Here is a 576,716-nt window from a genome sequence, read left to right on the forward strand (position 1 = left end):
CACTTTATAAATTAAAATGGTCACTAATAAGTAGCATGTATGCCACTGATGGTATCTCATCGTGAGGAGGACTTGTAACACTTTAGTAAAGCAAACTGCTAAATTACGAGGGGAAAATTGACTGACAAAAAAATCCTAATTCCCAAATTCTTATTTGCATTTTTGAATTGCAAAACAAAACGACTGATGCCCTTGGACTCAAATCAAAAGTAGTTTCCTAACTTAATAAATAAATGTGACAAATGCTTAACATAAATATAAATAAAGAATAAAGCTATGGTATAAGGATTACTCTGCAATAGCACTTCTATGCTGATGGGGAAAATGCCAAATGTTGGCAGCCATTGTTAAGAAAAGAGAAAGGGAACATGGGGCTTAAAAGTGCCTTTTGTGGATAAAACCCCACTCCTCTTCTACTGACCTGAGATAAGTTCTTTAGTTATGATTGTTGCTGCTCTGATTCATTATTTTCCACCACAAAACTGTTTACCACTATGGATGATGTGGAGATGTTTTGGAGCTCTAGTTCAGCCATTCTCTCAGCTGTGCCTGTCCATGAGTTCATCGATTCATGTACCGTCATCGTGTGTTCCTCCATCTGCCTCTGAAGGCTGTCCATCTCTTCCCTGAGAAAAACAAACAAAAAAAGAAAGTATTATAATAAATCAGCCCCAAAGTATAGAAAGCTTTGCATAGTTTTACTGTCGGTGGTTTGCACTACACTTCATCAATAACTCTAACAACAACCTTACTTGAGATGCCGGAGACAATTGTGCAGATTGTTGAGAGGTTCCTTATAGACAGAAGTTGATGGTTTCAGCAACTCATCCAGAAGAGAGGCAGGTACTGGGCAGTCTGGAATCTTTACTGGTGCCACCGGGTTTGATGGGTTCCCATCGCTCTTCAGCTCCATACGCTGCTGCTCCAACATCATTACGGTATATCGTTAGTCCCTTAAGAATGGTTTCCCAATATGTAATTACATCTAGAAAGGAATAAAGAGCTTTACCCTCCTAAGACGATTCTGCTTCAGGTCCTGTTTGAGCTGCTGGTTCTGCAGCAGAACCGTCTTCATGCTGTTCCTCAGCTCCCCCACTTTGGCCTGCAGCATAAACTTGTCCTTTCTGGTGCCGCTCAGTTCCTCCTGCACCGATTCCAGCTCCACTTTGATGTTCTAATCAGAAATGTTGATGTTAGTTAACAACCAAATGTTGCAACTGTACCAATGTTACTGCAAAGACACAACTTTAGCTTAAGCGAATGTCATTTAACATATTGTCAAATATCAAGAATGTTTTTTTTTTTTTTTACAAGTTGGCTAGGTAGTAAATTATACTTTACAGTTTTGTGTGAAAACCTGCCTGCAGAGCTGTCTGTAAGTTGTCCAGCTCCCTCTGGTGACACTGCTCCATCATCTCCATCTGCTGCTTCTGAGCCTCGATCTCCCTCTGCCGCTGCTCCACCTCCCACTTCAGGTCCTCCACCTGAGTCAGCAGTCAGTGTTAGTCACAAAAGCCTGTCAGACATTTGATCTACAGCAAATTATGAGTCTGAGAGGTTGAAACAAAATTTAAAGAAGACATCATTATCCCCCCCCCCCCCCCCCCCAATGATTAAAGCTATAAATGAAAAATAAATGAACATCCTTCACAGTACATGAAGAGGATTGGGTTGTTTTATGATAATTTTTTTAAAATAGGATATAACATAACTTGGAGTTTTAGAATCTGTAGACTCCGTACCTCTTGGTTAGTGAGAGGCTGTTTAGCTAGTTCCTCGTCGAGTTGTTTCTGGAGGATCTGGAGCTGGCCATGAGCCTCAGCAAGCTCCTCTTGGAACCTGGAAACATCCTGAGTGTGCTGGTCATCTTGAGCCCTGCAAAAGGTAACAGAATTATTAAAAACAACTATATACCTGAAAGAGAAACAGTAACTAAATCTATAGTAGCCTTTTATCAGACCACTCTACGTACTGCAGTTTGTGAGCTTCACTCTGTAGAGTTTTAATGAGGTTTTCTTTGGCCTGCAAATCTTTCTTGACCTCTGAGAGCTCCAGCATGGCTGCTCTGTAGTGCCTTCTATTGTGGGCTGCCTCGGCCTTTGCTGCTGCCACCTAAAGGACAAAATGTGTAATAACAACCCCAAAACCCCTCAAAAACAGTACCACAGGTCTCCAAATCTAACAGATTACAAAAAGACAGGCAGCTATAATTGGAGTGGAAGCTGAGGCAATTTACAGTTTAGATGTTTCTGCATCTTTTGTGTAATATATTTTTTGAAATAGTTCTAACTAACAAAGCATAGAGCTTCTACCTGTTCTTTCAGGTCTTTGACTTTGGTTTTCTCTTTGTCCAGAGCAAGCTGTAGAGTTTGTACCATCTGCTTCATCTGCTGGTCCTCCTCCTCTTTCCGCCTAAGAACTGCTTGAACCTGAAAAAGACAAATTCCAAAACATTGTTTTTGTAAGAAACATGTTAATATTTTCCAATTTTCTCCAAAGATGTGCTTTTCAAACACTAAAAGATGCTGAAATAGATGTTTCACCTGCAAGTTGAGCTGGACAAGATCTGCCTCCCTTTTTGCCAAGGCTGACTCCAAAGTATTAGCATGCTCCCGCAGTGCACTGTGGGACTGAGCTAATCCTGCCAGTTTTCCTTTTTCATGTTCCAGCTCAAGTGCTAACTTCTTATTGGCATCTTCCAACTTTTTGATCCGTCTCTTGAAACAACGCGACTCTTGGAGCTGTAGAAACAACTTGTATCATGAACTTGTTGTGATGGGGAGTAAAAACTAGGGATGTTCTGATCTGATCATGTGATCTGGCCCGATCACGTGACTATCAAAAGATTGGAATCGGTTGGAAAAAAATTGGATTCAACAGTTAAAAATATGTTAATAAATACAGAGAAATTGCAGACAGACAGCAAAACGTTGTGGTTTCTCATTCTGCAGCACCTGAGCTGACCATGCCGGTAGCTTCAGGTGTTTCGCTGATAAAAGTTAGCCTGCTGGTTGTGGCAGCAGGTGCCTTCCCCGTCAAGGGAACGTGCATCAGTCAATATAGCCGCATAATGAGGACGTAAACTATTTAAAACATGAGTAACTACACTACTTTTAAATATATTCATATTATTAACAACCAGAAGAACCACCACAAAAGGAGGAGGAGGAACAGAATGAGCTGGATATTCCAACTAAAGCTCCAACAACAGAAGAGATCAAGACGGCATTGAAGGCCCTTAAAAACGGAAAAGCCCCTGGTATAGACCAAATTTCAGCTGAAATGTTGAAAGTAGACATAGAACGAACCAGCTTAGAGTTAAAACGAATCCTTGACATCATTTGGGCAAAAGAAATAGTGCCAACCCAATGGACCAAAGGGCTCATCTGCAAAATCCCTAAGAAAGGCAACCTTCAGGAATGCGGGAACTGGAGAGGAGTTACGCTGTTGCCTTTGGCCAGCAAGGTGCTTAGTAAGATCCTGATCAACAGAATTCAAACAGGAGTTGATCCGTCACTGAGGAAAGAACAAGCTGGCTTTAGGAAAGGAAGAGGAGCTGTAGACCAGATATTCATTCTTAGGAATATCTTGGAACAGGTCAATGAATGGAACGCAACATTGTACATCCACTTTGTTGACTTTGAAAAGGCATTCGATTCAGTTCATCGCGAAAGCCTTTGGACTATCATGCGCCAATATGGAATTCCCCCTAAGCTGATTCAGATGGTCAAGATCCTGTACGCCGACTTTCAGTGCGCCGTCATTGATGAAAATGAAATAACAGACTGGTTTCCAGTGACAACTGGAGTGAAACAAGGGTGCTGTATGTCAGGATTTTTGTTCCTACTGGTGATAGATTGGGTCATGAGGAGAACTGTGGAGGGTAAAAGAACCGGAATCAGATGGAACTTCATGACCATGCTGGAGGACCTAGACTATGCAGATGACATTGCCCTACTGTCCTCAATAATGGCACATCTTCAACACAAAACAACTAGGCTGGAGAAGAATGCAGCTAAAGTTGGACTGAGGCTGAATGCTGGAAAGTGTAGGATCATGAAGGTGAACAGTAAGAGGGAAGATAAGCTGAAAGTGGGAGAAAGAGAAGTGGAGGAGGTGGAGAGCTTCACATACTTGGGGGCAAGTGTCACTGAAGATGGTGGAGGCACAGCGGATATCAAGAGGAGGGTCGGATTGGCAAGTGCAAGGCACAAACAGCTTTCAAACATCTGGATGGCCAGTGACATCAGCAAAAAGACAAAGACTTCTCTGTTCAAAAGCCTCGTACTGCCAGTGCTACTATATGGATGTGAGACATGGAAACTGACAAAGGGAGAAGAAAAGAAACTCGACGCCTTCCAAACGAAGTGCCTAAGGAGGATCTTTAAGATCCGGTGGCAACAGCATGTTTCCAATAAGACAGTGCTAGAGATGGCACAGACAGAGAGGATCAGCGATGAGGTGAGGAGGAGGAGATGGAACTGGATCGGCCATGTGCTGCGAAAGGAGGAGACGAGCGACTGCGCTGTGGCTCTAGGTTGGGCGCCTGAAGGTCAAAGGAAAAGAGGCCGACCTAAAACAACTTGGCGGCAAGTGGCTGAAGCAGAGAAACAGAGCAGGATGGTGTTCATGGAACTCAACAAGAAGTGCAGCTGGAAATCGATCCCTGTGGAAAAATGATGTCCTTGCCTTATGTGCCTCCTGGCACAAAGAGAAATGATGATGATATTATTAACATGTTTTTTATCAATTTACTTCCTAAACAAGTGATGTGTTTTGGCAGATAAACTAAGGAAAGGTGCTTTTATAGGACACACCATGCCGGCAAATCAGTGTAATATTACCGCAATGGTATGTCTATAAACGTGCAATGCCGGCATGGCGTTGCGGGAATATTGTGGCATTCGTTCCGCCTCGCTTGGTTGTAGTATTGCCGCATCAGCCCCTCGCCTCTGACGGCTAAACGTGCGTCAGCCCCGCTAATCCCTTTGGAGCGACTGTGGGAGGCCCCCCCGCAGAAGAGGGTGGTCGCGTTAGTCACCTGTACTGCACGCCGGGTGCCAGCCGGAAGGAAAGCCGGCTGGACGGACGAGGAGACCATGGAGCTTCTGGCCGTGCGAGCGGACGAACAGATTAGTCGCCTTTTTACGGGGACGGTGAGAGACAGCTAGCTGTTCGACAGAGTGATGAAAACACCGGCTGAGCGGGGCGTCAAGCAGGACAAAAAGCAGGTCACATCAAAGCTAAAGGTTCTGAAAATGAAATTTCATCAGTCTGACGTGTCTTTCGTCTGACGCTGAATGCGCGACCCTGTACGTCACATGTGGGGGGGCCGCCCAGCCACCTCCCTATATCCCGTCTTGGACGGAGAGGTGCCTGATGGCAGTTTATTCTAGCTTCAGCTTTGCTACTATAAATGCCAACATCCTCCCCAGGGTGCCGCGGAAATTCCCGTTTTGAAAACGCTATGGTCCTGTAAAAACGGCTAGAATGACATAAATACAAAAAAAAAAAGATACCTAAATAATAAAAAAAAAAATTCAAGAAAAACTTGGACGATTTCCCCTTTTTCCCCCTTATTTTAACACTTTACTGAAGGACTGGATTGGGACTCGGTATCGGCAGATACTCAAAATCAAATGACTCAGGCTCGGATTGGGAACAAACAAAATGTGATCGGAACATCCCTAGTTGAAACACGACATGGGTAAAATACAAAAGTTCAAAAAACGTAACAAAATCACAAGGTGGCGCACACAGTCTACCATTTTACCTCATCCTCAAGCTCCAGAACCTTCTCTTGGTACTCCTCCAGCTCAGTAGAGGTGAGGGTGATCACCTCCTGCAGCTCCTTTTCAAGCATGGTCTTGTTGTTTGTCACAGCCTGGAGCTCAGCTTGGAGGAGCTCGATTTTCTCCTGCAGGACAAATAAAACCATGGTAAGTTTCAACCAGTTCCAGACAGTCAAAACTAAAGACATGAAGAAATATTTACGTAGAATATTGAATAAATCTTTGTTTAAAACAAAACAAATGCCTGTTTGGACTGGACTAAAGATGGCAAAAGATCCGTTCTCCCACTTAAAATACAAGTTAACTGCAGAAGCTGCGTTTCCACTACAGGAGTTCAACAACATCTCTGGGAGGGGGGGGGGGGGGGGGGAGTGGCAGGGAGAATATGCTTGCTTGGTCCTCTCAGGCGTTTTCTCCATACTCCATGCTTCCCCCACCCCACTACCATCCCAGTACGAGTTACAAGGCATTCATTCCTAGTAGTAACCAATGCAAATGTATTGATTAAATGGCTGTTCCACAACTTTAAACAGGTTTATGAGTCTTTCATTTTCAAACCATCAACTACAAAAGACACTAAATGGTCAAAGACCTTGTATCAAAGGCCTTTCCCTTGTCCTGTGTAACATACTGTTGTAACGGTAATAAAGGAGTTACCTGTAAAGCCTGGCTGTTTCCTCCATCTAACACCTGGGCCCGGAGTTTGACCAGTTCTGCCTCTGCGGTCTCCTTCTCAGTCAGAGCTTCTTGGAGCCTTCTGCTTAGGATGCCGACAGCGTTCTCATATGCTTTGTGTTTAGCTTTCATTTCTTTCTGAGTGCTGGTCAAATCCGTCCCCAGCCTCTTCATGCGTACTTTCTGCTCCGAGATGGCTCTGTTCAGATGAACACAAGGTATTTACTTGACTGTTCTGAGAGCAGAAAATGTGGATACGAGATATTGTTTTTACAAATGTAGACAAAACATGCAGGTACTGAGACTGACTCATATTTTTGTACTATACAAGTATTGTCCCACACTGATTTTTTAAAGGTGGAACCAAAACATCAATGTGCATCACAGTCCAGGTCTGTTGGACTCCCCAAACCTCCAAGAAGCACATGACTCACTTTTTGGCTTCACCCTCCATTTGCTCCACCTGTTTCCGCAGGCCTTCATTTTCTTGAGTCACTGCTGCTAGCTGGCTCTGGTCGAACTGCAGAGACTGGGTAAGGAGAGTAACAGAGGGCTTTCCATTAAAATCTTTATGAAAACTTCCATTTTAAAATTTAAAAAATCCAGAAATAAAATTATTTACCACAGAGACAAAACACTGTACCTGAATTTGGGTTTCTAGCTGATCCCTTTCTGTCTGAATGGCTTGCAGATGGGTTTCCATGTTACTCATTTGCTCCTGGACTCTTGTGACCTCCTTCTGTAACCGGGCCTGCTCCAGCTCTGCCCTCTGCTTCTCACCTTGAACACCCAGCAGCTCCTGCTTCAGGTCCTTCACCTCCGTTAAAAGACGCTTTTTAGTGGATTTGAGTTCATTAATCAGCTGATCTTTGGAGCTGGCATCACGGCGGTAGGCTTCCACCATCACCTGTGAAGACATTTACTTAAAGGTTTATAAAGATCAACAATTCTGGGAAAATAACTGAGTAGTCCGGCTCAAAAGAGCGCCAACGTCATCTGAATTTCACTCATCTACGGGTGTGAGTGAGATCAAAATCTATTTGATGCTCTCTCTAAAATTCTATTCAAGGATTTTTCTTATAAAACTGAAAACATTACAGGGAAGGAAAAAATACAGTTAAAAATCAAATTTTTGAATCAGTCACTCTGCTGTGTCATTATCTAACATGCAGATAAAAAGACAAATGATGGAAAAAAAGAGAAGCTAACTTGCAGAGTGCCAATGCTTCTCTGTGGCCTTTACATACTTTGAGTATTTAGTCATGTTCAAGTACGTGACTCATTAGAGACGCTTCATCCTTAAAGTTTTAGATGCAAAAGAAAGAAAGGGTTTGTGAAAGACAGCATTTTCACAAATGGCAGCCCACCAGAACAATTAACTCCGCCCTCCTGATGACAGCTTGTCAGTTTGATAAAGCAACCACTGCCCATTCTGCTGAGACATGTCAAGATGCATTTTGGGTATTCTTCAGAAAGTCTGACTTCCATCTGGCTCTAAAATTCACCCTCCTACGACCGCCACGAGATTTATGACAAATCTCTAAATGTACTTGGAAGTGTTAAATGTGGCTTTTCTTCCTGGCTCCTTTGAATTTGAACTAGAGAGAGGTGCGTGATTAAACCATCGGAGGAAAGAGGAGGTGTGTTTTACCTTTTGCTGCAGAAACTGCTCCTTTAATTTCTGAGTTTGTTTCTTTAAGGAATTATTCTCTTGCTGTAGCGCTTCGATCTGTAACATAACAATTTAATGATCGTAAACAAGATAATTTTATTTACTCTGAAAAAAAAAACAGATATAAAACCAATTTTTTTAAAATAAAACTAAAGACTACAAGTCCTAGAAAAATCAACTTTGATAAAATCTCACATAAAAAACTCAGCATTTTTAAGAAATAAGCATTTGTTTCATGCATCAACAATGTTCTACCATCGTACAGCTTTACATATATTGTCAAGAACAAATATCTGTAAACTATAATAAAGTGGTTCTCTCACATTTGTCTAAAAACCTTCACCAATAACACGTTTCGGACCAAAAGCAACCACTGGACCATCTGGCTGTCGATCTTGCCGACCCGCTGCAGTTCCGTGCTTCCCTGGGTCCTCTACTCGTCACACACACTCACATTCAGCAACAGAACACTGCTGGTGTGAGAGGTTCTCGCTCTCAACAATACCAGAGAAGCAGAACAGCCGACTGTAACCACTTGAACTTTAGGACAAACTACTAGAGTCCCCAAAAGAAAAACACCATTTGGAGTCATGGACAATAAAAGACGTAGAAAAGGGCGACTGGTGTTTAGCGCTATCTCGTTGCCTCCAGCATTGCGGGTTTCCGGTAATGGCAGAAGCGTCTCAAGGAAGATACTAGAGGTCGACCGATTTTGGTTTTTCTATTGCCGACATCGATGCCAATAAGTAAAGATCAGCCGATGGCAGATTTGTGCTGCCAATATTTTGGGCCGATTTTTATGGATGGACATTTTCAACCTTATTTTCATGCTAAAATGTCACCAATAACATCGGTTGATGAATAAAACTTCAGAAGCTGAATCAGTTTTTGAAAACTGAATTTAACCAGCTGTTAAACTTAATTTTGCGCATCGTTGTGTTAAAAATCCGACATCTGACTTAAGTTAATCACAAAAATCTGTAAACTGACCAAGTATTAAATATTATTTATCAGGAACGTAAAAATACACAAATTAAATTCTGCAACCGCACCGGGCTGCCGGGGGATGTGTCTGACTTTACTGAGGGGGTCTATCGGCCCATGCTGATGTGTAAACCAACCGATATCCGTCTACCCCTAGAAGACACCGGGGAAGGGGGTTAGCTTGTTTGCAGATTGGCTATAATAGCTTTGAGTAGTTAATGGAGTTAAAATGCCAGCTGTCTCGTACCTGGCTGGCTTTGACTTGGACTTCCTGTCTGAGCTGATCCAGCATATCTGAAGCCACCAGTACATCTTCTCCCAGACGCTCAGCTCCCTCATCAAGCTGGCTCTTGTCAGCGCGGGCTGCCAGCAGAGCAACCTCCAGGACGATTTTCTCTTTCTGGAGAAACTGAATGTTCTCATCCTTGGTGCTGCTGTCTGCTTGCAGCTCAGCCAGCTGGGTCTGGAGCTCCATGCACCGGGCCTCCAGCTGGTTGATGCCCTGTTCTTTGGTATGTAGGTTCTCCTGAGTTGTTGTCAGCTGGCGCATCAACTCCAGATGTTCTTTCTGAAGTGACTGCAGCTGCACATCCTTTTGGGAAAGGGTCAACTTTATCTAAAAAGAGAGAGAAAAAAAAAAAGAGTTCAGCACAAACCACAGCCCACCCCAGAGGGAAAGCACGTGGGTGTTTATCATGGCGTGACTACCTGCTCCAGTTCCCTCTCCAGGGTGCTGGCTGTGTTAGCCAGTTTTACTAATCGCTCTTGCTCTTCTTCAAACTCCTCCAGCTTATGGTGCAGGTCATCCTCCACCATAGTCTTTGCATCTTGAATCTGTTTGTAAGCAGCCTCTTGTGTCATCATGTCTGCCTGCATCACAGTGAAAGGGTTCAAAGTAAGTCACACAGAAGACCCTCAGGATGCTGCATGTGGCTTTGTAAAAGCAGGCAAGTGATAAGGTAATATACCTCGATGCTCTGCAGCTGTACGGCTATACGCTCTTTTTCTTTGATGGAGCGATGCTGGGTCTCAGTGAGTTGATGAGAAAGTGTCACATTTTCCAGCTTCAAATGTTCCATCACACCAATCTGAGTGATCTGTCCAGTCTTTGAACAATGGGGGAAAATAAAACAAATCAAGTCACATGCAAAAGCTTAATTTACAGTTGGCCAGTGCTTACCACTTGTACCAGAATAAAAAACTTTGTTCTTACCTGCATGTTAGCCATTTCACTTTGCAGTCGCACTCTAGCCTCCTGAGCCACAGCCAGCTGCTGCTGGTACCACAGCCTGACCTGCTGGAGGGAGTCGATCTCAGCCTGAGATGTCTTCAGTCGGCTCTGCAGTGTGCTGCGCTCCAGCTGCACCTGCTGAAGCTGATTCTGAAGACCACCCATCTGCTGACGCAACTCTTGGACTGCAAATAACCAACACAACCATTTAAAAAGCACATGGACATGGGAAACTACACCCTCACTTTCTGGATCTCTACCACCCACCTGTGTTGTCTCTTGAAGCCGCTGTGTTTTGCAGCTCTTGCACTTTCACCATCAGCCTGTTGTACTGGTCTTCAGACACCTTCAGGTCATTGTTTAGTGAACTCAAACTGGCATTCTTGCTCTCCAGGCTGCTCTGGAGCTCCAACATGGCCTTCTCTAACTGGCTGCAGTTTTGCCGCAGCGTTCCAACCTCGGTGGTGAGAGCGTTTTGCTTCTCGTGGTCGATTTGAGCCTCTTCGTTTTTAGCCTGCAGCTGGGCATTTACTGTAGCAAGCTGGGCCTGAAGCTCCGTTTTCTCCTTAAGAGCCTACAGAAAAGCAACCCGAGCGTACCCAATGGGTTCAGTGTGATTATACATTTTAGAGGTCTGACATCTCTCTAGTCAAAATCCTTGTTTTATTCTCAGTGAAGCCCAGGGAAGCTGTGGCTACATTGTAGTTCATTAGTGTGTGAATATGTGCGTGTACGGGTAAATGACTGAATGTGTTGTAAAGTGCCTTGGGGGGTTGTAGAACTGTAGAAATGCAGGACATTTACCGTTGACTTCATGTAATATTCTAACTATCTGAGATTTTGGATGTGGGGTTTTCATAAGCTGTAAGCCACAGTTATCACAATTATAACAAATAAAAACAGATCAGCTTCACTTTTTAAATTTAGTCACTGAATTACATGAACTTTTACACCATTTTCTAATTTTCTGAGTCTCGTGTATTAACTAAACCAGAACACTGACACTACACATCAGGTGCAACATGGCAGATGAATAAAAAACTGGATGATTAGAATTCCTTTGTTAAATTACCTGACTGGCCTCAGATGACAAGGACTCTAGCTGACCCTCCAGTCTCACTTTCTCTTTCATCACCTGCAGCATTTCATCGTGACCCATCACTGAACTTTCCAAAGAAACACTGAAAGAAAAAATGCGGATGTGAACTTCACTAAAACTGAAATTTTAAACAACATCCGAGGTCTTTTCTATCTGAGAGAGGTCTTACCTGCTGGAGAAACTGTCCCTGCGGCTGCGAGGTTCAGCCGCCCCTTCTCTTTCCTGTTCCATCTCCAGGAGGTGCCGCTCCTCACTCGCTGCCTGAAGAACTTCTTGTAAGGACGGGAACTGACCCATGGCTTCAGGAGCAATCTCCCTTCCCTCCACAGTGTAGGGGCCTCGTTGTCTTTCCACTGCAGCAAAGAGCAGGCCGTACGTCCCCCTGGTGGACGCGCTGCTGTAAGAAGAGCTGTCACTATCGTTGCCATCATTTCCAGGCCTTACGCCCAATTCGCTGCCATCCACTTCTGATATGTTGTCACTGATTTCAGACAGTGTGGACACAGAGCTAATGGTGGACTGGAGGTAGCCCATTTCTGCTGTAGTCACTCCCGCTCCTCCACCACCTTCACTCTCAGGAGACTTGTAGTCAGCCAATGAGTGAATCTTACTGGGGCGAGGGGATCTAGACTTCCTCTCCTTAGAAGGTGGAATTCCCAGACTTCCTAGTTTAGGCCCACGCGGAACACTGGTCCTGAGGAAGGAATACTCTTTGGTCATGGCGACTGTGTTTGCCCGGGGTAGAGCCTCAGGGTGGAGCATGAGTTCTGGGTCTAGAGTACTGGAAGGCCTGCTTTTGGGTGAGGTGCGATGGGACTGGAGAAGGAAAAAACAATGTTAATCCAACATGAAGCTTTAATGTAATTCAGATATTTTATTAAACAGACATGAGCCTAAATCAGTAAGACTCTGCAGTGGCCCCCAGCTAGGAGCAAGGAAGCCACAGATTTAATCTGAAGAAGTAGCTACGCACCCTCTCCTTATGTCTCTGTACCCTGTACTGTTTGAGCTGCTCCTCCAGACGTCGGCGAGCATCCAGACGAATCTTTTCTTCATTTTCCATCTCCAGTGATGGTTTCTGATTGGCTGTAGGCAGAAAGGTTTGGGCAATCTTAAAACTGGCCCCGTCAAAGCATGAACACCAGAACTGACATAACACATGCAAAAACTAAACTTGTTGTTGTTATTGTTGTTGTTAGCCTCAAGGGCAACATGCCGATTATCACGTGTAAGTCGCTTTGGACAAAAGCGTCTGCTAAATACATAAACATAAACTCTGCTGCTGTGTTGTTTCCCTGTAAATATGTACAAGTCATGTGTAGACGAACAATTTTACTTAAACTGGACTCAGAAAAGCCCAAAAGTTTTAAAATACAAATTCAGGATAGTTATGTAAATCTCACTGGAACGACGCATTAAGCAGAAATGCTGATTCAGATATTTGATGAAGTGTAAAACCATCTTTGTAGCAGTTTTTATGTGTAAGAAAACTAAATCATAATCATGATTAAAAAGGTTACATTTCAAGAATTATTTCCAAAACAGTCATGTAGCCACACAAAATTCAAATCAAGCACCCACACATAAAATTAATGAAACACCAACCACCTGTGTTTTAGACAGATGGCAGACTCACAACTACAGGAAAGTCCTAATGAAGCCTTCTTTATAGACAATACACACAAAAAGAAGTTAGAAAGGATAAATGGGCTAAAAAATCAAAACACTCTGCAGCAAAATGTGAAAAGTAAAAAGGGAACAGAGGGGGCATCCACTCCATATTATCGTTTGCTTACACAATTCAGTCTCCTGCATAGGCATACTGAGTTTGAGCGACTGCAAAGCATCACCCTTGTGAATGGTGACCTCAGCACTGGCCCCCTCAGACTCCTCTACCCTTGTGGGTGGACAAGCTTCCACACCTGGGGAGGGATCTTGGGTCTGTGAGCTGATGGGGGAGCTGGTGCTCAAGGGGGGAACTGTTGGAGGCAGGGACCCATTGATTAGGGTGTCTCCCATAGCACAGAGTCCATCTGCTAGTCCGTTAGGTATCACGTCTGACATGAGAGGACCTCAAAGAAAAGGAAGAAAAGTTTAAGTCCAGATCAGGCACATTCAGAAAAGATTATTTCATCAGTGATACAATCACAGAGCTCCTGGTGTTCAATCTGTTTTGTTCAACTGTTTACAAAAACAAAAGAACACAAACTTTTCAACACCTCTTTCTAAAATCAGTTATGTTTTTACACTATGACCATCATGGCTCCCTGCGGTGTTCTTTGTATACTTTTATTCCACTTTAGATTTCATGAACTCATGAATCAATATCCTTTTGAAAGTTCACCATCTGGCAATAGTTGAATCTCTCTGAACAACCCCACCCCCTTCAGTTCCTCAAAAAAAAAAAAAAAATAGGTTGGAGACTGCTGCTGCATCTACAAACCTAAAATCATTTCTTTAAACATACGATGATGCAAATCTGACCTCAAATCCCCCTCGGGTCTGGGATACTCGTCTGCAACCTCCAGCTAGTGTTTGACGTGAAATGGTTTAAAAACTCCAGAGTTAACCAGGCTCTGAGGAATGTGAGAACTAATAAACGTGACCATCTTGATGAACTGGTTTGACAACTTGCTAAGCAAAAATATCTTGAGTGGAAACAATATCAAGCAACATTCACGCATCAGTTGTCAACTGACATACACTCAACAGAAATATAAATGCAACACCTTTGTTTCTGCTCCGATTTTTCACGAGATGGACTTAAAGATCCAAAATTCATTCCAGATACACAATATTACCATTTCTCTCAAACATTGTTCACAAATCAGTCTAAATGTGTGATAGTGAGCACTTCTGTTTGCTGAGATAATCCATCCCACCTCACAGGTGTGCCACATCAAGATGCTGATCTGACATCATGAGTAGTGCACAGGTGTACCTTAGACTGCCCACAATAAAAGGCCACCCTGGAATGTGCAGTTTTGTCTCACAGCAAAATGCCACAGATGCCACAAGCATTGAGGGAACGTGCAATTGGCATGACGACAGCAGGAATGTCAACCAGATCTGTTGCTTGTGCATTGAATGTTAATTTCTCCGCCATAAGCCGTCTCCAAAGGCTTTTCAGAGAATATGGCAGTACATCCAACCGGCCTCACAACCGCAGACGACGTGTAACCACACCAGCCCAGGACCTCCACATCCAGCAGGTTCACCTCCAAGATCGTCTGAGACCAGCCACTCAGACAGCCGCTGAAACAATTGATTTGCATAACCAAACAATTTCTGCACCAACTGTCAGAAACCGTCTCAGGGAAGCTCAACTGCATGCTCGTCGTCCTCATTGGGGTCTTGACCTGACTACAGCTCGTCGCCGTAACAGACTTGAGTGGGCAAATGCTCACATTCGATGGCATCTGGCACGTTGGAGGTGTTCTCTTCACGGATGAATCTCGGTTGACATTGTTCAGGGCAGATGGCAGCGTGTGTGGCGTCATGTGGGTGAGCGCTTTGCTGATGTCAATGTTGTGGATCGAGTGGCCCATGGTGGTGGTGGGGTTAATGGTATGGGCAGGCATCTGCTATGGACGAAGAACACAGGTGCATTTTATTGATGCCATTTTGAATGCACAGAGGTACCGTAATGAGATCCTGAGGCCCATTGTTGTGCCATGAACATCACCTCATGTTTCAGCAAGATAATGCACGGCCCCATGTTGCAAGGATCTATACACAATTCTTGGAAGCTGAAAATGTCCCAATTCTTGCATGGCCAGCATTCTCACCGGACATGTCACCCGTTGAGCATGTTTGGGATGTGCTTGAAGGGCGTATATGACAGCATGTACCAGTTCCCACTAATATCCAACAGCTTCGCACAGCCACTGAAGAAGAGTGGACCAACATTCCACAGGCCACAATTGACAATCTGATAAACTCTATGCGAAGAAGATGTGTTGCACTGCATGTTGCAAATGGTGGTCACACCAGATACTGACCGGTTCTGAGTCCCCAGGCCCCCAATAAAGCAAAAAACTGCACATTCCAGGGTGGCCTTTTATTGTGGGCAGTCTAGGGTACATCTGTGCACTACTCATGATGTCAGATCAGCATCTTGATGTGCCACACCTGTGAGGTGGGATGGATTATCTCAGCAAAGCAGATGTGCTCATTATCACACATTTAGACTGATTTGTGAACAATGTTTGAGAGAAATGGTAATATTGTGTATCTGGAATGAATTTTAGATCTTTAAGTCCATCTCATGAAAAATCGGGAGCAGAAACAAAGGTGTAGCGTTTATATTTTTGTTGAGTGTATATTCATCTGCTTTTGACCATGTATGAATTAAAATGTCCTGAAAATGTGGTAAAAAATTGACTGTCGTGTTCAACGTCAACTTCTTTAACATTTTGATAGAAGCTGTGGAAATATTTAGTGATTTTAATGATCTGCTGCCAAAGATGAAATCATCGGACTTGTAAATAGAAAGCATGATATAAGTCATTTAAGACTCCCAATGCAAAGGCAATGCTTCTGATCTTAAAGCCACACAGGGACGGGAACCACTTTTCAGCCTGTGAAAATGTGGGATCAACTAAGTGGTTTAAAAGGAAAAATATATTGCTTTAATTATTTTAAAACTGACTCTTGTAAATGTCAAATAATATAAGATACATTTTTATTTTCCCCTGATGATTTCTTATAATGAAATACAAACAATGCTGACCTGATGACGATGAAAATTAGAACTCTGCTCAGGTATTTAACATGTTTATTCAAAGACTAGTGTAACAGAGGAGTAACACAAGCCATGCATCCCATTAAACAGATTCTAGATAAAGGAGTTGCTTTGTTTATCTCCACAACATGTCTAAGGAGAAATCACTTAAAATTCTAGAAGTAGAAGGTTTTTAATTCTTGCATAAAACTTTGACTTGATTTATCAATAAGCGCTCCATTGATCCCCTCTGTTATCTATGTGAGTGGGATGGGTGGGGTCACATCTGCTCACTCCTTTCACCTTTCCTATCAAATGGGATCTGCACTCACCATTTAGAAAAGTCTTTGTTTTCTCTGCATTCCCCAGGTCCTGGTTCAGATGTGTGCCACATTCTGTAGAGAAGTCCTTCTCTTTACATTTCACAACTGGATCCTGCAGAGCACTGGCCTCCATCTGCTTCACCTCTGGTTGGCTGATATAAACTTCCATTAAGAAGATAAACGTTCACAATGCAGCTATTGCTTTTCTGAGGAACAACTTCTTATAAATCCATCATCTGGAGAAGCAGAATGCACCACAGCGTGTCTGTGCCCCAGATAAGCACGTTTAAACTCGAATCACTGAGGGGAAAATACATTTTAAAATGTCAAAACACATCAGTGTGGGTATCCTCACAGGTGTCCCATTGTGGGCTCTACTGAGGTTATGTAACAATACAGATCTTTAAACGTGAGGCAAGCACTAACGAGCTGGCTCAACAGTTTACGTGTATTGTGTCTACCTAAAAATAACATTAATTGCAGTAACATTACGTTTGTGAGCAAATAGTTACATGAGACGCTTTCAAAACGGATGTTGACAGACGAATGCACAGAACCGAAATACACAGCGGCATTCTGTCTCCCGTGTTCGTGCCAACACCTACCACTTAACCTTTGACTTGTTTCATTCAGCAATCGAAACTGTGATTAAATGATAAATATACATTTAAAACGAGTGTCCTACAACGTTGCTTTAAGAATCTGGTACACATAAAAGTAACATTGGCAGATGACAGACTAGAGAACAGGTGGCTAAAACTAGACAGCGATGCTAACAAAACAGCTAGCTGTGTTTTGACAGGAAGCTAACTTGTTAGCTCAAACCAACCGATAGCGAAACTGGAAGGGGGACCTCAAACAATATATTTTAAAGAATTCAACAAATTTTACACTTGCACGAAGGTGTGTCACCATACCAAAGTGTGAGTATAAAATGACAATTTCGCAAAATATGAAAAAAAATACTAAATGCTTACCTTTTTTTCTACGACCTGCGTCTTTTACTACGTGGCTGTTTAGTTTCCGTTCCCGTAGCTGTCCGACTAGAAACACTAAACAACGAATGTGTCCTAGGGGTGACAAGAGAAGTCTGTCGATGTGAAAGTGAAAAGGGGAGATCAAGTTACACAGCTTGTGAATTTATTACTGGGAGTTCAGCTGTGACATTTATTACACGAATATTATTTTGAAGGGACATCGTCTCTGGATGGTGAACTTAGGGACGTCGTTCTGCACGTCAACACAACCACCATATTGGGGAGAAATGGATGTTAGAATGTTGGTATGATTGTGTATTGAAATAATTTATTTCAATAAACATTTAAGGCCTTTGTTACTAGCAAACTGTACAGAAATAATTTTGATTTTAGAAGTTAATTTAAAAAATAAATAAGATTTGTTGGTACCATTTGCAATGACTAAACATTTAGTCATTTAAATACATTCGAGTTATCCTTTTAGCTCAAACATTACAATATGATTGTTATTATTTGGTAAGTTTTCAAATATTCTTTGTCAAGTGTGTAATCTTTGTACCAGCTTGGTCTGATCCTTCTGTAACAGAGTGAGTTGCTTCAAACCTAGACTAATAATATAAACCAAAGCTGGAAAAAATGGTAGAAAAATGAATGATGTCATAACTTTGTTGACATTTCACAACCAATACTTAGACATAAAAATCAATCCAATATGTATATTCTCTGTTCATAGTTTTCCTCTCCACTGTCACTACATGCTTGCTTAGTATGAGGATTGGTGTAAATACACTGAAGAAGAAGAAGAAGAAGAAGAAAATATCATTTCTATAGCGCCTCTCAAGATAAAAATCACGAGGCGCTTCACAAAAACAAAAAATGTTAAAATATAAAAAAGCATTTAGAAAATGTTTAAAATATATTTAAAATGAGCAAAAATAGGCAATTGGGATTTAATAGAAAAATGTTAAGAAAGAGAGAGAGTGAATAGGAAAGAGGGAAATCAGTGGTTCCTGAGGAAGGTGGAATAGGTGGGGAGAGCAGAATAAAGAGAGAGTGGTGAAGAAGGTCATACAAAAGCCAGCTTGAACAAGTGAGTTTTCAGCAGCTTTTTAAAGGAGACCACTGAGTCCACTGATCTCAGGCTCAGGGGGAGAGAGTTCCAGAGTCTGGGGGCCACAGCAGCAAATGATCTGTCACCTTTGGTCTTTAGCCTGGTGCTGCACAACCAGTAGGCTTTGATCACTGGACCTCAGGGACCTGCTGGGGGTGTAGGGACTAAGAAGATCACCAATGTAAGATGGTGCTTGTCCATGTAAGGCCCTATAGACCAGAACCAGGATTAAGAAATGAACCCTGAAGTTGGCTGGCAGCCAGTGAAGCTGGAGGAGAAGCGGGGTGATGTGGGTGTGTTTGGAGGACTTGGTCAGAAGCCGAGCACAGGCATTCTGAGCCACCTGTAGACGGTTCAGGGAGGTTCTGCTCAGACACGTGAAAATAGAGTTACAGTAGTCTAAGCGTGAGGAGATGAAGGTGTGGAGAACAGTCTCAAGTTCAGAGCGGGACAGAACGGGACTCAGCTTTGCAATGTTCCTGAGATGGAAGAAGGAAGAGCGAACAAGAGAACTGACATGAGAATCCAGGGTGAGAGCTGGGTCAAAGGTCACGCCAAGATTCCTGACAGAAGGTTTGGTGTGGGAAGCAAGCTGACCAAGAGAGTCTCTGACTTTGGGAACCAGCTTGTCTGGGGCACAGATGAGGATCTCAGTCTTACCTTCATTCAGCTGTAGAAAGCTCCCAGCCACCCAGGTTTTGATAGAGTCTAAGCAGGTGTGTAACAGCTGCAGCTTAGACATCTCATGGGGCTTAAAGGAGATGTACAGTTGGATGTCATCTGCATAAAGATGGTAGGAGATTCATTTGAAGGAGTTCAGGATGTGCTGAAGTGGAAGCAGATAGATTAGGAAGAGCAGAGGCCCCAGCACAGAACCTTGTGGGACACCATGGGTAAGGGAGGTGGTGGAGGACCTAAACTTGGAGAAGGCCACAGAAAAGGAGCGCTCAGAAAGATAAGAGGAGAACCACTCCAGAGCAGATCCTGATAGGCCTACCCAGTCTCTCAGCCTCTCCAGTAGCAGGTGATGGTCAACAGTGTCAAAGGCTGCAGTCAGATCCAACAGGACCAGAACAGAACAGTCCCCTGCATCACTGTGAGTCAGAAGGTCATTAGAGACCCTAAGAAGAGCTGTTTCAGTAGAATGAGCTCTACGAAAACCTGACTGTAAGCTATCATAGATGTTATCTTCATCAAGAGCAGCTGTGAGATGTTTAGCCACAACTTTTTCCAAGATCTTGGAGATGAACGGAAGTTTAGAGATGGGTCTGAAGCTGCTATGGAGAGAGGCGTCGAGACTCGGTTTTTTAAGAAACGGGTGGATTACAGCGTTCTTAAAGTAAGCAGGGACCTGACCAGAGACCAGGGACATATTAATTATAGAGAGAACACTGGGACCGATGGACTGAAAAGCACTTTTAAACAAAGATGAGGGTGAGATGTCGAGGGGGCATGCAGATGTCTTCATAGAGTTAACTAGTTTGGTTAACTCAGGCAAAGAAACAGGAGCAAAGCTATCTAGGATGATGGGCCTGGTTGGAGTCGGGAGAGGCGGCGATAAGGCTGAAGGAGAGATGCTAGATCTGACCTTACTGACTTTGTCCACAAAGAAAGACAGAAAGTTCTCACAGTCTGCAACAGAGTGGATGGAGGCTGTAGGAGTGGCTGGAGAGACGATGCTGCTGATGGTGTTAAACAGCACCTTGGGGTTCCCTTTGCTCTGGGACACCAGGTTGGAGAAATAGGAAACCCTAGCATCTCTGACTGCAGAATGAAAGGATGTCAGAAGATCCTTTAGGTGCAGCAGATGGACGTGGGGATGGGTTTTCTTCCACAAACGCTCAAGTTTTCTGCATTGGCGCTTCAGGCTGCGAAGGCTGACATTAAACCAGGGAGTAGGGTTCACTGCAGGAACTGATCTGGTTCTGACAGGATAGATGTTGTCCAGAACAGAGAGGCAGTGCTCGTTAAACTGAGAAGTTAAGGAATCTGGGTCGTTATCAGAAGAACAGGGTGGATCAAAAGCAGCAGAAAAATTGCTAGCTGTGCTCTCATCAAGAAAACAGGAACTAACCATACGGCGAGCAGGAGGTGGGGATGCAGAAACTGACAAGTTAAAGAAAATGCAATGGTGATCTGAAATATAAACGTCCTCAGGACAAACACTGTCAGCATTTAGACTCAGGGTAAAAACAAGGTCGAGAGTGTGTCCCCTGGTGTGTGTGGGGCCAGAAACATGCTGAGTAAAGCCGAAGGAGTCCGTAAGGCAGGACAAATTAATGGCAAAGTGATCAGAGGGATCATCAACGTGGATGTTAAAATCACCAACAATCACCAGTCTGGACAGCTTCACAGTGGAGAATAGAAAGTCACTAAACTCCTGAAGGAAAGAACTGTTTGGACCAGGTGGACGATAGACCACAGCACAGTAGAACGGGTCCTTACGCCCGACTTTAATCAGCTGCAGTTCAAAGACACCCAGTCAAACAGTCCCTCATTTTGAGGGATAATTTTAACTTCACCAATTATCCTAACATGCATGTTTTTGGTCTGCTGGAGGAAAGAAGAGAAAACTCAAACGCACGAGGAAAAAATGCAAACTCCATGCAAAAAGGTTGCTGCTGGGATTCAAACTTTCAACCTTAATGCTGCAAGGCAACAGTGCTTTTAAATGATCCACCTAGGTCTGAAAACCCATTGTGCAAAACACATATATGATTAAAATGCAAGTTTGTGCTGTATCATGGAGTTTTAGAACATCACCACTAGACCACGTGGTAGACGTAATTTAATAATGCATCAAAAATAAAAGCATGTGTTAAATATTAGGACTAGTCTTATATTTATGGCCTGGATGTGAAAACTGACAGATGCAATGTGATCAAAGGTTCCAGACCTCATACACAGACAACCTTGGGAGCAACTAGCAAGTACCAGCTATTACAACAAGATCACTTCAGGCCCAAACACGGTGGTTTGATAACATTCAGTGGCTGGTTCCATGGTGGGGGTTGCACAAACAAAAGAATGAGCAGGAACACACACAATTTAAAACTAAAGTATGTTTGGATTTTGTAAAACAAATGCTATATTTATTTTTATTCAAATCTCATGTACCTAAATATTTACGAGAGTGCAGTGAATAAAAGTAAAGTATAAATAAAAGTTTAAGTCATATATCATCTACCTTTGGAGTGTGCACACAGTGCATTTTCCTTACTTTGATGCCATCTATAGGTGATGTAAACAATTACACCAAAAGTAAATTTTTAAACAGTCATCTACATTAAACTGCATGATTGTGAGCAGTAACACACACTATAAAACAGTTGACATAATAATGTGTGTGGGGTTATTTATTAGTTTTTTAAAATTTATTCCACCTTGAAGATCCCATTGACATTTAAACCCCCCTTTTGCAAGGAAGGATAGACTAGATATGTAATATCAGGCAAATGTAATTTGTGTAAAGTGTGTGAATGCAGAAGTCAATGTTTTTTTAAGTATTGTTTTATGCTTTTTAAAATTTATTTCCGTAAAGTAGAACTGTAGATGTGTTACATTAATGTTATTTGGAAGTTAAATCTAGTTATTGACATTTTGTAATCAGCTGACTTACCTACCTCATCAGTTTTAAACAGATGCATTAATGATAGGTCGAATAAAAATGTGTGCTGATTGAAGTTATCTTTTTAATGACATGGTTAAGTTGGGGGAGGTGAGGGGGGATCTGGTCCTGCGTTCCGGTTCGTCCATGAGCGATGGAAGCGCGCTCCCGACACTTCAGGTGAATGAGAGGGAAGCGGAGGAGCGGGACCCAGCAGCTCACGGTGCGTCGCACTAAAACAGGAACAATAAGGGCGAAATGAATTGTGTTACGGCGCTCGGGGCGCACGCTTCAGTGACAGCATGTCTACTCTTCGTGATGGGATGCGCTGCACAGAGAGTAAGTTGACATTTGTTTGCTGCTAAATTAAACCCCAGCCTGCTCCATGAGCGCTGAGTATCGTGCTCGCACGCATGGACAGAAGCAGCGGCGAACTCCATACGTAAAACTTTAAAATTAACATTTGTTTGCCCCGTTGCTAAAGCTCTACCTCTATGACACGTCCACTCTGTTGTTTAAGGAAACGATAAGCATCGGTATTAATTTCGGCACTCATTATGGTGCTGTTACCTCAGCCATTTAATGAATTATAATGTGTTTTTGTAACTACTCATGGCAAAAGTTAAACGTGCTTCTTAGTTTAACTGCTTTATAGAATTTGACATGTAAAAACTTAAAGTTAATTTTGTTTGACAACATTTATGATTGAGTGCGTTTTGCTTTTATTTTGTTAGCTAACAGGACATTTTTATAGCCTACAATCACAAATTATGAATAAATAAGCATAAAAGTTTTGCTGCCAGATTTATTCATTTATGTAAATTGTCTGAAATATTAAAGGAAAATAACTTTAGTTATATAATTTTTAATATTCTGTGTTTTTGAATTAAATGTTTCCATTAAGCGGACTTACACTTGTGTACATCAGCAACTTAATGAAAAATAATGGAATTCTGGCTTGTTTTCTACAAACTTTCATGATATGGCATGATTTATATTCCTGGCTTTCAGCTTTTTTATGGCACATGTTTTTTGTTTTGTTCCTGGCATGCAGTGTTCAAGCTGCTGAAATAAGAACCGCATTGGGAGCATGCTCACCTCATGTTTTGACTTTCATATTTGCTGTAGTAATCCCAACAGCCTCTGAAATGAAGGGAGTTTAAGATCAAAAGTTAGTCTTGGATGAACCGGAACACGAACAGGTGTGCTGGTTGTTAGTCGTGGTCACTTCAGTCAGACAGTTAGTTTACTTGAACACATTTTGGTTTATTATGTCAAAAAGCTTGATGGTTGAACAGACATACTTGCTGTTAGCTGATGGATGATTGGTGTGTGGTATAAATGTTGTAGTGTTAAAGGCCACCTAGAACTACTTCATTAAAATACTGGAAACTGTTATTTGAGCCTCTATAAAACATAGGAAAATTTGTTGGGGCTCAAAATGGTCCAGGAGCCCATGTAAATGAAAAAATACAACTCCATAATAGGGAGCCTAAGTCACGCCCGTCTACTTCCGGACCATGGGTCCCCGGAAAAACGAAAAAAATAAATGCAAGTCAATGGGGCTAAAAAACCCTGTTATTTTCTCCTTTTGCTTGTTATGTGCCATGGATTTCATGTATGATGTCCTTGAATTTTAAATACGCATTTTGATACTAAGAAAGCGCTTATTTTTTGAATGGGGGGAAACGTTTATTTTGGGTTTTGTGTGAAAATTAGTCCAGGACTACAAATGCGCATCACCAAAGTGCCAGACACGGAGAAAAGCAGAGGGGAAATGGCTGTAAATTCATCAAACTTCAAATCCTTCTTTCAGGAGGAAAGAACCACCATAAATCTGGCCACGTGGTAAGTAGCAGCTATGCTAGGGGAGAGGAGATTCTGTGGTGGTGTCATATATGCAGCTTGGCGATGTCTGGATTGTTGTCATGCTAATTACAAACTTTTAAAAGCTGATAAATCTCAAAGTACACGACAGGCATGGTCGAAGCACACTTCATTACTTTTCATTTAGATAGAGGTATAACATATATACGATCCAGGGCGAAAGGCGAATGTGTGGGTTCTGATATTTGTTTTCCCCTAGTCCACCATAACAGGGCTAGCATTAATCTGCGGTTAGCATCACTGCCATCAACAATTCTATATTGCTGACACTGAAATGGGCTGGGACATGCAAATTTAAGCTTGTGGGTCTATGTCTATGACTTTTATACCAGCTTTGCTCATAATGAACCGTTTCTCTGTGGTGATTAAAAAAATATTAATTTGCATAGGAAAGCAGGTCAAAGATGGCACAAACCTTTTGTGAACACCACTCAGGAAGTGTTAATTTAAATGCCATCCATAGCATAACTCGTATATTGTTACATAAAGTTTTATCCTCAACTGTTGGGTCATTAAAACTACAAGATGCAGTGTGGTTTTCCACCTGTCAGAACTCATCCAACTCAACAGGACTGGTATATTGAGTTGTCTGCATCTCTAGCTTTAGGTCCCATGTGCATAAGGTGCTCACATTTTTGCTATTATCTGCCTTTTGAGGCACAGTAAATGATGGCTTTGTCCCCCGTTTTGTTGTTGATTTTTTGGAATAGTGTAAACAAGCTTGGAATCGATTTGACCCCCCTCAGGAAAATGGAGGCATCCAAGTTTGTTGGTCCACAACTTGGCTGCTTGGCAAAGGGAGAGTGAATTTGACTGTTGTAGTTGTCTGCTCTGGGTTTCAGAAGGTTTAATTTGGGATGGAATGAGGGGGCGTTCATCTCTAATTGAAGTGAATTGTGGGAGAGGGAACAGTGAATTCACTTATTCTTCTCATGAATAATATGCACAAAATCCATCAACAGATAAACAAGTCATCATATCAGTGAACTGTCAGTGGACACTTTATTTCCACTTTGCATGTTAAAACAGGACTTTTTGACCTTTTTTCTTTTGAACCTGCTTTTGTCTGATACTGGGATTATCTACACAATCTGCTTAATCTGTATTTAACTACTGACTGTTACACATACCAGCTAATGTAGAACATTACCATCACAAATATGTATACAGTCGATACCCTACAGTTAGTGTGTGTGTGTGTGTGTGTGTGTGTGTGTGTGTGTGTGTGTGTGTGTTTGTGTGAGTGTGAGTGTGAGTGTGTGTGTGTGTGTGTGTGTGTGTGTGTGTGTGTGTGCGTACAGTGCTCAGCATACTGTAAATGAGTACAACCTGCTACATTTGTCAGGAAACTTTTAGTTTCCTTTCAGAATCGACATTTTCTGTCAAATAGAAACTACAAATCACTCCCACAAATGTGGGCCATTGATTACAAAACAAGATTTGTTAATTTTTCACACAGAAAAGTAATTTTCCCAACAAATCCATTCAAGCCCATGTTGCAAAAAATGTGTACACCCCAATTATAGTCTTGGGAGAAAAGCCACACTTTAGACTACAAAATTCAAATTAACAGGCGTTCAACAACAGGTGAGTCTAATGATTCATTTAAGACGTGTCCAGCAGACAGGTCAGGGTTTCCCCCAGCGCTTTATAAGCCTGACGGCCCACCAGGCTTTGCTTGGCCACCCGCTTGGTTAGGGCTGGGCTATATGACGATTTTAGACCGTTTTACGATCTACACATCTGACGGTCTGTCATTTTTGAGAGACCTTTTTATCACGATTCACAGCTCTGCTGTTGAATTTCTGCCTCTGAATGAAAAGGGAACTTACCTCAGGCGAATGACACGCCTTTGTTTGACCCTTAACCAATCAGAGTGAGTCATAGTAATATATTAGTGCCCCGCTTGTTTTCACCTGTGTGTGAACAAACATGGCTTCGGCCATGGCTGAGAGCGACAGCGAGGTTTTCGTTCCGAAGAGGAACGCCTCGTCCATTATATGGAACTGGTTTGGTTTTTCACCAGATGACAAAGAGCAGCGAAACGTCATTTGCAAAGTTTGCAAGGAGAGCGTCAAGGCAAGTGATGGCAACACCACAAACTTGTTTAATCACTTGAAAAGAAGGCATCCCAAACAGTACAATGAGAGCCAGCTGGCGGCTAAAGCTAAAAAGCCTGCGGCTACAGCGGCAGCGGCTAGTGCTTCTTCCAGGCAGCAAACGCTAACAGAAACACAAAACTCACTCCCTATGACAGAGACAGCAGACGATGGAACAGCGTGACAGATGCAGTGATGTACCACTTGGTTAAAGATTTGTGTCCCGTGCGAACAGTAGGAGCGGGATTTAAGAAAATGATAAAAACATTGGATCCGCACTACGAGTTTTCCAGCCGCAAGTATTTTTCGAGCACCGCCATTCCACGCATGTACGCTGAATGCAAAGTGAGAGTTGCAGAAAATATTCAGAATGCACAGTTTTTTGCTACCACAAGCGATCTCTGGTCCAGCCGCACATCAGAGCCGTATCTGAGCTTAACTATCCACTACATGAGCAACTGGGAGCTACATAGTATTTTGAACAAGTTAATGTTTGCACAATACGTTTGCAATTGACATGTTTGCACTTTAAATATGTTTACGATTTTAATTTATGTTAAGTTACTTGAAAAACGAGAAAAACTGATTTTTGTAATTGTTTCTCTCAGGGCTTTTATCATCTCTGGTGTGAGTTTAAAATATAAGTGTGTTAGCACTGTGTTGATTATCCCTAATATGAATAAATGTTTATTTATTCAATGTTTCTTCTTTAATACGCAATTGAAGTTATGCTATTCATGGATAAAAAATCGTGATAAAATCGAAATCGTGATAAAATATTGGAAAAATCGTGATATTCTATTTTTGCCATATCGCCCAGCCCTACGCTTGGCCACCCGCCAGGCTAAGCATCATGCCCCGCCCCCCCTCCCCGACCCTACTGTGTCCGCTGACACGAACGGCGCAGCGAAACTAGAGCCCTCCATCAGCTGATGCTGGTGAGAAACAGCAGCGGAACGTGTAACACCCCCACCCCTGCTCTCACGGAGGAGCGCTGCTGGACGGAGCGCCCCCCCCCAAGTAATTTTATCAATTATTGGCTTTAACAGCAATATTAATGACGGATAAAGATGTTGGCCTAAATGATCATATGGATGCATCCCTACATTTAAGGGTTCTACAAGCCCACAAACTCTTGAAACTGTCTTGCAAAGCTGTTACTTGGTGCAATATGACATTATCGACAGTAAAAGTCTAGCGTTGCCACGGAAATGCTGGAATAGAAAAGTTACATCAGGTAAGAGACCTCTCCATCATTGACTCACAATCCAGAAATAAAGTAAGTTACTTAGCAAGATAAAAATTCATCTGAAATCTGATCATATTTACCAAATTTTTGCATGGCTTTCTGAGTTGGTGTTCGACTTGAACTGGAAGTGAACAATTCCGGAGACGCCACTTCCAAAAAGAATAATTTGTCCTGTATTTTGAGCTCAGATGATGTATCAACTTTCTGAAACCTCTATCCTCATCTGCTAAAAATAGGCTATGATTTTGCACCAAGACTTTCAAACTACGAACAGTGAGCTGTGGGGCTGCTTGACTTTGTAAACATCTCAAAGACATGCATGGTGTAAGTTGTGTAGAAAATGCATTTATTCAACCAACATATTTGTGCATTAGGTAAATTTAATTTCTGTACTTGAAACTGTAGCAGACCGAGATGCAATCTTGGTAAAGTGCTCCCTAAAGACTAGTAATTATTGATAATTTATCCATTTAATCTCTAACCACAATCTGTATTTTGTTTCTAACCTTGGTTAAAACCCACGGTGGAAAAAAGGTCAGGATTAACCACAGACTTCCTCAAGCTGGATTTAACAGCAACCGCAGCTGCAGCAGCAAGACAAAAATGTTAATGGGTTTAAAACAAAAAAATGGCTAGTTCTTTGGCCCACCCAGTCACATATCTGTTCATGTTTGAACACCACTGGAGTGATATTTTGATGTGTTCCACGTTTACTAAATTGTTATCAACCCAGTAGTAAAGTTATGCTGGGCCAGTTCTGCAGCGGTCAATGAGAGGAAGCCAAAAATGCTTGGGCTTAGGCTGCCACAGCGTTTGCTCGTAGAGCCGTGAATAGCTGACCTGATGAAGAGGGAGTCTCTGAAACAAGGACGAAATGTGATGAAACCTGGATTCAAGTTTGTGTTCCTTTTCACAGCTGTGAAGCATGGCCTCTGGGATCTTGTCTTTTCTATCTGTGTTGTTGTCGGGAGCTGTGCCCAAACTCCAAAAACACAAACAGGTCTTTTTGCAGTTGTTTTCTGAGTCGGTGCATGGAAGCCTAATCTTTTTTATGACATAAATATGTTTATTTTCAACAGACAAAATGGTACGTCACTAATTGGAAATCACCTATTTTTGTACTTTATGAAAATTGGATTTTTCCTCTTGCATGCTAAGGATTACACAAACACTATCTTCTGGAGTATGTGAGGTCTTGTTTTCTGGGGACATTTCTGTACGTTGGTTCAACTCAAAACTAAAATAACTTTTAATCTAACTGAATTAGAGGCTGTCTTAATCGAGTTAAAGTCACACACGTAGCTGTTCTTTTTGTTCAGATATTTTTTTCCTGGGGATTTTGTTTAGGAAATACTCATCTTTGATGCAGTTTTAGTCTATTTTTGTGTCATTTCCTCTGCTGTTTTCCTGAGTAGGCCTCTCTCATACTACGTCTCTTCAAAGGCAAAGTTGATAACAGTTTAGATTTGAAAATCGGGCACGATTGTAATGCTTCCCGCGTGAACTGTGTTTACTGAAGCGAACGCCTGTGAGGCGGTGTGACTCTGCTCCTCTAGTAAACAGGGCTGGTGAGGATTCCTGCCCCCTTTTCAGGGGCCTGCCTGCATGTTTGTGAGCCTGTCCGAAACAGTTTGTGTGTGAGAGGCTGAGTGTGTTAACAGTGTTTCAGCAGAAGGCAGCTCCAGTTGCAGGGTTTTCACAGTGGTGTCACCAGCCTGAGTGGCTGAAAAATAAAACTCGGTGTTGCAACAAACAGCAGGTTGTCAACCTCCAGCTCTAATGATTAAAAAGCTGTTGTTTACATTCAGTTTATTTATACAGGACCAAATCCCAACAAGCATCATCAAGGCAATTCACAAAGTAAATATTCCACTTGAGTTCAGTTAAATATGCCAGTTAGTAAAAAATCTCCTATGTAATGGAATCTAGTGGTCATGATTTGTGGCAAGAGTCTAACCCAGGGGTGTCCAATCCTGGTCCTGGAGGGCCGGTAACCAGCAGGTTTTGTGGTTTTTCTGCTTCAACACGCTTGATTAGCTGGTTGACTCACCTGTGCAGCAGCTCATCAGGCTCTGCAGAAGCCTGTTAATCACCTGCTGATTGAAATTAGGTGTGTTGAAGCAGGTTAAAACGAAAACGTGCTGGATACCGGCCCTCGAGGACCAGGATTGGACACCCCTGGTCTAACCCATGACATACAGAATCAGTCACACTGAAACGGGTAAGGGTTCAAACAATTTATTGTAAAATGTTGAACTAAAAGAGCAGCGGAAAGTCCAGCTGAATTCTTTCGGAACGGGAATCCGGTGTGGAGATCTAAAGGCAGAGGAAGTTAGATCCGGTATATGTGATCTTGAATTGACTGTGGGATTTACAGAGAACTTACGATCTTGAAGTGTGGAGGACTCGAGAGGGGAGATGGTCCGGTCTGGGGAAGGGCTTACTTGAGGCAGGGTTCCTGAGGGCTTGGGGTTGAGGGAGCCGAGCTTAGCAGGTACAGTACTTGAAGATCCGGAAGGTTTAGGTGGGCAGTTGGAAGTGGGTAGGCCAGAGATGGGCTGAGAGACCAACAGGTAGTTGCAGAATCCAAATTTTAGTCGGTCAGTTGTGGAAGTGGAATGAAGTCTGCAAAGTTGGTTAAGAGGAGGTCACGCACAAAATCCAACAAACTCAAACTAATTCTCAAAGACAGAAATACTTCATCTCAAATTCTCAGAGGTGGCTGATAAGTGATACCCAAGTTGAGCTAATCATCCAGCGAAGTGAAGGCGTCTCTCAGTTGCTTAAATATCCCTGGCCAGCTGATGATCTGCAGCTTCCTCTCTTCCTGACACGCCCACCTGCAGAAGGGAAAAGCTCCGATCCAATTATTGAGGTGGAAGGAGAACCCCAGACCGTGTCGCTGACTTGTGTCAGATACTTTACAGCAGTCCTTATACTAAGAAAGCATGTAGAGGCAGCGGAGTGGAAAACTTTCCTTTTAACAGGAAGAAACCTCCAACAGAACCTGGAGAAAAACACTTAGACTAAACTTAAAGTTAAAGAGCAAGTAACGCATAAATTAACTGGTTTTTACTGATAACCTGTATAGATGAGTGTCTAATGGTGCTGTACACATGTGTAATCATTAGTGTGGCAGCTTAGTGCAACTTACTTAAAATTTAATATTTCAGCCCACAACCATAATTCTATCTCCATCTTCAGGTTAAAACTCTGCTCCACATTTATTTAGAATCAGCTGATGGCTAAGCTGAAAAACATGATGTCAGCAAATCACTACGTGGCTGCGCTGCACTGGCCTCCAGGTGAGGCACCTCCACCTGGCTCAGCCACTCACCTGCCGAGTTGACACATTAACTCTCTGAGCCGCTCGCCTCCTTAAAAAAATGCCCTCCTCCCTCTTTTCATCTAATGATCGTGGTTAACAGGAAATACTCCAGCATGCTGCAGAGTCTGTGTCTGATTTTCTCCTGAGCAGTAAGTCTTGTGTGAGTGCGTGCACGCGCTCGTTAAAAACTCGTTTTTAGATTGAGAAACTCCGTCAGCACATGCGGGGGGTTGAGGGGGGTGCAGTCTATCACTGCCACAGTGCCGCTCTCTCGGTCCACCAGGCGACGCCTCTTTCAGAAGCGTTTTCCTAACAGGAAGTGTGGATGAAATACGTCTCCACCCATGCCTTGACTCTCACTTTATTAGATGCAGTAACAGGAAATAATGCAATTGGGGAGTAGTGTTAGGAGAAAGTAGCAGAGTGCAGAAAGTGGTCAGTATGTCCTCTAGCAGTCCAGGTCTACATATGTAATTGTTAGATTTATTTATTTAGATTTTGTATGATTGAATCGATTTTTTCCCCTTTAACTCCTTCAGGTCTGACACTTTGAGGCATAAGTTCACAGGCTTTGAACAAAATGATTATTTTCTGTTTTTTTATGTTACCATTTTTAAATAGGAGTTAGGGCTGCCCCGATATAAAACTTTGGACTAATGGTCCAATGGTTGCTTTTAGTCTAAAACTTTTTTATTTCTTTTTTTTAAATTTCCACTAGTTTAGAATGTTTAGTGGTGTTAAAGTGTTTTAAGCTAATTTGTTTTCCAAATTTGTAACAGCAGCTGAAATGAGTAAGTGGCAGAGACCACTGGTCCATCTACATGTGTCATTAGTTCATGTTGGACAGCTCACCAGTCCATCACAAGGACACACCAGACAGACAATAATGTGTGCATACACCAGTGCCTAAAGGCCCTTTAGTGTATCCAATTCACCTAACAAGTATATTTTGGATGTTGGAAAGATGATGAAGTACTGTTTGAAAACCAATGCATGAACAGGGAGAAGACCAACACCACACAGAAAGGCCCCAGCTGGGATTTGGACCCAGGAACTTTGCGCTCTGAGGTGAAAGCACTATCCACGGCACCACTGTGTTACAAATATCAGCTGAGTCTTCTTTACTCAAACCTTCCACATAGATGACAGCTAGCAAGAATTAGGGCATAGCAATGTCGTACTTATGGCTGTGGAATATCTCCCTGAGATTTTTTATGTTGGATTGGTCAGACAAACAAATCAAGCTGAAAATTGGCCGATTCCGGTCACCACCTGATTATTTAGCACATCTCTAATTTGACTTAATCATGCCTTTGTTTGATCTACTTCTGCCTTGGAGAGCACCTGTCATCAATGCAACTGACTAGCTGGTTCTTACATAAACTATCATTCTGAACCTTATTAGCATCACTTCATTCAAATATGATCCAGCCTCCTCCTTTGTGGAGCGGCTCACTAAAACAGCGCTGTGGCCCATTGTTTGGCCATGAGAAAAGGCATCTTTGAATAATTAGCGGCCTGCCAGTGGAATGGCCTGTGATGTAACGGTACTGAGATGTTTGGCATTATAAGAATGTCCCATTTCTATTGGATACTGTGGCACTTCACAGCCTTTTCATGTGTAATCTAGCATGTGCATCCTAGGGTGCAGTGGACCTCCCAACAGCCTTGGGAAAGATGTCATCCTGACACGATTCTCTTTTTGTTAATATTTACTTACACTTATGCACTTTTAAAATCATTTTTACTTTTAGCCCCCCCCCCCCCCCATCACTACTTTCATTGCGTTACCATTCTGTGGTTTATCTTGTGCAGTTTTGCACCAAAACAATAAACTTCAAATCAGATTACTCTGTCTAAACCTCAGCAAAAACGGCATTTGGCTTGTGCCACTGTGGTCACATTAGTTTGTTGTTAGTTTGTAGGCAAGCGTAGAGTGTTAAGCACTAATGCAATTACCTCCAGTTGTAAGTCATGTAGGAGTGACAAGAAAAAAAGGTGCAACTGTAAGTAAAAGAAAAAAAAAACCTAAAAAAAGTCTCCACGTCAGCCAACATTTAATGCAATGTACCAGACACGGCTATTTGTCCCTGACAACGGTACTACTGTTTATAAATGTAATTAGCCAAGTATGCAGAGGGTAGTAAGCTGGTTAAACTGTCACCCATTAACCCAGCCATGCACTTTCTCAGAGAAATTCTTAGAAATAAACTTGGAACTGTCTGATAACTCAATTTTTTTTTCCAAGATTTTGCTTTCACTGAACTTCTCATTCCTTTTTGTTGAAGTCCATTTCATCGTTACAGAAGGAGATATCACAAAACGTGTCAAAATAAAGTCAAATACATTTTAAACATTTGACAGACTTCTGAGATAAATATGCTGAAGTTGTCAGTTCATTTATTTAGATGTAATTTGCAGTTTTTCTTGGTATTGTATGGTTGAAATCACTCGGGCCTGGTTCACGTGGCAAGATAACATGCTGTATTTTGACCTGATTCCCCTCTTTCAGCAGTTTTAAGGATGCACCCGATTGCCTTAAGATAATTTCATCAGATATTCCTGCCATGTGTGGTTTGTTAAAGTGGGATATGAGATGTTTGCTTGCTGTTCAAGGGATCTACTTTTTCTATAAATGCAAGTCAAAGGTCCAACCCCCTTTGTCAAGCATTTTCCCCAAAGCTGCGCCTCCAGAATACAGGAACATGCAATACTTGTTCCCAAGGATTCAGTTCGGGCTTTGCCTCCTTTTCAGCCGCTCAAGAATGCGCTCTTCATGTACATGGTGTGGTGTGCACAGAGGAGGGACTGACAGTCAGGGAAATTAGATGGACGGATCATGATCTAATCATCAAGAATGTGACATTCACAATAACTGGATGAGGTTTTATCAGGATTCCACATTAGGATTGGGTGATATGTAGTAATTTTCCAAACAATATTTGTCAGTACAAAAAAATGAAGATGGACCATATATTTGTGCAGGAGACGTTTAGACTTTCTGTGGACCGGACACACTGCATGGAGTGCTCCACCAATTGCAGTCATTCTTCAGTTTGCAGTAGCAAGCCACGAGATTTCCACGTAAAACGTCATTGTTTTGCACCGCTGTTGTTTCACGTTACACTCGTGGCATGAGGTGGCAGTTCTTCTGATCTGTCAGCCAGTAGCTGATGATTTTGCCCCAGTAGAGGCTGGATAACCTTACGCTAACAGGTGGTCTATTACGTTAAATTGTGAACACACAATTTATTGTGGACTAACTTTTATTAGACTTGTGGATGTAAAAGACTATTCTTGTTGAAGATCAAATTCAAATTGAAATAAAAAAATTTTTTTATTCATCCCCGAGGGGCAATTGTTTCAGTACAGAAGAATTGGTACTGTGGTCATTCGCAACAAGAGTCGCACTACCGTTAATTAGATGAAAAGGGGATCACGTGAGGATAAATTGGGGCAGGGAAAAAAGGCATACCAGTTACTCCCGGCAGGGCGTAGCTTTACTATGCTGAAAAAAACGCCTCAAACATATAATCCAATCCAATCCAATTTTATTTATAAAGCGCATTCACAAGGCATTACAACCAAACAAGGCGCTGTACACTAAAAATGTTAGTTAATCATACCGGCGGTATACAAACATGTCGAACACAGATAAAAGATAAAAAGGAAATACAACAAAATTCCCAAAAGCTAACAGCTAAAAATCAATAAGACACAGGGAGAATAAAAATTAGAAAAACATTTTAAAAAGAACCTCAATAGTATGGAAGTTGATATTGTAAAGTCCATTTTTAAACAGTGCAGATGTAAGTGATGGTCATAATTATGTTATGTAAGCTAGGTTGAAGTAGTGAGTTTTCAAGCGTGATTTAAAAATGCTAGCTGTTGGTGCTTGCCTCACTAGCAGTGGTAATGCGTTCCACAGCTTCGGTGCACAGACAGAGAAAGCCCTCTCTCCACGGCTTTTTAAACGTGCTTTGGGAACAGCTAGGAGGAGCTTATCTTCGGACCTGAGAGCACGCGGCGGGTTGTAGTAATGGACAAGTTCACACAAATATGGAGGAGCTTGATGGTTCAAGGATTTGTAAGTCGGAAGCATAATTTTGAAATTTATCCTAAACTGCACGGGCAACCAGTGGAGAGATTTCAGAATTGGAGAAATGTGTTGTCTTCTGTCAGCTCCAGTCAGCAACCTAGCTGCTGAATTCTGGACCAGCTGAAGTCTAGAAAGAGCTGCTTTACTGATGCCGTATAAGCAGGAGTTAGAGTAATCCAGCCTTGAGGTGATGAAAGTGTGGACCACGGATTTCAGAAGATGGACACTCAGGATGTGCTTTAGTTTCGAGATGCGTCTTAGTTGGTAAAAACATGATTTAACTGTGTTATTGACCTGGGCATCCATCTTCAGAGCCTGGTCCATTTTTACTCCAAGGTTGGAGATTACAGAGGATACATTAGGTGAGAGATAGCTCATGTTGATGAGTTGCCGTGGTACTGTTAGGACTGAAAACGATTAAGTCAGTTTTGGAGTCATTAAGATGGAGGAAGTTGTCAGCTAGCCATTGCTTGACCTCAAGGATACAATCAGACAGAACTTTCGTTGATTGAGTTGGCTTAAATGAAAAATAGATTTTACAGTCGTCAGCGTAAAGATGGTATGAGACAGCGTGCTTTCTGAAAATGGCTCCTAAGGGCAGTATATAGAGGTTGAACAGTAACGGGCCGAGAATTGAACCTTGTGGGATAACCCAACGTAGAGGCTGTGACTCGGATGAACAGCCATCCAACATGACCCTAGCAGACCTGTTACAAAAGTATGACCTAAACCAATAATAGATATAAGCACGAACATCAACAATTCACAACATGAGACACAGAGAGGAAGGTGTGTGTGTGTGGGGGGGGATCCTGTTTCCCCAGCGAGAGCAGCCCTATGGCACTCAGCCACTGTAGCCACAGGTGGGAGGGAGATCTTGGGAGGAGCGCAGAGCACATTGACACCTGCAGGTTGATGACCCCGTCAGGCTGAAGTTCACAATCCGAAGGCGGGGGGGGGGGGGGGGGGGGGGGGGGTCTGCATTCCTTCGTGGGGTTTGTTGTTGGTATTCACAAGGCTGCCATGGCGTCAGATTCGGATAACAAGACTTTGTTTGGGTCAGGCAGAGATAATTTTCCTCTCTGCCTTGAAGTCTGTAACTGATCATTCAAGTCCTCCAGTGAAGCCAATTCAGGTTTTAAACATCTCCACACCGTCCAGTGACCCTCTCCGAGATGACATCCATTTTGCGCACTAATACCGGTATCGCAGCTAGGACATTGTCCAGCTTACGATTCACCTCGAGTAACGTCCCAGTCGTGAGGTCTCCACATGGACGGTGCTTTCCGTGGGTGCGGGTCGCCCTCCAATCGCTCCAGTCTTCCCAAATTTCCAGAAAACCAGATATCCTCCCACTCCAATCAGAAGAAATCCAGTGATCATCAGGCCAAATATCCACACATCTTCGACATCCTCAATGGACAACTGAGAGAGGCATACGATCTTCCACTCCCTCCAGGAATCGAGCATATATCCCGCTGCGTGTGTCCCTTGCGGGCAAGTGGGAGCCCCCTCCTCCGTTCTCATTGTAGAAAAAATCTTGTCAATCACGTTGAATGACCACTCAATTAAATCCATTCTAAAAAGTGGGGTTTTTCAGAAGAAATGCAGAGAAGCGCTCTGTGGGCAGACAGGACAAAGAGCCTTGGGGAAAAAAATAAGGGAGCAAAAGCAGAAGCGTCTGTACTCTGCGAGTGCCGGAAGAAGAAGATGGCTCCATTCTGTCAATGATATAAGGCTTTGAACAGTGGGTTAGACAATATTTAGAATTTGAGTGATTTGATAAGTGTTTACCGTAATTTCCAGATTATAGAGCGCTCCTCAATATAAACTGCACCAACAAAAAAAAAGGTTTTCTACACACACACGCCGCACTCAAATACAAGCCGCGGCGCAGCAGCCACATGCAGGTCTCCTGCGCACAGCGCATGTACGGCCATAACATAAGATAATTAGACAGAAAGACGCTACACGGATGTTTTTCGTTGTTTTACTTCAACAAAACTAATTTTAAACACGGGTGAACGTGCCTGCAAGTTTAGAAAAGAAAACAGCACCGATAGCATTCATATTTCTGGATGGTTTAAAATAAAATAGAACTGACACGTTATTACCGGTAATTTGCATGTTTAGAAGAAAAGAACAGCGCTGACACAGCATTAATAAGCCCTGGAAGATTAGAAAATAAAAACTGCACACAAAACATGCCTGGTTAGTAAATAAAACACACTTGCCTACCAGAAGAAGTCATTCGCTCTCATCTTCCTCTTGCGCACTAAAGCCATTAAAGTCCTCTTCTTCAGTGTCGAGTTGAACAGCCTCAGAAGAGCTTCGTCACATACCTTTTCTGTGGCGATGTCAGTGTCGCTGTCCGTGTTGCTGTCATCATCCCCGGGTGAAGCTGGCTTGAATGAGTTCTTCCCGTTGCCGTCTCCAGCGCCGAACCATGGATTCATTCATGCCAAGCTTACGTGCGGCAGCACTGTTTCCCTCCTTTACTGCCAGATCGATGGCCTTCAACTTAAATGCGGCATCATATGATCTCATACGAGTAGATACCATGATGAGGGGGTATGAATTTCAAAAAAATTCTTCGTTGTGCCGGCTGCTTGCATGTGCTAAATTAAAATGAGCACTTTCTTCGATTCCCACTTTTGACTTTCACCTGTTTCACTTTCTGCTAAAGTGCCCCCTGGCAGGTGAAGGAAAATCTTCAGTAAAGCCGCACCTCATCAAAAGCCGCACGGTTCAAAGCGTGGGAAAAAAGTAGCGGCTTATAGTCCGGAAAATATGGTACTGTGTCTACATTTAAAGTTGAATCCTTGATTGTGATATATTGTTGGAATCACAAGAATTCTAGTTTAAAATGCTGTGTAACATCTAGTGGTGCGACGGATCAAACGTCTCACAGTTCGGATCATGTCACGGTTTTCAATCAGTGTTCAGATCGTTTTAGGGATGAGCAGAAAGAAAACGAAAATAGCAAAACAAACAGCTTTGCTCTCTCTCTTAATTTTGTAGAACACTTAGTGCAACATTTTCTACTCAATTTGCAACGTGCTATAAAAGCAGGAGTTACAGAGAGGTCCGATTGCTGTTTAAATGTTAAAATGGTTTGCTGAGACACACTCTCCCTTTGTGTTCAACGTTCACTCATTTCCTCACCTTTCTGATGTGCTGTTTAGTTTTCTTTTGGCCTCTTTTACTGATTTGTCCCCAACAACATCTACAGGTCCCACCCAGTGCTTGAAATGGAAAAAAATAGCCTAAGTGCCGGTACTCCCCTCCAAAAAATATTGGCGGAGGGGATTTGAGGCTCTCTCCATTGCAAAATGACTATAATTGGGGTCATTTAGATTGACAACTATGTAGTCAAAGGCACAGATTAAATGAGCAGCCTCTTTCAAGCATGGATGAAACCTTTTGCAGACACATCTCCTTTTTCTTAATGCAAAGTCATCAATGAGGTCATCTGATGCTGTGCTACTTCTGAGCTGAGCTGATGACAGCCAAGCTACTCAGGTGTTCTTGTGCTATAGATGAGCCTTGGGTTGAGAACTTCACTCAGCAGAAGCAGCTGGAACCAGAAATCCATCATACTAGCAGATTAAGATTTATTTAGGTAGATATGACTACAAATAATGATATGGTTATAATACAATATGTAATCCTCTCTCTATCTATCTCTCTACCTACCTACCTACCTACCTACCTCCCTCCATCCCTCCCTCCCTCCCACCCATTTGTGGAACAATCCTGAGCGTGGTGTAGGCACTGCTAGCCGACGATCCTGTGATGACCGGAGCGGCCGGGCCGAGACGTAAGCCTTTGCAAGAGGATTCAGGTAGATGGGAGCCGTACCATCTCGGACTTTGTATGCTAGTGTTAGCAATTTGAATTTGATGCGTGCTGCTAGCGGTAGCCAGTGGAACTCAGTGAATAGAGGGGTGACGTGTGCTCTTTTTGGCTGATTGAAGACCAGACGCGCCGCTGCGTTCTGGACCATTTGAAGAGGTCTCACAGTACTGCCTGGAAGACCAGATAACGTGGGATTTAAAAGTTAAAATGATGATCAGGTTTATTTACAACAAAAAAATCATAAATCTTTCCATCCACAGGTTGGGAATAATAAAACTAATTCTGCCTGTGGGGAATTAAAACAAAAGTACAAATAACTAGGGATGTCCCACTGGGGAAAGATTACTGGGTTCTGGACCAAAATATGGATCTCCAAAGGTCCAAACTCTAAACTGGGTGGGGATGTTTAGAATCGAGCCGTCAACCTCATCGACGCTTCGCTACAGCTCTAAGGTTTACGCAAGGCATTTAAATGAATCATGGTGGATGGCTGCTTATACTGAGCCAGGATCCTCTGGAGGTTTCTTCCTGTTAAAAGGGAGTTTTTCTCTCCACTGTCGCTAAATGCTTGCTTAGTATGAGGATTGCTGTAAAGACTTTGACACAAGTCAGTGACTCGATGCAACCTGTTGGATTCCTTATATAGGAAACTTTTTACTGATTGGCTTAATAATCTGAACTGTATTGGACTGTTTACTTTGTGAAGTGGGTTGAGACGACTTGTCGTGATTTTGCGCTATATAAATAAACTGAATTGAATTTAGTGAATGATAATGAGGGCTGCTGTAAAATTCCATCTTCAGTCTGTTTATGCCCACAACACACTCCTCTGGTTTAGACATTTTTTTCTAGAGCATTTCTGTTTGGATGCCATCTCTTCCCCATCTGCCAATGGCTGGTCAGGTGCTGTCAATCATTGCGAGAACGTGCATGGTGTCAGAAAACCCGTCTCTTTTTTTTCTCCTCTTGCCTGAGCTGACAGACTTTGATGGTGTATGCGCGGTGCGCTTCACGGCAGGGATGCGTCTTTTGGGCATTTAGAGAGAATCTGTGGCGGTGCGCCTTGACAAGCGCGTCTGCCGGGTAGCAGAGAGCAGACGTGGCAGCGGGAGCGTGTGCAACAGCAGGTGAAGCGCATCAATAATCACGTCCTCTTCTTTTAACATATACAAGCAGCAGACGCAGAGGAGGCATCTTTTTCCAAATGAATTAATTTGAACCTGTGGATCGAGGAGCATCCGAGAGACTGAATAAAGTGTTTGGAGACAATCTGCTGGTGTGGAGTGTTTGTGCGTGTGACCCTGCCGTAGCCGGCTACAGCTTCCACAAAATGACTGTGGATGGCTGGTATTTAGTTGGAGACAGACTGATGTTTTTTCAGAAATCCCGGAGATTTCGACTAGTAAATGACCGGAAAAACTACCGGTACTCATCGTACCCTGGGAAAAAGTCCTGGAATGCTGAGAGGTAAAAATAAGAAGTGCTGGTGGGTACCGGCCAACTTAAAGCACCAGACACAGCATGTTTATGTTATGTCCAAGGCATGTTTCATGCCCTACCCCCTCGCTCCTTTCTCAGCGATTGGAGTTATGTGTGTGCAGTGCTGCGCCATCAGACTGGAGGCGCAATCACATATTAATTTTTGTCGTAATTTGTATCATCATTGTATTTTACAAGGGAGCCAAAATGCTCCCATACTTGTGACCTAAATGATGCAGGTGGTTTTTCAAGCTCCTCTCTTCCTTCATTACCACCGCTGTGCATTTCTTCTTTGGACTGAACAGGTAGCGCCTCTGTCCTCCACATTACAATCTGTGGACCGCGTGCATGCCGAACCGTGGAGAGAGATCCGTACAGATCATAGATCAATGATGATCTGTTGCACCCGGCAAGTGTTGCAAAAAATGTGCTGATTTGACAGAAGTATACAATGTCCTATCTATGAAAGGAATGGGCGACATGGCCTAGAATTTATATCACAATATATTTTGAAGCTTAGGCTTGTGTATATTCTTATCTTCTGTGTATAAATACTTAACCAAAATATAACACTTTTGTTTTTGCTCCCATTTTTCATGAGCTGAACTCAAAACATCTGAAAATTTGGCTACATACATAAAAGACCCATGACTGTCAAATATTGTTCTGAAATCTGTCTATATGTATGTTAGTGAGCACTTTTCCTTTACCCAGATAATCCATCCCACCTCACAGGTGTGGCGTATCAAGGGGCTGATTAGACAGCATGAATAATGTTAAGGTGTGCCTTAGACTGCCCACAATAAAAGGACACCCTGAGATGTGCATGTAAAGTGTTCACTTAACACACATGTAGATACATTTCAGAACAACATTTGAGTCATGGGTCTTTTGTGTATGTAGCCAAATTTTCTGATGTTTGAGGTCAGCTCGTGAAAAAATAAGTGCACAAACAAAAGTGTTGCGTTAATATTTTTGTTCAATGTATGTCAAAAGGACTGTTTTTGAACAATTGCACATACCAGAGGAATTGCAGGAGAACAAATACTTCTTAAAAAGTATAGAATGCCATTTAAATAAATTTACCTTTTGAAACTTAATTTTAAAAGTACAAAACATCTCAAATAATTTTTATGTTGTTACATGTTTTTTTTCTCCAAATAATACAACATAAAAATGATCATGAGTAAAGATGAAGAGGCATTGCTTTTGACCATATATACGGAAGTGAAAACAACATCTTGAGGTGTTATACATTAGCCAGTCACTAGATGGTGCCTTCTGATTAAAATATTTAGGATAGCCGCTTTAAGGGAGATCGTTTCGTAGCTTGTTTAGCTTCAGTGCATTGTTCGTGACAGCGATGAGCGGTGTTTGTGTTTGAGGATTTTGTAGCTGTGGCTCTGGAATTTCAGCCGTGTAGGGAAAACACGGGTTGTTTAGGACATTTCAGAGGCTTTACACTAACAGTGTAGCATTCATCCATTCACACACACATTCACACACTGATGACGATGAGCTACAATGCAGCCACAGCTGCCCTGGAGCGCACTGACAGAGGCGAGGCTGCCGAGTACAAGCACCACCTGTCCCTCTGACCACCACCATCAGGATAAGTGTCTTGCCCTAAGACAGCAGAATTCTCTGCAGGAACCTGGAATGGATCATCCGATTACTGGCCAACCCACTACTTACTGAGCTAAGCTGTTCTATATTATCTTAGATAATTGTGACTTGTGAGGGCCAACTTGTTTTCATTCCATTCCACATGAAACAAAACCTAAAAAAATGAATCAGGGTGTAACTTTTCCTCTGACTAGATTTGAAAAAGAGGTTTGAAAATTGATTTCATGAGGTATTTCTCCATGAGAACTTAATTCTACTAAATAAAATAAATGTCTTTAGGACCACCAGTACACTGATTAGAGCACTGCTAACAAGACACGAGGGAGATGTGTGGGGGTGGAGTTCAGGGGCTAGCTTACTAAATGTTTCCATTTTGTGCTGTTGCGTTGAAGTCTCCCACATGTTTTATTTCAGTCCAGAGCACCAGTGTCGCTGGAGGGTGTTGGTTTTGTTACCTGTCTGGAAGGGGGTCTGGCTGTCTGGGGCATTCCCACAGCTCAGAACTGAGGAGAACAGAAAAGCTCATAAACACACAGGCCCCCTACAAAGGTCTGGTCCTCTGCTCCCATGTCCAATAAACATTAGCTTATGCTTAAGGGCAAAGCCCTGCTTCTGTCTCTGTCCACCTGGGAAAAATTACTGCCAGCATGTTTTAAGAAATACACTCATCTTCCACCAGTGGCCACTGGGGCCAGAAGTTCAGGCGTCACTCAGGGTTTGCTACAGAGTCAGAAAAAACAAAGTTATAGTTCAGAGCCAAGATAGTTTCTAGTCACAATAACAATCACATGTATTAACTGTCTATGACACTTTTCACTCACCGGCCTTTTAAAGGAGACATATCATGCTTGTATGTTCTTCTGTTTTGCAACTAGATAATTCAGTTGTGGACCAAATATAACGTTACAGCAGTTCTTGGGTCTGATTTCTTCATTATTGTTGCTCTACAGACCCTCGTTTACCTCTGTTCTGTGGAGAACTGAAAATGAGCCGTTTTGGTTCTTTCTCTTTAAATGTGAAGGAAGAGCTGCAAGCCCCTCCCCCCTCCACAGAGCAGCGTTCACTCTCCACCCCAGTCGGACATTTTAGTAGTTTTAAAGAGAAATTGTTATTTAGCATGGCAGTAATGTTATATTTGCACTTTTTAAACATGTGGTGAGATTTATCCACCCAGCTGTGTCTCAGGGCTGCCAACTTTCTCATGTGGAGTGAGACACACGCAAGTGAGGAACAGTTCAGAGAGACGTGTGGATCAAATGACTGGACATTCAAGAGCAAGTAACGTCTAAATTAACTTTTTTTTGCTGATGAACTGTATAAATGTGTGTCTAATAGTGTTTTAAATGTGTGTATTCATTATTTTAGCATTTTGGTGCATTTTTTTTTTAAATTAAAAATTCTGCCTAAATACCACAGTATAGCGCCACCTTCAGCTTAAAACATAGAGTTTGAGTCATTTTGAATACACTTTAGCCAATGGCTAAAGAGAAAGATACTACGTAAACCAGTAGAGTACTATGTAGCAGTTCTGTGTCAAAGTTATAAAGCATCGAGAGTCTCGGCCACGCCTTGTGGCAAGTTGGGAGTTGGATTTGCAAGCGAGTGTAGGAGGTTAGCCGTAGTTCAGCATTAGCATATAGCATTAGCATATCCTAGTCTTTAGCATAGCTTATACATGCTTATTTAGTGTTAGTTTGGCTGTTAGATAATGTAGTTTAGTTAGTGTTTGGCTGTTAGTGTAATTAGGAAAGTAGTTCGGGTTTAGTGCTCCATATCGTGTTAGTATGGTGAGAAGGTGTAGTGTGGTTGCGGTGGCTCTGTGGGGTTGCACTCCTTTCTGCTGGACTTAGAAATTAGGCGCCAGTGGTTGCGCGCAATCGGTGTATGGAAAGCAGTCAGCTCCTGCCGGGTGCTGTAGTTAGCAACCAGCAATTTACCTGCGATTCTGCACGTCTCCATTTGAAGAGGGAGGCTGTGCCCACCGTGGCTCTTCCGCGATTTAGATGCAGCCCACCGACTCTGCTCCCCCACCATGGCGGGCTCCAGTCTGAGGTGAGTAAGCTAAATAAAAGTTTTAACATCTTCTAAAGACAATTCCCTACCTAAATGCAAAGATTGAGAAACGTGGTTCACTTAATTTAGCTGATATCAGTCTGCACTGCCTTCGGGCTAATTTGTCAAGTTCTCAAAATGTGGAACGGGATGTAAGGTTAGAATCAGCGGCGAATCGGAACATATCGCGAAGCCCTGGCCGAGGAAACGGTCCACATGGCTATTACTGTCAGGCTCGGAGAAAATTCGGGTTGCTTTTGTGTCAGTCGGTAATTCTGCAACAGTGACTCTAACGCATCACTAGTTGAAAGACAGCATACAGCGTGAAATCCAGCTTTACACCACAGCGTGACCCGGTTCTGTGAGGAATTCTGTTCAGGAGGTCGCATTTCAGGCTCTCTTCACATCATATGTGATTGACTTTTACGTTATAATAACGATCACACACTAGGAATGTTATAAAGCGCCTATATAGGACCATTTCTTTTGTATATTATCTATGACTTTATAAACTCCAACAACAATGCGCTTCTATTTTTTTTTTTCAGGCTAAACCTACCCAAGACACTGGCTGTCAGACTGATTTAGTAGTCTGCAAGAATGCACTTGTCCAGGCTGACGTGAAGCCTTACCCGTAGCAAAGGTGAATTATTTTTAATAATCGTCTATGCAAACTAGGGTTGTCACGGTATGAAAATTTAACCTCACGGTTATTGTGACCAAAATTATCACGGTTTTCGGTATTATCGCAGTATTTTTTAAACGGTGTTGCATATGTTCAGAAAGCATGGATAGTCCTGTTCTACACAAACTGAAATAGTTCTGAAAAGGTTTAACAGTGTTTATTAAACCTAAAATAACACAAAGCCTTAGCAAAAGTGCAACTTTTCACAAGTAAAGGAACAAATAGCTTATTTTTCTGGAGCATGTTACAGTAGTCAGTGCAGGTTTAAATGATACAAATCCAAACATTCAAAACATAAACAATATGTAAACAAATCAAAGAAACACCACTTGTTTTCTCATATACTTGTTTTCTTCATTATCAAAATGAAAATCTAAAACTCCAGTCCACACTTGACTTGAGCACTGTACAAGTCAACCTTAAAAAAATATGTATTTAAAATAAATAGCCACTTTAAACAAATTACTAAAATAACTACTACACTATGTAATCAAATCCAAATGTTCAAGTATAAATGGCATTGAATAAGTAAACAAATCAATGACAAGGAACTAATTGTATATTTCTCTTCATCATCAACAAATAAGATGCTTCATCCAGCAACAGGGTGTCCGTGACATGGTTTAAATGCTGGCAGAGGACGCTGCGGCTGCAGTATATAGTGACTCATTGCATTCTCCCTCAACCAAAAGTCCTCACGTCATGCATTTAAGCTAAAATGCTAATGTTAACTTACCTTGCACTGGCTGTAGAGACGTGGGTGATGGTCACTCAGATGTGCCATTAGATTCGAAGTGTTGCTGCCTTTTGCAGACACTTGTTTCCTGCACGTTCTGCAAACGGGATAGCCGTCTTCTATTAACTGTCCCTCAGCATTTTTCAGAAATCCAAAAATATGCCCATACTTCCGATTTAGTCTTCTTTGAGGGCTGATGGATGTCCTGGGCGCTGCCGTCTCCTCCTTCGGCCATTATTTCAGCTTCAAAGTTTTGGTGCCGTTGCAAACTAAAAAGTGCGTGTGCGCGCCGCGGGAACTTCAGCTGAAGCGACGGTGGCTGGTAAGGGTCACCGCGCCGAAACCGCGGCCACGGTAAACCCACCGAGATAATTTAGTTTTTTAAAAACTGGACGGTTATTTTTATTGTCAACTTTTTTACCGGGGTTTACCGCTATACCGGTTACCGTGACAACCCTAATGCAAACATTTTATTATTACCTTCTAGTTTTAATTTGTTTTACAGATTATTGTTACACGTGATTTTGTGCTCTTTTAAACATTTATAAATGTGCTGTTTGTTTTTACATAGCCACCCAGTTTAGAGCTCCCAGCCTCAGTGTGTCTGGTGACACAGGGACCATGACGGAAATTCATCTTCCAGAAAGTCCCAGAGCAGCATCCACACCCCTGAAAAGACCAAGATGTGAGGTGTCTGCTGTTGATTCCAGCTTCCACCTCAATGACGGTGCAAGCTCAGTGAACTGTTCAAGGTAAAAAAATTAAAACATTTCAGAATTTTTAAGATATTAACAATTAAATCAGTATGTGATTGCATTATGACATCATGAAGGAGGCTGATTCTGCCCCTGTGACACTTGGTGGTGACGTGTGAGCTGATTCACCTGGTAAATAACTTTTACATTAAATATTTAGTTCTTTGCTATCAAAAGTAAATTAACTAATAACCTGCATTATTGCAGGACACTCAGCAAAATATGGACTCTACACCATGAGGTAGGCACACGTTAATATTCTATAAGAGCACATAAGGTGAGCAACACCACATATTATTGTACACTGTCCTTGATTTGTTTTCTTTCTGCATCTCATCATTAGCCTCGCTGATCACCTGATAACTCCTGTCATCTGGTTATGACAGCATGAGGATGTCCTCACACACCTGTAACCTATCAGCTCATCTGGCAGAATAGAGAGAGAAGAGACAACACCACATCTCCTGTTCCTGGAAAGCCTTCAGCCATCCTTCGATGACTGAGAACCTCCATCAGCTCTGTCTCCTGTCTGCCTACAATTATTATAATAAATATTGTGTTTGACAAGTTTTTTGTGCTGCCAAATATCTCATATAGATTCCAGTTTTGATATTTTAATGGATATTTATAAATTACATTAATTGAATTATCACATTGTTGCATGTTTAACTAGCTCTATTGTGATGAATTAAACTAGCACCTCACTGTTAAAAGCTCGTTTTAATTTCAAGCATGTTTAAGTATTTATGGACATGAACAAAAACAGGAAATATATAAATTGAGATTTATTTAATTAACAACAATTAATAAGGGGAAAGAGTCATTGAAAGGCACATTCTTCTGGAAGCTCCTGATCCTGACGACACCAGCAGGAGACCAGCTGCAGACACCAGAGGATCACCTACGACCAAGAGAGCAGCTGGTATCAGTAAATAAATAAATCAGGGCAGTTTTAGTGGGCTGAACACATTACAGAATAATTTTCTCATGGGGTAGTTTCATAACTTTCTATGCAGCAGACTGTAACTTGAGCCCAGGGCTCCTGGAGAGCTGCTATCCAGCAAGTTTCAGTGTTTTTCCTGCTTTAACAGGTTAGATTAGCTGTTCAGCAACTCAGCTATTTGTTGCTGATTAAAACTAGGTGTGTTGAAGCAGATAAATCTCTAAAACATGCTGAATACTAGCTCTCTAGGGCCGTGGGGCCAAACCCTGCAGCTAATCTAATGCTATGGCTAACGGCTACTTACCATTCAGAGCTGGTTCTGTTGGGTCGGTTGCGGTAGTTTCAGGCAACTCACAAGCTCAAAACAATAAGGCTCAGATCCGCATGTCTCCTCCAAATAGACTTGGTCCCTTTCTTCTCGAGTGTCTGGGTAAGGAGGGGGAGAAACGTCCTCCACTTCTAATGACTGCTCAGAGTGAAGGGAGCTAGCATCGTCTCGTTACCCATCGTCTTCGTCACTGCCGCGGCTCCACCCTCTCGGTCCTCCAGGCAACGCCTACTAATGTTGCAGTTTTTAAAATTTATACGTGGGTGGAGAAGGACTCTGAGGGGGGCATTACCACTTCTTTCAGCATTTTTCTAAATGGACTACAAAGAAGACAAAATGGCAGATTGGCTCTGTGTATAGCTGGAAGTCTATCACCATATTTGGCAGTTGTCCTGATGAAATATAGCCTGGCCTGCCAGACTCCTCCTCTGTTTGATTCTGCACAGAGAAAGGGTCTGGGAACTCTCCTATTCAAATAATCCCACCCCCTGAGACTTCTAACCGAGTCAATCAGTGCTGAGTAACGTACGTCACACCACAATGCCAAATTTGTCCTAAACATGGCGACTGAAGCAGAGTTAATTCTTTCCTCTGTTCTAAATGACTTGGACATGTCTTTAAAACCACAGGTAGAAGCGCTAAAATCCTTTCTTCTTAAGAAAGATGATTGCGCTGTCGCCAGACGCCATTTTTGACTACAGCTAAAAAACTACAGCGTCGCGGACGTCACACGCAGCGACGCTTAGTTTCTCATAAACAACGGAGACAGCAGCAGAGTTTGCTGCGGCTCTTTCCTCTGTTCTAAATGACTTGAATGTCTTTAAAACCAGAACAAGTAGAAGCGCTAAAAGCATTTCTTCTAAAAGAAAAAAAGATGTTTGCGCCGTTGTCAGACGCCCTTTTTTTTACTACAGCTAAAAAACGACAGCGTTGCCTGGTACAGTTGTTATTTCCGTCCTTTTTCTGATTGGTTATTTGTGAGCTTCCTGGTCCCGCCCCTCATGTGGCTCTCTGCCTGTGAGTTACCAGACTCTTTCTCTGTGCAGAATTAAACAGAGGACGAGTCTGGCAGGCCAGGCTAGATGAAATGGAAAACAACAATGTGGATTTTCCATGATATGTCTCCTTTAAGTGATTGTTGGATATCTGACAAGTAGTGAAGTCAGAAATGATCATGAAATAATCTTAGCTCTACCAAAAAAAAAAAAAAAAAAAAAAGACTTGTAATAATATTACAACTGACTTGATGTAATTCCCCTTACAGGTATATTTTGACTGTGGTGCCAAGGTGGAAGTGGTGGACATCCAAGGCCTCATTCTGTCTCCTGGCTTCCCCTACAACTACTCCTCCGGCACGCACTGTGTTTGGCAGTTTGTTGTGCCTGTTGATCACCAGCTTGTTCTAGAGATATTTGACTTTGATGTATTTGAAAGCCACGACTCTGAAAATCAATATTCTGCTATCTCTAATTATGAAGAAGACACAGAGAGGAAGGTGACTGCTAGCCCTGGGAGTTTATCTGCAGATGAACCTTCAGCTGTAGCAATGGAGTCTATGCTTCAATGGAGAAAGGATGTCTCAAAGGCTCAGCAGACCTCTCAAGATGGTGAGGTCAAGCAAGTTGTTGTCCAGGAGCAGTCCTCAAAAATGGAGATTGCTAGAGTTTCAAATTCAGCCAAAAGATCTGCAGATTCTTCAGCTTCCCCACCTTCATCTTTTGTCCTCCTTCCTGGGGCTGTTCCTCCAGGAGACAAGATCATGAGCTCTGGCTCTGCCCCGCAGTTGAAGAGAGACCTCAATCCCAATTTGAGTCCAAGTCCAGTTATGGAAGAGACCACCTTTAGTTCACCACACTTCACAGAAACTCCAGCTGTGAGCCCTGAAACTCAATCGATACTTGATGCCTGCCCCCACGATGTCCTCTACATCTCAGACCTCATCACCTTTTCCTCTAGGTTCTGTGGGTCCAACCGGCCTCCCAGCAGCCAGCTGGTTTTTGGCTCTAGCCAGGAGATGGTGGAGGTCATCATGGAGCTCATCACTACCACCCACTGGGGACGGGGTTTTGCTCTTATTTTCCATTATCACAACTTGACTGAGCCAGGGGGAGATCAGCATGCTTTGTCTCCACCGGCCAGCAAGGTAGACTCTCTACTTGCTGCTGTGAGTGGAGCAGCCTTCTTCGCTTTGCTACTTACAAGTGTCCTCTGCATCATTTTCAGGTAACAGAAGCAAATGAATAAATCAAGGATAAAGACAAAATACCTTGATCAATGCAGAAAAACTGGTCATTCGTCTGTGATTGCCACAAACAGATGCAAGATAATTCAGCTCAGAGTTATGGTTCTTGCCTTGGCGAGTACGTTCTGTAAATCCTAGTCACTGAGTTGGTTTGGTTGGAAGTAAATTCACTTGAGGCTTTGGAATATTTCCCAGTGAGAATTCACAAGTCTGTCTGAATCTGAAACTGTCATGACTAAAAATGGACCAGCCTACCAGAATGTGCACATATCCACAAACTCAGGCCCACACAGTCACGACTCTGTGATGTTGACTCAGCTGGAAGCCTCGGGCCCTGATGTGGTGACCCTTGGTGATTAGTTGGCTTTGGCTACAACTGTGTGGCTTCCTTGATGTGGAGCATTCTCACCATAGACAGAGCATTCAAGGTACAACACCTGGCATCAATTCCAGCGCACAAAACGGAGAGGCAGCATGAAAGTAATGGGCGGGTATTTGAGGGAATAAGGGACAAGAAGGAGGAGGTCACACGAGTGAGTTCAGTAGCGATAGCATTGTCAGGCATTCAAAGGGTGTAATTTACAAACTGTTCCAGCTTTCATCCCTAAGGACAATTAACACAAACCAAAAGGGTGAAAGTGTGAACAACTGTAATACTATCTGTTCTGACAGGCGGACCATTTTAACCAGCTGGTTCAGGTGGATTTGAATCTCAGCCAGGTTTAGATTTGTGCTTTTGTCAAGTCCACATCTTTCTGTGAGGATTAGTTAGCACCACAATGCCTCAAAGCCATCCATCAGGCACATCAGATCTTATAGGTCCTTCACATTAAGGTGTTTAAAATTAAAACCACATGTTCAATAAAATGAACATGTAGTTAGCAAGAATAACGGCCTCAGTTATTCAGAAGCCATGAAAACACCCAAACTCACGAGAGGCCCGGCGGGTATTTATTCTCTTCTTCCCTTTTTTATTTAAATAAGTACACCTAAACTATCGGCGTTTAGCCTGACGAGTTGAGCAGCATTGTTTTATATATCACTCGGTTTACCTCCACAGGTCTGCTGTCGCTACAGAACAGCCAGAGGCGTGTGAGAGTATCAGCAGGGGTTGGTGTTGACAGATAATGAACTCATTCAGCTGTTCATTCAGTCATTTTTAACTAGAGGGTACATACTTGTGTGCTTCAGTGGCTCAAATAAATGTAAAACTAATCCAGATAATCATAAATATGACGATTTCAGACAGGCATATCATTGTAAACAGATGGATGCTTGTGGGGAAAATGGTTTTTGTCCTTAGGTGAAGGGATGGGAAAGTGTTTACTGGTGTTGATTATGGTAAGAATTTTCTTATCACATATAAAAGATGCACTGACAGCTCAGCAACATCAGAACAGTTTAAAGGAGAATAGAGTATTTATGCGAGTCCAAGATTGGGGTGCATCCTGCTTCATCCTCCAACACCACAACAGAACCACTTGCGAATGGATATAGCCACGGGAATGTTGAAGATTTTGCTGTATGCTCATGAAGCAGATTACAGTGTCACAAAGCTGTTGTTTCAGTGCAGCCCAGTGGGATAGTGTCCATTTGAACATTTCTGGTCAAACTGTTAACACCACAGTGGGTTTCTTTTAATAGTGGAAAGAACGCAGCCAAGAGTGTGGAGAAACTGAGAATATCCATAAAAGCTTTTCACACGTGTCTGTAATTAGGAATTGAACTGATTTGCTACTTTGTGTTTTTCAGACCCAAATTGTGTCCAAAAAGAGCGAGTTCCTGCACATCCAGTAACTCTGAGGTACAGAAACGACTACATACATTTATCCTTTTGATGCCATTGGAAGATGACATACTGACAGTTACACCTAGATGATTATTTTTAATTTCCAGTATTTAAAAAAGCCTTTTATCCTATAAAGTTGAATTAGAGACTGTACATACAGTAATAAGACTCCTTGTGGAGCGAGAGGTGGACCCCTTTCCTATTTAAGTTCCTGACATCAACATGCCTATTGTTCTTTTTCCTATAGCAGTGTGCACTGACTTGTGAAGTATTTTCCAAAGTATTTGTCCAATAAGAAGTTTGACTTTTTTCTATTGCCCAATATTTCTTGTGATGTTCTTCCCAGCGCATCGCCTTTATCTGTTGACTGTCTCAAAGAGGATCAAATGTTTGCTTGTCCAGATATTTCTGCTTTCCCTGCCTCATTCCCCGTTTGTTTTACTCCACATGGGGTTTTCTCTCATCCCCTACCTGCCTTCTTGTCTGCTTTATTTGTTAGACATTCCTCTGAAAACACAGCTTTATCCGGGATTTGTTGAATTATTCCTCACTAGTGAGGCCAACATGGTCCGCTTCTGTTGTTCTGCCCCTCTACTCCCCGCAGAGCCATCCCTACTCAGGTTCACTCCAGGTCACAGATTTGTAACAAAGGCTACTTATTACCATTTTTAAAGCCTGTTTTATAGACAAATGTTTTCCCTCAGAGGCAATTAGACTAGGGATTAGTTTACTAGGGATGTAAAAAATATATCGATATGGCAGTATATCAGGATATTTTTCCTGCAATATTATATTGATATTCAAAAGCCGTTTTTTTAATTTTTGGAAGAATTTACATGCAAACATATTTCATATTTTCTTTTCTTTTGGTGCAATTCAAACACTGACCTCTAGTTGGCAGCAGTGTGCAATGGAATTGTTTCCACCATTGAAATGTAAATCCCTCTATTATGGTTCAGATACCTCATGTTAAACATGCTATGTATCAGTTTGGACTGTTTATTTAATTTTCCTATAATAAATTCAGTCTAAAAAAGTTGCTAATATCATCTGGCTGAATGTATCGCAATATATTGTGATATATCGCGTAGTCTCCCCTGCATCATGATACGTATCATATCACCAGAATTTCACCAATACACATCCCTAAAGTCTATGTCCATCTTTTCAATTAATTGAAAATACAAGCAACCTAAATGGATTATTAAAAAAGTGAATATGCTGATTTTGGCTTTACAGAGCCAAAGCTGAACTCAGTTAGGACTCTTTTAATTTCCCTTTAGCTTTTAGGCTAAATCTGAGCTGATTATGAAAAAGGTGAGTGGATTAATTCTGATGAAGTTGCTAATTTAAAATACAGCCAATATTAGCTTGTTTTTACACACCACAGTGACCATGAAGTCAAAAAGAAGAAACAAAAAACCTGATTATGAATTACAGGCCAGGCCTTCCTTGAATCATAATGCATGTTACATGTCTCCTTTTGTGCGAAGATTTTATTCTAAGATGAATGAACTTAACAGAATTAAAGCCAGTGACTTGTAAAATTACTTCATGCACAAATTTACACAATCTCACACAAACTCTTGTGTGCTCTGTAAATGTTTAGGATTAGCATTGTGAATGACTTTCAGCTTAAATCCCTTTAAACTGTTGCTTAGTAATTGGGACATTTTACACATTCCTGCCTTCATATGTATATAGTCGTGAGTTGAAGGTAATGACGGAAAGAATGAGACTGAAGGGAAAAGCAGCTGAAGTGAGTTTATTCTGCAGATTGGCAGGATTCATGCTCAGGGGTACGGTAGGATGATTGGAACAGACGCTGTTCCTCTGCATCAAACGTAGTCATTTAAGGTGGTTTGGGTACCTGCCAAGGATGCCATGTGGACACTAGGGCTACAACAACAAATCGATAAAATCGATTAAAATCAATGACAAAATGCATTGGCAATGCATTTTGTCATTGATTTGTTGTGTTGTGCAACTTTTATTTAACAGCCAATGCGCGCAGCTCATGTGTAGGAGGTAACAGAGCAGAAAGATGGTGTTTTGATGAGGAACGACACTCTTAAAACAGTAACCCCGGCTTTCCACAGGAGCCGTCAGCAGCACGTTACTGCAGCAGCACGTCATAGCTGCTGATAGGAACCGCTGTGGTCAACAGAACCTTTTCCACGGGAGCCGTCAGCAGCCGTCATCAGTGCGAGTCGGCCGCGTCTCAGGAGCAGCATGTCGCGGCCTTTACGCGCCGGTTCTATTTCCTACGCGCGACGCCTCTGAAACGGGTCAATTTAGACATGTTTGGGGAAGGAAAGACAGGAAATCGGACGCGGAAATGGAGAGAAGCACCAGAGATTTTCAGAATAAAGAACATACTGCCTTCCGGTTGCTTTACTTTTAAAAAAGTTACTAACTGTGCGGCCCCGTGAGAAGTTATCACCTAGCTAGCGGTCTCCTTTGTTTTTCAGGTCCGTATTGGCGATTATAAAACGGACAGAACATAAAACACAAACCATGTTGTAATTTTCTCCTGCTTGTTGTTGTGTTTACTGACGAAGTCACTCGTGTGACTTCGTGCCCTGTCGGTGACAGCTGCCCCCCTGCTGCTTCGCGTCTCGTGGGAAGGGCCAAGCAGCAGCTTACGCGAGCAAGACGTGCTGCTGCAGTAACGTGCTGCTGACGGCTCCCGTGGAAACCCGGGGTTAGTTGCTTACTGATGCGCAATGAGCTAGTGTATGTGGTGTGGAGGAAAACAGAAACCAGCAAAGACACAAAGGCAGAAACGGTCTGGGATCAAGCACAACTACAGGCAGATTAGCTAATGCTAGCAGGTAGCGGGCTCACGATCAAGTGGGGTTCCGAAAAAGCGTGATGGTTATGAAACTAAGAATATTTAAACCCTACAAGTGGAAGAATAGTCCTCACCATCCTGCATCCTGTCTGCAGCGCTGTGTAGCAGAACCGCTGCAGACAGGTTCAAGTCTGCTCAGCTAAATGCTGCTGCAGGATTATGGCAAGCCACTGTAGCATATAATTCACAATTGCATCTATCTTTGAACATAATTTAAATTAAATTATTGCTAACCCGTACATAATAAATATGTCACCATTACATTTTTTGCAGTGGAAATTCGATGTTACTAGCCTTCCCAGTAGCTTACTACTGAACATGTTAATAAAATACAACAAATTTTGCTGATCATAGTTTAATTATGGATATATTTAGATGATATCATGTTGTTTTGCACACTATTGAACTGTTTTCTAATCATGTTTTATTATTAAAGTAAAGGAAGGAGAGAAAAATGTTTCCGTGGCAGTTTTTAAATATTCCTGTTTAATCCGATTAATCGAGTCAAGACCCGATCCGATTCATCAATGATCCAAATGATTATTTGTTGCAGCCCTAGTGGACACCGTATAGAAGGTGTTTTAGAAATGTCCAACCAAGAGACCTTGTGGTCCATTTTGTAGAGCAAACAGTTCTACACACCTCTGGTGAGTTTTACTACATAGTGAACTACCGTATTTTCCGGACTATAAGTCGCACTTTTTTTCATAGTCTGGCTGGTCCTGTGACTTATACTCCGGAGCGACTTGTATACCAAATTATGTATACCGCGCTGCTGCAGACCGGCTCTGGACCAGTAATAAGCTCCTCTGCCCCGCTATCACCATTTGGAGACCGTGGCGCGTTGCTGCGGGCTGGCTCCGGTCCAGGTTTCAGCTTCTCTGCCCCGCCAAAACCGGCTGGAGCCTGTGGCGAGCTGCTGCAGGCCGGGCAGCTCCGACCCAGGAATGAGCTCCCCTGTCCCGCTGGGAGGGTTTCAAACACCGCCATCACCTGCTGCAACCTGTGACGGGGTGCTGCGGGCCGGCTTCGGCCCAGGAATGAGCTCTCGCCACCCGCTGGGAGGGTTTGAAACACCGCCATCCTCTGCTGGAGACCGTGGTGCGCTGCTGCGCCCTGGTTGTTTATTCTGTTATTGTTACCGGTACTTGTCTTGTCTTGTCTTGTCTTGGTCTCAGATTTTGTAAGAAAAATAATAAAAATTTCCCCCCCAAAATGCGACTAATAGTCCTGTGTGACTTATATATGTTTTTTTCTTCTTCATTATTTATTTTATGGCTGGTGCGACTTGTACTCCGGAGCGACTTATACTCCGGAAAATATGGTAGTTTTTTATTTTTTTATTTTTAGAAATACTCTTAAAAAAGACAAGATATTAGACTTAAGGAGTATGTGCATATAGGGCTGGGCAAATCAATATCACGATATATTGAAGATTCCACCTCGATAACGATTAGTAGACGATAACTACGGGTGTGCGCAGAAACAAAATTTGTCCACTAGATGGGGCTGTCACATGTATCACTTAAGTCACATTTTTACGTGACTCAAGGTGGTACAGCTTCTTAAAGGGACATGAATGTTGCCAACCTACACTCATCTTTTTTACGATCAAATTTATTGACATGGGAAAAATTATCACGATAAGAGTCAGAAATTTCCATAACGATAACTTTTCTATTTATTGCCAAGCCCTACGTGCATATATCCTGTTCACTTAACACTCTCTACTCTTCAAATCTTTGATTCACTGTTGATTTTAGAGCTTTTACTCTGAGTTGGAAACATTACTGGAACTATAATCAATCTTTGCAGAAACACTCAATGGTATTTTGTTGTAGGTGCCAGAGGAAGCACAAAACACTGGTCCTGAAATCAGTGAGCTGCAGCTGATGGCTGAGAGTCAGTCCATCCCAGAGATGACTATACAGCAGGACAACAGCCAGCTACACAAAGGTTTGGAAGACACACCAGAGAAGAAATGTACTGTCCCTTAATAGATCCAATGATTGCCATATATTGTTCTAAGTTCATGTTTTAATGATGTTGAATGACAAAAATGCACAAGCAAGCACTGCAACAACCCAAAAACCCTTGAAAAGTGCAATGCTGTGGATGTTACTTTAGATTAATTTGCACTACTGATTTTGACACAATGATTCCAGGAATTAAATATATTAATTTCCTGGCAAAGCATTGAACTAATAAAAGTTAAGCTCAAGTGAAGACTTGAGGTTTGAGAAATATCCGTTGCTGTGAAGCAGTAAGGATGGATCTGTGTGACTATGGTTCTTCTGTGTCATATGGTGATCTTTATTTGTGAAATTAGGGACTTGCCAACCTTTTACAAAATAACAGATGATGCTAGTGGAAATGAAAAGCTGAGAACTCGCCTAAGTTTTTAAAACTTATTATATGAAGTGGTTGCAGTCATAACATTTTTGTGTTGCAAAACATTAGTTTAATTAAAAACAAGAAATGCTCTGTGGGGAGGGTGTGTGCAGTTATTCAAGGAAAGGAAAATTGCATCCGTTTTGGAGCAATGCTTGAGCTTGATTGTGGAGCAACAAAAAAGACTTTTCCATCTTAATGGGACTAAACCCAGGCTGAGAGATTTGTGGGTTGTGGTGTTTAACCCACTATGAACACCCAGGGTAAAGTTGAAAAACGCTGGAGTATATTCTCATCCTCTGCATGCATCGGTCAACATTTTTTCAACTAGATCACATAATTTTGGAATCCTTAGATTAGGGCCGGATAAAGGGTAGAATGCCTTCTCCGTTTCAGGGTCCTGCCCCAAGTGGAGAAGTATCTTGGGGTCTTGTTCACAAGTGAGTGAAAGCTGGAGCGCGAGATTGATAGGCGGATTGGTGCTGCACCTGCAGTGGTGCAGGCGCTGTACCGGTCTGTCGTGGTGAAGAGAGAGCTGAGTCAGAAGGTGAAGCTTTCAATTTGCCAGTCGATCTACGTTCCTACCCTCACCTATGGTCACGAGCTTTGTGTAGTGAACAAAAGTACGAGATCACGGATACAAGCGGCTGAAAGGAGTTTTCTCTGCTGGGGCTCTCATCCGGGAGGGGCTCAGAGTAGATCCGCTGTTCCTCCACATCCAGGGGAGCCAGTTGAGGTGGCTCGGGCATCTGATTAGGATGCCTCCTGGACACCTCCCCGTTGAGGTTTTCTGGTCACGTCCAACCGGAAGAAGGCCTAAAGAGGGACCCAGGACAAGTTGGACAGACTATGTCTCTCACCTGGACAGGGAACACCTTGGGATTCCCCCGGAAGAGCTGGCCCAAGTGGCTGGGGAGAGGGAAGTCTTGGCCTCTCGACTTAGGCTACTGCCCCTGCGACCCGACTCCAAATAAGTGGAAGAAAATGGATGGATGATATAAAAATATTCATATTGATTGATATCAATAGTTATTGAAAAGTATTATTTAAAAAAAAACTATAGAACATTTATTTTAAGTGCAGCCCTGGCGATTTCATGCTATTCCTAAATTAACTAATTTCAATAAAGAAAAGACAAAAACTCACTTAAATTCATATTGTATTTAAACTAGGGGTGGGACTCGATTAAAAAAAATCATCTAATGAATTAGAGGCTTGGTAATTAATTAATCTTAATTGCATTTTCATCGTTCATAAAAATTTGCCAAAAAATTATTTTTTTATATTAACTCATTCACTGCTAGCTGTTTCCTGATCGGTAAAGCCCTTTGCTGCCAGCCTTTTTCACCGTTTTTACTGCTTTTTTAAGAGTCACAGAACGTTGCGCACTAGGAACGCCAAAACAACCAAAACAAAGCGGAGACTCGCCTCTTACATCAGGAAGAATCTGCGCGTTTTGAGCTTTATGCGTTCTTTCATAATCCATTGTTGAATTGCGATAGGCAAAAGCTTTTCCGGTTCGATCCTCGCTTTTTTTACAGCAGAGGCCCTAAACGATCTCCTAACACATGGGTTTTCTGCTTCCTGATCACGTGACGTGTGACGTATGCGGATGAAGATCGGCTTTAGAGCTGAGATGTTTGTTCTCACGGTGCGGGGGCTCGTTCCGATGCCCACACAGTAAAAAAAATGCAGATGACGACTTTAGTCGTCATTGGCAGTGAATGAGTTAAAAATAATGAGGCAGAGAATCAAAAGTTAGACATGAATATTATTTGTGTAAACTCAAGCTCTTAATTTCTGAAAAAAAAACAATGCTTTTTAATTATTCAAATGTCCCTGTGTTATATGAAATAAACCCCCAATCAACTAAAATTCATAATTGCAAAGAGAAAACACCTGCAAAGGGTTCCTGAGCTTTTAAATGGTCTCTTGGTCTAGTTGAATTACTGAAATATATGGACTTTTTGCACCATATTCAAATTTTTTCAGTTTCATTTTTATGTATAATTGGGTGTTTTTATTAGCATTTCTGTTACTCATAATCTAGTAAAATTATATCTTATCCATCAATAAAAATGCTTACAAATGACACTAGAACAGGCACAAATCTGATGGAGGACTTAAATTTACTAACTTGGGTCAGACCCAGACAAGGAAGTGCTGAAGCTATATTTTTAATTATTTTCTAAATTCTTTTTTATATTTTACATTTTTTGTTTTTGCAAAGCGCCTCGTGATTTTTATCTTGAAAGGTGCTATATAAAAGCTCTTTTCTTCTTCTTCGTTTTCTAAAGACACAGTTAGAAATTAATGATCAAATTAATGTTCTGACGTCATCCTTACACGGGAAGTCCCGCTCTCACATCAAGACGGGTATAGCTGCAGACCTGCAGATTCATGTCTGCAGTAGCGATGTGCGGGTCTCCAGGTCTGCGACCGGAGCACATCTTCCTTGTTCCTCACTGACCCTGCATGTAAACATTCGCCCCTTTAGCTACGATCAGCTGACGACCGCTTCGACACACTTTGAGGCCGAATTATAGTAACGTATGTAACACATAGACAGTCACTTGTCTCAGAAAAATATAGTAAACTGACAGAATTGTTTAGAAAATTATAAGAAAGTTTTAGGAGCATTACTGTTGCTTTAAGAGACGTCCTGTTTAGAGTAGTGAGAACACAGCAAACAAGCATTTTCCCAGCTGTTCGTCTGACTACTTCCATAAACTACTGCTAAAAGCAAAACATCATTCCGTCTGATGATGTCACTGCTGCATAATGTTACTATATTAGGAATTTAGCTTACCTGACTTTATAAATCTTCAGGTGCGCAGATCAATAAAAAAGCGCTGCACGTGAGCAGCAGCAGTGATATCAGAGACGATCTCTCAAAAGTGTGCGTGTGACGGCCTCCGTAGTTTTCAGGAAGTTATTTTTACAAGTTAAAACAAGAGGCCAACCTATTTTTTCCAAATGCTGCTTGAGTCCAAGCAAGGCAGTTATCTTCTATATTAGTAGGAGAGCAAGGCCGCATTGTTGTGTGTGTCAGTGAAATCGGTGTAACCGGAAATTGTGCAATGTCGATGGTTCAGCCCTTTTGAATTTCATACTGTGATTAAATGCGTAAATGTTTTTTAAACTAACATTTTTCCCAAATAATCATAATTAACGCTGTAAAGTCCCCCCCCCCCCCCCGCCCCCCAAATTAAAATTTTTTATTTTACTAGGACTGAACGATTTCCAAAAAGAGCAAAAATAGAGATTTCAGTTCAATTCCTGTTTTTCAAATCAAGCTGCAGCACAATATTTACAACATACAAGCTGTTCTTCAACGTCAAGGCGCCTGGCCTGCCAAGGCCAGGTGAGGACACTGTCCTTCCTTGGTCAAAGAAAACAGTTAAATGGAACAGACTTAAATCACGTGACCGCTACTCCTGTGGTGGTCACGCCACATGACACATTAGGTAAAGTTATATTTTATACGTATTAGTTCCAATATAAATGTATAACAGGCCTTTTACTTTTTTGATTGTGTATAAATTGGTTATATGAAAGTGAGTTAGTACCGAAGCTGCAACTACTAAGCAAATAAACAACCATAGTTAACTGCTTTGGATCTAAAAACACATTTCAGATATCGGCCCGATAGCTACAACTTACATTTAAACTGGGAATTTGCCCCTGAAGTAGCTGCTGGCCCCTGATCCGCCATCCTTTTGAAAATACAGCGCTGTATTCTGGGAAATGTTTGACTAAGAAAAGGCAACAAGACACGTCCCATGTATCCATAGTCAGTTAGCTAAAAGGCAGACAAAAGGAGAACAGATGCCTCTGCAGCACATGCTGCCAACGCCTTGGTGGTTGCTGATGATGCATCTCCTAGGCAATAGGGGTGGGACCAAGGCATCAAGGCGAGGTTCCTTGACTTTGGTATTGATATTTGACATGGTAAGAAGATAAATGGTCCTCAGTTCTCTCAGCTGAAGAACTAGCCTGAGCTCTCATAACAAATATAGCAAAGGGCTTGTAAAAACCAAAATATTCTTTTGGTAAAATTTCCTCTGTCTCTCTTTGCTGCAATGTCTTGTTTTAGTCACGTAGAGGGGATGTGCCTGGATCTGTGTTGTTGATTGGTTGGGGGTCTAGTATGATAGGCTAATAGGCTCTTAAGGAAAAAAGGAAAGAAAGTTTTTTTTATCAAAGTTTTTATCGGCCCAGTTTTTTAGATGGATACAAATCATTATTGAATTATTGTCCAGCCCTACCTTCGATTCACACTGCAATAATCATGTCTTAAAAATAGGATAATTGCAGCATTACTGTTGGAAATTGTTTCCGGAAAGCCTGAATTTACAGTTTTTATGCAAATTCCTCGTAGAGCCTACTCTGAGCTTCAATTACAAAACCTCATACATGGTGTCTAATTTTTTTGTTTGTGTGCTTCTGCAGTTGCAGCAGATGGCAACATTTCCCAGAATGCAGAGATGGATCTTTCCTGCAGTGGCTTGACTGAACTTGATCTTGGTGCAGATGAGGTTTTTATGGCATCATCAGTCGCCAGCCCAAACAGGCTACCCTTCTCTCGGCATGCTGTAAGAACCAGTTTTCCATCAGCACAATTGTTTTGGCTAGTTAAGGTTTTACATGCCTTGTTTGTTAAGCTAATCTATACAGTACATTGATGAATGGTTTGCTAAGCTCTTTAGAAAATAAAATTATTGCACTTGTTGAAAAACCACATTATACCTTTAACACCTTTCATGTCACAGTTGTTGCAATTTCTCATTTGCTAAGATTGATTAGTTGCAATGGCCATCTTGAATAGTGTGGCCTGTAAAAGGCAAGGCCGCTTTATTTATGTAGCACATTTCATACACAGAGGCAATTCAATGTGCTTTCCATTAGTAAGAATAGCAAGAACATTAAAGAGACAATGTGTAGTTTTACTATGAATTTATGGAAATAATCAAAATGTTGTTGAAAATGAATGAAATGATGTCCAGTTGTTGAACAATATTGGCTGCTTCGTAACATATAACCATAAAAATCTGATCTAAAATACACGGGAGCGGGTCTAAGTTTCTAGGCGACGCCATATTAGATGCCATGCTTCCTTCTACGGTAGCCCATGAGGACAAAATGCATTTACTGATTTGTAACAAACAGTTACAGAACTTGAGTCATTCTTAAATGTTTTTTTTTTTACGTGTTTACCTCTTCACTTGTTGCCAGCGATGAAATGGAGTCTGATCTGCTTGTTATTTTGCTAAAGTTTGCACTCCCCAGGGCTTTTTGACCCTAATGTGTATCCGTTGGTAAGGTCTTATTCCAACACAAACATTCTGCTTGCTTGTAACAATTTAGGTATCTACTGCCCCCTATCGCCAGGAAAAATACACACTGTCACCTTCAAATCAACATGACAGAAAATAAAATTCAAAAATTAAAAAGAAACAAGGTTAAAGGGTGTAGGGGTAAATATTGTTGCTTTTAAGCTTAACAGATTACCTTTATTTATTACCAATAAGCTGGGATATTCTATATAAATATAGAATATCAACCTGCTTGGTCTTTGGATGTTTAATCAGAAGATTCTAGGATTCTTTGCTTTTTCAGGGATCAAACACACTTCATCTCAATTCCGAAAGTCGGGTTTATAAAAGATAAGAAATTTATTTTCTAATCAAATTAAAAACAAGACAAGTTAACAAAGACGACTGTGTTGGATGAATCTAAGTGGATGGGATGTGATGTATGGTGATTGAATGGTGTGTGTTTATCAGAACCTTGTATCTAGAAGAACTGAGTTCCGGATGTGGAAAAAGAATTTGGTTTGCATTAAACTATGAAGTTGGTTCTTATCAAAACGGCATCAGACACAATCATGTTGTGTTCTACGTACCCCTGAGGAGACTCCCTTTCAGATCCGAGATGTCAGGGAGGTCGGGTGACCCCAAGGTACCGAAGTGCGTAGAAAAGACCGCAGCACGACCAGGTCGGTCCAGAGTTGTCTCCCGAATCACAACAGATAGATGAAATTGTTTGCGTCTAGAACAGCTGTTTCTGAATAGCTGAAGGAACCGTTTTGCTGTGTCAGCTGTAGAGAGCTTTTAGCTTGTTGAAAGCTTGTCAAGAGATGCAGTGGCTAGAGAGTTTTCCTCCGATGGCCAGTCAGTTAGCTCAACTAACAGGATGCTGAATCTCACAGAATGCTGGAATGATGAATCACTCCCCAGTGATTCTGTTTCAATATTCTCATATTATGATTAACTTGGCCAGTCGGGACGTGCCATGTTAAGGGGTGTTCACAACAAACCCTCAGAACATCACACCTTCTTTCAGATACAGGATGCTCCGATTTGTGGCTAAGAAAACATTTATGTGCAGTGACGTTACTTTAACTTTAATTTATCTCTAATGAACAGTGTGTCTGAGTGAAATTAAAATCTATTTATCCAAGGGCTCATGAGATTATTTACCAAAAGATGGGATTGAATTAGGGCAATAAATCGAAAATTTATTGGTATCGAAATTTCTGACTCATCAATATCATCTTTCCCATGTCAATAAATTCGATAATTAAAAAACATGAAAAGATGTGTGTAGGTTGGCGACGTTCATGTCCCTTTAACTCATTCACTGCCGTTGATGACAAAAGTCCTCATATTAAATCCAACCGTTCACTGCCATTCGTCATTTGCATTTTTTACTATGTGGGCGTCAGAACGAGCCCCCGCACCATGAGAGCAAACATCTCAGCTCTAAAGCTGATCTTCATCCACGTACGTCACATGTCACGTGATCAGGAAGCAGAAAATCCATGTGTTAGGAGATCATTTTGGGCCGCTGCTGTAAAGAAAGTGAGACGCAAACAGGAAAAGCTTCTGCCGATCACAATTCGACAACGGATTATGAAAGAACGGATAACGCTCAAAACGTGCGGATTCTTCCTGGTGTAAAGCTTGGTTTATGCTTGACGCATTTACTTTCCGCTTGGTGATGCGGCTCGCAGATGGAACGCACTTCACAACTTGCAGTGTTTATGGTTCATGCGGCTTGTCTCTGCGGTGAGCCAATATTCTCCCAACCTGAACGGGGCAGCATGGAGCTCTACGGCATGCATCCAACACTACACCATAGTAGAAGTAAAAATTACTGTTGTTTACAACATGGTATTCCAGCATTTTTTAACAGCGTCCTCGTCTTTTCCGACAGTGCGAGCTATTTCTCTCCAAGAATTATTAACAACATGTTGATCACGGTGATCTTTGAGAGCTGAATCATACAAATGTCTGTATTTACGAACCTCTGCCATACTAGTTCTTGCCAGTCCGCCATGTTTTTCCGCATCTGACCGTCCGCGTGGTTAGAAAATTTCCCTATGTGCGCGATGCGGAAAGTTTGGGCCGTGCGAAGGCGCGTGGTTGTTAAAATGACGCAATTTCACCACGCGGAGCTGTGCGAACCTTGCAGACGTGTCAAGCATAAACCAAGCTCAAGAGGTAATTCTCCTCTTTGTTTTGGTTGTTTTGGTAGTTTTGGTGTTGACATCATCCTAGTGCACAACGTTCTGTGACTAAAAAAAAAACAGTAAAAATGCCGAAAAACGCTGGCAGCGAAGGGCTTTTCTGATAGGAAAACTGCTGGTAGTGAATGAGTTAAGAAACTGTACCACGTAATACATGTGACAGCCCCATCTAGTGGACAACTTTTGTTTCTGCACATACATGTAGTTATTGGCAATTTATGGTTATCGAGGTGAAATCCTCACTATACCGTGATGTTGATTTTAGGCCATATCACCCAGCCCTAGGTTGAATGCTAAAGTTATTAAAGTTTTTGGCAGAAAACTGGCACAACATGGAGAGTTTGTTGCAAATGTGGAGGACGATTCTCAGTTTGTTATTGACATTAAAATGGCGTGGCTCTAGATTCTTTATAGACTTTGCAAACTGGTCCAAAGGTTTTATTTGGCGGTATCTCTAATACTATGCTGCAGAAAATGATCTTGTTTATGTAATTGCAAGGCCTCACTCTCAGGGGCATTGTTCTACTCTTTTTGTGGAAATTATCCCAGAACAAATAAATATTAGAGGTAGCAGAGCATTCACTCTTTTGAATTGATCTAATGTTCCCAATAAAGGCGGATAGAATTATACTGGCTTACACAATGTATAGTCTAAAACTATGTCAACTATTAGGGCATAAATGGGAAATGGGGATAATTAAAAGAAGGAGGAGGCTTGAGGAAGCAGGCTGTTTTCTCCTCTCTTTTGTACTCTCTTGGAATAAGAGCTGGCATAAAACAACTCTGGCAGCTTTTTGAAGGACTGGCAAGCTTTTCTGCAGCCTAGGCTAATGGAGTATTATCTGCAGAGCCAGATTCCCAGCTCAAAGTGTGTGTGTGCTTGAGTGTTGCTGTGTGTCATGCACGCTTTGGCACACAGTGTGTGGTCTGCCTGTGTGTGTCCTCAATTCAGATGTCCACGTAAATAATGTTTGGGAAATGTTGCCCCAAAAGGTAATTGGAAAAAAATTCTACATTTCCAGGCAAGCAAAAATACTGTAAATTATTGGTGCTTGGTAATGTTTTTTTCAGTAATTATGCTTTTTCTAAGATCCACTTTAAAAAAACAGCTCAACAAAATTGAGAATGATTGGTTCAAACTGTTTAAAGGGGACATAAAATGTAAAACTCACTTTTTGTATTTTTTGTGCTGCCAGTTGGGTCTCCACTGCCTTTACAAACACTCCAAGGGTAAATAAAAACCATACATTTGTTTTCTGCCAGTATTTGGTTTATCTGAGTAAAATATGCCACTTCAAAAAGTCCCTTATTGTGATGTCACACTAAAGAAAATTAGCATAAGGCCTGTTGACAGTGGAGGAGCAGTGGCTCTACTCTGAGCCCCTCCTGGAAATCAGAGCTTCTCACCTCATAGCAGCCTATCAGGGAAAGGGGGGGGGGGGGCTTATTTGATTTAGTGACAGAGCCCTGAAACTCATTCTGGAAGGTACTAAAAATGATAACAAAACTGAAATTAGGTGAGATTTATTTTGTGAAAAGAACTTCATGAACATGTTTTGTTTATACCAGAGACCTATTATAATTTTTAAAAGTTATAATATGTCCTCTTTGAAGAGTAATATACACAAATCTAAAATGTTACTTGCTGTATGAAAGTTTATAGTTAAACTGTTTCTGGATTTAAGAACATAATGTATGCTAATCTTTTTCAAGTAAACAGAAATATTTTCTCCATTCCAACTTTTAAACCTCATGTTATAAGTGACTACAATTGCTAATTCTTTCCTCATGTGTCAAATTTGAAAGTTGCCATTGTGTTTGCAGGGCTTTACTTTGAAAAAGAACGTCTTAATTAAACCCCTTGTTAATTCTAGTCTAGACAAAGCTAGCAGCTAGCCACTCCATGGGAAAGATTATTTCTCTGCGATGAGTGAAGCCACTAAACCTCCTCAACCTCTGACCAACAGCTGGTGATTAGAAATGAAAAAATAACTTTTGCACCCTTTTTCTCATCAATCCCATTTAGCCATTCCTGGTTGCTCAAGCAATAAATAAATAAATCAGTAAATCATACATCCATACATACATGCATGCATGCATACATGCGTAAAGGTTTGTAACTTACTCTGACACTAGTCGCACATGACAACAAATGGGACTGAAATCATTCCAAGACCCTTACGGTTCTCTTGACAGCTTTATTATACTTAATAAATAATGATGAGGTTTTACATGAGCCACAAATGCTCAGTTGGCTGGCTGTGTGACTGAGCTGTCTCGGCTAAGCTGCACACTTCCTTACTAAAATCCATTAATGTAGAACACAACAGAATCTGTCAGGAGGCATTCAGGTGTAAAGCTGTTCCTAATGTTCTTAAATCAACGATGTTGATTTCCTTGCAATGAATCAATTTAACAGCTGACTCAAGCAGTTTAAAGGGTGAAGGAAAAACGCCAAGTGTGTTTTTTTGTCACCATTACAAGAGTTAAGTGCTCGCCCCGTAATCGGAAGGTTGCAGGTTCGAGCCCCGCTCAGTCTGTCGCTGTCGTTGTGTCCTTGGGCAAGACACTTAACCCACGTTGCCTGCTGGTGGTGGTCGGAGGGACCGGTGGCGCCAGTGCTCGGCAGTCTCGCCTCTGTCAGCGCGCCCCAGGGCAGCTGTGGCTACATCGTAGCTCATCCCCACCAGTGTGTGAATGGGTGAATGACTGATTGTGTTGTAAAGCTCCTTGAGGGGTTCCAGGACTCTAGAAGGTGCTATATCAAATACAGGCCATTTACCATCCAGGGCTTATTAATGCTGTGTCAGCGCTGTTCTTTTATTCTAAACATGCATGCAAATTACCGGTAATAACGTGTCAGTTCTGTTTTTATTTTATAACCATCCAGAAATATGGATGCTATCAGTGCTGTTTTCTTTTCTAAACTTGCAGGCACGTTCACCCGTGTTTAAAATTCGTTTTGTTGAATTAAAACAACGAAAAACCTCCGTGTAGCATCTTTCTGTCTAATTATCTTATGTTATGGCCGTACATGCGCTGTGTGCTGGAGACCTGCATGTGGCTGCTGCGCCGCGGCTTTTATTTGAGTGCGGCGTGTGTGTGTGTGTAGAAAACCTTTTTCTTTGGTGGTGCGGTTTATATTGAGGTGCGCTCTATAGTCCGGAAATGACGGGTAATTAGAAATCTGGTTGTGTCTTTTATTTTGACAGTTGCCTGTTGTTTTACGCTGCACTTGTGGTTGACTTCCCTGATAGATTACGCTACACTTCTGGGACGCATCCAAAATGCTATGCTTTGCGGCCAGTGGAAACCCACCCAGTCAACTATAACAGCGGCTAGTTGCTGCTTACTACGCTTCGAGGATGTTGGACATGAATTCTTCTCAGTTAGTGGCTTTTTTTCAGAGTCTGAACCTCAAAAACACTTTGGGCAGTGAAGCAGGAGGTGGAAAACCAGCAAGCAACCAGTAATTCCATCCTCCAACCAATCATTGACCAACAGCCAATGGCAAATGCAGACCTGTTACGAAAGGAAAGGCTGTCCAACTGGACCAAAAAAAATCAAGTAAGGCTGTTCGAAAAGGGACATTTGTGCTCTCTATTACTCTTCTCCAAGCAACTCTGAAACAGAGAAGTCCTCACCCTATCTCAAAGTTTCATTCTGGACACCAAGAGGAGGAGACTCGTTTTAGCCGCTTGCATCAACAATCTCACAGCCAGGGGAGTAGAATGGAGGGCAGATTGTAAAAGGACCTCACTGTTTAGGACTAGAGCAGCATACAGTGGGATGCTAAAGTTTGGGCAGCTTTGTTGATCTTCATGATTTTCCATTGTTCCACTGTTCATTGTGTGGTTGTTACGATAAACAAATTTCTGTTGAATATATCATGTAGGAGACGCACACAGTTATATTTGAGAAGTGAAACGAGATTAATACGATTTACAGAAAGTGTGCAATAATTAAACAACATTAGGCAGGTGCATAAATTTGGGCACCAAAAACATAAATGAACTCACTATTTAGTAGATCCTCCTTTTGCAGCAATAACAGCCTCTAAATGCTTCCTATAGCTTCCAATGAGAGTCTGGATTCTGGCTGAAGGTACTTTGGATAATTCTTCTTTACAAAACATCTCTAGTTCATTCAGGTCTGATGCTTCTGAACACGGACTGCTCTCTTTATCTCACGCCACAGATTTTCAATAAAATTCAGGTCTGGGGACTGAGATGGCCGTTCCAGAACGTTCTACTTGTTCCTCTGCATGAATGACTTATTAGATGTTGAGCAGTGTTTAGAAGAAGAAGAAGAAAATATCTTTTCTATAGCGCCTCTCAAGATAAGTTTAGGGTCAGTGTCTTGTGGAAAGATCCATCCCCGGTGCAGCTTCAGCTTAGTCACTGATTCCTGGACATTGGTCTCCAGAATCTGCTGATATTGAGTGGAATCCATGCGTCCCTCAACTTTAACAAGATTCCCAGTCCCTGCACTGGCCACACAGCCCACATCATGATGGAACCACCACCATGTTTCAATGTAGGTAGCAGGTGTTTTTCTAGGAATGCCGTGTTCTTTTTCCTCCATGCATAACGCCCCTTGTTGTACCCAGATAACTCAGTTTTAGTTTCATCAGTCCACAGCACCTTATTCCAGAAGGAAGCTGGCTTGTCCAGATGTGCTTTAGCGGCTCTGGTTGTGCTGTGGGCGGAGAAAAGTCTTCCTCTGCATCTCTCTCACATGCAGCATCTCCTTGTGTAAGGTGCACCAATAGCTGAACACAGTGACTCCATCTGCAGCAAGATGATGTTGTAGGTCTTTGGTGCTGGTCTCTGGGTTGACTCTGACTGTTCTCTCCATTCTTCACTTCTGTTTATCTGAGATTTTTCTTGGTCTGCCACTCGGAGCCTAAACTTGAACTGAGCATGTGGTCTTCCTTTTCCTCAATATGTTCCTAACTGTGGAAAGAGCTGGAATATCTGAGACAGCTTTCTATCTCCTTCCCCTAAACCAGGGGTGTCGAAATCAAATTCACACTGGGCCAAAACGAAAAACTGGGATGAAGTCGTGGTCTTAAAATCTGCATATATTCAGCATTTCTTCTTATTTTTTCATCTTTTGAATCTTTTAAGTGTTTCTATTTTATATTCTTGTTTATTCTTTTTTACTCTCCTTTGTTGCTCCTGTAATGAATGTTATTGCTGCTGTGACACCAAGCTTTCCCCACTGAGGGACAGACAATAAAGGGATTCTCTATTTTATTTCTATTCTATTTTTCTATCTGAAATCTGTCCTGTTTTAAAGTAGGTGAAATCGTTTTTCACAGGCCAACTACATAAAAATAATAATTCTCTTAAATAAAAATGCAATATCTCACCTTTTATCTTTTATGCTTTGGAGCAGAAAAGGTTAATAAAACCTAAATAACTCAATGCCAGTTTTCTCCACTCTGTTCATCAGTGAGAAACAGTTGCTCACACAGGTTTGTGCTGCTGGACATGGAGAGCATCTGGACCACGCAGTTGTGTCGGGGAGGGGGATCAAAGCCGCAGCAGCCACAGAGTCATACTGATACAGCAAACAAGATTACTGAGCTGTTAAAATCCATTTCTGGGCTTCAAAGTCGGCTAACTGCTGAGTAAACTTGGCACTGAGTAGGAGGAGTGTTCTCAGTTTGTCCGAGGCAGAGGAGGTAACGCTGCAGACGCTGATGCTAGTAGCATGGACGCTAAGTATCAACATGTTCCATCTTTGTTGAAACACCCTTCCTTCTACCAATCTTTCTCTTCCTGGACATGTTGGGATGGTGTGTGGACGGTTATTTTCACTTGTTGCATTAATTAAACACGGAAGTGGATACACTCTGACCTAGTGGCAGTCACTGCACTGGGAACACAATCGCCATGCATTATGGGAAATGTAGTTTACAGCCAATGAGTGCTTTAAAGCAGCATATACCTATTTTAAGACACTTGAATCTCTCGCGGGCCTTGTGTCTGACACATGTGCCCTGAACCATGATGGTGAACAATCTTTGTTTTCAGCTCATGTGAGAGTTGTTCTCAGACCTCTATGTTGCTACTTTTCAGAGAATATTTAAAGAGGAGGGAAGTGTACAATTTGCCCCCTTAAATACTCTTTCTCATAATTTGATTCACCTATGTATGGAGGTCAAGGGTCACTGAGCTTACCAAACCAATTTTGAGTTCTAATAATTAATTCTAAAGGTTTGGGAATCAATTATTGCACACTTTCTGTAAATCTTATAAACATCATTTCGCTTCTCAAATATCACTGTGAGTCTCCTATATGATATATTTGACTGAAGTTTTTTTTATCACAACAACCAACGATTTACACAGGAAAATCATGAAGATGAACAAGGCTGCCCAAACTTTCACATTCCGCTGTAGAGAAGGTCTTGTTTTATGCTTTGGCAAATTGGCCCCTTAACATGATGAAGGGCTTTCAGTGCCACCTTGATCCTGGGAGTCGTTCTGTCATTGAACACTGGCATCTGGTAGAGTCTCCAGTTGTAGATTAGTCTTAATGGTATTGTGAGAGATCTGTGTTTCTGTAGCATTACAAAGGGGAAGATGAGTAGAGCTGGTACCTGGATTCTCACACATCCACAACGGAGTGCCTTTGGCGTTGATTTTTTTACAGTGAGTTACCTTTTCCCCTCTGCAGTCGGACTCATGAATGACGATCGTAGAACTGCCCACTCCAGTCGCTTTGTTCCAGTCACCTGGCCCTGTGTTGTGTCTGCATGACTGAGCTTCTCATCCTATCTCTAAGGGAGGGACCAGCCACCCTGCGGAGAAAACTCATTTCTACCGCCTGTATCCACGACCTCATTCTTTCGGTCCATTGCCTCGCTGTATTATTATTATTATTATTATTATTATTATTATTATTATTATTATTATTATATTGTGCTTATTTCTTATAGCATTTTTTTTTTGCACCAAGTACCGCAGCAATTTCTCACAGATATGGCAATAAAACCCATCTGATTCTGATTGTCTCTACAGGAGGAAGGTTCTAACTGTTGTTCAGCGGTTGCAATGGACGTTTTGACCAACAGGGTGTAAAAAATGGTCATGATCATTTTCTTTTCCCCTGTCATTTTCATTTCTAAAATAATGATAAATAAACATTCATCACAGCAGTAGCTCAGGAGGTAGAGCGGGTTGTCCAGTAATCTGAAGGTTGCAGGTTTGGGCTCCCGTAGAAGGAAACACGGCGTCTAACTATGTGACGTCGCCCAGAGACTTAGACCTGATTTTTATGGTTGTATGTTACGAAGCCGCCAATACTTTTAACAACTGGGCATCACTTAATTCATTTTCAACATGGATATTTCTAGAGATTAACGGTGAATCTGCTCATTGTTACTTTAAGCACCATGACACCGTTTTTACATTTGTTGGCTTGTATGTCTCTTTAACAGAGAGAGAGGTTTCTGCGACACAGCGACACTGGCCCTGGCCCTTCATGTGACTGGCCCTCAGGAGACCCCAACACTTCCCCTACTGGTGCCAGATCCCTTAAAGAAAGTGGCAGTGCCTGCTCCAGACCAAGAGCTTGGAGTGTCCGCACCTTTCAGGACTTCTTTCCTCCTCTGCCACAGCTCCACAAGAAGTGGTGTAGTTGGAACTCCACCAGTCCATTCACCAAGCTGGTCGATAGTGTCAGTACTTGAATCTTTAACATGTTTTAAACTCTGGTCCATTTACATGGAAAGAAAGAGTTGTTTTAAAAAAATAAAATGTGTTAACTCTTATTGAGTAGAAGTGTAGCCAGAAGATTTGCTAGTCTAAAGCAGAAACTGGTAAGATTTTGGTAAAACCACACCTTCAAAAAGGATTATTGGGACAGTTAATGGTATGTGACACATTTGATATTTGGCCGCCCAAGTAGAAATCTGGTTTTATCTCCATACAACTCATGTTAATACTGTGTTAAAGTAATACTATGTACTATAATTGTTTGTGCTTTATTCTTCCTCAGTGTTGCATATCCTGTTTTAACAATGTTTTTAGAGAACCATATGTCTGATTTTAGGCCCCATCCAGGATGATGGCTGACAGCAGAGGGGGCAACAGCCGGAAGGTCTTCTCAGATGTTCAGCTGGAAGCCCAGGCAGACGTTGGTGCTTTCTCTGATTCATCCATCAGCAACGCCTCCTACCCTCTAACGCAACCCGCACAAAGGCAGCGGCGTCTCAACTCCACCAGCAACTTGCGCCGCTCCCGATTCACAGGACCTTGCTTTGGCCTTCTCTCTGAGGTGAAAGACCCTCTTAAGGGGTCCGTGGTTCCTCCAGGCTCCCCCTCAGAGCCCAGCCCCAGATCTACCTCCTCCTCCACTCAATGCCAGATGGAAGGTGGTCAGGTTGGAATGAGGCGCGAGTTCCCGGGCGAGAGTGATCACATCAGTGTGCCGGTGTTCGCCATATCTGAAGAGGAGGACCGTCAGCCTCTTGTTTCAGCTGAACACCTGGATGTGACTACTGTCTCTGTTGTGGAGAACGGACTGGCTAAGGGGCCACATGAGGCGCAGAGACATCCCACTGGGAGCTTCAGCCCCAAAAGGGCCAGACCAGAGTGGAGGCCATGGGGGAGCCAAGCTTCAGGAGGGGTTGGTCCACAACCTTTCAGCACATTTATCGAGTCACATGAAGTGAATGTCAGCCAGCCGTCTGTCAGTCTGTCCATGGGGCTGTGCACTGTGACAAACCAGATGTGACTCAGTAGTGAGGAGCAAAGACTGGTGCCAGTTTTGTATTTCTGAACTCCGTTAGCATCAATGTTTAAACAAATAACCTCTGTTTCTGAAATCAGCTTTTACAAATGTATTTCATAGCCTTTTGTTGGAAAACTCTCCTTCCTTAATGAATTTTATAACATTGCCCTTTGGGCTAAGAATACGCTGCATATTATACCAATTATACTGATGTACTCTGTTTAAGTAACTTTTTCCATCTCCTTGTTAGCACCTTTTAACCAGATGTCTTAAATAGTTTATTGTAGTTACATCACTCCAGCGGATGCACTTTGCTTTTGGATATTTCTGTCCGTGTTGATTTATGCTGCTTGTGTCGGTTTTCTGCCTCTGCCTTCATGTGGTTGGTCACTTCGTCTGCTCTTCGGCCCACACTTACAACCGTCTCCACGGAGACCATTTACCCAAAAGTATTATGTAGGACATAGACTTGCATTTGTATGAGTGTTAAACCATTTTATGTATACTCCTAAGATTATGGATTATGAAAGGGAAATCTAAAAGTATTAATATACACCATTATGTAGTACAATAGCACTTAAAATAGCATTTACAGAAATGAATAGTAGTTTTAATAAAGATGATTTAAAACCATTTTGGTCTTTCATTTCTTATTAAATAATCAGTCATTCCTTCATCTTTGTTTTAGTGTCTACACCTGTCTCCTTTGGTCTTCAGTGACGTTGGGAATGCTAAACCTCCCTCACGTATACCGATGAAACTTAGAATAATGTGGAAAAGTTCATTTCAATAAAAGCTACAGGGGCACAACAAGCATCGAGTACAAATCTGTGATTAGATGTTTTAATTTATGATTGTTTTGATTTGCTGTCATTTTCTAATTGAGATTTAAAATTTGAAGTTTTCATGAGCTGTAAGCCATAATCGAAAGTCCAGCAGGTACAGAAGGTATTCGGACCCCCATCAGTTTTTCCATGCTGTTGTATTGCAGCCATTTGCTAATGTCAATTCATTGTTTTCCTCATTAATGTACACACAGCATCCCATACTGACAAAACACAAAATTTTAGAAATTTCTGCAGTTATTAAACTATCACATGGTCCTAATGAGTGCTGTGACACTCATATTTAACTCCGGTGCTTTCTATTTCTTCTGATGTACCTTGAGATGGTCCTACACCTTCATTGGAGTCCAATCCTGTGTTTAATTATACTGAATGGGCTTGATTAGGAAAGCTGCATGTCTGTCTATATAAGACCATACAGCTCACAATGCATGTCATGGCTTTATGGTGGACAGTCGGAGGCCTCTCCTCAGTGCAAGATGCATGAAAGCCTGCATGGAGTTTGCTAAAAGACACCTGAAGGATTCTCTGGTCTGATGAGAACTTTCTGGCCTTAATTCTAAGCTGTATGTGTGGGGAAAACCAGGCACTGCTCATCACTTGTCCAATACATTTCCCACAGTGATGCATGGCGGTGGCAGCTTTATGCTGTGGGGGTATTTTTCAGCTGCAGGGACAAGACAACTGGTTGCAATCAAGGGAACAATGAATGTGGCCAAGTACAGGAATATCCTGGACAAGAACCTTCTCCATATTGCTCAGGACCTCAGACTGGGTCGGACCATCCAACATGACAATGGCCCTAATCACGTAGCTAAAATCACAAAGGAGTGGCTTCACAACAACTCTGACTGTTCTTGAATGGCCCAGCCAGAGCCCTGATTAAAACCCAAATGAGCATCTTCGGAGAGACCTAAAAATGGCTGTCCACCAACGTTCACCATCCAACCTGGCGGAACTGGAGAGGATCCCCAAATCCAGGTGCAGGAAACCTGTTGCATCTTTATCAAGAAGACTCATGGCTGTATTAGCTCATAAAGATGCTTCTGCTACATACTGAGCAAAGGGTCTGAATACTTAGGACCGTCTGATATTTCAGATTCTTTTTTTTTAAATAATGCTGCAGAAAAAAAAGTGTTTTGCTGTCAGTATGGGGTGCTGTGAGGAAACTATAAATTTAATTGATTTTAGCAAATGGCTGCAATATAATAGTGTGAGAAATTTACGGGTCTGAAAACTTTCCGTACCCGCTGTATATATATATTTTTTTCCTAAATCAACAATAAAAAGTACATCATGAGCTGTGGTAGGGTGTCTGGCCCTACCACAGCTGGTTCCAGAGCCAGAGGCATGCATCGAGGTGAGTCCGACTAGATCTGTACTTGTGCTGCAAGAAATAAGTTAATCCATGAAGACTTTAAATAGATTAAACAAGGCAATTTTAAACTCCAAGTTGGAATAGAAAAACAAATGAGGCATTGCTTTCAGCTACTTTGTCCTTTTATTAACGTGAATTGAACAGGCAAATCAGAATTATATGCATTTCAAATTCATTGTTAGTATTATTACAGCCTCTAAACATTTCTTGAAGTTCATAAACAGTTTTTGCTTAATGCTACCCTACAAGGATTTCATTATGTTTAATAGACTACAAGTCGCTTCATTTCTACAATAATTCTTCAAATAGTGCAGTGCATATAAACTTTACAGGCATTAATGAGTTATGTCACCCTTGTTAAGGTTTGCAAGTGCAGCCTTAAAAACAAGGGACTCATCTGAATGTGACTGATTCTCATTCAGTCCTGGATTTCATGGAGGTGTGTGATGAGGTAGAATAAAACCTGCCGATTCTTTACTCCCGAGCATCTTGGTCCAGACCTTGGCAGAAAAATTGAGCAAAAACCTGCCTTAGTGAATAACCCCTGCCCTGACTCAAACACAGCCATCACTCCAGGGAGGAAGCAAAGTGCTCCAGCAAAGCCTCTAATAACAATCTGTGATTGGAGCGGTGCGGGTCTGTTGTTAGCTTAGGGTGCCCAAATCTCTTGTAGAAAATAATTAAAACTTGTTGGGGGATCGATCTCGCTTGTGCCGAGGGGCTAAGCTGCTGAGGAATGCATTTACAGACCCAGCATGAATAAAAAAAGTGGAAAAATCTAAATCACCTTAAATCTTCAACAAATAAACTTAAGCAGAAGACAGAAAAGTGCCCATAAACAACCAAAAAAAAAAAACAAAAAAACAACTAACAAGACTGAGTTCTAGCTGAATATACATTATATTGATTATCACCTTTAAAATGTACTAACTGAGTTAAAGATACTTCAAAAACACATTTTCTAAATCTATCAGAACCTCTTATTGTGAATATCTCATTTTGAGCCAGTTGTCTTAACATTGCATACGTCATCCATGGATTCTCACTGATGGACATGTAAACGGGGGAAAAGTATTTTGTGAGATAGATTTGTGCAAATATTGTAATAAAAAATAAACCAAATTTTCATCCAAGTTAACGTAAAAAAAATACATAAGAGTTGAAAACTATCAAATTTGTACAAAGCACACTAGATGCCTGCTAAGGCCTTTCCCCACTCTCAATAGCTTTAATAACAACGGGTACAATAATAAATGGGTGTGGCTAATCCCCACTACAACACGTAAGGCCTCAGAACCTACTCTCTGGAAGTTTTAACTATCAAGGTAAACAAAGAATCGATTTGTCCATTTCTGTAAAAATCTCATTTAGATTATTTTTCAAACGCGTGTGATGATCGTCTTGAGGTCAGTGCATTTAACATTCGCTGCTGTTTAATTTCCACGTACACCTTTTAACCACCAAACATGGCTGACCTGCAGGTGAAATAAAACAGCAGCTTTGTGTACCTGAGAAATAGAAAACCTAAAGGAAAACAAACGTGCTGATCCACTGAGGTAAGCTGTAGTGGGACATCACCTGAACGACAGAACCTCCTGTTATATCTGCATTAGTGGGTGCTGCACACGTCAAAACCGTTCTGTAATTTAGCCACTCAAACACAATCTAATCGTTTTGAGTGTACCTTTCTTCCCTTTGCCAAGTCCACATGAGATAGCTGAGCATTTCATCACAGATCAGTCCTTACTAGAATAGGAAAGTGTCATTTTCTGCTCTGGTGAATCACCTTGGAGAAGATTAGCCAGAACAAAAGCACCAAACAGAGGCACATTCTGCCTTCTGACGGCGTTACAACACATTGATCCCCTTCCCACAGACATGAAATCCTAAACAAATATCACATAGAATTACAAATCTACCTCGGTACGTGCATGACGGGGCTTTGACGTGGCTTTCTGCTCTTGCCTGGGAACACGATAATGCCCTGGTTAAACGGAAAAAATCCCTCAGAGGTGATACTTTTGACTGGTTAAAGTTAGCAGTCTGGGTATTAGCAGCAGCAGCTTCACAACATGTCTTAGCTCAAAAAGTAGATGAAAGTACTATTTCTGTTAAACTAATGATCACGTCTCTGTCACTAAGAGTTTTCTACACATCATACAAGCACTTCTAGTGTAAAGAGCCTAAATCCATGTGAGGTATTTTAATCCACACCACAAAAGAAGGAGCATATCGCAGAAGACCCTGGAGGACAAGCATCGGGAAGCATTTCAGCCAACTGCTCATCTTCAAGTGGTTGTTTACCTGGTTCATCTAGATAACACAAACCTTTCCCCAACCACTCCAAGGATTTTAATCTATTCTAAACGTGCATAGTGTTGTCACACAGGAACCTGAATGAAAGGAGACCATGAGCACTGTTTTAAAATGACACTGATTGTTATTTGTGCATAAGGTAAAACGAGGCGATAAAACGTAGCACGATCCTGCTTCTTAGGTGCACGAGAAGCTGATTTATCTACATTTGACACATTTAGGGAGAAAAAAAACAAACGTCTCTCTTTTAACTCTTGAATCGTGTCTGCTCACATATGTGGTTGAATTTCCTGAAATCAAAGAAAAACAAAGAATAAACAGAAGTGACCAATAACATTTTGCACAAAGTCTTAATACAAGACAGGACAAAGAGTGGGGCATACTTTAGAAAAGGACTCCTCCTAGAGGTAAAAAATGAAAAACACACAAAAAGCTGTCCTGATTATGTTAACTTGAGGACATGTTGAACGGGTCATTTAACCACTGACTCAGGTGTGTTGGAGCAGAGGAACCTCGAAAAATGAAGGACAGTGTCCGTCCCTGGAGAACCAGGATTGGACACAACTGCATTAAGTCCTAAACAGCACGTAGGTGTACCAACATGCTAATTATTATGAATGCCTTAACACGTCCCACCAGTACATCCCTGTGGCAGTGCAACAGTCTTAAAAAAGACACGTCTAGGACTTACACTGCGTGATGCGTCTTGACCTGCGTGCGACAGTTCCGTCCCCAGTAACAGTCAGGTCGGGACGCTACGTCAGCTGGGGTCAAAACATCAAACCGTGGTTTTAAGAATGTTAACCAAATGAATAAAGCTGTAACAACTGTTCTGTTCTGACCTGGCAGCTCAGATGGAGGGATATTCTGTCTGTATTTGTAGGCTAGCTCCTTAAAGGCTCTCAGACCGCAGCAGACGCACAGGATGGTGTCTGCAGAGATGCGACAATCTGGTGGAGATAAAGTCAAACAAGGCTGAGTGTTAGAGCTCCATTACCAGATAAAAGTGATGCTTTATATTAGAAAAAGCCACTCTGGAAACAGAAGTGCATTTTAAATGTATAATCAGATAAAAACAAAGTGAAGGTTTTGACCTGAAGGCTCACCTGTCAGGAAGTAGCTTCCCTGCTGTAAGCCGTGTAAAGACCCCTGGAGAAGATCTTTCCATGACTTCCCCCTTGAAGACAGGTAGTTCTACAGAAACACGAATCAAATTAACACCGTCATGAAAAAGACACACAAACATCTGTTCGAAGTTAAAAAAGGGCTCCACAGCTCTAGCAATGTGAAAAATGTGATTTCCAATCACATGCTTTATAACCGAAGTTGTGGAGCCCTTGAGCTGTTTTCTCGTGCCACAAGTACCCCCTTAGTCAAACGTGTTGACGACTGCCCAAAAGTAGAACGTACAACTGATTATGAAGTGAAAATAATTTCAATAAATATTCTTAGCACTGAACCACATCTCACTTCTCAGGTGACTTATTTCACTTTAACAATCCTCATGCAGGGTTCAGAAAAAATAAACTCCATGTGGAAACTTTCTGGAGCTCTGCATCTGCACCACAGCTGGTGTAAATGTTCTGATTGGACTCAAAAGGATTTCTGATCCATGTGAAACTGGACCACCTCCATTCTGCATTCGGTGTGAACGAGGCTTCACGCCCTCGGTCACACTCGGTAGCAGCTGCAGCCCTGCTCTTATTGGTGTTTCTTAACTCTGGTCCTCAGCACCTCCTACAGGTTTTAGGTGTTTCCCCGCAGCCACACACCTGACCTAAATGAACAAGTGATTAACAGGTTTCTGCAGCACCTGACGTCATCCTGAGATGGCAATGCAAATATGTAAATCAGGTGGGCTGAAGCAGAGACATGGAAAACATGCAGGACAGGTGGGTGCTTGATAAGAGCTGGTTTATTATTGCTTTGGATAGGAATGGGCCATATGGCCTAAAATATATATCACAATATATTATTTCCTTCTATTTACTAATTTATTTATGACAAAATAACTGGTTTTAGCATTTTCATATACCAGATGAATTTCAGCAGAACAAATATTTCTAAAAATGATGAACATTTATGATTCAAACCATCGAATATATATATATATGGTTCAAACGTATTAAAAAAACAACCTTTCGAGTAGTTTTTATGTTATGATTCATTCTTCAAACAATGCAACACAAATCCTCATGAAATTAATAAAGACGAAGATCTTTAAGTAAAATACAAACTAAATGGGATGAAAACACAGTATTATAAATTGTTTGAACTGAAGTGAAAAATGTAGAAACAGAAATAACATTTATTCCTAATCGTGTGTTGCTACGTTTTTTGTCAACATTAATAAATAAGTTGGAGGTTTATTCTTTTTTCTCTGCCTCTGGTTGAGCGACGCTCTGATCAGCAGGTCTGGGGTTTTAGAGGTCAGACCCACGGCGTGCACTGGCCGCGCAGAGAGAGAGAGACGGGGAGAGAGGAGCTGCACAACCTTGAGCGTCATTATTGGGAGAAATGGCTGCGGATGGAAATTTGTTCATATCACTGGAGATGTCCAAAATTTTGGAAGTCTGTGTGTTTATTTAAGAGGATTGGTGTTAACAAGCAGACAAGACTTTACCATCGCCAGAACAATTTACTGATTTTGGGTTTTCTGTTTAGAAAATAATTAAGAATAAAGGATCAGAGTGAGACGGAAAAGGGTAGAATGCCTTCTCCGAGTCAGGGACGAGGTCCTGTCCCAAAGAGGCGGCGGATTGGTGCTGCATCTGCAGTGATACGGCCATTGTACCCATCTGTTGTGGTAAAGAGAGAGCTGAACCGGAAGGCCAAGCTCTTGATTTACCGGTACCTACCCTCACCTATGGTCACGAGCTTTGGGTAGTGTGTCACTACCAAAAGAACAAGATCACAGAAACAAGCAGCTGAAATGAGCTTTCTCCACAGGGTAGCTGGGCTCTCCCTTAGAGATGGGGTGAGAAGCTCGGTCATCCAGGAGGGAATCGGAGTAGACCCCCTGCTCCTCCACATCAAAAGGAGCCAGTTGAGGTGGCATCTGGTTAGGATGGCTTCTGGACGCCTCCCTAGTGAAAGTATTGATTGATTGATTGATTTCCAGGCACATGCAACCGAGAAGAGACCCAGGAAACGCTGGAGGGTCTATATTTCTCAGCTTGCCAGAGAACGCCTCGGAGGAGTTGGTTCAAGTGGCTGGGGAGAGGCTGCTGCCTCCGCAACCCAACCTCGGATAAGAGGATGAAAATGGATGGATGGACGCAAATGATAATAAAATTAATGACAAAGCAAATCTCACTTTGAGAATCTCAGATTCGTAGTTGTTGTTGTTCAGCACACCATCCAGGCACTTGTCTGTCAGATTCAGCTCTGGAAAAAAAACAAAGTAATAAACAATCTGCAGGAAACACTGACCATTGTGTTGAAAAGTAAATAAATAATAAAATTAAAAAAGCATTTTTCTAAGTTATTGTGGAGGCTGGTTTAGGTTTGAATCCCTGTAACATTTTGTTGTGGTAAACACTCGTTAGCTTCAGGCAAGATCTCAGATTTCTAGGACACCAAAAGTTAAACTAGGTGGTAAAAATCACAGGGATTAACTCAATTAGACAAGTTTTTTGTTAGTGAGCTCCAGTATTTTCAACCAGTTGATTTACTACGACCACTGACAGGTGACATGAAGTCAGGCAGCAAAAGAACTTAAAGTACGGCCTGGAGGGCCAGTATCCATCAGGTTTTAGTGGTTTCTCTAGTCCAGGGTGGGCAATCCTGGTCCTCGAGGGCCATTATGCAGCAGGTTTTAGTTGTTTCTCTGCCTGAGCACACCTGGTTAGAATCTGCTGGGGATTAACAGGCTCCTGAGCTGCTGAACATGTTTTTCATCTAGGAATGAGGCATGTTGGAGCAGGTAAAAAACTAAAACCTGCTGGATAGGGACCCTCGAGGACCAGGTTTGCCCACCCCTACTCTAGTCCAAAACACTAGATTTGGTGGTTGAATATCCTGTGCAGCAGCTCATCAGGCTCTGCAGAAGCCTGCTAATCACCTGCTGATTGAAATCAGGTGTGTTGAAGTAGGGTTGAAACTAAAACGTGCTGGATGCTGGCCCAGAATTGAATAACACTGTTTTAGAGGTTTCCCTGCTCCAAAAAAAGCTAGTGTTAGAGTAGAGAAACCTCTGCTGGAGCTGTTGGAGGTGTGTATGTCTCGATGACATAATGAACAGTTAAACCATTTAATCAGGTGTGTTGGGACTAAAACGTGCTGGATCGTGGCTGTTGAGGACCAGGATTGGACACCCCTGACTTAAAACAGATACATACCCTGGAACGGAGCCAAACAGCCCTGACAGCCGATCCTCTGACAGCCCCAGTACATGTGACAGAAAGGCCGCTGGCACAACGTACCTGCCAACACAACACATGATGCTGTTTGCTACCACCTCTGGTGGATTTAAAATGAAGGAACACAAAGGGGCGTGTGTGAGATGTTTCAAAGTTTTTATTATAAAAGGATCTAAAACAACCGATTATCCAACCACCAATCACAATATCTGACTCGTTTTTTTCTAGTTTAAAACAGATTACTGGCTAATCACAAATGCTTTTACATACTACGGTCTTCTGACCACACCCATGTGCTGTGACAGGATGACACCAGCACAGGACTGCTTCTCCTTTTGTTTTAAAATTACTACAAAGCATCAATGCTATGAAATGACCAGAGCTAACCCAAGCTCCTCTATTAAACCAGTAAAACCAAATAAAAGCCAGTAAAACCAAAGTGGAGTGGTTGGGGGCGACGGCACAAACTCAGCCCTCCTTTGCTTCTGGCAGCTCTGCTATTTCAGCTCCTTCAGGTATATGCAGCTCAGGTGCAGCTGTGTCGGCAGAAGGAAAGAGCGGAAGCCCATATTTGGAGTGTCTCTGTCCTTGTTGAGGACTCCAGGAGGCAGGAGATGGCTCTGATTAGAGTCCTGAACTCCTGCTCCTGGCCAAAGCAGCAGCAACCATAGTACAGCCGCTGCAAAGCTTTAACTAATCACGTACAGTTAACTGGTCTATAGTTGGACTGATCTATTTCAGCATTTTGTTATATTAACACCATTTCACTATAGTTAAATACAAGCGTGTGTGTGATAGAGCGGCGTATTCCTGCGGAGGGACTAACAGGTGTCTGAGAACTCACATTGCTGAGCGAGAACCCGCTGGTTGTTGGGCTCGGCCCGTCTGTCTGGCATTGGCTGGAGGCAGCAGCTGCAGATGAGATGGTAGCCCTGAGGGGGACAGCGGTATTCATGCGGACCTGCTGCTGGGACAGAAGCAGAAAAGAGTTTCACAAAACCATCAAGTCATTACAGTAAAAGGCTGGTGGAATGATGGAAAGCTGCCAGAGATTAGACAGAAGAAAATGTGATCCGAGGTACCATCATCCTCTCCTGAAGGGTGATCAGAGGGCGTAGAGGGCTGCTCTCCTGCTGGCTTCGCTGCAGCCTCCTCACTTGCAGGTTTGGATGGTGAAAGGACTTGTAGATTTGGAAGACCGGGGAACCAGTAGTCTGAACTAGTAGCAAATAGCACTTGGCTCATATCCCTGATGTAGCCTGGACACTGTCTGCACATCACAAGAGGCTGACTGGAAACAAACAAAACACCAAAGCAAATGAATATATGAAGACATTTATTCTTGGCTAAAAATGAAAAAAGCAAGAAACTTGGGTCATTTCCAGAAGTTTGTACCTTATGTCAGAGGAGTCACTGTCGTTGTCAGAAAGCTCCAGCAGGTAGTCCGAACTGCCTTCTTCATCAGAGTAACAACGCTCAACTTTGGGCTGCAACATGTCCTGAGTTATCTTGTTTCTGCTGTCCATGCTGCTCAGGTCCTCCTTACTGCGACACTTGTCTGTCAGGCACAAAGGGACATGATTTAAATCAACATCTAGTAAAAAGACGCAAACCCAAGCAGTAGGGCTGCACAATATGTTGTTATCGTGAGATCAGCATGCGCAAAATGCATATCTCAAAGAACAGATAAATATCACGATGAATGGTCAGCTCAAATGTTTGCTACACAATCCAATGTTTCCCCTAGGAATTGTTCCTGCTGTGGTGGCGGTTGAGGGGGGGAGCGGTGAAATTATGCCACGTCTCACCTTTATGTTAATATTGTTTTATTTGACACACTCCACTTTGAACTGCACCAATCCAGCAACTGCTGCATTTTAATAACTAGTATTAAAGGTGAATACACCAATATTTGCACAAGAATAATTTCTGTTTTAAACTCTCAGTGACACACTTTGTGTGTGTGTGTGTGTGTGTGTGTGTGTGTGTGGGGGGGGGGGGGGGGGGGGGGGTTTGACATTTAATTTTTCTTGGCATTTGGAAAAACATCTCCTTCTGCCCCCCCCTTATTTGACTTTCTGCCCCCTTTATTTTGGTCCATCATTACTGGGCTGGCCCTGTTAAAAGACCTTCTACACCCCTGCTTAGCAGATTTAATGAAGTATTTTTAAGCCAGTATAAAAATGACTGAAACACAAATTTACATATTTGGCATTATTGACCAATATCTTTGATTTAATGTACTTGTTAAGAACACCAAGATGCATTACAGTGAACATTATAATAAAGTACATGTTTCTAGTGCAGAGAGGAGAAAACCCATAGAAGCACTGATTTGATCTCATTTCAGAGAAAAATAGAACAGGTCAGATGCATCTAATAAATAAAATTACTAACAAACGCAGGAATCTGTTTCTTTGCTTCATTGTTCTGGTGCTGAAAATATCACTAATGCGGATCAAAGGACATACACAGATGAATGCACCTCTTATTTATTATTTGGAAATTAGTGGGTGTGGTTTACATCAATTCATTATTTTAAATCTGAAATTGATATGGACTGATCAGAATTTGATATGTGTATTGTTTATCTGAAAACTATTTACAGAGCAGCCTCAGAATTGAGATTAAATATTTTTGATCACAATAGTAAAGAAACTATTACAGAACAAGTTTTTCACTAAAATCAGAACATTAATATTTAAGTGCATGAATTAATGCATCTGAACTCATGCAGTAGGAACTAGGAAATATGAAATACTAGAACCATTTTATTTTAATTTGATTAAACAGATTTTTTCCTAATGTTGTTGGCATTTTTCCCACACACAGTTAAACAAAACAATGTTGATTAAGGGGTGTGGGTGTGTGTGGGTGTGTGTGTGTGTGTGTGCGTGCGGATGGACCGGACGGACTGCGCTCCTGGCTGCAGTTTTGTGTGTTGGGAGGGGCGGGCGCTCTATGTGACTGGCCAATCACAGAGAGTGAAGACAGTCAGTTACCCAATGAGGATTTTCCTTTCAGCACGATTACAGATATTTACGAGTTTTACTCGTTTCATGCTCGTATTCGTCAGAAATGCTTTATCCGTACCGGATACTCGTCTGAATGATAAATGATAAATGACCCGCACCTCTCAGAGTAAGGACTCCAAAGTGCTTTACATTAGTTTACCATTCATCCATTCACACACACATTCACACACTGATGGTGATGAGCTATGATGTAGCTACAGCTGCCCTGGGGCGCACTGACAGAGACGAAGGTGCCGAGCACTGACGCCACCAGTCCCTCCGACCACCACCAGCAGGCAAGGTGGGTTAAGTGTCTTGCCCAAGGACACAACAGCAGAGTATCCGGCTCATCACTAGCTGTAACCACCCTGCCCTGCCTCCTCCTCCTTGCGGCCTGCCGGCTGTGATCACAAGCAACAACAGAGAAGTTCCTGCTGCTTCTTCGGGAAATGGCGCACAAAAAAAAAAATCAATAAAACTTGGGATCTTGTAGGCGTGGCGCTGGGATTTCAGCCGTGGCGGGCTGCCATGGCTACGCCTATGTAAGGGAAACACCGCAATCAAACGAAAGCATGATGTTTTTTAAACAAATCAAATAGAGCTCTTCATCTGTTCAGCCAATTGGGTGGGTTCTCATAGGTTAGATGTCCGCCCCCGAGGCAGACGGCACCTTATTTTGATGTTAGCAAATACCTGAGTTAGCTTTGTTCTGCTTTTTCTGCTGATTCTGCTTTTCACGGGATCCTTCTTGTTCATTTTCTTTTTCCCTTTTCTTCACATCTTTTGCTGACATTTTTTTTACTTCTTTGTTTTTGATTATTTTTGTTCCTAAGTTAAGTTTTTATTTATCGCAAGTAATATCGTCATGGCAATATTAATCACTGTTATTGCATATCGCAGGCTTTCCTAATATCATGTAGCCCTACCAAGCAGCCTAGTAACCTGAGACTACACCGTCTACTGGTCTGTCCTTTATGTGTGCAAACCTGGATGCTGAATGAGGTAGGCCTCCACCAGGTTGTTGAGGATGTGGTTTTTACAAATTCTCTCTACGGGGCAGCGGCAGGTGGGGCAAAGTGAAGAGCGCTCCATCCAACCCGAGTAGCAGGCAGCACAGAAGACGTGCATGCATGGCTGCAAGCTGGAAGAAAGCAATTACCTCAGAAATACAGTCACAAATAACAAGAGGATACAGAGTTACAGAGCTCATGGACCTAATTCTGACTTGTGTGCTAATTCGGTGTCCTCAGACCTCACCTGATGCAGTCATGAAGTAGATCCTGGCAAATCACACAGGTCAGGCTCTCCTCCATCTTGTCTGTCTTTGTCCCCTCTACTACTGGTTTGGTCAAAAGAGTCCCTGGAACCGTCTGAGCTGAACCTGACACCCCTGCTCTGGAGGTGTTTGGGAAACCCTGATCACATTCTTTATCTGTAAAAAATAATCAACAACTCCAAATTTAATTTTCATTTTCATTGTCGGACTTAAAAGGTCTACTCTACAAGGTAAGACATGAAGTAAATACAGAGTAAAACTAAAAGAAAGTGAAATTAACCGTCGTGAGTTTTCCTCCTTTTGCTTTCTGGCTCCAGGTTGTCTTTTCCTAGTGCCTTAGACTGATCTATACATATGAAAGGACAACAAAGACTGATTAAATATTACACGTAATACTTTAAACATCTTTTTCTTACCAGGAGTCACCTGAAGAATTTATTAACAGCATCATAATTTATCAAAATATTAAACAGGTCCTTCACTCATGACTTTAATACATTTGCAGTGGTCTCTAGTAGGAATGAATGCCTTGTAAGTTGTACTCTGTGTGGGGCGGGAGCTCAGATGCACCCGTTTCAGGAACTAGAAGTGAGCCAGATCAGAGCTGAGCTTCAGACTGCAGTTTGAGCTCTTATTTCCTGATATTTGGTCACCATGCCTCTGATTGCTCTGCAACGTTGAGTTTTTATTTCCACAAATGACTCGAGTTTGAAGGAGTTCTGCTGTGTTGTGGAGTTGCTAATGCTAACGGTTAGCTTCTACTAGTCAAGATGTTGTCTACCGTTTCCTGGATGCTAAACCAACAACAACCTTCTGTTGTGAGTCACGATAGGTGAGTCCAAAGAAGTGTAAACAGGAATTTTTCCGTTTTTAACAGGATGCGGTGCAGAAAAAACAAACTGCAGTCTCCCTTACCAGAAGATGAAAAGGCTGCTGTTGCCATGGGAGATGAAGAGGGGGGGCTGTTAATACAGAAGAGAGAAGCAGAAGTAGAAGGCTGAGCTTCTTCCTGAGCTGTATCCCGAGGAGCCTTAGAGAGCATCACAGGCTCCACAGAGAGGGACATCTCTGACGTTGGGACAGGTGACAAACACCGAGCTGAACCCTCCAGACCTCACATTCAAACATACGAGACGGAAAAGTTACTTAAGTGGCACAAAAACAAAAAGATGCAATACTTCTGGTTGCACAGGTGACTTCCAACTTACCATAACTGGAAAGTTGTGGTAAGCTCATAACGTCTTGATCCATTTTGATAGAATGGTAAACATAGGCAATGTCTGCAGTGGAACAGGAAAGTGTGTCTTTTCTATTGAAACTCATTTAAACAAAGATATGATTCTTGCTGCTCACAAACTGGGTGACTCACTTTGTTCTGGCTCACTCTTCCTGTACACAAAGTAGATGACATCACCGTTTTGCAGCATGTGACTTTGCTTTTTAACCAGTTTGGACATGTTGATCACAGTTCCATTAGTGCTACAGACAAAACAGATCAGTGTTTCAGTAAAACACCAGTGTGCACATTTAAAAAGGTGCACAGCTTTACTGTACCTCATGTCTTCAAGCCACACCAGCCCTGAGCTTTCATTCTTTACTATTTTGCAGTGCTCCCCTGAGACCAGTTTGTTGGCTGGAAATGACAGATGACACCCTAAAACAGAAGAGAAACGACAAATGCAAACAAATCTACCATAAACAAATGTTTTCTGCTTTCAAATATAGCATCATGTTTAGCTTTCCTCTCCTTTAAAACAAAGAAAGAGCTAAATTGTCCGACACAATGGTGTAATGTAAAATCTTCAACCTCATCTCTAAGCCCGAGTTGCCATGACAGCTTTAAATCATTCATTAGCCAGACATAAGCTAACTGATTAAGTAATGCCAAGTCTGGTGGCTTTGCATTATAAAAAAACGTTGATTCCCCAAAGCTCTCGACAACAAAGCAGACACAGGGGGATATATGGCCCTAACCTCTTCTAAAGCAAACCCGTACAAAAAAGCTCTACTTAATATTCTTCACACATGTTGTCAATAGACGCCTTTTGTTCCCGTCACAAGGGTCTGTCTAAGTTTGCTGCACTAAAAAAGGGTTTGTGTTTTTAAGGGGGAGGTTGTAAAGGCTCCAGACACTGACTGGCAGAAACGTCTACACCACAGGACTGCCTTTCATTTATAAAGATTTTCCACTTCTGGAGTTTGGACACCAGGGTAAAAAGACATTTTTGTCAACATTAGATTTATGGCAAAGAAAGCATGGTGGATCACAGGGTAAAAGACTAACCTTTTTTTCTGCCAACTGTGCATTCCTTATTGAAAAGCAGAACAGTTTCATTGGAATCAACTTTGACTAGTTTCCCCCAGGGTCGTCCTCCTCTGTGAGTGTCCATGGCTCGATGTTTTTCCTGAAATAAAATTAAAAATTTTAAATCAGAAAACAAGTCAGGAGACATAAAAATCTGGTTATTTCCTAAAACTGATATGGGCTGTGGAAGTAAAGAGAAAGTGATATTAGAGAGGCAACAAGGATATAAATCTGTATATAGCCATTGAGCCTAAATTATACACAGCATATAAATATTTGTACTACAGCTATTGTCTATTTAGGCGTTAACCCACTCTCAGAAGCCAGTTTGCATCTAGTTTTAAATTACAGGCTGATGTAACTCTGTTCCTACGGGATAAGTTGACAGAAGCTCATAATTTTGACAGTCAAAAAGAAAAACTAGTACTGTAAATAAATACAAGCCCAACAACCATATACACAATGGCAAAGTAAATAAAGAGTTACAACCATAACAAGCGCCGACTAAACTCAGCTCTGAGATTTTTGATAAATGTTTTTAACTAAAACTTGATTTGATCTCCGGGACAAGCTGGGAAGACGTGTAGTCTGTTCTCTTGACAAATATCAAAGCTTCAAAACTTTCCATGATGCAACACAACAGCCCAACACTGAACTTTGTTCCTAACAACACTGGGCTAACGACACTGCTAGCATTAGCATCGACGAGAGAAACCCAGCGAAAGACCCTCACTCAGACTAACTATATGTACGGTTTCATTTGTAAACCCGTCTGTTACTTTACCATCAAACCCGCGGTGTGTTCTCCCAGGTGTTTCGGATTAAACAGCGTCTCCTTCTCATGTTCTAGCTAGCATAGAGCGAAGCACTTCCTGCAAAGCTCTGAGCTGGCCCCATCAGAGGAGGGGCCCCGAGAGCTGCCTGCTCGGAAATGTTCACCAACGGTTTGTGTCAAAACAAAAGCAAAAACAAAAAACTCTGATATTCATTTAAGACACTAAGTTTTAAAGGCCACATCATGACAGAAATGGTAAAGTTAATAAAATGATTATTTACTTTAAATGTCAAAAGTAATTATACCCCTTCTCTTTTATACCAGAATATGGGTATAATAACAGCAGCAGCAGCAACAACAACAACAACAATAATAATGATAATAATAATTTATTATTATTATTATTATTATTATTATTATTATTATTATTATAAAATATATTATTATATAAAATACAATTTTATGACTTTATTTTTTCTGACGTTAATCTGTTTGTTCTGAGATCATTATGTTTTATTTTGTTTTGATCTATGTGAAGCACTTTGTGATGTAATAAGTGCTACATAAATACAATTTAGTTACTACATACATACTTATTAAAATAATAAAAACAGAATAAATAGACAGATTCAGGAGCACTATAGATTTTTTCCCCTCTGCATTCTTTTATACATTTTTTCTTCTTTTTGTCCATAATAACACCTCATGAAGCCTACTTGAATCTTACCTTCCAGGTCGGATATGTCCAATGTGTGGTCCGTGGGCCATCTGCGGTCCTCAGACTGATTTTATTTTGGCCCCTCCTAAGCACGGATAATGGTTTTGCTTATCCTGTAGGCTGTTGATGTAAACAAACACTTTTACATTGGATTATTTATGTGGCCCTATTTTTTAGTATTACAAATAAAATAAATCACAATACCCTCGTCTAGGAATGTCTCTACCCCAATTAATGACATGTTGGTTCAGGTAGTAGTTCATGGTTGATGAATGAACAGTAACAAAGCATTTTGGACTTCACTTTTATGACCTTTGACCTCAAAATAAGGCTCACATTATCCTCCTACATAATTGACTCAATCTTTAACCAGTGAAAACTCCTTAGCATGAATCCACCAACAGGACATGAAACAACACTTTATCACAAATAATCTGTATTTTTTCCTCGTGGTCACCTTTTTTATACTTTTGACCGCATGTCATTCTTGGGTTTCTCTTTATTGCAAGCTTCAGTACAAAGAACAACAAAAACACTCTATTAGATGTCAGTAGTTTAAATAGTTTATTCAGCACTCCAGACCAAAGCATTCATCCAATAACTACAAAGATCCCTGCAGGAGTCTGTAACTATGGCTGAGACACAACATTTCAGTTCACAGGTTTTCCTGTCAGAGCTGAACTTCTGACTCTACAGCAACGGTAAGAAATGTAAAAAGTCCATCCTTTCTGCATTTATTATCTGGGTACTAAAGATGTGTTCATCATTGTCAAAGCATTTTGGCCCACTCTTCTTTACAAAACTGCTGTAGTTGATTGGAGTTTGCAGACACGTGTTTCTGCTCAACTCTCCCATCACAGCAGTTAGGTCGGGTTTAGGTGTAGACACTGTTTGGACCATAGTAGCACCTTGATTAATTTATTTTTCTGTTGCAAATCTGCAGCTGCATTTGGGATCAATAACCCAGTTTGGTCCAAGCTGGGATCACATCTGACTCTAGAACACAAACCATCACCCTCCCGCCACCATGCTGACAATTGGAATGCTAGCTGTTTCTCACCAAGCACATTGCTGGGCATTATGGGTAAAATATCAGCTTTGATCCCAGCTGCTGCACCACATATCTTGTGTTTATTTCAAATGCAACTTAAAAAACCTACGTTAGTCATAATGTCATGCTCAGTTTAGAGAGAAGAGACTTTCTCCATCAACCCTTCCAAACATACCAGACCTGTTCAGACCTTTTCTGGTTAAATCAAAAAGAACTTTATTCTGCTAACTGAGACCTGAAGAGTCTAAGTAGGTAATGATGACTGGGACAGCAACAATTCTCTGTGATCATTGCTGATATCATTCCTCCTGGACATTGAGTTAACACACACCTGTATGCTCCAGACACTCAAACTGCCAAAAACCTCATCTTCTATGGAGTGCCACACTAATGTTAATCAAGTGCCTTTGATCCGCTGCATGTGGCAGGTACTCGTCATAATTTTTCCTCTGGAAGCAGCCCGATCAAATAAACAACATTCCAATTTTGGCCTTGGTTTAGTTGAAATCTGTTGTATTTTAGCCACTTAAGGTTAGATTTAGAAAGATGTTGACACCATCAGTTAATTATTTTCTAGGACTTGATTCAGAGGTCGAAACATGTGACATCAAGCTGAACGTGTGCTTCTGAAGAGAGAGGATGAAAAGCTGATAGTTTTTGTTGTATGTGCAAAGGTCTACGCTGTGTTCAAGGTGAAATCAGTGAGGACAGAATGTGGCACCGCTTCACTTTGAGATAAGGTTGTTGTTTCTTCAGAGCTGCAGAGACAACAGGAGGAACCTGAATACACAGAGCAGGTGATTTATTTTTCAAACCACTTGTTTTTCATTTATTTAGTCAAAACGTGATTTCACAATTCTGCAGGAAAGCAGAAGACTTGATGGTAAGTTGTGAAATGGCTCCTCCTGACCTTTACAGAACATTTTTAACAGCGGCAGCCAACTCTGACAAAAGTCTTAGTTTAATTTTTGTTTCTGTGTGTAGGGGGGCATTAGGTTAGGCAAACAGACACATTAGTCTGGCAGAGAAAAGAAAACACAATGACATTAAGGCAGATGTAATTTTTCAGAGGCTAAAGGGATGCTGTAATCACAGTTTGCTATGTAAAAAACCCACAATGATCAAATTCATGAGCAAAACATATCAAAGAAAATGATCAAATGTGGAAAATAATTATTTTCATGTTCTTAAATTTCATTTTATTTTCACTGCGTAACAGTTATCTTACATTATGTCTGTTAGTAAGCTTCTAGCACACAGCTGGCCGATTCTTACAGAAAATGTATTTTGCTAAAATGTAAATTCTGGGATTTAACACTGTCAGTATTTACTGATTCAAATTCAATTCAATTCAAAAATACTTTATTAATCCCAGAGGGAAATTAATGTGTCAGAACACACAATTCTGAGATTCAATTCAATTCAATTCAATTTTATTTACATAGCGCCAAATCACGACAAGAGTCATCTCAAGGCACTTCACATAATAAACATTCCAATCCAGGTCAGTTCATTAAGCCAATCAGAAAAAATGTTTCCTATTTAAGGAACCCAGCAAATTGCATCAAGTGTCAGTGACTTTACAGCAATCCCCATACTAAGCAAGAATATAGCAACAGTGGAGAGGAAAACTCCCTTTTAACAGGAAGAAACCTCCAGAGGATCCTGGCTCAGTATAAGCAGCCATCCTCCACGACTCACTGGGGATCAAGAAGACAGAGCACACACACACACACACACACACACACACACACACACACACACACACACACACACACACACACACACACACACACACACACACACACACACACACACACACACACACACACACACACACACACACACACACACCAAGCAATGTGTCTATGATGACATTGTGATTGCTTAGTAAATATTCTATTTGGCGAGAGATAAACTTTATTGTATTTATCCTAGTGAATCTATTGTTAAACAGGTAAACTAGTAGTAGCACATCCAACGTCAAGGAAAGCAAAATGTTATTATCAGGAGAGGGAGAATGTTTAAGTGGTTAGCAGCAGTGTGCTAGACGATGGCCCCCTCCATGAGGCCACCATAGCTCAGCAGAACATCATTGTAGCTTCTTTTGGGGAGAAAAACACAGAGGAAAAAAAGTTAACAGCTGAAATTGCAGAAAATAGTACAGTTAAAGAGCAGACTGCAGAAGAAAGCAGTAGAGTGTGAAAAGTGGTCAGTGTATCCTCCAGCAGTCTAAGCCTGTAGCAGCATGACTACAGAGATAACTCTGGATAATCTATCCCATTTAGATGGAGGTATGTTGGAGTCAGGGCAAGGGAGAGCCGTCTTTACCGACTGTACACTCCACCTCCCTCTACTCCCCCACTTGTCCAGATCTAGGCTAACATCAGATTTTAACCATAGGTCCTATCAAATAAAAATGTTTTAAGCCTATTCTTAAAAGTAGACAAAGTGTCTGCCTCACGGACTAAAGCTGGGAGCTGATTCCACAGGAGAGGAGCCTGATAACTAAAAGATCTGCCTCCCATCCTAAGTTTAGATATTCTGGGAACCACCAGTAGACCTGCAGTCTGAGAGCGAAGTGCTCGGTTAGGAATGTATGGAACAATCAGATCACTGATGTAAGATGGAGCTTGATTATTAAGAGCTTTATATGTGAGAAGGAGGATCTTAAAATCTATTCTGAATTTAACAGGTAGCCAATGTAGGGAAGCTAAGACAGGAGAGATATGATCTCTCTTTTTAATTCTCATCAGAACTCTAGCTGCAGCATTTTGGACAAGCTGAAGACTTTTAACTACGTTCTATGGACTTCCTGAGAGTAATGAATCACAGTAATCCAGTCTTGATGTAATAAATGCATGAACTAGTTTTTCAGCATCACTCCTGGAAAGCTTCTAATCTTAGCAATATTCCGAAGGTGGAAAAAGGAAATCCTACAAACCTGTTTAACCTGGGAATTGAATGACATGTCCTGGTCAAAGATGTTGTTGTCATCACCACCGTCAGCATCATCATCATCGCCTTCGCTGTCATCATCATTATCGTCTTTGTTGTCATCACCACCACCATCACCACCACCATCATCATCATCATTATCATCATCATCATCAACATCACCAACATCATCATCACCACCACCATCTCCATCATGCCCATCATCATCATCATCATCCCATCATCTTTGTTGTCATCACCACCATCAGCATCATCATCATCGCCTTCGTTGTCATCATCATTATCATCTTCGTTGTCATCACCACCACCATCATCATCATCATTATCATCATCATTAACATCACCAACATCATCATCACCACCACCATCTCCATCATCACCATCATCATCAACATCACCAACATCATCACAACCACCATCATCACCATCATCATAATCACCACCATGATCACCATGATCAACATCACCAACATCATCATCACCACCACCATCTCCATCATCTCCATCATCATCATCATCCCATCATCTTCGTTGTCATCATCATTATTATCTTGGTTGTCATCACCATCACCATCATCATCATCATCATCATCATCATCATCATCATTGTAGCGTTGTGGTTTTATGCTCTTTTATGAAAGAGGAACCCTGCTACGTATTAATTCGGAATATTAATTTTTTATAAATCAATAACCAAATTTTATATTGTTCAGAAGACTCAAAGGTTGTTTTCATCGATAAACTGCCGATAATATCTGAGTGTCTGTGTTTCAGTTCAATGAGGAAACCAGTTTGACAATTAAAAGTTTTAATTCTTCAAATTAAACTAATGATTTTGAAAATTGACAAACAGGAAATAACAACCACATTGGCAACTTTGTGGGACAATCTTTAACAGTTGATATGTTGTTCTTGCTCAAATAGACCTTCTGGTGAATTTATGAAGATTGAGAATGTGGTGAGTTGTGAGAGTGATATGATGTGATTATGGATGCGTGTGTGCATCTGATTTTGCTTCAGGAAGAAACAGGTGTCTGAGTGAAAAGTGATGGTTTGAATAAACTTAGGTTTAGTTGGAAAAGATGCATCAAAACGCTATCTGTCGTGTTTTGCCTCACCGAAAATCGGACCCTCTGTTGGACCCGGGACGTCCCCTTAGGATGTTTCATCCAGGGCACCTTGGCTGGCAAAGAAGACAAAGATGCGCCGCGAACCGGTCCAGAGTTGCCCTCGGTACACGTTGATGGTAAAGCGTTTTGTCGATGCGCTTTCTTAAGTTAATTCACTCAGAAATCAAAGACCCTGTATGAGTCTGCGTTAGAAGTTGCGATTCAGCTATTCTACCTGGCGTGGCAGAAACAGCGTGAGAGAGGGGGGGGGGATTGAGCCCATGGGCTCCGTTCCCCGTTAGCGGTTGTTCACACGTCCTCTCTCTTTCGTTGTCAAGCACGAACTGAGATCATAAGACTGAAACTTACCAAAAGCCTTTCTCTTCTCAAAGCAAACATGTGCGTCATCAAATGTGTCTGGAGTTTACTGTGGGAAGATGTGTGTGGGTGTGTGTGAAGGTCAGTACCAAACATTCTCAACATTATGTAAGAATGGATTCATTAATCCATTATAATTACCCCAAAGCATAATAGTCATTCATTTGATTAAACACATTTATAATGAGCAAAATGATAATGGTTATTTTAACATTAAAATCAAGAAAAAGAAGTTTAAACTTTATGTTTTGACTTGGTCTGGGTACAACTCATGTAAACACATCTTCTGGTAGACTGCAGGTGGCTGATGTTATGGTTTCCTCCCAGACTCGCTGGCGTTCAGGTCTTAATCTGTGGGTGAAAGTTCTCAATGACCCAGCTTTGACCCAGCTGAGTCCAGCACCACCTTTGTGCCAGAAAACCCATATTTCCTCACGTTACATTCCCCCCTTTTGTGACGACATGGAGGTCAACAGAGGCCACCTGACGTCACAACCTCAATAACGTGATGCACTCGTGAAGGTAGACATCCCAGATGAAGGCAGGAACGATGGAGCGTCTCCACAGGTCTCGTGTAGAAGGGAGTCTATCCTGATCAGATGATTAAGGCCAAAACTGTTGCAATCATTGTAAAGTAATCCACTTAGGGAATCTTGAAAGCAGAGCTATTTCAATAGCAGTTAATTTCATCAGCAATAATGCAAAGGTATGCAAAGGATAAGCAGCTCGTGTGCCACACGGAGCTGGGCAGGTGATGTATTCCTCAGGCGTAGTCCAGGCGAAGTCCAGCGCAGACCTCGACCCATCTCGAACCACGACCGAAGCCCCATGCGACAGGAAACCAGTTGAAGGATGGTGAAGACAACCCCTCTGATGGGATGTAGTCCATACGAGCTCGGAGAAGGAGACAAAGTGAGACAGCCCACACGATAGATAGCATTTGATGCAAAGCAAAGAAATCAATCAAAACCTATCTATGGGTGCCTCTGGGAAAATGTGGATGCCTTTTGTGAATTATCTAAAGAAGAAATGTTCTGCACCCTGCTCTACATGTCATGTAAAAACGTGATGCAGTGAAAACACAAATAAAAGAAAGTAAATCCTAACTGATATGTGAAACTCAGCAGGCTGCACTAATTAAAGGCATATATGAAAAAAAATAATCATGAAAATGAAGGGCAAATTGGCTTGTGGCCCTTTAAGGGAAATAGTAACAAAATAAAATTAACTTTGTAATCAAATATAATCATGCTACACAAAGCACTAATAAAAAGATAGAGATGTAAATCAGTTCTAAAAATGTAAATCAGTAGGTTAGTAACCCCTAAAAATGTGAGTTAGTAACAGGACCCTGGCTGGAGGCAGGTAACCTGAAAAAAAAAAACTCAAAGGATATCACATTTGTTAAAAATTCATCCCACAAACGAGAGAATTTGTAACGGTCCACCAGTTAGTGGAAAAGAATCCGGTCAGAATAGAGTTGGTCAGAATAGAGTCGGTCAGAATAGAGTTTTGAATCTGGTATTGCGGACCCACAGAGACACGAGTTTGGACGTATCTGTGGGAGCAGGCTCATAAGCGATTTGGTTATCAAACTGTTTGTATCTTGTGTTACGAACCCACAGGGAAACTTGTTTGAATTTACCTGAGGGTTCCGTTTGGAACTGGAGCGAAGCTGATGGTTTAGCTGTTTGATCAGAACCTGATTTTACCTGCTCAAAGTTGGGTTGCAGCTTTACGGAGGCGACTTTGTTGTGATCAGAAATAGTAGTGAACTGGAAATGCGAAAGATTCTAGGTTCGGCTCCTGGCTGGCTCGCCATTAATGTAGCGTTGTGGTTTTATGCTCTTTTATGAAAGAGGAACCCTGCTACGTATTAATTCGGAATATTAATTTTTAATAAATCAATAACCAAATTTTATATTGTTCAGAAGACTCAAAGGTTGTTTTCATCGATAAACTGCCGATAATATCTGAGTGTCTGTGTTTCAGTTCAATGAGGAAACCAGTTTGACAATTAAAAGTTTTAATTCTTCAAATTAAACTAATGATTTTGAAAATTGACAAACAGGAAATAACAATCACATTGGCAACTTTGTGGGACAATCTTTAACAGTTGATATGTTGTTCTTGCTCAAATAGACCTTCTGGTGAATTTATGAAGATTGAGAATGTGGTGAGTTGTGAGAGTGATATGATGTGATTATGGATGCGTGTGTGCATCTGATTTTGCTTCAGGAAGAAACAGGTGTCTGAGTGAAAAGTGATGGTTTGAATAAACTTAGGTTTAGTTGGAAAAGATGCATCAAAACGCTATCTGTCGTGTTTTGCCTCACCGAAAATCGGACCCTCTGTTGGACCCGGGACGTCCCCTTAGGATGTTTCATCCAGGGCACCTTGGCTGGCAAAGAAGACAAAGATGCGCCGCGAACCGGTCCAGAGTTGCCCTCGGTACACGTTGATGGTAAAGCGTTTTGTCGATGCGCTTTATTAAGTTAATTCACTCAGAAATCAAAGACCCTGTATGAGTCTGCGTTAGAAGTTGCGATTCAGCTATTCTACCTGGCGTGGCAGAAACAGCGTGAGAGAGGGGGGGGGATTGAGCCCATGGGCTCCGTTCCCCGTTAGCGGTTGTTCACACGTCCTCTCTCTTTCGTTGTCAAGCACGAACTGAGATCATAAGACTGAAACTTACCAAAAGCCTTTCTCTTCTCAAAGCAAACATGTGCGTCATCAAATGTGTCTGGAGTTTACTGTGGGAAGATGTGTGTGGGTGTGTGTGAAGGTCAGTACCAAACATTCTCAACATTATGTAAGAATGGATTCATTAATCCATTATAATTACCCCAAAGCATAATAGTCATTCATTTGATTAAACACATTTATAATGAGCAAAATGATAATGGTTACTTTAACATTAAAATCAAGAAAAAGAAGTTTAAACTTTATGTTATGACTTGGTCTGGGTACAACTCATGTAAACACATCTTCTGGTAGACTGCAGGTGGCTGATGTTATGGTTTCCTCCCAGACTCGCTGGCGTTCAGGTCTTAATCTGTGGGTGAAAGTTCTCAATGACCCAGCTTTGACCCAGCTGAGTCCAGCACCACCATTGTGCCAGAAAACCCAGATTTCCTCACGTTACATCATCATCATCATCTTCATCTTCAACACATGTGTCAGACACAAGGCCCACGGAGCATTTTTATGTGGCCCGCGAGATAAATATCAAAAATATATTAAAACTGGCCCGCTGACCTATTTTACCGCAAATACTTCAACTCCCATGATGCTTTGCGGCGTCAGCGTGGAGCCGACGCGCCCCCTCCTTTGTGTTTTTTCCAGCGTCTGCTACCGGTGTCTGCAGCTCCGCTGTCTCCGACAAACGAAACACTCCTCTCACTCAGCGCCGAGTTTACTCAGCTATTTTCTGACGTTGAAGCCCAGAAACGGAGATTCTAGCCGATCAGTAATGTGTTCACGACTGAAAGAGAACGTTTTCCAACTTACTTCCAGACAGAGCTGAAATAACTCCAGCGAGCAGCGACACGCTCAAACCAGCATGACTCTGTGGCTGCTGTCGTTGTGTTTCCTCCCCGACACACAACAACGTGGTCAAGCTGCTCAGACATGTTCATCAGCACAAACCTATGTGAGCACCTGTTGTCATCTAATGTTGTCATTATTATGATGAAGATGAACAAAACAACAGGAGTCTCCTCCTCAGCTCAGATCAACCCCATGATGCAGGTATCTGGCTGGAACAGGTGAGCATCACAGTAAACCAGTGGAGCAAACTGAGCTTTAAATATGTTGGTTTTATGCTCGTTTTCTGCTCCAAAACATGAAAGTTAACAGGTGAGATGTTGCATTTTCATTTAAGATAAAATGATATTTTTATTTTGTTGTTGGCCCATGAGAAAAGATTTAACCTACAGTAAACAGGAAGTGGAAAGGCTGCAGATAGATGAATAGAATAGAAAATCCCTTTATTGTTCCTCAGTGGGGAAAGCTAGACGTCACCGCAGCGATGACACGTATTACAGGAGTAAAAAAGGAGAATAAAAATAAGAAAAATGAATAAACAAGAAAACATAAATCCTGAATAGATTTAAAAAATGCTGATTATACCACAATTAATGACTACCACTGATGTGTTTTATTTAAAACTGACTTGCTCGTGTGTAATTTGGTTATTCCACATTCAGTGTTAATGCAGAAATATGTTTGTTTCCAAATTAAAAGGTTTAATTGCATATATGTTGATTAAGAAAATGTGCAAATTTGCCGTCACTTTTTCAAAAAATATTAAGTTTGGCCCTCGACTCCGTCCCAGAGTTTCATTTCGGCCCCGTGTGAGTTTGAGTTTGACACCCCTGATCTTCACCATCATTACCATCATCATCATCATCATCATCATCATCATCATCATCATCATCATCATCATCACCATCACCATCACCAACATCATCACCACCACCATCATCACATCATCACCATCATCACCATCTTCATCATCATCACCATCTTCATCATCATCATCATCATCATCATCATCAACAACATCATCATCATCAACATCATCATAATCATCACCATCATTACTATCATCACCGTCACCATCACCAACATCATCACCACCACCACCACCATCTCATCATCATCATCATCATCATTATCATCACCTTTGTTGTCATCATCATAATCGTCTTCATTGTCATCACCATCACCATCATCCCATCATCTTTGTTGTCATCACCACCGTCAGCATCATCATCATCACCTTCGTTGTCACCATAATTACCATCATCATCATCATCATCATCATCATCATCACCATCACCAACATCATCACAACCATCATCACATCATCACCAACATCATCATCATCATCATCATCATCATCATCATCATCCCATCATCTTTGTTGTCATCACCACCGTCAGCATCATCATCATCGCCTTCGTTGTCATCATCATTATCATCTTCGTTGTCATCACCACCACCATCACCACCACCACCATCATCATGATCATCATCAACATCACCAACATCATCACCACCACCATGATCACCATCATCAACATCACCATCATCATAATCACCACCATGATCACCATCATCACCATCATCATCACCACCACCACCATCATCATCATCATCACCATCATCTTCACCATCATCATCATCATCATCATCTTCACCATCATCATCATCATCATCATCATCATCATCATCATCATCATCATCATACCATCATCTTTGTTGTCATCACCACCGTCAGCATCATCATCATCGCCTTCGTTGTCATCATCATTATCATCTTCGTTGTCGTCACCACCACCATCACCACCACCACCATCATCATGATCATCATCATCAACATCACCAACATCATCACCACCATCATGATCATCATCATCAACATCACCAACATCATCACCACCATCATGATCATCATCATCAACATCACCAACATCATCACCACCATCATGATCATCATCATCAACATCACCAACATCATCACCACCATCATGATCATCATCATCAACATCACCAACATCATAATCACCACCATGATCACCAACATCACCATCATCACCATCATCATCACCAACACCACCACCATCACCATCATCATACTCTGTGATAGAACGTTATTATCCTGAACAACAATAGCTGTATGTCATGCCACAAACTAACATTTGATGGACGGCTTAAGCTTCCTGCTCTACTTCACTTTCACAGAGAAGAACAAACAGAAAGACTCCAGGCTATGAACAGCTGTGAGTGTGATCACAGAGATTATCCAGCAGAACATTTTACTTTGGCTTTTCAAAAGGAAAATAAAAAGTTTCTGTCAGATTTAAAGATAATTATTTCACGATTTAGGGATGGTGTGGCTGATAAACTCATGAAGTTCTGAGTCACCTAATACATTTTGTTTTCTGGCCTGCTCAATGAGAGCTCAGAGTTCAGTGGCAAAACAACAAAAAATATTACAACAACAACAACTACTACTACTACTACTACTACTACTACTACTACTAATAATAATAATAAGAATACATTTTTAAGATCTACTGGATACTTATAACATTTTAAGCATAAAGTCTGAATAAATGCATCAAAGCTCACTTGATTTAGAAATCAAATGATGAATCTGAAGCTTTTCCACTTAGAGCAGCCTGACTTTCATAAATCTGGTAAGTGAGAACCGAGGCCTCCAGCTTTGCTCGGAGGTTCAGGTCTACGGTAAACCTGACAGACCAAACTCAGGGCATAAACATGTACCAGCTCAGTGGTCTAGTGGTAGAGTGTCCGCCCTGAGACTGGGAGATCAGGGTTCGATTTCTGGTCGGGTCATACCAAAGACTTTGAAAAAATGGGACCCAATGCCTCCCTGCTTGACACTCAGCATTAAGGGGTTGGATTGGGGGGTTAAACCACCAAATGGTTCCCGAGCGCGGCTGTGTCTGCAGCTCACCGCCCCCCCAGGGGATGGGTCAAATGCGGAGAACAAATTTCTCACACACATCAGTGTGTGTGACATCTAATGGGACTTTAACTTTAACTTTTATTGGCCTGATTTAGCTCTGAATAAAACAAATGATGGAAGTAACAGTGTTCTAAACACTAAATGCTGTAAATAATCAAATGACAAAATAAAAATGCATCATATGCATTAATATTTATTTGTTCTGATACAATGAGGCACATTTTTTAAACAATCTAGATTTGAATGCTTGTCAGCATGTCATTAGTTTTAATGTCCAGGCCATTTGCACTCCACAGACTCACAAAGCATCTCGCTTCATCCATGTGCTTCAGAACCATGAGCTGTTCTTCATTCAGACCCATGAAACATCAACAAATACATGAGACTATTGAGTCATTCTAGTTAAAGAGGCAACATGTAGTTTTTATTGTTAATCTCTAGAAATATCCATAAAAATGTTGTTGAAAATGAATGAAATGATGTCCTGTTGATGAAAAATATTGTAACGTTTCTAAGTAAGCAATGCTATATTAGACGCCATGTTTCCTTCTACAGGAGCCTGTGAGGACAAAAACGCATGCAATGATTTGTAACAGACGGTCACTAAACTTTCACTCATTCAGAAATGTTGTTTTACATATTTTTACCTCTTCACTCATTGCCAGTGATGAAAGGGAGTCTGAAGTGCTTGTCGTTTTGCTGGTGGTTGTTCTCCCGGGCATTTTTGACCCTAATGGCCATCCGTTGGTAAGGTCTTACTCAACACAAAAATACGACCTGTTTGCAGTGATTTAGGCATGTACTGCCCCCTATAGCCAGGGAAAATACACACAGTCACTTTAAAGTAAAACTGAAAATGTTTGACTAGCTCGTCAGCAGATGCTAAATGTTTTTCTGCTGTTTGTTAAAAGTCCTGAAATAAGTCAGTATTTCGAGCTGAATGCAGGTTCTGATCAAGCCCTCACAATGCGGGGGAAAAATTGAGGCCAACGCGGAAGTGACAAAAATTGCAGTTCCACCCTCATCCGCTGGGGGCTGGTGTCAGAAGCGAGCAAATCCTCATTGACTCCCATGTTAAAAATACCAATTTCACAGCAGAAATACACGTTTTTCAGCCTGGTACCAAAACATGTTTTTGGTTTAAATGATCTAGTTTACACTCATGACAACTCTGAGGGGGGTGAATTATTTTCTCACTCTTCTGTTTAAGTGTATTAAAAGCCTAAAATTCTGTAAAATTAATGAGCATCAGACCCACGTGACCGCAGAGTTCCACTCCGTGGAAAGGCCTTAGTAGAGCCTCGGTCTGGCTTGGAAACTGTTCCGGGATTTTGAGTCTCTGTGTTTGTGTATTTTTGTTTGGATATTATTTGTGCAATTGTTGGACTAAATGACTTGCTGTGGCATTAATTGCAGTAATAGAGCATCCAAGGAGTCTCCACTTCATTTTTTTCAGTAAGTAAAATTATATTTATGTATTTTAGGTCACTGCCGAGCTGAGCTTAGATTTTAACATGTACTGTTTAACCATGAAATTTAAATGTAATAGGATAAAAGCCAGTGCATTTAACATAATGCTGCACTTTAGAAAATGGGTTGAAATATAACATGTTGGTGGAGCTGGGTTCCCACTATCGGCTTGTGGAGCTCTCGGGAGACCGATGTTTTCCACCCGGTTCTCCCCTCCCCACAGCTCCGCGCATCTCTAATCACCGCGGCTCATGTCTGCTGCGCGGCTGCCGGCTTGTGAAGCTCTCGGGAGACCTCTGTGTTCCACCCGGTTTTACCCAGCGGTCAGCCCGGCGTATCTCTGTCTGATCGCGGCTCCTGACTGCTGCGCGGGCTGTCGGCTTGTGGAGCTCTGGGATGGAAACCTTTCTATCCGGTTCTCCCCAGCGGCAGCTCTGCGCATCTCAGATCACAGCGGCACTTGTCTGCTGTGCGGCTGCCGGCTTGTGGAGGTCTCGGAGACCTCTGTGTTCCACCCGGTTTTACCCGGTGGTCAGCCCGGCGTGTCTCTGGCTCAGAAGCTCTGGTGTTTTGCACAGTTAACTCCGGTTGTAGATAGGTTGCTACCTCCGTTAGCTTAGCTCCCACCTCTGCGTTAGCTTTGGGTTAGCTTCAGGTTTGCGTGTAGCTAGTTCGACCGGGTGTCGTTGGTTGATCCCAGCCTTACAGCCCCACCCTCAGCTCCACCTCTCTTCCCTTTTGTGGAATTGTCTGGGCTTGACGGAATCTGTGACACGGTCAAAATGGCGGTGGTGGCCACCTCCCATTTTTCTTCAAAAACGTGTTATTGGAGCCTATGGAAACCCATTGTCCAATATTTATATGTCGATGGTTCTGATCAACTGCTTGTCCTGGCTGTTTCAGCCACAGATCTGTTTGCTTCCTCCAACCCTGCAGTGAGACCTAACTGCATCAAGGAACAAACTGTTTCATAAATGATTACAAAAGCCTCTTAAGAAATCATTTTAAAATTTTTATAGCCTCACTTTGCAACGTAAGAAAAATCCCTGCTCCGACAAAAGGCTATTCTGGAATCTTTATTCATTCCTGTAGATCTGGTTAAGATCTCTGAGGATGATGAATGAATGGAGGGTTTTATTCTAATTCCTTTTACGATGCACAGTTAATAAATATGCATGTCCAATGTAAAAAAAAAACCTGAATCTGATCAGTGATTCCATTTAACGTGAAAAATTGGTATCAGATTTTACAGACACCCGTACAAAGACAGACCAACATGTTTCTCTAATAGAAATAGCAAATGAGTCCTTAATGCAGGACTAATCTCAGCAAAGTACCATCTACTCCCTGACAGTGCATTATTAATGGGCAGTGTGGAGGCTGTGAGCACAGGGGCCTCGCCTCGCTAATGGCTTCATTCCTCATTGTTAGATGTCTGAGGAGGAAAATGCGCACTCACACACACCCATAAGGATGCACCTTGTGTGGAGTGTATATTTTTAAGAGCAATTATTGGACTTGATGTTATTCAGCGGTGAAACCTCCACAGATCCTGCTATGAGGTCACAACAGCTAATTGAATGCGGCTCACTGGAAGCCATGCCTCCGCTCACGTCAATCAGCATCTTCTAATTGGATCAAAGATCACTGGTGGAAGCTGTATAAAACATCAAACCAGTGATTAAATTAAATAATGAGAAAATAAACCGTAATGTTGCCAAGTGGGAACGGATGCGAGCTGGGGAGCGTGATTCTGCTGTGTTCTCTGAAATTATCTCTCAGCGGCTCGGGCTAATTGCTGGAGGATGTCCTCTTAACTGAGTGTGAAAAGCTGTGTCTAATTACTGCAACATTAATCAGGCATTAGCATGTTATCACAAGGTTAACGTATCTGAAGAGGCCCCAAAGCAGCTGGAGGTGCCATTCAGCCAAGGTGCAATGGGCCGCTTAGGCCACTAGGGGTAGCCCTTGTCCTTCCTGTGAACTAGAGCTGCCCCCCCCCCCCCCCCCCCCCCCCCTTTTCAAGCTGGGAGCTGAAATCAAAGGAAACCATGTTGGATTGCACTGAGCGTTGAGGATTTGAGAGTGGATGGGAATGTCTACAATCAATATCAGCTATTTCCTGCTCAGCATGGCACTGACATTGATACATTCATACTCGGGGGATTTAAATTTTGAGGTTGTAATTTGTTAACATCTGACTTTGCACAGACAGACTAAAGGAGAGGTCTTTACTAAACGCTGTATGAGGGATTACAATCTGCAGAAGTGATGTCAGGCAGCTGTTGGCTTTATGGAGCTGTTGAATTCAGAGCAGTGGAGACTAACTGGGAGGCGAGTGCGTCACTAGCTTACCAGAAAAGCTCAATAAGAGCGCAGACGAAACGTCAGCCATAACAGACGGGTGGGAAATATAACACATGAACCACAGCACAAACCAAGGTTATTACAGGAGAACCTTTTCGTTCTCAGCCCCTTTTACAACACTAATTTCATTTTCTTCAGGATGCGAACGATGCATTTTCATAAAGGCACTGAAAACGTGCTTGATGTACCAGCACAAAAATGCGTGTGCAGATTTGAGTCACTGCTTGGCAAAACACCAGCATGTGCACCGATTAAAGGTCATTTGCAGCAGCAGGTTGGTCCTGCGCCCTGACTTCATTACCAGCAGCTCTACAGCAGTCTCATCAGGATTCCAGCGGGGCAGAGAAGCCATACCTCCAGCAGCCCTGCCAAAGGCGCTCATTTGTCAGAGAAGCATGGAGATCACAGGCGGATGAATCTCCCTCGTCTCCCAGACCGTCAAGCTCTTTGCCTGCATATCAAAGACAAAAGAACAGAGCAGGAAAGAGCGGAGCAGCCGTTCTGCGTGGAGACGGTCCGCCGTTTAAACCCCCCCAACGTGCCCTTTGAAAACGCCTATTAGACTGGGTGAGCGAGATTACAAGCAAATAAAATTACATTCATTGTGATATTTGATTTCATAATAGCCCCGTAATTATAATTACAGCACACTCAGACTTTTCATTTAAAAACCATTCGCCGACAACAAAGAATCAGAAATGGCAATGAGCAGGTTGTGCATCCGGCATCTGAGTGCACGTTATCAGGCATGTTTCACCAGAAGTAACAATAATGAGAGAAGAATGGGGACACAAATAAGAGTGTAATCAGGTGAGAGAGAGAGAGGGATTTAATGATATGGAACACAAGGCTTTATTTTCATCTGTCAGTCTTACGGCGCGGCAGCAGGAGAGCCATTTGAAAGGACAGAAAATTCCTCTTGGGGATTGCAAGACAGAAACAAAATGGAGTGTTTTTACAGTCCTGTTACTCAGTAAGCAGCATTAGCCTCCATCATTGCTGAGCTACGACCTATTTGTCTGTCAGGGCCGCTCCAAAAGCACAACAGTTTATAACTACGGGGGGGGGGGGGGGGGGGGGGGGGGGTGCGGGCATGTGTTGTCTGCCTTAAACCAACAAGCAGAGGAGAAGAGATTAGAGACATTCTTGAGCGTCACAGATACGAGACAGGAGAAAGCCAGCGTGATAGCAGTGCTTGTTGTTGTGATGTGTTAAATAGCTTTCCTTCAACGCCCCAATCAATGGCTGAGTGAGCCACTGTGTAGCCAAGGGTAGCGGGAGATAGGCGGATGACTCCGGCCAACGGAGCTCTGCCTGGTCTTTGTGTCCTGGACAACGATCACCAACGTGTCCTCACAGGCAGCAGCACCGATGTTTTCCCACACCATGACCTGACTTTGCGCTCATCAGGCGCAGAATATCTTTACGTCATCCCAAAAGCATTCAATAAACTGTTTGGTCTTCATTCAGGAGCTTTCTTTTGGCTTCCACCTCCCTGAGCTTCTCTGATATAAAAGCACACCGTGTCTCTACTCTAACCCAAACCGATCTGTGCTACTTCAGCTGTGCTCCCTGGAAAATGGGTGAGGATGCAGCCTAAACACATAAAAACAACATGCCTGAGACGACGACACAAGCATCTTGCACCAAGTTCTCCAGAGAACTGCGTGGACTAATCTGCAAACAATCCGGCCTACAAGCCCCTTGAACAAGCTGTGACATTAACGAACACAGCCAGATAAGATATGGCTTCTTATCACGGTGTATAGAACTCCTGCCTAGATAAAAGATAAGAGCCTTTCAAAGCATGTTTGCTGCCAGACAAATTTCCAAAGAAGCACAAGAGGTGGGGGCAAACTCAGGCTTGGAACGCTGGGAAGCTCTGCTAGAGCCAGTCTCATGAGGAATGTGATCCCTCTGCCCTTTTCCACCTTAATAAAGCTTCCTTTATTTTATCTTTTTTCTCTTGAGTGAAACTTATAACTTATCGATGACATGAATGCAGAATAACCAGTGGCCTCTGTGCACAGCAGCCTCTTGTGTTGAAAGGATGCCAGGTGCCATTAATGAGTAATAAACTCAGGAAAAGGCTGAGTGCAAACGAGCAGTTCAAAGACAGATTTGTTGACAGGTGTTGAAGGTGCACAGAGTTACAAAAACTCAACATCTAAATGAATTATTTTCTCCAGGAAAGGAAACATCCAGAAACACTTGGTGTGAGTTTGTGCAGACTTTTCCTCTGCTGCAGATCAGCATCACCACATAGGACACAGCGTCTGCCTTGTGGTTAGCTGGGCTCACTTCAAACAAACACGAAAACGAGCAGCTGCTCCATGCACCATCACTTTTGACCAATCATCTGAACAGGCAGGCTCCTTCTGAAGGAGAAACGAGCTAAAACTGAGTCTTTATGCGGTGTGTGTACAAGTCGAACAGAAATGAATGGTGCAGGGGAAGATGTTTGTTCAATATGTATATGTGGGGGCGGCGTTAGGCCCGGCTACTTGGGCTGAAGCCCGGATGTTTTATGAAAAGCCCCGGATCTAAATTGCGGAAGTAACATGCAGTACCAAAGTCCAACAGAGAGGGCGCAGCTGGCAGTAGTTTGTATACAGCCTGCCTGAGCCTCCACCACTGAAGAAGAAGCCCTTCAGCAGCCGGCTTCTTCTGCAGTCTCTGTCTGAAACACATGAGTGAAGATGGACATAAGGACGTTTTTTAGACCAAAAGTACCACGACAGAACCCCAGCTTTGATGAGACTGGTGGTGACTCAGGTTTGTGAGTCTTATTTGAAAATATTTGTTGTGCTGCTGGTTTGCCTAAAGTTAGCTTACTATCAGGTAAAGTTGATGGAGAAAGAAAGGGAATATTTACTATCATCTCACACTAAACACTAACAGGAACAATACCCTGCCCTGAAAATGCTTAATATGTAGCTTCAGATTAAAAATTATGTGGTACAAGACATATATGATGTTGACTAGTGCGTGTCACGTGTGTGCGCACGCGTGTGTGTGTGCGCGCGCATGTGTGTTAAGCCCCGGATCTTCTTCAGTCCTAAATCCGCCCCTGTGTATATGTATGTATGTGCTGTGTTATTTTGTGATCTCACAGGTCTTGGATTGGTGGGGTATTTAGGCACCATAGCCGTAGTAGTGGTTGTACATGTGTTTGTTTTTAAACGTGTTGCTGTCATAGGTTGTAAATTCCCTAATTTCATATTGGACAGGAAGTGTCACTAGGATCCGAGGAGCTGCAGTAGGTGTGCGTCGTTGCCAGTTTCAAACCGACTCAAAGCTCATGAGCATGTCTGCTCCACCAAAGGGGATGGACACGATTGTAAATCCCACTCTGTGGGTTGGAAGAACTTCCGTATTCCCGGGTGCCAACGGCTCTGAGGCGATCCCGGTGTTGAGCCAGGAACGCTCTGCTGAGTGAGCTCTGGAGAAAAACGGTCACGGCAAGATCCGTGTTCAAATAAACTTCACTCTTGGCCCGTGCACACAAGCCATGTTGTCACCAGCTGGCAGTGGATCTCGCCGCCCCTTCAAATGCTGAGCCACTTTTGATTAACGTCTCTATGGCTAATCATGAGCAGTGGCTGAGCCAAATTGGACAGGCTGTGTATGGCTTGCATTCGCCTTGAAAATTTTCTCGTTCTTAAGGAAAAAAAAAACCTGTACAAAGCGTTCGAGAGCCTCATTTTACACCGCCCACCCTTTTCTCCAGTCTCCTCTTGTCTGGTGTCTTTACATGGAGGAGAGAGGGCGGTGTGGTGGTTTGGTGCCATCCTGTGTGTCCCTGAATGAGAAGACTATCACTGCCAGATGCACCCAGCTGCATAAATGTTATTCATTTTTGATGGCTTGTGTTCATAATATGGCCAGTGTGGTTGATTGTGAGGTTCCACTAAAGGCTGGAAAAATCCTCAAAATTCAATCGAAGTGGAAAACTTCTTTTGGCTAGTGGCTGCTCTGGACCTCTTTCCTTTCCATCTGTCTTAATTCTCCTCCGCTCCCTCCTGTCTGCTTTGCTGTCTAAGGTTCCTCTGTGAGCCGTATACAGTATATTCCTTCTGCTCAGCTGCTGGCTCTACTCCCTGCACAGCAATCGTGATGGTGGTGTGAGAGCTGAAATATTTGTCATCGGTCCAGAGGTGCAAAGACATTAGACAGCACTTTGTCATCAGGGTCTGGAATTCACACCATTTAGACGTTTCCAAGTCAGCTTCTTAACCGGTGATGGTCCTGGCTTCTGTCAGCTGCTGCTCTGTTGACATTAAGGGCTAAAAAAAGATGGCAACATGAAGGATGTGTGCTGCTAGCCTTTTTAGGAGGTCAAAACAACACGCACTCTACAAAGAGAGCTGCGAAAGCGATCTACTGCCAGAGCCCTTGACTTGGTGCGCTCTCGCTAAATTCACTCTGCTCAGATATAGTTTAGTGGTTCAGAATGGCTCTCGTCAGGGTCTGCTAACCCCCGCAGAGATATAGGCTTGAACTCTGAGCGGAGCCACGGGCTCCCAAATCACCAGGCACGGCAAAGACCCCAGCAATCCAAATGTGATCATGGCAGGGGCCCCCTGTCTCATTACCAATTTCCATTTCAAAACAGCCTTCAAATGAGAACTAATGCATTAACTCTCGCTGGGGAGAGAAGTCGAGGGAGCCACTACATAGCGGCTCAGAAATGCTTTCATACATGTTTTATCAGTGGGGGAAAGAGGGAGCAAAAGAGAAAAGGAGCTTGGACTGAACCATTCATTTCTTGCCCATCCTATTAGCCTGGCACTGTGTTATTAGCTGCCATTGTGCTGTGATAAAGTCCCATTGGCCGGTTCCACCGCTCACTGAATCAGGGGTGAGCTCTGTGCCAAGAGCTTTTTGGGGGTTTTTGAGACCATGAAAATTCAATCCCAAACCCTCAGCATTGAGGTTTCTCTCTGATAAATGAAGAGGATTAGTGAAACAATTCAACAATGTCTTACCTCAAATATCGCCATATCCTATTAATTGGGATTAAAGTAAAAATGTGTGAAAATGTCAAATAAATACGTGTAACAAAATCTGCAAGATGCTGAAACATAAATCCTGTCAGGGTAACAATGCTGCACAAAAAAGAAAATTGTAAAATAATAAAATAAAAGTACACGTATAAAAATTGAATCAGAAATGTTCTTTAAAAGACAAAAAAAATAAAAAAGATTTAAAAAATCCCCTAACAGTAAATGAAATTGGCAATTGTAAAGACTCTGATCCACCTTTGGTTGGATATGCAAGGCAATGTGTCAATTGATTCCCATCTGATGATAGACTATGTGCTGAAATAAACTGACCTTGCCAGACGATGAGTGAAATTGATGGAGCTTTTCATCTCCAGGGTGTGAAAAGGGTGGAGGGCCGCTCCACACTCAGCAGTAAAATAGATAGAGCACAGGGCAGAGTGATTGAGTGCAGGGGAAATTTAAGATGCGTTTTTCTTTATACCAAAGCTTGGCTGGTAAATTCTAGTTACAGCAAAAAAAAAAAAAAAATCTTTATGCAATAACAAGCGCAAGGGTTAAGTACCTGTCGTTCCCCGTATTACCGAAGCTAAAAGAGCGGCGTGCTAAAGTGAGGCTAAAGTGAGGCCGGCCACTGACAGATGCTACCCACATGAGGAATATGTGGTTCAATTACCAGGAGCCTAAATTGAAAGTGATAGTGATTTAAGCCTTCCCAATACGCCAGCCACATTCTGGCAAATAGTCTTTTCAAGGAGCCATTTTAAAAACCCTGCCGGAGTGTGTGAGACACAGGAGCGCCATTGATTTTCAATAACATCTCCTAATGACCTGGCCATGGTTTGATCCACGCTGTCATTATCGGCTGCTACCAAGGGACCGGATTGTGAGCCTCACAGCACAGAGCAGCGAGATGAGTAGTTGGAGCGTTATCAGGATGAATTGGCTGTCTCTGGAAAGGCGAACACAGCCGAGGTCTTGTCAATAACAGGATGGGGCACCTCAGGACTCCCTCTGCGGCCCACTCCGGAGCGCCTTCCGGCCTCATTAGGAAAGCAGATGAGTGGTGAGCACGAGGAGAGGAGGCGTAAGAGAGAAGCCTCTTGTCCACCACCCAATAGTCTTCCTCCGAGGCATTGCTCCTCTTAATGAGTCCAGACCGCGGGTCAATACGCCACTGGGCTGCCAGTCAATACTGGTTACCTGCAACACAAACACTCAAAATCTGCTTTCATATAAAATCGATGTCCTATTAGTTCCTCTCAGTATTGCCCTGGCCCGATCTCATCGATCCCCCCCGGAGAGCTCTGCAGCTCGTGTTTGACAGATTATGGTCAAATGATCTGATGGCTTTGACTGCTCAACCAGCCAAGTCAGTTACCTCCGTGATTCTGCGTAGGAACTCGATGTCGAATGAGAAACAAATTCTGCGTTTTTGAAAGCTAACACAAAAACATCGGCAAAGGTATCAATCTCATCCAAACACACATGACACTCAGCAGGTTTGGCTGACCGACAGATTTACTTCTGGATGAAAAATAGGCAGGAAGTATTTGACATTAGGTCCAAACTTTATTCCGTACATTTTAAACCATGAATGTTCATTTTCCTTTTTTTCACGCCTAAAACTCTACTTGTTTTGTATACAAGAGTCTAAGAAAAACAACTGCACAACACCACAAGGTTGACAGAGAAAGTCCTTTTGCTGTCCACTGAAAAGCGTCCTTTTCTGTCTGACGCTGGTCCAGTTTTTGACTTGGAAGTCTTAATCCCATCGTTATTCACTGGTTCATATAAACATGTGCTAATCCAAGTTTCTCTCCGGTTCACCAGTACTGTCAGCTGTTTCCAGGAAATTCCTTCTTTAGGGTGCTGAGTGCTGCTTTGCATAGATTGCAGATGATCCATCTAGGCCTCCTTACAACACCCTCCGTACTTCCCATCTGTTGGCCAGTTGTTTGTTACAATGATTTTCAACAGGCAAATATTTCCACACGTTTCATTTAATTTTGTTTTTTTCTAGAAATGGTTAAAAAGACTAATAAATTTACAATGTAACCTTGCAGTGGAGAATATCAACAGGTTATTTACATCGGTTTTCTTTACAGAGACAGAACAAATACCTCATAATATATTTATATATTTATATATATATATATATATATATATATTTATCTGCATATCTCAAAGGCAAAACAAATGAACAAACAAGTCAGTAATGTAGCACTGTACATTGTCATCATTGAGGATATCTTGGTACCATGAGATAAAATTACTGACGGCTGAACCCAAAGTCAAGTCTTTACGTCATCATAAGGGAAATGTCTCACAATCAGTTGGGATAAATATTGTAAAAGGCGAGACTAATGCACAAAATACATAAAATTCATAGAAATGAGATCTATACATGGAACGAGGATAGGAAATATACAAACTCATTTTAGGACCTTTCTTGTCAGCACAAAGCAGAAAAAAAGGTATTGGTTAATATATTAATAATTATCAAATATTTAAGTCGGAGATGAACATACACACAATTATGTTCTCTTTACCGACGTGGTTGAACATCCAGTCATGACGTGTGTGCTCCGTCAGCCGTACACACCGTTACTTTGTACAATCACACCCTCTCTCTGAGGGAGTTTCGCCCTTCTCTGGTGAAGAGCAGTGCATTTGTTCACAACAAGGTTCCACACAGGAGGAATGGGGCTCGTGAGCACGCCTACTAAGACTTTATGCACTGTTCTGAGAAGCTACCGGGCCTCTACTTCTTTGGGGTTGCGAGATGGTGAGTAGTCCCTTGGGTCCTGGGTGGTGAGCGGGGTAGTCCTCCTGGGTGAGGCTGCTCTGGCACTGCCGGCTGGTACAAGGGGCGGGGGTGCACTTAGTGCGGCAGTGGGGGGTGTTCTGTTCAGAGGGCCGTTGTGTCCTGTGGAGGGGCTAAGTCTTGGGTAAGGCATGCCTCCTAGGTGGGGCATAAATGGGGGCATATGGGGTAAGTGACCCTCTATTGGAGATTGGTGCAGCTGATGGAGACGCGCTCTGTCTAGCTCCTCCCTTAGGTGGACGCGCTCTCGTTCCTCTGCCTGTTGTCGCATCCTTTCATGTTCCCTGCGCACTTCCAAAAGGTGCTCATGGTGAGAGTAGTCGTGAGCCTCCCTCTCCCGATAGGCTCGCTCCTGGTCATAAATGCTGGGGAAGCGATGTCCCTGCTCAGCCCTGAGCTGGAAGTCCATGCGCCGCTGCAGGTCCAGGCTGCGGTAGGCCTCTCTGAGGGGGTCCCAAGGAAAAGCCGTGTGTGGCAGACGTTCCCTTCCTGCCAGCGGGCTCACGCCCATGAAGGGAGCCATACGAGCCCTGTCCAGCACATTGAGGCTGCCCATTTGGGGCATGGCGCTCATTGAAAGTGGAAGAGAGTGAGACATAGGGACACCGTGCAGGCCAGGCGCAGGAATATCAGTGCCACGGGATGAGGGGAGAGGGGGCTGCTGGGAGAGGGGAGGATGGTTGTGGTGGGGGTTGATGGGTTGACTGACAGGTGCAGGAAGTGCCTGGGGAGGTGGGTGGGGTGCTGGCTCTGAACTCACCAACATGACCTCCTGCTCCTCTTTTCTTTCCTCCTTAATCTTCATGTCATTTTTTACTTTGTGGAGGAACTCTGTAGGAGGGGGCTCTTTCCTCTCACTGTCCTTGAGTGAGGATGAAAGGCCACCCGACATCTTCATGCCCTGCTCATTGATCATCACCTTGGAGTAGGGAGACGGAGAGCGGTGAGCCGGTTTGATGGAGTCCTCCGAGGGTCGCCTCTCCAGCATCTCCTTGCCTGGCGAGCGGCTCTCCTTCACCTTCACATCAGCTTGCCCGGAGGACTCTCTTTGGCGCTCCAGCAGCTCCTTCTCCACCTCCCGAACCCGGTCTACGCTGCCACTGTGATGTCGACCCGAATCACTGGAGTTCTGGCTGTTTGATCGGATGAGGCTGCTGATCTGGTAGCTGACGGGTGCCGAGGCGGGAGATGAACGGTTGGAGTGGCGGTTGCGATCCACAGAATCTCTGTAATGACATCACAAATTTGTTTAGCTATTATTCATTTAAGAGGGTGTTTCACGTTTAAATCTACAGCAAAGCCACGGACAGAGGATCTGATATTTGTAGAATAACTGTTACTTTAAGTCATCGGCCATCCTCTACAATGGTTCTCGTACAACTAGCAAATTGCTGGGTAGAAAAAACACTTGAAAAGGTTAAGGATGGCAGAGAACAAAAAAGAGTTGTGCTTACCGGTCTTTATCCTTTTCATCTTTACCGACGGAGGAATCTCTCTTCTCCCGCTCTCTGTCTCTGTCATGGCTGTTGGCGGAGCCGCTTCTCTCGACGTCTGCCGTTTTGGGCCACTGTGGTGGGGTAGGGAATGACGGCGGTGTGCGTCGAAGCCTATTCCAGGTGTCGTGGTGGGGGCTGCCAAACATGGGCAGTCCTCCTGGCCCCTCCTTGGAGCCAAACACACTGTTGGACCCTGAAGGAGAAAAGCAGGCAGGCATGGGACCCACTCTAAGTTAATTGGGCACAAAACCATCTTCAAGACACGTGAGATGAGAAAGACTCGAAAACAAAAGCTGCGGTTGTCTTTGTCTCTGGAGGCTTTCACACAGAAGCTGTTTGAAAGAGTTAGAGGTTAATGGCTCCCCCCGACACAGGAAAAAAAACCTACTCATTTGCTTTTAGACTGAAAGGCTCCCTCCCCTTCCCTCCATTTTCTGCACTGGATGAACAAGGGAGACTTAGTTGCCCTCTGGAGCTGAGAGCTGTGAAAAGCCAAGGGAAACCTCAGCATTCCACAGCACGTCTACTCCAATCACATCCTTTTGCACAACAGGGTGACTGATTTGGTGCACAAAAACAGGAGGGATGAGGAGAAAGAGATGAAGGCATAGAGAGAGGGATGCAGAGGGAGAAGAGAAAACCCTCCATGGAGATGCAGAAGGGGGTTGTCAAATAATTAATAGATGAATTGCCACCAAACAGCAGACCTACGAGTGCCTGCTGGCAGCAGGGCTGTCAGATTAAAGCAGGGCTGTTGGAAGCATCAGTGGTGGATGAAGTGGAGGCAGGGTGGAGGTTTGCTGTGCTGAGCTGCTTTGTTTGGCCTCCCTGGACTAGTGCTGGTTTGACATATAAACTCGAGCTAAGCGTCTTTTTTCCCTCTCTTTACTCTCCCTGTGGTCTAACGTTGCTGTCCTGCTCTGTGCTCTTACGGGCCACGGGGGGCCAGGCTGAAAGGGGGGCCAGTGGAGGAGGAGAGGGGGCCAGCGCTTACCAAGCGAGGGGTTGCCTAATCCTCCGAAGGCACTGCTTGAAAGGTTGCCGAGGCCGCCATAGGAACTGGAGCGACTGAAAGGATCTGCAAAATGCCAAACAGGGATTAGCAAATGGGGGGAGCTGGTTAGCAGGACTCACCCCAACACCAACCCGTTTCACTCCGCTTTTCTCTTACAAGCGAGTTATTTCTGTAGATCGCAAAATTTTTTGCGCTGCCATCCTGTCTCTGCTGGGTAGTGCTAAACCAGAAGCCTGGAATCCATGCTACTAGCTAAACCCGAGCGTGTCTGACTCTGCAAGCTCCCTGCAAAAAACAACAAACCCAAAAAACAAAAGGAGTTTTGAGTTCCTGGAGCAGAGCTGAACATTGACTGGTGCAGGGAGGGGCAATAATGGGCTGTCTGAATTATGTTGACTGAACTGGAAATTTGGTGACTGATGGGTTTGACTGCAGCAGACAGCAGGCTCCAAATATACAGGAAAACATGAAGTACATTCATCAGCTTATTTTAATTATTATTATTCCGCCAGGAAATGCAGAACTTATTAAAAGATTAGTGTTGGAGGATTTTTTTTTAAGCTCTGGGGTTTGTTAATGTGTTTTAGAAAGGCAATAAAAAAATCTCCACCGCCTCTAACATAAACTCTCAGGATGGGATGTTTTTATGCACTAATTCTTCCTTCATTTCATTTTTAAGCATTAAATTGATGAAGTCTCCAGTTTAACTCCATAAAATCGGTTTGCTACTTCGTACCCGAGGAAAACAAATCAAACAAAAGAATAAAATAAAAATACATCTTTTCAAACGGGACTCTAATACGCGCCCATAAAAGACAAAGTTTATTTTACAGGCTCGAGGAATTAAAGCCATGTGTGATGCTGTGCTGCATTTAGCTAGTTCAAAGAAATGAAGGGCGACATCTGGTTCTGGAGGCTCCGTCTTTTCTTTAATAAGCCCAGACAGAGTTATTTCAGATTCTACTGTGACTCATTCTGGCTGATTGCAGAAGAGCTCCACAAGTTAGCCTGAGAAGTGCTGCGGCTGGTTGTGACCGACTGGATTCTATATTAACCTTGAAATGAACCTGAGGTCTGAACTATTAATATCTACGCTTCAAGTTACAACCCGGCTGCTTTTACTGCATTTGAAGCATAAATGCTAAGTTGGGAGAGTGAGGGAGGAATACATGAAGAGATAGAGGAAATAAATGAATAAATAAAATGTAAACATGCTGTTACTTACACTTACCTGCCAAATGGCTGGGAGGCAGGAAGCCGCTGGGATGGGGGGAGGGGCCGAATGGTGAGGGGGCGGGGTGTCCAGAACCTAGGAACGGACACAATTATCGTCATTTTCTTTTATTTGTGAATATATGCTCATTATTTCTAGAATCTTCATTTACACGCGGACGGCCTCAATGTAGTAGCCATGCCAGGCCTGTATGTGGCGCTGTAGCCACAACAAAAACAGGAAACAACATTTAGCTTCACAGATATCAACTGGGCTGGCGCTCCCTATTGGAGCCTAAGTCACTTCTAGACCACGAGTCCCCGGAAGAATGAAAAAATGAAAAGTCAACGGGTTAAAACCACAATTTTCTAATTCCGCTTGTGTTGTGCCATGGATTTCACGTATGATGTCCGTGAATTTTAAAGACACATTTTTATACCAAGAAAGCGCTTATTTTCGAACAGGGGGAATGATATTTTAGGTTTTGTGTGAAAACAAGTCCAGGACTACAAATGCGCTTCACGGAAGTGACGTCATCGAACCAGACACGGAGAAATCGGAGGGAAAATGGCTGTAAGTTCAGCAAACTTCCCACAGGAGGAAAGAACCACCATAAATCCGGTCATTTGGTAAGTAGCAGCTACTTTGGGGAGAGGAGATTCTGTGGTGATGTCACATATGCAACGTGACGATTTCTGGTTTGTAGTTGTGCTAATTACGAACTTTTACAAGCTGATAAATCTCAAAGTACGTGACTGGCGTGGTCGAAACACCCATCATTAGTTTTCAGTTAAATTGCAGTACAACATGTGTGTGATCCAGGGCGCAAGGCAGTGGTCCTCAAATGGCGGCCCTCTCTTTGTGGCCCCCAAACCCCGCGCACCCCCCCACCCCCACCCCCGATGGCCGACCGGGAGGTGTAGGATAGAGCTGATTTAAATAATTAAATAGTCAATGCACGAGATGTGGGCATAAACGGTTTTACATCATAGAAGAGTACCATAACCAACTATAGTGGAATGTAGCTTTGTTATTTTAACGGCGGCACCAGCGTAGCATCCACATCTGTCAGAGCGGTGTTCTCACATTTACCGGGAAACTTTGGTCCGCCTTAATGTGGTACTGCAGGGCGAGCACTGGAGTTATAACCTGAGACCGAACCTGAACCAAATCAGCCCGATCGGTTCTGTTGGATTTGAGCCGTGAATTACGTTAATCGAGCGGGTTGTCGCGCTGCGCGCTCCGCTCACTCGATCAGCGACTGAGACAGAGAGAGAGGGAGAGAGAGGGAGATTGTCTGCTCACACAAGAGAGAGGATCGGAGGACGCTCCTCCAAACACGTTATTATTTTCATAATGTCATTTTTGTTTCTCCTGGAAGCGCTCAGTCAGACTGAGTGCTGTGATGTCGGGAGATCCGGTCTTGGGGAGGGAGCGGGGTGAGTGACGGCGGCTGCAGTGTGATCATCTGTCTCTTTAATTTAGGGACACGGAGAAGTTAAAAGGAGAGAGAAACAGAAGATAGAAGTTCTTGTTCCACTTTATTCTTTTGTTTCATGAAGATAAACTGATGTTAAATTCAGCTTAAAGAGAAAGTGGGAGGAAGCTTTGGTTCATTTTAAGTTACAGGAGATCTTGTCTCCTATCTGTTCCTCCAGAGACAGCATGGACATGAGGGTCACATGGTGAGGTCACACAGGACAGGTTAGTGCAGTCACACAGCCGAGCTGGAGGGGGACATGTGTTGTCCTGCTTTATATTGCAAGCTTGTGTGTTATGTGCATCCCCCCCCCCCCCACCCCCACCCCCCGGCCCTCTTGCTTCTGGGTCGTTTTGTGTGTGTGGCCCTCGGACCATTATAATTGAGGACCCCCTGCGTAAGGCAAAGCAAATTAGAAAATAGCGTTTTAGCCCCGTTGACTTGCATTCATTTTTTTGTTCTTCTGTGGACCCATGATGCGGAAGTGACTTAGGCTCCCTATTGGAGCTGGCGTAGCAGCAGGCCGCCATATTGGATGGGTCTCTATTTACCCCCAGTGCATTTATTTCCACTGACGAAGGTGTTTAACCAACAAAAAACAAAACAACAACAAAAAAACACATTTTATGATGTTTTTTTTCACAAAATCAGGCATGTGCTATGGCATAATAGTTAAAATATGAATCTAATAAAAAATAAAATAAAATGAAATAAAATAAAATACAAATTCCAAACAGGTAGGCTAGAAAAGTCAATAGTAATCCCATGTAATCTGTTTTCAATAGTGCGCCGGTTGTTGCAACCATAGGCTGCACTCAATTGGGCATATTTGCCCACCCTGCATTGACTCCAGTTGGGTTTGGAGAGTGAGGAACCCATCCAATACGGCGGCGATGCTGTTATGCTCTCCAGCGCCCAATGGCGTGTCTACGTAATCATGTCGGTGGCTTCAGTACTTGGAGAAAACTACTAATCTGGGTTATTATTACTTTTAAATGGTTGCATCTTGGCCATCTGCAGAAAAACGAAAGAGACTCATTTCAAATTGAATGAAAACCTATTTGATTCGTGGTGTTCTAAGAAGCTGTTTACTTGTGGATGTAAAAAAAACAACCTTTTCCTTTTTCACAAATACCTTCTTGTGTGACCATCTGAGAAACAATTCAACAGTGAACAGAAAAAAATCTCTCATCAGGAGCTCAACAAATGTGTAGAATAAGCATGGCCACTAGATGAGCTCAGAACGACTGAGTAATACCTCTGGCATGGCGTTCACATCGTCCTTTTATTGCAGCAGCTGCATAATTCAGTTAGAATCTATAGCAGCTTGGAGTGGGCAGTTTGTGAGTGTGCTTCTTTCACCAAACACTGCTACTATCACCCATATCCCATGAATTGTTAATGAAAGAGCCAATTACACAAACGCATCTGACAAACCGCTGCATAATTACCAGTCAAAGGCCGCTCTCTTTTCCGTTGCCCTCCAACGCAGGGCAAATCAGTCAATTACCTAACTGTGAGTCATGCATATTCATGGGCAAATCTGACTTCCTTTACTGGCAAAACATTTGCTGCAAAGCACTATAATTAAGTGAGAGGAAAAGACCGACAGCATTTCGTTACAGTCTTTTTTTATGGTTATTTGCATAAAGGTAAATACAGCATTAAATGATTTAGCAGTGAGATCATTCGAGTGTTTGAAAGGATTCAACTCCTGGGCTGGTTGAAGGTGTGTGCTGGGAGGAAATGGAACTGACCTGTGGAGGGAAAGAGAGGACGTGCCAGGTCGTGAGGATATGGGAATCCTGGGAAGACTCCTGGGGCTGGGGGTCGACTGAACAGGTCCAGCTTCCCATTCATGTCTATTTTATGGGGGTCAAGCTGCATTTGCTGTAATTAAAAGAGGGAGGGTGAAGCATACATTTTAGCAACATTTGTATTTTAGCAACGAGTTCAGAGGACCATAAGATGAATAATGGCTGCACATCTTTGGTTTTAGTTATCTGTGTTGCAACGTAACTGATTAGAAACAAGTAGTCCTTGATGATGGGGTGTAAGAAGGCCCGACACCACCAGGATCGCAGCATAACAAGGACACACCGTACCCTTAGGGGGCGGTCCTAATCTCCAATTTTAACAAATGCAACAATGATCGTGTAACATGGATCTAAATACGTGACTCATGACCTCCCCCTTAGCAGGAAATCAATATTTGCTCTGAAAGTGGAAAACTAAACTGGACTTTTCTAAAACAACCTGTACGGATACACCTGAAGGAAAAACGGAGGCAGTTTTACATCCTGCTGCTGCTTTCAACCCCTATCCTACTTTAGGATGAAACCAGAGGCATGACTGCCATATATGGTCCAACAAGATCAGACTTTTATGTATTTGTGATTGTTTTGGTTGTAATTCCAAAATCAATGACAACAGGCTCCAGAAAGACACGATCATTCATCTCACGCACCTTCATTTTCTGCTGGTGGTGGTAGATCTGCCATGCAATCTGGACATGTACTGCACACCACTTGCCAGGTTTCTAAACATTTTGAGAGAAACTGGAGTTAGCCAGCTGGCTTTGATGTGGGAACTAAAAATAGACTCGGGGGTTGAGATTTTCTGGCCAGACGACAAAGTGACAACTCGAAAGAATTTTCACCAACAGATTAAAAATATCGGCAACTTGAACCCTGAAATCTGAACTTAATGCAGACAGACTCTGCATTTGCCTGATTGTGTTTTAGAGGTTTTTGGACTTTGTGGCCTGGCCAGAGAGATAAAAGCACTGCAAAAATCAATCAGGCATCTACTTACCCTCACAGATGTCCTGAATGGATCATTTATCTAAACAGACAACAGGTAATCATTAAAATCAACACAGTCGGGCTGTAAAAACACACGTTCTCACTGTCAAAAAATGTAATGCATGCATTGAAAAGACGTATATATAAAACTTCTATTAGCTTATGACTGTAATTTTAACCCAGCTAACTCCACAATGCAGCCGAGGGCCACTTCAGCCCTCAGGGTGATCTTCTGTCATCTCTGTCTGTCCAGCAGGTTGTTGATACTTTACAATATTTTTATGTTCGGATATTTACTATAAGACCTATTTTGGGCCTATTTAGATGAGTACACATAGGAAAAAAAACCTCATCATGAAATAATTTTTACATCTTTTAAAGAAATGAAAAAATTTTTGGCCCATGAGGACTAATTTTACGATTTTGTCCCTCGCCTTGAGATGCTTGGACACCCCTGTTTTAACCTTTACACAGGATTCATGCAGAGTGGAGGCAGATGCTTACCCGTGGATCCTTCTGCAGCAGCGTGTGAGGAACTGCTCCTGGACGTGCCGCTACATCGATGGGATTAGAAGCCTGGCAGGGACAGAAACACGGCTAGAGTCAATAAAAACTCGCAGAAACAGAAAATGCTGGGTTTGTGAAGAATGTGTTGATTTTGCTGTATGTTTAATTTTAACTTTTGCTTAATTCTCATTAGTTCACTGAATACACACTGCCTGGTTTCCCTCATCCACTGTTAAATCTTTGTCCTGTTACATGTCCTTCATGTCTGTCCCTGCATGTCCCAGTGGCTCCTTTAGCGCGTCTATATTTACCTGCGTCTCCACTTCCCCCAGCGGCTACCTTTTTCTTTAGCATCAAAACTTCAGTTTTTATTGTCATTTTAACCGTAACATACTTCATCATGAATTAATAACTAATGTAGTTGTTTACCATTTTGAGTAAAAGTGATGTAAGACCAGGTCACAGCATAGATTTCAGATTCTATCCTTCCTTCATGACCCTTTAGTTTGATCCTCTAACGCTCATCTCCTAAGATACTTGACAGAGGCTTAGGATGCACACGAGCCTTCCTTGAACCATCTGGAGCGACCTTCGACAGAAGGGTCCCACCGCGGCTGAACCCACTGGGAATAGGGCCAGCGGATTTAGGCCATCTTTGATTGGCGTCCTACTCCAGGTCACAGCCTTTCAGCATCTGCCAGACAGGCTAGTACTCTCCATCACCCCCCCCCCCCCCCTCTTAAGCAGACACAGACATTTTTTTCTTCCCGTCATGGATTGGTTTAGTACTCAGCTCTGACCCTGGATCAAGTCCGATCTTTAATATTTTAGAGGTTTTAGAGTGAGCTGGATGTGAAAAACAAACCATTGTTCTTGGCAAATTTGCTAAGATCTAAGAGCGATATTTGTCCTTTTTTGCTTTTATCTTTTTATTTGTGGACATAGCCTCCAAGGTTATGCTTTGATGAGAAATAAGGCAGGTTTTTATTTCTGCTGATGAAATAAAAAAGACCCACAAACAAAAACTGCAGTTTTATTTCTCTCTTAACTTAAACTTTTACAAATTTTTAAGGCCGCTTGTGACTCTCACACTTCCTGTCGTTGTGACAGAGGCATCTGGGAACTGTTGACTAAAGGACAATGTTGTATTTTATCAGTAAAACCAAGCATTTCTTCAGTAATTTTACTGAATGTGTGTGTTTTACTAGGTGCACACGCTTCAGTGTGTTCTCTGCCTGTTTGCAGCCTGTAGGCTGTGGGTGGGGAAGTGGGTCTGACCTTGGGCTGAAAGGCTCCTTGCAGCGAGCTGAAGGGTCCTGAGTGAGGGAGCAGCGGGGGCATGCCTGGCATGGTTGGGGGGTAGGAGGGGAAGAACTGGGGAGAGCAGAGGAGGAAGGGAGAAAAAAAAGTAAATCATATGGAGGAGTCCAGCATGTGCTGCTCACACACAGTCACAGCCACAAGAAATCCTCTCAAGGCAACACTCAAGTATACCAAATATTTGATTTACCAAATGCAAACAACACATTTACATCGGAATGACAAAATGAACTCACATTTGAATGTCTGATGAACGGATTGTCCAGTTTGGGGGTGTATTTGTCGAACTGGTGGAGAGCAGAGAGAGAAGAATTAGGGAAAGTATCCGGTAATAATAATTTCACACAAAATTAAAACAACTGAACAGGTTTAGATTCAGAACGTCCAGCCCCGGGAGAAGAGCCAGGGCTGGCTTCATTAAACATCGAGCAGTTAGATCACAACAATCAGACCCCTTCAGCAAAGACACAGACACACAGAGCGACTCTAAAAGCCGATCCGGACCAGTAAAAGCAGACACCGGGAGGAGAAAACAGAGTCTCATTTGACTGAAGCTGAAATGAGGTTAGGGGCTAATTTAGGACAAACCAACGTGAAGCTGACAACCTTCCCACAGTGAAAGATCTCTCCTGTGGTAGAGCTTATGTCTATTAGAATCATTTCATCTGGTGTTTGTCAAGATTAAAACTGTGTGGTAAATGAAAAAGCCTTTCCCGTCACGCTCCCAACACATGTGAAAGTATTCAGTAAGCTGAGCCGGCGAGCAGGGAAGGACGGAACAGAAAACGTTGCACCGCACATGAATAGGGACCTTGTACGTCTGTTTGCAAGCCAACACTGGTCCTCTATTTTGAAAATTGCTAATTACAAGCAACAGTAACTTATTCCTATTCCAAAAATACACAAACCATTTACAGGTACTTTTTGTGAGTGTTTTCGCAAACGTCTCTTGGCAGACGCAGATGTTTTGGGTTTACATAAAATGGGAAAATGAATGGGTATGAATCAGATTTTCTCGGAGCGTGCATGCTGTGACACGGGTGGTTAAGGGGAGAGTGGGTGCAGGTTTGGCAACGCTGCTGCTGGAATTCATGTCTGTGTGGGTCAAAGGCCCTCTGGTGTCCCAGGGCCTTTCACGTCTGCAGCAGAACGACAGCAGCGGTCCTGGCCGCCCTCTCTGTGGGAGATAATGGGGCCTACATCGAAAACAGACGACCTACTGAGAGAAGAAGTCCAGCCATCTTCTGAGCTCATTAAACAGCTTCTCTGCATTTGTGAAGGCGTGGCCTGTTTAATGTCAGTCACAAGAAGAAGGATCCTGAACGCTTTATGGCCTTATAAAAAAGAGGAACAAACAAAGCTCGCCTTTGTAATTTATAGCGGCTGTCACAGATTTATGGCAAACAGCTTTGACTAATTAAAAGATGACATTTCATCTTATAACAATTAAGAAATTCCTCGTCTAAAGACAAGACAGGGGCAAGGAGGCGGCCATTCACTGCTACCATTTGGCAGAGCAGCTGCTTGAGGGCGTAGAGCAATAAACAAATCGAGAAGCTTCATAATTTCATTAATTATGACCATTAGCCGAGGGCTGTTACATAGCTGAAATGACACGGGGCATCTAGAGAGCCGGAGAAATAAAAGTAGGAGCAAAAGCACAGCTGGGAAATGCCGGCGCTGCCTTTTCATTAAAAAATAACACGCACAACAACATCATCATTACTTGTGTTCCTCTAAGCAAACAGCAAGAAGAAAAAAAACCAGAACACCAAAGGGAAAAGAGAGGGAGTGAAAGGTAAAAGTCAGGTAATAACAACAAAAACAGTAGAGATGACGTTCACGTGTTTAGAAATGTAGCATCAAACAGTTTAGGGGAGGTTTCAGGGGTAAAACGATGCCAGGATTAGTTCAAAGAAAGCTGTTTCACATCATTCCGACCATGTGAGGAATGAAGAGCGGACCGCCACATGTGTGCTGGCTCAATAACCATCTAAACGGTCTCTGTACTTATCTGCAGCCGCCGCAAATACCAGCACTTTGATTTTTAATGTACAGGATGGGAATAATCTTAGTGAGGGGCCTTAATGGGACCACTGGCTCTTAATCAGAGGTCATGACATGATGGATTAGATCTATTAAACTAATGCCTAAGAGCTACAAATGGGGACCCATCTGAAAAGACTGCCAGAGATTGTGGTGCATTGAAAATGATGGATGAACAGTCATAACCTTTTTTCCTCCGTGCTAATCTGAGAGCTGCCAGTGTTGCACCCCCCCACCCCCATGCAGCCCCCCATTCCTCAGACTGGATGGCAGTCGGGGCTCGGAAGCAATTAGAGACATTATCAAAACAGTTTTATAGTGATGTCATTCCCCTTTATCTGGAGTGGAGTCATTTGACCGAGTGCAGAGCTTTGAATTCGAGCTGTAATTGTAAAGAATGGTTAGGGTTTGGAAAAATCTGCACATAATTACACAACCTGCAAAATGCAATAACACACACACACGCGCACACACACACACACACACGCACGCACGCACGCAGAAACGCCGTGATGGGTACTGCCGTTTCAAATGAAGCTGCTATGAAGGAAAAGGTTAGCATCCATGTGTGTTTGTGTGTGACCTGAGCGGCAACTGGACCTGGAAAGACTAAAAGGCAGTGATCTGTGCCTTGGCTAAAGGAAGGTGTCATCGGGGGCCCCTTTTCTTTACTGATGTGATGTTTTAGCAAGACAGTAGGAAGGAAACAAAGTAAAACCAAAACATCCAACTGGGTGAATAACGTTTGTGAGAAGAAGGGGTTTATTTTCTAACTGGTAACTTTGAGGAGAAAAAAAAGGGGGGGGGGGGGGGGATTGATTGAAGAGGAGATTGGAGTGGGGAGCTGGTGGGAAGTTACGGGAGCTTCTCTTTTTTTTACTTATCCTCACATTTCTGGCTTGGGTACGCACCATGGGGGGTGCGGTGGGCGGGGTGAGGATGGCAGCCGGGGGCAGACTGGCGGGGAAGGGCGTGAAGGTGTGCTGATGGGTGTGTTGGTGCTGGTGCATGTGCTGGTGTTGGTGAAACTCGGCCCTCAGGAGTGACACTGGGGCCAGCGGCGAAGCGGACGGCCCCCGGCCCCGCTCTGAACTGTGAACCAGGAAGCGGTTGTTCAGCTCCTGCCTCAGGAGGTCATGCTCTGCAAGAAAGGAGAGCGAGGAAAAAAAAAAGATAGGAAGGGAGGGGTCGGGGAGGGAGGGGGGGCGAGGCATAGGGGGGGAAAAGGCACGAGCGCCCAGTCAGTCTTCACAACAAAGGTAGAAGAAAGAAAATAGTCACCTGGCATTCTCTGTTTCTCCAGCTCATGCTGTGAGGGTTTTCTACGTGGGGACTCATTGGTGGTGGTAAGAGAGTTGCCTGTGACAATGTGCCAATCAGAATCCCCGAATGAGGCTGGCAATACATGATTGGTTGGTTGAATGATATCAACAGGCTGGTATCTAAAGACAAGAGAGAACCAAGAGTCATCCCAGCAGAAAACACACACACTTTTGCCCTCGATTAGAAAGTCAAAGCATGTTTTCTTTGTTGGAGACACCCATCACCGCTGGAGACGCTGCTTTTCCTCATTTAACAGAAGAAAATTTGTCTGGATTGTTTTCTCTAGCGCATATTAGTAAACTCATAGGATGGTTTTAGGAAGAGAAAACATCTCAGTTCATTGAGAATTCCAGTTTAAGAAGGTCTCCAGCTTCAGATGGCTGTCCGGTTATTAGCTGACATTTTCCACTATCCAAATCCTGTCCTGGTGCTCTTAGGAACGTTATCCACTTCTACGAATGTATTAGATCAGTGCTGCACCCAGCCCAAAGTTATTGATAGGTTTAACATAATTAATTACCGTATCTGTGAGCTCCTTTGGAATGTCTCAAATTACTGATGAGGTTGTCTTAAGTTGGAATAGCTACCATACAAACAGGACTGAGCTGCTAACACTGAGATGCGCTAACCATCAGAGAAGAGCACGAAACGCCTCAGCATCGACGCTGTCAGAGTGCTTTTAGCTGTTCATAACCCCAGCTGAGTGAAGCTTGTTCTCATCACAAGTCAAACAACAATCAGAATTTGGTTCCACGAGATCTTGTACAATAAAAAAATAACTTTTTTTTAACATTAGAATAGCGATGGAGAGAAAAACAGAACATTTGTTTCAATTTTGCTGAAAAAAAAGCAAACATGCATTATTGCTAAAGCTATTAATGCGAAAAGCAAAAACACGCACTTACCGGAGAAGGCCAGCATACATCATCTCTTTGGCCTGATGTCACATTTTTAATCATTTGTTTGCTGGTCTTGCAAATAAAATGTATTTTCATCTAACTATAATAAATCAGAGCTACACAGACACATCTGAACATGAGTGGGGGTCAACATTAGGGTTGAGACCTCGCTGGGGGTGACGAAACGGGACATTTTTAAGTGGCGGTGCATACTTTAAAAAGCTGTGATGTTCGGGAATAGGGGTAGACCGGTACATCAGTCAGCCGATATATCGGGCCGATATTTACCATTTTTTATACATCGGCTAATATTTGTCCTTAGTGAAGGCGATTTAAAGTCAGGCACATCCTCGGGCAGCCCAGTGCTGTTGTTTATTTAGCAAAGTTAAGACTTAACAGTTAGTTAAATTCAGTGTTCAATAACGAATTCAGCTTCAGAAATTTTGATTATTATTTAGCATGAATGTACGGTATGTGATGTTTGGTTGATAAAGGTTTGATAAAGAAATGAAAGAGTGCTGGGTGCTCGGCTTCACCTGGGTAAGGGGTGCCGGCGGGGTGTCCAGGCACCACTAGACTGTTGGTTGGTAAGGTCGGTGGTGGCGGCAGTGTGGCTGGGGTTGCAAACATGGCCGAATGGCGATGGGCTGGGCTCCGTAGGGAGGAATAGTGCGAGGTAGATAGATTAGCGATGGACAGAGGCAAAGCAGGAGCTGAGGATGGGAGCCCACTGAGGTGGTGGTGGGGGGACGGGGGTAAGTGCTGTTTGGGAAGACCCACAGGGCTGCTGCTGTGGCTGTGGATTAAAACGAGAAACAGCATCAGTAAAAGACCATAATTCTCACAAAACAACACTATCTATGAAAAATATAGAAATACAAGCAAATAGGGAATTTCCTCATAAATGTTTAATCTGCTCCTAGCAAGGTGTGTGTGTGTGTGTGTGTGTGTGGTCTTCTCTCCACAGATGTGCTTTGTTATTCTTTGATGGATGTGTGTACTGACCTGATGTCGTGGAGGCTGTTGTACTGCAGAGGGTGGTGCACCTGGTGGCTGAGGACTGGCCGTGCGTGGTGCGATAGGGGCGGGAGAACACGCTGCTCCTGGTGTGGGTGAGGAGGGAGAGGCTGGAGGTGGGGTGGTGCCTTCAGTAGGGGTGGGGTTGGGATTGGGGGTGGCGGTTTCTGCTCTTTCTTAACACTGAGAGGAGGAGGGGAGGGAAGGCGTAAACCACGAGGCTCTGGGGGGGGCGCCGCCGCCGCCGGTGCAGGGGAGCCCGTAGGTGCCGAAGCCGGGATGGGGCTGGGCACGGGAGGTGCAAAGGGCACCTCAGCGATGCTTTGCTCCTGACTGCGCTGGAGTCCGGAAACTTTGGTTGAGCTACAAGTCTTAGATTCAGGACTCTCATTCGCCGGCACACCTGAGGACAAAAATAAATAAAAGCAAAACGTTGGATTAACATTTGACTTGGATGAGAAAGTTCACCTCAGGTGTTCAGCTAGTGCTTCATTTTATTCCACGGCACCGACAACAATAGTGTTAGCTGCTGAGTGCTAAAAGTCTACTTAATCAATGATCATCCATGATGAAGTAAAAGTAGCTCCCTTCCCTCCATTAGGATGTTGTCTGAGTGTCCTCTGCGCAAGGTTCCTCTTGTTTCCTCTCCCTAGGTTCCATTAAGTGTTTAATCAGGGCATTTTCATGCTTGACTATAATCAGATGATCCAATTTCTCCCTCCGATCTAGTCAGTATGAATAAATCACAGCTAATTAAAGTTAAATGTCAGCACCCATTCAGGGCTTTGCTGAGCACACAATCTGGCATGAAATAATTATGTTTCAATTGTGCTGTGAGGAGAGATCGTGGCCTCCCTGTCACCGGGTTGTTCTAGTTGGGCTTCCTGTTCTTTCAGGGGATAAGAGAAATCACAGTAAAGCCCTCTGAACTCGGCCATGTTGTCGTTACTATTAATCAGGGGTCTTTTCAACACAGAACAAGCTTTTTTTCTCAACATTCCTCTGAACGACTTTTCATACTTTCGTTCTTTGAAAATGAAGCGCAGTAATTGCGTGCTTTTGTAGCAGGAAGAGGAAACTGGCAGAAAATGCATCATCTCAACATCTTTCACCCACAAAGAACCTTAAACGTCTTCATGAATGTTAATGAACAAGACAATACAATTAGTGAATTCCTGCTTCTTGAAGAATTAAAGCAAAAAAAAGATGAAAAAAAAGAAACCGAGTTTGAGGAAACGTTTGTGCAGGAATATAAAAATTACCACAAAGTTGCTGCTGGTGAAAATCATGCTAAGCTCATCCCATGCACCGACTTATCAGAGACAGACAGTGTTCACATGTGCACAGAGAAAGAGAGAAGACGGCTCAATGGTCTTTTTAAATCTGCAGCTTCGATGCAGAGATACTTCAGTCAAAAGGCTTGCTCGCGTTTCAATTAAAAGAGCACCATGGGCATTCTGGAAAAAAAATGAGATGAGCTGGAAGCTGCCATCAAGCCAGCGAGAACTCAACAAGCCGAACACTAATGGAATATCCAGTCCCCATTAACAGCCTGCTTAATCTTTCAGGGACCCTAACACCCGTAAAAAGCCCAATAAAAAGGCAGTGCAGAGCTTTAATTTTTATTTATTTTTTTTGTTGAGCTCTCTCTCCCTTACTCTCTGCATTTATGGGAGGACTGGGGCTAGCTAAGGTGTCACGATTTTCAAATGAATTCCAGGGTCCAGGCGTGTATAGACCTCCCGATTTATGGAGGTCTGGGATTCAGATTAAACTGTCAGGCTCTTTCTCGCTGCAGGCAAAAATGAGAGGAAAAAAACCGGACTCGAGGCAAAGACAGAGAGACAGGCACAAACAGAGGCGAAGAAGCAAATTTCCACAGTCGAAATGTCGCTGCTGGGTGATGTTGCCATGGCAACTGGTTTTCTCAGACACAATGCAAGGCGAATGATTCTAAAGAAAATCTCACCACAACCACAAGGAGATGGAAGGGGGCTTCTGGTATTCATGCTGCTGCAGCAGGGTTGTTTTAATGATGATGCTAATGGGCTCTAATGGAGGCAGGGAGGCATCAGCTCAGACCCCTCATTAAAATCAGCCCAACAGACTCACACACCAGCATATGAAGACACCAAACCATGAACACACACAAAGTTTTCAGCTTTGGCACATTTAGGCACTAAACAAATGGATCCCAGACATCTTCGCTGTAGCGACATGCAGCACAAAATTAAAAAGACAAACAAACACATTAATGCAACATTTCCTTTGCTTTGACACAGTTTTTATGTAAACATAAATACAAAACAATCCACAACAGCTGCTACAAAAACACTTTTAGCATAAACAATCTATGACCGATATGAAAACCTGGGCCGATATCGCTATCCGACATTAATATCACTGTTATGGCCGAAAACTTATATTTGCTGACATGATACTATATATATGTACATATGTGTATATATATACACACACACATATATATATATATATATATATACACACACACACATATATATATATATATATACATACACACACATAGTTCATACATACATATAAGTCCATAAAATGGTAAATGGCCTATATTTGATATAGTGCCTTCTAGAGTCCCAGAACCCCCCAAGGCGCTTTACAACACAGTCATTCACCCATTCACCCGCTGGTGAGGATGAGCTACGATGTAGCCACTGCTGCCCTGGGGTGCACTGACAGAGCTAGATTATGTCCATATATGTCCAGACTGCTGTTTCATTGTGATTTATCAGCAATCATCTCAGGCCTAGTCCACACGTAGCCGGGTTTAAAAAAAAAAAACGAATATCCGCCCCTCCAAAAACTTGCATCCACACCACTTCGTTTTAAGAAAAACTCTGTCCACACGTACCCGGATAAATACGTTGTTAAGGACATGCCAGACCTGTAGGCGGCAGTACTTCCCCCGTTCTTAACCTCGTCCTTCGTCTGTGGTCTTCCGCAAGGAGCAGTAATCCCGCTTGCAAAAACAAACAAGCAGAAAGCGCTTGGACAACTGATAAAACGAGCGCAGCTCTGAGGGCATCCATGCTGTCGGCTAGTGTAAACACAGGTCGCACACGTGATGTCAGCATTTTTTTGTCGTGGAAAGTGACGTTGCTGACTCTAAAACTCCGGTTTTGTCTGTCCACACGCAGACACCCAAAACGGAGAAAACGCAGATCTTCACTTTGGCCGGAGTTTTTAAAAAGAGAAGTTTTCGTGTGAAAAAACTCCGTTTTCGTGTGGATGACAGGCCAAAACGTAGACAAATATCTACGTTTTGGCAGATCCCCGGCTACGTGTGGACAGGGCCTCGGAGTTTGAACTTTCCTGCGGTGGGGATGATAGAAATGCCTCCATGACTGCACCAACGTGTGCCATCCTCATGTCTCAAAACCACAGAGCCGTCAACTCAAGTTTCAAGCCTTTCAGCAACCAGCCAAATGTGACATGGCTTTGTTCTTGTTGTCAGGACATGGAATACACCTCGCCTGCTATCACCTGCTGAGTAAAACAGTAGGAAAGCCACAGGCAGTCATGTGAAACAAATGCCATATGAATGTGTGTGCAAAAAAAATATGCTGTTGTGAAGCCATGCCCGCAAACCTGAGCAGATGGTGTAAGTGAGTCGGGCAGGTTGGAGGGCAGCCCGATGGTGGGGGTGGATCCCCTCGCCCGTTAGCTGGGTTTACACATGGGGGGACCGGGATAGTCCCGAGGGGGGTGTTGGCAGATCTGCTCACCAGATGACATCTCATCTCAGTATTGATTTTTTTTATAGTGGTTCCTGTGGCCCTGCTTACTGTGGGGAATAGAGATTTGCCCTGGGCGCACTTGCCTTGGTTTGCTGTGGTACGAGTGTGTAAGTAAGAGAGGAGGTGGTTGGGGTGGGGGTGATGGGGACTAAGGTAGCAGACGGACAACAAGCTGCAGGGATTTGCTGGTTGTGACTGATGTGTCCAGCGGGGATCTGGGGTGATCACAGTGTCACCACACAGCTGTTCCTGCCGTCCATATCCTTGGCATGTGACCCTGTTTGTCCCTGTGGAACATCTGGAGTGCTGGCACTGATTCAGTCCTATGCCGACTTCATGCCAGACGGCCCGGATTAAAATAGTTTAGACCAGTGTGACATGGCTTGACCCTAAACTGGACAAGAATGGATGGGAAAGCGTGGCTTCTCCCTATGAAGGTGCCCACTCTGCAGCCTTATTACAGACAAGAATGGTCATAAAAGGCTTGCGTTTGTAAAACCAACCCTGTTAAAATGAGATCCTTTGAAGCTTTTTAGGACAATTTACTTTAAACACACACCTGGCGACCAGCAACAGACCTGACGACCTCGTGAATGAAAGCAGGACTGTAGAAAAAAGCCTGGCCCCCACCTAAAACCCGCAGTAGCCTAATGCTGCACATGCAAATATGTGTGTTACATAAATTACCTGCTCAGAGCAGACAGCTGGCCCAGTGAACACAACAACCAGGGAGACAGAACCTGTATGCAAATGGCCTTTTAAGATTAGATACAAGAATATGGAAATTCTTCTTACGACAAAGGGATGCTGTGGTATGAGATAAGCTTAAGGCTACTGGGCGTTCTCATTTACAAGGCAAACACTGCGGTTCACTCCCTTCATGGCTTTGCCAAAGTATAAACAGCCAGTGCACTGATAAATGACACGAACGGACAGATATTTAAATAAAGGAGTATATCTGCGGTTGGGGGGTGCACAGGGTGTGCGAGAATGCAGCTGCCTTGATCTGTCTCCTGCTGGCTCTGGCTGACAGACTATTCTCCTGCTCTTGACGGTTGGGCTCACAATGATTTGGGGTTTGTACCTCTCTAGACAAGCAATCTGCCAAGAGCTAAGGCTTAGCTCACGAGTGAGCGACGGTGGAAGATGGCTAGAACAGATACTGGCAGCAGGCAGGAAACCACAGTTTTGCCAATCAACACTCCACCGCCGTGAGGTATTCAGTCATAAAACAGGCAGGGTGATTTCAACAAAATGATTTTGCAAGGGAGCAACAGAAGGGCTGAGCGGTGTTGACTCACTGTGCTAATAATAAAATCATAGGAAATATTTGCAACGGCTTGCTTTTCCTCACACTATTTAATCTGCCTCAAGCATCTCTAAGCTGGTAAAGAGGGGAGCCAAGGCGATGTTTCTGCAAATCACTCAGAGATGTTAATGGGGGAGTGGGCAAGGGGAAAGCTGGCCAAGACAGCTAGAGAGTGGGGACAGCTGGCACGTTTCAATTATTCCTCTCCGTCTCTTTGCTTCAGCTCACAAAAGAGTTGATGGCACAAGCATGGGGAAGGGTGTTAAGCTGCAACACGTTTACAGTCAAAGCACAGGCATAAATCAAGAACCTAATGTTCATTTCAGAGAGTTGGCAGCTCAAGCTGGGAGATGAATCCGTTTTTCGCCTGCATATCATATCCCAATTCAAACACTCGCCATATGGTGCAACACGCACGTGCCAGTCACCTCTCGTGGCACATATGCTATTGTTGTCGACAGGAGGGAGACGCACGCAGCAAATCTTTAAATTTGTAAGAGGGGCGGGAGAGAGAGAGAGAGAGAGCGAGAGCATGAGGGATGTGGACTCTAAATCCTTTTATGTCATACGTGGTTCAGTAGCACTCCCAAACCAACGTTAAACCACCATTAACCCCCGGCAGTAACGTGTTGCAGCTGAATAGGACGCCTCCAAACGCACACTCCCTTCCCAATATGGCCCCTCCCCCGAGCTGTTGGCAGCAGAGCTCTGGGACGGCTATCAGTCTCAGCGTCTTATGGCCACAGCTGGGTCGTCTAAGGTCAGAGCTACTGGGCTCCACATAATAAAAGGGCGGACATCTTGGAACTTTCAACAGAAAGGCTCAAGTCTAATGACTCCTGACACAGGCCACCCTGCCAGTCTGGAATTTGACCTCTTTCACTGTCAGTGACCCTTTACCAGCCCCTGTGACCCTTTTATACTCGGAAGCCACTGTGGACAGACAGCCAGCATGCAGGGAAAGAGAAGGGGCTCACAGAGGAATCCTAAACCAAAAACAGGAAGGGCCTTCAGGAGTTATTTGTGCCATGCTGCAAGCAGTAGCCTTATCATTTTATTAATTAGCATGACAAGCCTGCCTGATGGACTTGAACGCCACAGCAGCAGCTGTCTCAATTGATTACGGCGGTGGACATGGTGCTGCAATTATCGAGCTGACTGGAGACAACGCCTGCCACTTCTAATAAAGGACTTAACTCCTGGATCCCACATCACAGCACAGTGGGAGGACAGCAGCAGCCTCCCTGCGTCTATACCTTTAAGACCTTTTCAGAATCTCTCCACGGGCTGCCGTGCAGCTCAGTGTGGGCTGTAGCTCCTGAGCAGCGTGTCAGCTTTACTTAAGCTCGCAGAACGCCTGAACAGTATCACTTTGGTGCCCCACAGGAAAGCATCCTCTATTAGCCCACCAGCTGGCTCACAATCCACAGAGATGGAAAGAAAAAGAGATAGAAATACAAGAAAATGGAGGAAAGAACATAAGACATAAAGACGGAGAGCTTTTTTTTTTCCTCCCCAAGAAACTTCGAGTCCAAGCAGATATGGAGTGAGTGAGCATTCAGCAACGCAAACAGAGGAACTGCTTTCCACCCTCATTTCATGTATGAACATGCACAAAGCCTGCATGCCTCTAAGTGGAAATAATATTATCTTTCAGTGCGGTACTGATTACTTCTCAATGGGATGGAAATGGTTGGGTGAAAATCCTTCAACAAATCTTAAGTGGCATGGCAGCAGGCTGAAAGAGCCAGCGTGTTTTTCTTTTCCTCCTCCTCCATCTCAATTTTCACCTCCTAGCTCAAAGCAAAGCAACAATTGGAGGCTGACAGCTCCTAACCATTCACCATACCTCATTGACTGTTTTGACATTTGCAGCCGTTACGGTTGGCTGCAAAGAACGGGGTAGAACAAACATCTTGGCCGACATATCACATTTCTTCAAGTGCTTGGGTTTATCGGTATGCTGCGGGTTGCTCTGAGACGTATGAGCTACTTTCTGGTGCAAATAAAAACAACATTTGTCATAATGCAAACAAAAAATAAATAAATCTCTCTAACTGCCAAGCGTGTGAGGTTGCTCGCTTGTCAGATGGTGAGTGTCTACAGGTGGCAACAATCTCCACATCAACCTGAAAGCTAGATCATCCATCAGCCTCAGCAGCTCTTTGTCTGGTTGTTTATACGGGTCAGGGCTCACCACGCCGATCAAAGCCCGCGTCCATTTTCTCATCACTAACCCTTCACAGGGCACTCAATGAATTATTTTAATTTCTAAAATTTCAACCCCAGGATGTTATCGTATTCCATAACCAAAGTGTGTTTCTGCTGTTACAGTTTTCAAATATATTTATTTTCATGCAGAAAATCAGAGAAAACACACTGATCAAATATGAGCGTTGGCCCTGTTCTGGTTAAACAAATCCCAAAATAAAACACACGAACAAGTTAAATAAACATTATTTTTGAATAATCTAGATAATTTTACAACATTTTATGACAAAAATACAGAATATATATCAATTATTAGTATATTTTTATAAAAACATATTATTGCGGAATATTTTTCAAAAGTTATTGAACTATAGATACTATTTTTGATCAAATATAGATTATTAGAGTATTTTAGAATATTTTATATTTCAGCATCTGCCTCATTATCATCTTCTACCTGTTCATCATCATCACTGATGACGAGATTGGTTGGTGCAATAACTGTCCTCCATTTCCCAGAGAAAACATAGATTAAAACTACAAAATGTATTCAGTATGATAAATGCCATTTTTACTGTTACCATGGATATTCAGACAACGTCTAGAAAACAACAGATTTTACTAGAAAATATTCATAATTTCAATTTGTTCAGGGCGCATGTACAAATATGGCAGATTAGATTTTCATGCTAAGATTTCACCAACTTCATTGAGTTTAACATTTACAACACACGTATCTTTATTTAGCACAACTAGTCAACCGTGTGATGTGAGAGTTTCATAAACCTAGCATTGTTAGTTTTAGAGAACTGACCGTAAACATGAGAGGAGACGAGGCGTTTTCTGGCTCGGCAGACACACCAGTGTTTGGCGAGTTATAGCCTCGCACTCATCGGTGGAATGACGCCATGACGCAAACGGCGACTAGCTTGATTTCTGATAACTGTTTGGGTGAAATGCCGTAATTGTAAGAGTTTGTGAAAAGGCACAGCAACATCATTTATGAAGTGAGTGAAAGTGTCTAAATATGGACGTTGGCCCTTTAAAGGGTTAAAAAACCTTTTAATGTAGCAAACTTCAGCATCCAGAGATTTCCATTTAATAAATGAATCATTTTTATTGTGCATCTGAACCCATGAATGTGTTCTAATTAAATAACAAGACATAGTTCAACTTATGCCCCTCATATCAACTCCAGCCCCTACAGTTTTCCAATGATTGAAGCCAACCACATTTAGAATGCTGAGATCACCTAAATCTCTACTCTTAACATAAGGTAATGTAAAATTTCCACTCAGGAAGTGTGATTGTAGTAAATTCCTGATATCTCTGCCGTCTATGAGCCAGAAGGTGAACTCCCACTGTGCATTACGGCATTTTGCTTTAAGTTTCACGTATCTACAAGGCCCAGGGGAAATATTTTTGTCCAGTATGGAACCAATAATGCAATCAATGTCACTTCTATAGGGGATCTAACTGGAGCTGCTGCTGTGTAATTAGGCTTCCAGCAGCTGTTCAGCACCAGACTAGATCCAATGGCTTCATGCCAAAACAACTGCTCTTGTTTATTAGCTACAAGTTTTCCTCAGCAGCAGCCAGAGCTCAAACTTATAGTTCTAGTCTGTTTTCTTTATTTTTTTTTCATGTGGATTGAAAAATAACACGTCAAGACTGATGACACACTTGGAGGGCTGAGGTAGAGCACTTTGAGGAAAAAAAAAGCTCTCCTACAAAACAAACAAGAGCTCTGCTCCTCACCCCACAGGAAGGGCGACAATTGGAGGGTGTATCAGATTTGCAAACATGCGCTGCCCTTTTTTACAACGTCATTCATCATCCTTGACTGGAGAGAAAGGGCATGACTCAGAAAGAACCAGGAAGGGACCCATACGGGAGGAAGAATGGGCAGAGGGAGGACACTCCATAAGGAGCATTAGGGAAGGAATGATTTGTGTCAAATAAACAAATGAAAGTGTGGCGCACCTATAGTCACCACACACACACACACACACACACACACACACACACACACACACACACACACACACACACACACACACACACACACACACACACACACACGCAGACAGAGAGTATTCTGAAGTATTGTGGCTTCCTTGAACCCCGGTGGACGAGGAACATTAACAGGCTGCACATCTTCAGGCGCTGCCATACTTCACTACGGAGCTCCGAGTGTGCCAAGAGAAGATTAGAAGAGACTTGTTTTTGGGTGTGAAAGGAGCGTGTCACGTTGGGGAAATGTGTGAATGCGAGTACGGGAGCGAGTAGGGAGAAGCACTGGGAGCAAAATTGGACTCAGAAATGAGCCAAACCATTAGACAGATGAAATGGATTACAATTAAGACCAAGAGGAAGAAAAAGCATCACAATGCAGGGTGCAAACTGCACGTGACAAAAGCAGTTCTGAAGTACCGACAAGAATCTAAACCAAACCGCCGAGTGTGTGTGTGACTGTTTCACGGGTCCATGAAGAAAGGCGCTCTACGCCACACTAGACTCAGAAAGCCTCCCTCTCCTTTTAGCAGCCAGCACTAAGATTACTGTGAGCAGCTAAAAGGTAAGTGCTGGGAGTGTCACACTTGAGAGTGGGTTTTAAGCACCATAAAGTATCAAGACCCAGATGGCTCATCTTCCCTGAAAAACATGTCCAGTCTGCCTCGGCTTCACCGGCACCTGCTACCAAGACCGGGTCATCGCTGCTACGCCTACGCAGCGGCGCGCTAATAGAGTGCACCACGGCTGATAAGACGCCCCGGGTGTTTCAGCGCCTGCCCCGGACATAACAGTTGATGAGTCAATAAATGTATCATTACTGACAGCAATAGCTATACATTGATTTTCTTCTCCATAAAAGCAGGGGATTTGTGACGGTTTCACCTCAACAGATGGGGGATTTCAGCAGCAAGTGAAAGAGTTTACCGTTTTATTTGGAGAAAAGATAAATGCTAACGGTTTTACCACCTCTCTATATTTAAATGTAATGTTTTGTTTGATTTATTTACATAAAAATCTTACATAAAAATGATTTGGTTTTGTTTAATAAATTTAAATATATCAAGCTGCTACGTAATAATTACAAATGTATTTTATCACAGGGTGACCATGGACGTAATTTTGGGGGGGGAGCAGGGGGGGGCAGGGGGGACATGTCCCCCCACTTTTTCCAAAGTCAAGTTTTGACCCCTGCACTTTTCACCATCCAAAAACAATATTACGCTATATTAAATTGACACTGGTTGAGCTCTAGGACCAAGCAGAAAACAACCGTTTGTGTTGAAGCCTGTGTCCCATTAGAACATACTGTAAAGATACCCCACCCCCGTGTCCCCCCCACTTCTAAAGTGAAAATTACGTCCATGAGGGTAACTAATGCGGATACTCAGCAGTATGAGCAGGTGCGCGGGCTTTGTGACAAATACAGCAGCAAAAAGCTACTTATTACCAATTAATGATGGACAACTGCAAGTCTGCAGAAAGTACAAGAACTAGACAACTAAAAACAACACACCCGATGTCAGCAGATCACCTCCTGCTTTCCACTCCACGGATGCGGGGCGAGCCAGCATTTGTCCATGCGGCCCCCCAGCTGTGGAAAGCACTGCCTATTATTGTAAGGCAGGCTTCCTCTTTGACGGATTTAAATCTCGTTTTTTTTAGTGTTTTTAATTTCTATATTTTTTTTCAGTTTATCTGTTTCAATTTTGCTGTTTTATCCTTGTTTTTAGTTTGTTGGATTTGCCTGTGCAGCGCTTTGAACAGCTCTCATGCCATATTTGAAATGTGCCATACAAATGAAATGGTATGGTTTATTTTCTCTGATGAGTCGTATTTCCAATGTTTTGGACATCTGGAAAATCTTTTGTCTGAAGAAGAAAAGGTTAGTGCTACCATGGCTCAAGTGTGAACAGAGAAGCATTTGGACAGAATCCATGTGTGGTATGTCGTCTGATCCAGAGGAGATGGCTTACTCACAATTATACCAAGAACACTCACTTCCTTGTTTAAACATTAATACACCCACCATCCAAGAGCAACTTCCTACAACATTCCAGGCATAATCTGGTGATCCGTGTATTTTCCAGTACAACGAAGAACTATGTGACAAAGCGGCTCAAAGATCAGAACATTAAAATTTTGGAACAGTGATCAGGACATTCCCAAGATCACAATAAACCGGTGACCAATTCTGTGGGAAAGTCAAAAGTTCTTTTTCAACTTGGCAGGAAAAAAAGCAAAATTGTGAAGACGTGTCAACATGGCACATCTTCACTTCATCTTCAAGTATTTTCAAAAACAAAACTTCTGAAATGTTTAATAAAAGTTTAAATTTGTCTTTAGCAACACACAAACACTAAAACATAAACCTGTAGACGTAACAAAACTCCAAACTGACCTCGCTGCCAAAATGTATGACCATCACTGTGAAGGCAAACATCAGCTAGACTACTCATCAATCAGCCCTGCTTAATAGTGCTGTTATTGCTCTGCACACTTTTCTCCATGGGTTGTGTGACACTGGAACAATTTCCTTCCAAAGCAAACAGCAGTGAAATCCCAGAACTGCTGCTCGGCCCTCAACACAGCGGTCCTAACCCAACAGCCAGGGAGGCTGGAGCCAATGCTCGGCTGAAAGGGGTATTACAGTCAGTCAGAGGCCATTAGGGGCCCCACCAACACGGCCCAGGGCAGGGAATTCGCTAGTAGCCAAAAACAACAGCCAAACAGATGACCGCCTCAGTGTTGGAGAAGACCACACTGTGCACGCTCCTTTTTGCTTTAACCACCACTGATGCAGCCGAAACGTAGGTCCTTCTGTCCAAATGAATTATCAGCTGTGTGTTAAACACTGAGACGATTAATGGCACTCGCGCCCACTGAAATCCACAACCAAACACCAGCCCTTTCTCAGGAGTGTGTGTCAGGTCGCGTTTTCCCCCATGTGCTAAGGTCATGACTAATAACTAACCTCTGCTGCAAAACGCTCCAGCGCTAGCCCCGGTCATCCCCGGTACTCTGAACCAGACCTGAGGTACTGCGTGGTATGGTCACACCAAACAAAGACCATGGAGCCATGGACGTAATTTTCCCTATAGAAGTGGGGGGGGGGACATGGAGGGGGGGGGGGGGGGTATCTTTACAGGATGCTCTAATGGGAAACAGGCTTCAACACAAACGGTTGTTTTCCACTTGGTCCTAGAGCTCAACCAGTGTCAATTTAATATAGCGTAATATTGTTTTTGGATGGTAAAAAGTGCAGGGGTCAAAACTTGACTTTGGAAAAAGTGGGGGGGACATGTCCCCCCTGTCCCCCCCCCCCCAAAATTACGTCCATGCATGGAGCATTCTTCACAGGGCAGATTGACATCTCTCTTTTATTTGGAATCTTGTTTGGTGAGTCTGTCTGCTTTCTCCCCTGCATACTCTGGCAAATACTTCTGATATTTGGACGTCCTTGTCTGTCACGGAATCCAGAGCATTTTACATCCGTTCTGTTCCTGGCGGCAGTGTTTCCATCTTCATAAGCCTCTGTAAACTGCTTCCCTAAACGTCCAATCCATTACAAGCATGTTTGTAATATCCATCTAGGCTGACGACTGTCCGCTAGCCAGCGATTGTACGTTATCCAAGCACCGTGTTTGGCCAGATTCACCTACCATCTGGCTTTGTGAGTGAGCGTTACAGCCTCATCTGCAAACAACATTGGCTGCAAACCTCTCAACATAAATGAGCTTAAAAAAAGCACATAGCGAAGAACTGGGGCGTTCAAACAGAAGCGGAGTGAGGGAAGAATGCGGCAGTCTTGTTGGCAAAAGGACTAAAGCTGGGAATAAAGGATTAAAGACAAGAAAACCTGCAAGTGATGACAGGCGTCACGCTTTACATCTGAGGCCTGACGGCAGCGATAAGACTTGTGTTTTCTCCTAAGTAAACAATGAAAACACCTTCCAACGCGTGGCTGGCTACATTCGTACTGGAGGAGGAGGAAGATTAAGATTAGATGTGAGGAGAGATGCTGCTCTACTTTTTCCTTGTAAATTCTTGTTAAAAGTGAATAAATTTACAGTTATTTTATGAAAAATTAATCGAGACTGCGTTGATGTGGAGGTTAGTCAGTAAATGAAAACAGCTGCATGCGATCCATGTGGGACTCCACACCCTAAAGGACAATTTAGTACAATGAGGCCATGAAAACGATGCAATAAAGCTGCATTTTAACACCAAACTTAAGGACCTACAAAGTGAATGAAAACATGATCTGATATGCTGAGAAGGCTTTTGTACACGTGCCCCCGGCAATCTGTTCTAAATGTCCATTTGAGCCTTTAGCAATTTTATAATTGCTCCCTCCTTACAGCTAAAGCTGGATCCATATTCAGTCAATGACCAGAGAGCCACACAAAGGAGCCTTAGCCTGCAGACCACAATGCGACTCCAGCTTTCTGTCACCATATCTGATCTCCACCTTTGGGCTCACTGACACACACGCCAGACGTGCAGTGAACGGACAGGTAACAGGAAACATCCACGTGAAACATTAGAGAAACGCGTCGACGTGTTTCTGTTTCAAGGCTGAAACTCAATCAGCAGTGACCAAATGTTCTAAAGGAAGCAAATTAATATTTGATGCACCCTAGAGACTTTGCACATGCCAAGCATGTTTCTAATGGACATAATGGAGCTGTAAAGGAGGCTCGGAGTGCACAAGAGGCTAGTGTGAAATATCAGCAATTACTTTACAAGCCGGCTAATTGCAGGACACAGAAAACCCGGACTGCTGCAGAAAAACAGGCAGCTCGTAAAAACCTCGACATCCCTTTCTGAGCCAGACGGCTCTTTCCACTCAGCTTTCAGACGTCCGCATCACAGACCGCTTGTGTGTAAATTGGCTTGGTTCCGTTTGACTGTTTGCCCCCGAACATAAATAGTACATGACGAGGTCATTTCGATTTTAAAAGCTATAAATATTGAAGAAGGATTAAAATAATTTATGGGACAATGCGTTGTCACAAGGTGTGTGTGAGTTTGTGTGTGTGCTGGAGCATTTTATGTCCTCTCGCCTCTCTTCTGTGGCGTATGTTGAACGATGGGAAAGGCTGGGCATTCTGTAATTGCTTTTTCTGTCCCTGAGGCAGGTCTTCCTGCTTTAAATCAAAAAAGGCAATCTCTGTCAGTAATAGCTCAATTAATAATTAAACACGTGTCTTATCTCTGCTGAGCTCCCCGTATTTATTTCCATCTTTCGGACAAGGATGGCTGCACAAACAGCATTAGCACCATCAATAAAAGGAGCTTAATATCAGCTCTTTTCCTTCAAAAACAAATCACTCAGTTCATAAGCAGTTTTATAGTTCTAAACAGTAATGACCTCAAGACTAATGAAGAAACAAGCTGCCTTGGTTTTCCAAAACCTCAGCTAGCTCGTCTGCTTTTTTGTTAACTGCAAAGAGTTTGTATCTTTTAAATATTTAAGACAAATAATGAAAAACATGAACTGCTGTTCGGCGCATTAAAAAGAGATGTTGAGTTAGGCGTGAAGGGAGGATTTCTTTTATGCACGCGAAGCTCCCAAACCAAGGCGGCTTTGTGCATGCTTGTGATGCATCTGACACGCCGAGCCTCAGAAACGCACATCTTCAGCCAAGTTCTACGTCAAAACAGGATCTTTGTTCTTTCTGATTTAAAAACAAAGTCCTGTCGGGCATTTACCAAAGAAATCACAGCGGGTACCCAGAGCTAATGAGGATGTTTTCATCAGTGATGGCTACTTCTGACACTAGAATTCGAATCTATGTTCTGCAGTCAGCCACACTCCAGCTACCTGCACTCTATCCTGATTTAATGGTAGCGCAAAGCTTGGTTAGAGGGTCAACCTACATTCATTATTTAATGGGCAAGAGGCTGCAAACAGTCAGCCTGGCCACGGAGGTTGGTGATACATTACTCTGACCTGGCCAGAGGAGAGCTGCCGGGCCGAATACAAACATGCTCTCTCATCTACTTCACTATGTCAGAGCTGCCCTCGATCCCCCTGCCCCTGACCTCACTGCTCCCTCTCCAATCACCTTCCTGCCTCGCTCCTCTATTCAGAATCAGGTGAGGCTGGGATTCATCCTAATGTAAGCTTCCATGGCAGCGACAGCCATATAATTCTGAGCTGCAATGGAGGGAAAGGAGGAGGAGACCATACTCTTTTTATTGACATGCAGCAAACAGCAGCAGTGGAACAAAGGCCACTCAGCACCTATTGAGAGAAAGAGCCTGCAGACAGGGTGGTTGATTAGCGATTCGACACAGAGACCCTGGACTGTGCAGCACATAATGAGAGCTTAGGGAACAAGCCATGAGCCGGTGGGGGATGGAGGTACAGTGGAGGCGGGCTGATGATAGAGAGAGGGGGGGTTAACATAAGAAACTGATTTCCTACCAAAGCTTATGCACATATGAGAAAAATAAGCAAGTGTACGGGCAGATACTTAATCCTTAAGCTACAGCACTGGTAATGTGTTTATATATAAACAACAGTAAGTGGGATAAGCCCTAAATCCACTGCCAAGCTAAATGGTTTATGCATTATTTTTTTGGTTTGTTTACTTCAATGTCAATTAGGCAAATTTGTCTGACTTCGCCAATGAGGAGGAGACCCGGAGCAGGGGACACTCATGTCCAAAAGCTTCTAGCTCCTTTAGCACCACAGTAACCTCATCTTCACCTTTTGCTTGGCCTCTGAGAAACATTAAGTGTGTCAGATGTGCACCATGGCAGATGTGTGTGCTTTCTTTCCTCTGCTCCGTCTGCACGCTCTCCTCTTCCTTTGTTCCACTGGTCTAATCCAGTATGTGTGGGCCGGTAAGTTTAATGGAAACAATTTATTAAGTCCGGCTTAAAATGCCATCTGCAGCTAAGCCTCCCAAAGCCGCTAAGCTCCTAGTTTCGCCCTGGAGCTCGCTGTGTTCACGCTTACTGTAATGCTCTGTTTAAAATGAGCACAACGGGTCAAAATTAATCAGGATTACAAGGGCACAAATCCACTTCAGAAATAGGTTTTCTACCAATCTTCCCCCTGCTATCCCAAGATGCCTCAGGTTTTTTTTTCTAGTGGAAGGCACACTGCAGGTTTACCATCCCACTATGGAAGGTTGCACCTCGCTAAGACACCAAGGGCCTCAGAGAGCACCGCGGTACAAGTAGAAGGCGGTGGTTGGATTATTCGACTCGCCATAAAACCCACACACGCAACATTCAACATGGCTGGTGCAAATTCCAAAGTGCTCTACTCAGATATTTCTAGCTGCTGACAGCTAGGTGATAACTCCCCACCACTTCCACAGGCCCGGCGCTGTGAAATGTCATAAGAGGACCTGCATGTAAAGTGTTTATCTGTGCTCTGTTGATGTGCCCCGCACATGCTCAGCAGCTACATTTAGCATTTTGTTTGCCTTCAAGCAAGTGACAACAGCAAACTCTGACCTTTGATTCAATAACAGCAGCCCTGAGCGGGGCACAAGTCTTTGCAGCGTTCTTACTTAAAAACGCCATCCTCCAGGAAATCGATACTTTGCAGGAGGTTTAAGACAGGAAATAAACAAAAACCAATAACTGTTAGATAACGCTTGCCCTCTGCGGTACCTTCCTACATCACAACCACCAACACAAACAGACGTTCGGCCCAACTCAACGAGCTGGTAGGTGAAAACACCCAGAGAGAATTACACGCTGCCGCAGATACCATTACCTTGTGCTATTATCAGCGTTGGCTCAGACGAATAAGAGGCTGTCAACAGACTAGCGATGTAGCGATGATGAAAACTAAATATGAGGGAGAGAATGAAAAGGGTGTCCGGGTTTTGCCCCGAACCCTGTTCTGTGTGCGTAATTACAGTGCTCTGCCGCTGCTGATTACAATGTTGGTCTTTCCTCTTCTCCGTGAACCCTGAACCGTTTCATTACCACGACAGGCTGTGGGCCTGTGTACAATTTGAATGCAACCTCAACTGTTTGTACCCGTAACCGCTGGTCAAAGTAAAGTCGAAAGGGCATCAGAACGTTTAAGAACGAGAGTGCAAGTAAAGGAAACACTCATTATCTAGTGAATTATACAGATACACAGCATTAGGTATTCATGTACAGCATAATGTTTGCCTGTGTGTGTGTTTGCATCCGTCTGAGAGTGCAGTAGCAAACGGCTCGACAGAGCCGGTGATCAGGGGAAAGAAGGCTTCTCATCAGTCCCTCAGGGCCGTGAGTGAGGCTGGTAGCGTGCCACATACGCTGTGCTGCTGCTGCTGCATACCAAACCAGAAGAAAACAGCCCGTGGGCTTCTCTGTATTACACACACATTATCCACAGGATCGGCCAAAAACAAACACCGTCCCAGCATCCATTACTGCCAAACACCAACACTGGAATGCTAAATAATAGCTTGCTGGCACACTGTAATTTAAGCGTGATAACATCCTCCTTACCATCACTGCACCAAACAGCGGGTTCTGTTTTTGTTTTTGATGCCTCACCTTTCCTGACCCCTAAACTCTTATCTGGTGCCCTTTGTCCAGATCATCTAAACAGGATCTGGTTGATCTGTGCGATAATCACAAGAGACTTTGATTGGATTGTCTGGGTGTAATTCCAGGGACGTAAATCCTCTGCTCACGCATTAGCGCGAGACACAAACGCATTCCATCATCTGCTGAAATAAAGGGGATTTTGAGTGTGTATTAGAGGCCTCGGTCGGGTGTGTGATTGTAACATTGCGTTTCCACAGCATTTGTGTCTGCTTATGTGGAGCAAACATTTTAACAAGCATGTGGGGGAAATGAGTGAACGCCTTGGAAGCCGATAACAGAAGCTGTTCGGCAGCTCGGTGGGGAACATATGGCGTCAGACGCGATCCAGCTGTTTGCTGCGCCATAAAAGTCTGGCAGCCATTGTTCATGCGAATGCTGTTTTCACGAGGCTGCTGGTGGTCACAGGTCATCTCAGTCACTCAGAAAGCTCTCCTGCTTTCTCTCAGTGGAGAGTGGAAAAACTCAACGCTACTGTACACAAAACCAAGCCACTACCCGTTTCATATGTCGATGAAAGAGAACGGATGCTTGGAGATAAGCGTGTAGAAACAGTTGTTGGGAAATATTACAACCAAGCTACTAGAATTACAACATTTAAAGCCAACAAATACACAAAAAAAACAGAACAGTTATGGAAAGATCAGGTAAGCAGAACGGCTACTTCCGCTATGTCGAGGCATGCTGATCTGTGTACGTCTGCAGACCCCCCCCCCCCCGTCAGTATCTAAAACCCTCCTGACTGGTTTACAATGAGCCGATCCTCCACCTCCTCCCTCAGCTGGTGTTAATGGGCCTTCTTCCTGTTTCTTGCCCAGAGGGGACATGGTCTGCATGCTGCTATCTGTCACGAGTCGGCTGATTGCTGCCCCCCCCCCCCCCCATCCACAGTTTGACACCTTTACCCCTGCTCCAACCTGCCAAGCATCATCGCATGTAGAAAATATTCAGATGCAGCAAACAGTGTGTGCCTGCATGACGTTTGTGACATGCCAAATATATCCACCAATTTATGTCACCGCATAAACACGAAAGCACCAACTCTGCTGAGCCCCCCCCCCCCCCACACACACACACACACACACAGTCACGCCATACTGAAGCAAAGGAGGCCTCATAATCCACATATGTGCATATGTGCATGCACACAGAGTTTGTGCTGTCTAGGGGCCGACAAAGCTCTTTCTCTGTCTTTCCTTTGGCATCCATTATGATCCAGGCCTGCTGTCAGAGAGCTTGTAATGCCTGAGGGGAAGTTCCCATTTGTGGGAGCATGTGGCAGGGAGGCTTTAAATCCCCTCTAATGAACCAATATGTAGAAGGACTAAGCCTTTGGTGGGGTCGTCCAAGACACGCCACTATGCACCCAGGCAAAATGCATGCATATGTAGTCACCAGACCTTGTTTATGTCTGCCGACATTTAAATCTGAAAGGAAGCTCCAGGATTAGAGCGGAACACAATTAGACTCGTTTGCAGAACCCTGTTGTGGTTATGTGTATGAAAAAAGAGGAGGAGGAGGAGAAAGGACTGCAGCTGACTTACCTTTGGGTGTGGTAGGAGAAAAGAGCTTCTCTGATCCTACATCAGACACCTGGAAAAACAAACACACTCTAAGTGGATCGGCCTGAATTTACAAGAAATATGTCCAAAACCGAAAAAACAAAACAAATACATTTATAATGGAATAGTTTAAATGCTACCACGTGCACATATGATGTCCACCCATGCATGGGCACGGGTGTTGGGACCTACAAGTTCAGCTCTCGCACGGAAAAACAAACAATCAATCACCAGTTTCCAATCAGCCAAGGAGAGGAGCTCCCTCCCAACAGAATCTGTGTTTTTGTCCCTGATGAAGCAACATTAGATGGCACTGTTGGGCCACCTGAAAACCCTCAGAAGAAACGCTGCCAAGAACAGAGGAGTGTTGGCTATGCAGCAAAGGCTGCAGCTACAAGGACACACACACTGGAAATCATTAAAAAAATCTCGTTAAAAGAACACACTTCTACTCTTTTCTTTTCAAATAAGGTAAAGTCTCCATGACCTTTATAAAACAGTTCTGAATGACAGCGAGGAGTGTGAACCAGGTGGACTAAAATCAAACGGATTGTGTCGAAGTAGAAAAGAGTAAAAGTAATAAAGGAGACTTCTAGACTAAACACTGCCAAGTATTTCCCTTTAGAAAGGCCTGTATGTGCTGGCCAGCACTCTTTCATTAAAAACATATAGAATTTCATGAAATGCCTCACTGACCAGGCAAGAAACCTGATGACAATAACAAAAAATCAGCAAACCCACACAGAACCTGACATTGTGTGCTTGGGCAGTGTTATTAACTAGAAGAATCCTCCTCAGCCTGCTTTATGAGCCCAGACATGGGCTGCAGGAGGCCACAGACTCCTTTTGCTGCAGCTCCTCTCATGTGAGATCTGCAGACTTGTAAAAATCCGCAGGAGTCGAACATATGTTCCACCCAAAGGTCCCGAGCGTCCTTAACTGCCACGCTTGTATTTCAGGCCGCACAAAAGGAGCATATGTAAAGAACGAACAGTGATTCTGAGCAAGAGACAGAAAGAGACAGCGAAGGATTCTGTAAACACAGATGGCTGTCCTTGGCATCCCCCTTAGTTCCTCACTAGTGTTTTGAGGACATTGTCTTCCTTCCAAGACCTCAGATTTCTACTTGACGGTCCTGCGTTACTTTTCTGTAGGATTTTTGTACGTCTGCGCTTGATGTCTCGTCTCGGCGATAACCACAGCAGGACTCTAGCAAAGTGTGCTGCCCCACTAACGCCAATAAACAAGCTATAAAAATACAAATGCCGTTTAGGGGAGACCCCAAAAAGCTGCGTGAAAAACTGTTACTTACAGAGCAATTCTGATTTATGTCAAATTCTGCAGCACCTGAAGAAACACCAGAAGCCAGTTGTCCGAAGCTTCTGATTCAACACCAACAATTACAGAGAGAACAAAACAATCAACAGAGAGAAAGTTGTTAGAGCAGCGGCAGCCATCAGTTATGAGATTAAAAAACGACAATAAATCCTGAAAAACCTGTCAGCTAGTGGGCTAATGGCTGTTCAGCATACACGAGCTGCTTCTGTACAGCAAAGAGGAACTATTAACACCTCTTTGATCTCTATAAGTCGAGCATTCAAAGGCAGACAAACACTCCGCAGAACAAAAACATTTCCTGTTTCGTCTTACAGGAGACAAAGCCAAAGACTACTGAGGAAAGACAAAGTGTTGTGCATTGCCCCCTTTCACTCTCCCAGAACCAGGGCGCTGCTCTACAACACAGGCTCTTTGTTGGCTTTGGATGACATTATGCTCCAGTACCAAGCCTCAGCTCTGCAGCAGCACAACCTCAGCCTTGAATCATGGCCCCGCAGGCCCTGGAAGAAAAATATGGGCTCTGAGTGAAATGAAGCTTGTCAAATGGACACGGGAGCTGGCTCCGGGTCTCGCTCCGAGTGGCATGGGGTCACAAACCCAGAGAAAAACAGGGTAGGTAGTGCTATAACTCACTGTAACGCTTGCTAAGGCCAGAGTGCTTATCCAGAGAGCACGACAGACACAACATGCTGATGAGAGTGTTTGTTATTTACTAGCGCCATCCAGGTCTCCTTAAACTTACTCCGGCTGTTCAGAGAGTCAACACGAGCTCTTCATGTTCCAGCTGGATCCAGAATCACATCAACAACTGATGTTCAGAGGTCAACGCTGTGCTTTGCACCTGCCAAGCCTGTATGAGTCAGCTTTACAATCCACAATTACAAGGCCGGCCTGCAAAAGCACTTCTCAAGAAGGCATGCCGAAGCAGAGCTCCGATCGGGGTGGCTGTTGTTTTTGGAGAACGTTCTGGGCTTTGTTGGTCAAGTTGACATTTTTTCGCTGGGCTGAGCTGCTGGCAGTCTGGCTCTGCTGGTGGTTGTGGTGTGCAGAGGTCATGTATAACAAATTCTTCACACTCTCTTTGTTGAGGCAACCCTGGCTGCCATTAAAAACAAGACGGAGAAAGATGAGACAGAAGGGAAACACTTACAGAGAGAAGCAGAGAGACAGTGAAAATAAGGAGCAAAGGCCAAGTTTTCCAAAGGAAACAGGGAAATTTAACCATTTAAAAAAAACTATGGGGGGAAATTTAAGCCACATTGCTCAGGAGCCAAAAGCCCTTGGAGCGGGCCGCAGGAAGCCTGACCTTTGCGAGGGCCGTCTGCTATTTGAGCCTGGGGCTTCAGGGGCCCGGCCTTCTCTCTTGAGGGCCGTCAGCAGGCCTCAGCTTTCCTTCCCTATTCTATTCATTAGCCATGCTTTATGATTCAGCTTCCTCTGAGCCACACAAGAGCTCCCTGAGGAAAGAGGCTGTTGGATAGAGGGAGAAAAAAGGGAGTGAGACTGAGGGAGGGGGGGTAGAAAGAAGAAAGAAGGAGGTCACAGGGCCCAGCCGGAGTTCAGATCTCAGCAGCTGTGAAATCCTCCCGTTTCCTCGGCAGGCGTAAAAGGAACAGGGGAGGAAGAAAAGGAGTTAAAGGAGCACGCTTGGCCGGCAAACCCCGCTATTACAGTGCTAACTCTCCAAAGCACCACATGCTGAATGATAATTCCCAGATTTAGGGAATGCCAAATTGCAAATTAAACCACAGTTTGTTTTAAAAAGTCCACAACTTCCTTGAACACCAGTGGCTTATTTGCCCTCCAAATCTCCAAATGATTGCAGGGCTGCAGAGGAGGAGCGGAGAGGCAGAAAACCTTGAAAGCAGAAAATGAGACATTTGCTGCCAGGCAAAAAATACATTTGCCTTCCGAGCAAAGAAGCATGTTCGCGTTGCTTTTACTTAACAACTTAGCAAGCTAATTAATTTAGAAAATCCGAGACATGCTTAATTGCATTCCTTTAGTGTTCAAACGCCTCCACGCTTCATTTCCACACAATGGGCCACCAGAGCATGGCGATGCAGCCAGTGTGTGTGTGTGTGTGTGTGTGTGTGTGTGGGGTCTAATCAGCTGAATGACCTTGAGGCATACATTTATGAAAAGCATTGATCAGTTAAAGCTGTGATTTCACCGAGACAGGAAGGTCAGCAATTACCCGGATTCAATTAACCTCGTTTAGCAAAGACTGCTGAGAGACCAGTTTCTCCCCAACAACCCACCACGCAGCAGCTCCTCTCCGCCTCGGATCAAACCATGCCCAGGCCTTCCCTCTACCTTTCATCTGAGACATCTTGCATCCCGCGCAGAAGAGCAAATTATCTTTCAGCAGGAGAACCCATGCAGTCGGAGGCGAGTGAAAAGGAGCTAAATACAGTCTCCTCCTGTTGTGCAAGGAGGTGCTGCACATCTCCTCCCTGATATCATCTTAAACAATCTGGCGTCGCTATCACCGCAGCTGTGGTGTGAAAACAGTGAAACCGGTTAGTTAACTCTGCTGTGGGCTCATGTCTGTAAAAACAATAATTACTATTTACTCGTGCATCATTTGGCACCATCGTTGTCTTGGACAGGTGTCGAAGCAGCGAATCTAAACATCCACATACCGCTGAATAAATTATACTCTGGATAAAAACAAAACAGGAGATATTTAGAAAACTTGTCCAGATGATTGTAACAAAAACACTGAGAGCATCTTCATTAGAGACATAAAACTCAGACGAAGAACATTCTTAGCTTGGTTAAAGATTCTCCCTAAACTCACGACTACAACGTCCTCTCCGCTATTACTCATTTCAGCAGATCAACAAAGTCTAACAGCAGCAGTATTAGGATTAAAGACAGATCAAAAAAGCTGTAAAAGTTATGATTGTTTTTAATTCGTGCACAGAAAAAGGATGGGTGTGTGCAAAGTGCTTAGCCAAAGTTCATGAATGTATTTGTAGTTCCAGTCCACTAAGAGTTTTGTAAAACATTTCTATAGCCTCCAGTCTGAAAAGTACTTTAATATAGTTTCATCACCTAATCGTCTGTGTGGACGAGAGGAGCAAAATCAGCAGAAAATCCTTCTTTCTGAATAGATTATGGGTGAATGGAGGATAAATATGAACCAATAGGTTCTAAAAATGTCATTTTTCCACCTGAAAAGTAGAGGAGTCTTTTGGTTTTCAGTCTTTTAACTCATTCACTGCCAATGACGACTAAAGTCGTCATTTGCATTTTTTTTGTTTGCATTTTGTTTGAGCATCGGAACGCGCCCCCGCGCTGAGAGAACAAACATCTCAGCCCTGAAGCCGATCTTCATCTGCATACGTCACAGATCACATGATCAGGAAGCAACACATCCATGTGTTAGGAGATCGTTTTGGTCCGTTCCTGTAAAAAAAGTGAGGCGCGAACCGGAAAAGCGTCTGCCGATCACAATTCGACAACGGATTATGAAAGAACGGATAACGCTCGAAATACGCAGCTTCTTCCTGATGGAAGAGGTGAGTCTCCTCTTTGTTTTGGTTGATTTGGCATCGACATCATGCTAGCGCGCAACGTTCTGTGACTCTTAAAAAAACAGTAAAAACGGTGAGAAACGCTGGCAGCGAATGAGTTAATGACACAACTTATACATACCATACACTTATTACACATCAAACTCTTCAGCTACCTCTCCTCTCTCTCAGAGTGTTAAAATAAAACAGATCTGAGGTAGTTTTTGACATATGTTAGTTTATTTGACTCAAATAGTGAAGTAGAAATTTCCCTGGACTAAAACAAAAACAAGAATCTTCACCCAAGGTTTGCTTCTCTTATCTGAAGGTCTTCCTAAAAGTTTTATCACCACAGGTGCAATATGTACAGAAATGGAAAAAATAAAAAAACAACTAACTAATAAACACACCTTAGCTTGGTGGAAATGAGATTCAGCTGCTGCTGGAGCCAAATTAAAAATGGCACTTTTCCTGTTACTGACTTAAACTGAAGTAGTGCTCAGAAAATGTTTAAAATGCAAGATATATGAGATATGTGAAGATAGTGACAAAACAATATGGAGCATCCCTACTAAAAGACAAATGTATAGACCGCTGGCTTTTTGTTTTAACGATTCAAAGAAAAAAGCCTAAAAAGACCCCAAACTAACAGCACTTCCTGCTGTTCTGCGAGCTGCTGCAGATGAGTCAAACGTTTTCATCTTAACAAATATGTTTGGTGGTGCAATGTGCACACCTATTGTTGTTGATTTAACATGACGCGGAGGGAAAAAGGGTTCAACAGAAAGTGTGACGAAGGAAAATGAGGGTGAAGAGGAAAAAGGGAAGTGGGCCACGGGACGCATATTCTAGCATGGATGATCAGGCACTCAATTACCCAGACTCAACCTGTCTGTTCATGCCTCCACACACACACACACACAGACACACACACACACACACACACACACACACACACACACACACACACACACACACACACACACACACACACACACACACACACAAAACCACCACTGTTAATTTGCTTCTCCGCTTGGTGTTTCATCACTGTCAACTTCCACCTTCACTGCCCTCTCTTCCAATTTTCCATTCATTGTCACCCGCAGTCCTGGAGCCCCTCTCTGTCCTGAGTGCCACTGAGGTGCTGCAGTAACCAGAGGTGACACAGAGTCTGGAGTCAGAGTCCTGATGGGATGGAAGACGCTGAAGAAACCAGGTCATCAGAGCCACTGACCTCCTTTTCAATCTTTTCAGGAAGTGATTTGACTCAGAAAGTCTTTCTGCTCCACGGCTTTGTTTCAGTGTGCTTCATTCTGTTTTAGACATAATGTTCCAAATGCTTGTTATTCTGAGTTTATTCTGGAAAACTGAGTGCGGTGCATCATTAAAAAAAACCACAACCGGTGTCCACCCAGTGTCCTCTACTCCTGTCACCCTTCCTCCCCAGATGTCTGTGAATGCTACCGTTGCATTAGACGTGCACAGTGGGCCTACAGCTCCCAGGCTGCAACGAGAGGCACCAAATTAATTATCTTCCCAGCATTCGTCCTCACACCGCTCCAGAAACTTAACGACCTCCCGAGCGGTCTTTTATAATAAGTTGCAGCGGTGCTATGCAATGAATTGGAACAGACACCATCCACCTCACTTTCAATTCCCACCCTCCGTTCCCTCCGCATCCACCGATGCCTGCTTGTCAGAATAGGTGTGGGACAGCAAAAAAAAAAAAAAAAAAAATCAGCTAGCATGATGAGATATATATATGGAGAAGGAAGGAAGCATCCCACGCATCTGTCAACCTGCAGATACTCACCTAGACTGAAGCATCATTAAGATGATGATGTATTCCACGGTGACCAAGTAACATAGAGTGATTTCCCCCTGCAAGCGTAGCAAACACACACACACCAGTCCGTGCTTCGCCCGAAGAGCCATTTTCATAAGCACGTATAAACGCTTGTGTGTCTGTGTGGGAGCACCGAGGCTGGAGACTCCTGATTCCTCTCCCCCTAGCAACAGACGCAAGGAAATTAATACCGATAGACGAGCACAGGGGCTTGAGCTTTGTGTAAAATATTACCCTCCGTCTCGCTTACTGCGCCCCACACTATCACTCCTCTCTTCCCTCCCTCCCTCCCTCCCAGGCTGTGCAGCAGTTGCTGGCCCTTATCATTGCTGCCTGTCAGTTTAGTATACAAATTAGCAGTCTGTCAGGGGGATGCAGGGGCCTGTTTCATCTGTAGGGAGAAGGGCAGAGGCACACACTGCGTTAAAGCCTCTCGCTGCTGCAGACAGAGAGAGTCACAAATCAACGCCACAGCAGGCCCACAGCCAGCTCTAACCAGATAAGGAGAAATGAAGGAAAAAGGAGCAGCCATATTTCACTAGAGAGGATCCAGATCTGCTCAAACTCCCTGCAAGGGCCTAAAGCGAAGCATGGATGGGGGCACAGGGACAAATCACAACATCTACCCCACAGGCTGAAAAGCAGAGGAGGTGGATTTGTAAAACCAATAAAAAAATAAATGCGTTCAGTTGATTAAAAACTGATCAGAGGAAATTAGCACGTGCACCCGTTTTCTGCTGCTAAGTGAATGTGTGGATGTTAAAACCAAAAGAGACAAAACATCTGGTGAGGGCTCTCATTAAGTGGTGTAATGCAACGAGGCACAGTTTAAATTGCAGCAATAAAAGCCGACAGACAAATCATGTCGACCACTGCAATCCATTTAACTCAATTAATGAAACACTAGATCTATGCTCGTGGTTTAAAAGCATCCGCGGCTCTCCTCGAATGCTAGTGTAGAAAATTAGGTCCTGCATGGGGCTGCAGACAGGGGGGTGGAAGGAGCACTTGCATTAGCTCTCTTTAGTGAAGTACAGCGGAGTGTGAAAGGGCCACGGCCTCTTTTTCTCTGTGATGTCAAAACGTATTCCAGTAGCGATAAGAAGATCAGGTAATCTCTCAGTGGGATCAGGGGCGGGTCCTCATTACTGCTGGTCCTGATACCGATCTGAACACTGACGGCCTCGCTCGCCTCTGCAGGATTTCCACCAGCAGCGACGGCTGATAGCCCTTAAAGACACGGCTCGCCGCTCCCCGATTGGTTGGTCAAAAGCCACAACCAAATAGCACCCTGTGGGTGGGTGCGATAGGAGCCTCGCTCTCCCCATATCCACATCATCCGTGTTGTAAAGCCTACACCGGTGTCATTGTGGGTGGTGGGAAGTAAAAAAGCTTTCCTCGGTGTTATTGTCTGAGAGGCATGATAACAGACAGGCGGATTATTTCAAAAACAGCTTCCTCCAGAGCTCTCACAATGCGCCGCCGTTGTTGCTGTGGAGAGGATCCTGGAGGAGATAATAATAATATTCCTAGTCAGAGTCCTCGCTGCATTCAAGCTGCCTCACAGAGAGGTACACATCACTCCGACTGGCCCGCTGTGACATAATCACCCTGCAGAGAGCTGCAGGCAAGCTTGGCAGGCAAACCACCTCTCACTGCAGCTAGTTAAGAGAAAGGTGGCTTTAAGCACGGCTCAATAAAAACTCCCGTTGAACTTCTTTTCTTTAGTCCATCCGAACAATACCGAGGTGACTCACAGCCCACCTCAGGCTCCACCACTCGCATTCCTCCTTTCTTCTGCCTTCTTGAGATTGAGCTGTGCTTTTGACTCGGACGAATTTGCTAAGAGGGGAAAAAAAAAAAAAAACCCGGCAGAATTTAAATAATGACTCAACCCACACACGGCGAGTTTCTTCTGCAGCAAAAGACAGCAGACAAAGAGAAGAAAAGGCAAAGCTGGCACCGACGTGCTCCTCTGGGCGCGGACACCTTTAATGAGAGGAAAAAAAGCACAGCGAGAGGCAGATCTCACCCCTACTATGCCAGTGATTTTGAGTCAAATGAATCACCTCCCCTCTAACACAAATAAATATTGTTCTAATACCAGCGAGAGTTTATCGCTGACTCGGAAAACTACGGGGGACCCAGGCTTGAATCACGCACACTACACGAGTCATTCTGCATCCCACAGGCTCCATAATGCACCCACTGGATGTCTGTGACCCACGGAGCTCACAAATAACCAGTGTGAAATGTTGGAGGTGGGAAGTTGGTAAACATGTTTCACAGATTTAGGTAGACACGTTGCTAATCTTTTCATATCAGTGGAGTTCCCAGGATGAAGGCAGCAACGTGTTCCTGCTGAGGAATGAAGGAGTAGGACGGCAAGTGTTGGAGTGGAAAACTGGAAACGGAGAGGAGACGGTCACCCCAAAGCATTCCTGCGCCCTCACACCTCCATCTGACTTTGGAGGAAATGTGGTATGCACTATATAAAGGAGTCTGCAGCCCCTAAAGCCCCCTCCCCCCCAGGCCTCCGTGGAAAAGGATGTGGCATGTTAAGTGGAATTTACTTTTGATGCAGACATCAGGCTTCAGGTTCCTGGCAGCTGTAATCCAAGCTTCTCCCCAGGGCCTCACTGCAGGGTTATCCAGGACACCAAATACCCAAGCAGTCACCTTTAGAGATGCCTTCGTAGCTCAGCTGCCATTTTGAAAGCACGGGGTAGTTGTCTGGGGTTGCTGGAGGACACCGTTTAAAGAAAAAAACCGAAATAAAAATGTATCACCGAACACAGGAAGCTGCAGCGGAACTTTGTGTCCGATGAGGAGTTTGTAGCGCTCAGACGGCTGATGCTCCTATGGTGTTTTTACAGGGTTTCAGAAGGAAAAGATGAAACCTGAAACCCTAAAGCTCGCAGCATATCAACTACTTTGTCACAGCGATAAACCCTTAATGCTTTGATGCTGCATTTTCCTCGAGTTCTGAATTTGTTATGAAGACGGATTTCCGAGCGGGGGATGTCGTGAACCTTTATTTTGAGGGTGTGGACTTAAAACAACCATCCACCTCCTCTAACGTCCGTTTCATGATGTGACAAAGCTGCTCGGTCAACAACAGCCCAGATGTGTAACTCGGCGTGGGGTCGGTGGACCCTGATGACATATCAGGGTAACACTGGTGAAGCCAGTTTAACTCCATCCTGACAACTGCAGGCCTGTTGTGAGAGAGCTCATGGCTTTGGACCTGACACTTGCGGTGTAACATTATCCTAGCGCCGCCGTGGCCTGACCTTGGCAATGGCTATGTTAGTGGTGGTGTTCAGTTCCAGGGATTACTGCAGCAGCTATAAACCGACTACTGATATCAGTGGCTTATTGTGGCTACTAGAACGTGATGAAAGCCTTTCGCCGCTTGTAGAATCGGTCAACAAAGACTGCATTTATTATCTTTTTATTGTTAAGTCTAGTATTCTGTAAAACACAGAGTTTTTTTTCAAGGTTTTTATCCATTTAAACACAAAAACAGGCCGAGTGGGGGGAAACATTTCACCCTGCACGCATCCACATTTATGGGCAATCGCTGCAGAAATGCCAGTTAAATGTTGCTGATAAAGCCGAGTCTGTGCACAGCATCATTTGCTCAGATTTAAAATATAATGAAGCAAGTCAATGCAACTTTGTCTTACATGCAACTGCCTAAATTATTGATGAGTTAAAAAAAAACTGCAAGCATAAAGTGCTCCCTGAAGCACTGGAGCGCTCTTTTGGGCTTGTTCGTGATGACAATAATGAACGTCTCAGTCCTTGTTAAAAGCTTTGTTTTTCCTGGTGAGTCTCTTTGTACGAGAAGAATAAATTAGCTGGATGAATGCCGAGTCACAGGCAGAAGGCGGTTGTTTTCATTTCCACCAGGTTAGCTTCAGCGATGCTATTTGAGGGCATGTACATATAGCAGTGGATTGATTTTTCTCCAGTGTGGTGGAAAAGGCAAGGTTTAACAGCTCATTACAGCGGTGCACGACTCTGCCTTAACAAATGAGTTTACTGTCAATAAAACAAGCCTGACAATTACACGGAGAAACTACCTCTTCCTGCCTTTTCAAGCAGACCTGATTGTCCAAGCTATGCCAACAAGCGGTGTGCCTTTTAGAAACTCATTCTTGATTTTAAGCAAATATTTGACAACGGTCTGTTTTTGAAAGCCATTTCATCATCTGCTGGTCCAGATCCACCCCGACTGACCCAGATGGCTCCTGCTTGTATTTGAATAAGAGATATGCAAACAGATGGAGTCAAGGCAGCAGCTTGTGTGCTCAAGCGGCCTTTTCTCACACCTGACAGCCTTTGGATTAGCCCTTCCAGGCTCAAGGGCCTGTATACTGCATTCATTCAGCAGAGAAGGAAAACGTGTGTTTGCATTTCACGTCTGTCAGTAGTAAGAATGCATATGGTTGATATGAGGCAGCCGAGATAAACAGAGCTGCCACTGAAACAGGTACCTCCAGAAATTCTTATACGCACTCAGGCCAACTAAAACCTGCTGAAGATGCATCTAGTGAGGGTGGACTCAGCAGGAGGAGGAGCTCGTCTTAAATCATGGTTTTAGCTCCATTTACAGTTTCTGATGGTAAACATCCTCAGGGGTGTCCAGCTGGGCTAGACAAGTAGCATGTCACCCTACCCCATGCAGCCCAGCAACATCAACTACACCCCTGGAGCGACTCCACGAAGACCTGACACACACACACACACACACACACACACACACACACACACACACACACACACACACACACACACACACACACACACACACACACACACACACACACACACTACCCACGGCAGATCCATAGCTCCATACATAACCAGTGTGGTTAAAACAGGAATGCATCACTACTGTTTGACTACAAACAACAACACAAACAAGGACATCAGGGTTCTTGTGACGATCCAGACAGATCCCACTTTAAACGGTTTGTGATGGTATGCTAATGCTTCTTGGCTATGCGGATGTGTGGGAGTGAGTGTGGGCCTACCATGTGTGATGATTGATGGCTCGCTGGAAACTACTGAAACTGCCGGGGCAGACTTTAACTGCTTCTCTGACAGCTACACTTGTTCTCTCGGCCCAGGCCTCACCCTGTCACTAACAGGTGGCCTGTCCCTCACAGCAATGTCATTTGCCTGGCACAGCAGTAACCACGGCGACTCTTCACCAGGCTGCATTCGGGTTTCCAATGCTACGGTTTTACAGGCCAAACCGATGCAGTGGCAGAATGCAGGGAAAGGAGTTAGAGGGGAGAGAGGGGAGAGAGGGGAGGGGGAAAAAATCCTCCAATCAAATAAATGCCACTGTAAGCACAAGTGACAAGTCTTGTTTGGGGTTGTTGCTGCTAGGGGCCTGAAAGGCCAGCACTGTCTCATCTCCTCAGCCATGTCTGCAAGGTAGGTAGGAGGGAGGGGGAGGGAGGGAGGAATGCCTGATTGGTGCCATAGCCGAGGGTGAAAGCAGGCCAATTATATTTCCTATTCCTCGGGAACAAGCCAGATCCTTCTGGTAGAGTGAAGCCTCTGCCATCGCTCCTCTCCTCACCTCTCAAGGCACTTCACATAGATAAATAAATGACAGCTCCACCGGGGCTCGGTCCAGCCTCCCAGCACACACAGCAGAGGCTGCAGGCTGCCTGTCCGTTTTCCTTCACCTGGCATTACTGCAGATAGACATTTTTCACATTATCGCTGCATTGTCTCTGCTGCCCTGTTCACTCAGCGAGTTGTGGCTGATGATGTTGGCAGAGGACCTAAGGAGATAGGGAGGAAATGTCTCTTGTCAAAGTCAGCACGGCCTGGCTTTGCAGAAATTTAACAAGTTCCCTGGGCTCTCTCCATTCACTGTCTGACGGAGCACGGTGCCACGACACGGCCTCCTGACAGCCCAGGGCATGTCACTGTCGGTGACACTTGATGGACAGCAGAGGAGAGGACTGAGGAGGGGGGGGGGGGAGGCTCAGCCCTGAAAACCTCTTAACAACCTTAGGCTACAACTTTCCTTCAGACGCTAAAATCTTACAGAGAAAAATCCTTGTTTTTGACATAAGGACTTTCTTTGTGGGGCAGTCAAACATCCCGCCGTGTTTGTGTTTTATTTTCCCTTCGTAATGATCAGGTAGAAGCCAACAGACACACTCTCAGGCATAAAATGAGTGCGTAAGAGCATTCTTTCCCCCCGCACTCTCACCACTCCCCGATGGTTAAAGCAAAAACCAGATGTTGCGGATCAGTGGAGATAAAATACAAGGCAAATAAAAGTGGAGGATGGAATTGCATGTATTAACTATAATCAAAAAGAAACAAAACAGAGACCAGGATGCTTTAATTACTTCTCACATATAATTTGGTTTTGCGGGGGCAAGAAAGACTCCACCAAATGAAAAAAGATGAAAAGGAACTCAAATCACATGGAAAGAAAGTGCAGAGGCTTTGTTCACACACTCCATCCACTCTCCACAGCTGTAGGCTGAAAACCTGCCTCAAAAACTCACTGTCAACTGCCCACGGGTACACATTGGAACCACGGTGGATTTAAACTGTCCAACATGGCGGTGACGCTAAAAAGGACGCCGTCTGTGCTGACAAATGTAAGAAAAACTCTGCAGATTCTGGACGTACAAACTCCAGTGATAGTTTCCGACAAGTGTTCATCCTCTGGAGTTTCCTCATCCTGAATTAAATCCTGATTTGAATAATTTGTCATGCCATCCTGCCAAATAACCAGAGAAAAGCGTTACGTTTGGCCACCGGAGAGAACTTGGATGAGGCCTGAGTGAGGTGCTCTATGAATCTACTTCACTGCTGTCTTCTGCTCGCAGAGACTCTCTCGACTCGCTGGTGTTTCCACAGTGCTAAATTGCACAGATGTTCCACAATCTGTGGCAGTGTTAATTACCCAAATGTGAGCGGCAGCTCGTCAGTTCCTCGCTAACGAAGAGGCCTGCTTTTCAGCGAGGGTGCCGTATGTTTGGTATGTAGACCCATTTCCACCCAGCGCTCCCCAGGCTCTGCTTGGACCACCCGACGCATCCGCGTGCGTCCCAGAGAAGACGCAACTAATTAAAGCTCCCGACTCGAATCTGCTTACTAAGGGGGAAAAACGCGCGGCTTGGATTAAAAGACGGGGAGAGCAGTGAAGTGGAATGGGGGGGCTTTAATACACTGCAAGTGAAAAGGCTTAGGAGGAAATATGAGAACCCTCTATGGTAAGAACCCAGGCAGAGCTGGAAGGAAACGCTGTGTGAACGTGAGCCGATCAGTCAGTCTGATCCTTTAGCATTTCCAAAGCCCCGAGGCAGAGACAAGACGGTTGTTTTCTAGAAAAGTGTCTGCTTAACGCTCCTGCCTGCCTCGTCTTCCACATGCACATTGATTCTCGACTAGCAGCATACAGACTGAGAGCGCTCCAACCAAACGGGCACAGAAATATTAATATGCAGCCTGGACAAAGATAGTTTTCACATCCACAGACAGCAATTGGCAGTCTAATGGCAGCACACTGCAACAGCATCCTCACAGCAACTCTCAGCTGTTAATGCACCGCTTCTTATGTGGAATGTTCAAAACAAAGGTGTTGAGACTTCCCCTCGTGAATCATACTCGCCGGCTAAAAGCCTAGCTGAAGTGTACCACCCACCTCCTGATGCACTTGAACGCCACAGCCTGAAGTAGCACCGGGAGACGACATAATGAATGCACGGAGCTCGGTGTCACAGGGGCTTGTGTGGTGCACAAAACGATGGGGCAATTAGGCCCACACGACACCTCGGGATGGCGTGATGAAGGACTCCTGGGCCCGTCTCCTCCGCCTCTGTTCCTCTATCATTAAGGACTGAGCAGCCACATCTGGCTAATGGCACGCCTGGGGTTCCTGCTCAAACACTGTGCCACGCCGTGCACATTTAATTACGCCTCATAAAGGTAACAAAAGACAGCCTGCTCTCGGAGAAACGCCATTCGGAATGAGAGATGGGAAGAGAGGGAGAAACTGACCAGCTGCAGGTTGACCCGGGTCGGCAGCTTCAAAAAGAGGGGAGTTTGTTTAAGTGTCTTCACCTCTCCTCGAGATGGGCTGCGATGAGCGGACTGGGAGCAGGGGATGCTCAGTAGCTCAGAATCAAAGGTTTGTCTCCCCTCTTCTGTAAACCATGACCTGCAGCGGGCACCGACCGCTACCAATGGATAATTGCTGCAGGGCGGGGGGATTAAAGGGAAAGCTCGTTTGAAATATGTATTGGATTTAGTAGCTGTTTGAAGAGAAGAGGGACTACTTTGTCAGGCGGAACGAGAAAACAACAAGAGTAACATCACAGGAGAATGAATAAAGCTGTGCAAGGGCCCGCTGCTCCGTTTTCCTTGTATAACCCATCTGCCCATGCAAAGAGCTCAGCACATTCAGCTGAGAGCATACCTGCTGAATGAGTGACCTACGCCTTCAATTGAACCTGAAGGCACACAAAAGACTTTGGCTGGCTGGTTCGTGCCGCACACAGCTGACATTTGGAGCTGAGAGAAGAAAAACAAATTAAAAAAGGAAAAAAAAAAGAAAAAACAACACCACAAGCAGCAATATAAGCCCCAGGTCCCTCAGTGAGCAGATGCCCACGTTTAGGAAAAAGCATCAGAGAGGAAGAGATGAGGACAAAGAGCCGCGGCTCATTGTTGAAGCGGTCAATTGTGTGGCGGTGTGAGAGCAGGCTAACGCCACGGGAAAGGTCACCGGTCACTTCCATTTGGACCTGCACATAAATCCCCTGCTGTCTGGGGGAACGAACACTGCTCACTTTGAAAAAAAGAAAGAAAAGAAGAAACGACAATTCTATAAAAATGTGAGAAAAACACCTCAGTTGTTTTACAGCTACTGGCGCTATGCAGCACCAAGGACCTTTATGTAACTTAAATGATAAAAACAGAAACATCTCTGCTGTACGCGTTAAAAACAAGCCTGCCAATGGCCTCCCTCAACACCAGCATCCTCTCCTGGAAAGTCCCCCTCTGCCTTTGGTGCAGGGAGAGTGTTTTACGGCAAGTCCCTTGTCAGGATAAAGACGTAGATCTAAGTGCACGGAGACGAGCATAAATTCTCCCAATGTGGACCCACATGTAGCCCCGGGAGCGTCCTCAGAGTACAGATAACGTCACATGCTCTGCGTCATCCGTTATAAAATAACTCCATCCCCCTAACGAGCCACATGTAATATGACTCATACGTCTGTAAATGAATGAAAAACTTTCCTGTCCGTGGAAAAAAAAAAGAGCACATGTTACATTTTAACACATCGGGGCAACAAATGAGCAGCTGATGTAAAATGCATGAATCTGAGAGGATTTACAGACTCTGGCTTCAGCACCAGGGGAACCATTCCTCAGTGTTAATGTGGTGACTACAGGACCAGGTCCAGGGATGAACTTGTTTTCTGTCCAGTAAATCTCACAGAAACGGCACAGGCATAGAAATAGGACCTGTCCGGATCTGCTGGCCTTCACAGACCCGCAGCAGAAGCGGGACGTTTGTTGCAAACCTGCAGCACAAGCAGATTGTGAGAAACTCAAAGAAATATACAGACGACAGCTTAAGTCTCTGAGTATAAGCCAATTCAGTTAAGCTCCACATTTTAGACAGGTTCCTGTAGGGATTTACAATACGTTTAGAGTGTGCTCCACCCTAAGCACAGCTTTAACCATAAATACATCAACAACATACCAAACCGACATGTTTTTTTAACATTTCCAGTCAGAATGTTTATTTAAAGTTAGACACAGCAAGCATAGAGTATTACGTTTGGTGCTGACTGATAACACTCTGAATTTGCAGGCATTGTTGCGACATGGTGTTGCATCCAAATGCTAATACTATTTTCCTGAACGTCTCCTCGGCTCATTTTTCACCTCAGAGTTCACGCACACATCCAGAATAAATCTCCATTTCTTCTTCTATCTCCTATGCAGGCTTCAGGGGGCACAAGGCATTAGTCTCATGATGCTGGGTTTGTCATGTCTTCCCCAGCTGTGATCTGCCTGAACTCTTACATTACAAATAGCTGGAGGATTTTTCACCTTCTTATCACATTTGCCAAGCAGGCCTGTCTCTTATCAGCTTTCCGCTAGAGATAAATGGGCTTTTGAAGATAGGAATAAGAGAGGGTTTTTGCAAGCTAATTCCAGAGACCCATCTGCAGCAGATTGCAGATAGGTGCCAGGGAGCAGAAAATAGATTCATATTTTTATATGAAGGTGGCAGACGTATCAGGTTGAGAAGCAATTGGTTTTACAATGTCATAGACTCACTTTTGCAGAACCGACAGGCGACGGAGAAGACAATAGATGGACTGAGAATAAGCATAACTTCATTACTGTTCACACGTTTCAAAGCAGGATTCACACAAAACCTGGTAGGAAAAAAAAAACTCCAACACAGCCAGCCTGAAACCCCCAGAAACCTGAATCTTTTATTAAAATCATACATTTCATAACTACCTCCCAAATTTCAATGTCTGTCTTATTAAAATTTAAACTGAGTGATTTATAACTTTAAACATCACTTTAAATATCTATAAAAACGTATAAAATATGGAATAATCTCTGAATACATTTTCATTTAAAACACTTAAACATTAAAGAGACATTTAGTCAGGGGGGTGATATAAATATTAAGATGCTTTTGAATTTTCTAACACATCTGCAGACGTCACTCCTCATTTATAGCATCTGATAAACATTTTTATTGACAGAAGCCGCAGCAGAACCTATTGTATAGCTTCCATAGATCGTTTCACACTTTGGGGACAAATCCATAACGCAGATTAACTACGTCACTCTGAACACAGCACTTCCTGTCCCTGTAGAATATTACACTAATGCGGGCCAGACCAGAGGGAGCTCAGAAATGGGACGCGCGTCTAAGCCTCATTATATGGCAGCAGAAACGGACAGTGAATTATTCCTAAACTCTCCAGTAATTATTTCACGCGGAGCGCCGCTGACGCGCTCCTGCTGTTGCGCTAATATTAACAGGCGACGTGTGCGCCAGACTGACCTTGATGGTTGGGATTCTTCAGGGGGCGATGGGGAAGAAAACCTAATTAAAGAGCTCCTCCCGTGGGTGAGAGGGTGAGGCAGACACGGGACACGCTGCTGTCCCGACTATGAAGGTGCGCTCACATCGAGCTGCAGTCAAATCACATGGAAATGAAATGTGGATGAAACGAAACCCGCCTTTTGTTCACGAAAGATCTGCAGAAAATAGCGCGTATTCTTTGTAATTTTCTAGAAAGAAAAAACCCAGAAATATTTCTAAAACCGAACTTTTATCTAACAGCTGGTTTATAACGTGATCCAGAAGGGAAGTATTCAAAAATAAAAGCAGGTTTAACTCAGAACTTATTCGTTTTTCCCCCTGCATTGTGTGCAGTGCGCTTATGGAGAGGAAAATGCGCCTGCAGCCGCACGGCGACGCAAGCGATGAGAAAAATCCTCCACCGAGCCGTTCTTTCAGCAGCTACAGCGGGCCATGTGCACCAGAATCACACACATTCGACTCGTTTAACGACCACAAGTCCGAAGATCACACAAAGAGAATAAAAACAGCAGAAACATCGTCTGAATGTCATCTTACCGATTCCAAAGGCGCAGCGATCGGTCGCGGAGGATATCCAAATCAGCCAGGCTGGAGAAAAATACCAACACGCTTTCAAACGTGGATCTAAGCAGAACTTATCGGGGTAAATCCAACTGGGAGGAAATGATATTGTTCATGAGTCAGGCGGCATGGATTCTGTAAACCTGCAGGAACAATAAATCTTCGGAGGGGATCTCGCCTCCTCTCGAAAGGAAACAAAACCGTCGGGATCTTTAAACACGCCGAGATCAACAGCGTTGGTTTTTCTCTCCCTTTGTTTATTTATCTAAAGTTCGTTTGATAATTATCGGAGAGAATCTTTGTCACACCGAATCCCGCACCGCTCATCTGGATCCAAGTCGGACAGAGCAGATCGTCCAGTAGATTCCACAAAGTACCTGTCTTTCTTTAACGGAAAACGCGTCGAAATCCACATCCAAGAGCCGAGAGGGCGTTCGGCTGAACCGCGAGAAAAGCGGCTGACGGTTATCCACCGGATCCCGGCGCGTTCAGAGGAACGACAGGGCCAGAAAAACGCAGTGCGCTCGGCTCCTCTCCGACCTGCTCTCCTGCGCGCAACAGAACGAGAACTGTGCAGCTCTGCGCGTCAGCCAGGGGGTGTGTGTGTGTGTGTGTGTGTGTGTGTGTGTGTGTGTGTGTGTGTGTGTGTGTGTGTGTGTGTGTGTGTGTGTGTGTGTGTGTCAGCAGCTGTTGAAAAGGAGGACAGAACGAGACCAGAGCAATCGACTGAGAGGGCTTGATCTGATTAGTTAACACTGTTGCCGATAATGAGCCGTTTTTTAATGATCTTTAAAGTTATTAAATAATCTGTTTCCTGGAGAATCAGCAGCATGCCTGCTCCTACATGATCTACACACAGTAGTTAGTATTTTTATTGAAACAAAGCAAATTCCCTTCTCATTATCTGATGAACCTTTTAAATAATAATCATCTACCCCTCTGACTTAACAATACAGATTTATTAATTTATTCATTTTAAATGTTACTGACGAACATCTGCCCTACAATCACCAACACTTCTAACAAACAACAGTGGGGTGGACAGGAATTCGGCCCCCACTGACCTTTCTGTCTGACACTTCCCCAGAACTCCCAGTAGCCACAGGGAATATGGATCAGCATAAATCCTGACCATGTATGCAGATCTAGCAGCTCCTTCTCCACAGTAGAGACGTAACTCTTCTAATGTTCTTCAGAGGAAAACTCTCTGAGGCTAAAAAGAAGAAGGATGGAGCTCTGACATCTCCAACAAAGTTCGCCCTGTGGTTATCCTGTTCCTCTTCTGACCTGCTTAACTTAGCCGTGATTGAAGTCGGGTTGAAAGAGGCTTATGCTTGCAAAATGCCGAGGCAGAGTAGGGGGCGCCTTTACAACTCCACCTCCCTGCAGTTTTCTGAAGACAATTTAAAGACGAGGGTTCGCTTTCTGCCACGTTGTGTTACGCTCCACAGAAACCCCGGAGAGAAAACTTTGTTACGTGAAACAAATCATCTTTAAATAAATAAATAAATGCATGAGTGAAGTGGGGGTATAGAGCAAGCAACGCACTGATCAAAGTGGGCACGAACATATCTTCCTTGTAGGTGCAGCACTGTTTACATAAAGTCAGCCCGACTATGCAGGCTTGTGTGAAGAATGCTAAACTTGTAATTATTTCTCAGCTGACTGTGATTAGAGATCATCCCTTTAGCCTTCTGTCTCACATTCAGACACACAACATAAACACAAAAAGGACAGCATTCCAGAAAATGCACGCTCCAAAAATAAAGTGTAGATACCGGGATTTCCTGGAAAACTGCACCAACAACCATAAACTCTGGAATCATTAGCCCTGATGTCCAAACGGTGCCGTCTTCATGCCTATTTAGGTTTGTCTGAATAGTGTGTTCTCCTGAGAAGAACACAAGCAAAAGGTTAGTGTTGACCAAATACACAGGTCAGTGGTAAAGTTCAAAAGGGAGCTGAAGGTAGCGTCATTGCATCAGAACTCGCTGGTATTTGATTTTTCCAGAGTTGCAAGATTGTGCAAACCTGAAAACTTAGTGGTGTGCGCGGACACGGTGGTGCTCAGTATGTACAGTGGTTCCAGCACAGATGTCTTTTGGCATTACCATTCTCCTGATAATAACTTTTTGCTTTCCTTAACGTTGGACATGTTACTACTAGTTTACCCATTTCATTATAGATCCACTAGGATACATACAATAAAGTTGATCTCACCAAATAGAATATTTACTAAGACATCACAATAGAACTATAGACACATTATTTTGTGTGTGTGTGTGTGTGTGTGTGTGTGTGTGTGTGTGTGTGTGTGTGTGTGTGTGTGTGTGTGTGTGTGTGTGTGTGTGTGTCTGCTCTGTCTTCTCGATCCCCAGTGAGTCGTGGAGGATGGCTGCTTATACTGAGCCAGGATTCTCTGGAGGTTTCTTCCTGTTAAAAGGGAGTTTTCCTCTCCACTGTCGCTGCATGCTTGCTTAGTATGAGGATTGCTGTATAGTCACTGACACCAGTCAGTGACTTGATGCAATTTGCTGGGTTCCTTATATAGGAAACATTATTTCTGCTTGGCTTAATGAACTGACCTGAATTGGAATGTTTATTATGTGAAGTGCCTTGAGACGACTCTTGTCGTGATTTGGCGCTATATAAATAAACTTGAATTGAATTAGAATAAAATTTGTTTCACTTCTTTATGAAGTTTTTTTTGGATCCTATATTTTATTCACCTCGTATTTCTAAATAACAGAGATCTGGCTGTGCAGTCTACCTACAGCTAAGCCATGTGAAGTTTCTAAGGTAAAGGTTTATCCAGTACATTTCCTTTGGGAGGAAGCCTGGGTGTATTTTCTGACCTTCAGCTCTTTAACAACCAGCTTTCAGTTTCACGTCCATTCAATGGTGGGCCGCTAATGCTGCAAGCCTCAGCCAGAAGAACAGTTAATCTCAGGTAAGCCTGCACTGACTGAGTGGATCTGCAGGCCCGGTCCAAATATCTACCTTGTGGAAATAGCATCTGGCACACAACACCATCCAACTCAACAGCTTCCCAAAATAGGAACAAGTTATATGGAAGCTTTGACGCACAGGGAGAAGGCAGAGGGCTGGAATATGCTGATAGCATATCAGACGCCAACCGGGAGTTCGTTTTGACAGCAAAGATCTACTTTAATGTAAAACTGTACGGCAGAGATTTCTTAGCATGTGGTTTTAGCTAACGGCTTCATCGTCATTTATGAAATCCACTAGCAAAAAACTTAATAAAACACTTTAGAGTTACACGTTTTAAAGCCTGGAGGCACTGAAGGACAAAACACAAATTCACTCTGCAGCGGTCTTCATCATCCTGCAACCTTCTACAGCTCCAGAAAATCCCATGGAAGTTAACACTTTCTAAAGGATACAGACAAAAGCAGAGTGAGTTCACTCATCTGACAAATACCAATTATGCTTCCACATTTGTGGTCTCAGCTAATCGGAGCTGTGAAGCCATTTGTAGTCTCGCTCTGCCTGAACAGAAAACCACAACGAGTTTGAAATCCGGCTATCTTTAGTCTGAATCCTTGTCATTACTAGTAATGACGGTGGAGAGACACAACATAGGCCGTCACCATCAAAACGGAACCTCGTCATGTTTTATTCCATTTTATTTCCGCGGCTGTACATTGTAATTTCTGTCTGGAGAGAGCCTTGCAGGATCCATGATTTATTCATTACGGGCGCCGGAGTGGCATAGACCAACGATGCGGGAATGAGCACCTTACTCAATGACTCCCATCTTTCAATATAGACAGACTTTCTAGGTCATCCATTTGGAGCACCAGAGCCCTCCAAAACACGAGCACTTCCACTGGAAACGGAGGCCGTAGAACGCCACACACTTTGTGGGACTCTCAGGAGACCCAACAAAAACTAAGGACTTTACAGAGATCCCGAGTCTGTAGGAAGGCTAAAGTAGAAGATTCAGACAGCATTAGTTAAGTTAATTCATTTAATTTAGCTCAGATGTTTACTTTTAAGCTCTTTTATTTCTATTTAGTGTATGCACAATGTTGAGCAGCTGGTCTTTAAAGGGATATTCCACCCAAAATTGAAATTTTGTCTGTTGACATAATTCCCAGCATTAGATGAGTAGGGAAAGACCATTTTTAAGCAGCCCAGTCATTCTCCTGACCCAGCTGTACTCCTTTAGCTTTAGCTTAGCATAAAACACAGTAAGTGAATGGATCCAGTTAGCATTGAGAGTAAAACCATCCTTAAAAATCAATCAGCAGTGATTCTAATTCTGCTTGGTGACCTAAACAATTAGACTAACTACAAGTGAAAATAATTAGTAACATAAAGGAATCACAGGCGATTGGGACTACTTTATGACAAAGCACCGGCAGCCCCAAAGACACCTGCTTCTGTAAACACATGCACATTATTAGTGAACCGGCATAAAAACACGTCTGCGTACGTAATGCAGCTCAGAGTTTTCTGTTTTCTTTGAAGATTTCTGATAAAAGTCTTAAGCACCGTTTCATTTTAAAACATTAAACTTTTGCATGAATGGGAGCCAGTGCTCCATTTTGAGAATCCACCCCCCCCCCCCACACACACACACACACACATACACACACGCAAGCTCCCATATCTCCTGTGCAAATGCAATGTGCTTAGTTTTCTCTTGTTTCTCATGTGTGTGTGTGTGAGTGTGTGTGTGTGTGTTTACGGAAGCAGGTGTTTTGGGGGCTGCCAGTGGAGGCTTACAGCTGTGCTTTGTCATAAAGTAGTCCCAAGTCTAAAATGGCGTCGGTGATTCCTTTGTGTTATTTATTATTTTCACTTGCAGTCAGTCTGATTATTTAGGTTGCCTCTGTCAGTGCGCTCTGGGGCAGCTGTGGCTACATCTTAGCGCATCCCCACCAGCGTGTGAATGTGTGTGTGAATGGGTGAATGACTGATTGTGTTGTGAAGCACCTTAGGGGGTTGTGGAAACCTAAGAAGGCGCTATACACGTGACGTACAGGCCGTTTACCATTTACCAAGCAGATTTGGGATCACTACTGAGTGATTTAAGGACATTTTTACTCACAGTGCTAGTTGGATCCATTCACTTACTGTGTTTTATGCTAAGCTAAAGCTAGAGGAGTACAGTCGGGTCAGGAGAATAACTGGGCTGGTTGAAAATTGTTGTTCCCCAGTCCATTTATCTAACACAAGGAAAAATGTCAAAAGAAAAATTTTCAATTTTGGGTGGAATATCCCTGTAACACTGGTAAATGTTCTAGTGTCGGCTCTTAATCAACGTAGAGTGTCCTCCTGCTTGACCGAGGCATCGTAGAACACAAATGTCCGCTGCCGGGCATATTAAAAAACAATCTTTTCTGAGAATCAAAGGGCTGTGCTGCTAGGGTGGAGGAAGATGAGAGCTGGTAGCTCTGCTAGTTTGCCTCAGGAGCCCCTGGAGCAGCAAGCCCCAGCTGATCCATCCATCAGCCTTCAAGCCCATAGAGGTGAGTGACTGTTTGAAGGCTCTGCCAGCTACCTTATCCCAAGGCTTAACAATCCAATATTGGTTGTTGCCGAAGATAATTACTCTCCATTGATGGAGGAACACCCAGGGCAAGCTGCAGCCATTTGCATCGCCCAACACCACATATCGATCAGCAGCGAAAGCAGTTAGGAGCTGATAACAATGTTCGCTAAACTAGCATTTCTGGAAGCGATGTTATGCTCTCACAGGATTTTTGTCTCCTAAAGCCTCGCCCTCTCTGAGTCTTCCTCCCCCATTCCTTGTTCTCTGACTGAACAAGGTAAAGAATGGCTCCCACTGATAGAATCAGCAAGGACATTTCTGGCTTTATTCTGCTTCCAAAAGCATGCACATGTCACCTTGACATATCGTCTTCACAGCTCTGTCAGGAGGAAGAAGAGCAAACCAGATCGCACGTTTGATATACGATTGTTTACAGACCCACTGGTTTCACTTCACCCCCCCCATGTGATTCTAAGATTGACAGAGGTGAGAATGTTTTGTGTTTTTCATGCTTTTGTCTAAAAACATGAAAACAGAAGGATCAACCTTGTGGTGTGTGTCACTGAATTGTTTCAACCAGGCCTTAATTTCCATGAAGTACGATTACCCAGTAAAGTCTGGCTAAATTCTTAAAACACCCTCTGATACGCATCGCTGTAGCATTTCACTCTGAACAGACAGCCAACCCACAGAGAAACTAAAACCAATCAAATTAGGAGTGAATATTGAAAGCATTCACAGTAATGGAACCATCTCACGTCAAACTCACTGCCTGAGACGCGAAACGTAAAATTAAAAACAAGTACTGTTATTTTCCCTCCTAATAAAATTTCCATTTCTTTAACAAGATAAAAGTGAATTGTGCTCCGGCTCAGAGAGTGTGAAAGACATTTGGGGATAAATTTTTCATGCACATAGAATATTTATTACACACTGGCACCAGTTTATTAACATTCTATGACTTCTCGTCCTCTCGGAGAACAATCTCTATATAATGTGTGGTACTTTAGAGGAAGCCATCATTACTCCCTTATCAGGTGGCTGGAAACAGTTGTTGCAGTAAAAGAAAAATGCTCACAACCAGAACAGCTTTAGGATAATCTGCCATCCCAGAAAAAGTGCTGAAAATGTGAATCGTAATTTCTTCAGTAAATGAGAAACAACTGACCAGTTATCGTGGTCTCTGGAGATTAAAATACTTGAGCATCTCATAAAAATGAGCAGAAAATAATTAAAGGTATTGGCCAGACTCGGCATAAAAATATACATACAACTTACCACCTATATAAATATGAACTGGGTTCAGTTTTAGGTAGCTGTTATTGCTAAGATTGTGAATAACTGTATTTTGTTTACTTTCGTGCTCTTAATTATTACAGAAAATTGCGTTTACAGCTGCAGCAAAAGGTCAGAGCCATATGTTCGTGTCCTACACGCATTTTTAAATAACACAGGTCTTATCTGAAATAATAACCTACATCTATAAATCCATCTGGAACCGCACCAATAATTCTGGACTCCAGACGAGTCATGTTAGCATGACTGCAGCAACACTGCTAAACGTGTTAGCTCAGGTAAGGAAAAAACAAGTTATTTTGGAAAGCTATGACACACAGATATAATCTAAAAGATGACCATCGTATTTCAACAATAGATCCTCCTGGGACTGGTGTACCGTCATTTATCTGATGGCTTAATGTTGGCCATCAGATATCATATATATCTGATATATGACAAGGGAATAGGAGATTATGGTACACTGGCAGAACCTCTGCCATCCTGGATTAGTGCGAACAATGAGCCGAGCTAGTTACCACAGCATAAGGAAGATTTATTTTGGTAAGCTATTGGTTAAAGGTTTTCCAGAGTTATCAATATCTGAACTACTTGTCATCCCAGCAAAACCATCCATACAGCACAATATCTCAATCCAAAATGACTTCCTATCTCTGGCTCCTTCAAAGGCAGTTCGGAATCTCTGTGTTGTGATTGATGAACACCTGAGCTTTAAAGATCATGTTGCCTCTGTTGCTCATTCATGCCGCTTTGCGCTGTGTAACATACGAAAGATCAGACCATACCTAACACAACATGCCACCCAGCTCCTGGTGCAATCTACTGTCATCTCCCGCCTCGATTACTGCAACGCCCTTCTAACTGGTCTTCCAGGCTGTACTGTGAGACCTTTTCAAATGGTCCAGAACGCAGCGGCGTGTCTGGTCTTCAATCAGCCAAAAGAGCACACGTCACCCCTCTGTTCATTGAGCTCCACTGGCTACCGCTAGCAGCATGCATCAAATTCAAATTGCTAACACTAGCATACAAAGTCCGAGATGGTACGGCTCCCATCTACCTGAATCCTCTTGCAAAGGCTTCGGCCGCTCCGGTCATCACAGGATTGTCGGCTAGCAGTGCCTACACCACGCTCAGGACAATTGAGACTTTTCTCATGCATTGTTCCACAAATGTGGAATGACCCACCAAGCGCTACCAGAACAGGGGCTTCCTTTTAAATTTTCAAGAAAATCCTGAAGACCCTGCTCTTCAGAGAGCATCTTCTTAACTAGCACCTTGCCTGCACCCGTCCCCCCTCTCTACTGTCCACTCCTTGTTCCCTACTCTCCATGACTGATGTCAATGTTGTTGTTGTTATTGTTGTTGTTAGCCTCAAAGGCAATATGCCGATTATCACTTGTAAGTCGCTTTGGACAAAAGCGTCTGCTATAAACATAAACATATCTACACACAGCAGTAAAACTGGCAGCTCATAATTTTATTTATCTGTAAATGATTGAATTATACTGGGACAGATGGTTAAGACCTATAGCAGCGGTGTGGACTCGAGACACATGACTTGGACTCGAGTCAGACTTGAGTCATTATTTTAATGACTTCTGACTTGACTTGATAAAATCTATACAGACTTACAACTTGACTCGGACTTGAATGGCAATGACTTGCGACTTGAACCGACTTGCATCTGTTGACTTGATGATGACTTGAGCATATTTGATATTTTAGCACAAAGTGGCATGACATGGACAAAAATCAAACTATTCTTCATTCTGGGTGTGATCTTGTTCTGCTAACTGCAGCAGCACTTTGTTTATGAACAGTTTCAGCTGCACTTCCTGCTTGTTTGAGCAAATAAATGAAGCTTTGAGAAGTTTTATTTCTGGAATTTATTTATTATCGTTGTCATTAAATTGAAGTTGGACAGATGACTTGATTATGACTTGAAAATTCAAAGTTAAGGACTTGGGACTTGACTTGGGACTTCCGCATCATTGACTTGGACTTGACTCGAGACTTGACTGGAAAGACTTGTGACTTACTGGTGACTTGCAAAGCAGCAACTTGGTCACACCTCTGACCTATAGTCAGCTCATAAGTCGTCAGCTTAGAGCTCCCGGTGGAAGCACTATGAGCACAGAAACGAAATATTTAACAAAAAACAAACTGTACCGATTTTGGTTCTGAGGACGAACAGAATCCTCCTCGATGTCCAAATTGGGTCACAGGTCTTCTGAGTCAAATGGTCCAAAACATGTCGGCACCTCCGGTAGTGATATCCAGCTAGCGGGGTTCGGAATTCGGTTGAACTTCTCCGGTACTCTAATATCCCTCCTTGTCGCCGTATCCCAGAGAAATAAACACATCTGACCGACTAGCAGAGGCTTCAGAAGCTACATCTGACTGATGACACATTGCTCTCTGCTATACTGCTAACGCACCAAAGTGGGGGGTTGTTTTCCATAGCTGATTCAGCGGATCTCCTTGTGAAACTTCACCAGCTGCCCAGGGCTTAGACCAGAAGCTAGTTTCTGTTTTTGCCACGCCAGTCAAAAACATCAGATTTTCTTAAAATTCCATCTGTGAAAATCCAAAAACCTTTTTCATCTGAGGTTTTAATACTCCTTTACACATGCCTTTCAAAGGAATTTTGCCTCTGGCCGATATCTTTAAAAGTGCAGAGGTGTGGAGGCAAAAGCACAAGTCTGAGTCGAGAGAAGACTAAAAGGCCAAAGGCTGAGTGAGGTGAGTAATGGCAGCCAGGTGGGGGCTAAGAGCAGCTCGCACAGCTACATCAGCTGCTCTGATGTGAGTCCGACATTCAAGGCCAAAAAGCACCAACAACAGAATTTCTCCAAAACATTTTTAATGTTCCAGCCTTGTGTCAGAAAACAGGAGATAAGACAGAGCAGACGAAGACAGGCGAGGTCGTACGTAACACGAGTTACAGACAACAAAACAGAAAAATGACAAAACATTTTGTCACCACGTGAAAACACAAAGTTACAAGCAGAGACTGAAATGAGATTAAATATAAGGTTACCAGCGCAAAGACCTAATCCACTCAGAGACAAATGCAAGGTCTCTGAAGCACATTTGCTGTATGGCCTGAGGTTTAACAACTAGCAGTATAACTCCATTTCTCATCATTACCTCCCTGTGTTATAGCTCTGCAGAGGTAGGGTCAGCCAGGGAAAATAACACAGAAAGTGGGTGCAAATAGGAGAGATGATGGAAACCACAGAGGACACACACAACACTTTGTATGAATTTCTGTATATGTGTCCAGCAAATACCAATTTCCATGGTTTTGATTTCATTTGTGCTATAAGGTCAACGTCCTCGAGTTAAAAAACAAGCCTGGCTACAGCTGTGATGAATGTGTGTGTCGATGCACAGCCATACACCTGTAAAATCCTCTTGGTCACCATACGCTGGGACATTTTGTGGAGGACTGAATGTGGACACAAGTCTCCTAAGTCAGTGCAGTGTCAGATATGGAAATGCACCGACATTCATGAATGACACAAGGCCTGCTCTTTAGCCCCACGCGTCAAAGGATTTGTCAGGCTGGAGGAGGCAGATGCTTTGACAGATTTAAGGGAGCTGGGGAAGGTCTTTCGGCTTCCCACAGCGGTGCACACAAACTCTCTAGTGCTGCAGAAGTGCATAATAAGTCCCCTTGAGGAAAAATGTTGGGGAGGAAAAAAAAAAGAAGCACCCAAGCTTCAAAAAGGACAAAAACAACAAAATGTGATTGCATTCAAGTTCTTATTAACATATCCTTTCACCAGCATAGGATGCCACTGGTTTCACTTCAGCAAGACACAGCTGCTGAGGCCCCACAATTCCTATTATGAGTCCATGATTCAATCAATTATGGCTCTAAAACTATGCTAGCTTAATTAACTCCATGCACAGGCGGCTGCTTCCTACAGAAGCCATTCAGGATAACGGAAACAAAATGGCTGCTGCTCTCTCTCAAGCTCAACAGAAGCTAAGATGGTGGTATGCGGATCAGCTGTGAGCTGGAACACCGTGCTTCAATTTTTCTATTTCTTAGAAAATAAAATCACTGTTTGTTTGTGTGAATGCGTGCCCTTGGTGCAATCCTAGACTTACGGAGACGCGTTGTAATGGAAAAGCTCAAAGACAAGTCAGCGAGCCTCACAGCGCGTGCAGACTGTTGCCCTCTCTAATAACAGTGTTTAAATGATTTCCTTGTGATTGAACGCACAAAAGCTTCTGACTGCGGCGCAGACGGCACAAAGACAAGCAGAGTAATTCAGTATGAACTCATGTCAGGGCAGAAGGAAGCCTCAATCAAAAAATGTCCCCTTGCACAATACAAATAATTAGTTTAAATCAAGTTAGGAGGATCACATTATCCAAAATAAAATTTCCAACAGTGTTTCAAATATAATTAAGGAGCAGGAGACCAGCTGTTCAAGCTGAAACGGCGACGAGCTTCAGAGGAGCTGTGAGGAATCCGCTGGAACAACCAAACCACGAGTTCTCTCATTCATGTCAGGTGAAGAACAGATCGTACGATTATCGAGCTGAAGATAAAACCCAAATACTGCAGACAGAAACTGATCACACACACTAACAGCACTCAGATCAGTTTGCATCACGCGCTCCTTTACCATGGTCGTTCTACTTTCACCAAAGAACACCCACTCCACAGAAATACTGTGGAATTTCATGCAGCTGATGACAAATTAATTGAGACGAGACCAAGAAAACGACTGAAATTAGATTTCAACCACTTAGGACGAATTAACAGAAAATTGCCTTTATTCAATCACATCTCATTATTATAGAAAGTGCAGTCCAACTGAGGCTGAGTTAGCTAGCACTCAATACTGAGTTCCTATGTGGAGACTCTGGGAAGAGACGAGACAAGAAACACATTTTCCTGCTTTCTCAAACGTTCGTCCGAGAGGTGAAGACTTCCTGTAAACGAGTTAAAACCTTAATATTAGTCAGATGGTTTCCATTTGAGCCTACACTTGTGTATGTCAAGACCTTGAATCCCATATTCTTAGCAAGAACACCCTTGCCCTCCAAAATAATGGCTTCCACATCCGAGGTTAAGATTTTCAACCTGAATATTTTAACATATAAAGGAGCTCTGAATAAAACGTCCTTACAGCAGTGTGTAGTGAAAGAAAGAAGCAGCTATTTTTTTACTACCTCTTTGACATGTTTAAGTTTTCATTCATTTTTGTGAGGATGATTGTTAGTCTGTGGGCTCTTTGTGTATGTAATATGGATCAGCTCTGAAGTCAGGATGCCAGAAAAGCCTTTTTACATCACAGCACCCTCGTTCTCCTGGCTGCAGGCCTGTCACGACTTCTAACCTGGTCTTCCCCTGGGACGCTCCCCACATGACCACTCCCTCCGAACTGCTCTGGTCCTACTCACGCCAAAGCCCAGCGAGGATTGGCAGGGGTGGTGGGAGCGATCCGTGCAAGGGCAAGGGCCTTCCTCGCTAATTACACCCGTACAGCTTCAGAGGCAGACACAGAGCATCTGACATCCTCTTGTATTGGTCTTTTGTTCCCCTGGACAGGCTCAGATCATAACTTCCTGCTTTCATGAGCTTCATCCAACACACCCAAATGTTACTGGATGTCCATTTAAAAAAGAAATAACCTGCAAAAGTACACAAAGCCTTCCGTCTCACTTGGTTTTAATATATCACCAAAAATCAGCCAGTTCGACAAGAGAATTATGAAAACAATAACACAACAACAGACTGTGATGCTAATGCGCAGCGTTAGGAAATGTCTTTGACCAAATTAGAAACAGATCACAAGATCAAATAAAAAGGAAAACATCCAAAGCTTCATTTAGACTTTGTGTGAGTCTGTCATTGTGCCAGACAAAACATTTCCACTTAATGATTGTTTCTTTGTTGTGCCTTAAAGATTTTTACTGAGAAATGCCAGGATTACCAAACTGGCAGGCTTTTAAAAGAAAGTCTTTAAACATCGGGATGTGTCGAGGCTCATTGTGAGACATTCATCAGGAGCGCCCTTTGCCTTGTAAATATTGTCTGATTGGCAAAATCCCTTTTAATTACATATTAAAATGTTGCTATTTACAATCTGCAGATGTTCACATGGCACATCTTTTTAGTTTGACTAAGTCTGCAAATATGAAGGCCTTTCTCCTTTAAAACGACGTTTTTTCAGTTATAAAAATGGTTGTTTATGTAGCAATCAAGCCACAAGCCGAAAAGTTGAAAAGCAGGGCTAGGATTATAAAAGGAGGAAAAACAGCTCAACACAAAACCACTCAATCTCACTTTAATCAAAACCAGAGTGATGGCAGCTGACTGGGGTCCCATCGTAAAGACAAACAAGCATTAACTGGGATGTTTTAAAGGCATCTACAGAGGGTTTTTATTTAATGTCTTAAAGCTTTAATTGGTGCCTCTGTTATTTCTCCTTGAAGGGACTGAGCGTAACAGTAAACCCAGTGTCAAGGAAGCCGGCCTCACTGGCTGTGGCAACCCAGGAACCGGCTGCCCTCACTGGGCCTCTGCAACTGTGATCTTTACCAATTGAGCTCAAGAGGCTGTGCTCCTCTGGCCTCAAGCTGCCAACAAGACAGGCCTCTCAGCAAGACCTAATCTCCCTGGAAGGGCCCTGTCAACCACTCAGCCTCGGGGTCACATATGGAAGTGACTAGAGCTTTTCTAAGGCAACTGGGGATATTCATAAATCTCTAGACTGCTTCCTTAAGCTAATAATTGGGGAGAGCCACCTCTCCCTGTGATCTGCGTCTGGAGATATAACGGCACAGAGCTCTAGCCAAACAGGAAGAGGATATCTTTGGTAGAGCAGTAACACAACAAGTCCCTTTAGTTCCTTCTTAGAGACGCAAAGCAATCTTCCTGAACTGCCGCAGACCTAAAGGTCTCACAATGGATGTCACTTCAGTTTCCTTCTCCAGGGCACTCACTCTGGTTTGACGGTTACATGCTTCTCTTTTACATGCCTTTTCTGTGTTACTGTTCTCAGGGTGGGATCCAGTGGACCGACTGTGGGGCCAGTAAATCTGATACTCTCCTTGAGGAGAACAAGCGCTCCTTTATGTGAACAGTTTACAGCTCCATATGTATTTTCGATTCAGATTTATTTAGTGAGGGGGCTCAGTAAGAGCCCTGTGGGATCCATAAGCCACACTGCTCCATCTCCACCTCTCTCGTTAGATTTACATCCTGCAACAACACAAACAAAACTCTTGTTTCTCCCCCAGGAGCCCAGCTGTGAATCAGAACAGCTTCTAGCAGACCTCCTCATGCAAAGCAGGAGTAGGAAAAGAGAGGGCAAAAATATCCCAGTTGAGCTAAACCACGCTGGAAAAAGTAGAAGAGTTTGTGAGTCGTTTCTGGAAATCATAATCGTATGGCGCTGACACATGCAAGCCAGTGCATAATCATTCAGAGAGAAAACACAACTGAGGAGCTTGGGCTGAAGTGGAATTTCCTCAGTCTGGAGACGCAGAGAGCTCTCCAATAAATACTGAGCCTTAACCCTGGCTAACGTACAACATGATCCGGGATTCAAAGGCAGTGTCGTCAATCCTTTCTTGCACCGTCTCGTCTGAAATGTTGAAGGATCTCCGGGAGTCAGGTGCAGACAAAAGCCTCTCCCGGCTGGTCCCATTAGCTGAAGAGACAATGTCCAGAGCATTGGAGCGTGTCCCCTGTACTTGGGTCGCGCCTGCTTTATTAATGAGCCAATCGAAGGAGTGCAGGCTGAGGGCTGGTCATCGCTGACTGCAGGAAGCACCTTGGGCGACCAGCCTGGTGAGTTAGAGTGGCTGGGAGTCAGAGGAGCAATCCCTGCAGAGGCCTCAGCCACTAATGCACTCCCTAGCGGGCCTCGGTGGAGGCACATTTGACAAATGGACCCCTTTAGTGGAGCTGTGCTGAGGGTATATCTGAGCTCCGGTGTTGGCTCATGGCTGGTTTACCTGGCCGCCATGCTCAGTTCTTCATTTCAACCACCTCCCCTGATGCACCGGCAGTAACCGATAATGAGGCCATGCACACGTGAATGGATGGGCCAGGCAACCAAAGACATAAAAGTGTGCTGCCGTACACACCAACACCAAGGATGACTGAGACAGGAAGTGCTGGCAGGCTGATTTGGAATGGTGTACTTGGAGCCGCGGTACCTGTGATGGATCGCAGCGGAAATCTGGCAAAGAAAAACGTCCGCCATCTTTGGAAATGCATGGTAACAAAGGATGCCTAAACATAGCATGCAGCAATTACCAACAGCCACTACTCAACATTTTAGGAAATAAAAGCATTACAATGAATTTTGGAAATTACTTTGAACAGCTGGTAATATACTCCAGACATCCTACATGTGCTGTATAACTGTTGAACAGAGACAGGAAGGCTATATCTTGGTATTTTCAGCTTTCCCAGATTAAACTTTTGTCGACATGTTCTGGCACAAATAATCCAATTTGAAACAGATTTCTTTTCTCTTTCGGCAATCGTTTTCTTGTTTTCCAGCATGGCGGCTGATGCTGAAATAGGAGACAAGTATTAAGACAGATCTGGATGTGTGGGTAAACACTACGCTGAGTGCATTTCTGTTTTCTTTGCGTGGTGCAGGATTGTGACAAATTCCAGAGCAAGTCTCTAGTGAGTCCCACGGCTTTGGTGTCAGCGCCGAGTGGCTGTCTGCGCATGATGGAGCCGAGGAGCGCTGAGCAACGAGCTCTCCCTTGGGATACGCGCCGAACAAGATGTCGCCTGTCAAGCGGGGAGCATTTGAAAATAAATAACATCAATGATGATTTCAGTTTACTTGTCACGAGCGTGTGCGCTTTGAGAAGTGATGCCATCACGCTGGCTGGGATGCAATCCCCCACCCCCCACCGCCTTCTCAGACATGCCTCAGCTGCTAGATGCACTCCATTTGCTATTCAGATTCCACATCAATCAGTTGGAGGCTTCAGATATCAGTGGTAACACACTGCTGGGTGAGAACATGCGCAGTGATCATTCATTACAGCCTCCAAAATAACAATAGTGGGTTACTCAGTAGCATATCTTTGAACATAGCTGCTGTAAAAAAGGCAACGGATGCTCCTTAGAAGGTAAAGTCAAAAGGTGGAAGCGTACGGCACGGATGATTATAAGCGCTCTATTGCACAAAAACTACACAAATCATTTTATTACATGCACTCATCCAACTTTGTTCCTTTTGTCTCTTAAATTAAATATCAACAAAATGCATCCATGAACCAAAAGCATCAAGTGAGACCTCCAGGAGTATTTATAACTAAATCTACTTGGTTTGGAACATAAATGTGCAAAGATAGGTGAGAGTATACATCAGTATCCAAACATATAAATGTGTATGCATGCGTATGTGTGTGTGTGTGTGTTTTTGTGTGTGTACGCATGCCCATGTACTCAATTGGCCTCAGCAGATTGGAATGAAGCCCAGCAGGGGAGCCTGAACCGATTGGAGTCTCAAAAAAGACCAAAGAGCACTTGCAACACAAAGAGTTTCATCTCAGCTCCTTAAGGAGAACCATCTGTTGTAAAGCGGTCTTTTTTTTTACTTTCTCTCACTCTCTGCAGCTCTACAGTCGATTGCAGGTCAAGAGCAGGAAAACAAATGTGCACTGAGCACATGTGTCTGTCTGTCTGCCATTCCTCCAGCCAAAAATTACATATCAGAATGTTCTCTTGGCAGCAGAGCAAAAAAAAAAAAAAAAAAAAAGAGATGGAGAGAAAAATCCCCAAAGGTACAAGGGGCCAGATCTGACTTCCTAAGAACGGCATCATAAATTGTTTGCAGTGTGTTCATCTCTTCACAAGAGGATTAAGACTGTAAGGAGAAGAGATGTGGGAGAGGAGGCTGAAGGAGGTCATGAAGATGTAAGATGTGGCTATGATGGACTGCATGATTGGCGGTTTGAACATATGGATGGTGGAAGGATAAATGATAGCACAATGGCTGCTCTGACCATTCCGCCTAAGGAAACAAGATTTACGGACAGGAAAAGCAGAAATGCCTCTGCAGCAGTCAGCAGTCAGTGAGTGCCACGGTCTTTCATCATCCACAGCCTCATTCTCATCTTCTGATTCTCTAGCTGGACTGCACAAAGTGAATCAACCGCTCGCTGTGCTCCACAAAGCCACAGGTCTCTAATGTCTCCATCTTTTTTGCCCTTCATTCAGCACATACATTAGCTGCCTTTGATTTGAGGCTGGTCTGGGGTCCGTTGATCACAGTTCTGAGGCCCCTAATCAGCAGCAGGAAGAAAGAATGAATAAAATCATACATAGCATCTGGTGTCCAACCACTCATGTCCTCCTGCCATTTTTGTGACTGTTCAATAACCTGAAATTACCAGAGGGAAGAAGTAAGGAGGGGTGAAAAACAAAGCACCCAACAGCAGCCACAACAACAACAAAATGATAGGTAACGTGCTCATTTCACCTTTTCAGGGCCATCTTTGAGACAGCTGATACAATAATTAGAATCCCACAATAAAAATACATAGATTCCCCAGTGTGAGTCTGAAGAATGGTGCCAAAGCTACAAGACGAGAGAGTGGTACAAACTCAGAAGCCAACCTGTCATTTGTGACTTAACACCTCTTATTTGCACCTTGTCAGGGTCATATTGTAAGTGGAGAGCAGGAGGAAGGGTTAATGAATGGCATTGACTGCTATCAGTCTCACCCCCCCAGGCCCCTGGCCTTTATATAAGAATCATATCATTTCACCCTAATTAAAATGAGAAGCTTTTACCTTGAGGGTGACCTCTCTGAACACGTTTCCTGACTTTCAACTGCTACACCTCTCTATCAGGGGCCTTCGTGTTCTCTAAACCCACACCTAAAGACAACTGTGTACTGGAATAAAAGTAATCCAAATTTCTCCCAGTGTGTGTGTGTGTGTGTGTGTGTGTGTGTGTGTGTGTGTGTGTGTGTGTGTGTGTGTGTGTGTGTAAAGAACACCATCAACCACCACACAGAGTCACAGGTTCTGTATGATGGGCTTTTGTCACCAGCTTCTCTGCGTTTCCTCCACCATCTGGTTATGGGATTACTTGCGTTGGCGCTACGGCGTTGTGGTCCCATTGTTAATTTGGGAAGATGTCTTCTTAGATTACCAGGGAGACCAGGAACGGGAAGCCAGTCTATCCTTACAATTCCCTTGATAATCCCTCCATCTCCCAGTCTCCCCTTCAAAGTGCAATGCAACAATATCGCCACAGCAGGCATTATTAATGAACTAGAATGGGCAGGGAGGGAGGAGCTCATCTGTTATTTATGAGAAGATAACCAACTGGAAACCTCCCTGACAGTCCTATTAATGATCTTTAGTGGCCCTCAGGCCATTTCATCTCCCCGTCTCCTGGCCCTGTATCAGTCTCTCTCTCCTGCTCACATCTTGTCAGCGTGCTCTTCTCTCTTCGTGAATCCCCCACTCCGGCCTTCATCTGTTAATGCAGCAGGAGTGAAGTGAGGAAGGGAGTGGGGGGTTGGGACGGGAGATGTAGGCTGTAATTTGTGCAGGGGATTTAGAAATTACAGGGGAAAACGGGCTCTCTAGGGATCAGGCAGTTGATCAGCCATGGCCCCGGTGGAGCAGGCCAGACAAATAACAAATGACAGCTCCGTGATTAAATCAACCCTTCTACTTTAAGTGTTGAAATATCTGTCTGTCACTAACAATCTAGAGACTGTTCAAGCTTCCTCCTCCCCCTCTTAAGAGCCATGCCTACCTCTAGGACCAGAATCCCATCAAGCTCCCCATCCCTTCATTATCCTACACCCCCCTCCCTTCCCCCCCGTCACCCCTCCAGCAGCTCCTCAACCCCAAAACACATCAATCAAACAGCTCCCTCTGGACACCCTCCCACCTCATCTGTGCAAACTCGTGGCTAGCCATCCACTCTCAGGAGAACCTATGAAGTGACACATCCACACAAACACATGACAGTGTGCTGACTGAAACACACACACACACACACACACACACACACACACACACACACACACACACACACACACACACACACACACACACACACACACAAGCACGCACGCACGCACGCGCACACACATGAAAAATGCACGTGACAAAGTTTAACAAAGAAATTAAAGCATGATTATAAAAATAAAATGTACAGTCAGACTTATGAAGCTGAAGCTCCAGCAGAAGCATCATGAAGACCTTGCTCCAGCAAAACCAGTGCAGAGATGTTTTGGTCTGCTCTCCTTATGAACAACTAACGAACTTTTAGTTTGAATTTATTTTAATTTTGCAGACACGGTGTCTAAATGCTAACTAGCCTTTAAGAGTGTGAACTTACAACAATCATCTATAGATGTTCAAATTTTCAGCAATTTATTTGATTTGTTTCATAATCCAGCAGGTGTTTTAATCTGTTTGTGAAGAGTGACGTGATGATGCCCATGATCTGTGACTGCATAAACTGTTGGAATGTGTCAAAATGGTCTCTGAAAGCACCAAAACACGGTTGTTGTGGTTGATATTCTCCAAAATGTCTCTGCAGCCTTTTCACACAACATTAACATCACTGCGCCGCATGGCCACAAAAGCTTCCTACACCAGGGAGGAGCATGCTGGGAGTCAGATTGGGGCCAGTTGGAGGAGGGGTTAGTGAACAACAGGATTTATGATTTTTATCAGTCACAGCGCAGTCGTCAACACAGGTCTGAGTCCATCAGCAGCTTTTATTGTCAGTCAGGCCTGACTGAGAAGGCAGAAACGACTGCGACGGACCAAAATGTCCACAAGAACCAGAAACATGAAGCGCTCCAATATGAAATGGGAAGAATCTAGCCAGAGACGTAAGCTGACCTTATAAAATGTCTAACTGCTGAGCTGCAAAGCTGCCTGTTGGTGGGCTGTTGATGCCTAACTGTGACGTGATTTAAGGCAAAATTAGTATTCATCACACTAGTCACAAGCCATTAATCTAATATCCCTAACATGAAATGATATGCAAATTGCAGCCCATTGTAATGCCGCACTACGTGCCAGTGCTTCAAAATGGCCACTGCCACATCACAAATTTACCACACTAAAAATGTATGAGCCCTCACTTGCCTGCACACATTAATGGTATGATGATCACCTGTATAGCGCCATATATACATTTTATTGGGTACATATGTAAATGAATGTGTAAGGGTTTATAGGAGCATGTGGGATCATGAAAGGAAGTGCAGTCTATAAAAACACAGACAGCATTTGTGCACGTCAAATTAAAAGAAAATGTTTGACCAAGCTTTCATTTTTTATTTATGGCAACAGTTTGCCAGATATTCTTAATAATATCTTGTTTTGATGCATTTTGATTTGGAGACCCCATTTGCTTCAGTAGTGCTTAGGTTAAGGTCTTTGGGAGAGCTCCACTGGCTGTGTTTCTGTCCAGGTGTGGTTTTCCAGGTTGGTGGGATTGCTGTTTCTGCAGGTGCTTTTGGATAGATCAAAGGCCCATGTTTTCTTTTTCTCTTTAATCATTAACTAAATTTGACAATCCAAACACTGCTGGATAAATAAACCCCAACAACACCACAAACCCCAAACATAAAGCTTGGAGCACACCGGATGCGGACGTGCAGCTCCGTCATTTTGAATGGAAGCCATTATAGTTAATGAGAGTGGGCGCCATGTCCCAGAGGCGATGGGCTGCGCCGCGCCTAGGTGCTGAAGATAGGTGCTGGTTCTATCTCATTTACAACATTGTTGAGTACTTTACTACAGACATTACGACGCAGAACGGCTTTACAGCACAAAACCAGCCGTAGTATAGATAACTTTAAAGTACTACTGATCTTAAAACATTTGAATAAACAGCGTACTTACCCATTGTTAATGAATCAGTCTTACAAAACACGACAGCGAGCCTTGTCATGTATAAACAATAGCGTCACTTACCGCTTCTTGTTCTCAAGTCCTGCGTGATGTTGTGACTATCGCACGACTTTCCATGAAGCGCTCAGCGGCGCGGGGTGTCCTGTGTGACCACACGACTTCTCAAAATCTTGAGCGCGACGCAGTGCTGCGCGTCCGCCTCCGGTGTGCCCCAAGCTTAAGAGAGCTACTACACTGGTGGGCCTCTTTCCTGACCTTTGTCTTACACATGTTGATGAACCAGCTCAGTGGCCTAGTGGTAAAGTGTCCACCCTGGGAGATTGGGGTTCGATTCCTGGTCGGGTCATACCAAAGACTTTAAAAATGGGACTCGATGCCTCTCTGCTTGACACTCAGCTTTAAAGGGTTGGATTGGGGGGATAAACCACCAAATAGTTCCAGAGTGCAGCCACCGCTGCAGCTCATCGCTCCCCTCCATGGGGAGGGGTCAAATGTGGAGATGAATTTCACCAGTGTGTGTGATAATGACTATGAGACTTTAAATTAAAAACTAACTTCTAACTTCATTAATTTCTTCAGAAGACCTGCAGCCATTGCTGTTTAATCCTGTTCTAATGTGTTTAGCCTAAATTATACTCCCTAATCTCTAAAAATGGCTTCTTGACAGTCAACCTTCAGCTGGCATTGTATTCAATGTGCTCGCATCTAACTGCAAATGAATAATATTACGTTAGATCCTATCAGCAATGTTAGATTTTCCTTTTCCTATTTCTAACAGGGTTCTGACTTTTTGAAGTTGGGTTCTGTGGAATTGGTACCAACAGTTAGTATCTTACCTGCAGTAGACATCAGTCGCTTTAGTTTGGAAAATCAAACAATGTTTTGACCAAAGGTTAAAGGTGTGGATCACTTGTTTAATCACATTTGCAGTGGTCTCTATTAGGAATGAATGCCTTGGAAGTCATACTCTGCAAAAACCCTGCTTAAGGATCTAGAACATTTCTAGATCAGAGGAGAGCTTCAGATGGAGGGATATGGATTAAGCCTCATTTGCACTTCTCCGTCAGCTCCTCAAGGGACAGACGCACATACACTGATAGAGACGTTTTGCTTTCAGACTTCTCTGTATGAAGAAGAAATTTATTATTTCTATACATGTTTTGGCTGTCAAACTTCCATAATGCCCCTTTAAGAACCACAAAGTTTTGTAACCTGGGTTCCTTTTAAGGACACTTGCTGACATCTCACCTCTGATTGGATAACAGCAACACAACTCTACCACTGACTCTGTTTGCTCTGCACCATTGATGTTTTATCTCCAATAATAACACAAGCCTGAATGAGTTCTGCTGTGAGGTGGGGTTGCTAATTCTAACAGTTAGCTTCTACTAGCCAAGACATTATCTGCTGTTTCCTGGACGCTAAACCAACAACCGTCCTCGTTGTGAGTCAAGATGGGTGAGTTTATGAATGTTAAGTGACAGTGTGATGTCACAGTGTCAGGCTTTACACATCCTAGCGTTTCACTGTTAGTTTTCTATCAGATGCTAATGCAGGAGATAGGTGTAGGAGACTATTTTCATTAATCATTCAAATGTGATTTTTCAGTGTTCCACACCTGCCAAGCCAAAACACATTTCCACCATGTAAAACAACTCCTGTTTCAAAAACTTACCTGTGGATTATGAATTCTTTGGGATATTTTTTGTAAATCAATCATGGTAGAGCATAACTTGTTTTACCTTCAGCACGTTTCTCAGACAGACTGTTGTTGCTAAGAGATCCCACATCATCACAATGTTCAGTGCAAAGAACTACAGACTATAGAAATAACTGTCCAATGCTTAAGTTCAAAAGTGCCTTTGTCAGTAGTTGAGTATGCATTCATTGGGAATCAGAGGTTTTGTGTAGAAATACAAATCACCTGTTCTGCTGTTTTATCGTAGGGTTTCCCCAACTCAACCAAAGAAGTGAGAACAAAGTGTTTTTGTCACAAACTGAGCACAGAAACAAAATGTAAAATATATTTCATGTTTAGAAATGCTATTGAGTCAGCCCTTGAAACAGGAGCCTTGCTACGCTTGAATGGTTTACCAGTTGGTATTAACTGCAGGGTTTCCCCTAGCTCTTTATAAGCCTGGCGGCCCGCCAGGCTTTGCTTGCCCACCCGCCAGGCTAAGCGTCATGCCCCGCCCCCCTCCCCGACCCTACTGTCTCCTCTGGCACGAACGGCGCAACGAAACTAGAGCCCACCATCAGCTGATACTGGTGAGAAACAGCAGCGGAACATGTGCAACCCCCCCAATCCCGCTCTCAAGCCTGATTTATGCTTCTCCGTCTGCGTCAGTGCGGAGACACGCAACGCCATTATCCGTCCTTGCGTAGGGCTCCGGCAGGCACGCAAGTACGTACGGAGTCGAGCCCACTTTTTTATACATCCTTTAAACGAGACTGTTTATGCAAGCTTGTGATTGGTCAGGACGCCGCTGTTGTTTACAGCGCCGCCATTGCAAAGAGAGCCGAGGATAACTTGCGGCACACACGGAGAAGCTTGAAGAATACCTCGCGAAAAAACTCTAAAAAAATGAACGTTTAATTCCCCCGTGACTAGAGGAGTGAAAAGATGCGCAGCAAGCGCTTTATTTGTGGACGGAAATGACAGGAAACGTGGGTTTAGAGGTGGGGAGTGCATGAAGAGGTGGGAGAATGAGAGACAAATATGTCCGTGTTAAAAATCTCATATATACAAAAAAACACAATATAAACACACTATCTTGGACTGATACATTTTTTTTCAAAACTTTATTCAACAAGGTAGGATACCACAGAACAGCGCTACACCCTCTGTTGTCCTGCCGAGGAATTGCTTTGCAACACTCTCCAGGAGACGGAGAAGTATGAAAGCAAAACGCTTCCGTCAATCCGTGCGTGTCTGTCCCTTGCGGAGCTGACGGAGAAGCATAAACCAGGCATTACAGAGCAGAGCTGCGGGACGGAGCGCGTGACTCCCCCCCACCACCACCACACTCCAACCCCTGACGGCCGAATCCGCCAGGCTTAACTCATTTTCTGGGAGAAACCTTGAACTGCCTTTAAAAGAAAGTAAAATAAAAAAGTTTGTGTTGAAGGACTGAAACTGCCAGCATCGACCTAAAACTTAAAACGGCCTTCAGAAAAACCAACAAATAATTGCCAAAGACTTCTTCAAACACAATGCTGTGAAACACAGGATCATCAAACTGTAATTTAAAAAAGATATTTTACGTCTCACTACTGTAACATAAAAGCACACAAGTGGACACTTGACTCTGGTGCTGAGCTCGGCTTCGAGGGCAAGGGCCGGGTACGAGCCGGGGGACAGACTCGTGACAGATGCTAGGAGAGGTGGGCAACAGCACAAGTCCAGGGAGAGCAATTAATACAAATGAAGCGACAGCGCTATTTGCTGGTCTTTATTAGCCCGAGTGATCTGTTCAGAGGTCATTAGTCTCCAGTGATCAGGAACTACCTTGGAGTATTGCTGTTTGTGTTTTTCTGCGGTGAGGCAAGCCTTCTGGTTTCCTGCCGTTAATGGGCATCATAACAGGATGCTAATGATGACTCCAGTCAGTATTCCTCTTTGCTCATAGCACCGCCAACACGTAAATGGGCGTGCTTTGATTTAGAAACCACATATAAAACTTATCAAATAACAGAAAATGAGTTTTTTACAAGATGAGTCATATGACCAGATTTTAAATAATGCAGTTAAGCAAAAATAATCTGTATTTGTTCATCCTAAACAGTAAACTCCAGCATCTCATAGTCTTTGTTGTTTATCTGGACTGTGAGCAGGACAGATGATGAGGGCTAGGAGATCTTCTGCACCCAACAATCGCTGTTACCAACAAATCAACATGAACACATTTAATAAAACAAATAGACCAGACGGCATTAGGAAGTAGACATCGGCTTTTGTGCTTCTAGTTCCAGGATCACCAACTTGCTACCATCCTGCACAAGTTTGCTGTTTGCTCCACCTGATTAACAAGAATGAGTAATTAAAAGGCCTGTGCAGAGTTAAACGTGGTAAGGAGAGGATTAATTTCTTCTAGTCAGGTGTGGTAGAGCAGGGAACACAGACAACTAGCAGGATGGTAACCCTTGAGGACTGGAGTTGGTGACACCTTTTCTAGTTTATGTTTTCCACACATTTAAAGCATGTCTGTGTGAACGTACCTCATCTAGAGGGAATCCTAGTACAGAACATCTTGATCTGTGTCCCAAGTGAAATCAGCGGCCATCGGGGGCTCAGGGACATCTTCTTATACACCTTTCTTCTCTAAAGAGTGTTGCATGCTGGGAAAGAGCTGCCCTCAGTGGTGTTGGTCCTTTTCTCTTGGTCCCTAAGAGACTTCTCTGCTAATGTTCTCCTCCTGTTTTACAACAGGACTTCCTGGAACAACCCCCCCACTAGTCATCAGATGCTACATTAAGGGAGTACTCTGAAGTCTTCCTCCACAGTGAGGGCCCCTGATAAATAACTTATGAGGGCGATGATTCAAAACAGTTCTCCTATTACTTGGCTCAATTCATTTTTTACAGTCCCTCAAGCCCCCCCCAATCTTCCCTGCACTTCAAAAACATCTGAACGCTCTGAGATGCTTTTCCTATTCTATCCTGGGGGATTCATGTTAAGGTAAAAAATAAAGGTGAAAAAGGGATTGGGGTGGTGGGGGGTGGGGGGTGGGGGTACGCGGGTGGAAGAAAAAAAATATTAACAGGAATTTGAGTGAGCCAGGAGCTTTGAGTATCAGAATGTGCCGAAAGCATTTCTGCCATCACCTTTTATTCCTACTATTCTCTGTGGAGGAGAAGAAAGAAAGGAGGAAAGGAAGCATCTGATGGAAAGGAAGGAGGAGTGAGAGAAAGATGTGTGGCTGAAGCTTCATGATCTGGCACTGAGCTGCCACTCTCTGTCAAATTAAAACACGTCCAACATTGCAGATTTTTCTTATTTGCAATTACAAATGAGTCAATTAGGCTGTCGGCTGCCTGTCCTTTCTGTTTTCTGCAGTGGGAAGGACTCCTGCACGAGTCTGTGTGTAGGCCCAAAAGGGTGGGCACAAGGAGGAGAACAGATGGGAGGGGACCTTCCATTGGTGGAAGATGGCAGATTTCAAGTCACATAACAAGACAAACAAGCAAACCAACAGTTGTAATTTGATGTGATGTTGACAGTAATTGTCTTTGATGCCAGGGGTATGCAGGAGGGCGGGATGAAGGCATGCTGGGCTGGCCCCCAAAAGGTACTTATGGAATATAAATGAGTGTTTATTGCTTTCAGAAGGTAGGAACAAAATATGTAAGAGGAAGTGGAGGAAGCAGGACAGCTCTTCACTCAGCTTAAAATAATCTAAAACGAACAGAACGGTTAACAAATCATCCATGGAAAAAAAAAGAGCCTAAATGGTGGAGCAAAAGTCATAAGTGTTATATAAACGTACACGTTTCACTGGAAGATATCTATTTGTACCAGTTTTGTCAGCTTTTGAATCAGGGCTATTCATTTTTCAGGGAAATTCAATTTGAACTACTGATTAAAAATGTGAACGAGACCATTTTGAACGAGCTAATGTTAAATGTGCATGTGCATTTATGAAGTAGTGGGGTGGTTTCACTGAAAAGGACCTCATTACTGCACAGTTTTATGTCTTTCGTGTAAAGGGGCCGATCTTGTCGGAGCATTCTGATAAACGGAGCTCTGACTCGGTAGCAGCCAGACACTAAATGTCAATGCCCAGCACACCCTGTGTGTTGGTAAAAGCACAAGCACAGTGTGCTGAATTAATCAAGTCAACCTCATTTTATCTCTGGGAGAGCAAAGCTAATGAAATCATGGAGGAATTAAGTTGTTTAAGGGCAAAACTCTTGTTCTTGGAACACTATAATGAGGCTGGTATATGGGTAATCCCCTCTAACCTCCGCCGTCTACGCTGAGCTGCTAGCGTGGCTTTCATCCGACCAATCAAAACACAGAGGAAACAAGCAAGTCTTTCAAAGGACAAATACAGTGAGAGGGTTCGGAGGAATCAGGGTGAATTTAACAAGCCAGGATCTTATACATTTGAAAGGGCTGCACAAAATGTATGCAGGCACGTTTGGACAAGGGCCACATTGAACAGCTTGGCCAGCTGAGCAACATCACAGCGGGATGCCTAATAAGCCCAGCGCAATTTTTCACCCCATATTTTATCAATAAAAAAGCAGTTTAAACAGCACCCCCCCACCCCCCCAAACCACAGCCGCTGCATTGCCTGCCATCTGGAGCCCTCTTTCATTTTATAATCCAACTGTCATTAAAATGCTTCTTGGCAGTTTACAGCTCGTTCCCCATGTGCAGATGTGGAAACGATCTTCAGACGGGGCCCTCTGATCAAAGTGTTTGCTGCTGTCAGGCAGAACACTTACCACCCCCAGGCTACCTTCCAGTCCTATATGGACTTCATGCCTCCTGTTATTTATTTATTTATTTGCTTCCACACTTAGATTTTTGTCAGGTGCACTATTCCCAGCAGAGCCCAGATCAGCCTGAGAAGTGGTTGCCCGGAGGCTGTGGTAACAGTCTTTGGGTTCCCCACAAGTGATGCTGCTGAGGTGCAGTTAATTAAATTCGCTACTGATGACATCTGTGGGAGGCAAGTTCAGTCCACAGACACCCCGTCCCAGGGCTCCACAGGGATGTCTGGTGTCCCGGTGTCAGGCATCTCAGATGACGTGTTAGGCTGTTTTTTTAAGCTTCTCTAATATTAGTGTGATGGTCATAGCTTAGTAGCTTATTGGTTCCCACTTTGAAGTTGCTGGATAAAAATGATAACAAACTTTGTGAAACACTTATGGTACTTCCTGTCAGCCGGCACAAAGGTGGTGCAGTGACTCAGATAATTGGCAGCCTCTCTGTATCATCTCACTCTGCCACGTTCACTGTGTGCACATGCTCGATTTGCAGGCTGCCCGGCGACCTGCGGCCTGTTCGCTGATGTGGCGCAGCGCACAAGGCGCTAATCCTCCGACTGGGTGTTGATTGAGCTCCCCTAAAGCCAGTGACGCATGTTGCCTTTGTTTGGCAGCCGTCCCGGTGTAAGAACTGGGGCCATATTCCGCCTGTCAGTGCCATGTGTTCACTTTCCTCATCGCACAGCGGCTGATGCCACTCATCCACCGCCCTCCTACCTCCCACCCACTGGCATCTCTGTGGGCACCCTAGGCCTAGCAGGTCTGCACTAATGAAGTCAAATTAATTTAATGGATGCCCATGCTGCCTGCATCTGAGGTGCTTGGCAGGGGGACCGTTTTAATGTTGATCTCGGTCTCTGGCTCCAAATTTCATGCATATCCAAAAGCTGTTTCCATACCTGTTCTGTGCATCAAGCTGAAACTGACAAGCATAAAAGCTTCAGCTGTGCAAATGGGCCCTGCATGGTTCTCGAATGGTCTTCAGGAATGCTCCACAGTTCATTTGGGAAAAGTGGCAAGGTGTGCTAACTAATTAAAGCTAACTAAATTGAGAGAGAAAAAGGAAAATAACTGACAAATGGAGCGGAGTGACGGCCATCATTAACAACTACCTTCTCTTGCCTCTGAGCCTGTAAACTTTTATGGCGTATACAATAATTATTTTTTCCTGTAATCCTTGAAGCCCCCGTACCTTTCCCCCAGGCCGGTGCAGATCAAAGCTGGCTGGTTTTACACATCAGAGGCAGCCATGGCTGAGGTTTCTGGTTTAATTGAAGGCAGCTGGACTCTGTGTGTTTGGGCCTGATCTCAATGTACTCTCCTGGGTTCTCAGCTTTCCACTTCACATGCACATTTGCCCACAGAAAATTTCCCTCCAAAGCTCGAGGCACAACAGGACCAGCAGGACTTGAGGTCTTGCTGTTTAGATGGATTGGAGAGGATGAAGTGGTTTGCGAAAACGAAAAATGGTCCTTGTTGCTCTCGGTGGCGGGTAGAGAGGCTGACTGCTCACTTCTTTCAATGTGCATCATCAATGTAACAGAAAATCACTTCCTGAAAGACTCCAGGCTTTGAAAACAAAACAATGTTTCAAGTAAAAATAGTTTTGTGACATGATGAATGTATGTTGATAGTTCTTGTAACATTTGAACAAAAAATAAGACTAGTGAGCTTCGTTGTTGATGGACTCGTTTTTCCTGAAAAGATTACAGAACATTTTGTTCAAAGCCACAGCGGACATAAATTTCCTTCACTCGTGCATTCATGAACAAAGAGTTAGAAATATCTCTTCAGGGAAATATTATCCAAGATGGCACAAAGTCTTAATAACAAGGAGCTTCTATATTTATCCCTGATTGCATATGCCATTTGTTGTGGAGGAAAATCAAGTCTTCTTCCATTAGGAAGTCCAACGCCGACAAGCCAAGGCAGAGACAGACGAGAGTCTTGGTGCGCCAGCTAAAAATGCACAGAAAGCCTGTCTTGAATTTCCAGCCAGAAGAAATGTGTAAGTAATTACAGCTCAGCCATGTTTATTGAATAAAACCCCACTTAGGTATTGTGTTTATGCACGATCAGAAACGCTCAAATCTTACATCCATGCACACAAAAAACGTTTGTGTCTTTTTCTTTTTCCACAGAACATCTGCACCCAATATGGAGTCAATTTTACATTAATTACTCATATGGAAAAATGTATATAGTTCTTGGATTGTTATTCAAACAGGGCCCACTTGGGAAGCAAAAAAAGAATGTTGTGCCATGCTGTTTTTTTAAAGCAGCGGACATTAAATTACACCGAGTTTAGCCAGTTTAGCTACACGCTTAACGTGAAGCACACATGGGAATTCCCTCTACTGATTATTATAGACAGAGCTGTGGTAACAACTCTGTATGAGTCACATGACCTGCAATAATTACATGAATTTAAGGTTTTGGGATCTGGTTATTTTGAAAGAAAGTTGGAGAAACACCTGAACCAATAATTTCAAAGATAATGAATGAGAGCCTATTTTTCCTTCTAAAAGAAACCTTTGGTGGGATGAGAATGAGAGTGAAGGTAATAAAAAGTACACATGTAATAGATGAAATGCGACACCATGAGTGGTGTCAAACCTCACAGCTTATCTTGTCTGATACGGTGTGCCGTGATTTCTCTATTGCCGTATCATTGAACTAAAGAGATCTCTAGCAGAAAATTGTTCAATCGAGCGTTTCACCCGGCCGCTGCTGAAGACCAGCATTACAGAACCAGGGCTCTCAGGTGGGAAAAACAGTGTTTGAGGGAAAACCATCTCTAAAAATGGATCTGCTCTGGGCGTTGGGAAAACGTACACCAAAACCCAGCGTTCATCGAGGCAACAATAACTCCCTCAATTACAATGATCACAAGCTGTTGAACGCGGTTGAGTGGTGTCGGATTTTCTCAGAGAGTTGGCAAAGAAGAAAAACCTGGCGTTTCAGAGAAAGACGACTCGAATCCATGTTACGATTTGAACAGAACAAAGGGAAGTTCTAATAACAATTTGCCCACACAAACAGCTTCCCTGAGTAAGTAAATGAAAGAAGATTACAGTGGCCATGCCATGTTGTCTTTTCCCACCTCCCTTGTTCTGAGTGGCTGGTGTGGTTTTGCTTCCACGGCTCTTGTATTTTCATCTGCAAAGCCAACATCAGCGCTAACCTTTAAGTGGGAATCTGAACCAGCGTTCTGGATGCCACATCAATGACGCCACAGCCACGCTGACTGTCCCTGCACTGCTGTATGACATGCATTGCTACTGACAAGCTGTCTTAGCTGATGTCAGTTGGCTTTGTCTGCTGGCTGGCCCTGCAGAAGCTCCAAGTCTTTCTCTGTCATCACGCCTCCTCTTCCCAACATGCCCTGGGATTGGTTTTCACTGCTAAGCCTAGCCTTACACCCTCTTGCCTCTGAGCCCGTACACACACACACACACACACACACACACACACACACACACACACACACACACACACACACACACACACACACACACACACACACACACACACACATACACACACACACACACACACACACACACACACACACACACACTGCAGGGACTGCCCTTTCATGACTTCAGAGGCAAATGTGCTCCCTGATCATCACATGCTTGTGCACTAAATGTGTAACAGATGCACCGCTCGGCAATCACAAAAGCAGCTGAAAACTGTAGCCAGTTAAGCACACATGAACTGGAGCTGCACACAGCCAGATATAAATCAAAGGGATAAGTGCTTCCAGGTTCATTCCAATAAAATAGATCGAAGGAATGTCATAAGACCACCCGATGAATAATGTGTGTTTTTGTGACCCATCCACTAAGCCAGCAGTCGTTATTTTCTTAACCCTAATTTGAACCATTGCATCCAAACAACACTTAAGCTAGGAGCAAACCGTTCATCCATTAGGCTGTTTTACAAAGATGGAGGGAAATTAGTCAAAGAAAACAGACTAAGAGAGAGAAAAAGAAGAAAGAGAGAGAGAGAGAAAGACAAAAGCAGGAGGAGAAAAATGACATCTCCATATTAAGGCTTGTGTTGCCGGTGTCAGTTCTAATTTCACAGTGCCTGTGGGGAGCTGAATGCAACCAGTCAGCTCTGGTCTCATCTCGTTCCTCCTCCATTTTGAATCAGGGCAGATGAATCCCAAGCTGGGGGGAAAGGAATATTACTGGCAAATTGGTTTTAGATTAAAGGAGGTGGCGAGGCATTCTGCTTTCTCAGCTCTTTCCCAGGTGCACTTAATCTAATTTCATTAAAGAGATGAGGACGGATGATCACTTGTGTCGAAACATTAAGACGATCCTTTTCTCACATCCATAGAAAAATGTTAAGGTTGTCAGCGGCCTGGTGGGTGGCCCGTTTGTTATAGAACATGAGGACTCTAAGAGACCTGCCTGCATCCTGCAAAGCAGCAGGGGTTGTCGGGGAAGGATGTAGGAGAGAAAACAGACCTTTAGCATGCAGATATACATACGCTGCCTGGCCTGAAAATAAAGTCGTCGCTCGGATTTATGGTCTGGGGTTGCTGCAGTGGGTCTACGTTCAACAATATCATGAGCCCAAAGGAAGAGGTCAGCTCCTCCTGAATATTCTGAATACTCAACATTTCACATTAGTTATTTATTTATTTTATTCAAAACTATTTAAGACCTCTATGTGAGTCACAGAGAAACTTGGATGAGTTGCACAAGTGTTGCAATTTGTTTGCATTTCTACCATGTGCCCCCACATAAACCAGCCATATATAGTTGCTTCTCACAAGCGTTGTACGTTAGCCTGGCAAGTGGATTGCCTGCAGACTGGCTACGACCCACAGACAAAGCTCAGTCCCAGAGGCTGAAGCTGCAGTTGTCTTTCAAACTGTCTCCACATGCAATTAGACAGCGCTAGGACTAGGGGTGGGAATCGAAAACAGGTTCCACCGTTCCAATTCCAAGGAATCGTTTGCCATTTTTGCAAACGATTCCCTCATCAATTTTAGTCGGCGTGCATGACGTCACGATGCACGTAGCGTAGCTAACGCATTAACTCAGCAGGAAACATGGCGCCTAGGTGGCACAAATGCTCAAAAGTTTGGTTATACTTTATGAGAAAGGGTGAACAGGGAAACTTGCAATAGAGAAAGAAGTAGATATTTGGAAAAAATGCAAAAGCAATTACACAAAAAATATTCAATAACTTTAAGTGAATGTTGTGTTTTTGACCCGCTTCAGATTAGTGAATTTCAACGCAGCAGCAGCAACGGTGACGTTTGCACGTCCTCTCCTGTTAATACTGCAGGTAACTAATCAACTAACACTGCCCATCATGTTAGCATCACACCTCCACACTAGCAGATTCCAGCAACTAAAGTCCAACATGCAGTCAACGTTTTCTTCCATCTTTCAAAAGCTACAGCAACCCTACACCGAACAAGAAAGTGACTCTGCCTTCACAAGGAGCAAAAAAGTGAACATTTAGAAAGATCTTTCTAAACGATTCCAGGTACAATTGATTATTTGTCATTAATAAACTGACGGTTATAATGCAGGAGACCGTGTGCAGCATTGAACTACCCAGGAATTGATAAGGAATTGCACTGATTGACAAAATCAACAATGACATTGATATTTATAAAAACTTCAATTCCCACCCTTAGCTAGGACCAATCCCTGCAACAAACAATGAGCCATTTCTACGGAAATCAGGCATGGGGGCAGTCTTCCATACACCGGCGAAGAAGAAGAAGAAGAAGAAGAAGAAGAAGAAGAAGAAGAAGAAGAAGAAGAAGAAGAGGAAGAAGAAGAAGAAGAAGAAGAGGAAGAAGAAGAAGAAGATCTTCTGTCTGCTCAAGTCCCAAAGAAAAGCCCAAGTCTACATCGACTAAAGTTGATGCCAAAGCTGTTTCAAACGTTTCTGAACCACCACCATTGTTGTTGTTTTGCTCCGTCGCAGCTCTGCCATCCTCGTAAAAAAGAACTAAAGCTCTGCCGTAATGGTGCTAAACCCACCCAACATCTTTCTACAAAAATAGAGCGCTGTGATTGGCCCGGCCTAAACTTAGCTCAAGTCCATGGTAGACCTGCTGAAGCTACAATGGAACACGGCCAGACCAACATGTAACACATAATCTTTTTCTACTGCTCCAGTTTGTCTTGATTTCTGGAGTGAGAAAGATGGCGGCACACAGTCATGCAGCGGCTTCTCAAGCTCCCCGAACTAAGCCTTACTTTTTAACAAATCTGAGGCCATTGCTGGTTCTGTGATGGATCTGCGTGTGAAGTACAGCTCGGTCGAAATCATTGATTTCGGAAAAAGCTCGACCACCACAATATCCCACAACTTAAAATCAATGCTTGGAAGACTGTAGCTTCTGAGAACCGCAGAGTGGCGTAGCAGAGCGTGAGGAGCAGCAGGCAAGAGGAAACGATGTGCCCGGAAACAGAAGAGAGGAAAACGGGTGGGCGCGCAGGCCCAATTAATGGCTAAGAAGCCACAGATTCCTACCTTGTTCCTGGCAAATGTCCGTTCCCTGGACAATAAGATGGATCTGTTATGCCTGAGACTGAGTGTTTATAAGGAGATGAAGCTCTGTGCTGTTCTTTGTCTCACGGAAACCTGGCTAAATAACAACATGCCGGATTCAGCCTTTCAGATCGATGGCTTCCAGCTGTTCAGAGCGGATCGCGACTACAGGTTGGGGAAAACAAGAAGAGGTGGACTGTGTACTTACGTGAATGGAGGTTGGTGTACAAACTGTGTGCTGGTGAAAAGCTACTGCTCCGAGGCAATAGAACTAATGACGGTAAAATGCCGACCGCACTATTTGCCAAGAGACTTTACAGCAGTGTTCGTCACCACTGTTTACATCCCACCAGATGCTAACGCTAGCGCTAATGCTAGGATAGCGCAACAGGAGCTATATGACACCATTAGCTCGCTGCAGTCAAAACACCCAGAGGCGTTTTATGTGGTTGCAGGATACTTTCATCACGTGAAACTGACGGACACTCTGCCAAGTTTTTACCAGCATGTCACCATTTCTACTCGAGGAGACAACTCGCTGGACTGTGTATACACTAACTTCCGTGGCGCATACAGAGCTCTTACTTGCCCCCAACTTGGCCTCTCTGACCACGTCTCCCTCCTGCTGGCGCCAACATATCGCCCTCTGCTGAGAAGGATTGGGCCAACAAAGAAGAGTGTCATTGTGTGGCCCACTGATGCAGCATCTGTGCTCCAGGACTGCTTTCAGTGCACAGATTGGCAGGTCTTCAGACAAGCAGCAACAAAAGAGGGAGAGGTGGACCTAGAGGAATACACCTCCTCGGTCCTTGGATTCATCTCCAAGTTTACTGAGGATGTCACAATTACCAAGACAATAGCATGCTACCCTAACCAGAAACCCTGGCTGAATGCTGAGGTGAGAGGTCTGCCGAAAGCCAGGACGGTAGGCATAGCAAGAGCTAAAGCCACATACGCTCAGAAAATCCAGGGGCATTTCTCTTCCAACGATACCCGGAGCATGTGGAAGGGAATAAAGTGCATCACAGACTATAATACCAAAGATGCACAATGGCCGAATGACCCGTCTCTGCCAGATACACTCAAAAAGTTCTACGCCCGCTTTGAGGACCCTGACCCCCCCCTCACTCTGTCAGTTTCACTCCATTGCCTGGTGATACACCCCTTAGTGTGTCTACAGGTGACGTAATTAAAAACCTCAAAGGAATTAACCCTCGCAAAGCTGCTGGCCCTGATAACATCCCTGGGCGAGTACGGAGGGAATGTCCACACCAGCTGTCTGGGGTGCTGGCAGACATTTTTAACACCTCACTGTCTCTGGCATCCGTCCCCACCTGCCTAAAGACTGCCACTATTGTTCCGGTCTCAAAGTGCTCCACAGTGAAATGCCTCAATGACTACAGATCCATAGCTCCTACCCCTGTAGTCATGAAGTGCTTTAAGAGGTTGGTTATGGCTCACATCAAAAACTCCATCGACGTCACTGTGGACCCTCACCAGTACGCTTACAAGAAAAACCGGTCCACTGATGATGCCATCTCATCAGTGGTCCACACAGCTCTCACTCACTCCGAGAGCAGGAACTCATACGTCCGTCTGCTTTTCTTGGATTTTTCCTCTGCCTTCAACACCATCATCCCACGGACTTTGGTACAGAAACTCTCCACTCTTGGACTGAGCCCCATAATGGGGAACTGGGTGCTGGACTTTTTGACTGACAGACCCCAGACTGTCAGGATCCACAACACCATCTCCTCTTCCATCACCCTCAGCATAGGCACACCCCAAGGCTGTGTGCTGAGCCCCCTCCTGTTCACTCTGCTGACATATGACTGCTCGGTGAGACATCCCAGCTGCAATATTGTGAAGTTTGCGGATGACACAACAGTAGTATGAGGCATTACTAACAACGATGAGTCAGAGTACAGAGAGGAGGTGGAACATCTGGTGCAGAGAAAATAATCTCTGCATCAATGTGAAGAAAACCAAGGAGATAGTTGTGGACTTCAGAAGTAACCGGTGCCCCCCCCCCCCCCCCCCCCCCCCCCCCGTACATTGGCGGAGTAGCTGTGGAAGTAGTCTCCTGCTATAGGTACCACTGAGGACCTCACATGGAGCACCAACACTTCCTGGCTTATCAGGAAAGCTCACCAGCGTCTCTACTTCCTTAGGAAGCTGTGGCGAGCTGGACTTGGGAGCTTAGTCCTGAGGTGCTTTTACCATGGTGCAGTGGAGAGTGTCATGTGCACCTGCATCACTGAGTGGCACAGTAGCTGCACTGTCGCTGAGAGGAAAGCTCTGCAGAGAGTGCTTAGGGCTGCAGGGGCGTGTCCAGGGAGTGGCCTGGGGTAGCACATGCCACCCTTGGAATCTGATTGGCCACCCCAGGTGCCAACGCACTAATTTCTCTTTAAATAGACTTTTCATTGTCCACAAAAGGCTTGGGGGTTAAAAACAAAAAAACATAACCATTCGTGCCACCCATGCACAAAGATGTGCCTCACATGGGCTACCCCATTTTAAAAGATTTGGACACGCCACTGTAAGGCTGCCCAGAGGCTTATGGGGAGCGGCCTCCCCGAAATCACAGACATCTACACAACATGGTGTAGGGGTAGGGCCCTTAACATCATGAAGGACTCCACACACCCTGCACATGGACTCTTCCAACCCCTCCCCTCAGGCAGGAGGTTGAGGAGCATCCACAGCTGGACCACCAGGCTCAGAAACAGCTTCTTCCCTGAAGCTGTCAGACTGTTAAACTCTGGCCATGCTTGGTAGAGCTTAACACCCCCCCGAGTTCAAATTTCGTATCACAAGCATGAAAATGTGAACTGGTATGACAATAAAAGCTTCTTAATCTTAATTTCAATTTATCGCCCCAGATGCACCAAAATTACAGGCCTAACCCCAAAGTAAAGCTTGTGAGCTCACGAAGCATCGATAAGATCCTAGCTACAGGAAGATAAAAAGTAGAGGAGGAATCCAAACCTGTATGCAGTCCTGACAGATCACTTTATGAGCCTACACAAGAGAGAACTCCTAGCAGGATGTGATGACGTCCTCTGAGACTCTGAGAATACTGAGTGACTGCTCCACAAAGCAGGAGCAAATGGAAACAGCCAGCTGGGTGTCCTCCTTTGGGACTATGGTGATACTCTGATGCTACTGGTATTTACCTGACACAGGGCTGCTGACATTTCACACAAAACAAACAAACAAACAAAAAAAAAACAGTTTTATTCACAGTAAGTAGAATTCAAAGGGAAATGGAGAAGCGGGGTCATATTGGTAAAAGTGGTGCCTAAAGGGGATCGGATAACACCTCATGGGAGTTTATGAACAAACATTTGTTTGACTTTAGAAATGAAAAACAGGATATTCAAGATATTCTGAACAGAATCTGATTTTGCAAACTTAAAAAAAAAATCTGAGACGTTCAAACGGTTTTCCAGTCTGATTATGATCGTTAACAAAAGACAACATTTTTATAAAGCATTAATTTAACACCACTTACGTGATCCCTCTGAATGCTAATAAACTATAGCTAATAGAAAAGCTAGAATAATTCATAGATTTGATGCATAATAAATAAGAAAGTTTGAAATTTTAAAATCATTCTAATGAACGTAGAGATGTGAAGAACAGAGAAAGAAAGAAAAAAGGCCTGTTTCATCACCACATATTAGACACTTACCATCATTTCTTCACTTCCTGTTGTAAGGACGACTTCTTTTGGTTTAACTTGGTGAAAATAGACTTTTGAGTGTTGTACAACACACTAAGCCCTCCCCAGTATAAAGTAACTGGCGCTACAAATGTAGGGAGCATCATGACTTGATTACACAAAGATTTAAACATGCTGTGGCAGCATGGTTTGGTTTTCCAGGCATAAAAGCAGTCCTAAACAAGGCTACGCATTGTAAACATCCACTGAGTACACGTTTGTGTTTGACATGGACGTGCAAACCTCCCATGTTTCCACAGTGATGTGGATATAAACCAGGATTCTGATTACTTGCTTCACCAAGGCTGTTTCCATCCACACACAAAAGCTAAGTAGAAGCAACTGGAGGTGAGCTGAAATCTCCAAAGAGCTCCAGTCTGACACATCTCCACACACCGTCTCAACAAGCGAGCTTATCAGCATGCAGCAATCTAAACTGACTTTGCCGCAGCAACTCGTCACTGTTATTCAAATACACGGTAACTGATTGCACCCTGAAGGCACACCTGGAAGCAATATTCTAATTAAGTTAATCTGTGAAATCCTGACAATGTGGGTGTTCAGGTGGTTGGTAATCTGATATGAAAGGAGTCTCTCTGGATGAATACGAGAGAGCTGGCACCTGTTTTAGCAAAAGGTTGTGGAAAATTACCACTGTCGAACTATCCTCAGTGCACACAATTACAAATGACAGTGTTTGTCTTTCTCCTCATGAAACTCAATTTATTTCATGGTTGCGTTTTTTTCTGCTTTTGGTGATGGACTGTCAAATTATGTTTTGCTCATTCTCCCTTCGTCAGTAATTCATAGAATTTCACAGTTTTCGTCACCTTAATTACGGAAGTTTATGCTTCTGAAGGAACAAAAAGCCCATCATCCAGATGTTTTCTTTTGCCCCTGCAGCCGAGCTGTTGTTCATTTCCGTTTGACCACAAGTGCAGGGTTTGTGAAACAGTTTCAGGCAACATAACTAGAAACTTTGAAAGTGAGAATAGAAACTAAGAAATGAGAAAACAACTATTAAATATGTGAAAAAAATCAATTTAGGAGTGAAAATGGCCATTGCACCTTTAATAAAAGTTATCCCGTGTGCTAGAGTTTCACTTTCCTTTTACAGTTGCAGGAATAGTCAGCTGTGTATGGTTTGAGTTTCTTCCCAACGGTACACAAATTGTGTGACAGCAATATTAATTGAGTACTTGACCCACAGTTTGACAAACTCTTGAATAATGTCGCTACTTTTCTGCAGAGTGTGCAAACAAGGAGAATCCAGCAAAATCCAACAATCAGCTAAAATCCTAGCTGCAATCTAAAGGTGGATCAAACCCAGCGCTGCATCTGAGTCCACCTACATGTTCTAAAATAACTGGTGCAAAGCATTAAAAATGTAACATGTTTTTCTGAGCAGACAGTCTGACACTTCACCAGCAACCCTGAAACACTGCAAGGTTCCTGCCAGAACATCGCGTGTTTTTCCTCCTCTCTGTTATTTATGCATCGCACCATCAAACTTTTATGATACAAAACTTGTGACACGGAATAGATCAGATATAAGTAACTGTGTAGAAGAGAAAACAAAACCTTGTAATGGAAACACTCTCAGAGCTTCTCTCCTGTTTTACGTCCCCCCCACCCCCCCACCCCACACACACACACACACACACACACTGATGCCAAGGAGCTGTATGAAAAGTGACAGGCCTGCTACGTTTCGTCGTCGTGTCAACTAGCGGGCGCCTTCCGCTCCTTCTCGCTTCAATGAAGAGATAAAAGCCTATTGACTTGCCAGGCTACAGTTAATGCAAATTGTGCCTGCTATCAATGTATTATTTATAGGAAGAGTTGCAGACATTTCCACTGAACTGGAAGCTATGCTTACAGAAGATTAGGCATGCTATCTTATTCATTTACCAGAGGGTAATTGCTAAACTGTGGTGGAATTAGAAAATGTGAGCTTCCCCAAAGGTGTTTAATCTTGTAAACAGGTGGCTGCCAAATGCAGACGACTATCTTTAAGACCACATATGCAGCGGCGAAAATGAAAGATCACATCTGAGGAATTACCCAATGGTCCAAATAATCATACTTCTACTTTTTTCCACATAAAAATACACATTTTAGAATTTCTCTGTAAGCTGAGAACAGCGAGAGCTCCACGTTGTCCTTTTATAGCGAACGGCACCTCGCGATCATCGCCTCTCTTTAGCTGGGATCTAAAACTTTGTTATTCACAACTCCCAGTCACTTCATGTGGCGTGTGAATAAACACAGGAATAGCAGTCCTACCTTGTTGTCAATGTCACTTTCGCTGTCACACTGTAACAGAAAACAGACAAAAACAGGGAACGTAAGGAATTATTCATTTGGCTCCCCCACGTAGCATAATCAGTGCAGATGTTATTTTTGTGTGCAACCTCTCATTCACCGTCAGCTTTCAATGCAAACAGCCGAGGATGAAGGGGAGAAAGGAGAGAGTGGTCGTCTAAGAGAGTTTTTCAAGTTTCAAAAGGGGTACAGCCGCGCCGAATGCTATGCTGGTGTTTTTGTCACAATTTCAATGCTTAAATTCTCAAAAGGCAGAAAAACAAATAACGCTACACACAGGCTCCATTATAAAGAGCCTGTTCAGTGATTTTGCATTCAGCTGTGGCTTGTCATTTAGGCCTTTAAGTGTGCTTTAAAATTGGACGATAGCATCTCAAGGACACCGAGTGCTTGGGTTCTTTGAATTCTTCAACACCGTGCTTATTGAGTGTGGTACTTTAAATCTGCCTTGTGACAAGCCAGTCTTTAATTTCTATGTTAGATATCTACAAGGATAAAAGAACTGAATAGCAAGAAAAGTTGTTTTCTGGTCTATGCCGTGTCTGCCATGGCCAAAGGCCATAGTCTGAATAAAGAGAAGAGGTTTGTGGATTGGGTTCAAATGTCTTAAGAAGGCAGAAAGAAGGAAAGAAAGACAAAGAAAGGCCGTGCCAAAGGCAAATGGATTAAATAGTTCCATGGGGCACAGCCTTTCGTCCCTCGTGTATTCATCAGCAGAAATTATTTTTCATGCAAAACAAAAACACGATTAAATTAACACTAATCTATTAAACTGTGTAAATCTAAAAGTTAATGTGAAGTTACAGCAAAGTAAAGAAGAAAGCCCTTTCTCACGTACAACGTTCCTTAAATTCAGCCACAAGACCTTTCTTTTCCTACATTCATCTGTGGCAAAATGCTTGTGGTTGGTAACTCTGTAGCTGTGGAAACCGAAGCTGCAGAACACTCGGCAGGGTGCAGGAGGAGATGAGCAATTTAACTACAAGTCACAATAAAGAAAGGGAAAATCTGCCTTCAACCTGTCAATGAAGTCCCTGTGGTGACATATTAAAGTGGACCCTTTTGTTTGGATTTGACTCCCTGTCAAAGTGGGGGACAATGAGGAGGGAGCTAGGTCAACGGAGCCACAGCTCTTTATTGTGAACGAGGTGGGCCCAGAAGTATAATTAAGTAAGGAGAGTAATCACATCAATGGGAGAAAGTGTATGACGAGGGTCTCGTGATTCATTTTGCTATTCTGAGTCAAGAGTTACAGCAGAAGTGCTTACTGCTAGGTTATAGAGACATTATGAGGATCATGCCACTGGGAGGCTCTGAGAGTACATACTGCAAAATCTTAAAGTACATCTAATAATGTTAGAAGTTGTGGGTGTGTATTCGCAGGACTCTAGAAATATGATGTGCATGCCACTACAGGGGGGATGGTATGATATACTGCAATGCAAAAAGCAAACAATATTTTCTATTTTTAAAACTAAACCTAATTGGAAAAACCAGGTCTGACGCTTCCAAGACTCATCCAGTTTAACGCGAGATCTCATTTCGCCAAAAGGAAGGTGGTAGAAGCTGCTGCCACCTAGCAGTCGGAGGTGGAATTGCACTATACAAGGAAATACAGCAAATCTTTGCTTGTAAATTAAAATTAGAAGCAAGACACTGGTTTTAAATTTAGATTTAAAGTGACAATGTTTTTACCATTAATCTCTGAAAATATCCAATGAAATGATGTAGTAAATGACTTACATGATGCCCAGATGTTGAAAAATATTGGCAGTTTCATAACATTTAACCATAAAAATCTGTTCTAAAATACAAGGAGCGGGTCTTAGTCTCTGGGCGACACCATGATATTGGATGCCATGTTTCCTTCTATGGAAGTCTGTGAGGACAAAATGCATTTAATGATTTGTAACAAATGGTTGTAAAAATTTCACCATTAACAAAAATTGTTGCTTTACACATTTACCTCTTCACTCATTACCAGCGATGAAAGGGAATCTCATGTTCTTGTTATTTTGCTGGAGGTGCACTCCCAGGGATTTTTGACCCTAATGGCTATCCGTTAGTAAGGTCTTATTTGAACACAAAAATAATGCTTGCTTGCTTGCAGTGATTAAGGTATGTACTGCCCCATCACCAAGAAAACTATATACTGTCACTTTAATATTGCAACACAAAAATCACAATAATTCAGTGTATCACTATTTTCCTACATCCCCAATAAAAGTACTGTGCATGAATATTGCTTTTTTCATGTGCACATGTAAATTCCCTGCAAAGGGAAAAAAACAATTTAGGAAAGTTGATAGCTGATGCAATCATGTACGTCTGTTGATGGTGGGTTAAAATGATCCTTACTGCTGGGGCTTTTTCAGGTAAGCCTCCTCTACGGTCAGATTTGGTGTTGTTCTCATATTACCAACAGATCCTGTTGCTCTGAGGTACTCCCCAACGACCTGTACTAGGAAACTGTTCTTTTGTGTATCAATGATTTTTTGATGAATCCCATTTTAACAATAATTCCCCCCCAATTTATGATCCATGCCTAATTTAATGTGACATACATTTTTCTCTTAGTGTGAAATTATTTTATTTAAATAAACTAAGAGTTATTGTCTGTCTGAGTTCATAATAAGCCTCTATGAAATGCAAAAACTGTTACATGTTTGTACACTGAAGAATCACTATTACTACAACAGCTACAACTACTACTACTGTTAAAGCTACTACTACTACTAGTACTACTACAACAACTACTACTAGCACTACTATGTCTATAACTACTATTTCTACAACAAATGCTACTGCTACTAAAGCTACTACTACGACTACTACTACTGCTGCTACTACTACAGCAACAACAACTATTACTGCTAAAACTACTACAACAGCTACTACAATAATGACTAGTACTGCTACTAAAGCTACTACTACTACTAATGCAACAATTATTACTCCAAGAGCTACTACTTCTACTACTACTCCTACAACAGTTACAGTTAAAGCCACTACCACTACTAGTACTACTACAACAACAACTACTACTACATCTGTAACTACTATTACTACTACAACTACTACTGCTACTAAAGCCACCACCACTACTACTACTACTACTACTATGACTACTAATGCAACAAAAACTATTACTACTAAAATTACTACAACAACTACTACAATAACAATGACTACTACTGCTACTAAAGCTACTAATACTACCAATGCAACAATTATTACTACAACAACTACTACAATAACAACAAAAACCACAACTACTACTACAACTATTACTCCAACTACTACTAATGTAACAACAATTAATACTACTACTACTACTACTATTACTACTACTACTACTACTGCAACAACAACTATTACTACTAAAACTACTACAGCAGCTACAATAACAACAACTACTACAACTACTGAAGCTACTACTACTACTACTACTACTACTACTACTACTACTACTACTACTACTACTACTAATGCAACAAAACTTTTACTACTAAAACTACAACAACAACAACTACTACTAATGCAACAACAACAACAACAACTACTACTACTACTACTACTACTACTAATGCAACAACAACTATTACAACTAAAACTACTACAACAGCTACACTAACAACAACTACTAGAACTGAGCTGCAGCTACTACTACTTCTACTACTACAACTACTGCTACTACTACTAATGCAACAACAACTATTACTACTAAAACTACAACAAAAACTACTACTACAAATACAACAAATACTAATGCAACAACAATTATTACTAAAACAACAACAACAACTACTTCTACTACTACTTATGCAACAACTACTACTAATGCAACAGCAACAACAACAACTACTACTACTAATTCAACAATGACTATTACTACTATTACTTGTAATGCAACAATAACTATTGCTACAAAACTACAACAACAACAACTACTACTACTAATACAACAACAACAGCAACTACTACTACTACTTATACAACAACAACTATTACTAATAAAACTACAACAACAACAACTACTACTACTACTAATAATAATATAACAACAACAACTACTACTACTACTACTACTAATTCAACAGCAGCTATCACTACTAAAACTACAACAACAACCACTACTACTAATACAACAACAACAACAACTACTACTACTACTACTACTACTACAACAACTATTACTACTAAAACTACAACAACTCCTACTACTAAAACTACAACAACAACAACAACAACTACTACTAATACAACAACAACAACTAATAATAATAATAATAATGCAACAACAACTATTACTACTAAACAACAACTACTACTACTACTACTAATATAACAACAACAACTAATAATAATACTAATTCAACAACAACTATTACTACTAAAACTACAACAACTACTACTACTAAAACTACAACAACTACTACTACTACCAACACCACCACCACCACCACCACCACCACAACAACAACAACAACAACAACAACAACAACAACAACAACAACAACAACTACTACTACTACTACTACTACTACTACTACTACTACTACTACTACTACTACTACTACTACTACTACTACTAATGCAACAACAACTATTACTACCAAACAACAACAACTACTACTACTAATAAAAACAAATAATAAAAACCTCTTTTGTTTTCTCCACTTAAATCAGTGAGATGTTATTTAAAAAAGTAAAATTAATTATTCAATCTTGTTCTATGTAAATCTTACAGTAAAAAAAACAACTGTGTATTTTTTGAGCGCAGCTAAAAGAAAGACTGTTATCTCAGCACTTGTGGGCCCCTCTCTTTTACAAGAGATACGTTTAAACCCTAGGTGATGGAGATGAACAACCGGCTCGGTCTATTCCCTGGGCACTCGCTTTGCCTTGTTGTTGCGGCAGTAGCCATGACACTAGAGATGAGGCCTCATAAGGCTGGAGTTGGTGAGGAGGAAAAATAATATCAAAAGAGCCCAGCATGGTGCTTATCCTTTTACAAGAAGCATGCACTGCAGCAGAGCGTAAAAAGGAATACTATCTCAGACAGAGACAGAGACGCAGCACAGCACAGCAGGGGAAAGAGAGGCAGGTGGAAACGGGGGCGCAAAACAGTGAGAACAGGTGGGGGGATGCTATAGAAATGACGGCATGTGCGGATGAAAGTAATGTTAGACCAATTTTGTCAGTTCAGTATGTGATTGTCCTACTGAGCTGTTATACCTCGTCCAGTCAAAGCCAGGAAAGAAGCTGGCTTATACTTGTGATACAAGGTGTGACAGAAGGACACTGCCATTAAGTGTATAATGCTTCTTTAACTATCTGCTTGAGGAAAACAACTGTCTGCAAAAACATAACCACAAAAATGCTAAACCAGAACCACAAAGAAATGTCTTCCTGAGCAGGACGTCTGGTGGTCAGAAGGGACGTTGTTAAAATTGCAAAGCTGTGCTGCTCACTAAGCTGTCTGACAGGAGCCAAGCCCCTGGTGGTTTGTGTCTCACAGATGTTGACAAACCAACTCAAACTTCCCACCAACCCACACGTCTAAAAAAATGTAAGAATTCAGGAAAAACTGTCCATCTTGATAGAATCAGCGAGTACACCTGATGAAAGCTATCTACGGAGGGCAACAGAGGCTCGTCCCACAGCTTCCCACATCCTCTTAAACCCTCCTCCTCTCAGCCAACACATCAGACTGACGCATTTGACATTTACACAGCTTTCAACACTTCAGAGACAGGATATTTATTCCGCCAGCGGCCCCGGCTTGAGCCAGGCCGCGACCTGGGCTGTCCCCCATGACGACCCTGTAGCTCAGCCCCGAAATGAGGCAAAGACGAGGAGAAAGACAGAGAATAAAAGCGGAGAGAGGAATAGATGTCTGGATTCCACCGGACAATTCCTCTTGCAGATTCTGGTAGACATGCAAGGGGAAGACAATAAATGTCGCACCTCCTGAAGCACAATAAAATGACTGGCCAAATTAATCACACGGTTCCACTTGCCACGCTCAGAGGACATGTCGCCATAAATTCTGCCTCCGAGATAGAGGGAGGAACAGAAGAGGAACTTGCCCAGCTACGTAAATACTGGCGGGGTGTCAACAACTGTCTTCCTGAATACTGATTGCAACCCTTGACTTGCTGCAGGAAATGCAGGAAAAAAAAGCAACACAAGAGCTGCCAGAGCTGCTGGCATTTAGGTGTCACTGTCAATTCTTCCTAAAACAAAGCTACAAACAAAGCAAATAAAAACTGAAAAGGAGAACATATGTACACGAGCGTCTGTGTTGTGAAAATTACAAACTGTGATGAAATCTTGACTGGCTCAAGTTTCAAAGCGCGTTGGCACCAAGTCGCGGAAACGCATAATGACTTCAGATTTCACTGGAGGCAGGGAGACGGAGAGAGAAAGTTACTAATTGGTTTATGCCAAAAACATTGCTGACGCTGAAATAACTGCCACTGCAAATTCCTTGTCAACTGTTAGACAGTAATTTGTTTCCTCAATCCTTTAGCCAAGCAAATAAGATGCAAATATGCAGAAATTTACATGGGTATAGACAAGTAGCTCCAATATAGCTGGCATTTCTCCACGTTACCCTGAGATACCCCTGACTGTAAAAGAAGAGTTTTGACAAACCCAGGCCACCTGAAGTGAGAGCACACAGAGGAGGTAATGGTCCATTTAGATAGTTGAGGACCAAAGCATTGGCGGATGCAGGTGGGACAATAACAATTTTCTCCAGCAATTTCCCTCCTGTGGATGCTGGGATGAGGTGTGGGGACATAGGATCTGTGGCCATTCTGATGGGGCGTGGACGCGAAACCTCAAATCCACTAAGGGACATACTTCCAACATCAGCGGGGTGCCTGACAGTCTCACTGGCCTGGTGGCCTGGAGTCAACTCCTACTTCAACTCAAATGGAGAGAAAACAAACACAAAATAAAAACTAAATACAGCACTGTTTTCTTGCTTTGGTCTTTTATGACGGCAAATATGCTAACACCCTTCATCGTTGACATACGGTACAAAAAACACCAAACTAATAAAACAAGTGATTGGTTTTGACCCCGCTAGCTGTATCTGAAAGCTCCACCTAGCAGAGCGATCTGATCACAGGATCAAATTTATACAGCCATTTGACCCTTGACCCCCCCCAGAAGGCAGAATGGGAAGTCAGCTGATTACTCAGGGTCAACCTGGGAGCTCTGGATTAGGAAAGTATTGATCCCAGTGAAGATGTACGGCCCACAGGGAATGAGTTTGAGAGCAAAAGCTCTGCCGGGCAGAAATTATATCGACCAGCAGGCCTAGACAGGCTCTAACGCAAAACCATATTTGAGCTTGGGACCTTGGAGTTGGCTGTGTAAACAGACGGCTTCAGCAAAAGCTCTTTTTCACATAGAGATATTGAGAGGAGACGGAGAGAATAAGGGTGGAGGAGGATTGAAGAAGACAAGCTCAGGAGCTCCTTGCATTAGGCAGCCTCTGGTTTAGAGCTGACACACTTAAGGGAAGAGTCAGCGGGGGTCATGTAAATCAAGACAGGGTGAGGAAAGATATAGGCCTGACCTGGGGCCAAACTAAGCAGACTTTAACATTAGCCAGAGTCCATGTAAACAGCACTGAGACCTGGCAATGCTCTACTTCACTTCCATGCAAAGCATGCAGGGAAGTCTTAAAAAAGCGGGGGCTGCAGGGGTGCGGTGCGTGGAGAGATTGATGGTGATAGCAGTGCGGATAAACTTGAAGAGTGGTCCCCCTTCTTCACTAAATTAAATGACCAGCTTGTCCTTTCCAAATCCCTCAACCTTTGCTTTCAGCGGAGCCCCAGGGGAGCAACAGGACTGGCTCGGCTGCTGGTGTGATCCTTGGAGTGGTTTGGGAAGGGAAAAACAGACAGTAATGGCAGATGTATGAGGGAACTGGGAGCATTTATTCAACTCAGAAAGAACTGTTAGAAACCTAAAGGGACAGGGAATACTCGACTGTGCAATGAATATAGTCAAGACAGGAAAATGAGCACACAGCTGGGAGTGAAAGAGAACAAAAAGCTGCTGTTTTTCACCCTGTTATTCCTAACACCCTCCCCTGCTTCATTGTGTCTCAGCTGATTGTAGGACTGTAGCTGGTTTGGTGCCTCACCTCCTGAGGTAAGCATGCACACACACACACGTGCACAATCTTGAACACCTCCCTGTGTTTTGACATGGCCCCAGGCCCGGTGCTGCTGAGCCGCAGCAGCAGACACTGGGCACTGGAAATTTAAGTCGGGGCCTCAGAGAAATTAGGTGAGGAGGCAAGGAAATGGGATGTTGACTTGAACTGGCCCTGGGGGCAGCTGAGAGTCTCCCTGTGCAGCTCCGCTGGCTGCTTGACAGTTTGATGGAGCGAGTGGAGGCTTCCCCGCGGCCCAAGCCGCCGTCTCTAGCACTGATGTAGCTCAGTGAGGAACAGATTGAGCCTCCAGGCATTGCTCTGTTCTACTCTCTCCCTCTCTCTCCCTCTTTCCCTCTCCATCTTGCTACTGTTAACTCTCTCCCTACTCACTAATCCAGTCAAGCCAACAAACGGAGACATGTACACACACACACACACACACACACACACACACACACACACACACACGCGCGCACACACACACACACACACACACACACACACACACACACACACACACACACACACACACACACACACACACACACACACACACACAGCGTTTGCATATATGTACTTCAAGTGTTCTAATAAAGCCTCATCCTGTATACACTCATAAACGCATGGATTCACTAAAATGAGAGAGAGAGAGAGAGAGAGAGAGAGAGAGAGAGAGAGAGAGAGAGAGAGAGAGAGAGAGAGAGAGAGAGAGAGAGAACATTCCCTACTTCCTTCTCTTTCCTCGACAGTACCATGATGAGCACTGCAGATGCTGTTGACTGAGCTCTGGCTGAGGCGCAGGGAGAAGGAGGAGTAGAGAGAGGTCTGATGGAGGGAGAGGCAGAAGGAATAGAGTCAGGGGGCTGGCAGAGCACAGTCATAATGAAAAGAATCTGGCGGCAGCCCACTGTGTGCTGGTCATGAGAAACATGTGCTGCCGGGGGGCTCTACTGCTAATTTCAGGGGGCAGCCAAGCGTTTCACGCTAGACTTGTCATTGGGCCAGAGGGGGCATACATACGGGGTGACAGCAATTGCAAGAGGGCGGGTTGGGAGTTTCAAGAGGGGGTGAAAAGAGAGGGGGGAGGCTTATGCTCCTGTGTTCCTCCCCTGCTCCCCCATTCCTCCTCTGCAATGATCAAACGTTATTGTAGGGAGGGTACAGAATTACAAATGAGTGTCCTGTGGCAACGGCTGAAATAAATGCTCTCTTAGCTCTGCTCTTTCCTCACGTCAGAGGCTCAGCGTTCCTCCACTCCACAGCCTACTAGTGCTAACATGCTGCTTATTAACATGGTGTTAAAAATCGGTACAGAAGCAGAGTTACAGCAAGCCATACCATACCATACCATACCATACCATAGCATACCATACCAAACTATACCATACCATACCATACCAAACTATACCATACCATACCATACCATACCATACCATACCAAACTATACCATACCATACCATACCATACCATACCATACATACCATACCATAGCATACCATACCAAACTATACCATACCATACCATACCAAACTATACCATACCATACCATACCATACCATACCATACCAAACTATACCATACCATACCATACCATACCATACCATACATACCATACCATAGCATACCATACCATACCATACATACCATACCATAGCATACCATACCAAACTATACCATACCATACCATACCATACCATACCATACCATACCCACCATACCATACCATACCATACCATACCATACCATACCATACCAAACTACACCATACCATACCATACCATACCATACCATACCATACCAAACTATACCATACCATACTATACCATACCATACCATACCATACCAAACTATACCATACCATACCATACCATACCATACCATACCATACCATACCATACCATACCATATCAATGTATACCATACCATACCAGCCACAGTACGACAGGCATCCTCCTTGGAGGTTTTTAAGTCTAGACTAAAGACACACTATTTTACCCTTGCATTTTACAGTTAGCTGCTGAACGGGCTTTTTTACTTTACTTTACTATATTTGGAGGACCATGTTTCCATTGGTTTTATTGGTAATTCTTATTTTAGTTTTGGTTTGTTTTATTGTATTCTTGGTTGCATTTTTTACTGTTTCATGTGTTATATTTTTAGTATTGTCTGACTGTTCAGCACTTTGGTCAGCTGTATGGCAGTGTTTCTAAAGCGCTATACAAATAAAGATGATGATGATACCATACCATACCATACCATACCAGTCACAGTACGACAGGCAAATACAGCAAATCTTTGCTTGTAAATTAAAATTAGAAGCAATACACTGGTTTTAAATATAGATTTAAAGTGACAATGTTTTTACCATTAATCTCTGAAAATATCCAATGAAATGATGTAGTAAATGACTTAAATGATGCCCAGATGTTGAAAAATATTGGCAGTTTCATAACATTTAACCATAAAAATCAGTTCTAAAATACAAGGCGCGGGCCTTAGTCTCTGGGCGACACCATGATATTGGGCGCCATGTTTCCTTCTACGGAAGTCTGTGAGGACAAAATGCATTTGATGATTTGTAACAAATGGTTGTAAAAATTTCACCATTAACAAAAATTGTTGCTTTACACATTTACCTCTTCACTCATTACAGCGATGAAAGGGAATCTCATGTTCTTGTTATTTTGCTGGAGGTTGCACTCCCAGGGATTTTTGACCCTAATGGCTATCCGTTAGTAAGGTCTTATTTGAACACAAAAATAATGCTTGCTTGCTTGCAGTGATTAAGGTATGTACTGCCCCTATCACCAAGAAAACTATATACTGTCACTTTAATATTGCAACACAAAAATCACAATAATTCAGTGTATCAATATTTTCCTACATCCCCAATACAAGTACTGTGCATGAATATTGCTTTTTTTATGTGCACATAGCATATCATACCATACTTACCATACAATACACACCATACCATACATAGCATAGCACACCTTACTCAGTAACTTATATCCTTGGGCTATTGAGAACAAGCCCAGTGAGGGAAATACTTGACACTAATTAAAAACTAAAATCACAACTAAAACATAAATAAGGGCAAAACACATAGGAAGGCCAATTATTATGTGTTCAATTTACAAAAAGTAATTTAGAGATTAGGTATGAACTACTGAGAAGTTGGTGTTAACAGCTGACAGACGCTAGTAAAAAATACGTAACTGGCTGTAGTCTGGGAGGATCAAGTGAAAGATGAGCTGAGATGAAAGGAGGAGTGTGAAAGATGAAGTCTCTAATGAAAGCTGGGTGGGTGATGATAGATGGGTGGATGTGGAAAAGGTTGGAGGATTCTGAAACTAGTCGTCACATGAGAGAGTACAGGAGGGACGCGGAAACAGAACAAGAGACGGAGAAACGTAAAGAGAGGAGGAGAGAGGAGAAGAGGAGGCAGCCACATTGCACACTTCAGGCTGTGAATAATTTAAAGGAGCACCAGGGAGACGAGACGTAGATGAACACAGAACACTGGCAGCGTTTGACCCAGAGCTGCAGCTACATCAGTGCACATCACAGAGCGGAGAGCTCTCCTTGCTCTCCTTCTTCCTCCCCTGCCTCCCTCCCCTCTTTCTCTTTTCCCTCTTCTGCTCTTCATCTGCCTCCCTCTGTGTCGGAGAGGAAACAGCTGTACACTTTTCTTGTTCTGCCTCACATTCTATGAAACTCAACAGAAAGGCTGACAACTCTTGTTTCATAAGGATGTCTTTTCCTCCCTGCCCTGGGCATGTCAGCAGCAATGTAAGGACTAATGGCACCATCACAGAAAATCTACTAATGTCTTTCTATTCAAGATGTACATCCAACCAAAACACTGTGTGTGTCACATATCAATAGCGTTTTATTGGATTCCACCACTACATCCACCTCGACACTATAAGACATTGTGTGTGTGTGTGTGTGTGTGTGTGTGTGTGTGTGTGTGTGTGTGTGTGCTTGCAGCGGCACTGTGAGCAAAATGACCTGCAAACCTCAGACAGCAGCAATAAATAACTTCTGCCCCATGATTAGGCTCAGAAAGGTTAAACAGAGCTCATTCACGCCACCTTTATCAAGCTGCCATGAATCACCTCACCTGCTGAAGGGTGTGTGTGTGTGTGTGAGGGAGATGAAAGATCTGCTGGACATCTGTGCAGGGAGTGGCAGTTGGGCGGACAGAGGGCGGTCCGATCAACCCAGAAGGGAGGGGCCGTTTATTACTGTAATGAAGGAACCGTGGGACTAAGGTGGCAGACTGTAAATGACTGATATGCATGTAAAGTAAATCCGTTAGTTTGGCACAAACATCAACAGGAAGCTCGAAGTAGAAAGGAGATGGCACTCAAACAAAGGAGGAAGGAGGAGGGTTTTCTCTCCTGATTTTATCCCCCTCCCTCACATCTCCACCCTCTCTCCCTCTCTCTCTCTCTCACTGTCTCCTGCTCAGTCTGTGTGGCTGATATTAATGGGACATCCCTTGTTTGTAAATGTGCCAAGTTGTGAGCACCACTGTGGGCTGTCTATTATAGCAGGCCTCTGGGGCAGCGATTCCATATGGTGTCACATATGGCACTCAGCAGCATCAATTAACGTTGTTATAATACTGATTTTTATGAGCTGGGGCTTAACTCCTTTCCTTTTTTTAACCCCCCCCCCTCCCCATCGCTGACTCTTTGATTCTTCAAACTGAAAACCTTCAACAATCTGGGTTCTGCACAGTGAAGTAGAAGTCTTCAATGCCAGATTCTGAAAGCTCAAACGTCACTTTGTTCTTGCTATGTACCGTTTTCTACGGAGGAAGCGTAATGTTGTTACCAGTGTTGGAATTTTTTTAAGTTAGAGGAAATGAGAATCTGATCAGCAACATATAAAAAAACAAGAGTTAAAGGCAAAAGTGAAGCTGAGGACATTTTTGTATTTACGCAGCTCTGAAAACAAACATCTCGTTTGCAGCAACTAGCCCTGGTCACATTTGACCAGCATTAAGGACGATTATTGTGTTAAATTAGGCCTGTTTTTTTAATGCACAAAGCATCAGACGAATGTAAAAACAGAATCTGAGAGGCCTTTTTGTTCCCTGGAGCCTTTGGTGGTGGATCTGACAGGACGGGAACAAGAGCGTAGCAAAAAACCCCGCTTAGAAAGCTCCCAGACACACCATCCTTGTCAGCGGTGCCACAATTAGAGACTAGATCACTGGCGCTTCCCAGCAAGAAGCATCTCACCACCATTCCTCAATGGAACGCTTTCGTTTGACGAACACACTCAAAGAGGGGTTTTAAAACGTTTCGGATGGCTAATCACTCTCAGGATGAAAGACCCCGGCGTGTTCGTTTGTGTCAGGGTGGGGAGCTTCCCTTGTCGTTTCTCTGTCTCTGATTCTGATTGTTTTTGTTCGTTTCTCATGCAGCAGGCAGGCGAGGCAGCCAAGCTGGCAGGCAGCGCCGTTTGAAGGTGCAGTTTGATCCGAGCGCGGGCCTGATGCTTTGTAGTGATATTTCCAGCAGCACAGTCTCATTACTTTTTGACGTGAAAGATGCGTGCAGGGGTGGATTGTCATTTCATGCTGTCAAAAGTTCTATGTGGAGACGGAGACAGCAGTGGAACTTCAATGACCTGCATGGCTTTGGCTCATCAAGGATGAATATATTAAACCAAATATCACAGCTAAAACCCAATGAACCAGATCCTCAGAGACGCCTGTAATGTCCAGTCCCCGGGGTGTGGAGGAATCTCATTCCTCATTTGTAATCTACAAAAACATTACTAAAGCACTCCTGTACGTTTCACAACGCTTCTTTTAAAAACGGAATCTAATTTGACTGAAGAGAAGGATCCTACGGGCAGTAGACGGTGAGAGCTGCTGCGTGTTTTCACATAAGACAATCCTCGGTGGGTCCTCTTTCAGAAAAAGGGGGTTATGTTCCGTGAAGTTGATTTCACACCGACTTCATTCAGTGCAGCAGGAGAAATTTGCTCTGTGTGAGATGCTGCCAGGCGCTGATTGAAGCGACTGGTTACCATGCAGACCCCATCCTGTTGCTGGGACAACTGTCCTGAAGTGCTTCCTGGGTAATTTTCAAGGTCACTGGTTTGTGCACGCCTATGTGGTGCAGATGGGCCCACCCTCATTCAGGCCCCAGCAGGAGCTCTTTCATTAAGCCTGCTGAATGGCCTCATTCATCCCCTTCACCCCGATTGGTCACGCCGAGTCTCTGCAGAGGACCCAGGACAAACTTTTCTTCCTGATCTTCCATGCACCACCCATCTTAGTCATGCTTCACTTTTGTTCAGGAGCATGTGGTCTTTGGAAGAGCAGACCTAGATGGACTAAGGCTTGATTCAACTTAGTGACCGTTTTGTTTATTTTAAACAACTTTATTTAACTAAATAGGTTCATATTGACTTTATTTTAGAGATTTAATCTTGGTTTAATGACTTCAGCACACCGATTTATAAGGTAAAAACCACTGCAGCAGAATTCCAGCAGCACCGTTTCATCTCTAAGTTTCGTCCCTCTTCCTTAAGTTGCTTCAATGGGTGTAGCGCTTAAATAGGTTAGAGGGTTCTTTATAGCCTGGCTCCTTCTGGCACTCAAGCGAGTCTCAGACCAAGCCTAGTGAGAAGCGACTAATTGTCCTGAGTTGTTAGTGTGCCTGGAATGAGACCCACTTCAGTCAGTGACAGGGTGCACAATAATTTTGTTTTTCCTTTCCTCCGACCCTCTTTTTTTTCTCCTCCTAGCAGCAGATTTAGCCTCTCTGCTTCTCAAGCTACTGAGCTGTAAAATTAACTGGACAGCAGGCAGTATACAGAATGAGACCTGGCATCATGGACGCACTAACCTTGAGGAGGGCCACTGCTGCTGGCAGCACCTAAAGAGATGGAGACAGAACGTCAGCCATATTAGACTGAGAAAGGTTAAACGAGGAGGGAAAAAAGACCAAAAGGAGAAGACAGGGAGTGCCATCATGTTTGTTTATGAAGAAACAAATTGGCAGCTTAGTAAAGCAGCTCTAAATCACCGTTAGGTGGGCTTGCACTCTACAAACAGACAACAAGGCGTAAACCGCAAACAACGAAAACAGCAGCGTTAGAACGTATCTAACATATTACCCGTATTAACCTTTGCAATTTAGTTGATTAGAGAGAATCTGGGATTAAATCTGCCAAAATATACATATTCAAGTGTATCGAAATGCAAATATGCTTTTTTTTTTCTAAAGCAATTCGAACCTTTTTAATGAAATCATCCAGTGTCGTTACTCCTGGAACAAATCTGAGCAATCAATTACTACAAGTCCCAAACAGACTGGCTGTGCTTTAGAAGTGAGCAAATGGAGCTTCAGTCTCTTACAGATGATATTAGTGCTCTGAGCTCCTTTCTCTCCACTAGAGATTAAGCAGGTTTGTACTCTCCCAGGCGGGCAGCACTCCCCCCCTCCAGGGTGCTGCACTATCATTTGCAGGAAAATTACTTCAGTAATGAAGAATCCAGGCCCATAAATCCTCGTGGCCTCACCTTCCTTCGCCGCCCAAGTCTCGCCGAACAGCTAGTAAAAATTCCCTTTAAAAAATTCATAGTGCAATTTTGCTCAAATCCCTCCCAGCAAGCACAATTATGGAACTTTCATCTCAATTGATTTATGTCCCAAGTAAAGAGAGCGGGCATCGCTCAGAGGGGGGGTTGTGATGGAGGGCTGCAGAGGGAGGAAGACAGGACAAAAACAAGTAGTAAACGATTGTTTTTAAAACGGAAGGTGCAGGGCCTTTTGTCAGCTCCGCTGGGTGTGTGCGGTGGTGGACGTGCATGGATGCAGGGAGGAGGCAGAGGCAAGGGAAGCATCTTAAAGTTAAAGTAAAAAATGACAGAAAGGGGGAGGAGGGAAGAGAGATGGGGGCAAAAAGCAGTATTCCACTTGATTAATAACACTAATCAAATTATACAGTGTTCCACCGTGCCCTGAAATCTGGGGCCATAATGTACTCTAATGGCGAGGTTCATGGAGCTAAACTTCAGAGGGAAAACACAGCGCTGACTGCTGCATGCCTTAATGAAGGCAGTAAAACATCCATTTCCAGAAGCCATGAAATGAAAGGCAAGATTGTAGATGTGCACCCAGTGGCTCCCCCACTGAAAATAAGAGAAGCGGTAGCACAAAAGACAGAGTGGGGGAGAGGGAGCGCGACAGACAGGGAGATGCAGGCCTTAAGAAGAGAAATGAGGAGAAAATAAAGCAAGTGGAGAGCGGAAAAGGGCAGGAACAGCAGCAGCAACGGGTATAGAACGGGGAAAGGATGATGAAGTGGAGAGAGACAGGCTGGCACATTCCCCCAGCGCTTTATTCCACAGAAGTTCACTTCTGGCATGAAGACAATGCTGATTATGGATGAGCCAGGCTGCTTTACCATGTCTGTTATACTTAGTGCTGCTGAAAGCAACCTTAATTCATCACTATTTAGCTCCTGATGCACCTAACCACAGCATCCTCCCTCCCATCTATATCAATATCTCTCCATTAGAGAGTACCACTGTCCATCCAAGCATGCACTCTGTTGATCCATCTCTCTCTCTCTGTGAATCCACTCGCCCATCCATTCATGTAAATATTCATCCACTCATTCATTCCTGCATCCCGTTGTCTGTCTGAGGATCACACCCAGTGAACAGTTAAGACCCACACATCTTACGTAATTCACCCATAGACGGTCCTTTCATGCATCCCTTCATCCTCCCAGTGTGAATAAAACTCGACCCTGCTCTGACATCAACTGCCTGGTTATCCTATTAACTAACATCCAATATCAACATCTGAGAACCGAGTTAACCCTAGCCCTCACCCTGCCGCTTCACCAGGTAAACAGAAGCACGTACTCAAGCAGAAAACATCTGCTGCACAACAACAGATTCAATTCCAAGGCTCTCATTATGGTCTGCTTTTAATCTGCTAAATTGCACAAGTTGCAAACAATCAAATCCGTCTTTGCATCTTGAGGAAAATAAATACTGTTCATTGTCTTTGGGGTAAGGAATTCATCTGGAGAGCGAGCGGAAAAAACAACAAAGCTGAGAAAACACAGACTGCTATTGTTATTATGATCATAATTACACTTGCGCTTATCATGCACACGGCCTCAATCAGGATGAAATACAGTTTCATTTGACGAGGCTTCCTGTTTTGCCTGGCTTGAGTTTGGAAACCACACACTTGAGCGGCGTGCCAAAAACTCAATCAGGTGCAATTACTTAGCCATCAGATAGAAATGTAATTGATTTGAAGGCTGACATGAGATATAACTACATTACAGTGGAGGCACAGTGGGGAGGCTCCTTGGGGACAGGGTCTGCGGGGAGCTCATTACTGCCAAGCTTTGAATTATTGAGTGCTAAGGCAGTGACATTGAGGAAGTGAGGCGGGCGATTGGCTGTAACAACTCAGCAAATGTTTATCTCAACTTACAGCAATCTAAGACATCTGATGGAGTTATCTGCCTAGGCATAAATAATGCAAAGGGAGAAGTTGTAATGCTTTATAATTAAAAGGGTCCAGGCCAAGGTGGAGCCCGGCCTGTTTCAGGCTACGGTATTTGTAGACTGGAACTGTAGCAAACACAGGTATCCCTCGAGGCACACGTTTCAGCTGTGACTCGTCCTGTGGGTGCGTTTAAAATCTTCACTTTGACTGAGAGGAATGATTTTATGTTGTGCTACTTACTGATGCTAAGGTTGTTGTTTCATAGCTAGCAGCACAGAAAACACAGAGCTGTACACAATTTACTCCAGATTATGGGTTTCCGGTGTTTCCTGAAGTAATCTACCAGAAGTTGATCTATTTTACTGCTTTTCTAATTTGCGCACTTCTAAGCTTTCTAGAAAAAAGGAGCTCAAATGGGGTGAAACCCTCCCCTGAGACTGGTGGGTTGAGGAAGTACATCTGCCTGACCCCGATTATCAGCCTGTGGCTCTTTTCCCTGAAGTGCAGAGAGAAGACTGATAAAGATATAAGTCACTGTGGAGGGGGCCTCTGCTTCCCCAAGGAAGTGGGGGACTGTCTTCCTCTGGGGAAGCGGTGCCCCCTAGGCCTCTGCTGCTGATCTTTCTCTGTTGCTCTCATTCTCGTCACCACTCTCCTCTTTTTTTCTCCTTTCCTCACAGCCCTCCTGTGAGCTTTCGCACAAAAATGAGAACTCAATTAATTCAGGCAAAATGAGAACGAGGGAGGAGGCAGAGGCAAAGGGTGCCCGGAGAGACGGAGAACAAGCGAGAGAGGAAAGTCTAACAGAGCTACATGTCAATCTGCAGCTCGAAAACGGCAAACAGACCATAGGTTGACTGTGCCCGCGCATGAAGTCTTTAGCTGAGTTAATCCTGTCTGCAGTATAAACACGGCTGATGAAGGAATGCTCCTCATTAAAGAGGGCGATGTTCAGCAAATAGTCAGGTCAGATGGAAAAAAAAGCAAAGAGAAGAAAGAAAATAAGGGCTGAGAGAGATGAGGATGGTGCCGACATGATTAAAAACATGCATGTTGTTTACTTTAGGAACGCCTGTGGGGATTGACAGATTGACATTGGAGTTCTTTAAAATAACGTTTAAAAGAAAACTACACAATTATGGCAGTATGAAGGTAGAATTCAGCTGTAGTACTGGAAGTACCTCACCCTGGATTTATTCAGGAGGAATGAATGAAAATTTAAAGCATGTCTGAATCCACACACACACACACACACACACACACACACACACACACACACACACACACACACACACACACACACACACACACACACACACACACACACACATGAACACAGACTCGGATGCATATACACATGCATATAGACACACATGCATACACATGCACACATGCATGCAAATACACACATGCATGCACACATACACATGCATATAAGCACACACACATGGACACACATACACATGCATATACACACACATGCACACACATGCACACATGCATGCAAATACACGCATGCATGCACACACGCACATACACATGCATATAAGCGCACACACATGCACACACACACATGGACACACATACACATGCATATACACACATGCATACACACACACATACACATGCATTTACGCAAACACACACACACACACACACACACACACACACACACACACACACACACACACACACACACACACACACACACACAAACACACACACACACATTCATGCACACACACACACACGGATGCACATACACATGCATATATACACACATGCATGCACACAAGCACATACACGTCATATAAGCAAACACACATACACGCACACATGCACATACACACGGACGCACATACACATGCACACGCACACATGCGTGTGTACAAACACACACACACACATTTACACACACGCACGCACACACACACACACACACACACACACACACACAGAGGTCTACGATGGGGTACATGAGGTTTCACTCTGCTTTTTTCACCTGCTTTGCTGCAACGACACTTTTCTGACAGACACTGAAACAAAAACATCAAATGACTGAATGAACCAAATAAAACAAACGTCCCGTTTTTACCCTGCAACTTTATGTAAGCTGTGAGATGTTATCTCTGGTGTAATAATGTTATAAAAGTAACCACTTCCCTCAGACAGGGTATAAATCCTAAACTATCCTGGGATGTTTTTATGTTCCTTTTTCACTGCAGTGCATATATTTCATGTTTTACCAGTCCCAGCGTTAGGACAAAGCTCATAAAACAGGGCAGTGAGACGGCTCCAAATTTCCATACGATAAATAGAATGCGTGTAAACCAGTGTGCTCCTAAGGAAATCTGTCTGCCTGTCGCTCTCCCAGCGACTGACTCAGTAGCTTGTATAAAGAAGCCTGCTGTTTCTGGGAGGTCCTGAAAAAGTTTTACTTTTACAAAATGAAGGGAAGGATGGAGGAGTGGTGCTCAAGTTCATGAAATGAGCTTTTAAAATAACTCAAGTTTCTGCACTTGGCCCCGTCTCTGAACTGAAACTGCAGAGTAAAAGCACAAGACTGTTGAACAAAGTACGTCAAGTAAGTCATGAGACACTCCGAGTCAATGGTGGATAGTGTTCCTCCCATTAGCTCAAATCAAAATTAGATCTATCTTTACCAATCTAATAAAAACAGCCATATGATGACACTTTCTCTCATTTTGGCCTTCTATCTTCTCCTCTTCAATCCCCCAAGGAGAATAAAATTGCCTTTGTTCACGGTTCCTGTGAAAGAACAGTTCTGCACTAATGGAGTTGCCAGCGTGTGCACCGCATATAAAACTCCACACTTTTAGTTAGATCTCTGTCCAGCAGAGAAAGTTTAGAGACCTTAAATAACCTCATTGGTCACATTAGAAGCAATATGAGCATGAAAATGAATTAAGCACACAATTTAGCAGATTATCTGATAGTGTGCCTTTGTGTCTTCCCCACATCTCAGCTGACGCGGCTGCTTTATAAAGATAAGGTTATTAAACCAAAAACAACCCAAGTCTCAGCGCCTGTTTGGAATGAAACATTTATCACATAGAGAACAAGAACACACACTCATCCCCCCATAAAAAGGATTTCCAATGAAGCCTATGGGCTTAAAATATTTATCAAGTGCGTCAAGAGTCTGGCTGTCTTGATGTCGTCTCTCTGGAGATTAGCTGATGTTTAATCTCATGTAGCGTTAGTCTCTATATCACTCTAACAGGAAGGAAGCAGAGGCAGTGAGAGTTCACACTCTGCAGTGACAGCAGGATCGTTGGTGGTGATCCGTTGTGAGATGTGAGAAAAACCACAACCTATGTGCCTATTGTGCAAACGTGGAAAAACCACGAAGGCTGCTGTGAGTCGCTAACACTGCAGGTTATCTGCGTGTAGGGTTAAACCGCGGCCCGACACAAATGGAACCGTGGCTCTGTGGATCACGCGAGCCTGTCTTTCTGCTAGAGAAGTCGACACAGTGGAAAAAGTTATTAGGTGGCAGGTGGAACTTAAATCAAAGCTTTGCAGGTAGCACGGGTGTTGCAAGTAAACCTAATGTCAGTTAAAGTTATTAAAATAGAGATTTTTTACATGATTGCTAAGAATGCTGCCTTAGAATTATGCTGCGCATCGCTTTTCAACAATGAGTCACGCTACTGAGAAAGTTGCCATCTACAGATGGATAAAACGTCTTCTCACAAACACATTCAATTAAAAAAAAACTTTAATCATCCCCGAGGGGCAATTGTTTAAACATTACACAAACATATTGTGCAACTAGTAGCTCTTTCTGCCAATTTACACCTGAATCCTTGGACACCTGCACCACATCTCCTCTGACCCAAACATGAAACCGGGACAAGAAACAGTAGGAAACTATTTGGTTTTGTTTGTCCTCCTGGGGCTGTCTTGGCTCTCAGAAACCTTACCCCGGTATTCGCCTAATCCTCAGAGAATGAAATGGCGGGTAAGCAGCATGCAGATAAAGCCCCGCTGCATATCTGTGTCAGACCACCGCGGCGGCCTCCAAACATGGCCCCCGTGACACTGCTAATTTGACATCCCTTCTCTGGCCATGCACTTGGCCTCAGGGGCAGACCTGTATCAACTTACATCTAGCCAGTTTAAACCTCAAGAGCTGCATCGACTTCAGCTGATTCAATTGAGCAGAATTGCTCACAGTTCATTGGCTTTTGGCTGGTGGAGACAGAGCAGTGTGGATGGCAGCGGTGTGTGGAGCCAGAGAGTATCAGCTGACCCGGACCAATTATTCATGCGGCTTTATTTGTGACAAGTGCTGCTCCATTAAAGATAGGCAGCAAGAGCTTAAGGGTAAACAAATTAAACTGATAATGATTAAAACAAAAAAATATTGTCTTGCTATTCAGAATGTTGTTTTAGAGAGACTCTATCATGCAAAATTCACTTTTTGGAGCTTTTGACAGTGTAAAATTTTTTCCTCAAACATCCTCAAAGCGTTACTTTTTTCTTGCCTTCACGCATGCGTCTAAACCACATGCATGAGCTGCAGCTTCCTTTTATCTTTGCAAAGTTATTGCAAACAGCTGGATAGGGGCATGGTTGTGTCATCATGCATGTCATCCCAATCCAGGTGATGTTGAAACCAGATCTCTCCGCCCCGGACTGTAAACACTAACACCCACGCTCTCCAAGTTACTAGTGGGAAATTTAATCCCTACAGTTGTGAGGAAGTGATTTCTTTCTTATCTAATCTGAGCTTTTAAGGTGTAGAACACTGAAAAACACATTTTACAAGAGCAGCAGAGAAAGTCTTAGCCTAGTAGAAGACTGTTAGCATTAGCAACTCCACCACACAGCAGAACTCCTTCAAACTTGTGTTATTTGTGGAAATAAAACATCCACATTGGAAATCAGAGGTGAAGTTGCTGTTATCCAGTCCAAGACGAGATGTCCAAACATAAAAAATAATAACACTGTTGTCTGAAGCTACTTTGATTAAAAGAGTGAACCACGACTTTAAATAATGCCAAGAACCCAAAACGGCATTTTTGTCTGCGAGAGGAAACAGGATCTCTGTCCAGTGTTCCTGAAGGATAGTTTCATCAGCAGAAATGGTTGGACTTAATATTCAGCTCTCAAAAACACAGCTGGAATGTGACGGAGATGTGATAGATGTCTTGCCAAACCACTGCTAGGACCAGAGCGGGTTTTCAGATGGATTGATTCTTCAAACCACCATCACTATAACCAGCTGATGTGTAGGATAGATCGGTGAGCACAACCAAAATGCTAACCGCTAGCTGCTAACTGAATGTGTCAAAAGTTTGGAGGGTGAGCGTAAGGAACTAGGACACTGACTACGTTTACATGCAGCCAATATCCGGGTTATGATCGGGTTAAGGTCGGTATTCGGGTTTCTGAGTTGATCAGAATAACCCGTTTACAAGCATAAATAGAAAGAGTTACCTCTAACTTGCGTAACCCGATGTAAATGCGGACGTTGGGGTAGCGTCAGGATGTATGGACTACATCCAGACGCAATATGCGTCATTTCCGGTTCTTCTTGTTCTGGTATCCGTGAAAACAACAACATGTTTCCCAGTTTGGAAGAGATAGCGACCGCGTTTGTTTGCGCTTTAGTTTCCTCGTCACTCCGAAAGTGTGGTGCTGTGCCGCGACTCGCCATGTTGCTCCCAACGTGTTGTTTACTTCCGGTGTTCTGGCGCATACAAGACGTCTCGCTACTCAAAAGATCAAGATTCCTTGTGAACAGAGCATGCGCAGAACACACGCTTTGATGGGGATATCCCGATATGCGTTTACACGACCAAACATTCAGGTTAGAAAAGAGTTACCCCAGGTGTAGTAACCGGGTTTTTAAAAACCCGGTTATGAGCATATCTGGGTTTCTGGCGGTGTTTACATGGACCTGCGGAACCGGGTTATTGTGAATATTCGGGTTTTAAAAGGGTTACTGGCTGCATGTAAACACACTGAATAACTCATCCAGAGAATTTGGTACCATCACAGCTGCCTATTCTCTGTTAGAGTGGTGTGTGTGTGTGTGTGTGTGTGTGTGTGTGTGTGTGTGTGTGTGTGTGTGTGTGTGTGTGTGTGTGTGTGTGTGTGTGTGTGTGTTAGTGGCTCACTTTCTTCATGGTCCACGATGGTTTGCCGTGAATCTAGGGTTATGTCATTAAAGGGTAGAGGAGGGACTTCATCAAATCCAAGCGTTTTTCCGGTTTGGTAAAATGTCTCAAAAACAACGTATTTTCCAGAACAAATGACGTCACCACAGTACCAACAGTTACATTTCAATCATGTATGGGTCTGTCCTTGTTGTAAAAGGTTTAAAACAGCATGATACAGTTCCTTTAAATATCAGTGATAACGATACGCGATTCCAACTGGAGGCTGTAAACGATCAACTAGAACCTCTTCAGCACGGAAGCAGGAGGATGGTAAACCAAGCACGGGAACCGCCTCCGAATCTGCCGTTTGACCACCATGGTCTTCAACGTTAGAAATACTGGTGACAATAATAAAAGCATCCTAAAGGAAAGCACATTTAGTTTCAGGGCAGAAAACATCTAAAATACCTGCAAAAACATTCAGACATAACGACTGAGAAGAGTCGTTCATGGAAACTTTGGGATTGCTTGGAGAAAAACCCTTAAAGCTCAGAAGAGCAGCTTGCTCACTTTTATTTACAACCCAAATGAACCACAGAAAGGTGTGTACACACACACACACACACACACACACACACACACACACACACACACACACACACACACACACACACACACACACACACACACACACACACGCACACACACACACACACAAAAAGCCCACTTATGAGAAGGCACAATAGTGTGGCAATTATCGGCGAGAGGAGCAACGCTGGATCGGTTACAGTTGTTGAATGTTAATTACAGCGTTTTACGGCGTTGAGGAGATAACGAGTTAGCGCCTGGTGACAGCAGCAACACGTCCTTTAACGAGAGCCGTGGAAATTTATGAAACTTGAGATCAGGGACAATGAGGCGTTACTGGCTTGTCAGACGCTCTCCTGCTCACCCTGCCTTTGTCCTAATGAAGGCAGAATGCTCGTTTCTTTCTCTTGTCTCCTTGTTTTACAGAAATTATTACTGCGCATTCTGGAAAGGTGAAAATAAATTTAGAAAAATGCCGGGATACCTTATTATTTTCTACCACCGGTTTTTACCCTCTAATCACCAATGTCACATTTCTAGGTGCTGGAAAAGAAAAGAATAACAAGAAAACAAGCGGACCCATCGGGATAAACACGGGGTCATACTACAGATAACTCCCTGGCTGGGGCAGAAAACAGATAAATTCAACGCCATCAAACCAAACAGCAAGGGATTTAAGAGCTTGGTAAAATCTGCGAGGTTAAAACGGTCATGTTGTCAAGCCTGGTTTAGGATTTAGGCTAATGGAACCATTGATATGGCTCAGCTCTAATGCCAGCCCTGCTTAAGAGGATACATTCCTCATGATTTAGATAAATCCTGGGGCAATCTTCAAAGTTTCCCACACTGACCTTGTCAAGACATTTAAAAAGAGCAGCAAACACAAGACTTTGGATCTACAGCCAGCTGGAACAAGAAAACACCTCAGGTGTCGTAAACTGACAAGAATGGGTTCCAGAAGGGCAAATGCTCGTTCCGGTGGATTATGAAGTCTAATAAACCAAGTGAGACGGTTTCCTTCTCTCTGTCAAAACCATAAAGACGCGCGGCACCGACAGGATTGTCTGCAGATGTCAATAAAGGCAGGTGTTAACCAGCTTGGCTGAGATGTTGAGGGCTTGGAAAATCCTGGCCTGGAACCAAGAGAGGTCCCGCTTCGGACTTGTGATGCTGGTGATGCACGGTGACATCACAGCAAGTTGATTATAGGCCTGGATTTTAGCGATGTGATAAAAAGAGGCTCTGTTTTAATCAGCTAGTGTGAGACGGCGCTGCCTGTCACCCACCTGATCATCCACGTCATCAACAAAACATTTAACCAACATTTTTAAAATGAACTGTATTTTACATTTTAACACGGATTCATTTCCACCTTCAACAGGAGAAATGTTTCATTTCAGCTCCGTTCTTTGGGTATTTGTCAAGCCAGACGCTGCGCTTGACCAAACTCCCCCCGTGTAAACGTGTCACCACCTGTCTTCCTGTTGTGCTCATGGTGAAAAAGAATTTGACACAAAATGACCTTGTGGTGTTTCTCTTTATCTACATGACTACCGCCTGCAGAAACGGGCTCATCCAACATGATCCTTGGGTAAGCCTGAGGAGAATGTGCTGCGTCATTGAGCTCCAGCGGCTGGGAGCGCCTCTGGGCCCTCCCTCCAAGCTAGACCATAACTATTTACTTCAAAATGTTGCTTTTACACTTAAAAAAATCACTGTTGTTGACGGAAAACTCTCTGTTTGGAGATTTCTCGATTTATTTCAGAAATACCTTCCAAAACGTTCTCATCAATGAGGTGGAACATTCCGATTTCTAGAAAGCTGTCACTGAGGTAAACAGCTGAAAGAGCTATTTTTTTACTAAGCACATGTCAAATCAGACAAATAGCAACTAAAGCTACGAGACCACATCTAAAAACACAACAGATGCATAATCACAAGGCAGTAAGCAGCTCTAGAGACAAAAAAAACATAGTTTCACTATAAAATTTGAAGCGAGTAAACGCCGTTCAGCTCCTCCTGCAGCCGAAAGCCTTCAGTCTTAGAAACGACAACAGGTTTTAGTTAAGCAGCATAAATAAATGTGACAGTCATCTCTGTCTCACTTAATCAAGTTTGAACGCACCACTTGGGCTGCTTTATACATTCATACACTCTTACACGCCACCACATAATCAAATCAGCATCTGGCGTCAGGGCAGCTTGTGGTTCTGGGTGCTCTCATTTGTAAACACCACCTGCCAGCACTCACTCCTCTTCACTTGCCGGGTGACATTGGTGCAAGCGTGAAATGCGATGTGTTTTGCGTTAAGCGAACCTCTGCACAGAGCACCTGGAGAGCCGGCGTAAATAATCTATGGTCACCCAGGTCAGGGGGACTTGTCATGCATTAGACTCTTGGCAGACAGCTGCAGGAACGAACCTGCAGGGTGAAGCGTGAAGACCAGTTCATTCCATCCTCACTGACGAAGGACAGATGATTTAGTTACATTAGGTCTGCAACACTTTATTGCCTCTACACCTTTTCTCTTTGGGGTGTGTATCCATGCAAGTGAGCTGTTGTTTACAGTTGCAGAACAGCAACAGAAAATAATGAAATAAGCTCCCGGCTCAGGTGTGCTTTAAACATAACGCACTGTCACACACGTTATGCAGTCAGATCTGAATCGACAGACTACTTTAACTGGGAGTAGATTGTTGCAGGTGAGTACATTTTACTGGGTCACGTTTTAATGTACACACTGTCAGACGGACGGGCTGATTTAAGTGGCTGCCACCTCGATGTTTGATGAATGTCAACAAAGCTGTAGGCTGGGCGGAAATGAGAAAAATGAGAGAACGGCGAAGGAGAGGGGGAAAGAACACACAATTATAAAAGCTTCATTTCTTCACAGAACCATAAAGTCTCGTCCCAGAAGGGCAGCTGAGCACAAATCAATTTCTTTCAGTCGATTACAAGCACCGAGGTTCTAACCTTCATTTGTGAGTCTAATACTCCAACAGTTATGTAGAACACATACCAATTAACCAATTCTGCAAGAATAAGAGGGCCATGAACTGACGCGATTATGGAGGGTGGGCCTCTGGGGAGGTCGGGTTATCGGCTAAGGAGCACAGAGAACGAGGGGAGCAGAGCAGGAGCGATCAGGAGGAAAAAAAAAACGACGAAGGGAGGAAAGAGATGGAGGCCCAGAAAAGAGTCATTTATTAAGTCTAATACTCTGTGAAATGTTCCCATGGTAATAAGGCAGGAGATTGCATTAATATCAGGGAACCATGCAGAAAAGGTCACTCGATATCAGCACCGCCCACCAGGGTCGTGCTGACGGGAGCTGCTCAAACACATCTGATAATGCTCTCAGCGTTGGCGCTCAGCGCCGGAGGTCGAGAGGATGGGAGCTCGGGGAAAGATGCCATTTGTGGAAATTGCACTGATACGCTGCTGCGCTTTGACACAATTGTCACCGCTGGCTTTGGCTTTCTGCAGACAGCTGCAGCACAAGCCTGAAGACATCCAGGCAACGGAAATCACACAGAAATGTATGGCTGCTGTTTACCTAGCCTTACGGTTCTTAATCCCCACATAAACATACGAGTAAAATAGTCAGCATCTGTTTTGACTTTCAGTATCTGTTACTCCACAAGCTCAGAGAAGCAAACGCATTAAAGGCACCCTCCATCCTTCTGTTGTCGAAGCTAAATCTGATGCCATTTTCCTCTTGATTTAAAGAGTCTGAATCCTCCTCTCCACATTGGTGAGGATCAACACATTGTCATTCACTGCTGAGGTGCACCTTAACAACCGCCCTCGCAGCCACAAGATTTATGGTAATTCTTGATAGCATGCGATAGGATGCTGCCCATAAACCCATGTGAGCCATGTGTTACTATGGTAACCCTTTCCTCCACTCACTAGCCCTTTGAGCCTTGGCGTTTTGCTTTTTTCACAGCAGCACTTTCTATTTAAATGCCAGTGGTAGGAACGAGATGCAGATTTGTGGCAAAACAGAGACACAGATGTTTCCTCATTGCCTTTTAATCTTCTTTTCCCATAGCGGCTGGCAAGAAACACTCTCCTCTACAAAGGTAATTGGATGAATAAAAAAAAAAAAAAAAAAAAAGCAGACCAGCATTTATAGGAGCATTTAAACACTTGGAGTAATCACACTTTATGGCCGTTTAGCACAGAGACAAAAGGAAAAGCTGCTTCTTCTGGGAATAATAAAGGAACGAGCTTTAACTTGTCTAATCAGTAGGGGACCTATCAGGACCTGGCAGAGGCAGCCATTTTTTAGCTCGTTAAGGCGGAGCATCTTAGTACGTAGCTGCATCTGTGTTTTCACACGTTCTGTTCCCTAAAGTCGCTTTAGGAGGTGCTTTTGGAAGTCATCAGTGAAAATATTAGCCAATAAAAACCAAGTTTGTCTATAAAATAACAATCATTCATGACTGAAAGAACTTTGGTTCAAATCTTTTGCATCTTCTAATTGTTTTGTTTCCATATTGGTTATTGGCTAGGTGGTTGCTAGTGGAGCAGACAGGTAAAGGCAGTATACTAGTAGCTAGAGTCTTCTTCAAAAATTTGACAACAACAACAACAACAAGGTCATGGGAAGGTCATGTTAGCTCAAGAACGAGGTCATTGATGGTAGCCACTTCTGGCTCTTGACAGCCATCATAGACCTGCTTCCACTCTCTGAACTTTCGAGTGATTTTCCCGGACCTTTGTGGTATGCACATGTCCGCATTTCACCGGGCACAGTGGGAAATAATAAAGGGTTTGGGATCACATGTGGTTACGCGTAGCATTCTGGGATGTGCGCAGACATTTTGATGGCCTTACGAGTGTAAACAAACCGTGAAAAACAAACAAAACGATGCAGAGAAGAAGCGGATCTGGGTGAAAGGAAGTGTTAAACAACATGTTAAAATCCCAAAAAGGATGCGGAATATACGTTAAATAAAGAAGCCTATGACTGGTACGTGCACTAAATCAGCATTATAAATGGTTTGGATCCGTGTGAAAGACCCAAGACCGGTGCACCAATGACAGTTTGTTGCTGCTGCAGTTCTGCATGACGAGCATTATCAGCTTTCTCGTTTGTGGTGTGAGCGGATGAGTCCACATGAGAGGTAAAAGTTTTATTTGCTGGTTTTTCTAGTAAAACAATCAAAATATTCATCCCACACAGAAGTGTAGCTGCAAAAGTTGTGTTGTGTCAGCGCGCCCGCATTAGCTTACCGGTATGTGTGTGTGTAGTCCACTGTAGCCTATGTGTGTGTGTGTGTAGCCCACTGTAGCCTGCGTGTGTGTGTGTGTGTGTGTGTGTGTGTGTGCAGCCCACTGTAGCCTATGTGTGTGTGTGTGTGTGGCCCACTGTAGCCTATGTGTGTGTGTGTGTGTGTGTGTGTGGGTGTGCCGCGGTTGAAGGAAAGAAACAATATTTATAAAATATCCTCTTTAACTTACCAGACTGAAAATACTCCGGAAGGTGATGTTTGGTCTTACAGCTGCAATCCAAGCGAGACTTTGTTATGCTAGATATTTGGTCTCGTGGTTTTGCCTCCAAGCAGGAAAACAGTGAAAAGTTAGCCCGTTTTCCACCTTTATTCTCCTGGAAATTACCTGTTGCACCCCACAACAAAGCAATAATTTACCATAGTTGCGTAATATAACCGATAAAATTATTAACAGACTAATTTAAGCCACAAGAACGAGACTGAGCGCACTATTGTCAGTAGTAACAAGCAACAAGTAAGGACTCGTAGGCCGCCAACAGGACGGCCACATCGGTGATGACGTCACGGTCACGAGCCCTGTTGGCAGACGTCACCAGACAAATGGCATTTGTAAAATTTGAAGAAAAAAAAAAGCTGCATTGCTGCAGCTTTAAAATCTCCCTTTCTAAACTCCAAACAGCAAAAATGCAGCCACAACGCCGTAATCTGTGGTCTCACAGAGTGCAGTACAAAAACGACACTTATTTACATCACACAGGTGCTCGCCTCATGAGATGGGTCAAATGTAGAGGGGAAAAAAAAACATTGCAGATGGTAGCCCACAAGGAGCAGGATCGGATATCTTTACTCTGAATAGTCAAGCCCGGGTTTCCAACTGTGCCCATGTGTACGTTCAGGTAAGACCAAAGCAATAGATATCATAGGAAGCTAGTTAATGCATTATTATTCATTACTGTCACATTATTAACAACTCTAATGATCTATTATTGTGTATTTAATTACATTAATGAGCTGCAGGTGCTGCCACTCAGTGAGACATTATATAAGTTTTCAACCTCATGCTTTCAAAACAAAAAGCCTTTTTAATCCCCATTTAACTGAATAAGTAGCAGAAGTAAAATGAGCTCATGTGCATCACTCACACAGTTAAACCACCAAGGGCTCAAGCTGCAGCCAGACAGATGAATTTATGTACAAATCTGAGCTAATGACTTCATTACATACAGTCTGGCCCACTGTCTCATAGCGAAGTAGTCCTCTGTCTCCCATACAAGCAAACATCAGGCTTCAAATCAAGAGGTCGTCTGTGCATTTGTTGACAACACTGAGATAAATGCGGATATTTCCAAACGGTGTGATATCAGACACCTAGCCATTTGCATGAAAGCCTGTCCCTATTTCTCCCTGGAGAGCTTTATTATAGAAGGATATTTGAAACGCCATCAAATGCTTCAAACATTTACTTTGATAACTCCATCAGATGGCTCCCTGGGTTTAATGGCAGCAATCTGAGAGTGCTGAGGCACACGCCTAAAGCAGACAATAATGGTGGTGGGGGGGACATGAGGATGGAATGAATAAAACCACTTTAAAAAGTTCATAAATAATTTACCTTGCGGACTAGAGAGTTGTTGACTATTTAACTATGCATGCCTCTTCTTGGTTTCTGGGCTGGCAGAAATACAAACACAGCGTGCATTGTGGGTCAACATGACAACACAGGAGGAAGACAACCTAGGGCTCCATCAATCCTCTCAGCCACGGCCTACCACCCACACGGAGCAACTGCTCCCCACGGCAAGTTTCCTCTCGCATCATGACACCACCAACTCTATTTTCTCACTGCGCCGAGAAACATAACGCAGAAAGGGAACTCTATTAAATGACCAAATGCTCGCCTGAACGATCGAGAACATTTGAGAAAATGGGAGAAAAACAAAGTGAAGGACTAATTAGCCAATTAATTTGTAATTAAGCCAATGTGGCCTAATGGTGTGTGCAGGAATTGGTAATGGCTCCACCAGACAGAGGAGCCTATTAAACTAACTGTAGGCTGCTGAACGTAACAGACCCACTCAAAACAGGCTCAGTATAGCTGGATGGTGCATTTACAGCTGCTGTCGACATTTTAGCTCACGACACACACACACACACACACACACACACGCACGCACACACACACACACACACACACACGTTTGTATCTTTGAGCTCAGGCACGTTGACTTTTAACCTGAGAAAAAAAGTCAACCCCCTCCAGATACAAAATCCAACAAAGCATTTCATTAAGATTTTCATTATCTGCCATAGCAGAGTTTGTTAATAAATGCTAATTATATTCAGACTACTATTTAATCACAGAGACGTTATACAGCCTGATGAAATACTGATTTTATTGAATGCACGCACGGTGCTGATTATTAACATCAACGCCTGCAAACTAAGAGAGGAGATGGAGAACGATGTTCAAAAATGCTTTTTTTAACTACGAGCAATATTAACTTTGACTAATTTCCCTCCCTAATGAGATCCTCTAGGAGGGCTATTTTGGTACAATTAATAATGCACACAGAATAAACGGAAGCATAAATATTCATTATTTTGTGAGTTTATTGTGCAGAGAGGGTAGACAAATCTTTACAGATGTCCTACAAACTGAACACGGGAGTAATAACGCCCAAAATCAGCTCAAATATTTGGGTTTCATCTAAAACACGTGTGAAAATCCACAACAAAGCTGTTTAAAACTCGACTATAAATACAGATGTCACCAGCTGTTTAATCGCCTGCTTGGTTTTGTTTCGTTTCTTTTTTAACGCACTTTCTATGCCATTATTTAGCTTGTTTCTTTTTAATGTGCACCACTTTGGTCAGCTGTAGTGCTGTGTTAAAAGCGCTCAACAAGTAAAATAGTACCGCATGTATCACAGCATAGTTTGGTGATGAACTACATATTTTCCAATGTGATGGTGCACCTTGCAAATTTCTTAGAGTTGCGTGTCTTGGGGGAGACATAAACGATAATCTAATTTAGAATTTATGTTCAGTCTTCAAGGTGGGTAGAAAAACAAAAACCCCAAATGTCTGACAAACGGACAATTATCCATTATGGTGGATGAGCTGCCTGTGAAACTGCAGAGTTTAAAAAGAAAAGCGACCACTAAAAATATCCCTCATAAAAGTGAATACAACTGTTGTCAATTCATACTGATGTAATATACATCAGAGGTGTGACCTAGTCCCTGCTTTGCAAGTCACAAGTAAGTAACAAGTCTTGAGTCAAGTCCAAGTCAAAGACAACCAAGTCCAAGTCGAGTCCAAAGTCAATGATGTGGAAGTCCAAGTCAAGTCCAGGTCCTTAACTTTGACTTTTCAAGTCACATTCAAGTCATCTGTCCAACTTCAATTTAATAACAATAATAATAAATAAATTCCAGAAATAAAACTTCTTAAAGCTTCATTTATTTACTCAAACAAGCAGGAAATGCAACTGAAACTGATTATAAACAACGTGCTGCTGCAGTTAGCAGAACAAGATCAAACCCAGAACCAAGAATGATTCATGATTTTTGTCCGTGTCGTGTTACTTTTGTGTTAAAATATCAGATATGCTCAAGTCATCATCTAGTCAACAGATACAAGTCGATTCAAATCATAAGTCATTGGTGTTCAAGTCCGAGTCAAGTTGTAAGTCTTTATAGATTTTATCAAGTCAAGTCAGAAATCATTAAAGTAATGACTCGAGACTCAAGCCCGTCAAGTGACTCGAGTCCACACTTCTGATATATATATATATATATATATAAATATATTGATTATATATATATATATATATATATATATATAATATATATATATATATATATATATATATATATATATATATATATATATATATATATATATATATATATATATATATATATATATATATACAGAGAGAGAGAGAGAGAGAGAGAGAGAGAGAGAGAGAGAGAAATCTGAAATGCTTGTAATTCTACTTCAGTAAACTATGGAAACAAGGCAATCTTTGCAAAAACCAAAACCTGCTGTTGGCCAAAAGGGTCAAAGATATATCATTCCATGTGTTGGCGTCATTTACGTGTTGTTTTATTGTGGCCCAACAGAAACAGGATTCTGTAACACACCTGCAACCAAGGTTTTCACTGAATGTCGGAGAAGTCTGATCTAAATCTTAAATCCATCAGATTGGTGCACTTAATCCGCAACATGATCACTGTTTTATATAACAGCTGAATCCTGTCCATAAATCAGGTGAAAGCTTGATCCAACAAACACCATTATTTGTAGATGTGGTTCACTCGTTTCATCATATAAGTGTCAGCAGTCTCTGGTGGGAATGAAAGTCGTATTCTGAGGAAAGAAAGCTCAGATGTGCTTTTTTCAGGAAGTAGAAGTCAGCTGGAGGAGAAAATGGCTCCCAGAAGCAGGACATGGAGTCTTGTTACCTGAAATATGGACATCTTGCTTCTGACTGGATAAGATCAGCGTGACTCTGTTTGCTCTGCAACATGGATGTTCTATCTTCATGAGCAACACAAGCCTGAAGGAGTTCTGCTGTGTGGTGAAGTTGTTAATGCTAACGTTCTCTGCTGTTTCCTGGATGCTAAACCAACAACAGCCTTCCCCGTTGCAAGCCTAGATGGGCGAGTCCATGAATGTTAACCAACAGTGGGACGTAGATCTGTCAGTTTCACCATCCATTTTCTATCAGAAGCTAATGCAGGAGATAGGTGTAGGAGACTATTTTCATGGACAGCCTGCATGAAACACAGAGTGTCTGATTATAATAAGAAATCATCATTAAAACATGTTTTTTTCAGTCTTCCTTCACATGTAAACACGCAAAGGTACACTTTATAGCCACAATCAGGTAAAACACTCAGATCAAAAAGCTTCTCAACATCCCTGAGCTAACAATGTTTATCACAATGCTAGGTCAACCCTCTGGACAAACACTCTGAACATAGCCAGTAATCTTAGTGCAATTATCTTGGTGTAATCATCTACCCCTCAGAGCACTCTGGGCTCTTCTGGGTTAACCTTTCAGGGCCTGGTCGGGCCACGAGGCTGCAGCTATCAGGTGGAGCTGCTTGTTCAACCTGCAGAGGAAGGCCATTGTCAACACAATGGACTGAGGTGGAAAGACAATCATGGTTGGGCTGGGATTTAATCCAGTTTCAGAACCAGGTTAATGGAGTGTCTGTGTCTGAGTTAGAGATAAATTGCGAGGCCATGGTGTCCCCTGAGCCCCGAGCCCTCTGACTGCAGCCATCTGGAGTTGATCTCTATCTCGTTCACCTCAAACCCAGACGTAAAATGGCAGTCATTTCTCTCCATTTCTCCTTTCCTCTCTCCCTGTTCCAGGTATGTAAACAATCAGACACACTTTGTCTGGCCATGTTTCATTGATTTCTTGTCTTGCTGTCTCTAATCAGCCCTTCACTGGTTTAATTATCTGTAACTTGTGGTATTTGCCCTGCTTGGATTACACTCCCATAGGTCATGTCAGCCCCCTGCAGGGCCTCTTTGTCTTTAAGTTGCATTTAATCACGTTAAACATCAAACACAGAAGGTAAACCCTTATTTTAAACGTGCAATATTTCATATGCAGCTTCCAAGTTACAACGTTCAAATATTAAGTGTCTAAAAAGGAGGCAAATAAAGGAAACGGAGGGAAATGACCAAAGTAGTTATTCTGAATGAGGTATTTTTTCCAATAGTGTTTCTCAAGGTTATAAAAGTAGCAGCCTGACATTGCTGGAGCAAAAAGCCAGCAGCTTGTGTTAGTAATCAGACTGTTTTAAATACCTCTCTCAATGTGAATCCAATTACCAGCAGCCTTTGTTTGTTCACACAAAGCAGCAATGTTCAAGGCCTGTCTCTCTCTGATTTTAATCAATTCTCTGGGGAAGTGTGTGGGAGATTCAGATCAGGACTTGCCATACGTCAAGGAATGATTTGTGTGCGTGTGTGTGTGTGTGTGTGTGTGTGTGTGCGCCGGATGCCTCTGCACAAGTTTGTTTTTTAGTCTGACTGTCTGAATAACTGGGTGACAAAATAAAGACTGAGAAAGAATGTGGGAGCAAAACAAGCTTTTCTAACAGCATTCATCTATATAAAATGAGATTTTCCAAATTCCTAAATGTTTTAATTCTGCAAAAGCCAAAAAGTCAAACTAGTTTCTGATGAAACTTGAAGATGAAATTTTGCAGAAAAAATTTCACCGGTGATGAAAAAAAAAAAAAAAACAAGCTGCTTTTAGGATTTGAGCAGCTGAGGCGCTAGCGCATTAGCAGACGACTGGACAGTTGTACTGGACATGATCAAAGAATAGCAACACAATTAGCAAATTATGAAGATATCTGAAGTTTTTAAAACATGTGACTTTCTGTTCTTGATTCAAGAAGTTGCATCAACCCCAGTGAATTCTAAAATGTTGAGATTTGCATTTAAATTTGGTCACACGCCTCTCAGAGGCAATAACGCCCCGACCTCCAAATCAAATTAAGAGCAGCTATCTTTTCTAAGATGTGCAACAATGGTTCTCCCATGCAATAATGATGCCTGATGCTTTTTGTTGATCTGTTTAGCAGCTAAATAAATAACAAGACAAAACATCTGGAGCCACAAAAGAAGTCTAAAGATGAGGTTTTTAAACCAAACCAAAACAGATGGAGACCTGATCTGAGCAGATAGCAGAAATGTTGGGCTTTAAAAGCTTCTTCAACATTTTTGAGTCTGATTTTGGAAATTGTATTTTGGCTTAAGGCAACCACAAAGCCTTTACCTGCTTTGTTCTTTCAGAAGTGAAGCGTACCTCATTAGTTAAAAGGCAAGAGGAGACAGGTCAGGATTTGGAACTGTGGATGGAAGACCTGGAGAGCACCCACGCAGGAAGGACCCCTTTAGAGGTGACACCTCTAGACCACTAAGAAGCCTGCAAAATGACAACCTTTAGAGGGACAAATGCATATTTGTCCTTTGGAGAGTGCTGCGTGTCTGCAAAGCCTCTTAGTAAATGCTGCTTTTGCATTTCGTGGTAAAAGTGTGGTAAGTGGCGGACAGTTATTTACTTTATTTTGACCCCCCTCCATCCTCCGTACACATTTTCAGCTACCAGAAGGCCAACTTCTTGTTCTCAGAAAATGATGTCAATAAAGCTGTGGTCAAATATTAGCTCTGATCCCTTTGGTTGGCAGCGAAGGTTATTGATTTGGTGCTTTTTTAAAAGAGCCACTGATTCTGACTGAATACAGTTTGTGCATCAAAATCCAGCCTGAGTGGCATGTGTGAACCTAATGGTGCGTGGCCCCTTCAGGCTCCTCATAGCTGAGGTCAAGCACACTTTATGAGGTCGTCGCTGCAGATTTATTACCCAAAATTCTCCTCACAGCCAACAACATACCTGAACAGGAACACTGAGGAGAAAGCACTCAGAACACAACAAGGAAATGAAGATTATTAAGTCAAGTCAAGTCAAGTTTATTTATATAGCGCCAAATCACGACAAGAGTCGTCTCAAGGCACTTCACATAATAAACATTCCAATTCACAGTTCATTAAGCCAATCAGAAATAATGTTTCCTATATAAGGAACCCAGCAAATTGCATCAAGTCACTGACTAGTGTCAGTGACTATAGAGCTCCGGGAGTTGACGTCACTTCTCCCGGCATGCAACAGTTCAAATCGAAACGGCGCCATATTGGCATGCAGAAGCCGACAGCTGGACTATTTGTTATTGTCAGAAAACTCAATCAAACGGGAAATATGGTAGATTCCTGTTGTGCCCCAGGATGCAGAACAGACGCGGACGACATAAGGAATGAGCCATCTACAGGATTCCCCAAGATCCGGAGCGCCGCAAACGTTGGATCATTGTAATAAAACGCACTAGTGACCGGGCGAAAATGAAGCTGTGGGACCCCGAGAGTAAAGGTTTTCACTTATGCAGCGACCACTTCATATCAGGTACTTAAACCAACGTTTCCTCAACTGTGTATGGTATTTATTTTAAATGCTTTTATTATGATTCTTAGTGGGCTTCCTAAACTTATTTTGGCGTGGCTTTTTCTGTCTTATTACTCATAGCAGCAAGTAAACATCACGTAAAACGTTGCCTCGTGAGTTCTGCGTGCTGCCGTTTATGTGTTTTATGATCACAGCAATTAACCGGCTAAGCTGTATTTAATTTTTAAGCAATGGTTGATCAATTGTCAGATCACACACCGAGACTACTTACGTGTAAATCTGTTATTTGTCCGTCCATCCATCCATTTTCATCCGCGTATCCGGAGTCGGGTTGCGGGGGCAGTAGCGTGACTTCCCTCTCCCCAGCCGCCGGAGCCAGCTCCTCCGGGTAAATCCCGAGGGGTTCCCCTGTCAGGTCCGGTGTTGTGCCGGTAAGAAGCCCGCTCCGACAGCTTCTGGCGTCGGAGCGGGCAGTAGAGTCGAGAGTCCCAGACCTTCTCCCCAGCTCCTCCGGCCGGGGGAATCCCAAGGGGTTCCCCCGGCCAGGTCCGGTGTTGTGCCGGTAAGAAGTCCGCTCCGACAGCTTCTGGCGTTTTTAAAAAGTATCCCAGGGGCACGGCAAGGGTCGGAGATGTTTAGTTTATTTAATTTCTGACTATATAAAACAATTTCTTCTGTTTTAAAGTGTGAAGTAAACTCCGACGAAGTAAAATCCAAGCGGATCCCGTTCATGTTCATGGTTACATCCGTGTTTGTTTACCTTTTTTGCATGCCAAAATGGCGTCCACTAACTGAGAGTCACGTGGGGTCCAGAGCTCTATACAGCAATCCTCATACTAAGCAAGCATGCAGCGACAGTGGAGAGGAAAACTCCCTTTTAACAGGAAGAAACCTCCAGAGAATCCTGGCTCAGTATGAGCAGCCATCCTCCACGACTCACTGGGGATCGAGAAGACAGAGCAGACAGACACGCACACACACACACACACACACACACACACACACACACACACACACACACACACACACACACACACACACACACACACACACACACACACACACACACACACACACACACACACACACACACACACACACACGTAATGTGTCTATAGTTATATTGTGATGTCTTAGTAAATATTGTATTTGTTTCTAGAGATTATTCTAGAAACAACTGGAGAGGAGGTGCTGATTTAACAGACTGAAATACACAGAGACAAAATGGTCAACCGATCAGGTCCCGAATCAATTTACTTTCTTAAGAAAGGCATTAAAGCTCAGAATAGAGCAACAATGTGCAGTAGATCGTTGCAGAGCACTGCTTTTAATATTTGTCCTCCTTTTCACAGCATGACATTAAGTGAGTGGGAAGCAGAAAACAAGCCGAGAAAAGTCAAACCTCTCTTCTAAAGCTAGCCTCTTCTAAGCTGTTTGTGTAGGAGTGTGAGATGTCTCTAACCCTGACCCGCAAAGCCTCGTTTTTACATTTCACATGCAGCAAAGTGGATGCAACTTCCAGTTACTTTAGCTCTGCTTTAGTGCTGCAGGCCCCTCCAACACAGCCTCAGCCGTATAGAAAAATAACACGTACACCAGCCTCAAGGAAAATGATCCGTGCTTCTGTGAGACAAGACTTTATGTTAGCCTACTTGTTCCTGATTAGATGTTTCAAAGCAGACGTGCTAAACTGTAGAAGACATAACACAGAGCAGAGCACAGACCATACAGGCAAAAGAACAAGCGCACGACATTTCCCCGCATGAGCCCAAAACATCATCGTTCATGTCTAAGACAAAGGTCAAAGTCTGAGTCACATTTAGACCCAACAACTAATCGCCTCGATTCCTCATCCCATCTGAGAGAATTACAGTGGCTGTTAAGTGTTCATAATGAACGCCATAAAGATGGCCTGTAAAGCATGCTTTAAGCCAACCCCTGGCAGTAAGTGGGAACAGGTCTAACCACAGATCTGAGTGTGCTCACCCTCATGTGGAGAATGATAGCTGATGGGTTTTTGTGAGGAGGGGAGGGGCGCGGCAGCTTCTACATCATTAACGAGTGCTAATATTTCAAAGGAAGACGCGGGGCTCGAGCAGTGACCGTTATATTAAAAATCAAACGGTGTGACCTTGTTAAGATGAATGTCTGGTAGCTACGTCCCCTCGGTGCAGCCGAGCTGCAGACAGGACTCTGCATTAAAGGTGGCTCTTAGCTTTTTTTCTTTTTTAAAGAATCAGCCATGGCTGCAGATATACGGGGTGCACCAGGGAGCATTACAAGTGGCATTTAATTAAAGAAAAGTAAGCTGTGGGATTTTATAGACTGGCCGGGGATTGCTTGATCTGGCGAGTAAGTGGAAATGAAGGATGCTTGAAAGGCAGCATAAATCTAACGCAGTGCTAACTTAACCTTCCCATCATTGTAAAAGTCAGCGTGAGAGTTGTTAAAGGCCCGCGTTTTGCACAGAGCGTCGAGTTCACACTTTAAGCTCCGAACGAGTTTGGAGTGAAACAACGTGGAATAAAAACGTTTAATGCGAGACATGTGCTAAACCAACAAAGATACAGGTGGGGAACACAGGTTTCTTTTATATAAAAAAAGAAAAGTTAAACAAATGTGCTGTGGGACTGAAGTTCGGCTCCACCTTAACAGAGCTTTTCAGCTGCAGCTCATCCAGGTTCTGAGTAGTGATTTAAAGGCTTGTAATTAGCCCCCAATGACAGTGATGAATGTGCTACAATAAAACCTTTGTAGGCTGCTGCTTAGGCAACAACCCACAAAGATATCGTTTTACAGAAAGCTCTTAATTACCCTGACATATAGCTGTTGAGCAAGAGGAGGAGGAACAAGCTAAAGGGAAGGAAAATCTTTGGTTTTTGGCAGTGAAACGAAAAGAAAGAGGAAAATGGAAACAAACATTGGTTTGTGTCTCCGCGTTACTAGAAAGTCAAAAAAAGTATTCATGACATGTATTGTTAATCTAATTTTAACCAACAGAAAGTTTATTTTTTTGCTCCAAATTCAAGAATTGGTTCATTACCTGGACAACATAAGAGCAATAATTAGAGATTTACTATTACTTTAAATTCAGGAATGATAACTTTATTAAAGGTCAAAGTTCACAAAGAACAATGTTTACTTGTTATTTCTGATATATGATTGGTCACTCTGAGCATCACATGCAAGCTGAACAAGAAAATAGTCTCCTACAAATGTCCTGCATTGGCTTCTAACAGAAAATAAACGAGGAAACGCTCGGATTAGAAAAAGTTGTTGTTGGTTTAGCATCCAGGAAACAGCAGAGCACATCTTGGCTAGTAGATGCTAACTGTTAGATGCCTTAGCATCTCCACCACACAGCACAACTCCTCCAGGCTTGTGTTACTTGAACCAGTTGTAGAGCTGGGTTGTTGTTATCCAATCAGAGGAGAGATATCCAAATACCAGCAAATAAGACTCCAGATCCTGTTGTCTGTATGGTTGGGCATCGTTTGATTTTGAACGATTCCGATTCCAGTTCCTCATTTCAATTCTGGTTTCTATCGATTCCGATTCTTTCAAGACATGACATGTTTTACATGAGCCAGCTAACCACAGGTCCTACTTGATGAAATAATCTTAACTTCAACATGAATTTTAATTCTATGAACAACAACACCTTCATTTAGACAAAAACATGTTTTGGAGAAAAAAAGAAAAAGACTTGCAGCACAACCAGTGTGTTTGTTTCTGACCACAACCAAAGTCTGGAAGAAGCCTCTGGGATGAGAGGCTAAATGTCTCCAACATATCCAGAAACGTCCAGCTGTTTTCAGCTAAAACACTCAGGATGATCATGTCCAGGATGACTGAGAACTACACCTCCATGCTGCAGCAGCATTCAGTCAGAACAGGAACTTAAACGTAGCTGCTGTCAGTAACAATCTAACAGATTTAAACACTAAAACTCTCAACAGAAATAGTTCAGAAAGGAAATTAAAATGTTCACAACTTTGTGTGTCATTTATTATTATTATTATTTATTGTGGCAGAAGCTGGTGTTGTCCACCACAGACAAGCTTCTCTAGCATGATAATTATTCTCGGGCTAATGTTCAGCCTTCTGATGCTCACACACACACACACACACACACACACACACACACGTGTTGGTGAGCGGCTGCGTCTGACTGCTGACGCTCCGTGTGTGTTTTTATTTCTGCAGTGAGACAAACTCACCTCACGCCGTCCAGAGTTTGTTCTTTAAAGCTTCTATTAAATCCACCGTGTTGACGTCTTTTAACAAGTTTCCTCTACGCTGCAGGAGTTAAAGTTTACATCACGGAGTATGTAAATATAAAATGGGAACATGGAACCGGTTCCAATCGATGCTCGATGCCCAATCCTAGTCGTCTGTAGGTCAGCTTTGAGCTGGCTCACTTCTAGTTCCTGAAACAGGAGCGCAAGACCTTCTTTCCCCTCAGAGATCGACTCACAAGACCTTCACTTATACTAGAGATCACTGCAAATGTGTTGGTCTTCAAAGCTGCCAGCTATTAAATGCTAAGCTTGATATTGCTAAATGTTTTTCAGGTATCTTGTTATTGTATTCTCCTAATGTAGCGTTCACATTCAACAGACACAGCCTTCTGGTAAAGTTAATAGACTTTCTAGCTGTGATTAAGAACACAACAGGAACGAGAAATGACTTGCATTGGATTGCTTCCCCATCCATCAAAGGCCATCTGGCAAATACAACGTTGGCAGTTGCATAGCACGTTGCCATAAAGGAGACACTTCCTCTTCTCTGAGGCCCGCGCTCCTTGTTTGAAACATTACATCCTGTGCTGAAAGTAGGCCCAGTTCTAAAATCAAAGAACACGCCGCCATAATCACCCCTGCCATTGCGGTGTACGTGTCACCGAGGTCAACAGCAAGGCTGTCTCCGCTCTGCCTTTTATTTATTTTTCTTTTCCAGCTTTGTTTAAATTCCAAATCACATTTTCCACGCAGGAAGCCCCATCAGACAAGGATCTCCCAATTTATCCCATCCTCTAAATGTTTTGATGACTGTTAATTTGCTTTCTGTGCTAGGAAATGATTTTGCTTTTGAGTTAAATATGGAATAATAGCTGCCATCTGTCTGGGTGCAGTGTAGTGAGATGTTGCAGGATATATGTTGGTGAGTCTGCGGAGGACTGGCGGTGTGTGAATAAGAGGAGGAAGAGCCAATGATTCATATGTTGTTACACAAACAGCTGCACTCATTTTCAGGCTGCCTCAGAAATTACTCCAATTTCCAATTAGGCAAAGATTTTTTAAACAACTTCAGCTGTGGTGACTCCAAACAACTAATCAATCAATGCACTTTAATAGACATCCTAATGCCACTTTGGCAGTATTCTTAAGGACAGATGCAAGGCTAATAAATTCAGCACATTCTCATTTAGAACATCAACGTTCCTTTAATTTTCAATGACTGGATCAAGAATAATGTGAGAACTGAGGCATTATTGATGGAAAACAACTTGAAAGTGGCTGCAAAGCAACAAACTAAAGGATATTTAAATAGCCAATGCAATCAAGGTTAGATGGAAATATGAAAGCACGTGTGGTGATAATACTGCAGGTTAACAAACATCCCAAGTGTTTTCTGCTCCTACGCCCCCGTCATGCGACACATGCCTACAGAATAAAGTAGCATTCAGGTCCACCTTAACTCCAACACACGACACAAATGTACTTAAAAATCTATCTTCATCTCTTTCTGTGCAGCTTGTTTACAGAGAAGTGACCTGCAGCGGCTTGAATCTGATGCCTTTGTCTGATTTCATCACTTGTGCTGAATGACGAGATGTTACAGGTCAAATTAAATCCCACCTGAAGCACATGGGAGGGATTGCTCCTCCAAAGTGCAACGAGACATTCAGGACTAGTTCTGTGAATACAGCTGCTTTCAAATCAAACCTCAAACATATCTACGAGAGGTCAGCATGGAGGAACAGTGTTAGAGTCTTTATTATGACAAAGTAAGCAGCTGTGCCTCCACACACTCATTTAGACATCATGATGAACATATTTGTGTAAAACAAAAGAAAAAACTGAAGATGTTGTTGCCCAGTATGATTGTATGATCTGTGTTTGCAGTTTGGTGGGGTTAGGGTTAAAACAAACCTAAGCTGTAATGTCCAGTAATGGTCAGTTTTTAAGTACAGTTTGACGCTTCAATATCTGGTTGACATGGAGACAGGAGTCTTCATGTGTTTCGTTTAATCAGCCTGCCTTCATCCCATCAGCTGGGGTGCAGAGCCTCTCTGCAGCTCTGAACACATGATAACGTACTGTCAACAATGATGTTCCCTCCTCAAGGCCTCAAGCTTCCCTTATCGTCCTACAGGATTCTTCATGCCTCTGAATAAGTGAACACTCTCAGCTCGGATTAGTCGCTTACTCAAAGAAGGAACTTTTAAATATGTGAATATTTAAAACTTATAAGTGAAATAATCATTAAATAAACGTTTGTTTATTGTCACCTATGATAATAATTATAATATAAATGAAATGCTTTCATTAATCTTTGCTTGAATGACTGAAGTTTGAAATGAATGTTATGTTATGATTACATATAGATTATATATAGATTAGTAATGTTGATATGACAAGGCCATCACCATCTACACTCACACAAGGACAAGTTAAAGTTAAGTCAAACGCGTGACACATAGATATTTCTTTACCCCAGATCAGAGCATCCGGTATCTGAAAGAAGGCGTGTTTTCTGAGGTTGTCTTGGTAATATTCCTCAACATGTCAACCTCGGGTTGGCCACGCAAATCATAACATGAGAATATTAAAACAGAATCACTCTGGTGATTCAGCAGTTCGTTCCAGTTCCAGCTCACATCAGTCAGCGTTCCAGCTCTACAGAGTTCGAGAGGAAGCTACGGAAACGGCCGTCCATGGTGAAGTCTCTTTAACTAAGAAGCAGCCTTGACACGCCGTCAAGGTTGTTGCAAAGCTGACACAGCAAACGTTCCTGCAGAACAAAGCTGATTTTGTTCCGACTCCTCAAGAGTCTAGACGCAAACGGTTCCATCCAACCTGTGTGCCTGGTGACATCTCTGGACTGGAGAAGTCGGCACTGTGGTCAGTCTACTGGACCTGGGTGCTCAGAGGTCATCCGACCTCGATCACCTCCGGATCCGTGAAGAGGGTCTCCGAAGGGTGAGGTAGAAGTGTGATTGCGTCTGATGCTTTTTGATAAGAATCAACTTCATAGCTTAACACAAACCAAATTCTTTTACACCCAGAACGCAGCTTTCCTAGATACGGAAGTTCTGATAGCATCACATTCACACATAGGCACCATATACCACATCTACTCCATCTAGATTCATCCATCACAGTAAATATTAGTTAACTTGTCATGTTTTCATTGTTTGGAAAATAAATTCTTACTTTTACAAACCTGACTCTTTCCTTGAAGCAAAACGAAGTGTTTACAATCCCTGAATAAAACAAAGAATCCTAGAATCTTCTGATTAAACACATGAAGACCAAGCAGGTTGATATTCTATATTTATATAGAGTATCACAGCTCATTGGTCATAGGTAGAGGTAATATATATAGAGCTCTTATTTACCAAATTCTACAAAACCTTCACCAAAAAATGTTATTATTATTTTTTTTGTGTGTGAAAAGAGCATTTAATGCTTATTTTGTATTTCTGGAGTCCTTGGTAGTTGAAGTATTCATCTCCGTGGTTGTATTTTGCAGAGCAGTTGCACTCACTGATTATTTTGACTTAATTATGTAACCCATAATTAATTCTAACATAACATAATAATTAAAGCTGCTCTAAGTCTGTTATCAGCGAGTTTCCATCATGTTTGCTAGAATAAACATGGACAAAGTGTCAAAATACTTTCAAATGCGAGAAAAACACAGTAAACATGTTTAGACGAGAGTATAAAAGCTGCTTTTGTTTGTTTTTGTCCAATCACAAACCAACAAACCTAAACTTACTCATCTTTTATAATTCCTTGTGTACTTTGAAATGAATGACCACATTTTCCAACTAATCTCAGCAACTGCGTGTTCTTTTTTAATATATTTTGACAAAAATCAATCTTTAGAAGTATGCAGTAGCACCTGGATGCTGTGTGTGTTCTTATCATTTGCACAACAGCAGCTTAAATGTTCTGGTCAGTCAAAGCGGTCCATACCAAAATGACCTCACAGGCTGTGAGAAAATGCACAGCACAGACATGCTGGAACAGAGAAACCACAGGAGACGATCTGAAACAAAAAGGGAGAGACGGAACAAAACTGAAGAACAAAAGGGGAGAAAATCGTGAAAGAAAAGAGGGTTCTGGTCCCAACCTCCCCAGGGGTAGCTGAACTGTGATGGCCTTGTCCAGTCATTTCAAAACTTTGCTGTTTAGAAGGCACATGCTCCTTTAATACAACTCCCTGGGTCTAAAAAGTAGTTAAAGTGACAGTGTGTATTTTTCTTGGCGATAGGGGGCAGTAGATACCTAAATTGTTGCAAGACAGCAATATTTTTCTGTTGGAGTAGGACCGTACCAACGGATGCCCATTAGGGTCAAAAAGCCCTGGGGAGTGCAAACTTTAGCAAAATAACAAGAACATCAAACTCTGTTTTATCACTGGCAACAAGTGAAAAGGTTAATGTGTAAAAATACAAAGTTTAAGAATGACAAAAGTTTTGTAACCGTTTATTACAAATCAGTAAATGCATTTTGTCCTCATGGGCTCCCGTAGAAAGAAACATGGCGTCTAATATGGCGTCGCCCAGAGACTTGGGGTGTTTCTCAATGTCAAGGTGCCTGGCCTTGCGAGGCGATGTCTTTTAATACAGATGGCTTGCTTACGAGGACATTGTCAAAGAAAACGGCTAAATGGAGCAAACTTACATCACGTGACAGCGGCTTCCGCGGCGGTCAAGTAACGTCACGTGACACAGGAGATAACGTTTAATTTTATAAGTATCAGTTTAAATATAAATATATAATGAGCCTTTTACTTTTTAAATTGTGTATATATTGGTAAATTGTGTATATATTGGTAAAATGAAATATGTTAGCGAGCTACTACCCGCTAGCCACCGAAGTTGCAACAACTAAGCAACTAACCAACTTCTTTGCATCTAAACAAAACATTTTATATTAGTTTACTTACATTTAAACTTGAAATTTGCCCCTGTTGTAGCTATCCTTTTGAAAATACTGCAGTGTATTCTGGGAAATTTTTGGCCAATGCTAGGCTACAAGACACCTTCTGTGTATCCTTGCTCAGCTAGCTAAAGGGTAACAAACGGAGAACAAACGTCTCGGTAGAACATGAACATTGGAACATGCCTTGGCAGTTCCTGATGACGTATCTCCTAGGCAACCGGGGCGAGGCCAAGACCTCAAGGTGTGGTGCCTTGGCATTAAGAAACACCCTTAGACCCGCTCTCATGTATTTTCAACCTGATTTTTATGTTTGTACGTTACAAAGCCGCCCATATTTTCCTACAACTGGGCATCATTTGATTCATTTTCAACAACATTTTGATGGATATTTCTAGAAATTATGTTTATGTTTATGTGTATTTAGCAGACGCTTTTGTCCAAAGCGACTTACAAGTGATAATCGGCATGTTGCCCTTGAGGCTAACAACAACAATAACAACAACTTGACATCAATAACGGAGAGGAGGGAACAAAGGAGTGGACGGTAGAGGGGGGGGACAGGTGCAGGGAGGGTGCTAGTTTACAAGATGCTCTCTGAAGAGCAGGGTCTTCAGGAGTTTCTTGAAAATTGAAAAAGAAGCCGCTGTTCTGGTAGTGCTTGGAACATCATTCCACATTTGTGGAACGATGCATGAGAAGAGTCTGGATTGTCCTGAGCGTGGTGTAGGCACTGATAGCCGACGATCCTGTGATGACCGGAGCAGCCGGGCCGAGACGTAAGCCTTTGCAAGAGGATTCAGGTAGATGGGAGCCGTACCATCTCGGACTTTTTATGCTAGTGTTAGCAATTTGAATTTGATGTGTCCTGCTAGCGGTAGCCAGTGGAGCTCAATGAACAGAGGGGTGACGTGTGCTCTTTTAGGCTGATTGAAGACCAGACGCGCCGCTGCGTTCTGGACCATTTGAAGAGGTCTCACAGTACAGCCTGGAAGACCAGTTAGAAGGGCATTGCAGTAATCAAGGCGGGAGATGACAGTAGATTGCACCAGGAGCTGGGTGGCATGTTGTGTTAGGTATGGTCTGATCTTTCGTATGTTATACAGCGCAAAGCAGCATGAACGAGCAAAAGAGGTAACGTGATCTTTAAAGGTCAGGTGTTCATCAATCACAACACCCAGATTTCCAACTGCCTTTGAAGGAGCCAGAGATAGGAAGTCATTCTGGATTGAGATATTGTGCTGTGTGGATGGTTTTGCTGGGATGACAAGTAGTTCAGTTTTAGAGAGGTTGATTTGGAGATGGTGGGATTTCATCCATTTTGATGTGTCAGAGAGACAGTTTGATATTCGTGCAGAGACAGTGTGGTCGTCCGGTGGAAATGACAGATAGAACTGGGTGTCGTCTGCATAGCAGTGGTAGGAGAAGCCATGTGATCGAATGATCTCACCCAGTGAGGTGGTGTATATGGCAAAGAGAAGAGGTTCTAGTACAGAGCCCTGGGGGACTCCTGTGGCAAGATGGTGCACGGTAGAGGATTGTTCAAGCCAAGATACACTGAATGATCGTCCTGTGAGGTACGATTCAAACCAGGCATGTGCTTTTTCTGTGATGCCCATGCTAGAGAGTGTGGACAAAAGGAAACCATGGTTGACAGTGTCAAATGCAGCCGATAAGTCGAGCAGGATAAGCACTGAGGATTTGGCAGTCGCTCTAGCTTATTTTGTATCTTTAATATCAGAAAAATGTTGTAGACTCTACTGCTGTGAAAGCAGGGAAATGTGATTTCACACCTTTTGTTTTCCAGTAATGAGAATTTCTTAATAAGTGATGTCTTCATAGAAAACCAATCTACCTGGTTATCTGAAATGACACGACTACAGTGTGTTACAGCCAGGCGTGTTCATGTATTTCTATGAAAATCCACAACGGGGCACCTCTTTGCCATCCACGTGGATAAGATGGAGCACATAGCCTTTCTGATTCTGGTGCTGAATACCAAGATCAGGAGACAAGAGCCGTGTCGGAGCTAATTGGGACTGAGCATTGAAACAGCTTTTTTAAGGGTGGGGGGAGGGGGGGCTTGGCCTCTAAAAGGAAGGAAACAGCATGTTCACAGTTCATTACCACTTCCTGTTCTTGTTAATCAAACTGCAAAGAGGTAACAGGCGTCAACAAGAAAGAGTTCATTTTACCTGAGATGGTAGATCTCTGTGTGTGTGTGTGTGTGTGTGTGTGTGTGTGTGTGTGTGTGTGTGTGTGTGTGTGTGTGTGTGTGTGTGTGGGCGTGGCTCTGCTGTTGTGTTAGTGGGTTTGAAAGTTATTGTTCAAGGATTCAAACCCAACATGGTGATAAACATGTGTTTGTGTTTGTAGACTCGTGTATGGTGGTGGATTTGTCTGTTAAAGCAAAAAAAAAGTTGTGCCAAAGGTTTTGCACTACAGATGAATTAACAACAACAAAAAACAGGTGACACATTCTCCTATAATAGGTTAAACAAAAGAAGAGCTTAAAGAAGGAGAGATACTAGTCACCTGGATGCTGCAGCAAGACAGCGTAAACAGTGTCAACCTTAGAGGTACAGATTTTACTTCTAACACGTATCACCATTGCTTACTATTCTAATCAACAAATAATCATAATCCAAAATAAAGATGGGAAATATATCAGAAGGATTTTTTATTAAGTCACAAAGACTTTAAGTATCATCGTGAAAATAAATGTTTGGATCCTTGGGAGCAAACTGGTCTGACTGCAAGGCTGTGGTCTTCTCAGGCAGAGGACGTAATTCATTTGTGCTTTTCTCTGGGCAAAGCTCTGGTTATTAGCTGGAATCAAATGATCCAACACATCTAGTGCCACAGGCAGGCCAGGCACAGAGGGTTCAGTGTGTGTGTGTGTGTGTGTGTGTGTGTGTGTGTGAGTGTGTGAGTGTGTGTGTGTGTGTGTGTGTGTGTGTGTGTGTGTGTGTGTGTGTGTGTGTGTGTGTGTGTGTGTGTGTGTGTGAGACACGACAGAGCAAATGAAAGTGAGAAAGTACAGCAAATTCCATTAGAGCCATCTAAAGACATAAAGGAAAACTGATGGCTCACAATCCACACCTGAAAGATCGTGATGCTCAAAATTAAAAGTATTTTTCAACTCAGAATGTGTCCTCAGAGGATCCTCACACGGTCCCAGTCACATAAACTCCATTTACTTTGAGACGCTGGCTGACCCCGGGACTGATTAGTTCTGACTTTAGGCTCTAAATGTTGCGATATCTTCATGCGTTTGTCAAAGATCTGAATGATTATGTGAAATGAAAGGAGGTGTTTTTGAGGCGCTCTCCTGTAGGCGTTAACAGTAAGCTCAGCTGGGTCGGTGGGCGGGTGCAGCTGGAGGCGTTTACATGTGTTCAGTGTTTGTTTGCATGTTTCCTGTTTTGCACTGACAGACATTAAACAGCAGTGGGATGGATCTGGACTACATAATTCTGTCTTTCTAAGTCTTTGAGACTTAATAGGTGAATAAAAAGACTAAAACACGAGGACGCTACATCGATGTGAGGTGACTGAACACTGGAGAGAGCTACGTTGATGTATTTTGTTTGTGTTATCTTGTCAGCCCTAACAGCTCAGATCCCTGCTGTTGCGACTGAAGCCACCTTGAAATGTTCTCTTGTCATTCGCGCCGTTTCTTTCCCACATTACACCGTGTCAGCTGCTATGGTGAGGCAGCTAATTTACCCTCTGAGGCTGTTGTTCCTCCTCTCCTTTTCCTTCCCTGCTCTGGCAAATTTCTCTGTATCCTTGGCGAGAGCTGGCGCTCATTACTCTCAGCTGAGTCTTTTGGCCTTAAGGCTGCAGTCTCTTGTCCTCCATTCCCCAATCCTGCTCTTCCTGTCATGCTGTAAGCTCCAGCCTTATCTCCATGGTCCACAAAGCTCCAGTGGATGTGTGCTGCTATCCACTCGCAACACATTGTTCCAATCACCTCCTTCCCATGTCAGTTAGGGCACAACGTGGAGCCAAACGCTGCCACGAACACGACAGCGCGTAAAAGACAAAGGCTGTGACAGGCTAACGAAAACAACACAATCTATATTTACCTGCAGACAGTTACTTCCAACAGGCTTGGATTCATTAAAATGTTCAATAATTGAATGTTTGCTGCTGAATGTAGCGGCCCGCTGAGTTTGCACCCACCTGAATGTGACGTTGTCTCGGATAAAGATGCCTCAGATCTTCAGGTTGCACACAAATAAATGGAAAACTGAGAAAATCAATTTCCTTCTGCATTTGTAGAATCGTTTTGACTGTGAAAAGCTTCCAACGAAGGCATATTTCTGATAAATAGACAAATTTACTATGGTCACACAGAGTAAATAGGCAAATCAATTCCATTCCAAGTTCATCTGCATTCATTTGGCATTCAGCCCACCCCATCCAACTCAGAGAGAATGTCTTGTGTCAGAGAGAAAAGACATTTATTCAGAGTTAATATAAAACACACATACACACACACACACACACACACACACACACACACACACACACACACACACACACACACACGCTTAGGCAAAATCACCATCGGCAAGTCATTAGAAGCGTGAGAGGAGCGGCGTGTATGGAAATGGCTGATCGCCTCCTCGGGTGCTGCTCTCGACGAGAGACCTGGACATGTCGACCACAGCCCTGATGAATTGAGCCATAAAGGTGATTGGCTCAAATGAAATTCTGTGCCTCTGAGGCAAAAACACATCAGTTTGATTTGAATACATCATCACGGCGAAAGGACAACATTCTCAGCCTAGAAGAGAATGATACGTGGGAATAAACAAGAGATTTGCACAGTGGCTCAGTGCGAATCCCAACATCCAACCTGGCTGAGGCGGAGGAGAGGAACCCAGCCTGTGGGAGACATAAACCTTCATTACTGTGCAGCTACTGGTCGTCAGGTTATGGATGCAAAGCCTCGGGTGCAATGTGTGATTTTGCAGCAGAGGCTGCCTGCTAATTACCAACCTAGGCAACATGCTGCCATTAAAACGCAACCCCGAGTGTCTGCTGAGCTAATTTGTCTAATTACATCTTTGTAACTTATGAAAAGACCTAACATTACCCTGAAGGCATGTTTTCTGTAGGGGATCTCTGTAGATGCTAAATGAAAACTTTGCTGTCTTCCTGCAAACGCTGAAGTGCTTCTGTAGCTGCGAGGTGGAACAGGAGCGACGGTGAGGTGCTGGAAGCCCAACTGGGTGAGGATGTTACTATTTCTATATTCCTTAAGATTCCTGTCCCGTGGGACAGCCACCCACTCCCTGCCAACAACACTCCTGTTTACTTTCTTCATCATTAATAATGATTTTTTTCCACCCCTAAATTTATCAGCAAAACCAATATTTGGTGCCAGTTATGCGAAGCGTAGGCCTCCAGTCAGTAATAGATTGTGACTGAGCTGTCGCTGTAATGAGAACTTCTGCCAACTCTGCTAACAAGCATCTCTAATGGGAGGAGGCGGGGGGACCGGGAGGCCCTTTGGTGACACGTGTCAATTAGCCCAACTTTCAGAGATTCAAACATAAAAATCTTATTTCAACCGTCTCCGTTCTAAGTAGTGAGTGTTTCTGAGAGACAGCTCGCGCTAGAAAAGTGTGCAGGTCGCCTCATGTTCACACCTCCTACACTGATGAGCGAGTCGAACCACTCTCTTTGCTAGTTCAGAGCTAAGACACCCCATCATGTCACCTCGGTTTGAATGACAACAGCTAAGTAGGGCACAATAAATCACAGATAATCAGACATTATCAGAATAATCACAGCAGTTATTTTGAAAAACAACAAACAGGATGACGCCATCTCCAGCCTCCCTTCTTTCTTCTGCTTCTCAACAACAAGAGCTGTTGTTTGGTTGTGATGTTATCTCTTTTAGCAGCTCAGTTTCATTGTAACATCCCCCAGGAGCCAAACAAGGTAGCTATTTTAGGGCCAAATCGTCTGCGTACCAAGGAAGGGCTTATCTTTTGGCTCTGGGAGAGCTCCATGAGCCGGATTTTAGTTTGGGTCAGAGGACTAGGTGACGGAGGAGGAATCTGTTTATTTAGTCGGTGTTTAGTATTTCTATCATGGAACGTTTTCTTTTCTGATTTAAGCGTGAAATACATCCAATCCATTTTTCACTGTTTTGTTAAATCTGTCTCAAACACGCAATCAGCAGAAGAAGCAGCACTGGTGCGGTTTGTGATCCGCTAGTCGTACTCAACCCTTGTGGAGAGCGTGCTGCACACTGGGCCAGCCAGAGATGTGTCAACTGAAACCTATACACAACCTCAGAGCGCTGCTGTTGCCGGCCATCTCCTCCAGCTTTTACTCACCACATCTCCACTCTCTCACTGCCTCGCTCGCTCAGGTTCTTTTTTCTAATCAGGTGAGATTTTATCAAGCCTCCTCTGTCAGTAACCACTATCGGTTGTGAAATTTCAGACAGCAAGGCGTGTGGGAACCACAGTATCAGTTGTGCTCATCTCACCCAGCACCTTTACAGACACACGGGCGGTTTCTGAAAAGGCGAGAAAAGCTTCACAAAGAGCATTTCTGAGACCGGTTTAACACAAACTGTCAGTGGAAATACTTTCATACCCTGCTCAATCTTTTCTTTTTTCCCCCTTTTCTGTTCTTGTTTACTTTGCACACCAACACCGCCGGATTATACTGGCATGCATGATCAGCTTACAGCATCAAGAAATATCATTTCTGTGAGAACTTTTTTTTCTTTGCATGAATCTGCAAATTAGAGATGAGTTGCAGGATGTGATTGTGTGACAGGTTGGATATCAGTCAATCAGCTCAGTCTCAGCCATCAGTGCACACTTGTGAGGGACAGAAAGTGGAGCTGAATGACGGCATGTCCCTCTGGACCGACACAATACAGCACTATTCACTGTGAACGGATTCTTCCACAAGCTAAAATGATGCTTTTCATTCAAGATTACAATCAAAGTAATTCTTTTGACTTACAAAGAAGCTCAGCGATAGAGTTTCCTGGTTCAGGTAAAAGCACTTTGTATACCTGCTAATGCAAACCAACACCCTGGCAGCTGGCTACAAAGAGGACTGGTAATCTGCTCAGAGATTTGGAATAATCTGTTGGTGAAACTTTGTTCAGTTATCCTTAATGATACAGGAGTAAAATATGTGAAAAATAATCCTCCAGATTACAATCAGGACTGTTTCAGTAACTGAACACACTGTGAGTCTTTAAAAATGAATCGGATACATTTCATTAGCCTCTCGTAGACTATTGGTATTAAATTACCTCTAGCCTTAGAACAGTAATCTGGATTTTTTTTACCCCTTTTCATGAATTATGTAGGATTTTTTTTAGAAATCTGTAAAAGTTATAGTCTTACATATAGTCATTTTTATTTAGCTAAGTCCTTCCGCCATATATATATATATATATATATATATATATATATATATATATATATATAATGACAATAATCAACAGATTTTGTATAGAATGAAAATTATTAAAGCTGATTTACATTATTGTGTACACACAACACACACATTTACGGTTCTGAGATTTATTTATTTAAACATAATTTTATACGGAGGAATAACCACTTGAGATGAAACATCTCATTTTCGAGTGGATCCTCCTTTACAACAAAAAGAACAAAAATCAAAATCAAAACATTTCAACAATCATTTACAGACACACACACAGCCACACCCACACACCCTCAAAGGCTCACAATACTTCACCCCACACGACATGACCCCAACTAACATGGACAAAACAAAAGCAACAGCCAGTTGAACAAATACAATTAGTAACATAGACAATTATTCCTGAAGATGATCGACCAGAGCCCTTCGAAAAGTTGTGAATGATGATAAACAACGAATAAATAAAGGAAGATTATTCCAATCACATGGAGCCTTAAAATCAAAAGCATGTTTCCCTACCTCTCTTTTAACTCTGGGAACAACAAAAAGATCTGGTCATTATGCCGCAGGCTGTAAAGTGAATTATAGGGAATTAAATGTTTTTTTAAGCTAATCCGGATAATTAATGTCAACAGTTTTAAAAATGAACTGAAACCAGTGAAACTGTCTTCTGAGAGCAGGTGTGAACCAGGACAACTGTCGATACATCACACTTCTATGTGTCCTAAATGGACAACGAAGAACAAAACGACAAAGACCCTTATAAGCAGCATCACTAGAGTGCAAGCAGGAGGATAAGGTAAGGAGGATGATTTCATTCACAGTTCACATGAATAAACAATCACCCCCCCCCCCCCCCACACACACACACACCCTCTGAAACAGGCAAACAAATGAAGATGAGATGGAAAAAATGTTGGTTGTTAATATCGGCCCAGTTTTATTTAGCGAACCGATACTGATGTGTTAAAAATGACTAACATCGGCCAATACCGAAATTGATGCCAATATATTGTCCATCCCTAATGTAATATTATATACATATAATAAAACGTATAAAAATGAGAAAAAAATGATATTTCCTTTGAAATGCTTTTGTTGTTGGAAAGTTGCAGCTCTGTGAGACATACACGTTGCCATGAATTTCTCCAGCCTTATGGACTCCTTCAGCTTTACCCAGCATGTTTCTGGCCCCACACACACCAGGGGACACTCTAGACCTTGTTTTTACCCTGGGTCTAAATGCTGACAGTGTTTGTCCTGAGGACGTTTATATTTCAGATCACCATTGCATTTTCTTTAACTTGTCAGTTTCTGTGTCCTCACCTCCTGCTCGCTGTATGGTTAGTTCTCGTTTTCTTAATGAGAGCACAGCTAGCAATTTTTCTGCTGCTTTTCATCTACCCTGTTCTTCTGATAACGACCCAGATTCCTTAACTTCTCAGTTTAACGAACACTGCCTCTCCATTCTGGACAACATCTGTCCTGTCAGAACCAGATCAGTTCCTGCAGTGAACCCTACTCCCTGGTTTAATGACAGCCTAAAGCGCCAATGCAGAAAAATTGAGTGCTTGTGGAAGAAAACCCATCTCCACGTCCATCTGCTGCACCTAAAGGATCTTCTGACATCCTTTAATTCTGCAGTCAGAGATGCTAGGGTTTCCTATTTCTCCAACCTGGTGTCCCAGAGCAAACGGAACCCCAAGGTGCTGTTTAACACCATCAGCAGCATTGTCTCTCCTGCCTCTCCTACAGCCTCCGTCCACTCTGTTGCAGACTGTGAGAACTTTCTGTCTTTCTTTGTGGACAAAGTCAGTAAGGTCAGATCTAGCATCTCTCCTTCAGCCTTATCGCTGCCTCTCCCGACTCCAACCAGGCCCATCATCCTAGATAGCTTTGCTCCTGTTTCTTTGCCTGAGTTAACCAAACTAGTTAACTCTATGAAGACATCTGCATGCCCCCTCGACATCTCACCCTCATCTTTGTTTAAAAGTGCTTTTCAGTCCATCGGTCCCAGTGTGCTCTCTATAGTTAATGCTTCTCTGGTCTCTGGTCAGGTCCCTGCTTTCTTTAAGAACGCTGTAATCCACCCGCTTCTTAAAAAACCGAGTCTCGACGCCTCTCTCCATAGCAGCTTAAGACCCATCTTTAAACTTCCGTTCATCTCCAAGATCTTGGAAAAGGTTGTGGCTAAACATCTCACAGCTGCTCTTGATGAACAAAACATCTATGATAGCTTACAGTCAGGTTTTCGTAGAGCTCATTCTACTGAAACAGCTCTTCTTAGGGTCTCTAATGACCTTCTGACTCACAGTGATGCAAGCGACTGTTCTGTTCTGGTCCTGCTGGACCTGACTGCAGCCTTTGACACTGTTGACCATCACCTGCTACTGGAGAGGCTGAGAGACTGGGTAGGCCTATCAGGATCTGCTCTGGAGTGGTTCTCCTCTTATCTTTCTGAGCGCTCCTTTTCTGTGGCCGTCTCCAAGTTTAGGTCCTCCACCACCTCTCTTACCCATGGTGTCCCACAAGGTTCTGTGCTGGGGCCTCTGCTCTTCCTCCTCTATCTGCTTCCTCTTCAGCACATACTGAGCTCTTTTAAAGGAATCTCCTACCATCTTTATGCAGATGACATTCAACTGTACATTTCCTTTAAGCCCCATGAGATGTCTAAGCTGCAGCTGTTACACACCTGCTTAAACTCTATCAAAACCTGGATGGCTGGGAGCTTTCTACAGCTGAATGAAGATGAGACTGAGATCCTCATCTGTGCCCCAGACAAGCTGGTTCCCAAAGTCAGAGTCTCTCTTGGTCAGCTTGCTTCCCACACCAAACCTTCTGTCAGGAATCTTGGCGTGACCTTTGACCCAGCTCTCACCCTGGATTCTCATGTCAGTTCTCTTGTTCGCTCTTCCTTCTTCCATCTTAGGAACATTGCTAAGCTGAGTCCCATTCTGTCCCGCTCTGAACTTGAGACAGTTATCCACACCTTCATCTCCTCACGCTTAGACTACTGTAACTCTCTTTTCACATGTCTGAGCAGAACCTCCCTGAACCGTCTACAGGTGGTTCAGAATGCCTGTGCTCGGCTTCTGACCAAGTCCTCCAAATACACCCACATCACCCCGCTTCTCCCCCAGCTCCACTCGCTGCCACCCAACTTCAGGGTTCATTTCAAGATCCTGGTTCTGGTCTATAGGGCCTTACATGGACAAGCACCATCTTACATTGGTGATCTTAGTCCCTACACCCCCAGCAGGTCCCTGAGGTCCAGTGATCAAAGCCTACTGGTTGTGCAGCACCAGGCTAAAGGTCAAAGGTGACAGATCATTTGCTGCTGTGGCCCCCAGACCCTGGAGCTCTCTCCCCCTGAGCCTGAGATCAGTGGACTCAGTGGACTCCTTTAAAAAGCAGCTGAAGACTCACTTGTTCAAGCTGGCTTTTGTATGACCTTCTTCACCACTCTCTCTTTATTCTGCTCTCCCCACCTATTCCACCTTCCTCAGGAACCACTGATTTCCCTCTTTCCTGTTCAGTCTCGCTCTTTCTTAACATTTTTTAATCACAACTGTCTATTTTTTGCTCATTTAAAAAATATTTTTAACCATTTTCTAAATTATTTTTTATATTTTAACATTTTTGTTTTTGTGAAGCACCTCATGATTTTTATCCTGAGAAGCGCTATAGAAATTATATGTTATTCTTCTTCTTCATAAACAATAACGTGTAGTAAAATATTATAGCTATACCAGAATTTAACCTCTTCTAACTGCTCATCTTCAGTTAAAATATTCTAAATCTGATGTCTTGATAGCGTCCACCTGATCCAGTGTTTTTACTTCCTCAGATGTGTTAGCATTGCTAGCATGCGTAGGCGTTTGTATCTCCAACAGTTATGTCATAGCTGCTTAAACAAAACAAACGATTCTGTGGCCCTGTTGGAATGAATTATTCACATTACCACAGAAAACGAAGGAGGGGGCTGGATGTGTGTGTGTGATGTTAAAAAGAGCACAAGCCCCTGTTTTGGGTGAGTGAGCAATTTTAATTCAATTTGATATTCGTCTTCTAGACTGAGACGAGACCTTGAGCTTAGCCGGGGAAAATAAATAAGGTGGTATCAGAAGAGGGAGCCATGGTTATGGGGTGGGAGGAGAGAGGGGTGGAGGTTCTCCTCATCATCCATCACAGTGGCACTTCAATGATTGTCAAATAAGTAGCTCTGTCCAAACCCATCTTTTATCATTATGTACGAATGAATCTATCTGGGGATCACATCATCGCGTACATGGGAGGGCTCCATCTCATATACATGATGCGGAGATGATATGGAAATGGGATGCATGGGAGCAGAATGGCTTGGACAGAGAGGTGGATTCACATGACTGGCTTGGATAACAGACCAGTATTTGATCTGAGAAGTCAGATTTCATTGAGGGATGGGTATAAGACCCAGCTGTATAAAACATCAATACAACCCATTTTCCTTGGTCTACACATACCTCACCACTGGACAGCCTTCCAAGTAGCACTGGCGAATCACACCTTGAACATGTGCTCCATTAGAAGTCTTGGAAAACACCAAATGTTTTCCACCGATTAAACGGTTTTGGGTGGTGGCAGTTTTGTTCATGGCAGCTCTGGGTCATGGCTCCAGTACTGACATAAAAACTTGTGTTTGAATCAATCTGAAAAGTGGGTGTGATCTGGGTTGAGCAAAGATTACCCTCAGTCCATTTCTAAATAGCAAAGAGGCCACACAAACCTACACGAACCTCTGCTAATCACACCGAAGCATTGATGTTTCATGTGGAAATGTACACCCTTGTTAGAATGGTCCAGTGACATCACATCAGAACATAGGAGGAGGTGGAAACAGAACCTGCACTTTTGAGTCACCGTGTTTATTGGCTGGATGAAAACTCAGATAATACTGATTTCAAGCTGTTGACTTTCTAAATGTGTCACAAGACACACTGTTATGGACAAAAATGCAGTGACTGGTTATGCTCCTTCCTGTAACTCATGTCTCAGAAATTAAAATTACAAGCCTGATGTATGCAATACCAGGGACTAAACTAATACTGTTATTACTGGAGACAGAGCACAACCCTGCAGTGGAATGATTACATTTGACTTGCAATGATTTCCCTGCTGCATAAGAAAACAACAGCTTGGAAAAACAAACAGACATATTCCCTAAGGTAGCTTTGTTACTGCTGCCTCGCTGTAAATAATCACTGCAGTGACAAATGGTTCGATTTCATTGGAATACAGAAAGCGGGGATAACGGTCCGACCCGTCTTCCCATCTGTCTCTAAACTTTCAGGGGTGCAGCGTAGGGTGAAGAGTATCTGCATCAGTCACACCGCATCCAATCATCATTATCCTCCTCGCTCACCCCCCTCCCCTCCCCAATGACACCCCGTTTGGAAACCGTGCCTGACACATCCACAGCAGGTAAACACCTTTAAGAGGATGTGACGCTCCGTAATGGAAGGAAAAACACTTCCGTATTGTTGTGGGGCCCCGGTGCTGTGCTGGGCTTCTCGAAGACTAAACCTTTCTCTGGTGTCACCTAATTGGATCAAGTTTGTGCGGAGAACAGATGTGTACGGGCAACCGAGGTGAACACTGGACCAGAAGATGCCAGAGCTGAAATTGCTTTGAAAATTGTTTCAGCCTCCCCAGAATGAGTGAGAATCGTAGGAAAAAATACAGTATAAGGCACATTTGCTGCACAGCCTGACATGTAATAAACACTTCCCCATTTTGTATGGACTCAAAGAGCTCGCTTGTTTTGTCCATTCAAGTCCAGCTATACGTGCATTTAAAGGAGACGTGCTGTACATGTGAAACCACAATAAGACCTGATCTTTGGTACGGACAAGACGCGAGTACTGCTGATCTAATTAAGAGCAGACAAAAAGGTATCAACGGGGTATGACAGACTTCAGAGGTAACTCTTCACTGCTTGTAGTGAGTTGCTTCTAAAGTGAAACACATCGGCAAGAACAAAGAGCGACGAAGAGAGACAGAACACACGGAAGCACTACTTCCAATCAAGCATCTGCCTCCCCTCCAACACAGCTCAATTTAACCTTGAAGAGTAATGAGATCTGACTTGCTTAAATGTTAGCATTCTTAAATCATCAGGAAATGCCTCAGAGGAGCTGATAATCACTGTGCCAAATTGCTGCGCTCACTAATTTCATTTCTCCCCAGCATTTGCTTGAAGTTAGTGTCAATTATTCAAGAACAGGCATTTAATGCTGCCAGGTCCCAGGGGAGTTGCATTAAAATGTAATAACTTGCAACATAAATGAAAACAAAAAACATCCCTTTCCTTTCCCCCCTGCAACGTTCTTCCCTCCTCCCTTTTTTTCTCCATCACCTCAGTTTTTCCTCCCTCTTCAATCTCTCTTCACTCTCTCCCTCCATGGTGGGAGTTGGAATCTAATTCTCAGCCCATCTGGCAGGCGTAATGAAGGCAGGTCGGGCTTGTGATGCCCTGCTGCCATGGCTCGGCAGAGCAGGAGGTTAGCTGACAGATTGGGCCAGGATGAGTGGAGGGGAGTCGGGGAACCTGCTGAGTGGGAAAGCCAGCCCAGTTAATCTCCCATGTGCCTCGCTGTGATCGGGGCCAATGCTGAGCACACGCTGAGGGCACGAGCATGGGGTCTGGGGTGTGGATGGTCACAGGCAAAAGATGGAGGTGACTTTGTATTTGGTCTACGTCGTCAGATGTTTAGCTATTTTATTCAAAGTGAGCAGGTTCACTGAGAAATCATTTTTACTTTGGATTTTTGAAAATGACCAGTCACTCTGAGTTTAACATGAAGGCTGAAGGTGAAAATAGTCTCCTACCCCATCTCCTGCATTAGCCTCTGATGGGAAACACATGGAGAAACGCTCGGTTCAGACACGCCTGACAGATCTACGTCATTCTGTCAATTAACGTCTATGGACTCGCTCATCTTGGCTCTCGACGGGGAAGGCTGTTAGTGTAGCGTCCAGGAAACAGCAGAGAACGTCTCAGCCAAGTAGAGGCTAACCGTTAGCAGTAGCAACTCCACCACACAGCAGAACTCTTCCAGGCTTGTGCTTTTGCAAAGCAAAGCAAACAGAGGCAGTGGTAGAGTCATGTTGCTGTTATCCAATCAGAGGAGAGATGTCTAGTTATCAGGAAATAAGACTCCCAGTCCTGCCGTCTGCTGCAACTTTCTCCTCCAGCTGGCTTTTACATCCTCAAAAAGGAAAATCAGAGCCTTTTCCCCCAGAGAACGACTTACAGGCATTCATTCCTACTGGAGACCACTGCAAATGTATTAAAATATCAGTAAACTTAAAGGTTAAAGAGTTTATTCAGAAATCCTAAAATCACGGGAGTTTTAGAGAAAACACTGATAAATGAACCCACTTTGGGTCTTTGATCACGTTTACAGAACTAAATATTTAACATTATTAAAATATTTCAGCTGAAGCGTTTATGCTGCCTGCAGCTCCATTTTAGCTCCAAGGGCTAAAATCTGTAAGCCAAGCATTAGCCAAGGAGAGCAGAGACTGGGAGCGTGCCCGTGTTAGACACTGGAAACACCAGGCAATTATGATTAAGCTCCTTTATCTATACACAAACTGTTCTCCGATCGCCGATCTGCCTGTCGTGTGTGAAAGCACGTGGGGGGGGGGGGGGGAATGGCAAACCAGCATAAACCCTGTTGACAGACCTGCAGGAGCTACCACCAGCGTTTGTGTGTATCTCTGTGTGTTTACAAATATCTTAAACGAGCCCAGCTGATCTTAAGAGGCGGTTTTTGTTTGCAATCTCATCAGCAGCCAAATGCTCGCTGAGCCGATTAAAGTCAGCGCCACAGCAAAGGCGAAGAACGTCAGTCTCAGCTCACAAATGTCACCGTTGCCAAGATGTGGGAGTGCACACAAAATAATAATAATAATAATAATAATAATAATAATAATAATAATAAATCAGATATGCTGACATTAAAATGTGTCTACACCTTCAAATGAGGCAGAGCTGACAGAAACAGCAGGTTTCCCCAAAGCTATCCTCCGGACTCTGGAGAAACCACAACACTGTCATTAACAGTTACTCTCCTCACAAACACACCAGCATCAGCTGGAGGTATAATTGCCCCTGCTTCTCCTGTAATCTTATACTTTACCTGCTGTTACTGTCAGACACTTTCTCCACCGAGACGACGAGACAGCACGGAAGAGAAAGGAACGCGGAGGAGGAGGGGCTGTGGTGGAGCGAGAGCCGGGTACGTGTTGCTTGTGTGCTGTCAGATACGTGTAAACCAAAGTAACACGGGTGGTGTACAGAGAGAACGCAAAAGCAGAAAACATGCCAGGAAATCAAATAAGTGTGTGTTAAAAATCCCACATCCCAGGAGCTCTGCTGAGGGGCTCCGGCGGAGGAAAATCTTGTTCTTCCTCGTTGAGTGATTAGAAGAAGAGCGCAGAACATGACCTACTTAGTAGAACTTTTTAAAATACAAGTTATCAGAAAAGGTGCTCACAAAGGCAGCGTTAGTGAGACAGGTGGGAGGGAAGTCCTCGTGGATTTAAGGTGCTGTTAGTGCTGCACAAGTACCTAGAACAGCTTCCGCCGGGACTGTGGGAAGCTAAACCTTCTCATTTCACTTGACCCCTTCTGTTTAAACAACCTATTATCGGTGCTCCTCCAACGTCAGCAAGAACACTTACTGATCCGTGATCGGCATGAAAAATGAGTGCAAAAAGCTACGAATGAAACGTGTACTGAAACCTTGAAAAGCCCGCCAGGTGAGGTTTTAAAATGTTCTGATAACCCCCAGGGTTGTTTGAAGTAAGTGCAGACAGAGAAGCATCAAAAGACAAAAAAAACATAAGAAATCGGCTTTCTGAATGTTTGTGCCTGAAAACGGAAAAGCACTTCGTTCCTGCACCCCGTCACAACTCCATCCTGCAGATGCACAGAGCCCATGAAGGAGAATCACTTTAGATCTGCTGTAGAAATGGGCCCGCCTCTGGCTCTTCTTAATTTCAGGCTATGTTTGTGCAGCTCTTGTGGGTTTACAGAAGGCCTGCAGGCATTCTGTCTCATCTGTCGAGGTGGCTTCTGCTTGGCGCTCGCAGCAATCTGTTGGCGTGTGCCTTTTGTTCTACCTCTCTGTGCAAGAGTTGGCCACAGGTCGCAGATTACAGGCAACACAGCCATCACAGGCACACTGCTGTTCGTCTCCCTCACAACTGTTGATGCCTCGCAGAGCAGTGGGTACACACTCTTGCTCTTCAGCATTTAAAGGGTGTGTATTGTTATTTTCCCCCAAAAATTCCATCACAATTACAAAAAAACTACTGTGAATCTCGCAGGGGAAGACAGGACCTCCTTGACTTTGTGTTAGATTAGACAAACACCGCTCTTATGGTGCAAAACTAATAAGCTGCAGCATAATTAATGTCTGATTTATGCCTTCCAGCGCAGAATCAAGTTGACGGGAAAGGGAGACAAAATCAGAACCATTACAACGGACGGGGACAGAGATGGTTATCAATTGACACAGCAGACGAGGCCCTTCCTCTCGACACAGCTGAATGAGCTGATTTACATGCCTCTGAATAAGAAGTGTGAAACAATCAGTCTGTAGAAATCAGTGGGAGTCGGGCTGGGATGGCGAAGAGAATGAAAATAAATAATGAACAACTTTAATGTGCACGATGCCATGAAATATGACATATGGAGCTGCTGTGGAGAACAAGCAGACGCTTTTTTCCCTTCCCCTCTCAAAATGGTCCATTCCATTTGGAAGTTTGAATTTCCCATAAGGACGGTTCATGACAATATCACACCTCCATGGAAGCCTCATCCCACAGTCCACAGGAGACTTTCTCTCCCTTCTGTCTGCTTCTGGGGAGCTGCCATTTTATTCATTCCTCGTTCCCAGATAGATGTTTGTAATTGGAGCTCTAATTTATGATCAGGCCTTGGTGAAGGATAATGATATGGAGGATTGTAATTTGCTGATGCAAATTGTACGTTATAATGGGGAGCCATAAAAGCCCCAGCAACATCTCAGAGACTTGCCAAACACCCTGAGCGTTCATTACAGCCCTCATTAAAACATCCATGTCAGCACTGGGAGCTCTTACAAATGGAAGGAGCATGTAATTGCTGCTTGATTGTGGTATATGTAACATATGATAAAGTGGAATTACCACTTTATTTGTCTACAGTGTCCGTGAAACTTAATGGTGAGAAAGCCTTTGGCAAACAAATCCTCAGAGCACACTTTGATTGTTACATTATAGGCCTATTTGTTTAAAGTGGGGCAAATGTGAGTTAGGGGACGGTGCATTCAGGACAAACGAGGAACGATAATAATCAAGGTTGGGCTTATGGGGATAAATGTAAGGCTTTTACCCAGGAGAGCCGGTGTTTCATTTGGACCAACTTCCACACGGGTGATAGCTTAGAGCTCCGAGAGGGAATACATTAACTGGATTTAATACAAGAAAAGGTCATTATTGTTCTTTTTCCCTCCCAAAGTCATCATCACGTACTTGCTTTAAGGCTGGTACGGTGAAACTAAAATAGGTTGGAACGCACCACTGAAGTCACATTCACTGGGGGAAAGTAAACTACAGTAAATTAAAATTTATTTTGCACTAACACTTTTCTATATAGAGCTACTCTCAGTTCAGTCAAACAAATGTGTTATGTGAGCGATTCAAAGCCTCATCATTAAGTGATAAAAGCATGTAGGTTTGTTTAGAATAAGTGAACTATGCTGCAGCTTTTTTTTTACTTGTCAGGATTTACTTGCCTTTTTATTTAAATAACTTATCCTGCAGGATGGTTTGTATGGAACTAGGATTGGGACAATATTACATTTAACTTGTACCAAGTTTTGTAACTTGTAACATATTTTGTAACTGTGACTTTCGTTTTGTAACACGTAACGTTTGTTTTGTAACAGACAACTTTAGTTTTGTAGCATGTAACTTCGGCACGTAACACGAAACTTTGATTTTAACTGCAAGTTACAAAATAAATGTGCAAGTTTCGAATCACAAATCTCAGTCTACAGTTACAAAACTCAAGCCTACAAGTACAAAAAAATGTTGTCCCAATTATAGCTTGCTTCCAACAGGAATTGTCTTCAACAGGAATCCAAGACTCATGATTGGGTGATCAGACAAAGAAGAAGAAGAAGAAAATATCATTTCTATAGCACCTCTCAAGATAAAAATCACAAGGCGCTTCACAAAAACAAAAAATGTAAAAATATAAAAAAGGATTTAGAAAATGATTAAAAAGATATTTAACTCATTCGCTGTCAGCTGTTTCCTGATCGGTAAAGCCCTTCGCTGCCAGCGTTTCTCACCATTTTTACTGTTTTTTAAGAGTCACAGAACGTTGCGCGCTAGGATGACGTCAACGCCAAAACAACCAAAACAACCAAAACAAAGCGGAGGCTCACCTCTTACATCAGGAAGAATATGCGCGTTTCGAGCGTTATCCATTCTTTCGTAATCCGTTGTTGAATTGTGATCAGCAGAAGCTTTTCCGGTTCGTGCCTCACTTTTTTACAGCAGCGGCCCAAAATGATCTCCTAACACATGGATTTTCTGCTTCCTGATCACGTGACGTGTGACGTATGCGGATGATGATCAGCTTCAAAGCTAAGATGTTTGTTCACACAGTGCGGGGGCTCGTTCCGAGGTCCACACAGTAAAAAAAAAAATGCAAATGACGACTTTAATCGTCATTGGCAGTGAACGGTTAGATTTAAAATACCACTACCTGGTAAGGTCATTATTGTCTGCTACGCAGACGACACCCAGCTCTATCTGTCATTTCCACCAGATGACCACACTGTCTCTGCACAAATATCAAACTGTCTCTCTGACACATCAAAATGGATGAAATCCCACCATCTCCAACTCAGCCTCTCTAAAACTGAACTACTTGTCATCCCAGCAAAACCATCCATACAGCACAATATCTCAATCCAAAATGACTTCCTATCTCTGGCTCCTTCAAAGGCAGTTCGGAATCTGGGTGTTGTGATTGATGAACACCTGAGCTTTAAAGATCATGTTACCTCTGTATAACATACGAAAGATCAGACCATACCTAACACAACATGCCACCCAGCTCCTGGTGCAATCTACTGTCATCTCCCGCCTCGATTACTGCAATACCCTTCTAACTGGTCTTCCAGCCTTTACTGTGAGACCTCTTCAAATGGTCCAGAACGCAGCGGCATGTCTGGTCTACAATCAGCCAAAAGAGCACACGTCACCCCTCTGTTCATTGAGCTCCACTGGCTACCGCTAGCAGCACACATCTAATTCAAATTGCTAACACTAGCATACAAAGTCCGAGATGGTACGGCTCCCATCTACCTGAATCCTCTTGCAAAGGCTTACATCTCGGCCCGGCCGCTCCAGTCATCACAGGATTGTCGGCTAGCAGTGCCTACACCACGCTCAGGACAATCGAGGCTCTTCTCATGCATCGTTCCACAAATGTGGAATGACCTACCAAGCAATACCAAAACAGGGGCTTCCTTTTCAATTTTCAAGAAACTCCTGAAGACCCTGCTCTTCAGAGAGCATCTTCTAAACTAGCACCCTCCCTGCACCTGTCCCCCCTCTCTACTGTCCACTTTAAAGGAGACCACTGAGTCCACTGATCTCAGGCTCAGGGGGAGAGAGTTCCAGAGTCTGGGGGCCACAGCAACAAATGATCTGTCACCTTTGGCCTTTGACAAAGCCAGTCATTGGTTCTTTGGGAAGGAAGCTAGAATAGATGTGTGTTTTGGGAGTTGGGATTTGAAACTTGTACATTGATTGTTTTCTGCAAGTTACAAAATGAAAGTGTCATGCTACGTACCAAATGTTACGTGTTACAAAACAAAAGTTAAGTGTTACAAAACAAGAATTACACGCTACAAAACGAAATTTACAGTTACAAAACATGTTACAGGCTACAAAGCTTGGTACAAGTTACATGTAATAATGTAATATTGCCCCAATCCTAGTTCCATAGTTTTGGGTTGGTGCAGCGCTAACGCACCTCCATTAGAACAAAGCCTCAGTTGCCCTGCTGAAAGTGAAGTTTCCCCCCTCAGCTCTGAATGATAGCAGGCCTCAATCTTCTGAGCTGTGTGTGCTCAGCCACTGGAAAGGGATTTTCAACCGTGCCATTCAGCCTGGGCCCCAGAAGCCTGCAGCCTTTATCTGCAGACCTGCTGATTGATGTGTTGTGGGACCTGCTGTGGTTAACAGCAATTTTATCTGTTGCTAGCAGCAACCGCTCAGGTCCCTGGTGCGCAGAGAGCAGCGGGGCCCAGGATCTGAAGTTGGACCACACACAGGGATAAACAAATAGATTTCTTAAGGTGGACAGCCCTCATAGAGGGGCCCTGACACACAGTGCCCCACCCTGACACCAGGACAGAGTCAGCGTCTCGGCTCAGTCCTGCTGGGCTTCTGGTTTCTGTCACTAATTTTCACAATGTGCAGAGACAGTGTTATGGAGACACCTGCAAGGCCACTGAAATGTAAACAGACAAGAGGAAGCAGACAGAACAATATCCTGGATAATAAGAGACGGTTAAAACACTCCAGTTGGTGCAGAGGAAGAAAAGATTCTTCCCACAAGATGCAACACTCAATTACCTTTCATTTGCTGAGTTTAGCATTTAATCCAGTGATTCTGTGTCGCTCTGTTAAATAAAGCGTGAAGCTTTTAATAGCTTCTATCATAATTAAGTGATATAATCCCTGTTCTTGATAAAGATCGTTTAAAAAGCCTCATCACTCAAGAACTCAATGTTTTTGTCACAACGTGGAGGCTGTGAAAGCCAAATTAATTTAAACAAAGATGTTTGGGGACGCACGCGTAACCGTGGGATGGCTCTGTTCAGAGAGGAGACTCGTTTAGCGGTAAACGTGATTACGACAGCCCAAACAGGGGGAATGCAGAATGGGTGTGTCTGAGAGCTGTAAGCACTCTTGCTGAACCAAAACAGCCCAGCTCAGGTTTTACTCCCTGACATTACAGAGATAAACCCTCCCCAAACAGACGAGTCAGATTATACTGTCACAGACAAAGCTCTGTGCTTTTATCATCCATGAAAACATGAGCCAAAGCTTGGCCTTGGGTGGTGTCAAACGATGGAGGCTGGGAGACTTACGCATAATCACTTCATCTGAAAGGAAAGAGTGTTGTGTGCTGTTTTGTAAGCTTAGCTAAATTCACCCCCTCACCTCTTATAAAATGCACCCAGCCCAGAGGTAGAGACAGGATGGGCAGATAGCTGCAGAGAGATTTTGTGACAATTTCTGTCTCTTGCAGCACCTATATCGCAGGCGCAGAGGAAGATGTTGGGTTCTTTATCTAGGAGCCCCTGAGAGTATGATAAATCGCCTGTGCCCAGACACATCTCTGCTGGAACAACAGGCGGGGAGCCGTGCAGGAAACCAGGCGCAGATATTGTCTCCCCAGCACAGCTAAAGCTATAATGAAGCTTGCGCAAAGTAGACAGGAAAGCGCTGACCTGATAAACAATTCTATATCAAGTCTTTCACACAGACTGAGATAGTGAGGATCAGTCATGCTGCTGCATATCAGTTCTGAACTCAACGCTCCTTAGATTAGTCCTCTCATCAACCCTCCATCGCCTGCTGGAAGGGGGCCGCACATTCCGCAATCAGGTGAGAAATAAAGTTCCACATAAGCAACCCAAGGCAGTTTATAGCTACAAGGGGAAATCATTCCAACATGGGAGGCCACCAGCTCTGAAACAGAACTGTTTATTTGAGAGTAGAGTACGAGTTAAAAAACCAAAATTAAAATTAATCTACTATCGGAAATCAATTAATTTGGTTGTGGAAAGTGTCCAAATTTTTAACACTGCTTTAAATGGGAAAAAGCTACAAACAAACATAAAAGCATCCATGCTACTGCCTCCTGCACCCGTTTAGAGAGCTGACATCACAAATGAGTGAGTCTTGGTAAGAAAATAGAGGAATGTTGCAGCGGTGGAAGCTAGGCTAAGCTGATGGGTTACTATAACTAGCTGGAAGCTAGCAAAATTAGCATTAATGAGCTGAGCGGTGATCAACTATCAGCCACTGTTTTGCATTTAAAACAGGACATCTCTGCCCAAATGTACAAATCTGATTACTAGTTCCATGTTTTGCCCAATGCAACCATGCCTCATCCACAGTAAATCGCATCTAATGGTTCACTAATTCTGTTTTTATACTGAAGCTGTCAAATCCCAAAATTCTGACACTCGCTATTGGATACAATCAACCTCACATCCTATGTTTTGAGATTTATTATCATTTTTAAAATAAATAGCATATATGTACAGGGACTGACATAAAGATTCAATGAAATGGTCTCAATCAAAAAAAGGGAAAAAAAAGTTTGACACTATTTAAAAAGAGCCCGATAAAGATATTTATGACACCAGTTTAAATAAATGAAACAGACCATAATGGCATTTTCACTGAACGGCATATTCTCACCTGTCTGCTTAGAAAAACACTCGTCAGTGACCAAAACATGTTTGTGACCCCTGGGCCGGACTCTGCCAGGGTTCACTGAAAACATCACTAGTACGTCTGTTCTAGAATACCGAGAAGGTGTCGTCTTTGGGGCCTAAAGGTGACAAGTGAAAAGGAGATTTAGTAAATAAATGCATAAACAAAAAAAAAAGGTCCCGTTCATTTACACAGAGGGGGGGGGGGGGGGGGGGGGGGGGGGCTGTTGTGTTTCGGCTGTAACATTCATCCCATCATGTTCCCAGCTAACCCCAGCATAGCAGCTTAAATCCCTTCTGTTTAAGGAGGACCGTGACCAGTTCTTGAGGCCCTCCATCCATTATTTGTCAACACCATCAGTGGCCGCTGGTACCCTGACATCCAGTTCATTTACCCTTCCTGACCCACCACTATGCCACTTACGCACTAGCTCCACTCCACTCCACTTCGCACCGCCCGCCCCAGCCTGGCCGCGTTCGTTCCACACTGCCTTAGGGATGTAGACGTGATTGAGCACATGGACGTGCTCCAAAATTGGCGTGAAAAATACAAATATGTGATGTCATGATTGCATTTCCAAGCACATGGGTGGGGAAAAAGAGCACAGAGATGTCTGCGGTGTCTTGCTTTTGGAGACCTGATCTGGTATTATATCCTGCTTTGTTGTGTCTGGCTGCACTGTGTGTGTGTGTGTGTGTGTGTGTGTGTGTGTGTGTGTGTGTGCGCGCCTCCTCACAGCAGTGAGAGACAGAGAAAAACGGCTTCAGTCAGAGGCTCGTTAACCCCACAGCATCCAGAATGATAATGAATCACTTATGTGGGAAGCCCCCGCGGACTTATTTTATCTGCCAATCGGAGGCCCCGCCCAATGGTAGGCATGGTTTTGAGCCAGCCAATCAGACAGCAGTGGGTGTGTTGGACCAGAGAAGGGCTCAAAAGACGTTGTGCATGGAATAAGGCTACCTAAAGGAGAAGACTCCAAACCCAGTCCAGGCGGAGTAGAGCCGATGCTAATGTGCAAGTGCCATATCCACCCTTCTGTAAAGATCTATCCAGCCCCTGGTCTTTCCTCCGATACCCTCTAAGCATCTGTCTCACACTTCCCTGTAGCCTTCCTGACACCCCCCCCCCCCCCACTCCCCGCATACACACACCAAAACCATCATACTGTAAAAGCCTGAAGCCCTTACAGAAAAGTGGACCCTGCAGCAGAGCAGATTGAGAGTCAGAGCTCACTACCCAGGAGGTGCCTAAAGGCTACAGATAGCAGCATCACATATCAGAGAGGGAGGCAGACAACATGGAACCTTCCGCCCTGCACACTAGACTTTCCTTTGCTTGCCTCCTCCTCCTCCTCCCACACCAGCACCTCCAAGCCAACTCCACCTCCATGTTTGCCAATTCTCTCTCACTCTGAACTCCTCCCCTTCTCCTTCCAGATAAAGAGAAGCCCCCGTTCCCTGCCGACTCAAACTGGCAGCTCAAGCCAAAGGGCTGCAGCAGCTTTTTCTGGGGGTCTTGTTTGTTTTCATCCATCTGTGCGTGCGAACCCCCAGGGGGATGGGAAAGTGACATGTTCTATTAAAATAGCATTAAAAACAAACCGTTGCACAGAGATCAATGCCTTCTGAAGTCATCTTTGTTCAGTGCCATAGCTGCAGTCCTTTGAGGCAGTTTAAGGATGACAGACCATTTATAGTTGTTTTGTTTGTTTAGATGATTACTTCCGAGCCTCAATAAGACCTGCCATATGCCACTCATGAGTAAAAGTAGCACACTTTAAGCAGCGCTCTTCTCGTGAGTTTCCCTTTCAGCAAAGGACATGAAGGACAAGTGCTGTCTGCACTACCCTGGGACTAGACACATGATGGAAACTACAGGCGGTGAGCAGCGTAAAGCTACACTTTGAGAACACAGTCAGTTAAGGAAGCGGAGACTTTGAAGGGATAAAAATAGTTCTGCACTGACAATTAGTGAGCAGCTGTATGCTTTCCAAGACGTCACTTAATATTCCTTTAAGTGTGTTTTCATCTACAGGACAAACTCGTCTAACATTCTTTAAAGTATGTTTTTATACCTGAGGAGACTTCAGGTCTACCTGAAGGTGTGCAGCAAACGCATATTGGTTTCTACAATTATGGGATGTTGTGTTTATATCACAGCGAGCAGAAGAAATCCCCTACTGACAGTTAGTGCAAGAAGATATAAAGCTCTGACAGACAAATTGCACCGCTGGTGAGCAGCGCTGATCGATGCCAATAAAAAGAGGCACTTTTCGCCAAGGTAGCGCAGGACACCTTCCCGCAATTTAATCAGTCAGCCATTCAGAATTAATGGTCCTAATATCATGATTTTTTCTCCATTACTCTATTTAACATAATTAAAATGTTGAGCGGCAGGGCCATAAAGCGGGTCGTTGGAGATTGTAATTCTGCCGTAAAGCTATGAAGCATGAAAATGTCACTTACCGAGTAGCCGCGGCCTGACAGAGAGTGAGTGGAACTCTGTAGGGAGAGAGAGGAGAACACGGGTGACCTTTAAACAGTGTTTCACTCGCTCACACAGACATGATGAAGCAACATCGCTTTAATATCAATATTCACGTTAACCTTTTATCCACCCTGCCCTGCGCCCCACACCTGCACTCGTTCCTCGCTTCAATCCAGCCCGACCGCAGGAGGAGTTCGGCTAAAGGGCTCCAACAAACCCCGTCTAGAACGCTCCTCTCACGACTTTCATTTAAGCGTGTTTATCAGTGCGAGTCGTAAATAAATTAAAAGCAAAGAACTTGAGTGTATTCTCTGTGTTTCTGGAATGTTTTGACATGCACTTTCCTGTAGAGATGACTGGTAACCAGTGACTTATTGTGATCGTAAAAAAGGATTCAGTTGGTGGTTTTTCAAAATATGAAAAAACAAATTAGTTCCAGTGGATATAAATAAAAACAGACACAGATTAAGATTTACTTCGTCTCATTTGACGAAGCCGTTTTTTGCTTTTTCCCCTATGTCGTGTTTTGTAACTTTTTTTAAGCATTAGCTTTGCACAGAAACACAAAAAATTTCAAAGTAAGAGCATGAAAATATTCTTGGTTAAAAAAGAAAATCCATTTTCAACTTTTTAAGAAGGTTTTTTATGAATTATGTGAAATTCACGACACAAACTATTTTTAAACTGTAAAAAAATGACTTTATGCCCATTTATTTATGTACTTTATATCTTATTATAAATAGTATTAATGTTTCTTTAGCATGTTTTCTGTAGAATGCATCAGAAGTGTTTTGGCACGTCCAGCTCTGCTTGCATTTTCTAACGCGGTTCTTTAAATGCTGAACAAGGCAGGGTTGGGACTAAAAAAGGCTGGGTTTTCTTCTGTTCTCTAGCTCCGTGTGTCAGTGCACAGCACGAATACCAATCTCCAAATCCCTCCCTCCACTTCCACTTTTCACTGCTTTTATTCCTTCGTCTAGATTGGCAATTTCTCCCCCCGGTCTCTGGAGGGGACTTTTCTGCTAGACCAATTTCATCCATAGGTCCACCTTCAATCTGAAACGACCTCCCCCACACCTTCACTGCCACTGCCGTCGTTGTTCTGCACTTTCCCAATGCCCCTTAACCATTCACCCACACCTGCTTGAGGCATCAGCCCTCATCAACGCCTGTGTGCCCTTCTGATTTGCAGGACAGCTCCTGTGGTGCCGATTACGGAGGAGTCCTGCCGCGAACCGGAAAGCAGGCTCTGTGGGAATCAAAAGGCTATTCCCACTCTCCCCAACCCCTCTGAAGCCCTCACCACTGCCACTGCCAGAGGAGGAGTCCACAGGGCAGGGCAGGAACGACGCACAGAAGGCAAAAATCTGTGGACACAAAAGTGTGCTCCAGGGAGAATGTAGTTTGGATCTGTGTGTGCATGCTGTGAGCCAATTTACACATACATGTGTGTTTGCATGAGAGCTTACGTGCATAGGTGGAGGGTGGCCAAGGCCATTTGGTATTAGTCTTACTATGTATAGTTCATTCAACTTGGAGCATTCTGAGCAGAAAGAGGGGCTTATTTAAATGATAATGAGGGACAATCCATTGGATTTAGTGCTGGTGAAGGAGGGAGAAAAGAGGGAGGGAAAGGGGGATCCATTAAAACGCCAGCGGTTCATAAGCCATAGGGTCGGCATACAGCTAAACACTCTCTCTTAAAAGCCATTATACATGGCTCTCAATGGATTTCTGCAGCGCTTAGGACTTCAAAAGGATTTAAGAACCCACCCCAGAGAGGGAGTGTGGGGGATGGTGGCAGACAAGTGTGTGTGTGTGTGTGTGTGTGTGTGTGTGTGTGTGTGTGTGTGGTGGCTGTGGTGGTTGATGGCGAGAGGAACGGGGCGGATGCCTGCAGCATTTAAGGGTTAACTAAACAGCCCTGGAGAAGAGAAATGTTGCTAAATCCACCCCCTAATCCTCTCCCCATTTTCATGCCCCCTCCTCCACTCTCCTCACAGAAAAAATAAAAGAAAGGAAGAAAAGAAAAACACGGCAATAAGAGGGGAGTGTCCAGTCTTCCTTTGACCCAGACAAGTAGTCTTAACCACTGCAGGGATGCAAGGAGGCAGGCCAGTCGGAGCTTCATGGAGGGATGGAAACGTGCTCCCCCTGTGGTAGAGGGATGAGACAGGTGGGTGGGTGGTTTTGGGTTCACGTGGGAGGGTACTGGTGAGGATGTTAGAGCCCCAGAGCAGCACCGTAAGTGCCACCCTCTTCTCTGCAGGACACAGATGCAGTGGAAGCCACCCCCTTCACCACCTCACATTTCCCTAATCCCCGTGTGGCTTAGTGACGGAGCCCCGCTGCTCTGCAGGCACAATCACCTAGTCAAAATAAGCAGATAAAGACCCAGCCATGGCAATGAACAAACAACATCCCCTGCAATTTTTTTTTACCCCCTGCTCCTAAATTGATGCATGACTGTTTTTACAGGCGGGCAGGCGGGCGCGTCCGCATGTCGCATTTGTCTCTATTTCCTCTGGCGGTAAGACAAGAGAAATCCATTTTACTCGTTGCCGATGCAGCATCATTAGTTGAGAGCTCTTAGAGCTGGGGAGCCACTTTGATGTGGTGGAGCACATTTTATGAAAATTAGCAGCACTTTCAGTGTGGTGGTGGAGATTTCATGGAGCTGAACAAAACAAGAAGTGTAAGAGAGCCGGTGAGGGAGGGTTGTTGAAGAATGCTGCTGCGCGTCACGCTCAGGCCAGCGCAAAGTGGGATACAGTCAGCAAAAAAAGAAAGAGCAACATATGAAGGATGGAGGGAGAGAAACAGCTGAGGGAGGGAGATGGATAGATACGGACGCCGTGGCTACAGCGATCAGAGTCTGTGCACCATTTATTTGGCAGCAGATTAGAGAGACATGCCACATCTAACACTGTCGGCGATTACAGTGCGCAATTTTCTGTGGTGCCCCTCCTCCCCCACTACCATCACCACAACCACCACCACTGCTTTCATTCCCCCCCCCCTCTCTCAGTACTTGTCGTATATCCCTGTCAGAGCTGTCAACAAGCGTTGGTCTTTTATCTGACAAGCCTGCCTCTTCCTCCTGACTTTTTCATTAGAAGACAGCCTTTTATACAAATTTGATAGAAATAGGAAGAACGGGGGGGGGGGGGGGGGTTTGGGGGTTAGTGCAAAGTCGAGAAGAGCAGCTAAAAAGGAGTGAACAAAACCGGAGAACGCTAGTCTCCCCCTTTTAGATTGAATGCTGAATAATTTAAAACAATACATTTTAAAGGTTTAGAAACTGTCTTTTCCTTCCATCTTTTCACCTCCACCAGAAGAGACACTAGCATATTGCTCCTCTTCTCCCTTTCCTCATGCTTTTGTCGGCTAAATGAACTATCAGATTGAATTTAGTTAGATTTGGGAGGCCTGCTTGACAGGCATTAGTTACCAAGCATATTTTTACATTCATTCAGAATGAGACGCTCGGGATTTTGCATAAATTCTCATTACTTTCCCTGTTTCTAAATTGCATTATTTTATCCCTTCTGCTGCAGCAACGCCTGGCTTCCATTTTGATTGGCCACCTACTTATCTGACTAAATGGGCTGGCATATGGGTGCAGGTGAAGTAATAATTGGAACAATTTTTGTAACTTGTTCCATTCTGGGGTTGGGAAGGTCAGCCAACACCTGGCTGAACTGCATTAGGTCATGTCTGCGTTTAATTGCGCTAAGCCTTAAGTAATGGCAAGCCATCTAGTGGATCCTGTGTAACCACTCTAATTATTTCCTGTCTGTCCACTGTCCACCAACCAGTCTTCTTCTCAATGCACAGGAGCTTTATGAGGTGGGAGCAGGGACCAGCAGGAGCTCCACAGCATCAGCTGCCCTCTGATCTCAGCCCCAGCGCTGCTGTCGTCTGTCTGCTCTTTATATTCCACCTTGGGGGCTCCTTGTCTGAGCCTGTGAAAATGAAACCCTGCCTCTCTGGGAGGTCTGGGAAAAGAGGAAAGGTCTCACTCATGGACTCACCTCACTGAGCTGCTCCTTGGAGTTGCTCCTGTTTGGTCGACTGAGTTCCTGCAACGTTTCTTCTGTGCTGACCTTAACTGGGCGCAGTGCCAAGGGTTTGATCTGAAGTACACACAGAAGAAGAGATCATCTTCAAATAATTAATTAATCTAATTAACTAAATACAAACTGGACATACAGCTTAGGAAACATTTACCTGTGGTCCCTGCAGAGGCATTAAAGGTGTGGGAGACTCGTTTAATCAATACATTTGTGGTGGTCTCTAGTAGGAATGGTCATACTTTGGGGGGGGGGGGGGGGGGGGGTTGGGGGGGGAGCCCAGAAGTGTTTGCTTCAGGAATTAGCAGAATGCTACCATAGGAGAGCTGAACAGGACCGGATTTGGAGTCTTATTTCCTGATATTTGGACATCTCTCCTCTGATTGGATAACAGCAACACAACTCTACCACTGACTCAGTTAGCTCTGCAACGTTGATGTTTTATATCCACAAGTAACGCAAGCCTGAAGGAGTTCTGCTCTGTGGTGGAGTTGCTAATGCTAATGCCTAGCTTCTGTTAGCAACAACGTTCTCTGCTGTTCCCTAGATGCTATACCAGTAACGGCCAGATGGGCGAGTCCATGAATGTTAATTCACAGTGTGACGTAGATCTGTGAGGCTTTTCTAATCCTGGAGTTTCACTGTCTATTTTCTATCAGGAGCTAATGCAGGAGATAGGTGTAGGAGACTATTTGTATCATGTTCAGCCTGCTTTAAAACTCATAGTGACTGTTTATAATCAGAAATAATCATTAAAGAAAAGGGTTTTCAGTGTTCCGCACCTTTAAAGGGATTTTTCATACTTTAAAGATGAAAATAGTTTGTCTGAACGAATCAAGATCAAAGCAAACTGTTGCTGTCTATCAACTAATTTTTTAGAAAGGTTTTTAAAATTCCTACTGAACTTGAATCCTGGAGAGACTAAGAGATTTATAAAATAATGAAGCCAACCTCCTAATCTGACAGCATTCTGTTTACTTTAGCTTAGCATAAGCAATGTAACTGAATGGTGTCAGCATTTCAGTCATTCAATTCAACCATGTCCTTGCACCTTGCAGCGGCGGTTTACTGCGGTGCTCTGTTGTAATGTACTCCCAAGTCTTTTTAAATAACTTTTGTGTTCCTTACTATTATTATTTACTGCATCCCATTACTATTTTGTTTGCAGTTGGTGATAATTCAGGTCACTGAGAAAAATTAAACGATCATTAGTCAATAATTTTCCTGACTTTTTCACAACTGCTAGCTGTTACCATTAACAGGGGCAGCAGTTGTTCAGGAGGTCAAGCAGGTTGTTCAGTAATTGCATGGTTGCAGGTTCTATCCCAGCTCCTGGCAGAGAATTCTGCTTTTGTGTCCTTGGGCAAGACACTTAACCCTCCCTGCCTGCTGGTGGTGGTTGGAGGGATCTGTGGCGCCAGTGTTCAGCAGCTTCACCCCAGGGCAGCTGGGGCTACTCTGTAGCTCATCACCATCAGTGTGTGAATGTGTGTGTGAATGGATGAATGATACATGATAGTGTAAAGCATTTTGGGGTCCTCTGACTCTTTATCATAACTATTATTGTTTATGCTAAGCTACAGCAGACAGAAAACTGCTAGATTAGGAGGGTGACTGGGCTGGTTGCAAAATGGGTTTTCCAGCTGATCTGACTCTAGGGAACATGGCAACAGACTAAACTCCACTTAGGGGTGGATAAAAACATTCATCAAGCTCTCTAAAATGGCAGAAAGGTAGTTTTTGTTTTTATAAACATTGTACATGACAAGAGACAGAAAAGAGGTGTTGATATGCACTAAAGTTAACAAATTTTATGAATTTAGCCACAAATACAAATGTTTTCCTGATCTATATCTGCTAAAAGATTTGATTAGTATGGCTTTGGGATAATTGATAGTGCCTGTGTCTGTACCAGATCGGCTCGGGGTCCTGCGCCTGCTGATGACATCACATTACGGCAAATCCACTCAGCTTTCACACTTAAGATTTGGAAAAACATCAGCAATTGTGTTAATAGATTCTTGTTTGTTACCGCCTAAATGTTTTCTTTATAATTGTAATTTGTTAATAAAACACCATATTGTCTTTGTTTTGTAAAGAATGTGAAACAACATACAACCAACATCAGACTGCCCAAACAACAGTTCTTATATTTGAAGCCATATCTCTTTGTATTAATGTGGAGTTCCTCGATATTTTTCCTTAGTTGTTATGTAAATACATTCATTCATTCATTCATTCATTCATTCATATTGCTTGTTGTCTTTTCAATAAAGTTCTCATATTTAATTTTGCTCTATTTCATCTAAACCAAGAGCTTCTGAGGGTCAACGTTTATCAGTTGATATCTGCTTTTATTTAACATTTTCTTTGGAAACTCAAACATGTTTTCTCTGAAAAGTGTTGATTTTTGGACTACAGGACTACAACCGTTAAGACTACAACTGTAAATTCATTCTAACCAGTCAAAATCATCATTGTCAGCATGCTAACGTAACTTTTACGAACGTGGTATCGTAATTTGCCTAAGTCTTACGTTCAGCCAATCTACTGCAACGTAACTGGCAGACGCAGGACCCCGAGCTGATCTGGTACAGACACCTGTATTAGACGGAAAATGTAGATGGGGAAACGACTGACTCAGAAAAAGCTGGTCTCTTCTATCTCTCAGAGAAAATCAGCATTCACAGCCTTGGCCATCTTGGCTTGTGACTGCTTCTTGCCTTATAGAAGCTAACCATTAGCAATAGCAGCTCCACAACATGGCGATGCAGGTTCTGGCTTTTGTTATTTGTCGACAATCATCAACATAGCATTTTTCAACAAAGAAAACATATTTTACAGCTTTATGAGTTTTGTGGCGGAACGCAGCAGAATAGTAACGCTGATGTTAGCCAATCAGAAGCCAGATCTCATGAAATTATGAATAAAACTCACAAAGTTATTAAACTCTATTAAACTTCTACCCCCTGACACCGGAGGACATTCAAACTAGAGATCACAGAAAAAGTGTGAAAGTATGAGACCTTCAGAGTTCCTGTTTATTTTCATTTTATTTTTAATCACGAGCATCAGTTCATTACATGCACTGATCTTCAAATGACTTTGAAACCAGTTGTCTTCTAATCACCTGAACCTTAAAATGCTTCACTCGCTCAATGCAATAAATCATAGTGCAAAGGACATAAAGCCAGACAGGTTACAGTATTTTCCTGGTTTCCTAGACGTTCTTGTCTCTTTATTTTCTGGTGTGACTCATCGTATTCTTTGCCTATGTAAACTGTGCTTCCTGACACAGCACAACCACAAATCCTTCAGCTGACTGTAAATGAGCCAGAGTCTTCCTCCCTTTGATCTGATAGCAAACAAAATGTTGTTCTAGAGCCATGAAGTTCTGTTTCTGCTTGCACTTTGGACAAATGCAAACTGGGACAGACTGACAGTAACACCTGGAACATGACCACCCATATCTTTATCTAAAGTTACAGTAATGTGACAGCAGATTCCTGGATTGGTGAGCAATTCCACCTTCATCGCAATGACAGCTGGTGCAGACCCCCCCCCCCCCCCCCCCAGTGACTCATCCTTGCACATGCTGGTTATGGAAGATGAACGAATGAGTAAATGAATTCTGCTTCTATTTGAATAAAAGATTTTTACTAATTTGTACGATTAAAAGTCTGAGTGCTCTCTGACCCATGTCATTGGTAACCCTGATGCCAACATGGATGGTTTGTTTTATTTCGGTCTATCACGCCCCACAGTTGGCATGCGTCCAAACTCTCAGCCAGATGGGAGGCTGGCAAACTCAGCAAGTAGGACTCAGGGATGGTGCAGGAGTAGCCAATCAAAACGGCCCATGCTGCTTCACCACCTTGGAGTACAGCAGCGATGGCCGCGGGGGTGTAATCCATTTGACTAGCAGTGAGCATGTAGTAGCTCCCCTGGTGGCAAGTGTGGTGTCTGGCCCTAGTCTCCTGATCTCCACTGTAATTTAAGCAGATCACTGCTACAATTAACCTTTCCTGGTAAATATCAATTATGGCCCCCGGCTGGGCTAGAATTAAAAGGGTCATCAGCTAATCTGACAGGTCCTGTACGCTACCACCTGGCTAGGAAAGAGGGTGGGAAGCTGGGCAGTAGAAAGAGAGAGAGTGTTTGTCTACACTTGTGCCCAACTGCTTACATGCCAAGTAGACACAACTCCCTTTTAATTACTGTGCTGCTGCCAGGGCAAGCCTGCTGATTGGCTAGGGGCATAATGGTGGACTTAGGTCAGTAGTGACAGCATAGGGGGTGGGTGGGATGAATTTGGAAACAAAAAGGGGTGTGGTTGGGGGGAGGGGGGGTGTACTACCTAGAAATCAGAATGCAGTGATGGAAGGAAGAGGGACTTGGCAGGTGGGATTAATCAGGTTTGACTTCCACATCTACCCTCCTCTCCCTCTGGCTCGCTCAGTTTCCCTAGACTAGCTGTCAGCCTAATCAGTTCTTGAATCTCAAAATAGAAGGTGGCCTTTTAGATTTCCTGCTTGCAAGCAAAACACAAAGAGAGCAACCCTCATTGGCAGGCAGGCAGGCGAGCACATCTGCAGAGACAGAGCTTCGAGGTACAGTCTGTGTCAAGTGCTGCCGCTGATTACTTTGTTTACCCAGCATCAGTGTTACTGACAAATTCCTCAAGACACCCAAAGTGTTTCCATCTCCTTCAGGGCCCCAGGGTTACATTACCCAGTCTGCAATCAATTTGGCAATTGATCAGAGCACAGTTTCTAATTAGGCATCTAGGTTAATGATGCAGTGTGCAAGGACCATTCCCCATGTTGCAGTTCAATGGGACAGAAGAGCAATTGATCTAGGCAAGAATTCACCGTCTCTGACAAGAGATTGGCAACCCTGACTGCCTGTGATTATTTAGGGACTAACTTCCTGCCTGGGGAGGTGTCTAATTGGCCCTAAGCTCCCAGATGCACAGCTGTAATGGAATGTTTTTTCTTTTCTTGTTTTCTTTCCACACATTAATATTAAAAGAACAACCCGTTTTCTCAAATGGTGACATAGATCTGAGGCAAAACTTGTCCAATGAAAGCTAATTCTTTGTCAGGCGTATTGGATAGGCTTGAGGGAACACATTTCAGCCAATCATCATTTCGTGAGCAGAAAAATCGAACAAACCTTAGGTTGATTTTCATTGGATACATTACGTCTACAGATGTATGTCAAGTAATAATGAGTACGGCTAAGTGAAGGCCTATGTTTTACATACATTATGTACTGGAAATGAGGTCTATTAGTCTTGGTGTTGAATGTGTCTGCGGTCTGTCTCTGGAGGCTGCTCCTCTGTGCTCTTTAATTATCTGCACAGGACCCTCCAGCATCTTAATTTTCCCCTTAGTTGAGTAATTCTGGCTGAGGTCTACTCATTTATAGCCTTCTAACCCTGGCTTAAGTTACACGGACCCCCTGCGTAGAAATGCCTTGTCTAGACAGCAGTGGCTTACAACATGCTAGGCTTGGCTAACTTTGCTTTCCTTTTAGTCTTCCTCACTGCCCTTGCAGTGTCAATCAATCTGCAGTGTGTCAGCAGGGAGCTGGCTGGAGGCTGGCGGGAGATGCTTTGTTGTCCAGCTTCTTTGATCCTCCCTCCTTCTTCACCTTGCAGGGGTTTCTGGAGGGGCATCAGAAGCTTGTGTGGTCTCCCACCTTCTTCCTCCCCGGATCAGAGAGGCTGTTAGTTCTGACCTCACTTCTCTCCCCCTCTTGCTCCAGCTCCTCTCACTCTGACTTGACTCTCCTGAGCCAGCCATCACCTGTCATTAGCGCTCAGGGAAGCTGCGCCTCCGTCTCGTCCCAGTGTCGATCCTCATTACTCCAGGATCTTGGACCTTAACCCCCACCTGCTTCTTCCTGTCAAGCTCTCTTGATGTTCTTCTGCCTTGCTCCGCTCTGGGTTTCCCAGGCACAGGACATGGTGAAGGCATTGCAGGACGTGCTGAAGATGACGGATAAAGACAATTTCTCTAATTTGATCTGAAAAGTGTCCTGCGCAAAGGACCCTCACCTCTATTAACCCAGTGACAAGCTGCTGCCTTTACTAAGGGAGGCATCAGCGGTCTGTGTGTGGATGTGTGTGCCTACGTGAGAGAGGTCGGCCCAATGGTGTGGCAGGCGGAGGCGTTTGGCAGAGCTGGGCTGCGGCACCAGCTCAATCTATTGGCTCATTATCCCCCACGCCCAAGCTGGGGCACAGACAAGTGCACTTTAGGGCCACAGGCCAAATTGATTCATCTGCCTTCATTTTCTTCAGGCTCAGAAGTGGCAGCTGCTCGGAGGCTGGGGGGGAAGGAGCTATAATATGGTGAGAGATGGAAATGGCAGAACCAGAGTTGAGGTGGAGTCGGGTAAAGAAGGGATTCATGAAGAGAAAACAACTGTTCCTGGCTTTGTTCTCTCTTTATGTGTCATATTCCTTCTCCGTCCTCCCTCGCTCTCACACTCCTTCACTTAACAGCCCAAACAACACATCCCTCCGTTGAAATTGCTATCAAGACATGCATTTACTCCCCCACCAACTCCCAAGTTGGAAATTAGCCCAAGGATAAGCCTGTGGATTTACAGCAAGGAGAGCAAATGGATTTTTGCTTTTATTTTGATGAGTCCCACTGCATCAATTAGGCCTTTTTAATCATACATTATTCAGAGGGTTTGATTTATAACAAATGCCTATTAGAAAAGCAACCTAGATAATACACGCGGCCTAAAACACTCCCCTCCTGCACTAGGAAGGGAAAAGCATCCCATTTACAAGCTGGTTTACAAATCACAGCAATATGGTGTTTTCCATTTCGAGCAAAGACAGCAGCGGCAAGAGGGAGCAGATGAAAAGCAACAATGCGTACAAATAAAGTATGGTGTGAACAAATTGGAGGGTGTGACCTACAAGCCGTTTGGCATTTGTCCTCTTTACAGAATTGTTATATAGAATGCTGCAGCGTGTAAAGCCAGAGGGGTGGCGCCCGCCACTGCCCAACATTATAACAAAGAAGTCAACCTGAAAGCGGCGGCCTGATTCTCTGCCAACAGGGACCTCGGAGGAGCCGGAGAATCCCACGGGACAGCATCTAGAACAGATGAACTGGTGAGGAAGAGCACTCCCTCTGGGCCCCAGGTCTCTGCAATCACTCTCACCATATGCCTCCAATGGGAATGAGGGAACAAGGGGGAAGGGGAGGTGCACCTGCTCCCAAACACAAAACCATCCCTTAGCACCTGTCCCCAGGGTACACCAACAACAACACACACACACACACACACACACACACACACACACACACACACACACACACACACACACACACACACACACACACACACACACACACACACACACACACACACACACACACACACACACACACACCTCACCTGTCAGCCAGAACCATAGGAACTGTATCTGTCCTGCACTGATAAGCACAAGACCTCAGAGCAGAATCCTCCCCACACACACCCCTCCTCACCCTTCCTCACCCTTTCCACTCCCACTCTAAGGAAACGACTTCTCAAAGCTACCAATTACAATTAGGCCAGTCGTGTCAAAATGCTAAAACTGTTATTGGAATCAAGCGGGGGAAATGTCCTGGCTCTGCGTTTGGCTCCTTGTCTCAGATGTCGTTTACATGCGGCTCTAACTCTCGTTTATCGTCTACAAATGCACCGCTTTGATTTCTATGTACATTATTAGCATTGACAGTGATTTGCAAAATATTTATGCAATCCTTTAAAACATTATGTTAACTTGAGGGACTGTATTGATGCTTTTTCTAACTTGCATGATTATATGCTAATGACAGTGAACTTTGACAAGCATACAATCAAGAAAAAAAGCATGTCCAAAGGAAATTTTGGTCCATGCTGATAGAAATGTTATGCCTGCACTCAGTTTGCTTTTAGTGAGCATGAGAGAAAATGATTAATTTGTTCATTTTCAAGTATGTAACTCTGAATTTGTTAATTATCTCATCAGAGTTTGCAGACACAATCAGCCATTATGAGGAAATGTGGAAAATAAAAATCTAATTCCCAACCACTAAAAGGCTGCAGCAGAGAATAAACAATAACCAGTAAAAATGAGCAAAATAATATTTAATATTTGTGCTGAGTGCCTTTCCATCCTCCCATCTAATTCTGTTTTCACCCCAATTCACATCAGTCCACAAACAGGTCAACCTGTTTTTATTGCTGGTTTAACTTATGGTGGGCTGCATCTATCTCTGCTTCATGTGGCCACAACCCTTAAATAGAGAGAGATAAGGCGGGAGTAAACACTCTTATCAGGAGTCTGTCGCTGGGACAGATCAACGGTCCAGACAGATGTCGAAATGATGGAACGTCTGACTACAAACAGTTTTTCACAACTTGAACTCACAAATTGGCTTCACCTCAATGGTAACACTGCTGACTGCAAATGATGAGGACGTTGGAACGACGGTCCAATCCAATCACGACCAAGAAGACGTACATCAGCCTTTTTATTGGCTCTTTAACAAGGAGTTAAGTGAAAAACGTACAATAGAAATGACAATCCTAGATTTGACCAGAGTCCAAATACACTCCAACAGCTCATGTCTGTTTGCTCTTATGTCTCACTTTGGCTCTGATAAGGCTTCATCTCTTGGAACGATGTTGCGCCGATCCACGCACAAAAACGGCCGTTCTCCTCAGCCGCTCTGACACCACTAATTAATTTTTAACACTTGAAAATGATCTTATTAGCAATCGAAAAAATTACAATTCTGGATGTGCAACATTCACACCCTCTCCCCAGTCTGCACTTGATAACTTTGTCACCCTCACACGTACTTTAAGAAATGTTTAATTTCCTCTAATGTAATCTGAAATAATTATCAGCTAAAGCCGACATAAGTGCTGCAAAAAGGCTGCTTTTAACAAGTCCACCACACACACACACACACACACACACACACACACACACACACACACACACAGAGAGAGAGAGAGAGAGAGAGAGAGAGAGAGAGAGAGAGAGAGAGAGAGAGAGAGAGAGAGAGAGAGAGACTAGCTGTCTTTCATCACAAGATAATTTAAACACTGAAGATGAGATTTGAGGTAAAGGAAGTGATGAAGCTCCGTGAGTTCATGACAGATTATTAAAGGGCTCATTTTGTTGTTGCTTTTTAATCTGACCAATAGAAACAGACATAAGCACCAGTTGACCTATCGGATTGTTTTTCTAACATCTTGAACAAGTAGGTAACATTTGTTTCAAAGGTTTAAGAACAAGGAAACGAGTGTTAGCTTAAATCATTTATGATAAACTCACCTTTTAGCAAAGTTGCATCAAATAGAAACAGAACTCCATCAGGCAGCTAGTCTCTTCGTTTCTTATAAAATCTGTATTAATAAATGACATTTTGACAATAACTCTTCATTTATATGGTCCATATTCCCTCAGCCCTAAAGGCCAACACATCATATAACAGAGCAAAGTACTGACATTTTAAATGTGGCAGAAACAAACAGGATATGACACATTAACACCTCGACCAACAGATACTGATGAAAGCACTTCCCACAAATGTGCTTCTTCTGCTGATGATGATGTCAATATTTGATGTTTAAAAATAAACTCAGACAACTGGTCATGTTTGTCTGTTCTTTAAACCACACAGACGTGTTTTACTAAAATACCCATGAAGATTGAATGAATCCCAACACACCTCCTGTGTTCAGGGCCATGTTGGCCAGCTTCTATTGTCTGATGAATAATAAACATATTTCCACACACAGCATTAACAACATGTCACTTTACTCAGAAATCATTATTGGAAGTTATTCTTACACCAAAATCCATCCAATCGTTTTCTAAACCTGTTTATGTGGACAGGGGCCTGTCCCATCACTCACTGGGAGAAAGGTGGGGTCTAACCAGGACCAGTCACCAGTCTGTCACACAGAGACACTCAACCACTCACACCTCAAACCTCCATTTCACCCAACAAGCCTGTTTTTGGACTGTGGGAGGACACCTGAGAAAACCCACACATGCACCGGGGCAAACACCAACACTGAAAGCTCCCCGCTGGGTTTCAGATCATCAAACCTTCTCGCTGTGAGGCAATGGTGCTAAACAACCGCTCCACCGTGCAGCTCAACGCCAGCATGGCTCAAACAGGAAGGGTTCACAGAAAACCTTAGGGAAATTCATCTAGTTAGACTGAGTAGCTAGTAGAGTTCCCATAAAAACAAGAAGCCAGCTGCAGCATCGTTTAAAAATGGCAGCAACGCAGAACCACTCATTCATCCTCACTCTCTCATCCTCACTGCTTCATCCTCAGTAGTGTCGTCGGGAGTGACTGCCTATCTCCAGAGGCTGGGGACGCCCTGAACACATCTCCTGTCCATCAGAGGGACATTTGCAACCAGTCACACACACACACACACACACACACACACACACACACACACACACACACACACACACACACACACACACGCACGCACGCACGCACGCACGCACACACACACACGCATGCACGCTTCCTCCCTCACTCCGGGGATGATTTAGACCCACCAATAGCATGCATGCTTTTGTTCTGTTGGAAAACGTTGAAGCACCCAGAAAATCCCACACCTGCATGGGGAGAACATCCTAACTCCATGCAAAACGCCTAAAGCTGGGATTCAAACCTGCAACCTTCCTGCAGCGAGGCACCAGTGCTACCAACTGCACCACCATGCAGTCTAGAAAAACACAATATACTGATTTACCATCTGTTTTAAGTGTTGCTCACTTAATGTTGAAAAGTGAAATCAATGATTCAACTTTGTGTTTTATTCCAGTTGCCAGAGCTAATCTGCCAAATTTAGGAGTTGGACCACATCTTCCGGAAAAAAAACTTTAGAAGAAAGAGATAAAAAAGGAAGAAGTTTAGAGAGAGCGTCAGACAGAGAGAGAGAGAGGGAGAGAGAGAGAGAGAGAGAGAGAGAGTGAGAATGTCTGCAGGCTGAGTGAGAGTGCGAGAGGCTGCCAGAGTGCTTTTGGCTTTTTAATAGAAGGCAGATGCAACACATGTAGAGAGTCGGCTTCAGCTCGTCGCGGCTTCCCTCTGATGTCTGAGCTCTCGGAGCACACATTCGGCCCTTGGAAAACTTCTGGGACGTTATCTCCTGCCTGCACAGCACACACTGCTTGCAAATTCTGGAGGAACTGTTGAAGTTAGTTGAAGGAGGGTGTGTGTTTGTGTGTGTGTGTGTGTGTGTGTGTGTATTCGTTCTTGTATGTGTGGTGAAATGGAAAAATGCACAGGACCAACAGTTTGACATGTTTTCCCTTTTGCTTCATTTAACTTGAAAATAAACTTATAATCAGATGTCAACTTGAAAGATTTGGGCTGAAATAAAAGGTTTTAATTGTCACTAACAGTCAGCAACACAACTCAGGTGTGTTCTAGTGGGTCTGTGTTGTTGTTGGTTCATTTCAAGATCCTGGTTCTGGTCTACAGGGCCTTACATGGACAAGCACCATCTTACATCGGTGATCTTCTCAGTCCCTACACCCCCAGCAGGTCCCTGAGGTCCAGTGACCAAAGCCTACTGGTTGTGCAGCACCAGGCTAAAGACCAAAGGTGACAGATCATTTGCTGCTGTGGCCCCCAGACTCTGGACCTCTCTCCCCCTGAGCCTGAGATCAGTGGACTCAGTGGTCTCCTTTAAAAAGCAGCTGAAGACTCACCTGTGCAAGCTGGTTTTGGTGTGACCTTCATCACCCTCTCCTTGTTCTGCTCTCCCCACCTATTCCACCTTTCAAAAGGTAACGGTGCAAAGTAATTCATTCTAAATATATTTTTTATATTAAAAAAGTTTGTATTTCGCTAGGTGGACGTGTGTCAGTATGTAGGCGTTTGCGTCTTGTAGAAAACACTTTCCAACTTGATTTTTTAAATTTGTTTTAAAGTCCTTACTAAACTCTCTAACAAGGAAAGTCACTGGTTTACAGAACCAGTGGTGATGAAATGCTTGAATTTTGTTTTCTGAATTATTTCTTTGAGATAATTTATTGTTTTTAATCTTAAAGTTCTACATTTCTTTATTGAAACCACAAATCTTTCAGAATGCTTCAGATTTAGTTTTTCTTCACATGAAAAGTTCTGGAGTAGATTTTCCCTCTTTGACGACGCTAGAAATGTTTTATACTAACCTTTTAGGGTCGCTGGAGCTCCCTGAAGGTGTCAGCAGCCAGCCCGAGGTTTTAATTAGCCTTATTGGCAAACCTTTGAATAATTTAATAGCTTCATGGACTCCAGGACCACAGCTGATTGACACATTGATCCCGCTCCATTTCCTTTGGCTGTCATTAACCATCATCTTATTTTGTTCTCGTTCTGCTTTAGGAAAATAAATGATGTTCAGGAAAACACAGCTGCTTCAGCGACTCACTGGTTGTCGGGAGAAACTTAATGGTGTTCGTAATAATGAAGCTTTACAAAACTCAGTTCTTGGTCTTTGTGCCAGAATTCACTTTTTCGGCTTTATTCAGTCACTGAAAATAAAGAAATGTGTTTTAAATTCCCTACAGCAAACACAAACTTTGCTTTCTGACATAAACTCTTAAAATCTCCACGAGTCAAGTAGGAGGTCAACAGAGGTGAGAGGAGAGAGGGCTGAGAAGGAAGATGTGGACACTGGCCATCTATAGCCTGAACAGTGGTGTGTGTGTGTGTGTGTGTGTGTGTGGGGGGGGGGGGGGGGGGGGGGCTTGAGAGTTGAAGTCTGCAGTCATATAAAAGAGCTTCTACACGTCAGATAACAGAGAGGTGAGACAAGGACGTTCAGGAGAATCAATGGGAGGAGAGAAGGGAGCAGAACAGACGCCATGCAGGAGGAGCCCTCCTTCCTGTCGCTTTAGTGTTCGGCTGTGACATTTGCCTCGTTGCTGTCAGCTCCATCACTGCTGATAGGACCAGAAAAGACAGATTGCTGGAGGAGTTTAAAAGAGAGGAAGGAGGACATTTTGGCGGAGGAAAAGGATGAAGAGCGGAGATAAGATGGTTCCAAAGCAATGGCTTGGAATGGAAATCAGGTCTTGGAGAGGGAAAATAAAGTAATGACGAAAAGCAGATGGAATCAGCCATAGACATGACAGCATCCAGCCTGGAGAACGCAGATCTACGGCTTCTGCAATTACAGGGCTGCATTTGCATCTATATGATCCCTCAGAATGCTGACATGTGCTGGAATCTGCCTTGTGTGTGTGTGTGTGTGTGTGTGTGTGTGTGTGTGTGTGTGTGTGTGTGTGTGTGTGTGTGATACCTAAACCTTGGTAAATTGATGTTATTATATAATAAAAACCCACATAGTGAACGACTGTATGGAAGCTAAAGTAAATGACGCCTCAGTGATCTTCAAAAAGTGACATTTGGATGACTTTCAGTTATTTTATGAGTAATTTAAAGCCCTTGCAAAGTTGTCATAGTATTTATGAACATTTCTAAACCACTATCCAATATCCACTAAACTTATCTCTTTTTCTTTGCAGCACATGACATCACTGTGATCTATCGATCTGTTGCTCATGTCAACAACTTGCAAAACAACTCTGTTTGAACTTGTGAGTTGCAGAAGAAGCACATTCCACAGCAGGAAAACAACAGGTCCAAATTCTCGGCAGATGAAGGAAAGTGCAGGAGGAGAGGACGTTGGAGGAAAGACAGAGATGAGGGGTGAATGGTAAAACGACGGGAGGATTTGGGGAGGCTAATTGTCTTGGGGGGCAGCCCGAGCAACCTTGGAAAGGTGAGAAGTCAGAGGCTTTAGCTTCCCAGGGCACAACACTGCCGGGGTAATTGTGCAGCAGTCTTGACCTTGCATTGCTTAAACTTGCCCTCCTCTCCCCATCACTCTCTTTCTCTGTTTCTCTCTCCTTCCCTCGCTGAGGGTGAATAGGAGGTGGGACCTGCTCTCAGCCCTAATGATGTCAGCTCCCTGAGGAGGACTCTGTCTGCTGAATCCAAACAAGTAGCCTTCAAAGTCTTAGCCAAGACCAACACGCACACATGCAAATACACACACACACACACACACACACACACACACACACACACGCACACATAGAAATACAGACTGATGAAGTGATCACAGTGTTTTTGCAGCCTTTTGTTTGCTGTTTCTACTTTAACAGGTTTGACTCTTTCTGATGGTTTTCTTCATTCCACGAGTTTGTCAGTCCCTAAACTCTTATTTCTTGATATTCTCCTCTGATTGGCTAACAGCAACACAACCCTACCATTGACAACGCCGGTGTCTGATCTCCACAAATAAAACAAGCCTGGAGGAGCTTCTGCTGTGTGGTGCCATTGCTAATGCTAACAGTTAACTCCTAATAGCTCAGATCTTCTCTGCTGCTTCCTGGACGCTAAAGCAACAACAGCCATCCTCATCGCGAGCCAAGGTGGGTGAGTCCAAGCGACCGCTTGACGTAGATCTGTCAGGCTTTTCTAATTCTAGAGTTTCACCGTCTATTTTCCAACAGAAGCTAATGCAGGATGTAGGTGTAGGAGACTATTTGCATGTTCAGTCTGTTAAACTCAGAATATTCATAAAAAATATTTTCAGTGTGCCACACCTTTAAGCATCAGGTTTGTGCCGAGGGAATAAAACAAAAAAACATTGGTCAACATGTTGTGCAGCTTTTGTCTCTGTAAAGACGTTCGACTCTAAATAAACATGGCACATTTATAATAGAGAACTGCTGCATTGCTGGTTCCTTTAGCTCTAACCATTAACTTTAAGGGGTTCTACACATTTATGTTTTCTGTAAATGACTTTTCCTTTAAATAAATGTGTCACCTCTAAAGGCCCTTCGGAGAGACTTGGAGGGAGTGTGAGTAACAGAATAATGATGTTTCACTGAGAACAGCTCATAACATAGTCTTACGATAGTTCTACAGTCATGAACTGAGCCGGTCCGACCTACATTAGCAAACCTTTACTGTTTTGGAACTGGGCAGGCACAAAAATAAAAGAAAACCCTCCCCTTTGTCCCACTGCTCTATCTCCAAAGTCATCCGTGAATACCCTAAATTATCCCCTTGTGCAAACACTTCAGATAAATGGTAGAGAATCCAGGCTTTAGGGATCTGAGAGCGTAAACACAACACGGCACACTGCTCCACACCTCTGAGCGGAGCGTTTTTACAAGGATACGAATGCCTGCTTGTCTGGGTCAGATCAATGGCAGCGCAAACACAGCAGTGAGGGCAAAACGTTAAGAGATCCCATTTTCTGTTTCCTGATTAGGAGTGGAGGAGGTCCTCCCCACACACACCACGCTTAAGGCCTCGGTTATAAACCCATAATGATTAGATGGATTGTTTACGAAGATGTGGTTAAAAGTAAATATCTACAGCAACTGTTCTTCAGCTGAGAACGAGATTAGAAATAACGAACATGCACCACAAACACTAGAGCCTTTGCCTTCATCATACGACACTCCACTAGGAGCCTCAGACTGCTTATCAACAACATTCTGATTTCATTTTAGTGAGCAGGCATTTTATTTATTTCTCATAACCGCGCAAGTTCATTTGGGGTTCAGTGGAAGGACGGGTGTGGTTATCTTATCGTAGCTCAGAGTAAAACGGTTTAAATCTTCAAAGAGACGCTCTTCTACACCCTGATCTAGCTGACATGTGTCAGACTGACGTACCTGAATGAACCATTTTAAACGGCTTTAATCGGTACATGATCATTAGTCAATTTGCACATTCCTGCCACTAGAGGGCGTGGACTTCTCACACTACAAGCTAGAGAAACACACCTGCCCAGGCTTGTAGAGGTGTTTGTTGACCTGCAGGCTCACCACAAGCTCTTTATCAGCGATCCCGCGGTACCAGTACAACAATCCAAATAAACATTTAATGCATGAAGGAACTTGGACTGATTTTCCAGGAACGATAGAAATGTAAAACATCTACAAAAACCTTTGGCGTTTCTATTCTGGATGCTTTCAGATATCCTCATAGCTACTCAGGAGGTTCCTGTGGTTACTAACCAGCTATTTTTGGTAAGTGGCATGCTTTGTGTCACCAGAACCAGTTGCTGGGTGTTTGTTCCCTCCTGCTCGCTATCTCTTTATCACCTGCTATGCCTTCTGATAGCAGAGCAGCTTTGCTTTATCAAACTGCTGTTCCATTTGCATTACCACCATAATTACCCACATGTATCTGATAAGCACTGTAATCACTTTTATCTAGCTGACGGCTTTTTTTCTTCTCTCTTGATTTTCTTGTTTAACGCGCTAAACGAGAAAAGCAACTCCTGCCTGGGTAAAACCCCTTAAACTGGCAGGCACAGAGGCCAACGATTACAAAAACGACAACAAAATACAGAAAGTGTTTAGATGCTAGTGTGTAAAATGGGTTTTTGGAGGGATTTTAGCATTTTAGGCAAAAACAAAGATTAAAAATCAAATAAAACTACTCATTATTGAACAGATTTGATCTAAAGCAGATGTAAGTCATGAGGACTGAGCTTGGGGATAAAAACAGAGTTCATAGAGATTACAGTCTACTGGATAACAAATCAGACTTTGTATTAGTGGGGAAAAAAAACAGACAAAGTGTGAGAGTACTTAGAAAATGACCTAACTGGAGGTTAGATCACTTCAACATCTCTCACGGTGAAATCAACCAAACAGCAGATATGGGGACTGGAGGTGATGCAGTACCTCTAGGTACATTTTCACTGCAGAGCTGCAGGTAGATGATTTGTTGCTAAACCTACACATCAAAGGCGCTCACACACATGCAAACATGAAGTCAAATTCAAACCGAGACTGCGCGTCGGGGAGGATGAGGGCCAGCAGGGTGCCGGGAGGATGAGGTGAAAGGTCCAGTGAGCACGTTGGAAGAAATCAGTGCTACCTGGCGAGCAGGAACTGATTCATTTAGATCTCATGTGGTGGGTAGTATTTATTACTGCTAGAGCTGACCTCTTATAGGTGCTGTTTAACCTCAACTGGTGAAAGCTAAATGCTAAAATTAATGAATAGATGATATCACATATTAATGTTTGTCTGACTAGCAGGAGGCCCCAGGGCACAGACAGGACGGATCACGTGGCTGAATTCAGTCGGGACATTGAGGTCTGCTTAGACGGCCTCTACCCAGATCCAGATTAATGAAGTAAACTGGATTAAATAACACTCCACAACATGTATGGACCAGTGTGCATCTATTGTCTGCAAAGTCTTTATGAATGAAAGACGTTAAACTCTTGAAACCGACTGCATTTAAACTGATTATCGTTATGAAACAAAGACAAGAAAACTAAAGTTCTCATACAAGAAGGTGGAAAATTCACTTTAACACTAACTAACACTTTAAAGTAAGGGTCTCTCCGTTCACACTATTAAGCATTGATAAACAAAGTATCCCTTTATTAATGTTATTGGTATTGTAAACTATTTAGTATCCGTAAGGTCAGGCCAACGGGATGGAGGGGTCTGCTTAGTAATGCATTACATAATATGGTTAAGCAGTTGTTATTACTGTATTTAACAGTGTATTACTGCTTAATAATGCACCAAGTAATGTTTATGAAGGGACCCTAATTGTAAATTTGCACTAAAGATTGGTAAATGTTCTCATGTATCTGCTGCTGTCACGGCTGACCTTCTGTAAGTAGAACAGGAGCAACACCTAAAAGCAGGCTGAGGGCGGGGGTCGAGGCGACTTTAACTTTAATGCTGGTTTCTCAACTGGCTTGACTTCCAAGCTCATAAAACTGATGATGACTCGCCTCTAACACAAGAGCTCACGTTGCTTCTCTTATGCACAGACTGGCACAAGACCACATGGAGAAAGCGTGGCTTACACTAATAATTTATTCCTGAGCAAAAGCAAGTGTGACATCAAGGGAACATAAAAAGTGTCTGCTCTAGGATGTACATTACACCTTTGATTGCGCCGCGTGACTGCCCAATAGGGGCGGTGGGGGAGTGGGGGATCTGTCTTTTGAAATGACAGATGCCTGGGGGATGCAAGGCGTCAAGGGGGACTTTGGTAAATGGCAGCATGTGTCAAGGTCGCCTCTTCATTTGTCTGCCAGTGGGATGGCAAAGGGCCGTTGCAGAGAGTGGCGATAGCTCTGCGGCTGCCTGACAACCTCCCGCGGCCCTGCGAGCAATAGGAGCCCTCTATCTTGTGTCACCGTGGGGATGTGTGGGGCAGGCGTGACGCAGAGAAAAGTGGCCTCTCCCTTTCGGTGCCTCTCTCTGCATCCCGGAAGCATCCATCACAGTGTTCCCCAGTGGGGCGTGGGTAACAGATCGACTTTCCACCAGAACGCTAATCAATCTGATTCTCGCGCCATCTCTCTGGGAACATTTATGACCTGCCATAAACCAGGCCTTTGGGGCATTACGGCACCCAGTAATCCTGCTAAGTGTGAGCAATATTTCCCATCTCTGGGGCAGCAGTTAGACGGGCTTGGGCCATAAATAGCAGAGTTAATCTGTGGCCGTGACTTCCCAGCCAACCCTCAGTGGTCTCTCCCCCACTGGGGCCAAGTGGAAGCCGCACAGCGGCCAAGGTAAAACAACTTCTGAGGCAAAATGTTGAGATGGCCTTGTGTTATAAACTCTCTGGATCACCACCACCTTGCTTCCTTGTGTCTGCTTTGATAAAAAGAGCCACTAAGGAAACAATGTTCCATCAAGACGCCCACAAACAGGAACTAATGCACTAATGTTTCTCTCTCCGTTAGCCTTCAAGTCCATAAACTATCTGAAAGTAGTTTGTCATGTTGCTCCTTAACCCCGTCTCCAAAAAGAGCCATGCCACTAGAGCTGAACACAAACCCAGAGGTATAACAGAGTGACAGATAAAAGGATTTGCACGGTGATCAACTAAAGACTACAGTTAACTAACGAATAAGAAGATGAAAACAGAACAAAGTACAGCTTGAATGCTAACATGTGCCACAAAAGCAAGGAGTGAAATCCTTCAGAGTTCTTGCAAAGGTCAGCGAGATCTCCTCTAAGGGGAACCACTTTCCCGTTTTATGCTCAGCCGAGTAAAATGGATACGTCGATGTGCAAGTATTTCTTCTGAACATCTTAAAACAGGCCGTTCTCTCCCAGGGCACCGGTGGGAGTTTGGTGTAGTAAAACCTAGATGATAGAAGGCAAGGCTAGCCTTAGGTTGAGTGTTGCCAGAGGGCTACAGCTAGCACACCCCCACCACCAATAACCACAGCAGCAAGGTTGATCCCATTTTATTTTATTTTATTCCACCCATCACGCATCAAAATGTCTCCCTGAGGTACCTCTGCTTTGAGCAGAAGCCTCCGTTTAGCTGGAAGGCCAAGTCTCTCCATCACACCACGGGTGCAGGAGTCAAGGTTTTCAACCCCGAGCCCACGGCAGCCCTGCTCAGCTCAGCCAACCCCCCAGGCTGCCTGCTTGTCAGTCAGGGAAGCAAGCTGGCTTTTTCAGTATCGGTTCAGGTCAGAAACCCGACATTGTTTTCTCATTCAGAGCAAGGCAGAAACATGACAGGTGTCCATGGAAACAACATTTGTGCAGATGTTTCCAGTTCTTTTGAAGATTTCAAGGGATGCTTTCAACAAGTAAGGTCAGTCTGCACCGCGCTGTCTTCCCTCCTGAGTGAATGATGGAGTGTGAAGCATGACTTCATCAAACAGAGAGAAGAACAGACCCCCGGATGAAACATTTACATATTAATTAATTCACAATCACAGCCAGGCAGCGATTACAGTTATTAGCTCTCAGTAAAGGTGATTTTTTTTAGTGATTTAAGATAAATTAGGATTTAAAATGATCAGATTGCAGGAATAAATTACCAGATGTATGGAAGACATTTGAATGAGGACACCCCGTATGAATCTGGTCCGATGGGGTGACGACATTAAAGCCTCGGACGTTATATTTTGTGGACAACGTTTACAGGAAATGATTCTACTAATACTCTGCTTCACCCTTCTGGAGCACACTACTATGGCGATAAACTGGGTCTAGATCTCATCCAGCCTTGAGTCTCAGAAGTCCTTTGTGTTCTTCCTGTCCACCGTAGGCCAAGCCTGAGTAATGCTGAGGGGCTCCCAGATCATTCCCACTTGGTAATAATTTGGAATGAACGCCTGCTACATCTGGAACCAGAGGATGTGGAACGCTGACAACTCTTTTTTTAATAATCATGATAGTTTTCCTTTTAAGCCAAGGATTTTCTTTCCCCTGTATTTATAATGCACAGATTCAATAATTGATATAATCAAGAAACATGTGTCTGTGGACTAGATTTAATAGAAGATTGGACTTTTCCCTACAGAGACATTAGAGCTGCAGTATAAGGCTCAGAAACCATGAACCTGTGATGTACTCCCATCATGTGTGAAGGGATTTCAACTCCCTTACAGCTAAAAGACGAATAAGGAGCATTAAATTTGTACAAGGGAGTGTGCCACAGAAGGGGAATCGAAGAGAAGAAGAAGTGGAAGGATGACATTTATAGTACCGACAGTGCTGCTGCTCTCATAAAACCTTTGCTTTATCTCTCCCAACAATCAGTCTAATTATGTTCATTGGAGGAGACCAATTAATCGTCTATTGTCAGCCAGTGGCTAAGTGTTTCTCTACCCCTTACACTGCCACACACAGACACAGCGGAATCTGCAATTAACACTATCCAAATTTATTTAGCACCACTTGCCTCAGCTTCTGACTCCCTCCAATTATGTTTAATCAATTCCACCAAGAGCTGGTGGGGGGACGGGGGGAGAGGGAGCACTGGGGAGGTCAATGTCATTTGCTGCTACAAACCCCTCTGCGCCACCCAAAGGCCAGAGGTGTCAGTAGGGATGTCGTGTACAAAGACATGCGGCGACTCCGTCTCTGACTAGCTAACTAACGTCCCATCTGCCCCTGCTTTTGGTGAAACCTCTTGTTCATCTATTGGTGTTAATTAACAACCTCAAGGTACAGTCTAAAGCAGAAGCACATCGACTTCAAAGTTCAGCCCTGGGTAACGTTACTCCTGCAGCCAAAGAGTGATCAAAGAGAAAAAAATTTAAATAATATAATTAATAATAATAATAATAATAACAACAATAGTAATAATAGTAATAATAATGACAATAATAATAATAATAATAATAATAATAATAATAATAATAATAATAATAATAATAATAATCTGCCTCTGGACTGGACTCAGAAAAGACGGATCCTAAATCATAATTTCCCACAAGTTTGTTCCTCTATAAAATATTCTGAAGCTAAAACAGAAATAAAATATAATCAGTGGAACAACTGACTTCTCTAACTGTTGAATGACAGAACAAAGCAGAAGGTATCGTGCAACTAACAACAGGATTGTAATAATTACAAATTAGAGCTCCAGCGCTTCAGAATCAGCAGAAATAAAGCCTTCCTGTATGTTTACATGCATATATGTATCAACTTTTTTAACTGGGTAAAATGTCAACAAACCCCCAAAAAGTATAAATGATAACGTTAGTAAAACGTTAAACACTGACCCTCTTGTAGTTTCAGCATGTTGCTCTAGTTTCTATGATAAAGAATTTCTGATATAATAAGTTTTCAGTTGGGATGTTTTGGTGTTTCTGTGGATGTTTTCTCCTCTGACCTGTTTGGTGTCCAGCCTACTGTTAACACGGTCTCTGGGTTATAGTTGTCACAAACCTTTGGTTACATGACCTTATAGTTCCTAACATCTGCTCTGACAACACAGCTGTTTAAAACAGCTGGACGAGCAACAGCGACAAAGTGTCTGCAGTCATTCAAACAAAAAATGTTTAGAAAGGAACTTGGGTGATACTTAACTAGAATATCTGGTTTTTCCTGGTATCCATACAGGTCAATTAAGACTTTAACTATCTAATAATTTTCCTTTGGGAATTTGAGGTAATAAAACAACTTAGGTGTTTAATGGTATGTGAGTTGGAACATGTGACCCATGTCAGTGTTTACAGAAATCAAAATGATGCTTTTCATTATTTTCTTTCTACAATAAAAGAACCAGTAGGTGTATGATTATCAGCTCTAGATATAGAACATTTTGTTTTGTTGTAAACAGTTTCTGTCACAGGAAGTAAAACATGCCTCTAAAGCCCAGGGTAACTAATAAATAATTAATACAAACTGAATTATAATCTTTATTCTGTAAAATAAATAGTTTGAAATGAAATCTCTCCTGCAAAATCTACATAGAAAATGGACTACAAATGTAGAAATGTAGTTTTTTCTGCATGACAAGAAAGATCTGGTCTACATAAGTCATGATAATCATGTTCCCGTGTGTGTGTGTGTGTGTGTGTGCGCGTGTGTGTGTGTGTGTGCGTGCGATTAAGGGTCCAAGTGAAGGTAAACCTCAGTAGAAAAACAGTGAAAATATACAGAAGAAGAAAAGGCAAAACTAAAGGCACCAATAAGCCACTAAAACCAGAACTGGGTCAATATTAGTGATGTGGAAACAATAGTAATCTGCATTAGCTGCATGACTAAACACAAGCCAGTTTGGTTTTGAGGTACATCGTGGTGTAAAAACCACCAAATGGTTTTGCTGAACATGTCTTGTGGTTTGTTAGCTTTGAACTGTATGTTTGATTCATAACAACGGTTCTGCAGACTGACTAGAGAGGCTAACTAACTAGCTAACACCAGGCTACAATCTTTATTCAGATGGCTAAAGTAAATTTAGCTTGGACCTTCCACCTTTAAAAGATGTAGGTTGAAATGTGGATGTTAAAGCTTCACTTGTCTTTTAACACACGTGCAGTGGTCTCTTGTATAAATGGATGCCTTGTGAGTAGAGCTCTGTGGAAAAATAGCTCTGGTGCTCCTGTTTCAGGAGCTAGAAGTGAGTCAGAACAGAGATGAACTTCAGATGGCCTGATTTAGAGTCCTGTTTTCTGATAACAGCAACACAACTCTACCACAGAATCTGCTCTACAACGCTGATGTTTTGTACAAACAACACAAGCCTGAGGGAGTTCTGCTGTGTGGTGACGTTGCTAATTAGGGCTGAACGATTAATTGCATATGCAATTAAATTGCAATGTGACAAAAGGAGATTTTCTAATGCAAAGGCTGCAAATTCACTGGCAGCGAGTGGTTAGCACAATGCCAATATACATGGAAAAATCCATAGGGATGCTAATGCTAATATCGCAGATTACATTCTTACAAATTATGAATTAGGAACGTGCCAAGTGATTACATTTGGAGTCTAATAAAAAGTTAAAACTGTTGCCAATCAAATAAGTACAGTCAGATATTTGAGTTAAGCCAGAAAACTGTAAGAAGCTTCAACTCCACAGAGTTTTGGCTAGCAGTTATGAACGTAACTGAACTACGGAAGCTCTGCATGGACAAGACGTCAAAAACTCTAAACACAAAAGACTTCAATAAATGGGGCACACTTCTTTCCTGCAAATAAATTTTCACAGTTGATGCTAATACCTATGATCTTTCAAGGGATGTGCTCCTGGCTGCAAAGCATTGCACCTTCACATACAAAATATTGGGTGTGTCCGAATCCATGGGAAGGATGCTTGTAAGAGCGCATTTTGAGGTCGATGACTTCACAGCGCAGCGACGAGTACTGTCCGAATTTCAAGAATACTCATTCTCGCGTCCTCAAACGCGTCCTCGCTCCACCCACATTTCGAGGACGGGTATGTTGTATCCACACAGAACAAGGCTATCCCAGCATGCTTTGGGCGCTGGCTGTGGATTTTCAACAGGCAGAGAAAATGGGGAGAGCTACAAAGTTTTAAACATAAGTTTGTTAAAAACTAGCCGTAGAAACCTTAAAAGCTTACAGTGGTTCAGTTTATAGATATTTTTTGTTTGTATATTTGTTTTTTAAATTACATTTTAGGCAGAAATCAGCCAGAACGAGTTTGTATCGCGGGCCCGTTTGTGTGTATGTGTGTGTGTGTGTGTGTGTGTGTGTAATTAAACTTGTCATTTGTTTTAGGGACAACAGAGCGTTTTTATTAAGCTTAGAGGTGAAGCTGTTTACACAGGAGTACAGTAGTTCTTCTGTGTTCTGCAGTGAAAAGTAGTTTTGCATTCAGGGATTTACACAGCTGACACGTTTTAATGAAGTAAAAATTGTGTGAAGAATATAATTTTTATCTTCTCATGTGGATAAATGTAAAAATGTGTTTATTGCCTTTTAGTCACCTGCGATCTGATCTTCTCTGTTTATGACTGCAGGTGCCCAGGGTCAGGAGAGGCTTTACCTGGTGGTCCTCCTGGGAGAGAGGCCTTCTACTGTCTTCATGTTAATGCTATTTAGCTGTTTGATATTTGAACACATTTATTAAAACAAATACTAATACCTTTCTGGTCATTGATTTTATCACCAGTTTTATTATTACAGATGTTTTTGAACATGTTACATGAACAGAAAATGAAAAGTAAGGAGACAAGATTATTTATAATACGTTACACTTATTTACAGATCAAAACCAGTATGGACCAGTTATGTATGGTTCGGACACACCCATTGTCTTTACTTGTGAGTGTTTACATTTATGTAGACAATAAACTTGTAGATATGATATGTAGATAAATATGTTGATACATAAACTTGTTTGTATTCAGTAAAACTTACATAGATGTTTTGCTTCCATTGGTTGAAAAATGAGAAAAGCCCCTTGAGAAAATGTTAGTGAATTAAATCACAATTGCAATATTGAAGAAAAAAAATCACAATTAGATTACTTTCCAGAATCGCTTAGCCTTATCGCTAATGCTAACAGTTAGCTTCTAGTAGCCAGAATGTTCTCTGCTGTTTCCTGGACTTTAAACCAGCAGCATTCCTCATCATGAGTCAAGATGGATGAGTCTATGAATATTAAGTGACAGTGTGACGTAGATCTGTCAGGATTTTCTAATCCTGGTGTTCCATCGTCTATTTTCTATCCGAAGCTAAAGCAGGAGATATGTGTAGGAGACTATTTTCATGCTCAACCCTAATTCAAAGTCGTTTTTTCAGTGAAGTAGACCTTTAACTGCAAATTAGATCAAACAATTGAAAGTATCTATTATTTAGTGATCTTATAAGGTTTTATCCAAACAAACGACGTTATTTGAAATAAAAAAAAAATCTCTCTCTGAATATGCTACTGCCTGTTGAGCCTTTCCCTTTTAGAAGACAGCCGGGCAGAGTGTGTCTAATCAAGTTTGTTGTTAAAAAAATCTGCAGGGGTGCAAAACAAATTCAGACCATCCGAGGAGATTCTCACAGCCAGGCGTTGCATCTAAACGGGCCCAGGTCGGTACTTCTGTTTGTTTTCCACTTAACGCTGTTGAGTGTCGGTTACATCAGAAACATCACCGCTGGTGTTAGATGTGTGCTTGACTGAACCTGAATAATCTCAGCTGAAGGCTCTCCGACAGCAACTAAACACAGTAAAGAGCAATTTTCCTCTAGCTGATTTGTATGATGGCTGATAAACCCTGTGGCTAAATATTCCACCATCAGCTGAAATAAAACCTATCAGAGGGTGAGTGAAATGATTACAAATGTAAGAGGAAAATCAACTGATGACGATGTTTTGATTGGAAATAGAGCGAGACTTTGATAGTTCTGGTGTTCAGTGGGTGATGTTTATGTGATATCTTCATGTGCAACTGTTGTGTCTAAATATACGTTTGTGTTCTGACAGCACGGCTTGCCCCGAAGCTCTAGACACGCGTTTGCTTTGTAAAACAAAAGAGCAGAGTGGACATGCTCACTGGAAATGCACGTTCAGTGACTGGAATAACCATGTTAGGAGCCATGCCATGAAACAGCACTAATATTTAATGTCTTGCTGTCAGCTCTGAAGAAAGCAGGCGCAAGAGGGAATCGTGCTACCATGTAGCCCACATTCACTTGCAAGGTTCGCTGCTTTTGACTTTGAGCAAAAACAAAATCCAAACACAGGCGTTTGAATAATTTTGTGTGTTTGTAGCTGACAGCTATAAACACTCTTGATTTGTTTGTTATCCAAACCACACCTAAGACCTTTTAGCTGGGAGCCTTGGTGTGTCCATCGACCCATAACAGCTTCTGCAGACATATTGCAATGCTGCCCCACTACTGAACAGCCAGAGGCGATCCTCCATCTTAATCCAGAGGGTGTATCAGTTGATGGAGGCATCTCAGAGCCTGATAAGATCTCAGCATCTCTGGCAGCATCAAACTGGGGAGGCATCCAGCAGCTGAAGCCAGCCTAATGGCAGTGGATATCAGATTGAGGCATGTCACTGTGTAAACCCAGAGCTTGTGTAATCCACTGGTTGCAGACGCATTTCGAGCCGAGTGTGCTGGGGAATCTGAAACAGATCGGTCAGAGGGTTATGTGTTTGTGTCTGAGTTATTTAAAGCATGTCTTTGTTTATGCATTCGCGGGTGTCCAGGTATCACTAGGAAATATCTCCACACTTCTGCCAGCGCTGGGCTGATCTGGTTCTTCATTTAATTATTATTTTTTTAACTTTACTTTCATTTATTGACATTAAAATAAAAATACAAAACTAAATTGCTAAAAGCCAAAATGAAAAAGGGGACAGAAAGAAGAAAAACTTATGTTATCTGCCCCTTTTAACTAAAATAACATTAATACAAATGAAACAAACATTTGACTCTTAAAAAAAAAAGAACAATATTGTTTCTGGACTGGTTGGCCAACATAACCTCAACCCATGAATTGACAATTGGTGGTGTGTTACTTTCTCCATAAGAGCAGTTTAAATAGAAAACTCCCCAAACATCCCAAACCAAACACTGGCACCTCACATTGGTGTGTAAACAGTTCAAGGTATTATTTCATATGTGGAGGAAATTGCTGGTAAATATTTAATGCACACCAGTTCTATCCATATCCTGTGTGCCTGCAGCAGTTGGGAACATTGTGCGTTTGGGTAGGGGGACCGTTGGGACCCAAGAACCTAAACTGTCCTACGTGCAGTGTTGTGCCACATCGGTATCACGATTCCCTCCACCAGCTCATTAATGAAACTTCACGAGAACCGGCTAATTCAGCTTTATGACCCTGCTCAACCTTCTCACAGCTCACTGGGCCTCTCGCATATCATCAGATCGGTGCTGGAACCACACACGGCTAGTTGGAGATGTTGTGTTTACTTGTCAGAGTCCCAGTTTGAGACCGACCTTTGACATGTCGCACCTTTCCTGTACTCCCTGATGTTTGCCAACTATGAAAGCCTGCGTGATGCCTAAAGATGTTAAATTAAAAAAGGAATAATTTAATGAATACATCTTCAAATTAATTCATCTTGAAAGATATTTGAAGCATTATTGTTTGTGGGGTGAAGGTGGCTCAGGGGTTAGAGGTTCACACTATAATCGATAGGTTGCAGGTTCAAATCCAGGCCCCAGCAGTCATGCCAGTTGTTGGGTCCTTGGGTAAGACACTTCACCTGCCTGCAGGTGGTGGTTAAAGAGAATGGTGGAGCCTGTGTACAGCAGCTTTGCCCGTCAGTGTCAGCTTTGCCCACGGGGCAGCTGTGGCTACGATGTAGCTCATCACCATCAGTGTGTGAATAATTCGCTGTAGTGTAAAATGCTTTGATTTGGAGAAAGGTGCTACACAAGAGCAGCTCGTTTATCATTTATTGTTTTTTTCATTAATGTAATACTAATACATTTAGCATAAACATTAAAGCCATACTATGCAACTTTAGTGTCAGCGTGAGCTAAAATGACCCTTTGCAAAGTTAATGAAATGTCACTCAGATCCTCACCGCCCCCTGTGGCCAGAACGCTGCATTTGCAACATCAGACTGGCGGCCCGCTCTTTTGGGACATACCCGGCACTGCAGCCTGATTACAGGACGTTCCCTGCACGTTTTACATCATAAACAGCTGATTTATTAATTTAGTGATGAATCACTCCTGTAGACACTAACTGTAGACATTAACCCCTTCTTTCCACCGGAGCGTCAGCAGCACGTTACTGTAGCAGCACGTCATAGCTGCTGATAGGAACCGCTGTGGTCAACAGAACCTTTTCCACTGGAGCCGTCAGCAGCACGTTACAGCAGCAGCACGTCTTGCTCGCGTAAGCTGCTGCTTGGCCCTTCCCACGAGACGCGAAGCAGCAGGGGAGCAGCTGTCACCGACAGAGCACGAAGTCACACGCGTGACTTCGTCAGTAAACACAAACACAAGCAGGAGAAAACTACAACATGGTTTGTGTTTTATGTTCTGTCCGTTTTATAATTGCCAATACGGACCTGAAAAACAAAGGAGACCGCTAGCTAGGTGATAACTTCTCATGGGGCCGCACAGTTAGTAACTGTTTTTAAAAGTAAAGCAACCGGAAGGCAGTACGTTCTTTATTCTGAAAATCTCGGGAGCTTCTCTCCATTTCCTGTCTTTCCTTCCCCAAAAATTTCGAACTTGACCCGTTTCAGAGGCGTCGCGCGTAGAAAATAGAACCGGCGCGTAAGGGCCACGACATGCTGCTCCTGAGACGCGGCCGACTCGCGCTGCTGACGGCTCCAGTGGAAAAGGTTCTGTTGACCACAGCGGTTCCTATCAGCAGCTATGACGCGCTGCTGCAGTAACGTGCTGCTGACGGCTCCTGTGGAAAGCCGGGGTCAGGTGTTAAAAAGATAAACTTACAGCGAGGAGACAAGTTTAGCCCTGGCCACAGAGAATTAATAACCGACACTAGGGGGTGCTAAAATCAGGAGAAACTGCAAGGTGCCTTTAAAACAAAGACGACAACTATCCTGTTCACAGTGAAGGACAGAGGATGAGTCCAGCTCCTCACCTGTGATGAACAGAGGGGGTATTTTTATACTGAAAATCACGAACAAAGCAGAACACAACCAGGTTAGGACATTTTACAGTCTTTGTTTGCCTACAAACACCGAACACAGAAACAAACCAAAATGTAGGACTAAGATAATCATTAGTGCTCCTTTAAACTGCAATGTTTAGCTTAACAAGCTGGGCACTTCCTGTCCACAGAGGGCTGCTCTCTACACATCTAGGTACAGAAAAGAATCCCTGACCCCCATAAACCACATAAACCACACCCCCATCTGGATCCAGCTCCTTGAGGGCTGTTAGGGGGTGTGTAAGTCCTCAGCCTGCCACTTTAACCCTCCTGCTTCGGGGCATACATACTCCATTCTCACCAGCCAACCGCCCCTCTCTTTGTTTTGCAAATAGCCTCTCCCACATCATTTTACATAGACACTCTAACTGCTGAACACTGGGGAATGTCCAGGAAGTAATTGTGGCTTTTGTGCATGTGGTTCCCCCCTCCCCCAACACTTCCACCACCACTCATTCTCCTTTTTCCTCAAAGGAGCTGCCCCCCCTTGTCAGCTGTCATCGTATAACTGCCTGCAGACCCAGGGGCCTAATGACAGGATCCATAGTACATGAAAACACAATTACAGCCCTTGGTTCAATTGCTACTGTGCGAATGGCCTTTAAAGGCAGCAAAAAGGAACCAAATGCATGCTGTCTGCTTGAAAGCATATAAATGTGAACAATATCCCCTTAAAAATAGTCATTGTGAGAATGACAATCCAAATAAATCTTATTTCGTAAACCAGCTTACTTTGAGGCGACGCTAATTTCAGGGCATGCTGAGCTACATGAACACGTTTAACCTCGTCTCAATGACTGACGCTACGGCTTATTTCACTGACATAGCCTTGATGCTTGGGCAGGATTTCATTATCTCTGATGATGCTGTTTTCATGGCAACACTCTGAAGCCACATTAAGCAGACATTGCAAGACACTGCAGGCAATGGTGATGGAACCTGGAAAGGATCTACAGCCTGGGTTTAATTTAGCAGAGCCTGATATGATTTAGGTTGGACAGACAAAATGTCAGAAGGAGGAGAGGCCTGACGCTCTCTTTTTCAAATGGGAACAGTGACCCCCAATGGACGATCCAATAAAACTCTTCCAAAGGGTTAAAATAGCGTCACTGTGTTTGTGGGTGCAATGTCAGTCTTATGCAGCAGGGGTCAGTGTTGTACCATGGAAAACATCCATGGCGGGAAAAGGAAGTCCATGACTACTGAGATCACTTCTGTGTCAGTTACAACACTAATCCCATTTAATAGGGTTAATGTCCTGCTTTGTTGTCCCAGCCCACCACACACACACACACACACACACACACACACACACACACACACACACACACACACACACACACACACACACACACACACACACACACACACACACACACACACACACATACACACAGGGCAGTACAAACATCATCATTACTGCAGACATCCAAGTAGCACAGAAGATGAACTTTTAAGCAGCAGCCATATACTGAGGATAAATAAACACTGCTACACTAATCCCACATAAAGGTTCATACTATGGATATACAAACACCCAAACCTCATTAAACACAACACACAGCAACAACAAAACAAAGCTGTGCACAGCTAAGTACACAAGCCAAGTAATGATTAAATGAATCTCATTGAACAGTTGCTAAATGAAGCACCAATTAACTAAAGCAAGCTAGAGAGACTGAGCCACTAACAGGAGCGTGCAGAGGGCTCCATGATGGCCCCTCTGCTGTCTCACCTCTCAGGGTTACTAAGCAGCTTTGTATATCAATATCAATTTAGGCTCTAAACAGTAACAAACCTATGTAATCAACATAGCAGCCCTCTGCATGCTTAACTTCTGATTGTATTTTAACAGTCAGAACAAGTGAAGATGGAAGAACAAGGGCAAAACACACTGATCATGTACAATGTTGATCAATAAATGTTTTATGATCCTCGTGGGGGAGAGCCAAATGATCCATTTCCACGTGGCTCTATGTCCAAGCATCAAGGCTCCTGAGAAACGTTTAATGTGCAAATAGTTAGCGTCTATGGTTCCATCAAGTGGGCAATCACGTAAACCAGGTTTGATAATTGGGTGTCTAGGTGTGTCAAATGAAAGTGTAAATGTTACAAAAATATTTCACGTTTTTACAGCTTGAATAGGCCTGTGCATTTTTATAGTTGACTATTGCACTGCCTCTATAAACTCTTAAAACATGAGAAAACATGCTCATCTGTTTCAGTGCTTGGTGTTAGGAATTATACGTACACCTACAGGAAGTTTCAAACGTCCACGTTTGTGATGTTCTCACAGCTGCTGCTGGATGAGCTGTAGGGCTAAACCGACACAACTGAACTTTTATTTTTCTGACAGAAATTGCTATTTTAATTCAATTTATGATTTTGTTCAAATCGAGATTCAGCATAATATTCACAATGTGCAGTAACATTTGCAAACATGACTGGAATTGCCACCTAACCCAAACATTCAAAACATTAAAGGGGAGAAAGAATGCAGTTAATCAGCAATCTGAAACAGAGCTTTGAATCTCTAAGAAGCATAAGACATTTTCTTTGGGCTTTCATCTGTCCCAGGAGCCCTGGTACAGGCCATTCTAACCCCCTAATTCAGTCTTGCTGTGAAAAGAGCTGTTTACCCTTCCCACGTGGCCAGGATATGGATATGCTACTGAGCTGCTTGCTGATTGGTTGGTTTAAACCAGGAGGCCTCAGACACCGGAGACTCCAAATTGTAATGTTTTTATGTGAGGTTTCTCAGAAAAGAAGTTTTCTCTTGCATTTTTAAACTTTCTAAATGACATAAAAAGTGGGTCACACACGACTTGGACTTTTTGGCATGCTATTTTTGACCATCCAAGCTGTCTTTAATCACAAAAAACGAGAACTGTTGGTTTAGATTCTTGGTCCTCTTTAAAAGCTAGTACTCTAATAATGCAAGGGAGAAAACTGAAGGTACAAATTACTTTTTAAATGTATTAATTAACAAAAAACATGCATGCAGAGTTTCCCTAACATTGTTTTAGTGCCACCTGGACAGTTTTCAGTCTTTGCGTAGCTCTGAAACGTTTTCCATGCTTACTTTGAATTACCGTAACTTTGCAATGGTTTGTTCCATCAGAAAAATTCTATCTAGTTTTTAAATGAAGAGGAATGCACTTTCAAGTCCTCTTAGTGCTATTGTGGTAAATCCTGCTGTGCTGTTGCAGGAAGCCGGTGAATCATCTCTCGGTTCTGAGTAAGGGACAGAAAACGAGTGACAGAAACAGACGACCACGGCATTATTATTATATCGGCCACAAAAAGAAAAACAAACTGCAAAAACAACCAAATAGGCAGCTCTGTCTGCTCAAGAATTGTGCCTGGCTGTGAAATCTGGGGTTGCTGCAGTTGCTCAGGTCTAGGTTCAGCAACAGTATGTGCTCCGAGAATGAGGTCAGTTGACTACTAGGGCTTTCACATCTGGGTCGGCCCAGCCCTGGTAGGGTAAATGTGTTCACATCTGTGTAATCTGGGTCTTTTCCGTGCTCAGCCGACTTAATTTTTCACACCTGCTCCTCAGCAGTCAGCTTCTTAACTCATTCACTGCCAATGACGACTAAAGTCGTCATTTTCATTTTTTTACTGTTTGAGCATCGGAACGAGCCCCCGCGCTGAGAGAACAAACATCTCAGCCCTGAAGCCGATCTTCATCCGCATACGTCACAGATCACATGATCAGGAAGCAACACATCCATGTGTTTGGAGATCGTTTTGGGCCGTTCCTGTAAAAATAGTGAGGCGCGGACCGGAAAAGCTTCTGCCGATCACAATTCGACAACGGATTATGAAAGAACGGATAACGCTCGAAACACGGGGCTTCTTCCTGATGTAAGAGGTGAGTCTCCTCTTTGTTTTGGTTGTTTTGGCATCGACATCATGCTAGCGCGCAACGTTCTGTGACTCTTAAAAAACAGTAAAAACTGTGAGAAACGCTGGCAGCGAAGGCCGTTAGTGATCAGGAAATGGCTGGCAGTGAATGAGTTAAAGAGCCGATCCAACGCACCCCCTACAGATGCCTACCTATTAGAGGGAGCCTCTGATTGGTGGGTAGAGTTAGCCAGCAACAGCTTCCTGCATGTGGGATTTATTATCAGTCTGAATTGGTGCTGCGTCTGCAGTGATGCGAACATTGTAGCGGTCGGCCGTCGTGAAGTGAGAGCTGAGCTATGCAGCAAAGTTCGATTTACCGGTCGATCTACGTTCCTGCCCTCACCAATGGTCACAAGCTTTAGGTAGTGACCGAAAGAACGACATCGCGAATATACGCAGCTGAAATCAGTTTTCTCCGCAGGATGGCTGGCTCTCTGTTAGAGATAGTATGAGAAGCTCGGCCATCCGGGAGGGGCTCAGAGTAGATTCCTCCACATGGAGTGGAGGTGGCTCGGACATCGTAGGATGCCTCCTGGGCACCTCCATGGTGAGAATTTCCAGGCATGTCCAACTGGTAGAAAACCTAAAAGAGGACACAGGACACGCTAACGGGACTATATCTCTTGTCTGCCAGGGAATGCCTTAGAATTCACCCAGAGAAGCTGGCCCAAGTAACTGGGGAGAGGGAAGTCTGGGCCTCCCAGTCGCATTCTCCACTCACAACCCCAAGATGTATTCTGATGCAGCCCCCTGCCCCGTCTGCGTGTCCGAAAAATAAACAAAACAGTACCTTGCGGATCGATGGGCCCACTGTTTCCATTACCCTTTCGAAGGATCCGTGCGGCGGTACTGTCGGAAGGATTCGTGGTCTTCCAGGCGCATCTCTTGGAGTAAATTGGCAAAAACTCCTTGCCTGGTCCATCTTTCCAGCTACCATACATACTTTCCTAACCTTGAAATGCTGGTGGAGGCGGCGCTTCATCAACAAATAAAGTATAGGCATTTCCTCCGTTTCCAGCTCTGTCTCCGTTTTGTTTATTTTCTGACATGCAGACAGGGGGCTGCCATCTTGGAACAGAACGCGCTTTGATTGGCCACTAGAAAATTTCAGCTCAGCCAGCAGTTCAGTAGTGCGCACACGGCGAGTTTCTACCCCCCCGTGAGGCGGAAAATATCTGCCTGGTCAGATATTCACCTCAGCGTCTCGTGAGGCGGAAAACTCAGTGAAAATTAGACGCACACAGCGAGCAATCTGCTGAGCAAACGGTCATTCGACGCCGTTTGCTCAGCAGATTACTCTCGTGTGCGGCAGGCTTTAGGCAACTGCCTCCAACTGGCCCACCCACAAATGGATGTTTTTTTTCTTTTATTGATTTAGTCAAGAAAATCAAAATATTTACCCAGATTGACCATTTAAACACGCAACACCAATGGAAATACACACCAGTTATTAATCTCTACAGCTCAACTTGAATCAAAATTGTGGTTAAAAAATAACAAAAAAGGTAAGTAATTAGTCCATTTAACTGATATCAAATCAAATAATTCAGGTCATTAATCTCTTAACCCTCTGGAGGCAGGCGGTGCAGATTTGCAACGTTAAAGCCTGCCACCCTGGTTACTCCACATACGTATTTCATTAGCATTTAACTCAAAAGTACCCCTGAAGGACTTAGTTGTTTGTCCTTTTATCAAAACTTATTTTGAGCCTGAGAGGGTTAAAGTAGTGAGCTTCACTAATCTTCCTTTCAGCATCAAAACAAAAAAGTTATTTGTGCTCTCTTTTAACTAAATAAAAATAATAATAATCTGGAGTTGTATAGTTTGAATCTTGCTTTTTGTTCTTAAGGTAACTTTTAGTGTCAGCTCATTAGTTTTGCAGAAGTTGTTTTTTTTGGCAGTGATACATTATAGTAAAACATCACTGAAGCCTGAAGAAAACAGTTAAGACAGAAAACAAAATAAAAAAGACTTCAGAGGAAAAGTAAAATCTTTTACTTCTATGACTTATTTGACTTTTCTGACTGTGGCTTGCACTGCTCCAGCCGTGGCAGAGTGAGGAGCGGACACCAGTCTCAGTAGGAAGCAACGTGCTTCATATCAGTGTCTCCAAAACCAACATGGCTAACGGACGCTTTTGTTTACTAATTTAAGGGGAACACCAACAACTTCTCTGCACGTGCTTTGCCCCGCCCACATATTTGGAGACATCGCGTTCTCGAGAGGGTTGTGTGAACAAAATCTGGCCGCTAACAAGACCTAACCAAGCCTTGGCCAGATGTAAAATTGGCCTACCTGAATATGCTGGATGACCAGGTTATTCCCTCTTCCCTGATGGAACGGCCATATTCCAAGATGACAATGCTAGGACTCATCGGGGTCAGATAGTGAAAGAGTGGTTCAGGGAGCATGAGACATCATTTTCACACACGGATCAGCCACCACAGAGTCCAGACCTTAACCTCACTGAGAATCTTTGGGATGTGCTGGAGAAGGCTTTGTGCAGCGGTCAGACTCTACCATCATCAGTGCAAGATCTTGGTGAAACATGAATGCAACACTGGGTGGAGATAAATCTGGTGACGTTGCAGAAGCTTTTTGAAACAATGTCACTGTGAATGTGTGCCATAATCAAAGTTAAAGAAGACGTATATGCCGTTTTTTTGGGTGTCAATCAATCAATCAATCAATCAATCAATCAACCAACCAACCAATCAATCAATCAATCAATCAATCAATCAATCACATTTTATATGTATAGCACCTTCCCTAACCCTTACCCAAGATGCTGAGCACTATATAAAAACCTACATGGACATCATAATTAGACGGTGGTATCAAATAACTTGGTGGAGAAAAGCTAACAAGAAAAAAAAATGAGGCAACAATCGAGACTTAAACACCTGAAGAGATGAAGCCTGCTAATACTGCTGTTACGGCACATCTCCAGTATTTACCTAGATCATATTAAATGTATTTCCCTAACCTCTGAGATTGTGTTAAAGTGACCACACCTTCCATGTGCCTCTGCTTCAGTTAAACACCCCCGCAACCCTGCATCAGTATCAGATCCCACAGCCAAACAAAACCCTAACGTCGTCCCATCCCGACGTTGTTCCTCCCTAGTTCAAACATTCCCGCTATTAACTCATTCACTGCCAATGACGACTAAAGTCGTCATTTTCATTTTTTTACTGTTTGAGCATCGGAACGCGCCCCCGCGCTGAGAGAACAAACATCTCAGCCCTGAAGCCGATCTTCATCCGCATACGTCACAGATCACATGATCAGGAAGCAACACATCCATGTGTTTGGAGATCGTTTTGGGCCGTTCCTGTAAAAAAAATGAGGAGCGGACCGGAAAAGCTTCTGCCGATCACAATTCGACAACGGATTATGAAAGAACGGATAACGCTCGAAACACGCGGCTTCTTCCTGATGTAAGAGGTGAGTCTCCTCTTTGTTTTGGTTGTTTTGGCATCGACATCATGCTAGCGCGCAACGTTCTGTGACTCTTAAAAAAAACAGTAAAACAGTGAGAAACGCTGGCAGCGAAGGCCGTTGGTGATCAGGAAACAGCTGGCAGTGAATGAGTTTAAGTGGTCTAAGCTGGTGCAACGTGTTGTTTACATTTACCTCTGACAGAACCGTTCAGCTCAAATAAAAGAAATATGTTTTATAACCATTCAGATAAAAGTGGATTTAGCTTTTCAGAGAAAGTATCAGTAATCTCTTATTCCGCCTCATTATATTTACTTCTGCTAAAATACAGTAAGCTGTGAGGGTCAGACCTTGATAGTTACATAAAAAACATGTTTGATTTAAGTAAAATTTTACTTTCAGCTTCTTTTTTCTTTCTTTCACCACAAACAGATATTAATATATTTTAATAGCAATGAGTGGATAACTGACTCACAGTTTATTAATGAAAATGTCTGTATTTTTACTTTAATATCTTCAAAGGGCAATGTAAAATTATGGATGCCTTATAAACTGGTAAAATACCTCACCTGTGTGTTTAAACTGAGCAAATACATTACATTTCTTCATTCACCTTTAATGAAAGTCAGATTTCTACACGTCTGTCTGAGATTACATTAAAAGCAGCAGATCCGAGTCCCTGTGCTGAGCGACCTCGTTTCTAACACTTTGTTCCTTCTCCCCCGAGAGTTCAGCGTCTGTTAAAGACGCTTCAGGTTCAAAGAAACCCAGCGCTTCCTGCGACGCTAAAGTAGTCGATTTAGAGAGAACCTTTTTTTTGTTAAAACCAAAATGTGTCGAATGCATCTTAACACATATAGGTGACCCCTTATCTCCCTGATTGTAATCTTTATTCTTGTTTAAATTAAAATGACCTCTGCAGACGCTTTTCACTATCGCCCTGCCCTCCCATGACCTGAGCTTTAAACCGCCGCTCTGCTGTAGGAAGCTCCTGCAGTAGAAGGTGTTACTGAGACACTCGAGACTTCCTGAAACACACATTTTCCAAATGTTCGCTAAACATTACTGTAATACAGACCCCAAGGACACTGTAAATCATAAAGCATGAGATGTAATAAAATGTCTCTCCCTGTTGTCTGCTCTAGTTAAACATCTACCAGGAGCAATATATCTGTTGCTATAGCTACAGATCCCCCAGTAGATACGGAACTGGAACATAGCAGAGACTGGGAAGTCCCACTTTAATAAATTACATTAAAAAAGTAATTACAAGCAATAACCTGACAAGTGTAGGGAAATGATGTGCTGAGAAATGTATTTTAGCGAACGTCTGCCTCCTAAAAACAGATGACCACCACGCTGACATACAGAATGCTGCAGCATCATGCAAACACTTCATCCTACTCAGTAAAGTCACACAGAATGGAATGTTTCCAGAAGGAGCTTTTTGTTGCCTATGCTATCTCATCCTTTCCCAGCATGCAACAGCCTAAGCTCCAGCAGAGCAGAACTTCAGGCTTGTAGAAATTGACTGTTCCCAGGACTAATTGTCCCCAGAGTGGCTGCTCTGAAGTAGCCCTGCTGTATTTCAATGGCTCGGTAAAAATGATAGGATGTGATGTGTGTGTGTGCGTGTGTGTGTGTGTGTGTGTATACAGCTACAGTACAGTTACTCAGCCAAGCACCTTACATAGCCTGACATTAATCACTGTGCACTGTCCCATGGAATATTCACCTGGCCAAGCACAGCAGGCTCAAAGGTTGTCTGGGTTCATCTATTCTTTTTTTATTCTCCTCCTTTGATTTCAAGTTTCTATTTCAGCCTCTCATCTCTCCGCTCCCATCCTTGTGGACGTTTTCGGGAGGTCGGCAGGTTGAGGGGTGGTGAATTCTGAACAGAAATCCTGGGAGCTAAACATTCCAGGCGGTAGCGGCTCAAGTAACTGGTGAATTTTGGTATGGAAACTGCTTCTGTGGGAAACATTTATCACACTACATCCATCCACGGACCATGCAGGCATTTTAACAGAACATTCATAAGAGGACCATTTGCCACCTTTTGAGTTTTACTGACTCTACAAAATCTAGCAGCTCAGACCCGGACCCGGTTCAGGTTCAAACCCTCCTCTGAGATTAGAGAAGCAGTCTCTCCCTCTCCCTCTCCCTCTCTCTCTCTCTCTCTCTCTCTCTCTCTCTCTCTCTCTCTCTCTCTCTCTCGTTCTCTCTCTCTCTCTCTCCCCCTCTCTCTCTCTCTCTCCCCCTCTCTCTCTCTCTCCCTCTCCCCCCCCCCTCTCCCCCCCCCCTCTCTCTCTCTCTCTCACCACCGTGAAATGTTCTCTCCTCCTTCTCCCTGTTTCCAGACTAAGTCAACACTTGCAGCCCCGGTGGAAACCCACTGGGATGCATTTGGCTTCTCTAACTAACTCCACTGTGGTCAGACCATCTGCTGAGCAGAAATAAAATGCATTTAGCAAAGTAGAAGCTGCACATAAAGAAAAGCACGCATGCAGACATTAATAAAAAATATTTAGCACATTTGTTTTAATTAGTTATTTCTATTTACAGTAAAACAAGCCTCGATGCCCAATTAACGCTAAAAAACAAATGTTTGGACTTCTAACTGTAAGAATTATAACTGTACAAAAAAAACTTCTGTTTCTCTGCAGAATTATTCACAGATCAGTATGATAAGTTCAGCCTTATTGGAATAATAAATGACCTCTTCATAAAACATTTAATCCCTTCCAGGCTCTAATTAACTGACACAGCTATTTTCCATGGGGGAATGTGTGTGTTTGCCTATTTATTAGTTATTTCTGTAATTTTAGTGCTACAGAATGATTCTATCATAACGTACTAATTACTAATAAAGCCTTTTGTTTCTTGTTGTTTTAAGATAATTTGGTCAACTATAGAATAGTTCAGTCCTGGTGCTGGTTTACAGTCCTAGTTAATGATGGGGAATAACTCTATCCCAAATAGCAGGAAATATGCATTTGCTGTGCAGGTTGTGCATAAAAAAGCACAATTTAGATGAATTACTTTTAATGAAGAAATGATGTTTTGTTGTTCAAAGCATAAATGCAGAAGCTACAGAGTGTTAGTCTCTGAAAGTGAAAGTCTTTAGTCACAGATGAATCAGCTTTTCATGGAACATCTTTGGTACGTTCTGTGTTTGGCTTCTAATTCCATTTTTGGTTCTTTTTTAAAACACAGGAAAGGTTTTTCTTTACCTTGCTGACAGTTTTGTTTGCGTCTGCAAACATCCTCAGAGCTGACGCTGATGGTGGCGTCACTTCCTACTCCGTTTATCCGCAAGCATGTGGGACCATGAACAGAGACGATGGGGTCTACACACTGCCCATGGGACTGCGTCATCGGAGAGGAGAGAGCGGGCAGCAGAGGGCGACCACGTCCTCTGCTGCCCGTGGATAAATGGAGTAGGAAGTGACGCCACCATCAGCGTCAGCTTTGAGGAAGTTTGCAGCCGCAAACAAAAATGTCAGCAAGGTAAAGAAAAACCTTTCCTGTGTTTAAAAAAAGAACCAAAAATGGAGCTTTTCTTGGGTTTACGTTGTTTTTTTAAACATCCCATAAATACATATTTACTATAAACTGCTGGGGACTAAGGGATTGAAATAAATAAACAGCAAACTCCTCAAAACTTCAATAATATTCCTTTTAGCATCTTTAATTAAGAGGTAACAAAGCCGAGATCTCTGGGGAATTTTGATTGGCGGGAATGTTTTTCTACTGTTTTTGAAAAGAATTCAATATTGAATAAAATATAAATCTTTTTACTTCAGTTTAAACCTGCGACTGTTTATCTCGTTGTGCCATGATGTGGCAAAGACAGACATGCGATACTGCTGCATGTTGCAAGTACCCGACTAATTTATCCACCAAGGTCCGTCACAAGTCACGGTCGCCCACTCATGCCTGTTATTGTGTAGCGTGACACTGCACACACACGCAGACCCGTGTACAACCACGTAAACACGCATTAGCACAAGCCCAGGGACATGTTTCTGCATGCAATGAGCCTACAGACACCTCTGCAGCGTCATTATCCACTCATCTAATAACACTCCTTGTAAAATTGCAGAGTTATCCTGAGTGGCAGAAATAAAGACCTTCTCTATCAAGTTTCCACTTACAAGCTTTCCGACCCCATAATTACCTTGAGGTGTTTTGCATTTTTGTGCTGATCTCTTTAAAGAAGATTGTAACAAGTTAGAGAAAACGCTTCAAATCCAGCAGAATAAACAGAGCAGACGTGTATTAGTGCAATACTAATTACAGCTGAAAGAAGCTCTTCTCTAAATTAGACAGAATGTGGGTTTTCTCTGAGATCAATGAGGCGTTGAAAGACAATCCAATCTGTCAGAGAGTCTTCTGTCTAAAAAGATTAAGAAACTACTCAGAAACATGAAAGTTGTGTTAAAAGGCAGCTCCGTGACATTTGCAACGCCGGTGTTATTCCATCTAGCTGCTCTCAGGCTGGGCCTGAACTATGCTCTGATTCACTCCAGCTTATCTTATCTGTCTTCAGCTAGCTTCCTGCTCATGCACACATCTACAGATGAAGGTGGCCAGGTAACTTTGAAGCAGCATTAGAGTGAGATGAGCACAAAGGAAAGGATGGATCGTGACTACAGGCTGTCCTGATAGTGATAGGCAGTGCTAACTAATAATAATGTCCATATGGGCTTTCCTATGACGAGAAAACAGCAACAGTGTTGAAGGACGATAATGTGTGCGTGTGTGTGTGTGTGCGCGCGTGTGTGTGTGTGTGTGTGTGTGTGTGTGTGTGTGTGTGTGTGTGTGTGTGTGTGTGTGTGTGTGTGTGTGTATATGCTTGTCCTTGGCTTTTTCGTGTGTTGCTGGAACCAGTCTGCATCATGTTTTATTCATAACTCCCGTTTGATGCTCGCTGAAGGTCAAAGCCACGATGCTGAATATGTTGTAAACTGCTTCTAACAGCAAGAATGAAACATAACAACAACGCTGAACAAGTGTATTGGTTTAGAAACACACAAAGAAAAGAGAATCACCACTTAACCTAATGAGCCTGTTTTAAGGAAACTGGAGTTACCAAAGAGATCTTCACTCATGCTCAATGTAAAGCCAACACAAGTCCACCATTCCTGCAGTGAAACGACACTTCTGCTTCCTGAACTTGGTAATGCTATGACCTACATCGCCACGTGGTACGTAGGCAGCTTTCTTGTGATTTGTGTTGTTTTCATTTGGTTTAAAACAACCTGGATGATGAGCTAATTGATCATTTTAAAGCATAACGGCTCCATGAGATTCTGGTCTCACGGCAGAGCAGTAGCAGAGCATCACAGGATCGGTGGTCCGATGGTTGAGGTCGTATCTCTATCAAGAGCCAATATCAAGGGTTTTCCTGTTTTCTTCATGCCTGCTGATAATAGAGGCTCAATTCTGTAAACATGTCATTTCCTTTCATTTGTATGCAGATGACAGTCAGGTATATTTTAGCACATTGACCGTCTGGTTGACATGAAAAGTTGGATGGTATTTCATTTTCTGAATTTTAATGAGATGAAGTCAAACGTTAAATAGTTATTATCCATCAGGAGCAGCAGAAAGCTGTGCACTGACTTTTGTCCCTGGCCTCTTAATGATCAAAAATCTATAAATGAAACTAAAACCTAACAGACAAACAAAAGCACGGTAAAACTCTGCTTCTTTCAGCTGAGGTAGCTATTGTAATTACTCTCCAAAACAAAACCCACACTTTTAAATCAGTGGCTTGATTATTGCATCATGTTTCTTTTTAGATTTGGTAATTCTTCTATCACTCATCATGATTCAATACGCTGCAGATCACATTTGACCTGGTAAATACAAAAGAGTCCTAATGTTCTGGTTTTCCTTCACTGGCTTCCAGTTTATGTTTGATATCCTTCTAAATTCTTGTTTTTCCTCCAAAGGGTTCTGCTCCCATTTATCTCTGAACTTTGTTCTGTCTCCATTTCAGGTCTGGCTTCACAGAAACAATGCAAGCTCAGAGGGGATTGAGCTTTTTCTGCTGCAGGTCTAAAACTCTGGGATGATCTGTCACCGTTAGGTAGGCTCCCTCACTTGTTGTCTATATCAACTGAAGAACACACTTTTAATTCCTAGCCTTTGACCTGGTCAGTGAGGCTACATGTTCATTTAAATGAATATCCTACTTTAATATTGAATGATGTGCGTTCGATTTGGTGTCGGTATTCTTCCGAATAGTCTATAGCAACAAAAACAGTAAACAGATGCTGGTAGAAGTGAAGCACATGTAATAAAAGCAGCACAATGGCCCAAGGAATGGACAACAACACTGCTGCAGCACAGCTTACTTGGTACTGACTGCACTGATGATGTTACACGTGTTATGGGCTCGACACACGGGAGGCGACAAACAACCGCGATCAGCAAAATTTGTCGCTGTGGCTTTTATTACCTGTCACACGGGAGGCGATCCGCGGCAGCAGCCAGCGGCAAAGCCGTCTACGCGTTCTATTCCATGGCGAAATCGAAACTTCCGTTGTTTTGTTTGGCTGTGTCAGGTTGGAGGGAATTAAGGTTATTTAAGCGGTTCAGAGTTAATAAAGTGGTAGACATGATGTTTCACAAGGTGCTGCTAGAGTTATGTGAAATCTTACTTCTGATTTTACTATATAAAACATAATAATAATCAACTTCTCCTCCATGTTTGCTCGGAGGTGTACGGAGCATCCTGTCCGCTCATTGGTCAGTGAACAAAACCTCCGTTGATTGTTCCTCGTCTGAGCGACAGCGAAGAAAAGATTTGAAAATGTTTCAACTTTCTGGGATCGCGTCGCAGGCGCCTGTGCACGACACGTGCACGAGCGCAAAATTTCACACGCACGTTTTTCGCGTTTCGCTTGGTAGGAGGGAGACCCGCGATTATCGCTTTGTCGCGCATGTCTCATTGAAAATGAATGGAGGAGAGGCGATGTCGCCTCCCGTGTGTCGAGCCCATTACATTGTGGCGGTGGAATTATCAGAGGACCGCTTCTACTCTCTCATGACTTTTGGGAGGGGGAGTGTCCAGGCTGGTCACCCCTCAGCTAAACTGGGATGTCGCAGTTGAACTGCAGAGATATTCGGTTGTCTAACAACATTATCAGAATTACCTTAAAGGGATGTTCCAAACAAAAGTGAAAATTTGTCTGTTGACCCTAACCCATATTTCCCAGAGTTAGATAAGTGGGACATTTTTTTATCCAGCCCAGTCATTCTCCTGACCAGGCTGTACTCCTTTAGCTTAGCATAAAGCACAGTAAGTAAATGGATCCAACTAGCAATGTGAGTTGTTAGCAAACTGACAAAAGCTTTCATGCAACACACACACACACACACACACACACACACACACACACACACACACACACACACACACACACACACACACACACACACACACACACACACACAATGAGAGCAAGAGAAAACAAACACATGGCATTTGCGATTTGTATATTGCATGAAAGTTTTTTAAGCTGACAGAGATGCGGTTTTAAATTAGATTTATTAATTGAATCACTGAGCCAAGCAATGAAATGAACCTGTGTGCAGCATTCTGTAGGAACGGAGACCTGACTCTGACTGACTGATAAGTAAAGCAAAGCTTCACCAAGTATCTGCTCCTCCTCTGGTAATCCTAAATGAATCGCTTTGAATGACCCGCTTTCCCCCCTGCAGCCATGAAACATGGAAGTCATTCCATCAACGCTACCGTTCCTCATCCGTGCGAGCGGGGGGGGGGGGGGGGGGGGGGGGGGGGGCTGGCTCACTTCCTGGGTTTTTAACCGGAAACATGTTAGTGGTGGGAAAATCAAGAGTTTTTGCTGTGCTCCGCTACCGTTTCTCTTCAGTATCAGCAGTGGGGAGGCCCGCGGTTCATTTCAATGTCGTGCGTCGTCCGTGTCAGCGGAGAAGGTAGGGCAGAGGAGGGGTGAGTGGGGACCAAGCAAAGCCTGGGGGTCACCAGGTTTGTAAAAGGGAACACCCCACCCTTTATGCACATATTATTCTTGCAAAACCATCAAAAATCACCCAAAGCCATAGTAATTCCTGCGTGAGCGAATGAATGAAGCTTGAGCGGGTTGTTGTAGTTTTCCAGGTGTACATGGTATACGTCATTTGAGTTGTTGCTGTAATTGGCTAAAGACAAAATATGGTAACCAGTGCCAGCCGGGCACTACCTTGCATGTCCTCCAATAAGCTCAAAGTATTCTACCAGATAGCCCCCCCCTTTCAGACGGTTTCTGCTGTAGAGACTCCAGATCGAAATGTGTAGACTCGACACAGAGTGGGGCTTCACTTAGAGATCTGGCTGCTGCCAGGTTACATTTATCAGAAATCCTCAACAAAAAGGAAAACTTGGGAGACACATTGCTAATTACGTGTGTGTGTATTTTATTCTGGTTCACTAACAATGAGTGCATCTCTGTTTACAGAAGCAGGTGTTTTGGGGGCTGCCAGTGGAGGCTTACATATGTACTTTGTCATAAAGTAGTCCCAAGTCTAAAACGACGCCTGTGATTCCTTTATGTTGCTAATTATTTTCACTTGTAGTTAGTCCGATTATTTAGGTCACCATTGGGACCACTACTGAGTGATTTTAAGAATGTTTTAACTCTCAGTGCTAGCTGGATCCATTCACTTGCTGTGATTTATGCTAAGCTAAAGGAGCACAGCTGGGTCAGGAGAAGGGCCGAGCTGGTTAAAAATAGGTTTTTTCCCCACTTATCTAATGCTGGGAATTATGTCAATAGACACATTTAAATTTTGGGTGGAATATCCCTTTAACTCAGTTAAGAGAAGGCCAGTTCATTTTGACGTTAGCTGGATTCGTTCGGTTTTCTTACACTGCATATGAACCACTGAGTGTGAAACATTAACTATGATCTCATTTTACTTGTTTCATTTAAGGTGGCTTTACTGTTTTCTTTTAAATGTAACTTGTGTTGTAGGTTTTATGTATTATTGATCTCTGCCTTTTTACTTGGTTTTGTTTGAGTTCATCATAAAGAACGGCGATCAGCCTTGTGGTCTTTAGGTGTTTTTTCAATTTTCATTAGACCACATAGGGGAGACATGGGCTCAGGGTTTATGGGTTCGCCCCATAACTGGTGGGTTGCCAGTTTGAACCCAGGCTCTGTCCATCAGTCATTGTGTCCTTGGGCATGATACTTCACCCTGCTAGCCTGCTGCTGTTGGTCCTGTGCTCAGCAGCCTGGCTGGCTTCTGTCAGTGTGCCCCAGGGCAGCTGTAGCTCGTCACCACCTGTGTGTGGACGTGTGAATTAATGGGGAAATGACAGACTGCAGTGTAAAGCGCTTTGGAGTCCTCCTTATCAGTAAGGCGCTATACAAGTGCAGGTCATATACTGATATCATTTAGTGCCAGAATCAATTTGATCAGGCTTTCTAGAGAAAATAAATGAACTGTAACTTTCTATCATTGTTTCACACATGCAACATGCAAACTAACATGTGCAAAACACGTCCTGATGAACCACCATGAAATACACTTAAGGCCTAAAGTCAGCAGATTCCTTAATGCAAAGATTCAAATTAGCTGCTGAATAATTCATGACGTTATCTATAATTCATCCGCTGTCCAACAGGAGGGTGCCATGAGAGTTATTCATCAGCTGTGTGCTATAGGAAGATGCTGCTTCCAACAGCAGGTGGTAGAACAGTCACTTTTAGTTACAATTAGGTACTAACGGTGTGCTTTAGGTGCTGCTGATGAAATGTTTACTCTGGTATAACTAAAGTAAGTAGAAGGGAGACAAATGTAATCTATGTCAAACAGTAATCAGTACTTTATATATGTATTCAGCTGGACGGATGCCATTTCAAAGTATATAAACTGCTGAGAAACCAAAAAGATGATTATGCTGGTTTGTTTACACATAAACAAGGCATGTAGCCCACCCAGCTGCTCTTCTGGATGTTTTCTACACTTATTTGAAAACAGTATGGTCCAATCTGTTCCTTAAGCATGCTGTGAGTTAGTTAATCTGAAAATGAAGAGATGAAACAATACTCCTAAAGCTTTAATAGGAGGGATCTCCTCACGATAACTAGATTATTGTAAGTCATACGCAATAGGTGGTGTTAGCTGCAGTTACGTTGAATTAAGATTATAAATCATCCTACCCTGATAAATATTAAATATTGTGCTTTAATAACCCTTCCACACTCAGGAACATTTGTAGATCAGTTTAGATTTAAAAGTGAATAAAAACCACGAACTTCAGCGAGGTTAGATATGATGAGTAACTATCTGCAGGAATGTAGATCTGATCCAGTGACTGCAGCGCTGCTCACTGGATTAGAGCATCAACTAAACGCATATGTACCTTCTAACTGGCTCTCAACAAATTAAATATCACAGCCAAACTCGTTTTCAGCTATGTTAACTTCCTCAGGAAATCTTATCTGAGAGAGATATTTCAGTCTGAGGAGGAGGCCTCCAGGCTACATAGTCTCATTATTTGGTTTGGCTTCCTGAATATGTTTCCTCTCTTATCCTCAACAGCCCCTATAGTGGATTTTGGCTTTGGACGAGGGCATAAAAACATCCGCCGTTTAAACAAACTGTTAACACATAGATGAGCTATCTCAGAGGGGCAGACTCTGAGTCTGTGTGCTTGGGTTGTTGGCAGTCCTCTATCAACACCAGCAGAAAGCCACTTGTGCAGAAGCAAAATAAAGCTAGAACGGCACCTGAAGGCAGCACCGGCAACGCGGGAGTTTGTTTAGAAAGAGCAGACAGTTTTAGAAACAAATAGGCTCGTTGATGCTTGACAAGTTTGTACATAATCACTGCTAAAACCCCCACATGGCCTTCTGACCCCACTCATCTGTTTCCTTCTTTTGTTTTAGAGTCAAATGAAATGAATGGAGTCCTGTCTGGATACTTTCATGGTTTCTAACCACCACACCAGTGGACCTGTTTCTGTTTAGACTTTTAAACACATTATTAGTTGTGCTAAACAGCAAACAAACAACTTTGCCAATAAATAATAATGGACAGGAATCGTGTTGTGCCCTATCTGAGCATGGTTTAAACAGCACAGCCTAACTGACTCTATGACATAAAAAATATGATGAATTAATCATCAAATGTCTCTATTTGTTTGTAGTTTACAATTTCTTGTTTCTAATTTTACCTCCAACCCCCCAGCTCTTCACTATGAGCGGCGTTCCACATGTGCAGAACAGCTCTGTGACTGATGTGAGAGGAGATTTTTATAAATGTTAACATTTAAAGAGCCATAATACCCTGGAACTAGGGCTGGACGATAATTCAATAGTTCAATATAACTATCGATAGACATGTGATGCGATAGATAAAAAACTGGTCAATAAAATTTCGATAAAATGTTTCCTTTTTTCATTATAACCTATCAGGTAGCAGCATACTAGACTCACTACTTACTCCTAACCAATCAAAACCAGACTCGGCACGCTACGTCGCCAGGCCCTCCCTTCTCAAACCAAAAGAGAGCGAGAAGCGGCCGCAGCAAGATGTCTACGGCTACCATGATTCGACTCGTCACGACAACGCCGACAAATAAAATAGACCTTATTTTATAAACAATTTTTTTAATCTCGCCCACTGCGGCACGTTCTGCTTTTGCTTCCTGCCTCTGTGCTCAGCCACCACTTTAGCTCCGATGCGCATGCGCAGTGGTGGCCATCCAGCTCAGCCTTCATCATCGGAGATTGTGTTGAGTCGCAACATATCTGAAAAGTTTGGGTGCATTATACTAATTCAAAAGAAAGCTACGTAGTGCAAACTCTGCAAAGCAAAACACTCCTTTCACAGGAGCACATCGGCGATGCACGAGCATCTTAAGAGGAAGAACAGAGTCGCCTCGGTAAGTTTACCTCTTGTTAGCTGCTAACATCAATGGAGTTACTTGTATTTATGGCTGCAGCAACACCAGTAGAGACGGTGATGTTGTTACCTTTAGAACATGTTTGTATGTCACGTATTTTTGCTCCAATTACAAACGCTAATGATTTATCTCATCCCGGTGGTCAGGGGTGCACGCAAAATATTTTCTACAATTTTGAAAATATTTTTCAATAATTATCGATATCGATCAATATAAAAAATGTTATCGATATACTTTTTTTCTATATCGTCCAGCCCTACCTGGAACCCACCTGAGGTACAGCCCGGTTCAGACGGCATGTCAATTTTTGACCCGATTCTCTCCTCCTGACAATCTTAAGGACACGTACTGTAATGGCCCCAAAGATAATCTTATCAGATACTCCTACCATGTGTGGTGCTAAGAGCACCTTGGTTTAGAAGTGGCTGTTTCAGCAAGGAGTCAGCTGGAGGCAGAACACAGCAGGAGTCTCATTTTCTGATATTTGACCATACAGTATCTCCTCTGATTGGCTAACAGCAACTCGTCTCTACCACTGATTCCATTTGCTCTGCTTTGTTGATGTTTTATCTCCACAAATAGCACAAGCCTGGAGAAGATCTGCTGTGTGGTGGAGTTGCTAATGTTAACAATTAGCTTCTGATAGCTGAGACTTTCTCTGCTGTTTCCTGGTCACTAAACCAACAACAGCCTTCCTTGTCGCGACCCAAGATGGATGAGTGCATGAATGTTAAGTGACAGTTTACCGTAGCTGCCGTTTGTTTCTAATCCTAGAGTTTCACCGTCGTTTACTATCAGAAGGTGATGCAGGAGATAGGTGTAGGAAATTATTTTCATGTTCAGCCTGCATGAAAAACTCACAGTGACCGATTATAACCAAAAATACCGTAAATCCTCTAATACAGGCCTGGGCCTGTATTTGACTCAAACTCATCAAGCTCCAGGCCTTTATTGGAAGGAGGAACAGAATTAGAGGCAGGCCTCAATTTCTATTTGAGCAAAATGAACTAATGGTTCGCTGGAGTTTTTGACAGTTAAAATTGCGCCCATATTTTCAAAGTTAAACACATTTCTTTTAACAACGGTAGTTTCTGCTTCAGCCCCCCCCGCGCAGCGGCCGCAAACTCACTGATGCGCCTGCAGCCTCTCGGAGTTCCTGCTGCTCTAAACATTAAAAAAAATATTTCATTTCCTGTTCCTCACTTCTGTTTACCTTCAATGGTGTCTGTTTGTTGCAACCACCAGGTTCAAAAACTAACTTGTTTTTTATTTGATTATTTTTCTGTCCTGCCTGTTTATTATCTTCCTGCATCTCCTCTCAATCCTAAAGAAAAACTGCTACCTGGGTTCATATATATTCACCTTATGAGTTACCTTTGAACTGCAGTTCTTAAAGATCTACCGACCACAAAAACAGCGGAGTGCTCGCCGGCCACATCAGTGAGCTGCGTCACCGAGGACAAAACAGGTGATGCGCCCTGATCCGCAGCAGCGAAACGCATCAGGCACAAATAAAAGAAGAAAAGACAGAAAACATTAAAGGAAATGAACCGACATGAACGATCGCGTGTTAAATTAGTTTTTGAGGTGGCGACACCTGATTTGATAATGTTACTGTGGCCGTGCTCGGGACGCAGATGTCTGGAGCGCATCAACAATCAGAGCTTTGCATGCGCAAGCTGGTTAAGGTTAGGAGGGGGGTGAGGGGAAGGTTAAATTGCAAGAGGGTAAAGGTCACAATTTGGTTAAATGTCCGTTTTACGGCGGGTGTCAGTACCGACGCTCTGGCACAGCGCGTTGCCTCCCGAGGCGCAGGAGCTCGTCACCTGCTGACAGCAGGCTGCTGTCTTTTCTGTGGACTGCAACTTGCCGGTCATTATCACGTGACAGCGACTAGTCAATGACAGGCATAAAAAGTCACTATAGAGCGGTGAAGTCGACTAGTGACTAGTTCATACAACCCCTGCTACTGCTCCCCAGAGTGTTCTGCAGCATAATCAGCACGTTCTCTTTGAACTTGATATCAAATTTTCGCCTCCTCTTCGTCTCTGCATGGTTAAAGTTACCCTCGCAGCCTATCACTGGCAAATCAAAAGTGAGACGGATGACACAACCGCCCCCCGTACCGTACTTGCTTGTTACCACATTCCACCCGGCCACAATAAAAAACCGGCCATTATTCACCTCCGCCGACTCCGACACCGGCCAAAATATGATACCCGGCAGTTAATTAAATTCAGGCTAATATTAGAGGATTTACGGTAGTCATTTAAAAAAAGTTTTTTTTGTGTTCCACACCTTTAATCGCTTTTCTCTAAGAAAAAAAGGGACAAACACTCCTGAATATTTATGACCCTCACAAAAGCAACATTCTTATTGAACTTCTCTCCCATCAGATACTGCTGATCACTCACCATCTTGTTCTTCTTGGAGTATGTCTTCTTCAGCAGCCTCTCATTCATCCTCTCCTGCTCTCGCTGAGCGTGATGAAGGAAGCCGTTCTCCAGCGGATCCAACACCAGCTGAACGTTCTCCTCTTCCACATCTTCATCTTCCTTCTTTGGCCGCTTCACCACCTTCTTCTCCTTCCAGCGCTCCTTCTTCTCCTGTGTCTTCATGACTCCCGTCTTCTTCTACAAGCAGAGAAAGATTGATTATACGTATAAATCAGAGCTAACCATCCACAGAATATAGTGATGATCCGTCATGAATAAATTTAACTAAATCATTGTGTCTGTTAATGGATTTTACATGACTCAAGTGTTTGCGGTCCTGTTTTTATTTGAATCAGAATTATGCAGACAGACAAATCGATGGTGTACTCATGTTAGATTTACTGTCTTTAGCATTTCAAGGATTTTCTAAAGAACCTTGAGATGATTGTTCTTCTCATATCAATGTAAACCTACTGGCTGTTCTGCCTTCAGACAAGAACAAAGCAGACTAATCTGAAAGGAGAGTCAGACTGACAGCAGATAAATGTGTTAAAGAAAGGATGGTGGGTGTGCTGCAGCTGGCACACACTCAAGAGCACAGCCCTTTTCACTTCAGGCTCCCAAAGCAAGCAAACAGCACAGCAGAGAGCGGCGATGCTTTAAAGTCATCTTTAATCCTGTCAACAGCAGAACAATGCTTTACTGGAGCCTATAATCACTTTATGGCTGAGATATAATGAGCTTATGATATGAAGTGCTGCTTTAATGCACGCTGGAGAAAATACAGTTGCTTTACATTTGTGCTATCACCAAGCAATTTTCCCCTTTAACTAATCATTGCTTTCAGGCATCGACTGAAGACTGAACTAGACTTTGTTTATTGGAATTGAAAAACCATTAAGAGTTCCTACAAGCTCAAACACCGTTTTTTTATTCCCGCCACATCTCCTTACAGTACACCTGCTGATTATTCTGAAACAAGCAGATGAAAAGGTTTTTGTTGGAGACGGCTATGGTAGTGGGCAAAAAAAACAAAAAAACAAAAAAAAACAAACAACCAAAACAACCAAAAATACCAATAATCCTCCAACCAACATGTCCTGTGAGACAGCAACAGCCTTGCAGGGATCTAAATGGTTATGATTACCACAGTTTGACATTAAAGTGACAATGCATATTTTCCCTGATTATAGGTGGAAGTACATACATAAATTATTTCAAGCAAGCAGTATTGTTGTGTTTGAGCAAGACCTTTCCAAAGGATGGCCATTAGGGTAAAAAATCCCTTGGAGCAATATGACAAGCACATCAGACTCACTTTCATCACTGGCAATGAGCGAAGACAGTGGCGGTTCTACATCGAATTACTCCCCGGGCGAGGCCCCCTTTGAGCGCCCCCCCCCCCCAACCACCCCCCCACCACCACCACACCACCCCACCTGCATGAACACACGCATGTTTTCTACAAACCGGCATGTTTTATTAGAACGACTATTGAACATTCATTTTTCTAAGTTGCACATATTTACATTAATTACTATGAAGTTGTCAGAATGTAAAGCACTAAACATTATATACTGTATCAGTATATATAGAATCAAATATACAAAAACAAACAATAACTAAATATTAAGAATATATGAACATAATAGATAATAAATATTCTAAATAGCAAAAATATTTCACACATAACAAACTAAAGATAATCACTACAGCATTGCACTTAGAATAGAAAACACAAACTAAAATTAAAACCTAATCTTGATGCAACGTCATAAATAATGTCATCACATGAAATCTGCTCCCCTACTGAGTGATTGATACTAATCAGAGCCAGGTGAGTGAGCCGCCCCTGAAACACAGGTGACCTCAGGTATGACTTGATCAAGTTTTGAAAAGCTCCTCTCAGCTTGAGCCACAGTGACTGGCAGAGCAGTCCAAAAGTTGGGGTAGATCTCCAATAGATCTTTATCATGATCCATAATATTTTAGAATTGCCTCTGAAATTGTAATTTAAACTGACATAAAAAACTGTAGACTAACAAAAATGCCAACTTTTACAGAACAAATCATGTAAAAAAAAAATCAGTGCAGCCATCTGCAATAAATAACCAGGATAGTTAGTGGTGACTGGGGTGTTTTCTTCTGCTTGTAGAGTTGTTTTATTTATTATTATGTGAACATGATCAACATGTTTGTTGTTGTTCAGGCAGGCCACAGGCTGCAGCGAGCATTTAACAAATCCTAGTTTGAATCAGTAAAAAATGATTCAAGGACTTTTTTCGAACCATTTGAATATTCGTTTCAATATTTCAGCCCTATTAGCTCTGTTAGCAATTAGTTGACCGCATTTAACCGTTAAAATCCCAGTTAACTGGTTCAAAAAATTGAAAACATTCATCATGAGAGCTACATACCTTTATCTTTCTCCTCTTTTTTCTTTTTTCCCCCCTGAATGGGGCACCTGGTGGTTTTAGCCTTTTTATGTTCATCTCTTCTGTTTGGCTCTTGACTCAGTAAGTTTCCTTTAGTCAGGACTAAACTATTTGACCTTGATGGGGGGGTGACCACAAAATCGTTTTGTTTTTCCTTTTTTTATTCGGTCATTTCACACAATTCAGAAACACCTGAAAGAATGATAGGCCTGTGTTTATGATATTATGAATGAAATATGGAAGAACGTTAAGATGTGATTGACTTTAGCCATGTTAATACAGTTGATTCAGCCCCTGCACGCTCATTTCATTTGGGAAAGACGCAGAGGTGAATTCCCCCGCCGCACCCCTCCCCTTCCTGTTCTTCATAGACACACGGTGCACGTGAACGTTCTCAGTCAGCAGGAGCGCCTGCAGCTGCAGGGGGCGCCAACTTGCTGTTTCCAATCCAGACACTGTCATATGACAGATAGAATAGAAAACCTCGGTGCGGCGCAGATTTCCTTTTTTTTTTTTTTTACTCCGCGCTTGTGCGCCCCTTTTGTGTCATGAAAAAATGCCGCCCCGGGCAACTGCCCTGTCTGCCCGTGCCTAAAACCGCTACTGAGCGAAGAGGCAAATGTGTAAAACAACGTTCATGAATGATGAAAGTTTTGTAACCATTTGTTACAAATCAGTACATGCATTTTGTCCTCACGGGCTCCCGTAGAAAGAAACATAACATCTAATATGGCGTTGCCCAGAGACTTAGGCCCAATCACAATACTCACACTGCACTCTACGGTCTTCTGTGAAATGCCCTTGGAGGAAGTGCGCTGTAAGGCTTCATGTGTGTGGTACACAAGTGTGTGGTACTCAAGTGTGTGGTACACAAGTGTATGGTACACAAGTGTGTGGTACACAAGTGTGTGGTACACAAGTGTATGGTACACAAGTGTGCAAATAGTTGCAAAATTGGGACATGGAGCATTGCATCATCGACCGCAATGCATGCCTGGATGCTGCTCACTGTGCTACATTTAAAAAAAAAAACTTTATTAACAACTTTCAAACAAACCAAACAATTGTTTGAAAAAAATTATATTCATTGCTGCTTTGTCTGAAACATTGACAGCATCAACCATTTGAAAATACATATTTTAAGAAAAGGCACTTGAGCCTCTTCTCCCGCAGCAAAGGATTGTGGGTACCTTCACCCAAATCTGCATCGATGCACCCTATGCACTCACACCCCTGGCCGGGATTGCGCAAATGAAGGGTGCAAGCGTGGAAGTGCGAGTATTGGAATTGGGCCTTGGACCCGCTCCCCTGCATTTTAATTTTGTGTGGTTTATACTTCGAAGCCACCAATATTTTTCCACAACTGGGCATCATTTCATTCATTTTAATGGACATGTCCCAAGATTACCAGTAAAACATGACACATTGTCTCAAAGCTCTTTACGGCAATCAAAAGGCATCTTTATGCAGCGTTTTCTCTTCACATGAAGCAATCACCATGTATCATAAGCAAGAATGTTTAAATGCTCTTACAAAAGGAATGAGGAACATAAACATTTCCACAAGAAAAGATAAAATCACTGGGACGTTAAAGACTGGCAGGTCCAGTACAAACCTGGAAAAACCTGCTTTTGCACAAAAACAAACAGAAAAGCTTGTAACGGACTCTAACACTCTCAGACACCACTCCGCAAAACAAGCACGCAGGATTTAGAGACTGAAAAATCTTTGTGAATAAAATATACTTGTTTTTGTATGCAATACTGATGTCAGAGTGAAGAGGGTGCAGCCATCATTATAGAACACAACATCCAGAATAAAAGTTTTGCAACAACTGGCAAAGAGTTCCTTGATCTGATTGTTATTCAGTAGATTATTTGATAAAGTTCCTGATTACTAAAATATTCTGTAGCTGCAGCCTTAGCCTAAGATTGTACCACAGCAGCGGGTGAGCACACAGAGTGAATCAGAACGAGGCGTCAGGTGTTTGAACACTCTCACAGTGAAAGCACATCCTGATGTTCTGCATCCTCACTCCAAACAGGAGTTTTTCACTTATCGAGTGCATTAAACCCTCATTTCTATTCATCCTATTTCAGCCTGTTTGTTCCGTTACTGTGTCTCCAGAACGGAACATTAGCACATATTCAATCACACAGCAGAGGTTAAATCAAGGTCAAGCTGCACCGGCTGATTGAGCAGAACATGGTAAACACGATGCTCCCTCCTACGCCGGTTCACATGCACAGAATCTAATCCTGTTAAAAGCACTGATGTCTGCTGGTTCTGCTTGGGACTGGATAGTTTTTTACCCCTTATGGTTCAAATCCCGTCCTTTTTTTTCTAGAGCTGGAAGTAAGATGGAGCTGGTGACAAGCAACATCTTGCCTCTCAAAGGACAGCAGCGCCTGAAGCAGCTCAGAGCTTAGCCCAGAGGACAGAGTTGGTTTTAGCATCTGTTCAGTCACCAACACTCAAACTGTAGCCCAGCTTTAGCTGTCTGACTAATACAACTATTAACAGGCAAATCTGTATTGAATACACGGCTTGAAATCTTATTTTAAAGAACATGAATCATCTTTATTGGACCATAAAACACTCTAGAACTGTTTTTTGAATAACCCTTAAAACATAAAACTCCAGAACGTTTTTATTGTCAAAGGAAAAGTCATTTCTCACTCTGTCAAATTAAATCAGCAGAGAATAAAACATCAAGAGCTCAAAGCTTTTTCATTTAAAAAAAGCAATTGATAAATCAGTCTCGCCATTATTTGGAACATCACTCGTTTCTGTGAAATACATTTTTGAACAATGACTAAAGCTTTCTCAGCTCACAGCCCGACTCCTTTGACAGCCTGGTTTAATATTCTCACCCACATCACACAGCGCCACAAAGCAGCCCTCCTCACTTCATCTACAAACACAATCGCTCCTCCAGAGGCACCAGATGGTATTAGGAGGTGAGTTGTCATGCCATTCATTACCCGGAGTCATCTTTAAAGCGCAGCTACAACAGAAGCAGGTTGTTACTCCCTTCAGGCAGAGCTGAATGTCCAACGGTAATGACTACGACAAGCCTTCTCTCATCTCCTTGGTTATTAACAGAAACTTGTTTTAAGTACAAACAGTGAGTGGTGGGATCAATCAGCATGAACATCCAGTCATCTGAGAATCAATACTTGTATTAGCTGTCTGTCAGTTAAGGTAGAAACACACCTGATATTTGTTTGAAAATGTAAATTAGCATCATATCTGTGGGCGATAAAGAGGGCAGGCACAGATTTAGCCCTCAAATAATCCTCTGGTTTAAAGGGAGAATGTTATCTTTAATCCCACAAAGATGAGACTGCTTCTTGTCTTTAATTCTGTAAATTTTATAAGATTCTTGACTGTTTAACCAAATGACACCAATTTTATTTGTATAGCAACTAGGGGTGTGCCAATTCGCCATTTAATCGACGTGTGCCGACTCAAAATATACACATAAACATTCATAATCGATTTTTTAAAATGCCGAAAACTACCGCGGAGCGTGGTAGGAACGTAAAAGTTACGCGTTCCGCTCAGACACTTTAGGGGGACAGACAAGCGGGAAAAACAAAACAAACTAGCTTCAGCCACTGAGCGTGAGATTCACTCGTCAGGAGGATTAAAAGAAAGTAAAATACAACAGCAACACTACTAACATGTGACAGCACCTTACACGTCTCCATCTCGAGTTAGATGAAGAGAAGAAGCTGGTTGTCGTTCCTCCTAACTAGGGATAGGTACCTTTGACATTGGAATCTACATGGTACCAATTCCCGGTGTCGGTGCCGATCGGCTCGGGGACCTGCGCCCGCCAATGACGTCACTACAGGATTGGATGAAGGCAGGACTTTCTAATGTTACGATACCACGTTCGTAGGAGTAAGGTTAGCATGTTCACACCGAAGATTTTGACTGGTCCGAACAAATTTGCAGTTGTAGTCCAGTAGTCCAAAAACAAACACTTTCGGAGAAAATATGTTGTATTGCCACAATTGATGAAATGGGGCAAAAAAATGTAAACAAATAGCAAGCAATCATTTTAATGAATACCATGGATTAATTTACATAAGAACTTTCAAAATATACAGAGGAATCCCAAAAGTATAGAAACGGACATGGCTGCTATTTATGTAAATTCATTAAAAAAATGTCACATTTAAGACCTGTTATGCTTTTTAACAGTCTGATGTTGGTTTTAGGTAGTTTAACATTCTTTACAAAAAAACGAAATGGTGTTTTATTGCCAAATTACAGTTATAAAGAAAAAATGTGGGCCGTAAGACACAAGAATGTATAACAAAACTGCTAAACTCTTTCGTATAACAAAACTGCTAAACTCTTTCCAAAACATATGTGTAAAAACAGTGTGGACTTGCTGTTGTGTGACGTCATCGGCAAGCACAGGACCCCAAGCCGATCTGGTACCGACACAGGTACATACAAATCGATAACGGTACTTAGCGGTACCAATTTTCGATACTTTTGAGCAGGGACGTGTATTTTTGAAATTCAGGCGATACGATACATATCACGCTACAGGGGAGACGATACGATATATCACGATATATTGCGATACATTCATTCAGACGTTACAAGCAATTTTTTTTACTGAATTTATTGTAAGAATGTTCAATAAACAGTCCAAACTGATATGTAACATGTTTAACACAAGGTACCTGAACCATGATGGAGGGATTTACATTTCAATGGTGGAAACAAAACCTGTTGCACACTGCTGCCAACTAGCGGGTGGCGTTTGAATTGCACAAAATGAAAAGAAAATACACAAAAGTTTGCATGTAAATTCTTTCAAGAATTAGATACACAGTATTTGAATATCGATGTAATAATCGCAGGAAAAAATATCACGCTATATTGCCATATCGATATTTCCGATACACGGCTTTTGAATATCGATATAATATTGCTAGAAAAATATCATGATATATTGCCATATAGATATTTTCTTACATCCCTACTTTTGAGTATTTAATAATTATTTAAATCACTTTTAACTCATTCAGTGCCAGCCATTTCCTGATCAGTAAAGCCCTTTGCTGCCAGCGTTTTTCCTGTTTTTTAAGCGTCACAGAACGTTGCTTGCTAGGGTGATGTCGACACCAAAACAACCAAAACAAAGCGGAGACTCACCTCTCATATCAGGAAGAATCCGTTCTTTCATAATTCGTTGTTGAATTGTGATCGGCAAAAGCTTTTCCGGTTCGCGCCTCGCTTTTTTTACAGCAGCGGCCCAAAACAATCTAACACATGGATTTTCTGCTTTCTGATCACGTGACGTGTGACGTATGCAAATGAAGATTGGCTTTAGAGCTGAGATGTTTGTTCTCATGGTGCGGGGGCTCGTTCCGATGCCCACACAGTAACAAAAAATGAGTAAGACTTTAGTCGTCATTGGCAGTGAACACTTGGATTTAAAATGACGACTTTAGTCATCAATGGCAGTGAATGAGTTCAAATTAAATATAAATGTATATTACTTTCCCAATATATAACCACATTTGATAAAAATCCTGATAAATAACATACAACTGTTTGTATTTTATCACTGTAGTGGCAAATTGTTCAGCATGAAAAGCTTTAACCACAACGGTTTCTAAATGATGCAAAAACAAACCCAGCTCCATGCACTCCTAATCCTCTTCTATGCCTTCTGGAATAACTCTGATGAGGAGACCATGTGTTATAAACTACAAATGAAACTAAAGCACATTTCAATACCATACAGCTGTTTGTACGTTAATATTGCGGTGTTCCACAAACTAAACCCAGCTCCAAGTGTGATGGTGGGTCTTTGTAGTTTTATAAACTGCAAATTACACTGAAGCAAACATCTTTGCTGTGAACTACAATTACCGTGTATCTTTATTCCTTTTGCTGTTCATTTTCAATCTGTTTAGTTTTCCTACTCGGAAGTTGGAATTTCTAAGGAGAAAGTGAACGCACCATTAGCTATGTAAACAAAAAGTAAGCTAGTAAGCTAACGTTATCTTAAACAGTTTCTTTTGCTGCTGGAGCAGATTAAGATGCCTCATACTCAGAACGTTGTCGCTGGTTTCATCATCGCCCAGCAGCCCAACGCATTTAGTGAAGCCAGACTTTCGAGCGCGTTCGCTTTCTTCTAGTCCTAATTTCGGCATTGAGAGGAGAAATTGAACGCACCATTAGCTGAATGGAAGCCAACATATCAAGTTAACGTTATCTTAAACATTTTATTTACCTGCCGGAGCAGATTATGATGATGATGCCTCAATTAGATCAATGTTGCTGGTTTCATCATCATCACCCAGTTACACATCCCATTTAGTGAGGTGGAACTTCAGAACGCTTCCTCTCTGCCATGCTGCTTTGTTTACAGCACGCCCAAAGGGACTGATGACATTACGCTCTTACTCCGGCACGTGGCACAGGTACAGAGGCACGTTTCATATGACGAGAATCGGTACTTAGTCGGTACCGTGGAATTTAGTCGGTGCCTTAAAAAGTACCGAATTCGGTACCCATCCCTACTCCAAACCAGCCGACAATCGAATCGAATCTATCGATGTCACGCTACAGCTTTCCCTCACTCATGACCCCGAGATACTTAAACTCCTCCACCTGGTGCAGGACCTCAGCCCTGACCTGGAGAAGGCATTCTACCCTTTTCCGATTCAAGACCATGGTCTCAGATTTAGAGGAGCTGATTCTCATCCCAGCAGGTTCACACTCGGCTGCGAACCGCTCCAGCAAATGTTGGAGATCGCGTTCTGCTGAGGCCAACAGACAGTGATCTGACAGTGTTTATTTATGTTTATCCTGTAGATTTCATGCAAACCTGCGTATTTGTTCAGTCTTACATGAATAATGTAGTGGAGTAAAGGTATTTTGTAACTAGAAAATAGTATCTAAGATTGCACACCCCTAGTAGCACCTTCCACACTTTTCAGAAGCCCAAGGGGCTGAACACTATCATAAAAGACATAAGAACAATTTATCATCCTGATGGCTTTATTCCTCTAAGAAAAGATCATTTCATTCAAATGTACATAGTATCTAAGAAAACACTGATTCCTTGACCAGCGGCTCAGAAATTCAAATGTGTATCTTCTGACTAATGAACACGCCACTGAAAAGAACTAGTAAGCTTTATTTCATGTGTAGTTTTATCAAGTAAAGATCCAAAAATACCAGTTTGCATTGTCTCTAAGGTGTTTGAAAATAAAGACAAAGAAACAGCAAAAGATATGAGAGGCTGCAGCTAAGAAGCACAGCTGTTCTCTGCAGGAAGGTCAAAGGTCAGCTTTGTTGTAACATTATAACCTGCAGGTTTAGTTCCAGATGGAAACCAAACAAGTGAATCCCTTATTTTCAGTTTTTTTTAACTTTCTAAAATCAGACAAAGTATTAATAATAGTATTAATATTAATAATACTATAAATAACTAACAGATATGATTATCAGGTTGTAGATTACCTACTGTGGATGCAGTGATGCCAGTCAATGTGTGTGTGTCCTTTTGCCTTCTGCATAGTGGTCATAGTAAAAGTGGCTACTTGGCAGTACTTTGCAGCAAAAAGGTTGCTGGTGTGAATCCTGACTGCAGCTCGGCATTGGCAAGCATACATGGCTTTTTCTCTGGTTGCTCAGGTTTCCTCCTACAATACAAAAATATGTATGCTAGGTTCATTCACTGCATCGGTATCTAGCCCTAACCCTAGCTTTGGGTGAAAGTGTCTGCTGAATAAAGTAACAGAATAAACACAATAACACACAATCAATTATGAATGTTACACATTATGAAAGCTACGTTGAAAAGCAGAAGAAGCTGCAGAAACAAATACTTGTTTTCCACATAAAGACCTCATAGTGACCCCAATAAATGAGCACGTGCACGGCAGCTGTGCTACATTTAGGCCTAGTCCACACGTAGCCGGGTTTTTTAAAAAAAACGAATATCCGCTCCTCCAAAAACTTGCATCCATACCACCTTGTTTTAAAAACAAACTCTGTCCACACGTACCCGGATAAATACGTTGTTAAGGACATGCCAGACCTGTAGGCGGCAGTACTTCCCCCGTTCTTAACCTCGTCCTTCGTCTGTGGTCTTCCGCAAGGAGCAGTAATTCCGCTTGCAAAAACAAACAAGCAAAAAGCGCTTGGACAATGGATAAAGCGAGCGCAGCTCTGAGGGCATCCATGCTGTCAGCTAGTGTAAACACAGGTCGCACACGTGATGTCAGCATTTTTTTTTTTTGTCGCGGAAAGTGACGTTGCGAACCTTAAAACTCCGGTTTTGTCTGTCCACACGCAGACACCCAAAACGGAGAAAACGCAGATCTTCACTTTGGCCGGAGTTTTTAAAAAGATGGAAGGACACAAACCGAGGACAATATTTTCCTGATATCGGGTTTATTACTCAAGTAAGAGTAAAAAAGTATCTGATTAGAAGGCTACTTGAGTACTAAGTATCATCTGATCTAATATTTTTAAAATGATGACATCAAACAGACAAAACAAGAAGTTATGGGCAAATATTGGTATTTTAAAGACTAAAGGGGAAAATGTAAACAAATAAACAACATAATTACAAAATAACACATTTTAGGCTAAATTTAGACACAAACTGAGGACAATATTTTCCTGATATTCAGGGTTTATTTAGTTGTCTGAAAATGTAACACGTTTAAAAAAATACCGCGATAATACCGAAAACCGTGATAATTTTGGTCACAATAACCGTGAAGTTACATTTTCACACCGTGATAACCCTAATTGTTACAGAGAAGTCCCAATCAGCCAAATTTAAGAGTAGTTAGTAAAAACCCCTGTTGTCTCCAGCTCGGTCCTCCAGGGCCATTTAGTTGTCTGCTACGACACACCTGACTCAACAGATGAATCACCTTTGCCACCAGTCTCTGCAGAAGCCTGTTCATGACCACAGATTTGAATCAGGCGTGTTGGAGCAGAGAGACCTTTAGACCTTAGAAGTTTCCTTTGTTTCATCACACCTGGTCCTCTGCATCAGGACCTAAACAGACATTGAACAGAGCTTCAATATGAGTCTTTAGTGTGATTATGTGTGTATACCACCATCTCTGCATCAACACACCTGATAGGAATTGATTGGTGATTATCAGGCTAATAAGAAACAAGACAAAATCATGATTATTTAACGCGTTTCTTTGCTTGACCTTAAAACACAGCATCTCTCTAATTTAAGTGATAGCTGAACTAAAACCAGTAGTTGAGCTGTACGGACTTACATGACCTTTAAAAAGTCGTCAGCAGCAACCGTTTTAGATGAATGCGGTCATTCTTTAGGGAACGTTTTCACACTAGATGTAACAAAGAGCAGCTGCTGCAAAAACCCTTCTTCATAAAAGCCTACAGATCGATGAATCGGAAGGCTTTGCTCCCTCCAGCTCCTGTTTTAGGTGGTGTCTCCTGAAGGTGAACACACTGTCATAGGCTGGTACACCCCGAGACCTCTACCTAGTGATACATGGCACAGCCGTCCGCCTGCTGCTTGAAACATCACATGAAGAGAGACTAAACAAGCAAGTCCTCAGAACAGAACTGTTCTTCGCTTTGCTCAAGGTCACTCTGCTACCGGACCATAAAGGTGTGATGATCTAAAGTGGGGTGGGCAACTCTGGACCTCGATGGCTGATTTCCAGCACGTTGTGTTTTCCCTGCTACAACAGACGTGCAGCATATGTCACACACACACCACAACGCTGAGTTTCTCAAAAACATGGCATCTGAAGCAGAGTTTGCTGTGGCTCTTTCCTCTGTCTAAATGACTTGGACATGTCTTTAAAACCTCAACAAGAAGAAGTGCTAAAAACCTTTCTTCTAAAGAAAGTAGTGATGTACCGATATGAAAATTTTGGGCTGATACTGATATTAAGATCACTGTTATGGTCGATAACCGATATTTGCCGATACCGATATATTGACATTAATGCTTCTAAAATCAGTAGATTTTGTACAGAATGTAAATGATTAAAGCTGAATTTAAGTTATGTACACACACCACACACATTGACGGTTCTGAGATGAATACATTCACTGTCACATGGCTAAACAATTACACATCACTCCCCTCACCCTCTGAAACAGGCAAACAAATGGAGACAAGATGGGAAAAAATTCTGTTGTTAATATCGGCCCGGTTTTATTTGTTGGACCGACACCGATATTTAAAAAATCGGCCGATACCGATATTGATGCCCATATATTGTCCATCCATAAAAGAAAGATGTCTGCGCCGTCACAGACGACATTTTCGACTACAGCTAAAAATCGACAGCACCGCGCGGTACAGTTGGCATTTCCGCCTTTTTTCTGATTGGATATTTTTGAGCTGGCTAGTCCCGCCCCTCAAGTGCCTCTCTGCCTGTGAGTAACCAGACTAGTTCTCTGTGTAAACAGAGGACGAGCCTGGCAGGCCAGGCTACTTAACAGGCTTCTGCAGAGCTTGGTGAGTGTGCTGGAACAGGGAAACAACTAAAACATGCTGGATAGCAGCCCCCGGGGACCATATTTTCCTGCCTCTGGTTAAAAATAAAGAAAATTCACTGCTTTCTTTTTTCCTCTGAACTTTGTGTGATGATTTTACAATTATGCAAATCATTCTATGTTTGGCTTGTTTGGATGTTGTTCGAGTATAATTTTGGTTCTGTGACAAAACCAGAACACATTTCTTTTAGCTTTAAGCAGACTTAAAGGTGTAAACACCTCTCAGCAGCATAGACAAACATTACAGCTCAGGCGCCACGGTGAACATTGTTAGCTTTTCAACCTACTTCCAGCAACAAATGTCTGCTGCATTTTATCAGTAATGAACAGAATTAAACTTTTTTTATGCTTCTTCTATGTTCTAATTCACAGTCAATTACTCTTTAACACACAATACCAGTCATAAATGTGATTGTGCCAGGAAAAGGAGATAAATCATCCTTATTTCTGCCAGCAAGGTTTTCTTTCTATGAAAACTGACAGACAACAAATGAGAGCAGCTGTATTATGTTTCTATGCAGCTTTTAATTAGACAAACTGGTCAAATAGCACATTTTTTCAGTCTATTCTGTAAATCCTCAGGCGAAAATGTGACTGTGACGAAGCATGGATGAAGAAGTGGCTTAAAATGTGATCAGCCAGGGGAAACACATGATGGAGAGGAGAGGATGAGGTGAATGGACAGAGAGAGTGGCGATAGAAGGGGGGGGGGGGGGGGGTCTCGGCCTGGAACAGCAGAGACCGCTCAACTGCTTTGACCTGATCATGTTGCCCTGGCAACAGCCTGATAGTGCTTTGTTGGCATTTCCGGCAGCGTGGGGGGTGAAGTGTGACTGTGTATGTGGGTACAAACCCAACACAGGCTTCCTTGCCGGCAACAATTAAGTGCTCGGCTGTACAGAGTTATCATGAGGCGCTCTGAGCCATCGTGGAAAGAGATTTACTTCCCAAAGGACAGTTCATGCATTCCGAAGAGAGGAATGTCAGCACTCCTGAAGCTGCTTGCAAAGGCCAGGAGGCCTTCCTGAGACACGCATAAAGCAGGGAGGAAAGGAGTTTCTTACAAATGGAGCCTGGAGCAGAGAAAAGCAGACATGGTGTGTAAAGAGAGTGTCAGATGAAGACAGATGGTTGTCTCTAATGCACATCATCATGCTTTCTACGCTGCACTCTCCTCTTTCTAAGGCTAGTAATTATTAAAGAGACACAAAGAGCTCTGCAGGATATACCTCCCTCAACGGCAAGCCGTGGCACAAACAGATTACAGAGCTGTTCTGGTAATCCCTCTCTTTCATCAGACTGCAAACTAAATGGTCAATTACAGATTTCAAACCAACTTTGTACATTTGACTAAAGTGGAATCAAGAACAACCATGAGCCATGGACAACACACATTGAGTCATAGTTTGTTATAATAAAACACCATGTTTAGTTTCAACAACAAACTTCACTTTTAGCGCATAAAGGCACACTGAGTACGATTTTATGTGTTTTAACACCTCCTAGTGTCCGTTTTATTTCACTGTCATAAAAACAAACTCACTGTGTTTTTAAAGGTGTGGATCACTCATTTAATCAACACATTTGTGGTAGGAATGAATGTCTTATAAGTCAAACTCTGGGGGGAAAATATACCCGGGAACCATTTCCAGGAACTACCAGATAACCACATCACAGCTGAGCTTCAGACGGCAGGTTTTGGAGTCTTATTTCCTGTTTAGACATCTCACCTCAGTTTGGATAACAGCAACGTGACTCTACCACTGACTTGCAACATTGATATTCTATCTCCACAAATGACACAAGCCTTGAGGAGTTCTGCTGTGTGGTGGAGTTGCTAATGATAACGGTTAGCTTCTACTAGCCAAGACTAGGGTTGTCACGGTAACCGGTAATAATAATAATAGTAATAATAACCGTCTTGTTTTATAAAAAATATATTATCTCAGTGGATTACCGTGGCTGCGGTGTAGGCGCGGTGACCCTTACCAGCCACCGTATCAGTACTACCGTAAGTTGGCAGCGGCACATGCGTGCTTTGTTGTTTACAACCAAAACTTTCTTGAAGCTAAAGCTGAAATAATGGCCAAAGGAGGAGACGGCAGCGCTCAGGGCATTTATTATCCCTCAAAGAAGACAAAGTGGGAAGTACGGGCATCTTTTGGATATTTGAAGAATGCCGAGGGACAGTTGATAGAAGACGGCTATCCTGTTTGCAGCACGTGCAGAAAAAGTGTCTGTGAAAGGCAGCAACGCTTCAAATCTCATGACACATCTGCATGACCATCACCCACAACTCTACAGTCAACGCAAGGCAAGCTAACATTAGCGCTTTAGCTAAAATGCGTGATCCAAGGATTTGGGTTGAGGGAGAATGCAACGAGTCGCTATATAAAGCAGCCGCAGCGCCGCTACCTGCATATAAACACTGTCGCGGACACCCCCATGTTGAAATGACGCTATGCATTACGGGGCTCCCAGGGGCAGATAAGAGTTGGTCTCTCTCCGAGAATCATTATGAATTTAACAATGATTACTGCCTGATGACATTTTCCCAAATCTGCAAAGCTCACAGGAAGGACACAAACCGAGGACAATATTTTCCTGATATAGGGTTTATTACTCAAATAGGGGTAAAATAAAAGTATCTGATTAGAAGGCTACTTGAGTACTAAGTATCATCTGATCTAATATTTTTAAAATTATGACATCAAACAGACAAAAAATAAGAAGTTATGGGCAAATATTGGTATTTTATAGACTAAAGGGTAAAAATGTAAACAAACAACATAATTACAAAATAACACATTTTTGGCAAAATTTTGGCACAAACTGAGGACAATATTTTCCTGATATACAGGGTTTATTTAGTTGTCTGAAAATGTAACACGTTTAAAAAAAATACCGCAATAATACCGAAAACCGGGATAATTTTGGTCACAATAACCGTGAGGTTAAATTTTCACACCGTGACAACCCTAGCCAAGCCATTCTCTGCTGTTTCCTGGACGCTAAACCAACATTAGCCTTCCCCCGTTGTGAGTCAAGATGGGTGAGTCCATGAATGTTAAGGGATAGTGTGACATAGACCTGTCAGGGCTTTCAAATCCACCGTCTATTTTCTATCAGAAGCAAATGCAGGAGACAGGTGTAGGAGACTACTTTCATGTTGAGCATGCATGAAAAACTGATGGTGACCAACTATAATAAGAAATTCAGAAAGTTTTAAAATATGGGGTTTCAGTGATCCACATCTTTAACTCCGTAATACAACTACTGAAATGCCTCCTCAGCCTTCACCAGTTTCTACAGGAGCGATTCATCATTAAATCAAACAAATCAAATGTGCTCAAGCAGGAAAAGGTCTGAAACATGTAGGAATCGTGTACTCGACGCGCACTCCAGCGCTAGCATGATGACTTTACTATTAGGTGTGTTTTCATTGTTGGAACTTGTCTGGGAGGGGGGAACTTGATCAGGAGATATGACGGCTTGGTCCTCTCAGCTGTTGTGTCTCCATACAAATTCTGCCCTTTCAGGTCTTTGCATGGACACCAGCATATAGCGACTGCTTCGGCAGTGAGTGATGTCACTGATCAGCCCTGTGAAAAGACCACAGTAACTTTTTTTTTTATTATTATGGTGAAGTTCAGCAATTTAATCCATTCAAAGGACCGGGACAGCTGCTGCATGATGTAAAATGTGGTGTTCAATGACCAGAAGAAGCATCGCTTTTTTATGGTGCTCCGTGAGACAACAAAACCCTGTGAATTACGTCATTGAGGGGGAATTTCTGCTTTGTTTTTCGGTGTTGGGAATGCAGTAATGACAATTTAAAGCAGTAGGATCAGTGCTGGACAGCGCCAATGTCATTTCCTACTGAGTTACAACCAATCAGCAGGGGTTACCTAAAAGTTCTGCTCAGCTACTCTGCCAGGCCTTTCCTAGTACCTACTTCTATTCAGGTACTCTGAATGTTCCTGAAAATGGGGGCCGTTACCAAGCAAGTTTCCATTGTCGGAACTTCAGGGGAAATTCACCAGGAGATAAGAAGAAGAAGAAAAGAAGAAAATATAATTTCTATAGCGCCTCTCAAGATAAAAATCACGAGGCGTTTCACAAAAACAAAAAATATAAAAAAGCATTTAGAAAATGTTTAAAAAAATATTTGAAATGAGCAAAAATAGACAATTGTGATTATAAAAAAATGTTAAGAAAGAGAGAGAGTGAACAGGAAAGAGGGAAATAAGTGGTTCCTGAGGAAGGTGGAATAGGTGGGGAGACCAGAATAAAGAGAGAGTGGTGATGAAGGTCATACAAAAGCCAGCTTGAACAAGTGAGTCTTCAGCTGCTTTTTGAAGGAGACCACTGAGTCCACTGATCTCAGGCTCAGGGGGAGAGAGCTCCAGAGTCTGGGGGCCACAGCAGCAAATGATCTGTCACCTTTGGTCTTTAGCCTGGTGCGCTGCACAACCAGTAGGCTTTGATCACTGGATCTCAGGGACCTGCTGGGGGTGTAGGGACTAAGAAGATCACCAATGTAAGATGGTGCTTGTCCATGAAAGGCCCTATAGACCAGAACCAGGATCTTGAAATGAGCCCTGGAGTTAACTGGCAGCCAGTGAAGCTGGAGGAGAAGCGGGGTGATGTGGGTGTGTTTGGAGGACTTGGTCAGAAACCGAGCACAGGCATTCTGAACCACCTGTAGACGGTTCAGGGAGGTTCTGCTCAGACACGTGAAAAGAGAGTTACAGTAGTCTAAGCGTGAGGAGTTGAAGGTGTGGATAACAGTCTCAAGTTCAGAGCGGGACAGAATGGGACTCAGCTTAGCAATGTTCCTGAGATGGAAGAAGGATGAGCGAAGAAGAGAACTGACATGAGAATCCAGGGTGAGAGCTGAGTCAAAGGTCATGCCAAGATTCCTGACGGAGGGTTTGGTGTGAGAAGCAAGCTGACCAAGAGAGTCTCTGACTTTGGGAACCAGCTTGTCTGGGGCACAGATGAGGATCCCAGTCGTATCTTCATTCAGCTGAAGAAAACTCCCAGCCATCCAGGTTTTGATAGAGTCTAAGCAGGTGTGTAACAGCTGCAGCTTAGACATCTCATGGGGCTTAAAGGAGATGTACAGTTGGATGTCATCTGCATAAAGATGGTAGGAGATTCCTTTGAAGGAGCTCAGGATGTGCTGAAGAGGAAGCAGATAGAGGAGGAAGAGCAGAGGCCCCAGCACAGAACCTTGTGGGACACCATGGGTAAGAGAGGGGGTGGAAGACCTAAACTTGGAGACAGCCACAGAAAAGGAGCGCTCAGAAAGATAAGAGGAGAACCACTCCAGAGCAGATCCTGATAGGCCTACCCAGTCTCTCAGCCTCTCCAGTAGCAGGTGATGGTCAACAGTGTCAAAGGCTGCAGTCAGGTCCAGCAAGACCAGAACAGAACAGTCCCCTGCATCACTGTGAGTCAGAAGACTAAGAAGAGCTGTTTCAGTAGAATGAGCTCTACGAAAACCTGACTGGAAGCTATCATAGATGTTATGTTTATCAAGAGCAGCTGTGAGTTGTTTAGCCACAACCTTTTCCAAGATCTTGGAGATGAACGGAAGTTAAGTATAAGATGTTCTGGTCCTCTCAGCTGCTGTGTCTTCATACAAATTCAGCCCTTTCAGGACTTTGCATAGACGTCAGCATATCACAACTTCTCTGGCAGTGAGTGATGTCGCTGATCAGCGCCAAAAAGAGTCCACAGTAACATCTAAAACATGCAAAGTTTTATTCTGTCTAAGTCCAGCAAAATTGAATCCATTCAGAGGAGGAGAGCAGCTGCGTGATGTAAGATGTGGCGTTCAAAGACTAGAAAAAGCTGTTTTTTACAGTGCCCTGAGACAACAAAGCCTCGTGAATGACGTCGTTGTGGGTGGATTCCGCTGTGTTTTTCAATGTTGAGAGTTCAGTAATGGCAATTTTAAAAATGATTTGTGCTTATTTTCTTATAATGGTTTCTGCTGAAGTCATTTCCTACTGAGTTACAACCAAAAGTTTGACCGGGCCTTTTTGAGTACCTACCCTTGGCCTGTTATGCTGGCCTGGGGAAATGGAGACATGCACATGCCGTGAAGTTCTGGAAAATTTACCTGAAGTTCCAACAGTAGAAACATGCCTAATCTGTGGCCTTCACGTCTGCAGGTGTGTACTATTGTGGAATACACATGGAGGGAGGCGGGGCTTCATTTAATCAAAGCATCCAAGTCCTGAATCTTAACAGTGGCACTGAGCTGTTTTTTAAATAACTAAACCGTTTTTAGGAAAAAGCATTTAAAACTACGTATGAGCCCAATAGGCCTTCATACAAAACCTGTTTGTGTTACATTCACAGAATTATCTGTGATTTGGATGCATACAGTGACTGTATAGGTTCATTTACTAGAAAATGAAGTATTATTGACCTTTCTCATAAGAACATGCTGAATTTTATACTCAGGTCATTTGTTATTTCATTTTTTAAAATGTTATTATTAATATGACTATTTCGGAGACTGCCCTGTGTGGATGTAACACCATGGGTGATTCTAGCCCATTTTTGCGGGTGCTGAAGCACCCCCTAGACCTTTGATGCTAGAATCGCCCGTGTGTAACACACTGGCAGATGCAGAAATGCATTCATGAACACCTTAGCAGTAATAAACTGTTTTTAACAAGGCTAAAAACAATTTTATCATTCACAAATGAGATGGAAACACAGAAAAATAGGTACAAAAGACATGAAGTAAACTTCTACACTAAACACTGCACAGCATTAAGAAAACTGTTAGTTGTTATACGGCTGTATGGCACACATGGATGCACCGTTGGCTTGCAGGGAGAAGATCACACGTTTGAATCCCGGTTTTTACCTTTCTGCGTGGAGTTAACACGTTTTTCCTGTGCATGCATGCATGAGCTTTTTCTGGTTTCCTCCCACATGCCAAAACCATGCATGCTAGGTTAAGTGGAGATTCTTTGTCCCTAGCTGTGAGTATGTGTGTCTGGTTGTGTGTGTCCCTGTGATGGACTGGAGACCTGTCCAAGGTGACCCCTGCCTCTCGGCCGATGTCTGCTAGAGTTAGGCATCAACTCCCTGTGATTCTGGTGAGGACAAAGCTGTTCACATAACAGATGGATTATTTGGGATAATTCCACATTTTTCTATCACGATCCTCTCAACAATCTCTGCTATCACCTAAATCAGCTGTAAGCATTCAGGGCTAGGGGTTACTTCACTACAAAGTAAATTATTGGCACTCTGTGCATGCGATTGATTAATTATTGATATTAATAAACACTGACACTGGGAGGAAAACACAATTAGTGTGCAGCTCTATTTCAAACCCCTTTCTGAAAGCAGAAACATGTCATTTAAAACATTGTAGAATTTTTAACTATGAGAAGTGTATCACAAAAACGATCGCTTCATGCAAAGTGCTGTTTTAACTTCATGGAAGGATCTCCACATCTTAATCACATATTTAAATTCAGTTGGGAAAATGTTTCCTACCTCATATGTTTCTTTACACCAGCTGTATGACCATCATCATCATCATATACTGATCTGTCCCTGCTGGCTCACCCTTTGTGTGGACGTTTAACCCCGTTAATGTGAAGAGGCTGGTTCCCGGCAGTGAGCTGTGGATTTCCATTCAGATCCCTCATGTGTTTGTCAGAGTACTTCACTGAATGTGAAAGGTACTCAGAACTTGACCTCTTTTGTTTCCATTTAACAGCAACACAGAGACATTTGTCACAGGAGTGTTTAGCTCCCTCTCAGCTGGCTGAGGCGGGGTTGTGGGGATGTATTACTCCGTTGTTGGACTGATTCTATACACATTACTGCAGCTCCTGGCACGTCAGATAAATCACACTTACTTGTCATGGTGTCGACTGGATTGATTTAATCTTACAGCACCAAGTAGCTTTTAGTAATCTTGATCAAGAAACATGCCGCAGGGACTGCACGCCATTCACCGTCTGTCTTCTGCCCCTGTGAGCTACATTTAAAGCAATTCTGATTCATTTGGAGCGCACGTTCTTTGACACATTCTCCCTGGTTCCCTCAAAGCATATAATTAGATGGTCTCTGCTTTGAAAACTGAAATGAGAATACATTTTGCACCAAGGAGCTTATCAGGGTGTGAACAAGAGGGAGTACACTTATCTACAGAGCATCGGCGTCGCATAATTGGCTAACACACTTTAAATGAACCACATCCCTTTTACATTTTGTTCATCGTGGTGCGTTGTCCTCTTCGTTTGACTCTAGAATAACCGTTTGTGAGAAGAAAGCATCGCGGGTGTAGCAAAGTGGTTGGATGAAGAGATGTGAGGTGTTAATCTTTGCAAGTCAGACTTTAGCTGTAATCGTGCGGCAAACCTGAACCAGCTGGTTAACGGATCTCTGTGTAAGTCTGGGCCGCGGCCAATACCACCACCATAATAATAATAATAACAATAATAATAATGATAATACTGATAATAATAATAATAACGATAATAATAATAACAATAATAATAATAATAATAATAATAATAATAATACCACTACTACTACTACTACTAATAATAATAATACTATTACCACTACTACTACTACTACTTATAATAATAATAATAATAATAACAATAAACAATTATACCACTACTACTACTACTACTACTACTATCACCACCACCACCACCACTACTACTACTACTACTACTACTACTACTACTACAAATAACAATAATAATAATAATAATAATAATAATAATAATCATTATACCACTACTACTACTACTACTACTACTACTAATAATAATAATAATAATAATATTACTACTACTACTACTACTTATAATAATAATAATAACAATAATCAATTATACCACTACTACTACTACTACTACTACTACTACCACCACCACGACTACTACTACTACTACTACTACTACTACTACTACTACTACTACTACTACTACTACTACTAATAATAATAATAATAATAATAATAACAATAATCATTATACCACTACTACTACTACTACTAATAATAATAATAATAATAATAACAATAAAAATAATACCACTACTACTATGACTACTACTACTACTACTACTACTACTACTACTACTACTACTACTACTAATAATAATAATAATAATAATAACAATAATCATTATACCACTACTACTACTACTACTACTACTACTACTACTACTACTACTACTACTACTAATAATAATAATAATAATAATAATAATAATAATAATAATAGTCATCATAATATTAATAACACTCTACATTTGATCCATTTCGGACTCTAAAGACTACCTCAGAGCAGCTCACCTGAAGGTTATCAATAGCAAATCTGCTAATACTCAGTAGGACATAGATACATAACATGATGTTTTACACATTAGTAGAATGATTCTAGTATAAATCAAGAACACATTAAACCAAAAGTAAAGTTAAAACTTGCACTGGAACAAACTTTAAACAAACTGGTGCTTTTACTGCCCTGGATGAGGGTGGAAACAAAACAAATCAGCTCTTAAATTATGAATGAATTCCAGTCATTTCCCTGAAAACAACGCGTTCCCCGTGGTGATGATGCCGACTTCACAATCTGCATCGAGTTCAAACATTTGTTTTAAGAATATTTATTACTGACCGACTCTTCTGAGGTTTTTAGGACAATAGAAAAAACTCAACTGTTTACCAGCCAGCCATGAGATGAATGAAGCCGTAACTCACTCCCTCAGCTTCGGCGTTATCCTGATACAACTTCATAAACATCAACAACAAGCAAAGGAGGAGAGCGATGCGTGTTTGTGTCGGCTAAACATGGCATTATTAAAGTTAGTGGTACATTGTGCAAGTAAAAAGTGTATATCTTCAAAAACAGTCAAATTAGAATAAACACTTTAGAGTTACATCACAGCTGACATTTTTTCTAAATGAAATTCTACTAAACATTATGCTTTAGTCAGAAAACAGTCTCTAAGTTCAACTTAACATGTCAGGAGACATCGTTTATGTGACAGTCGGCCTTTCTACTGGCTGCATAAGCGACACAAAACGTAATAGCAGCGTGTCCCTTCCACCTGGAGCGCTTCAGACACAAAACGACAGCGAGAGCGCCCCCCGTGGTTGGTCCTGCAAAGTCACAAAGTGACAGGAGAGATGACGGACCACGCATGATCTTGGCAGCTCACATGACAATGTAGCGCAGAAAGCAAATTACGTGAAGCGTGTATTTAGCTAAGCAGCGCGTCACTACACGTCTGGGTCACATTTAACACTTGGCCAGGTAATAAAGTTGCTATTATTAATCAGTTGTTATTATTACATTAAGAGTAGAGCTGGGGACTGGGAGTGGGTGTGGGGTTGTTGTTATGAGCACCTGAATGTAACAAAAAAGTAATCTGTAATCTAACTGAGTTACTTTTCAGATCAAAACAAGTATATTTCCTTCAAAAATAATTAACCAGTAATCAGATTACTTATGTAGGGCTTGGGTTAGGCAGCTCTCCTCAGCTTCAGCTGACACTTTGCTCCTCTGACATCCTTCCCAGCAGGCATCCACATCCTCTGTGCTTAATGGTTCTCCACAGCTGCGCTCATTGATCCCTGCACACTCATTATCTAATGTTCTCAGTCCCTCACTATAAATACATACTTACATTACTGTCTGTGCAAACGCTCAGTTTAGAAGAGGAAGGCACATTTCATGTTAGAATTGTTTTTTAAGAGTTGCTGGCCGTAACAAACATAATGACCAAGATGACGTGATGCTGCATCCTGTCTAACTTTGGGCTTATCTACAATCTACTAAACAGAGCTTTACATAAAGAGGCTTTCTTTGGGGGTTAAAGTGTTCTGTGGGTTTCCCACCAATTGTCACAGGAAATCTCCTTGGATTCTGCTGCTCAGCCCACACGCTGCAGCCCAAAATACAGCTTGGTGTCATTCCTCAGGTTTCTCCTTTCCCCATAGCCTCCAGTGAAGGGAAGTGTTGCCTCGGCAACAGATTTTTCCATTGGTGGGAGAGAATACCAGATAAACTCTGGTAAATATGTAATGTTGGATTCACACTGTCAACAAATCAGCTGAACATATTTTCTGCACCAACTGCTGAGTTTCCTCCTCCTGGGTGAAACTGCTAAAAACACACCAGGGACATTAATGGCAAGCATCTTCAAGAAGAGAACAAGCTGTTGAATACTAACAAGTTTTCTTCTGTCAGCGTTACTGACAGTTTCTGACAGCCATAACAAACAGATTACAGCAATGACTTTCCTTTTTTACTGCTGACTAACCTATAGGTGTTTTGATGCAGGTTGAATTTTTATCATGTCCTACCATGAACTGAACTGGTGTGCAGAGATGGCTTTGTTCTCACAGCAGGGTGTTGGCAGAGCAAAGGAATCCCAGCTGGAGATGCATGGGAGATAAGAAACCTCCTATCTGCCACAGGCCTCATACTGTATCACTGCAGGAAGGAAAACAACTGTCTCAGAAATGTAATGCTCTGTTTTCCAACATAACCAAAATCCATTAAATCATGACAATGAATTCCTCTGAAACCAGGACAGCAGGGACACAAGTACTGCTCAGTTGTACACTCGGACAAAATCCTGTTGGCTAAACTCAAATCTACATTTGACCTCAAGAGATGTTTGGAAGATTTCAACCACTACAGCAACACTTCTCCAGACATCGTCTGGGAATCAATCAAGACCATGAAGCACATTTCTAAAAAGCCTTGTGAGTGGCGTCTGGTCACTCACTGTTGGAGAAACTGGAATCAACAAGTCAGACCATCACAAAGTACCTGTACTACACCCAGAACACTAGTATCAGCTACAGGAACCAACTATCTACGACGGTGGCACAGGAGTTAAGTGCTCGCCCCGTAATCGGAAGGTTGCTGGTTCGAGTCCCGCTCAGTCTGTCGCTGTCGTTGTGTCCTTGGGCAAGACACTTAACCCACGTTGCCTGCTGGTGGTGGTCGGAGGGACTGGTGGCGCCAGTGCTCGGCAGCCTCGCCTCTGTCAGTGCGCCCCAGGGCAGCTGTGGCTACATTGTAGCTCATCCCCACCAGTGTGTGAATGTGTGTGTGAATGGGTGAATGACTGATTGTGTTGTAAAGCGCCTTGGGGGGTTCCAGGACTCTAGAAGGCGCTATATCAAATACAGGCCATTTACCATTTATCTACTGAACTCAGTCCAAACAATAGAGACTCACACGTGTCTCTCTGGAGCTTCTGGAAATAAATCATGAAAAAAGCTGTTATTTTTGTACTTCTTGTAACACAAAGCCAGAATAACAAAATATTGTGTTAATCTGACCGTAACCCTAAATACAATCTAAGACAGGGCTATTCAGTTCTGGGCCTGGACGGCTGGTATCCAGCACGTTTTGTTTATACCTTGCTGCAACACACCTGATTTCATTTAGTAGGTGATTAACAGGGTTCTGCAGAGCCTGATGAGCTGCTGCACAGGACATTAAACCACTGAATCAAGTGTGTTGGAGCAGAAGAACCACTAAACGTGCGGGATTCCAAGACCTAGCCTCCAAATCTGGACCAACCGTAGCAATAGCTTTTTGCTCTGCAGGTAGCTCCATTGTAGCCTCAGCAGGCCTACCAAGGGACTGATCAGATTTGTGTCTGGCCAATCACAGTGCTGTATGAATTTTGGGTGGTCTTAACACCAAAACTGTGAAGCAGAAAACAATAAAAATGGCGGTGGCTAATTTGAAACAAGTTTGGCATCAACTTTGGGTGATTTAGACTAGGTATTTTCTTTGAGACATGAACAGATAGAGGTACTTAATTACTTAATGTGTTTGCTTCTTCGACGTGTATGGTGGACCACCCCATTGACTGAAATCCCTAGAGGCGAGTACGCCACGTTGTTCATTGCTCCTATTGGTCTAATTGCGTATGGAGATGGAAAGTCAACCAAATGTTCCTCCCATGACTGGATGGTTTCAATGACTCATTTGTATTTACATATATAGGATGGTTACCCATGCAAAACCTAGCCTACAATTTATGGTAAAATTAATTAGTGTGATGCAAAGAAGTTGATGCAATTCTGTTATTCGGCTTCAAGTCAACAAGTCAGCCAAGAGCTAAAAAGCATTCATGTGCAATCCAGTAAGTCCTCAGAAAACCTGATCTTGCACACACAGGCATTCATGCATTTATGCAGATTTGTGCAGCATGAAGCCCATGTGTCTACTTTACTCAGAGATTCTGCAAACCAGGTTAATGAATTTGAACCCTCAGGGCATCTGTAGTTTTACCTCAATCATTTAGGTAGATAGTCTCACTGCACTTAAAGTTCAATGTGTTTAATTTTATTCTGTCTGAAAACAAACACACTTTATTGTTGAGCCATTAAAAGTAGATATTCTCTTGTAAGTTGTTGGCAGATTTAACTAATTCTTTTTAATTAGCTGTTGTAGAGCTTTGACCTTCTCTAGAAATCAGATTTGAACCTTTGGATATTAAGTTAGAGAAACCCAGTTTTGAACAACACGCTGTAGACAACTGGAGTCAGGTATTTACTTGAATCTAATACAAAAAAGACATTAGTGCTTACATAACAAAAAAGCAAACTTCAGTAAGAGTTAGACTATTAGACTGAATGATGACTGACAAAAGTTGTTGTTTTGACTTTGATTGTTTTGACATATAAAAACATCACTGCTAACAGAGCCAACACATTCTCACACCCAAGGCGTCAAAATATGACGCGTGTGACCAAGCCTCAATATATGACGATTCGGGATGCCCCAGCGCGTCAGGAGACGGCGATCAGGGACACACTGATGACGCACCGTCCCAGAGCGTCGGTATCCGACGCCGGTGGTGAGACGGACATTAGAACGACTTGTGAACTACTTAACCTTCCCCTCACCCCAATCCTAGCCTTAAGGTTACAGTTGACCTTAAGGTTAGGACTGGGGTGAGGGGAAGGTTAAATAGTCGAATAATGCCCGTGTGACCGCGGGCATCAAACACTGACGCCAGCGGAGCCACGTGTCCCTGTGTGTCCCTGATCGTCGTCTCCTGACGCGCTGGGGCATCCCGAATCGTCATATATTGAGGCTTGGTCACACGCGTCATATTTTGACGCCTTGGGTGTGAGAATGTGTTGACAGAGCTTATGGGTGCAGCTGGTAAATTATGATGCTACTGCTCAGGATAGACAAACCTGTTAGAAGAAATGCAAGTTTTATAATGAAGGATGCTCAGAAAACTCAAAATTAAAAAAAAAAATATGAAAAGGAGTCAAATAAAAATGTTGCTAAAATTGGAAATGAGAAGAGAGTCACGCTAACAGAGGTATAGGATGAAAATCTTTACTGAGGAAACAAGTTACATATAACAAAAACATCAGATTAGATCATTCCATGTTGTTTTATGTGATTTTAAAATACTGATATAATTTAAAAGTATTTAGAATGAAGCTAGCACAGCTAAAGCTAACTTCAGCTGACTGTCAGAGCTTTGTTTGGTCTAAATTTGTTTTTTAGCTTTGTTTTCCTCAAACAAAACAAATGAAGTATTTGCAGCTAACTGCACAAGCATTCACATTTAACTTACGCTTAAATTTCACCAACAAAGGCTAAAAAAACATGTGACTCAATCAAGTAGCCCTGACTGCAGCTAACTGTATGCCAGGTGCTGCTAATTAGCATGTTAATGGCTGCTAACGAGCTAAATGTCTGACTTAAAAAAATGCGATGCCAATAGAAGACTAATAACTACGTTTCTAATAAAACATCAGAAGAATCTTTTATTAGTTCATGATGACAGATCTGTTGACTTTTAAAGCACCAGAGTGATGGGAAAAGTAGTTTTATTGCGACAGGGTCAGGATCTAAACACGGTGTAATGTGTTCTGCTCTGCTTTTCCAGTTTCTTACCCAGATGACACCTTGTCAGTATCTGATTTTGAAGTAATGCACCCTGACAGAGAACTCGCTGGGGGGGTTGGGGCATGGAGCATGACAGAACAGCATAAGAATCCACCACCAACAACATACGCATATGAGCAGCAACACATCGGTACAACAGCCCCACTCTCATCTGCCCGGTGCAGATCCCTGACCAGAGATGTTGTCTGAAAAGGCAGAGGTCAAACAGTAAAGCAATTACACCGCCAACTCATCAACCAAATGCTGACAGCAAAACAATTATCTGTGGGCTGCAGTGGCCGGATGCAGACAGCTGAGTGAGTAGAAGGGGCTTCGTTTAACTCTCGACGTAACTGGGCTAGCTTTATAATTGCACCCTGCCGAGCGCTCTTTAATCCTGCGTTTAACAGGTACAGAATGAGACTGAAGGGAAGAGGAAGTGAGACAGTGAGAATGGGGCTAATTAGGTCTTACGGAAAGCCCCAGGTTTACACCACTTTACTGGAGAATGTCACGAAGGGAGCATTTGTCAGGTGAAAAGATAACACAGCAATCTCTTTGCTGTCAGGTCTTCTGGTGCTGTCTGACCACTCACAGGTGAACGATGTTAATAATGAGTGGAAATAATAGAAAAGGAGAGTGAAGAAGAGTTACCAAGGTGTTCATCACTAAAATCTTCCAAACCCTCACATGTGAAGCTTCTGGTGGCTGTTAACTGCATGATGAGGGGGTTTGACGTACAGAAAAGTCAGCTTGATTTCAAAATAACCATTAATATTTCTCTAAATCTGAGAGAAAACTGCAGAGATATTTTCCATTTGGAGGTGCATGCTGGTGGCCAAGAAATTTAGACAGAGTGTAGCAGAAGCCAAATAATTTTGCTCTGCAGGTAGGTCTAGCAATGCTTCATTGGGGCCTCAGCAGACCAAAACAGTCTTGGGTCTTGCCAATCACAGTGCTCACTTTGGCGTGTGGGATGATGTAGGAATTAAGATTGGGACAATATATTTAACTTGTACCAAGTTTTGTAACTTGTAACATGTTTTGTAACTGTGACTTTTGTTTTGTAACACGTAACTTTTGTTTTGTGTGTTTTGAGGGTTGTGATTTGAAACTTGTACATTGATTGTTTTCTGCAAGTTACAAAATGAAAGTTTAATGTTACGTACCAAATGTTACGTGTTACAAAACAAAAGTTACGTGTTACAAAACATGTTACAGGTTACAAAGCTTGGTAGAAGTTACATGTAAAATTGTCCCAATCCTGGTCCCATAATGATGCAGCTGAGAGAAACAACAAAGATGGCGGTGGCTTGTTTGAAATGGCTTTGGCATCAGCATTAGACTATTTAGACTTGGGCTATTCCTTGAGTCAAGAGCAGATAGAGGTACTAAATGTCATGCCCCTACTCCAGCCAAGCCCCGTTTCCCCAGCAACCACTACCAGCTCACCCTCAACCTCATCCAAACCACCTGTCTCACATTGACTCCTCATCAGCTTCACCTGCAACACTCTCTATAAAACACCTGGACCAACCCCTAGCCAGCGCCAGATTATGGAACACCTAAAGCAAGTAAATTCTCCAGCATTTCTATTTTGCCTGAACCACGTATCCTGGCCTTGTTTTGTCTCACAGACCTTCCACCTTGCCTCGCCCCTGTTTGGATCCTATTGCTTTGATTACAAGCCTGCCTGGCATACGGACCTTTTAATCTGCTTCTCGACCTCGCTTCCTGTCTGCTCCCTGTCTGTGACTCTGCCTCTCAGTCTACCTAGTTTACCGAACGCCGACACATCTCTGCATTTTGCCTCTCACCTTTCCTCTTGGATTTATTATGGATCTCTCTGGCTCTGACTGACGCCTCCTCACCATTAGGGCTGGGCAATTATTTTTTGTAATCGATTAGTCTAGCGATTATTTTTTTTCGATGCATCGATCAATCTAATGATTAATTTGTTAATTTGATTAGATTTTGATTAAATTATTGATTATTTCCCAATTATTTGACTTGTATAGCAGTTTGATTACTACTAATTTATGTATCTCAATGAAATGAATGCAAATTTCTTTATTTGAACACATTTTAATAAAAAAAAGTTGTTGTAATAGTAGTACAATCTTATGTTAGAGATAACATTTACCAAAAAAATAAATGTTGTGCAAACTATTCTTATAAATCAAGGAAAATTTATAACAAAAATATATATATAAATAGCAGCAATGGCGTCTTTTATCAAACAAAATCTAACATTCACTTTGCTTTCTGCAAAAAAGTGTTGTTCATTTTCAAAATAAAATCAATTTTGCCTTTCCTTTTGTTCATCACATGAAGTAGTTATGCATTGATGTTTTAATAAAATAAAAATCCAAAATAAAGTAGTAGTACAATCTTATTTTAGAGGTAGCATTTAACAAGAAATTAAATGTTGTGCAAAACAACAAAAAATAAATAAAATATAAACAGCAGCAACGGTGTCTTTGAAAAAAATAACATTCACCTTGCTCTCTGCAAAAAAGGTGGTCTTTAAAAAATAACATTGATTTTGCTGCCTTCTCTCTTGTTTCTCTGTGTGTGTGTGTGTGTGTGTGTGTGTGTGTGTGTGTGTGTGTCCGTCCAATCATATTCATCACATGAAGCAGTTATGCATTGGAGTGAAGGAATGTTAGCATTTCTACATGCTCAGCAGCCAGGCTTGCCCTTTTCTTGGTGATGACGTTTCCAGCAACAGGAAAAAGCCTTTCAAAGGGTGCTGATGTGGCAGGTACAGCCAGATATGATTTGGCTAACGTAGCCAGTGTGGGGAATCGTGTTGCATTATTCTTCCACCATGTAAGGGGGTCATTATCCCTTGAAATAGGTGCTTCCCCAAAGTACAACAGTACTTCTTTCCTCACTGTCTCACTTTCTCCATCCCCACCCTGGTCAATGTTTTCATTACAATCTTCCTCCTCAGAATCTGTACCCAACAAAGTGTCCAACACAAACCTCTTCTTTGTTGGGGGACTTGCTGATGCTTCCTGCCCCACAGTTGCCTGCTGTAGCTGTGATCTCTGCTCCCTTTTGAGGTCAAGTGCATCCTTCTGTACTCTTACTTGCAGTTTCAGAGCATCCTCTGGAGAAAGGAATTTCAGTTTACGAAAATGTGGATCGAGGGCAGCGGCAGTGAGTGACACATTTTTCCCATCTTCTTGAAATGCAGATACCTCTGGCTGCCAGCTTGACTTGATTTCCTCTTCTGCACTGTTCTGGAAAATGTTCACTGCAGCAGAATCAAAGGATTTGTTTTGGGTGGATGTCAGAAGAGCCTTCAGCAGTGGGGGTAGAACAGAGGCTGTGACATAAGATTGTCCACTAAGAAGCTAAGCTTGAGCACCTCCTTCAACTCACCCAGAAGTATCCACTGATCATTTTTCAGATCCAGGTACTGTTTCCCACGCTGTGTGACTTCTGGATCTGAAAGCTTTGCAACTACTGGCCATCTCTGTTCCAACAGACATTCAATCATGTAGTATGAACGGTTCCACCTGACAGCTACATCCTAGATTAGTTTATGCTCAGCTGTACCCATCTGTCTTTGCTTCTCCTTAAGCTTGATGCTAGCTGGCTCACTTTTCCTGATGTGCTTTACGAGGCCCCGTGCAGCTGATAGTGCCTTATCAATCTTGGGGTCTTTCAGTGCATGGTTTACAACCAGTTGCAGTGTATGCCCTGCACACCGATAGGATACCACTTCAAACTTCTCTTCCAGGATGTGGAGAGCTGCAACCATGTTACTTGCATTATCATGCACAATGGCAAGGACATTATGCAAGGAAATGTGGAATTTTTCTGCCACCTTCTCCACCCAGGAGGCAAGGTTTTCTGCAGTGTGGCACTCTTCAACTGGGAGTGTTGTTAAATTGAAGGAGAGAAGATCCCAATTGTCATTGATGAAATGACAAGTTACTCCTAAAGCCTGATTTATGCTTCTCCGTCTGCATCAGTGCGGAGACACGCAACACCATTATCCGTCGTTGCGTAGGGCTCCGGCAGGCACGCAAGTACGTACGGAGTCGAGCCCACTTTTTTAAACATCCGTTGAACAAGACGGATTACGCAAGCTTGTGATTGGTCAGGACGCCGCTGTTGTTTACAGCGCCGCCATTGCAAAGAGAGCCGAGGATAACTAGCGGCAGACACGGAGAAGCTTGAAGAATACCTCGCGAAAAAACTCTAAAAAAATGAATGTTTAATTCCCCCGCGACTAGAGGAGTGAAAAGATGCGCAGCAAGCGTTTTATTTGTGGACGGAAATGACAGGAAACGTGGGTTTAGAGGTGGGGAGCGCATGAAGCGGTGGGAGAATGAGAGACAAATATGTCCGTGTTAAAAGTCTCGTATACACACAAAAAACACAATATAAACACACTATCTTGGACCGATACATGACAGGATACCACAGAACAGCGCTACGCCCTCTGCTGTCCTGCCGAGGAATTGCTTTACAACACTCTCCAGGAGACGGAGAAGTATGAGAGCAAAACGCTTCCGTCAATCCGTGTGGGTCTGTCCCTTGCGGAGCTGACGGAGAAGCATAAAGCAGGCTTAAGTAGGACTCTGTGACTAGACTTGTCCAAGCATCAGTGGTAAAGGAGATTTTGGATGAGGCCTTTTTTAGTTTGTTCCTTAGTTTCTCAACTGAAGTTTGATATTTTCTCTCCATCATGCTTGTAAAATGGTGCCTAGAAGGCAGAGTGTAACCTGGTTGAAAGGTGGTCAGCATTTCTTTGAATCCTTCACCCTCAACCACAGCAAGTGGCCTCATGTCTTTCAGAATCATAGATAGGACGCTCTCCGTAAGTACAGCCACCTCCAGGGGGGTGCAGGGTGTTCTTTTCTGACAGTAGTCCTCCAGACTTTTTTGTTTGTTTCAGAAAACATAAATCACGCAGACAACACGCAGATTAATTAAAATAATTACAAAAATATTTATGTAGAAAGCATAATATCAAAATAATAATTTGAGGATCTGTATTTCAGTGTTTTCTCAAAACATTTAATCTATAAGTTTTGTTAAAAAAGAGGTTGCTAACACAAAATGCTGCACATTTTTGTAGCCATTAGATGGTGCAACTTAGATCTATAAGATCAACAAGCTGGAGGAGCATGATGTATAAAAATAACATTCAAACAGGACGAGGCATTAAACTTGACAATCAAGAGTCCGTTGTCATTTTGCTTTTGCAAGCACTTCAACAATATTGTAATAATGTCCACGACGGCTACATTTAGCCGGTGCTACATTGTCTTTGTTAACATTTTTACTGCGGACAATTAGCGCTGTCCCACATTTTCAGCTCTCGCCGATTCTCATAATCAGCACGTGCGCATTCCGACTCATCTGGCCATCATGAGCCACGAATAAAAACCAACAAAGCAGATAACAGCTGCTGCTATATGTTACTGCTAAGCAGCTTAAATAAGGGTTAGTGAGTTCCAGAGGTTGTGTTTATCTTTGTGTGTGAGTGTGAGTGGGTCTGCTCGTGTGTGTGAGTTAGTGCATGGCTACGTGGGGGTGTTTGGATGTTATAAAACAGTGTTAGTAGAAAAAAAAGTTGAAAACTTACGGTGTTTTTTTCGTTTGCAGAAGCTGCTCCTGGATGCCTTCGTTTGAGGTGCTGGTGCATAGCCGTCGTGCTTTTACGATAAGCCATTTCCATTTTACAAAGCTGGTAAACGACGGAATCGCTTACTTTTCTGTTAAAATAGTCCCACACGTTTGAACTGCGAGTTCGGGTTGAGTGATTTAAGTCGACTGCCCCACTCATGTTGCCACTACTCGCTGCTGCCATGTTGGTTTTTGAACGTGATGACGCATCGACGCAAATTATTTGCGTCGACGTATTTTACGTGTCGACGTAATCGATTACATCGATGCGTCATCCCAGCCCTACTCACCTCCCTGCCTCAGCCTCAGCCCCATCAGTCTCTGGTAACGCTACATCTCTGTAAATAAAAAGTGCTTACTGTGTCTGGTTGTCCTCACGGGTCTCCAAGTCTGATCATAACACTAATGTCCTATATTTAGAAAATTTATGTATTATGTAAAAAGTCTGAAGATATGTTTATTCACCCGTGATTGACTAAGTACAAAATACACAGCAAGCGTTTTTATTTGTAAATTCTCAGAAATAAGTTTTGGTTTAGAGGTGCTGATCGCATGAAGAGGTGGAGGAGCATGCGGGACAATTTCATTTGTGTCAAAATACATTCAAACAATATAAGCACAATAGTAAATGCACTTTATTGGCCCAAATGAGTGTAATCGTGGCAGAATACCCCAGAATAACGCTACACCCTCTGTTGTTCTGGCGGGGAATTGCTTTGCAACATTTCTCAGCTGACGGAGAAGTATAAATTAGGCTTAAGGGGCCTTGCGATGGGCTGTGATGGCCCCAGCCTCTCCTTCATTCATTAAAGAAAATGGATGAATGGAATTGACAGAAGCTTGCACAGTAAAGGAAAACTAACATAACGATTTTGTTTTATTTCTTCTAATTATAAAAATATGTTATTTACACATTGAAATGTCAAGAAATTAAACCTCCATCACCCTTAATTAGCTTCTTGGTGTGTACCTGAGAATAAACAATGAATCATAATGAATTATATGTTTGAAAGCCCAGAGTGAATGAAAACCACACTCTATGAAAGTGCTTAATAGAAACTCTAGCTGGTTTAAAAGGCTCTGTACAGTGTGGATCATTTCCCATAATGATCTTTTGTTCCAGGTTTTTACCTGTGGTGCTTCGAAACAAAGGCTGTGAGCTGCAGTTTAAAATCTCTGAATAAAGCTAATTTCATTTTGTGTGAGCCCATGGTTTTGTATGATCTACTGTAATGTCACAGAAAAGAATAAATACCATGAAGCATATATTTCACTAGAATAATCTGCCTTCTTAAAAGCTCCTCAGTGAGGTAAATTTCAGTCTTGTTAAGCTAAATATTGCTCATTTCCTTCCCTCTCATCCCTTTTCTCTGTTTCCTTAATGATTTAACCGTTCTGGCGACCTAGTTTAGTTTTCTAGAGAGCATCTGTGTTCACTGTGGAGACATAACCAAGGTTTTTTTTAAAAGTAAAGTCAAATTATATAAAATTCTAGTAACCCCTATAGCCCGGTTCACACTGCAGGTTTTTCAAAGTGTCTGCTGATTTTCAAAGCATGAGAGACCACACGTGGTCATAAAATAATCATAGATACACCGGTTTTGGTCCCACAGTGTGTGGTGTGTAGCAACTTGGCAAAATCTACACGGCGTACACAAATCAATTTCACTCAGGCATTACTCAGTCAGATGGGAAATCTAGTGATATCAAACATGACTTCAAAGTAAACAAACATGGTGGCGGGGGAGTGCACTTCGTGCAGCCGTCACCTCGCTTTCTGATTGGGTAGATATCGCATTTAACTGGCAGCATGTTTGTTTGGTTCTGAAAATCAGTACAAGACACTTGGATGTGTTTGAAAGCCTCAATTTACAATCAGAAATGTCCCCGTGGACTAGAGTGCTCGTAGCACACCACACACGGTAGGATTATCTGATAAGATTATCTTAAGAGTCATCACGATAACCGTGTCTAACTTTAAAAAGGGTGGAGCTGGTCAAAAATCAGTATGATCATCCAGGTGTCTGAACTGGACTTTATGGAAGGTTTTACTCAGAGATTTCACTTTAGGCCATTCAAAGCGTAGAAGTTGACCTTTCACGTTTGACTTCTAATGCCTAAAAACCATCAACACTTGTGTTCAATTTCATAGAACTTCAGGCATTATTACCTCTATCTTGGTTACAGTCCTGTCAAACTCCTATTATAGTGTTATTTACATGGACATCTATGCTTTTGAGTGCAGATGATATGCTTCCTGTACCTACAGGGGTCAGGTCTGGCTGCAACACTCTAGTATTTCTGCAGTAATGACCACATATTGATCAACTATCAGTATCTCATTTGGCCGGACTTCTGTGCATACATCTTCTGCTTCTGGCTAAACTCATGGATGTTTGGAGGTTTTTAAACAACTCAGCAAAAGAGCACATGTCAAAAAGTATACCTCCTATATGTTCAATCCTGACCCTTTAAAGATCTGTGGGGTGTTGTCTAGTAAAATACAGTATTTCCATTTTGTTTTTATTTCCAGACTTTTTACTGACTCTCCCTACTTGGAAACCTGGGCTTCTGTAGCAACTTTCCTCTTTTTTTGTGTGCCTTGCAGCCCTTTGGCACAGTTTTCCTCAATTTTCTGAATTTTTTGCAATTTGCTATTAAATAAAAGATTAGGTTTCATTAGTTAGCGTCTAATCGATTATTTTGTTCCTACTCTAAATAGGCCTAAATCAAGACACTTTCTGGCGCTCTATGTCAACAACTGTGATAAAAGTAACACTCTAAGTTTTAAGTATGAGTGGTGCAACTCTCATGACAACGGGTGTAAAGTGGTAACTGCAGTTTCCTTAAAATGTGAGCTCTGGATTATTTAGACTTTCTATGGTATTAACACGTTGTGCTTTCAATAAAAAGCCCACTGGTGATCACACTACATTTTTCTGACACATGCTCATTTTGATGAGTCATTCATGTTTTCAGTTGGGGAGGATGAAAAACGGCACCAATGCTCAACTTAATGAGTCAAATGATGGTCATTTCAACACTGACCAAAACAATTGTGACATATATATTTTAATAAGTTGAAGAGTGAAAGCATCTTGGATAGTTTTACAGTTTGGGTCAGCTAAGGCTGAGTGTCCTGCTACAGGGAGACAATCCTACGCTTTCAACCCGTCTCCACACGCTGCCTTCCTGCAGGAACTGACCTGTCAGTCATCCAGCGGGGCATGTAAGAGTACAGCAATCGCGGCCCAGTTTGGAGAGTCCAGTGGGTCTGAATGATGTCTCATCAGCCACTCTGGTGTCAGAGCAGCGATGCGGGGACAAGTTGTTACCATGGCATCCATTCATGCTGCTGTGAGATAGGACTGCCATGTTTCTCTGAGCCAAAGCTGCAGTTAAAAGGATAAACTGTGGCGTAAACCCATTTCTTCTCGGTTCAGTGCAGTGTGGCTGCACAGGTGGGTTTGGTAATGGTTCCATGGTGGTTTTTGCACTATGACACATTGTGTGATTTGTTTTCTCTATGTGCATGCAAACAGTTGTGGCGTGATCCCGTGTCGAGCCCGCTACCGCTCAGCAAGATCAGTCAGCAGCAGGGGCTGTGCACCACTCGTCTCCCTGCTCTCCCTTTAATGAGGAGTGATCCATTTGCTTCCCGCAGAGGAAGGACATGTTTACACAGCTCCTGCTCACAGGCAGCGAGAGCAGAAAAAACGATTACAGAAGCACTCTGGTCAAATGTCAACATAACGCTGCACAAGTAGCAAGGAGACACACATCAAATGCAGCAGCATTAGCAAGTGTGTGAACAGAAGGTGAGAGCTGAGTGAATCGGCTGAAAACAAACAAACCTTTGAGTTTACAAACAGAAGAATTTCCTCTGAGCTGACCCTTGTTCAGCTCCATTGGAGGATCTAGTTTTTGCCCTGCAGCAGTAATAAATTGGGCAGATGAGTCAAGCTTTACTATCAGCTCTGACGTGTGCTGCAGAGCTCTGCAGCAAATTTTCTCCTCACAAAAGCAGCAACAGGGCAGCTGCCAACCCGTCAGGCGCACGTGAAGCCGTGCATGACAGGTGAGCGCGTTGGTTCCAGGAGCAGAGATTCATTATGAGAGCCCCCCCACTCCCCCCTCCCACTGTGAAAATTAAGAGTGGAATCAGAGAGCAACGCTAGCTGTGATTCATCTTGCTGCCGGTGTGATGAAGTGATCACAGCCAAACAGCGCTCGAGCACAGTGGGACATCAGGGAATCTGCACGCTGACGGCCAGGGCTGGTAATTGGTAAACAATCGAGGGATGTGAGATTCACTCAACTGTTGTACAATCCAGGTCAGGGCGGCCCCTCCCTGCTTGGTCTTAATAAATTCATATCAATTAAAAAAAAGAAAGAAAAAAAAAGACTGCAAGAGAACTCCCACGAGTGTAGTCGCCTGCAGTCAGTGCGGGTCATGAGGCTACTAGAGATGGTGAAACGGGTGAACGGAGCAGAGAGAAGCCAGAATAGAAAGAGGTTCACTATCTAAAGGTGGAGTGTCTGGGCAGATGCCAGATCACAGACAAACTAGGAACAGTGACAGCTCTACTCCCCAGCTGCCTCCAGCCAGCTGTCACTGCAGATAAACACAAGGGTTCTTCTCTCAAACAAAAACATGCCGTAATCTGGAATTGACAGCTGACTGTGCTACATGTCAGGGATTTCACAGAGAAGATGCTGTGTGTCAATTAACTAAAAGAGAAAGGGGTTATTTAGCTTTGAGTGAAAGGATAAGTAGGACACCTTGCAGGTGTGGGGAGTAAAATTCTGTGTGAAAATGGTTTAAATTACTAATCAAAATCATCTGCTGCTGATGTGAATGAACCCAAATGTCTAGCTCTATGTGGGACGGCCCTCCATCGCTCTGATGTGACATCCACCCTGTGACGAGTTCTCCATCACCACAACACTGGCTGCCAGGAGTTGGATGATTTTTGCATGAAAACACCACCCCAGGAATCACGTTATGTGGAGAAAAATGCATCCACAGTCTGCAAATCACGCCTGCTGCCAGGTTTGGCCTCAGCCTTTCCACGAGGCATTATGCAGCTCAGCGTGCTGTGTGCTATTTGTGACTGTCTGTTTGTGTTTTCACAGAGAAAGCTGGCAGCCACAGTGTGTTTGGGCCTGCCAATACAAGCCCGGGCCTTGGCTGACCTGGATTTGTGTCTCTTCATGCAGCAAAACTTTTCACAGCCCCTATAAAAAGTAATATCACAGACACACACATCCTTCAGACCCTTAAACCAAGTGGAACGTAAATCTTTACTGACTCTTTACCCTCATCCACCGAGTTCCTCCCTCAGCCCAGTTAATGACATCAGGGCACCGGCTTTTAAGAGGTCTATTCCACTCATGTCCGGCGACTTCACATTCAAACTGCCTTATAAATGAGCAGTGCCAATCTTGTCCTCATTTTTAGACGACTACTACCTAATTTTATCCCTATTAGACTCTGATGGAGGGATGTAACCCTGCCTCCCACGCCCACAGTTCGTTTTACAGCCACGGAAATCGCAAATTTCCTGCAATCTGCTGCTGCTGGTCTCATGAATTCATGTGCAGCTCGCTCTGGCTCAGCTTTGCAGGCAGAGTTAGCAAAGTTCCTCATCAGGAATAGCTTATAATAGGTCAAATCAACACGTCGGTAAATACCAAAATCTTCCCTTGTTTCGGCTTTTTAGGTCCTACTGACAGCAGCTGCAAGTGATCACCAGCTTCAGCCTGAGTGTCCGTAACCGTTAAGAGCCGAGCACACGTTACCTTGAAACTATAACGACTAGATGAAATAGACATTCTGCTGCTGAAGATGTCTGCTCTGCCCTCAGAGGAGAGCTGGATCACATCAGAGAAAAGCGCAAAAAACACATTGATTGCACACAATCAGGTGGAAATGTGTGAGCAGCTGACCTTAATGAAAGTTAAAAGCAAAGTTAAAGATTGTTTTGTAGCTAAATGCAGCCAACAGCTCGTAGAGTCTAACAAATCTCTGTTTTTTTCTCCTAAAAGGCCAAACATTTACATTTAAAGGGATGAAAAACCCACTTGTCAAGGAAAAACCTCCCTCTCGTCTTTAAATGAACCTGCTGACATTATTGTGACATTTACCTTGGTGACCATTTACACATCTTAGTCAAACACGCAGCGTCCAGACTCTCCTCTGGAGTTCCTGTTCAAACAGCCACAGCTCTATTATCCAGTTAGAATAAAAGGCTCAAACAGCCACGATGGTGGTGTATCTTTGTGAGTTGTGTTCACTCATCACATCTTCTGACTGGACAGCATTTACACACAACAACAACAACAACCGTATTTAATCCAGCTCTCGATGCACTCGGCTGCTGCCGCCGTTGGCAGCATAACGAGGTCTGCTCCAGGAGGGAATTCGACTGCGATGTGACAGCGGGGGTCAAAGGTCATTACCAACCTGACTCAGACGTTTGTGTCGGAGCTGATCGTGTGCGTGAGCTACTATCCCTGTCATTTGTCAACCAGCCCAAAAGGTAATTACTGTTTTTGAAACATTGGCTCATTACAATATGGAGACAAATGGCTCATCTGTCTGCTTGAAATATTGACGGCATAATAACAGGCCATCTGCCCCCCCCCCAGCACTAAGTGGTATGCATTCATCATACACAGAGCACCAGTGTGATTAAAGAAATCATGTCGTTCCACTAACAGATTCAGTAGATGGTGATGTCGCTGTGAGTGGGTGGTGGAAAACCTTTACAGCACTCCAACAGGAAGTCCTGACAGGAACTGGATTTTCTGTCTCTGGACAAAATAAGACATCCCAGCATAGGAATAACTAACTTAGTTCACTGAACTGCCCAAATGTTTGTCAACTGATTGGTCTGTTTGTATAGCGCCTTCTAGGGTTCAACGACCCCCCAAGGCACTTCACAATATAATCAGGTATTCACCCATTCACACACACATTCACACACTGGTGACGATGAGCTACAATGTAGCCGCAGCTGCCCTGGTACGTACTGACAGAGGCGAGGCCTGCTGTGCACTGATGCCTCTGACCACCAGCAACTAACTGGCAAGGAGGGTTAAGTGTCTTGCCCAAGGACACAAAAGCAGAGCTGTGGCAAGAGCTGGGATCGAACCTACAACCTTCCGATTACCTTCTGAGCTACTGCTACCCTATGGCAACCTAATGCTGGACTAATTAATTAGGTGGAAGTTCTTCTCATGTTTCTTTCTCCATTTGTTATCATCACCAGTGTTTAGTGATCCTCTTCATCTTCAAGTTATCGGAAGCAGTGTGTTGGCTTATGTCTTTGAGGTTATCTCCACATCTCCGCTTTCCTGGATGTCCCAAGTTAAAGTCTCCATCAGACATGTGTGAACCTGCATCTGGACAGCAGGGGTGAGGGGGTCCTGAGACACTCCATCCTCCACAGCTCTGCTGTGGTGTTTCACAGAGACCTCACTAAGTAGTAAAATGAATGTTGTGTTTATTACATTTTACTTGTTTTAAACTCCCCAAAACTCATAAAGCACCACTCATGTTTAATTGGGTTACAGTTGAAGTCCCTTAATTGGAGTAAGACACGTCACATCGGTGTGTAATATATTATTTTGCATATGTCATAAATGACTATTCTACCAGGTTGACTCCACATAGATCGATCTTCCATACGTGCCGTCGCTCATCACAATCAATGTGGTCACTTTGTCAGGCTGACAACAGCTGAGTGGAAACGACTGGCAGGCTGGAGAGGTGAGAATGTCATGTGGGATTGGTGTTGAATTCAATAACATCATGCATAAAAGCCTATGTGTGCATCTCACCATTCATGTTCCCTAAGAAAAGTATGTCTGGAATGCAGAACGCTGTTGTGTGGGAGTGTGGAATGCATGTGTGTGTGTGTGTGTGTGTGTGTGTGTGTGTGTGTGTGTGTGTGTGTGTGTGTGTATGTGTGTGTGTGTGTGTGTGTGTGTGTGTGTGTGTGTGTGTGTGTGTGTGTGTGTGTGTGTGTGTGTGTGTGTGTGTGTGTGAAGGATGACTGCATAAACGTATCCTCATGTGTGTTACCTGCATATGTCAGCTCTCTCTCCGCCTTCATCTCCATCTTGCCTGCCAATCTGTCAGTCAGCGACAATGTCAGAAGGGACGATACTTCTCTGTGTGGGCTGCAGGCATCTGCCCATCAATGGCTCTTGCTTTCTCTCTGTATTTTCATGTTTGTCTGTCTGCCAGGCTGCCACTCTAAAGTGTTTGCAGACCAAGTGAAGCCATCTTTGTCTGCTGAAGGCTCCCCACAGAGAGAACTGAGAAGCCCATCTATCTTGGTGGGTATTGGAGATTGTTGGTGAAGTGATAAAGGTGCCCCTGGGGCAGTGCACTGTGCTCCTGCAGCCTGGAATCCTACACGGCGCTGATGAGCCGGCTGACTCGAAGGTTTATCTGGGACAAAAGCAGCCTTGTTAAAACTCAACACCAGCACTTAAACTAGCCGTGAAGAAACGCAGAGAGAGAGGAACTCTGAAGTTAGAGGGAGGAGAAGCTTCTCAAGCTGAATATAATTACCAAGTTCAAACAACGTTGAATACGGTAAGTAGTGCTTATCTCTTCAGCGACCTTCCCAGCCAGCACATTCTGCTGTCAAAGAAACTTAATAGAGAGAACGCTGGGTAGTCATCCTGTTCTAGGCATCAGTGGAACATAAACAACCCGCTGGTTTAAGTGCAAAGTAGTAAACAAGGTGGTATGAAACGTGTGTAAAGCCAAACTTACATTAAAGATTAGGTGTAGTGAGAGAAGCACCAAAACCTTAAAAATTACTGAAAACTTATATGACGGGTCCAAATGTTGCCATCCATTTAGTTGACAAATATTAGTTTTAATGTCTTTAGAGCAGTTTTAGAGTCGAACATATATGTTGCTTTGTTTACATAAACAAACAGCATTACACAATAACTGCTAATGGTGTGCTTCTTCAACGCGCCATAATCATGTATGTCTGCATCTCCATGCATCAATAATAGAGCCGCTTGAAAAGATGGATTGACATCTGAATTGTGACTCTTGTTTATATTATATTATACTATTTATATTATTATTATGCATGGTGCAGTCGGCGTGAAACAACAAACACAACAACGTTATTAAAACGTTGTAAGAACTTACTTCTGGACACAGGACAATAAGAACGGTAAGTCTCAGCGTAGCAGTCCAGAGTGGAGCAGCGCAGCTAGCGCCAACTCCAGCACAGAAGCATTCAGGGACACTCAGAAATATGGCAGTTAAAGCCTTTCGGATAGGAAATTCAGAATCTTTATACATAAGAATCTGGATTCGGAGGGGACTACATAAACACTGTTTGAAGTCACGAAAAACAAAAGATGTTTGAACCTAGAAAACAGCGACTGGTGTTTAGCGCTGTCTCGTACCCTCTGACAATTTCCGGTTTCCAGTTCCGGTGGACGCGGCTCTAGGGAAGATATAAGGGAATGATAAATGGTAGGGATTGTTTGTTTTCTTACTAGACTAATAGTGTTGACTCTTAATTTCTGATACTGATACAAACCGATAACGATATTTGCCGTGTCCCCCTCTTCTATAATGTTAGGTTACTAACGCCACATGTCTCTGACAACATATGATAAATGACCCAAACTTGTATAGCGCCTCTCAGAGTAAGGACTCCAAAGTGCTTTACACTACAGTGTATCATTCACCCATTCACACACACATTCACACACTGATGGTGATGAGCTACAATGTAGCCACAGCTGCCCTGGGGCGCACTGACAGAGGTGAGGCTGGCCGAGCACAGGCGCCACCGGTCCCTCCGACCACCACCAGCAGGCAACGTGGGTTAAGTGTCTTGCCCAAGGACACAACAGCAGATTTCTCTGTCCGGAGCCGAGAATGAACCTGCAACCTTCTGATTACTGGACAACCTGCTCAACCTGTTAGCTACTGCTGCCCTAGTGCCCCACTGCTTACATCTGGAATGAAATCAGTAACAGGAAATGTGCCATATTTATATTGTCTCCAACTGCAGCTGGTGCTCACTCTATATTAAATTATATTATGTTAAGATATTAAAATTTAACACCAATATCAGTCGATAGTAATGGCAGACCCATAATAACACCAGGGACATACTGGTTTATGTGAATATCAGTAACCAGTAGCTACTAGATGTTATGAAACTAGTTGATTCGTTTTCAGGACTGATCAGCAGCACAGCTCTCCCTGCTGCTGCATGCACACACACACACACACACACACACACACACACACACACACACACACACATTGACACAGCCATTACACTCCAGTTGACACTCTTTGTTACTAAGCATATTGACTGTGAATTGATTTGAATCTAAATGGAATTGTGACACTGAGCATTGGAATCAAATGTGAGTTGCTGAAAGATTCACACCCCTAATGGATAAGTCGATTCATTTCCTCAGCTCTACTGCAGACTGGCCTCCCCATCATAACACTACTTTGGACTTCTCTTGGCTTTATCTGCTTATCAGTGGTTTTCCTATCTTAGATCATCATTAAAGTAAATGTTTCTGGTTTGAAACATAAATGTGCCTATGTAGCAGGATCATACCCAAACTGGACCTAGATTTGTGACCATGACTTTTCTTGACGCTTTATTGAGGCATGCTGACATATTTGTCAATTAAAATCTTTTGTTAAAAAAAAAAGAAAATGAGGAGCGCTACCTCCATGCCATTTAGTTGATTCTATGAGAAGACTGGGATATTGTTGAAATTATGATTTACATACATATTTTCAGCACCTTAAAAAGCATAGAGTGTAATGCAGATTTTTCAAATATTTGTCCAACTTTAACATTTATCCAATACATTTCTATTAGTTTGGCAAATTTCTACATAATAAAACATATTTTAAATGTTGAAAATGCAGCTAAATCAAAAATATTGAATGCAAAAAACAAAATGCCATGAAGATGAGACATCATTTTACAGCACGCTAAAATGTAATAAATATCTATATGTTTGTTCAGTCCTGACTTTCATAGAATGGCTCCACTTTAAACCGGCTGCATGGAAAAGTTGGGATTTAGAAAACCTGGAGGGTTAATTTTTGTGACCTGAGCTACAAATCTCATCTTACTGCAGACCACATGTTGTCACCTTGCTGCTGGAGTGTTTGTCTAAACAGAACAGTGTTATTATTAGCTGCTGCTCTCGCTCTGCTCTCTGAAAGGTCATCTCTTCGAGCTGCCTCGGGGAACAAGTTTGCATGCAGAGCAATATTCACATTTTAACTTGATTAAGGCCTCCCTCTGAAATAAACACCCATGTTAACAGCATTTCCTTACTGACTTGATAAGATTAGGATCAAATAAAGCTGCCGGGGATTCTATGGCCACCTTAGAGAGAGATCCCAAACACGCTAACAGGTCCTAATGAAGTTTTCTGGTGATGCCTAATGCCGCTTTACATCCTCACCAGGTCAGGATGTCACATCTACATGTATGACAGTCTGCATGCTGACAAACACACACAGGAACTTCCTTTGGTTCTTCATGCTTGCTTAATTATATTGACCACATTCGTTGGGGCTGTGGGTTGTAAAACTAGTGGTTTGAAACCTGACTACTGCAGACTTGACCACAAAGGGTGATTTCTCAAAAAACCTCTATGTGTGTGTGTGTGTGTGTGTGTGTGTGTGTGTGTGTGCCCTAAGAGAAAGCTAGCAGGTTAATGAGCTCGGTGGCAGGCCTGCACACTGCCATATTCTTCCAGTCTCACAGGAAGGAGGAAGGAGATTAATGCTGTTTGGACATTTCATTTGTTCTTTCTATTTGTTTACCGGGGAATTAACCAAGCTCAGCCACCTGCCACTTGTTAAAATAACTGCATGGCCAAAGAAAGCACCCTTTAAGTTTAGCACGTTGCAGGATAACTATGTTTTACTTGAATTTTTAGAAATGCCTCCAACAGCAGCTGGGATAAGAGTCAGCCACTCCAGATCTGGGACAAAGGCTCCCAACTGGAAAAAGGTAAAATGGGAAAGTATCTTGTTCATCAGTGATGATAGGATGGAGCCAAAGATGAACTGATGGATCAGGGCTTCATGTGCACTGCAGAGGACATATATAATGTGTCGAGGTGAACATACAGTTGAGCTGAAAGGCAAAGCTCTCCATGTACTAGTCTGTACACATTCCAACCCTCGTGAGATCTGAGTCATGACCAAAAAACAGCCTAAGTAATAAGATGAGAACCGTTGCCATCAGCCAACAGTCCTCTGCATAACAAGGGGTCAGCTGAGGTGGTTCAAGCATCTGATGAGGGCTCCTGGTTGCCTCCATCTTAAAGTATTCTGGGCCCAGTTCACTGAGAGGTGACCCTAGGGCAAAACCAGACCTGGAATGGAACATTCTGGGATCCCCATGAGGAGTAGGCAAAAGGGATGTCTGGGATACACTTGTGGATCTGTTACACTGAATACGGAGAGGAAAAAGGAAGGATGAATGGATAAAAATGCCACTAGTCTAATTGGAGTTTGTTCCTTTCTCATCTGGAACCAGAAAATAAGAGTCTTCTGTTACTGGTCTCAGAGGAGTTCTGCAAACATGATATCTGATCATATAACTCATCACAATGAAATATTTAATTTGGTTTGTAAAACAATAACAACAAATAAAGGCCTTCTGTCTAAAATGGGGGTGAACAGACTGCATTTACTCAAGGGCCAGAATGAGTGAATGAAGAATGAAAAATCAGCAATAAACAAAAATCATAAGCAGTGCATTCCTAATAGCCATACTTTGTTGGATGCATTTAGATTAGAAACAAAACCAAAGTGATTATATTAAAAGTTAAAAGTTAACAGTAGCTCAAGCAAAATGATTTTGCTTTGCAGGCTGTACTTGCCACGCTCCATTAGAGCCTCAGCTGGTCTGAACAGCCTTGCGTCTAACCAATCACAGCACTCTACTGGCTTGGTGGGCCAATCACAGTGCTCAATCAGTTTGGTGGGCCAATCACAGCACTAAATCGAGTAGGTGGGCCAATCACAGCGCTCTTTTGGTTTGGTGGGCCAATCACAGCGCTCTTTTAGTTTGGTGGGCCAATCACAGCGCTCTTTTGGTTTGGTGGGCCAATGACAGAGCTTTATCGGCTTGGTGGACGGGATGATGCAAAGTAGTAATCGAATCGCTTCTACTTTTTGCAGGTCAATGCTGAATGATCGCTGTGCCGCCGCTCGTCTTTGGATATTAACGGATGCTCCGTATTTTTCTGATGAGCAATATAAACAGAAACACGAACAACATTAGCGACAGCCCGCTCCATTTACACACATTTTGTGTAATTATTGTAACAAGACTGTTACTGTGGGTCACACATAGAACTACACACCACACTGGCATTGTAACTTTCACACACGTTTATTTCTCTAGACTGATCTGCAGCACAGCTCCTCCTCGCTGCTGGATCCACTCGGTTGGTCGGTCCTTCCCCTTCCTATCCACCGTGGTCGTGCATAATTATGTAATAAAAGCATATAAATCATTAGATGGCTGTAACGTGTTTGTTTCTGGAAATGTGAGGCAGACATTTTACTTTTTTATTCTGTCAGGAGACTCTGTCTGCCACAATGTGGGTGATTTATCCACTAGAATTGGTCGTTGGTCATTGCCTTCAGCATTTTTTATCAGCTGGAAACCTGTAAAATGTATCTTTACTGTGCTTCTAACATTTAAAGTTAAAAAGCAAGTCAACCTCTACCAGAGTCTAACTCCACTCCCACTTCATGTTTGAAAAATGCAACAAATGCTGTTGCCTGGCAGACCAAGAGGGCGGAGCTGCTAACAAATACACACACACACACACACACACAGGCTCACGACAGCATTGTGATATCATAATGTACCAGTTCACATCATAGCATACCTCTTAGCCAATAGCGGTGGCAGATTTAAATTAAAATACAGTGCAGAGTTTTTACCTGACAATGGCACAACTGCCAGTTTTAGGCAGAATATTTAAATTTTAACTAAGATGCACTGAAGTGCCATATTATTGACGACACGTGTCTGCAGCACGATTAGGCACTCGTTCATTTAGTTTTTCAGCAAAAAAAAAGTTTATTTGGGGGTGACTTGCTCTTTAAAGTCCCATTAGTCATCACACACTGGTGAAATTCATCTCCGCATTTGACCCATCCCCTTGGGGAGCTGCAGCTGTGGCTGTGCTCGGGAACTATTTGCTGGTTTAACCCCACCCAGTCCAAACCCTTAAAGCTGAGTGTCAAACAGAGCAACACATTCTCACACCCTAAGCGTCGGAAACAAACGCTTGGTCAGCCACCCTCCACGTCAGACCCCAGACTCCAAAAGTGCCCTTTTTCGTTACTTATGTGCGAAAAGGGTTTTCCCTTTTGTAACTGCAGATCCCAATGCAGCGTAAAACTGACGTGATTAGATATCCACTGATGCGGCACCGAACCAGCTCATTTAACCGCACCTAAACCTTAAATGTGGCACCGAACCAGCTCATTTAACCGCACCTAAACCTTAACGTTTCGTTATTTATAACCTTCCCCTCACCCTCATCCTAACCTTAACCCTCTTGCTGCCTAAAACGTTACTCTCACTGCGATCAAGCGTTTGTTTCCCGTGCATTCTGACTCTGACAGTCAGAGTCTGACTGTGAATTTTCGTATTTGCCGCCCAAGGGGAACGTTAGAACATACCATCTGGCGAGGGGGAGGTTACACATACCCTCTACTTTTAACCTCCACCGTGGTAGTTGAAACCTCCCCCTCGCGCTGGCTCGGTCCAAACTCGACCAATGACGAGGCGGCTCCCTCCGTTCACTTCACAGAGCCGGCTTTTAGAGCGACCGACACATCACTAACGTGTTCGCTAGCAAGATGGTTAAGGTTAGGATAGGGGTGAGGGGAAGGTTAAATAAGAGGATAAGGTTAAGGTGAGGTACAATGAGCTTGTTTGGTGCCCTGGCTGCGGACATTCCATCGCGTCAGTGTAACGCTGCATTGGGATGCAACGGTAGCGGACATCCCATGGCTTCAGTTTTACGCTGCATTGGGATCTGCAGTCAAATAAGGGAAAAACCCCTTTTCGCACATAAGTAACGAAAAAGGGCACTTTTGGCGTCAGGGGTCTGACGTGGAGGGTGGCTGACCAAGCGTTTGTTTTTGACGCTCTGGGAGTGAGAATGTGTTGAACAGAGAGGAATTGCATCCCATGATTTAAAATCTTTGGTATGACCCGACCAGAATTTGAACCCCGATCTCCCAGTCCCAGGGCGGACACTCGACCACTAGGGCACAGAGAAGGTTTACTTGTGCAGCCTACAGCTCTATGTGCGTTAACCTTGCTAACAGGTGTGATGTTGATGCTGTTTAGCTCTGTTTATTGGCACCTAACAGATAACAACCATGGTCAACGGGGAGATGCCGTTTTCTCGCCCTCCAGTCTGGGGCTGGGGGGCGGGGGTGTGGGCACATGACATCACGCTGCAATGGGTCTTTAGGATGACTTCCCAGGCTAGATTTCCCCAGCTTTAACTTTCTAGTTTATCTTAACATTGATTCAGTAGTTCAACATTGCTGCTTGACTTAAATAAACTTGGTTTAAAAGCTGAATAAACAAAGGAATGATGTAAACACAAACAACTTTAAAAACATAATTCACTGGTTTAAGGTACTAATTTAATGTTTGTGCATTGTAACACGACGTTACTCCACATTAAACACAGCTTTCGAACTCCTGTCATTAATTTTCTCATCTTGAACAACATTATCTATTGTAGATTGTTCTTTTTTCCTCACACATTGTGACATAACAGGGCCATTTATGTAGAAGAGTGGCTGCTGAGTGAAATCAGTGAAATTGGATAAACTGTGGCCTCGAATCAACAATAGACTACACTCTCGCCACAGCGCATGATCACATTTCCAAGTGTCGATCAATAAACTAATCCACATCTAAACGTTATTCTGAGATGAAGTGGCCCCGTGTGGCTGTACAGGATGGACATATTTCTCTCACACTGACAGCACTCACAGGAAAAAAAATGCCCACAATGCTCAGCAGCGCTATCATCAAAACAAGCCGAGTTGCATCAGTGCCACAGCCGGCTTGTTCAGAGCAGACTATCGTGGGTTTTTACCGCTGATTACATCATTGAAGTGAGGGAGATTACACCGTTGTTTATGCTCCCGTCGCGGCAATACAAATGAGAGGATTCCAGCTGTGTACCTAATAATGCCGTCTGTTTAGAATGCTCATCTGCTCCATCAGCCAGCCTCTTACGTGTTTCAGCAGTGAGCAGCACACGGCTGGCGGTTTATGTGGAGCCACATAATAGGAGAAGTGGAGCCAATACGTTAAGTGATGGCCTCAGACACTGGCTGGGAGTGAAATGCTTCAAACAAAAGCCTTGAGGTTTTTTTATTTATTTTATTTTTTTAAGTTTCAAGCGTATTTTCTCCTTTGTGTTGATCTCAAGCAGAGTGGTTTGCCAGGACAGACGGAGTGGAAGCAGTATAACTAGAAAGATTGTCTACAGGAAACACAATAGGTCTCTAGGACCCAAGAGTACATTAGCTGAAAATAGGCCACAGGCATTTCAGTCTAGAGAAGGAATGAAAATCCTCCCCGCAGCAAGGCAATAACACAGCTTTTAATGATGACAAAAGGAATCAGCTCTCTGAGAATGGGCTCCAATCAGCATCACATCAACACTGATTGGATCACACAAAGACCAGAAAACTGAAGTATTAGTCACAAGTTAAAAAGCACACTGTTCTGGCTTTAATATAATTCAATTAAAGCCCTGCCAACACAGAACTGGCAAACTAACTCCAAGTCTGGCAACTGACAGTCGCTTAGTGTGATTAAACACATTTTAAATGACAATATAAGAAAGGTCATTAGGCAGTCATGATGGGAAACTGTGTGAAGCTGCAAAATACTTGGAAAAGATTTCTTACTGAGGCACAAAAATAGCTGCAGGAGTGTATGGGAGCCACAGTGTTTATTAGATTTAAAAACATACGGTTTCCTTTAGTTAGAACTCAGTAAACCATATCTGATGTCCTTACGGATAAAACTATAAATACAGAAAATAAATCAGTTATGTCTGGCAGCTTTCTGTTTAGCTAATGTGTTAGCTTTTACATTCAAATGTAATCAGAGTAACTTTAGAAAGTATCAAGTTTGCATCAGGTCTAAGTAATTGTAGCGTAGCTCGAGGCCTGCATTTCATCAAATGGCCAAACGTTAACTTCTTCATGCAGGTCATGCCAATCTGACACCGGAGGTGTTGATATGAGTATCCTTAACTTATCCTGTTCCATATCACAAGACGCCTGTGAAGACACAAGTCTTTTAATCTAAATCCCTTTAATAAAGTTATCTTTTCTGGCTCATAACATGATTTTCTAACTTTACAAGTTAGAAAATCATATTATGTGGTACCCATATTATGTTTTTACATCTAAAGTGTTTTTATAATGCTGAAAGCAGTTACAGAGATCTGTCCAATCACTTATTTATCAAATTAAAAACATTAAAATTCTACAACCTGGTAGATTATAATATCTTGAAAATTTTGTACAGAGTGAACAAAAGCACCTTCCAGCAAATGTAATTATAACATTTAAGGAAAGACAGAGCATCTATGATTTGAAAGGATATAAAATATACATGATACCAAAGAATAGGATAAATGTAAAGGAATGTTGTGTCTGAATATATGGAGGCAAAAAGTGGAATAAATTAAGTACAGACATTAAAAATACAAAACAATATATACACCTTCAAAAAACATATATAAAAATGATTCATTTATATAGTTCTGTAATATAGAGGAGTTGGAAATTGTCAACTGTAGTTGAAGCAACAAACCAGGCCAGAAACCTCTTCCTCTCCTCCCTATTTTATCCCAAGGCTCTTTGTCTGTCTTTGGGTGTACGGCGCTTCTGCATTTTTTCTGGAAACTGAAAATTATTAAAATGGACCTGGTCAGTTGGTCTCTCAACACGACTGACAAGATTTTTTCAACGATGAGAACGGGAGAAGGGGCTCCCGGTTGCCCCTCTGGGACAGAGCCAGCTGGGTATATCATGGACTCCTGGAAACAGTGGAACCTGATTTGCCTCTCTCAACTGTCTGTAGAGGATTCTGAAGATGTCTGGATATTCGTGGTGTCGGTGTCAGGTTTTGTGCTTTTTGGCCTGAGTGGTTATCTTGTTTACTGGAAAATTAATGAACTGTTGAGGAATATTGGCTCAATCCCGGAGCTCAGGGATGGACTACACCACGCTGTGAACACACAAACTCATATAATTGTCGATGAGTCGTAAGCTTGAAACTTTGAGTGAGATTCAGTCTCTGGCACAGAAGGTTGATGCCATCAAGGATAGAGGTGTCGGATCAGCATGGATTGGGATAGATTAATCCACGCTATTATTGGCTTTAGAGGGGTTGGAGATCAACAGAACTTTAAGACAGAGAGGAAATCGTCTCTGTCTGGCCCCAAAACAAGTTCTTATCTGAATCTGGTGCCCTTGAGCCTGTGAGGCTGAAGCGATTACCCCCCCTCAGAAGAAATGTGGAATGCTGCCGTCGCTATGGTAACTCTGTCTCCCTATCCCAGCCTGGGCGGGACTGCGACCGGTGAAGGCCATCGAATCGTTCCAGGAGTCACTGTGCTCTCTAACCCAAATACCTCCTTCCCCTGTCCAAACGGAGGTGACGAGCGCTGCTTATCGCGGCTGCATGTACTGATGTGAGGAGAGTCCCCAACCCTACCTCCCCACCTAGTGGACACTTATGTTGTGTAATGTCTGAAGTCTGTTGCATTTCTGTCTGAGGTGTTTTTTGCATAGCAAAGCTGCCCTCCCTGTGGAGGGTAACTCTGAAGTGCCTTTTTTTCCTCCACCTGAACCAATCCTCATATAAACCCTCTGATCTCTATTAAGGTAGCGCGACTCGGGTTGTGAATGACCACAGTCACCAATTCTTGTCATGTGTCTATGCCTATGTATGCAAGTCTGATCTCAGAATTGTGTGTACTGAAACTGTAATTTCCCTCTGGGATTAATTAAGTATCTCTGAATTAGAATTGAATTGAATTTGTTCTAAGTTGTGTTAAAATTACTTTTTTAATTGTATTTATTTTAGACAGATACTATAAGGTTTTACTTCTTTCTGTTCCCTTTTCATTATTATTTTAGTTACCGACTCAGGGATGGGTACCTTTGACATTTGAATCGATCCAGTACTAATTCCCGGTACCTACGAATCGATACCGGTACTTAACGGTACCAATTTTCTATACTTTTGAGTGTTTATTATTTTAATTCTCTTTCATAATTAAATATATATTTTTCTCAATATATAACAATATTTGATATATATCACGAAAAATAACATTCAACTGTTTGTATTTTAACATCGTCCTTGTAGTTTTATAAGCTGATAATTAAACTAAAGCAAACATCTTTACTGTGAACTAAATTTACTGTGTATCTTCATTCCTTTTGCAGTTTTTTTTCATTTGATTTTTCCTACTGGGAAGTTAGAATTTCCGAGGAGAAAGTGAATGCACCATTAGCTGATAACAATGGAAGCAATGGAAGCTAACATACCAAGCTAACGTTATCTTAAACTGTTTAGCTGCTGGAGCAGATTAAAACGATGATGCCTCACACTTAGATCGCTGTCACTGGTTTCGTCTTCACCCGTCACATTTAGTTAAGTGAAGCCAAACTTTAGAGTGCGTTCATGTTCTTCTAGTCGGGAATTCGGAGTTCCGAGGAGAAAGCGAACACACCATTTGCGAAACAAAAGCTAACATATCAAGCTAATTATACTTACCTACCGGAGCAGATTAAGATGAGGATGTCTCACTTAGATCGTTGTCGCTGGTTTCATCATCACCCAGTTACCCATCACATTTAGTGAAGTGGACCCAAGCTTTAGCCTGCGTTCTTTCTACCATGCTGCTCTGTTTACAACTGGCTCGCAGCGAGCGATGACATAACGCTCTTGCGCATGCGCAGCTGTCTTGGCAAGTTCTCGTTATGATGGATGGGTACCGAAACGAGGCACCGTTTGAAATTACGTGAATCGGTGCTCGGTCGGTACTATGGAATTCGGTCGGTACCTTAAAAAGTACCGAATTCGGTACCCATTCCTAGTTAACGTGTTTTGTATTTTGTTTTTGTTGTGAATAAATGAAAATAAATCTTTTTAAAAAATGATGGCTTAACAAAGGTTTATTCCTATAATGATTTATTCTAGATCCTAAATTACACCAGATTAGTTTAATAATGATTTGCTTATCAGTATATTCACACATTAATAATATTACTATGAATATTTAACATATTCACTTCACAGTAGTGTTTGACGTTTTTACTTCACATTAAGGGAGATAACCTCTCTGTCTGAGAAAGGAGAGGTGTCTGAGGTCTTTGGTAGCGCCCACTTTAAATTTGTCCAAATTGATAAACAGCAGTTAATAAAAGAGAGTTCACTTCCTGAACGTCTGAGTTCTAGCAAGCTGCCCCGGTTCGGCCGACTGGGTCAGTAAAGCATAAGAAACCATCCTCCTCTTGACCTCAAGGTCAAACTTTCATTGCAAAAGCTCCATCAGATGCAAACTTGATCTGACCACCAGCATTCACCAAGAAGGTATCTCAGACCAGACAGTTCGTATCTGGGGTGGAACTACGTGCTCCAAATACCACAGAAGTCAACTCCACTGGCAGTCCGTCCTCCCAACAACCAAAAAGATCTGGTTTAATCTTAGATCAAATTTCAAAAGATCAATAATATTGATAATTCCTATTTATATGGAATATCACATCTTATTAATCATTTAATAAAAAGTAACTTACATCACAATACCTATTCTTACTGAAAACACTATTTGTCATGTGTTTATGTATTGTTTAGTTGTTTTGCATGTTTTCCTGCTGCACATAGTCGTTGCCTTTTTCATTTAAACGGTGTAAACCGGCTGTACAAGTAGAGTGGAGCATGCAGGGTCAACGTGATCATCACTACATTTAGAAAGCAGCCATTAGTGATAAATCATGTTTTATGATATTTAGTAATACATATTCAAATGATGAAATTTTATTAAATATAGTTGAGATTAATATTAAAATAGTTAAAGTATCTGGGAGTCATCATTGATGAAAAAATGTCTTGGAAACTACATATAAACAGTGTCAAAACTAAAATATCTAAAACTATTGCACTGTTACATAGAGCAAAATGGTTACTTGCTAATAATTCCCTATATTTGTTATATAACTCACTGATCATATCGTGCCTGAACTACTGCATTGAAATCTGGGGAACAACATATAAAACTTACACAAATTTAATTTACATGTTACAGAAAAAAGCAATAAGAATAATCACAAGGAGCAGCTACAGAGACCCGTCCAATCCATTATTTATAAAATTAAAAACAGTAAAATTCTATGATCTGGTGGACTACAATATTTTAAAATGATGTATAATGCAAACAAAAGGTACGCACCTGCAGGTTTAATCAAAAGATTTACAAAAAGACATAGTAAATATGATTTAAAAAGACATGAATTATTCAATATACCTAGACATAGGATACTCATAAAGGAACATTGTGTGTCCTTATATGGAGTTAAATTGTGGAATAAATTAAATACTGAAATCAAGAATGCAAAAACTATACTGACTTTCAAAAAAGAGATAAAAAATGAAATGATTAACTTATATAGAAGAAAAAGGGGGAGAAGAAAAAAAGGAAAAAAAAGGGAAAAAGGGAACAAGTCTATGTATGCATATGTGTATATATTTAAGTACATATGTATATAACTTTATGCTTATTTCTGTGTAACTTGTTTTCTCTCTTTTTTAAATTCATGGGTTGAGGTTGTGTCGGCCAACCAGTCCAGAAACAATATTGTTCATATTTTTTTAAGAATCATATGTTTGTTTCATTTGTATTAATGTTATTTTAGTTAAAAGGGGCAGATAACATAAGTTTTTCTTCTTTCTGTCCCCTTTTTCATTTAGGCTTTTAGCAATTTAGTTTTATATTTTCATTTTAATGTCAATAAATGAAACTAAAGTTAAAAATAAATAAATTAGAGCTAGTCTTAGGCAGGGGCAGTTCTACATTCAATTACTGCCTGGGCAAGATCCCTTCCAAGCATGGAGGCACCTTCTGAGCCAGCAGGAGCGCCTGCAGCTGCTGTGGTGTAAAAGATATTAAAAAACATGTAAGTGGTGCAGATTTCATTTTTTCTTTTTTTACTCCCCTTGTGCCCTGTCTGCCTGTGTCTAAAACCAATACTTGTCTGACGACTTGGGATGTGGGACTGAAAGTTCTTCCTACTCACTCAGAAAGATGCTGTTTTTGAAAGTACCAAACAACCAAGTATAACTAAACGTAATATGGATATTAATATCTGAACAACAGAAAAGTAAGAACTATGTGAACTAAATAAAACAGCTGGAAGTGTTGACCTAAGTAGTATTTTTATTTTCTTATCAGGATAATGTCATGATATTTTACTTCAAATCTGGACTGCAACCAACCACTAGGGGGCATTTCAGTTTCTTCTGGCTTCAGCCTCCATGTCCTCCATATCTAGTAATAGTACATGTAGATTGTAGGGATGTCCCATTCCGATGTCGACATCAGAAGTAATTCGATATCGGCCCAAGAACACGGTATCAGATTATATCGGACTGCATCAAAACTCTCTGACGTAAGCAGTCTGTTAAGGTTCACATTTCTGCAACCAATGGTTAAAAAAAGTCATGTTTTTCATACTTACTATTATTGGCTCTTCTTCTCTGATTAAGTAACATGACTTGATCAAGCCTTTCATACATTCCACACTACAAAACAGGTAAAGGTATGTACGATTTGTGCTTATATCATAATGGATTGATATCGGTATCGGTCAATACTGAAGGCTGCAACAATGGTATCGTATCGGAACTGAAAAAGTTGTATCGGGACGCCCCTAGTCGACAGTATTTCACACGCATACTCTCGCTGAACTACAACTATCTACCCAGCAAGTGATATGGTTATATTACAATTAAATGTTAATGAAATTTCAATAATTTGTTTTGGTTCCAAACAAGAAATTCACAAAAGAGATCTGCATATTTCACAATGCTGCGACTTGTAGATTACAAACACAATATAATAATAAAGCCTTTGGGGTTCTTGTGTTACAGATTAAGACACGAGCTGAATGAGAATCATATTTATATTATCCAACAACCAGTTAAAGTTCAATAAAAGCAGGAGTTAGTTCTACTGAATGGAGGCTCTATAAATGATAATGACCCGCACATGTATAGCGCCTCTCAGAGTAAGGACTCCAAAGTGCTTTACAATACAGTGTATCATTCATCCATTCACACACACATTCACACACTGATGGTGATGAGCTACCATGTAGCCACAGCTGCCCTGGGGCGCACTGACAGAGGTGAGGCTGCCGAGCACAGGCACCACCGGTCCCTCCGACAACCACCAGCAGGCAACGTGGGTTAAGTGTCTTGCCCAAGGACACAATAGCAGAATTCTCTGTCCGGAGCCAGGATCAAACCTGCAACCTTCCGATTATTGGACAACCTGCTCAACCTGTTGAGCTACTGCTGCCCCTATGGGTGTCACATGAAGGACCGCCTCACAAACATCAAGCAGAAGTCTTCATACAAATCCTCCCTTTGGAGATTCGCTGTAGCTTGGCTTGCTGAACATACCCTTGTCTCTGGCAGCCTGGTGTTTGCTGCTGACAGTGTGTGTGTGTGTGTGTGTGTGTGTGTGTGTGTGTGTGTGTGTGTGTGTGTGTGTGTGTTTCTGAACTCAGATGTGAGAGAACAGACAGAGATACTTTAAAAACTAGCTCCATCCCTGTCAGCCCTCTCACTGTGACCGGGCTGCTGGTGCTCCGGGTGTAGCTGCCTTCCTCAAAACACCACTTGTTTGGTTCTTTCTCACTACAGTGTCACTCAGAGCACAACTACAGCTTGTTGTGACCTCCATGAATAGAGGTTTATGTAACTGACACTGATCTTGAACATATTATTCTCCTCCCTTTCCACTTGTGTGGACTGGATTTTGTCTTCTTTAAGCAATCTAAGCTAATTTTAGACAGCTGTTACAGTCCGCTGCTGAAAGGAAGTGAGACAATTATTAGACGCGTGAATTGTTTAATCATATTAAGTGGATGCTAATAGTCACAGCTGACAATATGGGAGAAGGAAACGTATAACTCAGTGTCAGAATAAGTAGAGATAGATCCAATTATAATGTATTTTACCTTTATATGATGGTTGTATTTATCCCTTAGATATTTAGATTTCTATTTTTGAATATTTGTTATTTTTGAGGACATGGAGACTCCATCTAATTTTGTTGAAAGAAAGGCAGCAGCTGAATTTGAACCTGCAACCTTTTAGCTGAGAGGCAACAGTGCCTCCAACTGCGCACATGCATCGTACTCTTCAGTAATAAAACTCATTAACCCACATTACCCTTTAACTTAAGATGTCACAGCAACATGTAAAATGATGAAATAGGCTCTACACAAGCCCCCCCCCCCCCCAAGGTGCTTTACAACTAACCAGCCATTCACTCACACACACGTTCATACACTGGTGATGATAAGCTACAATGTAGCCACAGCTGCCCTGGGGCGCACTAACAGAAGTGTGGCTGCTGAGCATTGGCGCCACCAGCAGGCAAAGTGGGTAAAGTGCCTTGCCCAAGGATAAGGTGACTGTGACAGATGGGATGCGAATCTGCTACCCTCCTGTTACAGGGCAGACACTCAACTCCAATGCCAACGTTGTGCCCCCTCACTCCCCACCACCACCATCAATGCGGATGCTGATGTTATAGGGGCTGGAGAGTGAGCAGGAACAGGTCTTGTCCTGTCTGTGGGCTTCACCTGCCTCCAACAGAGTATGAGGAGAATTCTGAACCAAATAAGTTGAGGGTGAGCAGCTGCCAGCCATGCGAGTGTTGGGGAAAGATAAGAAGCAAAATGAAACTGATCTGATCAGACGGTGGCCAAGGTGGAAACTAATATCTGAGCCAGCAGACAGCATCAAAGGGGTGTCTTTAAAAGACACCAGTAAAAGCAGACAAACAGTTTTCACTGATGATTAATTAGGTTGATTTTTGACATTTTTCAAATAGTTTTATCTTCCACACCAAAGTATATTAGCCTGATTAAAAATCAGGCACATCTGTAGGCAGCCCGGTGCCTTTATGCACGCTACACCATGCTACACCATTTCCTCAATACGATTCTCAGGTGATTTTATAAGAACTGTTTATTTTTCAGTAAACTGTGATGCAGGGCTACATGGTAGGACGGCTGGTTAGCGCTGATGCTTCACATAAAGAACGTTATCGGTTCAAAACGTAGCAGTCTAGATTCTGAATGAATGTATGAATTCATCTGGTACAAGTAACAACTGAATCCAGTTGACCTACGTATCCAAAAGGTTGTAGGCAGAAACAAAGCACAGCGTTCACCTACCCCTTTTACCTTAGATTGTCACTGTGACACCATAACACCAAGAAATACAGACTGAAAATTAGACAATAAACTTACATTCTTCGTCCCCCCAAAAAATCCATGAATAATTCAAGGCATTTCACCTTTCCTGTAACCAAAACATAATATTTTCCTTATAAAGCATAAAGGTAAAAATATAAGATAAATTTAGCATTCCCTGTGTGTAGGTGAGGTTCTTTGGGTTCTCAGATTTGCTCCGACATACTAAAAACATGCATATAAGCCCGGTTCAAATAACAAAATCAATATGACGGTTTTTGACTTCTGTGACAAGTCAAATCATTGCAAGCAAGCTGTATTTTTGTGTTCAAGTAAGACCTTACCAACAGATGGTCATTAGGGTCAAAAATCCCTGGGGGCGCAACCTCCAGCTACACGATAAGCACATCAGACTCCCTTTTCATCACTGGCAATGAGTGAAGAGGAAAATGTGTTAAACAACATTTATGAATGGTGGAGAGATGTAAGAAAATACCGACATGGCAATTGTGATATTGTGATTTTTTTTCCTGCAATACTACATTGATATTCAAAAGCTGTATACCGAATGTTTGGAAGAATTTACATGCAAACGTTTGTGTAATTTCTTTTCTTTTGGTGCTATTCAAATGCCGACCACTAGTTGGCAGCAGTGTGCAATGGGTTTGTTTCCACCATTGAAAAGTAAATCCCTCTATTATGGTTCAGATACCTCATGTTAAATGTCACGAACGTGCGTGCCTGGTGAGTGGAGCGGTCATCAGATGAGGATCCAAACGCGGGGAGGAACAAGGCGAACAGGTGAGTCTGTTTCACAAAGGTTTATTAGAAACACACGCTGGACACTGAAACAATGACACGACAGGGAACACAGAACAGAAGGGGTTTAAATACAAGAGGAGCGGGAGCTATGGTGATTGGGAAACAAGAGGCAGGTGGGAGCAATTAACGGAGAACAGACAAAACCTAAGAGTAGACAGGACAGGGCGTGACATTAAACATGTTAAGTATCAGTTTGGACTGTTTATTGAATATTCCTACAATAAATTCAGTCTAATGTAATGCTGATATTGTCTGGCTGAATGTATCGCAATAAATCATGATATATCGTATCGTCTCCCCGTATCGTGATACACGTCGCCCAGAGACTTAGACCCGCTCCCGTGTATTTTAGACCTGATTTTCATGGTTGAATGTTACAAAGCCGCCAATATTATTCAACAACTGAGCATCATTTAATTCATTTTCAGCAACATTTTGATGGATATTTCCAGGGATTTACGGTAAAAAATACACATTGTCTCTTTAAATATCACAGTAATGGCTCTAAAGATAATCTTATAAGATATTCCTGTCGTGTGTGGCATGCTTATAATGCTCTGTTCTGCTCAGCACGCTGGGACCACTCTGATCTTGACCCAATTTTAAGGACAAAAGAGGGTGTAGCCTGTTGAATATGGCTTGCAGCCAATCAGAAAGCAAGGTGACTGAAGCATGTTGCATGTAGCAAAGAGAATTCAAATTATCTTCCTCATCCACCATGTTTACTTCAGGATTTAGCAAGATTTTCCTTCTGATCATGTGTGATGTGCTCTTTGTCATGTGGCCGTACATCACACACTGTAGGACCAAAACAGTCTGGGATTGTTTTAGTCGCCACATGTTGGGTCCCAAATGTTTTCAAAATCTTCCAGCCCTTTTAAAATCTTGTCAAGCTGTTAGCTGGCTCATTGTTGAGCTTAGGTGTGAGCATGAATGGCTCTGTGACAGATTGATGACTTGTCCAGACTAAACTGCTTAAGTCTTAGTGACTATTGGAGTTCGGCGCTATAGTCATCCACGACCCTCAAGCAGGTATTTAAACATGACTGGATGGGTTTAGTTTTAAAAGGAAAAAAGTGCTATTTTACATTTGAAACAGCAGGAATCACCCCCTTAAATAAGCTGCAAGTGCGGTCAGAATGTGTGATTGTGCCTCAGGGCCACAGTAATGTTTTAGTTACTTTATTAGTTACTTTATTTGAATAGCTACCAATCTTTTTTAAAGTCTCCTCAAATGCCATTGCTGTAAGGCAGAGTGATTCATGAAGGTGTGAAGAATCAACCATCTGCCCCCGTAAACAGCTGTGGCTCACTTGACATGTAGCTTGTCCTTTATGGGCTGTTCAGACCTTTCCGTTTCTCTCTACATCAGCATGCTGGGTAATGGGAAGCTGCAGCAGAGCGGGAGGTGCAGAGCTTGTGCTTTTCTCTTCCTAAACAGTGCAGTAAGACTAAGATCTGTATTTTCTTGCTGTTATTTTTACATCTTGTTTTCAGATGTTGAAAAGTACAATCAATCAACAGTTTGCTATCAAACTGAACGTCCTGGAGCAACACAGGAAAGCAGTGTTGTTTCCCACCGGGGAGGGGAAAAATCTCTACTTTTTCCTCACATTCATTTCTATATAAACAAAATAAGCAGCCGTCGAGCTCACGACCTACTGACTTGAATAACACCAGCTTAACGAGGGATGACAGATGAGGATTTTCTGTTTAAGACATGTTTGATGTGTTTCAGTGAATTATCGGAGCTGGCCTGAATAACACAAAAAACCAGCCCAGCCCAGTGCAGCAGAGCAGGAATCACAGATCAAGCAGCTCTCAGATGTCTATGAAAGTAAGACCTGAGTTCGTGCGGCAAAACGCATGAAATCACAGCCTTGCAAGCATGAACGTTTTCCTTCATGGTTTAAACAGGCTTTAATATGAGAAACAATGCAATCATGTTGCAGCCAGTAAATTCATAAAGAACTTGCATATTCTCTGTGGCCGTCAGACTGTTTGATGCGGGTCGTGAGGCTTTCGTGAGATTCTGGCAGCACAGAGAACCATCAGGCTTGCTCTCAGAACAACAGAGAGGCAGGAAATTGAGCTGCTGAGGCTTTGAAGGCCTGAAATGTAAACTCCACAGAGCAAGCTGCGCCCGATGAAACGGCTATACAAAAAGAAGCTTCAAAGAATACTTCTTAAATCTGTTCTTTTTAAGAATAAAATGATGTCAAACAAGTTGAATTGATTCATTTCAGGGTAAATATTTCTTGTCCAGGTTTAGTAAGAAGTCAGAGAATTACAGTGAATTACTTTGGAGTGTCCCTCTCTCCCAGCGTTCAGAGCTTTTAGTGTTTTCGGTGTGGAGACTAAGCTGTAGGATGTTTCAACATTCTGCCTGCCTTCCCGTCTTAAAGAGGCCTCAATCAAGAGCAACAATAGCGGCTTCAAGTCATCCCCACCCCTATACAATAGGGCTCTTTCAACACAGGCTGTCATTAATTTGTACACAGCACATTCCACCCCGGCAATTACACTCTCGCCTCTTGTCTCCTGTAGCGCCTGGTCTGCAGAACTGGGAAACGGAAGTCTTGCTGCTGCTTAAAACAGAGCATTATCCCGACAACTTCTGGACCTCAACTGGCAAAAATATTTCTCTGAGGATGAAGAGGGAGTCGTTTGGTGTCAGCCACGCTGCAACTACCAAGTATGAAAGATGTGCTGGAGGAGGGAAGGAGGATAACACAGAGCTGTGGACTGCAGAAATCAATTCTAGCTGCTGAAGCCCCTCCTAGAGGGTCTGGGCTGTTTGTTCAGAGCAAAGCATAACGACCATAGCAGAGAAAGTAGAGCAAATAAATGTAGCGGACACAACGATGACACCGGTTTTAATCGTAGTTACCTGGTGGATTCTCACCAGCACAGATAAGGTTTCATCCTCACACTGCTTCCCTTTAGGCCGTCTGTCATTTCCTCACTAAAATTCATCCATAACCTAAATGGAGAGAAACGCTGAAGAGTTTGTTCACAGTGGTTGTGTTTAGCCTGGGGCAACAACAGCCTCTTCAGCTACAGGCCAGGGTGAGGTCAGCCCTGCTGACTGACAGACAGCTGACACCATCATCTCGTTAACCACAAACCGCGCTTTAGCTCCAGCTCAATAAAAAAAAAACTCATTTTCATTTCCAACAATCTCATCTTGTGGCAGGAAATGTAAATCTCAACCAATATGAGCCGGCACTTTCATCTAAACCTGCAATCAGAAATTTAAAAGACTGCATTTCTGCACGAAAAGGCCACCTGGCAACGCAATTAGTTTATTTTCTTTTAGGTCATTTATTAACTTCTTTTTCCATCTTTGCTTTTAGATTTACTCTTCTTTAGCCAACCATATTTGATGGATGATGATGACCACTGAAGACACACAGGAAGATGAGTTTTTGGGAGTGAGGTTGTCCGTAAATTTCAAAGTCAAACAGCTAACAAGTTCACTTTCCCTGTTGCAATGCTCACACTAAGCTGTACATTCAGGGTACATACAGGGGAGCAAAGGGGAGCCTGGCTCCCCTGAAAAGGTGACGGGCTCCCCTAGAAGCCTTCACCTTACACACCCAGGGGGAGCCCGAAAACTGATCCAGATTCTATATTACATTATGTATACGGAATCTCAGCGTACCGGGGATCCTTTTGGATGGAGTGCGCTCGTCGTCGATGCGCTCCAGGCAGCTGCGTCCTGCATGCAGCCACACAAACATATTTCAAAGTGGCACCACCATACCATATAACTGACACATGGTCGTTTGTGACCACTCATGTTCTCTGGTACTTTCTGTCTTTTATTCATGCACTTTTCAAGGCAAATTTTACTCAATTTACTCAATTTACTCAATTTACTAGTCAATCTACAATCCCATCCTCACCTGTGGACATAAGCTTTGGGTTATGACTGAAAGAACGAGATCACGGATACAAGCAGCCAAAATGATTTTTCTCTGCAGGGTGTCTGGGCTCTGGGTGAGAAGTTTGGTCATCCAGGAGGGGCTCGGAGTAGATCCGCTGCTCCTCCACATCAAGAGGAACCAGTTGATTTGGCATCTGGTTAGAATGCCTCCTGGGCACCTCCCTGGTGAGGTTTTCCGGGCACGTCCAACCAGGAGGAGATCCAAAGGAAGACCCAAGACACACTGTAGGACTATGTCTCTCGGCTGGCCCAGGAATGCCTTGGGATTTCCCTGGAGGAGCTGGCGCAAGTGGCCAGGGAGAGGGAAGTCTGGGCTTCCCTGCTTAGGCTGCTACCCCTGCAACCCGACTCTTGATAAGTGGAGGAAAATGAATGGATGGATGAAATTTATTTTGCTCTGAAAATCCACCACCTTTGCCATGACAATCATGTTTTCTCACAGATTCTGACTACCAGCTGGAGAGGCATAATTATTATTTATTCAGCATGTGTAAAGGCCAATTATGACACATAGTGCCTGTGCAAGTTGTTTTGTATTTATGCAACAAGCCATTTTCTGCAGGTTCTCATTTATAAGCAGACAGGCCCAGCATCCACTCTAAAAACCCAACAGCAGAGGGTTAAACTCAGTACCTAGCTAGTAAACACAGCAGAGCGTTCCACTGTTTCAGATACAGAGTTTTGTGGCACCCATAAAAAGCATGTTATGGGGTGTAAATGTTTTAATCTTCATGATGACATGAGGATGTTTTTGTGTTTTATAAAATAAATGCTTTAATAACGTTGTGTAGCCACCGTTGCCTTACCCGGTAGGTTTGTCATCCCACTGAGCCGCTGTGCACGAGGCGACGCTGGGCTGCTGTAAAATACCAGACATCTCTAATGTTTCCTGTCTTTGTTTCAGGACAAAGAGACGATCATGGAAAATAGTGCTTGCAGGCCACTTGGGGCTTTTCTATCCACTATAAACTCAGCTCCATTTCCTCTGCCGTTCAAAAGTCTAACCCTTACCACATGTACTCTCATACCGTACAAACCACTGAAGGCTTCTCTCATACTTGTCCAGCCACAGCTAATTCAATCTGGTCCTAATCTGTGCAGGGTGTAACCTCCCTGCTCCGGCAGCGTGTTAAACAGAGGAAAAAGCATCTTGTTGATCCTGCCTAATGTCAGCATCCAGTGGTTTATTACTAATTCCTATCATTAGTGGATATTGATGGCGTGCAGCTTAGGGAGAATGTCGTCGAAAAGCAGCAACCAGGGACCAGAGAGCAGAGGAAATGAGGAGGGATTGATGGCTGCTTCCTACATCGCTCACTCTGTTCCTGAGGCAGCTGACAGCAGCTTCCTGTGGCTTTCTGTCGAACGCTGAGAGAGAAGGGACAAACATGTAGGAGAAGCTGGGTTGGAGGCGGCTGTTGATCCCAATGTTTAGCTGGTGGCAGCAGCAACATAGAAGCTGGATCCCATCAGACATGAACTGGCGGGGATAGTAGTAGTTTCACATGTGATTGGTTAAGGCGGAAAGGAATTGTGTGAGTGCTATGGAAACGGTATGCCCAATTTGGTCACCAAACAATCCCAGCAGTGCACTGTCTGACTAACCAAAACTAATTATTAAATATGGGTCTAAAGCACCTGCATGCCTTTGTGCATACTGCAAGAGGAAATTGTTAAATAAATGTTTGAACTCAAACTTCCTGCGACGACCTGCAGCTGGCCTCTCATCTCGTCATCATCCATTTATCCAGCTTTAGGGTGCAGGGGCAGAAGCCCCAGCAGGGGAGCCTGGATCATCCTCTCCACAGCCACCTCCACCAGCTCCAGTTGGCAACTTTCTAAACATTCTGGAAACTCCCTCTCAGATACTGATCACAATCCATCACTGACAGCTGGCATCCAACTCAGATTCACATGGAGACGAGGGAGAAAACTTAAAAAATGTACCTGCAGCAGCTGGATTCTCAGACCAGTGATGTGAACAGATGTGAACTTTTTAGTGGTGTGCAAAGGCTGACACTGTCTTAAATCCCGTAAATGCGGCAAGGAGCAAAGGGGAAAGGTGATCAAACTCGATTCTGATGCGCTTAGCCTCGTAGTAATATTGCCGCATGAGCCCACCCGCAAAAGAGGGTGGTTGCGTTTGTGATGTATACTGCGCACCGAGTGCCGGCCGGAGTGGATATAAACACAGAAACATGGCCTCTCATTAGTATCTTTAAATCACCTCCAACATGGCAAACTGGACGGGCGCGGAGACCATGGAGCTTTTGGCCGTGCGAGCGGACGAACAGATTAGTCGCTTTTTTACGGGGACGGTGAGACAGCTAGCTGTTCGACAGAGTGGTGGAAACACTGGCTGAGCGGGGCGTCAAGCGGGACAAAAGCAGGTCACATCAAAGCTAAAGGTTGGTTTATGCTTGACGCGTCCGCGAGGTCCGCACGGCTCCACGCGGAAAAGTTGCGTCATTTTAACAACCACGCCCCTCCACCGCGCCTCCGCACGGCCCAAGATTTCCGCAACGCACACCTATGAAATTTTCTAACCACGCGGACGGCCGGACGCGGAAAAACATGGCGGACTGGCAAGAACTAGTATGGCAGAGGTTCGTAAATACAGACATTTGTATGATTCAGCTCTCAAAGATCGCTGTGATCAACATGTTGTTAATAATTCTTGGAGAGAAATAGCTCGCACTGTCGGAAAAGACGAGGACGCTGTTAAAAATGCTGGAATGCCATGTTGTAAACAACAGTAATTTTTACTTCTACTATGGTGTAGTGTTGGATGCATGCCGTAGAGCTCCATGCTGCCCCCTACAGTTCGGGAGAATATTGGCTCACCGCAGAGACAAGCCGCATGAACCATAAACGCTGCGAGTTGTGAAGCGCGTTCCATCCGCGAGCCGCATCACCAAGCAGAAAGTGAATGCGTCAAGCATAAACCAAGCTTTAAGTTCCTGAAAATGAAATTTCATCAGTCTGACGTGTCTTCAGTCTGATGATGAATGCGCGACCCTGTACGTCACATGCGGGGGGGCCGCCCAGCCACCTCCTTTTATCCCGTTTTGGTTTGAGAGGTGCCTGACGGCAGTTTATTCTAGCTTCAGCTTTGCTACTATAAATGCCAAAATCCTCCCCAGGGAGCCGCGGCAAATCCCGTTTTGCAAACGCTATGGTCCTGTAAAAACAGCTAAAGTAACTAACCTGCATCTAATATGACCTATGCTGTAGGTAAAGGGTAGGCTTGCACTAATGTGTTCTAATATTAATGATAACAGTGGCACTCAGAGAGATTAGGAGGTTCTAACGTAGTTCCAAAAGTATGAGAACCACTCATTTCTGCTGTCATAAATAGAGTTTTGTCACAAAAATGTATAATTTTCATTTGCTTTTCCAATACCTTTGCAGAGGTTTCTCATATAAATGAATGCCGAGATGATCGCTGTGGGATAAAAGCTCAGGCGCTCCTGTTTCAGGAAGTAGGAGTGAGCCAGAGGAGAGGAGAGCTTCAAACGAAAGGAGTCTTACCAGTATTTCCGATTTGGATATCTCGCCTCTGATTGGCTAACGACAGCGTGAATCTACCACAGACTCCACCGAAAACTCAAGCCTAAAGGAGTTCTGGCATGTTGTGGAGTTGCTAATGCTAATGGTTACCTTCTACTAGTCAAGATGCGCTCTGCTGTCTCCTGGCCGCTACATCAACAACCTTCCTCTTGTGAGGCAAGATGGATGATCTCATGAATGCTACTGTGACATGATGCTGTGCAATTGTCACAGGCTTTTCTAATTTGAGCGTTTCCCTTTCTATTTTCCATCAGAAGCTAATGCAGGTGATGGGGTAGAAGACTTTTTTTCATGTTTGGCCTGAAATGTCTCCCCAGACTTCATTAATGTCTAGAGGAGTGATTCATCACTAAATTTAACCTATCTGCTGTGTTCATGATAACACATACAGGAAAAGTGCTGGAAGCAGACTGCAGCACCAGGTATTTAAGCTTATTTTTTTCTAGCAGACTGAACCGCTAACTGTGAAGCTGCAAATGGGCTTGCAGGGGGCAATAGGGGCTGGGTGGCCTTTCACTAACCCTGTAAAGAAGGGCTATTCAATTCCGGTCCTGGTGGGCCGGTATCCAGCACATTTAGTTTTATCTCATTATCAACACACCTGATTTCAATTAGCAGGTAATTAACAGGCTTCTGCAGAGCCTGATGAGCTGCTGCAGAGGTGATTCAACCACTGGAGCAAGTGTGTTGGAGCAGAGAAACCACTAAAACATGCTAAATTACCAGCTCTCCAGAACCGGAATTCCCCAGCTGTAAAGAGTAACTAAACATAAAGTTTCTCACTTGGCCTTTAAAGTTTGTTTGCAAATAGGCTGCACGGTTGCATCTGCAGCCTTTCTGCATGTTCTCCTCAAGCTGCCTGGGGTTTCTCTCCCAGACCAAAAATATGCATGTTGGAATTTAGACTCTAAATTGCCCCTTGGTGTGACTGACTGTGTTTGTCTCTGTGTGTGTCCGTGATGGACTGTAGACCTGTCCAGGGTGTCCTCTCTTGCCTGGAGGCTGTTGGAGGTATGACACCAGCCTACAAACATGATATACTGCCATGGGTAATGCATCAACCTCAGTCTTTGCTCTGCTTAACATCCTGTTCTTCATGTCGGCCACTAAACCGTCTACTGTTTGCATTTATTTTAAGCAGATCAGCAAGGTTTCTGTGACAAAAATAAATTAAATAAAAATTCTGACACACTTCTAGGGCTTGGTGTGGCTGAGGAACCAGAACCTCCCATGCCTGGATCCACAGAAGAAGAAAAAAAAGCTACACCTGGTGTTTAAACATGTTAAAGACTGAGATAATCTGGAAAATCAACAGCTGACTGCAGCTGATTAGCAGTTAGAGGGAAGATTTGATAAGACATGAATGAGTGTTATTGTTACATTACCCGTTATCAGTCTGTTAGGCCCAGAGTAGAAAAACCTTGACAGGACAACTACAGGAGGAAGCGACTTCTGCAGCGAGCCTCAACGTGCACAGATCTAATCTTCATAAAAAGCTGTCTGAAACAGGAGAGGTGACAAACCACAAGCAGCTGGTTTCGTAGCTGTGAGGATGTTCTTCAGACTGCAGTTTGCAGCTCAAACCTCCCTGTTGCTCGTGTGGCTCCTGTGGTTATTAAGCAATTAGAAAAGGGCTTTTAAACAAGGTCAATGGCTTCTGCACACACAGCTCCTTGTTTTGTTTCATTTATTTAATAATTTTGAGATAAAAAAATACAGTCATTATTATTCACACTCAGAGATTATATCCTGGGCACACAATGTCCTTTATTAAAGGTCAGTACTTTTCAAAATAAAAGCCTCATCATCAGTGGCATGGTAGTAAATGCTATTTAGGGCTTTTTATTCTCTCCTTTCATCACAAGAACACGTTATTCATGCTTTTTGTGCACTTTACTCTAACCATTTCTATTAAAATCTCTGTTAAACAGTTTCTCCTTTGTGCACATCAGCATAAATAATACAGAGATGACAGCAGTGGAAAAAAGGATAAATACCACCTTTAGTTGTGTATTAAACTATAAGTCATGGTGTTTCTGACACAATCCACTTTTAACAACAGGAGAGAAATAAATCTCCCACCAAGTTCTCATAAAAACACGTTTGTTTTCTCTGTAATCCCCTTTGATCTCCAACCTGAAGCCTTGTTACAGTCTCCTCAGCTGTCCGGAGAGAGCTAACCGACGGATCTGATGAGTATCAGCTGAAATAAGAACGATAAAAAACCCAGAGCTGATAAGATCTTATCCAAACCTACTGTGCAAGCATTCTTTAAGGCAACATGCCCGAGAGCGAAAAGTCATACCTCATTAGTCTTACTGTCAGAGCCACTTGAAGCCTTCAGATAAGGTTAAAACCCCACCATCGGGGGATGTTTCAGCAAACATGTCAGTCATATTCAAGAGATGTTACAAGCAGTCACTTGGGACAGCAGTAGCTCAGGAGGTAGAGTGGGTTGTCCAGTAATCGGAAGGTTGCAGGTTCGATCCCGGCTCCCACTAGAGAATGCTTCTTGGACGAGACACTTAACCCACCTTGCCTGCCGGTGTTGGTCGGATGGACCGGTGGCACTATTGTTCAGCAGGCCTTGACTCTGTCAGTGTGCCCCAGAGCAGCTGTGGCTACATTGTAGCTCATCATCATGAGTGCGTGTGAATGGATGAATTACTGATTGTGTTGTGAAGCGCTTTGAGGGGTTGTAGGACCCTAAGAAGGCACTATACATAAAGAGGCCATTTTTACCATTTACTTATCATGGTGGAAATTAGTTTTTCCCTCCTGCAAAGGCTTCACAATTAGCACAGTTACATAAATGAGAAGAGATATGCTTGTCTGATTTCCATAATTATGATGCAAAAAGCCTCCAAAACCAAAAGTGTCTCACAGAACTGAGAAGGTGGGAAGATACAAAATTTGCATGCTGTGAGTTGATGTGTTCTTTAACACAATGTGGCCTCGTTTGTCCTTCTGCGTTAAAAGTTTCTTTTTAAAAACATTCCAAAATGTCCAAAATCTTCTCATTACCACATTAAAGGTGTGGAACACTGAAGAAAAAAAATTAATGATTATAATCAGTCACTCTGAATTTTTCCCATTGGGAAAGAGAAGGGAACTCATCTGTGGGTAATCCTGTTGTCTAGGAGCTCCGGTTTTGGGCCAACTGAAAACAATAAGTGCAATCAGGGGCTGTGAACAAGCTGTTTCTCCCCTCCCTGAAAACACTCATCAGGTAATCTTGGTCTCAACCATTGCAGCTGCTGTATGAACACCTGTTTCCAACTAGTAGCACAGCATAAGTTTGGTGGCATAACTGAAGCGTCAGCCCTTGTGTCTCAGCCCCTCCGGTGTGAAGACACTCCGGGGTAAAGACATACGTGTCTACCTGAGCGTGTCCACAGAGCAGGTACACAGAACAAACAAACTCGACCCAGACGCTGCTCCATCGACACCTTGCAAATGTGCCATTATTCTATACCTGTGATCACTGGCTTCAGAGGAAGGTCACACACAGCAAACCACTTTCGTAACCTTCAAACCTCCGCTCGCTAAAACCAACTCCCCCCGAAGACACCCACCTGTCTATGGGACAGTGGAACTGCCAATCAGCTGTAAACAAAGCATGCTTCATTACCGCATATGCAAACCACCTGTCACTTGATGCACTGGCTCTCACTGAGACCTGGATCAAACCATGTGACAATGCTACCCCATCTGCTCTCTTAATTAAACACACTTTCTCCCACACTTCTCGTGCATCTGGCCGAGGTGGTGGAACGGGCGTGTTAATTTCCAACAAATGGATATACAGTCAGTTGCTACCCATCACTAAATACAACTCCTTTGAATACCATGCCATCCAGGTTACTGTACCGAAAAAATTATTTTTGGTTGTCATACCACCACGTACCACCACTACCACGTCAACTCGTAGACTTTCTTGATGAACTCGACACCCTGCTCTCCTCCATTCCTGAGCACGACTGTCCCACAATGGTCCTTGGAGACATGAATATTCACCTGGACAATCCCAGCTCATCAGGCTTCCTGTCACTAATGTCATCATTTGATCTAAAACTAGTACAAAGTCCTCCAACTCACAAAGCTGGAAAAACACTTGACCTCATTTTCACCAGAAACTGTGCCATAGACACAATCTCTGTCACACCGCTGCATCTTTCCAATCATTATAGAGCGACTGCCAAATCCTCAGTGCTTATTAGAGCTGAGGAAAATAATCAAATAATCGATGCATCGGGATGCGGACATAAACGATTCTGCATGGTAGAAGAGTACGCCATAATCGATTATAGTGGAATGTAGTTTTGTTTTTTTAACGGCGGCATCAGCGCAGCATCCAAATCTGTCAGAGTGAGCGTCCTCCACATTTACCTCCGCCTTAATGTGGTACTGCAGGGCTGAGTGCTAGAGTTGTAACCTGAGACCGAACCAGAACCGAATCAGCCCGACCGGTTCTGTTGGATTTGGGCCGTGAATTAAGTTAATTGAGCGGGTTGTCATCATGCGGCGCACTCCGCTCGCTCGCACAGCAACTGAGAGAGAGAGAGAGAGAGAGAGAGAGAGAGAGAGAGAGAGAGAGACAGAGAGAGAGAGAGAGAGAGAGAGAGAGAGAGAGAGAGAGAGAGAGAGAGAGAGAGAGAGAGAGAGGGAGGATTGGAGGACGCTCTTCCAAACACGCATTATTATTTTCATAATTTAATTATTATTTCTCCTGGAAGCGCTCAGTCAGACCGAGTGTTGTAATGTAGGGAGAACCGGTCTTGGGGAGGGAGCGGGGTCAATGACGGCGGCTGCAGCGTGGTCATCTGTCTCTTTTATTTAGGGACACGGAGAAGTTAAAAGGAGAGAGAAATAGAAGATAGAAGTTCTTGTTCCACTTTATTCTTTTGTTTCTTGATGATAAACTGATGTTACATTCAGCTTAAAGAGAAACTGGGAGGAAGCTTTGGTTCATTTTAAATTACAGGAGATCTTGTCTCCTAGCTGCTCCTCCAGAGACAGCATGGACAGGAGGGTTACATGGTGAGGGTCCCACAGGACAGGTTAGTGGAAAGGTTTGTAGTTAGCTGGTTAGTGAAGGAGATCCATCAACTGGGTAATTTAAACCTAATCCAGCCCACAGCCTTCTGCTGGTGTTATCATCAGAAAGAATAAAACACACATCTTAAATATTATTGGAAGTGTAGAATTTGTTTTATCTTTTATTATTTTCTGCATCAAACAGAACTTGATTCATTCTCCAACATTTCAGAAATGAACCACTGGGTTCAAATAAAATAGCAAACTAAGTCAAACATTTCATTTGGTGTTATTTCTAACACCCTTCAACAGTGGCATAAATATTTGACTCTAGAGCTGCTCAGAGATATTAAACACTCCTATATCAACCCATTATGTATTTTATTATTACATTATGTGTCCTGTAGGTTTTCAGTACTTTTATAGATTTTGTGAGTTTTTGCAAAGCGTGTTTTTCTCAGCCTGAGGTGTGGTGTTGAACGAGGAAACAGATTGTTTTACTTTGTTAAATCTTCTTAAATGTTTAAAATGTTTTGTCCTAACCTGTTGCGAATGGAGAGCTTTTGGGGGATGGCAGGTTTTGTCAATTACGTTTTTGATAAAAAAAATAATAAATAAAAAGCAATTATCTGACATCTTCTATTTATCGATGAAAACAAATCAATATGAAATAATCGTGATGCATCGTAATAAATCCGGATATCGAATCGAATTAAATCATTGACCCAATAATCGTAATCGAATTGAATCGGGAGACAAGTGAAGATTCACACCTCTAGTGCTTATCCTGCTCGACTTATCGGCTGCATTTGACACTGTGAACCATGGTTTCCTTTTGTCCACACTCTCTAGCATGGGCATCACAGAGAAAGCCCATGCCTGGTTTGAATCGTACCTCACAGGACGATCATTCAGTGTATCTTGGCTTGGACAATCCTCTACTGTGCACCATCTTGCCACAGGTGTCCCCCAGGGCTCTGTACTAGGACCTCTTCTCTTTGCCATATACACCACCTCACTGGGTGAGATCATTCGATCACATGGCTTCTCCTACCACTGCTATGCAGATGACACCCATCTCTATCTGTCATTTCCACCGGACGACCACACTGTCTCTGCACGAATATCAAACTGTCTCTCTGACATATCAAAATGGATGAAATCCCACCATCTCCAACTCAACCTCTCTAAAACTGAACTACTTGTCATCCAAGCAAAAACATACATGCAGCACAATATCTCAATCCAAAATGACTTCCTATCTCTGGCTCCTTCAAAGGCAGTTCGGAATCTGGGTGTTGTGATTGATGAACACCTGAGCTTTAAAGATCTTGTTGCCTCTGTTGCTCGTTCATGCCGCTTTGCGCTGTATAACATACGAAAGATCAGACCATACCTAACACAACATGCCACCCAGCTCCTGGTGCAATCTACTGTCATCTCCCGCCTCGATTACTGCAATGCTCTTCTAACTGGTCTTCCAGCCTGTACTGTGAGACCTCTTCAAATGGTCCAGAATGCAGCGGCGCGTCTGGTCTTCAATCAGCCAAAAAGAGCACACGTCACCCCTCTGTTCATTGAGCTCCATTGGCTACCGCTAGCAACATGCATCAAATTCAAATTGCTAACACTGGCATACAAAGTCCGAGATGGTACGGCTCCCATCTACCTGAATCCTCTTGCAAAGGCTTACGTCTCGGCCCGGCTGCTCCGGTCATCACAGGATCGTCTGTTAGCAGTGCCTACACCACGCTCAGGACAATCCAGACTCTTCTCATGCATCTTTCCACAAATGTGGAATGACCTACCAAGCACTACCAGAACAGGGGCTTCCTTTTTAATTTTCAAGAAACTCCTGAAGAGCCTGCTCTTCAGAAAGCATCTTCTTAACTAGCACCCTGCCTGCACCCGTCCCCCCTCTCTTTGTTCCCTCCTCTCCATGAATGATGTCAAGTTGTTGTTGTTATTGTTGTTGTTAGCCTCAAGGGCAACATGCCGATTATCACTTGTAAGTCGCTTTGGACAAAAGCGTCTGCTAAATACATAAACATAAAATAGTCTCCTACATCTATCTGCTGCAGTAGCATCTTATTAGAAAAACTTTACAGATCTACGTCACTTAACATTCACCCATCTCCTACACCCACTCCTAAACCCATCTTGATGAGGGGGAAGGCTGTTGTTAGTTTAGCATCCAGGAAACAGCAGAGAATGTCTTGGCTAGTAGAAGCTAACTGTTAGCATTAGCATCTTCACCACACAGCAAAACTCCTCCAGGCTTGTGTCATTAGTGGAGATAAAACATCAACGTCGCAAAGCAAACTAAGTCAGAGGTAAAGTTGTTTTGCCGTTAGCCAATCAGAGGTGAGATGCCTAAATATCAGGAAGTAAGACTCCAAATCCTGCCATCTGAAGCTCTCCTCTGATCTTGCAATCTTCTAGATCCTAAAAGAAGTGCACCAGTTTTCTTTTCCCCAGGGTATGACTTATAAGGCATTCATTACTACTAGAGACCACTGCAAATGCATTGATTAAGCGTGGTACCCACACCTCTAAAGAGTTACATCCACAGGCCATACTGGTTTCATGAGCTGCACTCAGATTCTCATCATTTAGGGAGTAATTGTTTCCTTCCTGACATGATGCTATCTAAAAACCACCCGTTTCTGAGGCTGACAGCTGAGCTTGAAACTCAACTGGTGGTGCTGCAGAGCCCTGGAGCCCTGATCAGCTTTCAAAAAGGCAAGGCCAGCACTCTGGCAAACACAGAAAACCAGCGTAGGAGGGGGTCAGGGGATCAGTAATTTCCATGAGTGACAGCTGCACAGGCTCAGCTGGTAGCTGGGCTTTGTGCTGCCGTGATGGGCTGTTAAAAACATTTCTTCACACAACAGCCAGGACACTTCCTGACTGCGTGAGCCACTTGTCTCACTCCATCCTTGTCATGCTTTCAGACGTTAAATTAATGAGCTATTTGAACAAGCTTTGTCCTAAAGCTCCTCAGGGGAGCGTCTGTAATAATCACTATAATAGTACAACAGAGTCCTGCTTTGGCTTTATGTCATTACATTGACCAGTTCTGATTCAGCTATAAAGGTTGTGCAGGTAAAATATTAAAAACCATGCGTGAATGTGACGGTAGGGTGAGAAGCACCAGAAAGAAGTGTCAGAATGATTTAACCTAAAAAATCTTATCGTGTTTGCTTTCAAGCTGTTAAATGAAAACAGAGCTCAGCTCACCCAAGTCTTCTAGAGGAGAAGCGTTATCAAACTCATCTGTGATTAGCTGGTATGAGGAAGTGGAGACACGTCGTAAGGAATGTGTGCAGCGGTGAAACAGTGTTGTCACAAGCGTGATAATCTTGGTTTATTTGGAATGTGTAGGTTGAGCTCTCCTTCAGCCTGAACTGAAAGTGAACATGAGGGATTTCTAAGACTCCAGTTGGAGGACAACAACTCAGTTGTGACCAAAACCCGAATGTTTTATTTATGGCAGCATTGCTGTAGTCATGTCTCGTAAATCTAAGCTGAAAGAAACAAAACAGCAGCGTTCCATTATCAACTCTGCACATTGATACACGGTTTAACTTAATGCAGTCCGTTAGCTGTATTTTTATTCAGGGTTGGGTACATTTTCTGCATTTAATAAACTTTTAACATAAACGTGCTGTTTCATCAAAGCCCCGTTTGTGTTTAAAAGTGATGAAAACACTGAAAAACACACAAAAAATTATGTTTATTTGTTAATGCACTGAGGTTCTGTCAGGATCATTGTTGGTAAAAGCCTCTTAATCACTCATACGAGACACGTGCGAGTATGCACAGACGGATTGTGCCTGAACACAGGTGAGCTGAATATAAATGTATAGCTTAGATGCAGTCTGAGGAGAGCTACCTTTAGTTGAACCTAGTGACCTAGTGAAATTATTTCAGGCTAGAAAAATCGCTAACATCGTCTGGTTGAATTGTGATATATCGTCTCCCCTGTATCGTGATACATATCGTATCGCCAGAATTTCACTGATACACATCACTACCTGCTACAGGAAGGTCTTTGGTTTAAACTTAGTATCTTTTTCAGAGCATGCTCACACATTATTAAATGAATACTAGGGGTGGGAATTTAAACATTTTTATAAATATTAGGGATCCCATACCATACCAAGTTAATTTGTATAGCACATTTAAACACAGCATTAGAGCTGACCAAAGTGCTGAACAAAAACACATAATAAAAACAATCAAAAATAAAAATTAAATCCATTAAAATCGAGTAATACAAATAGAAAATGCAAAGGATGGGTAGTTTACATCTTACTTTTGAACCATAAAATGTGAGATTCCATAGAAGTATGAAATATCAATCTGATGGATCTTTGAATATTTTAACCAGATGATCAGAACTTTTTATTGCAGGGATTATGTGACACTTCGTATTAACAACGAGGAAAGAAAGAGAGTCAGGTTTATAATAGTTAAGAAATTTATTTCTACACAATTTAAACAAGACTAACTTAAACACTCTGTGTACTGATGGACTAAGGTGGAGTGAGACATGAGATGATGGTGTGTGTGTGTGGAATGTGGTTATCAGAACCAGCGGATCCGGAGAATCATTTAGTTCTGAGTGGGAGTGAAAGTTTCGCTCTAAACTTTAGTTGGAGATTTATAACACACATGAAATGCCATCTGTTGGTCTATGTACCCCCAGGGGAAGCCTCCGTTTAGATCCAGAATGTCGAGGTCCTCTTGGACCCTCCTTGGAACCGAAGCCGGTAGAAAAACAGCGGTGCTGACCAACCTAGTCTTGCAATGCTTCGGGTCGTGAGGTTCAGCTTTTATTCTGAAGGAACCGTTGCGGTGTAACCTGGAACAGATTTTATCCAGCTTGTCGAGGTTCTTTTGGCTGAAGAGGAAGTCCGGATGACCTGTCCGAGACTTCTCTAGAACGCTTTGAACTAAAGAAAAGGTGGCGTAGAATAGTTTTTATAATTGTCATATTTTGGTTTACTGGCGAATCAGAATTTGACACGCAAAAGAGGGTTTATACAAACACCACAGAAAGCCACGCCTCGCGTCAGAAACGAAGGTTCTGAATGGATCAGACAAAAGAAAATGTGTCATGTGACTTTAGCATTACTCTGTGTCATCACGTGTCTAGTGCAAATGTCCAGGATTATAATTACTTGTAAAACACTTCTGATCACAGGATTATAATATCAAGTAAAAACATTGTCATTTCACGATTGATTGAACATTGGGCTCAGATTATTACTGATAATAACAAAGTTGGTTGATTATGTGTTTATCAAGAGAGTTCTTCGTCTTGAGCTGTAAAAGAGGTGAAGTAGTTCAGATGAGCAGAGTGCATGAAAGACTTTGGCCACTATCTCATGTAGATTAGCCTGTCAGAGACTTTATGTCTCTGCTCGAGCAGACGCAGCAGATCATGACCTTTAGGTCAAAAACAGGGCATTCATGACGTTACAAAAAAAAAGGAAAAAGAGAATAAGTTAGACTGAATTAAAAGCCAGAGAATAAAGGTGAGTTTTTAAACCATACTTAAAAAGGGAAAGAGAGGAAGAGAGTCTGATCGGGAGGGGCAAGTGGTTCCAGAGCTTCGGTGCACAAACTGAAAAAGCGCACTCCCCGCGGGACTTACAGCAGGAGCTAGGGACATGAAGAAGGTGCTGGTCGGCTCATCGGAGGGACCACGTAGGGACATAACGGTGAATGAGCTGAGACATGTAGCCAGGTGCTAAGTTATTGAGGGATTTGAACACAAAAACCAGGATCTTAAACTTTATTCGGAGATAGATGGGAAGCCAATGGAGATTTGCCAAAACCGGTGTGACGCGTTCTCGTTGCCTGGTGCCAGTCAGGAATTGGACTGCTGCGTTCTGCACTAGCTGAAGGCAGGGGAGAGTGGAGGAGGAGATCCCATATAGCACTGCGTTAAAGTAGTTGAGACGTGAGGTAATGTGAGGGAATGTCTTGTTTTGATATTAATATCAGAAATAGTTCGGATATCGGCCCAAAAAAACCAGCATTTGATTATATTGGACTGCGTGAAAAATCTCCGATATACGCAGTCCATTCCACTTTAAACTCCATTACAGCAATTCTATCCAGCAGTACCCAGATCCAGCATGCAAAACCCAAGTTATCAGAACAATGCATGCTAGCAAAGTAGCAAGGAACAGGAGTGATGTCGACCATGTGGCAGTATTTATCAGTGTGGCTCGGTGCAACACTTGCTATGCACAAATTTCGTGTATCGGTATTGATCAGTACTAAAGGCTGTAATATCGCTATTGTATCAGAAGTGAAAAGTTGTATCAGGACATCCCTATAAAATAGCAATGCCATTGTCGATTCTGTCTATCAATCCAATTCCTATCAATTCCTGAGTAGTTCAATAAGTGGCAAAATAATCATTGAAGATGTTCTCCTGCATTGTCAGTTTATTAATGATAAATGTTTGTTTATGTTTATTTGGCAGACGCTTTTATCCAAAGCGACTTACAATTTATAACCTATAGGGCATGTTGTGATCTGTGGGGGTAACCGGAGTACCCGGAGGAAACTCACGCATGCATGGGGAGAACACGCAATTCCACGCAGAAAGGCCACAGCCGAGTTTCAAACCTGCGACAGTCGTGCTGCGAGGCAACAGTGCTAACAACTGTGCCACCATGCAGCCCAAATAAATAGTAAATTGTAGGGCTGTCGCGGTTGAGGAATTCCTCCTGCGGTGATTCAGGGTGGCTTAATATTGCGGTGTGCGATATTATTGCAGCCCTTTTTTATTGCAGTACTATCTAAACATAATGTTTACACATTTAAAAAAGGTAAAAAATTGCCGTGCCTTCTTTAATAACACTTTACTGAATGCAGATCAAAGGGCAGTAACAAGACAGATCGCAGTAACGTTTGTTTCTTCGACAGTCGGAGTCCGACTGAACTTAAAAACAACAAAATTCAGGAGGTTAAACTTTTAAATGCAAATTTGGCTGCAGCATCTAACAAATAAGAAACAAGTCCCCATTTTGTTTAGTTGTTTAAAATCAAGCATAAAAAAATTACATGTACCGGGCGCGGGGCACTATCATTTCACTTTCACTTTCACACACACGAATGACGGTGATTTATAGCTCGGTCACGTCCTTGTTACCCACAAGGAAAACCAGCATGTTAACCATATACGCTTTGAGAGAGGATCTGAGAGGGGTGGCAACATTTCCAGCAACACTGAAAACCCTCTCGGATGGTGCGCTCGTTGCACTAACGCACACGTACTTGCGTGCGACTCTGGCGAGCAAAGGGAATCTCTCCCGGTTGTTGCTCCACCATGTCAGGGGGGTTTCTTTAGGGTGGATGCATTCCTCCTGCAGGTATACGAGTGAGCTCCAGCTCGGCTCAAACTCTCTTCGGGACGGTTGCAGAAGCAGTGCTTGTCCGGGACTTCAGCAGGTCTCCGAGCATTTATTTATTTTTGCCGCTGGTGGCAGCTCTGTCTCGGCCAAGGACTCTGGCTGCGCAGTAGCTGACGTACTGAAAACCAAAGTGCTCCCAAAGGAGCGAAGTAACGTTTCGTTTTGATACCAGTGCAGCCATCCTTCTCAACATGCATCATTGAGTTGAACCAAGTTCAGTAATCGCGGTGGCCCATGATGCAGCGCGGTGGGCTTCTTCATATTGCGATATTTCATTTTTGCGGTTACCGCGACAGCCCTAGTAAATTGTACCTGATATCGTTTGGAAAGGTCTGTCCAAATCTTCTCTTTTATGCTCCTTGTGAAGGCATGCTCATTTTCTTTTGCAAAAGGTGCAACATCTCACCACAGGTCGGAATTTAGTTACTGCTACTGTGGAGGTGTGTATATAAGGTAGGGCTGGGCGATATGGCCTAAAATCAATATCACAATATATTGAGGATTTCACCTCAATAATGATAAATGGACGATAACTACAGGTAAGTGCAGAAACAAAAGTTATCCACTAGATGGGGCTGTCCCATTTTTACGTGACTCAAGGTGGTAAAGCTTCTTAAAAGGGACATGAATGCTGCCAACCCGCACACATCTTTTCAGTTTTTAATAAAAAATGTATTGCGATGGGAAAAATAATCTCAATAAGAGTCAGAAATTTTGATAACAATAAAATTTCAATTTATTGCCCAGCCCTAATATAAGGCAAATGATGCAAACTATTAGTTACCTGCAGTATTAACAAGAGAAGACATGCAAACGTCACCTCTGCTGCTGGTCAAAAACCAGAAATCCACTTAAAGTTACTGTATTGTGTACTTTGAGTGTGAATGCCTTTGCATATTCTTAGTTTTTCCTTTATCTGATGAAATATTTTACTTGCAAGTTGCCTTGTTGTCATCCTTTTTCGTAAAGTCTAACCAAACTTTCAAGCGTTTGTGCTGCTTAGGCGCCATGTTTCCTGCTGAGTAAATGCGTAAGCTACACAATGTACATGGTGACATCATCTGTGCAAACTGGAAATGACAAGAGAAATGTTTGCAAAAATGGCACACGATACCCAGGAATTGAAACAGTGGGAACTGGTTCTCAACAAGAATCTGTTTTTGATCCCCGCCTCTATGTGTGAATAAGGAATGACAAAATGTTTGCCTCATGAATCAGAAATTGACCGTAGTTCTCTAAAGCGTGCAGATTAACGAGTTAACAGACACTGCATGGTAAATGGGGACGACCATAGCAGAGAACAAACACTGAGTTCATTTTAACCTAAGCAACCTCAGTTCAAAACCACCAGTTTATATCTAAGAAACTCAAGCCAAATGAGCAACAATAACAGCAAACCTGTTAAAGAAAAAAGTTTCAACAAAAAACCTTTGAGAAAAGATTTTATTTCTTCCTCCCAGAGATCCCAATACAATAACAATCTCCCTGTTTCCTGGAGAAATGTGGAAAGTAATGAGACAATACTGCTCTCAGGGAAACGCTGTTCTAACACACACCTTTGAATATGAAGTATTTCTAGAAAGTGAGAACAAGAAGAAGGATTCTGGAGTTTAATCCTTGAGAGGAACTCAAAAGAAGACAAACTGATGTAAGGAAAGCTGCTGTTAGCTTTATAAAACTCATGTTTTAATAACAGAAAAGATTCAATGTATAATTTAATAAGAATGAAGGGGACTGAATCAGTTTTCTTTGTACCAGTAGATAAGAGTCAATGGTTGCATTCCACAAGTCAGTATAGCAATAGGCAGTGATGGGAATAACGCCGTTTAAAATAATGGTGTTACTAAAAAAAAAGTTTTTCAGTAACGAGTAATCTAATCTCTCCCTAGGCTGCCACCTTACCGTGGTGGAGGGGTTTGAGTGTCTCATTGATCCTAGGAGCTAAGTTGTCTGAGGCTTTCTGCCTCTGGGTCACCCATGGCAAACAGGTCCTAGGTAAGGGATCAGACAAAGAGCAGCCCGAAGACCTCTTATGATGAATTACATAAATGGAAACCGTGTTCCATCGCCCGGACGTGGGTCACCGGGCCCCCCCTCTGGAGCCAGGCCTGGAGGTGGGGCACGTTAGCGAGCGCCTGGTGGCCGGGCATTCACCCATGGAGCCCGGCCGGGCACAGCCCGAAGAGGAAACGTGGGTCCCCCTTCCCATGGGCTCACCACTCGTGGGAGGAGCCAAAGGGGTCGGGTGCAGTGTGTGACGGGTGGTAGTTGAGGGCGGGGACCTTGGCGGTCTGATCCTCGGCTACAGAAGCTGGCTCACACGGAATGTCACCTCTCTGGTGGGGAAGGAGCCGGCTAGATATAGTCGGACTCACCTCAATGCATGACTCTGGCTCTGGAACAAGTTTCCTTGAGAGGGGCTGGACTTTCTACCACTCTGGAGTTGCTCCCACTGAGAGGCGCTGAGCAGGGGTGGGCATACTAGTTGTCCTCCATCTTGGTGCCTGTAAGTTGGGGTTTACCCCAGTGAATGAGAGGGTAGCCTCCCTCTATACCCTTAGGGGGATCCTGGAGAGTGCGTGGGAATTTGCCCAACCAGTCTACATGTGTTTTGTGGATTTGGAGAAGGCGTTTCACCGCGTCCCTTGGGGGGCCCTGTGGGGGGTACTCTGGGAGTATGGGGTACCAGGCCCTCTGATACGGGCTGTTAGGTCCCTGTATGACCGGTGTCAGAGCTTGGTCCGCATTGCCGGCAGTAAGTCGGGCTCGTTCCCAGTGAGAGTTGGACTTCGCAGAGGCTGCCCTTTGTCACCGATTCTGTTCATAACCTTTATGGACAGGATTTCTAGGCGCAGCCAAGGTAGGGAGGGCATCCGTTTTGGTGGCCTGAGGATCAGGTCTCTGCTTTTTGCAGATGATATGGTCCTGTTGGCTTCATCAGAACGTGATCTTCAGCTTTCGCTGGAGCGGATCGCAGCCGAGTGTGAAGCAGCTGGGATGAGAATCAGCTCCTGTAAATCTGAGACCATGGTCTTGATTCGGAAAAGGGTAGAATGCCTTCTCCAGGTCAGGGATGAGGTCCTGCCCCAAGTGGAGGAGTTTAAGTATCTCGGGGTCTTGTTCAGGAGCGAGGGAAGACTGGAGCGTGAGATCGATAGGCGGATTGGCGCTGCATCTGCAGTGATGTGGGCGTTGTACCGATCTGTCGTGGTGAAGAGAGAGCTGAGTCAGAAGGCGAAGCTCTCGATTTACCGGTCGATCTACGTTCCTACCCTCAACTATGGTCATGAGCTTTGGGTAGTCACCGAAAGAACGAGATCGCGGATACAAGTGGCTGAAATGAGTTTTCTCAGAAGAGTGGCTGGGCTTAGAGATAGGTAGAGTAGATAGAGTAGATGCTTGGTCATTCGGGAGGGGCTCGGAGTAGACCTGCTGCTCCTCCACATCGAGAGGAGCCAGTTGAGGTGGCTCGGGCATCTGGTCAGGATGCCTCCTGGATGCCTCCCTGGTGAGGTTTTCCGGGCACATCCAACCGGGAGGAGACCTAAAGGTAGACCCAGGGCACGGTGGAGGGACTATGTCTCTCACCTGGCTAGGGAACACCTTGGGACTCCCCCGGAGGAGCTAGCCCAAGTGGTTGGGGAGAGGAAGTCTGGGCCTCTTGCCTTAAGCTTGGTTTATGCTTGACGCGTCCGCGAGGTCTGCACGGCTCCGTGTGCCGAAATTGCATCATTTTAACAACCACGCCCCTCCACCGCGCCTCCGCACGGCCCAAAATTTCCGCAACGCGCACCTAGGAAAATTTCTAACCACGCAGACGGTCGGACGCGGAAAAACATGGCGGGCCGGCAAGAACTAGTATGGCAGAGGTTCGTAAATACAGACATTTGTATGATTCAGCTCTCAAAGATCACCGTGATCAACATGTTGTTAATAATTCTTGGAGAGAAATAGCTCGCACTGTCGGAAAAGACGAGGACGCTGTTAAAATTGCTGGAATGTCATGTTGTAAACAACAGTAATTTCTACTTCTACTATGGTGTAGTGTTGGATGCATGCCGTAGAGCTCCATGCTGCCCCGTTCAGTTTGGGAGAATATTGGCTCACCGCAGAGACAAGCCGCATGAACCATAAACACTGCGAGTTGTGAAGCGTGTTCCATCCGCGAGCCGCATCACCAAGCGGGAAGTGAATGTGTCAAGCATAAACCAAGCTTTAGGCTACTACCCCCGCGATCCGACTCCGGAGAAGCGGATGAAAATGGATGGATGGACGGACGGATGGATGGAGTAAACTAATCAATTACCGTCTTCTTTTATCATAACGGATCATCATAGCGGATGTTTTCATCCAAACGCATCACGGCCCGTGAAGAACGACGGAGACGTGATGAATAGTCTACGGCTGCAGACAGATGCATCAGTCTCAGACGTCACCCAGCTTCTGTGGTTGGGTCTGACCCAAATTAGTAAATGTAAGTCCTCCATCAGATTTGTGCCTCTTCTAGTGTCATTTTAAAGGGTTTTATTTATTTATTTAACCATTACTAGATTACCAACAACAGAAATGCTACTAAAAACACACAATTATGTGAAGCTGGAAAATTAGAATACTGTGCAAAGTTACATTAATTTCAGTAACTTTACTAGACTGAGAGACCATTTAAAGGCTCAGGAACTTTTGCAGGTGTTTCTATTTGCAATTATAAATTTTAGCTGATTGGTTAAATATCACACAGTGACATTTTAATTGTCTAGATTAAAAAAATGGTCTAGATTAGTGTAATTTTCCTGTTTGCAGTTCCTCCTGTTAAGTGCCCATTTATTTCAATTATTCAGTTTTATAAAAAAAACATCTGGACATATGTTTTATTATGTTCCAGTCATAGTCATTTATATTTTAGTATTGTAGTAATTTTTAGTAAATTAAGTAAGTTTAATTAAGAGAGGATCCCATTTTTCTTGCATTCTTTAATGAAAAGAAGTAACAAAATAGTTATTTTTCTTGGTAATTATTTACTTTTATAATCCTGTAACTCAGTAACTGAGTAACTTTTTTTGACACAGTAATCAGTAACTATAACTAATTACTTTTTTAAAGAAACATTCCCAACACTGGCAATAGATCCGTAATTGTATGTGCGTGCATGTGTTTTTGTGTGTTAGTGTGTGTGTATGTTAAAGATATACTTAGGGACCTACATCTGAATAAGATATTTGTTGCATAAACTCAATAAAACTTCATTAAAGTAAATGAATCTGTCTCACAGAGAAAGTGTCTGAAAAAGTGAAGTTTGTTCTTGGACAGAAGATCAATTTTTCTAAAAGGGCATGCACTTAGGGCTGTCGCGGTTGAGGAATTCCCCCTGCGGTGATTCAGGGTGGCTTAATATTGCGGTATGCGATATTATTGCAGTACTATCTAAACATAATGTTTACACATTTAAAAAAGGTTAAAAATTGCCGTGCCTTCTTTTATAACACTTTACTGAATGCAGATCAAAGGGCAGTAACAACACAGATCGCAGTAACGTTTGTTTGTCCGACAGTCGGAGTCCGACTGAACTTAAAAACAACAAAATTCAGGAGAAGGTTAAACTTTTAAATGCAAATTTGGCTGCAGCATCTAACAAATAAGAAACAAGTCCCCATTTTGTTTAGTTGTTTAAAATCAAGCATAAAAAATTGCATGTACCGGGCGCGCGCGCGCCGGGGGGCGGGCGCACTATCATTTCACTTTCACACACACGAATGACGGTGATTTATAGCTCGGTCACGTCCTTGTTACATACAAGGAAAACCAGCACGTTAACCATATACGGTTTGAGAGAGGATCTGAGAGGGGTGGCAACAACACTGAAAACCCTCTCGGATGGTGCGCTCGTTGCACTTACCCCAAATTCCACTACCTCCGCTCCCCTCCGCTCCCCTCCGCTCCGGTCCGGCCCCGCTCGCTTCCGAACTCAACTTGCGTGCGACTCTGGCGAGCAAAGGGAATCTCTCCCGGTTGTTGCTCCACCATGTCAGGGGGGTTCTTTAGGGTGGATGCATTCCTCCTGCAGGTAGCGAGTGAGCTCCAGCTCGGCTCAAACTCTCTTCGGGACGGTTGCAGAAGCAGTGCTTGTCCGGGACTTCAGGAGGTCTCCGAGCGTTTATTATTTATTTATTTTTTGCCGCTGGTGGCAGCTCCGTCTCGGCCAAGGACTCTGGCTGCGCAGCAGCTGACGTACTGAAAACCAAAGTGCTCCCAAAGGAGCGAAGTAACGTTTCGTTTTGATACCAGTGCAGCCATCCTTCTCAACATGCATCATTGAGTTGAACCAAGTTCAGTAATCGCGGTGGCCCATGATGCAGTGCGGTGGGCTTCTTCATATTGCGATATTTCATTTTTGCGGTTACCGCGACAGCCCTACATGCACTACAAGAAAAAACAAAAACATGCTTGCAATGGTAACATTTTCCACTACACTCTCCTTCAATTAGCTGATCCAGAGGCTTCCTCAGAGCCCAGCCCACTGAGCAGAGCCTAGCTTTATTGTTAGTGGTACAGTATGGACTGGAGCCATTCTGTGTGTACTCTCATTTAACCCTCTAAGAGGAAATCTTCAGGGCCAGAGTACAATCCCAGCTATATCCCACGGGACTTGAGCAGGGCAAGCAGGTTGGTCCGAGTGCTAATTGAACCCAGTGCAGGGTTACTGAAACAAGGAGAGTGAAAGAAGAAAAGTGAGGAACAATCTGGGCTTGCATAAAGCAAATCATTTGTGTGACTGCTGTGGCGTCACATGACCCAGCTGGCCCAGGGGAAGAGAACACGTCTGGAGGAATGGGGGTGGCAGACGACCTTTTAGAAGACGCTGACCCCGTCATGCTCCCTAGGGTGCACGGTGTCATCAGACCAAAGGCACGCTGCATGTCCAAACAAAGGCATTAAACACAAGCAATTGGTCACAGGTCAGTAAACGCTTCAATATCCATGTGTGAACACAAGGAGCATGGTGCCACCATGTTACATGGACATGGTAACATCAACAAGTGTTGTAATAGCTGTGGTGAGTTGGGTGAGGCGGTCATCTACAGAGGATTTTCTACAGGAAGGGGCTGTATACTAGAGACCACTGCAAATATGAGTGAAGGAGTGAACTTGTTCTTTAGGGATGTTTTTGTAATATTGGCCAGAAGATGTTTAAGGAAGGTACTAATCATAGTAAAAAATCCTTCTGAATACATTAACACTGGAACTGGTTTGACGCTGTTATGAGGCAGTGGTCTACGGGTGGGGGTGGGGTGGGGTGTGTGTGTGTGTGTGTGTGGGGGGGGGGGGGGCTAGGATTGTAGATATGGCCCTAGGAACCTTTTCATTGTTTGCTGGTCCCCATGAGCCCCCTATACCGATGGAAGTGGTGTTCTCCACTGGCTTTGGTGGAACAGCACCACATTTTGGTACAACAGCCAGAGTTTTTGGCAGTGCAAACAGAAAAAGCTAATGCTGAGCAAGCTTTGGCTCTGGTTTAGAACTGGACCCAGTCTTGGAGAAAACCCTAACATTCACTTGTGGAGTTGTTTGTCTCACTGAGCACAAGGCCGTCCCTCTAAGTTCCCAGTTGCTTTCTTCAGCCTATAAACAAGGTTCTAGGAAAACAGAAAGGCTGTTTTACACCCCGTCTTACTTACTGCTGCCAGTCGCAGCAGCGCCTGAGTGATTCTCTCTTGGCTTTGACAAAAGACTTTAAAGCCAGTGTGCAAATCACTCTGACCCCCTCCCCATGTTTGCCAACAAAAGCCAATTGAGGCACCCATAAATACTTACAGATACCAGCTTAACAAAAGGGCTTTTGGTTGTGCTGCCCCTGCTGAAAATCTCTGCTCTACCAGAGAGCATTCATGTCTCCTCTCCAGTGTCTCAACCTGGGAGTGGGAGGTAAACAAATCCTGTCAACGACATGCCAAAAACAGATAAAGACATAATGTGACTGCAAATTTGGAGCACTCAAATGCACTATGATTATAAAGACGGACAAAAATGGACGTTTTATGCTAGGCAGTGTGGGGGATTGGACAATAGATTTCTGTGTATTTTGTTTAAAAAAAATACAAATGCCACTGTTGGGCTCTTGGTTCTAAATCGCCGGGCTTGGAGAACAAAACAAGCCTTTCAGAGGCCAGCTATGCAAAATTGATTATTGCTTTCTTTTTCAAGTGGTGCTACAGCTTTGTGACTTGCATATGACTTGGCATGGAAAAAAAGAAACTGGTCCCTTTTCACATGACTGCCATCCCACTAATACCAGCAGGCTGATCCAGACTTCGGTTGCAGACTTGGACTCTGGCTTACGGAAGGACTTGGTCTCAGGTTTTAAGCATTAAAGTCTCGGGTGTCACCCTCCTACAGTTAGATACCGCACTCGAATGCACTCAACACAATGACTGCAGCTCAACGGCTAATCACAAACATAAATAAGGGGCAGCGTGACGTTTTCTCTGCTCCTGAAATCAAACCTGAGCTTTATGTGTTTTTTTTACTGTTTGCACCAAAGACAAAACAGCCTTGAGCTTTTCAGAGAAGCAGACTATATTAACATCTCAGTGTGAGCCGACTCTACATAGTCACACCGACTCATTAATGTCATCCAGGCAGCTCAGATCTCATTACAGGTGATGTGATATTTCACCTCGCCACAATTTAACAGCGTGCACTAACAATCCCTTTAAAGTGCAGAAAAAGCTTTGCTGAGTATCTGTTTGAAAAGACTTAGTGAGGGGTGAAGAATGCACTTTATTTTTTCCTGCTGCTGCCTTTTTACGAGTTTCAGCTGGCTGCACAGACCACTGAAGAGGCGCTCACGAATCAAGCCTGACTCACTTGCATGCTCGGAGTGTACCAAACAAGAGAACAGTGTTCTGCCCACCGTGTAAAGGAATGCAGCTCTCCCTGGTGACTAATCAGACCCACCAGCAAGAATAAAATATGAAAACAAAATATTAAACCTCTGTTAATACACAAATAAAAAAGGGTGCCTTCGGCTTGCTGCTCACTTTTTTTCTGCACAACTCACAAAATAACTGCAGTCCTCCATGTCGAGCAGCATGTTGCTGCTTAGCCATGGGAGGTGGGAAATGAGTTGGAAGCCCAGTCCTTTTAATTATCCTTCAAATGCTTCCTGCACTCAGCAGATGTTGGGCTGCAGGGCAGGCAGCTGAGCAGAAGGCTCCCTGACACTGCCCCTCCACCTCCGTCACTCATGCTGGGTGGTACTAGGGGTGGGCGACATGAGAAAAAATCATATCACGATTTTATTTTATTTTTTGCAAAATCACGATTGTATCACCATTTTTTCCATTTCGACAATTCAGATGTTTTAGAAGTTATTTACCAGTTAAATACATCAATTTACCATCCTAAACTTCCAATGTCTGTCTGTCTGTCTAAAGAGCTAGAGATAAATGTTCACATGCGCATTTATTTACATACATTTATAATTAATGGTCACTCATATCCTATCATTCACAATATTACCAGTAATTATTTCTTGTCCAGAGAAGGAAATCTATCATGCTAAGCTATGCATTCTCATCTCATGCTACTCAGGATTACACTCCTGTTATTTGGACCTCGTTGCTCTCCATAGACATTTCCTGACTATGTGGGGGAGGGGATTGGCGAGTCTCCCTACACAGCTGGTATGAACAAAGCTCTGGTCGGCAGCCACGGTGAAAAGGCTCGCTAAAACACAAACGAATGTCCCCAAATAATAGAAGCCACGACGCCAAATACAACTTTTAGAGCAGAACATTGACCCAGAGGATTCTTGATCGAGCAGACATGTGATGACCGTTTAGAGGCGGAGCAAGTTAGCGGCTAGTGCTTTCTGCTAACGCTAATTGATTATTAGAGGTGCCTGAAAAAAATTGATTCATGTCAGAATCATGATTGCTACTTATAAAGATTCAGAATCGATTAATAAAATTCAATCTTGTCGGAAAGACTTTATGTCAGCTGCCATTTTTCTGAGCGTCCCTGAACGCATCTTCACTGGAGCCAGTGCTAGCATTAGCTGCTTGCTGTGTACTCATTCTGTGTGCTCCTGCGCTGCAGTCTGTTCAAATACAACCACAGTCTTACCTTTCCTGTAATTCAGTATGTGTTTTATGAGTCAGGAAGTAAGTTCCATTATGTTTAATAATGTTTAAATGGTAGGGATGCACGTTTACCCAAATTTCTTTAATCGGCTATTGACGCCCCTTAACGGTTAATAGCCGGTTAACTGGAAACCCCCGGCTCAGCGCTCTGATGTGAGGCTTATTGTGTTCCAATAATTAAATAGCTAAGAATAAATTGATCCAACGCTGCCTTGTTGTTAACCGCTTTGTGTCTGAGAACATTAGATTGGTCATGTGACAAGCTCATTTCTTCTTCTGTGGTCGCCCAGTAAACATATTTGATAGCGGTGCACTTGTGCCCTCTGGTGGCACAAAGTGCATTGCACCCAGCACAGCAGGACTTGAAGCAGTTAACCGGGAAAAAATAGTTTACCCGGTTAAAACATCAATGGCAATTTACCGGTTAACTACGTACATCCCTATTAAATGGTGTTATCCTATTTAGTTTATGTGTTGTTTCATATCGCCATTACGCAAACTGTCGTAATTCCGAACATCCCTGAATGCATCATTGCTCCAGTGTTAAGCCGGGCGTACACTGTGCGACTTTTTCACTCGTAGCACTCAGCTTCAGCTCAAACTGTACGACTTCCTCGCAGAGCAGATCTCACGAGTCATGTGCTCACACTGCACGACCCAGTTCTCGCATGCGACCTGACTGCTCACACTGTACGTCTGGTAGCAACACGTCGGCCCTAAAAATGTGCTAAAAATAGCAGTTTTTACTCAACACGTCAGACTTTTTTGTCTTGTTTTGCCTGTTGTCCTTTGGGAGTGCTGCAGGAGGACACACAGGGATTTATGGGGGTTGGATGAGGAAAACGAAATAAAGAAAGTAAATCTGTGTTTTGTGATCAGTTTAATTAGACATGAACACGACAAACACACTTTCTTGACAATCTTTGTGAGTAAAAAAAACGTGTAGAAACAAAAACGAACAGAGTGTGTTATTAGGGAAATAGCGGGCGACCGGCGTCGATGCAGGATTGCGCGCGCATGCGCCGTGAGCGGTTCTGATACATTTTGGGTCGCAGCTGCTCGCAGCGCCGCTTCAACAGTGCGATACCCTCACGAGGGACGAGCAAAATATTAAACACGCCAGAAGTCCGTGCGACCTCACGACTGCTGATCGGCAGCTGGTCACGTGGTGTTAATCGCCTCTCGTAACCCCCTGTACACTACACGACTGCTCGGCGCAAAACTCGCCCCGATGTCGTGGATTCTCGCACGACTGGAAAATCGGCTCAAAAAAGTGAAAAAGTCGCACAGTGTACGCCCGGCATTAGTTGCCTGCTGCAGTCTGCTGGAGTATAGCAGAGAATTACCTTTATTATTGTCCTGTGTGCATTTTATGAGTAAAAAAGTAAGTGCCATTATGTTTTATAATGTTTAAATGGTTTTATCCTGTTTGGTTTGTGTGTTGTTTCAAGCTGTCGAAACTGCATAATTGAAGAAGAAGATGTTCAAAGAAGAAGAAGACGATCTTTTATATAGCGTCTTTCAAGATAAAAATCAAGAGGCGCTTAATTGCCACTTGCTAAGACTAATTAGTGCCTGTTAGTCTTGCGTTCAATGATAAATGTTGCTGGTTAATGTGAATACTTGTTACTGCTTGTTATAAAAGCTGTTTATTAGATTACAGTGTTTCACATATACTGACATGCTGTATTATTTTTTACCCGCTTCTTCACACACACACACACACACACACACACACACACACACACACACACACACACACACACACACACACACACACACACTCTAGTCTACACTCTAGTTGACCTGTTACTAGGGCTGGACGATATGGCCTCAAATCTATATTGCGATATAATCTGAAGCATGTGCGGTAACGATATATATTGCGATATACTTTTTCCTCTGTTTATATATGTAAAAATGACATGCTTTTAAATATCCTCATGTGGCAAATATATGCCACTTGAGGCATATAGGCCTCCTCCTCCACCCACTCCATGCTTGCAGTCACCGCCATTCTGTTGCCCCAGTGTCAGCAGGGTGCACATCTTAAGCTGTTTGTACAGGACCATAGTGTTTTCAAAACGGGAATTTCCGCGGCACCCTGGGGAGGATGTTGGCATTTATAGTAGCAAAGCTGAAGCTAGAATAAACTGCCATTAGGCACCTCTCCAACCAAGACGGGACATAGGGAGGTCGCTGGGCGGCCCCCCCGCATGTGACGTACAGGGTCACGCATTCAGCGTCAGACGGAAGACACGTCAGACTGATGACATTTCTTTTTCAGAACCTTTAGCTTTGATGTGACCTGCCTTTTGTCCCGCTTGACGCCCCGCTCAGCCGGTGTTTTCACCACTCTGTCGAACAGCTAGCTGCCTCTCACCGTCCCCGTAAAAAGGCGACTAATCTGTTCTTCCGCTCGCACGGCCAAAAGCTCCATGGTCTCCGTGTTCGTCCAGCCGGCTTTCCTTCCGGCCGGCACGCAGTACAGGTGACTAACGCGACCACCCTCTTTTGCGGTGGGCCTCCCACAGTCGCTCCAAAGGGATTAGCGGGGCTGAGACGCGTTTAGCCATCAGAGGCGAGGGGCTGATGCGGCAATACTACAACCAAGCGAGGCGGAACGAATGCCGCAATATTCACGCAATGCCATGCCGGCATGGCGCGTTTATAGACATACCATTGTGGTAATATTATGCCGATATGCCGGCATGGTGTGTCCTATAAAAGCACCTTTAGTGGTGTCATGTATTATCGCGATATCACCAAAAACTCTATCATTACCCAATTTTATATCATTTATGTTGCCCACCCCTACCTGTTACTGAGAGAATTGATTGAGAATCGATTCATAATCGTTTGTGTCTACATAATTGTATATAAATAATTTTCCTCAACTCTACCAATCACCCCAGCTAAACAAACCAATGGAATGCAAACAGACAGTTCTATGACCTCTGAGCTTTGGTCGATCGTCATCACCTTATAGTCCTTCATGATCTTATATGGTCAGATCGCACGGCCCTAGGTGGTACCAGCTTATAAATGCATTAAAACACTGCTGCAAACAAGTAGAAATTATTTCTCTTGAGCTATCTTAGTCTTGTACTGATCTTACTCATCCCCTCCTACGTTCAGCTCTCATTTCTTTGTGTTTGGTCGTATTTAAAACCTCTGAGTCACCCTTGGCCCTCACAGTAGCTCCTATCTTATCAGCTCCTGGTGTCTTATGACGGTGGCGTCTGACCAGGTGAAAAGGCAAATGATTGCTGAGTAATGATAATATTACAGTGCCAACTATTCACCATTTATCAACATTCAGTACGACGAGCAGGCCATCACAGGCGATGTGAGCTACTCGCTGCAGCAGCTGAAATGTTATGAGTGATTGTGACCACGATTCTGGCACAAGAATTCACAACACATCTCCGTTTAAAAGCCCTCTTTCCTCCCCATTCACGATTCTCGTGTTGGCTGAACAGAGACCTACCCACGTGGCAGCCTCCGAGCATTAGCTGCTAACCCGCTCCCATTTTATCTGTAACAGGTCAGCTGCCAAAGCTGGCAAATGAAACTGTCCTGACATCCGGGTAATGCAGAGAACCGTCTTAGCTGGAGGGGGAAAATATCTCCAGATATTTGGGAATGGCAGCTGAAGAGCCTGCACGTGTGAAGTTCACAGGTAAAGCATCCATCATTCAGAATTTAAAACTTGCATAAAACATGACGCATTTTTGTGAATGCAGGGTTTTATGTGTCTGCTATCTGTTAACCTACAACGTAGGAATGGAGAACCGTTCCCTTCTTGGCTTTTATCTTTATTTTTAACATTGCCACAGAATTGTTTGGTTCTTTGCTACAACAGGATAAAACTGTACATCGATGGAAAGAAATGTCAGATAATACCTCTAACTCAAAGACAATAGACCCATATTAAGATAAGACGTCAGTATGAGGCCCACATTCAGCCCATAAGCAGAAGGATTTTAATAGTAAAGGATGAGTTTCATTCAGCCCTAAAATCAATGGAGTTCTTTTATTCCGTCTGGATGAAGGGCATCAGATAAGACTAACGGATTCAGACTCTATGAAAAGGCAGCCTTTGATGGAGCTGCTGCAGGCACCGTAAGACAAATTGAGACACATGTTTCACCCACCCTGCTGTGAATACGTGACGCAGTCTTTGCTAATGATCCGACACTGTCGGGCTCAAATTAATCTGGGAACAAACATCACCCCCGAGAGCGGGAACTTCAAAATGAAGAAGGGCCTGCCTGGGAGACATGGAAGAGATCCTGAAAGCCAACGTTTAAGCAAATGTACTTACTGCAAGAAAAAAAACCATTGGGGTGGCTTTAGGTCCTGCAGCTGTGCTACTCACTCATTAGCCAACACCACTTTTAGTGTTATGCTAAACGCTCACATTGCGCCTCACAGAAAGAAAGAGGTGCGACCTGTTTCTGACACCTGCTTTGCTGATGTATGGGATGTGAGAGTCAGTCAGCAGGTGAGTGAAGCTGCGGTATGAAGCCAAATCAGTCTATTACCCTAGCAGAGCAAGTCTACAGGGCTGCTGCTGACCGTGCACATGCAGCCTGCTAGCTGGAGCAGTCATCCATGGCTGAATAAACATAAATGCACCTTGACAATTTCAAAAACACTTGACAGACACTTCTTTGACATCTTTACCAAACAAAGAAATACCAGAGTTTAAAAAAGCACACAACACAAGCAAACAAAAAGCCATCGTTAGTACGGTAATCATGCTAAAACTGCAAAGTGCTGAGAGTACGAAGTCCAAAGCGAACACAAAACTGTAATTGCACTGAGTGGGAAGCAATTAGATTGATCCGGGACAGCCCGTTTAAATGACATCTGGACCACTCAATATGCTCGGAGCCCTTTTACAGAGGCTTTGTCGGATGTCCTGCAAACACGGCGGAAGAGCCTCATGAACTGCACGGTCATCAGATCTGCCTCTGACCCCGTTCTATGGCGCCTGTAATCAAATGAGGCACCATGTGTATCATGCAACGTGATACAGCCTGTTAAAGCAGAGCAGGAGCACAAATGTACTGCATTCACTAGAAATGCTTGGAGCAGCAGTGATCCAGGAGGACCACAAACGCTGACGGCACAAACCTGTCGCAGCCGGGTTGAAATACAACATTATCAAAGACCTCTGCCCCTGTCAAGATTTTTATCTGTTTAAATATGCATAGAAGGAAATGAAACACACAGTTTGCTCTACTGTCTTCACTGGAGCACTGAATGTCTTAGAGTAACGGCAGCGAGCCAGGCCTCTAACATTTCCCTCTAAATGCTGAATGACAGCTAGATAAAGCAGAGGAACTCTGAAGAGACAATATAGAGCTGGAATGACATTTCAAAAAGCACAACTAAAATGTTGGAGAAGGGGAGAAAATCATCCAATCAGGCACCAAATCTGGCTTTGAGAGCTCTCCTCCAGCAGAAGTAAGGATATGTTGTTCAGCTGCTGCGACAGAACTTCTCAGACAGGAAACCACAGACCAACCGCAGGTTCTACTTTATCAAACAAGGCCAAGTGAGCAATGCAGGGGCAGCAGTACGACTGAGTGACATGAGAGGTGCTAAATGCATGAGAATGCCATCATTGTTCTTTAATGACAGATTAGAAAGGATTTACATATTTCTTCTTTAAAATATCCTAATCTCGTTAGAGTTGAAGGAATCTACAGGAAGCTTAGAGCTAAAGGGTTGAAGGTGCTCAGCCAAAGCTGGACAGCTATGAACTCAAATCCCTGATCAATCCTGCTCCTGCATCACAGAGCCTTCTTTCATGTGGAGATAACATAACTGCACTATACACAGTAACATTCATAAATGCCACTTGAAACGTTATTGTGCAAAAAAGGACGCCTCATATCGACCTTGTGCAGAGACGCATTGACCTGTCTGGGCTTGCTGGTGTCTATGATAAACCCTGACACAGAGGAAAGATATATTGTGCTCAGATAAATCAATATCTCGGATCTTTTTAGGAAGAAATCATGAAATGTTTTATTTTTCCTCTAAATGGTAAAAATGGCCTGTATTTGATATAGCGCCTTCTAGAGTCCTGGAACCCCCCAAGGCGCTTTACAACACAATCAGTCATTCACCCATTCACACACACATTCACACACACATTCACACACTGGTGGGGATGAGCTACAATGTAGCCACAGCTGCCCTGGGGCGCACTGACAGAGGCGAGGCTGCCGAGCACTGGCGCCACCGGTCCCTCCGACCACCACCAGCAGGCAATGTGGGTTAAGTGTCTTGCCCAAGGACACAACGACAGCGACAGACTGAGCGGGTCTCGAACGTGCGACCTTCCGATTGCGAGGCGAGCACTTAACTCCTGTGCCACCGTCGCCCCACTAAACTACAAATGAAAAGAACCGGTCAGCCAAGCAACAAGTGCTCAACCCAGACTCTGATGATGATTGCTGCATTTGTGCACACACTATATATATATATATATACATACATATATATATATATATATATATGTATGTATATATATGTATATATATATATATATATATATTGCCTCTTGGGCCATGCAGTAACTATGCATAGTGTAAGCAACCGCTCTGCAAATGTTCTCCTTATCATCTCATGAACCTCTGAATGGAATCCAATAAAACCCTTTATTGGGTGTTCATCTGTGTTTGATTAACCTTTGCAATCAGTCCAAACCAAAAAAGGCTGCCACAAATAATTGACATCAGTTTGCACAAAAATGCCTCAAATTCAGTATATTTGACAGCTTTTGAGCTAAAACCTGGTGTGGAAGTAGCTGGGAGTCTTCCTCAACACACACTTTAGGTGCTAGCTGATTGTGTGAGCTCTTTTAATGTTATTTAATGTTATTTGACTTCATACATGATTCATAACTGTGTAATTTCTCAAATAAATAAAGGTTGTGGAAAATTTGCATTCATTTAAGTAAAATTATGCCTGAAATTATTTATGCATTTAAGATCATCTTGCAGTACGTTTCAATTCAAAAGTGCTCTAACACTATTGCATGATGTCTGCCTATTATCATTATCACTGACCAGTGAAGTGGTGATAGTGCGTGCACTCGAATTGTAAAAGCTGAATCAGTGCTGCCAGTGACTCTGCAGCACAGCCTCTGCACTGAGCTGTAACCTAATACTTGACACTGGATTTCACCCCGAGAAGCATGGGCAACACAGGAAATTTCCTCTCCCCCTGATACCCCACCAATCCTCTCCCATAAGCTACTCGCTCACAGCACAGTAGAGCCCTCCTGAGTCCTCTCTGTAGCAGCTAGCACTGAACTGTAACACTCAAAGCCCAGTGGAAAATGTGTGTGTGTGTGTGTGTGTGTGTGTGTGTGTGTGTGTGTGTGTGCGCGCGTGTGTGTGTGTGTGTGTGTGTGTGTGTGTGTGTGTGTGTGTGTGTGTGTGCTGCTTTGGCTGCAGTGCTCTAGAATTACACACTCACACACACACAAACAAACACCTTTAACGTAACGTGAGACACGTTCCAGCTTACTTGTTGATTTTTTTGCTCATGCATGCATGACCATGTCTGCAAAATGTCTGCTCCCATTGTTCCAGTTGGTGCATACACACACACACACACACACACACACACACACACACACACACACACACACACACACACACTTACTTTCTGCACTGAAACACATGTGGAGGGTAATGCGATTACATGGTTTTTTGACAAGAAAACACTTTCCTGCTCCACTCTAACACCAGCAGTGATGCACAAGAAGGAGGAGAGAAACTCCATTAAATAACAACAAACAAAAAAACGAGACACGACACAAGGTCAGTTGAGAATTTGTCACCTAGATTACACGAGCTGAGCCGGGGGAGAAGGGGCGGGGGGTGTGATGGTGCTAGTTGAGAAAATATTCCAGCCATTTTGTTCCCATTGCAGCCATCCAAACTCATTCTGTCAGCTTCTGAGTCACATTATTTATAAGGCCAAGTTACACACTATTGACCTCTCTTCTTTTCTCCCAAGAATCCGCTGACTGTGATATAGAGAAGGACGCTCGAGGGAAGAATGCAAGATGGGAATGTGGGGAGAGAGCGAGTGTGACAGAAGGGAAAGGGAGAAAGTGGGAGAGGACAAGTGGATGAGGAATGAAACACGTTCCCTGTGGAGGGGCTGTTTACGGACTCCTGCAGAAATCATACACTTCTGCAACCTTCGGCACCGTGTGTAAATGCTAGGAGGCACAGATATGATTGCACTTGAGTGAATAATCAGGAAACAGATAAAACAGTCAAACTGGAGCAAATTGTCTTTTGCATATTCATTTAAATAATTCTTTGTATCAGGGTGTATTTTTGGGTTTTACATCAAAGGCATCATCCAATAAAACAATTTATTTTAAAAGTTTCTTTTAAAAATATCCTTTTGTAACAAAGATGAAATCGGTCTCTGAGCATCGTGTCCGAACGGGCAGCTCTCTAAGAACTGACTGAAATGAGTTGAGAACGGAGCAGATTGAAAATGGTCCCACACATCTGTGAATCTGGCGTTCAACACAAGACTTTGATTCTTCTCCAGCATTTCTGCCAGCGCCAAAAGGTATCGGAGTTCTGAGCGCAGCAGTACAAAGACTTCATGAAAGAAAGTTGAGAGTCAAAGTCAAAAATGTGCTGTTCAGTCTTCATGCTTTAATAAAAACAGAAGTGAAAGAAGTGGGTCAGATGTGCACCGCAGTGCTCGTTTACAACACCGTCTGCTTCTTATCAGATACAAATGAATCTGATGACACACAGTAGACTCTGGGTTCCTCTCTGATTAGTGTGTGTGTGTGTGTGTGTGCACACACATGTGCGTGCGTATCACTTGAAGCAGAAATAAGAAATAAGTAGATCTGCAGCTAATTTAGATTTATGAAGCTTTATGAATGTTATCACCTTATTAACTGAAACCACATCTGAACCGGTGGCATTTCCTCATTGGGCTGAAAGATGAATCTTCTCACATAAACCCATGGGTTCCTACCCGTCTGGATCCAAGACGGAACCATGTGGGATCATGCAGTGTGATTTACAATCAGCAGGTTAAAGTTACCAAATAAAAGTAACACACGTCCAGGGACCAGAGCAAAAGCAGCTTAGCAGCCACACATGAGGTTTCCAGATGAAAAGCCATTATTGGTCCAGCATAGATTCAAAACCAAGCAGCTTCTAAAAGTGTGTTAAAGAGTTCAGCCTGTGATCCAAGAATATGGAGAATTTGCTTAATTCAGGATTTTGTTGAGGAAAAACTTAACCTTAAAGTTTGGGCTGCACAGTGGCGCAGTGGCTACCGCTGTTGACCTGCAGCGAGAAGGTTCTGGGTTCACATCCCAGTCTGGGGTCTTTTTGCAAGAAGTTTGCATGCTCTCCCTGTGCATGCGTGGGATCTCTCCAGGTACTCCCGATTCTTCCCACAGAACAAAGACATGACTGTCATGTTGATTGGCTTTCATAAATTATCCTAAGGTGTGAGAGTGTGTGTGTGCTTGGTTGTTAGTCCTGTGTGTCTCTGTGTTGCCCTGCGATGAACTTGCAACCTGTCAGGTGTACCCCGCCCACATGGGATGCTGGTGATTGGATGCTGGACCAGCATACACCAGCTAAACCAGCACCAAAGCACAACCTATGCTGGTGTATACTGGTTTTCTCAGCAGGGTAAAAATCAAAAGCATCAAGACTAGCTCCTACAGTGTGTGTGTGTGTGTGTGTGTGTGTGTGTGTGTGTGTGTGTGTGTGTGTGTGTGTGTGTGTGTGTGTGTGTGTGTGTGTGTGTGTGTGTGTGTGTGTGTTGGGGGTCTTGTGATAAATGTTCTAATTAACACAGCCCAACTACTGATGCAACAGGTATGACGGGTTGACTTTCCTGACATTTGAAACTAACCTCTTATTGACTTGACCACCCAACCACAGTGCTGATAATGTCTCACCGTCTAGCGACGGTTTCTGACTGGATGATGTTGGCTTAGATGACGACCTCTCACTCCAACACTATGAACGCTAACAATAGGTGAGGCTTAACAGTTGTACTATAACCAACCACAAGGGGTGCTATTTCTTTATTGACCCTGCTTTACATTCTTGAATTTTGTTATCAAATATTTTGAAGCTCCTGTCATGTTGTAGCTTAAGCGTCTCTCCACCCGGATGCAGTCAGGTTTCCGTAAAGCTTCTGCACAGACCAAAAATCACTGAGTTCGATCAGAGCATTCACACCAGCTGCAGTGCAGATCCGGATGGAGGAGCTTTGGAAACTTTCCGCACGTAGTATTTTATTTTTCCGGATGCTGCATACAAATTTGTCATGAAGCTAAAAAAAAATACATGTGCCAGACAGGAAGTGAGACGCATTTCAGCAAAGTGCATCTGGTGTGTTTAATAATAAAACCTGTGTTGCATTATTTTAGCTGGCTTTTGTTTTGTTACTAATGACTGAGTTATAAGTGGACAGTGTACGTTAGTTCCATGTTGTTTTTTAAATATATCTTTAAACACATTCTGTCACAGATATCCGGAGACGACCTGCACACAAACCGCAGTCGGAGTGAATGGCAGTCCATCCACATAGCACACAGAAACCGGACTGTATCTGTTCCACACTCGGTGTGAATGAGGGGTCAGTCTTAAAAGATCTGTATGAAACTAAGAGCTGTTGGACTGTTTGTACATCACTAAAAATCATTTTGAGTCACAAATCTTCTACAAAATGAACAAAGATCAACTGGAAGCAAATAAAATGAACAATTTATCATAAATATCTTTATTGACTTGAATAATGTAGCTTTAGGTCTGCATATTACACTTTATCTGCAGCACACACTTGCCAATGGATTTATGTGTTGAGGTGCACATATTTGTATTTGCTAAAAGTTAATAAAAGGTTGCTGTTTAGCAGATTGTTTTTATGAGACAATAAAGATTTACGGACATCTCTGTGATGTGATCATGGCTCCTCCCTTCTCACACACAGGAGTAACAGATAAAATCAGAGCACACAATCAGCACATCCCATCCTGCAGAGTCAAAACAGAACACAGTCTGTCTGCAGCTTAAATGTTCAGCCTTCCTCCTGTTATGTAGAAATGTTCTTTACAATAATCCAGTTTTTATGCATGCATTATTATAGGTTTGTGCTGTTCTGTGATTAGTGTTCTTTTATTTCATGTTTGTTTGCATCCATTATTCAATATTTTCAATTGAAGCATCTTTTAAATCCTTTTAATCAGAAGAACTTGATGCAAAAACCTTTTATAATGAGCCCTGAGCTGCACCACAACCCACCCCAGGACTATTCGTAGCAGCAGCCCGAGCTCTAACTCACCAAAAGCTCAATCCCTCTGGGGTCTCATTTATCAAACATTGCGTAGAATCCTTACTAAAACCGTACTGAAGCTCAGCAAAAAAAAAAAAAAGTACTTACGCCAAGTAGGTTTGTGATCTATCAAACATGGAGTACGCACAGCTGCACTCAATCTCCGCTTCATAAATCGGAGACTATCGAGAATGTTTCTCAGCAGCATTTTAGTCACATCCCGCCCTCACCACGCCCACTTACTACCAGAAATAGTCAATGCAAAATGCCTTGTGGATCTCATGCATATACATAAGCTGGCTGTTGCAGCGCTCCGCCAATGACATGGTGACCGTAGATCAAGGCAGATCAAGGAAGCAAAATTTCACAGAAGCAGAAATTGAGGTACTTGTGGGTGAGGTGGAGAAATGAAAGGAAGTGATTTTGCAAAACAAATAAGATAAAATCCACGGAGTGGCACAGCGTTGCTGAAGCCGTCAATGCTGTGAATTCTTGAGAGAGATCTGTGGCAGATATAAAAAAAATAACGGTCCAATCGGGATTCGATCCCCAGACTCCCGGGGGAAAGTTACACACGCTAACCAGTCACCCAAACGGATATCTTCCCTGTACAAGTGGCCAGGGCGCATGATCAGTCAGTCACAGTGACAGGACACACACTGTCACAGACGCATGACATTCTGTCTCAATCTGTCCCCCTGCTGATATTCTGCATTCCGTATTCTGCGCTTCAGGCTGTGTGTGTGCATGCATGTGTGTACGCGTGTGTGTATGTGTGTGTGTATGCGTGTGTGTGTGAGTGTGCGCGCATGTGTGTGTGCATGTGGGGGGTCTTGTTCCGTGTGAAAACGAAGCAGTACAAGCGATAATGCTGCAGGATTTCATAATTTTATCCTTCTCAGCAGCAGCACTGCAGGCACTCTCCATGTCCAACATGTGTGTAAGCCAGGTCCTTAGTCAACTTAAAGTTGCGCACATTTTTCCGCTAAGTTCTCTCATAAATCCCAAAGTTTGCGTGGAAAGTCGCTTACGCAGTTTTCTGACCCCGTTTTGTGCGTAAGCAAGCTTGATAAATGAGGCCCCTGGTCTGTATCTCAAAACCTCACAAGATGCATGTCATCGTCAGCCAAAAGCACAAAGACCTTCATCATCCCTGAAAAATGAAAGTCATCACAGGACTGAAGTGAAACCAGATGTTGTGGTTCCAGACCAATAAATCAAAGAGCTGTGAACTTCAGCGTCCAATCATCTGCTTATGCAAACTGATTTAACCAAGTGCATTTGAACAGAGACAGAAAATCATTAACAAGCACACAATATTTACTCATTGTTGCTAAAGCTTCTGCTGTCCATGCACCGATTATTCACTCTATTTAACAATACCTCATTAATGTTTTTATTTTACTGGCTCTGAACACTAAAATGACTCATCATCTCTCCACTGCTGGGGCTTCAGTGAGTGCAACCCAATACAAGTGAAGCCAGCCATTCAGCATTTAACTAAAATCCTTTTCACACAAATACGCAGCATTGCTGGCTTCTGTTAGAGGAAACACATTAAGGTACTCCTACAGATCAGTGAAACGAGGGGAAAGCTGCAGAGTATAGTGGTTGGCTTGATAATACATCACAGTTTTATGATAACATCAAGTCAGGTCACTGTAATGACAGTCGCTCAGCATGAAAACACCTCAGAGGATCTGTTGTCCAAATATTTAAATCATCACACCATACTTATTTAGGAACTGTAGGGTGTGTCTGATCTTTAGGTTCACCTGAGGAAATCACCTCTGTAACGGCAAATAAATAACAGGAAGAGAGCAATGTCTTAAGAGGCAAGGCAAAGCAAAGCGCTAACACCAGAGTGAACATGGGTGCAGCGACACTCGTTTAAGGGAGCTATGAAATCACGGATTGATGTTGCCTGACTTTGTTGCTACTGGAATCGTCCAAAGGTGTGGATCTTTATATTTCGTGGCTTATTTAGAATCAGTTGGCTTGTGTTAGCGTTAGCTCATTGTTAGCGCTAGCTACAGCAGGGTTGTTCATGACAGCTGTGATACTGCTTTCCAACAGCTGGAGGGAGGAGTGGGAAACTTATTTAGTGTTGCCTGAACACAAAGATGCCTTAAGCCTGGTTTATGCTTCTCCGTCAGCTCCGCAAGGGACAGACACGCACGGATTGACGGAAGCGTTTTGCTTTCATACTTCTTCGTCTCCTGGGGAGTGTTGCAAAGCAATTCCTCGGCAGGACAACAGAGGGCGTAGCGCTGTTCTGTGGTATCCTGTCATGTATCGGTCCAAAATCGTGTGTTTATATTGTGTTTTTTGTGTATATAAGAGACTTTTAACACGGATATATTTGTCTCTCATTCTCCCACCTCTTCATGCGCTGCCCACCTCTAAACCGATGTTTCCTGTCATTTCCGTCCACAAATAAAATGCTTGCTGCGCATCTTTTAACTCCTCCAGTCACGGGAGGATGAAACGTTCATATTTTTAGAGTTTTTTCGCGAGGTATTCTTCAAGCTTCTCCGTGTCTGCCGCTAGTTATCCTCGGCTCTCTTTGCAATGGAGGCGCTGTAAACAACAGCCGCGTCCTGACCAATCACAAGCTTGCGTAATCCATCTCGTTCGACGGATGTTTAAAAAAGTGGGCTCGACTCCATACGTATTTGTGTGCCTGCCGGAGCCCTACGCAAGGACGGATAATGGGGTTGCGTGTCTCCGCACTAACGCAGACGGAGAAGCATAAATCAGGCCTTAGACGTCAGAAGATATCTGCTCCTCTCTAAAGCCAAATCCACTCTGGAGGCCTCAGTGGCGCAGAATGGCAGCAGAACGTCGCTGCATCAAAAACAATCCATTATAGTCTATGGGGTTGATCCAAACCGGACGCGGAGCAGGAATTGGATTCTATTTTCGCCACAAGCCGATTCTGGGATGCATCAATTTCTGTAGTTAGCATAGGGCTAGAGAGGAAATCTCACACAGTTTCACTGTAAAAATGGAGCATAATTGTCAAAATAAAATTCTATTGCAGAGATGTGATTCTTATCTATGTAGATTATGTCTGTACGCAGTGGCGGCTCGTGAAAAATATTTTTGGTGGGGCTGTGCTATTTTTTTATTTTTAAACAAACTTGTGCTTTCGGAGCTTTGTGCACAATTTCACTATTTCCTGAATTAAGCACAGCTCTTTTATTTCCTGTCTTACATCATTGGACAAACTGATTAATCCAGGTGTGTCTGACTATTGGCACGCTGCCTTGCAGACCAAGGTTGAAAAATACTGCATTAAATTGCACATAAAATAACACGACCATAAATGGTAAATAGGCAATGCAAGAGGCAAGTAACAAAAACATTTTGTTTAATTTCAACATTTGAGTGAACACAAAAAATTATGAGCAGGTCACTGTTACAGTAATGGTAGTAAACACCACTTAGACAAAATGCCAGAAATTTACACTGTTAAATATTTCTGGAGTGTTGTGCCAAGGTCAACTTTATACAAAGATCAAGTGGATGCATTTGTGTGTGTGTGATACCTCATTTGTACAGAAATTTTGCCCTTCTGTCCTTCTGAGTGGCAAAGCTCTCGATGAGCTTTTTATTGAAGTCAGGAATGTTTGTGACAAGCTAGTCACAAACACAAACTTGCAAGAGCATTCAGCCCATCCTGTGTCATGGTGTTCCTCAAGGAAAGTCTTAATCCTCTTTAAAGTAGAAAAGCACCTTTCTGATTCGGCTGTGGTCATGGGTGTGGTGACAAGAATCTTCTTTTGCATGGCTCAGGATGGTGTGAAAAGCCTGTCATATGATAAATAAAAAACAACAGATAAGTACATAGGAAACACTTTTATAGGAAATAATGTCATCAGTATCCTCTTACAAATGTCATATTTCCCAGTTTTTGGGACAATAAAACCTTTCTGATTCTCAATCAGATGTTTTTACATTTGAGGTAAAAACATCTAATTGAGAATCAGAAATGTTTAATTGTCCCAAAAGCTGGGAAATTTGTTTGCTGCAGCAGAAGTGTAACAAGTAAAATGGAATCAGATTGATGTATGTACAAATTTACATGAAATACACATTTACGTGATTAAATATGTATAATAAGTATGTGTGTTGAAATTAGTTTTTACAGTTATTGCACATTAAACATGTTATTAAACAAATGTCCCGGTTTGTGGGACAACCAAGGATTTCTGATTCTGATTGTCTTGTTCACAGAAATGTAATGTACAGCTTACCTCTGCACCCAGCTGCTGTTGTTCCCTGCATGGCAACGTTAGCTCTGCTGCCTAGCATGGCTAGCTTCACCGTGTTGTTGTCCATGTGTGCCCGGGATGACTCGTGTTTCTTCACCTTCTCAGAAAAATGTTTCAAGTCTGTAACTCCTGACTCATCCGTGCCTTATCTGTCCCAGCCATTTTGAATAACAAACACGGAAAGCAAAATAATGCATTAGCGTGATTGCATCCAGCTAGCCAAGCCAATTTCGGGAGAAGCCTCGTGTGTACAGTTTACCTCTCTCCTTGTCCTGCTGGCTTATCTTTACGTTGGGCTGATCTGGTCCAAGCTCTTTGACATTAAGTTTTTCCACCATAGTTCTCCTCTCGAACGGATACTGGAGGAGACCGAACTGAATTCAGTGGCTGCTGAGATCCGGTATCCATGCTGGTTGTAGTCACCAGCGGCGTCCATGTTACATCTGCGTCACGACCAAAAACGACTCTGCCGAGTTCTACCGAACACCAACGAATCCTTTGGCGGTAGCTCCATCGCCCATCATGCTTCTGAAACGTTCTGAAACAACGTCGACGCTGATTGGATACATTCCCATTCCTACCCTTTGATTTTCTTGTCAGCAATTGGACAGCTGGTCTCGTCCTGTTTGGGCGATTGAAAAACAGCACACAGCCTCCACCGCTCGGCAGAGACCGGCAGAGACCAATATAGATATATATATATATGATTTATTTTTGTTACAAAACACACAATTAACTTAGAATATGTGATTATTGTTAATTTTATGTATTTATTTTTCAAAATAAAAATTAAAAACACGGAAAAACTGGGAGGGCGGCGCCCTATCGCCCTCTACTGGCCAGCCGCCACTGTCTGTACGTGTGACCTGATGGCTTATTTTCTACCAGCGTCTTTCAACAAGTGCATCACTGATTTTTTTCCTTTGACCTTTGAAGTTTCGAGGGATTTTGTGATCTTGCCAGTCCAGCAAGGAAGACGGTGAAGAAGCCACTCTGTGGCTGAGACTCCCCCCTGTGTGGGATGGGGCACTGCATGCAGAACTAACCAAACCTTTATGGTTCTGTGGTCACACACATAATGGCGTCAACAACACTCACATGTTGGTTATGCCATCTTTACAATACAGAGGTAGAACTAACTAGCTGACTTCAGCCTATTGAGCTAACTAGGTTCCTTGTCAAAGGGATGACTGACAAGAGACCTGCACATTTTGTAGCTAATGCTAGTTTGGTGGCAAAACCAATCCTGGATTGATTCTGTTAGCTAACAGTGTTGAGAGCTAAACTTAAAGTTAAAGTCCCAATAGTTGTCACACACACAGGTGTGTGTGCGAAATTTATTCTCCGCCTTTGACCCATCCCCTGGGGGAGCGGTGAGCTGCAGACAAGCCGCGCTCGGGAACTATTTGGTGGTTTAACCCCCCAATCCAACCCCTTAATGCTGAGTGTCAAGCAGGGAGGCATTGGGTCCCATTTTTTCAGTCTTTGGTATGACCCGACCAGGAGTCGAACCCCTGGTCTCCCAGTCTCAGGGCGGACACTCTACAACTAGGCCACTGAGAAATGTCATTTTATGCTCTGAAAATGTGTTCCAGAATCACAATCTGGTTCATTCTTTTTAATATTTGTTTTATCGCCATGACAATGTGAGAAGGTGATATAAAAGCTGATCCAGTGAGCTGTTTATTGTTAGGCTAGCGACACGCTGGAACAATCATACTAGTAGCAATTAAAGCAACGAGGAGAAAAATCTCAACTTGCTACCAAGAATGATAAAGATGACATTTGTGTTTAAGCTTCTCCTTTATGGGGGTTAACGAGTGTGAAGAGAAGCTAAATTCACACACAGATGTACTACAACATCAGTATGCTAACAGCTCACAATTCTGCTAAAAACTGTCTGAATAAAAGGAAAATGACATTTTTTAGAGGTGATTTATGATCTGAGACGTTCCGCCTTTACACCACCTGAGTCTACGGGTATTCACAGAGATGAACAGGAAACAGATTTATCTCCCTCTTCTTGACGACAAGAAGAAGAGATCAACAGTTCATCATGTCTGAATAAATGTCTTCAGGCTGAGAGTCTCTGCAGATTCAGCCAGTCACCAGTAACCAAGGCTCCGTTAATGACTCGACAGCCGAAGGAAAAATCTGTTAAGCGCTCTTTTTCCCTCCTTCTATACAAACGAAGCATGAGCATCAACGTGTACGTGAGAGGCTGCTTGTTTTCCTGCCTTTATGTGTGTGTGTGTGTGTGTGTGTGTGCGTGCGTGTGTGCGTGCGTGTGTGTGTGTGTGTGCGTTCGTGCGTGTGTGTGTGCGTGCGTGCGTGCGTGCGCGTGCGTGCGTGCGTGCGTGCGTGTGTGTGTGTGTGTGTGTGTGTGTGTGCGTGCATGTGTGTGTGTGTGAGTGAGTGTGAGTACTGCAGTCAGGATGTCTGCTTTTAGCCGGCCGCTGCAGGCTGATTAGCTCTGACAGGCTACCTCAGACCCACCACAAACACAAGCTATAAAGAAACCAGGCAGCATTTCCAAAGCAGGAGAGATTTCCATTCAGATGAAGAAAGAGCCGAACCAGATTGTTGTCCTTGTAACAATTAATTCACTAAAGCTAACATTACCATCGCTGCATTGATTATTCAAACATACAGGAGCTCCTTGGCTAATTCTGCTCTCTTGATCTTATAATTATTTAATAATTAATGGAATCAAATCCAATACTGTAGCTTTGTATTTACATGAATGACTCAAACTGATCCCGACAACAACTGTGTGACTCAAAACAAACTCTTTAAAGACGTGGAACATGGAAAAAAAACTACTTTTAATGATTAATTCTGATTAGAATCGCTCACTCTGACTTTTTCATACAGGCTCAACATGAAAACAGTCTCCAACACCTATCTCCTGCATTAGCTTCCGACAGAAAATAGACGGTGAAGCTCTTGGATTAGAAAAGCCTGACAGATATATGTCACACTGTCACTTAACATGCATGGACCCGCCCCTTTGACTCACATTGGTTTAGCGTCCAGGAAACAGCAGACGACATCTCGACTAGTAGACTCTAACTGTTAGCATTAGCATCTCCACCACACAGCAGAACTCCTCCAGGCTTGTTTTATTTGTGGAGATAAAACATCAGCATTGCAGAGCAAACAGAGTCAGAGGAAAAGTCATGACGCTGTTAGCCAATCAGAGGAGAGATGTCAGAATATCAGGAAATAGGACTCACAATCCTCTAGCTGAGTTGTGCTTCCTGATTACGGCACATCTGACCAACCCCCCCCCCCCCCCCCCCATCCTAATTACAAGGCATTCATTCCTACTAGAGAGCACTGCTAAAGCATTGATTAAAGGAGTGCCCAACACCTCTAAAACTGCTAGCTCTCTTCCCGATGGACCCTAGTATCAGAACATCTTTACAGTGGTTTTGCTTCTTTGAAATAGTCCATTTGGTTGTTTTTCTTTATTGTCTGGAGCTCAGTTTGAACCTTTGAACGAATCACAAACACTTACTCCCTGAGCTTCTGCTAACAGAGAGAAAAGCCTGACTTAAATTTTGCAGCTGACATGAGTCACTGTGAGCACGATGTGCAGGTGTTGTGTAACACCTGTAGAAACAAAGCCTGTGCAGGAAGACTTTCTTCATTCATGCAGCTTTTCTCTTTTCAATGAAGCTGACAAGATTCCACGAGACACTTTCCGAACGATCTACAGCCATTAGTATCGAGATCAGAAAGCCCAGAAACAGAGCGCTGCATGTTTCACTCATGAACAACCACAGCTAATTCATGTCCTTTTACTCTGGAGCTTTATTTGCTTGCACCATATTACACCAATGAATGACTTCTACATGATTAATGTTTCTCATTGTTGCTGCCGTGCCTTCAGAAGGTACATGAGTAAGCACTTGTGACACTACAGTAGGACTGCCTTGATGCAGAGGTGTTTTTACCAAGTGCACTGAGGAGAGAGTAAATGGCAGAAAGTCATTTTTATGTATGATAAAGTTAAATTCCTGTGTGCTTGGATTTCTAGATCATGCAGCACTAAGAGACAAAAGTGATGCATAGGCTGGGATAGACTCCAAGCGTTCAGACTAAAAGAGGAAACTGGAACCAATTAAAGTACAAATTACTAATATTATTCCTTCTAAGAGTGTTGAAAATGCAGCGGTTTCTAGGTTGAACACTTTTATTGATAAAAACAAAAAGTAATTCTGTTAAAAATCATTAAGCCAGAATCTCCCAGCTGTGACCAAGGGGTGTTAAGATGTCTGTCTATGAGGTTCTTAATTTACTAACAGGAGCAGCAAGGCTGCCCTCACAAGCTAACTAAAAACTCCCTCTCAGTATAGTTACAGCATCAACAGTAGCAGATCTGTCACTTCACTCTGAAAGGGTGAGGAAAGGGGGGGGGGGGGGGGGGGGGACTAACTTGACCCGGCCTGCCAGACTCGTCCTCTGTCTATGCTACACAGAGGTCAAGTCTGGGTACTCAGAGGCAGTGAGCACCATGACTAGCCAGCTCAAAAATAACCAATCAGATAAAAGGCGGAGATGTGTGAGGCTGTGTTTTTTAGCTGAAGTCAAAAATGGCGTTTGGCGACGGCGCAAACATCTTTCTTTAGAAGAAAGATTTTTAGGGATTCTTCTTCTTGTTTTAAAGACACGACCAAAGTTATTTAGAACAGAGGAAAGAGCTGCAGAGAACTCCACTTCAAACTCCATCTTCATTGCTTATGAGAAACTGAGCGTCGTGGTGTGTGACGCACGCTGCTCAGCGCTGATTGGCTCGGTTTAAATTCTCAGGGGGTGGGGTTATTTGAATGGGAGTGTTCTACCAGACCCTTAGCATGCCTGGCCAGGTTAGGACTAAATTGGAAATAAAAAGGCTGAGCCATAATTAAGACACCCTGTAACCAAACTGTGAGCAGATAAACCCTGAAAAGAATCATGTGACCCACGTGACTCGACCTTTTCTGTGTCCTACGTTCGTAAATGTGATCCCAAATAACAATGAGCATCCTTCCTCCCAGTGCTGTCTCTAACTTGTCCCCAACAGTCACAACTCAGTGAGACTTCAGGAGGAGCAGAACCTGAACTGGAAACGGTTGACTCCACAGCAGAACCCAACAGGTCAACTCAGCTGCAGCAGCACTCAGACACTTCTCTGTTGTGAGCCGGAGCGTTTCTCTCCCCCTCTGTCTTCTCACCCTCACTTTCCTCAGCTCTGACAGGCGTTCACTTGTGCTGGCGTTGAACTGAAACACCATTGTGCCTTCGACTGCAAACAATGCCTGCTGTTTTGCTTAAAGGGATCATAAACACATAAGCTCACGGTGGCCTCTTAGTGTGCTGGTGGGTTCCTGTCATGAACGTGGCTGCTGGGCCGCCTAGGCAGACTCAACGGGCCAATCACACGAAGCCTGTGGACACCTGAACTCGGAGGTGCGCATCTACAGGGGCAGCAGTAGCTCAGGTGGTAGAGCGGGTTGCCTCATGATCGGAGAGTCATGGGTGCGAATCCAGCTCCCACCAGTGGTATCCTGCTGCTGTGTCCTTGGGCAAGACACTTCACCCAACTTGCCTGTGTTAGTGGTGGTCAGAGGGGCCGACGGTGCCAAATGGCAGCCTCGCCTCTGTCAGACCTCCCCAGGGCAGCTGTGGCTACAAGTAGCTTACCATCACTAGCAGTGTGTGAATGTGAGAGTGTGTGAAAGCATCTTTGGGTGTCTAGAAAAGCGCTATATAAGTTCAATGCATTATTATTATTATTACAGTTTAAACTCCCTGTCATAACTTTCATTAATTGAATGATTACTTTGCAAGTAATAAAATACAATTACTTCCAAGTTGCCTTAAAGCAGCGATGAATGTGTGATGACAGCAGAGTGTGTCTGGTATTAACATTCCTGCCTGCAGCTACAGGAGCTTGGAACGACCTCCAAAGCTACGTGACCCTCGGCTAGGTTAGCAGGCTGCAGCATTAAAACAGGGAAACGCCACAAGTCCCCAAATGGCTGGAAGCTGCTGAGATAAACGCCCACCTGATGCTGTAGGGTTCACCAGAAGGGAGATGTTCCACAGGGAGGAATTAACCCACATCTGACCATTTTATTGTGCAACGGAGCGATTTTCTAATCATCCAGAACAGCATGTGACAAGCGGCTCGCACGCTTCAGCATTGATTGAGTTATTTACAGATTAAATGTTTCACTGACAAAATGTGGCTCCGGCTCACACACTAATTTAAACACCCACTTTGGTGTGGCCCAGAACTGTTCAGCGTGGAGCGTCACCGTTTTCCACCGCCTGCATTACTGTGCAAATTGAAATGCAGTGGACACACACACACACACACACACACACACGCACACAGCCTTCATCTCTCTTTCAGTGTCTCGGCAAGCGGGAAATATCATTATCCAGCGGGGGAATTGTTTCATCAACACCTGGAGCAGATAAATGAAAATAGCAGGATTTATGCTGTGAGAACAAGCTTACTTCTGCAGCCAGGAAACAATTAGGCAGGAAGCTGGAATATGACACCCTGAGCTCTCTGTTGCACCATTGCTTTATAACTCTCCAGCTTCCTCATTGCGTGTGCATGTTTTAGCAGTTCTTTCACACCGACGACTCGTTCAAAGATCTGACGGCGAGCCACGGGGAAGGCCGACTGGAGGAGAGGGTTCGTTCCCAAGTTGTGTCTCATTAATGAGCTGATAGCAAAGTGTCTGGGAGGTGTGGTGATCTCATTTGACTCTGTGTTGGGGGGAACCATTGGATGTTGCCCTCCTGTGTAGCTGCAGATTGACTAACTGAACCGCTTGCCAGCTGGGACCTCTGGAAAGTGATGAGTGGTTTAGTGCTAAAAAGTTGCATAACTGACATTTTTAGTCGTAGCTGGAGTTGTTTGTAACCCATCCTACTCAGATTTGTTTTTTGCAGAATGGATTGTTTAAGCATACTCGTTATTAGATGCACCGAACCAGTGAAAACTGGTTTGGCTATTGTGTTGCAAGGTTTCTGCAGGAATTACACCAAAATAAATATCTACACATCACCTGACCATGTTTACTTAGACTGTTGGACAGATGATGTGATTTGACATTTTGCCTGCATATACAGCACAGTGCCACATGCCTGTTTCAGTGGAAATGTGATGAGTAATTATTATCTTATTTGCTGAAAAAAGTTATTTAATTTTGGAAAAATACTGATTAGTTCTGACCCGACTGATGGGCTAACGGCTAGTCACCATGGAGCCAGTTACAATGTAGAACACCGCTCTTTCATACAAACATTGTTTTATCAGCCTTTACACTATACTTGTAGTATGTCATGTTAAACAAAATATCAATCTAAATTAGGACTGCACGATATAAGGAAAACCTACGATATTCGATAATAATTCAACTCAACTCAACTCAGCCATCGTCATGAGCATGCCACCAAGGTGCTGTACAACAAAAGAGTAAAACAATAAAACATATAGCGCTACAGACATCATTAAAACCACAAATGAGAATTACAAAATGTAAAACATTAACAATTGCTAACCCACAGAATTAAAAGCCAGATCATAAAAGTAGGTTTTCAGCCTCATTTTAAAAACTGCTACGGATGGAGAGTCCCTGATAGTTAGGGACAGTGCGTTCCACAGTTTCGGACCCACAACAGAGAACGCCCTGTCCCTTCTTAACTTTAACCTAGCCTTAGGAGCCACAAGCAGCAGCTGGTTCTCAAGAGCGGAGTGACCAGGCCGGAGCATATGGCCACAGCAACTCCGCCAAATAGGCTGGAGCCACACCATTCAGCGCCTTAAACATCATTAAAAGAAGTTTAAAACGAATTCTAAAATCAACAGGTAACCAGTGGAGAGCAGCCAAAATTGGTGTCACGTGTTCATGAACGATGATTAATATTGTGATGACGATATTACTTGTGATAAATAAAAACTTAACTCAGGAACAAAAATAATCAAAAACAAAGAAATTCAAAAAATCATTAAAATGAGAAAAGAAAAATATGTGAGGAAAGGCAAAAAGAAAAACAAGAAAAGGCAATCAGTGGATCCCGGGAAATGCAGAATCAGCAAAAAGAGCAGAACAAAGCTAACTCAGGTGTTTGCTAACCATCAAAATTTAGTACCGTCCGCCTCGGGGCCGGGCATCTAGCCTATGAGAGGAAGAGGAAGAAGAAGAAGAAGAAGAAGAAGAAGAAGAAGAAGAAGAAGAAGAGAATATCATTTCTATAGCACCTATCAAGATAAAAATCACGAGGCGCTTCACAAAAACAGAAATGTAAAAATATAAAAAAGAATTTAGAAAATGGATAAAAATATATTTAAAATGAATAGATAAGAGGGAAATCAGTCAATCCTGAGGAAGGTGGAATAGGTGGGAAGAGCAGAATAGAGAGAGTGGTGAAGAAGGTCATACAACCCATTTGGCCAAATGGGTGAAGAGCTCTAATTGATTTCTTAGGTGTGTTCTTGCTGTGTCTTTGTAAATCCATGCTTTCGTTCTTTTTTAAACACAGAAACAGTTTTGTTTACCTGTTTGTAGCTACGGTTTCGCCGACAGCTGCCGGCTTCTTCAGGCTGACGCTGATGGTGGCGCGTCACCATCAGCGTCAGCCTGAAGAAGCCGGCAGCTGTCGGCGAAACCGTAGCTACAAACAGGTAAACAAAACTGTTTCTGTGTTTAAAAAAGAACGAAAGCATGGATCTAATTGATTTGTTTAAAAAAAATCATGCTTCCTTTTGACTGACAGAATGCATTATGAGTAGCAAACATTTGAATGACCATTCATTGCGATATTTATCTGTTCTTTGCGATATGCATATTGTGCATGCTGATACTGTGATAACAATACATTTACGATATATTGTGCAGCCCTAATCTAAATCATAATATTTTGTATGGTTACAAATTATGACAATGCATTTAGATTTTCTGGTGTTCACAATAATTTATTAGTTGATTAAAAAACACAGTAAGAGCTTATTCTTTACACTAATAAATGCTGCTAACGTCAAGCTGCAGAACAGAGCATTTTAGAGAATTACTACTATCACAACATTCCTTGAAAAAATTGTGACAGATTAGAGGAAAAATGACTAAAGTTTGACAACAAGTAAAAGCTAGCGAGCACTAGCTAACACTCCTAATGTCTCATGTAAATAACCACTGAATTGTGTATAAATATCTGTGAAATGATTCAGTTACAGCAGCATAAATGTTTGTAAGATGTGTTTGAATACCCTTGTGATTATTTTTCTCTTGTTTTAGGACAGCAGCAATCTTCTTGTTTCCATGTCCTGCTTAGACTAGCCGTTTGCATGTCAATCCAGTCACAACTAATATCTGTTTCTACAAACTGAGGTTATTTGAAAGCTTTCAACATAAGGATGAATATTAATTGTTCTTAAACATTACCCAGGAAACCTGCTTCAAACACCTCTCTAAAGTCCAGTATGTATACCCAAACATCAAATGGATAAATAATGGCAATGTTTTCATTTCTCCATCAGAAACCCAGAAAGGCCTTGAGTAACTAAAGACACCAGCTGAAAAGCAGACATCCCACTGCCTCCATCAATAAAGTTCACCAACAGTTCTCCTTTTAATAAATGATGACCTCTACAGATTTTATTGGAACATCTGCAAAATGCATTTCTCTGCCCTTGAATCCCAGATGTGAAAGCAACGTATGGATTACACATGCAAGTTCCATGCTGATTAATATAAACATGGACAGATTTTGAGATTTTACAAACTCTGAAAAGAAAGAAAATCCACGTAAATAATCTGCAACAATAAATGGATTGAAACTAGGATTGAATGTGAATATTTAAGGTGGTCTAGAACTTTACAAGTGTTGCATTAATATAAAAATCAAACACCCCAAACACAACTGTAAATGATACCGTGTCTACGAACAGTGTGATATTTAAAGTAGTCGGGGCTAGAGCTGCTGCTGAGCGACGCAGTCCTGAGATGTGGAATGCAAACAGAAGCCTGGCAGAGTTCTGTTTATGTTCTCTCCCTCCTGCACACTGCCTGTTTTCTTTATTGACTCGACAACTGGCCTTGTGCTCAAGCTCCGAGGGTGTGTGTGTGTGTGTGTGTGTGTGTGTGTGTGTGTGTAATTTTGATCTCATTCCACGCCTTGGGTAAAGCCCTGCCAATTCTAAGGTGCATGTCCTCGTTTCCGACCCACTGACAAAATGGCCCCTCTGAAATGAGCTGTGTGGCCTGTTTGCAGAAGAGGAGCAGATGCATTTTATTACCTTTGATGTGTGAGTGAAAAAGCTGCAGATTAGGTAAACAAAAAAGGAAAAGGATGTACGTGCTTTCAGCAAAAAGAAAATGGACCAGTTCTGACTATAGCTCTTTGACAGATGTGTGAGTCCGATCACTCCGGGTGACGGAGCTTAACGTGTCCCTGCAGATTTTACTGCACCAGCCATGTTACCTATCCCTTCTTATATCCTGTTTCATTTCAAACACATTCCTCCTTTTCACACTGCTGAGCACACAGCTTCTATGCTGACTTTTATAGGCATTCACAAGATTCAGAAAGAGTCTCTGAGCCGGCATCAAGTTGGGTCTGTTCAATAGTGATGATGATTTCCACAGAAGCGTAAAAACTGAGCTCAATTCAACAAGGTGTTTTTTCTCTATTTTATATAATTATATGCTGCTACATCTTATTTTTATGTTTCTCACATACATTACACTAACTTGTAGTCTCCAGTTATATTTTTCCGATCAGGAGTTTTCATATTTTGGATAAAACCTGTTTTTACTGACTTCTACAGAAGGCTTCTAACATCGGGGGGCATTTCCCACCAACGGATCAATATTCTTTTCTGATGCCTTTAGTTTACCTGCTGTTCTCATCCCCAAACATTCTGCAAACTGGTCTAAATCACATCAAATATTAACCAGGAGAATACAAACATAAATGTGTATACCTCGTGTTTTATATTCACTTTAAATGATCACAAAAAGAAAGTGAAACTTGGTTATCATTGCAAGTGTTCCACCTGATGTTAGCAGAGCTCCAGAAAAACAAGTATGACCTTTACCTGTCAGCTCCAGCTATGTGTCCAGGGATCCAACTAACCCAGATTCAGACTGTATTACTGCACAAACAGCCCCGTCAGGTCTGTCGTTTATGCTACACAACATCTCTGCAGCATTGATTTTAGACCAATCGAAGATATAGATCAGCATAGCCAGCCACAGTTCCTTCAATACTTAAATAAGATAGCTAACAGGCTTCCATTATTGTATCCTAACACACCTTTTTAAACGTATGTTTACAGATTTGATCAACTGTAGATTGTTTCTATGCAGGAGCAGCAGATCACTCAGGTGACCCCCGTAATAAGAAAGCACATCAAGAGAAAATGAAAGGAAGATGTTGCAGAGTCAGAGCAGGAACAAGGAATGTGGTAGAGATGGGGTGTTTCTCAATGCCAAGGAACCTTGCCTTGATGTCTTGGCCCTGCCCCGGTTGCCGAGGAGATACGTTATCAGGAGCTGCCAAGACATGTTCCAATGTTCATGTTCTACCGAGGCGCGTGTTCTCCATTTGGTAGCCGTTTAACTAGCTGAGCAAGGATACACGGGAGGTGTCTTGTAGCCTAGCCTTGGTCAAAAATTACCCAGAATACACCGCAGTATTTTCAAAAGGACGGCGGATCAGAAGTCAGCAGCTGCTTCTGGGACAATTTTCAAGTTTAAAAGTAGGTCAACTAATTAAAAATGTATTTTTAGATCCAAAGAAGTTATCTATGGTTGGTTAGTAGCTTAGTAGCTGTAGCTTCGTTGGCTAGCGGGTAGTAGTAACTCATTTATAAATTGAACATAAACAAATACACAATTTAAAAAGTTAAATGTATATATTTATACTGAAATTAATATGTATAAAATATAACGTTATCTCCCATGTCACATGACGTTACGTGACCGCCATGGAAGCCGCGGTCACGTGATGCAAGTCTGTTCCAGTTAACCGTTTTCTTTGACCAAGGAAGGACAGTGTCCTTGTAAGCAAGGCGCCGAGGCCAGGCGCCTTGACATTGAGAAACACCCAAGGTTAAAGAATTTGTTTGAGTTATGGTGCCTGAAGATACGAGGCCACTCACCAATAAAATGTCTGAGCTTGACGCTGTCAGACTCGAAAACTGGGTTCTGGAGTAAGAGCTTTTATTACACATACGGTTGGCTGAAAGCGGTACTGGAAAGGCTGACGGATGAGGTCTGAGGAGGAAAGGTGGAGGTTTAGCTGTAGTAGCTTTGGAATACTCTGATCATGGATCACGGTGGAACGATGACTGAGTGAAGAGCTGGTGTGGCGTCTTCCATATATAGACATGGATTGACGCAGGTGCAACATGGAGGGAATCCCCGCGAGGGGCATGCTGGGTAATGTGGTCCAAGACTGAAGCCGGTCAGCTGGGAGAACCCGGCCTGGGGGCTTGGACTCTGACAGACGCCAACACGGAGGGAATGGAGTTTATTGTGTTTCACTGAGACGTGGCAAAAGGGGGGTATTCGCGGGACTCTGATGGTTTTCAGGGACTTTGAGGCATTACACGGCTTCATTCAATTCCACTGAAGATAATGGTCTTTCATGTACATTTCTATTTAAAAATATACTAGCTTTGTCTAACACAAGCATAAAAAATCAGAAAATTTGTTTGAATGATTTAGTCAAATCCAGAAAATACAATCAAATCAAAACCAGTCACACAGCTGAATTATGAGAGGATCTCACCCATAAACAACCATTAACACCAGCCCTGCCTCACCCAGAGCGTCAGCGTTGACAAACTCCTGCACTGGTTCAGACTCAACCAGTGAAGTGCAGATTGGAGAGCGTGAGCTTCGTTTTGACAGGAAAGCCAAGCATGGCAGCTCAAACCAGAGTTGTCAGGCAGAAATCCTGCAGACGGTGAGCGGAGCAGAAATGGCAGTGGGAAACAGAAATTCCACGTTGCATAACCAGCCTCTTATCTAAGCACTATTATCTTGGCTGAGGTTTGCTGTACGGCTGCCAAGGCTATCAAACAAAAACACTGCAGCAGCAGTCCTTATTTGGCTTCTCCTGCACACACACAATCAACATATCAACAAACAATAAGCTTCAATAAACCACAGCCTCAAATATCACTGCATAATAACTCAGACAGGGTGCTGAGCAACTGTTGTCGGCATCACTTGGTCTAAAGAGACAATTCCCCTCTGAGCTGGGATTGATAGCAAGTGCTGGTAGCAGAGGAGCATGTCGACAACTGTTAACGCTAATTACTTTCACACCAAGAGCGATCTCTTAGTGAAACATGCAGAAAGACTCTGTGCTATGTCACGACTGTGTGAGTCATGCCTTTGAAAACGAGGCCCTCCTTCCAAACATGACCACATGGACCGGAGGATGATTAATAAACTGTTTTTGCTAACTGGAGGTTTGCGTCAGCATGATCATGTTGCTGAATCATCCTTTGAGGATCCCAAAAGCCTTAAACCAGATGATCTGAAGTGGTCTCCTAAATGTAAGCCAGTTTTATCCAAGCTGCAGCGATTTTCACCGTCCTGTGGTGTTTTAATTTCTACGATACTTGAAATCACTAACCACCAACAGTAAGCTTCAAAACTGAACTGGAAAACATGAACTGGTATTTAGCTCTGCGGCATTCTGGGACAAACTCCATATGAAAGGTGCTCCAGTTACCTGGAACGCTGGTTCATGATGCTTGTGCCCCTGACAGACACGCACTGCGCTCCATTATTCAAATGGTAACTGATCGAGTCATGAGTGTGTCACTCCACCGAGACACTTATGTTGGACATAGTAACACACATATCACTTTCACTGAGGCGGGATGAAGGTGATGTCATAACACATATATAAAACAACGTTAGGGCTGCACAATATATCGCAAATATATCGTTATCACAATATCAGCATGCACAATATACATATCGCAAAGAACAGATAAATATTATCATGAATGGTCAGCTCAAATGGTTGCTACACATAATGCATTCTGTCGATGTGAAAGCATGATGTTCTTTTAACAAATCAAATAGAGCTCCTCACCTATTTGGCCAACTGGATGGTTCTCATAGGTTAGATGCCCGACCCCGAGGTGGACGGCACTCTGATGGTTAGCAAACACCTGAGTTAGCTCTGTTCTGCTCTTTCTGCTGATTCTGCTTTTCCCGGGATCCACTGATTTCCTTTTCTTTTCCCCTTTCCTCACATCTTTAGCTTCTCTCATTTTTATGATTTTTAGTCATTTTTTTATTTCTTTGTTTTTGATTATTTTTGTTCCTGAGTAAAGTTTTCATTTATCGCAAGTAATATCGTCATCCGATATTAATCACTGTTATCGAATATCGCAGGTTTTCCTAATATCGTGCAGCCCTAAACTACATAATGTAAAACATGCAACAAGTGATTTGTTTACTTTTATTTAGGACTAAATAGCAAATACTTGTCATGTTTCTATAATAATCTCTGAGAAAAATCTGATAGAAATCCAGAAGAGGCTACTATGGTGTTCTGCTGAGCTGTGGTGGCCTCACGGAGGGGGCCATCGGCTTGAACACTGTTTCTAACCACTTAAACATTCTCCCTCTCCTGATAACAACACTTTACTTTTTTTTGACATTGAATGTGCTACTACTAGTTTACCCATTTAATTATAGATTCACTAGGATAAATACAATGAAGTTTATCTCTCAACAAATAGAATATTTACTATGAAATCACAATATAACTACAGAAATATTACTTGGTATATATGTTGTGTGTGTGTGTGTGTGTGTGTGTGTGTGTGTGTGTGTGCGTGCGCGCGTGCGTGCGTGCGTGCGTGCGTGTGTGTGTGTGTGTGTGTGTGTGTGTGTGTGTGTGTGTGTGTGTGTGTGTGTGTGCTCTGTCTTCTCTATCCCCAGTGAGTCGTGGCGGATGGCTGCTTATACTGAGCCAGGATCCTCTGGAGGTTTCTTCCTGTTAAAAGGGAGTTTTCCTCTCCACTGGCGCTAAATGCTTGCTTAGTGGGAGGACTGCTGTAAAGTCACTGACACTAGTCAGTGACTTGATGCAATTTGCTGGGTTCCTTATATAAGAAACTTTTTACTGATTGGCTTAATGAACTGACCTGTATTGGAATGTTTACTATGTGAAGTGCCTTGAGACGACTCTTGTGATGATTTGGGGCTATATAAATAAACTTGAATTGAATAGAAAAACAGCTGATGTTTTACTAAAAGGTTTACAGGAGTTGTGGGGTAAAGGGTTGTATGGTCATGCTCTGCCACCCCACACTGTCTCTGGAAATTCATTTCAGGGAGTTTAAACTACCAGAAAAACACAATAAATCCCACTGACTTACTGAAAATGTAGCATTCCCTATTGTCGATACCAATGATCGGTGAGCACTGGGTAAAATGTAAATCAATCCTGTCTGAGTAACACAAAAATAAACACCAACTCTATCCAAAGTTGATTTTTATGCAACCCATCTGTGTTTTTCCTCCCGAGTAGCTGAGCCGATAAATGAGAGAAATCCCTGATTTGTCGTAGCTTGACAAGACCGACTGCAATATTTTCATCTGCTTCCATTCACCACCACTGAGTCTGACGAATGGAAGCGTGCTTGTTAGCTTGATATAAATATTTACAGCAAAGCAACGTGTTGGTTTATTAAAAGTATTTGTGTGATGGAAGCGTTTTAGCTGACAGCTGCAGCAGCGCAATTAAGTCTCCTGGAGAATGCCACCAACTGTTTTATAAGCTTGAACATACAGAAAATTACATTTTTATTTTGTTTCCATCTGTCATCAAGGTCATCATGCTACTGCTGCATGCATGACGTGCACGCACACTGGCCACTTCATTAGATACACAGCTTTTTTGCTGTTCTCTATGCTTCCATAACTCTTCGTGTCACAGACTGTGTCCAAATTCAGGGGCTGCTTCCTTCAAAGGACCCGACGCACTCGGTCAATCTAGGCCGGGTCTTTTGTTGACCACAAGTGTGCCCGAAGGATTTGTTAAGAATATTGTCTCAAGTTCATTTCTTCATATCGGCACCATGGTGTCAGATTGACCTGTATGAAGAAGTTTGGCCTGCAAGCTAAAAGTTAACTTCTGGTCATTTTTGATGAAAAATCAAATAGCTGGTCATAAAATTATGGGAGAATTGTAACACCACGCATGGTTTCAGAAGTTCACACGATAACAAGCAAGGAGAAAGACTGTGTTTGTTACAAATTAAGCTACAGGAAATCTGCATGTGACTTTATTTTGAAAGTTTCCATTTGTTTTACACGCATTTAGTGTTTAACTTTCTGTCTGGTCTGATCTGATCCTCGGTGTTTGACGTGTTCTGGATGCATAGAGTGTAAAAAAAATAGACTGGAAACATAAACATGTCCTTATGCTTCTGGGACGTGTCGAAAACGTGACACCTCGCAGCTGGTGGAAAGGAACCCGTCCACAATAACAGCAGCTAACCGTTGTATGGCTGTTTCTCGATGGTAAGAAGTAATGATAAGTTTGCCATGCCTGAAAAAAGGTTCAACAACATTTAAAAACGGTTCCAGGTGCGATGATGATAAATCAGATCCTTCGGCAAATGCTTCAGAGTTTCTGTGGTTTTATGTTAAAATACGTTTTGTGCTCGGAAGTGAAATCTATATTCTAGTAAGTTAGCATCACTGGTTGCAGGAGACTTCAGTTGGAATCCCTATTGAAAACTTTTCCACATTCACACACAACACAGTCATGGCAGTCACCAGACCTTTGTGCTGAATGGGTCCAAGGCTGGAAAAGAAAAGGTAAGACCTGCACTCGCACGCAAACAACATGTCGGAAAGGGATTTGAGAGATGTGAAGGCTGAAGCAAGCCAGGCTCTCGGAGCTCCCGCTTTCCTCTCCGTCAGCGAAGGACGCGGCTGAAAGGGAAAACAGCCATTACTTAATGAGCCACTTAAAGGCTGCCCTCTCTATTTAGCTTTCATTATTTTTATGGTAAATCCTTCACAGCCTTCGTCTGCTAGTCATTCACTCAGAGTGTCTGTGGCCAAGTACTGCATTATATATAAACAAAAAAATCACAGGGCTGGGAAATGCCTCAGCTGACTGACAAATATGATTACAGCCAGTTTATATCCAAATCAGTCCATTTTCTTCCTGCTCAAATGAAAAGAGTCTTGTTAACATTGCTTAATAATGTGTTCTGGTGAGGAACTGGAATTGGGTTGTGAAAGGTGAATTGGGGGGGGGGGCAAATCAGCTGAAGATAATTACGAAGCAAACCTTCTAACAGTGCATCCCATAATCCATCGTGGGATCACAGACAGCATCTTAATCACAGGATAATAACTTCCTGTCATTCACCACCATACAAGCAGTGAGACAGGAAGAAGGCAGACGGCTCAGGACGACAGGCAGGAAATGGATCTATATGTACGCACCAAGCTACACACATGCTTCTGTGAGCCACTTAATATGTGTCAGATAGTGGATCCGTGTCTCAGTTATTCCTCACAAGCCGTTGAGAGAAACAGGCTCATATTCTGACTAATATCCTCTCTAAAGGCTGCTGGATTGGGTCTGACCGTACTTCAAAGCAGAGAGGTCTCAGCAGGGAAAGCCGGCACAAATCCAACTCTTCCTCAACCTTTACAAATTAAGAAAAACACAAATACATCTATTAACACTAGATCACTAGAAAATATTTTGAAGAAATGGCTTGGAAGCATTTCCACCACTTATTCAGAAACTGTCAAGAACAAGCTGGCACCGCCTGTGTGCTCAGTCTGTGGCTTTCTCTGCAGTCGTCTTAGCCGAGGGATGAAAAGTTTTCTTGTAAACAAACCAAAAATTAATTGTTTGTTTCCTGGAAGAGCAGCAACTATGTCACACAAAAGCTCTTTTTTGGTAAATACTTTCACACGAACACGGCTGAAAAACAACTCCTTGCTAACGGCGTTCATGGCTGCCTTTATCGGCACATTTGTATGCAGCGAATCGACAAACTGAGCTGAGTAGCATGAAACATGAGTGGGTGTTAGATTCAAATGTAATTAGGACCCACTAGTAGAAACAGATCAATTTATGCTGCTTTAACCATCTTGAGTCAAGGTTGCAAACAAAACTGCAGTTACCAGTTAATGTGTGACTTTAGTTAGTTAGGCCTACGATCAAGTCTGATGAGAAAAGTATTCTTTAAAGAGACAATGTGTAGTTTTTCACCATTAATCTCTGGAAATATCCATAGAAACTTTGAAAATTAATAAAATTAAATATTGGTAGCTTTGTAGCATATAACCGTAGAAATTGGGACACCATGTTAGACAGCATGTTTCCTTCTGGCCGGGTCCTGCGCCTGCCGATGACATCACAATGACCTACAGAAGTTACGTTACCACGTTCAAATTCATTTAGGCAGTAAGAAATATGAATTTAGTAACAAAGCTGCTAAACTCTGTCCAAAGCACATGTAAAAGAACAGAATCTAAAAGAGATGCAATACATTTTGGCCGAGTGATATTGCTGTAGGATGACGACGTCATCGGCGGGTGCAGGACCCCTCTGCTTCCTTGTCAGTGTTGCAGAGCCCTGCTCTAACATAATTGGAGTTTTGAACATGCTTAAATCATTTGCAAGACAAATTTTCTTTCACAACATTACAAATAGCTGTCTAGAACCTTCTGAAGAGACAGCTTTGGGAAGGATTGGTAACGACATTGCAATACAAATTAGAGTGTAACACTTTTTAGACTTAATTGCAATATTCAAATTCAAAGATACTTTATTAATCCCAGAGGGAAATTAGTGTGAATATGTACATTGTCATTATTACACAGTGCCAGCACAGGGAATTATGTTAGAACTTGAAACTCGTGGTTTTTGAGCTTTTCACAGCCCACAGAGATAAGAACCTTACTGGAAAATCATGATTATTTTCCACTAAACGCTCCATACTTCTCATACTGAAGGTGCTGTTTCACAGAACAGGAAAAACATGTATTTTGTATTGTTGTGTAGACACAACGTCCATGTTTGACACAAGGTTTGGCTGTTGGTGACGGTAGTCCTTCCAGACCCACATCATCACCCTTCCACACCAGATTCATGTTGAGTGGATCTATTTGGGTCACCGGTCGATGGTTTCAACAGAAGCATGAACGAGGTTTTAGTGTGTGTGTGTGTGTGTGTGTGTGTGTGTGTGTGTGTGTGTGTGTGTGTGTGTGTGTGTGTGTAAAGGCTTGTGAACGTGACTGTGCATTTATCAACCACACTGTTGCCTACTGCGTGTGACAGAGAGCTGAGGCCCGGGGATGTCCCACCAGCGTTAAGAGAGCGCTCTCTGTGGGACGCAACAGCCAATGAGCAGCCGAGCCTCGGGGGGCTGCCTTGTTAATTAAAGCCGGAGTTGTTTGTCAGCCCCAGCATATGATGCACAGTGCTATCTCTGTCAGGGGAGCGTGAAAACACGAAGCAAAATTGCTGCAACCCCTGCAACAAATCTGCTGCCTCACCATGGAGGCAAGCTATCTCTCCACAGCAAAGGCTCCCTGTGTCAGGATCCGTTTGCACCGTGTTCCCCAGTAACAGTGTGCTTGGCCATCAAATAAGGTGTGAAATTATCGGATCGTCAGACAATTTTCAGTCTAACCAATTTAAAGGAATCCTGACACTGAGTTTAAAGGATATCAGCTCAATTGAGCAGAGGTGCAGCCGGGGCGGCGTGCCACTCTTTTATCTGCAGAAAGTAATGCTGCTAGCTGAGCTGTAAGCTTCAATGTAGATGATAATAATAAGTGGTGTTATCTGAGTGCGAACAATAAAGTCAATATTTTAAGTGGAAATGTGCTTTTACTGCTGCTCCCACGAGGACATCAGAGCATCTGACAAAATGTAAGAAAACATCTTTGTGTCTGGAATGCAGCTGGCTCAGATCCACGTAGCAACGCGCAGGCTGAGAGAGCACAGCAGCGACTCGCGGCTTCCAAAACAACGACCTCCAAGCTTCCCCCGGGCAAGGAGCTTCATCTCCCCGTCCTGCACAGGAGAGAGCTGCCTTACTGGCCAACGGCAGATGACGCTCAGCATCTAAAACTGCAGGGAAATGCAGCCGTGGATGGGGTGGGGGGCAAGAAGAACATCTCATGATGAATAAAAACGCAGACTACAGCTTTTGTCATATGAGCTCATTTTCTGCACGAATTCCTGCCCTATTGGCCTCCTGACCCTGGCTCGGTTGTAATGTTACTAAATCGACTTAAATCCCCATTAGAGTGAATTTAGAAACTGTGGAATGAAAAGCCCAAACAAATCTGTAAATTCATGTTAAAGCAGATGAACAGAAGGATTGTGGCTTAACGAGTGGGGATTTGCCTCTCCATAGTCACACACACACACACACACACACACACACACACACACACACACACACACACACACACACACACACACACACACACACACACACACACACACTCAACAAAGCAAATAAAACACTATTCATACTGTGACAGATGGATAATTGTGTCGTTTTATTATCTGCTCACTAGCCTGATCCCCACAGGGACACCTCTAAAAGGCTTTGAGTTTTAATTGTTTTACTGCAGCGCTGTAAGGTCCAGGAAGTGTCCAGGAAATTGGTCCTCCAGAAACTCAAACAGCGTCCAAATGTGGATCATTCTCATAAAATGGTCTAAATTGCTCACTTTTTATTGAGCTGTCTCACTGCAGAGAGCAAAACATTTTCTAAGCTGCGCTCTATAAGAGAAATAATACCGCACAAACTGCAGCTGAACCCCTTCTCTCATCCAAAAGCCCACAGAAGCAGGCTGCCTGTGTGTGAATCATCACTAAATCATCCCCAACATTTTTTTTTCTAATCGTTACAAGATGCCTCTGACAAAGCACCGCGGCCAAGTGGATGCAGTGAGTCTGCACAGGTAAGGTAAGCCGCTTTTCCACCACAAACCAGAGGATTCAAAGCAAATAAACATGACGTAATCTAATGCAGCCGTGGCAGCAAATTGCTTTCAGCTGTGATGAAATGGGTTATGAGGAGCAGTGGAGACCAAGTACGGGCTACGTCTTCATCCCGGGAGTTTGATCCCATCAGTGCAGAGCTGGAATATCAACAACGCCAGCTAACGGAGGGCATTTAGAGTCAAAGTGCTCCGAGGAAACCCATAAACACACAGATCATAAGCAGACAGCTCTGTAAAAAGCAAACGCGCTCAAAGGAAATGACAGTAACCCAAAGTTGACACGGACTTAATGAGATATGCTCTTCCTAAAGTGATTTAAAGAAAAGAAAAACAGATTATAGGAGATTACAAATGTAATATTAAATGTAAGCAGATGTGGGTGTTTCAGGGACTGAATCTGTGACTTCTACAGCTCTGAACAATCTATGTGATTGCTGTTTTCATTAAAACACTCTACGAAATAAAGTGTTGAATTTACGTAACCAAGTTATGTCAACTGGTTCCACCAAACTGATTAATACATGTTTAACAAAACAACTTATAACAATGTTTATTACTCTTTAAGCAGCTAGGTTTAATGGATCTAGTTGTTATAACTTGGTTAATTGAATTCATCTGTTAATTTCTTCTGGTGCAGATGTTCTTTTTTCCAACCAGATTTTCAGAGTGCATTTTTAGGAATTTTAAGGATTACTCCAAACTAGAAACTGATCATGTTTGAGCTACAGGCTGGACGAAAACTCCCAGACTAGCAAACAACTGCAATCCAGCAACTTCTGCTCCATCAGGGGGAAATTTCAGCAACAACATGATAAAAAGCTATAAAATAATCATATGGTTATTATTTCAAGACAAAATATTTACTTAGTTAAAACTAAGACCGAAAGGAATCCTCAAATGGTTCCATTCATTAAATTTCTCAAATCTTTTTTTACTTATTCACACCAATTTGTTGGAGAGCGTAACAGCGTCGCCGCCATATTGGATGGGTCTCCTCACTCTCCAAAGTCAATGCAGTGTGGGGAACTAAGCCCGTTTTAGTGCAGCATAAGGTTGCAACAACCAGCGCACTATTGAAAACAGATTCCGTTGGATCACTACTGACTTTTCTAGATTACCTGCTATTTTATATTTTAAACACTTATTTTGTTGAATTATGTTTATATTTTAATTATCATTCCACAGATGTGTCTGATTTTGTGAAAAAGCTTGATAACTGGGGCGAATGGAGACGCATCAAAGATGGCGGACGGCCACTACGGCAACTCCAATAGGCAGCGTCAGTCCACGGGGCGTCTACACATATATGTCTGTGGTTGCTACGAGTCTGCTCCACACCACAACCATCTATGGCAAGTCGTTGTAGTATGTAATTTGCAAACGCTTCTGTCTTTGAATACAATTTAGACTAGATTATTTTTCCAACCTGTACACAATTCAATAGATATGCCATGGTTACCAGTAGAAATGAATTATTAGCATTTCCAGCAGCTTACTACTGAACATGTTAATGAAATAATTAAATTCTACTGATATTAGTTCAACTGTGGATATATTTAGATGTTATTTAGACTAAGATGAGTGATTAATACAAAACTAAATTTTAATTAAATGTATGTCAATTTTGTTTGTTTTAACTATAAATATCAGCTGGGAAAGAGGGAATTAGACAACACCATTTTAACACACATTAGTGAGCTTTTAAAAAGAAGATTCTGACATTTCAGCCTCATAATTTAGTTGTTTTATTTAATTTTTTTTGCAGCAGACCACAGTCTGGTTTCACTTGAAACATTGTCAAATAGAATATTTGAAGATTTTGTAAAATATTCTAATACTAAAATATTTGATATCTGCAGCCCAAACTGCTTGCAAACACAAAATTACCATAAAATATGTAACATTTCACTTCAAATCATCCATCCATCCATTTTGATCCGCTTATCCGGAGTCAGGTCGCGGGGCAGTAGCCTAAGGCGAGAGGCCCAGACTTCCCTCTCCCTAGCCACTTGGGCCAGCTCCTCCAGGGGAATCCCAAGGCGTTCCCTGGCCAGGTGAGAGACATAGTCCCTCCACCGTGTCCTGGGTCTACCTTTAGATCTCCTCCCGGTTGGACGTACCCGGAAAACCTCACCAGGGAGGCGTCCAGGAGGTATCCTGACCAGATGCCCGAGCCACCTCAACTGGCTCCTCTCAATGTGGAGGAGCAGCGGGTCTATTCCGAGCCCCTCCCGAATGACCAAGCTTCTCACCCTTTCTGTAAGGGAGAGCCCAGCCACTCTTCGGAGAAAACTCATTTTGGCCGCTTGTATCCGCGATCTCGTTCTTTCGGTCATTACCCAAAGCTCATGACCATAAGTGAGGGTAGGAACGTAGATCGACTGGTAAATCAAGAGCTTCACCTTCTGACTCAGCTCTCTCTTCACCATGACAGACTGGTACAACGCCCGCATCACGGCAGATGCAGCACCAATCCACCTATCGATCTCACGCTCCAGTTTTCCCTCACTCCTGAACAAGACCCCAAGATAATTAAACTCCTCCACTTGGGGCAGGACCTCATCCCTGACCCGGAGACGGCATTCTACCCTTTTCCGAATCAAGACCATGGTCTCATATTTAGAGGAGCTGATTCTCATCCCAGCTGCTTCACACTCAGCTTGTGAACCGTTCCAGCGAAAGCTGAAGATCACGTTCTGATGAAGCCACCAGGACCACATCATCTGCAAAAAGCAGAGACCTGATCCTCAGGCCACCAAAACAGATGCCCTCAACACCTTGGCTGCACCTAGAAATCCTGTCCATAAAGGTTATGAACAGAATCTGTGACAAAGGGCAGCCTTGGCGGAGTCCAACTCTCACTGGAAATGAGCCCGACTTACTGCCGGCAATGCGGACCAAGCTCTGACACCGGTCATACAGGGACCTAACAGCCCATATCAAAGGGCCTGGTACCCCATACTCCCGGAGTACCCCCCCACAGAGCCCCCCAAGGGACGCGGTGAAACGCCTTCTCCGAATCCACAAAACAGGTAGACTGGTTGGGCAAATTCCCACGCACCCTCCAGGACCCCCCTAAGGGTAAAGAGCTGGTCCAGTGTTCCACAGCCAGGACGAAAACCACATTGCTCCTCCTGAATCTGGGGTTCAACAATCCAATGGACCCTCCTCTCCAGAACTCCTGAATAGACCTTACCAGGAAGGCTCAGGATTTTTCAGATTTTTTATAATTTTATAATTAATAATTATTTATATAATATTAAGCACTGTTATCAACAACAAAACATTAGTGCACCTTGTCTTCTCTATTTTGTAAATATTTTGAGATTATTCATAATTGATCCTCATTTAATCTTTAATTTCGTCACACAGAGAATTTCTGTGTTAAATTTTTATGTTTTCAATAATTTTTTATAATCTTAAAGAACAAAGATTAGGAGGAGCTCCATTATACACTGGAATGCAGATTTACCACAGAAACTAATAATTCTTTACACAAAGTCAGATCTTTATAAAGTCAGTCCCCTTTGATCAGACTTCATAGAACCAGTCATTTTGAACTCTGAGGGTGAACGAGAGTTTTTCCATAGCAGAAATGTTTTGAGTCATACATTCTGCAGTAGTTGAAAGATTTGGTGTCAGCCATGTATGAGCTATGACTTTATGGCTTGTGACCTAGGCTAGGTCACCTAGCCTAGAAATCTAGACCAACCGTAGCAGTAACAAAAACATTTAGCTCTGCAGGTCCATCTAGCCACGTAGCCTCAGCAGGTCTACCATTTGGCCTGAACCATTTTAGGTTCGGCCAATCACAGCGCTCTGCGTTTTTTGCAAGACATTGGGTGGGCTTGAGCACCAGAGCTGTGAGGGTGAAAAACTACAAAGATGGTTTTGGCTCAGGAACAGAGCTCATTTGAAACAGCTTTGGCTTCAACTTTGGGCCGTTTAGACGTGCATTTCTTTGAGACATGAGGAGAGAGAGGTTCATTTAGAAACAGGATGTATTTGCTTCTTCTTCTTCTTCTTCTACAATGTACGGTGGACTGCGGTGTTGACTGATTTTCTGATTGGTCCCAGTGCTGTCCAACTGCGTGTTGCGACAGTCTGAAAGACAACCGTAGGCCCAATCCCAATACTCGCACTTGCACCCATCATTTGCGCGTTCCCGGCCAGGGGTGCGAGTGTGTAGGGTGTCCCGATTCTCAAGTGCGGAAGTTGACCACGCCCCCATCGCTCCCTTAATCTGCACTTCATCCCAAGTCCGCAGCGATGCAGACCTCGGGCAAGGGAATTACCCACAAGTCATTGCTGCAGGAGAAAAGGCTCAAGTTCCTTTTTTGAAAATATGTATTTTCTGATCAAATTAGTTAATTTTAGGATGATTAGTTGATTCTCTAAAACTTTTAGACAAAGCCGCAATAAATAAAAATTTATATCAAATAACTGTTTGGCTTTTTGTTTAAAAGTTGTTAATAAAGACTTTTGAAAAAAGTATCACAGCGACCAGTATCCCGGCATGCGTGGCGATCGATGACGCAATGCCCCCTGTCTCAATTCTGCAATTATTTGCACACTTGTGTACTACGCACTCGAAGCCTACTGCGCACTTTCTCCAAGTGCACTTTGTTGAAGTCCGCAGGGCACAATGTGAGTATTGAGATTGCGCCGTAGAGTCCTCCCCATGACCGAGCTCTGTCTTTGGGTCGTGGCCAGACTGCATATTTACATATTTGTTTCACGTGTGTCTCCTTAATCACTTAATGACTCCAGAAACCACATTGGGAAGGGTTCCAGGTGGGTTCGATACCCACAACTACTCTGACTTTGATTAAATCCTGTCTTACAAAAATCTTTTAACTTGAATTTCAAACAATGTGAGCAAACGTAGCACGCAGGACTAATTATGTTTTCCTTCATGAAAGCTTTGTTTCTCAGTGAGATGCTAGGATAAGCATGTTACATGTTGTGCTGAAACCTTTGCTCTACATCAATGATCACAGTTTGAGTAACGTGTGAGATAAATGCACAACCCTGCGGGGTGAAGGAATAATCAAACAATCATCCTTGGATCGGAGCTGTGTTTTTACTTGAAACGCTCGTCCCTGAAGGGCACTGGCCATCAGGTTTAGAGGAGCACACGTCAGCTCCTCTCAGGCTGTGCTGGCTTACAGGAGCATGACGCAATAGGTCAGAGCTACTCCCTGACTGCTGTGTCCTCCTCATAATTGATGAGTAATTAGCACAGGTAGTGTAGGTCATGAGTTCCAGTCAAGCCTACTGTGAATAGATGAAAGCATGAGTCACGGTCTGTGATGCGTTGCTTTCCAGAGGGCACGCGCTTTTATGAGGACATTTCATTCGCAGTGGTGCAGCTTATTAACTGTAAACAAATGTGATTATTGTCATTTACAGTAAACTGAGTAAACAGAAAGCAGCAACACACTCAACTCGTCGACTGAACGGGAACATCTAAAGGGCAGCACGTTGAAAACTGCATGCTACTTCTTTTAATTTCCCCACATCCAGCAGCATCCTTTAATAAGCACACTCCATTTGCATGCAAATCAGACCAATTACCAGCAAGTAGCTGGCATCCGAGTATCGTTTCACATAGAGCCATATCATGGCTCATTTGCTTAGCCTTGAAACATAAGCTTCTATGTACAACAGAGTGCACTGTTATTCCCCGTGTTCACTCAATGTGGATTTAGCACTTGACTAAGAAAACTATTATTGCTGGTAAATGTTTAAAACAGAAATTGGATAATTATCCAGCTTCAGCTTCCCTTAAAACTCAAAGAGGAAACTTTTTTATTCGATAAAGCAGCACATGCACACAACCGTCACCGACAACGTGCACGACTTAAGTGCAGCTTGTGGGCAGAAAAGGACCAAAGGGAGCAAACACCAGAGCACTGCAACAAGTGATGAGAGCATGAGTGTAGAAAGAACAGAGATCTGATGCAAAACAGGAACCACATTGATCAAAACTAATAAATGGACACTAATTGTGACACTAATTCAAGCAATTACCAAGCTGCTGGTTCCCCAAACTCCTCTTAACCCACTTTGAAGACTCTTAGTGCTAAGCTATAGCAATGGGAGCCAATGGAAACTTGTAAAAAGACAAGAACCGGTTCTCAGCCTCCAGTGAGGGTGGATAACAGCACATCTGAATTCCACAAATTTTGGTGACTAAGCACAACGTGGGAATCAATCGTGACTGGATATCACCATCCCTAACTGTAGCATGATTCATGAGCTTTCAGATTAAAGCGTTACCTGGAGCGTGAAGGCTTTGTTTGTTAAAAGCTGTGATTTATAGCTACAAAAGCAGAACTGTCATTTGCAGAAGAATCAGCAGGAAAACAAAGAAATCTAACTTGCTTACCTTGTCACTCTGTCTAACATCCCAAAGAGAGCAAATGTTTGATTTGTCCTTTGCAACATAATGAGACAAAGAAGATAAATAAAGATGGATGTCACAAGGGGAACCTCCTTTCTGCCTGAAATCATCCTCTGACATCCAACATCCCACCGAGCAATGACAGGAACAGACTTATCAGCACATGGTGTATCAGCCTGGAACAGATGAACCCTGCAGAAGGCAGTTTATCAAAAAGGGCACGATGTCAAGAAGACACTGATCGCTCATGGTGAAGACAAATATGAAACAACACTTCAGCCACAAGTGTGAGAAGCATGTCAGTCATCAAACTTGAAGGATAACAAAAGCAGCAGCTCCCAGAATGACAGGACAGTGAAATCATGGAAACCCAGCAGATCAATGGCAACCAAACCAGTAGGAGATGGGGGGTGAAGTTAGACACACCCCTGGACCACCAGATGATTGAAGGAGTCATCTGATGAGTACACTGGTGACGTATTGGACCAGACTCTGCTGCTGGCCTCCAATGGAGGCAGGTAACGATCCAGTTCGGTCTTACCTCCAGACGGTCCAGACTGGTGAAACTGGTGATAGCAAATCCATCAATTATGTCCTCCTCCTGCGAACTGGACTGCCGTCTCTTCCTGCGAGGGGGGCGAGGCGCTCTGGCGGTAGCTGCCGGGCGCGGAGCCTTTTTGCCGGCCAGGGAGGCAGCGTCTCTCCCGGGACTGTGTCCCTCCCTGTCGGAGCAGGAGGAGTTGGGGTCCGGGCTGCGGGCTTCTCTGCTCCCCGGCTCCCGCAACCTCCGCACTCTCTCCCGCTTGGTCCGGCATCTCCGACCCGGTTTCAGTTTTCCATCCATGTTATTGGCAAGAGCCTGCATGCAGTGTCAGTTTAGGGAAAACCAGGAAAAAAGCAAAACGTAACTCCACAGGACGTGCACGCCCACACGCTCGCTGCGCCGCGTAATGACAAATAACACACACTGGACTGAAGATTGGAGACTGCGCGCGCGCGCGTTTGTGTGCGTGTGTGTGTGTGTGTGTACGTGTGGAAATAAGAAAGCGATGCAGCCTTTAAACACTCCGTGACCTTGAGTTTAAATCTACAGAATCTCCAGAACGATCAGCAAATGTTGAAGTATCCCAGAGAAGCGGCGCGCAGCGGCACGGAGCGGCGCGGATCCGCACGGTATTGTCACGAATCCGCACCGTGTCGACGCGGTGTCCGTTAAAGCAGGTGCAAAAAGACCAAACAGTTAAAAATCCACGCATCCCACTCGCCTCGGAACTTTTGTTTTATAACCAGCGACGTAAGAAAAACCAAGCTCGCAGCGTTGTAGCGCAAACAGCGCAGAAAAATCATGTCGCTGGCCGCGCTTCTTCCCTTCCACCACCCCAATCCATGATCCAATAAGGCTGTCAGATAAAAGCTCGAGGTACTACCCGTCCGGAACCAAACGGACAAGAAGGGTTCGTGTTGTCGGGTGAAAGAATAATCCCGCAGGCAACGCGTTGAGTTTCAAAATATCCCTCTGCTCGCTTCGGGAGGAGAGAAGATCCCAAGTCCGAGAGCTACTTCTGCGCAATTTTCCCTAAATGACCCGAACCGTCCGAATAAGCCAAGCATCCAGCGTGAAATCCAACTCCACAAGGCGATGAAGCGCTGTCTTCCAGCTCAGATCATACAGTTTCCTATAAATCCACTCAGTCCGTCCCCTGGCTGCTCAGCGGCTCGTGGTATTTTCAATTCGCATAATAAGGCTTTGATAAGTGTCCTTAAAGCGACAGGAGTGATTAAAATCTTCTCTCCTCGTTCTCATTCCCTTCACCCGAAATTAAGAGACGCACTCGAGCTTCAGAGAACCCACATAACTGACGTATTTCCGCCACTTCTGGCCTACAATTCACCAAAGGAAGTAAGCTGTTGTAAATAAAAGAAAATAAAGAATGAAAGGGGGAAATCATGCTCTCACACTGCTGCTAGAGCCTAACATCATGTGTTTCCCAATAACACAGGGCCAGATTAACACTTTGTTGTACCCTGGGCAACAGTATTCAAGGGCCCCATCATCACGACCCAAGGATCACCATAATATGGTCACATACAGAATATATTACTGTAATATGCAGTAAATATATTCAATACTTGAATGCCTGACATCGCGTAACCCACTCAGGGTAACCTTTGACCCACCTTGTGTGGACTGACCAATGAGGAGAGGGTCTTAACTTGAGGCACTCTCTTCATTGGTCAGTCTTACTCTCAACTGCTCTCAACTGACGTTCAAAGTCATAGGCAGCGACGCATCTCTGTGCAGCGCAAAAGCCCAGGTGGACAGTTTGTTGAATATAGGGTGATCATATTTCCATTTCCTAACAAGAGGACAGGGGATCTGTGCCTATGACGTCACACTATGGCAACGCCACACAAACCACGTTGGGACCCTTTTTTTTTAAAGAACTACATTAATATCAGATTCTGCCAATAAAAGGGCTCTAAAACAATTCATATGTAAATATTTAGCATATTTATTGCAAAATCTAATTTTTCTGCTTTAGTGCTGCAACAAGGTTTTATTAATAATAAATTATTATACCTTTTGTTTTACTACAACATCGGTATGCTTCCTGTGCACAGATTATTAAGGATGCTTGTTTCAGCTGTGAGATTAGACGATAGGATCAATGAAAAAATAAGTTGTCACACACTCCATGGAAACTTTCAGAGAATCCACAAATAGTGGCTTTCAAGAGGCTTCTGGGGAGCCCAGTTATGGGGGTGGGGGGGTGGGGGGGGGGCATTTTGTCTTGGCCCCCAAAATGTCTTGAAACGGCCCTGGGTGGGTGACTGAGTTTTGAAGGTGATCTGAATTGTATCAAATGTATAAATATTACATGTGTATAACTTATTGTTTTATGCAGGTAAAAATGTGTAGTGGAGATTAATCTACCTACATTTTACTTTGTTTTCTTGTTTTTATTTAACTATTTCCTGTCCTGTGTCTCTCATCTTCCTGCATCTCCTCTAAACTCTGCAGAAAAACTGCTGCCTGGATTCTTACTTTTTCACCTCATCAGTTACTTCTGAGCAGATCAAAGGGATCTCCTGACCACAAAGCGGAGAGCACGTTTGGATGCTGCGTCAGTGAGGTGAAATCACCGCAGCACAGGTGATGAGCTCCGCAGTAGCAGAGCGCTTCAGGCGCAAATAAGACAGAAAATAGAGAACATGTGCGGACATGAACGATCGTGTGTTAATTATAGTTTTTTGGTTGCGCCACTTTGAGAATGGACCGTGCGATGGACGCAGCTGCCTGGATTGCAGCGCAACAACGCGCTGTGCCGCTCTCTGTGCTCTCTGCTCAAAAGAGTCCATAAATGATGTAATATAGGTATTAAACTTTTTTCCTGCTCTCCTGGATGTGTAGGATATCCAGCTCCCCATGATTCAATCCCTGCTCCTGGATGAAAAGCCAGACATTTTCATCAATACAAGAACCCCCAGTCCGGACGCCCGGACAGAGAGTGAAAAGTGGACATGTCCGAGGAAAACAGGACGTACGGTCACCATAGTCCTCATAAAGCGGGAAATTACAGATACAGTATTTTGCTCGTGCCCTTGCTGCCCTGGGCCCTTTAGAGTTCGTGGGCCCTGGGCAATTGCCCAGTTGCTCATATGGTTAATCCGGCCTTGCACGTAACCCGCTCAGGGTAACCTTTGACCCACCTCGTGTGGACTGAACGATGGTGTGTTAATTATAGTTATTTGGTTGCACCACTTTGAGAATGGACCGTGCGCTGGACGCAGCTGCCTGGAGCGCACCAACGAACAGCGCTCTGTGCTCTCTGCTCAAGAGTCCATGAATGATGTGATATAGGTAGACAACTTTTTTCCGGCTCTCCCTGGATGTGTAGGATATCCAGCTCCCCCGTAATTCGATCCCTGTTCCTGGATGGAACCCCTGGATGGAATTACAGATACAGTATTTTGCTCTTGCCGTTGCTGCCCTGGGCCTGGACCCTTTAGAGTTTGTGGACCCCTGGGCAATTGCCCAGTTGCCCACATGGTTAATCCCGCCTTGCAGTAACAGGCTGTCACACACACACACACACACACACACACACACACACACACACACACACACACACACACACACACACACACACACACACACACACACACACACACACACACACACACACACACACAAACACACACAGACACACACACACACACACACACACACACACACAGTCAGATTCTGACAGCTGCTCCATCCTGCTGGCTCTGACCACCATCTATCCCCACCACACCACACAAAATGTGTAAAGCTGCATTTCATTGTCACATAAAGGTCAACATTTCATGAGCTCACAGTAAATTTTTGACACACAAGTTGCCACGCTTTACGCTGCATCCAACTTTCTGCAGCCCTGAGCCCGGTTTGTGTGATTCCCAGTCTGCAGGGTTTTTCAGGGAATCCTGTGCAAAGTAAAACCAGAGTATCTGGTAGATATCAGACCTATAGATGGCAAAGGACACATGCAAAGCTTTTATGTTAGTCCTGTCTCATAAGACGTTCAACTGGGTTTCTCATATCAGAATCAAAAATAGAGCATAAAGAATGCAGAAAATTTACATTTTCAACTCAGCAGAAAGTGCAGGCTCTATGCTCTGCAGGAGCGTTGTCCTTTCTGAGGAAAACACACGGTCGATCAGAGCTCTTTTATTCAGATTACAGGTCAAGGAAGTCGAGCCACCGCTGCACATATCCAGCGGGTATTTGCATGGTGTTTTGCTTAACTGTACAGCTTTCCTTTGAAGTAAATAAACCGAGCTTCAAGCCCCGACTCATTGAATTTGAGCAATTTGCTGGGTTTCGTTTAATTGGAACAATGTTCATTGACTTGATGATTGGAACATTCTGCTGCTCATAGACCAAATCACAAAAAGTCACTCAATGGATTTTCTTCTATTGCCAGGAATTACAACACAGAATTTAAATACATTTGTTTTTCAAATATCAAAAAAGGGACCTGAACAGAAATCGTGCACAGCCCAAAAGCCACACAGTTCACCTGTACCAAACAGGTAGTGCATCAAAGATGGAGGATGTCTCAGAACAGGGCAAAGGCTCTGGGTGTAAACGTGGCATCTGATACAAATACATATCATAAACATAAGATCCTATGAGCAGATCCATCATTTGTTAGAGTTTTAACTCAAAAATTCCAAGTTGTTTTGTTCAAATCTTATTTTACTATATTCAAATCAAAACACATGCTGCATAAAACAGCTAAATAGCTCCTCGGTCTGTTAATACCTGATGTAAGTGTGGTAAATGGCTCCATGCAGCTGTAATACATTTGTAGCTCAGTATCTTTAAAAGTGACAGAGCTGAGGTCATTTTTGTGTTTGATGAGGTCAATTAGCAGTGGCAGCCATCCTTAATGGGGTTGAGTCAGAAGCTGATCAGCTGTAGATTCTTATCCAGGTTTCATTAAATCCCATCCAGCAGTTCAGTGGGTCTTCTGACTGACAAGTAGGGGTGATCTTAACATTCAAAGACTGGAGGGGCGGGTCATTCAAATTCATCCAGATCATGTCATTTCGCACCATGAGATATTTTGCACGTACTCGCACAGACGTGATAAATATACATATAAATACGTGGAGTGGTCCATCAATGGAGTTTTGAAGCCAACTCTTTCTGTAGAAATCTTCAGCCTATGCAGCAGACTGACAGGACTGTGTGTTCTTTCTATAAATGCGTGGTGGTGAGTGCAGCGCTGGAGCAGCAGAATCAGATTTAGTGATGCTGAGAGTGGTGGTGTCGCACAGATACTCCAGTAACTTAATGAAAAATGTTGCTTAAGGTTGCTAAATATAATGGACAGCACTGCAAAAGCCTTCCTTGTGTCCACTGCAACAAGGGCTGGAGCAGATTGTTGCTGCAGAGGACTTATGCAACGATGGTGCAAGGAGGTAACAAGTGGGACTAAAGTAACTCAGAAAGACACAAAACTCCACGTCTGTCCACAAAAGGGACTAAACTCAGAATCTGCATTCTGGCTCTGCTCAACATTTATAATGATGAAGAGGTAGGACATGTTTTTCTGCACATACAGCAGTGTGAAAAACTCTTTGCCCCCTTCCTGATTTCTTATTCTTTTGCATGATTGTCACACAAAATGTTTCTGATCATCAAACACATTTAACCATTAGTCAAAGATAACACAAGTAAACACAAAATGAAGTTTTGAAATGATGGTTTTTATTATTTAGGTAGAGAACAAAATCCAAACCTACATTGCCCTGTGTGAAAAAGTAATTGCCCCCCTTGTTAAAAAATAACCCAACTGTGGTGTTTCACACCTGAGTTCAATTTCTGTAGCCACCCCCAAGCCTGATTACTGCCACACCTGTTTCAATCAAGAAATCACTTAAATATGAGCTGCCTGACACAGAGAAGTAGACCAAAAGCACCTCAAAAGCTAGACATCATGTCAAGATCCAAAGAAATTCAAGAACAAATGAGAACAAAAGTAATCGAGATCTATCAGTCTGGTAAAGGTTATAAAGCCATTCCTAAAGCTTTGGGACTCCAGCGAACCACGGTGAGAGCCATTATCCACAAATGGCAACAACATGGAACAGTGGTGAACCTTCCCAGGAGTGGGCGGCCGACCAAAATAACCCCAAGAGCGCAGAGACAACTCATCCGAGACCCCAGGACAACTTCTAAAGAACTGCAGGCCTCACTCGCCTCATTTAAGGTCAGTGTTCACGACTCCACCATAAGGAAGAGACTGGGCAAAAATGGCCTGCATGGCAGATTTCCAAGACACAAATCACTGTTAAGCAAAAAGAACATTAGGGCTCGTCTCAGTTTTGCTAAGAAACATCTCAATGATTGCCAAGACATTTGGGAAAACACCTTGTGGACTGATGAGACAAAAGTTGAACCTTTTGGAAGGCAAATGTCCCGTTACATCTGGTGTAGAAGTAACACAGCATTTCAGACAAAGAACATCATACCAACAGTAAAATATGGTGGTGGTAGTGTGATGGTCTGGGGTTGTTTTGCTGCTTCAGGAACTGGAAGGCTTGCTGTGATAAATGGAACCATGAATTCTACTGTCTACCAAAACATCCTGAAGGAGAATGTCCGGCCATCTGTCCGTCAACTAAAGCTGAAGCGATCTTGGGTGCTGCAGCAGGACAATGACCCAAAACACACCAGCAAATCCACCTCTGAATGGCTGAAGAACAACAAAATGAGGACTTTGGAGTGGCCTAGTCAAAGTCCTGACCTGAATCCTATTGAGATGCTATGGCTTGACCTTAAAAAGGCAGTTCATGCTAGAAAACCCTCAAATAAAGCTGAATGACAACAATTCTGCAAAGATGAGTGGGCCAAAATTCCTCCAGAGCACTGTAAAAGACTCGTAGCAAGTTATCGCAAACGCTTGATTGCAGTTATTGCTGCTAAGGGAGGCCCAACCATTTATTAGGTTCAGGAGTCAATTACTTTTTCACACAGGGCAATGTAGGTTTGGACTTTGTTCTCTACCTAAATAATAAAAACCATCATTTCAAAACTTCATTTTGTGTTTACTTGTGTTATCTTTGACTAATGGTTAAATGTGTTTGATGATCAGAAACATTTAGCGTGACAAACATGCAAAAGAATAAGAACTCAGGAAGGGGGCAAAGAGTTTTTCACACCACTGTATGTGCAACGTGCATTTTAGAGGGAGGCCTTTTGATGCTTTCTTCACTTTCACTGTCAAAGCTAAAAACATTCCACTGACGGATTTCCCAACTGGCCCTAATATACTAGAAGGATGTGTGTGTAAATCTCTGTAATACTAACAGAATGTATTTTACTCTACAGCAGAGCAGAGATTTGAGCATCTTACAGCTGTCTACTGTTCTAGTGTGAAATCTAGTGGTATTGATTTCTGTAGAGCTATAGCATTTACAAAGAAGATGGTGTGTGTGTGTGTGTGTGTGAGGAGATTTTTTATTTTTATTGCTTGCTTCAGATCCTCCACCTCTCAATCCTAAATCTATGCCGCGCATATGCTCTTTAAAACTGCCGTATCTCAGCGGAAAATATCCATGAGCAAGTGACATCTTGACCTGCAGCAACAATAAATGAATCCTTATCGTGGCAACAGACCCAAAGAGGAATAAACAATCCTGCCACTTATACATCATAAAAGCATGACAGCTTCCCTCTGCTCGGCTTCCAGCGCAGCCAGGGCTAAGCGTTTCAAAGAGACTGGTGTTTGAGTGACTGCGATGTGGGAGCTCAGAGTCTGCAGCTATGGATTAGGCTCACAGCAAACAGTAGCAAGGAAGAAACAGAGGTAATCTCTTTCCTTTTCTTCATGGCCCTCTCTCCATATCTGCTCCTGCTTTTTTTAATCTCCTTACTGAATAAGTTCTTGCAAAGCTGCTCAAACGGAGAGGGGTTTATTCACGGTGGGAACAGTGGTTAAAACAACGTGAAAATGATACCGTCCACTGGTTTAAAGAAGCATCAGGCGGCACACCTGGGTTGTTCTCCAACGCAACACTGGCTGCTGCCTTCCTCAGCTCTAAGCATCACAAGCACAGCTGGGAGGAACTACCTTTTTTATATTTGTGTACACTCAGGGTTGCAATGTAGTCTCACGCGCTCCATAAAAGCATCATCATACTCACTCGCTCGCTTCAGTTTATGGTTTAATCACCTGCAGCACCCTGAACTGAACTGTAGATAATTTACCCTGCAGCAAAGACCATTTGCATAAAAGTAGTTTTGCTTTGCAGTTTCACCGAGTCTTACCATGACTGAATCCACCTGAACCTCTAAGTGAAAACATTTCAGTCGCAGTATTTCTGCTTCCTGCACCGAGACGATCGCTGAATGAGCAGTAGGGTTCTCTCTTAATAGCATTGCCTTTTTTTTCCTTCAGCTTTACGAAAACCACCACAAGAAATCATGAAATTCATGTATCGCTCACTTTTTTGTTCATCAGAAGAATTTTGTTCACCAAGGCCCTGAAATGAGGAATTGTTCACACGTCCATATTTAAGAATATTTGAAGGTGCTCCAGATTTTTGTGAGGATGTCCATCTTTTATCAGATGTTCGTAAGTGGAGATGAGAACTGGACTGGTCTCCAGCACTTACAGAACATGATACCAGTGGGTGGGGTCCTTTTATATTATTAAAACTAAAACATGAGTTCTTTGGTTCTTGGGGAATATGAGTTATTACCCATGATCAGAGGCTTTGATGCTGTTTTTAACCAGCATTGCTGCAGTTCTTGTTCTGAACAGCAGGCTTCACTAACGAGGAAAAAGCATTTCCACAAGCAGCAGGAACGGCAGCGGAGGAAGAGTTGTACACTGAAAAAGAAACATGCCAGAGCTGCAGTCTTCCCACACTACACCTGTTAGCAGACTCTTCATCTGGTAAAATGGATCAAAGTAAGATGTAATAAAGCGATGCATCCAGATCTCATCATAAAAGCCTGGCTACCAATCTGACCATGATGGTCCTGTAGGAATCAGGTAGCATTGTCTCTGCCTCACTACCAGCTTATTGTCAACACTGATCACGAGATAAAGATCAATCACAAGACCTCACCAAATGGTGGATTTAAGTTAACTCCAGAGGCTTTAGAAGATGAGTCCTAATCAGTTCTTCTTCAGGTCTTTATTCCTTGTTTTTCTGATTAAGGACACATTTTCAAAATGATCAGCAATTAGATTAACCATTAGTTTGCCACAACAACAGGCTAAAGTGTTTCAACACCAGCATGCTGAGGGACAAGCTGATGGAGATCTAGCATACTGTAAATCCTCTAATACAGGCGCGGGCTTGTATTTGACTCAAGCTCATCAAGCTCCAGGCCTTTATTGGAAGGATGGCCAGAATTAGAGGCAGGCCTCAATTTCTATTTGAGCAAAATGAACTAATGGTTCGCTGGAGTTTTTGACAATTAAAATTGCGCCCACATTTTCAAAGTTAAACACATTTCTTTTAACAACGCTAGTTTCTGCTTCAGCCCCCCCCCCCCCCCCTGCTCAGCGGCCGCAAACTCACTGATGCACCTGCAGCCTCTCAGAGTTCCTGCTGCTCTAAACATTAAAATAATTATTTCATTTTCTGTTCCTCACTTCTGATTACCTTCAATGGTGTCTGTTTGTTGCAACCACCAGGTTCAAAAACTAACTTGTTTTTATTTGACTATTTTTCTGTCCTGTCTGTTTATTATCTGCCTGCATCTCCTCTTAATCCTAAAGAAAAACTGCTACCTGCCTTCATATATATTCACCTTATGAGTTACCTTTGAACTGCAGTTCTAAAAGATCTACCGACCGCAAAAACAGCGGAGTGCAGTGGGGGACCGGTGAGGTCCGCCACCGGAGGACAAGGTGATGCGCCCCGATCCACAGCAGCGAAACGCATCAGGCACAAATAAAAGACAGAAAACATAAAAGGAAATAAGCCGACATGAACGATTGTGTGTTAATTTAGTTTTTGAGGTGGCGACACCTGATTTGATAATGTTACTGTGGCCGTGCTCAGGACGCAGATGTCTGGACCGCATCAACAATCAGAGCTTTGCATGCGCAAGCTGGTTAAGGTTAGGATGGGGGTGAGGGGAATGTTGAATTGCAAGAGGGTAAAGGTCACAATTTGGTTAAATGCCCGTTTTACGACGGGTGTCAGTACCGACGCTCTGGCACAACGCGTTGCCTCCCGACGCGCAGGAGCTTGTCACCTGCTGACAGCAGGCTGCTGTCTTTTCTGTGGACTGCATCTTGCCGGTCATTATCACGTGACAGCGACTAATCGATGACAGGGATAAGACTATAGAGCGGTGAAGTCGACTAGTGACTAGTTCATACAACCCCTGCTACTGCTCCCCGGAGTGTTCTGCAGCATAATCAGCACGTTCTCTTTGAACTTGATATCAAATTTTCGCCTCCTCTTCGTCTCCGCACGGTTAAAGTTACCCTCGCGGTCTATCACTGGCAAATCAAAAGTGAGACGGATGTCACAACTGCCCCACTGTGGTACTTGTTTGTTACCACATTCCACCCGGCCACAATAAAAAAACGGCCATTATTCACCTCCGCCGACTCTGACACCAGCCAAAATATGATACCCGGCCGTTAATTGAATACAGGCTAATATTAGAGGATTTACGGTATGTGCTACTTAAGCTTGGTTTATGCTTGACGCATTCACTTTCCGCTTGGTGATGCGGCTCATGGATGGAACGCGCTTCACAACTTGCAGCGTTTATGGTTCATGCGGCTCGTCTCTGCGGTGAGCCAATATTCTCCCAAACTGAACGGGGCAGCATGGAGCTCTACAGCATGCATCCAACACTACACCATAGTAGAAGTAGAAATTTCTGTTGTTTACAACATGGCATTTCAGCCTTTTTAACAGCGTCCTCGTCTTTTCTGACAGTGGGAGCTATTTCTCTCCAAGAATTATTAACAACATGTTGATCACGGTGATCTCTGAGAGCTGAATCATACAAATGTCTTTATTTACGAACCTCTGCCATACTAGTTCTTACCGGTCCGCCATGTTTTTCCGCATCCGACCATCCGCGTGGTTAGAAATTTTCCTAGGTGCGCGTTGCAGAAATTTTGGGCCGTGCAGAGGCGCGGTGGAGGGGCAAGGTTGTTAAAATGACGCAATTTCGCCATGCGGAGCAGTGCGGACCTCGCGGACGCGTCAAGCATAAACCAACCTTTAGGGATACTCTGTATTGGCTTTTTTCCAAATCCGATGTAACGATATACTAACTCTTAATTTCTTGTTTCTTTATTAATTAAAACTGATATATGAAGCCCCCCCTCATAAAAAAGAAAAACTAAATGATTCAGGTTGCTAACAGTACACATCTCCTATCATTCATTTCATAAGATTCAAACACTTTCTGTGTAAAATGACAACTACTTCAATTTAAGTTAGTCAGTAGGAAAGTGTCGTTTAATTTGTCTCCAACAGCAGCTGATTCTCTCTGAGATGATCCTGACAAAAACGCTGTGACACCTTTAGAACAAAATAATTATGTTGATGATGGGAAAAGTTTGTTTCATAAGCTAATAATTAGAACAGGTAATGTTAAAAAGGTTCAAATGTTTGGGTTTTGAATACAGATGTTTCAGTTGTTAGCTAGCTGGCTAGCTACGTGTGGTGAGGGCAGCATACGTTCACCACACAGGGTGGTTTCCTTCTTATTCAAGAGTTGTGCCAAATAAAGCTGAAATATGTCAATAACTAAACCTTAGATCTTTCATACTATGACATTTTGAAAGAGTCAAAGAGTAAAATACGATACCGATATTTTCACCCAATTTTAAACCAGCTTTCTGGAGTTTTCCCCTTTCAGAAATTATGTAAGGTTTTTCAGAAATCCGATCATAAGTTTTTATTTTTATATTTTTTTGCCAAGCACGCCCCCTGCCCCGCAGAGCTCCGTGCGATGGGAAGCTGAGCGGCGACCAGAACTATCCAATAGCGTTTCACTACCGCTTACGTGCTTCAAATTTAAGGAATACCTAAGCTGATGCAGAGTTAAAGAGCTTTTCACGGACAAGTGTCTTTAAAATAAAAATAGACGAAAACACAACATGACATGAGAGTATTACTTATAAAAACGTGTTTTAACTATGTTTGTCGGCTACAGGAGCACATTTATAAACATGAAATCGCCATCTTTCTAAAATCGATTGACAGACTTTTTGTGTGATATGCTTGTCAGCCACTAGATGGTGCCATTGGACAAGAGAAATACTCCATCTGGCTACTTTAATGTTAAACCGATAATATTGGACATCCCTTCTAATACTCAATTGTTCATACACATGCACTAAAACAAAAGAACCTAAAATATAGATTTAACTGTGGGGATTACCAACCTTTTGGGAGTAACTTCTACGTGTTTGAATTGCTTCCCTGTTCCAACTCACTTGATTTGATCAGTAGTTGATTAGCAGGTGTCTGCAGAGCTTGAGGACCAACTGATTCAACCCTTGAATTAGCAGGGAAACAACAACATTATGCTGGATAGTGGCAATTGAAGACCAGGATGCCTGTAATCTACACCATAAGGATCCTTTTTGCTGCTTGATATATATTGCATTCGCTCTTGATTACTCTCATAGCTTTTCATCCAGCATCATAATTAAGTTGATCTATTATATAAACTTGTTATATCATATTTAGGAAGTCCAATCACTGCCAGTCCACCATGCCAACACAGAGAGCGAGAGAGAGCTAGCAATGCATGCTAACACCTGAACTAAAAGCATATTCAGAGACCCAGTGAAGCCTAACTGGAACGGTTGTGGGGAATCCACCCTGACAAACACAGCCCTTAGACCTAGACTCAGTCTGCTGTGAGGCCTGGGCAGCAGTAGCTCAGGTGGTAGAGCGAGTTGCCTCATGATCGGAGGGTCATGGGTTCGATTCCAGCTCCCGCCAGGGGTATCCTGCTGTTGTGTCCTTGGGCAAGACACTTCACCCAACTTGCCTGTGTTAGTGGCGGTCAGAGGGGCCGACGGCGCCAAATGGCAGCCTCGCCTCTGTCAGACCTCCCCAGGGCAGCTGTGGCTACAAGTAGCTTACCATCACCAGCAGTGTGTGAATGTGAGAGTGTGAAAGCATCTTTGGGTGTCTAGAAAAGTGCTATATAAGTTCAATGCATTATTATTATCATCATCCAGTGAAACTCCTGGTTAACCTATCACAGTTATTGAAAAACCAGCCCAGCTTCTTAGAGGTGATAAGTATATGTTAGCATATATGCATGTCAACAAGTTATTACCGCTACCACAAAGACCGATTACACACTCATAGAGCCCAACAAAAAGCTGGGGAGCTTCCGCTGCATGACTTGTAATAAAACTGCAAACAACCTGCAACTCGGTTCAATCCGTCCAAATCTCTACCTGCTCTGACAAGCAGCTGCTGTGAGTATGCAGCTGCTGGATCTTGAGACGTTTCTGCGTGCTGCTATGACTGTCACTGAGAAATTACTGTGAGAAGAAACATAAGTATGTGTTTTTATGCCTATAGGGCTTTCGGCTGCCTCTGTGACACATCACAGAGTAATTCACTGGTTTGGTGGCAATTTACAGTCAAACCCAAGGAGAAAAACTCGCCCAGGGCTTTCCAGCAACAAGCTGTCTCTTGGGAAACCACGGCTCCAGCTATAGGATTGCTTAGGTCGGGTCCTGCAAACCTCCACATGAAACAAACATACACATCCTCACATCTCTTATTTATCGTTTGGTCTCATCTCTGCCTTTCTGGTGTCTGTGCAGCCTTTAACTTTTACCACTAAGTTGAGTTTAGCTGCTGTCTCGTTTGGAGTACATGTTTATATTAATCACTTAGCAAACCCAGCATCAGTATGTCAGAAGATGCATGTTTAAAAGACATAAAATAATAATGAACTCTTCATTTCAAATGGATGATAGCAAGCGAGAGAGCAACAGAAGATCACACCAGAATCTGATAGCAAAGGGAGCAAGGTGCCAATAATTAAACAAAGCAGGTTGTAGATTCAAGAGCTTGTGACTATTTCATCCCACTGTGGAGCAAAGTTTAATCAAACACAAAGACTGGCCCCTGCTGCCCCCTGAGCTGTGTGGGTGAAAGAGCTGAATTTATTGGAAACCCTTGAACAGGCTCTGGGGCTTTTATTACAGGCATAATTCAAGGTGAAATTAGCAACGCGACCGGCCATTTTAGAGAAACAAACTGAGTTAAGAAAGTGATGTGGATAAATGTCATGTTAAATGTCACCATTAAAACACTTTTTATGTTTATTTTTAAAGATCCTTCAGTGGACAAATCCCACCACCTCCTGCTTTTATTTCCAGGCAACCTTTAGAAGAAGATGACATAATAGTTTTTATTGATCCTTGACGTCTAGCGCCCTCTCTCATGCTAAAGCAACAACAGCCTCGCCTGATCACTTCAGCTGATGTCGGCCACAGCGGAGCGTTTCACAAAGGACTCAAAAGCCGATCAGTTTTTACCCTGCATCAGCTCCCCGTCGGCCGGCGAGAAGATAAAGGGATTTTTTTCCTCAGAGACGATTAAAATCATCTTTTTGCATCACAGCTTCATTTCATGATTCCATTTTCTGAAGAATGTGTGTGTCAGAAAGCCAACTCAATTTTAAAAGGCTGGAAGGGATAAATCAGATCCTTTGAAGTGACTCTTTGTGGAAATGTTGTGAACAATAATCTGTTGTAGATAGCTTCAACAACACTGAATGGTACCACTTTACAATAAAAGAGTCCCGTTACTTAGCATTACTTAGTGCATTATTAGGCGTTGATTAACTATTTAATAATGTTCTAACAACTGATTAACCATATTATGTCATTTAGTCACTAAGTGTCTTAATTATGCTTCATTTGGCTTTCAGTTTAATCTCACGGTGTTTGCCAACCCGTTCTAAATGTGTCTCACATTTCCGCCTCTTTGTGACTAATTTCTAAAAGTAAACTAAAAAGGTGTGAGATGGGTTTCAGACACCTCCTCTTAAATCATGCACACAATTCCAGCAAAAACTGAGAAACTTCATTAAGGTTTAAAGACATTTTAGAAAATCCCATCCCAGTGTTGTTGTAGCTTCGTGAGGGACTGGCTGCTTAGGCCATGAGCGCACGTAGCCGGGTTTTAACAAAACCAAATACCTCCCCCACCAATCTAGGAAAAATCCTGGGTCCACATCACATCGTTTTCAACTAAATAAAAACCCAGTGCATTGCGAAGCACATTCATAGGCATGCCAAGCCTATAGGTGGCAGTAGTTCCCCAAATCATCACCGTGTTTGACGTAAAACATTTGCTGGACATAGAATAACTAGGTGTCCTTCGGCTCTGGTGCTCTACAGCAGTAACTGAGCTTGTAAAAACAGGAAAGCGTGTGATGTCATCATGTCAGAGGGTTTTTGTCACAAGCAGTGACGCTGCTAATCCTTAAACTGCTTGTGTTATTTAAGAACACAAGCAAATGCTGACAACAGAGAATTAGTAAATATACACTTTAGTCTGAGTTTTGGAAAGAATTGTGTTTGGAGCCGTTTGCCTTCACTTTCATGTGGATGACAGGCTAAACTGTAGAAAACATCTTTGTTTTGTTGGAGACCCAGCTATGTGTGCGCGGGATCTGAGTCTAAAAAGCTAAAGGCTTTTCTGTAAGCTGAATAGACTGACTCAAATAATTAGCAACGTAATTAAATATTTGCCTAATTTGCATGGCATGCTGTGCTAGTAATTAGATGGATTATGACCTTTGGATCCACAGTGTCACAAGGGCAGCTCAGACTCTGTCCCAATTTTCCACCGACACACACACACACACACACACACACACACACACACACACACACACACACACACACACACACACACACACACACACACACACACACACACACACACACACACACACAAGCTAGTAAATAACTTGGCAAAGACCGACAGAGTGAGATGTGATTTCCTTCACATGAAACATCCTTTTTATCAGTGATCTTTTCTGCAGCCAAACATCACACACCGCAGGGTGCCAAGTCTTCCAACAGGAGTGTAGTTTTTAACCGCTCACAAGGAGCACATTTTCTAACATCAGATTGGGTCACGCACTAGCTGCCACATCACCAACACAAGATGCTCCTCGGTGGCACTCAACAGACTGCCACAAAATATCACATGGGAGATTCTCCCCACTCGGGACCTTGTGCTTAAGGATGTGTGGGTAAGTGAGCGAGTGACACAAACATAAACCAACACAATGAAAGAGAGAGAAGCTTCTCTTAACCTGCCTTTTCAACACAGATCTGCAGCTGCATGGTTTAATGAGCACAATGTTAAGAGAAAGAGTAAACGCAGAAGGCAGAGTGAAGAGGCTGCCGTCAGGACGGCCGTTTTGTCGTGTAATGAGGAAACCGTGGAGAAAAAGCAGCATTTATCTTCGTAGACTGAAGTATGAAAGCTGTGTAAGTTCATGCAGCATGTCAAGATAAATGACGTTTCTGCCCACAATAATGGGAACTTCTGCACGCGTATAAATAAAATAAGCAGACAGACGCTCATGAAATATTTGGTGACCAAATAGGTGTGATTGCAGCAGTTGAAGCTGCACACAGTTTAATGTCTCAATCATGTTGGAAGGAAGTTAAACTGAAACAGATTTTATTCTCGACCAACTGCAAAGGGACGTGGTCTTTGTTAACAATCTGTCCCGCCTCTATACTTCCTGTTTCAAAGCCAATCATATGTGAGCCTGGGGGGTTGCCAAATATGCACCGGCATCTGTAATATGACACTGGCTGGCAAACTGCAGCAGCGCTGTGAAAAACATTTAGGCCAATAGCAAAGTCATTCAGAGTTAACCCTGAGAAGCAACGTCGTCTTTTTGTTTTACTGCAACATCGGGTAAAGAAGGCCAGAGGCCAGCGATGAGCTAACAATGCTAACAGTGAATTAGAGAAGCACAATTGGCTCTAAAAAGATCTCAAGCTCCATGCTGTAGTTCTTTCTTAAAACACAGAACAGTTTCGTTACCTGTTCTCCCGCTACGTTTCGTCTGCGGCTGCAGACTTCCTCAGGCTGACGCTGATGGTGGCGTCACTTCCTTCTCCGTTTATCCACGGGCAGAGTCGTTTACGAAATCCCATGCAAACTCTGCAATGATACTTACATAGGAGAAACCGGACACCAACTCAACACACGAACAATAGAACATAGAAAAGAGTGCGAGAAAGAGGCAAGTCGAAGACACACAAGAGCAGCCAAAGAAGAAGCAGAAAGCACAATAAAGAAGTCAGCCGTAACAGATCACTGCACAAGAGAAAACCATATAATGGACTGGGACAACACAAGGATCATGAACACCGAACAACAGAAATACAAAAGATGGATAAAAGAAGCAATCGAGATAAGGAGACGTGGATGTGGGACCATGAACAGGGACGATGGAGTTTACACGTTGGACCGCGCATGGGACTGCATCGTCGGAGAGGGGAGAGCGGGCAGCAGAGGGCGACAACATCCTCTGCTGCCCGTGGATAAATGGAGAAGGAAGTGACGCCACCATCAGCTTCAGCCTGAGGAAGTCTGCAGCCGCAGACGAAACGTAGCGGGAAAACAGGTAACAAAACTGTTCTTTGTTTTAAGAAAGAACTACAGCATGGAGTTAGAAATACAACACAGCAAGAACACACCTAAGATGTTCAAAGATCTCAAGCTACTTTTTCAATTACTAACAAGCCAAGATTACAGTGAAATGTATTTATCAACCTACCGTGCACGACTCAACTTCACGTCATCGAGACTCTTCTGACTCTGATCCATGTCTGGGAACAGTTCCTCAGAATGGACTTGTTTGTTTTGATATCTGGACTGCAGTACCCATATATGACCACAGGATGTCATTCTTACTTCATGCACCTTTCATATCTGTAAAATGCTCCACAATAATTCATCTGTGGTCGCCATTGTGAACTGGGTGGAGTCCAAAATCAAATCAAATGTAGATCTACGTCCACTCATGACTTCCTGAGAGTTTCTATAAACTACATCCCATGGTTCATGAGGTACAGACAAAAACATTATTTTCCATCGTCAAAAGAAAAGAGATCACGCATCAGCATTGGAGCTGGAGCATGGAAAGAACAGCTTGTCTTAGATTGGGGGATTAAGGAAATTATTCTAACTTTTTATTGTTTGTAGACCAAACGTTTTCATAAATGTTCTCATATCCAGGTGAACCCAACGGAGCAAGTCAATTAAAGGCTTTGCCTTTGGAAGAATGAACACATTTGCAGTTATTGTTGGCCAGAGGCTAAACCAAAAACAGGACCAGAGTTCAGTAAGTACTGAGGCAGCACTTCATTAAACAGTATACACCTGGATGTGTTCCCATTAATGCCGGCTGAAGCCAGAGCCAGTCAATAAGCACAGCTGCTGCACTTTTTTCACGCAGCATTGCAGGCTGAGTAAACACTTTCCTGTTTTAATGTCAGATCCCCGTTTGGACCCACACAGAAAGGGTTAAAGATAACTTTTTGCAAATGTCTACAGCTATGTTCATTTAATCCTATAGCCTGTTAAAATGTCCAGAAAGCCAACAGAACACTGCAGGAACAGATTCTGATTTATGACACAGCAACAGTAATTTGGATATAGAAGAAGCTGAGGTCACTATTGCGGTGGCAAAATGATGAATTAGCAGCTTGAGATCAGTGTAAATGACATCTGACCACGGATCCTTAGTGGAAGAAAGCTGACAATTTATCCTGAACAAAATTATATTCAGAGATAAATTTAAAGGACATGAAGTATCTGAGCTGCAGATGATTTGTTTCAAATGAACTGATCAAAAATGCAGATGAAAATTTTTAGGTTTAAAAATCGGACTCTGTAAAACGCACCAGGAGAGGAAGTGGAGGGTTTCAGATCGTGTCATCTGGCCACAGACAAATATCTAAACATATAAAGCAAATTAAATATCTCTTGTTGAGGTTTACCCAGAAATCAGGACACCACTAATACCTGCTGGTTAATGTTATGTTAGTTACCGGTTTGGTTTGGACATTTACACATTTAAACAACAAAAAAGAGCAATAAACAGAAAATTAAAGCCATAGTTCCTCATCCTTTGAGCAGCACTGATATGCATCATCTCAGCTGTTAATATGGCTTGTACATTTGAACAGCAGCCAAGAGGCTTGCAGAATAACAAACGAGAAGAAAGAATAGGAAACCATCGACTGTCAGATTGGAAGTTAAAAGGCTGTAAAATGAGCGCGTGTTCCCACACAGAGAAAGACGGGCTGCATTGTACTCCTCTTCTCAGAACGGTCCCTTGGCCTCCACAAAGCTCTTGATTAGCAAACAGCAGCCCCCGAGATAAAACACACTCATACACACTGACTGGATTTGCATGTAAAGAGACTAAGGAGTTTTCCATGCATGCATTTACTCCAGGCAAGAGAACATGATGCTTTTGATGCTATTTGCTGTTGCAGGAAGGCTTTTGATTCCAGTTCTTGTTTTGTTTCATTACGGGTCAAATCAGTGCTGCTTATTTCCAGTCCCCTCTGTCAGGTTATCAGCAGCCGGCAGTGTTCTACATCATTTTAAAATTGCACATTCTTATTTACGAACCTTAATGTACTGCAGCATGATGAAACCATTAAGAGGAGTGGACCAACGTTCTGCAGGATCTTAGAAGAATACATGACATCTTCACCATTTTGGATTCATTTCTTTAAACAACGACATGTTTTATAAACTTGAGGGTCGATTGGATTCAAAGACCAGAATCTTTGCTTCATCCATATTTGTGCCTTGAGCGAACAAATGCACACACGGATACGTGCATTTAAAATGAATGTTTTTGGACTGTTAAAAGTCAGACCTTGTAAACGTGGTGAATTTGCATTCTTATATAATTAAACAACATGCAATTCTGCGTCTGCAGCCGTCCTTCCACTATGATGTGTGTATAATGAAAAAGGTTATTAACAAGTGCTTCGAGACAGTTTGCATAACACGTGAGGCACTGAGAGGGAACGCATGGACAATTTACTTTATAAATGAAGACAGCATACTACTCTCTTATCAAAACTACAGCCGCTCCTTCACTTCATCTCTTGTAATGACTTGGTTGAATATAATTTATGACTTTGATCATGAGTTATTCAGCAACCCGCTGATGAATTATTAAAGTCAGAAATGTAATATCTCTGCTTACGTGTGACAGGAGATTTTCATCGTTCCAGATGAGGAGGGGAGTTTCCGCCGGCTGATTTATGCTAAGCAGCTTTCTTTTGTAAATTGATACGAGCGCATTTGGGCAAATTTATGAAAAAAAGTGTTTATCCTCTTGCTTGACAGCATAAGGCTGAAAGATTTTCTCATGCATGATGTATACTTCCATTAAAATCATTAATTCAATGCCAAAACTTAATCCTCCAAAATATAGAGGATTTCATTTTCCTCTCATTTAAGAGTTCAGGACATTTCTGTTCACATGATTGAATCTCGTTTGCAAGGAAGACTCAGGGTGTTTCTCAGTAACATCAAGGCGCCTGGCCTTGCGAGGCGATGCTTTGTGAGGCCAAGCTCCTTACTTAGAGGACACGGTCCTTCCTTGGTCAAAGAAAACGGTTAAATGGAACAGACTTACATCACGTGACCACGGCTTCCACGGCGGTCACGTAACTTCACGCAACACGGGAGACAATGTTATATTTTATTCATATTAGTTTCAATATAAATATATAATGAGCCTTTTACTTTTTAAAATGTGTATATGTTTATTAAATTAATTATATAAGTAAGTTACTACCCGCTAGCCACCGAAGCTGCAACTACTAAGCTACTAACCAACCATAGATAACTTCTTAAATCTAAAAAAACATTTTAAAATAGTAGACTGACTTTTAAACTTGAAATTTGCCCCCGAAGTAGCGGCCAGCTTCTGATCCGCCATCTTTTTGAAAATACTGCGGTGTATTCTGGGTAATTTTTGGCCAAGGCTAGGCTACAAGGCACCTTCCGTGCGTCCTTGCTAACGGCTAACAAACGGAGAACAGATGCCTCGGTAGAACATGCACATTGGAACAGGTCTTGGCGGCTCCTGATGACGTATCTCCTAGGAAACCGGGGCGGGGCCAAGACATCAAGGCAAGATTCCTTGGCATTGAGAAACACACTCAGTTTACAGCTCTGAACCAAACCAGGCAAAGTTCTGTCATAAAAGCCAACGCTGAACCACAAGGAGTTCCTTGCTTGTTTAAAGTTTCCCTGCAACACACACAATCTTTCTTACTCTAAAATTTTGAGGAGCCTCGGCTCAAGGTCGGTGCAGACAGCTTGTTAAATACGTAATGACGGACCGCTGGGCAACCCAGTGAAGTGTCAGCGAAGCTCCACTTGAGCTGAGTGAATGGATGAGAGCTCCTACAGTAAATCAGAACTTCAATCACAACCATGAGAAACAGAAACGCAGCTTTCTCTCTGCACAACTGTAAGATTGACATTGCTGTTCACTTTACCCATCCTAGGTCATGATGTGACAGCTGATCTGTGTACGTAGAAGCATGACATTCCTTGTTCTGTTGCTCCTTCAGATAGACAACGTCACTGCAGAGCTGTCTCCTAGCTGATCTGTAGTTAATCTCTCCCAGATCTCCAGTGGGAGCAAATGATAAGGTGAGGAAGAGCAAGAAATCAAGTTACTCTGTGCAGCTGCTGAATGAGATTCTCTTTGCTAGGCCTCCCCGGGGAGTGCTTGTTGCTCATATGTCCAAAACTCTTGCAAGACTTCAGCAGCTCTAGCGATCGCCCATGCGGTGTGTGAGTGTGTGCGCGCGTTAATTTCAACATTTGTCTCAGTATCTAAAATATCTTCTAATTTGTTTCTTGACAGTTGTGACAAAAATGTGCAATCCTGATTCCAAAATGTGCAGAAATTCTTAACGTTTTGCAGATTTTTCAAAGTCGGACAGATTAGAAGCAACTTCTGTGTGTTTAAAGCCGGGCGTACTCTGTGCGATTTTTTCACTTTTTTGAGCCGATTTTCCAGTCGTGCGAGAATCCACGAGATCGGGGCGAGTTTTGCGCCGAGCGGTCGTGTAGTGTACAGGGGGTTACGAGAGGCGATTAACACCACGTGACCAGCTGCCGATCAGCAGTCGTGAGGTCGCACGGACTTCTGGCGTGTTTAAAATTTTGCTCGTCCCTCGTGAGGGTATCGCACTGTTGATGCGGTGCTGCGAGCAGCTGCGACCCAAAAAGTACCAGAACCGCTCACGGCGCATGCTCAATCCTGCATCAACGCCGCTCGCTATTTCCCTAATAACACACGTTGTTCGTTTTTGTTTCTACACGTTTTTTTACTCACAAAGATTGTCAAGAAAGCGTGTTAGTCGTGTTCATGTCAAATTAAACTGATCACAAAACACAGATTTACTCTCTTTATTTCGTTTTCCTCATCCAACCCCCATAAATCCCTGTGTGTCCTCCTGCAGCACTCCCGAAGGACAACAGGCAAAACAAGACAAAAAAGTCTGACGTGTTGAGTAAAAACTGCTATTTTTAGCATATTTTTAGGGCCGACGTGTTGCTACCAGACGTACAGTGTGAGCAGTCAGGTTGCATCCGAGAACTGGGTTGTACAGTGTGAGCGCATGACTCGTGAGATCTGCTCTGCGAGGAAGTCGTACAGTGTGAGCTGAAGCTGAGTGCTACGAGTGAAAAAGTCGCACAGTGTACGCCCGGCTTAAAGTGACTCAGCAAGGAAACATCCACTTGAGTCAGCCTTTCAGCTTTCTTAGAAAGCTGCAAAGTGTCTCTGCAATGCAAATCTTTTTCAAAGGAAGTCAACAAGAGCGGTCCAACAGACTGAAGACACTGTTGTTCCTGGTGATTTGGCGGGCTTTCAGGTGGCAGCCGGGCTGACAGTTGCGGGCTGTTCTGCTGCAGGCTCCGTACACTGATCTCTCCCCTGAAATGAACTTCAGCTCAAAGCAGGAAATCAGCTGCAGAGATAAAGGACACATCGTTTTATTTCACTTTCTTCTGCTCATTGTTCTGCAGAAAGCAGCAGCATCTGGGTGTTTGTGAAACATCAAGCGAGACAAAAATCCAACTTTAATTTGGGCGTAAACAGGTAAGCAAGTACACAATCGCAGAGGAAATGCCTGTTCACATGCTGTCCCAGCAAAACACGCTTTCTCATCCCGCTGTGCCTAAAGGAGTTCTCACAAATTGTAGGAGATGAGAGGCTGAGGAGAAGGGAAGGAAGAGGCAAACTGACAGAGAGAAAGGAAGGGATTAGAAAATTTCTCCACCTCGCTTCACTCCTCCCCGGCACCCAGAGGCTTCTCCAAAGCTTTCGAAAGAAAACAAGCAGCTGTGTGATGGATCAAACAGCAGCAACAGCTATTTCTCAGCCCACCCAGCAGAATGCACGCTTTGATATTTCACTCACTATCAGTACTTGTGTTGCACCTGTTTGAAATGAATCTTTTCTCTCTGTCTTCTCACCATCACTGTCCTCCATCATTTAAGGTCTCTCTCTTACTCTTTCCATTCCGGGTTTCCCAGGACTGACTTTCAGTTAATGAGGCCATGTTTCCCACTCTGGCATTGGCCAGACGTGACTGATGTGTGGTAATTACAGCCAGCCATGTGGGCAGAAGGTAAAACAGGCTTTCAGTCACTTTGTGTGAGATGGTCAGATCTGAAATACGTCACCGAACCCACTCACTTCATCCTACTCTCTTTCCCAAAGCTTGTCATGACATGAACTCCTTTCATCCCTCAAAGGCTTCCAAGGACACACACCAAACTCATCTGATAATGAGCTTTAGTTCCGACAACTTTCTCTGGAATAATTTAGATTATCCTAACTTGTATATTAAATTTGGACACGTTCTCTTATGTAAGAAGAATCTAGTTGGCAGTCACAGACTGGAGAACAAGTGCAGGCACGGCCCAGCCTCCATGTTTCCTTTACTCGACGGCTCATGCATTTCTTGGGCAGGAGGGTGGTGTCACCTCCGATTGTGATGCATATTATATTTATTGTTACATCAGGTGTAAATCATTGCCTCTCATTGTCAGAGTAAGATGCTGAACCTGGGCAGGTTGTGTATGAGCAGTGCATTCTGGGATGCAAAAATAAGTGAGATATTTTCACCAGCTACAGCAGAATTATGGTATGTGTGACTGTATTTTGATTTGAGCACAATATTTAAATAAAAAAAAAACCCTATCTATTGCTCCATCAATAGTAGTTCAAAATCTGGGTGTTATTTAGGTGTAATGATAGATGACAAACTGACTTTTAAAAATAACGTTGTCTCTGTTGCACGCTCGTGTCTTTTTGCATTATTTAGCATTTGAAACAAACACAGTACACCATCCAGCTTCTGGTGTAGTCTATGGTCATCTCCACGTCATTGCAACGTCGTTCTCACTGGTCCTCTAGCCTGTACTCTGAAACCTCTGCAAAAGGTTCAGAACACGGTGATGCCTCTGACCTTCCATCAGCCTGAAAAGCACGTCACCTCACTGTTTTTTAACTTGGCCTACTAATTCCTGAATGGGACGGCTCCCAACTACTTTAATCCTCTTGCAAAGACTTGTATCACAACTCGGCCGCTGCGGTCATCAAAGGATTGTAGGCAAGACAATCCAAACCCTTGTTTTGTGTAGTTCCACAATGACGGAATGGCCTTCATAGACCTACCAGAATAGGCCCTTTTTATCTTCAAGAATAATATTTGGGCCTGATCAGATTAGTGAGTGTCTCCTAACCTGCGCTGTCTCTTTGAGCACTTCCCTCTGAATTTTCACTCTATTTCTACTCTCTCACCTCTGACAGAACCTGACAGGTGTTCGTTACTCTCACACCTACTGCACACTGGAAGCAAAAGTGGCGTGGAATGGTTTACTTGCAACAACCACAAATGCACACCGGGAGAGTCTCAGCAGCGAAGCGACTTCTCTGCCGTGCTCCTCGCTCGACTCGCGAGATCACACGATCCCTCGAGACTTCAAAGGTCACGGTTTGTTTACGCAGTCTGCCATTAAACCAAAAAGAAGTAAATCACGTTTGATATCGCTGCGTGATGTCATATACGATGTTGTTCCTCTCCACTGCAGGGTTAAAGCCATGAAAACATACTGCTGCACTTCTGGAACAATGCTGAGAGTAATTAAGCTGTTAGGTCACACATAAGCTTCATATATATGAAATTGCATCATTGCAAGACCTTTATTTTTAAAATTACTGGGGATTTTACACTAAAACCATGTGTGATTTCCTGTCTTGCCCTATGTTGACTGTGGTATTTGACGCCTCCCAGAAGCGGCTCACGGACAAAATAGAACCTGTTCCTATCTTTAGCGGCACAGCGCTTCTGTCTCCATAGACTATAATGATTCTATTTGAAGCGGTGCCGTTTCGCTGCCGTTCCACGCCACTGATGCTTCCGGTGTGCAGTAGGGGCAAGTAGCTTTATTGTTAGCTTCAGCAGTAACTACATGATTCCATTCTCACCTATAAAATGCTCTGGACAAAGCGTCTGCCAAATGCATAAACTATACAGTAACCAGAGACGTGTCCAGGGAGTGGCCTGGGATAGCACATGCCACCCTTGGAATCTGATTGGCCACCCCAGGTGCCACCATACTAATTTACCTTTAAATAGGCTTTTCATTGTCCACAAAAGGCTTGGGGGTAAAACAAAGAAAGCATAACCATTGGTGCCACCCATGCACAAAGTTGTGCCTCACCTGGGCCACCCCATTTTAAAAGATCTGGACACGCCACTGACAGTAACTTATCCTGCTGCTTAGAATCGACTCATCCCTGGAATCTTCTGCTCGACATTTATTCATCTAAAGTTTAGATATATCAACAAGCAGCATCTTAATGGCTCCCTTGTTAATCTGTAGACGAAACAATATTCAGAGTGTGTGGTTTATCAGCAGGATGGTGCGTCTAAAACCTGCAACTTCTCTTCCCTTGCTTTAAACTACGCCCACTCACACGGAAAAAATGAGACCACTTCATCTCACAATCTTGGCTTTCATCTACTTTTAATTTCATTAGTAACTACAATGGCCAAAACCCATGAAGGTCTTTTTATTTAGAGTTTTTGTGGATTTAACGCAACGTTTAAAACTCAACACTTGTTTAGAAACATCATCATATCATCAAGGACAGATCAAGCTGTGGTCGGCAGCCAATGGAACATAGATTTTGTTTGCAGATTTTTGTTTTTAATTGTCCTTCAGTGAAATAGTCAGCAGTCTCCCATCAAAAAAACCAATGAACAATTCTCTGTTTGTTTTGTGACACATTTGTAAAATTCAGAGGTGGAAAGTAACGAATTACATTTACTCACGTTACTGTAATTGAGTAGCTTTTTTGTAAATTAATACTTTTTAAGTAGTTTTTAAAATCTGTACTTTTACTTTTACTTGAGTACGTTTTTAAAAAAGAATTGTAATTCGCTACATTTTAAATCATATCCGTTACTGAGTAAAAATAAATTGTAGGCTTAATAAATTAAAAATATTACGTGTAGCAGCGTCAGAACAGAAAGAGACACCTGCATGAGCGCCACGTCTAAACCGGGGTGGGGGGGCTACACGCTTTAGGATGAGGACAAACAGCCATTTTTACCACAGTTTTGCTCAAAAACATCAGTTCAGTCCCTCTGATCCACTCGCTGTTTACCTCCTCTCTCCCTCCTCTCCTGTGGGTTGTTGGAACCCGCACCTTCGCGCACCGGTGTGACGTCATCAGAATTGTGCTCAGTTCGGCAACCAGACTCGGTTCCGCGTTTGAAATGTGTTTCCTTACCGCGCACGGAAGCTGCAAAATTACGTTTAGCGCTCCTAAGAAGCCGATTATCAGCGCTCTGCTCATAAAACAGAAGACCTGCAGGCCTCTGTGAGTTAATCCTGATACTGTTCAGGTGTAAACATTGTGCTCCATCCCTGTGTTTGAACTCAGAAGATGCTTCTTGATGCCACAGATATGTGATGATTTAGCTTGTTTCTTTATTTTACTCCAGAATAATAGATTAAATTATTACCAAAGCAGTTCAGTGTAGTTAAATTAGTCATTCACATGATTCTAACATGCTGCTGCTGTGTGTGTGTGTGTGTGTGTGAGTGCATGCGTGTGCGTGCGTGTGTGTGTGTGTGTGTGTGTGTGTGTGTGGGACTGCATAAGACAGCATGGCTTCATCAAATCCATGCATCCTATATCTTGGCTGAAGTAATGGCTCAGGAAAATAACTTGTATTTAATAAACAATGATGTCTCTGCAGTGTTTATGATAATGTTTTATCTTATATTGGACGTATCTTTGGTCTGGGAGGTGTAACTTATCATGATGCAAGCCTTTTAAAACATGTTAAAGTGTTACAAGAGGAGACAAATGCATGAATTTGAAGTTCATATTTGGAGACCAACCTTCACAGTTTGGAGGCTCACGCTGGTGAGGAAACACCATTAGTTCTAGTAACACCTGGGCTCCCAAGGCCTATTCTGACAGGATGTACGTTACGGGATGCTTAAGGATTCCAGTAACGGATGATTGGATGATTGGAGGATTATTTAGGAGGATTGGGATGAACAAACTGGTTTCAGTGGTGAAGGGTTAAAGGTATTGGCTCGGCATTAAAATTGTAGAAATGCAAAATAACTACACTTTATTATCTATATAAACATGTACTGGGTCCAGTTTTTTATTTTGTTAAGGGCTTTTGTCATAAATCATTACACAAAATCCAAATCCTCTCCTCCAGACAGTGAAGAACTGTGTTTCGCATACGTCACTCCAGCACGTAAAACAAGCTAGCTGCTGATGCTAATATTGTGAATCACTGTTATTTGTTTACTTTGATGCTCCTAATTATTACGTAAAATTGCATTTACAGCTGCAGCAAAAGGTCTGAGCCATGTGTCTGTGTCCTACACGCATTTTTAAATAACAGGTCTGATCTAAAATAATAACCTACATCTATTAATCCATCTAGAACTGCACCGCTACTTCTGGACTCCAGACGAGTCCCGTTAGCATGACTGCAGCAAAACTAACCGTGTTCGCTCCGGTAAGGAAAGAACAAGTCCTTTTGGAAAGCTACGACGCACGCACACACACACACACACACACACACACACACACACACACACACACACACACACACACACACACACACACACACACACACACACACACACACAAAAGTAAAAGTAAAGTAAAAGTAAAAGTAATTATACTTGTATTTAAGTACAACATTTTAGTACTCTTTCCACCTCTGGTAAAATTACAGCATTTTATGTAGACAAAATAGTAAAATCTGATAAGATCGTTTCTCTGACTGATGCTTGTCTGGATAACACACTTTGAGATGTTTCTGTCTACATCTTGTTTTGTGACTCAATGGAAATCCGGTACACCCTGCCTTCAGGCACAGTCACACGGTTTCAGCGACGGATAAATATTAATGAATGTGACTAAAGGATGAAATAAAAACAAAAAGAGAAAACAGGTGAGTAGAGGTGTGAGGCTGACAAAAGGACACTAGTAACTGAACTAAAAACACACTAATCACAGAAATAAAGCAAAATCTGACAAATGAATAATAAAAACAATCAAGCAGATGGCAAAATATAACCCTGAAACCCTTCACTGTAATATTTCACACCTAAAACTGTAGCTGCTGTTTCCTTTTGTCAACTATCTTTAAAAGCTGTTCAACTTAACTTTTTCCTCTTTGTTGCTGTTCTGTTTTTCTTCAGACAAACATAAACAGTTAATTTTATTCTTTTCTAATTCAGTAGTCTTCTGCGCAGTCACGCATCAACAACCTAAACTACAGAATCACGTTATGTTGCAGTAGACTGTCATTCCTGCTGAGAAGGCTTGGGTGTAATATTTGCACATTTCTGGATGAGCAATGCACTGATTTAATTTAGCTAAATTAGACATGTGGCAGCTGCAGAAGAGAAAAAAAAACCTGTCTGTGTGCATGAAGAAGTTTTCTACAGAGCACTTGAGCTTGTTCCAATCACCTCTGATGAAGTCACCATTATGTTTCCAGTCCCGTGAGTTTACTTTAATACACTCTATTTAAAAAAGTCATCAGCTAGCATCCTGAGGAAATTCTGAATGGACAAATAATAGTTTTATCTGAGACGACTCTATATGATTAAATATTGAACTACATGGTGGTGGTGAAAGCAGCTCATCATTAGCTCAATGATCCTGACTGGAGGCAAGTACCATCAGCATCAAGGGGGTCTGGAAATTCAGATGTGATTCATGCAGCACAAGTGGCATGCTGAATAGGCAATAAGTCTGAGCTTGTTTGAACCTAATTACGCCAAACATTGCCCTGCCACCGATCTCATATGTAGATTAACAACAAGGTAATAATTAGAGGGTAACAACCCTCTGAATTTTTTTCATGTAATGCCAGAACCTCTGCTTCCTCTCCAGAGCTCTCTTTGAGTCGGCGGGAACATTTGCACTCAGGGTCAGCCTCTCCACATCCTGCATTTCCAAAGAGCTAAATGTGACTCTTGCTGTGGCCGCAATCTTATTGATTCCTCTCTTGAGCTCTCCAAGTGGAGTTTATGCACTAAATTTAGTTTAGTGCTAAGGGCTATCATTAATAATGGATCTATCAGTGGGGAATGGGGGGTGGGGGCTGGCACTGATTGATTCCAAAGAGAGAGAGAGAGAGAGAGAGAGAGAGAGAGAGAGAGAGAGAGAGAGAGAGAGAGAGAGAGAGAGAGAGAGAGAGAGTGAGTGTGTGTGTGCGAGTGTGTGAGAGACAAAGGGAAAGAATCGGAAGAGACTGGAGAGAATAAAGAGGTTAATGTGCATGATCTAAATCCAGAACAGGTGAACATCCTGTGGACACATTTTCTAAAACGCAACAGTTACTGGAGCTGAAGTGAACAGGTGAGATTTAGAAATTAAAACATTTGAATAAATCCAGTTTTTTAAGTTGACCTTAATTGCAAAAGCATGTTGATTCAACTAACTGTAAGTTGTGTTTATTATTTAAAACAGAACTCTGACAAAACTATCTCAGTTAAAGGAAAAGTAGATTAAACAGAGATGAGATAAGTCAACAAATTCTATTTTACAGTGTAGATTTTATGTTATTTGGTAGGAAACGAGTTGAGCTTTTCTTACATTGTTTTTTTTTTACAATAATTATGAAGCACAGCTTAATTGGACATTCATCAAAGCTACAAGTTAAATATTTGACTTGTGTTCTTTCATGTATCAAAGCACTTTTGTAAAATGCATCTGTGTTCTAACTTTATCCTGGTCAAATACTTCAAATCTCACTGCTATCTGACATGAAACTATGAGATAGTAAAATAATTATGCACCATAAATCCGTCTAACTATTAACAGTCACTTGTGTTCATGCCAAAGAACAACAATGCCAACAGTTCTTTGGTTTGGTTATTTTTTTATTAGAGGCTTCCATGCGTAGAACTTTTTGACCAAATCCTAAATCCTGATAAGCGGGTTGTGGGCGGGGCTTGAACCAGAGTTGTTGGACTGGATTTTATTTGGATCTGATCTGGGTGCAGCTGTAATGACAGGCCTTTCAGCAGCCACACAACCACACAGAGCACGGCTCATCGCAGACAGCTGCCCTGCAGAGGAATTATGCCGAGCGACCTGGCACCACAGAGCTAGATTTTCCAGCAGAGTGCCTCTTGGGTTATGTTGACAGTGAGTAAGCCTTGAATTTACTGTGCCAGTCAATAAATCCCCCCTCTGTCTAAACCAAAGGGAATTGATGGATCATTGGAAGCTCTCTTTTCTCTTCCTGCATGCTGCACTTGTGTTATGTCATGTGCAGCTGGGGTTAGTGAGTTGTGAGACATGCATCTTTTCAATCACACATCAGATCATTTGTAAATGTAAAATAAAATTAAGCGTTTGTGGAAAAATGCTGTTTTAAAAGGGGAGCACATCTATGAGAGAGAAACCACTTTTGTCTGAGGATCATTGAGGTCACCATGGTAACAGCGTCTGTACCAGATCTGCTCGGGGTCCTGCGCCTGCTGATGACGTCACACTATGACAAATCCACTGGACTTTCACACTTGAGTTTTGGAAAAACATCAACAGTTGTGTTAATAAATTCTTGTTTGTTACCGCCTAAATGTTTTCTTTATAATTGTAATTTGTTAACTCGTTCACTGCCATTGACGACTAAAGTCGTCATTTGCATTTTTTTTACAGTTTGAGCATCTGAACGAGCCCCCGCGCTGAGCGAACAAACATCTCAGCCCTGAAGCCGATCTTTATCCGCATACGTCACACGTCACATGATCAGGAAGCAGACCATCCATGTATTAGGAGATCGTTTTGGGCCGTTCCTGTAAAAAAAAAGTGAGGCGCGAACCGGAAAAGCGTCTGCCGATCACAATTCAACAACGGATTATGAAAGAACGGATAACGCTCGAAACACACGGATTCTTCCTGATGTAAGAGGTGAGTCTCTGCTTTGTTTTGGCATCGACATAGTCCTAGCGCGCAACGTTCTGTGACTCTTAAAAAAACAGTAAAAACGGTGAGAAACGCTGGCAGTGAAGGCCATTAGCGATCAGGAAACGGCTGGCAGTGAATGAGTTAATAAAACACCATATTGTCTTTGTTTTGTAAAGAATGTGAAACAACATAAAACCAACATCAGACTGCCCAAACAACAGTTCTTCTATGTGAAGCCATATCTGTTTGTATTAATGTGGAGTTCCTCTGTATATTTCCTTAGTTGTTCTGTAAATACATTAATTCATTCATTCAAAATGTTGCTTGGTGTCTTTTCAATAAAGTTGCTAGATTTAATTTTGCCCTATTTAATTAAAATTAATAGCTTCTGAGGGTCACTGTTTACCAGTTAATATCTTGTTTTTTTTTTTTTTTACATTTTCTTTGGAAATTCAAACACATTTTCTTTGAGAAGTGTTGATTTTTGGACTACAGGACTACAACCGTAAATTTGTTCTAACCAATTTACGAACATTGAATCGTTACATCCGTAAGTTTTATGTTCAGCCAATCATTTACTGTGACGTAATTTGCAGACACAGGACCCCGAGCTGATCTGGTACCGACAACGGCATCTGTGATAGAGGCACAAATACAAGATTATTGCCCATTCAAAGTAAACCTCAGACAAACAGCTGCTGTGTAAACAACACAGACTGTACTGAAATTACTGCTAAACTACGAGTAGCAGCATTGTCTGGTGGATTTGTATTTAGCTTTTTATGTGTGTACCTGGTTTTATTTCAGGTATATCACAAGCTAAGAAGTAGCAGCTCTTCTCCAAGCCCCTCCCTGTTGTTGGAGCTTCTCAGCTTATAGCAGCCTGAGCAGGATGGGGTGGGCATGGCCAGGTCCAGCATATTTTCCCTTAAAGTGGTAGAGTCCTGAAACGGCTCATTCTGGAAGGTACTGAAACAGCTAAAATTGTTTTATGTGTGAGGGATTTTTTGCAAAAAACGTCATAATCATGTTTTTTATCGATCACAAAGCTATTACATTGTTTTAAAACATAACACATCTCATTATTAATAAAATATGTATGCACTACAAAAATGACTTCTATCATCAGATCTGTGTTTAAAGTCTAGCATGATCCATCACTGTTCAATCAGACGTTCTCAGCTCTGTCTGTTTCTAGATTTTTGTGTATTATTTTAAGTGAGAACCCTTGAAACAAAAGGTGAAAGCAATCCTGATGCAGAATAAAGCAACATGAGGTGCACTTGTTTAACATGTGAGCTCGGACTCCACCGGATTAGCCTAATTTTTGAAACAGTCAGGATTAAACAATTATTACGGGGAGTTGAACTGACCTGATTTGAATACAGCTGGCATTGTGAGCTGAGGCTTCCAGTTCAGATATGAATATTTCTATGTGAAAACTTGGAAGTACCAGAAGCTGCAGGTCTGTTAGGTTTCAACCCTTCTTTCCACCGTACGTCAAAGCATAAATGGCAAATATCCGCCATTATAGTGGACAAGTTCCTTTCCACCAGCAGCAAAGTGTGACGTTTTGGACACGTCCCAAAAGCAAAGGAACACTATCGTTAAATTTTGAGTTTGAGAACTGATGGTTTATAAAACCACATCAGACACAATCTGTCAATTTTACGTACCCTTTGAAGACCCCCGTGGTAGATCCGGAATGTCAGTAAGTCCGGGGACCCCAAAGGTACCGAAGTCCGTAGAAGAAACCGCAGTGCCGACTAGACCGGTCTCGAGATGTCTCCAGGTCACGACAGGTAGTTATTTGCATCTATGGAGGACTCTTAAGGAGTCGAAGCTGGTTCAGCTTTGTTCTAAAGGAACCGTTTGTGGTCAGTTGTAGCGTGCAACAGGTTTTGACAGCTTGTCAAAAGATGCGATGGGAGCAGAGTTTCCCTCCGATGGCCAGTCAGAGTTAGGCTCAACTGAAATCACTCAGGAAGTGATGCTGTTTAAATAATGGCCCTATTTTGGTTTACTGATAAATCAGAACTTGCCCTGTAAAGGGGTTTTGCCAACAAACTCAGATGCTCACCTCCCTCAGATATGAAGATGCTGATTTTGTGGATAAGAAAATATCTATGTGCAATCATGTTAATTCTAACTTGTGTCATGCAGATATGGTGAGTGTGTCTTGTCAAGTCAGTGCGCTGATTAAATATATGGGTCATATATTTCATTTCATCCTTATTAATCTTTCAATGTAATAATAATATATATGTGTGTATATATATATATATATATATATATATATATATATACATATATATACATATATATATATATGTGTGTGTGTGTATATATATATATATATATATATATTTTTTTTTTTAAATCTTTTATTTCATTCAAAATGTAGAAAATAAACACAAACAAATACAACATACATTGACATATTGAAAAAAAACATTTGAATGAAAAGGAGCAGATAGAAGAAGAAATCTTATGATTTCTGCCACTTTTTACGAAATAAAATTATCCGCCAAACAAACACAATATAACTTCAGTCACTTTCTAATATTTTCATGTCTAATCTTTGACATTATAATTCTCCTTTTCATAATTACTGAATACATTAGATTTTATACATTTTTTAAATATAGCAAGTGTAGTTGATTCTTTAAATTCCTTGTTAATGGCTTTCCACAATCTTACACCATTTACAGAAATATTACATTCCTTCACTTTGGTTCTGAATCTAGGTTTCTTAAAGACATCAGTTCCTTTTAACATGCACCCACTTACTCTCTTATGAAACATTTTCTGAATATTATTTGGTAGATTACTCGTATTCGCTCTGTACATCATTTGCAATATTTTCCACTCTACCAAGTCAGGAAATTTCAGTATTTTGTATCTAATGAATAATTGATTAGTGTGATCTCTATAGTTACTGTTATTAATGATTCTCAATGCTCTTTTTTTGCTAAATGAACAACAGTTGTGTAAAAGTTTTGCAAGTGGCTCCCCAAATTTCTAAACAATAAAATAATTATGGTTCAATCAGTGAGTGATACAAAGTTAACAACCCCGACAAATTTAGCAGAAACTTGACTCTATATAATACACCTATGGCTTTGGCGATTTTCCCTTTTATATAACCTACATGTGATTTCCACGTGAGACTCTCATCGAACATGACTCCAAGAAATTTGGTTTCAACTTCACTAATTTAAGCACAGATTAATCAAAACATTTCATTTAACCATATTGTCCATTTCATTATATGACTAGTTACTCATATTGTTCATCCGTCTTGTTCTGTGAATAAAACCCAGTCTTAGATAAGAATGAGCTTGCGAGGGACCTTGGCCAAGAAACAGTATCTTTCTTGCAGATTAAAAGCACCAGTTAAGACTCATGTCTCCAAGTGGCCAGATACTGAAGAGGTCAGACTGTAGGTGGAAAACTGGCTATCCCTGGAGGCTACACTTGCAGATAGTCCTACGTAATTTCCTGCGAAACCCCTGTAGTGGATGCAGAAAGAACAGAACAAAAAACAAACCACAGCCCTTTTGGATAAATGCAGCTGCCTTTCTCCGTGTTTGGTGTTGTGTGGAGTTCTGAAATCACACGTGGTGTTGCTGATGACACTGTCCCACGCGTGATCCAGCGTGAATACTCTATCGTCTCTGTTCGTGGTTTTGTGTCCAATTCTCTTTATTTCTATCACTTCCTTGATCCATCTTTTGTATTTTTGTTGTTCTGTGTTCATGATCCGTGTGTTGTCCCAGTCCATTATGTGGTTTTCTCTTGTGCAGCAGTCTGTTACGGCTGATTTCTTTATTGTACTTTCTGCTTTTTGTTTGGCTGCTCTTGTGTGTCTTCCACTTGTTTCCCTCTCACACTCTCTTTCATGTTCTATTGTTTATATGTTGAGTTGGTGTCCGGTTAGCGTGGCATTTGGTATATGACTCCACATTTTTTATCTGCTGATATCTTGTCTTTTGGGTAAACCAATCTTTTTCTGACTGTCATGTATGGTTTTGCAAACGGAAGTGACGCCACCAACACCAGCGAGCTCTAACGATGGCTGGAGTCGCTAGCTGAAACATGTCAGCTTCAAGGTAAACAACAATTTTTTGCTGTGTAAAAAAAACAGCAGAATAATAATTAATGAAGTTACACAGAACAGATGTACAGAAGTGAAATGCTCCCAGTTGGGAGGGAGCTCACGGGTAAAACGCCGTTTTCACGTCTGGTGTAAAGAAGGGGTCAGGGTGAGACAGCACAGATCTGCTCACGCCAGTTACTCCAGCCCTCATGTAGGAAAGAAGGATTTAGCTCTGAGGTGAAACTACAATACCTGATGTGCACAGAGGTTATGGATGAAACGGCAGAATTTCCATCAACTAAGATTTGTAACCAAAACATTTCCTCGGCCTTTGGCACTGTAGCATCCAGCAATGGTCAGCTTAGGTACAGCCTGACCTTTCACCATCTATTCAACATCTGGTCAGAAAGGAGACACAACATCGCATGTGTTCCCTTTAAATGAGCCTTCACACCAGCTGGGATTCAGACTCTGCAAATCCGAAAGACTGAAGACTGAAATAACTTTCTTCCCAAGGTCCCATCTGTCTGCCTCCAGAAGAACAACTCCGGCTTGAATTAATTGCTAAATTCAAGAATGATTATAAACTCCTTCTATGACTTATAAGCTAATCATTAAATAAACATTTGTTTATTACTACTTATAATAATTATAGCATAATGAAATGCTTCATTAATCTGTGCTCACTGAATGGATGAATAGAACCTGCAATGTGTTCACCATGTTGTGACGACAAGGTCCTCACACCTGCTCCACACAATAACAAGCACGGCGAAGTTAAACCCTGATCTGATTCCTTTTGATAAGGAAGCTCGGACTGATCTCGCATCCACACATAGGTTTCAGACATTACCTTCGGCTCTATCCATTCACAGTAAATAATAGTTAACCAATTTGTCATGTTTTAAATTGTTTGTAAAATAAATTCTTACTTTTATAAACTTGACTCTTTCTTGAAGTAACACGAAGTGTGGTTGATCACTGAAAAAGCAAAGAACCTAGATCTTCTGATTTAAATCCTAGATTCTTCTGAATAATTACAATAAAGACCTCGCAGGTTAATATTTTATATTTATATAGAATATTACATCTTCCTGGTCATAACAGATAAAATCATCAATTTGCCTCCGCTGCAGCACATTTCATAATTAAAATGCCAAATCCACCTCCATCTTCAAAATGTTGGCTTTCTTCCTCCAACATATTTGTCTGCTGATTTGTAGATTGTAAATAAACCTCAGTCGAGAGTGTATATGGTTGTTTTGTGTATCTGTGGTGAGCTTGTGATGAACTGTTGACCTGTGACCCAGCTCTCATCCCCCCCACCGGGGTTTATTGCCTCTCACAGATGGGGTTTCTGCTCCTTCAGCTGATGGTGTCATGTTTAGGAGACATTGTTGCCGGATTCATTTAGTACGAGATGAGTCCTCTGACCATCATAAACCGTCAGTGATCCTCCAGCAGCCACACTGCTGCGAAGACAGGCGGTGTGTAAATGAAACTTTTATTTCAAAGTGTCGCTGAGGAATGTGGCACAAAATAACTAAACCCAACAGAAAAAAACCTAAATCTGAGAAATAGAAACATTAAAGTGCACCAGAGGAACAACAAAGATCTGGAAAAAGAGCAATGGGAGTAATTATACTGAGGGAGGATAACAGCTGATGCTTCACAGGTGGTGTGATTAGCAATTATGAGGTGGTGTGTGTGTGTGTGTTGTGTGTGTGTGTGTGTGTGTGTGTGTGTGTGTGTTGTGTGTGTGTGTTTGCAAAATGCAAGATTAATCGAAACAAATCAGGAAATAGAAGAAAACAAAATGATTTCAAACAAAAAATGAGCAACAACCAAACTTTCACAGAGCCAGACACAAAATCAAATCAAATCAAAGATACTTTATTGATCCCAGAGGGAAATTAGAGTTCCAGTACACACAATTCAGAGATCAGACATACATGGGCAAGACACATGACAAGAATTGATGACTGTGGTCATTCGCAACCCTGAGTCGCGCTACCTTAATAGAGATAAGGGGTAACACGAGGATTGGTTCAGGTGGAGGGAAAAAAAGAGGCACTTCAGAGTTACCCTCCACCAGGAGGGCAGCTTTGCTCTGCAAAAAACCCACCTCAGACAGAGATATGCAACAGACTTCAGACAGCACAACATACGTATCCACTAGGAGGGGTGGTAGGTTGGGACTATCCCAGCTTCAGCTCCTGCAGCCACGATGAAGCAGCGCGTGTCACCTCAGTGTAGATAGAAAAAGTACAACAAAGCAGGAAGCCTCGACCATAACAAGAGCAAACACCTCAGTAATGTCTTTTTTAGATGGCTCAGTCACTGTGCATTCAGATGAAATCAAAACAAACCATCATAGGTGTTTTACATGCAAGCAATGCCTCAACATCCTGTTGTAACAGGAAGTGCACTCCACAGCGCCGTCTGTCAAAGCTTTAGATCGCAGGTTATTTTTATCGCTCCAGGGTGCAGAAAGACATTATTTAACCTGCAGGGTTTAGTTTAAAAGTAAGAATATTACTTTTGTGTTTCCTGATTACTTTTCAACTCTGATAGAAAACTACAAATGACAGTTATGCAGTTTAATGAAACTAATTAAGAAAATTATTTTATTATTTAATAAGCATTAAAAAAGCAGATAGGCATCAGAAATGCAGTTGGTTCAGCTGCTTTGGTGCGTCACTAACTCACAACGCTAAAATAAGTAGTTACAAATACACAACCACTGAGGTCTGCTGTGGAAAAAAAGCTGACTCCTACGTTGAAACCCAAACCATGACCTTTACCATAACTGATGGTGCCTGGACCGCTACTCGCTTTCTAGAGCATCATTTGTCTCTACAGTTACAGCCAATGAAGCAGAGCAGAGCTCGGGAGCAGGTTTGTGGGGGTAGACAGCCTGTGCAGGACTGCATCAGGGCTGGCTGCTCGTGTCAGCTGGCTGTGTTCAAGTGTCAGCTTGGTTCTCTGGCTCGGCTTGCTTTTCAATGGCACCACCTCCCTTTTAATCCCACCCTGTCATTTCACTTCATTCCCAGCTGGTCCTCCCCTCACAAGCCCTTCCAGAATAACAGACCTCTCAGCCTACTCTCACAGCTCTCTCCCTCCAACTCCCTTCCACACATTTCTGTTCTTCATGAAGGAACTGAGGTGTTTTAACGTTTAAATAGTGATTTAAAGAAACATACAGTTTTATACCAGGAAACAACATTGTAACCGCTTAACTAAAAAGTGTTTTTGACAAGAAAAGCTTTCGTCAAACTTAGTAGATTCGGGTGTTTCCAAGCAGTCTCATTTCCTTCTGCCAGTCGTGTTTAACTAGAGTGACTCTAATGAGGCTGAATGAAGAACAAATTAAAACTCAAACCAGCTAAATTATATTGTTTCCCCCAATTTTCCTCTCCGTCCAGTATGTTGATGTGCATTCCTGCCTCGGTTCAGCTGCCATGACAACTGTGGAGCTGGATAAATGTTAATAAACCTGCCGCTTACAGAAGCTACAAACATCTCAGCCTTCAACCGTTTCCATGTGGTGCACATGGGTTAAGTATTCATTTATGTGAGGATATCTCTTGCTGGGAAACTTTGTGTGTGATGCAGAATAAAATGTGTGACACCATCTGAGGGGCACAGAACATAGAAGGAGACGGGTTCTGATCTGCTACAGAATGTTGTGGTTTCACCATTACAACGTTGTGCCACATGAAAATGGTTGCTAAGTTCCTCCTCTCCTTCGCCCTGAGCTTGGTGACATCATAATTCATTATTTTCATTCAGACGGATCATGATTGTGAATAATGAAACACAGATTGCTGTCTTTAAGGCTGATCGGTTAATTATGACTTTACCAAACCAGCAAAATAAGCATATTTTAAACTGATAGAGAAGTAGAAAATTTAACGTGTAACTTTTAGTTTTTAGAAATCTGAACATAAAGTCAGTCAGGCGATTGGAGCACTGATTAAATTACATTCAACAACAACAATGTTTTTTCACTGTAAATGTCCAGAAGTGTTTCAGAGCAAAGCCAAAAGCAAGAGGAGGAAAAAATTTCAATGTTTTAGGGTTGTGAAAGGGTAATTCTGGATCAAACGTGGCTTGTTTAAAAGAAAAAAAAATTGTAACAAACCACTGAAGCATGCACTCATAGCTTTGAATCTTTTCTCAGTTTGCGTGAAATCTCTGCCAGGTAAACAAGACAAGCAAAGGTCAAACAAAAGTAAGAAAAACTAAATCTAACCAAAACCATTGACTAGAATGTGCAGCACTCAAAGAATACAGAACATATTCAGAGCTGTGCAAAGATCTGTCTGTCTGTCTCTGCAGAGCACCGATGAAAATGTTTTAAAATGCAACTGTTTGTGATTTACCATGTGGCAAATATTCTATACGTCTGTTGCTGCAGGTTTGGTGGTTCCATCGGCCGTTTCAGAGCTTCTGCAGCATTGGCAGATGGCTGATTTAGTCAATGCTGATAGCTCTGTCAGTATGACAAGGTGAGAGTGGCTGGAAACAAAATGGAATTGACCCTTGAACCTCCAGCTACTCAGCTGTGATAAAATGCTGACACATTGGACTTTCATCCCTCCGAGTATCTCACCGCTTTCCGTTCCCTCCTACCCTGGTGTGTTATCTTCCTCCTTTTTAAGAGGCGGCTAATTAAATCACACATCATAAATTCACCACTCCAAACATCTGTGCTTCTGTCTGAATGCGTTTCTTTAAAACACACCCAAGAGTTGGAGCACTGCCTGCTGTTGCCTGCCAACGAAATTAAGCAGTCAATCTCAACTTTAATTGTGTGTCTATGAGCGCTTGCAACCCATGAATATTTGTGGCTGGGGTGCTGCAATTTGAACAAGGCAAGTGAAGAATCTTGACGGTGAGATTTAGCTGTGATTAAGAGCAGTTCACATGGTCTACAGCTGCCTTTTCCAGAGGGAATTAACTCTTAATATTTACAATCAGGCCAGTGCAGAGGATTTGACAGCTGCTCTGCATCCCCCCAGTGCCAAAAACAAGTATGCACCATCCTCAGGGTGCAACTCTGCATTCCCGCCAGGAATTAGCACTCTCTCTTTCTTTTTCGTTTTATGCAATTAGATGATTTGTTTGTGTTTGTTTGAATGCAAAGATCATCTGTGAGCAGCGACGAAAAAAACACAACAGCTGTTGTTGCTATGTAACTACATAATTAGATGTAAATGTCTAGAATGTAAAGCGAGCCTGAAGATCTGAAGGTAAAAGTCTCGTTAAATACGTTATTGAAATCCTCTCTTTCCCCTTTGAAATGACGTCCTAATGATGTGATGTGGTGTTTGTAGAAACATTTTGGCAGCGGTTTGACATTTGTAGAGTTTCTGCAGTGATTTGTCTGTAAATACGTTTGGACGCAGACCACTTTAATATACCACTTCTCATAAAATACACATTACTTATGTCAGAGCCTGGAAAGTCATTAAATGAAGCATCCGACTCTCCAAGTCCGCTGAAGTGCCTACAGCTGTGTTCAGACAGTGGTTCTCTATCATCACTGACTAATAGTGACTTAATACTGTCAACCATGAAGTAAACTCAGCCAGTTCTGACACAAAGTGCATTTCATAGCAGCGTTATGCTGCTAGAACTTTTGTCCACGTTACGCAGAAGAGAATACAAACCAAAGGAAAGGTTGTTTACGTTGTTTTTGATCAACAGCTTCTGATATCGTCAATCTAGAAGGTTTAAAATGAATAAAACTGGAAAGGTACATTATTTAGGATAAGGCATGGTTTTGAGAGTGTGAAGCCGTTCTACAAACCAAAATTACTGTTACATGCTAAATAAAAGCATCTGCATTAGGGGCCAGTGGGCTGGCCCCATCAAACTTCATGGTGGAGCTCATACTCAAGGTAGATTTTCAGTAGGAAAACATTGTTTTTGAGTGATATTTTATAAAAGACCAATTTAGTAACAAAGATGCGTTTGCCAGAATACAGAAGTGATTAGTAGCTTAAATCCTCTGGAAAAACTAGAGATGCATAACCTTCAGTAGACAGCCATGGGGCACAAAAATCTTGGCTCCACGCTCAGATCATCCAATTAAAACACTGCAATAGCACACTTAAGCCCCCTTCAGACAGGCCATGAAAAACGGAAATGTTCCGGACTCTGTCCCTAAGACCTTTGTGTCTGAATACAAACATCCGGATAACGTTTTCCGTAATTAAACCGGACGAAGCCCTAGTAACAGGTCCGGACTTGTTACGGACAAGGTGGCTGCTTCAGACTGGTGAGGTCGAGTTCCGGACAGGGAGGAGGGGGAGGAGGAGGGGACCGGGGGACGCTGTGCGCACCTAGATAGCTCGCTCCTGTAGCATGCGACAAACCATGGCAGCTCGCCTCCTACAGTACCGTCTAGACGCGCGACGGAGCCCATCACACCGCTTCTATGATTCCTTTTAACCATTGAGCTTCATCATCCTGGTCTCTTATGCATCTTCGTGTGTGCAGAATTATGCTTAACATAAGTCCGATCAGTGGGAGGAATTCTGTCTCTTCTGAATGGCTTTGTTTGGGTAAATGACGCATGTACGCCCGCCGCACTATGTCCCCCCCCCCCCCCCCCCCCCCCAGACATCTGGAGCTTTTCCCTGCTGTGTGAAGGCTGCCGAAAGGACAAGTTCCGGTACAAAAGTGGTGTGTCTGAAAACACAGTTCCGGTTAAAAAACTGACTGAATTGTCCACACATATTCCAGAATGCCTATCTGAAAAGGGCTCTAGCGTAACATTTATGCTCTGTGGCAGTGGTCCTCAATAGGCGGGCCGTGTTGTGGCCCCCAAACCCCACGTGCACACCCTCCTCCCCCCACCCCGACCTCTTGCTTCTGGGTCTTTCTTTTGAGTTGCTCTCGGACCATTATAATCGAGGACCCCTGCTCTATGGGGTAGCCATGTGCAGACATCTGCTATCTGCAGCAGCCACCAAGACAAAATAAATAAATAAATAATAATCCCCCAAAGACTAAAGAAGATGGCAAGTTGATCAAATCTTGAAAATCAGATAATGTGTGACTTTACACATAATGCAGTCAGTTAGCACTCAGTGTAAACGGTACGACTCCTTATCACCTACTACTACATAAAACATCATCTCAAAGTTTTTACCAATTCTAAGTTTTCTAATGTCACTTAGCTGTGGTGGCCATCTTGGATTGTACAGACTGTACATTTCATTCATTTGTAGACGAGCATCCAAAGGTCTCGTTCTAATTAGTGCACACTGATCTCACACTGATCCAGGTTCTGATGGAGGTTTCTTCCTGTTAAAAGGGAGTTTTTCTCGCCACTGTCGCTACATGCTTGCTTCTGGGTTTCCTTACATAGGAACCTTTTACTAATGGGCTTAATGAACTGAACTCTATTGGAATGTTTACTTTATGAAATGTTTTGAAATGACTCATGTTGTGATTTGGTGGTACATAAAGTGAGTAATGAGATTCTTTGCTAAACGTCCACCAACTGGGTGGACACCAACAGGTTATACTGGTAGATCTTGTAGAATCATTTTGTGTGTTTTTCAATGCTAAATGTCTTTGGCTGACATCTTTAACTAGTTGATTGTAAAGTTATTCAACTGTAAATGAACATCTGCTTTTACTTTCTAAGAATTTAAAAAAACGTATCTACCAACATTAGTTTTTATTGACTCAGTTAGTGACCACGCTCAAAAGAAACTTCCATGTTTTCAATAAATTAAAACCCAAAATAGCTTACAGCAACAGACTGAGGTAAGAACTGATAATCATGCCTGTGAAATATTAGAGTGAGGAAGTCCAAATGTCCAAGTGAGTCAGATGATCCTAAACTAGTCCAGTTCAAAGCAGCCTCTTCCTCATCGCTTTTGGCCCATGATGTTCAGGATGAGAGCCTTAATCTAAGAGAAGATGAGATTTAATCTGCCAGTTTCCTTCAGCTGGTTTCAGACGAACAAATCTGATTTTATTGTACTATAAATGACCAAACTAAGCTGTGTGAAACTGGATTTGAATCTGAAATCTGACCAACTTGAATGGTTTTGATGGGATTGGAGGCCCAGCTGTGATTTTTCATCTTAAGCCAGTCTAAGACTTTTCATAACCTCACGCTGTTTTAGAAACAATGAATTTCAGCCACTTTGGAGCTTTATGATGTATTTAGTGTCTGTGCGTTGGGTTTAGATGTTGTACGGTGTTTAATTTTCCTTACGCCATGGTTTATAGTTCCTGAGCGCAGCCACTGCTGCAGCTCACCGCTCCCCATGAGGAGCCACCTGTGTGTGATGATGACTGATGAGACTTTAGCTCAGTCTCTCTGCTTTTCACACACCCATCTGGTGAAGTCCAGTTTCTCTTAAGCGTTGTTCCATCGTCCTGTTACCCGTTCTGGTTTCATTGTTCCTCCGCTTAGATTTAATGAAGACATTTAAATGTCTTTTTTCAAAAATGTTTGTCTTCTCATCTGCGTTTGTGGGTCAAACCAATTTACGGTCTGACATTTTGTAAAAGATCTAGCATGAGACACAGTAGAGCTGTCTGAGTGTTTTAAATGCACCATGACTCATCTCATAACCAACATCTGATCCTAAATAAACGAAACGTTTATATTCTCGCATGCCTACCATGTTTATAAATGAGACATAAAATACAGACATCATTTCTAATACTTTACAGTACACCAGCTGAACATTACTGTGGCTGAATAGTGGCACCTCACCCAATTATTTTACCTGCATAAACTCATCTCACCTCTATGACCCTTCCACAAATATCTGGAGAAAAAGAAAACAATTCTGTACCTTTACTATAAGAGGTCCCACATGAATTACAGAAAAATTCTTAGAGGTTGTGGACATCTAAAACACTTTACCACTGTGCGAAATATTGACTTTTTTAAACTGTGCACAATCCAGCAATCCAACATCACAGGGTTCTTTTCATGCTTGAGTGGAAACACCGAATAATGCAGCAGGGCTGACAAGAGTCAAAAAATACACGTTTTCTAATCATGTAATACACCATTTCTCAGTGTACACCATTCACACCACCTCTCTGGCAGAGAAATAGCACCCTGCAGGCAAATTACAGCCACACTGCGCTGTGCATGAGGTGTATTAAACATCAGCTCAAGGTCTATTAAAACGCAGCCTGGCACAGCTGAACAACCTGCTTTTAATTCATTGTGAAAAGGGAACACGTGCTTAACGGTGTACTGTGAAAGCGTCTTTCTCACTGCTTTTACCTTTAGTGCAGGAAAACGACCCCTTAAGCTTTTATCATCTTATCAGTGATAACAGTTAAACTGGAGCGATGAGGAATGTGTTCACTTCTAATTAAAACACGGATCCAACCTTGATCAGAGTTTGTGTGTGCTCTGGATTATATTATGGATCAAATACAAATTTATATATATATATATATATATAAATTTGCAGACTTGGTTTGACTTAAATTTCCTCAGACTGAATGAGAGAGAGACTGAAATAATTGTCTTTGGGTCATCTGCTGCACCGCTCAACAATAAAAGCAGCCTTTGAGATCTGTCCTCCTACTGTCTACCCACAGTTAGGAATCTGGGGGTTGTTTTTAACTCAGCTCTCACTTTCTCAGATCAGGTCAGTGCAGTGGTGGAGTATTTTCTTCCAGCTGAGGGTACACAGTAAAAAATTGGGTGTTAAAATCACAGTGTAAAATAATTTTAACCTAGATAGAGTATTTACAACTACTTGAAGAGTAAATCAACTCAAACTGCAGAGTTAAAATTCGGTGTTAAAATCTGCAGACATGCAGAGTTAATTTCTACTCTACAGAGAGTTTATTTCATTTACCCGCCTATTTCCAAAGAGTCATTAAAAGCTGCTTGGTGCTTGTCTGAACCAGTCTGGACTTGCTCTGGAGTGCATGGTGCCAGTCAGGTAAGTCAATTTTAGCATTTCTAAATTACTAATGTGGTTTTGAAATTATTGTTCAAGTTAAGGTTTTGTAATGTAACTATTGTCATTAAGGAGTAAGGACACTGCAGACTGCTGCTTTAGTCAAATGTGGTCACTGGGACAGAGATGAGTCACCATACAATAAGTTAGACTTATTTTATTAATTTTGTTGTTAATGGAGTTAAAAAACTGTAGGTAAAATATGTGTAACATTAGAAGTCGCTCCAAATAAAGGCAGGTATTTGTGGCGAAGTTCTAGTAACTTTTAAATTTTGAAATATTAGCAATTTAGCATTATACTGAACTTATCTGTGTCTGAATATTGTGACGTGCAACATTTATCTGTACCATATTTATATGTCGATGATCTGTACTAGTTTAAACAATTAAATAAGTGTTAGGTCAAATTAAATATATAATATGACCCACCATTGCTAGCATTCTTAGCTAACGTTGTTGCTAGCTTACTTGCGATAAAGCTATCATGCTCCTATCAGAGCACATGGAACCGTTGGACCGCAGCGTTCGAGTTAGTTTTCCGAGTAGCAGCGCAGCACCGCTAGCATAGAAGCTAGCAGGCCATACCACCTGATGGAAGTCTGTCGGGCTCGGCAAGTAGCAATGTCCGCTTAAATAATGCTAGTTTTTCTTACAGAAGATCATTACCAAAGTATGATGTATAATAACTATTTGTTTTGCCCGTCGTGTTTGTGCAACAGTTTGTGTGTTGTAAAATTGTGACACTAATTAGCAGAAAGAAGTTACGTTACAGCAGACGCCTACAAAGCGAGCCGAGTAGTCGATGTGTGGCTGTGCTCGGGGTAAATTGCGCATCGTCCTGCTTGCGACACAGCCATTTATTTGTCGAATTTTAACTTCTTAAACGCCGAAACGTATTTTTAAAGTACTGTCATCATCAATAAAATAAGTGCATTTATAAAGTTTTGATGCCTACATCGCCTATAAAAATCTTACCGTATGTGACAAATTTGGAACCCCATGTCTGAACCTCTATTTTTGCTCGTTGTTTGTGTGACACACATAGCTCACACAAGGGTGCAGGCATCCTGGAATGGCTAACGAAGCTAAGTCCAGTCACAAAGACAAAATGTCCCAGGACCCGAATAAACCTTCTATCCTGGATTGAGACGTGCGTGGCTATGAGATGACTTTTTAAGGCAACAGTCGACCAGTTTAACCACTATCACAAACGAGCATCAGACACAATTAAGATTTCAGGCTGCAGCAGCTGACTTGATGTTTTTCTTTTGTTATTACTGGAGCATTTATCTAATTATTGATATAGAAATTATCTTTGTATATTTATTTTTTCTAAAATAAAGCATCTCATCTAAAGCACTTTACACTATTAGGGGAAATTAATGTTTTTTTTTTTTATTTTTTACTTTTGTTTTAACAGGAAAATGCTGCTGCGTGTTTCATTTAGTGGGGAGCAGAAGTATGTAAGACTGTCTGACCTAACGCTTGATGCCTTCCTGAAAGAAGGTTAGTATAAAACAATATTACAGTATTTTACTTGGTGAATCTATACAATTTATCATAAAACATTGTGTGAACTGCTGAAGTTGATCATTTTCTCTGCTGTTAATTAAAATCAACTATACTGACCTATTCACCTGATTTTTAACCTGTCAGCAGTTTGTAAATAACATCAGACTTTATCCTTTGTTTCTCTTATTTAGTGTGTCTAAAATTTGACATACCAGGAGAAAAACTGTTCGATCTGAAGGTGTATGACCAGTCTGACACCCAAATTGATGCTGAGGTTTTTGAGGAAATAGTGAAGGAGTCCCCAGGAGCATTTCGAGTCATGATGAGTAACGAAGAACTTGGTAAGGACTATTTAAAGTCGTGTTCATTTTTAACCTAAAGGTTTGGATTGGATCATCACAGTTACATTTAATATACTTTTGTCTTTGTATTTTTTTGTTATTGTTTGTTTTTTTTCCACTTCTTGTAGGTTCTTCTCTATCACCATTGGCTACATCATCTTCAGCATCTTCTGATGATACTATTATTCTGAACTTCACCATGTGTGATCCTGCTGAAGATTCAGCAACTGATGGAGGAAGTCAGCCTAAAAAGCCATGTCACATAAACTATGAGGCACTGGCAGTGAGTAATATACATTACTGTTAAATCTAACACTCATATGTGTACCTCAGTTTTTGATTACTACATTCTTCATTTCATTTTAAGTTGATTAAACAGATCCTAACTACAAAGCCTGGTGGTGAACGCATCATGCAGGAGTACGCAAAAACCAAATCTCTGACAGATGCCACCAGAAGACAGATGATAAACATTCTAGCTGCTGAGATGACAGAAAAGCATGGGTAAATTTATATAGGCTAAAAATAGCATATTTACTATATTTATTTTGATATCAAATGTGTGACAGTCATCACTGTGCTTATTTATCAGAACATCCCCCCCTCGAACTGTCAGAGTGATGTATGCACAGGGAATTGTTGCCTTGTTTCCATATCTGGAAGACCCCCTTTCAAAACATGGATATGTAAGCAAAACGGTCGTAACATTAAGCTAAATATTGATGGTATAAATACTGATAACATATTCTGTATCTTTGTGTTTTATTATATAGGAACACTATTACGATCCAGAGAGTGGGTCAGGATACCTTGCATGGCGCTTGAAGACCATTCAAAGAAAAGCTGCTGAGGAGAAGGGTGCATCAGTAAAGAAATCTACCAAAAGTAAGTTTACAAATCAGTTATAGTATGATGGCAATAAAATGTCAAATGTGTGGGCACAAGCTCATGTATTTATTTTTTTCTGAAGTTGGTGGGCCAGGCCATGGCCAATCCACCTTAGCTGCTGACAAAATGCAGTCTAATGAGGATGTGGAAGCAGCTCTTGCTGTTTTGAAACACACTGCTGATGAGGACACTATTCGTGAGAAGATGAGAGCCACATTTGCATATCGCAATTCACTGGTCAACGATGACAAGACAACAGATGTCTTCTCAGTCTTTCCACTGTTTTTGGACACACCGGGACTGGTAAAACATTGTTTTTGTAACAGAAATATCCTGGACATTATGAAGTGTCACCGATAGTGGTTTTATTTATTTATTTTGTCCTTTATTTTTGCAATGCAGATAGAACAAGATTTCAGACTTCTGTTTGGTGAGGAAACTGCCAACAAATTCTTGGTGAAGTGGCCCACCTCTATCAAAGAGAAGGTTATCGTTGAAAGCCATAGACTGGTACCCACTCCAGAACTCTTACACTTGCTGCACAACACTGAGTCAGCAGCTGAAGATGAAAATGGTATGTGTGTAATAAAGGTAATTATGACAATTTAATTTATTTGTAACATTTTGTTAATCAGATGCATGTCTTTTTTTACAGGCTGGGACAGTGACATGTCTGCAATCTTGCTGCTGCTACATCTGCTACCACCTTCTGCACAAGGACGAAAGAGGCCAGGAAAGATGTCTGCATCTCAAGCCGCAGATCACCTCATCAGATTCCTAAAGGTATGCTGGGCGCTTTTTTAAAATATACTTCCCATCACCTCACTTTAATGCCCAGTTTGAAGTTACCTTATCTATTGTCAGTCTTGACACTAAATACTATTATTTTTCTGTCTTAGGCTGGAACCAGTGTACAACAGCATCTAGACCATATTAGCCAAAGCTGCCAGCCCTACCTTCTAGCTCAGGGAACTACAAGAAGCAGGATCCACACCTTCTTCATTGTGATCGACAAGCATGCACTTCCATGCAAGGCAACTGGTTCAGTGGGAGCTCTTGATGAACTCTTTAAAGCTCATTATGTATTCGGTACGCCATACAGTCATGCCCTGACCAACTTTTTCACTTTTCTCCAAACAACCGTTTACAACATCGATGTAGCAGAAACAAAACAAACTCCCAGAGTTGCAGAGTTGCGAGCAAGAATGCTGCGCTAGAATCGGGTGAGCCATAACAATGAAGTGTTTTCTTTGCAAAAGGGACCGTGGTACACCAAACAGCCTTATTAAGCACCTTAAAGTAATCCATGGTCTCTGCACTGGCAGGACTCTTTATCTTAAATGTGGCCAATTGGGATGCTCACGTTCTTTTGGTAGTTTTTCTGGTTTTAGAAAGCATCTAAACAAGTGTCATGTTGACAATTCATTTAATTCAGTTGAAGAACCCAATGTTTCATCTTGTCAAAGTGTTCCTAACACAAGTAATTCCACTGATTTTCAAGTATCTAAATGTTTAGAGACCGAGTCAGGTTTATCTTCAGCTAACCTTGTAAATAGTTGTGCAAGTGTAATTTCCGATCTACAGGCTGCAGGTTTAGGCCAAAGCATTGTGAACTCTGTTGTTGGTTCCATGGAAGAGATAGTTAAAGATGTTCAGCAGCATGCAAAAGAAACTGTCATTTGTGGATCACCACAAACTGTTCAAGAATTTGTATCCACACAAGAAACTTTTACCAAAGCACCATTTCCTCATCCATTATCCACGTTGTATTCAGAAAATCGGACCTGTACTTCATACTTGGTGCATGCGCTTTGAAGGTAAGCACAATTTTTTCAAAAAACAGCTTAAATCATTTAAAAATATCACCAAAACTCTAGCCAAAAAACACCAGAGACATATGGCATACATTTGGCAATCTTCTTCTACTTTTAATCGTTTAGACATTGGTCCAGGGAAAATGGTGTCTTTGAAAATGATAAAAGGAGGCTCTGTTATTGCCATGTCAATGCAAGTGCCAAATGGTATTCAAGTTATGAAAGTCAACTGGGCAAAACACAATGGCTTTATTTACCGCCCTCATCTGGTTATTTGTGGCAAAGTTGATTTTGAAATGCCGATATTTTATCAGATTGAGTCAGTTCTGATAATACATGAGAAACTGTTTCTGCTAACTGTGCCTTTATGCACAGTTAGCTTTCAGGAACATGTCCATGCATATGAAGTGGCCAGGACAACACAAGATTTGGTTTTGTTTCATGCTGACCACCTGCTGTATCCCAGGCCTTTTGATATAAAAATGTCATATGGAGTGAATGACTCACTTCTCTTTGTTGTTCCATATTGTTTTCTGTGGTGATTGCATTATTCAAAAATGTATGATTACAAATAGTAATGTGATTATGGACAGTAGGTTTCAATGTCCCAACTTTTTATGCAACTATTACAACTGTTATACATTTGAGAATGTAAAGTATCTTTGCATTGTGAATAAATGCTGTCAAAGTTACCTTTTGTCTGAGATTATTTTTATTTGATAGATCTACATGAACTAGATATTTAAAACAACACTGGAGAAATAAAAATCAACACTATAGAGAAATTAAATTTGACACTAAAGACTGTTTTTTATATCTAATTTTGGAGTTAAATTAACTCTTCAAAGTGTCATATTTTACTCTGAAAAGTGTTCATAAACCACAGTGTTAATTATTTTAACACATTGCAGTGTTAATTTTAACACAAATTTGAGTAAAATTAACACTGAAAATGTAACACTGATAAAAGAGTAAATTTTACTCTATTTTCGAGTGGGACCAAATGTTATCTGACACGGAGTTAAATTCAACTCTCTTAGAGTTAAATTGACACAGGATTTTTTACTGTGTACTCAGTAGGATTAAGGCCTATGTCCCTCATGATCTTTCTGAGACATTTATTCGTGTCATGATATCCTCTCGGCTGGACTTTTGTGGTTCATTATACATTGACTTACCACAGGCCACTTTAGGTCGCGCACAGAACGTCCAAAATGCAGCAGCTTGCCTTCTGACAGGGACAAGAAAAGATGACCGTATCACCCCTGTACTGGCTGACCTCCATTGGCTTCCTGTTAAGCTCAGGATTGATTTTAAGATTTTGTTGCTGATTTTTAAATGTCTGCACGGACAGGCTCCACCGTACTTGAGCGACCTTATTCAGCAGCATGTCCTCTCCAGAGTGCTTAGATCAGCTGATCTCCCTCTGCTAGCTACATGCAGATCTCGACTCAAAACCAAGAGTGCTAGAACCTTCTCTGTAATGGCTCCTACCCTGTGGAACAGCCTGTCCCTGGGTGTAAAGACAGCTGATACGCTGGCCTCTTTCAAAGTACGTTTGAAAGCACATTTGTATTCTCTACCATTTTAGAACAAATTAAGAAATCTCTTATTTAGAAATAGTAATCTGTGATCTTTCATTGTTATGATTTTTTTACTTGTGCTACGTAAAATGTTTTAGTTGCTTGTGGCTTTAACACTTTACAATGCTTTGTTGGCTTTTAACTCTTATATTTCCTAAGTGCATTTTTTTGCACAGACATGTTTGTGTGAATAATTTTGGCTATGCTACTGCCATTTATATATTTTTTAGGGAGAATGTGCATATTTTTGGGAAATACCAATAATAATTAAAAAAAATCACCTACTCCATTTAATATAACACTGAAATAATTTTGTAGCGTTACCGCCCTTAGTGCATTATTTTGCGCCATTGTCTCCCATGTAAATCTTTTATTTTTCTAGTCATTGCCTGGGCTCCCTGGGCAGTTAACTCAATTTAGAGTTTTTAATGTTTTCCACTAGATTGCACATTTTCCTTATGTGAAATAACTAACCGTTGTCAAATAAAAAAAATTAAATGAAAATATTTGTATGACCATTTATGACATGCCAATGTGTTGAAAATACACCCATAAAACAAATCATCCGGACAAAACACACAAATGTTTATATTTCTTCATTTGTTTACATTTGTGTTTATGATGATGCACCTGACAATTAAGGGGGACACAAAAAGTTAAAATCTCAGGAACACACAAATATTTTTATTTTTTCTGAGGACTGAAGTCAAGGACAAAATTCATGAAATACTATATGAGGAAGTATTGTGTCTGTATTTTTTTGCACACCAAGGTTAAAATCGTGACTTTATGAAATATTATATAATATTCTATAGGAAGTTTTGCATCTGCATTTTTTTGTGCTCAAACACAATAAATATTAGAAAATTAAAAGGTTATATAAGGGTTACGTTTTTTAACTGTTTTTACCACCATTACTGTTGTGCAGCACTTTGGGCTAATGTTGCCGTTTAAGTGTGCTATATAAGTAGAGATTGACTTGACTTGAAATATAATGTCTCTATAGTTGTCCTCAAACTGTAGAAAATACATTTACATTCAAGCTGAGTCACACCCAAAGATGCAGCAAATGAAAACGTTTCAAATGAAACTTTAACATGTAAAGCCTTCTTGAACCCCAGATAAGGTTTTATGGACAATAAAGCCATCATTTCAGTTCAGAATATATGAACTGTCTGAGAATATTAGCCTTGAATCAAATAAGAGTTTTAAGGGGAAGTAGGAAAAAAAACACAAGTGAGTCCGCAGCAGTTAGCTCCTTTTGTAGTTCCAAGATAAGCCCTTATCTCCTGCTTTTTATTCATTCACTGCTGTATATTCACACCTCTTCACAGAGACACGCTCCGACTGCAGAGAGAAACGGGTCACTTTGAGACGCTGAGGTGGTCAAGCTCTTTGACTTAGACATATTTTTTCCCCTCCTTCATCTTTTCATTTCAGTCATTTTCTTTGGCATGGCTGTTCACTCAAAACTCCTCTAGCTGTCTGTTTTTAAAGTTTAAAATCACAGTTAGACACACTCAACCTCTGTTCCTATAAAATATTCACATGAAACCGTGTTCCTTAAAACCAAAACGTGAATCAGTGTCTGTGGGAGGATACACAGCAGAGAGTTTCTACTGCTCCTACCAGTGAGTCTCTACTCACACGGAGATGAGAAATGCATTCAATAATTGTGAACTAAGTGATTATCCTGAACAATAACAGTTCCCAGAGCTGCAGCTTGTAGGTCTGTGAGTCTAAAAAACATGAATGAATGAAGGAGATTATGGCTTCTGGTGATGATTTAGGCCCTGTCCACACGTAGCCGGGGATCTGCCAAAACGTAGATATTTTTCTACGTTTTGGCCTGTCATCCACACGAAAACGGAGTTTTTTCACACAAAAACGGATCTTTTTAAAAACTCCGGCCAAAGTGAAGATCTGCGTTTTCTCCGTTTTGGGTGTGTGCGTGTGGACAGACAAAACCGGAGTTTTAAGGTCCGCAACGTCACTTTCCACGACAAAAAAATGCTGACATCACGTGTGCGACCTGTGTTTACACTAGCCGACAGCATGGATGCCCTCAGAGCTGCGCTCGTTTTATCAATTGTCCAAGCGCTTTCTGCTTGTTTGTTTTTGCAAGCGGAATTACTGCTCCTTGCGGAAGACCACAGACGAAGGACGAGGTTAAGAACGGGGGAAGTACTGCCGCCTACAGGTCTGGCATGTCCTTAACAACGTATTTATCCGGGTACGTGTGGACAGAGTTTTTTTTAAAACGAGGTGGTGTGGATGCAAGTTTTTGGAGGGGCGGATATTCGTTTAAAAAAAAAACCCGGCTACATGTGGACTAGGCTTAAGATGATGAATAGAGACACTTCCAGTGTGCAACAAGGAGTTTTGTGCTCTTCTCAACTAGAAGGAGATCATATGCTTACATTTATAGCCACAAGAGTCAGAAAAATACAGCAGTGATGATTGACAGATGGACAAAAATCTACAGATAGGGAGCAGTTCCTTTAGACCAGTGGCCCTAAATAGGCGGGGCGCGGGCCACGTGCGGCCCTCGGGCCCCCTCGTTGTGGCCCCCGTACCCCCGTAGCAAACTCCCTTTGTTACGTCAGGTTCAGATTTAGAAAAAAGAGCATTTTTAGAAGCTTTGCTGAGAAAGGCCCCCTTTTACTAGAAAAACTCTGCTGTTGTGTATTTTAAAATGAAATGTCCACAATAAGCTTTTCAAATAGTATTTTTTGGTCAGCATTTTATATGAATTTGAAAAAAAATATAACCTGCAATTTCCCCTTTAAATAGCTTTTGTTTCATTCAACGGAACGTGATACACTAAGCTGCAAAGCTGTGCATGTATGCAATGATTTTTTTCTCACTTTTCTTACTGCATGATTATCATCATCATCATCATCATCATCCTTTATTCATAAAGCACATTTAAATGGCGACAACGCCAACCAAAGTGCTGTGCAAATAATACATCACCAAACTAGATACAGCAGCATAAAATAGACAAAACAAATAAAAACTTTACGTCATTATGTCATGGTCCTAGTACAGAGAAATTAAATCAGTTTTAGCAAGCCACAAACACCAAACAGCTACACGTAGTGCAACACTGAAAACAGGAAACAGGAAACGCCATACCGCCACGATAACTCCGTGAAAACCTGGTGCTGCTGAAGATCAGGCTGTTTATGCTAGAATATCAGACACACGATGAGATCAAATCTCAATTGTAGATCAGTTGATCCAATGATTGAGTTATGCTGCAGATGGACTTTAACAGACACCGTAGTTGTGACGTGGGAGGTGTTCGTATGTACCACGCATTCGAGCTACCCGGTTAACATGGCTGTGTAAGTTGCTGAGAGTACCCAGTAAAAGCTCTTATAATCCTGGTCTCATAGCTCATTTCCACATCAACAGCTATTAAAAAATAAAGCAGACATGCAAATGAGTGATGGAACGTTTAGTTTGACTTCTTCCAGATTCTTCAGACTGGGATGAGACAGTAACTGCTCCTAAATGATCTAGAAAACCCCATCTCTGTGACATATACACTCAAGCTAATATGCTCTGTGATGTGTTTATTGTGTTACACGCGTCTTCATGGAAATGTAATTATCCTTGAAAGAAAAACAAACAAAAACCTTCTTAAATGTGATGTGTCAGTTCAACTCCCTCAGGGTGTTTCAGCAAAGCAAACCTTTGGCCCAACTCCAAACTTTAATGGGATAATGAGACAAAGCTTTATTCCTTTGCAGCTATTATGAAACTGCGTACAACTAGCTGTACTCAGAAACTTGCAGGTGCTTAGGCGTGCACAAATACTTGAGCCATTAGAGTGCCAGTCTGACACATAATGCAGAAGATTCAGTCCTAGCAAGAGTAGCAGCTACAGGAGTGCTGCAGGCATTCCTCGCAGAAATGTTCTGACTTTAAAATGGGCCTTTAAGAAGTTCTCTCAGTGTAATGAGGAATAAACCGTGCATATGCAAAGCCACTACGATTAGAGACGTGGTGCATGTGTGATGAATGTTCGTCTGAATCTTTTGAAATCAAACCTTTTAAATGAGTTCTATTTAGATCTCCTTTTCTTTCCCTTTGTGGGCCACACTATGCGACAAAGTGTTTCCAAAGACTTTCTTAGATCTCACAGTACTTAACACGACTCAATTATCTTATTATACATTGGTAAGCTCCTTCCTTGTGGTTGCATAGTAATGTCCTCATCTTCTCCAGACAGAAACCTTGTTTCTTGGAACTCTGTTTGTTGAAAAAGAACTGGTTACTTAGAAATATCATGATAAATATCATAGGAAAACAATCATGGCTTACTGTAAACACAGCTGATGATGACTGATGGTTTTATATTTACAGCCCAGAAGCCTCTTTGTTTCTGTTTGAGAGCCTCGGGTTAGGGTTAGGGTTAGAGCCCACACTGATGTCAGCTCTATCGCTCTCCCTCAGCTGATATCAGCAGACAGTTGATTTCTAGAACCACAGACAGCAGGGGCTGATGAATGAGCTTGCAGATTTTTCTGCTCTGTTTTTCCTGAAACTAATTACCAAGGAGAGTGTTTGAGCTCTGAAGCATCTAACACTGACAACGAATCGGTGTATTTTAAACAAGCATACTGATTACAGCCCTGTGAGCGGTGAAGGGCATTCCTGCTACATCTAAAGCTTCATCACTCTTCTTTTAAAAGGGGGTTTTAAATCTGGATGCATGAAGGTTATAAATAATAACATGTAAAGATAGCTTCCTGAATGGCTTCTGCTCAGAGAAATAGTTTACATCCTGATGAGCGGATAACTAGTCGAAATGGAGTAAAAACAAACTGATCAATGCTGTCCTCAAACAGATCTAATTTAAACAATTTCAGATATGTTTGTGTCTGTTTGTACTACGGACATACCCTCCATGACATCACGGCACCCATCACGCCACATTGGCCGAGTCACGCATCTCGTCACTCACTGAAAATACAAACAGAGGATGGGGCTGTGAGGGTGGGGTAGAAAAAATGACACCCATCAAACTCTGAGACGATGTAGCCACAAGCTAACTGAGCTAACCAAAGCAAATGGAGGTTGTTGGGTGTTTTCAACCAGTAAACCACGGTTGAGTGACTGCTACCCTCTGCCTTGTAGGCTGTAACCGGCTGTAACACCTTTTTTGTGAGGTTGAGGCTGAAGCCTTTCCTGGACAAGCAGAAGGCAAGTCGCTAGCGCTAGTGCTGCTAGCTGTCAGTCAAAAAGAAACGCCCCTAAGCATTTGTAATTTCAAGCTTTAACTCATTCACTGCCATTCGCTGCCAGTGTTTTTCAGCGTTTTCACAGTTTTTTTTAAGTCACAGAACGTTGTGCGCTAGGATGATGTCAACGCCAAAACTACCAAAACAAAGAGGAGACTCACCTCTTACATCAGAAAGAATCTGCGTGTTTCGAGTGTTATCCATTCTTTCATAATCCGTTGTTGAATTGTGATCGGCAGAAGCTTTTCCGGTTTGCTCCTCTCTTTTTTATTTTTTTACAGCACCGGCCCAAAACGATCTCCTAACACGTGGATTTTCTGCTTCCTGATCACGTGACGTGTGACGTAGGGGGATGAAGATTGGCTTTAGAGCTGGGATTTTTGTTCTCACGGTGTGGGGGCTCGTTTCGAGGCCCAAACAGTAAAAAAAAAAAATGCAAATGACAACTTAAGTCATCAATGGCAGTGAATGAGTTAATTACATCTAAACCGAGGAGTTACAAATAAATTCACCTCTGATCTGCTAAAGCTTGGCATAAAGATACAGAAATTATAAATTATAAATGAAAATTTATTGAAATATTTTCTATGTAATTAGACATCAGTTTTACCAGCAAACAGTGAAATAAAACCCAATGCACTTCCTACCTCTGACGCTGGGAAGAACCTGGTAGGAGCTGGTTGCAGGCCAGTAGGTGCCCATCAGCCATGGTAAAGAGCTGGACTTTGGTTTGATGATCTTCATAAACAGAGATGAATCCAGAAAGGGCTGTCAAGTTAAAAACACATCTTTTAAGGGTGGAATGATTTTCTTTGGCAAAAGGTTCCAGAAGTTTCGGCTCATTCCAGATGTTGCACTAGACTTTATTTCAATGTCATTTGTGAGTGTTAGCACCTCATTTTCAACATCAGAGAACATTTTTGCCTTGTCTTTGTAGCTCTGCAGCATGTGAGAACAGATGCATAGGTCAAAGTGTTGCAGCCTGTTAGAAAGCTGTGCATCGAAGATGAAATCCTTCACATGGTGGTATAGGGTGTCCTAGATCTGATCAACTTATAGTATTTTTAAACATGCCAGACTTTCCATCCTTTTGTTTTTGTTCCAACAAAAATTCCAATAATTTCATACTTTGATGTAAATTTGTCATGCTCTCTTCAGCAGCTACGCTGGTTGCAACTACTCGATAAGTGATCTTCAGCTGGCCCGGATGGATTATAATCACAAAAAATCCACAGTGCCACAAATTTCATATTTCACAAATTTGCTGAGTGGATAAATATTTCCCAATCTACATTCTTAACGATAATCAAGTTCTGCCACAAAAAAGAGCGATGTAACGTGAAAATGATGTATAAAATACAATTTTAGCGAAGTGCTGTAAAGTCTTTGACATTGGAAATGCCTTAGGATAGTAAAATCATGTTGTAACTGCCGGCCGTCTCAGACAAGTGATTAGATTCTCTGTTTGATCAAAACTAATCTCAGTTTCTCCATACTGAGGTTGTTTGGAGCATTGCCTTCCAAAGATATTCTATGTAAATATCTGAACTATTCATTTACTCTAAAACATTCTTGTTGGACCTGACCATGAGTGGTGAATAATTACTGCTGCTGGTGACAGAAACACTCATAAATGACCACAGAGTCCCATTTAAATAATGCTAAATCAACAGTAGTGTAAAGATGGCTTCTGGCCAGAAACATCTTTATGAGGCTGGAGTTGGGCAATGCTGCATCTGTAGAGTGTGTAACTGTGTCCCTGTGATTAAGTGGGCCCTGAACTCCAGACTTTTTGAGGAGGAGGATGTCATTACATCAAGGACCGAGCCATTCCTTGTCACCCTGTTGTGAATGCAGCTTACAACAAAAGACTCCTATTTTAGCACAGAGTGGAAACATGGCTGCCCTCACTGTGAGGACATCCAGCGTTCTCTCTGCCTGTGGCTGCTGCCTTTCCTCCACCCCTCTTTTTCCTCCTCAGAGAGGCTGCAGCTCTGAGGCCACGTGCAAGAGCTGCTGAGGCTGCAACAACAGATCAGCAGGTCCCTGATGACAGAAGCCAGTCTCCATTACCTCAATGCATTGTGTGAGCAAGTTTGCAGGAGGGGAAAAGGCACCTGTTTGTGAGTGTGCATGCAACTGTCCTCGATGTGCATTTGTGTGCACACAATAATTTGCAGGCTACAGCTGACTGTTCCCTTTATAATAGACCAGCTCCCAGCCCTCTTTGCCTCCCTGACCCAAGTGATCACTTACAGCCTCCTTGCTGGAGAGCAGAGGTATGATTAATGCTGTTCAGATACACTGCCTTGGTAGATTTCTCCACTGAATCAAGAGCCAGAGGAAGGTTTATTAAGCAAACTTGTAGAAAGCGTAAGTCTAACAGCATTAGATGTCAATTAGCAGCACTGTTCTCAAGGGTGGAAGGTAAAAAACACAAAACAGGATTTAGTCGTCACAATAAAAAGGAACATACACAAAATCATGGTTTAAAGTCAGCACGAAGGTAGCGCGACTCGGTTGCGAATGACCACAGTCACCATTTCTTGTCATGTGTCTTGCCCAGTATGTCTGATCTTTGAATTGTGTGTACTGAAACTCTAATTTCCCTTCCCTGGGACAAATAAAGCTTTTCATTTCATTTATATGAACTGCAGCATATGTTGTACATAAATACCTGGCTCTCATTTTGTATCGTAAAGCTAGAGGTGCATTTAGACAGCTTTTATTAGAAGCTTGTGCTCCAATTCTTGCGCTGTACAGCTGCCATAATGATTCTGGAGCCATGAAACACAAACCATTATTTTCATTAGAAACGTGTCAGGTTTGGACTCAGCCAATAGTGCCTGACTGACAGCATGTTCACTGATAACAAGCATCAAACCCGACAGGTATTTCCCTCCGAGCTCTAAAGAGAAAATGTTTGCTGCCAAGAATTTTTCGTCTGCTTCTAAATGCAAGGTTGGGAGGTGAAATCCCTCAACACAACAAGGCTCAAGTGTTTCATCAGTTTTTTTTTCTATGCTAAAACATCTGTTCAGAATACCTAGTGTTTAGTGTATCAGCAGCATCTACTTGTTATCTCTGCAGTCTAAAACTATTCAAATGATTAAATGATCCATCCATTCGTCCGACCGACCGACCGACCGACCGTCCGACCGAATGAATCACTTTGGTTTCAACTACCACATGTATGCTGATTGCCAGCTGTACGTTGCAGTGCACAAACCAAAAGCTTCTTCTATGCTTTCGGAGTGTTTGACCATGGTGAAGGCCTGGCTAGCTGCCAACTTTTTGCAGCTCACTGAGGCTAACACTGAGGCAATCTTATCTGATCTGCGTAATATCTCCCATGCCAATCTCTCTCAGAACTTTCCTGATCTCAATCTTAAAGACCATGTGACTGGCCTTAGGGTTAAACTGGATACTGGTCTCTCAATGGTTCCTCAAATAAATGCTGTGGTAAAATCATGCTTCTTCTAGTTGTGTTGAAGAACGTCTGAAACCAAAACTGAAGAGGAGACACTTAGAATCAGCGATTCACGCGTTCTGCCTTGACTACGCCAATGCTCACCTAATCGGCACCTCTGTCTCGGCTCTGAATCGTCTTCAGGTTGTTCAGAATGCTGCTGCCAGCTTTCTGACAAGCACCAGCCACCATGGTCATATTACTCCTGTCCTTGGACATCTTCACTGGCTTCCTGTTGCTTTTAGAGTTCGTTTTAAGGTTTGATTTTCATGTTTAAAGCCCTCAACGGCCTGGCACCAACGTACCTCTCTGAGATGCTTGTTCTTATGTCCCTGGACGAGCACTGAAAACCGCTGATCCCTTATTGCTCTCGGATGAGATATAAAGCACGGGGGAAGCAAGCAGTTATGCGGGCTGCCCCAATGCTTTGGAATGCACTTCCGTTGTTGGTTGGGCAGGCTCCATCTTTTGTCTTTTTAAAATCTCGTTTAAAAACACGTTTTTATGATTTGGCCCTTGGCCTGTGACTTTCCGACCATGTCTGTGATTATATTTATTTGTTGATCGTATTATTTGTTTTAGCCGTTTTTACTTTATTGTAATGTATTTTATGGGAAGGACTTTGGTCCTTTCTCATGCTGTGTGTGAATGTGCTGTACAAGTAAACTCATATGCTTGTTGGTGATACCATACCATAATTATAATCAGTGTTGGGAACGTTACTTTAAAAAAGTAATTAGTTATAGTTACTGATTACTTTGTCAAAAAAGTAACTCACTGAGTTACAAGATCATAAAAGTAACTAATTACCAACAAAAATAACTACTTAGTTACTTTTTTCATTAAAGAATGCAAGAATCACTACAATAGTAAAATATAAATGACTAATGACTGGAACATAATAAAATGTATGTCCAAATGTTTTTTTATAAACCTGAATAATTTAAATAAATAAGCACTTAACAGGAGGAACTACTAACAGGAACATTACACTTATCTAGACTATTAAAAGGTCACTGTGTGATATTTAACAAGACCCCAATCAGCTAAAATTTAAAATTGTAAATAGAAACACCTGTAAAGGTTCCCGAGCCTTTAAATGGTCTCTCAGTCTAGTTAAATTACAGAAATAAATGTCATTTTGCACAGTAATTTAATTTTTCCAGCTTCACATAATTGTGTGTTTTTAGTAGCATTTCTGTTGCTGCTAATCTAGTAATGGTTAAATAAATAAATAAAACCTTTAAAATGACACTAGAAGAGGCACAGATCTGATGGAGGACTTACATTTACTAACTTGGGTCAGACCCAACCACAGAAGAGCTGAAGCTGGGTGGTAAACACACACAGGTAGTTCTGATAACACCTGAGCTCCATGACGTTTGAGACTGATGCATCAGTGTTACAGCGGGGCTAAAGCCATGATCAGAAACAGGTTACAGCTGGATGATCTATGAAGGCAGAAGATCAGGACGTCTGAGCCGTGAACAGGTGAGCGGACCTTCGGGACATCCCGCTGTCACGCTAAGGGCACGGCTGCAGACCCGCAGATTCGCTGCTGCAGATTCCCACCTGTAGCAGCGAATCTGCGGGGGGTCTGCAGCCGTAGATATTCATCATGTCTTCCTCGTTCTTCACAGGCCGTGATGCTCTTGGATGAAAACATCTACCTCTTTAGCTCCTGATCAGCTGATGACAGCTTCAACACACCGCGCTGCTTAACGCACGCATTTCCTTATCAGTAACAAAAACGAAGTTTTGATAAAAGAAGACGTAATTAATTAGTTTGCTCGTTACTGAAAGAAATATTTTTTATTAACGCGGTTATTTTAAACGGCGTTATTCCCGTCATTGCTTTGTTGTGTCTATAGCAGGCAGCGACTGAGACAGTGAGAACACTGAGGGTCTCCGCCCACCCGGCCAATCATCATCGTGTTTGTAAGTGTGTTACCGACACCTCTCTCTCCCTGGCTGCTGCTGAAGTGTGGCGGTCAGAAAGCCTCACACTGTTGCTCAACGTTCGACAAGCACATAGTAACGCACAACCTTCTGTCCCCAGTAACGGTAACGGCGTTGCAACAGTGGGAAAAGTAATTAATTAGATTATTCCTTTACCTATAAAAGAACGCCGTTATACTTAAACGGCGTTACTCCCAACACTGATTATAACACAACATATCAACTCTTGCTTTCAGAATCACGATCACCTCAGAATCATGACGTGTGTTTCAGCTGATGAGTTTAAACTTTGCAGAAAGTAACCAGAGGCCATAAAGCCAGCGAGTTGTGTGAAACTGGCCTGGAATGTTTTAGCTGGTTCTGTTCCAGTAGGGTACATATCAGCACCAGAATATTCTAGATGACAAGTGAAGATGAGTCATATACTCAATAAGGTGAGATAAATATATTTCACTGTAACATCGAGATTTTGCCAATTAAAAAATACCTTGAGATATTTTCAGAGCCGACTATTATTATTTTTCGACCTGTTAGCATTGATAGCTCGGTGTTAGCCTCTAGCCTTTACCTGATATCAGACTAAAACAAAAAAGATGCCGTGGTTTCTTGGGCAGTTTCTCCTGTTATCGGATTCCATTCTTTCTGCAACATTGCTGCTTTTTGTTGGCCAGTGTTGAGTTAGAAATGCAGGAACAGTGTTTGTACATGAAGACTTGGCAACCTTGTGGACTCACATATGATTGACTCTGGAATCAAGGAGCAAGGAGGGACGACAGATTGCAAACAAAGACTACGTCCCTCTTTGGCTTTTTTTAAAGGAGATAAACTGGCCTCCACCCAGCCAGCTGAGAAGGAAACCGGTTTAAATGGAACCTTCTTCCAACATGATTTAGACATTAGACTGTGATGTGGGCCTAGGAGCTAAGTGCCTGCCTCATAACTGGAGGGTGGCAGGCTTGAGCCTCGTCTGTTTCAGTCGTTGTGTCCTTGGGCAATACATTCAAGTCGCCTTGCCTGCTGGTGGTGGTCTAAAGGACTAGTGGCACCAATGCTCGGCAGCCTCGCCTCTACCAGCGCCCCCCCAGTGCAGCTGTGACTACATCAGAAGTCATCACCACCAGCATGCGAATGTGTGTGTGCATGGGTTTGTTTGTATTGTAAAGTACTTTGAGGGGTTATAAAACCCTAAAAGGTGCTATTTAAAATGCAGGCCATCTTTTTACCATTAAAATTTAGAAATCTTACTTATTTCCCCTTTAAGGATCTTGGTATGTTGGGTTAGGGTTAGAGAGATGTAATGAGGTGGTTTTTGTAGATTTTGGAAGATTTAAGGTGGTCGTTTTCAGCCTTAGAGATTGGGTGAGAATACAAAACTTGCTGCAGGGTTTATCCAACCACTCTGGCCTGGGGACACATCGGAACCCCCCAGGAAACGTCTGGAGTGTGCTGCTGAGGAGAGGGATGTGCAGATTTTCCTCCTGGATCTGTTTCTTCCACAGCCCAACCTTTGAAAAATGATAAAAAATGGATGGATAAAACTTAATGAAATGTGCTTTTGCGCAGTCAGTATTTTCACCCATAACATTTCAGCTCAGCTTGCAAGGAAGAGTAAAAAATTAAGAAGCTGCTTCAGATAAAACATTTTCTGCTATGAGAAGCTGAGTGAAACACGTTGGCAATAGAGTCATAATTTGGCAGTTAGTGTTAAATCCACTGAAAGCTACATTTTTCTTCCACACCACACTGACATTAATGGGCTCAGTAAATTAATTATCCACATTTGCATCACACTTGTTTACATTACATCTCTGAGATTTACTGCAAACACTCAAACAGTGTAATAACAGCATAAATATACAGTTTAAATATATTGGGCCTGGGTGCCTATGGGGAATGAAGTGCTGGCATCAGCTGCATGTTAGATTGATGGTCTCTGGTGCTGGTTTTAGTCTGTTACGTAAGATGTTTCCAGGGAGGTTGTTTTAAGAGTTCATGCTGCTGCTTCAAGTTAATATCACGCTGGACAATAAAGCTCCATAAATAAACACATCATTCAGAATAAATCGTGCATCAACATGAGTCCCGCTGACAGCAAGTCAGATACTGTCACATAATTAAAAAAAACCAATCAGCAGTAGAAAATGGGATGATTTTTTTTTCCCTTTCAGACAGCTTTGGGAGTTATTGGACTTTTTTTTTTTTTGCATTACAGATTCTTGGCTCCCGATACCAGCTTGGAAATTGGTTCACAATGCCAACAGTGACAAAGATGGAGATACGCGGCGGTTCCAGGACACTGGAAATCCGTGGGACAATTTTTCTGTGGAGCAAAAGGCCGACTGTCCCACTCATCTCCTTGTGCTTCCATTATTCTCCGCTGATAACTGACTCTCACAGCTGGCCCTGATAAGAGCCCTCCCTGCCTATTCATCAGCCACGCATTGAAGGCTCTTGTGGTATAAAATACTCTGGAAGCTGAGTTAATGACTTACGGTTTGCTATCAGGGAAAAAGGCTCCTGTTGAGAGGGTGTCGATAAACCGGCAGCTGTAAAGACATTCAGAGTATATGTCCAGGGTTAAAATGGAAACAATGTGGGTGGGGGTGGGTGGGGGTGAGACCTCTGTGGTTTTAGAGTTTCCATTCATGCAAATGAGGATCTGCTGGCAACACTAACGGATATAGAAAACCTTTTATTTATGTGTTGTGTCCCAAAGTTCAGCATTAAGTGTCGCAGTAGCTGAAACGTATGACTCGGCATTATTCTGAAATCTTCTGTTCACTAACAAGTCAAATCTTTAACTTAGCCAGTGATCTAATCACAGCTAACCCTAGCCCTAACACATGTAAGCATCCATCAGTGCACCCAGGCTACAGCTCACTGGTACTCACTCCTGGTCCTGGAACGCCGGTATCCAGCATGTTTTTCTTGTTTCCCTGTTCAAACACATGTGGAGCAGCTCATCGGGCTCTTCAGAAGCCGGTTAATCACCTGCTGATTGAAATCAGGTGAGTTAAAATTAAAACATGCTGGATACCGGCCCTCCAGGACCAGGAGTGAGTACCACTGATGCTCATCACCATCACCATGTGAATGTGTGAATGATGAACTGTAGTGTAAAGTGTTTTGGAGTGCTCTGACGCTGAAAGGTGCTGTACAAGCATAGGTCGTTTATCCTCAAGACAAATTGGAGACTTACTGACAAACAGTCAAACTGATTGTATTTTACTGGACCAGATGAAGACTTTAAGAAACACAAACATTTATTTTCTGTCATTTTAAAGTGGACTCTAACCTGTAGAGGCACTGTTGGAGTGAAAAGAGAATCAACCCAAAAGCAGCAGGATGAAAATAGGGTTTTCCACATTTGTTTCTCCAAGCTGCTGCCTTCATAAGATGCCACCTTCCATCCTGTGACTGTCACAAGGAGTGCATGTCTCCACCATATTTTCAAGTGCAGATTAGGGTTCAGTGTATTATCACCTTTCATTCTCATAAACTCACAAAAAGAAAAATAAACGTGAACAAAACAAAATATGATAGCTGCAGGTAAACAATCATTATACCTGAGTTCATCGCGAACACACAAAAACCACTGCAGAAACGTTCATAGTTAAAAAAATAAAACTTTTGTCCTTAAGTGTTCTGTTTTCTGTGCTTTTTGTTGCATCTGCACCCGATGAGCTGATGGGAATTGGACATTTCTGCTTTGGGCAGAAATTCCGCTTTGGGCATTAGGCTTATTTAATTGTGTGTTAGCAGTTGTAGTCTGTATGTATGTAGTATGTTAGCAGTTTTTTTGGAATCAATTTACCAAGATTTTTACACTCAGACCATTCTTTTAAAATAGGGTTAAAGTAGTGAGAATCATGAAAACCATGATCAAAACAGAAGGACAAATACTGTTAGACAGTCTACATCAAGAGGATGAAGCCGGAAAGAAGTAGTGTTTTGGTAAACTATATCTGCATAATCTAAAATTGGAAATGAAAGTTGTATCGCAATATAGCTTCTCACTCTCAAATCAAAGCAATTAATCAATTGATATAAAGTTATTAAGTGTTAATTGACCTTACTAGTAACTGCTTGAATACGAGCTTTAAAGGAAAGGTTAGACTCAAGCCAAACCTCTAAGTATTTGACTTTGTCAACACATTTAACTTGTGAATAGTCTAAAAAATGTAGGTTTAGAGTTCTAGAAACTGAGGCAGACTTATGTATCTAAAAAATACTGAGTAAGATTTAGATAGATCTATTCTGGACTAACCAGTGTTGTAAATGATAAAAATTAGATTATAGGCATTCCTGTACTTCAGATATGGTGGGCTTAGAGCAATATAAAATAGTCTCGTCTGTGTACAAATGTACACAACATAAGGTGAAACATAAAGGAAGATCATTAATAAAAATCGAAAATAGTAGCAGCCCAAGAGAAGAACCTTGAGGAACATCCTGTATATCCACGTACTTTAGATTGGGATCCTTTCATCGAAACATGTTGCGAGCGATGATGAAAGAAACAATTAAACTAGAATAAGTTTAAAGGTGTATTTTACTGAAAAAACATTTTTCTTTATTATTTCTGGTTATAATCGGTCACTCTGAGATTTTCATGCAGGCTGAACATGAAAATAGTCTCCTACACCTATCTTCTGCCTTAGTTTCTGATAGAAAATAGATGTTGAAACTCTAGGATTAGAAAATCCTGACAGATCTACGTCACACTGTCACTTAACATTCATAGACTCACCCATCTTGACTCACGACGCAAAAGGCTGTAGTTTAGCGTCCAGGAAAGAGCAGAGAATGTGTGTGCTAGTAGAAGCTAACAGTTAGCATTAGAAACACCATCACACAGCAGAACTCCTCCAGGCTTAAGTTATCTGTAGGGATAAAACATCAACATTGCAAAGCAAACAGAGACAGTGGTAGAGGCGTGTTGCTGTTAGCCAATTAGAGGTGAGCTGTCCAAATATCAGGAAGTAAGACTCCGAATCCTGTCGTCTGATGTTCTGTTCTGATCTGGTAATCATTTAGATCCTGAAACAGGTGCACCTAAGCTTTTCGTACCGAGTACAACTTTTAACATGAATTCTTCTTAGATACCACTGCAAATGTATTATTATACAAGTGATCCACACCTTCAAACTTGGTTGTTTTGGATGTTTAGATTTGAGTAAAGAGTTGAGAAGTGTGTCAAAATGCCAGACTTCCTCAACTATCAGGAACACACTCAAGTTATGTGCAAATTTATATATAAACATGAAACTGAAACAATAAAAGCTTCTTTGTAATCCTAGAAAAGAACCTGAAGTAATGCGTGGATGTGAATCCTCGGTATGAACTAAAACAATAAGTAAAACACCTAAAATATCTATACATGACATTATGTAGCACACAGTCACCAGAAAAATCTGAGTTAATGTGAGTACCATATCCAGTATGAGGACTCTAACAACAATGTCTGTCTCAACCAGAGCTTCAGCTTCGTCACTCCAGTAGAGGGTTATTATTCCATCTCCAGTCACAAAGAAGGACTGCAATCATATCTGTGAAGTAGCCCGTGTCTCAGTTCCACAGCTCATAAAAAGCACCTGGTATGAGTCAAGAGCCCTGTTGTGAGTAAATCAAAGGTAAAGCATGGTGGAGTGTTGGGCATCTAATTTCCCTCTGGGATTAATAAAGTATCTTTGAATTTTATCACTGGAGCTCTTTGAAGAGATGCGTTCTAGAAGCAAGCTCTGACTCACTGATAATCCAAGATGGAAAGCACGTCAGCGGCGGTGTGTATCTGCACTGTCACAGCCCATCCTGCAGACAATGTATCACTCCATACATAATGCAAGCAGGCTTTGATGTGCCTGAATACACCCAGTTACACTATCCTCTTTAGCAGATAAGTGGGTGGATCTCACTAATCTGATCATCTACATGCTTCCCTTCTTCATCATCGAGCACACAAACTTCAGATCAGAGCTTCAGGGCCAAAAGTGCGTTTGGCAAAAGCAAGGGCAGGGATTTATGAGGCATCAGTGTTTCTAGTAACCTCAGAGCCTGCAAGGTTTTTTCCTCCTAAACCAACGCTGCCTGTGTAAATATTATCTTAAGACCCACAGTGAATTAAACAGCTCCCCTTGCAGGAATAGTTTTGTACAGATGTGTGAGGAAGGAAGAGCAGCTTTGTGGAACCATATTAATGTAAAGAAGAAATGTCTCATCGCTGTAGACAGAGTTAGCTTCATTTCAAGGTCACGGTGGAAAGTGACCAGACTGAGGCGGTAAAAGCTGACACATTAATGACTAAGTAGGGGAAAATATTGACAAAACAAACCTTTCAATGAAATGAACCACACACTTTCAATACAAGCTTAAATACTAAAGCTAGAATAATAAAAATAAACTTTCAATAATCATTAAAAGTGGTAGGTGAGTAGTGGTGGGAAGGGACTGTAGGAAAGACGGCCAAAAGGTGCTCTAGAAATACAGGCCAGTTATCGTTTCTCCACAGCTAACAGAATTATACAAACAACGCTGCAAAGTGTACCTCTTGTTCAAACAAAAGTCAGCAAAAACAGCTTTTATTTTCATTGTTTATTAAGTGAGAGGAAAAAAAGACCTGCTTTTATGTTCTTGGAACTTCTCCTGATTCCTTGCACTCATATTATCGACCACGGCTGCTAAACAAACCACCAGTGTGATTATGAACAAAGGCTGTCAAATGCTTGGTCAACAATTTTTTCACTAAATGCCCCAGAACAGTGAGATGCTGTGAAAAACACTAGATTCTTACTCCTTTATAAAGCTGGCTTATGCACAAAAAGGGGCCAGAGAACGGCGTAAGTGGCTTTTCACGCAAACGTAGTGAATTCTGAAGAAAAACTTACCTACCTCCTACCATCTCTGAACTGAGAATAAAAATGATATCTGTGAATGAAATCTATTGTTTTTAAGATGTGACGTTTATGTCTCCAAACTGCTCATTGGTGCATTAATTGTGTGTTAATCCAGTGCTAATCCAACCAAAAACTAAAACTCTGCACCACAGTGAACAGGGCACTAGTGTGGCTGTTCACGGTTTCCTTAAACTGACCCTTTATTTGCAAAATATTCAAAACGTGGTTTGCATTGCAGTAGAAAGTGGATGTGTAGGAGGCGGGATGGGATCCAGGAACACCTGAGCACATTTCTGGGACAGGTGTGAATAATAAAGCAGAAACGGTGTGCAGCCATGCGTAAGCAGTGTTACATTGGTAGTTAAATATGATTGCATAAGTCTTGTTTTTTTTTGGGGTGAGCTTAAGTAACATTTTAGAAAAGATGCCCCTTTTTCTTTTTTTTTTTTTAAAAATAAAATAAAATAAAAGATGCCCCTGGTCTGTCAACCACCTGCTACCCTCAGATACAGCCTCTGAACCATCAGAGAACATCAAAGAACTGGACAACCCGCTATGCTATGCTATGTGTAGCCTGATCATCTGTTAGAGTCCACTTTTCTCAAACTTCATCCAAGGCTCAAGCATACATCAGCACATTAGAACCAACATCATCACAACAGACAACATATTCGGATTAAAGTGAGACAGTTGGAGGTTGATACAGAAAGTGCAAATCAATGAATGTCTGCCCAGCTTTACCAGACCTGTTTACCAAATCCACGCACTAAGTTTACTAAACTAAAATGGTATTTTTATGATCTTACATTAGCTTCACCGCCTGACTCCTGCTGGGCTTTCTACTGCCAGGCAAGGACTGTGAATAGCTGCAGACAACAAGTAAAGATCTTTGCAGCAAACACTCCCGCTTCAAGCTGAAATTAGCAAGCAACTGCTGCCCAAACACCAGCTGTTTTGATCCTCTCTCTCCTCTTTGTCCATCTGTTCTTCCTCATTTTCAAGAGCATTTTGAGTTCTACATCCATTATTATCTCTGTCAAAGCACCCAGGTTCAAACTGAAAAAGGCTGGACAGAAAACCTTGAGTGGATAATGTAGTACTGGATGGGGCTTCAAGACCGTAACAACCGTGTGAGGTCACTACCTGATGTGCATTAGAAGGTCAACAGCAGTGGTGAAATTCATTCCTAAATTTATGAAAACCCAAAACCTTGAGCATTTTTGGGATTGCATCTTAATCACTCAAGAAAATGTTAAACAAGGTCCATAAATCTAAGTATTTGTATATGAGGAGCCCACATCATGCCTCTCTACTTCCAGTCCATTTGTTCCATAATGAATGGGGGTCCATCAACCAATAAAAGTTATTTTCTGATCCCGTTTGATACGTACCAGTCATGCACCTGCAGACAGACGCAAATAAGGTTATGCAATGTTTAAACAAGTCTCACCCGAGTCTTTTTGTCCCTTACATTGGTTGTAATTTTGCCATAACTTAAGTCTATTGAATACTTGACTTGATGTCCCCTTTTAGCACAGTTTTGCAAATTATATTATGCAGCAATATTAAATTTATTAAATCAGTTCATGCAAGTTTCTTTTAAGGGTCACGGTGCAGTGAGACAGTTTATATGGATCGTCATTGATGCAAACAGACATCCCATCATCATTAGCTAATTTTTTAACACATTTTAAACTAGTTGCTTTGTGTAAATTCTGTTTATTGATCTCCAGTTTGTATTCTTTGCAAACAGGAGCTAAAATGACCAGATGGGTGATGTAAAACAAGAGATCGCAGGTCACCAAGCAGTATTAATAAACCAAAATTACTCTGGTGAATTTTATCAAGACATGTCTAATCATTCTAAATGTCACATTAACGTGTTTTTATGTTAGTATATTTGCAATCGCCTCTACTAATTAATATCTTGTGTGTTGTTCTATGAGGTGATTCTGTATGTTGTGGGTCAAACACCTGGTACCCAACATGACAGAATCAACCAGCCAAAGGACTGATCCCATCACAGAATCCATTCCGGTAGCGATATCCAATACCTTGATCAAAGATGAATACAGCCTACAGACCATCCTCAGCGAATTATCCAACACTAATCAGAAATTATATCCGTTAGATTCTGTTATGCTCCATCTTAAGGCTAAACTTGAGACCCTGGAACGATTCGCTTTGTCACCAGTTTCGTCTCCCGCCGCACTTCCGGTTCCCACTCAGTACACTTCCAGGTCGTAGATGCTCCTCCATGTCAGACTTTCTCCGGTGAGTTTGGTAAATGTAGAGGTTTTTCATTGCAATGACAGCTGGCATTTGAATGTTCTCCTAATAGTTTTCCTCGTGATTCTATAAAAATATCTCATATTGTTGGTCTCCTCAGAGACAAGGTGTTAGCATGGGCTGAAGCTAAAAGTAGTGAGGCTGGGTTTTTGTGTTCTTCTCTCGCTAGTTTCCTGACAGAGTTCAAACGTACCTTTGACTCCACCGAGTCCCCAGCTGAGATCGCAAGAACTCTCTGGAACCTCTACCAGGGCAAACAGTCAGTAGCCGACTTTGCTATCGAGTTCCGTACCATCGTGGCCACTTCAACATTAGATCAACACTCATTAATGGGCACATTCACTCAGGCTCTCATTGACCGTCTAAAAGATCAGTTAGTTTTCTGTCCCAAGTCCAACAGTCTAGAGGAGCTCATTAACATGTCCATGAGAACCGAGAAGTGGCTGAAAGAAACACAAAGACATCACTGCCTGCACACACCAGTTGTACCCTCTATAGAGCTCCGGGAGTTGACGTCACTTCTCCCGGCATGCAACAGTTCAAATCGAAACGGCGCCATATTGGCATGCAGAAGCCGGCAGCTGGACTATTTGTTATTGTCAGAAAACTCAATCAAACGGCAAATATGGTAGATTCCTGTTGTGCCCCAGGATGCAGAACAGACGCGGACGACATAAGGAATGAGTCATCTACAGGATTCCCCAAGATCCGAAGCGCCGCAAACGTTGGATCATTGTAATAAAACGCACTAGTGACCGGGCGAAAATGAAGCTGTGGGATCCCGAGAGTAAAGGTTTTCACTTATGCAGCGACCACTTCATATCAGGTACTTAAACCAACGTTTCCTCAACTGTGTATGGTATTTATTTTAAATGCTTTTATTATGATTCTTAGTGGGCTTCCTAAACTTATTTTGGCGTGGCTTTTTCTGTCTTATTACTCATAGCAGCAAGTAAACATCACGTAAAACGTTGCCTCGTGAGTTCTGCGTGCTGCCGTTTCCGTGTTTTATGATCACAGCAATTAACCGGCTAAGCTGTATTTAATTTTTAAGCAATGGTTGATCAATTGTCAGATCACACATAAAAAGCACTTTGGATTGCTATTATCTGTCTCACCGAGACTTCTTACTTGTAAATCTGATATTTGTCCGTCCATCCATCCATTTTCATCCGCGTATCCGGAGTCGGGTTGCGGGGGCAGTAGCGTGACTTCCCTCTCACCAGCCGCCGGAGCCAGCTCCTCCGGGTAAATCCCAAGGGGTTCCCTGGTCAGGTCCGGTGTTGTGCCGGTAAGAAGCCCGCTCCGACAGCTTCTGGCGTCGGAGCGGGCAGTAGAGTCGAGAGTCCCAGACCTTCCCCCCAGCTCCTCCGGCCGGGGGAATCCCAAGGGGTTCCCCCGGCCAGGTCCGGTGTTGTGCCGGTAAGAAGTCTGCTCCAACAGCTTCTGGCGTTTTTAAAAAGTATCCCAGGGGCACGGTAAGGGTCGGAGATGTTTAGTCTATTTAATTTCTGACTATATAAAACGATTTCTTCTGTTTTAAAGTGTGAAGTAAACTCCGACGAAGTAAAATCCAAGCGGATCCCGTTCATGTTCATGGTTACATCCGTGTTTGTTTACCTTTTTTGCATGCCAAAATGGCGTCCACTAACTGAGAGTCACGTGGGGTCCGGAGCTCTTTATCACCCAAGTCCTTTCCTTCCCCCCAAACAATAATATGTCACCTCAGTCTGGAGAGGAGCCCATGCAGATTGGGAGAACTCACCTTTCTCCTGAAGAAAGACAACGACGAATCTCAGCTAATCTCTGCCTGTATTGTGGTCAACAAGGTCATTTAATCCCTAACTGCCCGGTTCGTTTAAATGGGCGAACCCACCAGTATGTCCGGGCATACTGGTGGGCTGTACATCAAGAGGGTCTAACCCTTGGGGTTCATTACCCTGTTCTGTCTCCTTTCACCAGATAAGTTTTTCAACCCAGGCTCTCATAGATTCAGGCTGTGAAAGGAGCATGATGGATCCCTCCTTTGTTCTTCAGCTGGAAATACCTACCATACCTCTCGATCCTCCCCTACAGGCCTCATCATTGGATAAGAAGCTCTTGGCCACCATCACCCACCAAATGGTACCAGTTAACCTGCTCGTGTCCGCTAATCACACTGAACAACTCTCCTTTTTTGTTTTTCCCTCACCTCACTCCCCAGTAGTTCTCAGTCACGATTGGCTTTTCACTCATAATCCACACATTGACTGGAAAAAGGAGTGTCTCCACCTGGAGTCCGTTTTGTCTTGCCAACTGTCTCTACTCTGCCCCTATATCTCCTTCTGTTCCATCTCCCAGTTCACCTGCACCCCCTGACCTCTCCATGATCCCAGAGGTCTACCACGACCATGCCCGGGTTTTCAGTAAAGACCAGGCTGCAACCCTACCTCCTCACTGACCATATGACTGTGGCATTGACCTTCTCCCGGGTGCTGCCCTACCGTCTAGCAGGTTGTATAGTTTGTCTAAACCAGAATATGAATAAATGTCCCAATACATTTCTGAAAGTCTTTCCTCTGGCCTGATTCAACCATCAACCTTCCCGCTGGGCACAGGGTTCTTCTTTGTAACTGAGACAGAACCCTGTGACCCTGTATTGATTATTGGGGATTAAATCAAATTACCGTTAAAAACAAATACTCCCAACTGCTACTCTCACCCACATTTGAACCCGTCCAAAACGCCTGTGTCTTCTCCAAGCTGGATCTCCGTAATGCTTATCACCTCGTCAGAATCTGGGAGGGCGATGAATGGAAGACTGCCTTCAAAATGCCCCTTTGACACAACGAATACTTGGTTATGCCATTTGGTTTAACAAATGCCCCCGCAGTATTTCAGTCACTGGTAAACTCTGTATTGAATGACTTTATTAACAAATTTGTTACCGTTTACCTAGACGACATCCTCCTCTTTTCCAAGAACCAAGAAGACCGCATCCTACACGTCTGAGCCGTACTCCAACGCTTGCTGGAAAACAGATTATTTGTCAAGCAGAAAAGTGTGAGTTTTATTCCATTTCTGTCAAATTTCTGGGTTTCATTCTAGAGAGCGGGCGACTGAAGACAGATCCTGACAAGATCGATGCAGTGCTCTCTTGGCCTACTCCATCTACCCGTAAGCAGCTCCAACGCTTTCTTGGCTTTGCCAACTTCTACCGACAATTCATCAGAAATTACGGTCAAATTGCAGGTCCCCTCACACAACTCACATCCACCAATGAACCCTTTGTTTGGTCTCCAGCTGCTGAGCAGGCATTCCAAGAGCTTAAGACATTGCTTACTCATGCTCCTGTTCTGACCCGTCCTGATGCCTCGGTACAGTTCACCCTTGAGGTGGATGCCTCTGATTCTGGTGTTGGTGCGGTTCTCTTCCAAATGTGTTCTACAGATTGGAAGCTCCATCACTGTGCCTTCTTCTCCCGGCGGTTATCCCAAGCAGAGCAGAATTATGATGTTGGCAACCGGGAGCTGCTAGCCATTAAACTGGCACTGGAGGAGTGGCAACACTGGCTAGAGGGAGCTGAGCACCCGATCATCATTTGGACAGACCATAAGAACCTGGCTTACCTGAAGGAAGCTAAGCGATAAAATCCCCGTCAAACCCGTTGGTCCCTATTTTTTTCCCGTTTCAACTTCTCAATCTCTTACAGACCCGGTTCAAAAAATATCAAGCCTGATGCCCTCTCCCGCCAGTACTCTGCCGACAAGGACCTGGAAGCTGCCACCATATTGCCACCAGCCTGCATCATCGGAGCCGTGATCTGGGACATTACTAACAAGGTCCTCGAAGCACAACAGAATGAACCAGACTCCCTGCATGAGAGGTCCGCTAATTGTGCACACACGGCCAAATTCTCCATTCACCCTGGAGTAGGTAGGATTATCAGTCTCATCCGCAGATCTTTCTGGTGGCCGTCCCTCTACAGGGACATCAGAGAGTACGTTCACACCTGTCAGGTTTGTGCCCACAATAAGGGAAACAATCACCCCCCCCCCCCCCCCCCCTCGTTTGGTCTCCTCCATCCACTTCCTGTTCCCACTCGGCCCTGGTCTCACATCTCTCTAGACATCATGGCTGGTCTGCCACCTTCCAAAGGATTTACAGTAATATTAACTATTGTTGACCATTTTTCTAAGTCCTGCCACCTTGTCCCGCTCAAAGCCCTCCCATCATCTGTAGAGACAGCTAACCAGCTCATTAAACATGTGTTCCGCCTTCATGGTATCCCAACAGAGATCCTCTCCAACTGTGGTCCCCAGTTCCTGTCCCGTTTATGGAAAGAATTTGCTGCCATCCTGGGGGCCCGAGTTGCTCTCACCTCAGGCTTCCACCCGCAATCCAACGGGCAGTGTGAGAGAATGAATCAGACCTTGGAAGCCATGCTCTGCTGCGTATGCTCCTCAAAGCCCTCAGTGTGGAGCTCACAACTTGCTTAGATTGAATATGCACACAATGCCCACACCTTTTCTTCCACAGGGAAGTCTCCTTTCAAAGTCACCTTGGGATACCAACCACCCTCATTCCCTTCAGATCCAATACCTGAAACAATCCAGTTGATCCGCCGGGCAAAACGGCTCTTGACTCAAACCACAGCAGCTCTCCAGCAAACCACAGATCGCAATTGCTGCCTAGCAGACTGGCACAGACGCCCAGCCCCAGCCTACGCCTCAGGTCAAAAGGTATGACTTTCCACTAGGGACAACAAACTCCGAAACACCACTAGGAAACTAACCCCCAGGTTCATTGGCCCTTACACCATCACCGATGTCATTAGTCCGGTCATGGTCCACTTGTCTCTGCCTTCTTCTATGAAAATCCATCCTGTTTTTCACGTCTCCTTGCTCAAGCCGGTCTCCTCCAGTCCTCTGTGCCCGCCTCCTGTTCTGCCTCCGTCTGCCCGGCTCGTCGGGGGTGGCCTTGTGTACCAGGTCCGTAAGCTCCTGGATGTTCGCTGCCGGGGCCAGGGTGTCCAGTACCTGGTAGATTGTGAGGGATAGGGACCCGAGCACCGATCATGGATTTCTCAGTCCTTCATCGAGGACCCTGCCCTCATCAGGGACTTAGAGGCTTCCCGGTCTGCCTCCTCCTCCGCCTCCTCCTCCTCCTCTGCTCGGCCGCCAGGTGGTGTCCGTTGAGGGGGAGGGTACTGTCACGGTCTGGGTACTACTCTGTTAGGTTTCCCTGAGTTTTGCTCTGCAGGTGGGTGTGGCTGAGACTCCCCAGCTGTCTTGCATCATCATCATGGCACCAGAGTATTTAAGGAACAGCATGACACTTCTCCACGCTGGTTGATTTCTCACTCCTGCTTTTTAACTGTGATGATATTCGGAGTTGCTAATGCAAAATGTTAGCTTCCACCAGCTGAGACATGCTGTGCTCTCTCCTGGATGCTAAAACAACAGCTTTTCGGGTCGTGAGCCGAGATGGGTGAGTCTATGAATGCTTATTTTCAGTGTGATGTTGATCTGAGTGGCTTCTCCTGACCTGAGCATTTCCCTGTCTATTTTCTATCAGAAGCTAATGCAGGAAATAGGGTAGAGGACTTTTTTCATGCAGGAATGTAAAACTCAGAGCGACTAAATTTATTTAAAAAAAACAACCTTTAAAGTTTAACATCAAGTTTTTTTTTCTTTGGTTAAATAAAAATTAACACATTTTTTCATGAAACATTTCCAGTTTTTAGCCAGCATTTCAATTCCATAATCTTTCTGTTGGGACTGAGGACTCTACATAAATAAATCCTTGTTTTTCCCATCCTTACTTTTTGATCCGTGTGTGTTTTTGTTCCTGCAGACATGCTGTGTTGACTGGTCAAATGCCAGACAAAGATCAATAGTTTCTGTCTTCCTCTTGTTCCGACTCAAGCATCTGGGATGGATGAAAGCTGAGCTAACGAGCGCTACATGTCATATTGTCACCCCTGCCCGCCATTGATGTGATCCCATCAAAACCTTATTGTGAGAAAGTGTGCTTTGACTCAAATAATTTCAACTGGTTTCAGTCAATTAGGCTGTAAATAAGGCTTTTGGAGACTGACGGCCCAGCTTGTTAGGATGACAGTGATGACAGGGGACAGCAAATAGTGGTTATTGATGAAAAACATGTTGAGTAATAAGGGAACAGCAGAACAGTGACCGATAAATGTCTCACTAAGGCTGCTTTTACCTTGGTCATCTGTGATGATAGTCATCGTTTGGACAACAAAACATTATTTTTACTGATATTAAAATGTTTTATTGTAAACAATCCAGCATGATGAGTATAAAGATCCATTAGTTTGCTGTCATTATAATGTTATGATGTGTTAATTAAATAAAAGCGTTTAGAAACACATTCAAGCTTTACTTCATCATTCATTAAAAAATCTAATTCCTTTTACTGCAAACATATCTAATTATTCCAGTCTCCATTATTTCATGTTGTTGCAACTGAATAAGAAGAAAGCTAACCTCATCAATATCATCTTTTTTATGGAGAATCAGCACGGGCTCTGTCATGTGATTAGTCCCGGTTGTAACTGATGTGGCAAATAATAAAGAAGCAGCAAGAAAAGATTTGTTGGAAGCTGAATAGGAAATTTTGATTAGCATAAAGTTAAATAGCACCACCTAATGAGCATCAATCCATGTTTCTATATATTAAATAAGCTAATATCTGCAGAAATATTCAAGTTACTTTGTGAGTTTTTATTCCAAACCAAACTGAAAACACACTGTTTGCATTTTTACAATGATTAAAAGTTTTAAACCACCTGAATTTTTTTGTTAACCCTCTGGAGGCAGGCGTTGCAGATTTGCAATGTTAAAACCTACCTACCTGGTTACTCCACACAGAGGTGGAAAGTAACGAATTACATTTACTCACGTTACTGTAATTGAGTAGCTTTTTTTTGTATATTTATACTTTTTAAGTCGTTTTTAAAAGCTGTACTTTTACATTTACTTGAGTAAGTTTTTAAAAAAGAATTGTAATTCGCTACATTTTAAATCATATCCGTTACTGAGTAAAAATAAATTATAGGCTTAATAAATTAAAAATATCACGTGTAGTAGCGTCGGAACGGAAATAGAAACCTGCATGAGCGCCGCGTCTAAACCGTGGGGGTGTGTGGGTGTACACTTTTGCTCAAAGACATCAGTTCGGTTCCTCAACTTGCTGTTTACCTCCTCTCTCCCTCCTCTCCTGTGGGTTGGATCCCGCACCTTCGCGCACCGGTGTGACGTCATCAGAATTCTGCTCTGTTCGGTAGCCGGACTCGGTTCCGTGTTTGAAATGTGTTTCTCTACCGCTCCACACGGAAGTGGCAAAATAACGTTTAGCGCTCCTAACAAGCGGATTGTCAGCGCTCTGCTCATAAAACAGAAGACCCGCAGGCCTCTGTGAGTTAAAACATCCTGATACTGTTCAGGTGTAAACATTGTGCTCCATCCCTGTGTTTGAACTCAGAAGATGCTTCTTGATGCCACAGATATGTGATGATTTAGCTTGTTTCTTTTTTTTACTCCAGAATGAGAGATTAAATTATTACAAAAGCAGTCCAGTGTAGTTAAATTAGTTATTCAAAAGATTCTAACATGCTGCAGTGTGTGTGTGTGTGTGTGTGTGTGTGTGTGTGTGTGTGTGTGTGTGTGTGTGTGTGTGTGTGTGTGTGTGTGTGTGTGTGTGTGTGTGTGTGTGTGTGTGTGTGTGTGTGTGTTACACATGAACTGCATGAGAAAGTGTGGTTTCATCAAATCCATGCATCTTATATCTTGGCTGAAGTAACGGCTCAGGAAAATAACTTATATTTCATACATAATGACATCTTAATAGTGTCTATGATAATGTTTTATCTTTTCTTTGGTCTGGGAGGTGTGACTTATCATGATACAAGCCTTTTAAAACATGTTAAAGTGTTACAAGAGGAGATAAATGCATGAATTTAAAGTTCATGTTTGGAGACCAACCTTCACAGTTTGGAGGCTCACGCTGGTGAGGAGACACCGTTAGTTCTAGTAACACCTGGAAGGATTCCAGTTGGATGATTGGAGGATTATTTAGGAGGATTGGAATGAACAAACTGATTTCAGTGGTGAAGGGTTAAATGAGTGAGTGAACCCACCACCAAGGATGAACTCTGCTAACTTTAAAAATCAGCTGCTCTAAATAAGCATGAAGGTCAGAGAGGAGCTCTAGGATGGACATGGATAAAGGAACTGTAATGTAGAGGTAAAGCAGGGCAGGGCCAACGTTAGCAGCTGTCATACGGTCCATCTGAAATGTTAGACTTTCATTTGGCTTGTTATGTGACAAGTTAGAGCACAGTCTCATGTTAGAGTTTTGTCATGAAAACATTGAGATACCTCACATACTGATGGCATCTAAAAATTATTTTTTCTCAAAATAAAGAATAATTTTAATCACAATTGAAACTTACCATCCTAGAAAAACCTTGTCCAATCAATGTGCACGTCCTGTTCTCACTGATTGGAAAGAAATCCCTCCTTCAAGCTGTGTGTGTTTGAGTGTGTGTGTTTGCGCACACACGAGTGAATTGTGAACTGGCGTTGTGATTTAGCACTACTTAGATCAGGGGTGTCAAACTCAAACTCACAATGGGCCGAAATGAAATTCTGGGACGGAGTCGAGGGCCAAACTTAATATTTTTTGAAAAAGTGACGGCAAATTTGCACATTTTCTTTATCAACATATATGCAATTTTGAACCTTTAAACCTGCCGGTGTCTGCAACCTTTAAATTTGGAAACAAACATATTTCTGCATTAACACTGAATGTGGAATAACCAAATTACACACGAGCAAGTCAGTTTTAAATAAAACACATCAGTGGTATTCATTACTTGTGGTATAATCAGCATTTTTAAAATCTATTCAGGATTTATGTTTTCTTGTTTATTCATTTTTCTTATTTTTATTCTCCTTTTTACTCCTGTAATACGTGTCATCGCTGCGGTGACGTCTAGCTTTCCCCACTGAGGAACAATAAAGGGATTTTCTATTCTATTCATCTATCTGCAGCCTTTCCACTTCCTGTTTACTGTAGGTTAAATCTTTTCTCACGGGCCAACAACAAAATAAAAATATCATTTTATCTTAAATGAAAATGCAACATCTCACCTGTTAACTTTCATGTTTTGGAGCAGAAAAAGAGCATAAAACCAGCATATTTAAAGCTCAGTTTGCTCCACTGGTTTACTGTGATGCTCACCTGTTCCAGCCAGATACCTGCATCATGGGGCTGATCTGAGCTGAGGAGGAGACTCCTGTTGTCTTGTTCATCTTCATCATAATAATGACAACATTAGATGACAACAGGTGCTCACATAGGTTTGTGCTGCTGAACATGTCTGAGCAGCTTGACCATGTTGTTGTGTGTCGGGGAGGAAACACAACGACAGCAGCCACAGAGTCGTGCTGGTTTGAGCGTGTCACTGTTCGCTGGAGTTATATCAGCTCTGTCTGGACGTTAGTTGGAAAACTTTCTCTTTCAGGCGTGAACACGTTACTGAGCGGCTAGAATCTCCGTTTCTGGGCTTCAACGTCAGAAAATAGCTGAGTGAACTCTGTGCTGAGTGAGAGGAGTGTAGTTTGTCCGAGACAGCGGAGCTGCAGACACCGGCAAGAGGCGCTGGAAAAAACACAAAGGAGGGGGCGCTTTGGCTCCGCGCTGACGCCGCAAAGCATCATGGGAGTTGTAGTCTTTGTGGTAAAATCGGCCAGCGGGCCAGTTTTAATATATTTTTGATATTTATCTCGCGGGCCACATAAAAATGCTCCGCGGGCCAGATGCGGCCCGCGGGCCTTGAGTCTGACATATGTGACTTAGATGTAGCCATCCTTACGCTGACAAAAATGTAACTAAGTAACTTTTACTTTGAGTACATTTTGTTTACGATACTTTTTACTTTTACTTGAGTAAAAATTTTGGCAAGTACTTTTACTTGTAATTGAGTAAAAAATTATCAAAGTATTGGTATTCGTACTTAAGTAGGAAATTTTAGTACTCTTTCCACCTCTGACTCCACATACGTATTTCATGAGCATTTTTTAACTTAGAAGTACCCCTGAAGGATTTAGTTGTTCGTCCTTTTATCAAAACTTATTTTGAGCCTGAGAGGGCTAAACTGTCAAAACCTTCTTCAAATGTTTTTAGTGATTGTAATCTGAAGCTTATCAAACTTCCTAAAAGTCTCTTAAACAATACCTGAGAGATTCATCATCCTCCAGATACTGATGCATTTTCTTTAATGTCCAATCTATCTTTGATTCTCTCCTTCACAGACTAAAATAAAAGAGGTGTCATTAATCAGTCAGCAGTGGATGGCTTTTCTAGATTATTTGACAGCAGCTCAGTTCAGGGTCCAAGCTTGTTTGTCCAATCTTTGAAAAAGCAATGCTGTAGTATTGTAGATAATGTGGCTCCTGTTAAGCTGGTTGTTTTATCTAACAAGAGGAAAAGTCCTTGGATAACATTTACAGACTCAGAAGGACATGCTGCAGAGCTGAGAGACATTGAAAGTCAACTAGATTAGAAAGTCACAGGATGCACTTTAAAGAACTGATAACATCTCTGAAAGAGATGGTGAAAACTTCCAGGGCCACTTACTTTGCTAGGCTGATTGCCGTAAACAAGAATAACTCTTAAGTCCTGTTTGACACCATGAACCAGATTGTTTCACCTCATGCCCCTCTTACGCCAGTTTACTCAAGGTTTGAGTAAATCTGACATTCTTTGAGAATACAATTAGAAATATCAGGACAAGTTTTTCACTCCCATCTACTTCCTATTCTCCCATCCAACCACCTTCCTCCCAGTCATGGTCCGTCCTTACTCCCGTAGATTTCCAAGAAATTTGCCTCATTCAGAAGCACACGAGACCAGCCTCTTGCCCTGTTGATTTTATCCCTACTACCTTGTTGGTTACGATGTTTGACCAAATTGGCCCATAAATTGTAGATTTTATTAACTTATCCCTACAATCTGACTCTGTTCCCTCTGTTTTCAAACATGCAGTTGTTGGACCTATCCTTAAAAAACTCGTTTTGGACCCCTCTCAGCCTGAAAATTACATATCCATTTCTAAATGGCCCTTTATCTCTATAATATTGGAAAAGGTTGTGGCAGGTCAATTGATTACTTTTCTGGAACTACACAACAGTTTTGACGAATTCCAATCTGGTTTTCGTAAACAGCATTCAACAGAAACAGCTTTGCTTAAAGTTTCCTGTGACATCATGATGGCTGCAGACAACGGGGAGTTTGTATGTGAACAAAAATAGACGTTAATCCATCCATCTTCTGAAACCGCTTAGTCCACGTAGGGTTGCGGGGGGGGGGGCTGGTGCCTATCTCCAGCAGTCAACGGGCAATTAGGCGGGGTACACCCTGGACAGAGAGCCAGTCCATCGCAGGGCAACACAGAGACACACGGGACAAACAACCATGCGCGCGCACACACACACACACACACACACACACACACACACACACACACACACACACACACACACACACACACACACACACACACACACACACACACACACACACACACACACACACACACACACACACACACACACACACACCTAAGGACAATTTAGACAGACCACTCAACCTAACAGTCATTGTTTTTGGATGGTGGGAGATAGCCGGATAACCCGGAGAGAACCCACACATGCACAGGGAGAACATGCAAACTCCATGCACAAAGATCCCAGGCCGGGAAGCAAACCCAGGACCTTCTTGCTGCAAGGCAACAGCTCTAACCACTGCACAACTGCGCAGCCCATAGATGTTTATATCACACCATAAATCAGTAAATGTGGTCTTAGATCGTTGGATGTGTCTTCTGAAATGTTCTCATTTGTTTCATGGGATTCTAAATTACCCATTTGTTGAGCCACTGTATGTTTCCCACATTTGTTTTTAAAGCATATGTGACTAATTTTACCTTCTGCACTTGTTGTGTCCCTCTGCAGCCAAGATTTCCTCCCCGTGCAGAGTGAGCATTCCTTTTATGTAATCAAACTCTCATTTGAAAGAAAGAAACACACAAACATGAACACACATGTATGCACACACTCACCACACACACATGCATGCACATATGCATGTACACACACACATGCGCACACATGCACACACTGGCACGCACAAGCACATGCACACACACACACACACACACACACACACACACACACACACACACACACACACACACACACACACACACACACACACACACACACACACACAAATGCACACACAAACGCACATGCACTCACACACTCGCGCACCCACACAAATGCACACACACATGAACACAAATGCATGCACAAATGCACATGCACTCACACACTCGCGCGCACACACGAATGCATGCACACATAAACACATGAACACAAATGCACACACGCATGCGCACACACACACACACACACACACACACACACACACACACACACACACACACACACACACACACACACACACACACACACACACACACACCAAACAAAGCAGATGACTAATAGAACATTGTTGCTCATCACTAAAAAAGCAGGACTGCAGACCTCGTGCACCTAGAAGGGCAGATTTGGAACAGCACAATGAAGTGATGCTTAAATCGGTTTAGGAGCAGGGGAGCCAAGGTGGTGTATGCTTTGTTATCAAAAAGAAACCTGAAATTAGAGAAAGAAGATGAACAAGAAAGCTGTGTTGGTATGAACAAAAACAAAGCATTTAAATGAAAACCCATGAAAAATCCCTCTCCAGCAGGGATATGAACACATTTGTCTCCAAACAAAACAATAAAAGCAGCCAGCCAGTTCTGTTAATTTCCTCTTTGCTTCAATTGACTGTGTGTTTTCCGCCTCTGAGACGGCAGCAGCAAGTCTACAGGTGAAGGCAGGAGGATGTAGAGGGACAATGAAAAGACAGAGATAAAAAGCCAGCAGCAAAAAAAGCAATTGAGGACTTGACTTTTACTAAACCCTAGAAGTAGTTAATGTGGACTCCCATGAGCTTGGTAATATGTTTCTGCAGTGAAGATGTTAGCAAAGTTTTATTTTAGACTTTGAGCTGAAGGACTCTGAGTCACAGGAGAAAGTGCAGGTGTTTCTTTTTTAAAGCCTAACATCCTCCTCACCTTTCTTCTCCAGGGAAATGTGATTTTTGTCTGCATCACTCGTTCATGTTGTCGCTTTCTGAGATTTAAAATACAACTGCCACAAATCAGTCACAACAGAAAAGTGATTAATTATTTAATCAAAAAATTTTATTCAACTCCCTTTTTTCCCCAACTACTGTCAGAAATGATCCTTCAGAACTCAGATGTTACTTGGAGATCCTATTCACTCATATTTAGCACTCCTCTCTTTGAGCTAGCTTCAGTGTGATCCAGGAATTTATGCTAACTCTGGTGCAAAGCAGCACACATGCGTTTACTCAGGGCCTCATCTATACTGCAAGATTCTGTTGCTGAATGCCATATTCTCAGGATCATGTGGCGGGAGGTTATCACACGAGTATATTAGGTCAAAGTATGGCCCTCTTCCATTTAATGAGCCTTTTAATCCACATTCATATTACATACAGGGTTTCCAAAAGAGGGAACTCTGATGATAGAGGAAGGCCTGGCGCAGAATTATAATCATCTCTTCCTAACAGAAAAGTCATCCAGCACCATGGCATGCTCCTAATTCTGAGGAACTTTTAATTAGTGTTTGTCCTTCAAGCCTGTGTTCCTCATAGCTATCCAGGCCCTTAAGCCCTTTGCAAATTAATTATATAAGACCAGGCAATCAGAGTAATTCAATTTGGCCCACAGCACCAAGCCTGGTCTTTGACCTAACTCCACTGGGGACATAAAGCTACTGTAAGGTGAGCCAAGGGCTAAAGTGTTTGTACATAAAAAGTGTTTTCATTATTAATGGATTTTAACAAATCATAAAGCATGTTATTTTTCTGTCTGAATCTGTATTTATGCTAATAAATTAAAATCATCAGCTGCTGTTGCTGTGCACCTTTGTGTGCCCTTCTGATTAAATGTATTCTTTGGTTTGCAGAAACACCAACGCAATAGTTTTCATCAAATGGAAATGCAATGGCGATGGTGGCAGAGGAGTGCTCACCCTGTAACCCGAGGGTCGCAGGGTTGTGCCCTGCTCAGGCTGTCGCAGCTGTTGTGTCCTTCAGCAAGACACTGCACCCTCCTTGCATGCTGGTGGTGGATGGAGGTGCCTGTGTATGGCAGCTCTGAGGTAGCTGTGGCTACAAGGTGGCTCATCACCACCAGAGTGTTAAAAGGTGAATGACTGATGTGTTGTAAGGTGCCTTGGGGGGTCGCTAGCTGTTGCTGGGTTTATCTTCATCAAAACACTTCATATGGGAACACAACACAGAAGTTAGAGTAGAACAGCACCCTCTAGTGGTTGGCTGCAGTTCGAGTTTGATGATTCCCTCCATGGAAATGACGGACATTTTTCAGATTAGATAAAATAAAAGCACCATTATGATAAATTTTCCTTTTTGTTGCATCTTGTTAGTTCCTGCAGCTTTTAGCCTTTCTGTTCCAAACATGTGTGTCTTTTTATGTTATGAATGTTTTTATCATTGATACTGACAGCTGTGATGGAAAGTGCTTTACGTATAAATACATTTCTTCTTCTTCTTCTTCTTCTTCTTCTTCTTCTTCTTCTTCTTCTTCTTCTTCTTCTTTTCCTCCTCCTCATCCATTCCATCCATCCAGTCTCATCCACTTATTCTTGGTCGGGGGCAGCAGCCTAAGCAGGGAGTACCAGACTTCCCTCTCCCCACCCACTTGGGCCAGCTCCTCCGGGGGAATCCCAAGGTGTTCTCTGGCCAATCGAGTAACATAGCCCCTCCAGTGTGTCCTGGGTCTTCTCTTGGTTGGATGGGCTCAGAAAACCTCACCAGGGAGGTGTCTAGGAGGCATCCTAACTAGATGCCTGTGCAGGGGCGGATTTAAGATGGGAAAAGATCCGGGGCTTAGCCCAGATGTGTGATTTTCTACGTTCTAATGGAACATTTCAACTTTTAAATTTTGACCATCTTAAAGCAGGCTGATATGTTGATTTAATACATTTATTTTTAGCTTCTATTCAGTGCTATGAAACCAAATCCTCTATGGGACTATACATATTATTATGTGAAAAGGCCAGTTGTAAAAGTCACTGTGTTCATATATAAGCATAATAAATTCCATACACCTAATCTGGTACAGCATGCCACTTCATGAAGAATTAAAAAAAAAACACCCGGGGTTTGAGCCCTAGCAGCCACCCCTAACTCCACCCCTGTGCCTGAGCCATCTCAGCTGGCTCCTTTCAATGTGAACGAGCAGCAGGTCTACTCTGAAGCCCTCCCGGATGACAGAGCTTCTTACCCCATCTCTATGGGAGAGCGCAGCTACCCTGCAGAGAAAACTCATTTCAGCCGCTTGTGATCTTGTTCTTTTAGTCACTACCCAAGGCTTGCTTATTTTCAGATATCTTTTTTAAACAAGTTTATCTGTAATTAGTTATTTGATGCTTAAACCGCCCAACATGATGGTGTGTGGGGGATTTGACCATATTTTATTTTAGAGTGGAAGAAAGTAGAAACACTTCATCCATCTCTATTAAAGCTTATATTTATTTAATTCTTACGATTATGTGATGCTGTTTTTTTTTGTATGTTTACTTATTTATCACCAGCGTTCAATCTGAAGTTCCTATTTCTGACATCAGAAAAGCGCAATGCCAAACTACAACTTATCATCATGAAGTAAACTTAATGGCAACGTGGCTAGAAAACCATTTTAAAATCCAACACTGGCTTTAAATCAGTCCCATTCAGAGATACTAGAGTGAATGTGATACTAGCTCAACAACACACACTCTTAGGGGCTAAAGGATCACACAAGATCTAAGTGGGATTATGTTACTTTCAAGAATGGACCACACTACATCTAATCCCATAATTTCTCACCATATTAGGATCTCAGTTAAAAAGTCTGGCCTTTGAGTGTGTTACTTTACAGCACAACCCTCAGTCAATGAAGAGCATTCTGGTGCATTAAATGTTAATAGAATGATAAACACAAATCATACGCCAGAGGGCAAAAAAAAAAAAACAGTATAAAACCAGACACTCATCCTTCTTGCAGCCCAGCAGCCACCACAAGACAGGTAAGTGTTAAAGTCGGCCAATTAGACTGCGAGGATTAGTGTGTGTGGCTGGTCTTAGTTCAGGTTTCAGGAAGGAGGCCAGGATGCCAAACGATGAGCAGCTTTTCTCCTCCATTCAACTGGAAAGGCCAGTCTGGCAGATCTGTGGCATCAGAGCCACAGATCAGGAAGTCCCCCCATCCCACAGAGTCTTGTTCTAGAAATGTCATTTAATCATGTGCAAAGCCTGAAATGTCCCTGGTGCAGAGAAGGCAGCTTTGCCTTTTCTCTGTAATGCAAACTGCAAAATGACGAGTATTTCATCAAAGCAGTTGTTTTTTTCCTTCAGTTCTTTTTTGGAAGCTTTTAAATCTCTATTTGCTTGAGTTCCAACTCATTTGCAGACCTGCTCATTGAAAATAGACAGAGCCATAAATTATTTAGTATCATTAAATACTTTGGCATGGAATGAGAAAATGTTCTTTTTCTGTTGCAGCAGAAAAAAAATTGTACCAAAGCTTTGCTGGGTCATGCATTACAGTTATTGGATGTCTCTGCTTGTTTCTTCTTTCTACTGCTAGACGTTCACCCTGGTTATTGGCTTTGGTTCATAGCTACTCGCTGTGAGGAGAGGGGAGGATGGTAATAGGACAACAGCTGCTCTGTTTTATGACTTGATTTGTAAAAGCATCAACACTCAAGTCCCCACCCAGAAGCTCTCAGTACGCTGCATGTAAGACTCTAGAATATTAGATTGCTTTGTGGATTTTCATTTTAGGAAGAACAAATGATAATATTGAGTTGTAGTCCATTAACTCTGAGAAGGGCACCCATTATGTAGTGACTAAATAGTCCAGTGGCCCATCTTTAACCATATCAGATCTGTTCAGTGAATTAAAACTAAGTCCCTGTTAGGGTTAGCACACCCCTTGTTAATTTGATGTGTTGTATGACTGGTAGTATATTTAAAAATGATGACTACAGCAATAAACTCTGACTGACGTCTTCATTTACCATTTTTCTTTCTTGCTTTTCAGTTTCATGGAGCGTTGAGGAGGTGCAACCTAAACCAGGGGAGCCCACACCTGTTGTAGTTTTTATGAACAGATCCACATCCAACCCTTGTTTGGATCAGCAGTGTTTGTTTGACAAATAAGGAAGACACACTTTGGACGTGAAACGCTGGATAAAGTTCTTGTCTCACTTCATACTTTATATTCCTTTGTTAATAACTCACAAAGCTATGGAGCTCACTTTATGCAGCCCACATATCATTATGGCTTTTTGTTACCTTGCAATAGATTTATGCTTTCTGCATGCTCCCATGTGATTTTAGAAAGGGAATAGTTGCTATGGTAACCTTAAGTAACAACATTTTAACTTGCCGAATGGCTGAATCAATCAAGTGCCAGATGCCAAAGAATTGCCAGAAAATTGACTAATGCTTAAAATATTTGAACAGACTGAACAACTCGTTTCTTTGTGTTCAGGAAACGTTTAGGTGTTTTGTAGTGTTGTTCCTGATGCACCTGATGTTCCTGGTGCACCTGAAGGTCACCTGTGCTCTACTGACTTGTGACAAGTTAAACAGTGCAGGGAGTGTAGAAGAGAGTATGAGTGGACTTGTTGGGCTCAATAACTTACTGAAATAAAGCATTAAGAAATGGAACAGCTGACTACCTCATTTTTAAGTAGAACATTACATCCATCTACTATTGTCCACTTATCCGGGAGGCCCAGACTTTCCTCTCGCCAGCCGCTTGGGCCAGCTCCTCTGGGAGAATCCTAAGGTGTTCCCTGGCCAGCTACGAGACATCATGCCTGGGTCTTGACCCTGTTGGATGTGTCTGGAAAACCTCACCAGGGAGGCGTTCAGGAGGCATCCTAACTAACACCTCCCAGATGACTGAGCGTCTCACCCTATCCCCACAGGAGAGTCCAGCCACCTTACGGAGAAAACTAATTCTGGCTGCTTGTGTCCGTGATCTCATTCTTTTGGTCACCACCCAAAGCTTGTGACCATAGGTGAGGGCTGGAACGAAGATCAATTCACTTCAACTTTATTATCGGACTCAAGGTCCACATTGAAAAAGAGACATAAAAACGATACAAAAGATTATAAAAGACATGCATACCAGTGTCTCCACATGGATGACTGGTAACGCACTGCACTAAAATGGAGATCAACCAGCATCCGCACAAGTCTGTTCTTAGAGTTCTTCAACCACAAGATAAACCTGTACATCAAATTCCTCATTATGGCTTGGAAGGTCCTGACATGAGCATTACAAAATAAAAGACTTCCACTACAGGACCGAGGCTTCCCTAGCAGAGTCCTAAATGCATCGTTGTATGCTACTTTAAGCTTATGCAAGCTGTCATGGTCTGCTTCTGCGTCTTCCCTCATGTGTCTCCTGGTGTTCTCCATCCCTCTCTAGATTCCCCTTTTGTGTCACATGGCGCCCTCATGTGTCCTTTGTCTGCGTCTCATTTATGTGTCTTCTGTTGGTAGCCCTTCAGATAATTTCCTCCCAGGTCCTGTGTTAATTCAGTCATCCCCAGCCCCTCCAGGTGTAGCTCCAGCCTCTTTGTCTCCAGCTGGGTGTATTTGTGTGTCATTCCCCAGCTCGGTGTGTGTGTGTGTGTGTGTGTGTGTGTGTGTGTGTGTGTGTGTGTGCGTGTCCTTCCCTAGCTCGATGTTTGTTTGTGTGTGTGTGTGTGCGTGTCCTTCCCCAGCTCGGTGTTTGTGTGTTTGTGTATGAGTCCTTCCCTCAGGTTTTAGGTTTAGTTTTGTTTTATAGTTTTAGGTTTATCTGCCCTCCTCTAGTTCTGTTCCCATTTAGCTTATTTTATTCACCTGCTTTCCCTCCAGCCCTCACTCCACACACCTGCTGCCTGTTTCCCTAATTGCTCCTCCCCAGTGTAGATAAGCCCTGTCTTGTCTCTGTGTTGTGTCGGTCCACTGTGGCATTCTGTCAGTCTTCTCTTCTCTAGTGTTTGGATCGCTCTCTTCTCTAGTCTCTAGTGTTTTGGATCTCTGTCTTCTCTAGTCTCTAGTGTTTTTATTTCTAGTTGAGATTTTTGGACATTTTGGATTTTTGGCTTCCAGCCCCCTTTTTGGATTTATTATTTGATTTTGGACTCATCCTACAAATAAAGGATTTTCTTTATATCATCTCCTGCCTCGTGTCATCCTGTCTTCTGCATTTTGGGTCCTACCATCCTCCCAACATGACACAAGCTGGCTTTCCTATACTTACACCACAAAGGTGCAGTATACAAAGGTGTGCAGTAGGTTCCCAAAAAGGTGGATTTTTATCTTATCAAAACACACGTGGAATTTCCTGACCAAAATATTGGCTTGGGCATACAAAGCGCGACATTGCCGGTAAATGCTGTCATTGTCACAGAGCTGATCTGTGATGATGTGACCCAAATATTTAGCTTTGTCACTGACACTTTATCTTCTTGTCGACCAAGTAGAAGTCTGGGAAACAAAGATCCTTATCCCCTTTGGTTCGACAAATCAGCACAACACTCTTTTTTGCATTAAACTGCACATCGTACTTCAGCCCTTATTCAGAGCATGTGTTTAGCAGCTGCTGAAAACCAGCACTTCTGGGCGAAATGATGGCCAAGTCATCAGCATACATGAGATGATTAATCAGATTGTTACCAATCATACATCCAGTTTTACATTTCTTGAGTTGATTTGACAAATCATCCATGTAGAGGTTGAACAGCGCAGGTGGCAGTAGCCCTCCCTGACGTACCCCGTTGTTAACACCAAGGGGGCTGATGTGGCATTGTCCCATTTAACTTGCATTGTCTGATTAGAACACCAGTATGCCAAAATCCTCACAATGCTATCAGGGATACCTCTTTCACTTAATTTACAAAAAAGCTTAAGAGTGGTTGACCCGATCAAATGCCTTAGATGCATCAATAAACCCCATCATCACTGAGGAGTTCTGTCTCAAATAAAGATGAGCTGCTTCCTTCAGGCCATAGATACACAGATCTGTTCCCAGCTTGGAAGTAAAACCAAACTGGTGGTGTGTTGTTATATAGTGAGAAAGTCAATAAAGCAATATATTTTCCAGTACCTTAGAAATAACTCTAGCTAAGGCTATTGGCCTGTAGTTATCCAGGCTCCCAACTTTACCAGCTTTGTTTTTGATGACAGGCACTAAGGTAACAGACAGTATGGAGTCAGGTAGCAGACCATGGGTCATGAACCCAGAGAAGCAAAGGGCGAGGAAGTGGCGCACTGGTGCAGAGCCAAACGACGATCCCAACCAGTGTGCCTCCAGCGATGATTATCTGGTCCCGGGAAAACGTCAGAAGAAAAGAGGTAAACGAGCAGGAATCCAGGTGAGAATAAGACTTCTCTTAAAGCGTGGTTTATGTAGTAAACATCGTCGTGATTTCTAGCTTCTTGTCCTTTGTTTGGCGACTTGAGCGCCACTTCCGCATTCCCGCCAGGCCGCGTTGCAGCGCAATTTCTCCGTCCGAGTTTTTTAAGGTCGGTTTATCCTCATTCCTCAGTGGTTTCTCCTCCTGTTCCCTCCATAAGTGGTTTTTATAAACACCGTGAATCTAACCCTGCTAATTTACGTCCACTAACTCCTGTTGTTTCTGTAGTTTCAGATTCCTCCACCTCACTCAGCATAGCTTTATTGAATACCTGCTCTGTTAACAATAAGTCCTTCCTGCTCAATGATTTAATTCTCTCTGAAAACCTGGATTTTCTGTTTCTGACTGACGTTTGGTAGCAAACATCTGATTATTCTGGTCTGATTGAACTCTGCCCGAGTGGTAATACTTTTCTTAGCCAGCCCCGGGGTTCTGGTCGTGGTGGAGGTCTAGCTGTTGTTTTTAGAGACCATCTTCCATGTAGCTCTACAACCTCTGATTACTTTGCTTGCTTTGAACTGCAGGTGATTAAAGTCGGGCGTAAGGACCCGTTCTACTGTGCTGTGGTCTATCGTCCACCTGGTCCAAACAGTTCTTTCCTACAGGAGTTTAGTGACTTTCTATCCTCCACTGTGAAGCTGTCCAGACTGGTGATTGTTGGTAACTTTAACATCCAAAGTGATGATCCCTCTGATCACTTTCCCATGAATTTCTCCAGCCTTATGGACTCCAGCTTTACCCAGCATGTTTCTGGCCCCACACACGCCAGGGGACACACCCTGGACCTTGTTTTTACCCTGGGTCTAAATGCTGACAGTGTTTGTCCTGAGGACGTTTATATTTCAGATCACCATTGCATTTTCTTTAACTTGTCAGTTTCTGCGTCCCCACCTCCTGCTCGCCGTATGGTTAGTTCTCGTTTTCTTAATGAGAGCACAGCTAGAAATTTTTCTGCTGCTTTTGATCCACCCTGTTCTTCTGATAACGACCCAGATTCCTTAACTTCTCAGTTTAACGAGCACTGCCTCCATTATGGACAACATCTGTCCTGTCAGAACCAGATCAGTTCCTGCAGTGAACCCTACTCCCTGGTTTAATGTCAGCCTTCGCAGCCTAAAGCGCCAATGCAGAAAAATTGAGCGTTTGTGGAAGAAAACCCATCTCCACGTCCATCTGCTGCACCTAAAGGATCTTCTGACTTCCTTTAACTCTGCAGTCAGAGACACTAGGGTTTCCTATTTTTCCAACCTGATGTCCCAGAGCAAAGGGAACCCCAAGGTGCTGTTTAACACCATCAGCAGTATCGTCTCTCCTGCCTCTCCTACAGCCTTCATCCACTCTGTTACAGACTGTGAGAACTTTCAGTCTTTCTTTGTGGACAAAGTCAATAAGGTTAGATCTAGCATCTCTCCTTCAGCCTTATCCATAGGCGTCATTTTAACCGGGGACGCCGGGGACATGTCCCCGGCAAAATTTGTGATTGGCAGCTGTGTCCCCCCCACTTTCAAAAACGCCTGCTGATGAGGATTTTTGTTTTACCAGCTCAGATCTTATACCAGGGGTCGGCAACCTGTTCCCATCAAAGAGCCATTATTACCCGTTTCCCACGGTAATTTTGGACGGACCTTAATAAGCAGTGACTTAAGTGAAGCAGGCAGGTCGCGCTAGAAAATTTCGTTTAAAAAGACGTCATAAATGTTTTCCCCCGTCCTTTTTATTTATAAAATATGAAGTAAAAACTCACAATTTAATTTTCATTCATTTGTCATTCATATTTAGTCTACAACCGTGCGTTAAGTGGACCATCTTCCAGTAAACGCAAAGCATCCAGTCCACCTCTCCAAATGCGTAAAATGTGCATCAGCCGCTAGTTAGGCACGCCGCGCGCACCATCAGCTGATCAGCCCAGACAAGAGCAGAGCAACTAGAGAAAGAATAGAGGATCATTCTGTCTGGATGTGGATGGAGATTACATTTTACAGCAGCCTGATCATCATTTAAATACGTAAACCATCACCTGGCTTCGTCCACGCTATCAGCATTATTTTAACTGGTGTGTGTGTGTGTGTGTGTGTGTGTGTGTGTGTGTGTGTGTGTGTGTGTGTGTGTGTGTGTGTGTGTGTGTGTTTGTTTTCCACTTCAAACACTGGTCTAACCAACCAGACCAGCGTGTCCAGTAACATATTAATGTTACAATTAAACAGTTTCACTCCATGTAGGCTAGGAACGTTTCACCTGCCGTGGCCCGACCGCTTCTGCTCCACATAAACTTTGTGCGTGATGAAATTTCTCTACGCGTCATGCGTCTCCATATTAGAGACGGGAACAAGCGCTGTTCAGCCAAAGTTTCATAATTTCATAAAAAGAACATTTTTCCAAGTGACACATCCCTCAGAGAGACCGGGTTTCCAGACTGTTTCAGTGGGAGGAAATCTCATCGCATGCGCCAGTTCTGTGCTGCGCTGCGAACCCCAGATCTTCAGCTCACTGTCCACCGTGGGCGCTCCGAGCCGCGCTGAACACAGTGTCCAGTATAAAGCTCTGATGTTCTGATGGGAATATTTTACCTCCGCGATGTGCGTTAACGATTAAAATGTCAGCTCATCCATGCGCATCCGTGTGCGTCTGGGTAATTCTTTCAAACCAAGCAACATCCTTGAGTTCATCTGTCAAAATAAACAGTCAAATGGAAATATCTGTAACCTGCCATTTAACTGTTTTGCCTTCCTGTGAAGATTGTTGCAAAGAGAAACAATTAAACTTGATTACCCCAGAGCCACGCAGAGAACCATGCAGTGCGCATGCGGGAAGATTCCTCCCACTGAAGCGAGTGTTTTCCAAACCCTGTCTCTCAGAGAGACTTGTCACTTAGAAAATGTTCCCTGATTATGAAACATTGGCTGAAAAGTGCTTGTTCCTGTCTCCAATGTGGCGACACATCCAGGAGCCGTCTGAGGAGAATCCCAGTATCTCACATCCTCTTCAGCTCATAAAGTGCCGATATGATTATGCACAAGCGTGACCGGTCAACCACCGCAGACCGGGTTGGACCTGTTCAGGTTTACGCAGACAATCTTTACATTTAGAATTGGCATACAGGTGTAAAATTAATGCAGTAAAATATAAAGCATTTTATTTAAATATCCATTCATTATTTTACAAAACACAGAGAGCCGCATCAGATGGATGGAAGAGCCGCATGCGGCTCCAGAGCCGCGGATTGCCGACCCCTGTGCTAGCCTACTTTATTGTCCCCAGCAATTTTTAAACCCCACTCAAGTGTATGGTTATTGTCCCCAGCAATTCTGAAAACAAACTGACACCCTTGGCCTTATCGCTGCCTCTCCCGACTCCAACCAGGCCCATCATCCTAGATAGCTTTGCTCCTGTTTCTTTGCCTGAGTTAACCAAACTAGTTAACTCTATGAAGACCTCTGCATGCCCCCTCCACATCTTACCCTCATCTTTGTTTAAAAGTGCTTTTCAGTCCATCGGTCCCAGCGTGCTTTCTATAATTAATGCTTCTCTGGTTTCTGGTCAGGTCCTTGCTTACTTTAAGAACGCTGTAATCCACCTGCTTATTAAAAAACCGAGTGTTGACCCCTCTCTCCATAGCAGCTTCAGACCCTTCTCTAAACTTCCATTCATCTCCAAAATCTTGGAAAAGGTTGTGGCTAAACAACTCACAGCTGCTCTTGATGAACATAACATCTATGATAGCTTCCAGTGAGGTTTTCGTAGAGCTCATTCTACTGAAAAGCTCTTCTTAGGGTCTCTAATGACCTTCTGACTCACAGTGATGCAGGGGACTGTTCTGTTCTGGTCCTGTTGGATCTGACTGCAGCCTTTGACACTGTTGACCATCACCTGCTACTGGAGAGGCTGAGAGACTGGGTAGGCCTATCAGGATCTGCTCTGGAGTGGTTCTCCTCTTATCTTTCTGAGCGCTCCTTTTCTGTGGCCGTCTCCAAGTTTAGGTCCTCCACCACCTCCCTTACCCATGGTGTTCCACAAGGTTCTGTGCTGGGGCCTCTGCTCTTCCTCCTCTATCTGCTTCCTCTTCAGCACATCCTGAGCTCTTTTAAAGGAATCTCCTACCATATTCATGCAGATGACATCCAACTGTACATCTCCTTTAAGCCCCATGAGATGTCTAAGCTACAGCTGTTACACACCTGCTTGGACTTTATCAAAACCTGGATAGCTGGGAGCTTTCTTCAGCTGAATGAAGATAAGACTGAGATCCTCATCTGTGCCCCAGACAAGCTGGTTCCCAAAGTCAGAGACTCTCATGCACAGCTTGCTTCTCACACTAGACCTTTCGTTAGGAATTTTGGCGTGACCTTTGACCCAGCTCTCACCCTGGATTCTCATGTCAGTTCTCTTGTTCGCTCTTCCTTCTTCCATCTCAGGAACATTGAAAAAGCTGAGTCCCGTGCTGTCCCGCTCTGAACTTGAGACAGTTCTCCACACCTTCATCTCCTCACTCTTAGACAACTGTAACTCTCTTTCCACGTATCTGAGCAGAACCTCCCTGAACCGTCTACAGGTGGTTCAGAATGCCTGTGCTCAGCTTCTGACCAAGTCCTCCAAACGCACCCACATCACCCCGCTTCTCCACCCAATTCATTGGCTGCCAGTCAATGTCAGGGTTCATTTCAAGATCATGGTTCTGGTCTACAGGGCCTTACATGGACAAGCACCATCTTACATTGGTGATCTTCTTAGTCCCTACACCCCAACAGGTCCCTGGGGTCCAGTGATCAAAGTCTACTGGTTGTGCAACGCACCAGGCTAAAGAGCAAAGGTGACAGATCATTTGCTGCTGTGGCCCCCAGACTCTGTAACTCTCTCCCCCTGAACCTGAGATCAGTGGACTCAGTGGTCTCCTTTAAAAAGCAGCTGAAGACTCACTTGTTCAAGCTGGCTTTTGTATGACCTTCTTCACCACTCTCTCTTTATTCTGCTCTCCCCACCTATTCCACCTTCCTCAGGATCCACTCATTTCCCTCTTTCCTAGTCACTCTTTCTCTCTATCTTAACATTTTTTAATCACAATTGTGTATTTTTTGCTCATTTTAAATATATTTAACAATTTTCTAAATTCATTTTTATATTTTTACATTTTTTGTTTAGGTGAAGCGCCTTGTGATTTTTATCTTGAGAGACGCTATAGAAATGATATTTTCTTCTTCTTCTTTCTTTCTCCGGGCAGATCTGATCCACCCCTGGAGCCTTTTTGACCACCTCCACGACCTCAGCAACAAAAACTGGAGAGTCCAACCCAAAGTACCCAGACTCAGCTAGAATGTTACAATGTTGGTCTATAATCAACCAGCACTGTCCAGTCGATCAAAATTGACATGCTGAGCACAACTAAGGTTTTAACTAGTAATTCTCTTATTACTGTTATCAACAGAGAAAAACACTGGGTCACAAGTGGAAATCAGAAATTAAAATAATTGTCAAACTGAATAAAGATAAAAAGTCATCAGACCCATTACAAGCCTATCATTTATAAAAGCAGATGAAACCCTGCAGATATAAATGATAACAGCATATAAAACTGTCACTGGCATGCAGACCCAGAGCCTTATAGATTAATGGTTTTGAAGCCAATTCAATTCCCTTTTAAAAACATTACAACATGCTTTTGGCTGAACTATTTTAACTTGTGATCCTGTATAAGTGAATTTTGCATATTTGTTGTGATAAGCTAGTTGTTAAAATTCAATCTTACAGCAACAATGTTAGTCACGTCACCATGTGGTGAAAAGCTGTGATGATTGAGTCTTTAGGAACCTATTTTAAAATCCGAATTTTCCAGACTATGCTACTTCAGCTTGTCTCGCAGAATAAAATAATCTTTAAAGATGAAGGATGAGGCTACATCAGGCTTGACACTAAAATCTCAGAAGAGAGGTATGTGCGTTCGATATCACATCAACTCTTTCCTCCTGCAAATTCATGACTGACAACTGAAATACTGCATTATGACAGAAAAGAGCAAGATTGTGATTCAGCTCAGTATTTCACATTTGCTGACACTTTTATATTCTGTACATTATGGAACATTGCTGTTGTTGCACCAGCCCTCTGAGGAATAAATCATCTTATGTACGTTCATTCTGTGTATTTTGTCAACTTGTCTTTCTTTGTTTCTTTAAAACACAGAAAAAAGGGGTTGTTCTTTATCTTGTTTTGCTAATGTTTCGGCTAATAACTATAGCCATCTTCAGAGCGGTGCCGATGTTAGTGATGTCACTTCCTTCTCCGTTGACCTGCAGCAGCAGAGGACGATGTCGCCCTCTGCTGCCCGTGCCCTCTTCATCAATGACGCAGTCCCATGCGTGATCTAACATGTAGCTCCATTGTCTCTGTTCATGCTAACTCTGCAATAAAACATACACAGGAGAAACCGGACGCCAACTCAACACACAAACATAGAACACAGAAAGGAGTGTGAGAAGGAAACAAACCGAAGACATACAAGATAAGCAAAACAAGAAGCAGAAAGTACAATAAGGAAATCAGCCATAACAGACCACTACACAAGGGAGAAACATATAACGGACTGGGACAGAACACGGATCATTAACACCGAACAACAAAAACATATAAGATGGAATAAAGAAGCCATTGAAACAGAGACGTGGACGCAGAACCATGAACAGAGACGAAGTGCCATCGACAAGGAGGCCACGGACAGAAGTGGGCGACATTGTCTTCTGCTGCCCGCAGATAAACGACCAAGAAAGTGACGCCACCAACATTGGCACAGCCCTGAAGATGACTATGGTAATTAGTCAAAACGTTAGCAAAACAAGGAAAGAACAACCGTTTTTTCCCCGTGTTTTAAAAGAACCAAGCAAGGCAAATCATCAACTTTTGCAACTCACCTGATCTAAGTGAGCTGGCACTGATCACAATTAGATTCACAGTTAAACTTCACTGACAATTGATGGCCGATTTTGTGTCAGAGTAAGTTTACAATATCTAAAAGAACTCTTTTAATGCTGAATGAAGCAACAAATATTCAGTAAACACATTTTAATACAAACATCAACTGAGGGTATGTTAAGGGAACAGGTTTCACAGCAGCAGAAGTGTAAACGTGTTTCATCATTTCAGTCGTTATGCTTGTGTTTATGCTTGGTGAAAGGAGGTGGGGCTCGGGGGAATCCTTTGGCTCATATTTTCTATAAGAATGTTCTCAGTGAGAAAACAGGTCAAGTGAGAACAGTGTAAGCATGCATGTTTGAATAAAGAGCATTAAAGAAAGAACCATACAGCTCAACCTGTGCTCATGTCAACCCCCCAGTTTAAATAATTTAGGGTTTGGAGAGTAAATTGCTTCCATAGAGGAACACAAAGTGGATTTTCTCCAGATAAATGAAAATCATTATTCTCAAAGTGCATCAACTCCTCCTAAACATACATGCAAAAATGCAAACCAAAGTTAGGAGTTACAGATTTTTTTTAAAGCGTGACTGTGTGTGTTTCTGCGTGCGTGTGTGTATGCGTGGCTGTGCACGTGTGTGTGCGTGCGTGTGTGTGCATGCATGTATGCGTGCGTGTGACTGTGTGCGTTTATGTGTGTGTGTGTGTGTGTGTGTGTGTGCGTGCATGTATGCGTACATGTGTGCGTGCATGTATGCGTACATGTGTGCGTGTGACTGTGTGCGTGTGTGTGTATATGTGTGTGTGTGAATGTGTGTGTGTGAATGTGTGTGTGTGTATGTGTGACTGTGTGCGTGTGTGTGTACGTGTGTGTTTGTGTGTGTGCGTGACTGTGTGTGTGTGTGCGTACGTGAGTGTGTGTGTGTGTGTGTGAGACTGTGTGTGTGTGTGTTTGTGTGTGTGTGTGTGTGTGTGTGTGTGTGTGTGTGTGTGTGTATGTGTGTGTGTGTGTGTGTGTGTGTGTGTGTGTGTGTGTGTGTGTGTGTGAGACTGTGTGTATGTGTGCATTTGTGTGTGTGTGTGTGTGTGTGTGTGTGTGAGACTGTGTGTGTGTGTGTGTGTGTGTGCCCCTTGAGGAGAAGCAGTTGTTGGATTGCAAAGGACAGATGTGTATATTGCAGGGCCTGGAGGTCAGTGCGGTAAACAATACTCTCCGTGATAAATCCTCCTGTCTGTTCTTGGTGTGTGCCTCGCTCTTTTGATTTATTCTTTTAGAGGAAGAAGGCAAAGAAAACACAGAGATAAATAATTCAGAGGGACATTAACATGAAAGAGGACCGCAGGGAAACAAAAACATAACCATTTGGGTCGATGTGCCGTTTCGGATTAGACCAGACATTCTGTGTGTGTGTTTGTGTTTCTGTGGTGCACTTTCTATGGCTTTTCCAAAGAGTGTGAGGCAGGTGGATGTTTGGACATGAGCTCTGACACACACACACACACACACACACACGCACACGCACACGCACGCGCGCACGCACGCACGCACGCACACACACACACACACACACACACACACACACACACACACACACACACTGATCCACTCCTTTATCACAGCTGCAGATGAAGATCCACGTCTGAGAGGACTGGAACTAATTAATGGAGATGTTTGTGCGTTACCACTAATCCCCAGAGGATGTGACACTCAGACCACAAAGGATAATAAAGAAAGAAGATGAGCCCCAGTTGGCTCTCAGGGTGTAGGACATAACCACATGGATGAGTCTCTCCCACGAGACCAGTCTTCCCAATGAAAAATGTGGGAAAAGGACAGAATTTATTGATTTTTTTTTTAGATTCTGCCATGTTAAACATTTATTTAAGCCTTTAACCAACATTGGTTTGATCTTTGAGTCTCTGAGAACAAAAAGAAGAATTCAAACTCAAACCAGTTACAAACAGCTGGCCTTACATAATAGTAACTGTCCTGTATTGATGTGGCACCGAACCTCTCAAGGTGCTTTACAGCAAGATCAGTCATTCAACAACTCACACACTCATTTGCACGCTGGTGGTGATGAGCTACACTGCAGTGACGGCTACCCTGTGGCGCACTGACAGAAGCGAGGATGTCGAGAATTGGCACCACTGGTCCCTCTGACTGATCAGGGCTCAAACCTGCAACTTTCTGATTAGGGCAGATGCTTTACTCCTCTTCAATCGTTGCCCAGATAAACTGTACTACTACTACTACTACAACAACAACAACACTTTTAGTGAAGTTTTATTTATTTATTTATTTTTTGTATGAAGTGGTCCTTTACTCATAATGGTCTCTAGCAGGCGAAGACAAGCTCAGATACACCTGCACCAGCACAGAGAATTCAGTTGCAGAATAAAGTAGCTTCAGACGACATGATTTGGAGTTTTATTTCCGGATATATGGAAATCTTGCCTCTGATTGGATACCAGTATCACAACTCCACCACTAACTCTGTTTGCTCTGCAACGTTGCTGTTTTATCTCGACAAATAACACGAACATGGAGGACTTCTGCTGCGTGGTGGAGTTCCAAATGCTAATGGTTAGCTTCTACTTCTTCTGCTGATTCCTGGATGCCAAGCCAACAACAGCCTTCCTGGTCGTTAGCCAAGATGGGTGAGGGAGTGTGTGACGTAGATCTGTCAGGATTTTCTCATCCTAGCAAAAGCCTTTCTGTGGGCAGGCACGATCCAAGATGGGTGGAGCCATGAAGCAAATTCACAGTGTGACAGATATGTGAGGATTTTAAAATCCTATCTTTTTTTTATCAGAAACAAATGCAGGAGATAGGTGTAGGAGACTATTTTAATAATCAGTCTGCATGAAAACCTCAGAGTGAGGTCATTTTGAAAAATAAGAAAACAATGGTTTCTCAGTGAAGGACCTCTTTAAGCATTTATGAACATTCTGAAAAAATGTAAAAGCTATATCTATTATGCATTGAAATGCAAAGGAAATTCACCCAATGGAATTACCACATTACTTTTTATCCAGCCATATTATTTCCTTGTCATTTTCACACTTGTATGCTAACTAGTGTGTTCTAAATCTTTCTTTATCTTTTTTATGTAGGAATAGAAACGTCTAACCCATCGCTACTGAAATCTCTACTAATGACAATTATGCATTAATTTTCTCCATCTGTTCAAAACCCAAACCAAAATATTCAGTTTACAAGAGCTGCCCCAAATTGTAGATGTTTTCCTGCATGAACAGAGCTGCCATGGTTTGCTACAATAAAAAGACACATGACAAAAATTCCCATCCTGATTCCATCTATGAGGTGTCTCGTGTGTTTTCAACTATTTACTCCTCCAGCTGCAATAACTAAAATAAATTAAAGAGGAAACACTGAGAATTTTTTAAATATGACTCCTAACATGCAGATAGAGTGTTATTTATTATAAATAAACCATAAACTACCTTCTGTGTTATGTTATAAAGAGCAGTGAATGGAAAAGAGTCACTAATGTGCTGCTGATAGATAACGTCTGAGCCACGGAAACCAACAGTATTGGAGGTAATGAATCAGAGAATTGACTCTACACACTTTAATACCTAGCCACTTACACACACACACACACACACACACACACACACACACACACACACACACACACACACACACACACACACACACACACACACACACACACACACACACACACACACACACACACACACACACACACACCTGGCCTAGTTGGCAGCTTGTGTTGTAAGAAGTATACGATGCAGCTGTTGGTCTCAGTTTGCAGACAACAGTTTCCTGAGTGTTTGAAAATTCAATCAGAATTTTTTTTTCTTCATCTGCAGAAAAGCTGCTCCTCATTGGTTACATGGGCATCTTTGTGATGATACTGTTTTGTTTATTTGACTTTTTCTGTGGCAAGTAAAGCTTCAGAACGTAGAAGAAAAATATATTCATTAGGTTATAAATATAAATTAAGTCACACAAACCAGGTCTACTGAACTCTGTGAATTTCAAAAATCAAGCACACAACAGTTGATGACTGTGCTTGTCCCAGATCAAATGTATAATTCATGTACAGAGCCCGAGTACAGTGTGTTTATATGTGCCTCTCACTGACTGCTTTCTATTGTGTTTCTCCTGTAGTCCGACTCTGAGTGTAGACACCAGAAGGCTCTGGTGATTGACTCCTCTGCTGTGGCAGAATGCCTGCTTGTCCATGAAGTGAATACAGTCAAATTCCCAGCATTGTCAGCTTGAGTGACAAGTTGTTAACCTCAAGGGAGTGAAGCAAGGTGTCCCAGTGTTCAGCTCAGGGCATTGGCAACTCTGAGGTCACTCTGTCACACCGTCACAATACAGTAAGTTAAAAACACACAATTAAAGATGAAATTTCACTAAGGAACCAACTTGAGTCTGACACCATTCAGTAACTTTCATCTGGGTCACCCAGACTACTTCAGCTGTGGGGTGGGGGGTGGTTTCATTGGAGTTTGGTTTTGTGGTCCTCCAGGGTTTCGGTGTTCTGATGAACGGTACTATTTTGTATGATGAATTTCATGGGAAGTTTTGCTGGAGTACGGAGTAGCTGGATCCCTGCAGCATTCGTTGTCCCTGAACATCCGAAGCAAGACGTGTCGCCTTTTTTTTTATGAAAAACATAGGCAGTTTCATAACATATAACCATAGAAGTCTGTTCTAAAATACATGGGAGCACATCTAAGGGTGTTTCTCAATGTCAAGGCGATGTCTTACGAGGACACTGTCCTTTCTTGGTCAAAGACAACAGTTAAAGGGAACAGACTTCCATCATTTGACTGTGGCGGTCATGTAACGTCACATGACACAGGAGATAACGTTATATTTTTATACGTATTAGTTTCAATATAAATATATAATGAGCCTTTTACTTCATAAATTGTGTATATATTTGTTAAATTAAATATATAAACGAGTTACTAAGTACTAGCCACCGAAGCTGCAACTACTAAGCAACTAACCAACCATAGATAACTTCTTTGGATATAAAAAACATTTATTTTTTACATATTTTTAATTTATTTTTTTCATGTCCTGTCTGGCTGTGAAGCAAAGAGAATTAATGTCTGAATGCTGGTGACAAGCCTTACAGATTTTACTCTCAGGCGGAGCATCAAAGCATCTGCTTTTTATGTTTTTTTATTTAGCAGATGCTTTTGTCCAAAGCGACATACAAGTGATAATCGGCATGTTGCCCTTGAGGCTAACAACAACAATAACAACAACTTGACATCAATCATGGGGAGGACGGAACAAAGGAGTAGATGGTTGGGGGGGGGGGGGGGGGGTGTACAAAGGAGTAAATGTGTGTGTGTGTGGGGGGGGGGGGGGTAGTTTAGAAGATGCTCTCTGAAGAGCAGGGTCTTCAGGAGTTTCTTGAAAATTGAAAAGGAAGCCCCTGTTCTGGTAGTGCTTGGTAGGTCATTCCACATTTGTGGAACGATGCATGAGAAGAGCCTGGATTGTCCTGAGCGTGGTGTAGGCACTGCTAGCCAACGATCCTGCAATGACCGGAGCGGCCGGGCCAAGACGTAAGCCTTTGCAAGAGGATTCAGGTAGATGGGAGCCATACCATCTCAGACTTTGTATGCTAGTGTTAGCAATTTGAATTTGATGCATGCTGCTAGTGGTAGCCAGTGGAGCTCAACGAGTAGTTTCAGTGGAGTGGCCCCTTTTGAACCCAGATTGGTAAGGGTCAATGTACCGGATGTCAGTGAAGCGTTGATCACATGTGTGACTTCTGCGGCTACTGTAGGAGCAATAGCTTGGAGCAGCTTAGTCAGAATGGGGTCCAGTGGGCATGTAGTAGGGCGGCTGCACGTGAGAAGCTTGGACACACAGTTCTCAGTGAGAGGGGAAAAAGAGGAAAATGAAGCCATAGGGCTTGAGATGGATGAGCTAGAAGGGATTTGTGGTAGTGAATGTTCAGGAGTGGCCAGTTGAGTAAACTGTTTGCTTATGGCTGCCACTTTGTCAGTGAAGAATGAGGCAAAGGTGTCAGCTGATAGATTGTTGGTTGGAGGGTTGAGCAGAGTTTTGAATGTTGAAAATAGTTTCTGAGTGTCAGTAGAGCTGAGAATTTTGTCAGTGTATAAAGCTTTCTTTGCATCGGTGATGCTGGCAGAGAATGAGGACAGTAATTCATGAAATTTCAGTTGATCACCAGGATATTTTGTTTTGCGCCATTTCCGTTCCGCAGTTCTAAGATTGGAGACTGGAGGGTATCATTTAGCCAAGGGTGCGACTGAGAGGATCTAGATGGTCTAGTGGCTAAAAGGCACAAGCTGTTAAGACAAGAGCAGAGTGTGGAGCAGAGTGACTCGGTGGCATCATTCACTTCATAAGCAGAGCATGTTCTGGGAGATGGAAGAGTGGAGGCAACAAGAGAGGAGAAGTGTCTGGGTGCCAGATTGCGGAGGTTGCGGCGGAATGAGACCATTGGGGAGGAAGCAGTGGACCTCCCTTGTAGAATCGTGCTGAAATAGATGAAATAGTGATTGGAAAGATGCAGCGGTGTGACAGAGATTGTGTCTATGGCACAGTTTCTGGTGAAAATGAGGTCAAGTGTTTTTCCAGCTTTGTGAGTTGGAGGACTTTGTACTAGTTTTAGATCAAATGATGACATTAGTGACAGGAAGCCTGATGAGCTGGGATTGTCCAGGTGAATATTCATGTTTCCAAGGACCATTGTGGGACAGTCGTGCTCAGGAATGGAGGAGAGCAGGGTGTCGAGTTCATCAAGAAAGTCTATGAGTTGACCTGGTTGGCGATATATGACAACCAAAAATAATTTTTTCGGTACAGTAAACCGGATGGCATGGTATTCAAAGGAGTTGTATTTAGTGATGGGTAGCAACTGACTGTATATCCATTTGTTGGAAATTAACATGCCCGTTCCACCACCTCGGCCAGATGCACGAGAAGTGTGGGAGAAAGTGTGTTTAATTAAGAGAGCAGATGGGGTAGCATTGTCACATGGTTTGATCCAGGTCTCAGTGAGAGCCAGTGAATCGAGTGACAGGTGGTTTGCATATGCGGTAATGAAGCATGCTTTGTTTACAGCTGATTGGCAGTTCCACAGTCCCATAGACAGGTGGGTGTCTTCTGGGGGAGTTGGTTTTAGCGAGTGGAGGTTTGAAGGTTACGAAAGCAGTTTGCTGTGTGTGACCTTCCTCTGAAGCCAGTGATCACAGGTATAGAATAATGGCACAGTTGCAGTTGCTTTTTAAGCTTTGCTTCAGGTGAGAGGACAGCCCACCTAGATCACCTGATCAGTGTTTTCAGGGAGGGGAGAAACAGCTTGTTCACAGCCCCTGATTGCACTTTTAATGTCATGCCTGATACTTAAACCTTTATTGTTATTGTTTTTTAAATGCTTTGTAATTTCGACCGGACACTGAGACAGAGGTGAAAGAGAAAGGAAGAGACGGGAAGGGGGTGGGGGTGGGGGGTGGGGGGGGGGGACTTCCACATTCAACATTGTTTTACTGAACAATCACACAATAATAAATCACAGTGCATTTAGTGCCACCCACAGCCTTAAGACATGTGTTGAACATGTCCAAGTCCATACTTATGAGAGCATCGTGTGAGCACCTGTGTGTGTACATGCGCTTGTATATGTAAGGTTTCTCTATAGGAGCGTCCAATAGAGAGTGTAAGGGGCCATAGATCTGCCCCCCAAAGATGCATAGGAGATGGAGGAAGCTCCAAGTCCCAGAGATCCAGGAGCTGCCCCAGAGGACAGGGACCCCAAGGAGACCGCGACCAGAAAAGCCCCTGCCTCCCTCGAGAGGCGCAGAGGATCGCCCCAGGGGGGCCACAACCAGCAGAGCCCCAGGAGATATCAGCGGCAAGCCCACAGGCCCGCCCGCAGCCTCCCACCCCCCAGCCGGCCGAGCCCGGGACCCAGCAACCCAGGACCCAGGGGTGACCACCCCCGCCGGGGACCCAGCAGAGCCCAGGAACCCAGATCCCACCAGGCAGCCACCGGGATTGATCAGGCCCCCAGGCCGGGAGCCACGAACACTCAGGCAGACCAAGGCACCACACTCCACACCAGGTGTGGCAGGGGGGAGGGGAGACAAAGATGTATAGCATCAAAAGAAGTCCCAGGAGAAGGGAGGAGTCAAAGGCCCCACCTGACATATACAGTCACACACAGACACAGTCACACACTCTCTCCCTCATGCTCACACATACACATACAACGAAAGACTTACAAAAATGCATGCCGGACACCCACTCATGCTCCCCATACACACCCTATTCACTCTGGTCCTGGTACTGCTGCACATGGGGTACAACCATTACCGGTTCCCAGAGTTCGACCCTTCCTGCTGGGGTGCTGAGCAAAGCAACCCGCCACCCCAGACCCCAACCAGACGGCCAGATCTCCCTCCTAGCCTCCAGCCCCGTGAAGCCAAGCAACAACAGAGGTGTGGTAAGACCCCTAGTCTCCCTCCGCCTGTTCCATTATAGTGTTAGTGCATGTTGATGAGGTGTATTCCATGGTTGTGGTGAGCGGGCAGTGCGGGCATCGTTTGGCCTATGCCAGCTGATGCCACCACACTACCCCACCTCCCCATCCCCACACATTTTTCTCCTCCTGCTCCCTCACATCATCACACAAACATGCACATGGGGTGTGGAACAGTCAGGGGGTGTGGGTATGGACCCCATTTCCACGTTCCTGTGGCAACCTGCACCCCAATTCCATTTGCACCTTAAACACTTCCACCAACGACATTCCACGCAAACACACACTTAGGGCCTTGGGAACGAACACATTCAACAGCATTTGGCAGGGGGATTTCTCAGCCTCATCCCAAGTGCCGGTGCCTACTTCCAATTTTTAACTGCACTTAGACACTGAGGGCTGATAAAAAAAATTCAGATATCAGCCCCGATAGCTACAACTAGTTTACTTATATTTAAATTAGAAAATTTCCCCCGAAATAGCTGCCGGCTTCTGATCCACCATTCTTTGGAAAATACTGTGGTGTATTCTGGGTAATTTTTGACCAAATCTAGGCTAAAAGACACCCCCCCATCTATCCTTGCTCAGCTAGCTTAACGGCTAACAAACGAACACACACCTCGGTACAACATGAACATTTCACACGCCTTGGCAGTTCCTGATGACGTATCTCCTAGGCATCCGGGGCGGGACCAAGACATCAAGGCAAGGTTTGCCTTGGCATTGAGAATCACCCAGTGTGTGTGGGTGTGTAAAATGTAACGTTAGCCGCAGTCACAAGATGCAAGTCTGTTCCATTTAACCATTTTCTCTGACCAAGGAAGGACAAAGTCCTCGTGAGCAAGGCCCCTTCCTCGCAAGACATCGCCTCACAAGACCAAGTGCCTTGACATTGAGACACTCCCCCTAAGTCTCTGGACAACGCTATTTTAGATGCCATGTTTCCTTCTACAGAAGCCCGTGAGGAGAAAATGCATTTACTGATTTGTAACAAATGGTTACAAAACTTTCACCATTAATAAACACTGTTGTTTTACACAATTACCTCTTCACTCGTTGCCAGTGATGATGTTCTTGTTATTTGATGGAGGTTGTGCTCCTAGGGATTTTTGACCCTAATGGCTATCTGTTGGTAAGGTCTTACTTGAACACAAATATAATTATTGCTTGCAATCATTTAGGTATGTATGGCCCCCTATCACCAGGGAAAATAAATACTGTCACTTTAAGTGGAAAACAAACTTAAACATCAGATTTTCTGTATAGGTTGGTCTTAAAAAGGCCCTGAAGCATGTTTATTAATTTAAACTGGCTGATTGGAGTGAGTGAGAGGCAGTTCGGTGCAGAGTTTGTTCCAGAAGTTTTGAACTGATCTGCTGGCCAGCGTTTTCAGCAGAGCTGTGTGTCATGCTTGTGCTGCGCGTGTGTGTGTACAAGCCGGTGTCATGCCATTTTCTGCAACCATTACATTCTGTGACTGTACGGGGGATGCTGAAGACAACGGGTCTAACCTTTGAATTGTTTGTTTTTCAAAATGATGTTTGCTCAGTCACTTTAGCTAAGAACATCTACTGCACCTCTACATGCATAAGACATAATTGAAATAAATTCCTGTGGATCGTGTAGTGTCATTGTCTGATGAGATTACATAGATCCTGTTTGAAGTCCTTCGGTGCATCTGTGAACTGCAGCATTACAGTCTCTTCTGGGCTCTCCATCCTTTATTCTCTCTGGCTATGATGTTGAACTTTGTGGGACTTCAAACTTCCTACAGTAAACTCCACCTGTTTGATGCCAACTTTTACAGCCTCCTTTGTGTGTTTGGAAAAAAAGATTTAACTGCAGAGATAAAATACAAACAATATTTTCATTGTTTAAATAATTGTGAGGATTTCTTCTGATCAGATGAGCACTTTGAA

The 576,716-nt window shown here is 42.9% G+C and overlaps 4 protein-coding genes and 3 long non-coding RNA genes across 22 annotated transcripts; 3 read left to right on the plus strand and 4 right to left on the minus strand.

The window, feature by feature from the left end:
• Nucleotides 1-210: 210 nt before the first annotated feature.
• golga3 (golgin A3) lies at nucleotides 211-17,561 on the minus strand. 6 transcript variants are annotated; one of them, XM_015971987.3, is made up of 24 exons: nucleotides 17,477-17,561; nucleotides 16,509-16,661; nucleotides 13,250-13,525; nucleotides 12,427-12,539; nucleotides 11,623-12,269; nucleotides 11,427-11,535; nucleotides 10,622-10,928; nucleotides 10,337-10,539; nucleotides 10,092-10,229; nucleotides 9,832-9,993; nucleotides 9,371-9,739; nucleotides 8,119-8,196; nucleotides 7,111-7,374; nucleotides 6,902-6,996; nucleotides 6,450-6,666; nucleotides 5,774-5,917; nucleotides 2,544-2,741; nucleotides 2,313-2,429; nucleotides 1,973-2,112; nucleotides 1,743-1,875; nucleotides 1,362-1,484; nucleotides 1,010-1,174; nucleotides 753-919; nucleotides 211-626 (listed from the first exon to the last, which is right to left on the minus strand). In XM_015971987.3, the coding sequence occupies exons 2-24, from the start codon at nucleotides 16,630-16,632 to the stop codon at nucleotides 440-442; spliced, it is 4,476 nt and encodes a 1,491-aa protein (XP_015827473.3). In that variant the 5' UTR covers nucleotides 16,633-16,661; nucleotides 17,477-17,561; the 3' UTR covers nucleotides 211-439. The 6 variants fall into 6 exon arrangements, with proteins under 6 accessions (XP_015827473.3, XP_015827472.3, XP_015827470.3 ...); XM_015971986.3 differs by having other exon boundaries at nucleotides 13,376-13,525; nucleotides 16,509-16,799; nucleotides 17,477-17,557; XM_015971984.3 differs by having other exon boundaries at nucleotides 16,509-16,799; nucleotides 17,477-17,557.
• Nucleotides 17,562-22,331: 4,770 nt separating this feature from the next.
• Nucleotides 22,332-73,087, plus strand: si:dkey-112e17.1 (uncharacterized). Its single transcript, XM_015971995.3, has 7 exons — nucleotides 22,332-22,533; nucleotides 48,583-49,541; nucleotides 51,313-51,364; nucleotides 56,045-56,159; nucleotides 61,047-61,189; nucleotides 71,576-71,815; nucleotides 72,190-73,087. The coding sequence occupies exons 1-7, from the start codon at nucleotides 22,453-22,455 to the stop codon at nucleotides 72,871-72,873; spliced, it is 2,274 nt and encodes a 757-aa protein (XP_015827481.3). The 5' UTR covers nucleotides 22,332-22,452; the 3' UTR covers nucleotides 72,874-73,087.
• LOC129152942 (uncharacterized) lies at nucleotides 45,966-46,525 on the plus strand. Its single transcript, XR_011517088.1, has 3 exons — nucleotides 45,966-46,044; nucleotides 46,255-46,288; nucleotides 46,391-46,525. It is a non-coding gene; the product is annotated as an uncharacterized lncRNA (long non-coding RNA).
• A 4,421-nt stretch (nucleotides 73,088-77,508) lies between the features above and the next one.
• On the minus strand, nucleotides 77,509-89,277 carry chfr (checkpoint with forkhead and ring finger domains, E3 ubiquitin protein ligase). Of its 4 annotated transcripts, none has more exons than XM_015971997.3 (18): nucleotides 89,150-89,277; nucleotides 88,345-88,465; nucleotides 87,615-87,714; nucleotides 87,430-87,539; nucleotides 87,269-87,340; nucleotides 86,976-87,173; nucleotides 86,341-86,406; nucleotides 86,042-86,216; nucleotides 85,771-85,925; nucleotides 83,166-83,328; nucleotides 82,853-83,061; nucleotides 82,615-82,734; nucleotides 81,750-81,833; nucleotides 80,726-80,796; nucleotides 78,516-78,603; nucleotides 78,252-78,359; nucleotides 78,101-78,173; nucleotides 77,509-77,699 (listed from the first exon to the last, which is right to left on the minus strand). In XM_015971997.3, the coding sequence occupies exons 1-18, from the start codon at nucleotides 89,150-89,152 to the stop codon at nucleotides 77,657-77,659; spliced, it is 1,959 nt and encodes a 652-aa protein (XP_015827483.1). In that variant the 5' UTR covers nucleotides 89,153-89,277; the 3' UTR covers nucleotides 77,509-77,656. The 4 variants fall into 4 exon arrangements, with proteins under 4 accessions (XP_015827483.1, XP_015827482.1, XP_054587249.1 ...); XM_015971996.3 differs by having other exon boundaries at nucleotides 82,615-82,737; XM_054731274.2 differs by lacking the exon at nucleotides 89,150-89,277 and adding an exon at nucleotides 88,855-88,963 and having other exon boundaries at nucleotides 82,615-82,737.
• Nucleotides 89,278-112,243: 22,966 nt separating this feature from the next.
• On the minus strand, nucleotides 112,244-468,471 carry fbrsl1 (fibrosin-like 1). 8 transcript variants are annotated; one of them, XM_054731281.2, is made up of 20 exons: nucleotides 467,116-468,471; nucleotides 333,309-333,527; nucleotides 282,630-282,731; nucleotides 278,574-278,609; nucleotides 221,342-221,371; nucleotides 206,245-206,274; nucleotides 148,065-148,113; nucleotides 128,629-129,043; nucleotides 128,160-128,419; nucleotides 126,313-126,542; nucleotides 123,592-123,642; nucleotides 123,314-123,409; nucleotides 122,033-122,104; nucleotides 121,539-121,568; nucleotides 121,192-121,263; nucleotides 120,482-120,614; nucleotides 117,257-117,340; nucleotides 116,011-116,094; nucleotides 114,975-115,209; nucleotides 112,244-114,746 (listed from the first exon to the last, which is right to left on the minus strand). In XM_054731281.2, the coding sequence occupies exons 1-20, from the start codon at nucleotides 467,437-467,439 to the stop codon at nucleotides 113,447-113,449; spliced, it is 3,852 nt and encodes a 1,283-aa protein (XP_054587256.2). In that variant the 5' UTR covers nucleotides 467,440-468,471; the 3' UTR covers nucleotides 112,244-113,446. The 8 variants fall into 8 exon arrangements, with proteins under 8 accessions (XP_054587256.2, XP_054587254.2, XP_054587255.2 ...); XM_054731279.2 differs by having other exon boundaries at nucleotides 126,292-126,542; nucleotides 467,116-468,470; XM_054731280.2 differs by having other exon boundaries at nucleotides 117,263-117,340; nucleotides 126,292-126,542; nucleotides 467,116-468,468.
• On the plus strand, nucleotides 297,031-307,072 carry LOC129152945 (uncharacterized). The gene is made up of 2 exons (XR_008559182.2): nucleotides 297,031-297,135; nucleotides 306,949-307,072. It is a non-coding gene; the product is annotated as an uncharacterized lncRNA (long non-coding RNA).
• On the minus strand, nucleotides 421,430-447,748 carry LOC139063722 (uncharacterized). Its single transcript, XR_011517090.1, has 2 exons — nucleotides 439,110-447,748; nucleotides 421,430-438,663 (listed from the first exon to the last, which is right to left on the minus strand). It is a non-coding gene; the product is annotated as an uncharacterized lncRNA (long non-coding RNA).
• Nucleotides 468,472-576,716: the final 108,245 nt, after the last annotated feature.

The sequence above is a fragment of the Nothobranchius furzeri genome, chromosome 17, assembly GCF_043380555.1.
Source record: "Nothobranchius furzeri strain GRZ-AD chromosome 17, NfurGRZ-RIMD1, whole genome shotgun sequence".
Taxonomy (NCBI): domain Eukaryota; kingdom Metazoa; phylum Chordata; class Actinopteri; order Cyprinodontiformes; family Nothobranchiidae; genus Nothobranchius; species Nothobranchius furzeri.

Excerpts from the sequence above, each read along its gene's own strand:
- fbrsl1 (XM_054731279.2), bottom strand. The coding sequence starts at position 467,439 with ATGCAGGCTCTTGCCAATAACATGGATGGAAAACTGAAACCGGGTCGG. Across the intron at positions 333,528-467,115 it reads CCAGTCTGGACCGTCTGGAG|AAGAAGACGGGAGTCATGAA; the intron begins GTAAGACCGAAC and ends CTCTGCTTGTAG. Across the intron at positions 121,264-121,538 it reads CATTCAGGACATCTGTGAGG|AAACCTGGCAAGTGGTGTGC; the intron begins GTAAGTAGATGC and ends CAAAATGTTTAG.
- chfr (XM_015971996.3), bottom strand. Across the intron at positions 87,715-88,344 it reads CACAGTTGGCAGAAAAAAAG|GGTGTCATCTGTCATTTCCA; the intron begins GTTAGTCTTTTA and ends CTTCTGTTTTAG. Across the intron at positions 86,217-86,340 it reads AAGGAGGAAAACTCACGACG|ATAAAGAATGTGATCAGGGT; the intron begins GTTAATTTCACT and ends TATTTTTTACAG.
- si:dkey-112e17.1 (XM_015971995.3), top strand. The coding sequence starts at position 22,453 with ATGAATTGTGTTACGGCGCTCGGGGCGCACGCTTCAGTGACAGCATGT. Across the intron at positions 56,160-61,046 it reads CAACAGCCAGCTACACAAAG|TTGCAGCAGATGGCAACATT; the intron begins GTTTGGAAGACA and ends GTGCTTCTGCAG. Across the intron at positions 71,816-72,189 it reads TCACCAAGCTGGTCGATAGT|GCCCCATCCAGGATGATGGC; the intron begins GTCAGTACTTGA and ends GTCTGATTTTAG.
- golga3 (XM_015971984.3), bottom strand. The coding sequence starts at position 16,668 with ATGGAAGTTTATATCAGCCAACCAGAGGTGAAGCAGATGGAGGCCAGT. Across the intron at positions 9,994-10,091 it reads TACAGCTGCAGAGCATCGAG|GCAGACATGATGACACAAGA; the intron begins GTATATTACCTT and ends ACTGTGATGCAG. Across the intron at positions 9,740-9,831 it reads TGGAGAGGGAACTGGAGCAG|ATAAAGTTGACCCTTTCCCA; the intron begins GTAGTCACGCCA and ends CTCTCTTTTTAG.